Below are 576,716 nucleotides of genomic sequence, written 5' to 3' on the forward strand. Positions count from 1 at the left end.
CCCTGTATTGATGGATTTTATCAACCTCTGCCTATTCTGTGACATCATCCAGCTAATCTTCTAATCTTTTGCTATCAGTTGTTTTCAGTTAGATAATGTGCCCACATTAAGAATAATTCCATGATCTTGTGTTCCCAATGGACCGTTCTCTATTGCAGAGTTACCTACAATAGAGTGCCATACTTATCCTCTGTCTTCTCTTAGTAATTCAAGAGTCCTTTCTTAAATTACACCAACTGATTCATCTGTAGCACAATAACTCAAAAACTTCCACTCTTCAGAGCCAGACTTAACCACAGAACACTACAGTATTACACATTATTATCAACCTAATTTTACAGTTATACAGAAATGTCTTCAGGCTGTGAAACAACTTTTTCAATTGTTTTGTTTTATTTGTCCATCTGTTAGCCTGCGAAACAAAACAAATTGATCAACTTTGTTGATTTCAATTATTAATTGGTTAAAGCTTTCCTTGTGTTGTGATTACCATTGATTTTTGTCTTAATTTAACTTAAAATAAATTCTAAACATCTGATTTACTTTCTGCCTTCTTGCAGTACTTTGGTTCAACTAATCTGCAACCCAATCAATCACTACTTTGCTGTATTCCGATGTCAGGTTTTGATATCCCTTTTTATGACCCTCTGTGTGTCTTTCACTTTTGGGAAATGCAGAGTTATGCGGCAGGAGTTGGGCCTGACTGGGATGCTCATTGGAGTAGTGGTGTGGACTCCATAGGCCAAATGGCCTGCTTTCACCCTATAGAGATTCTATAAAATTCAACTTTAGGCATCACATGGAATTCAGATACCTGTCCAACTAAGAATAATGTTTTAAATGACTTGAATTGCTTATTAGGTTATACCGAACTCTAAATTGAGTTCCTACTCTGAGTTCTGAGGGTCACTGAACCGGAAACGTCAACTCTGTTTTCTCCTTCACAGATGCTGCCAGACCTGCTGAGCTTTTCCAGAGACTTTGGTTTTGTTCCTGATTTACAGTATCTGCTGTTCTTATAAAGCAAAAATGTGGCAGTTTTGTTTTTTTTAAAAGTGCCAATGACATGATGATTTGAAAGCAAGTGTTTTTGGGGTAGTTTAGATTAGATTCCCTACAGTGTGGAAACAGACCCTTCAGCCCAACAAGTCCGCAGCGCCCCTTGAAGTATCCCACCCCCCCTATAACCCACATACCCCAGAACACTACGGGCAATTTGTCATGGCTGATCCACTGAGCCTGCACATCCTTGGACTGTGGGAGGATACCGGAGCACCCGGAGGAAACCCACACAGACAGGGGGAGAATGTGCAAATTCCACACAGACAGTCGCCCGAGGCTGGAATCGAACCCGGGTCCCTGGTGCTGTGAGGCTGCAGTGCTAACCACCGAGCCACCGCGCCGTTCCAATATTTTCAATATGGTCAAAACATCACTATTCCCATTAGTAGTGTGCAATTGAAAATAGAGATCTTCTTATTTCAATTGCACTTTTGTTATTAGTTTATTTTTCTTGACCACTTAAGTCATACACAGCTCAAATGATGTTGCTCAAGCTTCAATGTGTCAAAATTCAATTCAGAATGCAATTGTATCTCCTTGGACCAGGGCTACAAATCCAGCTCAGGCTGGCATAGAGTACCCTTTCTAGCAGATAGTGTGTTCATTAAAATAAGCATGTGGTGTTTACAACACATCAGCTGTACAGGCAATTACTGGCACGGAAGAACATAAATTAGGTATTCAGCTACACAGGTGTTTGTGACAGATGAATTTGTCAGAGAAGACACAGAATATTCCAGAAGACAATAACCTGGCTGTAATTTTGACAGACTAAATTCCAATTTTTAAAATATTGTTTTATATAAGTGGTACTTATACTTATTGGAACAGCATACCATTATAATCTTGTTTTGTTCATGAATAGTGAGTAGTTAGAAGGTTTGTTCAGTTTGTTATTAGTTCATTTGTTCACTGTTGAGTTAGATAAATAAATTGTGATTTGTTGATTATAAAGTGAGTGTCAGGCATTTATTTTATTTAACCACTCCTTTATAACAGATTATAGGGCGAGGCACACCTCTCTGGATGTTACAGTTTTAGTTATAGGGGGTGGGGGATGTGGAAACCTCTACTTTATAATATTGATGCTGGAAATTTAAAATACAACCAGAATGTACTGGTTAAACATCACAGTTTAGGCAGCATCCACACTGACAGAACCCACTTCCAGTAAGATCCTTCTTCAGGACTGAATAGGACTGAAAGAGTGTTAATTTCCAGCTTTTGAATAATTGGGATGAGGCACAAATATATAGTAAAAGTGCCTACAGCAAAAGTGAGTATTAAAGTAATCAATGAATAGCGAGTTTTGAGAAGATTTGTAGCTCAGGTTGAGGTCCTGGATGTGAGTTTGCTCGCTGAGCTGGAAGGTTAGTTTTCAGACATTTCGTCACCATTCTAGGTAACATCATCAGTGAGCCTCTGACGAAGCGCTGGTGTTAGGTCCCGCTTTCTATTTATCTGGTTAGGTTTCCTTGGGTTGGTGATGTCATTTCTTGCATTGATGATGTCATTTCCTGTTCTTTTTCTCAGGGATGGTAGATTGGCTCCAAATCAATGTGTTTGTTGATGGAGTTCCGGTTGGAATGCCATGCTTCTAGGAATTCTCGTGCATGACTCTGTTTGGCTTGTCCTAGGATGGATGTGTTATCCCAATCAAAGTTGTGTCCTTCCTCATCTGGTGGCTATCTTTCTGCCAAACACTACATTGGACAAACTGGCAGAAAGCTAGCCACCAGGATACATGAACATCAACTAGCCACAAAACGACATGACCCACTATCACTCGTATCCTTACATACAGATGAGGAAGGACACCACTTTGATTGGGACAACACATCCATCCTAGGATAAGCCAAATTGAGACACGCACAAGAATTCCTAGAAGCATGGCATTCCAACCGGAACTCCATCAACAAACACATTGATTTGGAGCCCACCTACCATCCTCTGAGAAAAAGAACAGGAAATGACATCACCAACGCAGGAAATGATATCACCAACCCAAGGAAACCTAAACAGATAAATAGAAAGCGGGACCTAACACCAGCGCTTCACCGGAGGCTCACTGATGGTGTTACCTAGAATGGTGATGAAACGTCTGAAAACTAACCTTCCAGCTCAGCGAGCAAACTCACATCCAGGGATAGTTAGAGGCTAACAATAAGTAATGTGTAATGGCAGGCTATGCGATAACCAGGCTTAATATGGGTAGAGGGTTAGCACATGGGAGAGTTTAGGCCCTACAGTTATTGAACTTGATATTGAGTCCAGACCCCTGCAGGGTCTCCAATTCCAAGCAGAAAATAAGACGTTGTTCTTCCAGCTTGCATTGAGCTTCGCTAGTGCACTGCAGCAAGCCGGAGACAGAGATGTTGGCCAAAGAACAGGGTGGTGTGTTAAAGTGTCAGGCAACAGGTAACTCAGGGTCTTTTTTGTGAACAGAACATAGATGTTCTGCAAGACAGTCACCCAGTCTATGTTTCCCTAAGGTAGAGGAGACCACATTGTGAGCGGCAAAAGCAGTCAACTGGATTCTGGGAAATGTAGGTGAAGTGCTGCTTCACCTGGAAGGTATGCTTGGGCCCTTGGATACTGGGGAGGGAGGAGATAAATGGATAGGTGTTACCCATTTGCCGGTTGCAGGAGAAGGTGCCATGGGGCTCCTGGGGAGTTTTGGGGGCGAAGGAAGTGTGGACCGGGGTGTCCCAGAGGGAATGGTCCCTGCAAAGGTGGACAAGGGAGGGAAGGCTAATATGTGTTTGGTACTGGCATCTCACTGGAGGTGGCAGAAATGCAGTCTGATGTGCATGCTGGTGGGATGGTAGACATACATAAGGGGAGCCTTATCGCTGTTGTGGGAGGGAAGAGAAGGGTTGAGGGCGGAAGCGCAGGAGATGGGGCGGACCTGGTTGAGGGCCCTGTCGTCAATGGAGCTGGGAAATCCTCAGTTGAGGAAGAAGGTGAACATTTCAGCGGTTCTCATGTTGAAGTTGGCCTCATCTGAATATACACAACGGAGACAGAGGAACTGAGAGAATGGGATGGAGTCTTTACGGGGTGCAGTGGGAGTCAGTGGATTTACAATGGATAATAGTGGCCAATCTGTCCTCAGAAATGGAAACAGAAATGTCAAGGAAGGAAAGGGAGGAGTCAGAGATAGACCAAGTGAAAGTAAGGGCAGGGTGAACATTGGAAGCATGTTACACCAGGGCTTGAGATTTCAGGGTGGGAAAAGGATATGGAATGAGGTGTTGAGGTAATTTTGGAACTCCAAGCTCTGCCATGACAAGGATCGCTAGAATTAAAATGTTAACCCTGCTTTACCTCCACAGGGCTGCCAGACCAGTAATCTCTATCCTTAGTACAGGTCCATTTTATATATCCTATACTGAGTTTCACTTGGTTTCTATATCCATTGTTTTAACTAATTGCGATGTCCGGTTAATGAAAAGCAAGTTGAGATGTGATGAAGTTTGATAGGACTCAGGTAAATTCCAACCGAAATGTATTATATCCTCTCAATTAAATAATCCTGGGTGTTTGGTGGTGAATGTGGGAATGTGAAGTGCAGCAAATGGTGAATTAACAACCAAAGCAATGAGAAATAATTTCATCGAACATAGAACATAGAAAAGTACAGCACAGTACAGGCCCTTCAGCCCACGATGTTGTGCTGTGGAATAATCCTAATCCAAAAATAAAATAACCTAACCTACATTCCCCTCAATTCACTGCTGTCCATGTGCATGTCCAGTAGTTGCTTAAATGTCACTAATGACTCCATTTCCATGACTACCACTGGCAAACTAGTCCATGCGCTCACAACTCTCTGGGTGAAGAACCTCCCTCTGACGTCTCCTCTATACCTTCCTCCTAACACCTTAAAACTATGACCCCTCGTGGCAGTCAATCCTGCCCTGGGGAAAAGTCTCTGGCTATCGACTCTATCCATGTCTCTCATTACCTTGTACGCCTCGATCAGGTCATCTCTCTTCTTCCTTCTCTCCAGAGAGAAAAGTCTGAGCTCAGTCAACCTCTCCTCGTAAGACAAGCCCTCCAGCCCAGGCAGCATCCTGGTAAACCTCCTTTGCACCCTCTCCAAAGCCTCCACATCTTTCCTATAATAGGGCGACCAGAACTAGACACAATATTCCAAGTGTGGTCTCACCAGGGTTTTGTAGAGCTGCAGCATAACCTCGCGGCTCTTAAACTCGATCCCCCTGTTAATGAAAGCCAAAACACCATATGCTTTCTTAACAAGATTATCCACTCGGGTGGCAACTTTGAGGGAGCTATGCACTTGAACACCAAGATCCCGCTGTTCCTTCACACTGCCGAGAATCCTGCCTTTAATCCTATATTCAGCATTTAAGTTAGACTTTCCAAAATGCATCACTTTGCATTTATCCAGGTTGAACTTCATCTGCCATTTCTCAGCCCAGCTCTGCATTCTGTCAATGTCTCGCTGAAGCCTGCAATAGCCCTCGATACTATCAATGGCACCTCCAACCTTTGTGTCATCAGCAAATATACTAACCCAACCCTCAACCTCCTCATCCAAGTCATTTATAAAAACTATAAAGAGCAGAGGCCCAAGAACAGAGCCCTGCGGGACACCACTCAGCACTGACCTCCAGGCAGAATACTTACCATCTACAACCACTCTCTGCCTCCTGTCAGCCAACCAATTCTGAATCCAGACAGCCAAATTACCCTGTATCCCACACCTCCTGACTTTATGAATGAGCCTGCCATGGGGAACCTTATCAAATGCCTTGCTGAAGTCCATTAACACCACATCCACTGCTCGACCCTCGTCAACCTGTCTCGTGACTTCCTCAAAGAACTCAATAAGATTTGTAAGGCATGACCTGCCCCTCACAAAGCCATGCGGACTCCCTTTAATCACGCTATGCCTTTCCAAATAGTCATAAATCCTATCCCTCAGAATTCTTTCCAAAACATTGCAGACCATAGAGGTAAGACTGACTGGTCTGTAATTTCCAGGGATTTCCCTATTCCCATTCTTGAAAAGAGGAACAACATTTGCCTCCCTCCAATCTTCCGGTACGACTCCCGTGGAGAGTGAGGAAGCAAAGATCTTCGCCAGCGGCTTAGCAACCTCCTTTCTTGCTTCCTGGAGCAACCTAGGATAAATCTGGTCTGGCCCTGGGGACTTATCAATCTTAATGTTTGCCAAAATTTCCAGCGCATCAAATTCCTCAATCTTGATCTGTTCAAGCCTGTTTTCCTGCTCCTCAAAGTGCTCATTCACAAGGTCCCTTTCCTTAGTGAAAACCGAAGCAAAAAATTCATGTAGGGCTTCTCCTATCTGCTCAGACTCCACACACAAGTTCCCTACGCTATCCCTGATCGGCCCTACCTTCTCCCTGATCATTCTCTTACTCCTCACGTATGTGTAAAATGCCTTCGGGTTCTCCCTAATTCTTCCTGCCAAGCCTTTTTCATGCCCCCTCCTGGCCCTCCTCAGTCCACTTTTGAGCTCCTTCCGAGCAAGCCTGTAATCCTCTAAGGCTGTGCTAGACTCTTGCTTCCTCCACCATATGTACGCTACCTTTTTCTTTTTGATAAGAAGCACCTCTGTACCTGTCATCCAAGGCTCCTTAATCTTACCCCTTCTTACCTGTCTCAGAGGAACAAATTTATACATCACTCGCAACAACTGCTCCTTAAAGAGTCTCCACATGTCTGTTGTGCCCTTTCTGTGGAACAATTGCTCCCAATCTGTACTTCCCAACTCCTGCCTGCTTGTGTCATAGTTTCCTTTTCCCCAGTTAAATATCTTCCCCTGGTAACTGCTCCTTTCCCTTTCCATGGCTATGGTAAATGTGAGGCTGTTGTGGTCACTGTCGCCAAAGTGTTCTCCCACCACGAGATCTGACACCTGTCCTGGCTCATTGCCAAGCACCAAATCCAAAATGGCCTCCCCCCTCGTTAGCCTGTCCGCATACTGAGTAAGGAAACCCTCCTGAGCACACCTGACAAAAACAGCTCCATCCAAACCATCTGCACTAAGGAGGTTCCAATTAATATTGGGAAAGTTGAAGTCACCCATAACAAAAACCCTGCTTCGTTTGCACTTTTCAACAATCCTCCGGCCTATGAGTTCTTCGATCTCCTTACTGCTATTTGGGGGTCTGTAGAAAACCTCCAATGAGGTGACTGCTCCCTTGCTGTTCCTAACTTCCACTCATACTGACTCAGTCAACAAACCTTCCTCGGCAACCTCAGACCATACCTCCTCAATAGACGAGTCGTCATCAAAGGTTCTTTCAGCCACCGTTATACTGTCCTTGACCAACAAAGCCACACCTCCCCCTCTTTTACCACCTTCCCTGACCTTAATGAAAGATCTAAACCCTGGAACCTGCAACATCCATTCCTGACCCTGCTCTATCCATGTCTCCGCAATGGCAACAACATCGAAGTCCCAGGTACCTATCCAAGCTGCAAACACACCTACCTTATTCCGGATACTCCTGGCGTTAAAGTAGACACATTTCAACCCAGCTTGCTGTCTGCCAGCACACTCCTGTGACAGTGAGGTCTTGTCCATGTCCTCCCTACGCTAATCCTCCTGTGTGCTAGGACTACACCTCAGTTTCCCATCCCCCTTCAGAGCTAGTTTAACTCCACCGAAATACCGTTAGCAAATTTACCACCAAGGATATTAGTGCCCCTCTGGTTCAAGTGGAGACCATCCTGTTTGTAGAGGTCCCACCTTCCCCAGAATGAGCCCCAATTGTCCATGTACCTGAAGCCCTCCCTCCTGCACCATCCCTGCAGTCACGTGTTCAGCTGATATCTCTCCCAGTTCTTTGCCTCGCTATCACGTGGCACGGGTAACAAACCAGAGATAACCACTCTATTTGTTCTCGCTCTCAGCTTCCACCCTAGCTCCCTGAAATCCTGCCTGACATCCCTATCCCTCAAAATCAAATTGCAATGAAGAAAAGCATCTTTATTTTTATTCATTCTGGGATGTGCATGTTGCTCTTAGGCCAGCATTTATTGCCTATATGTAATTGATCTTGAGATAATGGTGAACTGCCTCTTGAACTGCTGCAGCCATTGAGGTGTAAGGACACCTACAGTTCTGCTCGGGTTCTGCTCGGAAGTGGAGGCCGGATTTTTATTCAGCAACTGTGTAGGAATGACTGCATAGTTCCAAGTCAGGAAGATGAATCAGTTGTGAGCTATTTTCCAAAAGCAATGTGGTAGAATTGACAGTAATATTGTCATTGCTCATTGATGTAACTCCTCTAAAGTTGGCAGTATCTTCTGGAGTCTGCTTATGAGCAGACAGATGTAGAAATCCAATAGTTGCTTTCAGTGAATCTGTGCTCCCTGAAAGGAGGGCGGTCAAAATCTCCTGAAACTGCAATCAGGTAGATATCAAGTGATGAAAGCTTGCACTTTTAGGGTAACTATAAAAGAACTTTGAAATGTTATATTGAGTGGAATGAAACATGGCGTATGATCTTGTAAGTTGCTTTAAACAGCTCCAATGCCTTGGAAAAATTAATTTTTTCCAAGATTTTAGAGTAGGTTTGCAACTCAGATTGTGGATGTTGTGGTTGGTTGGCTTGCCTAGCTTGTTTGTTGTTTCTCCGTAGACGTTTTATTACTCAGCTGGGTAACATCATCAGTGAAGCCATCAACAAACATGTAGACCTCAACCCCACGTACACTTCACGGCGAAGGGAAATTGGAAATGAGGTAATCCAAATCAACGGACTCCAGAGTTCAAATAACAGGCGGGAAAACACAATGGCGCTTCTTCAGAGGCTGCACTGATGATGTTACCCAGCAGGGTCATAAGACATCTGTGGAAATACAACAAACCAGCTCAGCAAGCCAACCAAACACAAAATTAATTTTATATTTATAAAATGTCGTATTTGCCCATTATGCCATAAACCTTCACACATTCTTAAAACAGCAAACTATTTTAAGAAGTGAAAACAGTTTACAGTAAATGATTGCTTTTCAGAATGGAGGAAGGGATTTCCCCATGGTTCAGTGCTACAACCATTACTTTTGTTCATATATGGGGCATGGACTTAAAGTTTAGGGAAAGAGTTGCAGAGGGAACATGATGTCAAACTTTTCATGCAGTGAGTGTTAGTCACCTGGGATTCTCTTGCAAAAGAGTGGCAGAAGTGAAGTTGATGGATGATTTCGGAAGGGAAATTACATGGGTTTTTGAAGGATGCAAACTTATCGCGATAGAACATGACCCCACCATGACCCACCAAACTATCATCTCCCAAGCCATCCACAACCTCATCACTTCAGGTGACCTCCCACCCACAGCCTCCAACCTCATCGTTCCCCAACCCCGCACTGCCCGCTTCTATCTCCTTCCCAAAATCCACAAACCTGACTGTCCTGGTCGACCGATTGTCTCCACCTGCTTCTGCCCCACCGAACTTATCTCAACTCCCTTCTCTCCCCTTTGGTCCAGCAACTCCCCACCGATGTCCCTGACACCACCCATGCTTTCTACCACCTCCAAAACTTCTGACTCCCCAGTCCCCAACACCTCATTTTCACCAGGAACGTCCAGTCCCTGGACAATTGCATTCCCCATGCAGATGGCCTAAAGGCCCTCTGCTTCTTCCTGTCCCACAGGCCAGACCAGTCCACCTCCACTGACACCCTCATCCGCTTAGCTGAACTTGCCCTCACCCTTAATAACTTTTCTCCTTCAATTCCTCCCACTTGTTACAGAAAAAGGGGGTAGCCATGGGTACCTGCATGGGCCCAAGCTATGCCTGTCTCTTTGTAGGTTACATGGAACAATCCCTCTTCTGTATCTACACTGGCCCGAAACCTCACCTCTTCCTCCGTTACATTGACAATTGTATCGGCGCCGCCTCGCGCTCCCACGAGGAGCTCGACCAGTTCATCCACTTCACCAGCACCTTCCACCCCAACCATAAGTTCACCTGGGCTATCTCTAATATCTCTCTCTCCTTCCTGGACCTCTCTGTTTCCATCTCTGGCAACCACCTGGGAAGCGATATCCATTTCAAGCCCATCAACTCCCACAGCAACCTAGAATACACCTTCTCACATCCACCTTCCTGCAAAAATTCCATCCCCTACTCCCAATTCCTTCATCTCTGTCGCATCTGCTGCCAGAATGAGGCATTCCACTCCCATACATTTCAGATGTCCTTTTCAAGGACTGCAACTCCACCGCCCCCCCAACCCCCCGTTGTCAAGAATGCCTTTGACCGTGTGTCCCGCATTTCCTGCAACTCATCCCTCTCAACCCCTCCCCGCAATAACCACCAAAACAGAATGCCCCTCGTCCTCACGTACCACCCCACCAACCTCTGGATCCAAATCAGCATCCTCCAACACTTCCACCATCTGCAATCTGACCCCAACACCAAAGACGTTTCTCCCTCCCCACCCTTATCTGCTTTCCAGATGGAACCACTCTCCCCGTGACTCCCTTGTCTTCTCCACACGCCTCTCCAGCCCCACCACACCCGGCACTTTCCCCTGCAACCCCGTGCTACAGTGCCACTACACCTCCCCCCACACCCTCATCCCAGGCCCCAAGATGACTTTCCACATCAAGCAGGTGTTCCCCTGCACATCTGCCAATGTGGTATACTGTATCTGCTGTTCCCGTTGTGGCCTCCTCTGCATTGGGGAAACCAAGCGGAGGCTTTGGGACTGCTTTGCAGAACACCTCCGCTCGGTTTGCAACAAGCAACTGCACCTCCCAGTCACAAACCATTTCAACTCCCCCTCCCATTCCTTCGATCACACGACTATCCTGCCAGTTTGTCCAATGTAGTGTTTGGCGGAAAACTTGCCACCAGAATACATGAACATTAACTAGCACTCATATCCTTACACACAGATGAGGAAGGACACCACTTTGATTGGGACAACACATCCGTCCTAGGACAAGCCAAACAGAGTCACGCATGAGAATTCCTAGAAGCATGGCATTCCAACCGGAACTCCATCAACAAACACATTGATTTGGAGCCAATCTACCATCCCCTGAGAAAAAGAACAGGAAATGACATCACCAACACAAGAAATGACATCACCAACCCAAGGAAACCTAACCAGATAAATAGAAAGCGGGACATAACACCAGCGCTTTGTCGGAGGCTCACTGATGATGTTACCTAGAATGGTGACAAAACATCCGGGAACAAACCTTCAAGCTCAGTAAACCAGCTTACATCTGGAACAAAATAAAGACCCACTCTCTTGCGGGCCGAGAAGGGGAGAGTGCTGTGTTGGAGGTGAAAGGAAGACGTCGGGTTGGCTGTGCACCCTTGCAACCGGTGGATCTTAATGCTGGTTTCGGCCTAACGCTGGTTCAGGGGAGCAGCCAACCTGCAACGATGGCTGTGGCAAGTGCTCGTGCCCCAGGTCAGGGGGTCCGGAACACCATCTGTGTTTCCAGAAAGAAGGTGGATGAAGGTGCACCTGTGGACTGCACCTTCTTCGTGAAGAGGGTCCTGTTGGACTGTTGCGGGTTCGCTGCTACAGACATTTACTGCCTGCAGGATTTCCCCGGAGGAGGTTTTTATGATGTGACCTTCAGGAGTGCCAAGCTTTGCGAGCGCTTCCTGGAGGTTTTCAAGGAGAAAGGAGGTGAGGGTCCCCTCTCTGTATTGACCGCTGTCCCGCTATTTGTGATGCCAGCGCAGAGGAGCCGTATGGTGACTGTACACATGTACAACCCGCATGTGCCAGCAGTTGATGTCCTGACCTTCCTTGGAAAGTACGTGAAGGTGGAAAGGGGACCTAACTGACATCATGGACCCCTTTGGCATCTGGACCAGTAAGAGGCAGGTCAAGGTGACACTGAGGATGGGCACGGAGGGGAACGTCGTACACCCACCGTCCAGCTTCGCGATCGGCGGGAGCAAGGGCTACCTGACCTACGCAGGGCAACCTAAAGTCTGCCATGCCTGTGGTAGGTCAGGTCACGTGGCGGCCGACTGCAAAGCCACCATCTGCAGGAACTGCAGGTAGGAGGGACACCTTGCAAAGGATTGCCCACAAGAAAAAAGCTGCAACGTTTGCGGGGAAGCGGGCCACCTCTATAGGGTATGCCTGCAGCGAGGCACCACTTACGCCCAGGTCGCCAGCAGGGGCAATGCGGGGCCAGCCCCCCCGGAGGAGAGGAAGGCACCAGGGCCCTGCAAGGACCCCACTAATGTGCAGGAGGGCCCAGCCCCGCAGGACAGACCCGAGGCCGGCAAAGTGCCCCTGCAGGCTCCGCTCCCCCCCACAACAACCCGGAGTCGATGGAGGCGGCAACAGGTGACCCAGGGGAGTGGACGACGGTCCGGAAAGCGAGGAGGAAGGTGCGTCGGCGGGCCCAGGAACCGCAACCATCAGGCGGGAAGAGGCAGCTACAGGGGGGCTATAAGAGCTCCTCTGACGAGGGGGATTCGGAGGAGGCCCGCCCAAAGCAGAAGCTAAAAATCTTAAGGGAGAAGGAAAGCAGCACCACGCTTCCAGGTGACGGGAGGCGTCCTGAGGCTCCCTCCGACACCCAGTCACGTGCCGCTGGGGCTCTGGAGGGCCCCCTGGAACTTCCAGGCGGGAAGGAGGAAACGGCGCGTCCCCAGCCTGACCCAGAGCCGGACTCTCCTGCCTCTGTACCCCCGACGGGAGGATGCCACCCGGAAGGCAGCACGGACGGTTTCCACAGCCCGGAGAGCGTCCAGCAGTTAGCCCGAGCAATGGGCATGAAGGGACAGATAGAGGGGCTGGACCTTGGACTTGGGGAGGGTACTGCGGTCACTGCCCACAATGGGGGTACGAGTTGCGAGCACTAATGTGCGCAGTATCAAGTCCACCGCAAGATGTGTATCCACGTTGGCCTACCTGACCAACATCAAGGCGGACCTCCTGTTTCTGCAGGAGTGCGGGATACCGCACCTCAGCAGGTACGGGAAATGGTCCGGCGCCTGGACCTGTGGGCCTTCGATCTGGTCGGGGGGTAACGACTGTCGCTCCTCGGGCCTGGCTATTCTGCTGCAGGGGCGCGACTTCACCATCTCTCAAGTTCAGGAGGTGGTGGGAGGGGCGCCTCCTAGTGGCTGACGTCACATACAGGAACGCTCCCCTGAGGCTGATCAACGTGTACGCCCCAGCGGTACGGAGTGAGCGGTTGGCCGTCCTGCAGCGGCTTCCACCCCTGCTGGCTACGTCCAGGCCGGTCATCCTGGGCGGAGACTTCAACTGCATCATCGATTCAGATGGAAGATCCGGCGTGGGGACAGCGGGTGGGTGGAGTCAACTGGACGTCACGTCCAGATTCCTGATGGGCACGGTGAAGGACGCCAAGCTGCTCGACGTCTTCAGCACCCCTGCAGACGGAGCGCAGCAGAGGTACACCTGGTCGCGCCAGACGCGTCTATTCGCTCAAGGATAGACTTCCTGTTTGTGTCACGGGCGTTCTCGGTCAGGTCCACCGGCGTCAAGCCGGTGTTCTTCTCTGACCACTGCCTCCTGCTGGCCGACTGTCACTTACAGGACGACCAGCAGGCCGGCAAGGGGATGTGGAAGCTCAACACGACTTTGTTGACCCCAGAGAACGTCGAGGAGCTTAAGAGGGAGTACGCCGGTTGGAGAACCGTGAAACCCCTCTTTGAGTCTCCGGGCAACTGGTGGGAGACGGTGAAGGAGAACATCAAGAGGTTCTAAGTCCTCAAGGGTGTTCGGAAGGCGAGGGAGAGGGGGGGAAAGCTGTCGCGACTCCAGAAAAGGGTGCAGAACCTGCTCCTTCTGCAGTTGATGGGGGTCGATGTCACGGAGGACCTCCATGAGGTGAGGGGCCAGCAAGCCTCGCTCTTTGCCACGTAGGCCTCCAGGACAATCTTCCGGTCCAGGGTCCGCTCCGTGGAGCAGGATGAGAATGAGACGTGCTCGCGTTTCTTCTTTCAGAAGGTGCACAAAGAGAACTCTATGTTTAGCCGGCTGAAAGAGGACGACGGCTCGGTGACGTCGTCTCGGCCCAACATTTTGAGCATCAGCAGATCCTTCTACGCCGGACTGTACGACACGAAGCCCACGGACAGCACGGCCTCCAAGTCGTTCCTGTTGTCTATCACGGAGGTCTGAGACGACGGCACGAGGGAGTGGCTGGACCGGCCGATATCCCTGGACGAGCTGACCAGAGCCCTCAAGTCCTTGGAGAGGAATAGGACTCCTGGGAGCGACGGCTTACCGGTCGAACTGTATTCCGCTCTGTGGGACCTGGTCGGCCAGGACCTGCTGGAGGTGTACGATAGTGCGCTTCGGGCAGAGGAAATTTGCAAGTCCATGAGGAAGGGCATCATCACCCTCATTTACAAGAGGAAGGGGGAGAGGGAAGAAATTAAGAATTGGCGTCCCATTTCACTGTCGAACGTGGACTACAAAATCCTGGCCAAGGTCATAGCAAACCAGGTCAGGTCTGTCCTGGAGTCGGTGATTCACCCTGACCAGACCTGTGCTGTGCCGGGCAGGAAGATCGCTGAGAGACTTGTGCTCATCAGGGATACGATCGCTTACGTACAGGACAGGCGGGTGGACACCTGCCTCGTCAGCCTGGACCAGGAGAAGGCCTTCGACAGGTCTCTCATGCTTACACGAGGGACGTCCTCTCCAAATTGGGGTTGGGGAGGGCCTCCGCTATTGGATCCGGCTACTCTACACCAACATTGATAATGCAGTCTCGATCAACAGGTGGGAATCGGACAGTTTTCCTGTCAGATCTGGAGTCAGGCAGGGCTGCCTGCTCTCTCCTGCCTTGTTCGTGTGCTGTGTGGAGCCCTTCGCCGCATCCATCAGGAAGGACGTGAGCCTGAAGGGTGTGACTATCCCAGGCAGCAGAGGTCTTCAGGTCAAGACCTCCCTGTATATGGATGATGTCGCCGTCTTCTGCATCGATCGTCGGTCGGTAAGTAGACTATTGGACATCTGCGGCCAGTTTGAACTGGCCTCGGGTGCCAAAGTCAATAGGGGTAAGAGCGAGGTCATGTTCTTCGGGAACTGGGATGACCGCTCCTTCATCCCCTACACCGTCAGGACAGACTACCTGAAGGTGCTGGATGTTTGGTTTGATGGAGCTGGGGCATGCACTAAGACTTGGGAGGAGCGTATCACCAAATTGAAGCAGAAGCTGGGCAGGTGGACGCTCCGGTCCCTGTCCATCGCGTGTAAGAACCTGGTTGTCAGGTGCAAGGGGCTTTCGGTACTGTTGTATGTGGCACAGGCCTGGCCTATTCCCTGGACCTGCACCGCTGCGGTCACCCGGGCCATCTTCCACTTCATTTGGGGGTCGAGGATGGACCGGATCCGCAGGGACACCATCTGCAAAGACCTGGAAAATGGGGGAAAAGATATACCGAACGCCACCTTCGCCCTGATGGCTACCTAAATGTGCGGCTGCATCAAGCTGTGCGTAGATCCTCAGTACGCAAACACCAAGTGTCACTACTTACTGAGGTTCTACCTGTCCCCGGCGTTGCGAAGGATGAGCCTGGCCTCGTTGCCACGGAACGCTCCGAGTAGTTGGACCAGTCCGTACCACCTGTCCTTCGTGGAGAAATTTTTGAAACACCTTTGACCACAAAGCCGTCAGGCAGTGGTCAGCACGTAGTATCCTCGAGACCCTTCGGGAAAAGGAGAGGGTGGATCCCGTCGTGTGGTTCCCCACGCAGACTGCCAAAGTCGTTTGGCAGAATGCCTCATCGCCAGAACTTTCAAACAAGCACAAGGACATTGCTTGGCTGGCGGTGAAAGGGGCTCTGCCAGTGAGATCCTTTATGCATGCCCGGAATCTCTGCGCCACTGCACGCTGCCCTCGAGGTGGCTGCAGGGGGGACGAGACTGTCGATCACCTCCTTCTGGAGTGTGCCTATGCGCAGGAGGTCTGGAGGGGGATGCAGTGGTATTTGTCGAGGTTCGTCCCGAGCAGCTCCGTGACGCGGGACTCCGTGCTCTACAGGCTGTTTCCCGTGACGCACACCGAGGCCAACATCAACTGCGCCTGGAGGACCATCAATGCGGTGAAAGACACTCTTTGGTCTGCCCGCAACTTGCTGGTCTGCCAGCTGAAAGAACTGACCACGACCGAGTGTTGCAGACTGGCGCACTCGAAGGTCCAGGACTACATGCTGAGGGACGCGCTAAATCTTGGGGCAGCCGCCGCCAAGGCGCAGTGGGGAAAGACCACGGTATGAAACCCCTCGTCCAGAATAGAAAAAAAGGGCCCTATCCTGTAACTGGGCCCAGCTGGCACATTCCCCAACTGGTCAGGGGGCCAACGGGGACTGTGCGGGGTGACAACTGCCGGGGTGTTTTTTTTGCTTGTTTTTCTTCTTTGTTTGTTTTTTTCCTTTAGTTGGTGTACGTACCCTCTAGGTAACCCCGAGCGGCTTGCATGATTGGGTAGGTGTGTAAATATGTTTTATTTTTTGTACATCTTACGAATAAAGTATATTTTTTCAAATATAAAAACAAGTGACGAAACGTCTGAAAACTAAACTTCCAACTCAGCGAGCAAACTCACATCCGTAATCAATGAATATACGATTTGTCACATATATTTAGGGAAATACAGCAAAAGGTGCAGTCACTACAATACGGTGCTATTTAGAACTACAGAAGAATAAAAAGGAAGAATACAATTCAGCCTCATCGGCCAGGGTCCCAAATCCACCTCAAGGACTTCTGTAAGGTCCGTGCTCAGTCTACAGCAGCCAGGAGTCCCCACTCTGCCCTCAATGCAGCCAATATTCTGCTGTCACCATCAAGAGTCCATGCAGCAGACCTATGAACCAGGAGTTACTGCTCCAGTTTTCTACAAGAATTATGAGCCTGAATACTTAGCTGAAATATTCTTGATTTCCCTTCCAAAGGCCAAAGCCCACAGTTTTACCACATTGAAGGGAATCTGTTGCTGTGATCCTTTCACTTGTACCAATGTAACACTGAAAGATGTCCAAGTAATAGTTATAGTTAAGGCGTAGGTATTAAAAGTTGCATTAATAGCAGAACTTTCCCATGCAAACAAGAAACAGCAATGGGGTGAGGAAGCATAATCAAAACGAAAGCTAGATTTGAATACAACGTCAAGTCCTGAAATCAACAAAATTTCTAAGCAGAAGAACGTAGAACAGCACAGCACAGCAGAGGCCCTTCGGCCCACGATGTTGTGCTGAACTTTTATCTTAATCCCAAGGTCTATCTAACCTCTACCCTACTTTAGACTATCACCCATATGCCTATCTAATAGCCACTTAAATGCCCCCAATGAGGCCAACTCCACTACCCTCTCCAGCAATGCATTCCACGCCCTGACCACTCTCTGAGTAAAGAACCTACCTCTGACATCTCCCCCATATCTACCTCCACTCACTTTAAAACTATGTCCCTCGTAATATCTACCTCCATCCTAGGAAAAAGTCTCTGGCTGTCTATCTACACCTCTGATCATTTTGTACACCTCTATCAAGTCACCTCATCTCCCATCCTTCATCGTTCTCAACAGAAAAGCCCTGGCTCTCTCAAATTTTCATTGTAAGACATTCCCTCCATTCCAGACAACATCCTGGTAAATATCCTCTGCACCTTTCCAAAGAGGTGCTTTCTTCCCCAACTTGCACTGGGCTTTGCTGGAAAACCGTAGCAAGCCCTACCAGAGAGCAAGATGATGCTCTGAAATCACCAAGAACAGGAATGTCAGGGGTAATGGGAACTGCAGATGCTGGAGAATCCAAGATAATAAAGTGTGAAGCTGGATGAACACAGCAGCATCTCAGGAGCACAAAAGCTGACGTTTCAGGCCTAGACCCTTCATCAGAGAGGGGGATGGGGTGAGGGTTCTGGAATAAATAGGGAGAGAGGGGGAGGCAGACCGAAGATGGAGAAAAAAGAAGATAGGTGGAGAGTATAGGTAGGAAGGGGATAGGTCAGTCCAGGGAAGACGGACAGGTCAAGGAGGTGGGATGAGGTTAGTAGGTAGGAAATGGAGGTGCGGCTTGGGGTAGGAGGAAGGGATGGGTGAAAGGAAGAACAGGTTAGGGAGGCAGAGACAGGCTGGGCTGGTTTTGGGATGCAGTGGGGAGAGGGGAAGAGCTGGGCTGGTTGTGTGGTGCAGTGGGGGGAAGGGACAAACTGGGCTGGTTTTGGGATGCAGTGGGGGAAGGGGAGATTTTGAAGCTGGTGAAGTCCACATTGATTCCATTGGGCTGCAGGGTTCCCAAGCGGAATATGAGTTGCTGTTCCTGCAACCTTCGGGTGGCATCGTTGTGGCACTGCAGGAGGCCCATGATGGACATGTCATCTAAAGAATGGGAGGGGGACTGGAAATGGTTTGCGACTGGGAGGTGCAGTTGTTTGTTGCGAACTGAGCGGAGGTGTTCTGCAAAGCGGTCCCCAAGCCTCCGCTTGGTTTCCCCAATGTAGAGAGAGCCACACCGGGTACAGTGGATGCAGTATACCACATTGGCAGATGCGCAGGTGAACCTCTTCTTAATGTGGAATGTCATCTTGGGGCCTGGGATAGGGGTGAGGGAGGAGGTGTGGGGGCAAGTGTAGCACTTCCTGCGGTTGCAGGAGAAGGTGCCGGGTGTAGTGGGGTTGGAGGGCAGTGTGGAGCGAACAAGGGAGTCACGGAGAGAGTGGTCTCTCCGGAAAGCAGACAGGGGAGGGGATGGAAAAATGTCTTGGGTGGTGGGGTCGGATTGTAACTGGCGGAAGTGTCGGAGGATGATGCGTTGTATCCGGAGGTTGGTGGGGTGGTGTGTGAGAACGTGGGGGATCCTCTTAGGGCGGTTGTGGCGGGGGCGGGGTGTGAGGGATATGTTGCGGGAAATGCGGGAGACGCGGTCAAGGGCATTCTCGAGCACTGCGGGATGAAAAATGTGGGGGGAATGTCAGGGTGATTTTTGTGGTTGGACCAGAGATTTTCTTCAAAGTGGCCTGGAGTGGTCAATGGGGAGCAGCTTACGTTGTGAGCAGCAAATACAAAAGGCTGGAGTTAAAGCACCGGCACAAACTATAGTTTCACCTACAAAGTGCGCTACGGGCCTCAGACAGTGAGCAGGGAATAAAGTCGTGTAACACCGCCTGCCATTGTATGGGAAGGTGCTGGGAGCGAAGAGATGGAGGAATTGGCCACTGTCTCATGGAGGGGCCTCAATCCATTCCAATCCGAAAACAGACTGCAAAAGAAAACCCAACAGCGTTGATATTTATCAGCTCAGTCCCCTCATCGCGCACAGCACGGCAGCGCCGTCCATCACATGGGGAGCGCACAGCGCATGCGCAGAGCCGGCGGTCTCCCCCACCAGCGTACCAACCATCCTCCATTGCCACCCACGCCAACATTGGGGCCGGAGCATGCGCGGTGACGGTGGCCCGGCCCCTCCATGGCGGATGTGTTGGAGTGAAGACGAGGTTGAGTAGACTCGTTCCGGTGTTTTCGCCGCTGTCTGTCTGTCCGGCTGTGGCCTCTGTCCCGCGCATTCGCTGCCTCTCAGCTTGTAGGAGCTGCCGCTCTCGGGAGGAGGAGTTGGGGGGGGGAGGTAACGGGAGGGGTTTGGGCTGGAGGTGGTAGGTAGGTGTTGGAGTGCGGGAGGAGAGTCAGAGAGAGACGATGGGGAGGCGAGCTGAGCCCCCACCAGGCGCTTATTAAGTGAAAGTTGTAGCACAACAAAATGGCGAGAAACTATCGAAGGGGAGGAGTTGGCTCCTACCTGGTTGTGTGGCTGGGCCTCTACCAACATCACATACCACCAACCACCCCTCCCAATATGCGCAATATCATTGCTGCATGTTTAAAAGAAAAGGGCATTTAAAAAATATTAACTACAATAAATCAATATTTAAATCAGTGACCGTGCAAAAAGATGTTGCCACCTCCCTTTCTCCAGCAGGTGGTGTGGATTTTCACTGTCATCTCGTGGGATGCTGCAGTTTGGTTGATCCTTCCGAAAAGCTCAGGCCACGTTTTATCTTTTAACAAATGTCACCAGTCGAATGCCATAGAGTAGGGTCTTGAATCGTAATCCAAACATTTGCCAGATGACATATTTCAGTCCGTCTGTCCCTCTGAAGCAAAACTTTCGACACAAAAATATGCTTTGACACAAAATATGCATTGTTTGTAGAATGTAAATCTTGAAATGCTGGTTAAGATTTTAAATCCATAACTAAAAACAGTAAGTTTGAAATATTTCCACCCCAAACCAGTTGCATTGCCATTTCTGAAAAACCTTTGGAAGAGTTCCAGTAATGAGCTTTCATTAAAATGCATCAATCATTTAGCTAAATAATTTAGATTGAAGAATTTAATCTGATGGGAATTAACAGAGGAAAAGAAGTCCCTGAAATGGTTACTGATGTGAGGAGGAGGGATTTATAACAAAGCACCAAAATATTTCACAGGCAGGTTTTGTTTCAACAAATGTCTTATTTGCCAAAGACAGTTAATGCTTTGCTTAATTGAATGTCTGGTATGATTGTGTGATTACACATTTGTGCACCTGTTTGTTCTTTGTTTATAAATACTTGTGAAAATATCTTTACTTTTTCCATAAAATTAAAATTTTGAAAATAAGCAACATTATACAAGTGCTTTCAAACAGAAACATTTGGTTGTTTGGCAGGGTCCTTTTAGCTTTTCATATTTCTGAAAAGTTTTGTGGTAAAGCTGCAATAAGTGCAAGTTGTTGTATGTTGATATAAACTGCATCCAATTCTCATGTGCTATTACCATTTTTAATCAGTTTCCAAATTATATTTCTTCAAGTTGGCGCGCTCAAGTTATCACCTGGGAGCTAGATGAAACTACTACAGGGAGGCTTGTCTTGATTTAATCCTTGGAGAGATGAAACTAAAACAGGGAAACTTTCTTGATTGACTATCAGGCATTGCTCCAAAGGGCAATGTCCACAACATTGTCGTTAAAACTGGAGACTCAGCATGTAAAGAATCATATATCTGTGTCAGGTCATGTATTTGTGCATGTGTCCTAACCACAACATGACACAGTCTGCTGAGTCTTTGACTTCTGAATTTCTCTAGGATTTTTGGTGTAGGGCTGTTAAAGTGCCAATTAAAAATAAATAAACTCAAGGGAGATCAAGTTGTTAATGATAATAAAATGTGAGGCTGGATGAACACAGCAGGCCCTGGAGCACAAAAGCTGACGCTAGACCCTTCATCAGAGAGGGGAATGGGGTGAGGGTTCTGGAATAAATAGGGAGAGAGGGGGAGGAGGACCGAAGATGGAGAGAAAAGAAGATAGGTGGAGAGGAGAGTATAGGTGGGGAGGGGATAGGTCAGTCCAGGAAGACAGACAGGCCAGGGAGGTGGGATGAGGTTAGTAGGTAGGAGATGGAGGTGCAGCTTGGGGTGAGAGGAAGAACAGGTTAGGGAGGCAGAGACAGGTTGGACTGGTTTTGGGATGCAGTGGGTGGAGGGGAAGAGCTGGGCTGGTTGTGTGGTGTAGTGGGGGGAGGGGACGAACTGGGCTGGTTTTGGGATGCAGTGGGGGAAGGGGAGATTTTGAAGCTGGTGAAGTCCACATTGATACCATTGGGCTGCAGGGTTCCCAAGCAGAATATGAGTTGCTGTTCCTGCAACCTTCGGGTGGCATCGTTGTGGCACTGCAGGAGGCCCATGATGGACATGTCATCTAAAGAATGGGAGGGGGAGTGGAAATGGTTTGCGACTGGGAGGTGCAGTTGTTTGTTGCGAACTGAGCGGAGGTGTTCTGCGAAGCGGTCCCCAAGCCTCCGCTTGGTTTCCCCAATGTAGAGGATGCCACACCGGCTACAGTGGATGCAGTATACCACATTGGCAGATGTGCAGGTGAACCTCTGCTTAATATGGAAAGTCATGTTGGGGCCTGGGATAAGGGTGAGGGAGGAGGTGTGGGGGCAAGTGTAGCATTTCCTGTAGTTGCCGGGTGTGGTGGGGTTGGAGGGCAGTGTGGAGTGAACAAGGGAGTCACAGAGAGAGTGGTCTCTCCGGAAAGCAGACACGGTTGGGGATGGAAAAATGTCCTGGGTGGTGGGGTCGGATTGTAGATGGCGGAAGTGTCGGAGGATGATGTGTTGTATCCGGAGGTTGGTGGGGTGGTGTGTGAGAACGAGGGGGATCCTCTTAGGGCGGTTGTGGCGGGGGCGGGGTGTGAGGGATGTGTTGCAGGAGATGCGGTCAAGGGTGTTCTCGACCACTGTGGGGCGAAAGTTGCAGTCCTTGAAGAACTTGGACATCTGGGATGTGCGGGAGTGGAATGCCTCATTGTGGGAGCAGATGCGGCGGAGGCGGAGGAATTGGGAATAGGGTATGGAATTTTTGCAGGAGGGTGGGTGGGAGGAGGTGTTTTCTAGGTAGCTGTGGGAGTTGGTGGGCTTGAAATGGATGTCAGTTGCAAGCTGGTTGCCTGAGATGGAGACTGAGAGGTCCAGGAAGGTGAGGGATGTGCTGGAGATGGCCCAAGTGAACTGAAGGTTGGGGTGGAAGGTGTTGGTAAAGTGGATGAACTATTCAAGCTCCTCTGGGGAGCAAGAGGCGGTGCCGATACAGTCATCAATGTAACGGAGGAGTGGGGTTAGGGGCCCGTGTAGGTGCGGAAGAGGGACTGTTCCGCGTAACCTACAAAGAGGCAGGCATAGCTGGGGCCCATGCGGGTGCCCATGGCCACTTCCTTAGTCTGTAGGAAGTGGGAGGAATCGAAAGAGAAGTTGTTGAGGGTGAGGACGAGTTTGGCTAGGCGGATGAGGGTGTCGGTGGAGGGGGACTGGTCGGGCCTGCGGGACAGGAAGAAGTGGATGGCCAAGTTGTTCATGCTCACTTGGGATCAAATGGCTTTGTAAAATGCTGATGTGCTTGAAATACCAATTCTAGTATGTAAAGAAACACTGAACTCAAGATAAATTTTAGGAAATTTGTGAGATAATGAGCACAAATTACTGTGTCAAACTTTTTTCTAGGTGTTATGCCCTCCCGTACTTCACTCTAAATCTTATTCCAGCTGAGACGTCAGCAGCCTTCTAATTTTGAATGTATATGGCTTGATAACCTTGTTTCAATTCTTCTCATATTCAGTTCCCATGTGAGTAGGGTGGATGTTCCAAAAGGACGTGGCTAATTTTAAGACCCCTCAGTGAAATTGTGATCCAATCTTGAGTACACTTGTTAGTTGTTGTAGCTATTCTATTTAGTATTTGTTCCACCGAGTAACCCGGTTTTCTATTCCAACATATTTTAAATGCCACTGTAAGTGTCGCTCAGCCATTTTGCAATGGAAATGTATGAAATAAAATGTGCTTGTTTATGATCTACTAAACTGTAATAAAGGTTCTTTTTATTTAAAAATAACTAATGAAGAATGAGCTATCATGAGCATGGTTTTTGGTTTTTTTTGAAATTGGGAGTATTATTAATGTTGAGCATTGGTTGATGCAAGTTACTTTGGCGCTACCAGGGAAATGAACTAATTTGAGCAGAGATGCAGTATATCAGCCAGAAGAAGTTGTAAAGCCTCAAGTGTGGGAGCTAATGTGGTATTTAGAAATAGCTGTTAACCTTGGACATTCACTGCCAACTGTGTTAATTTATCTTAGAACATGAAGCTTTGTATCAGCAAACTAATTACCATAATACTGACTGCTTTAGCAAATCCTTGGTGCTCATTCTGAAAAAAAAATCTCTTGTGTGGGATGTTATAATATTTATGTGGCAATCATTTTAGAAACTTCAAATTGCAAGTAAATTTTTGCTTGAAGAAATTATGTATACCATTGTATTTGTTAAACTGCCATAAATTCCAATTGATGCAAATGTGTCCTTACCGCTGCAAATCCAAATTAATGTCTTTTGTGTGACTGGAGCATATTTGAATATAAAATATTTGTGCCTCCTGTCATTGTTCGTGATAAGCATTTGCTTAAGAAATGTGATAGTGGAAATTATCATCTCTGCCTTTGTTTCCCTAGTTTCCTGGGAAGTGAGATCAGAGGCACCATGCTAATCTAATGCATTTCAGTGCAGATCATGAGAAGTTATACAGGGGTGGGAAGAAACTCAATGAAAGAGACTCTGATTGTTCTTGCCCACTTTTCAGAGACCAGATTCAATGCATTATTTTGTGTTATCTAGGATTTTGTTGGCTACCATCTCTGTCAAAATGAGACCAAAAAATGCTGAAGATGAATACCTTTAACTCCTTATGTAATTTTTGCTTCTGGTTGCAAACCAATTTTCTCACTTTAACCACAGCAAGCTTTTTATAGCTTTGCTAACATCCAACGTGAAGGACTTTTATTAAAGAGTACATACTGGAGTAGCTAATGATGCTACATTTCGATTGTATTTCTTTCAGAGGAGCTGAAATAAAACACATGCATGATAAGTCGATCATTTGGATTGAGGAATGAATTTGTTTTAAAGAATGATTTCCGTCAGATTTAATGAAAGTTTGGATGTTTCTGTTCTAATGTTCTTCGGCCCTCTTTTGGCAATGTTATGTAATGGAGAACAGTTTGACAGTTCAACAGTATATGACTTTTTTTAACCACAGCCTTGTTTGCTTCTGTTTGTTGTTTCTGTGCTTTTGAACACCCTCATTCATTCTAATGATCATTTCATTAGGAATAAAACAGAAAACAATCAGGTTTGAGAGCATCTGTCGATAGAAATAAAGTTAATGTTTCGGGTTACTAGCTTTCACCAGAGATGCTAGCTGTTTTCTGATAACCTTTCCGTATAGCAATTTTTCAGAAATAAATCTGGACAGTGAATATAGGCAAGCAAAATATCACAGCTAAGGTTGACCCTGTTTTCATCCAGAAAGCACACATGAACTTTGAGATAATCATTCTTCCCCATTGCAACAATGACTACACTAACAATACTTTGGAAAACTGCTTTGAGACATCTGGTTATGAAAAGCACTATATGTTTTCAGAGGTGTTGTTGTGAAAATCAACTGATGAAAGATAACAGAATAACTTCTTTTAAACAACAAAAATGATACATTTCAGCCAGTGAAATATCTTGTGGCTATTGTAAGCGAATCGTACAGTGTATAATGTTTCATTTAGTCATTTTACTTGAGAGGGGCACATCATAAGTTTTTTAAAAAAAGCTGTTTAGTGACATTTTACCATGTATTTATTCCAATTTGTGTACATAATTTTTATTTAGTAAGTAACTGGATTTGTCATTTGATATTAAAACTCGCGCTGCTTTGTGGGAGTGATACCTTGGTCATATCTTTGTTAGTTGGCATTTGGATGCTGAGTATGAAGTGGCATCATCTATTCATGAGCAGGCTATTAGGGAAGGAATGCTGTGTACTAGTTATAGGAAAAGAATGTAGTACAGTTGTACTGGTGCTTTCTGCTTATTAGTACACTGGTGGAGAGGCTTTTTTTTGTTGTTTAGGCTATATCTATGAGTTTGGAGTGAATGTCTAAATATTCTTATAATCTACTTATTGTGCTGTTGATATTCCAAAGTGCAATTGCAGTATAAGTCAGAGAATGAGTGAGTTTAAAATTGTAAGTGGACTTATCAGAAATACTGTATCAGAGATAATGGGAACTGCAGATGCTGGAGAATCCGAGATAATAAAATGTGGAGTTGGATGAACACAGCAGGCCAAGCAGCATCTTTGGAGCACAAAAGCTAACATTTATGGCCTAGACCCTTCATCAGAAAAGGGTCTAGGCCCGAAGCGTCAGCTTTTGTGCTCCTAAGATGCTGCTTGGCCTGCTGTGTTCATCCAGCTCCACGCTTTCTCAGAAATACTTCTTGGTTAGTTATCTTTAAAAGACAAAATTACATCCAGTATATAGGAAGTAAGTTTGTGTCGTGCTCTAGTTTTGAGTCACATTTGTCAGTTATACATTTGGAAGAGAACATATTGATGCAGGATAGTATAAACAATCGGTCTGGCTTGTTGTAGTGTACTTGCGTTGCGGATCACAGATGCTTCTAAGAAGAAACCTTCGTCTTATGTCTGTGTATCTATACTGCGGACTTATCAGACATTTAATTTTGCATCATCCAAAGTTCAAACTAATATTCCAATAAAATTTCTAAGACCTTTTTAGAACTAGTACAGCAATTGTAGTTCTGCCTCAAGTAAAGCTAAACTCAAAAATTGTTTCCCCTAGAACTTCATTTACTTACCTCGCCGAATGCACTGGGGACAGGACTTCACGTTTCACTATAGAAGCAAGTGGAAGTAGTGTTCTGTTAATAAATCTGGAATATGAGCCTAGTTTGAGTAATGGTGACTATAAATCTGCCATCAATATTTGTATAACTCTATATGGTTCACTACTGTCTTTTATAGGAAGAAATTTGATCCTTAGCAGGTCTGGCCAACAGGCAGTTCTTATCAGTCCTTCTGAAATGGCCTTGCGTGCCACTTGAAGGGCAGCAAGTCATAGCCTTGCCAATGATGCCCACATATCAGGAAAAAATTTTTAAACTATGTTTAGTAACGACACAAAGAAATTTGGTCTAAATGTGCCACAGTTTGATGTAACTGAACAGCAAATTTTCACAGGGAACATACTTGGAAGTTTGCAAGATAGAATCCTTCAATGAGTGAATGAGTAACTGAATTGGATATAAGATAAACAAAGAGCAAAACTTGGTAAATGCTTATTAAACAATTATTTTAAATTCTGCACTTGAATCATGAAGTATTGAGAGACGATATTTCTTTTTACAGTGTAAATTTTTTTGTAATGTCAGATAACCGGTACAGAGAAGATTCAAGACATTGTCAGGGAATTGGACAATTAAGTGGATTGGCTAACGAACAGTGAATGGATTTTAATGTAAGTAAGTGGTAAGAAAATACAAAAGTACAGGACACATGAAAATGCCTTCAGGTATTTCTTGATAACACAAACATCAACAAATGATTTTCAGCCAACCTCATTCAGTCCTTTCAAGCACCATGTAGCTTCAGCTCAATCTGGTGAGGTCTGCATTTATCACGTTTTCATTTATGTCTGTGTTACATTTCTTCAACATTAACAACTCCTTGTGTCATTCGCAGTAGGCTTCCTCCTCTGTCAAAAGCCTGTAATAAAGAAATATTGTCCTTAGAATCCATACACTGTGGACACAGGCCATCCAGCCCAGCAAGTCCACACCAACCCTCTAAAGAGCATCCCACACAGACCAATCCCCCTACTCTGTCTCAGTAACCTTGCATTTCCTAAACCTACCCTACACTTCCTGGAACACCATGGGCAATTTAGCATGGCCAAGCCACCTCATCTGCACATTTTTGGACTGTGGGTGGAAACTAGCGTGCCTAGTGGAAACCCATGCAGACACTGGGAGAATGTGCAGACTCTACGCAGACAGTTGCCTGAGGATAGAATTGAATCCAGGTATCTAGTGTGGTGAAGCAGCAGTGCTAACTGCAAATGCTGCCACACTTGCTGGGTTTCTGCAGCTTTGTGTTCAATATGTTTGATGTCAAATGATCCAATTTGGATTCTTTTTTTAAATTTTACATTCTTATTTTAATTGCTGTACCCTGTGTCAACTCTTTAAGCTATTGAACATTTGGGCTAAACCATTTTGAATGCTGATGACAGAAGAGTTTTGACACAACTGATGACATATGGATTGAATAGAAGGGACCCAAGAATAAAGCTCTAAATAAGAATTTTTCCAGTTTGATTTTAATCATATAATTTTAAAGGATACAGTGGCCTCCATACCATGTACACATAACCATTGATACAGGAACCTTGATGGTGGATGTCAGAAAACTATTCCATTGAGTGGACATTGCAGCTAATTGCATCCAAACTTCTTCCAACTTTTTGTCTTGCATCTTTAACTCCCTTGCTTTCAAGAGGGAACTCTGTTCAGTCAAGGGCAGGCTTATCAACTGTTGTGTATAATAAGATTTTGCTAGCTACTTATATTCCAGAAAGTCAAGCTAGGCAATTCCTAGTCTGTGCTCAGTTTTGGACTGAATTGTAAGATGAAGTTAATTTCTCTAATATTTCAAGTTATTTGTCTTATCTGTATCTAAAAATGCTTTCAATTTTTATCACCTTTCACAGTTTTTCAAAAAAAAATCTCGTATGTGTTTTGGGATTATCTTTCTCTGACTTCTGAGTTCCAGTGTACATTTACATATTTAATTAGCAATGATCCTTCAGATTTCTTTATTCAGTCATTTTATATTGTTTTCACTTTTTCTTTCAGTGGTTATTTCTGAGATGGCAGAAGATGTCAGTGAGGGTGAGATTGGTATTGAGAGGAGTACTACATTATTGGGACCAAATGCTGATATAAATGAGGATTCTGAAGCAGAACATCAAGTTTTCCAGGTATGATTGTGAACTAGACAAGAAACATATTTAGTCAAAGTAGGTACGGATGGAAACATGCAGTAGGTGAATCAACCTGTGCAGAGGGAACAAACTTAAATGTTTTGGGGACAGACTTTTCTTTGTAAAATTTGAGCAAGTGTTGAAGTATTCTGTTGTTGAAATACTCTGTTGCAGGAATACAAACATGATTGGATATCTTAATACTGCTGTACAAGTGATCACTTTGATATTTGTGTGCATTGCTAGTCCTTTAAATTTTCTGTCCGTCTCCCTGGTAAATTCCTCAGATTGCCACTTGATAGCTACCACTCCATGATGCAGCTGAGTTTGAGGTCTGTTCCTGCAGGTACTGTGTCCGCAGTTAAAGTTAAATACCCAGCTAGATTACAAGTTTTCACTCTGACTTTGACACTGTCATTCTGATATTATTGAACTATCTCTGCTTGCTGTTGCTGAAATACCAAGACACTTAAACTCCACTTTTATACTTTCTTAACCTTCGAAGCAATTAGCCTGGATAGACGATGGAGAATCTGCGTTTGGAAGGAATGATCCAATCACTGTTATTCCTATCACAGTTCACATTACCGATGACTCTGCTACTTCTCAGAATCCGACAGTACAGGTGTCCCAACAAGCACCAACTCTGTCTACTGCACCGTTCCAGCTGATGGATCAGAATGGACAGCCAATCCAGTATGAACTTCAGTCACTGGGGGATACAAATGCACGCATGGTTAGTAACAGCACCACATGAAAATTATAGAAATCGTGTATGTTTTTCATTACCTTGCGCAATAATCCTGTTCATTGCTGAACTCAAACTGCCACATGGTGATGTATAGTAACCATAAAATGTGACATATTTATTCTTAGTTTAAAATTCTTGAAGAAAATTCAACAGATAACAAATGGAAGAACTTACACTTCAGTATGATAAACTCTTAGATTGCATCTAGCTTACAGTAGGGTCTGGTAATCCTTAGGCATACGTCACAGAACTTTCTGCCCAAAGATTTGAATAAGAGCGTTGTAGTGAATTTGACTGGTTAGACTTGTATGTACCAATGCTCTGGGAATTGAATGGCTTAATAGGTAAATTATAATTTGACTTACGTACTTGGTACGGTCAGATAGAAAGGAGAAGGATGCCACCTAATGGTAGTCATGCATTAGCACCTGTAAGTTTTTTTTAAGAGTTCCTATTTTGCAGTTGTCTTTTACAGTATCTGGACTGGTCTTAATACTTCTAAAATAGTACTGATCCTTTTTCTAGCAAAAATGTGTTGCAGCCTAGTTGTAAATTTATACCAGATCATATTGCCGTCATTTGACTTCCAAGTGGTCCTGGACTGGAAGTCACCCCATTACTTTCCCTTGAACTTTCTCATTTTTTAAGGATCAGTTCTTAATTTCTGATTAATCTTGCGTTTCTGTCAATTTAGGTCATTTTTACCTATCTGTGGGCTATTGACCACTTAAACTGGATGAAAAATAATATCCTTCATTGCTTGCAGCCTTTGGATAAATAATTAAAGTGGTAGCAAAGATCATCTAATAAATCAGGTGCGAGGGCATTGGTTTAGAGTCAGGGAAATACACAGCAGGGAAACAGACCTTTCGGTCCAACTCATCCATATCAGCCAAATATCCTATATCCATTTGCCACCAATTAGCCCATGTCCCTCTAAACCCTACCTATTTATATACCCATCCAGATGCCTTTTAAATATCATAACTGTACCAGCTTCCGCCATTTTCTCTGGCAGCTCATTTCCATATGTGTACCACCCTCTATGTGGAAAAAGGTTGCTCGTTAGGCCCCTTTTATAACTTGCCCCTTTCACCTTAAACTTATGTGCTCTAGTTTGGACTCCCCACTCTGGTGAAAATAGCTTGTCTATTTGCCTTATGCCTGCCTTTCATGATTTTATAAATCTCTACAAGGCCGCCCCTCAGCCTCTGATGCTCCAGGGAAAATAGCCCCAACCTATTCGGCCTCTTCCTGTAGCTCAAACCCTTCAATCCTGGCAGTATCCTCAAATCTTTTCTGAACCCGTTTTGGTTTCCAACATCCTCCGTCAGAGGGAGACCAGAATTGTTCACAATACTCCATAAGTGGCCAAATTAACGTCTTGTACAGCCTCAACATAATCTCCCAATTCCTATACTTAATGCAATGCCCAATAAAGGCAAGCATACCAAATGCCGCCTTCACTTACATAGGCCTCACCAATGGATTGCCGTCTGCTGAACTGAATGTGATTCATCATTTTAAAACTTAAGACTTGTTTGTAATTATGTTAAATGGTCACCTTTAAATTCTTCTCTGCTGTTCCTAATGAACAGTAGATTATCAACTTTGTGGTTTCTGCTATTTCTCCCATATGAATTATGAGCAAAAATAGGCCACTTGGCCCTTTAATCTGCTACGCCATTCAGTAAGATCATGGCTGATCTGTTTCTTTTGAATTCTGCATTCCCCTCTACATTGATAATCTTTGATTTCCCTGTTGAACAAAATCTGTCTACCTCAGCCTTGAAAATATTCAATGCCCCTGTCCTAACTCATTTCTGAGGCAGAGTTCCAAATTCGCACAACCTTTTAGATGAGAAAATTATTTGTCATATCTCTCCTAAAAGGATAACCTTTAATTTTAAAACAGTGCGCCTTAGTGTAAAGCATCCACATTGTTAAGACCATTCAGGATCTTATTCCTTTCAAACAGGACACCCTTCATTCTTCTAAACTCCAGTGGAAACAAACCCACCTTATCAGCTTATTTCCAGATATTGGTCTAGTGACTACTTCTGAGTACATTTACATCCTTAAGTAGGCAGACCAAAACTGTGTTTGAGATGTTGTCTCACCGATGTCCTGGATAACAGAAGCATAATGTTCTTATTTTTGTATTCAATTTCTGTCATGATAAAGACTGACGTGCTTTTTTTTTTAAACTTACCTGCTGTATTTGGTTCTTGTCTTGTTGTGACTCTTGCATGACAGCACCCAGATCTCTCTGCATCTCAGAATTCTTCAGTCATTCTCCACTTAAATAATACTTTGATAGGAAAAACAAATCAACCTCATTACATTTTCCTACATTAGACATCATCTGCTAGATTTTTGCCCTCTCGCTCAACTCCTCTAAATTACTTTCCTTCCTTATCTTTGCAAGTACTTGCCTATTTACATTGTGTCACCTGTAAATTTAGACACCATGCCTTTAATCCTCTTTATGTAAGCCATTGATATAAGTTATAAGAAGTTGAGGGCCATGCATAGACTGTTGCGGGATCCCACTCGTCACTGCAATCTGAAGACCTATTTATGCGCACTGTTTTCTGCCAGCTAGCCAGTCAGTGAGGAGAGGCGACGAGAGCTCCTCCACAATAATCCTCAGCACTGGTGCACTGCAAGGCTGCATACACAGCCCCTTTACTATACTCTTTATACACTTACAAACAAATTCAGCTCTAACTCCATTTACAAATTTGCTGATGACACTGCTGTGTTGGGTTGGATTTTAAGCAACAACAAGACGGAGTACAGGAAGAAGAGAGACACCATAGTGGCATGATGTAAAGACAACAATCTCTCCTTTGATGTCAGCAAAACGAAGGAGCTGGTTGTCGACTTTAGGAAGCAGAGTGGAGGACATGTCCCTTTCTGTATCAATGGTATTGAGGTGGAGGTGGTAGAGAACTTCAGGTTTCTAAGATTAAATGTCACAAACGATCTATCCTCGTCCAGCTATGTTGACATTGCAGTCAAGAAATCACACCAATGCCTCTGTTTCTTCAGAAGGCTAAGGAAATTCAGTATGTTCACAATGACTCTTACCAGTTTTTATAGATGCACCAGAGAAAGCACCCTATCTGGATGTATCACAGCTTGGTTTCACAACTGCTCTGCCCAAGACTGTAAGAAACAGTGGAAATGTGAACGCAGCCCAGTCCATTATGAAAACCAGCTTTCATTCCATTGACACCATCTACGCTTCCTGCTGCCTTGGAAAGGCTGCTAACATTATTAAAGAACCCTCCACACTGAATATTCACTCTTCTGTTCTCCTCTGGGCAGAAGATACAAAAGCTTGAAAACGTGCCGACAAATTTTAAGAACATCCTTGTTCCCTACTGTTATCAGAGTTATGAACGGACCTCATTAGAGTTGAACTTTCTCTGCTCCTTCTCTGTAGCTGTAGCACTGTGTTCTGTTAACCTGATGTACTTACGTAAGGTACTATTTATCTGGTTAGCACATAATACAATACTTGTCCCTGAATCTGAATACTTGTGACAATAATAAATCAAATCAGTACATCAAGTCCTATACCTTTGGTTCCTATTTTGCATGATAACTTTTTGTGTAACTGCTTGTCAAATGCCTTCTGGAAACTGTGTGATTGATTTGCTCACCAAGCTGGTTCGTTAGTTTGCAGACATTTTATTACCCTGCTGGGTAACATCATCAGTGCAGCCTCCGATGAAGCGCTGTTGTGTTTTCCCACCTGCTATTTAATCGCTGGGGTCTGTTGGATTTGATTACCTCATTTCCGTTTTTCCTTCACAGTGGTGTATGTGTAGGCCTTAGTTCTATGTGTTTGTTTTTGGCCTTCTTGGTGGAGAACTAGATCTCTAGGAATTCCCATGCTTGCCTTGGTTTGGCCTGCCCTCCGATCCTGGTGTTGTCCCGACGAACTGGTGGCTCTCCTTAGCTGTGTGAATGGAGATGAGTGAGTATTGTTCGTGTCTTTTTGTTGCTGGTTGGTGTTCATGTACTCTAGTGGCCAATTTTCTTCCTGTCTATCCAATGTAATGTTTGTTGCAGTCCTTGCATAGCATTTTGTACAATATGTTGGTTCTGTCCATAGTGAGTATAAGGGGTCTTTGGTTTGAGTTGGCATAGTGTTGATTTGGGTTTGTGTGCTACTCTTGATGCTCAGTGGTCATATGAGTTTTGTGGTCAGTTCAAATATGTTGTTGATGTATGGTAGCGTGACAAGTGTGTTAGGGCATGCAGCATCTTCCTGTTGTTATTTGTGTGATAGGCATCATTGGATCCAGTTGTTCAGCTATCTGTTGTCCTTAAATACTTGGTGGAGGTACTCTTTTTGGTGTAGTTCCAGGTTGGTACAGTTTGTCGCTCCTTTAAATTGTGTTTTCACGCACCTTCATTTGTGGGTGTTAGGGTGGTTATTGTTGAAATTCAGTACTTGGCCAGTGTATGTGGCTTTTCTGTGTCTTCGTCAGGAATTCCTGTTTGACCCTGCATTCTACCATGACGCCCAGGAATGGGAGCTGTTCATTTTTTTTTCCGTCTTCCCTGGTGAATTTGATGCCTGTGAGAGTGTTGTTTATTAGATGGTGTGTCTCCTGTAGTTTGGTCTGTTTAATGATGACAGATGTGTCATCCACTTATCAGATCCAGAGTTTAGGTTGGATTTGTGGAAGGGCCATGCATTCAAGTCTCTGCATCACCACTTCTGCTATTTGTCCGGAGATAGGTGACCGCACCTACTCAAGAACCTGCTGGAAACCTAAGTGCAGTACTTGAACAGGCTCCCCTTATCCACAGTATACCTTACGCTTACTCCTTTTGAAGAATTCGAATAAATTACTTAGACCCAATTTCACTTCCGCTAAAAGCATGCTGATTCCTCCCATTTACCTTGAGCTTATCTAAGTACTCAATTGCAATGTCGATGGTTCTAATCCCTGCCCCGCCCCACTGCCATGCTAGTGTCGGATGTCATTGCTAATGCTGACATATTTTCATGATTAACCTTTTAGTCATTTCTGCCATTCTTAATATTCTAGATTGTCACTAGATTTGATACTGAACTTGACACAATTATTTCTTTACTTGATGCTTTCCTTAACTTCTGTGGCTAATTGTGCATGATGGGTCCTCCCCTTTAGAATTTTCCATTTATTGTAAGAAAGCATTTATCCGTTTACATTTTTGCTACTGATTCCTGCTGATATATCACATCTAATATCCCATTTCACATCAGTTAGCTCAGCTTTCATAATTGCCCCTTTTAAGTTTAAATACTAGTCCTAAACCCAGTCGTCTTGTCAAATTGGATGTAAAGTTCAAACATGTTACAATTGCTGCTCATGAAGGTTCCATTATTCTGAGTTCAGTAATCTGATCACTCAACACAATACCAAGTCTGCTATAGCCAGACTCAAAATGTGCCACTTTTAGAAACTATTTCAAAGAATTCCATGAATTCCTCATCAAGGCTACTATTGCCAAACTGATTTTTCCCAATTTATATGTAGATTGACATCACCTGTGGTTATTGCTTTTCTTTTATCTCGCGCCCCCAATATTACTTCCTATATACACACGTACATTCTGGTTACTGTTTGGAGGCCTGTAGATCACTCCCATTGGTGACTTTTTCCCCCCTACTAATTAGAAGTTTCATCAAAATGAATTCCACATCCTTATCTCGTGATGCAAGATCATTTGTGACTTTTCATCAGTCCACTCTTTGATTAGGGGTATTACTCTTCTGGTATTACTGAGCTTTCTATTATTCTTGAATGTCATGTACCTCTCAATATTCAGAGCCTGCTTATTGACATCCTGCAGCCATGTTTTCTTAATAGCTATCAGATGATATTTATTTACCTCACTATCTGGTATCCGTTCATTTACTTTATTTTTAGTGCTGAACATATTCAGATACAGAGCTTTTACTTTTGTGTTTTTATCTTAACAGCATCTAGTGCAGGCTACTATTGTGCTATTTGGTTTCTTTCTTTCTTTTGTACCATTCTCTGACCTTCATTTTTAATACCAGTGTTTTGCTTTTCTGCCTAAACTCTATCCCCTGCTTTGTTACATTTGCCTAAGCTTGATCCCTCAATTGCTTGCTTGGTTTATTGGATGTCTTCTTCCCTAGTTATCTGGGTTGTGAGAACATCAGTGCCAGCATGGTTCAGGCTATCCCAGCAGTATCTGTCCAACTTTCCCAATACTAGTAACTGTATCCTACAAACTGGAACCCACTTCTACCGGAGATAGTAAGAACTGCCGATGCTGGAATCAGAGATAACACTGTATGGAGCTGGAGGAACACAGCAGGCCAGGCAGCATCAGAGGAGCAGGAAAGCTGACGGATCCTTCTTCAGAAATCCGAAGGGCATTTCCGAAGAAGGGTCCCAACCTGAAACGTCAGCTTCCCTGCTCCTCTAATGCTGCCTGTCCTGCTGTGTTCCTCCAGCTCCACGTTGTGTTGCCCCACTTCTCCCAGACTAGTCTTTGAGCCACACATTCACCTGTGCCAATATACATGAAATTCAAGTAGTAATTTAGATCTTCTCTCGCTATGTTTCTAAAGATGATCAAGAAATGGTATAAATTGACTCGTTATCTGCCTTTGCATTGTCATGGCATGTAGGTGGCATGCTAATTTCACATGATCCATCCCATATTAATGGTTACTTCCAGATGATTGTTACCAGTCAGTCAGAGAATGGCCAGGTGCTGCATGTGATTCCTTCCAACCCACCCAGCGTTACTCAGGTGCTGATACCACAGGGACAGATTCTCGATGTCACAGATTCACATGGTAAGATAACTTGCTATATGTACTCTCCATCATCTGGCATTTCACATTAACACTGAGTGTCCCAGTTGCATATGTAGAAAAAAGACCACTGGAGCCCAGGCATTCATTTCTCCATCCTTCGGCTGGGTAATTGTCCACCAAATTGTATCATATGGTGCAAAGAATTGAGGAAAGGGAAAAAGTGAAAAGAAAGCAATTACGATACAACCCAATTCATTTCCTAAGCAATTGCAATTCCACACAAAGAAATTGTTTTTAATTTTAATATAATTGCTATTTTATATAAATTATATAGTTATTATTGTCTGCAAAAAAATAGGGGGATAAAACACAACATGAATTTAAATTGCTTCAGCTAGTGCTTGATCTAAACTTTATTATGCCGGTGAATAGGTATCAAGCAAGTGTTATTTGTTGACAAGTTCATCTTTGAGGTACAGAAGGAGAGCACTCTTATCCTAGTTGAGAAAAAGTATATCATAGCTTTTGAAATAAAGCTCACTGGAGGCTAATGGCCAAATTTGAAAGGACCAGAAGGGTTATTATTAGTACATTCATTTGCCTCAGCACTACTGGATCGCAATTCTTTCAGTAAAAATAGAAACCGCTATAATGCCTCAGAGCCGTACAGCTTGGAAATGAACCCTTTGACCCAGTCTGTCCATGCTGAATATAATCCCAAACTGAACTAGTCCTACCTGCCTGCTCCTGGCCCGTATTCCTCCAGATCTTTCCAGATATCTCAAATCAATCTAGTCCCATGTATTTACACAAATATCTTTTAAACATTGTAATTGTGCCCACATCCACTACTTTCTCAGAAGTTCATTCCGCATGCAAATCACCCTCTTGAGTAAAAAAAAATTGCCCCTCATTTCTTTGTTTAAAAATCTCTCTCCTCTTTTGCCTTAAAAGTGTGCCCCCAGTACTGAAATTCCCCATTGTAGGGAAAAGATACTACCATCAACCCTATCTGTACCCCTCATGAATTTATGAAACTCTGTAAGGTCACCTTTCAACATCCTACACTTAGGTGAAAAATCTACTATTTTGGTTTATTTGAATGTAGGAACAGGTGTGGGCCATTCAGTCCTCGAGCCTGATCTGCCAATTAATGAAATCATGGGTGGTCTGTAGCTTAACTCCTTATACCTACCCTTGGCCCATATCTCGTTATACCTGTGCTTAACAAAAATTTGAGATTTAAAAGTAACAATAGGTCTAGCATCATCTGTTGTAGAAAAGAGTTCCCAACTTCTACCACCCATTGTGTAGAAGTGCTTCCTAACATCACTCCAGAATAGTTTGGCCCTAAATTTTAGACTCTGCACCACCTCCACCTCCTCCTCCCCTCTCTCCCCCCCCCCCCCCCCCAAACCCCCGTTCTGGAATCTCTAAGCGGTGGAAATAGTTTCTTTCCCTACCCTGTATTTTCCTGTTAATATCTTGAAGAGTCACAGAGATGTAGAGTACAGAAACAGATGCTTCGTCCAACTCCTCCATACCAACCAGATATCTCAAATCAATCTGGTCCCCTTTGCCAGAATTGGGCCATATCCCTCTAAACCCTTTCTATTTATAGACCCATCGAAATGCCTTTTTAAATGTTGTAATTATACTAGCCTCTACCACGTCCACTGGCAGCTCATTCCAAATGCGTACCACTCTCTGCATGAAAAAGTTGTCCCTTTATATCTCTTCTCTCTGACTTTCAACCTATGCCCACTAATTTTGGACTCTCCCACCCTAGGGAAAAGACTGAATATTCACCATATCCTCATGATTTTATAAATCTCTATCAGGTCACCCCTCAGCCTTTGATGCTTCAGGGAGTATAGCCCCAACCTAATCAGCTCTCCATAGAGCTCAAACCCTCTAAATCTGGCAACATCCTTGTAAATCTTTTCTGACCCCTTTCAAGTTTCACAACATCTTCCCTGTAGCAGACTTCAATCAAATCATCCTTTAACCTTCTAAATTTGAAACAAAACAGGCCATATTTGTATAATTTCTCTTTATTACTTTAACCCCTGAAATCTAAGTGTCGTTCTTGTAAACATTATTGTGCTCCCTTCTAGTCCAAAATATCCATCCTATAGTGTGGTGCCCAAATCTACTCAGTACTCCAAGTCTAGCCAGGATTTTGTATAGCTGCAGCAGACATTCTGTGTCCTTGTGACTTCAGTCCTTGAGATATAAAGAATTCCACTAGTCATCTTGATTACTTTCTGTACCTGTTCATGACATTTCAAAGGTCAATGCACCAGAACCCCCAAGTTTCTTGAGACATCCACTGTATTCATTGTATCTGCTGTGTATTACATCAAAGATATGCCATTTGATTGAATTTCATAAGAGTTCATTTTTTTTTGCCAGATGCAACAGATGACAAACAAATAAGTGATGAACTTCAGACAGTGACCGTAGCAGCGATAGCAGACAACAGTGGCTATGTCTTGCACCCACCCTCTTCATTAACTTTGCCCAAAAAGACCTCACTCAGGTGTGTATGAACCAAAATTGGACTGGAAAAGTTAACAAAAATTGGGTGACCTTTAGAACACGATGTTTTGGTTACAAGTTAGATGTAGTTCAATAAGAGGGAAATGCAGAAAAACAAAAGTCGCGAATAATGAATGAGATGGAGAGCGTGATGACGCAGGCAAAGAGCTTCTTTGATGTGTGTTAGATGAATTTTTCCAATAAGAATCAAGTCAAATACAATAAGTTGAAAAAAGGTGAGGAAAATAAGACAATCAAATGGTATACCAGGACAGAATATCATAAAAGGAAATCTTGTAAATAGTCTGTGGCTAGTAAAAGTTTGGGATGGAATGAAAATGATGTACAAAGATGCACTGGAAAAGGTGGCTACGTTAAGACTGCAAAAAGTTGCCTGCTTCAAATTGTTTTCATCCCAGGTCACTAGAAAGTCTTGTCATAATTCTCTAATTGTTCCTAGATGGGAACGGTGGCAGAGAATTGGAGAGTGACATTCTTTTTTTATCTGGCCAGTTGACTTGACATCAGAGGTGGCTAAGTTTTAAAACTTAATCAGAAAAAAGCTATGTATGAACTTTTGCAAGCAGGTGCCCTGTTAATTGTCTCAGTAGCAGTAAATCAAAGAAATTTTTTAAAAAGAAAGCTAGAGCCAAATCCTAATTTTCTTTTGACCCTGATGAAGTAGCTTAAAAACTACAAGTTTATCAAAGTCTTAAACTATTAACCACTGTAATTGAAGTCAGGCTCTATCTTGATTGCAATTTTACCAATTTAAAAGAAAACCTTAGCAATTTTACTCTGAATTTCTGAGATAATGATTCAAAGTATAATTCTGGATGTGCTAACAAGCTCAATGGCTTCCTTTCTGGTAGCATCATTACTTTTTACAACAGCTCTACATCCAGGTATAAAAATTAAATGAGGGCGTACCTGTCTTGATACTTATATACAAACAAAAGGTATAAGAGCAGGAATAGGCATCTGATTTGTTTAGCTTCCTCTGCCATTTAACATAATCATGGCTGATCTGTTTGTAAACTCAGTTCCACCTGCCTGCTTACCTCTGGTCATTCACTCCTTTCTTACCAAGAAATGAGCTGATGTTGCCTCAACAATATTCAAAGGTTCTGCTTCCAAAGAGGAACATTTAAGGAAGTGTTCTAAAGACTGCAGTGCTACTCACAGCAATCATGTAACTAAGTGCGTTAAATATCGTCCTTTTTTTTGTGTTTCAGAATGGTTGAAGAAAATTTTCCCGTCCCACTACAGCCACTGCCAAACAACACCCCTGCCTGGGCCCGACGACTCCGAAGCTGTGAGGTTGATTAGCACTTGCATATCTGTTTTATTCATCCATATTGCTACACGCTGCTTTTAATTTCAGTAATAGTTACTTTCAAATACTTTTTGTTATGATCAATATATACTCTTGAGGGTATCAAATTAGCTGCATTTCATTGGAAGATCAAATCTAAAATTGCTTTTAAAAGTATAAGTACTGCTCAGAAGAGCACAGACTTTCGTTAACGGCTCAGTACCACAAGTAAAGCAGACAACAGAAGTGATATAAGAGCATGTAATTTATTCATAAAAATAAATTAGAAAAGTGGAAAAAGACTTATTCTCTTTCAGATACTTTATGTTCATCTCTGGCATTTTCTGTTTTTAATACAGATTGACAAAATTCATTTCATATTTCTGCATATCCTATACCAAGGGAGAAGAGCACTCTGCTCTTCACTAAAAATTGGTACTGAAATTTTGTTGCTGGATTTGGATACTGCTGTGGCCCTCGTTGACCATGCACCATCTGAAATTAGCCTGAAGTGTGGTTCTGAACCCCTGTTGTGGGATGAGCAACAGTGAGGCAATACTATCATTTTCCCTTTTCCCTCATTTAAAAAGCAATCTGCCAGTTTGTGCTGTTATATAAAGGTGCTTCACAGCCAAAGTGGATAGTTAAATATGTGTCGTACATTGGTTTCACCCCGCAATTAGAAATTTCAATGCAAACCGGAAACATAGTATTTTATAAAATTGATGTTAGCTGGGTTGTCAATGATTACAGTTATCCGTAGTTTTTGTCTTTGTGGTTTATCTTCCCAAACAGTCCCTGTGTGATCGTAGGACTTAAACTACTGTCACTCAAGCTAGGCAAACTGAAAGAGAGCATTTCATGGCAGTCACAAGAATACAGTTGAGGGTGAAGATTTTTGGGCTTCTGTTTTATTTGTTCAAAATATCTGACCTCCTTTGTAATGGCATTTAACCATTTCAAGATTGGGTGCCTCCCCATGATTGTTTATTATGTTGTTTGAGAAGAGCTTTTTGATACCAGTCCTTAACTTGCCTTTGACCAGTTTGGACTTGTTGTTCTGTCCTATGGGCATGACTTAAATCAAAATAATGCTAAAGATTAATCTCATCTACTGTATTTAGCATTTTATATCACTGTAAGGAGCCCTCCCATCATTTAATTGCAGAGCACTATTTAGATTATTCTACTGGGCACAATTTCAAAATTTGCAGATCACAAAACACTTGAAAGCTCCTTGCAAAAGAATTGAAGATGAGATAAGGAAACAATTTTTACTGAGCAAACAATTAGGATCAGTTTGCACAGTTTGATATTTAGTGGAGGCAGATTCAGTTATAGTTTTCAAAAGAGATTTTGCTAAGCATTTGAAGACCCAAAAATAAATTGGACTATGGGCGAAGTGAGGACAGGGCAGTGGGATCAGCCAAGTTGCTGTTGTGAGATGAAAAATTGCTTCCTTTTCTGCTTTCTATGATTATTGTAGCTCAGTGATTAGAACTGAATATAAAATGCAGAAGTATAAACTGAGTAGAACAACTGACTGCCTGATATCATCAAACTGCAATTTTGAAGTTAGTGATGATGGAAGAAGTGGAGGCCAACAAGAAGAAAGCATGGACCATAGAAAAACTCAAAACATTTAACTCTGTATCTCTCTTTTTCTGTTAGATGCTGCCAGACCTGCTGAGTTTCTCTACATTTGTCGTATGTAATTGTCTTAATTGCTCACTAATGTGTTCATTATTCCAGAAAATTGGAGACTCCTATCGTGGGTATTGTGAGAGTGAAACTGAATTGGAGAATGTATTAACCGTTCACAAGCAGCAAACACAAAGTGTTTGGGGAACGCGACAGTCTCCAAGCCCTGCTAAACCTGCCACTCGGCTGATGTGGAAATCTCAATATGTACCATATGATGGAATCCCATTCGTCAATGCAGGTCAGGATAGGCTACTTGTTGCTTTCCGCCAGAGAGATTTTGTTGACAGTTATTGGGTAACTAAATATGTGTAGAAATTGTTTTAATCCTCCTGGCCCACTTAATGTATTTTCACTCACTTTCCTGGAATTCTTCCTGTTCCATCTATGTTCGTATACCTAAACAGTAGAGACCTTGGCTTTTGCCCATGTTAGCTTTGACTTAGAGTTCAACCAGAGGGCAGTTTGTATAATGCTGTAGGAAATTGTTTAGCTCATTGTGGCTGTGCCGGTTCTTTGCACAAGTTGTCATCTGTAAATGTTTACTTTTCAAATAGTTACCTACTTCCCCATAAAAATTATGTATGCTACTTCCATAACTGTTTTTGGTATGTTCATAGAATTTACATGGAAAGGAAGTTACCTACACCTTTCCATATTCAGTTGGGGCTGATTTTAACCAACTCACCTATTCAGTGAAATTCAGTTTTTATCTTAACCTTATCAAAAGTACTTATTTCAAATGATCCTATCAGATTTCATTTAAATCATCTTATTTTGCTTTAGGGCAGTAAACGGTCCAAATTTCATAACTGAAGCTTCTCTTCAGGATTATCCTAGTGAATCTCTTCCATACTTTTGCCATTCTTACAAAAATGGATGCCTAGACTTAATTGATGTAATTTTTGTTTATCACAATCTAAATTTCTTTTAGTAGGTTTAACATTACTGTTTGCATTTACACATTAGCACCTATATTTCAAATGAGTATTTATTTAAATAGCTTTACTACTGTCCATTAAAAATGTCTGTCTGGACTCCTGGGTGTCTTTGCGATTTAATCCCTTAAAATTTGCCATTTTGTGTGAATTTTTTCTCATTTTTTCTAAATTCCAAAACACATCATCTTATTTTTCTCAAAAGTAAGCATCATCTGAAGTGTGATTGCATAGTTTACTGTCCTCACTATGGCCTGTCTTGAGTTGCTCAAAGGTAACCTCATTCCCTAGTTAAGCCACTTATATGGGGGCTTGTGAAAAGTTTTAAAAATCAACCATGCATGGTTTGTTGCAGTTTGGCCACACATCTTGACTTTGGCAACCAGCTGTCCTTACTTGACATTACATCCTTCCAAGTAAGTATTTGATTAACACTATTGCTAATATTAGGCTGCCTAATCTATAGTTACCATTTATCCCTTCTTGAGTGCAAATATTAAGTACTAGTCTTATAGCAGAATTGTTACATTGATAAATGTTTAAAAAGAAATTGATGCCAGAGCCACTCTTGCTTTCTTTCTGATTTCGTCATTCTAAGATATGAGCCTTTTTGTTTTGAAATGTAATGTTCCAAATTGAAATCTGGATATGGTGTTGAATTTTGTTTGCTGATATTATTTCTGATGAAGGGTCTAGGCCCAAAATGTCAACCTTCCTGCTCCTAAGATGCTGGTTGGCCTGCTGCGTTCATCCAGCTCCACACCTTGTTATCTCTATTATGCTGATATTACTCTTCCTTGGCCTACAGATGACATTGACGCTGCAATAATTTGCAAAATGTAAAGTGTGTTCCTTTGGCACAGTATTTGAAAGCTGTTTTCATTCAATCACTCTAAAATATAGTATTAAAATATTAGCGCTCAATTTCTTGTGACAGCGTTTTGCAGTTTGCTAGATGTCCGGTGGTGTTGTAGTTTTATTTAACTAATAACCAAATGGTTCAAATCTCAGCAGGACAAGTTGTGAAATTGAAATTAACAAAGTGGAAAAAATGATCATAGAATTTACTAGCATTTGGTTAAAAACCAACATGCTTCATAGGCTATCTCATTTTTAAGAAGTTAGATAAGTACCTGTGGGAGAAGGGAATGAAAACAGAAAATGTTGGAAGTATTCAGCAGGTCTGGCAGGTTCTGTGTAGAGGGAAACAGTTAATGTTACAGGTCTGTGATCTTTCACATGAGCACCTAGACCTAAAATATTAATTGTTGCTTTCTGTATAGATGTTGCCAAACCTGAGTGTTTCTGGAACTTTCTGCTTTTATTTCAGGTTTCCAGCCTTTGTAATCCTTTGGATTGGAACAACATTTTGATGCAATCGGATATAGTGTGAAGGGGTTGGGTGTCTCCTCTGGAGTGTCAGCATTGGCATAGATAAGTTGATCGAAAATGTCCTGTTTCCATGCTTAAACCTTATTCTTCCCTAAGGCTTTTAACATGCTGTCAATCCTTTCTGTAACCCCTGGGGGCGATATTTTTATCATAAAGCTTGGGCAAGTGTTATACCTTCATGGTTGTGCTTTCTGGCAACACGAATTTTAAGCCAGCTGTTGTTTTCAGTTTACAGATTTCAGGAGAGTGTAATTTGGCTCACCATGTACATATGCTCCTTACAGGAAGCAGGGCTATTGTCATGGAGTGCCAATTTGGGCCAAGGCGCAAAGGAGTTCAACCTAAGAAAATAGAACAAGAGAGCATCTCAAATCAGTATTATAAGGCAACTTGTGCTGCACGGTAAGAATCCCTTTTGAATAATACAAATAAATATATATATTTTAACAAAAACAAAAGTTGCTGGAAAAGCTCAGTGGATCAGGCAGCATTTGTAATGAGAAATCAAAGTTTTGGGTCCAGTGACCCTTAGAAGGCTGCCCTGCTGTTCTGAGGAAGGGTCACTGGACCTGAAATGTTAACTCTGATTTCTTTTCACAGATGCTGCCAGATCTGAGCGTTCCTAGCAATTTCTGTTTTTGTTTTTGTTTTTGATTTACAGCATCTATAGTTCTTTTGGTTTTTTTTAATATTGTCTGAAACGACAACTTTTGTGGACTTTTGGAATCTACTTAAATGCAGTGTAGCTCAAAAGACTGGAAATAGGTTGCTACATTCACTGGTTTTGTTGAGTATGTCAAATTGAATATTATCCCAATGTTGCTAACTTAGCAGACTGCTCAGCCAATATCCAGTGCTGACGGAGCAGAAATTTCCTCCAGTTAAATTTTGGGAGACAGAAGATATTGTTTGCAGTCCTGGCTCCCAACTCTATTGCTGGGTGAACAGCTTCATCCCTCTTCCTCTCCTTGTCTCTCTCGTGTGATCTCTCTCTTTCTCTCTCTCTCTCTCTCTCTCTCTCTCTCTCTGCCACCCATCTGAGCTTGAACCAGTCTGTTCATGATTTTATAGTTGCTTATGACCTTGAATTGAACATCTGACTGCATGTTTGCAAATCACTAAGATCATGATTTTCACCTCCAGAACATCGGCACCTGAGCTGCTGCCACAGCTCATACGCTGCTAGATCATGTATTTTCTGCCTTTAGACTTGACAATTGCAGCGCATCTTTGACTGTGATCTTGCTTTCTATCCTCTGTAAGTGTGAGGTTTCCCAAAACCATGTTTCAGCTGTCTTAATTCATACCAGCCTCCTTCACGTGACTGGCTTCCATTGGCTCCTGGTCAAGAAATATGCTGATATTTAAAATTCTCAAGTCAGGTGTGGCTTATTTGGTAATGGTCACTTCTGAGTCACCAGATTCTGAGTTTGAGCCCTATTCCACAGCTTCAGCTGCAAGTAGCTCTCCTTGTCCTTAGAATGGAGACAACTGTGCTAGGCTGTGTTTACTAATAATGTTCCTCGTTGCTTTGAGAATCTGTTTGTGGAAAGCTGCCTGAATCTCACCAGCCCTTGTGGGTCTTGTAAAATGGGCAATTCTGGGATATTAATCCAGCCATAATGATAGTGTTGTACATTCAAGTTAAGATTGTGAGCGACATGGACGGGACCTTGGAAGAATTATATTTCCATGACATTTATTGAGTAACCAAAGTGTATGGTTATTTTACTGAAGTTGCAACTCAAAGATCACAAATTCAAATCCCACCTGGGAGATTGTAAATTTTGACTTCATAGAAGGGAACTTTTAATGACTCATATAATGGGAACTGCAGATCCTGAAGAATCCGAGATAACAAAGTGTGGGGCTGGATGAACACAGCAGGCCAATCAGCATCTTAGGGGCACAGAAGCTGACGTTTCGGGCCTATACCCTTCATTAGAAAAGGGGGAGGGGGAGAGGGTTCTGAAATAAATAGGGAGGGGGGGAGGTGGATCGAAGATGGACAGAGGAGAAGATAGATGGAAAGGAGACAGACAAGTTAAAGTGGCAGGGATGGAGCCAGTAGAGGTGAGTGTAGGTAATGACTATCCTGTTTTGTAATTCCAGTCATAAATTATGTGGTAGATTCTTATTTCCCATTAAATTGACGTAACCAGCAATTCACTTGTAAATAATTTAGTGCAAAGTTACAATAATAAATTTGTTAATTGCTTGCAAGAGAGTCACGTTGAGGTTTTTCAACTTGTCTTCAATGAATCGATCTAACTGTCATGGAACCAAGTTTATAGAGTGTTGAAAAGTTGCCTGTCTCTCATGTTTTTTGGATATTTATGTTTATCACGAATGTTGCTACATTAATGAATCAAAGCTGTGGCATACTTTGCAATGTTCTCATGACAATTCTTTCACCAATTTTTTTTCTGATTGTCTAGTCGAGTGAACTTCATCTGTAGTTGAATTGATCATACGGTGAAACTTGCTACAGCATCATCCTGTGTTTTATTTATACGTTGCCCAAGTATTTAAATTTCTTGCATCACCTAGTTTCAGATTTCTGAATTTTAAGAACTTAAATTTAATAAGTTAAGTAATTTGATATCCAGTTACCCTTAGACAAACATATTTAGATGTACAGTTGATTGAGGGGGGTGGTGGGGGGGGTGGGGGGGGGGGAAGAGAAATAATCAGTGTTTCAAAGTTGATTTAAGGTTCACGCCACATTTGAAGGTCTGGGCAGAACAGCCCTTAAAGTTTACTTAGTTGGATTAAAATTGTTTACAAACATCAACCTCATATGCTGAGCTAATAATCTAAACCTAACCAAGCACATAATAAGGCCAAACTTCTACTGAAGCCACAATTTAAGGTGCAAGATGAAAACTGATATGTCATTTGAAGACCCTATGCACAACACCAGAAGGGTGTATACGTGCTTTCTCGATTTTGAAAATATTTAAAAGATTTTGTCCCCTGTTAATTCTGTTCACAACCCCTGATAACTTCATTGTGCAGTAGTAGTGTTCTATCCCAGATCAGGAGGCCTGGAATCAAGTTCTCCCTGCCCCAGAGGTATAAAATCATAGAATCCCTACAGTTTGGAAACAAGCCCTTTAGCCCAAAAAATCCAAACCAAACACCATCCCACCTAGACTCATTCCCCTGTAACCGACCTAATCTGCACATCCCTGAACACAAAGGGCAATTTAGCATGGACAGTGTACCTAACCTGCATGTCTTTGGACTGTGGGAGGAAACCGGAGCACCCGGAGGAAACCCACGCAGACACAGGGAGAATGTGCAAACTCCACACAGACAGTTGCCCTCGGGTGAAATCGACCCCAGGTTGCTGGCGCTGTGAGGCAGCATTGCTAACCATTGAGTCAATGTGCCGCCTCAAATGTACTAACATCTCTGATCAGGTTGATTACAAAAGTAGGTAAATTGTTTTAAAGAAAAATTAAAACTAAGACAGCTTTTAAGAACTGTTGTTAGTATTTCAGAATGCAACTTATCTATTTTTTTATTATACTCCAGGATCTACATTAAAAAAGTGCGGAAATTTCCAGAATACAGGGTTCCCACAGATCCTAAGATTGATAAAAAGATTATTCGACAAGAACAGGAAAAGGCCTTCAATATGTTGAAGAAAAATGGATTTGATGTCGGAGGAGTTGTCAGGTAGAAATTTTGCTTGTTTGTGTGGAAGAGAATTGGTCTATGATTAGTTTATTGGAATTGTCATTCATGGCAATCTGTTACTTCATTTGATTCATCATTTATTTTGTTAAACCCTTGATTGTTATTTGAAGTCTTCTGATATCATTATGTAATTCATATGTATATGAAGGCTTTAAGTACTAAAAAAAGGTTGTGTTTGCGGGAAGATTTTATTTTTCAATTACAATTTTCTAAAATGAGGGGCAGGGGTTTACTGTGGACTTCTGAACCCTGCAGCCAGGCTCAAATGAGGGCAAAAGCCCCTACACATTGTGGAAAACAGACATTTGTTGCGCTTTTCTCTGATCTAACCATAAGTGACCAAAAAGCAGGTTTACCATCTAATTAAGGATGGCTGGTGGGCCCCTTAGCTGGAGAATCTAATAGGCCTTCCAACTTGAAAGTAGCAACAAGTTACCATGGTGAATAAGTGAGGGAGAAGACTCCCCCAGATGGAGCTAACCTTTCTCCAACTTTTTCCACACTTAAAATAAATACCCTTTGCAACTAGGCCAGCACTACGGTGATCAGTCTCTCCTCATTGTGACCATTGCTGGTGCTGCACCTAAGCTGGCAGGAGACAGATAGGCCTGCCTGACGCACCAACTTGAAAATCCTAGCCAGTCTCAATTTACAGGTCTCTTTCGACCTTCAGTGGCTTAATACACTAGAAGCTGCTTGCCGGCAGGTTGCTGTATCACCTGCAGGAGAATGGCCTGGAGTGCTGTGGGACCAAAGACTGGTGATGCAAAATTCTGTGTATCTCCCTTCTCCACTATTGCCAGCACCACCACTAATAATTCAGACTAAAAAGCCAAACTTGGGATTCTAGGCAAAAGGTAAGGTTTTCATCCCATGTGTATTTTTCATTGGGTACTGTAATTAGGGGCTGGACGATTAATCCATAGGCCCAGGCTAATATTCTGGAGACATGGGTTCAAATTGCACCATTGACACGAGCTTAAATTTAGTTAATGAACTTGAGATGAAAGCTAGTCTCAGTTTTGTGATCATCATTGTCCAAACCTGCCTTTCTGATTCGTTAATGTCCTTTACGAAAAGTAATCTGTCTCTCTGGCTTTCAAATGATTCCAGGCCCACAGAAATATGTTTGATTTAACTGGCCTCTGAAATGGCCTAGTAAATTACTCCATTCAAGAGCAGTTGGGAATGGATAACAAATGTTGGCTTTGAACAAAGAGAGATGTTGCTGGAAAACCTCAGAAGGTCTGGCAGCATCTGTCAAGAAAAAAAATCAGAGTTAACGTTTTAGGTCTGGTGACACTTCCTCAGAACTGTTGACCTTGCTTGTGCTGCCCATGTCCCATAATTTTTCTCTAGAGAAAAGGCCTTGATTAATGACCCACACGGTTGAGCTCAAATTTCACTATAGTGACTTGGAAATTTAAATTCAACAATTTATATAGAAACTAGAATGGAATGGTGAGTTATGTCTAGAATACTGGAAACTGACAAAATGTTGTGAAAATGATTCTCGTTGCTAATGTCCTTTTAAGGAAGGAAAGCTGGCATCTGTACACATTCTGACCTATATCTGATTCCAAAGCCACAGCAATATGATTTGACTCCAACATTAATGAACCAAGAAATAAACTATTATCATCCCAGGGGTGTAGCAAAGCTGAATGGCGGGTGTCTTTTCCTTGGGATGGAGAATTTCGAGACTAGGAGGAATATTTTGAAGTTGAGAGGAGAAAGATCTAAACAGTGGGGCAATTTTTTTTAAACACAGCAGTTCCTGTGTGGAATGAACTTCAAGAGGAAGTGGTACATTTGGATAAGTACATGAATTAGAAATGTTTAAATGGATATCGGCCAAGCCCAAGCAAGTGGAACTAGTTTAGTTTGGCATTATGGTTGGCATGGACTGAAGGTTGTTTGAGTTTATGACTCAGTGACTCAATAACTATACCATTCAATAATTGTTGGTTAAAGTTATGTGTTAACACTTCTCTTTAGGTCATGCATTTCTCAGTAATGTTTTTGCAAATATGTTCCTTCAACTCATTTGCCACTATTTGACAGTCTCTTAAATACACCAAATAGTGTTATAGTTCCCATATTGTTTCTTAACTTCAAATCCTTGATTTGACCCCTTGAGGGTTATTTCTAGCAGTGTAATAAAACTTAACTGACTTTCCTAACCCCTCCTTTCCTAAATTCCTTATGCCAATGACTACTAAACATCAAATTCTCTCGAGTCAGGTCTCGTTTATCATCAGTCCATCTTGTTTGTACTTGTAGCTCATCAAATCATATTTTTGCATTTACATGCTTGCACACTGTAATCTTGAAGTTCTTTGTAGTTTTCATGATATCTCCTCAATTTTTTTTTAAACTGTTTTCCCCCTGGTCCTCCGCACAGTTGGGTGTCTACTTGTTATACTATATCATAGTGCCCAGCTCCTGATTGAACAAATTTAAATCACCCCAGTAGCACTAATTTATTTGCCCACCAAGGTATTGGCACTACTTCTGCGTTTGTGCAACCAGTCATGCCTGAACACAAAACTTGTTCCAATATTCCAGGAATCCAAATCTCACTTGCCTGTGCCATGACTGTAACAATGCATTGACCTGTCATGTCCTCTGACTTTTATTCTGCATGGCCTGTTTCATTTGGGGTAATCCAACAACTGCTATTTTTAAAAATATTTTCAAAATTGCTTCATGGAACTTAAGAAACCTTTGCTTAGGTTAGAAAGGGGAACTATTGCATTTAATCATAGTTGAGTCACAAGGTTCATATTCTCTTAAGAATTTGAAAAGATCACACTCCGCTTTGCCGAATGATTGCAATTGTCAATCTCTTTCAGCCTGTGGGTGAGCTGATAAAATTATTTAAGATTTATAGGGATTCTAACATGGGGCTGATCACAACCCCAACATAGGGTTGCTCCCAGAATTCTGTACTGACCATTGATGGGTTTTACCCACAGTGTTATTGACAATGTTCATCTTGCCACAGGTGGTACGTACAGTTACCCACACCACAAGCTCACCAGTACCATGACCAAGATGGTTCTTATTTACCAATGCCTCCACCACCACCTCTACCATCATTTGTTTCTGTTGAAGAGGACGATGTTGGAATGATGGATGAAAATGGGATATTGCCATCACGTCTACACCCACGTGTTACTGAGAAGATTAGGGAACTGGTCGCTCAGGGAATTGACCAGGTGTACATGGTCCGGAAGCAGTTAAGGTTTGTTTTTGATACACAAAACGTTTTGCTTCATATTAGAAAATGTGTTTATAAATCAGTGCAATAATGCAAAGTTTCATGTCACCACATAATATAAAGAATTCCATATTAATAACTATTCTGAGTTATACAGAAGACTTGTATTATTAAATAGAAGTGGCAGCTTATTTTCCATAGTCACGATACAAAAGGCAGCTGAACCAGCTTTAAAATTTTCAGATAAATGACTTGTGAATTGTCATTTTTTGCTGTTATATTTTTAATCATTCTTTTAATATATTACCTTGAGTAGAAGTCTAGGGTTCCTAGGCAAGCTTAGGAATTGAATTTATAGTTTATGTTGAAGTGGATTTTATTGTGAACAAGATGTATTTTTAAAGGCACATGCATGGAAATGTGATTCAAAATGTTTACATTTTGTTTCCTGATGATTTTCATTTATATAAAGTTCTGATGCCATTTGAGTGGGGGAGGAAGCGATTGGAAGAAAATGCCAACCCTTGCATTGTGAGAAATGTGGATTAAAAGCCACGCAACTGATTTTTTTTAAACTCATTCATGGGACATCAGCATCCCTGCAAGATCATCGTTTTTTGCCTGTTCTTGATTGTCCTTGAGAAAATGATGCTGAGCCATCATCATCCAATCGCTGTTGCTTATGTCTTCTATATAATTGAGGAAGGAATCCTAGGATTAGGACTCTGACAAGTAAGAATCCTAATCCTAGAACTCCTTCCTCAATTATATAGAAGACATAAGCAACAGGGATTGGATGATAGTATCAGAGATAATGGGAACTGCAGATGCAGGAGAATTCCAAGATAATAAAATGTGAGGCTGGATGAACACAACAGGCCAAGCAGCATCTCAGGAGCACAAAAGCTGACGTTTCGGGCCTAGACCCTTCATCAGAGAGGGGGATGGGGTGAGGGTTCTGGAATAAATAGGGAGAGGGGGGAGGCGGACCGAAGATGGAGAGTAAAGAAGATAGGTGGGGAGAGTATAGGTGGGGAGGTAGGGAGGGGATAGGTCAGTCCAGGGAAGACGGACAGGTCAAGGAGGTGGGATGAGGTTAGTAGGTAGATGGGGGTGCGGCTTGGGGTGGGAGGAAGGGATGGGTGAGAGGAAGAACCGGTTAGGGAGGCAGAGGCAGGTTGGACTGGTTTTGGGATGCAGTGGGTGGGGGGGAAGAGCTGGGCTGGTTGTGTGGTGCAGTGGGGGGAGGGGACGAACTGGGCTGGTTTAGGGATGCAGTAGGGGAAGGTGAGATTTTGAAACTGGTGAAGTCCACATTGATACCATATGGCTGCAGGGTTCCCAGGCGGAATATGAGTTGCTGTTCCTGCAACCTTCGGGTGGCATCATTGTGGCAGTGCAGGAGGCCCATGATGGACATGTCATCTAGAGAATGGGAGGGGGAGTGGAAATGGTTTGCGACCGGGAGGTGCAGTTGTTTGTTGCGAACTGAGCGGAGGTGTTCTGCAAAGCGGTCCCCAAGCCTCCGACCCCACCACACCCGGCACCTTCCCCTGCAACCGCAGGAAATGCTACACTTGCCCCCACACCTCCTCCCTCACCCCTATCCCAGGCCCCAAGATGACATTCCACATTAAGCAGAGGTTCACCTGCACATCTGCCAATGTGGTATACTGCATCCACTGTACCTGGTGCGGCTTCCTCTACATTGGGGAAACCAAGCGGAGGCTTGGGGACCGCTTTGCAGAACACCTCCGCTCAGTTCGCAACAAACAACTGCACCTCCCAGTCGCAAACCATTTCCACTCCCCCTCCCATTCTCTTGATGACATGTCCATCATGGGCCTCCTGCACTGCCACAATGATGGCACCCGAAGGTTGCAGGAACAGCAACTCATATTCCGCCTGGGAACCCTGCAGCCCAATGGTATCAATGTGGATTTCACCAGTTTCAAAATCTCCCCTTCCCCTACTGCATCCCTAAACCAGCCCAGTTCGTCCCCTCCCCCCACTGCACCACACAACCAGCCCAGCTCTTCCCCCCCACCCACTGCATCCCAAAACCAGTCCAACCTGCCTCTGCCTCCCTAACCGGTTCTTCCTCTCACCCATCCCTTCCTCCCACCCCAAGCCGCACCCCCATCTACCTACTAACCTCATCCCACCTCCTTGACCTGTCCGTCTTCCCTGGACTGACCTATCCCCTCCCTATCTCTCCACCTATCTTCTTTACTGTCCATCTTCGGTCCGCCTCCCCCTCTCTCCCTATTTATTCCAGTTCCCTCTCCCCATTCCCCCTCTCTGATGAAGGGTCTAGGCCCGAAACGTCAGCTTTTGTGCTCCTGAGATGCTGCTTGGCCTGCTGTGTTCATCCAGCCTCACATTTTATTATCTAGGGATTGGATGATGATGGCTCAGCATCATTTTCTCAAGGACAATCGGGAACGGGCAAAAAACGATGATCTTGCAGGGATGCTGGCGTCCCATGAACGAGATTTTTAAAAAAAATTGCGTGGCTTTTAATCCACATTTCTCACAATGCAAGAGTTGGCATTTTCTTTCAATCGCTTCCTCCCCCACTCAAATGGCATCAGAACTTTATGTAAATGAAAATCATCAGGAAACAAAATGTAAACATTTTGAATCACATTTCCATGCATGTGCCTTTAAAAATACATCGCACATTCAGGAGAAAAAAAAATCAGTTAACAACTGTTTTGTACTCTGAAATGAACTGTTTCCTCACAATTGATTATGTTTTCCACCAACGGTACTGAAATCAAAACAGGAGAATTCATAATCGGTCAAATAAATGCACAACAGGCCAGTTGTTAACCAATATGTTAGTTAATAATTTTGAAATATTGTTCACTTTTATTTTGCTATAGGCAGCCTATTGAACCTAAGATGGTGTTCTATTTGATCATGATTACACTTGTCAGGATGAACTGTGTTTTTCACTTCAGGTTTTGTTGACTTGGTATTTGTCACCAGCGTGCACAGACTGTAATGTTGTTTCATTATCTGATGTTGAAGTACTGAACTGTGTCTTATTTGATGCAGTAATCTGGACTGTGTTTGATCATCTGTTTTTCTTACAGAAAGTTTGTGGAAAGGGAATTATTTAAGCCTGATGATGTTCCTGAAAGACACAATCTGTCCTTCTTTCCAACTGTCAATGACATCAAAAACCACATCCATGAAGCACAATTAGCACTGCAGAGAGGCGAGTTGGAGTATATATCCGGATCAATGACTGCAGCGGTAAGATATATGTTTGTTTCAGTGTGCTGTTAACTATTTGACCTGGAGCAGGGGAATGGGTGGGTGTGACCATCTTCTATGCTCCATTGGTGTTAACGGCAGCAGACTTGTACTTTTGCATTAGACCTGAGAATTTTAATCACTGGTTATGAGTCATTTTGGCTAATTAATGGACTCATTTAATTTGTTGAGGTGTTTTGTTTAGTTCTTCTGTTTTTTCACTTAATCAAAATATTGTTTGAAACTATTTATGGTTGTTGTACAGGTGTACAGCAGCATCTGTAATTTGCATTTAGGTATTTAAAATGTATAATTGCTTCAATGTCCAAACTCTACTGCTGTGATGTCACCTCTATGTCTATGAATTGGGGACTGAGTTGTTGACTGTTCCATGGTTAGTTCTGGATGTCCGCAGGAGAGTTTTGAATTTTCCATTCGAGGACCATGTTTTCAAGCCTGCTATTGTTTGGTTTAGGGTTGTCTATGACATACACAAGTCAGCAAAACCAGCGACCTTTTGGTATTGATTCTTACAGAAAGTATTTGTTTGAGATACTTTTTCTCCAATAAGCCTGGCTTAATGGAGGATGATAGCATCATGCCAAATAGATGAGGGAAGCAACAGCGCAGGCATTTAAGGCGTTGGATTTGACTTGTGCATTCCAGTGACATACCAAATTAGTGTTTGCTTAGATTGTGATTTCAAATAAACCTGTTGGACTACAACCTGGTGTTATGTGATTTTTGACTTGCCCACCCCAGTCCAACACTGGCACTTGCACGTCTTCACTTGGATGATATCAACCAAGAATAAAAACAAACTTGTATTTATACAGTATCTTCAATGTAAGTACCAATGAAGTACCTTTAGAAATGTCTTGAAGGAAGGACTGCCTTCAGGGAGGAAGAGAGGTGCAAAGGGATTTCCAGAGCTTAGGGAGCAATGACATGGTGGAGTAATAAAAATTGAGAATACTCAAAGGCTAACATGAGATGAGTGCAGATACTTCAGAGGATTGAGAGGTTGGAAGAGGTAATAGAGATAGGGAGTGGCAAGACATGGAGAGACCTAAAAATAAGAAAATTTAAAATCGAGGCTTGTCAAGCTACCAGTCAATTATAAGTGATGTGGCAATGCAGGAGCAGAGTTTGCATATTGTCAGGTTTTTTACAGTAGGCAGAATATGGGAATTCAGTTCAGAGTGTATTGAAGCAAGTCAAGAAAAAATAAAGATAGGGCATTTGTGGTGCAATAGTGGTGTCCCTATCTCTGAACTAGGAGAACTGGATTCAAGTACCACCTGCTCTAGAGGTGTATAATAACATCTCAGAACAGGTTGATTAGAAAATATCTAGAAAAAACAGAGGCATGAATGAGTGTTGTAACAGGCTATGAGTTGAGGCAAAGGTGAATCGGACAATGTTATCTGGAAAATCCTAGTTATGGTATAGATATGTGGTCAGATACTTTATCTTGGGGTGAAATTATCATCGAGGTTTCAAGCAGTCCGTTCAGCCTCAGTTACCAGGGAGAGGAACAGAATTTGTATAAAGGGTATAGTATTTGTAATAGGGACTGAAGTAAATGACTTCAGTCTTTTCAATATTTAATTGGATGAAATGCCTCATTGTTCAGGACTAAATGTCTCATACATTTTCAACAGCAGAGAATCAAGAAAGGGGGTGTTGAGAGAGAGCTGGGTATGGTCAGTGTACTTGCAAAAGCTAACTCTGTTTTTAGGAGATGCCATTGAGTTGGCATCCTTAGAAGGAAGGGCAGGGAATGATCTTGGGTTATACCAGATGTAATAGAATTTGTGATAATAGAATAAGAAAATATACTGACTGTAATTTGATGGACTAAGATTGAAGCAATTGATTGCAGTCCCACTCAGTTTGGCACAGGTGGCCTTTGGAGGAGGATGGCATGGTCAACAGTTAAAGGCTGCAGAGAAGTTGTAAATGTTGAGGATGGTTAGTTTGGTTGAGAATTGTGCTATGGCAGGTCTAGGAAAGATAGTGGACTATCCGGTATTCAGTGACTTTGGGAAAGAGAGTTAGTTTGGAAATTAGGTAGTAATTGCAATGATCATGGGTTTTTTTCTTTTAATTTGCGAGGAGTAGTAACAGATTTAAAGAATAGGGTGACAGCACTTGACAACTATTAACAATATTGGCCAGGCGGGAAAGTTGGGTGGTTGCATTACTGGGGATTGTGTTGATGTGGAAGGAGGTGCAACCAATTGACAAAATGATGACAGAAGGCATGAAGAGAAATTGTAAATAAAGATAGAAGTTCAGGGCTAATTGGGGGAGCTTTAGGCGATGTTTGGACCAGCAGACTGGTGGAAGGAGAGAAAATAGCAGTACCAAGTTATTGTATTGTCTTTATTTTCATGGCAGTTAAATGTAACTTGTTCACGTGGGTTGTTGGAGGTAGCGGAGAAGGTAGGAAGGATTTAAAGAAGATCATTTTTGACGAGGGTATACTAGAAGTAAGAAATTATCTTTGCTTTCCAGGATGATCCTGAAATAAATGAAAGCAATGTCAGCCAATGAAACCAATGTTTCCTAATGTTTCATCTCATCCAGCCAGACCTAACAGTGAATGGTGAACCAAACTGTCCGTCATCAAATCAAGCATGCTACTTTGGGCCCATTCCAGTCTAATGGAGTACATAGGGATGTTGCTGATATCTAAAGCACAGATCATACTCCCCAGCTTGTGCTGGGCAGTTTCTGGAACTGGCTGGTCTTCATTATCTTCATTGGAGTGTCGTACTTTTTCAGATGGTCCTGGAATGTTCATGCTATTATTCAAACTTCACTCTGAAATATTTCTGAATGTGGGTACTGTACAATATTGCAATGGAAGGTCAGTTTCAGGATGCATTTAGTGTTCTTCCTGTCAAGGTGGAATAATTGTGTTTTTGAGGGCATTGAAGTGTCTGCCTGTGTTGCTAATATAGAGTCATCTACCTGTGCGAATTTCTGCAAAGTTGTTCTATGATGTCTTTCAAAGGCATTGAAGATCATCTGTGTAGTTACTGAACCTTGTGGCAGTTTGGTCTTCCAGAACCATAGAACAGTACAGCACAGTACAGTACAGGCCCTTTGGCCCGCAATGTTGTACTGAACTTTTACCAGAAACCTAGGGTCTATCTAACCTCCACCGCTACCTTATACTATCATCCATAGACCTATCTAATAGCCACTTAAATGCCCCTAATGAGGCTGACTCCACTACCCTCTGTGGCAATGCATTCCACGCCCCTGCCACTCTGAGTAAAGAACCCTCTGATGTCTCCCTGATATCTACCTCCTTTCACTTTAAAACTATGTCCCCTCATAAAATCTACCTCCACCCTAGGAAAAAGTCTCTGGCTGTCTACTCTATCTATACCTCTGATCATTTTGTACATTTTGGTCATTTTGGTGACCTGATTTTCAAGTGAATACACAACCATCTACACAGTGTTGTCCATAGCTGGCATAGTGTCTTGAGGGACGATCTCTATGAGCTTGAGTTCTTAAAGCTCAATACGTTGTAGCCTGATAGTCGGTTTATAGATTCTGCTGTCTTTTTCTGGAATCTGGCTTCAGTACCAAAACTTTGTAGAAGAAACTCGTGAAGTCAGCTTAGATCATGGCCCATCCAAATTCCCTAAATCAGTTGGACCCTGAATAATTCCAATGATGTTTCAAGTAGTTGACTTGAAAGCCTGCACTAATTGCCAAAGTAATTCTGAATTTAGGAAAACCATATTTGTTTGCGCTAATTATTTTCCCAACATTACATTCTGAATGATCTCAATGGTAAAAACGAAATGATGTCCACTAGAGAATTGTCAAGGTGTTGGGTACAAGAAAAATCTGCAATAATAATGTGAGAAATATGGGTTACCCCTCTTAACAGGATGAACATTTGTGACCCCCTTTCTTGTGGAGGATGACCTAATGGAAATATTCAAAATTTTGAAAAGTTCATTCACTTCAACAGTTTCTGTTTGTGACAAGGAACAAAATTAGGAGCTGCCAATATAAAATAATCATGAAGAAGTCAAACAGGAAATTAGGGAGAAAGCTTTCTGTCCAGAGTATGACAGAAATTCTTACTACTGGGAATGGTTGAATAGAAGATGGCAGATAAGATTGAGGGAGAGAGTGAATGGAGGAGCATGCTGACAAAATCAGTTCGGATTAAGTGGGCAAAGGCTCAACTGGATCATAATTGCAAACCAGAACTGGTTGGGCTATATGTGCTGTACAATACCATGAATACATTTTGCACAAAAACCTCAGGACATGGTTTAACAAAGCACTTCCATACTTCAGGCAAGACAGAGAATCAGGCACAAATGGGAAACATTTTCAAGGTTTTATCCTCTCACAAATGAATCCCGCAGTTGCTGGTATGATGCCAGTTGAGAGATCACTGTTTTTCTGTTCCTGTTTGTCTCATTCCCTAAAAATAAAAATCAGATTGCATCATAAATCTACAGCCTAATGTGGCTGAAACCCTGATGCTGACCAGAAAACAGTGTTTAATTTTTAAAAGTAGAAAATATCCAGTGTGCACTCTAAGATGCCAATATGATTTTTCATCCTTACTGTGTTAGTTGAACTTTGGTGGAATAGGGCAATGCAATTGATTTCAGTGATGTTGACTTTGAGACGATGAGATTAAGTCAAGAGCTCCTGTCCCTGCCCTTGGTTTATTAATCTGTGCTGAGTATATATGTGAAGAGTTGGGTGCACACATAATCAACTGCATTTCTGTCAAAAAGCATTAGCTTGCAGTAGTAGTTTGACTCTGGTTCACACATGCAGAATGTCCATTTGAACAACATTGTTGGTCTCTTGCCACCATGGAAACACATACTAGCAAAGAATTTAATGCTTTCAGAAGAAGGGAGAAATTTTTAAAAAATAAACAAATGAGGAATGCATTTTAAAGGGACTCATTCGTATCCTCAACTCTCGAGGCTTAATTTTTGTATGTGGTTAGAATTGGTAAACTGCATATCGGTTTGAAATCTTTGTCAGTATTAGTAGCAGTCAGCATCAATCATTGGAAGTCACTTAGGCCAGCTGCCTTGTTACCCAAATAAGTAAGATGACATTCTCTTCTGTTATAGGCAAGAGGCAGAGAAGTAGGATATGAAAATGGGGAGCAGTGGCCATTCCAGTAAATTCCTCAGGCCTCGATGTAAGGGTTGAGATCGACTGCTGACTTGATTGTATACATTTTGGTGAACAGAGTACAAGGGTGACAGCTAGGGATCCAGCCTGTAACGCGGATGAGCAAGGATCCCATATTGGACCTAGTGGATATGTCTTCCAAAACTTTGCCCATCCCACATAGGATGCAACAATGATAACGTAGGAGAGCATGACTCAGGTAATGGTTTGTAGCATTACACGTAGACATATCTTGTTTACCAGATTTTCAAAAATGTCTTGTTACGCTTGATAGGCAGCCAAACCTGGCAGTCACCTGGCGGGTGAAATAGCAACATAAATGTACAAAATACCTTTTAACGCATTCAAACACCCAGTGAAATTCACAGGCATATCAGGCAAAACTTGACATGAAGTGATATTTTTGAAAACAAAAGCCAAAGTGTGATTGAAGAAGTAGATTTTAAGGTGTACCTTAAAAAAAAAAGTTGAGAAAGAGGAAAAAAAGAGGAAAGTTGAGAAGTGAGAAAAGTTAGTGGGGGGCTAATTCTAAAATTTAGGTGGAAGCAGCAGGTAGTAACCTTCCTTCCTGAATGCTATTAGTTTAGTGAGAGGACACTTAAGAGTCATCTACAATGCTATGCATTTGAAGTCTCATATTGCCAAAGCAGATAAAACTTTTTTTTTCTTCGAAAGGACTCTGACAATCTGGTAGAATTATGGTCACGATTTATAATGTATCACATTCCAGATTCTGTTTGTTTAATTAATTATGAATTCTTCAGGAAGTATAGTGAAATTTGAACTCCAGCGCCGTCATCATTAGTCTAGGCCTCATGATTTGAACAGAGATGAGATTTTAAAATTGATGCATTGTTCGACATGAGTGAACACTTTGTGAATTTGAATATGGATCTGAAATGAGCTTAAGTTTGCAGTGGATGTATGTTGGGAAGTTGTCTAGGAGCGCATTTGAGGTGCAGGCAGAAAAACCTACAGTTCCTTTGTTTAGCTGTGTTTGGAGCATTAGTTGCAGATCTACAGAATTTTTAAAAAAATATATTCATGGGTTGTGAGCACCTCTGGTATGGCCAGCATTATTTTTTGCCTGTTCCTAACTTCCATTCAGAAGGTGTGCTTCGAGTGGCTGAGCTACTCCCACAGTCCTGTTAGAAGGGAGTTCTAGTAATTTGACCAAATGATAATGGCTGGGATAACATTGGCCCAATTGTAATATCACCATAAATCCTAGACTTGAACAAAATGACTGCAGTCTGAATCCTTGACCTTTTGCACTTGGCCAAGCTAACATTTTTCTACGTTCTGGCTGATTTCAGAAGTGGTTCCCTTTCTTAGACGTGAACTTTCAAGCATCTGAAAATGACATTGATCAACGTCCATAGAAACTATCCCAAATAGTTGTGTTGCAGTTGAACACAATAATCACTTGTGTTTCTCATTAACTAATAGCCAAGTAGTCTCCTAAAATGGGCACAATGCAGAAAGTTACCAATTGTGGGAGATGCTTCTCCAATCCCCAAAGACAATTGTAACAAGTTCCTTGAGGCGCAAAATCCAATACTCTTCACTGGATTGAGAATATACTGACAGTTTTCTAAACATGTCCGCAGAATCTGTAAGTATTCCTAGAAACAACCTCTATGAGAATGGCACCCAATCAGGCCACCTTATTGTAAAGAGTATATTTGTGAATATAACATTATACTCTATTAGTACAATACCAAGTTATTCACCAAGCTATTGCATAGTTGACTGATGGGGGGGAAAAATATCAAGGAAACAAAATTGTGACAACTGATCTGCGGAAATTCTTTTTTAAAATCTTACCACGAGGAAGTGCATGAGATTTACATAAACTTCATTCACTCTTGGATCTTGTGTGCACTTTATCCTCCTTCGTTTTGTTGGCTTTGTGACCACTGAAATGATGCTTGACGTAATGCTATTGGATTACTGTTTGGATTAACAAAATAACAGGATTAACAGAGTAGTATGGATAACAATAATTGGCATTCCAGGTTTTGAAAGATTAATATTTTACAGTGGAAGATTTTCTTGAACAAATTTTGGTGAATTATACAGCTATGATCTGATGTCTGTTGTTTTTGGTGATTCAGGTGGATTGTAAATATCCCCTCTTATTTGAACATTCCGTGCACACAAACAGTCTTCCTATTTATCTCATTGATGTTTGTAGAATCTTTCTATGTGTGACTATGATATTTGACTATGTAAATGTTTGAGCATTCTAATTAATTGTAAAGTATTTGTATGTCATGGACAAACCACTTATCCCTAGATGCAAGATTAAGATATAAGACAGTTAGCAAACTCATTGTGATCTGTACATGAGCATCAATGGCTCAGTCATTGACTTCTGTTCTGCCTCCTATCTATTTCTGTTTAACTTGCAAAGATTATTTTTCCAGCTACAATGGACGGCTTCCAATGGGAGTCTTCAGACAGAGACAGTCACAGTCACACTTGCATCCACACAAGGAGATGGTAAGTGGTGGGACAAATTTTCTATGGCATTATAGTCTCAAACTTATTGTTGAATAAAACTTGACCGTACCTACCATGGCCTCTATTAAAATGCAAGACTACAGCAAGAATAAAAGAGCTATTATCTTTGAGATTGTGTTTCTTTCATAATATCTCCATTGAGAGTAGTAGCATATTTCCTCTTAAGTTTTAAAAGAAAAGTTAAAGATTAAATTCAAAAAAACCCACTCTAAGTTTGAACGCCTAATCCATACTCCTAATTTAATGCAATATTGAAGGAGTACTATTCTGTAAACTGAGATTCCCTTCTGCCCTCTTGAGTAAAAGTACTCTTCAAAGATCAGCAAGGAAGTCTTCCACGATATCCTGTCCAACAGTCATTCTCTTCACTAGTAACAGTAAAACAGTATATGTTCATTCTCATTTTATGCTTTGACCCTTATTACATATAAATCGCCTCTCTCTTCTGCAAAAACAAGGGAACTTAACAAACTGAACTGAAACTTAAATTCACAATGTTGTCTGCAGAGATCAGATGAAAAACAAATATATTTGCTCTTAGTTGATTAGCTCTGCTTCTGTCACATCTGCATTCAGTGTTGCTGGAGTAGAAATTGCCATATAAAATTGTATACATAAAATGCACTTCCTTAATATGTTACCTTTATTAGAGCTTATCGAGATTTTACCCAGCAACATTACTGTAGAAAGCCAACCAGAAAATGCAAGCCATTTCAACTAGGTATCCTAAAGTGTTCCATGGATTTGAATAGCTATGTCAGATTGTTTATTTGTATCTTATGCATGATGTGAGGCAGTTGCTGTCATTGGCTTTCAATATGCATTGGGTGAGACCCTTGTGATTGTAGCCTAGGAACATGCTAGTTTGGAAGAAATGTGCAGCTTAAAACATGTTTTTTTTAAACAGTTAGAAGTGGTGAAAGGAGTATGCATTTTCTCTTGTGTTGTCATTCCACAGAAAGTACTACAGCTGATTCAATCATCCCAAAGGTGGAGTCAGCCCAGATGGTGAATACACTATCTCCAGAGACAACCCAACTTTCACCTTCACTTACCTCACTGCAACCAAAGCTTTTTGCACAGTTACAGGTTAGACCAATTAGTTGTTCTTCTAAAATAAACACAGATTTTCACCTTTCCTGGTCTGATTTTCATTTCTTCAACAACGTTCCTTTTTCGCAGGTTCTAGCTTCAAAGCTGACTTTCAGAACTCATTACTAGCATTCTAATTCTTGAGACTATTTACTGCTGAAACCTGCCATCTATGCTTTGATTACATTCAAATTGTACTATTCCAGTGCTGTTCTCATTTGCAGTCCCAAGTGCTTTAAGCATAACATTGTGCAGAACTCTACTCTACGTATCATAGCTCTCACCAAGTCTTGATCACCTGTCACACTGCACTTGGCGACCTACGTTGGTCCCAAGTCCACTAAAGCCTCAAACTTCAAATACTAAATATTATGTTCAGAAGACTCTGAGGCATTGCTTGTCCCTGTTTCGGTAATTTCTTCCTTTCTTAGAACCTTCTGACCACATTGTTTTCCATCTGCAAATTCTTTTGCAAACTTCTCTTGCTTTAACCCACCATAGAAAATCTTTTCAACTTTCTGGACCCTAAAAGTTATGGAATTCCCACCCTAAATTGCTGATTTGCTTCTCTTTTATCTTCAAGACACTACTGAAAATAAGAATTTGGTTATTTATAACTTTTCATCTATTGACTCAGCATTTGCTTTTGTCAGAACCACTGAGAGTGTTTTGCTTTGTTTAATACACTACGTAAGTGCAAATTGTTGTTTTTGTATGTGTGCTTTAAAATGTCAGCTTTTTTGTATACATTATTGTATATAGTTTTGACATCTGTACAGTTACAATTTTTTCTCCATTACTGAACCTTCACCTTGGGGTTGCCAACATCCCAGGAAAGAAAATTTGGCAAATATATGCATTATAAATCAGCAAACAATATATCATATAAATGTTAAAATGTGTTTCTAAAGTACTTTATTTAAAATGTACTTGTAGCTTTTAATCAAGATATCCATTTCCCTTGGTGTTCGAAGATACTTTGAAGCCTTTCTCTATCCTTCATTCAACCCTCAAAACAAGACTGCTCCCCAATACTCTCAATAACTAGTCCCTCTCCACTCCCCTGTTTTCTCCTTTACATAATAGTCAGTCTTTCTTCTGCCATAAGCATCCAACATTCACACTAATCAGCCTGTTTTCTACGATAACGAAGTGTGGAGTTGGATGAACACAGCAGGCCAAGCAGCATCTTCCCTGGACTGACTTATCCCCTCCCTACCTCCTCACCTATGCTCTCCTCTCTACCTATCTTGTTTTCTCTCCATCTTCGGTCCGCCTCCCCCTCTCTCCCCATTTATTCCAGTTCCCTCTCCCCATCCCCCTTCTGATGAAGGGTCTAGGCCCAAAACGTCAGCTTTTGTGCTCCTGAGATGCTGCTTGGCCTGCTGTGTTCATCCAGCTCCACACTTTGTTATCAACTGGTACAATTTTAGCCTGTTTTCTACCACTGCTGCCCCCTGCTACCACTCACATTATGATCAGCCTCTCCTTCATCTCTACCTTACTCCCCCATGCACAGTAATCCCTTCCAAAAAAAAAGCCACAAATATTAATTAGTGCCTTGCTCATCACCAAATACCCATGATTTTGCCACTGCTACAAACTCCAATTTTGGATTTACACGCCAGTGACTGTGAAGCAAGCAGAGTCACCAGCCAAATGTAAAGTGCCTGTACAACAAACAGAAAAGGTTGAAGCTGCCACTCACTTTCATGGCTCAGCTGCATAAACTCCCAGATTTTTCTGCACTCAGTCATTGAATTTCCCTTGCCTACCTTTGTCTGTGCCGTGCTGGTGCTCAAACATCCTGGGCCTATTCAGCACTTGCTTTGAGAAATTCTTCGTAAGGTATTGGGTACTTTGGACTTGCCATCTTTCCTTTGTTATTTGGTGATCAATGCAATAGGTTTGGAGTTGTCTCTCTAGTGCCTGCCATTCTAATATGTGGCAGGTAGGGGACCCTGCAACCTCAAATACTGTTTCTGCAGATTGATTCCAAAGTTTGGAATCAACTGTCTGAAGCTATTTAGGCAACTTGCACCCACATAATAGCATTTATAGTTTTTTTTGTTCACGTAATTTTCTACTCTTCTGCTGAAGACTATCTTTGATATTCTTTTCTGCTATTGTGAAGAACAGAATTCTAACCAATTTACCTCTGTATAGAAATGTTCTGTTTATTTTCTTTGAAAGTTAACAGGTTTTGGCTTGCCCTTTCAGCTTATATATAAAGCATAACTTAAGTAGGAGTTGACTATTCAGTTCATCAAGCCTGTCCACCATTCTATACAATCATGGCTGAGCTGCCTCAACTCCACCTTCCTGCTCACCCGCGTGTCCCATGTTTCGTTGAGCAATCAGAAGTCTAAACATCTTAACTATATACAATAATGGAGCATCCGTAATGGAATTCAGAAAGTTCACAACCCTTTGAATGATAAAAGTGGCTCTCCACATCTCAGTCTGAAATAATTGATCTGTTATCCTGGTACTCTGTCCATGTTAACAAGGTGTAGAGCTGGATGAACACAGCAGGCCAAGCAGCATCATAGGACCAGAAAACCTGCTGCAGTTTCTAGTAATTCTGTCCATGTGTCCTTGTTTTCCTGGCAGGGAAGTCAGCTTTTGACTCCTGTGTCATATCCCTTCAGAATCTTATGTTTCAGTGAGATTGTTTTTCATTTATCTAAATTTCAGAGATTATAGGCCCAATTTGCACAGCCTGTCATCATAGAATGACATTCATATCCCACGTATCTGGTGAATATTGATTGTGCTTCAGTCAACACCAGCCAAAGCAAAGAACTTTTCTAAATGTGAATGTGATTATGTCCTGGTAACCACCTTTCTCCTTAAGAATGCCTCGATTATATGATTGAATTTCTTTCAAAACATTGGTTATTTTCTGTAACTCATTTCCTGTTGTTTGGCAAATCATTTTCTTTCTTTGTCTCAAGGGCTTACAGTTACAGCCAGCCTTTGCTTCTTCGGACGCAGCCCAAGCAGTTGTTACATTGAACTCCCATCACCCAGGCATCAGCAGTCCTTCTGCAGTGCCAGAAACCAGCAGCCCTACTACTACGCAGCAGCAGGTTTTTAGTCAAGCACACTTTCTGCAACTCAGCAGCTCATTGTCAGGATGTGACTCTGCAACTTCCACCTTGGTTGGTGTGTCAGTATCTGAGCAAAATATGGTCAGTATGGGACAGCTAGTGACAGTAGGAGCATCTGTTGGTGGTGACACAGGTGTTGATAGAGGAGTTCATCAGATATTGCTTGGTTCCGGGCACACCATCCCTGTGCAGATCATGGAAACCTCATCACCTCCTGCAGTTGGTAAGTTCATTTGTTTTACTTGTTACTGAAATTTGGTGTTCAGATTTTAATACAAAAACAAAACTGGATCTTATCTGAAAACAGAAAATAATGGAAATATGCAGCAGGTCAAATACATCTGTGGACAGAACAACAAAGTTATGTACTAACTTGATAACCTTTCGTGGTAACTGGGAAAAATTAAGAATACAAGTGAAAGCATCATCCATCATCTCAAGCCACCATATTGCCATTCCCTCTCTACACCCTCACCCCACATACCCAGTGCAATTGTCTTTACTGAATTCCGACTTGTGGATTTGATGTGTCAATGTAGTTTAGTTTATTCAGTACTTTTGGATTGATACCACGCCACAAACAGGAAGTTCAAAAAATTTTCTAAATTTATTTTGTGGAAATTAATGAGCATCTTCTTTCACTTCAATCCATAGTAATGCTCTTTGCTTTACTTTTCTTTTACTTCCAATGTTGCTGAAGCTCAGGAAAGCCGTATCAGCCACATCAAAGAGGAATCTGAAGATGGGAGTCTAGCTGTAGCTAGGACCTGCATGCCTGACATAGCTGGACCAGGAGACTGAAGATCTTCATCCACTTCATGTATACAACTAAAGAAACCGGTGGTTCCCAATGGTTAAGCGTCCTGGTGCGGGGAGATTCCTGAGCTATCATGGAACATACAAGAGGTCCTGGTGGCAGACAAAGAAGTTGAAGTTTGCAGTACAGTAATGGAAATAGGTTTGTATGTTTTGAAAGGAGAGAACTTTTTTCATTTTTGCCACATGCATGAACCTTCTGCTCAGCCTGCTTTGTAAGAATGAACATTAAGGGCATTTGAACGTATTAACAATAATTAACTGCTCAGAGATGCTTAATGAAATATTCTCAGTTTTACCGTCTACCTTGTATGTATCCATGAAAAACACATTGCCAGCTGGTGTTGGAGCTATGCCAGCAGCATCAGGATCATCATAAGTATACATTTTACTGCAAGGCTGCTGCCACTTGGTATTATCTATTGATTTTTCTGGTGCTGGTACCAGTTCTGATGAAAATACATGAATTAAAAGCATGCTGGATCCGATCAGACTAAATATTTATTCACAAATGTACAGAAACAGTGGAAAATGTGGAGTGATTTGTACTGGCTTTGGTGCCAGAAACGGAGCCATGTTTGAAGTCTCATGTTATCTTCAGAACTGCAGAGAGGAAGTCACTCAGGATTTTCCAGATATACAGCATGCAGAGCTTGAACATGCAATTAGGTTTGAATTCTGAGCCTCTAAGCCTTTGGGAGTTCAGCACCAGAAAGTATTCCTCTGTAACCTGACATGAGTGGACGTTTGTTACCAATTTATTTACTGGGTTCCGAGCATCAGCAGTCACTACTATGTATTGGAATGTTTGCTCATTACTTAAAGTAGCAAGAACCCAGAGATGCAAAATTCCAATTAAAAAAGATTTTTATTTCTTTAACTCTTATTCAAAAAGATGTACATTGTATTTGAAGATTAACTCTCCCTCTTGGACTGTTGGGAGGGGAAAGACAATTCTGGGAGAATTGTATTGCTCTTACCGAGTAAGCCGGTGAAATTGTGATTTGAGATTTTTTTTAATGGGCACTGGGATATGGAGGCTATCTGTAACCAGGCCATGATTGTGAGGGCATTATTCCATGTCTTATACACACGCCTTTAATTAGCAATGAACAATGCAAGTGCAACCATGGCAGAGCTATCATGAGACATTTTCCATATTTATGGGGGTGTGGGTCTCTTTAATAGTGAAGGGGAGAGAATTACTATTATTCACCTTTTGATTTTGAAACTTTTACCATTATCTGATTAGCTACAAAATTAAATAGATATCGGAATGTAAAGATACATTGTGTATTTTATCTTGCCTGTGGCATCTTAAAATTGGTTTAAAAAAAACTTCCTGATTTGGGAAGCTTTAAAGACCACCAGAATGCTGTAGTTTAAAAATAACTGAAAGGAAATGCACCTCATGAGGAGATGTGCTTCAGTTGTTAACCAGCAGAGCATCTCCAGTACTGAAATTATTTACTTCAGTAATGTGAGACAAATGAGTGAAATTATTTCAACAATGTAAGTTTAGACTCCTTGGTTATTCTGTCTATTCTAGAAGCAAACTAATTGTGAACTGCCAATACATTCAACCCTGATTCTATATCCAGTGCATATGTTGTGTTTTTCTAATTACACAAATCTACCTGACATGAGCCTTTAAACAGAGAAAACTTGCTTCAGTGAAGTTTGATTACAAGACGATGTCTAATACATCAGTGTTTGCAAAAGATTGCGATGTTTTATGCAAGTTACCAACAAAAGTGAAATCATTCAAATAAAGCCACTTTTAATTGTATGTTGCCTCTGGTTCAATGTTTTCATTTCGACACATTGAAAACAGTTGCTGTGCTTTGTGAGTGGAATTGATATGATTGTTTTATAACTTTGGTACTTAATATTGTGATCATATTTTCAATAAATGAGAATTTTGTTAGCTTGGTCTTTCTCAGATGAAAATAACAGGCCATGTCCAAATCCACCTTCAGTGATACACTTGTAAACAACTAGCAGTTGCTTTGTTTCAACTGGGAATTTAAGACAAGGCAATTGATTATTATCAGCAATTATGGTTTCATTGGTATATGCAGGAGTACTGAGAGAAAGAAGAAATAAATTGTCTAAGCATGCCTCAGTCACCAATCTCCTTATAGATATTCTGGTAATGCAATTACATTTGATGTGAATTGTTGTTGATGTGCCTTAATGAAAGTATGTATTCAGAACAGCAGTTCATTGGCATAAGCAACTAACTTCTCATTGAGATCGTATACTCTTTCAAAAATTCCTAGACTGTCAAAGATGACACCATAATATTTAAACTAAAATAAAAATGTGAAAACTGGAATAAAAATACAGTTCTGGAATGGCATAGTGCTTGGTGACCCCATCCAGATCCTAACTCAAGTGCATCTTGTAGTTTGAATTTGATTTTCAAGATTGTCCCATTTCTAGAATGATGTTATTGAAAATAAACCAAATTGCTTCAAAGCTACATTTTCAATTTTTTTTGCTCTAAAAGTACAGTTTTAGTGATCTCCAATGAGAGATTTTCTCGTGTAACATGCCATTTTTCAGATTAGTCATCAGTTGAGGCCCGATATGTCTGTTCAAAGGATACAAAAGACCTTATGCTTTTTTTAAAAAGATAAACGAGGGTGTTTTTCCTCAATCTAACTGAGTTTTAATTTGGTTAGTACCAACAAAATCACATAGAGTCAAGAGCAATTGTATTTTGGTGTTCATGGAAACATAGGAATTAGGAGAGGGAGTAGGCAATTCAGCCTTTGTGGCCACTCTGCTGTTTAACGTGAGCATGGCTGATCTTATCCTGGTCTCAACATCACTTTTCTGCCTGCTCCCCATAGCCCTTTATCCTGTTTTTCATCAGAAATGTACCTATTCCTTTCTTGAATCTTTTGGCTGCTTCTGCCTTCAACTGCACTCCGGGGCAGAGTTCCACAGATCACAATCCTCTGAGAGAAGTAATTTCTCCACCTCTCAGTTTTGAACTGACCTCCTGTCACTCTATATCTATGACAAAGTAAGGAAGATATTGCATGGTAATTTTATTATTGTGATTTCCACAGGGAGATTCTGTCAAGCATGCCTAGCCAAATTCATTTTTGCTTTCATCGATATTTCAGTGTGCGCTGAAAAAAAAACTTTAGTGACTGATATAACATCTTGCTCTTAGTTTCCCTGTTGATTTTAGAGATGGTGACTTCAAGTTGGAAGATGATGAACACAGCACGCGAAACAGCATCTTAGGAGCACAAAAGCTGACGTTTCGGGCCTAGACCCTTCTTCAGAAATAGGGGAGGGGGAGAGGGTTCTGAAATAAATAGGGAGAGAGGAGAAGATAGGTGGAAAGGAGACAGGCAAGTTAAAGAGGCAGGGATGGAGCCAGTAGAGGTGAGCGTAGGTAGGGAGGGGATAGTCCGGGGAGGACAGACAGGTCAAGAGGGCGGAATGAGGTTTGTCAGTAGGAAATGGGGATGCGGCTTGAGGTGGGAGGAGGGGATAGGTGAGAGGAAGAACAGGTTAGGGACGTGGGGACGAGCTGAGCTGGTTTTGGGATGCAGTAGGAGGAGGGGAGATTTTGAAGCTTGTGAAATCCACATTGATACCATTGGCTGCAGGGTTCCCAAGCAGAATGAGTTGCTGTTCCTGCAACCTTTGGGTAGCATCGTCGTAGCACTGCAGGAGGCCCAGGATTTACATATTGTCTAAGGAATGGGAGGGGTAGTTGAAATGGCTTGCGACTGGGTGGTGCAGTTGTTTATTGCAAACCGAGTATAGGTGTTCTGCAAAGCAGTTGCCAAGGTTCCGCTTGGTAGCCACAATGTAAGGGAAGCCACACCGGGTACAGCAGATGCAATATACCACATTGACAGATGTGCAGGTGAACATCTTGATGTGGAAGGTCTTCATGGGGCCTGGGATGGGGGTGAGGGAGGAGGTGTGGGGTTGCAGGTGTAGAACTTCCTGCAGTTGCAGGGGAAGTACCTGGTATGGTGGTGTTGGAGAGGAGTGTGGAGCAGACAAGGGAGTCTCAGAGAGAGTGGTCCCTCCGGAAAGCAGACAAGGGAGAGGAGGGAAAAATGTCTTTGGTGTTGGGGTTGGATTGTAGATGGCAGAGGTGTCGGAGGATGACGCGTTGGATCTGGAGTTGGTAGGGTGGTAGGTGAGGACAAGGGGGATTCTGTTTTGGTGGTTATTGCGGGGATGGGGTGTGAGGGATGAGTTGCAGGAAATAGACAATAGGTGCTGGAGTAGCCATTTGACCCTTTGAGCCAGCACCACAAATGCGGGAGACACAGTCAAGGGCATTCTCGACCACTAACGGGGTGGGGGGGGGGGGGGGGGGGAGTGGTGTGGAGGGATGTGGCAGAGGTGAAGGAGTTGGGAATAGGGGATGGAATTTTTGCAGGAAGGTGGGTGGGAGGAGGTGTATTCTAGGTAGCTGTGGGAGTTGGTGGGCTTGAAACGGATATTGGTTTCTCGGTGGTTGCCTGAGATGGAGATAGAGAGGTCCAGGAATGTGAAGAAGGTGTTGGAGATGGTCCAGGTGAACTTGAGGTTGGGGTGGAAGGTGTTGAACTGGATGAACTGTTCAAGTTCCTCGTGGGAGCACGAGGTGGCGTTGATACAGTCATCAATGTAACAGAGGAAGAGGTGGGGTTTAGGGCCAGTGTAGATACGGAAGAAGGATTGTTCCACGTAACCTACAAAGAGGCAGGCATAGCTTGAGCCCATGTGGGTACACCACCTCCCATCCACTTTGCTGCAAAAATTCCATCCCCGTTCCCAATTCCTTCGCCTCTGCCACATCTGCTCCCAGGATGAGGCATTCCACTCCCATACATCTCAGATGTCCTCATTTTTCAAGGACCACAAAACCGCTCCCCCCCCCCCCCCCAGTGGTAGAGAATGCCCTCAACCATGTCTCCCACATTTCCCACAACTCATCCCTCACAACCCATCCCCGCAACAACCACCAAAAGAGAATCCCCCTCATCCTCACGTACCACCCCACCAATCTCTGGATCCAACGCATCATCCTCTGACACTTCTGCCATCTGAAATCCGTCCCCACCGCCAAAGACGTTGTTCCCTCCCCACTCTTGTCTGCTTTCCAGAGGGACCACTCTCTCCGTGACTCCCTTGTCAGCTCCACACTCCCCTCCAACCCCACCATACCCGACACTTGCTCCTGCAACTGCAGGAAGTGTAACACCTGCCCCCATACTTCCTCCCTCACTCCCATCCCAGACCTCAAGAGGACTTTCCACTTCAATCAGATGTTCACCTGCACTTCTGCCAGTGTGGTATACTGCATCCGCTGTACCCATTGTGGCCTCCTCTACATTGGGGAAGCCAAGCGGAGGCTTGGTGACTGCTTTGCAGAACACTACACTCAGCTCGCAATAAACAACTGCACCTCCCAGTCGCGAACGATTTCAATCCCTCCTTCCATTCCTTAGATGACATGTCCATCCAGGGCCTCCTGCAGTGCCACAACGATGCCACCCAAAGGTTGTAGGAACAGCAACTCGTAATCCGCTTCAGAATCCTGCCGCACAATGCTATCAATGTGGACTTCACAAGCTTCAAAATCTACCCCTCCCCCCACCCCCGCATCCCAAAACCAGCCCAGCTCGTCCTCGCCTCCCTAACCTGTTCTTCCTCTCACCTATTCCCTCCTCCCACCTCAAGGTGCACCCCCATTTCCTACCTACTCACCTCATCCCGCCCCCTTGACCTGTAAGTCCTCCACGGACTGACCTATCCCCTCCCTACCTACACTCACCTTTACTGGCTCCATCCCCGTCTCTTTAACTTGTCTCTCTCCTCTCCACCTATCTTCTCCTCTATCCATCTTCAGTCTGCCTTCCCCTTTCTCCCTATTTATTTCAGAACCCTCTTCCCCTTCCCTTTATCTGATGAAGGGTCTAGGCCCGAAACCTCAGCTTTTGTGTTCCTAAGATGCTGCTCGGCCTGCTGTGTTCATCCAGCTCCACGCTTCGTTATCTCGGATTCTCCAGCATCTGCAATTCCCATTATCTCAAAGTGGAAGAAATCTGGTTTATGCACTCAGAGACAGCAAGAACTGCAGATGCTTGAGTCAGAGACAACACAGCATGGAGCTAGAGGAACACAGCAGGCCAAGGCAGCAGTAGAGGAACGGGAAAGTTGACATTTTGGATTGTGACCCTTCTTCAGATGCTTCCTGGCCTGTTGTTCCTCCAGCTCCACACTACTGTCTCTGGTTTATGCAATTCCTATTTTCTTCAAGAATGTTGTACGTGTGAACGATGATACAAGATGTAAGTAGAAACCAAAAATGAGTTTGACAATTTAAAAATAACAGAAACAAAACTTTAAATCTACAGACATAACGCTGGCTAAATTCCAAAGCTATTGTTACATTTCTCGTGTATGTTCTAATATTTCTGTCTTTTGAGCAGCAATCTAATTCCCAAATTAACGTACTTCTTGACTTTGGTTTCACAAGTTCCCTTTTTTTTCTAAACTATCCATTAATTATTTTAGTTTATCTTTTTTGTTCATTAATAAGTAATGATTGTCTCTCGATCAATTTTAACTTCTCAGAATTGAAGTATCCAAGAGGCTTTTTCAACCTGTTGGCACTATTGGAAAAGCTCAAACCTTTCAATATGTCTTCAGAACATTCAAACAAATCTGCACTGAGATGACAAAACTACACAATGCTCTGACTTCACCCTAATTGAGATCTTGTGAAATTATCTACTTCATTTTAAATTTTATGCCTTCAGGTTTAATGCCAAGCGCTCTGTTATTTCTTTCATTACATTCACATTTAAAGTGTGCCAGTGAGCTGTCTACCTGCTCCATTAAACGTTAAAATTTAAACTGTACATTTTCCTAATTCATACTTCCAAAATTTATTCAGAGATAGTAGGAACTGCAGAACCTGGAGAAGCTGAGATAACAAGGTGCAGAGATGGATGAACACAGCAGGCCAAGCAGCATCAGGGGAGCAGGAAGGTTGAAGTGGTATTTCTGAAGAAAGCTCTAGGTCCGAAACATCAGCCTTCCTGCTGCTCTGAAGCTGCTTGGCCTGCTGTGTTCATCCAGCTCTACACCTTGTTATTACAAAATATATTCCTGATTTTTGTTTTGAGCTGCCATCTGTATACTTACTAAGCTCATGTGACTTCTTTCAATTTTCGTAGGCTTTCAGTTGTAGTTTGGCTGATAGTGCATTCACCTCTGAACCGCCTGTTTCAGGTTCAAGTCCCAATTCTCAGAGACTTGAGTACGGAAATCAAAGCCAACACCCGACTGCAGTACAATTCCAAAGCACCATTGGCTGTGCTGGCTTTTGGATAAGATGTTAAATTGAGGTGCACTCTGGCTGTTTGGATGATCTCAGTACAGTATTTTAAAGAATAGCAAGAGAGTTATTCCTGGCATTCTGCCTAATGTTTATACCTCAGTTACTCTGGTTACACAGGAAAACAAACCTTCCTCAACTGCCTTCGCCAAGTTTTGACAGTGTGATAAAGGGGTCTGAAAGGGTTACAACTGTAGGTGTGGTGACATTTTGTTCTGTATGCATTTACATGCCACCAATAACGAAAGCAGATCTTTATTTTGCTGTTTGTGACAGCTTGCTTGCGGCTTGAAAATTGGATGTGGTGTTTACCTGCATCACAACTGTGACTGAACATTTAATTCCTTTTGTATGGGACATCCTGACGCCAGGAAAGGCGTCGCAGAGTGTTCTCCTTTCATCTGTGGGTGTTGAATCTGCCTGTTTAAGAAGTTTTCAGATAAAGTAGACGATCTTTGTGAGGAACCCTCGCTTATGTAAACCCTGGTGAGCGACATTTTTCCATTTTTTAAAAAAAGTTGCTGTATTAGACAGGACAGAATTAAGCAATGATCAAGTTATACTTAAGAGCCGCATTAGTTTTCTTGATTCGGAGATAATGGGAACTGCAGATGCTGGAGAATCCAGTATAACAAAGTGTGGAGCCCAGACCCTTTGATGGGACATCCTCTCTGATGAAGGGTCTAGGCCCGAAACGTCAGCTTTTGTGCTCCTGAGATGCTGCTTGGCCTGCTGTGTTCATCCAGCTCCACACTTTGTTATCTTAGTTTTCTTGATTTGCCGTCTTGTGTTTTTTTGAGGTAGCGGAGACCATCCTGTAGCACAGCTTCTTCTCCCCCAAAAGTCACATCTGGTGACCTTCAAAGTGAGAGCAGCCGCCGTACATTAGGATGGAGCGCGCCTTTCAGAGCCACGTCCAATAGATAGCAGAAGGCGTGATCGAGGTTTGTTATTTTCCCCGCCGCGGCGGTCGACAGGTCGTGCCTGGGGAGGTCACGTGGCGCGGGTGCTCTGTGACAGCGCGATGGTTGGGGGTGGCCTGGTGCTGGCGGCAGACAGTGCGCAAGCGCGACTCCGACTCCATCCTCCCAACATGGCGCAGGTGCAGGCTCGCTTTTACACCGAGGATCGGAGGTGAGTCCGGAGCCCGGCATTAACCGGGGCCTCCCGAGTGCCGTCTAACGGCCCGGCGGGACCGAGCCCTATCCACGGTGCTGCTCCATTCCCTCCACCCACGCCCCAGTTCAGTAAAACCGGTCTTTACAGGCTCTTTCTCTTCTCCCACGTTTTGGTTTTGCGAGGTTCAACCGAACGGGGCATTACAGCGCGGGCAGCAACATCAGATGTTGCTGGAGAGAAAAAAAAACCGCAGCATGTCCGGCAGCATCTGTGGAGAGGATTCACTGTGAAGAGGAACACTGTGGAGTGTTTCAGGAGAGGCTACCGGCCCCGACCCCTCTCTGAAGAGTCTAGGCCCGAAACGTCAGCTTTTGTGCTCTTGAGATGCTCCTTGGCCTTCTGTGTTCATCCAGCTCCACACTTTGTTATCATGGATTCTCCAGCATCTGCAGTTCCCACTGTCTCCGACCCAACTCTCAACCCGGTCTCACTGCCAGGTGTGAAAGATGAGGCACAGATGGGCAGAGGGGTTGGTCTGAATAGCGCACCCCCTCCCCTCCGGGCCCCGCACCTTGAACGAGTTGTTTTGAAATAATTGTATCAGAGATAATGGGAACTGCAGATGCTGGAGAATCCGAGATAACAAAGTGTGGAGCTGGATGAACACAGCAGGCCAAGCAGCATCTCAGGACCACAAAAGCTGACGTTTCAGGCCTAGACCCTTCATCAGAAAAGGGGGAGGGAAAGGGGATTCTGAAACAAATAGGGAGAGAGGGAGCCGACACACTACACTTTGAGCCGTCATCCGAGGATCTCTGATCCGTTGCTAGATCTCCCGCGACCTTGTTTAAAAACCCGAGCGCACGGTAAACTATTACCTTGAATGATGCCTGTAATGCATGTAGTCTTTTACTACTTAATCACAGTTATCACCCACATTCCCTTCTTGATGAACTCTTTGACTCAAAATTCTGGGAAGGTGCCAGTTGGAAGTTGAATACTATGACATGACATGGGATGGGATGGGGTGGCAATTGTAAAGTGTCAGAGAGGAAAGAGCAGAACCAATAACTTGCTTATTAGCATTAACTTAACTGTTCTCCTATTACTAACTTCTTCATGTTAACTTTGTCATTTTAATCTCCACGGACAGATTTTCTCCTTGCAGCCTCTTCTCCCTTATTTACTCTTTACTCTCCACAGCTTCACCTTTACATTTCTGTAAGGTTGTTTAATGTTGCTGCTATTCAGTTTAAGGATATTTTCTGATGTGCATTAGTGTAAGTAAAGACTGTTGAGAGCTAAGGCAATTCATCCCTCACCAGCATAGGTTTAAATTGAATAAGTTCAGTGCTGCCTTGAGAAAATTCCATAATGGAAAGCATTAAGAACAAGTCATAGAATTCCTATAGTGTGGAAGCAGGCCATTTGGCCCATCAAGTTCACACTGATTGTCCAAAGAGCAACCCAACCTCCCTACGCTTTCCCATTAACCCTGTATTTCCCATAGCTAATTCATCTACACACCCCAGGACACTAATGTGGAAATTTAGCATGGATAGTCCACCTCACCTGCATATCTTCAGATGATGGGAGGAAACCAGAGCTCCCAGAGGAAAATCAAACAGACATAACATGCAGACTTCACACACAGTTGCCAGAGGGTGGAATTGAATCCACGTCCCTGGTGCTGTGAGGCTGCAGTGCTAGCCACTGTGCAGGACCTATGTTTGACTTATAATCTAAATTACTTCACAGCACATGCTGCTACCGGACTGTGTGATCAGCGTCATGAATTCTGCCCAATTTTCATATCAGTCTGCAGTCCTTCTGAAATGAGGTCATTTATCAATTAAAACATTTGAAAAGAAATCGTAAAATTAAGACTGTTAATAGTGGGATTCCGTCATTGTATGTGACCTTATTAAATTTTTCCGCTATAATAATCTTGGAAGTGTGATCATTAAAACTTTTGAGAACGTAAAAAGTAGGAGCATGAGTAGACCACGTGCATCACTCAGCCTGCTCGACCATTCAGTACAATTATAGCTGACCTTCAGTTTCAATACCATCCACCCACTGCAGTGCATATTTATTCCGTGATTCCCTGACACCAGGAATCTGTCATCATCTCAAGCTAAACTGTACATAACAATGGAGTATTTCCTACTTTTTGAATGAAGAATTCCAAGAATTTATTACCCTTTGAGTGAAGGACCTTCTCACCTAAGATCTAGATGATTGACCTGTGATTCCCAACCCCCTGCCACACTAATTTAACCCATTCCGAGTGACAGTAGCAAATCTCCCTGCTAGGACATTGATGTTCAGTCGATGTCCAGTTAGAATGCAACCTGTCCACCTTGTACAGGTACCTCCTACCTTGGGAGAAATCCCAATGATCCAGATATCTGATGAATACTCCAACACCATCTCTTTTGCCATGCATTCAACTGGCCTCACTAACACGTGAAACAGGGAGTAATCTTGAGATTACAAACCTAGAGACCCTGTTTTGCAATTTTCTACCTAACTCCCTAAATTCCCTTTCAGGACCTCGTACCTGTTTCTGTCTATGAGGTTAGGTTGAATAGGAGCCATGATCTCTGACTGCTTACCCTCCCCTTTCACAGTATCACATGTCTGCTTGGAGACATCCTTGATCTTGGCATCAGGAGGACAACACACCATCCTGGAACCTTGCTTATGATGACAGAAATATCTACCTGTGTTCCAATATAAAGTTAAATGATGCCACATTTACTTATTTCCCTTTGTCTACCTGACTATTTAGGACTTCCACATGGTGCTGGTGATTCTTAACATGTCGAACCTCTTCTCAGTTGAGATCATTTCAAATTAATACAGTAGTAAAATACAGCAGATGTAGAATATCAAGTGTACTTCTGTTAAATCCCTCTTCTGTGTGATAGTAAAAATGTGTTAGATATTACACTTGACCTCTTTGCACATGTGATGTTTTTTTCAATTGTATAAAGTGAGATTACAGTTTCCTTTGAGTAAACTTTTAGTTCAACAATAAATTTGTGGTTTTCAATAAATTAACATTGTGAAATTTAAATTTAATATGCAGCAGACTGATTCGTGGATTTGTGTATGGCAGTCTGCAATCTGACTCCATAATCTGCGTGATTTTAAAGCTGAATATATTCAGCCAACACAAACTACTAAGTATTTGCTAATTGAAGGAAGGTAGAAATAAAAATATGTCAAAAATCTTCAGCTTTCTACTAACGTATGTAAAGGCTAAAACTGAAATGAAAATACCTTGTTCAAATGTCTCTAATGACTCTAACCAAAAATATCATGTTGCTGTGATCCTAGTATGTCTTTGCAGTTGAAATATCTACAAAATTAGAATCTGAAAACAGTTTGCAATATTTAACTCCTTATATAACTATATTTAACAATTATTCTCTTATTAGTGACCTTACAGTAAAGTGGTTACAGTTGTGCAACTATCTGGTAATGATTCGTTAATTGGCCATATTTAGTTAATCTAAATGTTACGATGTTTACAGTTCAATGCTGATTTGAGTGAAGTTCAGACAACAGTATTGGAAGGAAAGTTTTCAATTTGCAGGGAACAAGGGCGCTATTTCATTTGGACAACAACCTGGGAAACTGTACAATTTGGTTCGTGCTTTGGGCTAAAAGGAAGATTGGGGGCGTAGTTGGGTGAAGTAATTGAGAATTTTTTTTAAAACGTCAAGGTTAATGATTGGTGTAGCAATTTGGGTAGAGATGAGCAGGGCGGGAAGGAATAGAGTTTAATAGTAATAAGGCATTATTGAATTATACACATACAATAACAATCAAAGAAAAGCCTCATGAATGCACAAAGCATTCATAAGATTGGTGAGTTTTGAGCACAAAGATAAATGGTTTAGGTATGTTTCAAAAGGATTGGAAAAATGGAAAAGGAGGTGGTATAGCTCTAGTAGCAAACGATGATATACACTGGTGACAAAATGAGATTACAGAAGATCAGGAAATAGAATTAGTTATAGGTGGAGATTAGGAGTAACAAGTCAGAAAACATTGGTGGGAGTAGTGTTTTATTATCTATTAGTATTCATATCAATTAAGCAAGAAATAATTAGAACTTGTTGACTGGACGCATCAAAGTGGCAAAGATTGTCTGCAAGATAAGTTTATAGAATGCTTTCAACATTTCCTGGAACAAAATGTGGTGGACCAAATCGATAAAACTACTTGATTTTACAATGATACATGGTTAATTAGCCATTTCATAGTAAAAGCTCCTCTGAAAGTGATTATACTAAGTTTGCAAATGGCCCGGGCCTGTCCCAAACAAAAATATTTAACTGAAGGAAAACCAGTTGCATTAATGTGAGGTGTGATCTGGCTATGGCTGAATGTATGGTTGCTGAATATCTAGAATTGTTTTTTTTAAATGTTTCCCACTGCTTTTGATTTTATGTGGATGTACTGGAGAAGCTGGGGCTTTTCTCCTGAGAGCATAGAAGATTCGGGGGATTTGTTATAACTGTTCAAAATTTAGAAGCATTTAGACTGAAAAAATAAATAAGCCAGCTTCCAGTGGTCAAAAATGTAGATTTAAGGTCATTGGCAATAAAACCATAGTTTATATAATGAAAAAACTTTGAATGCACCGAGTGATTAGAATTTCAAATGTACTGCCATATGAAGTGTTCAAAACAGACTGAGAAGGGAAAAGGGAATTTGGAGAGTTAGTTGGAGAAGAAAATGTTCCAAGTTCTGGTTAAAGAGCCAGGGGAGTGTATCAAAGTGGACTGCTGTTTGCAATGGTCAGTGCAGACTGACTAGCCTCCTGTACTGTGCTGTTTATAATTCTATAAGACGGCTTCAAGTGAGGAAAAGAGGAAGGTTAAGTAGACAATGGCATATTCCTTTTGCTTCTAGTTTCTGATTTATAAAAAATATTTGTATAAACGTTCAGGAATTTTGTCTTGGCTGCGATTTATACATGATACTGGGGCACAAAGTAACAAAACTTTTGATAATATCAAAACAAACTGTCTTTCTCACATCAAGAAATGTGTTTCTGTATATAGGTATGAAGTAGATGACACACCATTCTCTGTTCCTGCTGCAGCTGAAGTTAATGACCTCAGTAAAGTCATCAATAAGCTACTAGAAGCAAAACATGGTAAGTTAATGCCATTTTAAGTTTGAGAATACCAGACAATTGATCCTGTTGATATTTCCCAGGTGAGACTTATTACGATCTGTCAGGTTATGATTTCTGTTTTATGAAATAAATCTTTTGGAGCTAGCTTCTTTACAGATTCAAATCTAATCCAAGTCTATTATTTATGGGTCCTTGTGATGAAGTTCCTGGACCTGGGCCCACAGCACTATCATTAGAAATGCCCTAATCTGAAAGATTAATACAGCAGATGGTGCTCTTCTAAAGTTAGCATTGTGTGAAGGAAGCTTTATGCTGTATTTTGCCTCACAAGAACTAACTGATTCACTGATTTTCAAAGGCAGTATGCAGAAACTGTTCATATTTCCATCGCTTATCACCCTACCTGGTCTTCAGTCCTCAAACATTGATGCAATGCGCTTCATCCCAGGTTTAGAGCTACAGCGCAATTGTAATTTATGATCAGTAATCTGAATGTTCCATGCCTCGTTTAGGTTAGGGGAGGAGGGTGCACAGTATGCATTTTATTGTGCTATGCAGTAAAGTAAGTGAGTGAGAGATTGTCAAGTCTTTTCCTTGTTCTTGCAGCTAACCACAAACATGCAGACTTTGATTTCCTCATTAAGGGCCAGTTTTTACGACTGGCACTGGGTAAACATATGGAACTGGAAAGCATTTCAACGGTAAGTCACCATAAACCAGTTTTAGTGAAAATTTAAGCATCATTCTCAATCTCTCAGACTAAGAGAATACAACATTGTTTTAAGTTCATGAGTGAGTTTTTATTTCTGAAAATGGCAGAAAAACTAGTTGGTCAGTGTCCAAATTGAAGAAAAATTGTTAATTTTTTTTGTGTTTTATCCCACATTAGGAAGAAGTGGTTGAGATTGAATTTGTAGAACGGTACAGTGCCCCTCAGCCAGAAGAGTGCTTGTTTCATGATGATTGGGTCAGTGCAGTAGAGGCACAGGGAGAATGGTAAGAACAGTATTGATCAAAACCATTTTACACTGGGACTCATGAAAATGGAAATTTGGGCTGGAAAAATCTGTTGCTGAAAATTTAAAAAGCATTGTTGTAAAGGTTGAGACCCCAAGATTGCTCATTTGCCACTGGGGCTTAAAACTTTATGGAACAGCTTGGTTACTCGTCGTTTCATTTTTCAAACCCCTTAATGTTACTACTCCAGTTCAGTGTGGTTCCAACAACAAATGGCCTTTGATACAATTCCTTCATAAATCCTAAGACTTGTTTAACAGCAACAATGGGGAAACTCACCTTTTTTAATAGCTTTAATTGATAGATTGTACCAGTTGGCCTAAATCCTATTGATTGAAAGTTATCCAGTGTTGAAGTAATGTTCTTTAGTGATGAATCCCCACCTTTTGCCTGCCCCCTTTTACATTGCTGCATTCTAGAAAATCCGAGAGCCCTGTTTGTTAAAAGGATACCATATTTGTAAGTGTTTGAATTGAGATTATATTTAGCATGCCGATACCATTCAGTATTCCACCATGTGTTTACAGGCAAGTGTGTTTATCAAGTGAAATTAAAAACAGAAAATGCTGTATAAATACTGGTAGGTTTGGCAGCATATGTGGAGAAACAGAGCCCCATGTCACTTCTGAGATGTTAACTGTTTTTCTCTTTTCATAGAAAGGCTGGGTGTTTTCAACATATTCTGTTTTTCTTTCAGATCCCAGATTCTACAGTGCACAGCTCTTTTACATAATAGTCAAGCAGGAGTGCTTGACAAGTGCCCTTTGGCATTCTTTAATATAAAAGCCTGTGGAGGCTAAGTCACTGAATATATTCAAGAAAGAAATTGTTTGATGCTTTAAAATCTAAGCATTTATCAATGTGGGGAGAAAATGCAAATGTGGCATTCAGATAGTGTATCATACTGAACGGCAGAGCAGACTCGGGCTAAACAGCTTACCGTTCTTGAGTTTCTTTCATCAGTTCATTGCTCAGCTTTGAGTTATACAATAACATTCAAAAAATATGTTTATTTTATACTTTTTAGGATTCTCACAGGATCATATGATAAAGTTGCTCACATTTGGACCTTAGATGGTCAACCACTCATGGCCCTTCCTGGACACACTGAAGTAGTCAAAGATGTAGCATGGATCAAGAAAGGTAAATGTTCAAATAGTCTTAAGTCAAAATAGTCACAACCACATATTGGCCCCATGAGGTGTACTTTCAAGGGTTCCAGATCTGCCGATTGTATTATCCTTAAGGCACCTTGAGTAAATTTCACAACATTTTTTGAAATTTTGGGTTATTATGTTTGTGCGCTGAGAGTCTTATGTGGCAAGAATGGATATTGAAGCACAGATGAGAAGATATAAACTGGTTTATTGTTTGAACGCACTGCTGGTTGTTGGCTAATGATGATAGTTTTGTCAATTCTGCCTGATTTGCCAATATGCTTTGTAGTGAAACAGACTGTGTAATCTTGCAGTTAACCATTTGATTGTATCTGAACTGTCATTCATGCATAATCTTGGGTGATATTTGATATAATTTATCAAATGTGTTATCACCTTTGTATTGGAGTTAGTTTTGTGGTTTAATTATAATAAAGTTGGTAGTGTTCACTTTCACTGCTTTGTCAAACTGACAACAACCTCTGCAACCATGTGAGAGTAAATATGTGAAATCAGAAGTTGTCAGTGATTCCGTCCTGTACCATATGGTGTGTTGTGAAATCATTCTGAATGGAAATTTTAGAAATTATTGAATTGGCTGTGATCTTCCATTTTAATTCTGATATTTTTGGAAAAAAAATCAAAAAGCTACGTCTTGTTGGATCGTGTAACTGTATTTAATAGCATGCTAAGTAATTACAGCTGTATAATGACTGGCACTGTTAAACTAATTTTGTATTTGTGCAAAATAACACTTCTGTATTCCATACCTTTACCAATTTGTTTTAAAATTGATGTTTCAGATTTCAACTTAATCCCCTCAATCCCCTCTTATGTATCACTCTTTATTTTTAAATTCGTGTAAAGTTATAAAGCAGAAATGATAACATTTACTTCATGCTTTCTGGTTTGTTATCTGTGAACACTCTTCATATTAATCAGCTACTTTAGCCTGTTTAATGACAGTTCATGCTTAAAGTTTTAGTTAACTCTCTTTGAGGTCAGTAGCAAGCATAGCTAGCTTTGTGAGGACCACAGGCAGTTATGAAGCACGTAGACCAGGAAATGGCCTCAGTTGATTGTTTGTGTAAAAAGATCAACTGGAATCTTGGCTTCAGTTGTTTGAATTTGAATGTAATTTAAAATGAAATTAAAGCAAAACGTTTAGAGATTGGGGGAAAAAAATGTATAAATGATCTGTTTTCTCTCTGATTTAGAGTTTGGGTGATAATTAAAGTTAAAATGCACTATTTTAAGGCATGGTAGTATTCCTTTCTTCTCTGCTTACTTAATTTTACCTTTACGCTCACTTAAGCTTTGATTAAAATGTGTTTGTACTTTCATGATCAGTGTATTCAGTCTATAACTGTGATGTCTGGTTTTTATTTTTTAACTAAATTCTGTTTCTGTTAGTTGGTCACTGCAACTTGTTGCTCAGTGCCTCTCAAGATCAGACTATTATCTTGTGGGAATGGAACTCAGAAAAGAACAAAGTGAGAGCATTGCACTCCTGTCGAGGACATGCTGCAAGTGTGGAGTCAATAGCTGTAGATAACACGAAAACCAAAGTGAGTTCCTTGAGTTCCTTAATTGCGAGTTTTTATCTGTTTGCACAAGTGATTTTGGTGCGTATCTACCTCATTTTGTGAGCAGTGTTTTTATCTGATAGTAGATTAGAAAATACGATTCAAGTTACAATAAAAGTCCAGCAGATAGGCAACAGCGAATAAGTCAGAAGTAGATATATACATTTCTTTTCTTGTGCGCTGCAAAAATCCAAAAAAACTCCAATATATCTATTGTAGTGTTTTGTGTTGTCTAAAATTTATTTTCTGCCTATTAGTAGTTACCAATGATAATTCAGGTGTCTGCTCTTACACTTCTAGGAGTATTGTTCTGGTTAGCCTGTTAGGAGATAAGCAAGACTCCTTAAATTAAACTTTTATAATTGAGGTAATTGTTTTGTCGCTTTACAAGCCTTGATCATTAAGAGTATGTAAATTGTGAAGCTGCAACTATGATGTGTTATAGAATAAAAGATATATAGCTGTTCCTGCTGCTGTGACTGGATACTAAGCACATCTGTACTAAAATTCTTCCCATGATGAATACAGTTTCACCAAAGAAAAAGTACCAAAAGCATTATTGAAAAAATGAATTGTATTCTGATGAACAAGTAAAGCATCTGTTATCTATATTTAGGTTAAAACGAAGGAATCTCCTGTGAATATTCAATGATTAATCAAATAATTGGATCTGTAATATTAAATACGTCCTGACTACTGAAGGACATTCGCCCACCTTTATTGTGCAATAATTTGATCATGCTAACTGGAATAACTATCACTATATCACTGCACATTGTCAAACATGCTCTGACATGTACTACCAGAGAACGTGTTGTCAGTTCCCAAACTCTCATTTGTCTTTTATACCTGACTTAGATTGTTCCAAGTAGTTTTATGTTTCTGATATAGCTCTTTAAAACAAAATCAAAAATGGTGCCTTCTGTGACGATGACAGTGTGTATTTACTCCTCCTGTTTCACCAGTTTGTAACCCTTGACAGTCATAGGATAGTTCAACACTGAGGGAACCTCCATGGCCTTTTCATGCTTGCACTTCCAAAAAGCAATTGATCTTCCTCCCTCACTACTCTTGTTCTTATCTCCCTGAAATTATGTTTCCTTATGTGTTTATCCAACTTCCTCTTGAATCTGTACACATCACTTCATCAAGACAGTGCATTTCAAATGCTCTCCATTTATTGTTTGAGCCATTCTTTTTTTTTAATGCCATGTTTCCTTTGTCAGTCACCTTAAATCTGTACCCACTTGTTAGTAGACTTTAAGCTACTGAAAATCATTTATCATTTATAGAATCCCTACAGTGTAGAAACAGGCCCTTCAGCCCAACAAGTCCACACCGACCCTTAGACCATCCCACCCAGACCAAAGCTACACATCCCCAAACACTACGGGCAATTTAGCATGGCCAATCCACCTAACCTGCACATCTTTGGACTGTGGGAGGAAACCCATGCAGACAAGAGGAGAATGTGCAAACTCCACACAGACAGTCGCCCAAGGGTGGAATTGAACCTGGGTCCCTGGTGCTATGAGGCAACAGTGCTAACTACCGAGTCACCTTGCCCCCCTAATTATTTACTCTCCTTAAATCCTTACGACTGAAATTCCATCATTGGATAATACCTAGAACACTGTGGATAGTCCATCTTTGATGATTTTCAAGATTTGAGTTTGATAGCTTTGTCGGTAAGAGGTCTTGTGGTGCTGTAAGTTCCCTGCCTCTGAGCTAGAAGCTTTGACTTCAAGTCCCACTCTAGTACGTGATAGCCAAACCAATTTGAGTATAAAATTCCAGATCCTTACAACATAGACCAGTGGTAGTGATTAGAATGGGAACGAGGCCTCATCAGCCATCTGCAGAAGGCAATGGTAAACCACTGCAGTATCTTGCAGAAGAAGATTGGATGAACACAGAAGTCCATGGTTGCCGACTCTTTTCCAGTGTGGTACTTGAAGAGGGAGAATTGTGGATCTTAAGGAAATTGAGAATAGGGTAGAAATGTGAACATAAGACAGAGATCAGACATGATTTTTATTTAATGAGGGATCAGTCTCGGGTTGTCTGATGACCTGTTCTGTTTTCTTTTATTTATGTTAAATATCTGGTACAGGACGATCAGTAACATTTGTCGTTCAGTTTAGCAAGGGATGATTATTTGCCAGTGTCAACATGGATTTGATCTTGAAGAGATGGACATTCTAACAGTAGCTACAATTTGCACAATTAAAGAATACAAGAAAACTCAGACCAAACGCACTTTTGTAATTAGATATACCATGGCATTGGTATAGCCAATTACATAGATGGTTGATGATTACATAACAGCCTGAGTTGGAGGAAGAAAAGAGGAAGAGACTTGTACACAGATACGGTTTGTTTATTGAGCATGTTGGTTTCGATTTGTAAAGCTTCATACTAACACTTAATGGTTTTCAACAAAAGCAATCTATTATCAGATCTTTAACTAGTTTGAAACAAGTTACAAGGGAATACTTAAATTTTTATATAGAAATGAAATTTACTGCTATATTAAATATATATTACCACTTAAACACCTGAAGTACTTCTCTCCATAAAGCAGCCTTAACGTATGTAAATTGACAATTTAGCCCCATTCAAATGTGCAAGGAGCACGTTTTGGAAGATTCACAATTTTTATATCATGCTTCAGACAATTAGACAAAGTGGTGAAAAGGTTTATATTACATATACAGTTATACTTTTTGTTGAGCTCGTCAAACTTTGCCTTGGTCGTAACCAGCTTGATATTGCCTTTTACCCAGTTTGTCATCCAGTAGCTCTTTGAGGATCTGCCATCTTGTAGATGGACAATTCATGGGTCGTCAGTCCTTTCTGTATAATTGATCTTGAGTTGCCGTCCTCAATATTCATATTCCAGACAGCGTACCTTGTCAAAGTAGACAGTCGGGTGGTCATTGATGTTCCTTTGCTTATCCTTGAATCCATGTGATCTGGGTATGGCTCAGAGGTGTTTAACTGAAACAGTTCACATGCTGACAAATACTTTGGATCCTTGATTTTTTTCACATGTCTGGTCATGAACTAGATGTGAGTGTGTAGAACACAATTACATAAAACATTGTAAGTTACTTAAGTATTCTAAATTGTTAAGATAGTGATTGACCTCATGAGAAGTGTGGAATGATACATTTTGCGAGGAAGGAGGAAGGCAATATCAACCAAAGGATAAATCCTAAACGGAGTGCAGGATCAGGGAATCTGGTCTTAGTATAATATATTTGCACAGAGATATCTGAAAGTGGTTGAACAAATATGTGCAATCCTAGGCATTTTGAATAGGAACGAAGTGGGTAAAAAAACAAGTGATTTCTGATTAATATTTATAATATTCTAGTTCAGACTAATTCTTGGCACCACACTTTAAAACAGGGTGTAAAGGCATAAGAGGGGTGATGGATTTCAGTTAAATGGATAGTTCGGAGAAGCTGGAATTCTGTCCTCAACTAAAAGAAGGTTAAATGAAAATTTGATAGTGGTGTTCAAAATCATTAGATGGTTTGTGAGAGTAGATGGAAAATATCTCTTTCCATTGGTGGAAGGATTGACAACCTGAGTGAACAGGTTTAAGGCGATTGACCCAAAAGAGCAAGAGCAATACAAGGTAAAGTGTAATATGTGACCGGTTTTAGGAACTGAAATGTATTGTCTGACAGTATGGTAGAATAAAATTCAGTTACGCTTTTCGAAAGGGATTCGGATAAAAAGGAACCGTGGAGAAGTGAGACTGGCTAGCTGAACTAGAGAAAGAGCCATTGTGGAAACTATGGCTGCCATCTGCAACCATTCTAGGTTTTCCCCTACAACTGGCTGGTAATTACCTTGTTAATTGATCCATCTCAAACTAATCCACTAATTTGTATTGTCAAATCCCTTCTTCCAATGTTGAGCACATCACCCTCTTCCACTGCCCGTGCTTTTCAGATTGATCTGATGGTCTTAGTATCTCCATTGCTTTATGCCCTGTATTGTCGCCTCCGGATATGACTCCCCTTCCTCATCTACGTACTGTTGCTTGACAAGATTATCTCCAAGTATGAGATAATGACACCCAACTTTATGTCTGACACCTTTCTTGACTCCTCTGTTGCCTATTTGCAAATCTTTGAAAGTTAATTTGAATGAACTCTCAAGCACCTTTCCAAGTTTATCACAATCCAGTCAATCAAATTGAATTTGAGTACAGCTAGTATGGTATTTTATTTGGAGCTTAATGTTATATCATGTCCTAATTGTTTAGTCAAAAATCCAAAGCTGATAACTAGTAAATACCAGTCCATGTCGGGCAGGGTGCTGACTTAGACAAAAAGCACTAATTTCTTATACGTCTCAGTGCCCAGGTCTCCTCAATCACCTTAATTCCCAAACAAGTATTTGATTGGAACTTTCCCTTAGAGTCCTTGTTCACCACCACCCGTTCTGAGCTTCCAGCACTTTCTTGCCATTTGCTAGTGCTTCCCAAACTCTTTACCCAGCATGACTTCCTGTGACCCCAGAGTGAGAGTTATGAGGGTTTAGTGCCGAACATAAAATAAATTACCAGAATTCATTTCTTATAGTTTTGTGACATGCCTTTTTTGCTTTTGACTGCTACATTTCAAGCAATATTTTACAACCTCCTTTAAGTTTTCTTCAAAAACTGTTGCCCTGTTTAACTGAATAATGACATCTGTTTATGTTCAATTTCTCTCATGATAAAGGCTAGCATTCTGTTAGTTGCTGTACCTGCAGGTTAATATTTTGAAACTCATACGCTAGATCACGCAGATCACACTGCATTGCATTTGTTAATTTGAACAAAACGTTTGGCTCAATAAATCACAAGGTGCTGTGGATTGTGCTTCGGAGATTTAGATGTCCGAGAAACTTGGTTACAATCCTGCATTTGTTTCAGAATAATATGACTGCAACTCTCCCAAGCAGGAGATCTGAAATAGAGACCTTAGAAATCTAGATTGTTGTCGAGCAAAGCTGTGAGTTAACATTTATACTATTTACAATCTACTTGACAATTGCTGTTCGCCTCACCAAGGATGTTGCCTTCTGGTGTCAGCATTAAACACAGTCTAGATGGAAAACACTCTAACCTTAATGTCAATACCAAAATTACCACTGGTGGTATGCATGATCAACTGTTTTACACCTTATAAGAAATCAGCCCATTCTCAAAAGTTAGCAAAACAAAATTCATACCTCCCAGTTCACACGTGGGATTTTCCTGGATGCATGCTCATTATCCATTGGATAAGCTCTCTTCAGGGATTATTATGATTTATTTAATGCAAGTTAGTTTGCTAACTGGGTAGCTGAGATTTTGGCTTCCAAAATATTTTGTTTTTAAATTCACTCGATACTAATGTATTAATATGTAAAATGTTGGATCTCCATTAAACAGGAACTTCTAATTTTTCTTTTTAGGACAACTTGTCAGTAACTAATTTTTTTTCAGTATTATGTGTTTTTACATAAAATTGGGCCTCATAAATGGGATTGAGGATTTTTTTAATGGAAAGAAAGTGATAAACAGTTAATTTTCAAGTTGGCAGGTTGTAACTAGCAGAGTGCCAAAACGATCAGTACTTGGACCTTGACTGTTTACAATCTAACATTAGTGGCTTGGAGGAGGCCAGGTATTATATGTTCAAGCTTGTAGATGATACATGACTAAAGGGGAAAGCTGCAAAGGGATTGATTTGGAATTTGGAGAAATGGGCAGTTATCCTCTTGGGTAGGAAGAATAAAAATGCAGAATGAAAAGTAATTTGTATTTATAAAAGATGTGACAATTAAGATGATCAGTCACATTGAATGTCTAAGCAGATTTGAGGGCCTTATGGTCTACTCATTTAATTTACACATTTTTCCCACAGAATAGGGTTAGTGTTGGTCAGTGGCACATTAGTTACTGATTTTTCATCAGTTTTGTGAATCTGAAACAAAACAGAAATTCCTGGAGAAAGGCAGCATGTCTAGCAGCATTTGTGGACGGAAAGCAGAGTCAATTTTTCGGTCAACATTTGAGTTTCTTCAGCAATTTCTGTTTTTGTTTCAGATTTCGAGCTATTGATTTTATTTGTTTAGAAATCACTGGCTACACTTCAGCTGTAGTATTGTCTGCCATTCTATACAGCACATTTAGAAAGGCTATCAGAACCCTGGAGAGAATGGACTGAGGGCTTATTGTAATGACAGCCAAGGATGAGGGAATTCAGTTATCTGGAGAGTTGAAGAAGCTGGGAATATTTCTTTTCCGTCGAGAAAGTTGAGAGGAGGTTTGAAAGGAAAATTTCCTCTGGCAAATGGGATCGTCACCAAAGATTGTAGATTTAAAATAATTGGCAAAAGCGGTAAAGAAGATACGGGAAATTTCTTCACACAGTTCTTGAGATATCAAAGTGGTGGAATTGGATTCCGTAAAACTCGTAAAAAATCAATTAAAAGGTATATGAAAAAGAATCGTGCACAATTCTTTGAAAAAACACACTCATTGTGGGCTGAATAGCCTTCTTATAAAGTTATGATTAGATGAACATGTTTGAATCTCATGTTTATTTTGAAATCGTAGATATTCTGAAAATCCACATACATAACTGACACATTTTCTGCTTAGTTTTGCAGTGGTTCATGGGATAAGATGATAAAGATATGGTCTGCAGGTAATGGAAAGTATGTCACAAAGTCTCATGTGTGTGTTCCAACTTCTGAACTGCCACTTATTTTATTTTTTCATTAACCCTTGATTAATTGCAAGGTCCAAATTGTCATCAACAGTTTATCTTAAAATGTACAACTTCCATTATTAGAACGGGTCAAATGCTAGGTTTGCTTCAATGTTTTTGCTTTTTCCCCATGGAATTCATATTTTACAGTCTTGTTATTTGTCGCCATAATTCAGCATCGTTATTTCTGTGGTGATCTTTCCTACCTTCCACCTTGAAGGACATGCGTCCCTGTAGTAATTGATGGGTGACATGTTTATGTATATTGCCTGTGTCACTTAGACTTGCGATCATAAAGCCCATGATGACTTTTTCATTTGGTTTCTGCTGTTTTAATTTGCTGTCACACCCAAGGTTAAGAATTTACCGTGAGAGAGAGTTGCATGTATAAGTTACTATTCTGCCAGTGCGCTGTGCTATCCTTTACTTCCTCAACACCCTAAGGTTTAAATTTTTTTATATATTATTAGTTCCCAGTGAGGATGAAGAAATGGTGGATGAATCTGAATCCAGACCAAGAAAGAAACAGAAGACTGAACAACTAGGATTAACCAGAGTAAGCTGCCACGCTAATAATGTAACTTCTCAAGTCGGGAAGGAAAGGAAAGGGAAATAGGCCTTCATCATTCCTTATCTGAGATTTAAAAGGATTAGTTAGACTGATATGGAAGCTGAAACTTTCTACTGAGGGTTTCTGCCTAGAGTTCCTTGTTTTAGTCATGTTGCTAGGAGGAATTGACAGGTTTTGGGCAAGGTTTCCATATAGGAAACACTTGAGTTTCCAAGGCACTGGAAAGCTTACGTTGGCACAACCGGTAATAGATTTCCTTGTATTTTTCACATAATAAATCCTACACATTCAAACTCTACAGTGTAATGAATAGTTTATGTTCATCATGAAAGTGTTAACATTTGGAAATCTCAAGCAATTTGGTTGCATTTTCTGTCCCACTTGCAAAGAGAATGACTTCTACGGTCCATATTTCCTAATCAGCTTCCGTAATCGTTGATCAAAAAGCAGTAGTGAGGGAAAAATTGTATTTTCCTAAATAAGTAGAATCTATAATGATTTTTAAGAGACGGCTGAGTTTTAATTTTCTTGGCCCTTATGATGCAATGACTGTTCACCTGAAAGTTGTACCAATAGGAAGGAAATTAACCAATGAAAGCAGACACAACTGCTGAGGGAAATGTTGAGGAAAAACTCATTTGCAGGGAGCCACGTGTGAAAGTAAAAGAAAGCAGAAAGCTGAAGACTGAGTTAGAACAGGGATTATGAATTACACAGGTTTACGTCTGCCTCAGTTTTGACAGAGCTGACCAGACAATTTTTTTTTTAAGCGATAGCATAAAGGAGTTTATGAATGTAACTGTGGAGGTTGTGCAAGAGTGGACTGTTTGAGTGATAACTGTCTTCAGTGACCTAATTTGGCCCGTCATGCCTGCTGGTAAACGCATATTGAGGGAAGGACAGTGGCTCATGGCCACTGTCTGTGTGGCTTTCCTCCCGTAGTCCAACGATGTGCAGATTAGTTGGATTGGCCATGCTAGATTGCCCAATGTGGGCCAGGTGGATTAACCATGGGAAATATGGGATTACAGGGATAGGGTAGGGGTTGGGAGGGTTAGTGTGGACTCAATGGGCAAAATGGCCTGTTCCACACTGCATAGGGATTCTGTGATTTCCCCTGTAGCAGAGACCAAATTGGAGAACTTTGAAACTGCAAATGATGTTGTCATATCTGCAAAATCATGTAGGTGCTTATAGTTGTACTGATTAAAATAAGTGAAATTTATCTTTTTACTTGAATGGCCATTTGAGGGTGTTTGATAAACGTGGTTATTTTAGTTAATGGTTCCCACACTTCCACCCAAAAAATATATAGTTCCCATGTAATTTTAGGTGACTAAAAGCTGGTATTGAAGTGTATTTAGTTGGCATATTTTAATCTTATAACTTTAACTTTTGTACTAATTTCAGACATGGGGCAAAATTGCTCACTATATATTAAAGTGACAAACGCTAAGTCTAAACACAAGTCTTTCAGATTTTAAGTTTAATTTTATACTTCCTTGTCATTTCATCTTGATGTATTGAGAAACAGAACTTTCCACAGGTTTTTTTTTATTTATTGGCACTTTTAGTTTTAATCTTAATCACATCTGTGAAGTAGAAATTTTCTGCTCATTTTACACTGAAGATCGTCATCAACTATGGTTGATTATCTGCAAACTTTCTCGCATCTATGCTTGCTGCTAATCAGTTTTATTTAAAGTAGGAGACCTGAATTGAACTCGAGATGAGCAAAACCCGTGTTGACTTAAGGTAGTTCCTTGATGTATCAGGTGGTAACTTTCTTTATCTTGAGGAAAATGAAAGAAAGGCAGAATTGGCACTTTAAGCTCACATCTGATTAAAGTGGACTGTTAAGAATTTGACTCAAGGTGGGACAAGTTTTTGGAGATTTTCAAAGCCTTCAGTAACTGAATTTTTGGATTTCCTGAGAACGTGGGGTAGTACCCTTTTTGAAGTTATATGTTTTCGTTTGCTTTTTGTAAAAATCCAACACTTGATTATTTAGATGAAATTTGTTACCCAATGATCTATTATTCAGAGTCACCACCATTAACTTTGATATTCTTTCCCCCAGACTCCTATGATGACACTATCTGGTCACAATGAAGCAGTTTCCTCTGTCTTGTGGTCTGATACAGAGGAACTCTGTAGTGCATCCTGGGATCACACGCTCAAAATTTGGGATGCTGAAACTGGAGCCCAAAAATGTACCTTGGTGAGTTGGTAGAGTTACATGGCAGCTTCTATTCAGGATCAAATGTTTACTATAGATCACAATGGAATAAACACTCACATTATTCCCACATCTTACCTGTATGAGGGACCTAGATAATTGGGTAGGATCAGTTTTGGCTGCAGCTGCTAATCTTGTACTTTGTCTGTTGGAGCTGTGTGTGTTATTTATTTCTGCCCTATCCAGATAGGAAGGAATCTGCTTTGTTTGTGCTTGTTACTTAAGGTTGGCCTTTACTGTTATCCTAATAGCTGTTTTTTCTTTATGAATTGTGACAATTTTGACTGCTATGAAGTTTGTTTGTGTGCAAAAGAAAAATTTTTTGTTCTAAATAACACCACTTAGTTTTTTTTCAGTTTAAGTCAGTACCTAGAATGGGTGTTATAGCTTAACTTCTAACATTTTGAGTAGGTATTGCACATGTACTCTTTTTTTTTGTTCTGTGTTTTTTTTTCTCTCATTTCCATTTAATCTTTCATACATTCTTTCTTAATGTAGTGCTCCTATTTCTGGTCCAGGAGACCCACCTGCTCTAGATAACTTCTCTGACCAGATTGCTGTATTTTCTAGTCAGTCTCATCACATCTTATATTTGAAGCTAATTTTTTCCTTGAGGTGACTTTAATTGTTTCTGTGCTTTCTGAAACATGATTTCCATTGCCTTTACTTGTCTTTTTTCACCCCCTTCCAGAATGGGAATAAGGTGTTTAATTGCATCTCTTATTCCCCATTGTGCAAAAGGCTGGCTTCGGGCAGCACTGACAGGCACATCAGGCTGTGGGATCCACGTTCAAAAGGTAATTTCAGAATATTTTGTGCTTTCTCCTACAAGACTTGTTTGGCCATTCTGTTAACTCATTATGCATTCCTTATGTGAAGTGAAAATTATAATCGAGTTTTCAGTCAAGTGTGATTGTATTGTTAAACCACAGCATTGAATGTAGAAAATTCAGTGTGTAGATATAGTGTAATTTTAGGATTGATTTCTGTGTACACCCTCCAATGCCAGTGAATCATTTCTTAGAAATTGGAGACTGCAACGGCATAAAGTATTCCAGACATAGTCCTTTGTTCCTTGTACTCCAATCACGTTGCAGTAAAGGCCAAATTGCTAAATTTTGTTGCTATCTTTCATGGTCCTTTTACAAACATACTGAAGTCTCCTTGAATACAAGTTGCAGACACTTATGCTTTTCTATTCTTTTGGCCAACATGGACAAATTAATTTTCCCACACTCTGTACTTACTCCCACCTTCCTCTATCATCAGTATTCATCTGACTCATTAATATAGGTTGTACATAGCTGAAGCCCCAAAGCTGACCCTTTTGGCTCTCCATCAGTCACAGTCTGTCAACTTGAAAATTAATTGTTTATGCAGAATGTTTGCATTTTGTCCATTAACCAATTGTTTATTCATGCTAATATATTATCCCCCAGATCCATGAACTCTTTTCTTGCCTGCTAACTTAATGTGTGCACCTTTTTGAATGTTTTAAAAACCTAGATACTGGGATCTATTGGGTCCCCTTTAATAATAAGATCTGACATTTTCCCAATATTTAGTGTCAGGCTGACTGGCTTTTAATATTTTGTTTTCTGTTGCGTTGACAACTTTTATTCTACTGGGGCTGTTCCTAAATCAGAGAGATTGTGCAAAAACATAGTTGCAGAGATAATGGATATAGGCCATCAAGCCCCTGCAATTTGTCAGATTTTGGTTCCTGAAGTTTCTCCAAGCTCTTAGCTCCCAGACGATCCCTCATTTCTGCAATGTTATTGTCTGTTAAAACAAGAACAAAGTATGTGTTCAGTTCCTTATTATTTTCTCAGTCCCATGATTTCTCCTAGATGTGAAAGCCGTTGAATATCAATAGAATATATGAAAATTTGATGACTTTTGTCGATAGTTGAAGCTGAATGGCCCCTTTATGCTCTTAAAACTCAGTCTCTAGTGGAATATATTTTTATAATTCTGGCAAAATTTTCATTTGTTTCCCTTATCAATTTATTGCTGGCTATTTGATTCCAAATCCTCTGCCTTGATATTGTGTTTTATAATTTATAGGCCTGTTCTGTTAATCTAATGGTGTTCACGGTACAGAAGGATAATAGAACTCATGGGTGGGTGGGACGGCGTGCAATGACATAGTTAGGTGCATTAACTTCGACAGAGGAGATGTTAGTCATTTTAGCTGGCTTGAAAGTGGATAAATCCCAGACCAGGATGAGATGTTTCCCTAGCTGCTGTAGGAGGTGATTGCAAGGACTCTGACATGTTAATTTTCAAATCTTCTCTGGCCACAAGAAGGGGTGTCAGAGGGCAGCTAATTTAGTACCATTATTGTAGGGGTCAGCTGGGAACTACAGGCCAGTGAGTTTAACGTCTGTAGTTGGGAGACTTGGAAAAAATTTTGAGCAACAGAATCCCCACTTGGGGAGGTAAAGATTAATCCAGTATAGTCAGCATGGCTTTGCAAGGGGTGAGATCATTTCTAATAAATTTGATTGAATTTTTCAGTGACTGGGTGTATAAATAAGGATAATCTACATGGACTTCAGTAAGGCTTTTGTAAAGGTCTTGCATGGCAGACTAGTTAGAAACTAAGGACCCTGGGATCAAGGACAGTTGGATAACTTAGTGGCAGGAAGCCCTGTGAACAGTAATGTACCACGTGGTTTGTTGTGTACATTAATGATCAATAAGTTTAAAATGACATGAAAATTGGTGGTTTAGTAAATAGCAAGAAGGAAAGGCTTAGACTACAAGATGATCTAAATGGACTCAAATCCTGAAAAGTGAGAGGTGACACATTTTGGGACCAGTATCAAAAGAACCTTGCTGTGCATGTCCAGAGATCCTTGAAGACAGCAGGATGTATAGTTGAGATGATTATGACATCATCTAGGTTACATACCTTTGCTAGTCAAGGCATTGAATACAAGAGCAAGGAGGTTCTGTTCGAGCTGTACAACTGCAATGTATGTTAGTCCACAGCTGGAATAGTGTGTGCAGTTGTGGTTGCCATACTATAGGAAGAATGTGACTGCACCAGGATATTGGCTGGGTGGGAGTGATTCATTTGGGGGAAAAACTAGATAGTCTGGGGTGGCTGAGAGCAGAGAAGACTAAGGTATACAGAGTTAGATTGGGTAGATGGGTCAAATAACCAGATGGCACAGTTTTAAGATAAGCAGCAGGAGATTTAGCGGGGCTTTGAGGAAAACCCATTTCACCTATAGACAGGGTGGTTAAGAAGGTGCTTAGTATGCTTGCCTTCATTGCTCAGACTTTCGAGTATAGGAGTTGGGGCATTGTGTTGAGATTGTACAGGACATCGGTGAGGCTGGGGTTTTTTACGTTGGAATGTAAGAGATTAAGAGGCGACCTTTATAGAGGTGTATAGATAGGAGGAATAGCAGGTGTTGGATTTCAAGACTAGAGGACATGTTTTCATGGTAAGCAGAAAGATTTTGAAAAGACACGAGCATTTAAGTGTGGCTTTTGTTTGGAATGAACTTCCAGAAGTGATGGGTGCAGGTACAATAACAACATTAAAAAGACATTTAGGTGAGTACAGAAGAAGTGCTTATAGGGATGTGGGACTAATTGGACCGAAGGGTCTGTTTCTCTGTTTTGTTTGACTGTATACCCAGAGGGTTTTGGATGTCTAGAATTCACTGCCTAGAAGAGTAGCCTAATCAGATGAGTGCTCGAAATGTTGTTGCCTACAAGGCTGCAGGCCAATTGCTGGAAAATTTATGACTGAAGAGTCTCTTTTTGTGCTGTAAAACTCAGACTCTAATAGATCATCAAGTGCTTTTGGAATATGTTTTGTTGAAAACTTTATTTCTTTAAATATTGCCCACTCAATTTGTTGCCAGACTTTTTTTAGCCAATTTTGGTTTTAAGTAAGTTTAAGATTCTTGATTGGGAAAATTTGCAACTGACATATTCCAGTGAATTCTTATTAGTATGTTGCCTCATTACACAATACTGCATTTAAAATAGCTTTCATCCTAAGCTATTCCGCAGTGTATTTGTTTTTGTGATTCTCATGAAAAGCTTCTACAACCTCACCAATGTTATCCACAACTGCAACATTGTCTTTGTTACAGGTTCCACTAATTTCTTATTAATGCTTTGTCCAACTATGTAATTACAGTATGAACCTGTAAACTAACCCCAACAGTGTTTTCTGACTCTTACTAATCACCTGGATCCCCTTTGTCTTCCTAAAATATGGTGTATCCTGGAATATTTGTTTCCCAACTTTGCTCAAATAGAACTATGTTTCTGTAATGGTGATTAAATTGAAGCCATTTCATACTCCTCGTGGCACTAGGTCATCTTACTGTAGCTGCTTTACCCACATAGATCAAGACTATTTAATTTTGATTTTTTTTTTCTAGGCAGTTATTCCCTGAATGGAACTTGCTTGCTGATGTCAAATAAACTCTGCCTGTATTTACTCAGAGTGCTATACTGTTCCTGTTAGTTTAATGTCTTGCTGACACCCATAGTTATACAGAGCAGTTGTTGCAGCCTGATTTAAAGTTAATCTCATATCTCATCCTGATGGAATAGGTCCCTCTTTAGTGAGTGCTGCTGCCAGTGCCCCATCATTCAAAAATCTCTCTTTCACTAATCTGCTTGACCTTGTGCCAATTGACACATTGCTCAGATAATAGTCCAGACATGATTACCTTCAGTGATCTGCATTTCAATTTCAACATTAAATCCTCAAAGTCTCTCTGTAAAGCATCATTCCTGATTCAAACTTTGTCATTGATATCCAAATGGACCAGAACAACTGAATGCACCCCTTGACTCCAAGTTCCTCTCCAAGTCTGAGGAGATGTCTTTCAGAAGACCTGATTGTACTGTCCCCTATCAGTATTACATTCCTTCTCATACTTTCAGGGATGAAAGTACGCAATATACTTTGTACTTTGCTTACTTCAGCATTGGCAATCCAAGTGAATTTACTGATGGAGACCAGTAGATAGCAGTTTGTAACAGGGACTCTGGTAAATTGAACACATACCTTGGTCAGAGTTTGCTCAGATAAGTTATAGGGGCCAACTACAATCCTGCCAGAAAATTGTAGTGAGAAGTGCTTTGTTTCATTTGCCAGCTAATGCAGATCTGTTGCCAACCACTGTGACTGGTGTGCACTTCAAACATCCTCAGAGTGGATCAAATTTCGCAATGTCTCAGAGTTTTGTGATATCATGAAAACAAAATTGGTCAAGGTAAACTCTGTTGCCTTTTGGGATGTTTTTTGTTTGTTGCAGAAGACCCAATTCTGATAGTCTCTTATAGAAATGACAACTAAATCAAAAGCCTAATTATAGATTTTGTGATCTGGATTGAGATCGCACAATGTAAATTCAGGTATTAGTGTCAGCAGACTATCAAAAATTATTCTTTCCTAGCTACAGCTATTAACTAATTATCTACAGTGTATAGCATTTTTGGCAAAATAAACCAGAAGGATTTAATGGCACCTAATTACTTTCTCCTCTCTGTCATTGCAGATGGATCTCTGGTGCTGTTCTCCCTAACTTCACACAATGGCTGGGTAACAGCAGTCAAATGGTCACCTACACATGAGAATCAGTTGATTTCAGGCTCTTTTGACAAATTGGTCAAGTTCTGGGATGTACGGAGGTATTTTGAGAATTAACTATGTGGTAAGACAGATCCACAGGAAGGAGATTCAAATCTCAAAAGTTATTTATGCCCAACCAAAATGCTGTCATCTCTTTAACCACTTCCACTAGTAGAACAACATTAGAGCTATACATGCCTTGTTATATTGAGGATTATTTTACAGTAGCAGGAAGAATATTAATCTCCAGATTGTTAGCCTAGCTATCATGCATTTTTGTTCTCTTGTGGTGATTACAACAATCTCCTCAAGTGAATGGCCTCAACTAAAATTATTTATGTCTGTTTTGGGGAGAAGAAAGTGTTTCATGCCAAGTTAGCTAAGAGTCTGTTCTTCATGTGTGGGGCGTGGACAGCATGTGTTCAAATATTGAACTGTAGAGGAATTGCTGAACTGACTTTGCCCTTGGTGCCCAGATGTGTATTCCTGACAGAGATCACTGCATATCAATTCACTGTGCACACAATCTTCTGTTTTCTACCCTGGTTGCAGCACTCCAGACCTTTGATATAAAACCACTAAATGATTTTAAAATGCATGTTCTCAAGATACCATTGTGATACGACAGTTTGGAGCTGGAGGAACACAGCAGGCCAGCTGATATTTCGGGTCAGGACCCTTGTTCCATTTCTGAAGAAGGGTCCAGACCCGAAACATAAGCTTTCCTGCTCCTCTGATGCTGCCTGGCCTGCTGTATTCCTCCACCTCCACTCATTGTTATCTCAGACTCCAGCATCGGCAGTTCCTCCTTTCTCTGAGTGAGTTAATACCCACTGCAAAGCCTCTTCTAAGGATGCCTAACTTGAAGAAGTTACCCTCCTCCATCCAGAAAGACCTCAGTGGATCTCTCTCCCACTGCGTCCCTCTAGTAATCTCTTCAGCCCTGAAACTGCTCGACCATGTACTGAGCAAACCAGGTACTATACTCACATTGCCTTTGGAACTGGATCATCCCAAATGGACTGCAGTCTACATTCAGGCCATCCCAATTTAGCCCTGACCGTGACAACCGCTATGTACAGAACATTCAGATTCTCCAAAAATGTTTTTCTCTGCGGCTCCTCAAGCACACACTTGCAGCAATGCACTGGCATCTCCTACCCTAGCTCACAACCTCTCTCTCCCAAACCTGCAAAGGACCTCTCCTACTTTTCATTGTTCGCAGGATCCACAACCTCAACTTGCGATTCTACTTGGCCCTATCAGACATTAAAAGATGGTCTGAAAATCTGCCGTGAATATAAAAGAGTCTGATTCGGTAAACATTAAGAGTAGGTATGTGGATGCTGATCTGTAATCTTTCTTAAAACAGTCACCTAATTTAAATGAAGGAAGATGGTTATTCAGAGTCGAATTGGTAATGTTCTGAATCCCCACTTTGGTCTACTGTTTGCTTAGTTATTGAGGAATATGAATTACTTCATTTAACTTTTCTGTTTTAGTTGCAAGGCTCCACTTTATGATTTGAATGCCCATGAAGACAGAGTACTCTGTGTAGACTGGACAGAGAATGGGGTAAGCATTTGTATGGGTTAGTGTATTGTTTCTTCATTCATTGTGCAGTGTAGTTCATTGGAGGGATTGAGGGGTCAATGTAAAACCTCAGTACCTAACTTAGTAAATACCTTGCTTGAATGTGCTTGTAAATTGTCACAGAAATCTACATTTTCTGTTCTTCTCTTACTGGTTCTATATGCCTGTTCATTTGAAAGTCATAACAATAAGAGGTCAGTTATAGGGACATCATTGCATTCTGTCAAGCTGACAGGATGACAGTTTCCAGGGAATAAAAGTGAACATTTGTTTTTGATGGGTTCAATCTCTTGTTCATTGAGCCTGATTAGAATACTGTAGAAAAAAAAGGCATGAATTTAAAAGAGGTTGGTAAATAACTGTGTAAGAGAGTTTAGAAATTGCCAGGGATATAGAACATAAAACAGTACAGGCCCTTCAGCCCACGATGTTGTGCTGAACTTTTACCCTAATCCTAAAGACAATCTAACCTCCACATGCCTATCTAATAACCACTTTAATGCCCCCTAATGAGGCTGACTCCAACCACTTTGAGTAAAGAACCTACCTCTGACGTCTCCCTGATGAAGAATGGTTCATTAGAGCTGATGTCATAGTCATACAGCATGGAAATGGACCCCCTCAGTCTAACTCGTCTATGCCAACCAAGTTTCCCACACTAAACTAGTCTCACTTACCTGTGTTTGGCCTATATCCCTCTAAATCTTGCCACTATACCTGCATCTATCACTTCCTGTGGTAGTTGATTCTATATATGAAACGCCTTGGATGTGGGAAAAGTTGCCCTCGTGTCCCTTTTAAATCTTTCTCTCCTCACCTTAAAAATACGCTCCCTTGATTTGAATTCCCTCACCCGAGGGAAAACACCTTTGCTATTCACCTTATCTATACTCCTCATGCTCCCATGAAAAAGGCCCCATCTTTTCTGAACCTTCTCCTGTTTAATAACATCCTTCCTACAGTAGGGTGACCAGAACTGTACACAGTACTCCAGAAGTGGCCACTCCAGTGTCCTGTACAGCCTCAACTCCTTAATGGTCCTGTCTACCTGCAAGACAACTTCCATTGCACCTGAACACCCTAGGTCTCTGTTTGATAACACTACTCAGAGCTCTACCATTAACTGTATAAGTCCTGCCCTTGTTCACTTTACCAAAATACAATATCACGCATTTATCCAAATTAAAGTCCATCTGCCACTCCGCAGCCCATTGACCAAGATCCGTTTGTAATCTTAGATAATCTTCTTCACCATCTGTTTTGGTGTCATCTGCACACTTAATAACTTCAAATAAGGTTCCAGATTAACTGACTATAGGAAGCTTGAGGGAAACTCTTGTGGTACTGTGATAGTGTTCCTGACTCTGAGCGAGAAGACCCACCTGCTCTAAAAGTTTGCAGTCTCTGGCCAGGTTGATTAGAAGCAGGAGACCGTTCATGACATAAGGGAAACTTTTCTTTACCTAGAGGATGGTGTGTATTTGGACATGAAATCCTCAGATCATTTAAAAGGAACCTAAAACTGCACATGAAGTTCTGTAACTGGCAAAGGCTTTCAGTTCGACTGAATGTCCCTCCGATGACTTAGGTGATGAAAATTTAAGTGACTCAAGAGGATAGAAATTGACGGTGAGGGTTACACAACTCATTGGAGTAGATCGTGAAATTTGACATTGAAAGGGTGTAGGTTCCCTCCTAAAATTGCTTGCATTAATTGAAAAAAAAGTCTTATCAGGACAAAATCTGGATGGTTATACAGGAAAGACTGAGTGACCTGTGAAAATCTTGCAAAGTTGAAATGTAACTTTTCTTTGTTTTTTTCAGTTGCTGTTAAGTGGTGGAGCAGACAACAAATTATTCTCGTTTAGATATTTGGCTCCTACGTCTGGGGATGGCGCTTGAACGAGCATACCAAATGATGAAGGACCGCACCCCATCAGAGGACACCATTGGATTCATTTAAATACTTCCTCACACTCTCTCATCTTGTGTTGTTCTTATAACACCTTGAATAAGATCTGTTTGCCTGCCATGATGATTGAGTTTTGATCTCATTCTATCAATGTAATAATGCCTGATGGTTCTTACGTTAAGATAATTGGCACTGGGATTTAAACTTGGAAAGGTGGTCTACTGATGTCCCTTGGCGTGAGCAAGGACAGCTGCTGTTACTATTTTCAGGCATTTGTAATAATGTTGCACCTAACTTAGTTTTTTTTTTAAAAAAAGGGTCTTGGAGTTTTGTACTTTATGTGCAGGAAGTTCAACATTTTGTCAGATCCTATCTACAATGTGGTGATATCTCCCGTAAAATTCTCGAATTGTGATCAGTGTAATCCAGGAGCTGAGTGCAGACTTACAATACCAAACTGAAAACCTGTGTGGACACTGAGTTGGAAGTGGATTGGATTTTCTAACCTTAGATGAGTGTCATCTCATAGTAACATGTATAGTTTCCTATAATTTCTTATTGTTGTTCATTAATCAAGATCATTTTGCAAGAAATATGAAAAGAAAACTGATTGGATTAATTTGCATAAATTCTGCTAAGCAAATTTGAAAGGCTTAATTTCTAAACTGGCCCATGTCAGGTGACTGCATTCAAATTTTAAACTGTTTGCCTAGTCTGTGAAAAAACTTTACATAGGATATACAGAATTTGTGCATCATTTCAAGCTTTCTCTTCCTCATCTTTATTTATTTCCATGATTCCATTTGAAAACAACTTCAACGTTCTTACTATTTCGAGGACAATTAAGATGCGATTAATGCTGATGGTACTAGTGATGTACATTACTGAACAAATAAAGTACATTTCTCAAGTTCCCGATGGTGACTATCTCTCAATTCCTTGCAGAAGTAGGAACACCCCTTTCACAAAGATCTCTTAGGTCCTTCCTTAGAGTTTATCTCAAGAGGAGACCTCGGCCTGTTCAAAGTATGATCAAGATATTCTTTGTAGGCAGAACTTGTGCATTGTCATTTTTGTAAAAACTTTTATCTACTGTGATCTAAAGAAACAAATGTGGAAATTTTGCTGAACACTTTGGTTTCTGTGAGGTTCTGCACTCTTTCTAGTTTAATAATATCCTTCCTATAGCAGTGCAACCAGAACTCCAAATGTGGCCTCACAAACACCTTGTACAGCTACAACAAAACATCTAGCATGCCAAAAGCCTTCTGTGCCCTGTGTGAGGGATTATGAACCTGCACTCCTAGATTGCTTTATTCTATAACGTTCCCCAGGGCCCGACCATGGACTGTATAACTCCTGCCCTAGTTTGCCTTACCAAAATGCAACACCTTGCATTTACCTAATTTGATTGAGTTTTTATTGAAGGGTTGATCAAGAAAATTGCTGGGGGTAGTGCAACAGATGTTGTCTACATGGACTTTAGCTAGGCTTTTGACAAGGTACCACATGGCGGTATCTGCCATTCCTCAGTCCACAGGTATAGTTGATTAAGATTTCGCTGCATTTCCAGGTAACCTTCTGCACTGTCACTGTCAATCAAATTTGTGAGACATGATTTCCCATTCACAATGCCATGCTAACTATCTCAAAGGAGTGCTTGCCTCTTAGAATCTCCTCAAACAACTTACCCACCATGGGCATTAGGCTCAGCGGTCTGTAATTCCCAGGCATTTCCCTGCAGCCTGCCTTAAATAATGGGACAATGTTAGCCGCTGTCCAATTTTCGGGCACTTCATTCATGGCTGTCGACGATACAGATATCTCCTCTAGGGCCTCCACAATTTCGACCCTAACCTGCCACAAAGTCCTGGGATATACTTCATCAGGTCCCAGGAATTTATCTACCTTTCTGCATTTAAGACTTCCAGCACCACCTCTTCTGTAATGTGGACACTGCTCAAGATATCACTATTTATTCCCCAAGTTCTCCAGCATCCATACCTTTCTCAATGGTAAATACTGATAAGAAATATTCATTTAAGATCTCATCATCTCTTGTGGCTCCACATGTTGATCTTTAAGAGGCCCTATTCTATCCCTAGTTACTCTTTTGTCCTTCATATACTTGTAGAATCTCTGGATTCTCCATTACCTTACCTGCCAATGCCTCCTCATATCCCCTTCCAGCCCTCCTGATTTCTCTCTTAAATGAACTCTGACACTCTCTATACTCTTCAAGGATTTCACATTGACTTCACTATAAAGCAGCAACAAGAAAATCGAAGCCAAAATTTCTAAACAGTCACAAAATGTCACAATAAAATTAACTAGCTCTCCTGGTTATATGTCAGTGTTAGTGGTAACAATATAAAATGTGACATTACCAATAATTCTGTATTGCAGAAATACCTGTTCAGAAATTTCTTTCGGCAGACTCCACAACATTCTCATTTCACTGAGGGAGCTGCAACTGAATCATAAATAAGATAAATATGGAGGGAAAAAGAGTCAGCAAATCAGTATCAAGAACATTAAAACAAAACAAAAAACCGTGGCTACTGGAAATTGAAACTTGGACAAACTCATGGGGTGTGGCAGTATCTGGGAAGAGAAAACAAGAGGTAACATTTTGAGTTCAATGATGCTTCAAAATTCAACAGTTCCATTTTTGACAGCCTAAAATGGTTGATAATTCTCATTCTGTGTTTTCAGTAGTTTTCTGAAGAACGGTCACTGCACCCAGTACATTGACTATGCTTTCTCTCTCTGTCACAAGCCAAGGTACCCGGTTGCTGCTTCTGTGTTATGGAGTTCTACCAGCTTTGAAACTGCCCACTATCCTTGATTGAACAAATCTGTTAATTCAGGGAAACTCCCTGCCAGGCAACTGTTCCCAACACATTACAGCGTTGTGACATCTTGTTTCACCTTGAAATCAATGTTTTGACCCAAAATCGGACTTCAGTACTTAGTCATATGTAAAAACATCCTTCACTGATAAGTAAATTATTTACATTTAGAGTAATACTGAATTTGAAAAGTGTTTTTCATTATTAACGGAAGGAAGTTGCAATCTGCAAACACTCACTAAACACTGCTTTATAGTAAACAATTACATCTTACCCATAACTATTAACATCAGGAAATAGTAATTGGTTATATTTAGAACAATGGAGTTGGTTCATTTTTGCCTTTGCCTCTCTATTCATAGAGTTAAGTCATGCAAGGGTATAACTTGGACTAAAAAGATAAATATGGAGATTTGAAGGCAAAAATGCCACCTTCAGGAACTGTTGGATTGATTTACGTGTTTCAGTAAAGTTACATTATCCTCATTCCATTACTTGCACACTCAAAGCTTTTACGTCAACTTCATCCTAAAATCATGTGATGATCGCTGTATTATATATCATTTAAAAATAAAACTACGGAAAGGCCGATGAAGTCACTACAGCACCTAATAATTGAAATAGTCCGATTTCTATTTCTGAAATTTGTTTCGATTTATCTTCCAGTCCAGCATTAGAACTAATTTTAGATGAAATTACAGACACATCGATCACATAAAATTCAGATGCCAAACATGAAGCATTTAGAGTGCATCATTCTGCGCACCATTCCAAGATGGCAATGGAGTAGTGCTCCTCAATCAGAGCTGTCCGCTCCGTCCATTTCTTTTTCTTTATCCTCCTTCTTACCTCCCATCCTGGAGTCTCAAGTGAAGTTAGTGTAAACATTCTGTCTCAACAGCATTCAGGTGAAGTCACCACAGACTCCCAGCTTTGAGGTGAAATGGTGTGGACTGAAGGTGAGTGGCAGTGTGGAGACTGGGTGCTGACGTGGCCTGGTTTGGAAGGACTGTTGTTGTGAACTTTTTATTTCTTTATTTTTCTAATTTGTACTTAAAACACCACCTTAGGTACCGGTTCTTAAGTGGCAACTTGTAAACTTTTCCATGTACTCGTGAGTACGTGTGGTAATAAAGCTAATTCTAATTCTCATGTGTGCACCACTACTCTTTTGTCCCACCATCTCTGTATAATGATTTACAATGAATGATCCTGAAGTCAGACATTAAATAAAACATGTAATAATTTTCAAGCAAAACAACAATGTTTGTAGTATTCGTTACTAGGTGAAAAGACATCAACAATATCCTTGAAAAACTTAGAGTGATGTTTTTTGGTCAGTTTATTTCTGCAGTGTGGATTTTTCTGCCATCAGTAATGTTTGTCTTCTTAACCAGGAAAACATGATTCTTCCAAAGTCATTGACTAGTAAGTTAATACTGTCAGCTTGAGCAATATGAGCAGCTACCATAGAGAAAACACAAAGGTAATTTTACAGTTTAGTTCCAACAGCTTCCCACCATGGAAGTGCATGTTGAAATTCTGAGGAGGATGGAACTCACCAATACAAAAGCCACATGGTTTCTCATCCATTTATTTTGGTCAAAAAGTTACAATTGAACTTTACACCAGTATTTCTGATGCATGCCTGTGTCACGCAAAGCTGCATATTGGGATAGATCGTGGCAGCAAGTATATAGGAAGAATAGCAATTAAGGGTAGAAATAAATTATCTAAAAATGTAACATGTCCAGTGAAAATCCCCAGTATGCTGTCTTAATGTATACTAATAAAGCACAAATTCTGTCATTAAAATATTACTGAGCAATCCAGTTGGGTCTTTAAACTTGGCATTTTTAATCCAACTTCTGACTACATTACACTAAAACCATGTATCAGTTGGTTTGTTATACCAATAACATCCAATCCAGAGAAGAACTGTAAGGCTAAAATTGATCAGTGCTGGACTATGGGTGCAAGTTGGTCTGCGTAATTAGAAAGTCATCTTAAATTAACTTTGGGTCAAATCTTAGCAAATGCAGTGAGAAACTGCAACTTTGCATTCCTCCACAGGCAGCTTGCTGTATACATCTGGAATCAATTTTCTTTAGCTTCTTGGTAAATCTTAAGCAAAATTGTGGATAAGGTAGCTCAATTGAGAAAAAAATCCTTTGCAGCAAGTATCTACACTCTGGAATGTACTGCCTCAGATTCAGTTGAGGCATTCAAAAAGGAATTAAATTATCTTAAAAGGAGCCTGCAAAGTATGATTTTCTCATTTGGAGAGTTGGTGCAGACATGGCACAGTGGCTTCATTCTGTGTTCAAACAAACTGGACAGAAGGGCTTCAGTAAATCTATGTATGGAGAATTTTACTGAAATGAATAACCTTTATAAAATGATAACAGCTTTGTAATTGCAAGCTACTTTTCATATAAATGAGATTTTTTTATAATCGGAGAAAACCAATGTCATGAAATCTTATTAAGTCACAATACTCGTCTCAACCACCAGTGCCTCTCGCCCTCCCCCACTCTCCAGAAAGTGTCCCTTATTAATACGATTTGTTCGACTTACTGCAAAATCATACACAGCTTCACACAGTTTTCTTTTTAATGATCATTACAGAGGATTTCCAGAACAACCAACAAAGCCTTTACATTTTTTAGGAAAGGAGTTAACATTGCCATGAATTGGCCACCAATAACGAGGAACAATCCGTCAGATTAGGCCCTGGTTCTGCTGTATGTTATTTCTGTTTTACACTCAAAAATTAAAAACAACACTAAGTTATTTTGTCCCCTTTCACAGATTATTGTGCAGATTTGTCACCACAATTAAAACCTTTACAGCCATTCTGAATTATCGATTTCGCATGGCACTTTCTAGTGAAACAGAGTAATTTTGTCAGTACATATTTAAAAACAACTCACCAGCCACAAAACAGTGGGGCCCAAATTAGATAAGGTGCAATAACGGGTGTGAAATGGTCATCCTGCTGAAAACTCTCTTTTGATGCATGTAGGACTGCCCTAAATTTACGGGCCAACTGTTGGCATCAATCAGGTCAGGTCTGGTTAAGAGAGTAAGGGGCATTAGGCTGTGTGGACCAACAACAGTACACAACATTAATGTGGAGGTACTCCAGTCATATCAGTATCGAGGCAAACTTTTATAAAAAGAGCCATTGTTTTGTCAGCCACCTCTAATTTTATTTCTTTAAGGGCTACTGCATATGAAGAACTAGGCAAAACTTGCACGGCCTAAGAATACCCATATTCCATTGTGTCCAAGACTGCATCCTTCTTCTACTCAAATCTTTATTCAGGCAACTAGCTTTCCTTGTGGATTTAGGTAGAAGACTGATGTGTCTATTCAGGGAAGTCCAAAAAGTTTAAGAGTTGTGGCCCTCATGAGAAAGAGGGCCTGAGGGTTTGTACTCTTACCTCAGCCTCTGCCTCTGCCTTTATAACCCCCACTGGAAGTGAAAACTTAGCCCCTACTCATTTTTTTTGGGCTCACCTACAAAGGATGGCTGAATCAATTGGTGGATTAACATAAAGGCATCACTTATTGTGACTGGCTTGGACTTTGGTAACTGCCCATCTTCCCAGCCAAAGGGAATGAGAGACCTGTCAAGATATCACTGGAAAGAAAAGAGAATCAGAGGAAAATAGAAAAATGTATTGGTTTTCAAAAGCAAATTACAATGGAAGATGAGCTATTCACCCCCACACCACCCCCACTCCCAAAAAAATAAAATAAACTGCTCGGAGGCAGGTTCTTAAAGGATCGAAAGTTATTTTTTTAACCAACCTTCTCAAGCTATGTCTACTTCAGTTGTGTGACCTGAAGATGGCCACATCACATTAAAATACAGTACAGCCAATTGTGTTATCTGCCACAATAGAGCACAACCTTTGCCTTGCCAATAATTTAAAATATCCCAAATTTTGATCTTGAAATCTATAAGATGGAAAGAAAGCAAGTACTATAAAAGAAATCTGAAGAACAAGGTTTAAGCACTGACATTACACTGACACAATACCTCATGCAAGGCTTTGCCCTGTAATAGTTCTGACAAGGGAGGCAGATAATTTAGGCTCAACTGTACATAAGTACATTCAACAGTTAGTTACTACAAGCTGACTTTTGACATCGAACTGGTTCATTTGCATTTACATCAAACTGTCATACAATACATTTAACGGCATATGTTTTTATGAAAGTTTCAATTTTAAAATGGAATAATGCTGAAACAAACACAGGACACGTGAAATCACTGCAGCATTACATTCATTGTTGATAATTGCTTTTCCAGCTTTGGTGTATTAATGACTAGATTACGCAACACGATGGCACATTATTATTTAGTTGCTAATGAATCAACAAATTCTTTTAATATAAAGATTTTTCCAACATACTTACCACTTTTAACAGACCATGAAAAAGAAACTTAATGGCAACCAATATTTAGAAAATTACTGGGTACCTTGAAACATCAAGAATAAATTAATATCTTTGGATCCTGTAACAGACCTGGGAAATAAACACACAAATCAAGTAAACACAAATGACAAGCAAACAAGCTATGTTATTATTTACTAAAGAAAACAGGACTCAAAGCATTTGAACCACAGTAATAATCAAGGACATGGGGCCAGTTCATGAAAAGAGCTGCTTCAGGTGAAGGATTCATCCAGATTTATGTCAGCCTTACCAGCTTCCACATTCAACAAACTGAATGGATCAGAAAGTAGAGGATTTTCTGGAGCATTCTCTTCACTGATATGCAGGACCGTGTCTGTACGTTGAAGTAAGTTGCTTGCTTCAAGCCCTGTAAAGTCATCGCTGACAGAGACAGGGGGCTGGTATGCAGATTTGGTTTGTGCTGACAGCATTTTATCTGTCTTTGAGTCTTTGCTTTCAGATTCTGAAAATGTTGGCTTCATCTGAGAAGAGTAAAAGAACTGCTATAAGATCAGAACAAAAAAGGAATGAAATGTTTTAATTGCCTTCCGATCCTACTGCCTCTACGGTAACTTCCTGCTCTGAGACATATCGTGCTCCAGGTGTGGAAGTCCCTAAAAGATCGGCTCACTGTAAGAATGATCCTCATTGTGTGAATGAAGGCCCTTCCTCAATATCACCATGTCAGAAAGGCTGGCTCTGTGATCACAGCTCATCCTCATTCCACAAATTTCCACTCTTTCATTTTGATGCACAGAAAGTCAGTGATAGGTAGTGCACAACTTTGTAAAATGCACCCAGGATGTGTTCTACAAACAGTTCAGCAGCTTAAGTGTGTTACTGAGCATTATCTAGTTTAACATGTAACTGTGAGAGGTGTTATCAAGCGATATTAATGCTTTACTCCTGGGCTGTCAAGAAAGAGATGGATAGAGCTCTTAAAGATAGTGGAATCAAGGGTTATGGGGATAAGGCAGGAACTGGATACTGATTGTGGATGATCAGCCATGATCATAATGAATGGTGGTGCTGGCTCGAAGGGCCGAATGGCCTACTCCTGTACCTATTGTCTATTGTCTCAACATCCTATGTTTTCTCAACATTTCGTTGGAGTTTGCTGTACTTTTAACTTCAGTTTTCTCTTCATTTTCATTCGTAACACACCAGTCTTCAACTGAATGAGGTCAAAAAACTACTCCCCAGGTTTTTAAAGAGTAAACTGGAGCGTGTTGCACTTTGACCTGTTTTGGCCACGTCCTGTGAATGAACTTAAACAAAAACCACATTGGAGCAGCATTACAACAAATGCAATGCTGAGTACAACTTCACACTACTGTCTGGAATGATAACCAGCCTTGAGTAAACTCAAGACTACACAGATAAATTGAACATTCAAAAGAGCGACTCCTTATAATGACAAGCAAACTGTATAGCTTTACAGCATTTTGGTGAAAATTCTTAGGGTTCACACCCGACAATGGTGGGGAAGTGTCTTTTCACACCATTGTTGCTAATGTAGTATTAAATGGCCTACGGCTGCCAGGATGCACCTGAGTTAGATACAAGTTAGTCCTGTCTAATTTGGAGATTAGGATCCAAAGTCATACTTTGAACTATTATTACCATTTTGCCAGACAGAAAACATGCTATGCACACACGAAGGGAAAAATCTCCAGAATCCTTTCTATTTGGAGAATTGTTTTGAAATTTTAGAATAATTAACGTTTTATATGTTTCCTCAGACACTTTGAAAGAGAATCCAGAAATGACATAAAACAACAGCGGAAACTTCTTCTAAATGGCTCTTCACTGTGCATCTTCCTGGTCCTTATGGGTTTCTTTAAATTAAGATTCTATCAGCTTACTCTGATGGATCCAATGCACTATCTGATGGACAGCAGAGCATTCCTGGTTTCTGGTACCTAGGAACTCACTAAACATCAAGAACAAATTAACTGCTCGATTCTAACAGATTTATTTCAATCACTCGTTCACCAGGTGAGGGTGTCACTGACTAGCCCAGTATTTATTATTCATCCCACAGGGCAGTTATGAGTCAACCATATTGCTGAGAGTCTGAAGTCTCATGCGAGTCTAGAACAGGTAAGGATGGCAAGTTTCCTTTCCTCAAGGACATTAGTGAATCAAGATTTTATTTTTCTCTGACAATCGACAATGGACTCATGATCATCATTCAACTGTTAATTCATGGATGATAGTACAAGTCAGGGGTGGAGGTTAGATAGACCTTAGACACTTCCCCACCATTGTCGGGTGTGAACCCTAAGATAAAAGGTATTTCTTTTATATACACAAGTTCAGCACAAAACATCGTGAACTGAAGGGCCTGTGCTGTGCTACACTATTCTATGTTCTAAACTTCTATTGAATTTAAATTCCACCATCTGCTGTGGTGGGTTTCAAACTCGGGTCCCCAGAATGTTACCAAAGTTCCTAGATTAATAGCCCAGTGATAATACCACTAGGTCAGTACCTCCACCATTCTTATTCACAGTTACCTCCATTTGTGAATGTGGCCAGTACGTTTCTCTCCACAATAATGAATACCTTCAAAAGGAATTCATTGAGGAATACTTTGGAACATCTTGAGGACATGAAATATTCCATTTAAAAGCAAGTTTGCTTTTTCAATATATGAGAAAATGCAGTGACATTTTTGACTCTTGGCAATGTGGCAACTGCTTTGTGGTGAGAAAACCGATTGTGTCTTCTAGCAGTCACCTCTTGCAGGCGCTGGCCTCTACTGGCTGTGAAGGACACGTACCTGGTAGTGGTCTTGGTTGCTCGGATCCTTAATTAAGGGGGATCTAGGTGCTGCTGCTGAAACTGGTGAAATGGCAGGCATTGACATCCCGGCTGCTTCTGGTTTGCTGCTCTCTGCCTGCTCCGTAGCACTTTCCTTCCCCTCGGCGATTGTTGCTTGTTGCTGAGGAGCGAGGGCATCCTGCTGCATTTCAGTGAAGGTCACTGACCGCTTTTGCTCTGCCAGTATCAAAAGATCAAGTGAAAACATATGGCCTCAGCTTAAGATATTTATTTTATATACACATGTTAAAAGAGCGTGGTTAAGTTGATGAGCATCGGTTACAGCGCATATTTGAAGAATACAAGAAACGACCCTGTGACATAACTGAAAAATCAGTGTGATTAGTTTCTCATTCTACAATATGCTTTACTACCCCTTACACTATTCCGAATTTCTTCATTCTAGGCTTATTGTTTTTTTTTTTCCTGTACTTCATTCCAGTCTCTAATTGAGCCATAGAAACTTATGTCACACTGTGACTGTGCCTACTCCATGTAGGGACAAATGTCTTAACTGCCACATGTTTGTCCATTTAAATTCTTCATCATTAAGAACTTGTTCGATTCCCTTTAAAAATGAGTTAAAAGGGTGCATCTGGTCCCAAACTCTCTGATTCCATCGTTCCAATAAGCCTGTGTGGGATTTTGTTGACTGCCTCCAAACTGACCAGACAAACATTTTTTGACACTACCTTGCTCAGCCTTCCTTATTACTTCTTCCCTCTTAGAAGAGCTGATTTAGTTATTTAGATACAAATTTCTTTCACAAATCCATTCAAAGGACATTACACATTGGCAACCTGTTTCCCGGTCATAATATTAACGGATAAGAGAAGACAAGTGTCATGAATTTGAATTTAATTCATTGTCACATGCACTCACCTGAGTACAGTGAAGTTTTTATATGTCACCGCTTACAGCATTATCTTAGATACAAAGGTACCTAGGCACAGATTCTTAAGCACAAATTGTTGGGAAAGACATTTAAAACAAAATAAAGAAATAAATAGCCCAGCATTACTGACCTTCAAAGTACAAACTCGTAATAATAAATTACATAAATGAAGAAATATTGGCACTGGAGAATACAAAGAAAACTGACTGGGAAAGATCTGAGCAGTAGTGAAATGTTAACAAATGGCTATTGGTTGCTGTGAAGGGATGATAATAAATTCATTAAGCAAAAAAAACTGCAGATGGTGGAAAACAGAAACAAAAAAGAAATTGCTGGGCAAAAAACACTCAGCAGGTCTGACAGCATCTGTACAGAGAAAGCAGAATTAATGTTCAGAGTCCACTGACCCTTCTCAAGAATAATAAATTCATTGCTGGAATTCACAAAAAAAAACACAATCTTCAGTGAATTCAGTTACAATTTTTAATATTGGCTGCTTAAGTATCCAACTTGTATGCAAATTTGAAGAAAATTAAATGGGACAAGGAGGACATTGGGAAAGACTGAAAACTTTACAGCTCAACTCCTTTGACTGGTGGTCATAATTATCATTAAGTGATTGTGAAGCTCGATGCCCACAAAAAGACCAAAATTATCCTGGAAATATTACAATATTTTCACTGTTAATTTTCACTGCAAACCTTCCAAAGGGGTAGCTAAAACGCTATCTAATCTTTGCTCCTTCAGTTTGAATGTCACATTCAAAGTGGAAGACTTGGCAAAGGAGGTACACAGTGACTCAGTGGTTAGCCTCACGGCGCCAGGGACCCGGGTTTGATTCCACCCTTGGGTGACTGCGTGGAGTTTGCACGTTCTCCCTGTGTCTGCGTGGGTTTCCTCCCACAGTGCAAAGATGTGCAGGCTGGGTGGTTTGGCCATGCTAAATTGCCCATAGTGTTCATGGATGTGTAGATTAGGTGGGTTATCGGGATGCTCTGAGGGTCAGTGTGGAATTGTTGGGCCGAACGGCCTGATTCCACACTCGGGGGATTCTATGATTCTAGGTAGATAACATAACTGGCATTGTCAAATCATCCTTCCATTGTACAGCACATATCATGCTGTGAAAATTCCATGTCTTGAGGGTTTTACAAAAATGAAAATTGTTGGAAAAGCTCAACAGGTAGAGCAGCATCTTGGGAGAAAAATCAGAATTAAAACATTTCTGAGGAAAGTTCACTGGACACGAAACGTTAACTTTAATTTCTCTCCGTAGATGCTGCCAGACCCGTTGGTCTTCTCCAGCAATTTACAGTTTTTGCTTTCCAGCATCCGGAGTTATTTCAGTCTTTAGGATTTAGCTCAATTATTTGTCTTTTTTTTAAAAAAAACCTTTTGCTTTTATACCCTGAAATGTTGCTTTCATCAAATGGTTTATTAGGCTTCAAAATATTTCCATTTTCATATAACGACTTTTATAAGTCTAGTTTTCAACTGCATTTGCTTCTCAGGTAACTGCTGAATAAAAACTAAATTGTGGATCTTACCTAGAGATTTGGCTTTTGGCTGAATGCTGCGTCTGGTTGTAGACAGTCGGGCGCCCTGCCGTCCCCTTATTTCAGCTTGTAACTTTGGACGCGAGAGGAGAGGGCGGCGTGGCTAACAGGGATGGAAATCTTTTTAATAAAGTGTTGTAATAAATAGCAATGCTTTCCAAATTCATCTCATTCCCTTCATTCCTTTCATTGACAATTAGACTTTTGCTTTGCAAAATGTAAGAAGTCAATATTGAGATAGAGGATATTTCCTATTTTTTTAAAATCTCAAATCACCATGAGATATGTCCAAATGTAGTATAAAGCTCTCTCTAATCTGTTCCAATAATGGACCGTAATTTAATTTTACATAAAATCAATTTTGTCTAGATCCTCATCACCTCTCTTGAAGGCAGCATTTTAATGTGATGTTCAGAGTACAATGTGTGGATGGCATGGTGGCTCAGTGGTTAGCACTGCTGTCTCAGCGAGCCAGGAACCCGGGTTTGATTCCACCCTCAGGCAACTGTCTGTGTGGAGTTTGCACCTTCTCCTCGTGGGTTTCCTCCGGGTGCTCCCGTTTCCTCCTGCAGTCCAAAAATGTGCAGGCTCGGTGGATTGGCCATGCTAAATTGCTCCTAGTGCCCAGAGATGTTTAGATTATACATAGGAAATCAGGCATAGGAGAATAGGTCTGGGTGGGATGCTCTTTGGAGGAGCGGTGTGGACTTGTTGGGCTGAATGGCCTGTTTCCACACTAGGGCTTCTATGATTCAAGACATGTCTCAAGCATGAATCCCTGGGAATATTTTCAGAGTCACGTGATTTAATTTGAGCAAAGTTAGGTGCACTTGCATCAAGCACAGAAGAGTTTACTCATAGGCTGCTTAGCAAAACTGGTCACCTATGCTTTGCTTTACACGGTGAGTGCTCTGAGTTGCAAGACATTAAGAAGCCAAATGGATTTTAGCTGCATTGGGAATAGGGTACCAGAATAAAGAAATCTTGCCACAATCAAACTGGGCTTATTGAATAAAACAGTGTGCGCGATTTTGGTCTCAACATTCAAGCACGCATTTGTTTGCACTGGAGGCAGTTTAGTGAAGACTCGCTAGTTTGGTCCCCGGGATGAGAGTGTGAGAAGCTGCGTAGCATGTGTCAATGTTCTCTGGAGTTTAGAAGAGATGATTGAATTTAAATATACAAAATACTAAAGGGGCTTGAGGGGGTAGATACTGAGGGTCTGTTTCCCCTATCTGAGAAATCTAGGATAAGGGAACATAGTCGCAAGATACAGTACCAATCAGTTAGGACTGGGTTGAGAAGAAATTTGTTCACGCAAAAGGAGAGTAAATCTGTGAAATTCTCTGTCCCAAAGGGCTGCAGATCCTGCATTGTTCAATATATTTTGGGTGGGAGAAGCCGATTTTGGTCTTAGGAAATAATGAGATGTAAGGAGGGGATAGGAAAGTGGCATTGAAGTTCAAAATTAGCCATGATTATATTCAAAAATGGTAAGGACTCAGTGCTTTATGATATTCTATTTCTTAACTTCTTGTGTTTTGCTCACTGATGTAGGAATTATGTTTTGTCTGCTTTACTATGTCTTAATGTTCTTAGTTATACTGCATCGCACAGAAATATATTGCATTTACCACGAGCAATTATCATTTTAGAATTCTATATTTCTTTTTGCTCATCGCACTGTTAAGCATTTTTGTTTTTATTTGTCTCAGGGTGTTAATAGCAACTTTTTGTGATGACTAGTATCTCCCCCTCACTCCTAAAAAACAAAGCATACGTTATGTTTAGTTTCTGCTTTTTCAGCATTGCTGTAAAGATCAGAATTCAGTTTCTCACCTGCCGGAGACCTCTCTTTCTTCCCAATGGTTGTTGCATAAGCAGATTCTGCTGCCCAGGTTCACTTTGAACACTTGCTACCCTGTTAAGTATACTTAGTGTTAATCAGATTACAAATAATTAACTAATTCTGAATTTCTTTTATTAATTGTTATTTTTGTAGTGCTTGTTTCATGTTTCAGAAAACTATTACTAACTTAATTTCAGCAAATAGATTGTCTTGTTCTCAATTTATTGTGTATTATTTTAAAACACCCACCTCAGACTCCATTAACTCTAATTTCCTAGCATTGTAAAGCAATTTGTACTCTTCAAAATTAGAATGTTTAAAAAAGATGCTGGATTTTTTTTCAGCTACTTTTATATTCGTAGCATCATTAACTTGGTTGAAATTAATGATTTGTCAGTCTGGCATTTACTGAAACTGAAATTTGAATAAATATTCATACAAGAGCTTTCCCTTTTGCTGGTAGAACATTTATATCACATTTCAGCCCAAATACCTCTCCTCTAATCTGTGAGAACTCATGGTACACTGTTAAAAGGAAGATAAAGTTGCAATAGTGCACGGGTCTAAAACAAAAACAAACACTACAATTGAATTTTTTTTTAGAAATGGCAATGGTGGAGGTGTAAACAACTTGTTTCTTATATTTTGTAATGTTCAACAACAAAGGGCTGTCAAAATGTCAATAATTCATCACATAACACAATTTTTAATAAACAGTTCTGCTAAAAATGAAGCAATATAATGCATCTAAATTCAAGTTCTCTTACATGTAATTGATTCTCCAGATTTAATCGTACTAGGGGACAGAAGCTCATGGATAGAGCTCTTGCACTCACCAGGATGTTCAAAGCAGATATTCAAGACTCCCAGCTCCCATATGCACTGAAAATTATCGCATGCAGTCCTGATTTTCACTGAGCATGTGTTTTTTTTTTCCTTTGAAGGATGTGCTGAGATAGAAATTTGTTCATGTGGCATTGTGCCACCACTTACTGGGGGGTGTGCTATGGCACTAGCATCCCTTCTGTGTACTACTGCTGGTTATTGATGCTGGATGGTCCATTCACTGGGTGTCACACAGGCGCACTAACTGCTATCATGCCAGTATTGGAAACCTGCACCCATGAGGATTTCTTGCATATCCATCAATGTAGCTCATAGCAACAAGCTGGGATCTCAGTCTGTTCACATTACCAGTCAAAGGAGAGCTATTTTTCAGTTAACTGTAGCTGGGTCCTTGGAGGTGTTATTTTCAGTTCCTGAATACAGCCAAGGAGAGGACAACCTGGCCAAGCATGGAGGCACTTGTCGCAGTGTCCCCTTTTCTTTCACAGTGTGTGGTCTTCACCGGCATTTGTTTGCCATCCCTACTGCCCTTGAGCAGATTGGTTTTCTAGGCCATTGCTAAGGGCAGGTAAGAATCAAGATTTCATTGCTGTGGTTCAGGGGTGACATGTAGGTCAGACCAGGTGAGGATGGCAGACATCCTTCCTCAGGAGCACGAGTGAAGTAAGTGGGTTTTTACATCAATCGGCGATAACTGTCGCGGTTGCATTAACCATCACCGTTGCGCCCTGCCTTTGGGAAGCCCTGGTCTTAATGTCCTCCAAAGGAGGCAATGCCACCCTGTGGGGGAGCAAAACTGGGCCTGACTGTGGCTCACTTGTGCTCCCTGACCAGCTTTTGCTGGCTTCCAGGCAGAATTCTCAAGGACCTGAAAGCAAACAGAGGCGAAAGGTTAAAAATGGGGTGGCATGGAGCTTTTTAGCCACACCATCTGAAGCTTTCTGTTGAAGACAAATGCCAGGAGGGGGCGGTGGGAGGTAAATATAGGTTTGAGAGGCAGAAGACAGATTGCCGCCTCCTCCTCCCAAAACCACCTCTTGGAACTAGATTCCATGGGCTACGTCACCTGCTGCCCCAATATCTCAATGATCTCCTTCTGGGGTTCAGCAGACTGCATCTTGGAAATTGCCCACCCTTTTCTTCCTGAGTTATGTTTGTATTTTCACCTGAAGACAGAGAGAGAGGCTGACTGACAGTGATTGCATAGCATTGTCCCTTGCTCATGTGTACAACAGAGAAAGGTGCATGAAGCAAGAGATAGGTGTGATTCTGCCCAATTTGGAAAGCTGTCTGTTGATGAGGTGCATGTTAGGTGAAAGTTTGAAGTGAGGAGTTGGTGTGTGCCACACGTGGGATGTAATGCAAATCTACTTTCACTCACCTTGAGCAACAAGTCATTGCACTTTATCAGGAACACTGTCGCACCCTATGGGTGAGAGTCTGAGCATTAACCTCCCTCCCTCATCAATCTGGTACATGAGAATATTCTACCAACCCACAGAATCTTGGTCTCCATCCTGGAATCCACCTTGCTCACCTGGCCCTCTAAGGCAACACCAGAGAAGCATGATTTGAATGAGTGACAGCAGGGTCACACGTCACAACTCATCTGTAACAAATCGAATTTCTAGTCCACCATGTGTACCCAGCACTTGCAGGTCCATGTCCATGTTACTTTCTTCACATCAGAAATATCCTTCGGCTACAAGTATGGACAGCACAGTGGCTGAGTGGTTAGCACTGCTGCCTCACCTGGCCTCGATTCCAGCCTCAGGTGACTGTCAGTGTGGTGTCTGCACATTCTCCCTATATCGGCGTGGATTTCTGCCAGGAGGAGAACATGCCCCCATCTACATCAATGGAACCAAGGTTGAGAAGGTGAAGGGCGTCAAGTTCCTTGGAATGACGATAACTGACTACCTGTCCTGGACTTCCCACGTAGAGGCAACAGTCAAGAATGCATAGCAACGCCTGTTCTTCCACAGGCAGCTCAGGAAGTTTGGCATGTCCATAAGGTCCCTCATCAACTTCTACAGACGCACCATTGAAAGCATACTGCCAGGGTGCATCATAGTCTGGTACGGCAACTGCTCTCCCCAGGACCATAAGAAACTACAGAAGGTGGTGTGCACAGCCCAGACCATCGCTGAAGCCAACCTTCCATCCATGGACACTATTTAAACGGCACACTGCCATGGAAAGGCAGCCAACAACATCAAAGACCCATCACACCCTGGTAATGATCTCCTGCAACTTTTATTAGCAGGTAGAAGATACAGAAGCCTGAACAGACACACCAGCAGGTTCGGAAACAGTTCCTTCCTGGCTGTTATCAGACTGTTGAATGGATTCTCTAGAATCAAATAACTCTAATCTTGCTCATGTTGATCTTGCCTAGAGCACACCCTGTGCAATCTAACCTGTATGCCTTTGTCTGAGTCTTTCGGATCTGTACATCCTTTCCTTACTATGATCTGCCTGTACGGCTCATAAAAAAGCTTTTCACTGCATTTCAGTACACGAGGCAACAAATAAACCAATCAACCAGGTGCTCCAGTTTCAGCCCATAGTCCAAAGAAATCAAGAAATGCACATCAACAAATGTAATCTCTTGCCGAAAGAAGAAGTGTTTTGAACAGTAGCTTCTCACCTGACCATGCCAGGAACTCTTCATTTGCATTGATCAAGGTTTCTCAGCTTGTCAATTTCACTGAAGAAACTCTTTGCATTGTGTATTCACCTTGCAAGCTGCTGGCAGCTAAGGAAACAGATGAAAACTGAAAGAACTGCAGGTGCTGTATATCAGAAACAAAAACAGAAGTTGCTTGATAAGCTCAGCAGGACTGGCAGCATCTGTGAAGAGAAATCAGAGTTAACGTTTCGGGTCCAGCGATGCTTCCTCAGTTCTGCCAGACCTGCTGAGCTTTACCAACAACTTCTAGCTGGTCTTGAACAAAACTGTGTACCAATTAAAAAGGAAATAATTCCCTGTCAATGGGGCAATGATTTACGTTCAGTGAGACATTAGTCAAGGAAAACATTTACAAAGTTTTACTGCAACCGGAAAGACTTTGATTGAGCGTGTTGCATTTGTATGGTGGCTCAAGGTGTGCACTTAAATGCACATGATGAAGCTGAAGATTTTTTTTGCCTTTGTAATTAAATTTACAGTCAAATTAAAACTGGATCCTTGAGGCACTCATCCACTCAGCAGCATTTCTATTAAGTTACTTCAAAAGGAAAGAAGAGATAAAATCAAAGGTTATTTAATGAAGTCAACAAGAGCTTTGGAGTGATCGAGAGCTTCTACAATGAATATGCTACGAAGCACAAAAGATCAATACTGGTTGAGATGAATTTGGAGACTGCATTTATTTGGATAATTCCTGTCCTGTATGATGCTAGAGAGCACATCATTAACAAAGAAATATGGTGCAGCAGAATATCAGACATGTTCATTAATTACATAATATCATCTGTGAAGAGGCATAACCGACTCTGCTCTGAATTTCTGACAGTAAGAGAGTCAATGGATGTGAAAGTTCAGTCAGGGCCCACTACCCTGGATTGCTGTTCATTTTTATAACCTTCCTATTTTCCATAGACACAATCAACTACATATTTAGAAGCAGGTACGCAAACAGGGCACATAGATTTAAGCGAAATGATAATGTAACACCATTCACCCCATTTTCCATTACAGCTTTATCATTTATTTGTGACAGTGTATAAATAAGAGCAATGATTTTTATAACTCTTAGGCCTGAGGGGTTCTTGAAAGTTCTAAATGTGAATTTTAACATTATTTTGACTTCAAATATCTGATTCAGTCATATACTTAAATATAATATATGAGATAAAGTTACAGCAATGGAAAAGGAAAAAGCCTGAAACATCAAAAGATTTCACTTACTTAAAGAACATGACCGTTTGATAGCAAGTAATACATTAGAATGCTGAAATTTCACTCAATTGCCTTGATATTCCAGGAGCATCTCAGTTTTCTCTTTATCAAAATGATGCCATGGGTAATTTAGATAAGACATGGAAAATGTATTCAGAAGGGACAGAGATGGGTCATTCAAAGGAGTGATATTTTATTGTCCCCTTCCTTTTGATACTTGTTACATTTTATATTACACCTCCACCTTTACCAAAAGTTTCCATCAAAGATTCAGTCATTTAAAATGCTAGGGGATGTGAGCACGAATGGATAATATGGGAACATGGGTGGATAACATTCGTGTGATGGAACATTTTCATGGCATTTCTGATTTCCAATTAAACCACAGGTTTCACAGAGAGAAAAAGAAATGTGAGATTTAAAAGACATATGAATGGCAATGTGGTTTTTGTTTGGAAAAAAAACCGGATGAAAACTAAATAGCAAGACTTATTAAATGACAGACAAAAGTGTTATCAGGATTCCTAGCATGTACATTGACATAAATGCAACATTACACTGTACCTAGAAAGGTTAATCTCAGCAGCCAGCCCCTGGGATTCATCGAGGACATTAGGTTCACTGCAGGGCAGGGAGATGAGTATTTAGGGAAATGAAGCATGCCTTGTCTACAAACAGGGCAATTCACAAGGTAGCATGCTGTTAAACAGCATACACTTACTGTACATTGTAAAACAAATCAATAGGCTTAAACAAATCTAGGGACTGGAATTTCAAATCAAGTATAATGCTTAAAACACATGAAAACCAAAACAAATTCTACATTGCTCTAGACCAGGAGGAAAATCTCACCTACTATACAAAGAATTAATAGAAAATATGATCAATTTTAAGGATGAAGCCTGTTTTGCTAAATAACAGAATTTCATTTTCTGCCCCATTGGAGGTTCAGAGAGATTTACTTATGGATGTCTAAATTAAACACAAAAAATTGAACATTCTTTAGCAGACAATGCTGGAAAATTAAGTCAAATACTTGAATGCTATTCATGCAAATGTTATGTAATAAAATTGTACGGTGTAGGTTTGCACCCATGAACAACTGAGTGCAGGTAAACATATGAAAACTCAGAAGGTAAGACAACTCAGGCCAGTCTTCACTTTAAGCACTTAAACAGAGATAAAGATTGGTAAAGATTGACAGTGCACCTGGCCACAGAATATATGTTACAAAGGTACACTGCATAGAAATTAACACTTTAAAAAGAAGGCAAAATGCCACAAACATTGTTCTCAGGACCACAATGTTGCTTTAGTCTCAAAGTAGAGTGCTCTCAACATTTGAAATCTTTATGAGAAACAATACAGCAGTTTAAGCAATGGCAGTCTTAAAACACTGAACCTGCTGACAGTATATATTTTTCTTTAGGCTTGGGATATAGACGTCATTGACTGAGCCAGCATTTATTACCCATCCCTTTTAAATTGTGTTGCAAGAAATTAAATGTATTCAATTCTAATATTAACATTACCATTAACCATTGTCACAGGAACAAATGATTTTATTCATCTCTAAATATTTGGGTGTCATTACTTACCATTATTTTGATTGTGAATTTGTTAACCGCAATGCTTGATAAACAATTAGAAAATGGGCACAAAAAGTAAATTTACCTTATGTTTAAAATGAGGATCACCCATTACAGATCGGTTACAGATCAGAGGGTTATTAGCGTCAAATTCTTTCCCACATAGACCAGTGGAGGATCACTGTTATTACTGCTGTGTTTAATTAATCATTTAAAAATAGATCAAAAGGATGAAATACATTTTCACCCAAACTCTATATAAAAACCCAAGTGTCAACGATCAAATGAATGTTGATACATGAGTATATTCAAACTAACCTATGTTGGATTTTGTTTTCAAAGTTACCAAATGTGTTCTTTGTTATGCTATCCTTTGCTCTTATGCAGTATACAACTTGTCCCAAGTCATCGTCAACATCATTTCCATTCTGGACAGTTGCCTTCGTTTGATGGAATTTGTGAATTATTGATAGGACTTCACATTAATAGATGTACACACGGCTGACTAAACAGAACATAACAGTGGAACATGCATGTGGATCCAGGTGGGCTTGGCAAGATTGATATTAAAGGATGTTTCCCCTACTGGGACGGACTAGAACTAAGGGACACAGAATAAGATGGGGAGACTCCCATTTCAGATGGGGATGAAGAAAATTTCTCCTCTGGGGGTCATTAGCCTGTGAAATTCTTTTCCCCCACACAGCAGTGCAGAATCACTGATTCCTATTACAGCAGAGTTAAGTAGATCTTGCTTGACAAGTAGGTCAAAGGACAAAGGTATTAGACGTGAAAGAGAAAACTGCAATCAGGTCAGCTATGATCATTAATATAAACAGATAATGATAACTACTCACTACGAGTCATGGACAGAACTAAATTAATTAAAATAGAAATATTCATAATTTCAAAGCTACTTTAGTTTTCTTCCAAGTAAAAGCACATGATGCTCCAATAAAATTCATATAAAAGCTAATTCAATGATTACAGCTACAGATGAACATAAAAGATCCCATACCCACAACCAATAAAACTAATGTAACATACAAAATGCCATGTAAGGACTGTGAGAAACATCATATAGGCCAAACTGGAAGAAAACTGACAATAAGAATACACAAACACCAACTAGCTACCAAGAAACACAACCAATTCTCAAGGGTCTTAATACACTCGGACAAAGGAGGACATGAATTTGACTGGGACAACACATCCATAATAGCACAAGCCAAACACAGAATTCCTGGAGGCCTGGCATTTCAACTGTAACTCCAACAACAAACACATTGAACCGGACCTGGTATGCAAACCACTGAAAAACAGAACTCGAAGTGATACCAACCACCCCAGCAAACTGAGGCACATAAATAACAAACGGGACAGGATGCCAGCACTTCACAGGAGGCACACTGATGATGTTACTTAGCAGGGTGTCAAAGCATCCACAACCAAACACATTGGCTCAGCAAGCAAATTTACAACCTCATCCACAACCCGAGCTACAAGTCTTCTCAAAAACTTTAATTCAATGGGTTTTTTAAAAAAGAATGACTAGATGTTCTTACAATCTAAGGGAACTAGCTGAGAGAATTCCATAATGCAAATATTTGAGTGCTTCATTGTATGGATTAGGAATTTCTAAGTCAGCCTAACCGGGATATTGCCGGGAATGGAAGATTTGAGTTATAGGGAGAGGCTGGATAGGCTGAGACTTTTCTCACTGGAGCATAGGAGGTTGAGAGGTGACTTTACAGAGTATTTTAAATTCGTGGGGGGTATCGATAAGGTGAATGGTAGATATCTTTTCCCTACAGTGGGGCATTTCAAGACTAGGGTGCTTTTTTTTTTAAGGTGAGATGGGAAAGATTTAAAAAGGACATGAGGGACAATGTTTTACACAAGGAGCAGTTCGTGTGTGGAATGAATTTCATAGGAAGTGGCGGATGCAAGTACAATTACGATCCTTAAGACATTTGGATAAGTGCATGAATGAGATAGGGTTGGAGGGAAATGGGCCAAGTGCAGACAGGTGAGATTATAGTTTGGTTTGGGATTTTGGTCAGCATGGACTGGTTGGACTGAAAGGTCTGTTTCTGTGTTGTATGACTCAATGACACAGGAGAATTCCAGGAACATTTGCAATCCAGTCATCCGTGAGAAACTTGCACCACCATTCTTTTCATCTTTAAGACAGTTCAAACTCTTCATGAAAGTCTCCTTTAGGAATTTATTTTGCAGCAAACAAATGTTGCTCTGCTTTTGTCTTCACTCACTCTCAAAGTTTAGAATGATGCATCATTGCTGCTTTACAGAGGTCTCCTGTTCCAGTCACTCCATGAAGATCTCATTGAAAAATTTACCTGCAATGCCCTAGAGGATTGCCACTGGCTTTTAAATGCATTGGAATCAATTTAGCGTGACTTTATTAATGATCCTGGTGGAGAAGTGGGCTTCATTTTCCCTCATTAACATGCAGGTAACTCTGGCTCCCTCAAATCTAATCTAAATTCTGATAGTATCAAAATGAGGACAGTGTGAAAATTGTAGCCTCATGATCATGGCCACAAAACTAGGCATTCATCTGACTAACCTCATGTCAACTTAATAAATTAACACAATGTTTACGTTACTGGTCTAAACATTTAGAGGTATGAGCTGAGACATGTAAATTCAGTAAACAAATTAATCAGGGAACAACAAAAAACTAGTATCTGTAATAACCACCATGTAACTAGCATTGGCTCTAAAAATTCAAATGCCTACTAATGTCCTCTTCCATCCATACCAAATTAAATCCACATTAGAAGTATTGTGGACACTTAACTGTGCTCTAAAATGGCCCTAATAAAATCATGTAAAAGTAAGTCAGGAATGGACAATAAACATTGGCTTTGCCAGGGACATCATGGTTGAATATGTTAAGAATTTGAATCAAAATCCAAATGCAAAAGAATCAATTATCAATAAAAGAAACCATGAAACAATTACAAACAAAAGCAGTGTGTCCTGGATAAACACAACACGTCTGCCAACATCTGTAGAGAGAAAACAGAGTTAAGTTTTCAAGTCCAGTGACCCTTTTTCTGACCGACAAAGATCACTCTCTAACAAGGAACACAGGAACAGTGTACCAGTTAGCCTTGACCCTGTTCCAGTATCCAATAAGATCATAGCTGATTTATAACCTAATTCTATGTTTCTCCCTTTGCCCCACTTCTTCCAATGCCTTTGCATATTAAATGTCTCCTTCAAAAATTACCTTTGGATGAGCATCAACTGTAATTTATAGAACAGAATTTAAAACATCTCCCAGCTTTTGAATATACAGGTGTTTTCTAAATTCATTCATGAAAGTCTGGCTCTTTTCTTTTATAAGAAGCCCATTGGTTCAGAAGAATTAAAGGCAATCTTGTTGAAACATGTAAGATTCTGAGGGGACCGAGCAGGGCAGATACAGAAAGGATGCTTCCCCTTGTGGAAGGCACAACATCTAAGGAGCATACTTTAGAAATACGGAGTCTTCCATTCAAACTGGGGATAAAGCAAAATTATTTCTCTTGGAGGATTGTCTGTGGAATCCTTTGCTCCAAAGACTGTAGCAGGGTAAGAGAATATGCTTAGAAGTCAGAGGTGTACAAGGTGATCAAAAGGTATTGGGATAATGTGAAAGTGAGCCATGAGCTTCCTGAATGGTGCAGCAGGCTTAAGGGACCTCTTGGTCCTCTGAAATTGTAAGCTCATATTTCCACGTTGCAAAAAATCCTTAATTTTATATTTCACCCTCTTTGCAATAAACAACATGCAATTCACTTTCTAATTACTTGCTGTATGTCCACACTAAGTTGTGATCCATGAACCAGGACACCTAAAGCGTCCACCTCGAGTTTATAATCTCTCTGCTGTTTTTCTACTCTTTCTGCCAAAGTCAACAAGTTCACATTTTACTCCATCTTCCAAATTTCTGTCTAGTCACCTATCTATAGGACTTCTTGCCTCCACTTCAAAACTTACTTTCCTATCTGTCATTGTGTTGTTGGAAAAGTTAGCAACCATATATTCTGTCCATTTATCCAAGTTTGAAAAACAGCCCCAGCACTGATCCTTGTGAACCACCTGGAAATCCAAGCACCTCACATGTCTACAAGTTCCCCTTGATCCATGTTCCTTGTTACCTAGTCAAAGAACTCTAAATTATGAGTTAAATATGACTTGCCTTTAAATAAATAACATATTGACTCTATCTGATTGTACTGAGATTCTGAAAGTGTCTTCCAAAATCTCTAAGATAGATTCCAGTATTTTCCCTATGACGGCTATTAGGCTAACTGGCCTGTAGTTTCCTGCTTTCTGTTTCCCTACTTTCTTGAAGAGTTACATTTGCTATTTTCCAATCTGGTGGGACTTTTCCACATCCCTATTGTAGTGAGAGCTCAGTAATTATACCAGGTTGACAGCTCCTTCTGGAATTTTTCATTGTTGGAGTAATTTTGCAACTCTGTTGGTGAAACAATCAGCTTCACTCGCATCTAAAAGAATCCAGCTTTGAGCAACCTGGAGCAAAGCTGATGAATCAAGTGAATTGAGATGTTCCCACCTTTATGAATCAGTCTGATCATTGGTGCAACTGGAATCTTTCAGCCAACAAAGTGGACCATACACTCTCAGATTCTACTGTTGTTCTCCACATTTAACATACTTTAATATTAAACTTAAAAAGTAATTTATATGACATTTAAATGAAAGTTATAGAAATTGTTGGCCTCATTACCTGTTGCTGGGCAAAATTCTGAGGCCGGAGTCTGACTGAGGAGCAGACATGCTAGAGACATGGCTTGAAAATCGACGACGCCCCCTACTGCTGCTGGCCAAATATGCTTCCTGTTCGCTAACAACACTAGGCATGCTAACGGTGTCATCTGCAGGGCAGAAAGGAAAACCCATTTAGACAGCTTTCTCTTCCTATTGAAACAGCAACATTATGATCCACGCATGAATGACAACATTAAAAATAATAAAGGTAACATGAAACATGCTGGAACCCCCATTAATAGCGGTTTAAACAGTACTTCTGTGCTGAAGATATCGAAGTTGTGAAACTGTTTTTTTTTCCAATTCTTGCGTTTTAAAAGTACAAAAGTTAAATTGCCTTTCTGTGCGCTGGGTTTGTGTCCATCTGGTGACCAAATAATTTGCCAACAGTCATAAGTGGGTTTTCCTGTGTAAAATGTACATTTTTCAGTTATGGTCAGTGAAGATTGTAAAAGTGAAAGAGTTTTTAATCCTCCAACCAAAAAAGGGAGGTAATTCATCTGGGATGGGCATCAGTGAAACAAAATGGTCCCTCAAAGTGATTTTAGCCCCTGACCCTATATGAACTTTTCAGTTGTACCCCATCAAGGAGTTCCCACTTGAAGCATTTTACGTTCTTAAATTCTGTCCCTCCTTCCCATGCAGCTTACCCAGGACACACCATTTCCTGTTTAACACAAACTTTAGCTAATGCAGCTCTGTTTTCAGCTACAACACATTATGCAAACATAACACCCAAAGTTGTTGACAGCCTTCTTATGGGAACGCAGAATGCTGCTATTTCAATATTTGATTTGTGTGCGCTCCCAAGTAATGAAAGCTAGAATGCAAATTTGGTACTTGTAGCACTGCTTTACTAAATAATAAATAAGTTCTGAGGAAGTGTTACTGGACCTGTAATGATAACTTTAATTTCTCTTCACAGATGCTGACAGACCTGTGAGCTTTTCCAGCAACACCTGTTTTTGATGCTTTTTTAAATAAATACAGTATTGTTGCTATGTGCACAATCGCCACATATTATTGGAAAAATAGAGAAAAATACATGTAGTTCACAGAGACACTTCTAGCAGAAGTTACTGACCAATAATCAACAGTAGATACTTAACTTCTTCGTCAAACTCTAACTCCAAGTTGCTAAAACTAATTCTCACCATGGCCCCAAAGTCACTCATTTACTCTTTTAGTCATTGGGTAAACTCTACAAAAAGCTATATCTTTAGTTATCTGTTTGGCAGGATGGGATTAAAGTAGAAAATGAGTAGAGAGAAAACTGGTAAAGCAAAATACTGTCCACCGCACTGTCCCAAATAACTACATCTATATGGTCCACCAGAAAGCTTACCTGCCACAAAATTCCATGTCTTTTTGCCATGCTGTCTTGTGAGTCAGTGTGTAGATTTGGAACGTAGTATTGGCATAAAGGCCATTATCTATCACTGAAACCAAACATACTAGAACATCCTAACCATGTGGTTATCTTGTTATAGAACATCTTTCTATATGTAATGTGGCCGCTATTTTCTACATTACAACAGTGACTACAGTTCAAATGTAATTTGTTGACTGTAAAGTGTGTTGGCATGTCCTGAGGTCACGAAGCACATGACCTCAAGTCTTCCTTTATAGAGAGTATCAGCTATGACTCAGATCTATGTATTAAGCCAAATTACACTCCATGGTCCACGACTGGATAAATATAAAAGAACTGGCCTACAAATGCATGGACGCCGAACCCGTATTAACAAATGGGAATTTGATTATGTTATTTGGTAAGCAGTGTCCCCCTTTTTTATTTAGTGTCAGAGGTACTTAAAACATTGAAATGGATGTCTAATGCTTGTTGTACAAGTGTTGTTAAACTGGGTAGGTCCAAAGTTGTCTTGTCCTGTGATAATCTTTTAACTTAACAATGATGACTGATAGAATGGACGAGTGTAAATTGAAGAATTCATCTGTATATGTTGGATTCATTTTTGGCTGGCAGCTTACCCTACTGAATGACTGGAGTTTGGCCTAGTTTATCACTTCTGAAACTCACCTCTGACCTTTCAAAACAATTCGTTGATGAATTTATCCTCTTAAATGGCGTCATTGCCTTGTTTATTCACTTTCTAGCTACTGGGAGAGAAAGTCATCTTGTGTATCAGTGTGAAATATGACACATTCCATCTGCCATTTATTATACTGGTCAGCATACATTCAGTTCCACCATAGTCAAGGTTATTGGTTAGCTTGGTTGGCTGGACGGCAGACTGACAGCAACAGCTGGGGATCAATTCCCATGCTGGCTGAAGTTGCTATGAAGGTCCCACCTTATTAATCTCTCACCTCAGCTGAGCGATGGTGACCCTCAGGTTAAACCACCACCAGCTGTCTCCCTCTAATGAGAGAGCAGCCCTATACCTCGGTAGGACCAAGGTGATTTTACCCTTTAGTCAATATTGAGCATGATGGGAACAGCTGACCAACTGAAGCTACCCATTTTACATGTCTACTCAAAAAGAATTTCAATGTCATATATACTAAGGACCGTATGCATTAAAGACAAACATGTCAGGGTGATTTTCTGATTTGGCAGCTCCCCCCCCATCTCAGTTTAAAGCCCTTGGTGACACTCTGCAAAGGGAGGGACGCTAAGGGAAATGGCGTGCAGCTGTGGGATAGAGTCAGGCCAGCTGACCCTGAGAGAAGGTCAGAACTAAAGAAAAGCTGTTTGTTTCACTGGGACTTTTTCGCCAATTGCAATAATATCAAATATTCTTCCTCACCCCTCACGCCCTTATCCATTCTTCATGTCTTTGCCTTGCCAACTGATTTCCCCACGTGGTTCCTCATACCCTCCAGTAGCACAGAATGCTATCTTGTCCAGTGACTACCGTGGACCGATCTCAAAGAGCCATGGGGAGATGAAAAAAAACAAACTAATAATTAAAGAAAATGTTCACACTGTAACTTGATGGTGACAAAGCTCCCATTCAAACTTTTTAAATCTCAGGTGATTAATTTCTCACCATATAAAATTCTGTTTATTTTCACAATTAAAATTGTGAACGCAACCTCCCGCTGAGATAATTATAGTTTTTGAAACTTAGACAAGCTGTGTAATGGCATAATGATACAAGAATTTGTGGGAATGGTAAACAGTGAGTAGGACAGCCTTAGGTTACAGGAAGATACAGATGGTCTGGTTAGATGGGCTGATCATTGGCAAATGGGATTCAGTTTGGATAAATGAGAAGAGATGCATCTGGGCAGGATAGACAAAGCAAGGGAGTACATGAAAATAATAAGATCATGGCAACCACTGAAGATCAGAGGGACCTTGGTGTGCATGTACCAGACAGATAAATAAAATGGTTGAGATGGCATTAGGAAATCATACCTTTATTAGCTGGGGCTTAGAGTTTAAGAGCAGGAAGGCAATGCTGGAACTGTATAAAACTTTGGCTAGTTCACAGAGAGAGAGTGTGTGCAGTTCTGGAATCCATTTTATAGGAGGGATGTGGTAACACTGGAGAGGGTGCAGAGGAGATTTACCAGGGCATTGCCTGGGCTGGAGAGTTTTAGTTATGAAGAGAGATTTGACAGACTGGAGCTATTTTCTTTGGAGCAGAGGAGATTGAAAGGGGACATGATTTAGGTATATAAAATTGTAAGAGGGGTTGACTAGTAGGGACTTTTCTCCTTGATGAAAGGATCAATGATCGGGGGACAGATGTTTAAGTTAAAGGATGCGGGATTTAGAGGGAATGTGAGGAAAAGCCCTTTCACCCAGAAGGTGGTGAGAATCTGGAACTCATTGGCTGTAAGGGTTGTAAATGCAGAAATTCTCGTAACAAAGAAGAAGTATTTCGATGTCCGCTTGCAATGCCAAGGCATACAAAGCTATGAGCCGAATGCTGGAAAATAGGATTAGAATAATTAGGGAGTTGGTTTTGCCTGGCACAAACTTGATTGCCCAAAGAACCGTTTTCTGTGTTGCAGACTTCTTGTGACTTTGTTACACCATTCTAGCATTTCGGGAAATCAAACACTGCATCAACAGATGCTATAGCAGCTGACCCTCAATGTAAGCAATCCAGTAGAGGATTTTTTTTTAAGAAAACAACCACGGACAATATCAGCCAGAGTCTTTCTACAATCTAGAAAAAGGACAAAAAGAACTTGGGGTCATGGCATTTATGCAGACTTTATCTCCCTTTCAAGAGCGTTTGAGTCTGCTCCACAAATCTGTGACTTCCACACTGCATCTTAGCACATACCACTGAGTTGAAATGATCAAATAGACTTGTCAAGATCGGGTTTCCCTTCTGTGTTATTCATGCACCATTCCATTTCATCGACTGGCAAAAATAGGGGCTGGGTTTCCACAACCTGAGACATCTGTCAATTTTGAAAACCTGCAGATTCTTCCCAACTCTCTGAAAATCCAGTCCTAATTCTTACACAATCAAACAGCAACATCTTAGATCAATTACCACAACATACCAGAAATCGCACCTCAGGCTAACCTGCATTATGTCTCAGACTTTGTACACACACACTCTTTTATATTCCCACTGAGTTGGATTACTGATTTATATGCAAGCGGGTATTTCTTTTTGAGCAGCAGAAAATGCTGATTGAATTTTGTGTCAAGAATTTTTAAGTTAAGAAAAACTTGTTCCAAGTTAAAAATGCAGCTTTTAGTGTTCGTCATCATGCTTCTTAGGTGCAAGACTGGGCTGAAATTTGAATAATGTTTGGTTGAAAATTCTGTAGCTTGCTGAAGAATTGCACAAGCAAAGAATTTATTGATCGGAAATTTTGCAAATTACAGAGGTGCATTTAATGTTCTAACAGGCACCATTCGAAGACAATTCAACTTAGACCTCATGTTGCATTAAGTACAGAAACAGCAGCTCATGCTATTTTTCATAGCCAGAATGAATCACGATTGTTGAAATGAAAGAAGTGCAAATGATGATCAGACTGTCATGTTCAATCTAATAAAAGAAAATATCATGCAAGTTGAATTGAAGCAGTTAATGACAAGTGCTCACTTTCACCATCCTCCTCATCAGTCCTGCTTAGTGTGTCCTGAGAGGCCTGATGAGAAGGTTGGCTGTCCTGCTCCCACACAGTGCCTGTCCCCGTGTTTGAACGAGACATGGTGGCCAGACTCAAGCGGTAAGCTGATGTGGAGGTTCCCACAGTGCTGATGGAAGGTTTGCCTTGGTATGCTGCAAAGATATAATGAACAAGTTATGTGAGACAAATATGGCACGGCAAGATTCTGATTAGAGTCTTAGTATTTTCATCAACTGCAAGGCAGTAACAGGAGTCTTGTACAAAAAAAAATCAAAAAATATTAGTAAAATGCATGGGAGAACTGTCGGCTGCTTCTGTTCTCACTACATAGATGAGTGGGTTGGACAATGGGAAATGATGGCAGTTTGTATCTAGGGATGATGAGGGACTTCCACCTGGAAAGAAATTCTAGTAGCCCAAAGCTTCTGTCGATGCTTATTTCAGGTTTACTTGGTCCCGTGAAAAGCAATCGGATACAAGCTTCGGCAGGTCATCTAGCTCATTTCCGAATCAGAAAGCATTCTGATAGCAAAAGTGCAGAAATCAATGGCCTGAACTGTCCTACTCAATGGAGACAGGAGTCAGTTCATAAGGTGACAAAATTTAACGACATGTTGAGGGAAAGGGATGTGTACTCAAAAGTAAAACATTATATATTGGTGATGCTCTTGGGTGCCTTCACATTAACACTTGGAAGTTGTAAATATTCTTCTAGTCTAAGCATAAATGGATTCCCTGAAATTATTTATCATTTAACAGTTTTGTCATTTAGATATTATATTATATCCTTGATATTTTCTATTTATGTACAGAATGTTAAACATTCATGAGTTGATATTCCTATTATTTGTGAACTTTTAAGTGTACTAATCTGGTTTTTAGACTTTCTTTGGAAAATTCATTTACAGTAACACAGATCAATGCGAACAAGACACATGGGGTCAATTCTGCAGTCTTGTCACAGTGCTGAGAACACTGCTCTTTTTCCATGATGTCTATTACATGTCCAAATTTGTAAATCAAGCTAAACAAATTACTGCGATACCCTGTGCACATTTCTATCCTATGACCAATGGTGGAAGTTGGATTTTTAAAATAATTGAAAGGTTGATGAGAAAAGTTAATGGGATGTAGCCACTTAAAGGCAAGTGATTGCGTGGGGCGGGGGAACAGAGCAAAAAGACATGCCAGCCAAGCTCAACGCTACACATGGTATCTGCAATGATCTAGAAACAGAAGTGAGAGACAATAGCTTATCTTATGGAATTAGCAAAGTATGATTCCCCAACTGAACCAGTATCATGTACATGCCCCATATTCCATGCCACAAATGTTACCCACCAACTGGTTCCACATTTATTACCTATGTTAAGTCTTCACTCAATCTAGCAGGTCTTTCATTGCATTCAGACACACTCACACTTCAGCTCAGTCCATTCTCCCAAGTTGAAACTTACAATGGAAAGACTTTGCAACATAGCCATCTTCCAACTGATTCACACATTAAGCATTGTAACACAAACATGATAATTCAGGACAGGAATTTAGGTTGTTAATATTGAATTTAGTAGCGGTCTTTGGAACTTTGAGAAATATGGTAGTATTGTGATATTAGGTATAACTGACATAACTACCTTATGTTATTCATTGGGTAAGTAGATCAGAGTGCAGGCCATGGTGACAAGCTCTGGTGACTGATACATGAATCATTTGCTTGATTCAGACATTAGCAGCACATTCATTAATACTATGACGATGGATGGACACAGACTTTACAATTGAGAACCAACCACTGATCTAGCTGACCCAGCGTTACAAGCTGGTTACAACGCCCTTAAGTGTAGATGGTGAAGCCCTGTAAATTGGCTTGTTGTTTGTTCTCTGCAAGCTGAGGCAATCATCAACCGTCACTGGCAGATATGTTTGCTAAGGTCCACAGATACATTGGTGTTTGCTAACCTTCCTGCCATGCTTTCTATTTCTCAACCATGTCGGTGAAGCACTCTAAAATGAAGCTTTACCTTATGCAGCAAATAATAATCATCAAATTGATGAGCCTTTGATGAAGCTAAGGCAAATGAAATTTCAAGACTCAAAGTTTAGCAGATTATTACAATATAGTAGAAAACAAATATTGGGCTAATTCTCCCAATTCCAAGACTGTCCCGTGCCCACGTTGCAACTGCTCTGTCAGTGCATTACCGCAGAATTGGCCCCAGTGAACATACATGGAAAAATATCCTTCAAAAAGGCATTCTTTGATTAGTTCAACCTAGGGAGATCAACATGGTTACATGACCACACTGCTGCTAGGTGCCCTCAGTTTTAGGCTCTCCAACCAGCAACTGATTTAAGTGACAAATTAAGGATGCTTGTGCGCTGTGGTTGCAGTAATCTACAGTAAAAGAAGCTTACTTGCTTAGACTACCATTACCTGATCCACTGTGCACTGCTTCCTTCAGGATTTTTAATTCACTGTGAAACTCAGCAACTAGAGAACTCTTGCAGAGTGGCCTTGGAATGAACCGACGCTCGAGCTGGTCCACAATGTGATGCCTTGCAGTCATTTCTTCATGATTTTCTGCTGGTTGACTTAACAGCTGGAACGATTCCAGAGAGGGGAAAAAAAAGTATAAATGTCTTTGGTGAAATACTTGTTGGTATCTTTTCTAGTTAAGTGTTATATCTCTAACCCTTTTTCAGGTTCTTGTTGAAGAATAATTATTTTCAATTCAGGTGCTAGCAGATGATATTGAACTCTGACAAAGTTCTTGCAAAAGGCTACAGGGTTGTGCAAGCTCATTAAGCTTTTACTTATTTCTTCCTACTTTCAAAGAATGCTAGAGTTTGAATTTAAAAAAGCCGGGATGTAAAACCCTAGAAGGAACAGTGCACTGCATTTTCCTCAGCTGCTGGTTTCATAAGAAGGTCCACAAACAAACTTTTTTGACTCACCAAATGAAGAAATTTAGCTCTTGGCAAAGGCAACATTTGCACTAGGAGTTTACGAATTTGTGGGTAAAAGGTACTAACAGATATAAATTTCGGAACCAGTGTTTAACAGAACACATATGTTCAATCATATGTAAAGATGTGATAACGGAAGCAGTGACAAACGATTTCAGATGCCAGTTAATAGATGCTTTTTGAGCAGATTCAGTTTTGAATGGCTGCAATATTGGGAAACGTAGGCATCACAGACCTTCAGGACAAAATGCCAGTCAACAGGTAGCAAGAGAAACAATCACCATATTGTAATCTGGTTAATAGTCACCTTGGTTTGACCAGAGTTTCCATTTGGTTTAGTTTTCTTAGCACATTTTGGTTGAAATCAATGCAACTGCTGCTAAGGTCATAACATTTTAAATATATTTCACATTCAGCAAAACTGAAGCTTCTGGAACTACTGCAGCATTTTGAGAATATTGGGTTGGAAGATAGGTCCATGCACAAAATCAAATCACGTTTACCGCCATGGTTACCAGTGTTGTTAACTGTACTTATTTGCAGACCGACAGGCTATAAAAATTATACTGGTCTCTAGAGGTCAATTAACTAAGAAATTTAAACTGTGATTTTTGCTTGTATTTATCAAAAAACAGACTAATGTATCTGAATGCAATTGATTCATTTTACACATTTTCACTTTTCATGCAAATTTCAGTGATTTAAAATCAGATTATTCAGAGGTGGAGAATCTACACATTTAAAAAATGCATTTTTGTGATAAACTTATTTTCAACAGTTTTCAACAAATTCTAGCAACTTTTGAAGAGAGATGGAAACATTTTAAAGTAAATCTTCTAAATAAAGGATTATGATTTTAAATACTGCTCAATTGCACTGGATTGTGGCAATGTTTGTGTTCATCAAATAAGTTTTTGATACTCAGAGGGAAAAAGGACATTTCAAAATGAATACAAATTTTGCCGCATTGTCCAGCAGAACCAAATCTAAATTTGAAATTCATTTACCCTATGTATGCATATAATAAATAATAACTGAAAACTTTGCAGAACATCCACAAAATACACGGATTATTTCTGTAGTTGACAAGCTGAGGCAAATTTAAGACATTATTTTTGAAAAATCTGTTTTTAGAAAAATACTCCATAATTTTCTTTACCTTACATTGGATGAAAGGTCGCAGAAGAATGAAGATAGGGATTCTGGTTCTCACTATAAAGTCGATGAAATCCCACATCGCTAGACCACCAACCTTCCGCAATGCCATTTCTTTAACTTGCAAACTAAGTTTGTACCATTGACTACCCAAATGACGCTCAAAGCAGACAAGGATCACCTTTAAAGCTAAAGGGCAAAGGAAAATTGCAAGTATAAAGAAAAATAGGAAGTAAATAATAAGGTTATTACTGATATTTTAATTTTGTATAACATGTTTAGATACTAGACTAAAATAAAGAAATAAACAGAAACAACTATGTCACTTGTGAAAAGCGCACTGAAAATTGATAAAATTCAGATATATAGATTATTTTTCTGTCACCTCAGAACTACTGTGATCAGACATAGACTAATGTGGTTTTGCATCCAACAACATTCAAGTGAGTATTTTTATGCTGGCCTCTCTAAATTCTAACCAGATCAAATCTCTTGAATACGTAAAGAGCTATACAAAAGCCTGGTTTGGTCACATCTGAAGTATTGAGCCCAGTTTTGGTCACCTCATTACAGGAAAGATGTGGAAGCATTAGAAAAGGTGCAGAGGAGATTTACCTAAATGTCGCCTGGATGGAGGGAAGGTCTTATGAGGAAAGGATGAGAGAGCCAGGGCTTTTCTCTTCAGAACGACAAAGGATGAGAGGTGACTTGATAGAAGTGTACAAAATGATCAGAGGTACAGATAGAGTAGACAGCCAGAGACTTTTTCCTAGGGTAGAGGTAGCTTTTATGACAGGAGATAGTTTTAAAGCAAAAGGTGGTAGATATTGGGGAGACGTCAGAGGTAGGTTCTTTACTTAGAGAGTGGTAGGGGTGTGGAATGCACTGCCGAAGAGGGTAGTGGAGTCAGCCTCATTAGGGGCATTTAAGCGGCTATTAGATAGGCATATGGGTGATAGTATAAGCTAGGGATAGAGGTTAGTTAGCTCTGAGGATTAGGATAAAAATTCAGCACAACATCGTGGGCCGAAGGGCCTGTACTGTGCTGTGCTGTACTGTACTGTTCTATGTTCTATGTTCCACCACTCAGTATTATTTACACTGCAGAAATGGGGGACTAAATTATATCACTCCAAAATCTGGAGTAATGAAAACTCAATGAATGGCAAGACACCTGGAAGATCAGAGGAACAGAGGGATCGTGGGTTTTTGTTCATAGATCCCAGAAAGTGGCAGGACAGGTTAACAGGGTGGTTAATAAGGTGAACAGAAAACTTGCCTTTATCAGTTGTGGCATGGATTATACAAGTTAGGGAGGTTAGGTTAGGCCACAGCTAGAGTAGCATACGCAGTTCTGGTCATCACATTATAGGAAGGAGGTGGTGCTGAGGAGATTCACCAAGATGTTGCCTGGTTTGGAAAATTTCAACTATGAAGAGATGTTGGATAAGTTTGGGTTGTTTGCTTTGGAGCAGAAAAGGTTGAAGGGGTTGAGGACAGGGGAATGGGGAGGAGGGGTGTGACCTGATAAATGTGTTTAAGATTATGAGGTGCGTAGAACAATGCAGCACAGGAACAGGCCCTTCAGCCCACTTTACCTGTGCCCAGCATGATGCCATTCAAAACTAATCCCATCTGCTTGCACATGGTCTGTGTCCCTTTGTTCCCCACCTGTTCATAAGTCTTTCTAATTGCCTCTTAAACGTTGTTATTGTATCTGCTTCTGCCACCTTCCCTGCTAGTATGTTCTGGGCATCTACCACCCACTGTGTAAAAAGACTTGCCTTGCACATCTCTTTACACTTGCCCCTACTCTCTCAAACTTATTTCTTCAAGTATTTAACGTTTCCATCCTGGAAGAAAGACACTGACTATTTACCTTATCCATGCCTCTCAATTTTATATGCTTTGATCAGGTAACCCGTCAGCTTCTGACACTAACAAAAATAATCCAAGTTTGTGTGACCTCATAGCTTATACATTCTAAACCAGGCAAAATCCTAGGAAACTGAGATAACAAGGTGCAGAGCTGGATGAATACAGCAGGCCAAGCAGCATTAGAGGAGCAGGAAGGCTGACATTTCTTCTCTCCGCGTTCTGGGCCGAGAATGGTCTTCATTTTCAGGAAAAGGGTCTAGGCTCGAAACGTCAGCTTTCCTGTTCCTCTGATGCTGCTTGGCCTGCTGTGTTCATCCAGCTCTACACCTGGTTATCTCAGACTGTCCAGCATCTGCAGTTCCTGCTATGCCTAAAATCCTTGGAAACTTCTTTTGCAGGCTCTCCAAAGCCTCTATATTCTTCCTATAGTATGGTGACCAGAACTGCACACAATATTCCAAATGTGGCCAAACTAAACTCTTGTACAGCTGCAATATGACTTGCTAACTTTTACACTCAATGCACTGTCCAATGAAGACAAGCTTGCCTGTACGCCTCCTTTAGCACTTTATTCACCTCTGTGACTACTTTCAGGGGGCTGTGGATTTCTCGAAATCAATGATCCTAAGGATCCTGTCATCTACTGTGTATCTTCTTCCTTAATTTTACCTCCCAAAATGCATCTCCTTACTTGAAAAAACTCCATCTGCCATTATAGCGCCCAAATTTGACTGATCTGTATCCTGTTGTGTGGCTTGACAACCTCCCTCATTATCCACAACTCCACCAATTTTTGTGTCATCCGCATACTCAATAATTAGATAACCTATATGTTCACCCAAATCATTTATATATATTAGAAATAACAGAGCTCCCAGTGCTGATTATTGCAGAACACCATTGGTCACAGGCCTCCAGTCCAAAAAGCACACCTTCACCACAAATGTCCATCTTCCAAGACAAAGCCAATTTTGTATCAAACTTACCAACTCACCATGGATTGCATGCGGCTTCATCTCTTAGACCAGCCCATCATGAGGAACCTTGTCAAATGCTTTAGTAGAACACATATAGATAATATCCACTGCCCTACTCTTAGCCTTCATAAACAAAATAATAACATTGGCTATTCTCAAGTCTTCTGTGACATTGCCTAGGGTTAATGTGGTATAGAAAGGTCTTCGTCAAGACCCCAGCAATCTCTGTCCTTGTTCCCCTCAATAACACAGGGTGGATCCCATCAGGCTCTCAAGACTTATCTTCATTAATGCTTTCCAAGACACCCAACAGCACCACCTTCTTAATATCAACATGCCCTAGAAAATGAGAATTCCCCTCCCTCTTCTTCACATCATCCACGTTCTTCCCTTTGGTGAATATCAATGCAAAGTATGCACTAATGACCTCACAACATTTATAAAGTATTTGAATGAGCACCAGGAAGCTCAAAGGAACAGAGGGATCATGGGGTACTTGTCCACAGATCCCCGAATGTGGCAAGACAGGTTAACAGGGTAGTTATAAAGGCAACTTGAATGTGTCACAACATTCAAGGTTGTGAGTCTAATGTAAATGGTAGCATATTTTCTGGTGATACAGACCCAAGGGGCTAAAGGGCCTCTTCTGTACTATGATTCTGTGAATGTATAATTAATCCAAGTCCATTCAAAATAATGCAGGCATCAGGTAAACTTCTAATTATAATGATAATGATGTGCAGCATATTGCTGATTGTACTCCTGAATAGCTGCATGCTTCGTGCAAGGCTACCACCATTTAAAGATAACTTGCATTATTTAGCATTGTACTTCCTGCTGATACAGCATGCCTGAGATGTTAATGTCACTGGTGTGTGCCTGGAACCTGAGCAGTCACAGTCTTGACTGAGGCCCCTCCAGGGGCAGTGGCAAGTGCAAGCATTACTGAAAGCCCAGTGTGCACACTTCAAGGCATGGTGTGTTCTGGCTGTAGTAGAGCTGGGATCGATTACAGGAGAGTTGAAGGCCAGGACGAGTCCTCAGAATTAATGCAACAAGCATTCAGATACCATACTGGAGACCTCAGTACAAAGGATGCACAGAAGAGGAGATATGGTCTTTCTTTAGTGGGAGTGCCTACTCTGAATGGACTGTTATGGTACAAGGAGGCACCTCACTAGCAATTTCAAGGGCACTTAGGGATGAATAATAAATGCTGGTCTTGCCAGTGAAGCCCACATACCACGAATGCTTAGAAACAAAATATACTACACATCCTTCACTTACCGATCAACTTTTCATTAATCATGAATTATACCTCGTTCAGAGCCTCACCCGAACATACTTAGCACCACTGTAATCCTTACGATCACATCCACAATTTGCAAATCATGACCACACCTATTGGCACACAGAATTATGACGGAGCAGAAGGACAATATTCACCTGTCATACCTGCACTGATTCTATTGCTTAGTGCCAATCTCCTGCCTTTTCCCCATATTCCTGCATACTACTTCTAACAAAATAACCACCCCAATGCCCCTCTTGAGTGCTTCAGTTGAACCAGGCTCCACCAAAGTTCCAGGCAGTGCACTCCAGGCCTAACTCATTCCCTGTGTAAAAAGAAATTTTGTTCACATGACATTTTGCTGCTTTTGCAATTCACTTTCAATCTGTGCCTTTTCCTTTTCAAAGGATAGTTTCAATGCTTTCACTTGATACGAACTTTGGAAGCATTAAATTGTGAGAAGGGTAGTATTTAACACCAAAAGGATGTAGACAAATTGGTGGAGTGGGCAAATGAAATTCAATGCAGAGAAATGTGAGGTGATGCATTTTGGTAGGAAGAACATCAACTGACAAAACGAAGTAGGGATACAATTAATAAGGAATGCATGAACAGATGGACCTAGGTGTACATGTGCAGAGATTATTGTCAGACAGGTGAAGAAAGCAATTAATAAGGTTTACAGTATCTTTGGATTTATTATTAATAGCATTGAGAACAAGAGCAAGGAGGTTATGCTGAACTCGTACAAAGCACTTGTTAAAGTTGAGACTATAGTTCTGGATGCCATGCTACAGAAGGGATAGGAATGGAGAATGTATAGAGTTGGTTTAGAAGAATGGATCTAGAGATGAGAAATTTCTGTTATGAGGAAAGACTGGAGAAGTTTAACAGTTCTTCTTCGAGAGACAGAGGATACTACGAGTTCTGACAGAAAATTTCAAAATCTGGATAAAGTAAATCAGGGGAAACTGTGTTCCCACTCACAGAAGGATTGAGAAGGAGAAGCTGTTACATCAATTCTAATAAAATAATCTTCCTGAAAGATACCCTTTCACCATTACTCTGTTTCATTTTACTGAATCAATTTATGGCCATGTTGCTACTGTCCCTTTCATTCTCTGAAGTTTAGCCTTTCTTACATGTCTATTGCGCGGCACGTTATCTAAACATCTTCTGGAGGTTCATGTCCATTGTATCAAATACATTACCATCATTGACCCTTTCTATGGCCTCTTTAATAAAACTTAAGTAAGTTTGGTAAATATGATTTAATCTTTTGAAACCCATGCAAGCCATTTCTAATCAACCAGCCTTTTCCTGTACGATTCCTAATTTAATCCTTAAAAATGATTCCTAGAAGCTACCCCACCACTGATTTTAAGTGAACTGGTAGTGCCAAGCTTATCCTTAGAACGTAGGGAATAGTGAAAGATTGTGGCTAGTGGCCCTGCAAATTTCATTCACTTTCTTCCATATCATTGGATGCATCCCATCTGGTTCTGGTGTCCTGTCAATTTTAAGTGTCAACAATCTACCAAACATTTGCTACATATCAATTTGAAACCCTTCCAGTAACAGAGTTACTCGCTCTGTCAGCATATCATCCATCTTATCGGTCAAGACAAATACAAAATATTAATTTGATTCCTCAGCCATTCCCTCTGCCTCTATGTCTAATTTTATTTTGGTTCTTAATCAGCTCTACATCTCCTTTTAGCAGCTTTTTGCTACTAATATGACAATGACTTTGAGATTCCCCATTATGTTAGCCATCAGCCTTTTCTCACAATCTTTCTTTATTCTCTAATGTGCTTTCTCTTCTACCTGCTGAACCTTCAAAAGTCATCTTGCTTCTTATTTATACTTGTGACCTGGCATGTGTTAAAACATACATTTTCTTCTTTAATTCTTACCTTCTTGTTCAGCCAGGGAGTTCTATATTTGTTGTCCTTGCTTTCCCCTTTGAAGCAATACAGTTTGATGGGCCTGAACTATTAAAATTCTAAAGGTTACCCATTGTTCAGCCACAGATTTTTCTGCCAAGCTTCGGTCCCAGCCTTTCCGCCCAGCTCTATCTTGTCCCACTAAAGACGTCTCTTCCCCAGTTAATCATTCTTATTGTGGATTGTCTATTGTTCTTTTCCATCAGCATCCTAAATCTCATGATACAATAATCACTGTCTCCTAAATGTTCCCCTATTGATAGTTGATCAATTCGGTTCATTCAATTTTCCAAACCAGATCCAATAATGCATTGTTTTCTGTGAGATTGGACACATCTTGCTGCTAGAAATTTTCCTGAACATTGTCTAGGAACACTTGCATTCTTTCTGCCACTATTGCAATCCACATTCAAATAAAGTCCCCATTCTATAATGTTTGCATTTTTTTGCAATTTCCCTGCAGATTTCTTCTTCTACATCCTTCCCACTAATGGGCCATCTATAGACTAGACCAAGCGTTTTTGTCCTTAGCTCGAGCCAAATTCATTCTGTCCTTGCACTATGATGTCTTCTTTCTCCAGCACTCCAACAGTTTCATCAATACTGCTACCCACTCCTCCTTTTCTATTTTTATGAAATCTTGGACTCAGAAATATTTAACACCAGTGTGTCCTTTCTTAAATTATGTCTCATCATTGTAACAAACTTCCACAAGGCAATTTGGGCACATAACTCCCCATTCAGACACTGTATAGGGAGAAGTTTCAGATCTGAATTCTTCATTCGCAGCCTCTGTACTTGTGTATGCTGTTAAATCTTCCATGAGCATTCATCTACTAAATCTCTCTCCAGCTCCTCATATGCAATCAAACATGCTTTTCCTCTACCATGGATGCTCTGTGAGAAAATGGCAATTAATCCCACATTCTTCTTTCAGAATATCCTAATTTAGTCATAAGTTTCATCCCCTTTCATTTGTTTCAAGGTCATTTGTATCAGGTCAAAATTAATATTCTGTGGCCTATTGCTGATGATAAAAGGCTCTTCAACATTACCTAAGTAAGCTGCCTGACTTGTGGATTCTGCCAAGCCTTCCCTGCGAAGATCCTTCCCAGCATCCCCAGGGGTGGAGCAGTGGGCTGGAGAATTTTCCAACATGAAGTTCTTGCTACGGGAAGTGCTGATGATTCGTGGCGGAAGGAGAATATTGATTACTGTTTGTAACAGCAGGAAAACCTCAGGCTGCTCCAAATTTGGACTATCTGGATCACAAAGGAAGAATATCATTGGGAAAAAAAACTCACACCAATCTGACAGACTTTTGGACAGAGAGAAGATTCACATTACCAGTGTTATTTCAACTCAGAAAGCCACACAATACATTTACTTTGTTTTCAAACTGCAAATAGATAGATTTCAGAAGAGAATGGCTCCCCACCTCCTCAATATCATTTTACGTTGCATTCAAACCTTCAAGCTGATCTCATACACTTTGGAGGGTGGTTGACTTGAACCCCCAGATCTTTGTACAACCTCAATATTAACATTAACAAACAGGAACACCGACTTGGGTTTTCATGGAGTTGGAGAGACTTTGCAGAGGGGTGAAAACGGAGATCAGGGATTCTGGTATTCCAACACCCTCTTGCCAGTGTTTCAGATTTTCACCTGGACATTTTCAGGCTGCGGATTGGTTTGGGTTATCAGCGCAGCCTTCCACTCCTGATCTGGTTGGCTCCATTTCAGGTGTTGGCATTTCCAAGTCGTCCAGGATTTTCATGGAGCAGGACCAACATTTTAGTTATGGCAGCTCAAGGGATGTCATGAACAACAATCTGCAGAAGAGAATCTTTTGAAAGCCAAGTTCAGAAACCTTTCCATGCCCAAGTGTGACTCCCTTACCCTCCACAGCTTCTCATTCTGACATGGCTCTCATCTTTGCATGTCCTCCATGTCCCATATCCCAAGATGTGTCCTTTACTTGACCCCTATGTGGCCCCTCATTCTTGTGCTCAATTACCTATTGTACACTGCATATAAGCAATGAACACCGTCGGGACAATATGGCTTGTTAAAAAATGACTTTAAGGACAGTATTTCATTGAAAACATTCTATTGTCGTCAAAACAACCTCATTTTCACTATAGGCAAATATATTTATCAATCATCCATAACTTGTAAGATACCAAGAGCAGAAACTGGGATCACTTGGAACTCATATCTTGTATAAATTAGCATTATGCGATTGACAGAAGAGGTCAGGAATCCAGAGATATCAATCAAGCAATGTTTACCGCAGGGTACAGCTGTTTCAAAAGGCTAATGAACTCTCTGCTAATCTTCATTATACATTCTTGGCTAGAAACTCAGACATCCATTTAAATCGAAGTTGCCGATCAACCAAAAGTGTGACAAGGTTTAATGTATAGGCCCTTAACTTGAATTGCAATGCTCTCTGACTGTTGTGACTGGGCTGTTATTGAACAACACTTTCTACAATTACAAACCACCTTTTTTAGGTGTTACTTTGGATTAAAATTTAGTTTACGTTCTTATTATTAAAAATAACGTTTATATATCCAACATATTTACTGTGTTTATTGTAGAAACAGAAAGTATGCTTGAAGAAAACAAAAGCAGTCAAAAATCACAATTTTTTAAAATTATAAATATGTTATCTAGCAATTCCTTGGAGTTTTGTCGATAGAAAATTATTGTGTAACTTGCAGCAAAGTTTCTTTCGCTGATATGTGTGATTTCTTTTCTATTTCCAAACTGAAAGGAGCAAGATGTGCAAAAGTAACAATGCTTCTTTTACATAAAGTAGCAGACCTTTGCTTCCTGTTCCAACTGTTAGCACAAACGGTATCAGAAGATTCAGGAGCATGCCTTCCCTTCTTTCTTGATTTGTAAATGGGGAAATCACATGACTCAATGGGAAGTCTTCTTTCAAAGCCTTTCATGAGGAAAAAGAGAGTTGAATTAGAATGTTTCAAAAGCTCCTAAATTCGAACAGCTCTATAACACACCTGACAGATCTAAAGAAGTAACATTGGACTCGAAATGTTAACTCTGTTTCACTCTCCACAGATGCTGCCAGAACTGTCAGGTAGTATAGCGCACTGACCTCTACATCACGTCAACTCTCCAACACCACCTCCTACTGCCCCCTTGATCATGACCCCACCCTCGACTACCAACCCATCCACAACCTCATCACTTCAGGTGACCTCCCACCCACAGCCTCCAACTTCATCGTTCCCCAACCTCGCACCGCCGGCTTCTATCTTATTCCCAAAATCCACAAATGTGACTGCCCTGGTCGACCCATTGTCTCTGCCTGCTTCAGCCCCATTGAGCTTATCTCCACCTATCTGGTCTCCATTTTCTCCCTCTTGGTCCAGGAACTCCATACCTACATCCGTGACACCACTCTCACCCTCTACCTCCTCCAGAACTTCCAATTCCTCGGTCCCCAACACCTCATCTGTACCATGGATGTCCAGTCCCTATACATCTGCATTCCGCATGCAGGTGGCCTAAAGTCCCTTCCCTTCTTTCTGTCCTGCAGGCCTGACCAGTCCCCCTCCACTGACACCCTCATCTGCTTAGCCGAACTCATCCTCACCCTCAACAAATTCTCTTTCAATTCCTCCCACTTCCTACAGACAAAGGGGGTGGCCATGGGTACCCGCATGGGCCCAAGCTATGCCTGCCTCTTTGTAGGTTACGTGGAACAATCCGTCTTCCCGCACCCACACTGGCCCTAAACCCTGCCTCTTCCTTCGTTACATTGATGATTGTATCAGCGCCGCTCGTGCTCCCTCGAGGAGTTTGGACAGTTCATCCACTTCACCAACACCTTCCACCCCAACCTTAAGTTCACCTGGACCATCTATAATATCTCTCACTCCTTCCTGGACCTCTCTGTCTCCATCTCAGGCAACCACCTAGAAAGTGACATCCATTTCAAGGCCACCGACTCCCACAGCTACCTAGAATACACCTCCTCCCACCCACCCTCCTGCAAAAATTCCATCCCCTATTCCCAATTCCTTTACCTCCGCTGCATTTGCTCCCAGGATGAGGCATTTCACTCCCGTACATCTCAGATGTCCTCGTTTTTCAAGGACCGCAACTTCCCCCCATCAGTGGTCAAGAATGCCCTTGGCCATGTCTTGTGCATTTCCTGCGACTCATCCTCACACCCCCTCCCCACACAATAACCACCAACCTCTGGATCCAACGCATCATCCTCCAATACTTCAGTCGTCTGCAATCTGACCCACCACCAAACATATTTTTCCCTCCCCACCTTTAACTGCTGTCCAGAGGGACCACTCTCAGCGACTCCCTTGACCACTCCACACTCCCCTCCAGCCCCACCTCACCCAGCACTTTTCCCTGCAACCACAGGAAGTGCTGTACCTGCCTCCACACCTCCCCACCTCACCCTGGGCCCCAAGATGACTTTCCACATCAAGCAGGTGTTCATCTGCACATCTGCCAATGTGGTATACTGTATCCGCTGTACCCGGTGTGGCCTCCTCTACATTGGGGAAACCAAGCGGAGGCTTGGGAACCGCTTTGCAGAACACCTACGCTCGGTTCACAATAAACAACTGCATCTCCCAGTCGCGAACCATTTCAACCCACCCTCCCATTCTGCAGACGACATGTCCATCATGAGCCTCCTGCAGTGCCACAATGATGCCACCCGAAGGTTGCAGAAACAGCAACTCGTATTCCCCTTGGGAACCCTGCAACCCAATGGTATCAATGTGGACTTCACAAGCTTCAAAATCTCCCCTCCCCTGACTGCTTCCCAGAACTAGCTCAGCTCATCCCCGCCCCCCCAACCTGTCCTTCCTCCTGCCTATCCCCTCCTCCCACTTCAAGCCGCACCCACATTTCCTACCTACTAACCTCATCCCGCCCCCTTGACCTGTCCTTCGTTGCTGGACTGACCTATCCCCCCCAACTCCACACCACGACTCCATCCCTGCCTTTTTGACCTATCTGTCTCCTCTCCACCTATCTTCTCCTCTATCCATCTTCTATCCGCCTCTCGCTCTCTCCCTATTTATTTCAAAATCCCCTTCCCCTCCCCCATTTCTGAAGAAGGGTCTAGGCCCGAAACATCAGCCTTGCTGCTCGGTCTGCTGTGTACATCCAGTCTACACCTTATTATCTCAGATTCTCCAGCATCTGCAGTTCCTACTATCTCTGAAACAACCGTTAGGACATGTATGTGTTTATATGTTTTGATTTGATTGTCTAATAATTTTGTTCCCGCCTATAGAAAATACTTCTCAGGGAGGTGAAATTTACTTTAGATTCTTCTAATTTTCCAATTGTAACCTTGGTGAAAGCTTGGGGAAACTGACTAAATCTATATTTGTGCCATATCTCCAGAGTTTCTGTTGTTCATGGGAAAGTGAGAGATTGAGAGACTTTTCTCCCCTGCCTTGTGAAACCCCTTCTTCCCAGCCAGCAACCAGGAAGTTTCACCTTCACGACTTGAAGCAGTAAAACACGAATACCTGAATCTGTAATGCGACGAGCCGAACGACAGCTGTGCTGAAAGGTAGAGGCGGAGAAAGATATGGGCTTAAGTGCAGAAGAGGCAGACCATCGGCAACACTGGAAGGTCCAACCACACCCATTACCTGTAAGTAAGAAATGAAAGAACTCATTTGTCCTCATAATGATTCAGATAGGCAACCTTTCTTAAAATGTCTTGATAGTTTTGTTTAATCCTTTTCACTAACAAACCAAAAATCCGAGCGTGTATTCTTTACCTATTTATTTTTGATAGTATAATTGGAAAGTAAGCAGTTGGCCACCCTATTTCTTGATCAGGCTTACACGTATGAAATTATTTAACTCACTTCTAAACGCACTGAAGTTTCCTTTTTGCAGTCCACTGTCAAGATTTAGACATAACCGAGGCTGCCACGTGCCTCAGCTACAGGATTAGCTGGACCAGACCAATCAGCTAGAATCGATTGTTGGTGCTGAGGACACTGTAATTTGTCTTAGCAACCTGATATTAAGGAGGAAGATTTCCTGCTTTTGTTCATTATCCAGTGACCCTGGTTGTAAACGATTAGAGGTTAGATATGTCAATGCATTGAACAAACAGGAGCCACAAGTTTGGGAATTATGGAGGAAGAAATTAAAAAAAAAGATTGAATGTACCTGAGAGGAAATGGGTTACAGCCACGGTAGCACCATTATAAATTTTCTCCCCCTTCCCTCTCAGGTGGATGACGACTCTGACTGGATTTGGATTCTATGACAGTCCATTAAGTTATTTTTAAAGGCTATACAGATGCTCAGCTACTGCTGCCTGAAAAGCCAGCGGTGACAATGCCAAGGCCCTGTCTGTGAGGCTGACCAGTCTGTCTGCTGCATGCCTTTGTAGTTCCGTAGCGCAGGGTGTTTCCCATTTTTGATGGCAAATCAGAACTGATCAGCTCTCCCGAACCAGCAGTGCCAACAGGGGCAACAGGCAGTGCTGGCACTTCAGTAGACACTAAGAGGAGGATCACTGAGGAGCCCCAGAATGGAACTAAGTGAGTTGGGCCCAATCATTGATGCCCTGGCAGAGGTGAGTCGGTGTAAAAATAAGGAAGGTGTCTTCGTGGAGGGTCAGCCTTGATGTCAGTGGGTCCGTCAGTTTGGCAGAGGGTGCCCAGGAAAGGGGGTACACTCTTAATGCTGCAGTTACATCTGCCGTGATGCTCCATGTGCTTGTTTGCACCCACATGCCACTGGAGTTAAGGCAGGAGACTGAAGTCCATAAGTAGCCCATACGTGGCCATTTAAAGCTCTTAACTGGCCTTCAGCGGGGAAACTTATTCTCAATTCTGATTACCCAGTACTTAATGGGGAGAAGTCAAGAAATGAATGTGCTCTCAAACCCAAGTCTTACACAGGACCCCTGACCTCCCACACTAACCCTGAAACAAGATGTTAAATTCCACTTCACTTAAATACACTTGGATTTCCAGCAAGGGTTATGCAATGACAAGCAGGATCACTGAGCATGCATGGATTCTTCCTCCTCTTTCTGGTTTGAGACCACTCATAGTGCTATAGTATTCACTGGGACAAGGATCTCAGACTTTGGTCTGAATTTTCATAATGATTGAGAGGGCCTCCGGCCTAGACAACATGGTGCCAGTGACCTGATTTAGAAGGCCACCACGGAACAGGATGCCTATGATTTCAGCCAAGGACTGGGTGGGGTTCGAAGCACAACTGTGTGGTTCGGGAAAGCAACTGTGTAGGTTCAAGTACATGCTCACTCAAAACTTTTCCAAGTTTTGCTAATGGGATATCCAAGCATGCCTGATTAGCTTTTTCAGGAAATAGTCCAAAGGTTCTGGAGTTCTTTGAAGAGGCTGGGCATACTTGTGAAAAAGTATGGTGGAACAACTGGCTGAGGTACGATGCCCTCTGGGAGAGATCAAACACACTTGAGATTGTCAAAAGTAGTTGCTAAACAACTGCGAGTAAAAGGAAAATTAATTAACTCATTGGAACTATCACGCTCATCTGTGCTGTACAACTGGTTCACAAACTGTCAGGAAAGTGGGGTTTCTATCTATTTATAGCATCAATGTCTAATTGCTTATAAAGTCCTTGAAGTGGGCATTATGCATAGAAATTCTTGCATTAAATAGGAATTAAATAGTTGAAGGTAATTAAATGTAGTGAGACAGTTGTAATCAGTGGGGAGGTGTTTTCTCCCTCAAGTGATTCATCAATAGACATGTAAGAATATCATGTATTCTACTTCATCTCAGCATTAGTTCTGAGGCTCTCTCAGTAGATACTGGGTTGTACTAACATGGAAGATATATGGGCAGAGAGGGGTTGATGGAGTCAACAGTCAGCATAAGTTGGGGATAAGTTGGTTCAATTGCTATGGAGGTGGGTAGAGGGGCATAATTTGACATGGGGGGAATGAGCAGTAGGTGGCATGTGACGACAAGGGTTGTCACGAATGGGAGAAGAAGTGTGTTGGAATGGGTGGAGTGGCACTGGGATATGTTGGTAATGATTTTATTGGACAGAGAGGCCCTGGTGAATATTCTCGTGATGTAGGTACAAAATCCAGTGCACAGCTAGTCAAAATTACATTTAACTAATAACAGATGGAATTATAAAATTAGTCTCATTCTGGAGGCCATGACAACTATTATCAATTGTTGTAATGATACTGTAGCTTTAAGAGCGGTTTTTTGACCTGGTTTGTTTTTCATGAAAGTTTCAACAGAGGTGCTGAATAGTCTGCTCCAAAGCAAAGGAAGTAAACAGCTTGTGAGGCCTTGGGTTGTTTTTAAGTTAGAACAATAGAATGGGTGGGAGCAAGCTCCCACAGAACCAGGGTTTTTTCAGTTTTAGTCTTTAGTAGCAGTCACTGGGCACATGAAGCTACAAGTGGAAGCTCTTATTCCATTATCTGTCACAGCTAAAAGCTGGGGTTCTCTTCCTGCTGCTAGCATTACATGTGAGACAATCCGTTTTATTGACTGTGCCTTTGCCAAAGGTGTATTTATGGCACATTGTTGCATTGGAATAGTTAATGAGTAGTAACTAATGTATATTATCTTGCTATGCATTTCAATAGAGTTACTACTAAGCCAATTATTTCATTTTAATTATGCCTGTGCTTTAATCATAGTGTATGAATAAGGTGTTTTGGGGCGGCACGGTGGCTCAGTGGTTAGCACTGCTGCCTCACAGCACCAGGGACCCAGGTTCGATTCTAGCCTCAGGTCTGTGTGGAGTTTGCACATTATCCCCGTGTCTGTGCGGGTTTCCTCCGGGTGCTCCAGCTTCCTCCCACAGTCCAAAAAAATGTGCAGGTTAGGTGGATTGGCCATACTAAATTGCCCGTAGTGTTCATGGAGGTGTAGATGAGATGGGTTACAAGGGGACAGGTGTGGGTGGGATGCTCTGAGGGTCGTTGTGGACTTGTTAGGCCAAAGGGCCTGTTTCAACACTGTAGGGGATTCTATGATTCTAGTGTGTTTTGTTTCAAGCCTGGTGGTTTGACCAATCAAATCACATCCAGAATACAACACCTTACACTTAGCTTTAAAATAAGAAAACATTTGCGTATAGGCTGTCTTCTTAACTTATTTTCAGAGGGCTTGGTCTGGTCCATAACGTGTTGTTAAAAAAAACAATTTAGTTCAAATGCTGACCTCTCCAATGTTTGTTTGTTTCCTTGTTATGCTACTGTATGGAACTGAACTGTGTTTTTGACCAGGTTTTTTTTTATGAATAAAGTATATTTTTGAAAAAAAAAATTAATGCTGGCCTTTCTGATGATTCCCATATCCCATGAAGGAGTAACAACAATTGAAGAGCTCTTTGACTTTGAAAGACAATATTGAAGTTTGACAGGGATTGGTTAAATTTCACTGCTTCCCAGCTACTCACCAAATTGACACAAACATTAATCAATGACCTGAGATGTGGCAGGAATGAAATGATTGGCTGCCTTTGGAGGGTGACACAAATGCCTTCAATTAAACTGCTCGCAGCTTCCCACTCCACCTGGCGCCTGCAGAAACATTAAAAATCAACCAGAATCTGACAAAATATTCCAATGTTTATGTACAATAATGCCATGTACGACTTTAACCATAAATTTTACTAGTCTTGCATCTAACAAATCTGTCACTTTTCACAGCTACAAAATGTATGTAAATTGTTGCCTCCAACTGGCTACAATATAATTTCCTAACAAAACCAAATCAAAGTGCTTTAATCAATTGAAAAAAATATAAGAAATAGAAAGTTATTTCCTGCTCAATTTTCCTGCCTTTTGACATCCCAGCCTTTCAAATTGAAACCGGATCTGCAGACACATCTTTATTGAACAACAGCAGTTAATAGAACTTCAGAATATGTGGGCTTAAAACTCTTCTCACAGAAAACCCATTCTGTACTCTTGCAGACTCCTTGAAAAGTTGATCAAGATGTAAACTAACTTGTCACTGTTTAATATATCAGAGTACATCTTAATATAAAACCTACTTCTTCTCAGCAGAACTTTGTTGGCGAAGACATACTGTGGAGTAGGCAGGTGTTAGTAAGGGAGACTGACAATGTGTGTTCACAGTAACATCCTGGCTTGCAGAGTAAAGGGCTACAATCTAAGCATGTACATAGGGAGCTATGTTACCGCCGATGCAAAAACTACACGATGGTAGGCATAATAATGATGAGACTCTGGTGAAGTAGCTCTAGCTTAGAACTTGTGTAGCTGTTTTTAGCTAGCTTGGTGTTAATAAATAGTTGTTCAAAAATATCCAACAGTCTAGCTATATCTTTAATTTAGAGCAAGGCCACACAAACATCGCCTAGAACCCAACCTAATGATATTAGCCAATGGCACCAGTGAGCAGGGTTGAAACAGCTTAATGACCAAATCAGCACTCAAACTAGTGGAATTGGTGAAATCTCGTAATCTCCCACACAGTGCAGGGAAAAGGTCCAAAATGGCATATTTGGAGAAAGAGATTCACACACTATAAGAATGTCCCAGCATTAGTGACAACAAAGATTAAGTCAGGACATTCTTGCATGCTGCATTGTGGGTAACATGCATACAAGGCAAGCAGGAAGCAAAAAGGACATAACTGGCAGGTACGATTCTGATTTTAGTGTTTCACACAACATTATAATTAAACAAAATTTAACAGGAGAAATCAATCTTGGAATGCCTCAATTAGGTCATTTAGAATCTCTGACATTTATTGGATAATTGTAGGAATGATTATTTATTGATTTTTATGACTTGTGTATAATATTGGTCTCCTGATTCAAGGTAGGATATTGGAAGCAGCTCAGAGGTTGTCTACTGGACTAATACCTTGTCTTGTGAGAAAAGGTTGGTAAGGATGGCTTCCATCTGCTAGAATTTAAAGATGCAAGCAGCAACTTGATTGAAATTTTAGATCCTGAGGTGGATTCGCAGATTGGATGTGGAAAGGATTTCTCTTGTAATCTGGAATGAGGGCGTCACCCAAATAATAGGAAAGTGAGGATTTCTTTTTTTCACACAGGGGGCCAGCAGTCTTTGGATCTCTTCTTGAAAAGGCAGTGGAAGCAGGGTCTTTGAATATTTTTAAGACAGTGGAAGATGAAGGGTTTGGTAAGCATGGGTCGAAAGGTTCAAAAACAAAATTGCTGGAAAAGCTCAGCAGGTCTGGCAGCATCTGTGATGGAGAAAACAGAGTTATAATTTGAAAGGTTATCTGGGACACACAGGGAACGCAGATTTGAGGTTCCAATCAGATCAGCCATGATCTTATTGAATGATAGAACAAGGTTCATAAGGTCAAAGGCCTATTAATGCTCCTAACTAGTATGTTCACAGGTATGCTAACATTTATATATACAAAATGCTAAAAGATGATTTGATCAGAGGGGGAGTAGTGGTTTTGCTTTAGATTCAACTCTTAAATTTGACACAACCCAGGGAAGAATTTAACATTGATTAAAGCACTGTATTCGGCTAAACACTTCTTGGATTACAGTTCAAGTTTGAAACTGATTGAGAGCCATTTTTAACTTTGTTAAAGACAAAGGCAATCACAAAGGTTCTGCTTCAGAGCCGATTATTCAGATAGAGGTTCATGTGATGATACCATCCCAGCATATATTCAGTGGAAATATCCAGCTACTGCCAATACATTATTGACAATACCCACTGACTATCCATGCCAGGATGAAATTCATCAAGGAAATTGAAGATTTTCGTTACCTAACCTCTGAATACCTGCACGTGACTGCAATAAAGAGGCAGGAAATTAGGCAGGGACAAGATACAGGATGAGAAATGCGCACAGAATTAGATGTGTTGTCACAACAGAGGGTCAGCACATTGTGAGACAACATTTTGAGCAGTGTAGATAGCTTAGCAGTCACTGCTGACCTCTTGGTTTATGACAAGAGTCTGTTTAACTCATGCAACTTTTATCTTGAAATCCTCCAACTAGTAGGAGCACCAAGACATCATCAAATATGTTTGTATGGTGGAGAGAAATTAATGGTCACTGGTAGACAGTGGGTGTGATTTTTTATTTGTTCTCAGAGGAGGTGATAAGACTGGCTAACATGTTAATTTAATCAGAAACTCACCATTGAGATAAACGTTAGACATTAAGCCCTCCTTTCGTAGAAGATGTGTAAATCTTCTCACCACCAGGTGGCAATGCATGTATTTGCAGTGAATCACTTTTATAACTTGCTAGAATTAACTTTGCCTTCTCAATTAATTTCTGCTCAAACTGTGATACTCGACAATTCAAATACTTGACTGTAGATGGCAAGTACATACTTAGCAACTTGGTCTTCAGTCTCCAGTCTGGGCAGGTTATCTTTTCTTTTTGCCTCTGGTGAAATGCTGGAAACATTCATTATTTTTAATGTCAATGTTAGCTCTGCAACTGTTTCAGGGATCACGGCAGAATGTATCACTGTACCCTCACAGAACTCAACTGCATTGTTAATTCAAAACAATTTATGTCCGTTTCATTTAACAAAAACTGGGCTCACAGCACAACGGGTTCCTCGCATCCTTGCATGGAGTTTCCTACTTGAACACAATTGACAAACTGGGCACAAGCTGCTTGCAAACATTTCATTCTTGATGCCAGTAAACAAAAACAAAAGCTGTGCTTTATAACATGATTGTTTCTCACTATATTAAAATATGCTTCAAAGCATTTAAGAGCAGCAATCTGGTCCAGTTTTATCAATAAAGCTGAAGTATACTTTAACACACAGAATAAACCTTTTCCTCTGTGTTTCAGCCACTGCCTCTAAGTAACTAATTTTAAATGACTTTAAATAAAACCATACAGCACCATTAACTACTTAAATTAGTGTGCACAAGTCAGTTTCTTGGTAAGTTAAACATTTAATAACTTATAATATTCGCTATTGCCTCAGCACTTTAAACTTAAAGTTATGTTGAGGGAACCTCATCTTTGGAACTCACCCTCAGGCATGACCACAGACAGAAACCATGGGCTCTGGTGCTGCTCCAGGCCTGAACCCCTGGACCTATCTGGTCACAGTGACTCCACCCCCAAAACCAGAGCACTGCAGGCTCCTGAAGCCTTGGGCTCAGTTATTGGCCCTAATAAATCTCCTGCTCAAGTTTTGGGTCCAAAATGACCCTCCTTTGGAACTGATTGCCTTACTCTTCCTCCCCCCTCTTTTTTTCATAAGCATAAAACCCATCAGTTTTTCAGCCTCTTCCTGAGTCATATTAGACTTAAAACATTAATTCTTTTCACAGTTACAGCCACAGCTGCTGAGTTTCCCCTGCATTTTGTTTTCACTTCAGATTTCCATCATCTGCTTTTTTTACATAAGATTAATAAGGATCTCTGCATTATTGAAAATTTAACAGATGAAAGAGAAGTACTTTGGAAACTGCTTCAGAAATCTTTCTTGCCCTCTCTTTATCTCACTCATCTAATACAGAATGCAACTTCGTCCCTTGTAATTGTGCTGCTAATTTCACAATCCTATCTTCTCATTGGTTAAGGACACTGTTTGTTGCCCGATATACGAAGATCCCAAATGCACCATTTCCCTCATTTGTCTGGCTGTCAGCTCCCACATTTAACAAGTTGTCACGCAAACAATATTAGAATCCAAATGCTCTAATTAACAGACGTTATTCGATCACTTGTAACACCAGAATTTTCCAATGTTTAATAAGTTACCTTAAGGTTGGCATTTTGTGAATCTTATTGAACATCCGATCTAATCTCTTTAAGATTAGGATGAGAGCTGGTCGCACAGCTTCTGCAGTCCAGTCAGTGATTGGAAGCATTTCCATGATGTATCTCCGAAGTCCATGACTCTCCATTGTTTGAGTGTCGTATGGTGCAAGCTTTAGAAGGGAATGTGCAATTTCAGCCAACCTAAGGTACGATAAACATCAAATTTATTCCAGAAGGGCAAAATATAATAACTGCAAATTCTAAAAGGGACTGACTATTGCCATAACAGGCAAATGAAGTCATTTTTAGTTCTCAAACTTCAGGGTAATTGCACAGATCATCAAAGAAATCTGCAGACGCTATCAGAACTGTGATCTATACTGCCATCTCCTACATATTTACTGATCAAGGAGTAATCTGTCTCAGAGTGTGTACTGTACTGAAGATTGTGAAATAGTAGGGATCGTGATGTTGACCAATATACCAAAGCTGATGTTGTCAATTTCCTCTGTCATTGAGTTTCATACCAGGGAGACATTAGCCAATATTTAGGGCCTTCAAGTCACATTTGCAAGCAATATTGAAGTGGAGCTTTGGACATCATACTAGCCTTTTGGCTCTAGATACTTTATTACACATGATGTCCTTCTGTAGATTTCTGTCTTCCATCATTACACTGAATATCAGTGAAACTACCTTTGCGTGTATTGAGAGCGTCACCAGAGTTACGATTTTGTCCTTCCGTAAAATGGTCAGAATGAATAATATGAAGAAACCCTAAGGTGGCAAGTTTAGAATAAATGGTGCAGAACTAGAAATATACCTCATATGTGACTTCACATCAAGTAATTCAAGAGAGGTAACCCTTGGTTCTCCGGCCATATTCTGAAGAATTTTCAACCTGGGGCCACAATGCTTGAAGAATTCAGTGCAAATGTTTAGGACTGACTCCCGAGGCCTGCGGAATTCCTCTCTCGCTATACGCTCATCCAGTTCCTCAGTTGGCAGACTCTGGCCCTCTTCTAACAAATGAAGGTTTTCTCTGCAGAAAAGTAACAATGTCCTTTTATACCAAAAGAAAAGCAAGAAATTTTGACATCATTTGTAGTTACCAACAATTTTCACCCAATCAGCTAGCAACTTTGGAAGTCAAACTCCTGCAATTTTCCATCCAATTTATGGGAAAACCACAGCAGCTAGGGCGCGATATGTCAAGGTGGTTTACCAACTTCTTGGAACAAGTCAGGTGGGCTATGACCTGAAAGGATTTGAAACCATGCTCCCAGAGCTTGAGCATCTGGGTTGCTAGTTCAGTGCCATGACCATCCTGTCACCACTTACTTCGAATAAGTCTACGATTTGTGCTAGCCAAGTGTCAAGATGGGTAGGTAAGAGATTGGGCATGGATCAGCCATGATCCATTTGAACGCGGAGCAGGGCTGAATGGCCTGCTCCAGTTCAAATGCTCCTACAATCCAAACATGCTCAGAACCTTTGTTCTAATGATAGATTAAGAAGTCCAAATATTCTGCTTTCTGGTGCCAGGCAGGTCAGATCAGGTGATTTGTATTTCAGACAATAACAGACATCGGCTTTTCACTGTAATGTAAATGGATCTGCAAAATTAAAATTCACGTTTTACATCTCTAGGACTATGTTCTTCTGATTAATCTTCTGAAACAAGAAATTGTTAATTGTGAATGATCGAAAATGAAAGAGAGAGACAAACTGATAGAATGATTGGAATTAAAATTTAGTCCATTGTGCCTGTAAAAATGAACATGCAAGAATTATCATGATTCTTCCTGACCTTGTATTGGGTCCTCCAGACATGGCATGATTGGCTGTTGGAGCTCCTCTATGACCTTGGTCGGACCTGCTCATTTGAGGAGCTGTCATTGGTCTGCACCACAATCCGAGAGAAAAAAAATGCAAAAATTTTTTCAGAGATGTTCTGAACAAATATCGCTCGATCAAATCAAAGCAACTACAAAGATTAAAACAGAAGCTCATTTAGACAAATTGTATTACTGATGATCTTCAATCAATTCTAGATAGGTTTCATGCATTACATTGTACTGAATAAAGCACACAGCAGTCAACTAAAAGCATAGAAACAAAATGTGCTGTTGAAATTTTAATTAAAAAATCCAACATTGTAACCAATAAATGCTAACACATTAAAAGTTAACTTGGAAGGACTGTGACATCTAATGGTATTGAGTGCAAAGGCAGCCCAAGAGCAGGATTAATAAATTACCTGGTGAGAGATTCAACACTATATAATAGGGCTTGCAAGGATGTGGCGAGTGAAGCAATTGCAGTGATTTCATCCCTTGCTGCGGAGGATGATTCCAATTGAATGGTTTGCTTCTTCAGTTTCTGCAAGTAGCAGGGAACCAGTGCCTCTAACACCATCAGCATTTGAAGACTATGGCATAAATAAGAAGCATGAATGTGTGGCAACAGTAAAGAAAATTCAATTCTACTGTGGCTAATCATTTAAGTAAAACCAAAAGAGTTGCACAAATGTAAAGGGGCTAAACATTTGATCATAATTATTGTGCAAAGTCAGGATTGCCGTTCTGGGCCACCTTAGGTGGTGAAGCCACAACTGGAGTATTGTGTTCCTTCTGGTCAATACATTGCAGGAGGGACACAATTGTTCTGGAGAGAGCAGAGAAGATTTACTTGCAAGTTGCCAGGGCTGGAGAACTATAACTACATGGAGAGACTGGAGAGGTCGGGGTTGTTTTCCTGTGAACAGAGAATCTGAGCGGTGAGATGATTGAGTTTTACAAACTTGTGAGGTGTAGAGATAGAGCAGGAACTTGTTTCCCTGAGTGGAGACTTTGAAAACCAGGGTTCATAGATCCAAGCTGAATGCCAGAAGGATTAGAAGGTACATGAGGGAAAAGCTTCTTTATGCAGAGGGTGGTGGGTGCCTGGAATTTACCGGTGGTGGACACAGAAACCCTAAACTCTTTAAAAACACCTGAACCTGCACCTTAACTAAGGTGTTGGCTCTAAGCTGCAGGGTTATGGACCATGTGCAGGAAGGTAGGATTAGAAAGGGCACCTGTGTATCTTTGGACAAGATAGGCAAAATGACCCCCTTCTGTGCTGTATCATTTTTAATAGTTTCTAGGTCCATGTCCACAATTGAGTTAAACTTGCCTTATTAAGCAAAATTAGATTAAGTTAAATTTTCATTCAAAACTTATTGATAAAATGGGGAATAGGAAAACTGTGGCAAAATTCTACATCTATGAACATGAAATAGTGCCTTTTAGTAATTGAAACAGAAATAATGGCTATACTTTAAAGGCTGTGTGATGTGAATGATTGACTTCAGATCCACAAGACAGGGAAAAAAAACCTTATATACGTAAGATATTTAAACAGATTAACAGATTTAAGATTTAAATGGATTTTGGAGCAGCTTCTTTCCTGCTGTTATCAGACCTCTCATATAATAGAGTTGGTTTTTCTCTGCACAATCTCTATAGCACTGTATTTTCCATTCTGTTCTATTACCCTGATGTACATAGGTAAGGAATGATTTGTCTGATTAACATGCGAAACAATACTTTCACTATATCTCTGTACATTTGACAATAATAAATCAGATATTAGAAAGAGTAGCAAGAGTTAATTATTACATGGAGTAACAAGAACTACAGAATACAAAATTCATAATGCAACAGTGAATCCATTCTACTAATCCTTAATAAGTTGTGAGACAATAAAGAATATAAAGCATAGATTAACACCAATAATTCTTGCTGAGAGAAAGACTAAAAATTTAGCTCATTTCTTTAAAAGGACATCATGGTGACTGACACAGCAAGGACAGGATAGGATATATAGAAGCTGACTGCTCCCAATCATTAAGGGTTTATAACAAGAGGGACTTGAGCATGAGACGATGCATGAGTTTTAGGTTGAGAATAGGTGAAACTTTTACACAAAGGCTTTTGGGATTCGATAAATGGTTGAAGAAAAGAAATATGGGAACAGGGTTAGTACATGGATTTAGTGAGATTCACCTGTTGTATACGCTTTTATGCATTTTATGCAGAAAGTAAATGTATGGAAGAGAGAAAATAAAATAAGTGAAGCCCATCAGTCAGGCTTTGTTGTCTAGGCTACAGAGATGGGTAGTTTTTACAACATGGCTGATCTGCTATGCTAGTTAAATACAAAATCAAAAATCCTATAGAACCCTTTCATAACCTGATTGAAAGGGAAAGGGGGAACAGTAGATTCCTTAAGAGACCTAAAATTAGAGAACAAAATTGGCAACTGTGATAAGAAAAGGAAAAGGAGACAAATACAGACTGATACCAAGCCATCCAGGAGTGACTACTGCCTGACTCATACAGAATGTTAAGGACAAAAATATACACATTGAGCATGTTATTTCCATTTAATTTCCATGCCCCCTACTGACAAGCAGCTGCTGTTCGCTGGAATTAGCAATAGTAAATTGTGCAGGCACAAAAGTGAATGAGGATCCAATGCTAGCAATGTTACTTCTGCAATCTCCCACATTAGCACCCCAAAACCAGGCATCATTTGGCAAACGTTTTCAGCAATATAACTGGCCGCTTTTTGGTTGCCTCCCTAGTTTCGCACTTGTTACTTATCACTTCAAGTTCTGATCAATCAACTCTTGAAATACTTGGAAAGCCCTTTGTAATCCATTTGAACAACACATGCTGCCCAAAAGATCAATGTTTTTAACAGCATTTCCTCAATTCTCTTTGATTTAACATAATTTAACACCTTGTATTTAATAACTCAACACTTGTGAGAAGTATGAAATGGTAAAATTAACATGAACCTTATCAGTTCCTTTGTCAGCATGACAATGGTATGGTCTTTCAGATGAAATTTCTGTCATTGTTTTCAAAATGACATGTTTGCCAGGATGAAGTTCATTATAGCATTCCATTTAATACTGTTGAACGTCAGGGATTATTTAAGACAAGGGTCAAAACATTACTGCTGTGGACATAGCCATCTTATATCTTATTCCAATTATTAAGATGCACTTACATATATATATATATTTAGATTTTAAGATGTTTGGCAAGTAAAGTGCTGAAAGTGGAAGCTGAAAGTAACACAGCAATTATGGCAGGGTATCTGGGTCTTTGGTGAGCAATGAGACAAACAGTGAATCTCAGTGAAATAAATAGAGCTAAGTTGGAAAACCTAGAACATTTCCGTCAGAGTGAAATTGGTGAAAATCACAAACTTGGAAGTCCCACCCCAGAATTAATCTTTTCCTATTTTTGTGGGGTTGAGTTTGGGGAAAGACCAGCTTTTATCCTTGTGGAGATAGCTGACTATTTCAATAATCAGCTGCCTTCATTTAAATTATGTTTTGGTATTCACACTGTCCAGAACCCAGAGTATAAGGAGCGGGAGACCAAGTCTGAACATCTATTAAAGAGCGAATTGGTTTCGGATAGCATGGGCACCCCTTTGGAAAGCGATGGCCCTTTCGGGGAAAATGGTCTTGGAACACTTTGGTGAGAGAATGGTAAAGGGCCCAATAGGTTTTGGCATTGTTAAAAGTATACATCAATTTGTCTAAAAAATACATAAACTTATTGAAACTATTAAAGTTGGCAAGAGCATAGAATACAAAATTTTGTTTTCAGTGGAGAGTAATTAAAGTGATTTCAATGCGTTGAATTATTTTACATCAATGAAAGGATTATTTAAATAATGACATCATCAGTAAACAAATACATTTATTTGATATTTGCATGGCTCCTGACACTTGCGCCTGGTGGATTTTAGGTGAGTTGGGATGGAAGCTTGAGGGAAGAGAGTGATTGGGGGAGATTATGGGTTGTCATTAGTTGGTAAGATGGAAGATTGTTAGAGGGGCATAGGGTTTCTAAGGGACAAATTAGTTTCTGGATAGAGGTAACAGTGTGGACAAGATGGTAGGAAGGACCATGTGTTGAGGGGTATGGGAGTATGGGGGGACATAGAGAGAAGTAAACGGGCATTGGGTGGCTTAGGGGTTACGAGGTGGCTTTGATCACCATGGATAGGCATGTGAGAGAGGTGAGGAGACATCAGGCATCTGGGCTGGAGTGATGCCTTTGGTTCTATTCAGTTTACAGCAACATGTACTGGTACACGGGTCAGGCCTTACACCCAGCTCCTTTCTGGAGCCAGCAGCCTCTACTGCTGTTCCAGGAACATCCAGCCTACCTCCTGTGGAATCCCATCACCCTGGAATGAAAATGGGACCTTTTCAAGCCAGCTTTTCCCATGCCGAGTTCACCTGGCTAGGGAATGTCCCATGTCTAAGCTCTCAACCTGGCAATGAAAATTGTGGCAGAAGGAGGAGGTTGGATTAGGGTGGGTGAATTGAACATTAAACATCAATCGTTCAGAAGGCGAAATTACCCAACCTTGCTTTCTGTTTAAGTGAGAAAGAAAAATGGGACAGGAGGGAGAATGGCATTTTTAAAAATCTCCCAGAAAAAGTTTACAATCTTAAGGAATGAAAGTCTTGTAGTTGCTCACTTCCTGGGTAAGAGCATTTAATTGGCAATGCAAAGGAAGTTAATTACCAGATTTCTGCCGTATATGCCAAAAGTCATTAATGTGCGGATACAGCAACTTTAGAACAGTCGCGGGGACCTATTGTATTTGGTGCATGATGGAGCAATGCAAATTGGCCAATTCATAATTCATGGGGTGTCAGGTCCTCACCATAATTGCAAGCTGCTCTGCATATGAAAAATGGTATGCATTGCACTGATATCATGATGTTTCCTGCATAATCCAGGCCACTGGTTACTGAACACGATCTATTTTTGCTTTACTTCACTAAATAGTAAGCTCACAATTTATCATCGACTGTTACACATCTGTGTGATTTCTCTTTTTTCTCAGCAATAAATGTATTTCACTGTTATATGCTTCATTTTCAATTTCACATGCCATCACCTTTTAGGACGAGCTGTGCATTTTGGTCGATATAATTCAGCACCAAACCCAAGCACATAATAAGGATATTTACAGATGAAATTTTATTATTTTCCACATTGTCTTAAATAATTTTCTGGTACCTTCTAAGTGATTCCGGTGCATATGCAACTACAGTAACACAGAGTTTAATAGCTTCACTAATAGAGAAGGCAAGATCTTCATTTCCATAGCAGAAATCTGGAAAAACATGAAAAAATATATGGGTTACTGCAGAGTTTGTGACACTGGTGTTCATTTTACACGACTCAATGCATCATTAAAATAAGGGCGAAAATTATAATTTAACCTGTTCTTTTAGGCCAAATTTCAATTGACTAGAGATTTGAACATGATAAAAATGACAGGACTCCTGCTTTATTCCAGAACAATCTCAGCTAACCAGAAAGTAAAATGACTCTTCCATATAAATGTCAGAGTATGTCAGAGGCTGGGAATTTTGTAGTGACGAACTCACCTCCTGTCTACTATCTACATGGTGCATGTCAGAGGTCTGACGGAATACTCCCCACTTGCCTGGATGTGTGCAGCTCCAATGACATTCAAAAATCTCAACACCATCCAGGACAAAGCAACACACTTGACTAGCACTTCATCTACCACTTCTCACCAGCAATACGCAGTGGCAGCAGTGTGTGCTCTTTACATGATGCACCCTATCTGCTTTCCAAGAATCCTTTGACTGCATTTTTGAATCACCTTACCTGTGTTTACAAGAACAAGGTAACAGACATATAGGATGACCACAGTGTGCAAAGGGTAATTTGTGATTTTGTGTTTTCTTGTGACTTAAAAGCTATTAACAGTTTCCTAATTCCTCCACCACTGCCCCGTCTGCAGCCAAGTTGGGGCGTTCCACTCCCGGACACCCCAGACGTCCTCTTATTTCAAGGACCGCAACCTCCCTCCCTTCAGTGGTCAAAAACGCTCTCAACTGTGTCTGTTGCGTTTCCCGTGCCTGTCTTCACATCCCTTCCCTCCAACAAAAACAAAGACAGAATCCCCCTTGTCCTCACATATCACCCCGCTAACCTCCGCATCCAACATACCATTCACCCCACTTCTGTCACCTACAATCCGGCCTCACAACCTCCCTGCCCTTACCTGCCTTTCGTAGGGTCCGCTCTTTCTGTGACTTCCTCGTCTGCTCCACCCTCCCCACCAGCCCCACCGCCCCCGGACCTTTCCCTACAACCTCAGGAAGTGCTACGCCTGTCCCAACACCTCCCTCCTCAACTTCATCCAAGGAACCAAACAAACTTTCCACATCAGACAGAGGTTCACTTGCACCCTGTCAATGTGGTCTACTGCATCCGCTACTCCCGTTGTGACCTCCCGTACATCGGTGAGACCAAGCGGAGGCTCAGAGGCCACATTGTAGAGCACCTACACTCTGTTCATGACAAAAAACACATTCTGGTCATGAACCATTTCAACTCCCTCTCCCTGGGTGACATGTCCATCCTGGGCCTCCTCCAGTATCACAATGACACCACCCACAAACTGGAGGAACAACATCTCATTTTCCGCCTTGGGAGCCTACAACCCAATGGTTTCAATGTGGACTTTACAAGCTTCAAAATCTTCCCACCCTCGGCCTCATCCCGTGACTAACCCTCCCTCTCATCCCCGCCTCCTTGACCTGACATAACCTGTCCATCTTCTCTCCCACCTATCCACTCCTCCCAAACCACTGACCAATCCCCATCATTGCCTACCTGCACTCACCTATCACCATTCCACCTACCTTCCACAGCCCCACCCCTCCTCTCTATTTATTTCAGAGCTCCCTTCCCCCTCACTATTTCTGAAGAAGGGCGCCAAAACAAAATGTCAATTTTCCTGCTCCTCTGATGCTGCCTGGCCTGCTGTGTTCCTCCAGCTCCACACTGTTACCTCTGACTCCAACATTGGCACTTCTTACTATCTCTTGGTACTTTGTCCCATGCTTTTAGTAATTTACATTAAGGCTTTAGACTCTAATGTAGGGCACTTGATAAAGAAATTTGCAGATGATATGAAAATTGGCTGTGTGGTTGACAGTCAGAAAGAAATCTTTAGATATAGACAATCAGTGCAGGGAATGCATTTCTGAGGGTGCAATAGGCAAAGGATAAAAAAGACAATAAATAGGAGGACGCTGAGTACTGTAGAACAATATAGGGACCTTGGAATATATGTCCATACGAAAGTAGAGGACAGGTCAATAAGGTGGGTGAGAAAGTATATGTAGTGTATTATTTTATAAATCTGAAACATTGTCTCGATAGCTCTTTCATAAAAGGTCACCAATATACTCTACAAACTCACAGACTTCAACAGTTAGCTCAATTACACATGCTCACATCCTGTTTCCCGTAAGGGCTCCACCCCATTCTCCCAGTTTCTCCATCTCCATCTCCATCTCATCTGTTCTCTCCATGGCGCATTCTGCAGGAGTCCTCAGAAATGTCCACCTTTCTCCTCAAAAGAGGATTCCCTGCTGCCACAGTCGCTGGGGGGTTCAACCTATCTCTCATACTTTGACCTTCACTCCTTTCCTTTCCCCCCACAACCTCTGGGAGGTTGGGTTCCTCTGGTTCCTCACTTATCTTCCCACTAGCTTCCTCAATCAAAGGATTATAAGGTGCCATTTCCATTACCTTCAATGGGATGCCATGACGTGACATATATATTCCCCTCTCTTCTCTTGTCAGCATTCCTCAGGGACCAATCTATCCAGGCCCATCTAGTCCACTATTCCTCCACTCCTAACATCTCCTCACACCCTCACAGCACCTTCCCACGCAACTGCAGAAGGTGTAACACCTGTCTGTTTCCCTCTTCCCTCCACACTATCCAAGGCTACAATCATACATAAACCAAATGAAGCATCATTTTGCCATTCATGAATGCATTAAGAATTATATATGACATTAGTTACACCACAATCTGAGTACAATTCTGGTCACTAATTACAGGAGAGATATGATTGTAATGAAAAGGGTGTGGAGGAGATTTGTGGGTGAGTTGCCAGAGCTGTAAAACTTTACCTAAGATAACAGATTGGATACACTGTTGCTGTTTTCTTTGGAATAGATGATGCTGTGGGGAAACTTCATTGAGGTGAATACAGTTAGGAGTCGTCAGGATACAGTAAAGAAGGATGGCCTTTTTGGCTTAACTAAGAGAGTGAAAAGCAGAGGTACAGATTTATGTTATTTAGCACAAGGATAAGAATCATAGATACCTTGCAGTGCGGAAGCAGGCCATTTGGCCCATTGAAACCACACCATATCTTCTGAAGAGCATACAACCCATCCCTGCCCTATCCTGCTAACGTTTTTTTATAGAATTCCTCCAGTGTGGAAACAAGCCATTCACCCCAACAAGTCTACATTGCCTCTCCAAAGAGCATCGCACCCAAACTCATTCCCCCATCCTATCTTTGTAACCGTACATTTCCCATGCTCACCAATCCAACCTACACATCCTTGGACACTGCAGGCAATTTAGCATGGCCAATCCGCCTAACTGCACATCTCTGGACTTTGGGAGGAAACTGGGTCACCTGGAGGAAACTCACGTAGACATGGGGGAGAATTTGCAAATTGCCTGAGGGTGGAATTGAACCTGGGTCCCTGGCGCTTTGAGGCAGCAGTGCTAACCACCGAGCCACCATGCCACACCAGGAGAGGGAGATGTGGAAATTTTCTTTTTCAACCCAGGGAGTGATCGGGACTTGAAACTCTCTGTCTGAAAGAGGCAAAAACTCTTACTGTATTTACAAAGTAATTCTATGTTGAATTGAAGACCTGGGGCCACTGTGGATCTTGCACAGGAAAATAACATTAAGCATGGTTAATGTTCATCACCCAGCATGTGCACAATGGGACCTATGAACTTCTTCAGTGTGAAAAATCTTCTATGATTTCAAACACCATAACCTGCATGTGCCCTTCCAAGTCACATATCATCCAGACTCTGAGCTCCATGCTCACTCTGTCAAATTCCCCTAAAATGTTATCCCTAACATCTTTGTGGGTCTACCTACACCAGGTAGACTGCAGCCGTTCAAGAAGGCAACTCACCACTATCATGACAAGTATAATCAATGGCAAAGGCATAAACAACAGAGTTACAGCAATGCACAGATCCACAAACGAATTGTAAACACATCGTAACAATTTACCTTCCCCAGAGATCATATATTTCTGAGCTGTATTTGCACCCCTCTCATGAAAACTTTAGTAACTCACCTATAGGATGACATTGGATATTAGCTAATAAAATGTGAGGCTGGATGAACACAGCAGGCCAAGCAGCATCTCAGGAGATTCTCCAGCATCTGCAGTTCCCATTATCTTGGATATTAGCTGACAGGTTCAATCATATGTCAAGCATTCTTTTGCAAAAGGTAGCTGAAACTTGTACCTCTGATAGGGTCCCAATACTACTCAAAATGTGCACAATGTGTATCCATCCTGCAGCAGTTGGGAGGTTTATGGTAATATGTTGAAATCATTTTATAGACTATTTTGCTGTCAGATGATTGTGGGATACATTAGGAGTGGCAGATTAGTTACTTCTGGAATACTGACCTTGCTGATTCTCTATGTCAATTTACAGAGTCTCAACTGCTCTAGAACTCAGTATACCAGCTGATTTTTAGCTAATAAATATTGTTCACTATCCTGTTCAAAGGTATTGTGACACACCTCTGGGACTTGAACCAGGCCTTCCTGGCCCAGAGGTAAGGACACTAGAAGATCCAATTCACACCATAAGTAGCAATATGTCACTGGTCTGAATTAAAGCACAGGCAATTTTACTCAAAGAGAGAGTTTCTGACTGTATCATGTTCATGAGAATTTATATTTGTACTGGTAAGTCATCACCATTTTTGGAGGTGGGTAAGTCAATCCATCCGACATTGTTGAGATTGCAATGACTCCAAAAGGTTTAGTTGACAATAGATGGCTGGAACCATCTGAATTAGTCTGCTAAGGGTGAATTTTAACTCAATGGTCATGGTGGAGGATTTAATGAATTCAACCTGACAATCTCCTGATCTTTGGATGTCAAAACAATGCAGGCCACAGTACAGCTTTCATGATGCTTTTTGTTTGGTCATCAGTGCAGACTCTATAGGCCAAAGGGCCTCTTCTGTACAGTATGACTATGTATAAAATTCAGAGATAGACCGGTTTGGAACATTTCACATCATTATTAACCACTTGCAAGTTTCCTTCCATCATCCCGACTTGGAACTACATCACCGTTCCTTCACTGTCATTGGATTAAAAACCTGAAATTCCTTCTCTAATAGCACTATGGATGCCCCGACATGCCAAACACCACAGCAGTTCAAGGGGGCAGCTCTTCAGCACCTTTTCGAGGAGAGTTAGGGATGGGCAACAATTATTGGTTCAACCAGCAATGCACACATCCCACAAATGACTAACAAAATAAAACAGCCTGGCCAACTTATTGGACCTTGCTGTGGGGAAGGAGTGGGAAAAATTTCCTGGGATTTTTTTTCCAACTCCATATACTTCTTCAACCCAATAGATTAACAGGCTTGCACAGGGAGAGGGAGTGGATAAACAGAAACCTCACCAGGACTGATTCCTCAGTTAATAACAGCGACGAAAATGAGAGTCTCCATAATCCCAGAGGACCATGTGCTTGTCTCTCAGTGAGAGAGAGAAATAAACTGGTGTGGAGCTTAACCTGAGAGTCTCCATGCCTGAGGCATGACTCTCATTTCATTGATGCCTCAGCCAATTTTGGAATTGAATCTGTGCGTTGGCATCACACTGTTTCGCAAATCAGCCAGATAGCCAACTGAGATAACTAACCGCATCAGGTTTATGGCAGACAAGAAAAATATTTAAGGGGCATCTAAAGTTCTGCCAAGAAATAATTACATTTTAATGAACAACTACAGTTATTTTTGCTTTTTTTTCAAACAAAGCTTTAGAATGTACTTGTCTACTTGGTTTAAAAGATTAAAATGACAAAAAATCTTATCCTCCTTTCTACACAGTAAATGACAGATTGAGTAATCTGCTCCATGTATCAGTCATGGAAAACCTCATCATTACTTAATTGTTTCGAACAATTATTTCTACATTTTTTTAAAAAAAGGGTTTTAAATAAATCAATTAAGTTACTGATTGAATAATGGAAAAAAATAGATATCTTGCTACAAATTACATTAGTAATTCTTTCAGATTTGTGTATGAAAAAAACATTTGGTAAATAAAGTGCCAGATTTGAGGCATCAACAGTCAAACACTGTAACAATCTGATGTAATATACCTGTACAGAAATCACTTTTCAGGATGTCAAGCAGGAAGACCTTGACTGCAATTAAATCTTGATTTTTGGAGTTAAAATGCAGTATGCACAGTTTTAGCAGCTAACGAGAAGTTAAGGAACAGTGAAGAGAGAATGTTATGATACACAATGAAAGGAAAATCTGAGAATAAATGCTGCCAATAAGTAAAAATCAATCAAACAAATTTAATCCAAGAGTTTATTATACTCTAATAATATTAATGTATTATTACTTTTCATAATATCACAATTACATTTTAATGGCAAAGGCAAAAAAAAGTACTTTGATCACATGATTTTTGGTTTTGGCGTATGCTTCCCCTTTAGGAAAAATGAATTGCAATGTATTAACTTCTTTTTAACACCACAGTTTATTAAATGTGATTTTTTAAAAAAATTCTCAGAACTAATCACATAATGTCACTGTGCACTGCCACGTATTTCCACTGCATACATTATTATTGCAATCTTTGACAAATACTAAATTTCAGTAAGATTACCGAGAGATTTGAGTGGTTTCTCAGCTTTCACTAATTCCAGCACATCCAACGTATCTTGTGTATCACCCTCCAAAGACACCAAAAGGTCAAACAGACATTGAGAAGACACACCTTTAGCTGATCCACTTGTTGTAACATCCTAAATACAAAAACAAAATACAAGTTTTCTTTGACACAATTTTTGCTTTCACGGCAGACTTGACTCCTTCTATGGTAAGTATTGTTCGCCTAGTTAAGATGGTGATAAGTTGAGCCGATAGAGCTGAAAGGTGATAGGTCGAATAGTATGTATCTGATCTCAGCCAGAGTAACTCAGACATATCTCTGCATCCTTGTGTAAGGGGGAGGAGAAAATCGGCCAAGTCTCTCTCTGATCACTATTTTTTTTCCAATCAATCTGTTCAGAGATGTTCTTACACATTTCTAGTGCAAGAGGGGCTTGAACTCAGGCCTCCTGGTTCAGGGGTATGGCAGGATAACAAAGTGTGGGGCTGGATGAACACAGCAGGCCAAGCAGCATCTCAGGAGCACAAAAGCTGATGTTTCGGGCCTAGACCCTTCATCAGAAAAAGCTGGGACTTGAACCCAGACCTCTTGACTCAAAGTTAGGGATACTTCCTCTGCACCACAGCAAGTTTGAAGGGCCTGGCGACCTACTTTTATTCCTTGCTCCGATCCAAAAACTTTGCCAAGCCAGAACTGTATATTATTTAAAAACAGGTTCGAATAAATATCTGGGGCCAACATGAGAGGGATGGAACAATTTTATTTACTTACTGAGAACTCCAGTAGTGGTGCTGCACTTGCAAATAATTGAAGAATAAAAGGCTTTCGATGCAAAACATAAAACTGTCGACAAGAAAATTCAATTGCTTGGCGTAGCAATGGATTGCTTTCATAATCAGCATAGACCTGCAAGAGGGAATATTTTGAAACAATGTGAATACTAGCAATAAACACACTTTATATAGCCTTTGATAAATACACATAGGTGTTGTAAATTTGAGCAGCGTGATAAGATTCTATTTGCATGCATGATTTTTGCATGTGAGGTTGTATTCTTTATATTGTTACAGAAAGGAGAGGCATGCATTTACAGAGTGCCTTTTATGACCTGAAAGTGCACCAAAGAATGTTAAGCTATGACAATCTTTAAATTTGTAGTCAGTTTTGCAGGAAGGGAAAACAGCAGTCAATTTGCAAACTGCAACCTTCTACAACAGCAATGAAACAATGACACCCCTATACAGTCAGTGGGGTAAAGCACAGAAACAGATCCATATCTCTCTAAACACTTCCTATTCATATACCCATCCAGATGGCTTTTAAATGTTATAATTGCATCAGCCTCCATCACTTCCTCTGGCAGCTCAATCTGGACAAACGCCACCCTCTGCATGAAAAAGTTGCCCCTCACCTTAAACTTATGTCTTGGAGCTTTAGATTCCCCTACCCTGGTGAAAAGGCATTAGTTTTCTTTTAACATCTTTTTAAATTGGTATTGAGTGAGGGATAAATATTGACAACAGTACTGGAATGCTGCGCTCGGGGAAGCAATGTGGTCTTTTATCTCCATTCACCTGAATTGAATGCCGACAATTTTTTTTGCCTAATACTGCTACTTGCCACACACAGTTACTGTTGTGGTTTGTCTTGTGAGCTTGCAAAGAGAATTAACGAGTGTACAGCTGCATCACACTCAACAGTATTGAAACAGAGGATGGTTTGAAAACAAATCGAAGGATGCTCTGGTAATTTATGTATTAACTTCACATGAAAATACAATGTCTTGGTTTATATGTATCTCATGCATGGTACAAAATTTGAAACCAAAGAACAGGAAGAAAACTTTCTATTATATAGTCTTAAGAACAAGCTCATATGTTTTTGTTTCTGAATGCACTGAGTTTATTGTGTCAATCAAAGTGAAGTGAATACAGCTGAAAGGCATTGCAGGACTAATGCCACTTCAGCCCAAGCCTGCATACTGGCCCCATCTTGCTGCACGCAGGTATAGGACAGCTTCATTATCTCAGGAATTGCAAATGGCACTAAACATTGTCATCATCAGCAATCTTATGAAGAAGGTAAGGATGTTGTTGTTTAAACAGCTGAAGCAGACTGGACCTAGGTCTACAGGTAACAATGAAGAACATGAAGACAGAAGGAATAGTTTGGGACAATGCTTTATTTGCTTACTATAGTTTAGTATTAATACTGCAGTCGCATGCTATCCCCAATGTTCGCATTGTCTTCTCTCAAACTGTATTCTGTGCAGAATGAAGACTTTTTTGACAGTAATAAAGATTGGAAAATATGATACTACTATGATCTAAAGAATAAGAATCTGCTTGACATTTTTTGTTCGGTTGCAGCATACTGCCAAACACAGAAACCCGTCACAATAATCAATAATCTCCTAACAAGTTACTAAGAAATCTATGCGAAGGCATTTACATGTTTTCTTTAGGTGTAGGCCAATTTTACATCCCTATATGTCCTGTCCCACCGGCAGGACAGACTTGGCAGAGGTGGCGGCACAGTGGTACAGTCAGGAGGGAGTGTCCCCTAGGAATCCTTAACATTGACTCTGGGCTCTAAGAAGTGTCATGACTACAGGCTAACCATGGCAAGGGACCCTCCTTTCAAATATCACACAACATCCTCCATCAGTTGGTGAATCAGAGCTCCTCCATGTTGAGCAATGCTTTGAAGCACGGAACGTGGAAAGGACACAAAACGTATTCTGATGGGAGATTTCAACATGTGCTCCTAGGAGTGGCTCAGCATCAGCACTACTGATCGAGTTGGTTGGGTGCTAAAGGACATAGTTACTAGATTGGGTCTGCGGCAGGTAATGAGGGGAATCAACAAGAGGAAAAGCATACATGGCCTCATTCTTACCAATTTTCCAGCTGCAGATGCATGTCTCCATGACATGAGTGGTAAAAAAGTGACCACTGCATGGTCCTTGCAGAGACAAAGTCCCCTGCGTCACATTGTGACACCATCACTGTGCTAATGGGACAGACTCCAACAGATCTTGCAACTCAAGGCTGGCTTAACAAGAGAACTTAAAAGAAGAATTGTATATGGTATTTTGAATCTCATCTGAAGTATCCAGTAGCCATATCCAAAGTATTTGAGGCTCATTCTTCTGCTATTGTTTCATAATGTCAATTGTCTGTTGTTATTATTTATCTCTGTCCTTAATGTTTCAGGATTTCAAAGTAAGACTTGTGTTTAAAACAGATTATGGTCTATTAAGCTCCATTATATATTCTTCTACAGAAGCATTGTTAGATTTCTAAATTTATCAAAGTCTGAGTGTGCCTCATGTGCATTGAACAGATTTTCTTAGCAACTTTGACCACAAATATTAGAAGATTATCCAAGCATTCCTCAGTGTCAAATTCCTGAGCCTCCATCTCTGAAAATATTTTACACCCGATCCTGTTTCAGGCAGGAAGGAATTGTACAAACATCAGTGGGAAATGACATCCTGACACTTTGTTTGCTTCAGCCATTCTTCTTAAAAGCAAATCAAATTCCCATATCCTGTTGGAATAAAAAAAATCCCCTATTTCCAATCTTTACCTTCTGGCAACCATCCTGTTCTAGCAATGTCCACACAGACCCAAGCCTGATGGTGAAATAGAACTTAAGGCACATTTCCTTGTGGTTAGCATTTATCAACCTTTCAGTAACCTAGCTCCTATCATCCTAAACACCACCTGTTCACCTTTTATATTTACTCGTCTTTAATTAATCAATTAAACACAGTCAGCAGCAGCAACTCTTTTGCGCTAACACTAATTTCTACCAAAGATGTATAACACTGCTTGCATTCAGATGTGTACTTTGCTTATTTATTAACACAAGTTCTTCTTAAGTTTGGTTTGTTCTTAAGCACATAAACCTAGTCCATGCTTTCTATTAATTTGGGTGTGGAAGGCAGTTAAATTGGGAAAAAAAAATCTTAAGTGTTAATAATGGGCTTGATAATGGGCTGTATAACGCAGTGAGGCATAACACTAGTAAATCCAATATCTGTTGCCCATCCCTAACTACACTTGGCTGGGCAGCTGACATTGCCATTTCAAACAGCAGTTCAGAGTCATCCATGTTCCTGTAGGCCAGACCAGGAGATGACCTAAAGGACATTAATAAACTCGATGGGTTTTTACAATTGATAGTTCCAGGTCACCTTTCCTGAGACTAGCTTTTAATTCCAGGTTCATTAACTGAATTTGAATTCTGAAAGTTTTCATGGTGGGATTGTCATACATATTACAAGACTAACAGTTTGGATCTCTGGACTACTAGTCCAGTGACACTACCAGTTCCCAGTTTCCCTTTGGTTTTTCTCTTGGCCCTTCTGGGTTTAAATCCCACCATGACTTTTAGAAGAATCTAAATTCAATTACCAAAAATCTTCAATTAAAAGTAAGATGCAGAGATAAAAATTCCCACATTGATAGGCCCAAATGTGCCTGCATTAAGCAACATGGGTTGACTCTGAAATGGCTGTGCAAGCCACTACTATAAGCTGGTGCAAGATGACAAAGGAGTGAAACCGTACAGACCGCCACTATCAGCTGAGGAACTGGAAATGACAAAGGCACTCCTGTCTGGTGAACTTACACCCTACTAACATCTTGCACCCAATGCTAAAATTACGAGAGCTATCACACAGATTAATAAAACTGCAAAAAGCAGAAGTTGCTGGAAAAGCTCAGCAGGTCCAGCAGCATCTGCAAAGAGAAATCAGAGTTAATGTTTCTGTTCTGGTGGTACACAAAACGTTAACTCTGATTTTTTCCTCACAGGTGCCGCCAGACCTGCTGTGCTTTTCTAGCAACTTCTGCTTTTGTTTCTGATTCACAGCATCTGCATTTCTTTTGGTTTTTATGTAATAAAGCCACAGGCTTGTACAGTCATGCTCACTGAATTATACCACATGGACAATGTCCCAGGCCCAGACTAGGAGCAATACCCACATCCAGTGAGAGTATAAAAAACAAACCTCTTCCCAGCCATTGTCTCTGTATGAATCGGACATCCATATTGACCTCGGGGTGTACTTAATATCCACTGTCCTGTCCATGACAGAAAAAGCACTTCCTTCAATCTTCACAATGTTATTACATCGTTACGTCACCACCTCCCCAACAACATTCCCTGAAACACATATTCAATACTTTGTGAAACTACGTCCAGACAGAACTATTCCAACGTATACTTGGTTAGTCACCCCTAATCTATCATTAAACATCTGATCATACAAAACACTACTGCACAGATCCTTACCCACATCAACTCCTTCTCATGCACTAATCTTTCCTTGCTAAGCAACATCAGCTCCTGTCCCGCAAAGATTTCACATTTAGCTTACTTACTTTTGTGTTAAAATACTTCCATGCCCTTGGTATAGTTTGAGATTTGTAATCTTCTTTAGTGGGGAAATGGTAGGGTGGTAGTAGTATGCCACCAGATTAATAATCCAGAGATCCAAACTAGTGGTCTAATGATATGTATGACATTTCCACATTGTGACTGGTAGAATTTACATTCACTTAATAAACCTGGAATTAAGAATCCTGGCCACGAAACTATCAGTTATTGTAAAACTCCATATGGTTTATTAATGTCCTTTAGGTCATTGGTTGGTCTGACCTACATGTTACTCAGATCCATAGCAACGTGGTTGAGTCTGAACTGCTATTTGAAACGGCAATGTGAGCCACCCAGCACTTAGGGATGGGCAACAAATGTTGGATTTACTACTGTTATCCCTCAATGCTTTACACACTGGTGATCAAGCCTCATTATCAAAGTTTAAGTTTTCTTCCCAATTCACCTGCCTTTCATACTTAAATTAATACAAAGCCTGGATCAAGTTTCTGTACTTAAGAACAAACCAAATTTAAGAAGAACATGTTATAAATAAATAGATTCTAACCATAAGTAAAGAATGATGAACTGCTAGCATACAACTCCACTACTAAAACTCTTAACTCCTTCTAAAACTCCCTACACATATTAAAAGAGAAACAAAAGCATTGGTGTTATGGCAGAGCAGAAAAATAACTGGGAAAGCAGTTCAATGGCCCCACTTCATAGGGTTATTTTGATTTCTGCACAAGAGGCACAGAGTGACTGGTACATTGACTGCAAATTTTCTTGGTTACTGGGTAGGAGTCCCAGATAACAGCAAGTTATGACAGTAAATAAATGAGCTTTCTTCAGGCTTTAGGTAATTTGTTGGACAGAAAGGCTTGTTGTTACCAAAGACTCTGCCAGTATCATTCACAAACCCAAGTTATTCAGCTACCTTGGAACCAGTTAGTTGTTGTCGGGCTGATGTCATCCACAAATTGTCACAACCCCACAAACCAATTGCCAGCTGAATCTCATTTTGTAAATAACCCCTGGTGCTGGCCCATCTACAAACAGATTCCCCCTCATTGCTTGACCAAATCAACAGTGCAAGCACAACATACAAGGAGTTTTAGTAACTTGGTTTTGAAAATTTCTTCTGAAATCTTTGGTTTTAAAACAATCCTTCTTCCATTTCGGTCCACAAAGATAAATAAAATTTTTTTAAAAATTACACAAGCAATGACCATTTCAGATCAAAAGGATTTTTAGTATCTTAACCAGTAAAAATTTCTTCTGATCCCAGTTTTTTATGTAATTCACTTCCTTCTCCCTCCCACTGGCACAAAGGACAAAGAAAATTACAGCACAAGAACAGGCTCTTCAACCCTCCAAGCCTGCGCTGATCCAGATCCTTTATCTAAACTTGTCATCTATTTTCCAAGGATCTGTATCCCTCTGCTCCCTGCCCATTCACGTATCTGTCCAGATACATCTTAAATGACAATATCATGCCCGACTGTACCACCTCCGCTGGCAACGCGTACCAAGCACCCATCACCCTCTGCGTGAAGAACTTTCCATGCATATCTCCCTTAAACTTCTCCCCTCTCACCTTGAAATCATAAGCCCTAGTAACTGAGTTCCCTGCTCTGGGAAAAAGCTTCTTGCTTTCCACCCTGTCTATATCTCTCATGATTTTGTAGTCCTCAATCAGGCCCCCCCCTCAACCTCCATCTTTCTAATATAAATAATCCTAATCTACTCAACCTCTCTTCATAGCTAGCGCCCTCCATACCAGGCAACATCCTGGTGAACCTCCTCTGCACCCTCTCCAAAGCATCCGCATCCTTTTGGTAATATGGCGACCAGAACTGTACACAGTATTCTAAATTGGTTGAACCAAAGTCCTATACAACTGGAACATGACCTGCCAACTCTTGTACTCAATACCCTGTCCGATGAAGGAAAGCATGCCGTATGCCTTCTTGACCACTCTATTGACCTGCGTTGCCACCTTCAGGGTACAATGGACCTGAACACCCAGATCTCTCTATGCATCAATTTTCCCCCAGGGCTTTTCAATTTACCGCATTGTTCACTCTTGAATTGGGTCTTCCAAAATGAATCACCTCGCATTTGCCCGGATTGAACTCCATCTGCCATTTCTCCACCCAACTCTCCAATCTATCGCTATTCCGCTACATTCTCTGGCAGTCCTCTTCACTATCTGCTCCTCCCCCATCTTAGTGTCATGTGCAAACTTGATAATCAGACCATCTATACCATCCTCCAGATCATTTCTGTATATCACAAACAACAGTGATCTGAACACAGATCCCTGTGGAACACCACTGGTCACAGTTCTACATTTTGAGAAACTTCCTTCCACTACAACTCTCTGTCTCCTGTTGCCCAGCCAGTTCTCTATCCACCTCGTTTGTACAGCCTGGACCCCATGCGATTTCACATTCTCCATCAGCCTACCATGGGGAAACTTATCAAACGCCGAATTAAAGTCCTTGTTTATGACATCTACAGCCCTTCCCTCATCTACAGCCCTCCCCTCATCTATCAACTTTGTCACTTCCTGAAAGAATTCTATCAAATTGGTAAGACATGACCTTCCCTGCACAAAACCATGCTGCCTATCGCTAATAAGCCCATTTTCTTCTAAATGAGCACACTTTATATCGTCTGGGCTCTACACTCTGAAAACACTCCTTAATCTGCTCTGCACATCGTGCTTAAACCTCACTTCTTTGACCAACCTTTTGTTTCTTCTCCCTCCATCCCAATCCTAATGTCTTCTACTTTGGCTAGATGCCCTCATTTTTTATTTCACTTCATGATGTTTTGTGTACTAAATATACTATATAAAAGCAAGTAATTCTTGATGTCTCCAGCCTCTGGTTAAGTTCACTGAAGGAATGGTGGGAAGGATGAAATAAAATGGAGTAAGAATTCAGTCTGCAGCCCAAGTGTAAAACTAGCATTGTGAACCCACTGTCTGTTTATAAAAAAACATTCAGAATATTCACTGGAAATGAGTTACTCGGCTCCCTCAACAGGCAGGTATTCAACAACATGAGTTTTAAGCCCTGGTAGCAACTTGATAATTTTGCTTTAAGAAATATGATTCCAATTCCATATCGCTGCAACAAATGTTAAGAGCAAAATTGATCAATTACACAGAACAGTCATAGTTATTCAACCACATTTAAACTGTTGGAGGACCAGAGAAAAAATACTGGTGACCTGAACCCACACCAATACCAGTCGTACATATCTAAACTCAGACTTCTTTAGTCTCATCAGGTTGCATTGGACTTCCAAATGAAATCTGGATCTTAAACCATGGGTGAACGATTGGAAGTATTTTTAGGAAAAGAATTTGAAATGGCTGTGAAGATGTTTGACTTCCATGGTAAGTTTTTAATCACGAGTTAATTAATGGCAAATAATTATTGATTCCAGTAAGCTTAGTGGTCACTTAGTGCTTGTTGAAATAAACCTACCTGAAGCATGGAAGGAAGGATCCACTGATAGCCACTCAGTGAAAAGAGATGATTGAAGTGCACTGCAGTATTGATAGCTGTAGCAGCATATTGACGGAGCAATGCACTGTCTTCAGGATGAAGGATTAAAGCCCCATTAAACACATTCAGGAAGAGCATTATCTCATCTCCCCAGGGAAATTCACTGGGCATACCCAAAAACATCTCTTCCAAGAGTTTGATCCACATACTCTTGTGAAGGGTATCAAGACCAAATAATTCTTTGCCTGAAAAAACAATAAAAGATTTCACCTTGATGTCTGACACCTCATCCTAAAGACTACTTTACTGTAACCTTCTGAAATAATTCCTAATTAAAAAATTCTGGAAAATTTCATCTATCCATGAAACATAAAACTGGAAACTACCACTTCAGCCATTTAATTACAATAATTACCTCCCAAACTATTGGCATTTTAATACAATACATGCAAATAATTACTATTATTCTGATTTACAGAAAGTAATTCTGTGGTTTACAATTAAAGAAAAACATGTTCGATAATACAAACAAGCGGTTCATAAACCTCCACTATTACAAACCATCTCGTAATTCCTGGAACTTAAATGAAATTGAAGAAAGATAAAGATGTGGTAGGTTATGTCACTGTATTGTCGAACAAAAGCATTGACTACACAAAACACAAGTTGTACAACATAGCTGTGGGTTCTTGTGGCACAGTGGTGGTGTTTCTGCCCCTCGCAGGTCCAAGCTCAAGTCCCAATTGCTCCAGAGGTGTACAATAACACATCTGAACAGGGTGATTACATGAGAAAGCATTAAGCCCTGCAAAGAGGGCAGAATCACCCCCAGACGATTCAGAGTGACTGTTCTGACCCCTGCATTTTGTGGGCCCCATACTGGGATCAGAGACAACTGACAGGAACTGAAAGCTAGGGCTGGAATTGCAGAGTGTGATTTGCCCTGGGTTTCGCACACTCTCATTCTCTGAATGAGATGTAACGACTGTGAATCTTAAATATTTAAATAATATGGAGACCAACAATAACTCCTACTGACTGCTCACATGGGGAGAGTTCTCTTCTGTTTCTGGAAATTTTTGCTTTGGGACCGTGAACATTTGGTCGTCCTGACCCCAATTTGGCATCTGGCATCTAATGCAATATAGGATAGTCTTGGATTCAGCTCATTATCCAAGCAAGCTGCTGAGGAATGACAGCCAATAGGAGGCTGTCCAGCAATGGCATATCAACAGCCCCAAAATCCAGAAGGGTAGGGAGTTGGGGGGGTGAGGATCTTTGGGATGCGAGAAAGGAAGGTGCTTGAACGTGGAACACGCTTTGATTACAAGGTATAAATATCTAAAATTCACAAAGGTGACAGATTGGATCATAGGAGACAAACCTTCTATTGATGTCTATCAGCCTCAGCATAAGACCGCTGTTAACTGCAAAGTGGAATCCCCTAGCAGAATGGAGTACTGATCTCTCACCCACTGTCTACTGCCTCCAGCCCCTGCATGTGCTTTGCTCCCAGATTTGGGGGTCACCTAAATGTGTGGTCAGTTCTCTGAGTGGCATTAATAGGTTACTTAATTGGCTAAGTGGGCCACCTACCATTCACTACCCCTACCCTTCCGCACAGACCAAAAATCATTTAGTGACGTAGATGTGTCGGCTTTGCAACTGTTGCTCTCCCAATTTCCAGGCCTTCCCATCTCTGGACCCCGCTCTGACTGCAATCCAACATTCTGCCCTAACTGTTCAAAGGACTGCATTGATTTCTTTCTATTGTCATTTTTGGGTGCTGCAAATATAAAACATCATTTCCTCTGGTTTGTAAAAGCCAAAGCTATGAGGAGACATCAATTCCTGCCTGGGAATAAAACAGGAAGGCTGGGAGAAAATCAAGATATACTCCACATTAATACAACATAATCCATCTGGTACAATCATATTTTGAAGTATGCGGCATTAATGTGGGAGTCTGAAATTTGAAAATATAGCACTGTGGGCTTGTATCTCCCTCTGGCATAGTTGTGTCAGCTTTCACTTCCATCACCAGAGTTAATCCCTTCAAAGTGGGGGTTTTTGCCTTCCTGCTTTCTTAACACTGATCGAGAAGGCAGTGATATCTTGCAAGCAGCTTGACGCCTGAAGGAGTAGGCTTTTTTTTTAAGATACAGATTGTGTTTGAGGGCTCTGATTCCCATGTTAATGATGTTGTATATGCTTACGGAAATAATCTGGGCCACTGTTATCCTTGGACTTCCACAGACTGTGATCGTGACCCTCACTGGTCTCTGCTACTGGCAGATACTGGATGAGCTCACAGTGGTTTGATGGGACAGGTGGCCCAAAGTCATACCATAGGCATGGATGTTTGAGCAGCATTTCCCCAGGCAGGTAGTTCTTTGTTATAACCAAAAATTGTTGAATTTTTTGGGTCCATGTGTCAGAAAAATTTCAGAAGCCATTTTGGATAAGGTGTGGTGCCCTTCTGATCCCACAAAAATTCACACTGTTATGAGGTCACTTGAAAGGATTCAGTTTAAAAATTTCGACATCTGCTGAAAAGGTCATGTACCTTGACGGTCAGCGAACAGCGAAAATTCTGCATCAACTGCATTTCGAGGAAATGATGGAAGTCTCAGAAGATCCTCTTGTAGCAAAGATACATGTGATTGTTTGTGTACAGAAGGCATGTGCTGAGTAAGAGACATCAGAAACATCACCCGGCCGAGCTCCTCCAGCTTCCGAGTAAACACCTATTTTAGAAAATAAGTTTACGACCTTGCGAGATTAACATGTGCTTTCAAAATCCAGTTTGGTGAAACTTTATTCTTTGACCATGGCTTGAAGCACTGAATCACAGAAAAACGGGCAAAAAGGAAACTTTACGACCTTGCAGGCTCCACATTCCCTTCTAAATGTGAGACTGGTTTGGCTTCAGTAGCCATGTATGTGATACATAGTATGTTTTAATCTATTACAAGAACCAACAACTGAAAAGGCCATTCATGTGGAATACAGTTCTCAAAACATTGAAAGACATTGTTCGGGAGAAGCTCATGATGCTGTTTCTCTGTCAGCTAGTTTGGTAAGACGCAGAAAAGGCTTTTCTGACAAAGGGTCTAGGCCCGAAACGTCAGCTTTTGTGCTCCCAAGATGCTGCTTGGCCTGCTGCGTTCATCCAGCTCCACACTTTGTTATCTCTGAGCTGCTAGAAACCTTCAGTTTCATGTGCACAGAATTGCGCAATAAATGGCAATTAAAAGGCTTTTAAATAATCGACTGCACTGTGATGGAGCAACAGTAACAATGCAGCATAAGATGATGCTCAGGCAGCAAGTTCTTTTTGATTTGCCTTCATTTTCTCCCGATGTTACAGAAAGACGATGTGCACAGAGAGGAATGCTATTATCTCAGGCTAACGGACGTGCCAAGTGAAGATCACGTTCCTCACAGAAGGCTCTACAGCATGCCATTCGTGGCATTACCTTAAAAGTGAACTGCTGACTAACTGTTTCACCTGTAAATTCTTCAGAATTAGTCAACTGTGATCTATATTGTACTATAAGAAAGAAAGTATATCAGAGTAACCATGAAACATATTGCCCATTTAGTCACACTGATCAAGATGACATTCAACCAATTCTTCCATCCAAACTCCCCCTGCTTCAATCTGGGATTAGCATTTTGTCAGCCAAGAGGAAGATGCAATTGGGATCATTTGCAGCAAGGAAACCTTGCTGACATATCCAAATTATTTGTATTAGGAACAGCTCTTCTCACATGGAGCTTCTGAAAGACTTCACCTTCAAATTTATGTGCATAAATAAAGTACATTTGTGAAAAATATGTGCTATTTAACATAATTTGTGTGCTAAGGACCAGAGGTTAAATCTCAAATACCTCTCTCCTCACCTGTTTCTGGATCAGCTCTTGCCCTTTTGCAGGAAGCATATGGACAAGGTTCAACTGTGGTGAGACAGATCGCCGAAATGGATAAATATCTCGTACATAAGTCTGTAACAAGAGACGAGCCACAATATTCAGAACATGCTCATTGACTGTAACCACATATGGTATGTGTTGAAGATTTGAGACATACACTCAGAGAATATCCCATATCTATGCTAGTTATCTTAGCACAGCATTCTCCATGGCAATGCCTGTACTAACCAATGTCCACTTTCTAATACTCAGTCAGGGGATATGGGCTTCATTGGTTGGGCCAGCAATTGTCACCCATCTCTAATTGCCTTTGAGAAGGACATGGTGTTCAAACACCTTGAACTGCTGCAGTCCATTTCCTGTTGGTAAAACCACAATGTTGTCAGGGAGGGAATTCCAGGATTCTGATCCATCAACCACTGAAGGAATGGTGACAGATTTCAAAGCCAGCATGGTGAGTGACTTGGAGCAGAACTTGCAAGTGGTGGTATTCCCAAATATCTGCTGCCCTTGTCCTTCTAGATGTAATATTCATGGGTTTGGACAGTGCTGTTTAAGAGATCTTTGTGAATTTCTGCAATGCATCTTGTAGATGGTATACACTGCTGTTACTGAGCACTGGTGGTGGAGGGAGTGAAGAATACGGATGTGGTGCCAATCATGTGGGCTGCTGAGTCCTGGAAGCCATCAGGCTTTGGAGTGCTTTTAGAGATTACATTAGATTCCCTACAATGTGGAAACAGGCCCTTCGGCCCAACAAGTCCACACCGCCCCTTGGAGCATCCCACCCAGACCCAACCCCATCCCCCTATACCCACACACCCCTGAACACTACGGGCAATTTAGCATGGCCGATCCACCTAGCCTGCATATCTTTGGGCTGTGGAAGGAAACCGGAGCACCCGGAGGAAACCCACGCAGGAACGGGGAGAATGTGCAAACTCCACACAGACAGTTACCCGAAGCTGGAATCGAACCCAGGTCCCTGGCGCTGTGAGGCTGCAGTGCTAACCACTGAGCCACCATGCAGCCCTAAGATGCACTTATTCAGACAAGTGGGGAGTCTTTCATCACTCTCCTTACCTGTGCCTCTGAGACAGGCTAAGAGGAGTCAGGAGTAGAATCACTTGTTACAGGACTCCTGACCTCTGAACTGCTCCTGTGGTTACAGTATTTGTTTTCTAAATGGGGAGAAGATTCAGAAGTCTGAAGTACAAGGAGACTTGGGAGTTCCAGTCCAGGATTCTCTCAAGGTAAACTTGCAGGTTGAGTCAGTAGTCAGGAAGGCAAATACAGTGTTGGCGTTTATTTTAAGAGGACTTGAAATAAAAGCAGGGATGTACTAGCGAGGCTTTATAATGCTCTAGGCAGGCCACATTTGGAGTATTGTGTGCAGTTTTGGGCCCCACATCTCAGGAAGGATGTATTGGTTCTGGAGCAGGTTCAGAGGAGGGTTACAAGAATGGTCCCAGGAATGAAAAGCTTAACATATGTGGAACATCTAAGGACTCTGGACGAGACTCATTGGAGTTTAGAAGGATGAGGGCGGATCTAATTGACACTTTCAGAATACTGAATGGCCTGACAAAATGGATGTTGGGAAGGTGCTTCCATTGGTAGGAGAGTCTAGGACCCGAGGCTACAGCTTTAGAGTAAAGGAGAGACCTTTTAGAACGGAGATAAGGAGAAACTTCTTCAGGCAGAGAGTGATGAATCTATGGAATTTGCTACCACAGAAGGCTGTGGAGGCCAGGCCGTTGAACATATTTAAGACTGAGATAAATAGGTTCTTGATTATCAAGGGGATCAAGGGTTACGGGGAGAAAGCAGGAGAATGGGGTTGAGGAACTTATCAGACACGATTGAATGGCGGAGCAGACTCGATGGGCCGAATGATCTAATTTCTGCTCCGATGTCATTTGATCTTATTGCTGGTCCAGTACAGCTTCTGATCAATTGTAACTCCTTCAATATTGATAGTCAACCAGTCTTCTTCTCCTATGGCAGCATAAATGTTGGCATTTCTTAGAAATTGTCCTGATGAGTACAGAACAAAAAGCTGTGGCAAAATTTAATTACTCATATTTGTCTTTGCTATCTCAAAATGGACTTGATGTCAAATTTAGTTCCTGCTTTTCAGATAAACCTTATGACATGTAGGACACAAATTATAACAATGTTGAAAGTTTGGCTGATTCAATTTGTAAAATTTGAGACGCATTTTTTCTTTTCCATGTCTTTCTTCAAACTGAATCAGGACATTGCATCTAACATTTGTGATACACAACAGGTCAGTGACTTACTTTTGCATAATGTATCAGATTCCAACGCTTATCCATCAAAAAGTAATGGTTTGACTGAGCTTCAGGGATATTAAAAAATTCCAAGCATTCCTAGAAAGAAATAATGCAACAAATTCAGTAATGGGAACCCATACAAACTAGAGGCAAAGACAAAATGGTGAATGCTTTCTAAGTTTGTAACGTGCGATCTTGTTAATTTGTCTGATTTACATGACAAACATTCAACAGCACAGGAGCATATCAAATATACTGCAATACAAAGGCAGTCATCAAAGAATAGATTTTATCACTAACAATAAACTACTCTTTCCATTTGTGCAAAATAGGTAATGATACACTTTATATGATCGAGCAATTAAGGTGCACAAAAATGTTAACAGATTCTGTTGTGCCAGGCATTGGTAATCAATGATGATAATAATGAATGATTGCTCTGAGAAATAATAGAAAGTTTAAAAAAAACTTCTAAAAATTCAATTTTTTTTATGCCAGATTTTTTTTCATTGAATGACATGTTGACTGATATGTTGAGCTACTGTAGAATTGGGTAATTTCATGTCAAGGTAGGAGCCCTGCCTATCATAATGATGTATTCTGAGCCTCAGTCGGATTTCTGGCTCAGAGTCACTTAAATAATTTTAGCAGATGCCCTGGTCTATTCTGGTGAAAGGATTGTGGGGTGGGAGTGGACAGAGTATGGGGACAAGGAAGCATCTGACACAATTTGCATCATAGTGTGACGACTCTCAACTAAAAGAAGCATTTCAACTGCTTCAAGATTGGCATCTCTGTTCACGTGATTAAATGCAGAAAGATTCATTCAGGGAACCTGTTCGTCCTTCATAATTGACTTGTTGGAACAGATTTCCATGATTCACGAAGATTCCAGGGACTTTTAAAAATAGCAAGTGGAACTGTGATCTTGAGATCTTCACCCCATTTCTGACAGATCCTAAATTTGCTGGGCATGGGGTAGAGTTTAACAGGCAAAAGAAAAAGAGGCCAGAAGAGACACTGACAAATGGGAAATTCAATCTCAACTAGACTGCCTGAACTCAATGTAACAAGGTGTAGAGCTGGATGAACACAGCAGGCCAAGCAGCATCAGAGGAGCAGGAAAGCTGACGTTTCGGGGTCTAAACCCTTTCTGGAGAAGGGTCCAGACCCAAAATGTCAGCTTTCCTGCTCCTCTGATGCTGCTTGGCCTGCTGTGTTCATCCAGCTCTACATCTTGTTAACTCAGATTCTCCAGCATTGGCAGTTCCTACTATCTCTCTCTACCTGAACTCAGTGCTGAGTCTACCCATACTCACTTTTCATTGCACCAAGGGACGTTCCGTAGTGGAAGTTATAAATCATTAGAAGGGTCCTACATGTTCTTGGAGGTATTTATGATCAGTAAAACTGTCAAATAATTTTAATGTCTTCTCCTTTTATAAATTCAAAATAAAAACTGGTGGCCTATGTCTGTGGATGAATAAAATCTGATCTCAATATTGCAATAGCTGATGTCAGATATAATCTGAACTGTCATTAATACTTGTCTGCTCTCCACAACCAAATATTATCATTATTTGGTTGAACAGTGTTGTCAGTTCACAGTTTGGCTGACAGCTCAAAGAGGTGATTAAAGGATCACTTGTCTTTGATGTGAGGTCATGTATACAATTGTTTGTTTTGATAAGGTATCATGTAGGTGGAATTTTAATGTATTGCAGGGGTTTTTGTGAATGAGTGTTTTTGCGAATGAGTGTTTTTGCATAGTGAAATCTGTATTAGATGCTAATAGATTTTATTTTGTTTCATCTCAGCCTATAATGAATACTGGGTGAACTAGCATGGAAAATGTTGGTGCAGGACATGGTGATTTCAGACATGTGTTGGCACTAACTTGCCACTAAGTACTGGTTGGAGTGTGGGATGGCGGAGGTCATAAATTGAAATGTGTTGATGTGTATGGGCAGAAGTGGGAGGTGGGGGCAAATGTGTGACAAAACAATTGGATGAAGTCCCAGTAAATACACAGAGTCCAAATTGGCCCATCGCCCTTTTAAACAGCCCCGGGTGGCACACAGCAGCTATTGCCTTGGAGTGATAACCATGAAAACATGGTAATTTTTCAACTTAAGCTACTTGCCTCAGTAACAAAATAAAAATCAGTCTGTTCTTTGATTGGCAAAAGAACCAGTGTCAACATTAGAGATAATAAAATGTGAGGCTGGATGAACACAGCAGGCCAAGCAGCATCTCAGGAGCACAAAAGCTGACGTTTCGGGCCTAGACCCTTCATCAGAGGGTGATGATGAAGGGTCTCTGATGAAGGGTCTAGGCCCGAAACGTCAGCTTTTGTGCTCCTGAGATGCTGCTTGGCCTGCTGTGTTCATCCAGCCTCACATTTTATTATCTTGGATTCTCCAGCATCTGCAGTTCCCATTCTCTCAACATTAGAGAAAATGTTTTGTGCAATGAATGTTCATGATTAGGATACATTGCCTGACGAGTGTTGGATACAAATTAGACACTAATACATACAGTAACGTTCTGAAAGGAATTAGATAACATAATTCAGGCAGCAACAAATGCATGATATATAAAGGAGACATATGGGGGGGGGGGGGGGGGGAGTGGCGCAAGGCGTTCAGCTGAACCTCTTTGCTAAGGGCAACATTTTCACACAGAGGGTGGTTCATGTTTGGAATAATTTTCCAGAAGAAGTGTTAGATGTCGGTACAGTTACAACATTTAAAAAGACATTTGGATAGGTTCATGAATAGTAAAGATTTAGAGAGAAATGGACCAAATGTAGGCAAGTGATATTAGTTTCGTTCGGGAAACATGGTTAGCATGGAGTGGTTGGACAGGAGGGTCTGCTTCCGTTCTGTCTTCACTGTATGAATCTAAAATGAGCCAGCACAGGATAAATAGCCTTTGTTGTTATTCAGTAATTCCGCAAGATGCCAGTGACAATGAGTATTCCTGGGATCCAAAAGAATTGTGATAAATATAACAGAAAACACACTGGAGAGGTATTATTTTCATCCAGGTATTTTAGGGTATCCATCTATGTGTTGCCAAATTTTAAAATTTGTGGCTAACTCAAAAGTTGGAAGCATTGCAAGCTGCAAGGAGGATGGGTATAAACTTCAAAAATACAAAAATAGGTTGGTGAAGTAGTTGAGGAAGTAGCAGATTAAATTTAATTTGTTTAATTTAGTTATCATAAAATCCCTACAGTATGGAAGTAGGCCATTCAGATATTGAGTCTACACTAACCCTCCAAAGAACCAACCCCACACTATCCCTGCAACCTTGCATTTCACATGGCTGACCAACAAAGCCTGAACTTCCTTGGATACTATGTGCAATTCAGCATGGTTACTTCACCCAATCCACAGAGGAAGCACACACAGAAATGGGAAGAATGTGTAAACTCCATAAAGACAGTTGCTAGAGGTTGGAATTAAACTCAGGTCCTTGGTGCTGAGGCAATTGCTAACCACTGAGCCACCACAATTAGTCATTCAGCTTAGTAGGAAGACCATGGGGATTCAATGTAACAAAAAGGATCCCACTCTAAAGAAGGTACAGGAGTAGAGGGACCTGGGTGTATACGTGCACAACCAGTGAAAGTAGCAATATATGTTGAGAATGCAGTTATTCAAAAATACAAATGTCCTAGACTTTGTTAGCAGAGGCATAGCAAGGATGTTATGCAGAAAACAGTGATTTGGCTTAAATAAAATATTGTATCCAATTCTGGGCACTACACTTCAGGATGAATACAAACGTATTAGAAAGCATACAGCAAAGATTTTGGAATTGAATTATTGTCTGAAAAGGCAAACTTGCAGGGCTATGGGTAAAAGGAGGAGTGATTCGAGGAGTTACTATGGTGGTACAGTTAATGGACTAATAATCTAGCTTTTGGAAACAGGCTCCAATCTCATCATGGCACCTGGACAAATTTATATTTAATTAATAAAATCTGGAATTATATAGCTAGCATGTTGACCCTGACAAAATTACCAAAAATTCCATTAAAAATTCATAAGAGTCACAATGATCCGTTTGTGAAACTGTCTTTCCTTACCGTTATCCCTTGAGAACCTACCTTTCAAAGCCACACATTATCTTTGGCCTCACAATGGCTTTCAGAAGTTCTTTTAACATTCACAGAGGTGGAAACTGTGATTTTTTAAATGTGATTATGTTCAGATGTAAAGCATAGAAACATCAAATGAAAACAGAAGCTGCTCTTAAACATTTGACAGAGTAGAATTGAATGACCAATAAATGTTGACATAAATACACGTCAGGAAGAAATAAATGATTAATATACAGAGTTAGAAACAATGCATGGATACATTTTATTTTGATAAAGTAAACATATTAACAGGCATCCTTTCAACAATGTACCTTAGTAACAGACACGGCCTTACAAAGGACAAACCCACAGTAGGTGTTCATTATATGATATACTAACAATTGTATACTGATGCAAAATAAAGTCAACAATATTAAAATGTTAAGTTGCCAGAGAAAAATAAACTAACCAAACAAACAATGCTGTCATTTTACCTTAAGAACAGCTTCAAACTGTGTATCCTCATGGACAGGAAGTTGCGTTGGAATATCACATTCATTTTGTCCATGGACAACTAAAGTCTTTGTACCTGCAGTGACAATGAGGTCCTACTTTTAAACTGCTCTCTAAACTAATTATGTCAACAGTATGTCAATCAACTAAAAAATCAAAAAGACAAATCAAACTCATCAGCTTTTTTGCGTAGTACATTTAACACTCACGTGACCTGATACACACAACCCCACAGACAGCGATTTGTACCCTTTATAAAATTTTATGTAGTAATGTTTGTTGACACAATGTAACTCTTTCACATCCCAGTTCTAACAGAGATGCCGCCTGTCCCGGTCATAACAATTAGCTTTCCAGAAAACATACAAACACATAAGTTAGGAGGAGGAGGCTATTTGGTCCATCAAAACAGATTCAATTTAGGTCTTCACTCTGTATTCCTGCCTATCTTCATTATATTTTGTGTCGCTTTTTTTAAGCAAAGAATCTTACTCTGCCACCACTGCTCTTTGGAGAAGACTGTTCCACAGATTTGCAACACCCTGAGAGAAAGAATTTATCTGCATCTCCCTTCCCTTATTTTTAAACTGTTTCTCCTAGTTCCAGTGACTCCTTCAAACAGGAATACCCTTTCAGCATACATTTTGACAAATCCCCTCAGGATCTTAAATGTTTCAATAAAATCAGTACACATTTTACTGAACTCCAGTGGTTACAGGTTCTACCTGTTCAATCTTTCCTTAAAAGATAGCACCTCATCCCAGTCAGAGTATTGTGGGGAACAAGCATTTATGGGGTGACACTACAATTTTTACAGATCTGTCAAGAATCATCAATGATACAGGGGAGGTCTATGCAAGACACTGTCTCTGACTCTGAGATTTGACTGACAGAATGATTGTTGCATAAGCATCAGCAAATTCTATCTGAGCAGGGGAGGAGCACTTCAACATTGTGACTTCAGCATGGAGTTAAATCAAGATGAAGGAGCCAGTTCATTGTAGTGGGCAGGGGTGTTGTTGCCATGTCAGGAATTTCAAATTACTGCAGAATTTAACTGCAGCGTTCCGTTATATTTCTCTGTGGTGTCCTCATCCACAGTCTGGAGACTTTTAGAATGAAAGAAATGAGGAATGACAGTAGGTTGTTTGGCCTTTCAAGCATCTCCTGCCACTCATGGCTGAAGCTCGATCTCAATGCCATATTCCTGCTTTCTCCCAACAAACACTTGATGCTTTTAGAATCTAAAAATGCATCTATTCCACAATTTCATCTGTTTCACATTACCATAGGCTACTACAGCAGGTTGGAGGTTGGGGGTGGGGGTGAGGGAGAAGGATTGTGATAATGAAATCCATATCGCAGCAGTGCATAATAGGGGTCCACTGGTGGTGGGGGTAGTGTGCGGAAGATTCATCAGGAAGGCAAATAGTGGTTTGATGTTGGGGGGCAGTTATAATGGAGGCGGGCAGCGGAGTGGGGAGGTTTACTGGTCAGCTTATTGGACCTGGAGAAAACACTCCTGCTAAATATGTAATGCTGTGAAGACATTTATCACAAGGAGTCAGCTATACTCTTTTTTTTCTTCCAGCTTTTGAATACTTCAACATCTTTGATTTGATTTGATTTCTTGTTGTTGCCTAAGTATAGTAAAATATTTTGTTTTGTGTGCAGTACAGGCAGACTGTGCCAGACAAGGACGTACAGATCATAGGGTGATTTTATAGAGCAAGGCACAGGAGGTCTGCAAAAACAAGATCAACATTAGACTTGAAATTTGAGAGGTCTATTTTGGAAACTGGCTAGCTCTGGAAAGAAAATAGAGTGACTACCAAAATAAAAACAGGCAGTTTAAGTCTGTGGAATTGTCTTCCCTAGAGAGCAGTGGAGGTTGGGTCATTGAAATTGTGACGATTACCGTAAACATGATCTTTTGACATTTAGCTCCCTTCATCTTCATTTAAAAACCATGAAGTTATTTTTAAGAATACACTGTGTTGAAATTGCCATTTCATGTACAGCTATTGAAACCAGACAACGAAATCAGTGTCAACAAATTTGCACTTCTTGTTTCCTTCGCACTTGATTGATAAGTTCACATATTGGGAGGTCGAAGGTTATCTGCAGAATTTCAGCATGGAAAGACAATAGAGCTAGACTCGGGAATATTCAAACAAACCACATTCCAGTAACTTGGTTGGCAGAGCAAAGAATGAAGAACAAGGTTTCATAACATCAGAAATTGTAAAGCTTGCTTTCTCTCTTTCTCTATCTCTCTCTTTTTCTCCCTGTTTCTGTTGTTTTCTGAAATCAGCACCCAGTGAAAAAGCAACTTGAGAAAACTACAAACAGAGAATCACATGATTTTTTACAAATTTCATTAATGCTGATGAAGCAAGATAATTGCTAAACAGGTTTCATTCTCATAACCTCTAAACTCTATGAAATTTAAACTAAATCTCTGTTTATCTTCGTATCCATATTAGATACAGTCACCCTTTCTTTTTAGACTTGTTTCCTGTGTTTGACTATGTTTGATGCCATGCCATAGTATTTCTTTTTTTTCAATTAGCAGGTAATAAGCTTCTTTCTTTCATGCAAAAAAACCTCAGAACTGACTCCTTCATTTCGATTTAACTAAATTTCATTTGAACTGCGACAGTTGTGTGCTAAAAAAAATTTAAAATTTTGCTGTTAAAAACAAGGGAACTGATTCAGATCAGATTAACAAGTCTACAAATTTCTGCCCTAATTTCAACTTGAATAAAAACAAAATAAACAAACCTCAAGTGCTTCAAGTGTAATAAATCTGGAGTGAGATAACACCTTATTCCCAATCAATCTTAAGCTTTTCATCTGCTGGTTCGACACAAAGCTTGATCCAATACTTTTTTTTGATGTAAATATTTGTTTCGCATTTCAGAAGTGATAGTCTTGCAGAAAAAAAACTAGCACATGGCGCAATATATTATCAACCAAATCACAACTTAGGGTTAAATTGCAGTTTGCACTAAACAGGTACTTTCTTTCGTAAACTTTTATGGATTCACATAAATGATGAAAATAATTTATCATAGTTGGAAACAAGTAGGAATGTGGATCCAAAACTTCATCAATGTTTAGTGCAGCCCTTGGTAGCCATCAGAAATAGGAATGATAAAAGATTATCCAGCCTCTCAAGCCTGCTCCAGCATTCCGTCACACCGTGGTTGATCTGACATTCCTCATGTTCACTTTCCTGCATTTTCCCCATTCAACCCGAGCCCCCTACTGATCAAGAATCTATCGCAGCCTTAAACACACCCAGAGATTTTGTCTCCACAGCTCTCTTGAGAAGGACTCTCAACTCTCTAAGAGATGAAATTCCTCCTCATCTCAGCCTTAAATTGGCACCTCTTTATTCTAAGACTAGACTTGCCCATGAGGGAAAACATACCCTTAGCATTTACTCTGACAAGCCACTTAATAATCCTTTATGTTTCAACCAAATCACCTCTTATTCTTCTAAACTCCAAACAGTACAGTCCCAACCTGGTTAGCCTTTGCTCAGAAGGTAATCCCTTCATGCTGGGGATCATCCTAGTGAATGTTTTCCGAGCCAGTTGTATTCTTACCTGGCATAGAGGCTGTAACCAGCAGTTTTACTTCACACTGTTCCTTTTTCATTGTCTGTTTTAGGTCTTTGAAGAATAGCCCTTCAACATAACCAACAACCTCCCATAGAAAGGTGACAGTGGCTGAGATTGCATCCATGCCCCATTCACAAGGAGTGCGGACAAAGTACATGATCAGACCAACCTGAAACACAACATGAAAATGCTGCAGACCAACAGTATATTTCAGTTTTTTTTTCTTTAACACCAATCTGCATAATCAAAATTAGGGAGTGCCCAACATATGTTCAGGCTCCTACCTGCTCCCCGATCTCACACACAAAATTGTGTTGGTGCTTTTACAAGCAATGGTAAAAAAAAACACTTTAAAGCAAGTTAAAAACCAAGAGTCGTGATGATTGGTGTTTCATGCTTTGCCTCTAGGCGATTCAGAGAAAGGAAGAGTATTTAATTAGGTGGGGTGTTGGTAAGTGGGGACCATGCTAACTTCCTGTCTCCACCCCAATTAATTCAGTCTGTGAATGGCCTTCCTACCCAATCGCCAATTGATTCCCTAAGGTGGCAACTGATGCCCAAATAAGTGCCCAAACTACATTCACTGATATTAAGTCTGCAACATATAGGCCTGTTATGGAGATAACAGGAGTCTTGACCACTACTTGGAGAGCCAGTGAGAGCAGTGTCGCTTTTCCTAGGAAAGCTTACTATGTTACATGCCAATCAAGAGGTTAGAGGTGAGCAATGGGATCAAGAATCTGGCAGTCCAGATGGTGGAAAAGACTCCAGCTATTTCCTGGTAAGTATGGAAAAACCTGTGCAGTTTGTTGGTGGGGTAATGACGAGGAAGAATCTCCTTGGTCAAGACACATGCAGCATTAGGAAGCAGGAGGAGGGTGAGATTGGAAGGGTTGTGACAGAAATACTGTGAGGTTCTCTCTTGCCTTCAGAGTCACTCTGAACACAATCTACACCACCCCCACTGTCCCTCCCCACTCTACCTCTACAGAAACATCCCCAACATCTGTCCCACACCCAGGAAACACCTCCTGCTATCCAATTCCAGGGTTTCAGTGAAGACCTGGGCCTCAGCTGGATATCTTTTCTGCAGCAATTATCCTATCCTCAATGGTGTTGCCGAGCTAAAGAGTTACAAGCCTCTAGCCACTGGCTTTCAGGGTGCAATATTTCTGCCAGTCCAGGATTCTAGATCCCACTGCTGACATCTAACCTCTTGTTTAGCATGCAATACAGTAAAGCCTTCCCAGGAAAAGCAACACTGGATTTTCACTGGCTCTCCAGATGGTGATCAAGAGTCCTGTTATAGAACAAAGAAAATTACTGCATAGGAACAGGCCCCTTGGCCTTCCAAGCCTGTGCCGATCCAGATCCTCTATCTAAACCTGTCGCCTATTTTCCAAGGACCTGTATCCCTCTGCTCGCTGCCCATTCATGTAGCTGTCCAGATACATCTTAAATGATGCTATCGTGCCCGACTCTACCATCTCCGCTGGCAACGTGTTCCAGGCACCCACTACTCTCTGCGTAAAGAACTTTCCACGCATATCTCCCTTAAACATTTCCCCTCTCATCTTTAAATCGTGAGCCCGAGTAATTGAGTCCCCCGCTCTAAAAGCTACTTGCTATCCAACCTGTCTATACCTCTCATGATTTTGTGGACCTCAGACAGGACCCCCTCAACTTCTGTCTTTATCATGTAAATAATCATAATCTACTTAACCTCTCTTCATAGCTAGCGCCCTCCATACCAGGCAACATCCTGGTGAACCTCCTCTGCATCCTCTCCAAAGCATCCACATCCTTTTGGTAACAAAGTGTGTAGCTGGATGAACACAGCAGGCTGAGCAGCATCTCAGGAGCACAAAAGCTCTGCAGTTCCCATTATCACTGATCACATCCTTTTGGTAGTGTGGCAACCAGAACTATACACAGTATTCCAAATGTGGTTGAACCAAAGTCCTATACAACAGCAACATGATCTGCCAACTCTTGTACTCAATACCCCATCCGATGAATGAAAGTATGTCACGTGCCTTCTTGACCCCTCTGTTGATCTGCGTTGCCACCTTCAGGATACAATGGACCTGAACTCCAAGATCCCTCTGTGCATCAATTTTCCATTTACCAAATGCCAAGTTTTATCTCCATAAAACCCCTCCCTCCATTTAATGTGACATAAGGTAGCAGCAATGCCTACCAGGTAGTTGAAGAGAATGTGGGAGGTCTGAGCTGGCATGTCTCCAATATTTAACAGAAGTTTTCGCAGCATGTAAATCAGTTCATCCTGATAAAACAAATCATCATTTCACAAAAAAAACAAGTATATGATTTCCTAACCTGATGATTATTTCAAACGACTTATTAAAATAGAGAAAGGTATTACAAATTTATGTCTCAACACTGTGTTTGAATACTTGATTTATTGGCACTGTTGCAAAAGAGTTAGAGTGGCATGGCAGTTCAGTGGTTAGCACTGCTGCCTCACAGCGCTAAGGACCAGGGTTCAAATCCACCTTCAGGCAATGGTCCGTGTAGAGTTTGTACATTCTCCTGCATCTGCGTAGGTTTCCTCCAGGTGCTTCCATTTCCTCCCACGGTCCAAAAATATGCAGTTTAGGTAGATTGGCTGTAATAAATTGCCTAGGGTCCAGGGAAATGCAAGCTAGATAGATTAGCGATGGGAAGTGGCAGGGGGTTCTGGGCAGGTCTCTTTGCAAGGCCAGTGTGTACTCGACAGGCCAAACAGCCTGTTGCCACACAGTTATGATTCTATGAAATCTATCCATTAGAATTAGAAAGTTATACTGATGTTTTTTATGAAATTATTATTCACCAAATTCCATATTATTAAAACGTAAAAGGATGTCTAACAAAATTGAAGCTCATAAAATAAGAGGGTCAGCATCGTTTGGATAAAAATATTGGCTTAAGAACAGAAAACTGCCAGCTGTAATAAATTGCTATTTTTCATATTGGAATGGGAGACAATGGTTATGCACAAGAGTGCTTGAATAGTGATTTAAAAAAAATATTTTGTGGATATTGGATTACAGAGTCAAGCTTCAAAATTTGCTAATAATATTAACTTAGAGATGTTGTAGTCACTGTGGTTAACATCATTGGACTGCATCAGGACGTAATGGGTAGGCAAATGGCCGTTGAATTTAGTACATATTTTGAGCTTGTATATTTTGATAGAAGGAATAGTGATAGACAATAAGATATGATGGCACACTTCTTTAGAACATGCATGGACACAGGTGCATGTGCATAGCCTTTTGAAAAGGGAAGGGCATTAGCAGTTAGTAAAGCATATGTTATCATTAGCTTCATAGTTTGAGGTATTGAGCAGAGAAGTTATGCTGAACCTTAAAAAAAGGCTCAGTAGTTCTACCACATCTAAAGTATTACATCCAGATTTGATGATCTGAAGATCTTTGAGAAGGCGCAGAGAAAAGTTCTGGAACTTTTCAAGGGGTGAGTACTTTTAATTGCAACATCAATTTGGGTATTATGGGATGGTTCTTCTTGAAATAAATGGGACTGAGGCGAAATCTCTCATCGGTGAATGAGGTTATGATGAGTTTAAATGTGGTAGACCAAGAAAAGCTATTTCTATTAGGTAATGGTAAAAAGACTAAAGGAACACAAATTTAACGTTCTGGCAAGAGTTACAAGGGGATTAACTTTTTAATGTATTTTTGTGCCAATTTCCTGGAACTTGCTGCCTCTGAGCAGTGGAAGAAGAGATGATCGATAATTTTAAAAGGTGTTTGGTTAGACACTTGACAGAAATACACTTTCAGGGCTTGAGGACACAATGGAGGAATTGAGCTGACTGGAACCAATAAACTATAATTATTTGAAAATGAGATCCTTAAGCTGTACACAATTAAAAAGTTGCAAAATTAATATTTTCACATGGGCAAAATATCAATTCATTGCATTATTCAAGTACGCAACAAGGGAAATGTAGTATTCTAAGTATATGCTGGACACAAACAACTTTGACCAGGAACTCAATTCCGAAAAGCATGGACAGGTTGTTCTATAAATATAAATGGATTAAAAAAACAATCAAGAGACACAAGCTCACCATTTTCTGACGTCTAGGTGATGTTGCTTACTGTCAACGTGGACTCAAACTTTAGCCTATAGTTTAAATTCTACACCATAGTTTTGTACATTGGAAATTTTAATTGCATTTAAACATCAACTAATTTTAATTAATTTATGTATTATTTAATATTAACATACCTTAATGTTGGGTTAGCATTTACTATCTAGTGTAGTCTCAGAGAAGTAAGAATCTACTCCTTCCAAGCCCATGGTTTTCAAACAAACAAACCAGCATAGAATGAATTTTAAGTCTTTGGCTTGCCTGGGATTTGAAAAACTTGGTTGTTTGATCCTCCAATTGGAACTGGAAGTGTATGGGAAGAACTCCACACAGTGAATATGGAATGTAAAATAAGTGACAATATTTGCTTTATTACTTCTGAAGTGAATTCTATTACCTGACGATTGCTAATGGTGAGTTTCTCCAGAAAATGGCGCAGGACGAGTGCAGGGTCTTCAATCAAACAATTCCACAGCACCTGTTGTGCTACAGCACTCACTAAAAATGAAAGGAAGACATGTGCTCATTAATGTTAAGCACAAAGCAGTCATGTCATCCAATAATACATTATAGAAAGGAAGACTTTGTTTCAGCCAAATTATGCAGGCTAGTAACCTCTATGGCACATCATGCTGGAGCATGGTGTACTGTCAGAATGAAGTCAACCGACTTGCTTACAGTCAGATATCATAGGAAGCTCCTGTGTCTCCTCTCCTAACAGCTCCACTAAGTTGGACTCTTAAGAAACAGATGAAGATTTGTGTCTTAAAAGATCCATAAGAATTTCTAAAACCAGCCAGGCCAGTCTTCTAGTTCTTTTATTCTGCTGGTGTGATAGTAGATGTGCAATCTGAAGTATTACAGTCTTGCTCATGTGCATTTCAAAATAATTTTGTCTTATCACTGGTGGCTATGGCATCCACAATGTTGGTTCTTAGCTCCACATTCATTCGCTCTACTTATTAGCTTTTCTTTCCCTCTTAAAGAGGCTCCTTAAAGCAAGCCTCTCAACCAAGCCTTTAGTTGTCCTCCTAATATCTCCTTCATTGACTTGTTTTGATTTTTGCTGATTATGTTTCTCTGATGTGCTTACGGACATTTTTAGGTGTTAAAGTTACATAGAACTGCATGCTGTTGTTGATTATCAGCTAGCCTTGGCATTAGCTGAGGCTACAAACATAAAGTCAATATAAAAGTTGTATAATGTGACTGTTCTGAAAGGGTTAATATTGGAGATAGCATTAAACTGCACACAATGTGATGAGGAGGTAAGGAGTGGGGTTGGGAAAAGGTAGAGCATCTTAGGATTTCAAAGAGAACAGGCATGTTATCTGAGGTCCCCTCATAATCTTTGTAACAAGGGGCTAAATTTTATTGAAGTAACCATAAAATGGCGCAGGACGAGTGCAGGGTCTTCAATCAATAAAAGTGAATAAAAGTGATGAACTTAGAGCATGGATCAGTACCTGGTGCTATGATGTTGTGGCCATAACAGAGACATGGGTTTCTCATGGGCAGGAATGGTTGCTGGATGTTCCAGGGTTTAGAACATTTAAAAAGAATAGGGAGGGGGGAAAAAGAGGAGGGGGTGTAGCACTACTAATCAGAGAGGGTATCACAGCTACAGAAGCTTCCATTGTCGAGCAAGATCTGCCTACTGAGTCAGTATGGGTGGAAATTAGGAACAGCAAGGGAGTAGTCACCTCGTTAGGGGTTTACTACCGGCCCCCCAATAGCAGCAGGGAGATTGAAGAAAGCATAGGTCGACAGATTTTGGAAAAGTGTGCACGCAGTAGGGTTGTTGTAATGGGTGACTTTAACTTTCCTAATATTGATTGGAACCTCCTTCGAGCAGAAGATTTGAATGGAGCTGTTTTTGTAAGGTGTGTTCAGGAGGGTTTCCTAACGCAGTACGTTGACAGGCCGACGAGGGGAGAGGCCATTCTAGACTTGGTGCTCGGAAACGAGCCGGGGCAGGTATCAGATCTTGTGGTGGGAGAGCATTTTGGTGATAGTGACCATAACTGCCTCACATTCTACATAGCTATGGAGAAGGAGAGGATTAGGCAGAATGGGAGGATATTTAATTGGGGAAGAGGAAACTATGATGCGATTAGACATGAGTTAGGAAGCATGGACTGGGAGCAGTTGTTCCATGGTAAGGGAACTATAGACATGTGGAGACGGTTTAAGGAACAGTTGTTGGGAGTGATGAGTAAATATGTCCCTCTGAGACAGGCAAGAAGGGGTAAGATTAAGGAACCTTGGATGACGAGAGCGGTGGAGCTTCTAGTGAAAAGGAAGAAGGTAGCTTACAGAAGGTGGAGGAAGCTAGGGTCAAGTTCAGCTAGAGAGGATTACATGCAGGCAAGGAAGGAGCTCAAAAATGGTCTGAGGAGAGCCAGGAGGGGGCACGAGAAAGGCTTGGCAGAAGGAATCCGGGAAAACACAAAGGCATTTTACACTTACGTGAAGAATAAGAGAATGGTCAAAGAAAGAGTAGGGCCGATCAGGGATAGCATAGGGAACTTGTGTGTGGAGCCTGAGGAGGTAGGGGAAGCCCTAAATGAGTTTTTTGCTTCTGTCTTTACGAAAGAAACCAACTTTGTAGTGAATGAAACCTTTGAAGAGCAGGTGTGCATGCTGGAATGGATAGAGATAGACGAAGCTGATGTGCTGAAAATTTTGTCAAACATTAAGATTGACAAGTCGCCAGGCCCGGATCAGATTTGTCCTCGGCTGCTTTGGGAAGCGAGAAATGCAATTGCTTCGCCACTTGCGAAGATCTTTGCATCCTCGCTCTCCACTGGAGTCGTACCTGAGGACTGGAGAGAGGCAAATGTAATTCCTCTCTTCAAGAAAGGAAATAGGGAAATCCCCGGCAATTATAGACCGGTAAGTCTCACGTCTGTCGTCTGCAAGGTGTTAGAAAGGATTCTGAGGGATAAGATTTATGACCATCTGGAAGAGCATGGCTTGATCAAATACAGTCAACACGGCTTTGTGAGGGGTAGGTCATGCCTTACAAACCTTATCGAGTTTTTTGAGGATGTGACTAGAAAAGTTGATGAGGGTCGAGCTGTGGATGTGGTGTATATGGACTTCAGTAAGGCATTTGATAAGATTCCCCATGGTAGGCTCATTCAGAAGGTCAGGAGGAATGGGATACAGGGGAACTTAGCTGCTTGGATACAGAATTGGCTGGCCAACAGAAGACAGCGAGTGGTAGCAGAAGGAAAATATTCTGCCTGGAAGTCAGTGGTGAGTGGAGTTCCACAGGGCTCTGTCCTTGGGCCTCTACTGTTTGTAATTTTTATTAATGACTTGGACGAGGGAATTGAAGGATGGGTCAGCAAGTTTGCAGACGACACAAAGGTCGGAGGTGTCGTTGACAGTGTAGAGGGCTGTTGTAGGCTGCAGCGGGACATTGACAGGATGCAGAGATGGGCTGAGAGGTGGCAGATGGAGTTCAACCTGGATAAATGCGAGGTGATGCATTTTGGAAGGTCGAATTTGAAAGCTGAGTACAGGATTAAGGATAGGATTCTTGGCAGCGTGGAGGAACAGAGGGATCTTGGTGTGCAGATACATAGATCCCTTAAAATGGCCACCCAAGTGGACAGGGTTGTTAAGAAAGCATATGGTGTTTTGGCTTTCATTAACAGGGGGATTGAGTTTAAGAGTCGTGAGATCTTGTTGCAGCTCTATAAAACTTTGGTTAGACCGCACTTGGAATACTGCGTCCAGTTCTGGGCGCCCTATTATAGGAAAGATGTGGATGCTTTGGAGAGGGTTCAGAGGAGGTTTACCAGGATGCTGCCTGGACTGGAGGGCTTATCTTATGAAGAGAGGTTGACTGAGCTCGGTCTCTTTTCATTGGAGAAAAGGAGGAGGAGAGGGGACCTAATTGAGGTATACAAGATAATGAGAGGCATAGATAGAGTCGATAGCCAGAGACTATTTCCCAGGGCAGAAATGGCTAGCACGAGGGGTCATAGTTTTAAGCTGGTTGGTGGAAAGTATAGAGGGGATGTCAGAGGCAGGTTCTTTACGCAGAGAGTTGTGAGAGCATGGAATGCGTTGCCAGCAGCAGTTGTGGAAGCAAGGTCATTGGGGTCATTTAAGAGACTGCTGGACATGTATATGGTCACAGAAATTTGAGGGTGCATACATGAGGATCAATGGTCGGCACAACATTGTGGGCTGAAGGGCCTGTTCTGTGCTGTACTGTTCTATGTTCTATGTTCTATGTTCTAATATTAGTTTTGGTGACTTCCAGTGCAGGTTTTTCTCTGTGAGGCCTAGCAGAATTTCTCATTCTATCTTCCTAATCTTATCTCATTACCCATATGCCACACACCCAAGATACTGAGCTCATTGTATTTCTCCTCTTGGCATAGGTAGGAGTACTCGCCTCTGCTGGAGTTGAGAATTATCAGATCAGCTATGACCCCAATGGAATGGCAGAGGAGACTAAATATGCTGAATGGTCTAATTCTGCCCTACATCTTAAGGCCTAGTTTTGTCTCATCATTCAACATTTGGTTGAAACATGTTTGTTCCTCATATTGAGAATCTATTTAGGGCTGATCTCCTATATCTGTCCCAAATTTCTCATCAATGTCCACATTGTTCAGAGCTTGGCAAGATTCTGCCCAATGTCTACCGCACTGATGTAACTTGTCGGTGAGCATTCTCATGCAATAAACCACTTTTTTTGAAAGAAAAAACAAAACCTATTCTCATTAAGACACACTTGGAAAGAAGTGTTAAGAAAAATGTTTTTATATCCCCCCAAGAGGGTGTTAGGAACCTGGAATTCACTGCCTGTAAGGGTGGTAGATACAGAAACTATCACAACATTTAAAAAGTATTTAGATGTTAATTGTTATGCCATGGCATAGAATGGGCCAAATGTTGGAACATTGGACCAGAATAGGTAGGTGGTTGCTTTTGAGCAAAGCTGACTTGATGGGTCAAAGGGTTTTTTCTATCCTGTTGACCTCAATGACTCATGGTTTTCTTCTACCACCATATACCAATTAGGCCCTTAGACCCAGTCAAGGAGAAGGGGAGCTGGCAGCAAACAACTCCAGCCACAAACTGGTGGTGATTGACAGGGTTGGTTAGCTGGATGTTTGGCTTGTGACGATGCTAAGTAATGCCACCAGCACGGGTTCCATTTCTGTAATGGCTGAGATTACCAGGACGACTCTGCCTTCTTAACCTCCTACTTCACTTGAGGCATGGTTACCCTCAATTTAAACTCACCACCAGTCACGTCTGTAATGAGGGAACAGCCTATGGCCATCTTGGACTATGGCAACTTTCACTTCCAACTTCTCACATGTTGCAATAAACTGGCATTTACTCTTCAATGTTACATAATGAGTACTTTCTGAATCTATGTAGTCAACTCTTTCCCTATCAACGTAAATTCAAAAAACGTCCTTATTAAATGTAAGGTAGTTGACATTGTTAAAAATCACAGTGCATTGACTCTATATTTTTAAATCAAAACTTTAACCTCTTAAAACTAAAACTGGAAGCTTTTAATACAACTACGCTGGAAATTCTTTCAGAATTGAGCTTTACAAATGACCAAAATAAAATCCCTAATGCAAAGCAGAGATCGATGTATACCAAATGATTACAATATTCTTGCTTTCCACTATCGTGTGATGTGGAAACTGATGATCGTTTGGAATACTTACCACATGATAACTATTAAATTATACTGATTGCGCAACTTAGCATGTAATTGTTATTTATAACCTTGTTTTCTTAAAAACACAGTACACAGCTAATTAAGATACAGTTAATTAAAAACAGATACCTGCCACTCCATCTTCTCGTACCTCTCCATCCTCCATGAGATGAACAATTGGCAGCACAGCAGCACAGATGCATGCAGGAAACACAGCCTGGGGAGGCTGTATTACATGATGTGTTGGAGTATTTTCTGTGGCATCTTCCTCATCTGCTCAGAAAATTTAGATACCAGTTTCACAGATTATATAACTGAGATCTTCACACGTGAAGGAACAGAGCAATCTAGCTGCTTCCTAGTACTTTGTGAAACATGATCTTGGCTTACCTTCAGCACTGACTGCTGACCGCACTGACCATACTGAGCCTCGACGGAATGAATAATTTCTATGGGATGTACTGGATGTGCAGGAAGGACTGACAGACAGTCGGCGGGACGCTAAGTTGGCGGCATCTTCAACTGGCAAATGTGAGGAAAATCAGACTTTTTGGTCAGTGAATTAAATAAATACAAATTCACATTTTTAAGATACAATTAAAATAGGTCCTTCTTCGTTATACTTCTTTAGTATTTATTGCCATTGTAACAAATTATGCACATGTTGTTCATCATGATACTTGAGGGCAGTTATCCCTACAAAATTCATTCAACAGTTTACCTCAACTTCGGTTTTCTCTGATTTTGCTTAAAACTAACTTTTGAATTGAATCCATTGCCTTGCCAAAAAAATCATGCAAAAAGCTGTGTATGTCATATTTTCAGATACCATCCGTATTCCAATTTCTGTAGTTTCCATCCACCAATACTGCTTTCTTTGTGTTGAGTTTAGGGCTAATCTAATTATCACTGGCAGAGAATAGATCACTGATGAATCTAAATAGAAGAGCCACTTATCTCTTATAACAGGACAGCTTATTACACAACGGCAATTGGTAGCACTTACGTTATTAGTCTCTCACAATTATGAAGAAATCTCAGGAGCTATGCATGATAATATAGCTGCTTCTTTCAGATATTTGCAGAGATCAGAATGGCCTCCACTCAGAGATTATGTGACATCACCAGATTGGCTGGAGCTCTATGCAACATGAATATTAACTCCTTCAGAGCCATTAGTTTATGGAACAGTGTCATTAAGGTTTTCTAAGCTATGCAGCAATCTCATAAACATTTCCCAGGCCGTGGCTTAATTCATCAAGCAAAGGGGCTACATTTGGTTTTATTGGGAACAAAACAAACATTTATGGATGATGAGAATATGAAAAATCAAGACTTCGACAATTTCTGGTTTGTAGAGAGCTTAGCATCAGATTATTTTAGAATTAAAAAAATCAAAAGCATGTTAATAAAGCAAAGAAGATTATGACAAAAGACTTGCAGTCAACATAGAGGGAAATCACAACATCGTCTGTAGGCATCTAAAGTCTAAAGGCATGGTAAAATGAGGAATAAGACCAATAGGGACCAAAGACAGGATTCGAACACACTGGTCCAGTTTGGGTTCTGCCAGAGCCATTCAGCTCCTGACCTCATTACAGTCCATTCAAACATGGACGAAAGAGCTGAATTCCAGAGGTGAGGTGAGAGAGTGACAGCCCTTAATGTCAAGGCTGCATTCAACCAAGTGTGGCATCAAGGAGCCCAAACAAAACTGGAATCAGTGGGTATCAGCGAGCAAACTCTCTGGTGTAGGAATCATACCCGGCACATAGGAAAACGGTTATGGTTGTTGGAAGTTAGTCATCTCACCTTCCAGGACATCTCTGCAGGAGTTCCTCAGGGTAGTGCCCTAGGGCCAACCATCTTCGACTGTTTCATTAACGACATTCCCTCCTTCATAAGGTCAGAAGTGGGGATGTTTGCCAATGATTGTACAATGTTCAACACCATTTGTGACTGTTCAGATACCAAAGCAGTTCAAATTCAAATTTAACACGATTTGGACAACATCCAGGCTTGAGAACTGACAAGTGGCAAGTAACATTCATGCCATGCAAATTCCAGGCGTTGACCATCATCAATAAGAGACAATCTAACCACCTCCCCTTGATAGTCAATGGTGTTACCGTCACTGAATCCCCCACTATCACGATCCTGGGGTTTATCTTTGACCAGAAACTCACTGGACTTACTACATAAACACAATGGCTACAACAGCAGGTCAGAAGCTTGGAATCCTGCAGCGAGTAACTCACCTCCTGACTCCTCAAAGCCTGTCCACCATCTACAAGGCACAAGTCAGGAGTGTGCTGGAATACTCCCCACTTGCCTGGATGAGTGCAGCCCCAACAACACTCAAGATGCTTGACGCCATCCAAGATGAAGCAGCCCGTTTGATTGGCATTACATCCACAAGCATCCACTCCCTCCACCACGGTTAGTTGCAGCAGTGTGTACTATCTACAAGACGCACCGCAGAAACTCACAAACGATCCTCATACATCAACCTTCAAACCCATGAACACTTCCATCTAGAAGGACAAGGGCAGCAGATCTATAGAAACACCACCACCTTCAAGTTCCCCTTCAAGACACACACCATTCTAGCTCGGAAATATATTGTCGTTCCTTCAGGGTCAATATCCTGGAATTGCCTCCCAAATGGCATAATGGGCCAACCCACAGCAGGTGGACCACAGAAGTACAAGAAGGCAGCTCACCACCATCTTCTCAAGGGCAACTAAGGACAGGCAATAAATGCTGGCCAGTCTGCAATGCCCATATCCCACAAATGAATAAATAAGATAGTGGGGCACTGCTAAGGTATTAAATGAACGTTTTGCATCTGTAATTATCAAGATGTAAGGCTGCTGAAGCCATAGCAATGTCATTAGTAAGGTTCAGGAATTATAAGAAAGAAATGTTGGACAGACTGTTGGTACCTTACGTTGACTGGGGAAAGCTGCATCTAGGGGTAGTGAAGGTGGTGAGAGTGTACAATTACAGGCGCACTGGTCATAATCATTCAATCTTCCCTAAACTCAGGTGAGATGTCAGAAGCCTAGATAGCAAACAGTAAGTATCATTGTATTGATAAATTACCGGAGGGCAAGTAGGTGGTTAATGAAGATCAATGCAGAGAAGTGTGAAGTGAAACTCTTTGGTGGGAAGAACATGGACATAAAAATAGAAGATATGGGATATAATTTTAACGGCTGTGCAAAAGCAGAGGTACTTGGATTTATACAAATGGATGTAGACTGTATTTATACATGCATACAAACCACTGAAGGTTGCAGGACAGGACAGAGCAGTTAAGAAAATATACAGTATCCTAGGCTTTAATAATAGTGCATGGAATTCAAAAGCATGTACCATGTACGGTTCTGAGTGCCACACAATAGAGAAGGGGTGTGAATACTTTAAAGAGAGTACATTTATAAAAGTGGCAGAGTTGGGGTGTGTAGTGTGGGTGTATTGGGACGTGGGGCTGTGGTGTGTGTGTGTGTGTGTGTGTGTGTGTGTGTGTGTGTGGTGCATGGGGGAGTGTGGGGGGGTTGTGGGTGTGTGTGGGCAAGTGTGTGGGTGTGTGTGGGCAAGTGTGTGGATGTGGGGTGTCGGTATGGGCGATGTGTGTGTGCGTGCGCGTGTGTGTGGGGATGTGGGTGGGGAAGTGCGAATACTTTAATCCTGCAGAGTTACTCAGTTGATAGTCAGTTTACTCACGTGTTTAAAGCACATTTTTCATAAAGGAGTTATTTTTGAATTTACGGTTGAAACCTAGTGAAAGTTTCTTTTGTTTCAAATAACAATAATAAAGAGAAACAAACTGACTATTTCCGTGACTGAGTAAGTCATTTTCACTCTAGGTACAACTTGTGGCATAGTGGGTCTTGATTTCCAGCACTGTCCCCTCACCAACAAACTCAGAATTGGAAGATGTAGGCTAATCAATATCCCATGAGGGAAGAATGTGAACACGTTATTTTGAGAACATGGTTGAGGGACTGCGCAATGAATCGCATGAAGGGCTACCTTCTTCCTCGAGTTCAGGTGGAGGAGTGTTGGTTGGCTCATAGCAGGCCTCTTGTGTCACAGGAATGGCTGTGATCAGGCTGGCCTCGCGACCGAGTCGCTTCTTCTCCTCTTCCTGCTGCAAGTTCTTCAAAATATGCTCAGCTCGTTGGTGGGACCGGGAAACTGCGCGAGCAGAAAACGATTTCTGTAAACAGGTTGTATGTTGAGATCATTAAGACGGAATCTTTTAGCACTTTTGGAGCAGATCAATTACATTAAGTATTTCAAAAGCGAAAGAGCCCGTTGCTATTTTGTTTCCAAGTCATTTCAAACACAATGTGAGAGTATGACATGATATGTGAATAGTAGAATAGAAACACACCTCAGGCTAGAATTTTCCTCATAGGCCTGGCAACCCTATTGCCAAATTCAGACAGGGGTCAGAAGTCAGCAGAACGTGGGAAACAGTCATCTTTCATAAAATTCACGGCCCTGGGGCAGGCTCACTGCCCAAATAAAAATTACCAGGGGGCTTTGAAAGTTAGTGGGCCGACCAGGATGGAGGAGCAGGCTGCAAAGGCAGAGAACTAAGGAAGAGAGTGTGACAAAACAGGACGTGCTCTCTCCAACATTTTCAGTTGCTGTGTAGATAAAGACCTTTGCAACCAGGAAGCACATGTAAGGATACAGCCTGTAGCTACCCAACTCAGGAAAGGCCTTCAGGCCTGTGTTGTTCCCTACCCTGTACTTGCCTTCCACCTTATATGGCCTGCAAGAACCTCAAGACCAACTTCAAAGTCCCATTCAACCTCAGAATGGGCCATTAATTACTTTACTCGGATGTGACATCCCAGCCACATTGGGAGTAATGTGTACAGTTCTGCTCACCCTGGTATAGGAAGGATGTTATTAAACTGGAAAGGATGCAGAAAAGATTTCCAAGGATGTTACCGAGTTAGGAAGGCTAGAGTTAAAAGGAGAGGTTGGATAGGCTGGGCTTTTTTTACCCCTGGAGTATAGGCGGCCTTATTAAATCATAAGGAGTACAGACAAGGTAAGTAGCGATCGCCAGGGTGGGGGTGGGTGGGTTCAAAACTAGAGAGGTTTAAGGTGAGAGGGGCAAGATTTAAAAGGGACCTGAGGGACGACTTTTTCTGCACAGAGGGTGATGCATATGTGGAATGAGCTACAAGAGGAAGTGGTAGAGACAGGTACGGTTGCAACATTTAAAAGGCATTTCGTTTCTGTGCCATATGGCTCGGTGATTGCCATGTGAGAATGGGGTGGAGGGGGGGGAGGGGAGGGCTGCACAGGCCTCAAGGAGCATGAGTTGATGGGCAAGACCAGGGCTGGAGAAGCAAACCAGAGAAATGAGGCCTGGACTAGGGCTGGAGAAGGTGGTGCTGTTGGGCCAGGCCTGGAGAGACACACAGGCTGAAGGGAAAGTTTGGGGGGGTGGGAAAGAGAGGAGGTCAGGATGCAGGAGTTGGGATGATATGAAACGAGAGAAAAAGAAATAGAGACTGAATGGATGGCTGCTGGCATGGGTTGGGTTCAAATTGTGGAATTCAGATGACCAACAGGGAGGCTGCAGGCCTGGGATCAGAGAGAGATAGATGGAGGTTCCAAGAGCAGGCAGAGAGAGGAGCTATGAGGTCTGTGGAAGGAGGAGGTGGAGGTGGGGTCGTGGGTGTGGAGGAAAAGAGAAGCAGCAAAGGGGAAGAGAGAAGGTAGCTATAAGAGTGTAAGAGAGTACTAGGCGGTGAGAGAGAAAGTGAGGCTGCAAGGTGGAGGGAAATACAGATGGAGGTTGCAAGAAGAAAAGAGGAGGATGATGCTGTGAGAAGGTAGAGGTTCGAGAGGATGCAAAGAAAGGCAGAGAAACAGGGAGCTGTAGGATGGCCCAAAGAAGGAGAGGAAAGACTAAAATTGAGGAAGGGACAGAGATGCTACAGTAGAGAAATAGAGATCTTGAGTCCCATGCATTCTGTACATTTCTTGTAATGAATGCTTTATCCTTAAAATATGGTACTTTAGACATCACAGCTGCAATCCAAATTTGAAAATTATAGGTGTAGCATACGAAGGCCCTGGTACGCACTCTCAAAAAACAAGATTCCACATGAAGAGAACAAACTAATACAGTTATCCTTCCTCCCACAAGGCACTTAGAAACAAACAGTTGATTGCCACCATACTTATTAAATGACATTTTCAGACATATAAGGTCTTTATTGCTTCATAGAATGGGCTGATTTTGCAGCTTCTTAACATTGACGGGAAAAGTGAAATAATGTATGAAGTTGAGACTTCATTTTAAAAATGATGTTAGCCCAATAACACTTACAGACTGATCTTCACTGATTGGATCCTGTACACGGCCAGTGCTTTGGGGAACCCAAGGTGGGTCAAACATTGGTACCGATGGCATACCCAAAATTGGAGAAGGTAGGGTGAAGTTTATACTTGGTGGTGGAATCTTAAAAAAGATAAACCAAGAAACAATTGGTAAAACAGAAGATAGAAAGTTCACATTTATTCATGTGTACATTTGCCAAAAAATCCCAATAATTTCAACCTGATTTAAAAGATTTCATCTTTAACAATGCACAGTATTGAAAAAGGCACATCTAGAAATGTGAACAGTCAAAGAAGTATTTCAGAGACAGTAGGAACTGCAGATGCTGAAGAAGCTGAGATAACACGGTGTAGAGCTGGATGAACACAGCAGGCCAAGCAGCATCAGAGGAGCAGGAGGTTTTGAGCCTAGACCATTCTTCAGAAATGGGGAAGACTGGGGGGGGGGTTCTGAAATAAATAGGAAGAGAGGGGAAGGGGGATAGAAGATGGATAAAAGAAAAGATAGGTGGAAGGAGACAGACAGGTCAAAGAGGCAGGGATGGAGCCAGTAGAGGTGAGTGTAGGTGGGGAGGTAGGGAGGAGATAGGTCAGTCCTGGGCGGATGGACAGGTCAAGGGGGTGGGATGAGGTTAGTAGGTAGGAGATGAGGTGGGGCTTGAGGTTGGAGGAGGGGATAGGTGGGACAGGTTAGGGAAGAGGGGACGAGCTGGGCTGGTTTTGGGATGCAAAGGGGGAAGGGGAGATTTTGAAGCTTGTGAAGACCACATTGATACCATTGGGCTGCATGCAGGGTTCCCAAGCGGAATATGAGTTGCTGTTCCTGCAACCTTCGGGTGGCATCGTTGTGGCACTGCAGGAGGCCCAGGATGGACATGTCATCTGAGGAATGAGAAAAGGAGTTGAAATGGTTCATGACTGGGTGGTGCAGTTGTTTAATGCGAGCCAAGCGTGGGCATTCTGCAAAGTGGTCCTCAAGCCTCTGAGAAGGAGTGGCTAAAGTAAAAATTAGACCTTCACAGGATGAGAAGGGGGATTTAATAATAGTACATAAAGAAATGGACAAGGCATTGAACAGGTATTTTATGTCAGTCTTCACAGTGGAAAGCACAATTAACATGGCAATAATTGATGAGGAAGAGGTTATGGCAGGAGAGGACCTAGAAACAGGTCGACAAGTTTTCTGGCCCTGATGCAATACACCTCAGTACTAAAAGAGATGGCTGGGGAAATAGCAAATATGCTCATTGTAATTGGCCAAAATTCACTGGACTCAGGGTGGTTCCAGCAGATTGGAAAACAGCAAATGGAACACCATTGTTTGAGAAAGGAGGTAGAAAAAAGCAGTAACCATCAGCCCATTAGCTTAACTTCTGTCGTGGGGAAAGTACTTGAACCTATAATCATGGAAGAAATAGCAAGACATCTGGATAGAAATTGTCACATCGGCAAATGCAGCATTTGTTCATGAATGGCAGGTCATGTTTAACTAATTTACTGGAATTCTTTGAGGACACTACGAACACAGTGGATGATTCAGAACTGCTGGATGTGATGTATTGGGATTTCCAGAAGGCATTTGACAAGGTGCTGCATAAAAGGCTGCTGCATAAGATAAAGGTGCATTGTGTTATGGGTAATGTATTAGAATGGACACAAGATTAGTTAACTAACAGAAAGCAAAGAGTGGGGATAAATGGGTGTTTTTCTGGTTGGCAGTCAGTAGCTAGTGGTTGGCCTCAGGAATCAGTGTTGGGAAATTGTTTACAATTTACACAGATAATTTAGAGTTGGGGACCAAGTGTGGTATGTCAAAGTTTGCAGATGACACTAAAATGAGTAGTAGAACAAAGTGTGCAGAGGAGACTGAAAGTCTACAGAGAGATATAGATAGATTAAATGAGTAGGCCAAGATCTGACAGATGGAATACAATATTGGTAAATGGAAGGTCATCCATTTTGGTAGAAACAACAGCAAAATGGACTATTATTTAAATGGTGAAAAATTGCAGCATGCTGCTGTGCAGAGGGACCTGGATGTCTTTGTGCATGAACCTCAGAAGGTTGGTTCACAGGTATAGCAGGTAATTAAGAAGACAAATGGAATATTATTCTTCACTGCTAGAGAGATGGAGTTTAAAAACAGGGAGGTTATATTGCAGCTGTATAGGGTGCTGGTGAGGCCGCACCTGGAGTACAGTATACTGTTTTGGTCTCCTTACTTGAGAAAGGATATACTGGCACTGGAGGGGGTGCAGAGGAGTTTCATTAGGTTGATTCCAGAGTTGAGAGGGTAGGCTTATGAGGAAAGATTGAGTAGACTGGGACTATACTGACTGGAATTTAGAAGAATGGGGGAACGGGTGACTCTTATAGAAACATATAAAGTTGTGAAACAAACAGATAAGCTCGAAGCAGCAAGGTTGTTTCCACTGACGGGTGAGTCTAGAACTAGGCTCAAAATAAGGGGGAGTAGATTTAGAACTGAGTTGAGGAAGAACATTTTCACCCAAAGGGTTGTGAATCTGTGGAATTTCCTGAAGCAGTTGAAGCTACTTCATTGAATGTTTTCAAGGCATAGATAGATAGAGTTTTGAATAGTAAAGGAATTAAAAGTTATGGTGAGCAGATGAGTACGTGGAGCTGAGTAAACAAAAGATCAGCCATGATCTTAGAGAATGGCACAGCAAGCTTGCCAGGCCAAATGGCCTACTCTTGCACCGATTTCTTATGTTCTTGTTACGTTCTTATGTTCAAAGATATTCAATGTGAGAAGGGAGGCAAGCAACGGGAAGTCATGCTGTGACAAGTAAAGATACAAAAGATGGATCTAGAAGAAGCTTCAATGAAAAGTGTAAAATCATACTAACAGTTCCCAACTGAAAAGGTAGGAACAATAGTTATGATCCGAATTAACAAATTCAGTCTTGATTCTGGAAAGTTGCAAAGAGCTTAATCAAAAGATGATGTGACATTTCTTCAGCTGAGCTTTCTTACAACTGCATTGGAGACTGAGGGCAGAGAATTCAGAGTAGGAGCTGGTTAGGAGCTCAGGGTCACACAGGTAGATTGAAAGCAGGCAATCTCCCAATGAAGAAGAGATATTAAGACAAGCAGTTAGTATAGAACTTCATTTGCAAGAAATACAATTGCTGTTTCACCTGAAAGAAATATTTGAGACTATTATAGAGTAAACGAGAGAGGTTAAAAAGAAATGTACTTCTTTGCCTAAGCTTCTGGAGGAAAATATCATTGGCACTATAGATGGTGATTGAGGAATGGACAAAGGTACCAGTGAGAAAGCAGTCCCTTTGGAATGCTGAAAGGAAAGAGAGAGAAAATATATTTGGTGGTGGCATCAAATCAAAGTTGGTGCAGAGTGGAGGATGATCTTTTGAAACAAGAGGTTGGTGGGTTGGAAGCTTATCACAAGGGAAACCTCATCATTGTTTTAGGGGAAGGCAAAAGGATGAGAACAAAACTATAGCAAATGGAACCGACATACTCAGGGCCTTGTCTACCACAACATAAGGGAATCATCCATTCAGGAAAAATGAAGGCACACTACTAAATTAGGGCGATTTGCAGTGGCTTAGATTTTGTTTGATTGCAGGCAACAACTTTAATTTAATCTCCAGTGCCAATTTAGAACAGGTTTTCATCTATCTTTGCAGACATAAAACCACTGAACCCTGGTAATGACCTCCTACAACCTCTTCTGTCAGGCATAAGATACAGAAGCCTGAACGTACACCCAAGCAGGTTCAGGAACAGCTTCCTTCTGGCTGTTATCAGACTGCTGAATGGACTCTAGCCTGAAATAATGCAATCTACAATGTAACCCTTAAGTCTTAAGGGTGTATGCCTTAAGTCTTTTTGAACTGCACATCCTTTGCTTGCTGTACAGCTCTTAAACAAAGCTTTTCACCTTATTTCGCTACATGTGACAATAAATCAGTCAATCAATTCCTGGGAGTCCACATCTTCCAGAAAATGCTACTTCAGTAATGTCGCCACATTTGCTTAAGTTCTTCTTCGTACACTTGTAGGCATAGAAGTGTGCACATTGGGACAGATGCATTGCAGATAGAGAAAACTGGAGAAAGGAAGAGAATCCTCATAATAAGTTGGGGTAAGAGGAAGCATGTTAAATGGAATTGTGCGGAATCAGTGGGTCTATAATAAGTAATAGTCAACAGCCAAATCCCAGAACAGATGACGAAGAAAGTGAGGTAGGGAAGTGAAGAGTTGGTGATGGATCAGAAAGGTAAAGGAAGGTTGGAAATTTAAAGCCAAGTTGGTGACAATTTGGATAAAATTAGGAGATGGCATCCATCGATGTTCCGGGAAAACTGAACATGTGGGTTGCAGATCCCAAGTAGGACTGGAACACAAAATGCTCCACATATCCTAAAATGAGTCAGGCATAGCTAGGAACCGCATGGGCTCCCATTCCAATAGTTTCTGTTGGCAGAAAGTGAATGAAGTTAAAGGAGAAGGTACTCAAACCTGTGAAGCCTACCTTAAAGATCTGCTGAGCACCTTCTTCCATGCGTGGCCAAACCTGGTATCTGAATCTCCAGAGTGTATTAAATTTCACTATGGCATTAATGCGTTGTACTGCTTCTGGATGGTGAAATTCAGACATCACCATATCTGACACAGCATCAGGTATTTTAACAGCGCACAGTAGAAACATGGCAGCTGTAGGTAGCAAGAAGAAACATTTTACATTTATTTAACATTTTTCATAATATTAGCACAGCCTGAAGTCTTTTCCAAATAATGAAATACTTTTTGAAGTGTAATCATTGCAAACAGGGCAGCCAATTTATGTTCAACAGGATCCCACAGCAATTCATGAGATAAATGAGACCATTTGTGGGTTAAATGTTGGTCAGGACACCAGCGAGAATCCCTCTTTTCTTCAAGATAGTGCCTCCTAGTAGAATATTTTACATGCAACAGGTAAAATACACCGTGACTCAGTTTAACATTTCATGTGAAAGACGGGACTTCTGACAATGCTATACACACTTACTAAATGCCATTCTGTGCCCATCTTTCTGAAGTGGGACTTGAACAGACAATCTTCTGACACTGAGAGGTGAAAATAAGTGGATGCTGACCCATTATATTGCTTACAAATAATTAAACAAAAAATAAACAAATCCTTCAGAGCTTATTCCCATGAAAAAAACTTTATGCCATGACAACAAAGTGTGCAACTGGATGAACACAGCAGGCCAAGCAGCATCTCAGAAGCACAAAGGAGCACAGATGCTGCTTGGCCTGCTATGTTCATCCAGCTCCACACTTTGTTGTCTCGGATTCTCCAGCATCTGCAGTTCCCGTTGTCTCTGATCACAACTTTATGCCATGCAGACCATAGGTAAGTCAAGAACTAAACAATTTCATTGTTGCTCAAACAGGACTCTCAAGTAAAATCGTTTACATATAAGTCCAATTTTAAATTCAAGTTAAGAGAAAATGTGTTTATGGCTCAATAAGACTCGTTTAGCGATGAAATTACAACATGGCTGTCTTTTCCTTAACCCACTAAACAAGTCACTAGATGGCGCACTAAACAAGGCTTTTTCTCCTTCCATTTTCGGAGCATCTTAAAGAATTGAAAAACCTATTCATTCTTCAAACAAATCACTTCATCATCTTCCACTCTCCTGTTTCCTTAACAGATTAGTTAACATGCTTCTTTTCCATGCATCCAATTAATTATTTTTATAAAGAATTTTGGGATGTTGCTCCAATTCCAAATACTAACTAACCTCTGTATAAAAAGTCATTCTCTAATCTCGCACTTATACTTTTCTTAATCGTTCTAAAGTTATGATTGGTTATGGTGTCATCTAACAATTACAAGATTCCCTTCTTGCTAATCATTTATGAGTTTCAAGATTCTATCAGATCACTCTTTAATGTTTTTCAGTTCTGATGGAAAAACCCATTTTTCAGAAATATCTTTGTACTGGTAAGCCTTCATTCGGTGGCCCCTCTCCCATTCATGTCTCTTCAATCAGGAAGCCTGAATTGATTACATGACTTCCAAAGTTGATCTGTAGAAGGGGTCAGACCTGCTTAATGTCTCCAGCAATTTCTGTTCTTCATGCATTTCCGATCATATGACCGTTGGGCTGTCAATTGGCACAGGCAGCATTTAAGACTGTGACTATAAGCAAGTTCTTCCTCTGAGCACTTCTGATCAGATTGTTGCCTTTATTGATAAACAATTTTTATTAATCTCTGTTCTTCCCTGTCAACAAAACAAGTTACTTAAAACAATTGCTGAAAAAAGGCAAATGGCATGCTTGAAATTATCACCAAATTATTTTCTACATGGTAATTTCTTTCAAACTGATGTCATAATGGTGGATCAGAATCCAAAATTACTCAGGATTTTTTTAAACTTTTAATTCCAAAATGGCTTATTTCTGAATAGAGAACTGCTCTAGACAAAATACAAAAGACTGCATGTGTAAATTCAGTGCTCTTTGGAAAAATCCTGCACGGGACCAAAGGAATGTAGAGTCCAAGGGAAACTTCAAACAGAGAGACAGACATAACAAGGAGGCTGACCATCAGCCACTCCTCTCAACAGAAAGCCACCTCTTGCAGATATTTTTTGTGTTTTCCCTTCTAGGAGTATAAATGTACAACAAAAAGGTTCAAAAACTAACTGCAGCTATGGTCTGTTTGTGCTTGTGAATTAAAGTTCCTATATATTAACCAGATTATGAAGAGAACTGGGTGTGGCGATAGTGGAAGGACTTGCATAATCTTCTAATGATTCCTAAATGAGGAGAGATGCTAAGTTTTGATGAGTGGCAAATGTGACCCCCTTGTTTAAGAAACTAACCCACCTGTTGCTAGTAGAAATATCCTTGTTTAAGAAAATGATCTAAGGACATTCTCGCTAACAACAGGTGAGTCAGTTTAATATGAGGCGGGAAAGATTTTAGAAACAATTATGAGAGAGAAAAGTAACTGTCACTTGAAGAGATTTAAATTCACTGAGGAGAACCAGCATGGACCTGTAAAATATAGATTGTGCCTGACTACACTAATTGATCTTTTGATGAATTAATAGTCAAGTTGATAAAGGGAATGCAGTGGATGCCGTCTGTATGAATTTTAATGAAATGCTTGACAAATTGCCACAGAAGTGTCTGGATAACAAAACTGAGTTTATGAATAGGAGAATTAGTGTCAACTTGGATAAGCATATAATACACTTTCTTAAAATAATGTAGGCAACATCATCAGCATGCTTGTCAATAAAATTGATTCAACGATCAAGCGTGATCTGCCTTTAACAAATCATATTGATATAGCTAACTTCAATGTCTCCTTTGATTTTTATTTATTGATTATTGATCCTATAACCTGGTCTACCATTGATGTTAAACTAGTGAGGCCATTGTTGCTATAAATGTCCTTAACATTTCTTTTTAGTTAAAAGAAAGTATCACATTTGCCATTCTCCAATCCTCCAGATCAGATCCTCCAATTTTATCTAGGGACTATTTGTAGATGATGGCAATTCCTTCAACCAGCTCCACCACACGTTCATTTGGCAATGGAATATAGATAGTCTTTTGATTAAACATTCCTATTCAATTTTCATCCCTCATGTTACCTCAACTACCTCCCCTGTGAGGTGATTGGTTTTGGCAGAAGCAATGAAGAGTATCGATATCGACTGAGTGCACAGATCAAAAGAGCATACAGAAACCTTGGATCCTGATAGTTTCTGTGAAAACAATCTTTGAAAGCAGAAGGACAATATGGCGAGAGTTGTTACCAAAGCACGTGTGTAATCTTAAGCTTCATCAGTGGCAGTATTTTATACATAGAGAAATTATATTGAACCTTAATAATCATTGATTAGACCTCAATTGTTGCCTCTAGCTCTGATCAGCACACATTACAAAGGATGTGTGTCCTTGAGAGGATGCAGATAGCATTTATCAAAATGGACAAGTGATTTCAGCTACAACTTTAGTTTGGATAAGTTGAACCAGTTCTCTTTGGAGCAAACATGGCAAGATGGTTTGACTGAGATGTAGAAGATTACGACGGATTTAGATAACTCAGACATAATGCTGACACCATTAGCTGATGATACAAGAATAGATTTAAGGTTCTATATAGAAGAAGCAAAGTGGTTGCTGGGAAGAATGTTTTTACACAGTGAGGATGATGGTTTGGGCAAATGGAGATAACTGATGATTTCAGAAGTAAAGTGGATGTGCTTTGTTGTGAAATCTACGAGTAGGGTTATAGTGTTGGAGAATACGATTGACCAGAATACTCGACAAAAACAATCATGGGCTCAATGGGTCAAATTGCCTACTTCTGTGCCAAATGACTCTATGCTACAGCAGAAGCTCCAATCGAAGATCTTGTTCTTGAAACTAATGGAAGGCATCTCCTTGAAGCCTTTAATTAGGTGCAGAAGTAGTACAGTAAATTTCATGTTTGAATTTACATTACCAGCTGCTGCAGCCATGTGTTCATCCACACTGAGGAGAAGTTCCCAAGCTGCAGGTTGTATGTCACCATACATGTCTTCAGTCAGTATAGGAGCTGCTTTGATCAACAAAGACAGTGGGGCAGGAGACAGGCTCATCACCTATATTAAGCAAAAAAAAGAACTATTTTATGCAGCAGTTATACTGGGGCAATTTTGACCACACCAGACAAAGGGTGATGTTAAAATATTATAAACTTCAAACCAAATTTTAATGGAGACAGCATGTTGGTGAGAGAACCTTCGTTATTTTCTATGTTGAGGACATTCCAAGTTGCAACTAGAAACATCAATACTTTTAAAACAAATTCATATGGTTTGGTCACTAGTATTTTGCAATCTGACTAATGGCAACAGCACGGTTTCAATTCCTGCACTGGCTGAGGCTACCACGAAGGCCTCTCCTTTTCAATGCTGAGTCTGTTTACTTTTGCTCAGTGTCAGAAACTGGTCTCATGTGGCTGCATCTTTGTCCATGAAGATGTAGATGCGTTCTTATCTGATAGTTGAAGCATATTGCATAGCCTAGGATTATGCACAGAGCTACAATCTGAAGGTTAACTATAGAGTTATCACTGTGAAGGCAGTAAATTTCAAATGGTACAGTATGTGCAGCTGTGTTCAGTCACTCTACTCTCCTAGGTCATTAAAACTGGATATGTAAAGGAAAGTTCATGACAGAAACTTTAGCCTGGAGTTGTGTGCCTTATATTAGATAGTTCTTTTAATATTGGCACTAACTTGTCAGTTGCATAGCTGTGCCTAAAAACAGCCAATTTACTTCAAATTATAATACAGTCCTACATATCAATTAGTTTTATAGCTAAGTAATTTTTTTTCACTTTTGCTACTTATAAGCATGTGAACTGAGAATACTCTGTTATATTTTGTATAATAACGCTGTACTATCCGGCTGCAGCACTGCAAGCTAAATTGTGAACAGCAAGACAAAAAAATTTCCAAATCCAAGTTGACAAAGAGAGGAGACCCACCCAAGATTTAATCTGGAGGCACGACTCACACTGAGTCAATAAGAGTCAGTAAAACTTCCCAACTTTTGATATGTATTATTTTTATTACTTAATCCATTATTCATGACCTTTGTCTTGGATGTACCAAGTGATTAGTGGTTTAGGACACACCACTGTAGATTATCTACAGAATAGGCATTGTTATTAAATAATTTGAAAGCAATAATTCCAATTATATTTGGTCAGACATAAATACTAGGACTTTAGGGGGCTGGTGCAGATACATCTGCTCCTTTGAAAAGCTCGAGAACTCTTGGTTTCCAGCCAGAGTGTGTTTGACATCAGTAGAGTAAGTGTAACCAATGTAACATTAACACCAACTGAGCCATTCCTTTGTACAACAGTTACAAAACCCAGAATATTGCTTTAGAAAGGAGCCAATACAGGTAACAGGGCACCTGGGATATTGTTGAATGGGACTTGCAGAGTTTTGAATGGCTTCAAATTGATGGAAGAGAGGAATCATTGAAATACAATTTCAATGGCAGATGAGCTCGTGCATAGGTCAGGTTGGACGATGTTACAAAGGTTGAAATAGATAGCCTTAGAGGTCATATGGAAATATGTTTGAAAGTCATCTTGGGATCAAACATGACATCAAAAATGCAAATAGTCTGGTTCAGCCTTGGTCAGTCACAAAGAAGGGAGATATTGTCAATGGTTAGGGAGCAGAGTTTATGGTGTATATGGAAGCCATCTTGGGTATAATTATTTTTGCAAGTATTTCTGAGGTCAGAGCTAGCATTTGTTGAATGCTAACATTGAGATGAAAGAAAATTCCAAGCATTTGAGTACCACAGCTGATTGCTACATATGACTGTTCCACAGGCAGCGTTTGCTGACACTGACAATTGTAGGCAACTACGCATACATGCTCATTCACAATGCATGGTTCCAAACAGCAACATCATCGCATAGACTTCCGTGGGGCAAAAATGCACAAATGCATTACTGCGCATGTGCAGGAAAGTGTGCACAATATTGAACCGGGCTTTCATGATAGGGAGAGGGTGCTGGGAAAGAGCGGAGCCTTGGAGTTAGATGGGAAGACGGCCGAGAGACCAGGGGTGAGGGAACGGACAACAATGGGTGCCAGGAGCCAAGGGGACCTCTTCCTAGCTGTTCCCCTTCCACACCACACTCCCACTCACACCCCACCACCGGCTCGCTCCCCTACCCTTCCTTCCCAGATCCTGATCTCTGCCCCATTTTCCCAGGTCCTAAGGATCTCTGCCTCTCTACCTGGTCCTCTGGTCCCAATCTCTCTCACCTCTCCCCTCCTGATCTCTTAACTGCTTTCCCACCACCACCAGCATGCCAGCCATTCCAAAGCATTAGTTGCATTCGTATTGCCCTAGATGGAAGGGCGGAGCTATCATGATTGTCAGTCATCTACCCAAACCAGTTTGGAGTCACTCAAAGAGTAGTTCTGGGCATTAGCTAGATGAAGAAAATAGACAGAGTCATGAGCAATGTACATACAGGAAAGTATGATGTAGCTGGAAAGCTACATTGAAATCAATTGACCTGCACTGGATCTATGAAGTTGGTGGGCCCATGAAAAATCAAAATGGTTGTGCTTTTTGAACTTGGGGAGAAGTTCTAGGAGTTAGTAGGCAGCTAGGTAGTTAAGTGTTAGTGTCAGGGTTTCAGAACAGTCCAAGGAGGTGTGGAGAGTTCGGGAGAAACCATGCGCCTCTAATAGTTCTGTGCGACTGCGAGAGAACGTGAAGGAAGCCACACATCTGCTTGCTTTGTGCAACACAGCGAGATTAGAACTAAGGAAATAAAACCCTACGGGGTTGGTGAGGCTCTTCGTTTGTGAAAAAAAAACTGGAATTCATCCTGTGAATAAGTGATGGGAGTGCAATTTGAAAGAGTCTGCAGTTTGCAGCCCTGGGAAAGGAAGCTGAGACACCAGAACGTGAGCAGTCATTGAGACCCTCCAGAACAAAGCAGCTTTGGAGAGACTTTCTGGGTGGGTCATCAAAAGTGAAGAGTGATAATTCCCTAGATATAGATTTTATTCGCACAGGTACTTGATTAAAAGAATACAGAAGTAAGTATACAAATTTGCCATTCTTAGAAGGTTTTAATTAGATTTGATAGTGTCACTAGCATCTAGGGGTGATTGTTGAGAAATCTATGGGACCCATTTTAATTGTATTTGTTATTTGATGTCTCCTATGGGGTGTTCAACAACAATTTGTTTGTTGTCCATGATTGCCTCATTGTTAAGTTTAGGTTGCAAATCAAATCTATTTTTGCACAATTTAAATTTTTTTTGTTAATTATCTTTGCATGTTGTTTGGCTTCTATTTGGTTTAAAATTTTATTTGTTTTAAACTTGTGATACTTTAACTGAAGAAACACTGCTAAATTATTTCTAATACTAAACAAGATACAATCTAAAATGTGTACAATTGTTCACATTGGCACTTTGTTTAAGTTTAAAATGTATAATGGGCAGAGAGGGGTGGGTTTGGAAAGGAATCAGTGCACAACTCCAATCTCAGTTACAACAGAGGCAATTCTCTGGCTGGTGGTTTAAGGGAAATAAACAGCGTAGCCGAAAAGAACTCTACCCATGTACTAGAAAGTCTAGAGCAACGTTGATTCACATCAGAATTCGAGCCAGGCTTTTCACAAGTGAAATGATAAAATAGTCTCACATGTGAGATTGATAGATTTGTGTTAACCAAAAGAATTACTGGCGCTTAAGGACAAAGATGTACAACTCTGTGACTCCATGAATTGGCCAAAGATCAGCTATGATCTGATTGAATGGCATAATAGACTTAAGGGCTATGTTAGGATTAACACCCCTGGTGAAAGACAGTGAGTAATGGTTTTAATGGGGTCAAGGGCATCAAAGATTGAGGTGAGGGTGTGGCTGTGCAGATCATCAGCAGCAGAAAGATGGGAGGCCCTCAGGATCGAGCAAGGATCTTGAATGCCTAGTTGCAAGGAGATTGGGGCAGGATATTTTCCAGAGGGAGACACAAAAAGGGAATGATGTGAGGGGGTAGGGGGTATAGGTGGAGAGCAATACAGGGAAGTGTTCAGCAGTGTTCCTATACGTGACTGATACCTAAGAAGTAATGAAGTTGTGCTTGGTCAAGTGCCCTGAATGTAGTTTGGGACTATTCTAAGAGGGAGTGGGAGGGGGAAGTTGTCGACTTGGAGGTAATAACAGAAATATGGGTGTGGTGAAGCTAGATCCTTAATGAAAGCATTAAAATATGAGGAAGAAAAATATAAATTTCCTGCACCAGAAGATCATAGCTCATGGTTACTGCTGGATCTTGTTTTGGGAGTGGTGCAAGGGTACAAATTGTTGCACCTTGAGTAAAATTACATGCATGCATCAGATTTTGGTCCCAGTACAACAAAACAAAAGAGCGGCAAGTACTTTTATAACCATACCTGAGTCCTAATATATTTCAACATTCCAGAATCCTTTTTTCCTTCCAAACTTGTAACAGGTATCCTTTTTTTTAAAGAAGGTGTACGCAAGCATGACTTCTCAGAGCACTGGAGAGGAAAAGATAATCTATTAATATTTAATTACACTTTAAAATCAATTGTTGAATGTGTTGACCTTTGGGGGAAAAATGACAAGAACGGAGGGTGCTGGAAATCTGAAACAAAAACAGAAACAGCAGCACCTGTGGGAAAAAAGCGGAGTCAATGTTTTGGTTCCAGTGACCCTTCTTCAGAACTGATTGTAGTTGGGAAAGGCTTGGTATATGTGCTGAAGATTTTGGTGAGGTATTTTGTAAGGAAGATCAATAAACAATGGATGGAGTCGGAGCCCAGAGAGACAGATCAGCAGCTGGGCAGACAAAGGAATGGATGACAGGGAACTTGGAAAAAGAATAAGGAACCATTTGGGGGTGAAAATGTTTTGGCTGTGATAAAAGCATCCCATGGGCCTGGGGTGTCAGGGTGAGGCGTGGACATGGAAGATGGTGTTCAGGACCCAAGTGGAAAATGAGATATTGTTCTTGCAGCTAGCAGTGCAACAAGCCTGACGGAGAGATGTTGGGCCAGGGAGGAGAGTGCTGGAGAGAATGCTCCACCAAGCAGTTGTTCAGTCTGTACTACATCTCCCCAATGCAGAGGAGACCACATTATGTACAGCGAATAGAGTATACCAGATTGAGTGAATGCAAGTAATGGCTGCTTCACTTGGAAGGTGTGCCTCAAGCCTTGAATAGTGAGGACAGAGGAAGTAAACCATTCTGGTAAATGCTTCTTCTTTTCCCTCTTATTGAAAGGGAGAATTTCACATTCCCCACACTTACTCCATTTGTCACATCTTTGTCTATTAAATTTAGCTATCTATATCTCTGTGTAGCCTCCTCTTCACAACTTAATTTCCCACCTATCTTTAGCAAATTTGGCATGACCTTAAGACCATAAGAAACAGGAACAGGAATAGGTCTTCCAGCCCCTTGAGCTGGCCGTCACTCAATAGGATGGTGGCTGATCCAATATTCCTTACATCTACGTTCCCATGTTTTCGCCATAACCCTTGACTCATTGACTGATTGAGAATTTATCTATCTCAGCAAACATACTTTCTGCCCCTTCATCTAAGTCATTTATATAAATTGTAAACATGTGAGGTCCCATCACCAATCCCCCTTGGCATCCACTTGCCATATCTTGCCAATCTGAAAAGGACCCAATTATGCATACTCTTTGTCTCCCATTAGCCAGCTAATCTTCCATCCATGCCAATATGACAGAGTTCCAGAGTTTATTTTTGAGGAAGTAGATGATGACAGCTTCCTCCTTCATGTAGTTTGTTCACCAATATCCATGGTTGAATGTGAGCTTTAATCTGATCTATTGGTTGTGGGGTGTTGCTTTTCTTTGTTTATATTATGTCACTTTTGTCGTTTAGTATTTACCTGGTCCTCTGTTTGATATCAGGTATTGGACGGACTTTCATTTAAATAGAGGTTAACGGGATTGGGTTTACACTTATTGGAATATGAAAAAAATGAGAAGGAACCTTATTGAAATGTTCAAAATTCTTAGGGGGGCACTTAACAGGGTAGATGAAGAAAGGCTGTTTTGGCTTATGGGAGAGCCTTGGACCAAAGGACAAAATCTCAGAACAAGGGATGAAACATTTGAGATGGAAATGAGGAGGAATGTCTTCTCTGAGAGAGTAGTGAATCAGTGGAATTCTTTACTGCAGGATGCTGTTGAGGCTGTTTCAACAAATATATTCAACACTGAGAGTCAGATTTTTAATCAGTCAGGAAATCAAGGGTAATGGGAGAAAGGTAAGAGAATGGAGTTGAGGATGATCAGAGCAATGAGCACATTGAAATGCAGAGCAGACTCAGTTGGTTGAGTGGCCAAACTATGTCCCTATGTTTTACGTCACAACTTCAGCAGGTTTACAACTCATTTTTAAGTATGACTGGTACTAACTGCTAGCATTGTACGAAGATTGGTTTCCTGCCTTGAGGGTAATGGCAGAACGAAGGTGAATAAAGGTGAACGAAGGGCTATGAGGTTGTGGATTGCAGTGTGATGTTATCCTTCTGTTGCTGATGGACCATAGCACCTCATGGATGCTCATCCTTGGGCAATTAGTCCATTGCTAAAGTCAGAGATTTAGACAGTGTTAATGACACACAACACAATAGTGGGTTTCTTCAATGTGAAGACATACTGTGCAGCTTTGTCTCCATAAGTATTATGCAGTCTCATTCATAACTGTACTGTCTGGGTCAAATAATTCTGCTAAGTTACTTTAGTGAGGATAAGGTCAAGGAGGCTTCCTTTCCCATAGCTGACTTGTGATCAGATTTGAAGTCAAAACTCAACAGTGGCTCGGTGGCTAGCACTGCTGCCTCACAACACCAGGGACCTGGGTTCAATACCACCCTTGGACAAATGTCAGTGTGGAGTTTGCACGTTCTCCCTGTGTCTGCGTGGGTTTCCTCCGGGTGCTCTGGTTTCCTCCCACAGTCCAAAGATGTGCAGGTTAGGTGGATTGGCCATGCTAAATTGCCCGTAGTGTTCAGGGACGTGTAGATTAGGTGGGTTATAGGGCGATGTGTCTGGGTGGGATTCTCTGAGGGTCGGTGTGGATTTGTTGGGCCGAAGGGCCTGTTTCTTCACTGTAGGGATTCGATGATGATGAACTCCAGTGCATTAGTCCAGGCCTCGGGGACACTAGTTGAGTAACTGTATCAAGATACGTGGCCTGTTAATTTGTCTTTGGTTGGATTTCTTAAGGATAAATCTCAGCCAACAACCAAGGCAGCCCCTCAACTTTCTTCACTAACTGCTATGAAATCAGAAGAAGAAAAGAAATGACATTTCCAAAAACAATCCACTCCTTCAAATAACATGTAGGATCAAAACTGAAACAGTAATCCAAACACGATGTTGGCTTTTATGTTAAGTTCAAATGTCAAAAAGGCACTACTAAAAAATTAAGGAAGTTAGCAGCAAGAACACAGGTAAGTAGAACCTCTACATCCAAAAATGAATAGAGCTGAAGAGTTATTCATACCTCTTTTGATTTCTTGGCCCTCAAGCCCACTTTGCTGGTAGTGTCATCATCTCGGACTGAATCCACAGTGTCTCCATATAGGAGCTTGATTGCCCGCACAAGCCGAGCGCAAGATCGGCTGTGATGCTGATAACAGCGAGGGTGGCAGTAATCAATATGGCAGCAGATGAAGCTTTGTTGGCTGCACAGCAAGATCATAACCTGAAGAGCAGGAAGCTAGCATTAGTAGAAAATACTGAAAAATGGCTTCATCTGCTTAAGAGCCAACTTGGAAAAGATCTGACAACACAAAGTTAAATATCTTCATCACAAAATCATACAATCTACCATTGCAGGGCCCTCTTGTGGTACAGTGGCACTGTCCCTGCCCTTAAACTGGGAAATCTGGGTTCAAATCCCACCTGCTCCAGAGGTATACAATTACAACTCTGAACAGGTTGATTAGGAGAAAATAGGTTGAAAGCTCCCATTGAATCAGTTTCAGATAATGGTGGAAATCCTTAGCTGGTCTACCAGCAGCTGTGTGAAGAGAAACAGAATTAATCTTTCAAGTTGATCACTTTTCATGCAAAAGTGACTGGGTTTTTACATTTATTTTATGTCAGTTTTCCAGCATTCACAATCTATAATTCTTTTATGAAATCTGCTTCTAACATATCACATGCTATGATGCATTTCTCTATTTATTATCTCTGGCTCATAGATTCATAGAACCCCTACAGTGAAGTTAGAGGCCATTTAGCCCATGGCCAGCCACCTAACCTGCACAAGTTTCTACTGTGAGAGAAAACCCACACAGACACGAGAAGAACACACAAACTCTACACAGACAGTGATACAAGGTTGGAATCGAACCCTGGACCCTGGCATTGTGAGACAGCAGCGCTAACCATCTGTGCCAATTGATTGCCACCATGCCAGCCTGATAAAGGAGGCCCAATGCTGCCTTTTGCCAAATCTCTTAAATATGTGCCAAATAGTGACTGGCTTTCCAGCCACAGAATGCCATTCAGAGATAGCAAGAACTGCAGATGCTGGAGTCAGAGATAACACAGTATGGAGCCTGAGAAGCACATCATCAGAGGAACAGGAAAGTTGACATTTTAGGTCGCGACTCTTCTTCAGAAATACGTCAACTTTCCTGCTCCTCTGATGCTGCCTGGCCTGCTGTGCTTCTCTAGTTCCATACTGTATTCTCACAGAAAACCATTTACTTTTCTCTTAAAATCCATAGAAATCTTTCATGACTTTGAGCATATCATTGATGGCAACCAGCTCGAAGTTACTATGATATTCTCTCTTGTTGGACTAAGCACTTCATAAATTTCTTAAACCTACAGTCCACAGAATGCAATGATACTGCTTTGTCACTTCTACAGCACTGCATTCTTGAAGAACCAGCTCTTGATCCTGCTCAAGCAGAAGTCACAAAAGCCAATAAAATAGCTTATTTGGGTAAACTGATGGGAAATAATGGTATCCCACTTGAAATGTTCATGTTTGAGGGACAGTCATGGCTAAGAACTTCAGTAACCCCCTCTGCTTTATTTAGAACCAGGGAGCTGAGTCCTAAGACCTCAAGAATGCCTTCATTTCACAAAGACAAATGAAACAAATCCAAACCTGACCATCACTGTAAAATATCACATCTTTCGATACTAGGATAAAGCTCTTGGAAGGATCATTCTTTATGAGGCTGTCACTCACCTCATTGACTCTGTACATCCAGAATCTCAATGCTGCTTCTGATTATTTCGGGAAAGAGTATACGTGGTCTTTGCAGCAACTCAAATTCAAGCAAAGTCTCGTGAACAGAACAACGTCTTCCATGTATTGTTTCTTGACTTAATCAAGACTTTGGATAGAGTAAACTGGAAAGGCTTGTGAAAGGCTCTCTCTATATATAGTTGCTCTGAATAGATAATCAATGTCATTCACTCATTTCATTATGGCATGGTAACAAGTAGCAATGCAAACAGGTTTGTTACTCATTGCCTTTCCTGTAATAACCAGCACCAAGCTTGGATATGTATTGGCTCCAACTCTGATTGCTGTATACTTCTCAGCCACACTCCAGTACATACTTTAAGATCTTGACATAGGAGTGTACATTCAGTTCAGGACAGATGGTAGCCCAACTTGCAAAGGCTCAAGGCTTGCATAAAAGTTATTGAGAAGCTGCTGAATAAACTCTTATTCATAGATGATTTACTCTGGAAGCCATTCAACTGTTTTTGATCACTTTAACATAGCCTTCGAATACTTTGCCCTGACAGTACTTTTGAAGGAGACAGTGATCTGGCATCACCCTACCTCCTGCTCCATAGCACAACAGTCGCTACCAACAACACACATTTTTGTTCAGGACAGAGGTCTTGCTTTCTTAGGAGTATCTTCTCCAATTGCGCTATGACAAAGTCAACCACTGCCTGGTAAAAGCAAGCTCAGCATTTCAGCGTCACCGTCAAACTTTGGAAAGAGCATGAACATTGTCTCGTAGATTCGACCAGGCAGTGATAAATCATTTTTTATGCGTGTGCCAATTGTTCAACAAACTGGCAATACATGAGCAGAAGCATTCCAACTTAACTATCTGAGATCTATTTATAAGATCTGATGACATGACAAAACTGTCACGCTTGCTAAGTGCTGCTTACACTGCATTGACAGCGTGCTTGTCAGAGAAGGGCTTCACTGTGTAGGTTGTCTAGTTCACATGCAAGATTCCCACATAGCAAAAAGACACTGCTGTACAGCCAGCAGTGTAAGCACTTCATAGAAACCCCCGAATTTAGATAAGAAGGCAATCTGAAAATCTTGGAGTTTGCAAAGCTGACCTAGTGAAGAAACAACCTTGGTCAAATCCAAATAGAGACTTCTCTTCCTTCAAACAGAGAACAGTCAAATGGCAACAGGGCAGTAAGTGCAGCCTGAAGTTAATGCCTCCAAATGTAACATCAATTGCAGTATTTGCAACTGGCACTGCAAATTGAGATTAGGTCTAACAAAATGCATGTGATAACATCAACCTAGGCGGTAAGCTGATCTTGTCAATATTCATCTATTGAATTGGTGGAAGGATTCATCAATCTCAATTAAAAAAATGAAAAAGACATGTACTTCATTAAGATTGTAAAATTGCTCAGTCATCGCTCCAAATCCTAATTCGAGATTCTGGTTGTTTTTTTTCCCTTCAACTTATGAATAAATTGCAAATGTTATTCCATCCTACATTTCTCGCTCTTGCTCAATTGCATTCCAATGACATTGCTAAATTCTGACTATACCAGGAACATTCATGGTATCAAAAGGAAGTACAACTGGTTATTTAACTCATTGCTGAATGTGAAACCTTGGCCAAAATCTTTCCCGCAATTGAATGTTTGTATACTAACATCAGGTTTCTGCTGCCGCCACGGTATTGAGATAAGTCTCAACAAGATTATTGATGACATCTACACAAAGATAAATGAACCTTACTGTAGTGATTGACTACAAGATCCTTGATTGGGGTTGTTAATCTGGGCCAATTATGAATCCCTGGCTGACCAATACAAACAGAGGATTTAGAATTTCCTCAGGGAACTGATGTAGAGTTGGTTGACCATAGCCAGTTTATGTGCACAAGTAAATAAACAGTGACTTGTTGACAGGATACCAGCCTCTGTGTGGTTATTTCAATGGTAAAGAGATAAAACAGTATGTGCCTGAAGAACATGAACTTGTAATTTCATCTTGTAGTTGGGGTAAGCATTTTTAGCATCATACCTTTATTTGGGAAGTGTAACTCATTTGATCTTGTTGTCAAAGACTGGGCCCAGTAAGTGGAAAGAATGCAATATTTTTTCCAGGCTAATGACATTAGGAAAAGCAATGATGAACCCTTCTTACTGCTTGCTGACCTGCAGCATTTTCGGTTATCCGGGGTTTAACTTTCCCAGAGGCATCAGACACTAAATCCTTCCTAGAGTTGACCAAATTAGTTAAGGAATGTTACGACCTCAAACCTCCTCTAATCTCGAGAAGCTATTGGTTTTATTTGGAGATAGCAAGAACTGCAGATTTTGAAGTTGGAGTCGATACAGTGTGGAGCTGGAGGAACACAGAAGGTCAGGCAGCATCAGAGGAGCACAAAAATTGATGTTTTTCATGTTTACACCCTTCAACAGGACTTGGAGAACCAGGGGAATCCGTATCCAGATTTTTGACAGGGCTAAAACGATTGCTAGAGACATATGATTTTGGATTAACCCTGATTGAGATGCTGAGAGATCATTTAATTCGAGGGGAACAAAGCTTGGTGCTGGAACCATAGAAATGGCCCTGAATGGGTACAAGATGAGACGGATGTGAGGTCAGGACACATGAGTTACAAAATTTGGGTAGGTGAGGCCGGCCAGAACAAACATGAAGGATTCTCACATAGCAAAACGACAGTGCTCTACACTACCAGTAGTGTTAGGGAGCTCACTGCACATAACCTCCCAAACTTAGGTAATAAGGCAATGTGAAAATCTCGGACTGAACAAACAACCTCAGACAAACCCAAATGGAGACTTCTCTTTCTTCAGAACAGTCAAATGGCAACAGGACAAGTAAGTGCAGCATAAAGTTAATGCCTCCAAACATAACGTCAAATGCAGTATTTGCAATCTGACATGCAAATTGAAGATCACCTGAAAGCTGTTACCTCACAAACAAGTCAGGAATAAAACATACCTGGCCCCTCAGAATAGCCAGAAGGCCTATCAGAAACCATAGGTTCTCCCCCTACCCCTACTGTCAAGGAAACTTTGGAGTCCAAGATGGATGCAGCCTCAACATTGAGGAGGAAACCTGAGATGCTCCAGGCAGGAGAGACAGGATACGGTCCAGAATAAGCCACCCGTGGCAGACCCTGAATCAGAAGACGAACTGGACCTGGAGGGAAAACATCACAGAAGCAGCTACAAGAGAAAGACCAGGCCTATATCCCTGGACTTTTGAGGTTTTGGCACGCTGGGTGCAGGGTGTGGGGAGGTGGAGGGATGTAGTGACTGGAACCAGGTAGACCTCATTGACATCAAGGTCCTGGATTGGGGTTGTTAACTTGGGCCAATCAGGAAACCTCTAGCTGACCATTATAAAAGGGAAATTTAGAATCTCCTCAGTTCAGAGGACTAACTCCGAGCTGGTTGGCCATAGCCAGTTTACTATGTGGAAGTAAATAACGGGTGACTTGTCTGATGGGCTATCGGTCTCTGTGCTGTTATTTCATGTTTATCCTTTTCAATCTTTGACATACTTGACAACACGATTATCCTCCAGTACCACTCCCGTCGTCCACTCGTGTGGTGCTGCATTCTCCTGGATTCATTCATATTAAACTGCAGCCAGAGAAAAATCTGCAATGGCTTCCCTTCTGCCTCCTGCACAATTTTCTCTGGTGTCCCCCAAATGATCTATCCAATGTCACCCCTTTTCTCATCTACATGCTGCCCCTAGGAGGCATTAGCCCAAAACAGAGAAGTTTCCACAGACATGAACACTACTTTCACACTTAGCACAACTTTGACACCGCCATGGTCTCTCAACTTTTCTATTATCTTCAAATTGTTAGACTATTTGTCAGCCATTCAGCATGAAATGAGCAGAAATTTCTTCTAATTGAACAATGGGAACACTAGAGCCATTCTTTTCTGTTGCTTCCAAAAATCCTGTACTTTAATCACTGATTACAACCCTTTCCCTGAAACAAAGCTGAAATAGGCTCCTGGTCTTCTGCGTGAATTTTTCCTTATGCAGTGTCATATTTTGTTTTATAATGTCTCTGCAAAACCAAATGGAATATTTTAATGCATTCAAAGCACTGTACATACACAATTGTGATTTCTTTATTGCAGAAAGCAAGAGCTGTAATGTGTACTCAGTGGAGTGTCTATGCAAGTAAAATAAATAATGATTCAAACATATGTGTTATCTATTAATAATCATCTCTTTTTGCACATTTCTGTGATCCGTGGCTCACATACAAGCAATGACTTTCAAGTTTGACACTCCTGAAATAGGTGCAAATACGAATAAAAATCCTTTGAACATACTGGCAACCATGTCATGTTTCTATGGTAATTTTCTTCTGTTCCTACTGTGCTCAAACCTTCCGGCTCAATACTAGGTTCACTTGTACTCCAAGGGCTGCCTGTTAAAACAGGGAGAAAAATCAAAGTGCAATATTTTCACACTCAATATAACATGCGTTTAACAGCTTGAAAATAGATATATCTTGAGAAAATACCAATGTCAGTAACTGTGTCATGGCTTTGAGATAATAGAACTTCTTCATTTTCTGACTCAGAGTCCTGTCGTGAAAGCTTCGTGCTCTTCAAGCTTCCAGCTCGGCGTATGCTTGACAACGAACCACCCTTCTTTATTCGAAAGCTTCGTGCCCCCTTTATCTGAAGTAGGCGCGAGCCTCCTGGTCTTCCTTTTCTGCTTGGCCCTAAGATAATGATACAACATATTGCGAATTGCGGTACTACTGACACCAATGTCTTCCACAAAGTGAAGGCAAACCATCAATTATTTACCAGTTTTGATAAGCAAATCAGAATTTTTTTCTGATGAACGGTCTAGGCCCGAAACATCAGCTTTTCTGCTCCTAAGATGCTGCTTGGCCTGCTGTGTTCATCCAGCTCTACACCTTGTTATATCGAAAATTATTATTTTATGAATTAAGTGGGTCTACACAACTGATTGGGGTGGGAAATTATTCTGTTGGAATTTTTCTAAGCTCCAGGTTAAAAACAAAAGGAATTTCAAATTCCCAAACTGTATCTCATCTGAAGAAGAAATGTTATTTAATACTATTTAAAATAAAATTGACCATTCAAATAATATGATATTATATTTATTTAAACAATGGTTTATATAATTAAAGGTGTCTTTAAATTCATTTCTCAGTATGCGATTGACCACAATGAAGAACAATGTTCTATATTTGTAAGGGAACAAAATTAATGTGAAAAGATAATGGCTAAACATGGCTAAAAATTTGTGATAATATAGAATGCACAATCAGCATATTTACAGAAAATTCTTTTATTCAACTAGCATTTTGGCAATACAATTAATGTAGACAATTATCCCAAGGCAATGAACAAAAGCTTAAAAAGACAAAAGACCAAGTTAAAGGCAGAAGAATAAGTTTGACTGAAAATTTTGGACCACACAGGTGCTTTTTAATGGAGCAGGTGAGAACACTGTTCAATGGCGGATTAATTGAATGTAACAAATGGCTTTACAAAAGGGAATGAATTGCACAGGCACCAATTTCCTGGATGCTGCCGATAGCTTGCTTCAGATATGCAAATCACTCTGCAAAGCATTGGGATGGTGACATAGTTGTCACAAAGCCAACCTTTGCCTTGTGTGGAAAACGTGCCAGTGTTTAATTAGAGATAATGGGAACTGCAGATGCTGGAGAATCCAAGATGATACAATGTGAGGCTGGATGAACACAGCAGGCCAAGCAGCATCTCAGGAGCACAAAAGCTGATGTTTCGGGCCTAGACCCTTCATCAGAGAGGGGGATGGGGTGAGGGTTCTGGAATAAATAGGGAGAGAGGGGGAGGCGGACTGAAGATGGGAGAGGAAAGAGGACAGGTGGAGAGAGTATAGGTGGGGAGGTAGGGAGCGGATAGGTCAGTCCAGGGAAGACGGACAGGTCAAGGAGGTGGGATGAGGTTAGTAGGTGGATGGGGGTGCGGGTTGGGGTGGGAGGAAGGGATGGGTGAGAGGAAGAACAGGTTAGGGAGGCAGACACAGGTTGGACTGGTTTTGGGATGCAGTGGGTGGAGGGGAAGAGCTGGGCTGGTTGTGTGGTGCAGTGGGGGGAGGGGGCGAACTGGGCTGGTTTAGGGATGCGGTGGGGGAAGGGGAGATTTTGAAGCTGGTGAAGTCCACATTGATACCATTGGGCTGCAGGGTTCCCAAGCGGAATATGAGTTGCTGTTCCTGCAACCTTCGGGTGGCATCATTGTGGCACTGCAGGAGGCCCATGATGGACATGTCATCTAAAGAATGGGAGGGGGAGTGGAAATGGTTTGCGACTGGGAGGTGCAGTTGTTTGTTGCGAACTGAGCGGAGGTGTTCTGCAGTCGCAAACCATTTCCACTCCCCCTCCCATTCTTTAGATGACATGTCCATCATGGGCCTCCTGCAGTGCCACAATGATGCCACCCGAAGGTTGCAGGAACAGCAACTCATATTCCGCCTGGGAACCCTGCAGCCCAATGGTATCAATGTGGACTTCACCAGTTTCAAAATCTCCCCTTCCCCCACCGCATCCCTAAACCAGCCCAGTTCGTCCCCTCCCCCCACTGCACCACACAACCAGCCCAGCTCTTCCCCTCTACCCACTGCATCCCAAAACCAGTCCAACCTGTGTCTGCCTCCCTAACCTGTTCTTCCTCTCACCCATCCCTTCCTCCCACCCCAAGCCGCATCCCCATCCACCTACTAACCTCATCCCACCTCCTTGACCTGTCCGTCTTCCCTGGACTGACCTATCCCCTCCCTACCTCCCCACCTATACTCTCTCCACCTATCCTCTTCCTCTCCATCTTCGGTCTGCCTCCCCCTCTCTCCCTATTTATTCCAGAACCCTCACCCCATCCCCCTCTCTGATGAAGGGTCTAGGCCCGAAACGTCAGCTTTTGTGCTCCTGAGATGCTGCTTGGCCTGCTGTGTTCATCCAGCCTCACATTGTATCATCCAGTGTTTAATTACACAGATGTGCCAAGCTGGTCTATCTCTGGGATAATGGGAACTGCAGATGCTGGAGATTCCAAGGTCTATCTCTGGGTTGATCTAATGGAGGACCCGCTGTCAGGCAATGGGTTTTCATATTGTTCCAAAGTTCAAAGTGGAACGTTCTCTCTTGGCTCCAAGTTTTCAAAATGTTTTCAATGGTTTTCACTTGCAAATTCAATATTGTTTTGTGCATTATCAGTACTCTACTAGGAGTTTAAAGCATTTGGATGGATGCAGTTTAACTTAATGGACTCGTCTGTTGAGATAAGCAACTTAATCCCTCTGATTGCATGAAAATGTACGAACACTAAAAATTGAAAAATAAAATTCTTGCCAAAGCTGCCTTTGGCTGAGAGAAATTTGTAAGACTTTACACACCATTGTATGCTGTCTAAACTAAGTATTATGAACTGTGTTTTCTAAATATTTTGAAAAAACATACACAGACTTAATTTATCACTGTCTTAGACAATGTTACTTTCTGACAAGAACAAAATTATCATTGGTTCCTGCTATATAGGAGTCCTATCCAGCTGCATTGAAGTTCCTCTGAATTTTGGAGATCCCCTTCTTGCTTTTTGAAATCTGTGCATTGTTTGCGATTGATGACTTACATCAAATTCATGGAGTCATTTTCATATTTAAAAAGTACCTCTCTGATGTAGAAATTTAAATCACTGTAGCCCAGAAGCAGTTTTTTTGGTACTACTTCAATATTTTAAGCAATTTACACTCTATGCAATACAGTAGCCTTGGTCTCCTTTTCAATTCTATTCCTGCTTATGCATGTAGCACACTCAACCTCAAATATTAAGAGGACACCGCGTAATGTTTGATTGAGTGTTTTATCTTGCCACTGGCAGTAAATTGACCTACTCTATTTTAAAAACTACAGTAATTCCTGATGAACAGTAACTGAGGAATTAAGACTGGGCAAGTGTATTATTCATCTTGTTCATTTGTAGACAGTTTCATTGGTTTGAGCGCTAAGTTAAAGTAACTGTAATGGTCAGTGCCTCGTATACAGCAAGAACTTGCTTACAGTTAGGTCTTAATAAGATATTATAATTAGGTTGTAGTTATTCTAGATTAAAAATACTATTTCTTAACAATAATTTTAAAAAATTCCTTTCTGACCTTTTCTCTCTTCACAGGCTGTATCTGACTTGAGGGTATGGCTGCTGCTGTGCGGTGAATCCTTTGAATCTTGTTCATCATCAATAATTCCAGCAAAACTGATTTTCCGTTCATATCTATGCCGATCTAATTCAGGATCCAGATGGAGTCGGCAGCTTTCCAAATCCTGTTGTAAGGAATTAGACATGATTCAGATAAACATGGAGAGCACTATTTTTAATCAGCAGAACCGAGTGGAAAGTTCTCATGTTTTTGGCTTGTGTTTAATTCATTGTGATTTAAGTAGAAACTACATGAAATTGGTGTTTGTTTTTCTGTCTTCTGGACGTTAATGTAACGCGGTTTGGTCACATTTTCTTTGGCATGGTGCTTTTCTCACAGTACTAAACAGTTGTTAAAAGTACTCACAACAAGAGGCTCTGTACGTGGTCGAGGCAAACAGGGAAAGGTTTCCCGAAGGAATGTTGTTATCTCTAGAAGAAGTTGGCATGCTGCCATCTTTAATGCAAATGGACAACCACATTTGGTGGGATTAACAGTATCTGTCAAAACATTGGAATGATGAGAGTTCAGGAAATATTGGTTTGGAACAGAGAAATTTAAGAGGGTTTTAATTACCACAGAATTAATGAATGTGTTTTCACTTCATTATCAGATGTAGCATTTCAAATCCAAATACTCATCATCATAAAATTGTTCCTTATGTCATCTATTCTTTGGCGAATCACTAAAATTCAGTGCTCTCAGTTTATCAACTCTTCAGCCATTAGGAATAGTTTCTCTTCTGTTACTCTACCTAAACACTGCCATTAAATTACCTCTGTTCCGAGGAGCTTCCCCAGTCGATCTACGTAACTATAATCCCACAACCCAGGAACATCTTTCCCCAAGGGCCAACTCATACGCATTCATTAGTACATCATCACCCCAGCACCAACAAAAGTACACCCATTGCAGCATTTTCTCACCAATGCTTAGATACTCCTTGCTACATTCACCATTACCACAAAAACCAATCTGTGGCAACGTCTTGCTTCAGTTGAAGTTTTTAGTTAAAGGCACATATTTGTCCTGAAAGCTCGAGCTGAAATAGTTTATCTGCTGAATAGACATTCCAACTTTTTTTATTATAAATTAATTACAAAAGCTATTTGGCCTCTTTTTCTTATATATGCAGATCTGATTTTGTTTCTTTTAGAAGTGCAAATGTACATTGCCTGTTCAGAATCCTGTACATTTCTGTGGTTCTTAACATGTGTAAACAAACAAACTAAAAGAATGCAGGATAAATGTACACTGATGTGACACCTGAGCCAAATCAAAAGTCAAATATCAAATGTTTAGCCACACTGATTAAGCTATGTTGTATTTATTTTGCTGGTGGTAGTTATTTAAAATGGTCTTCATGGACATATATAACACTGTCACATCCCTACTGAGCTAAAATCAAAAGCTGTGTTCATAAGGATCTTAGAATTTAAAGAAGAAGTAAAGGGCTACAATCTATATGATTCATTTGACTGCAGTCAGCTCCTGTTTAGTTTTCAATCCAATCTTCTATTATTTGAAATATGATCCCACCACGTACCATCTAGAATCAGTGCTAAATTTAATTTCTCCAAGCCTTCTCAAAGTAGCAGCTCTCTGGATCCTCATTTGGAAAAGTTTATAAGTTCAGCTCCCACTACACCAGTGCTCTGGCAAGTCAAAGCAACATGGGAATATTTCCATAGTTCAGAGGTTTATTTAAAATGCAATTTCTTGGCTAAGATACAAGTTCTGAATTTTCAATGTTGGTTTTGTCCTGATTTCCTGAATTAATTCAGCCATTTCAGATTTGACATTACCTGCATAGCTTATACAACTCCTGAATATAAAATCCCCATAGTTTCCAGGAATATACAAAATTCAGAAGGGGTAGCTTTTTCTCAAATCACTTTGTTGTTGAGAATAAAGTACTAGCCTTATGAGACACATGAATGATATAGTTTCTAGAAGTAACTTCACATTATAATGGAAAATGCCTCAAGTCAGATTTCCCTTGTGCCAGGTCTCTCAGATGAGAGTAGTATTTCATAGCGCAACTCAGTAGTAATTGTAAGCAATGTGATTCCAGATGGGTTTCAGAGTCTAATTGACAGCCTGAACCCAAAAGCGAACCCAACAGGGTAAAAAGTTCACCCTTGCACAGAATCCTCTGGGCTACAATTGAATAAAACTCAACAATGGGTATGAGAAAAACAACACTCAATTAGTCTGCATCATTTGAAAGTATTGCTTTCTCATTTACATGATAGTTGGCTGTACTCTCAGGAGGGATCAAATTCATGTGAGGTGAACACCAACTGAAGCTTATCTCCACTTCTAAAGCCAGCATGTTCAAGCATAGGAACACCTTGGCCACCGAAGATCATTAAACTGATAGGAAAACAGTTATAGTGTACGAAGAACTGGAGTAATATTGCAACGCGTCCTCAGTTCTCTGATGGATTGATGGATGTCTCAAGGCAAACGGTTGAAAGGATATATTCTGTTTTCAAGGGTTGAGACTCATGCAGACAACACAACGGTTATGGGAGCAGATAGCAATGGAGATCATTGCCATAACTACGGGATCTTAGGAGCTGGAGGCAGTGTTTGGAGAAATTCAATTACCTCAACCAAGTGGCTAAGATCAATAAATTGCTCGTCAATTTCTACAGCCCACCAACACCAACATCATGTATAGCTCAATGTATCATGCCGCCACCATTGATAATTTTGTTTTAAGCAAGGCAGGCTCATATATATTTAAATGCACTCCAGTTGAACTTCACACACTTACCACTGCTACAATCCTTACCCCCGTATCTCTCAGCTTTCACTTACACCTAAATATTCAGCAATGAAAGCCATACCTAAACATGCTCACTCATATACCTAATGCTTTTTGCAGGTTGAAGTGGTCCATTTTAGAAGGTAATGATACTGAAACAACAGTAGAAACTCTGATCTTCACCCACTGAAGCACACAGTGTTGTACAGTATTGAAATGGCCATTGGAGAGGCTCTACCACCAAATATGAGTTATATTCCTGCCTTCTGCACCTTCTACAACCCATTTCACTTTCACTTCAGAACTTAGTTTAAGTGTTGCCAGTCCGTGTTGCTGATGCCTGTGTCAAGACAGGTACAGCCTGAAGCTAGGCCCTGAGGTCCCAGAGCTGCAGGGGGATGGTGGACAATACCATCTGCAGTCTCCTCAAGTAAATGTAAGAAGCCTTCCTGGCTTGCTGCCATGGATTAGTATTATACAGAAACCCTAGGTGAGGCAAAGGGATCCACAAAACAGGCTCAAGGAAAGCACGAGGAGGAACAGGTGAATATTTCATGTAATACAGTAGTGTTTTTGGATAAATTTAATACCGAGCAATAGCGCTGTGATGTCTGTTACTTCAAGACTTTGGCAATTCCAAACAAATGGCAAGGTGTTGGTGTGGAGCAACAGTTTTCATGGCAACTGCTCGATGTTAATGACCAGCCTATCTAGAAAGATCATGGACTGGATGCCTCCTCCCATCATTGTCATCATCTTCCTCCTCCTCCTCCTCCCGAGGTGATTGCCAAAACTCTGGTGACACGGGCTGCACTCTCATGAAGGCCAAGTTGTGGAGGATGCAGAAGGTGGCCAAAAATTCAGAGATAAATTTCAGCTAGTATTTGAGGTATCTACGGATGCCAAAAGGGGTCTGGGTGCAGCATTTTTGCTCTCCAAAAGTTTATTCTATTGACACAATGTAAGAGGCTGAGGACATGAAGATCAGAGTGGGATATGAGTAGAGGATTCAGATGAGAGGTAACTGGGGTGAAGGAGCAACAGTAGACTTGCAACTCGGCATTTTACAGCCTTCTGGGCTCAAGAACACTGAATTAAACCACTGCAGATCATAACGCCTGAGTCTATTATGTTTATTTTGGATAGCAGCTGTTGAAGATGTTCTGCTTTTCTCATTTATACTTATTCTGATCCCAACTTCTGTTTCTTTACTAACCGATTTCCAACTCTCTTGCCTTCTATGATCATCCCTCTTGGGTGCCACATAGAATAGTCCTTCCCTTTTGATCTTCCACCACTATTTCACATCCCATCACCCTGCCCTGCTTTTGTACTTGCCCAAAAAACTGTCCTATCTCTAACTTTTCCAGTTCTAATGATAGGTTATCAATCTGAAACAACTCATTCTGTTCCACTCTGCAGAGCTGTTGCTCGACATGCCAAGTACTTCGAGCATTTTGCTTTTATTTCAGTTTTCCAGAAATTTTGCCATTGTTAAAATAAAAGAACACAGACATACTGTCATCAAGGTAGTCTTCTTCTTCATCTTCTTTCCTCAGCCTTCGTTTAGTCTCATCATCATAGATGAAACTCAATATGTTTGCTGGGCTTTCACTCTCTGTATGACACAGTTCATTCAACCTGTTCCCAATAGCCTGTAATGAATCCAGAATCAAAGCTTCAGAACAGCAATTGAAGTATTTACATAAGAACAGCAAGCAGTAAACCTTTTACAGGAACCAGTTTCCATTTCAGCAGTAACTGTGGTACACATTCAAATTATAAGCATTGATGGCCATTCATTTCACTGTTTTTCCTTTCCCTCTCTGTGCAGCTGCATGTTGAATAATACCCACACATGTAAAAGGTATTAAGTGTGAGGCTGGATGAACACAGCAGGCCCAGCAGCATCTCAGGAGCACAAAGCTGACGTTTCGGGCCTAGACCCTTCATCAGAGAGGGGGATGGGGTGAGGGTTCTGGAATAAATGGGGAGAGAGGGGGAGGCAGACCGAAGATGGAGAGAAAAGAAGATAGGTGGAGAGGAGAGTATAGGTGGGGAGGTAGGGAGGGGATAGGTCAGTCCAGGGAAGACGGACAGGTCAAGGAGGTGGGATGAGGTTAGTAGGTAGGAGATGGAGGTGCGGCTTGGGGTGGGAGGAAGGGATGGGTGAGAGGAAGAACAGGTTAGGGAGGCAGAGACAGGTTGGACTGGTTTTAGGATGCAGTGGGTGGAGGGGAAGAGCTGGGCTGGTTGTGTGGTGCAGTGGGGGGAGGGGACGAACTGGGCTGGTTTTGGGATGTGGTGGGGGAAGGGGAGATTTTGAAGCCGGTGAAGTCCACATTGATGCCATTGGGCTGCAGGGTTCCCAGGCGGAATATGAGTTGCTGTTCCTGCAACCTTCGGGTGGCATCATTGTGGCACTGCAGGAGGCCCATGATGGACATGTCATCTAAAGAATGGGAGGGGGAGTGGAAATGGTTTGCAACTGGGAGGTGCAGTTGTTTATTGCGAACCGAGCGGAGGTGTTCTGCAAAGCGGTTCCCAAGCCTCCGCTTGGTTTCCCCAATGTAGAGGGAGCCACACCAGGTACAATGGATGCAGTACACCACATTGGCAGATGTGCAGGTGAACCTCTGCTTAATATGGAAAGTCATCTTGGGGCCTGGGATGGGGTGAGGGAGGAGGTGTGGGGGCAAGTGTAGCATTTCCTGCGGTTGCAGGGGAAGGTGCCGGGTGTGGTGGGGTTGGAGGGCAGTTTGGAGCGAACTAGGGAGTCACGGAGGGCGCGGTCTCTCCGGAAAGCAGACAAGGGTGGGGATGGAAAAATGTCTTGGGTGGTGGGGTCGGATTGTAGATGGCGGAAGTGTCGGAGGATGATGCGTTGTATCCGGAGGTTGGTGGGGTGGTGTGTGAGAACGAGGGGGATCATCTTTGGGTGGTTGTGGCGGGGGTGGGGTGTGAGGGATGTGTTGTGGGAAATGCCGGAGACAAGGTCAAGGGCGTTCTCGACCACTGTGGGTGGAAAGTTGCGGTCCTTGGAGAATTTGGACATCTGGGATGTGCGGGAGTGGAATGCCTCATCGTGGGAGCAGACGCGGCGGAGGCAGAGGAATTGGGAATAGGGGATGGAATTTTTGCAGGAGGGTGGGTGGGAGGAGGTAGCTGTGGGAACCACTCTCTCCGTGACTCCCTTGTTCGCTCCACACTGCCCTCCAACCCCACCACACCCAGCACCTTCCCCTGCAACCGCAGGAAATGCCCCCACACCTCCTCCCTCACCCGCATCCCAGGCCCCAAGATGACTTTCCATATTAAGCAGAGGTTCACCTGCACATCCGCCAATGTGGTATACTGCATCCATTGTACCCGGTGTGGCTTCCTCTACATTGGGGAAACCAAGCGGAGGCTTGAGGACCGCTTTGCAGAACACCTCCGCTCGGTTCGCAATAAACAACTGCACCTCCCGTCGTAAACCATTTCCACTCCCCCTCCCATTCTTTAGATGACATGTCCATCATGGGCCTCCTGCACTGCCACAATGATGCCACCCGAAGGTTGCAGGAACAGCAACTCATATTCCACTTGGGAACCCTGCAGCCCAATGGCATCAATGTGGACTTCACCAGCTTCAAAATCTCCCCTTCCCCCACCACATCCCAAAACCAGCCCAGTTCATCCCCTCCCCCCACTGCACCACACAACCAGCCCAGCTCTTCCCCCCCACCCACTGCATCCCAAAACCAGGCCAATTTGTCTCTGCCTCCCTAACCTGTTCTTCCTCTCACTCATCCCTTCCTCCCACCCCAAGCTGCACCTCCATCTCCTACCTACTAACCTCATCCCACCTCCTTGACTTGTCTGTCTTCCCTGGACTGACCTATCCCCTCCCTACCTCTCCACCTATACTCTCCTCTCCACTTATCATCTTTTCTCTCCATCTTCGGTCCGCCTCCCCCTCTCTCCCTATTTATTCCAGAACCCTCACCCCATCCCCCTCTCTGATGAAGGGTCTAGGCCCGAAATGTCAGCTTTTGTGCTCCTGAGATGCTGCTTGGCCTGCTGTGTTCATCCAGCCTCACATTTTATTATCTTGGATTCTCCAGCATCTGCAGTTCCCATTATCTCTGATGTAAAAGGTATATTTGCTGTCGTTTCAGAGGACCATAGGGCTGCTCTCTTTGAGAGAGACACAGCGTCCAGAGGTTCAATCAGAGGGTTTCCGTATGTTGGTCTAGTTAGAGAAGGCAGGACCTTCACAGTGGATCCACATGGCAGGTTCCCATTCTCCAATAAGATAGCAGGGAGACACTGAGTGGTAGGAGGGAAAATTGAATGACACAATTCAACGTGAAGTGGAAAAAAATAAAATCTGGACAACCAGGAACTATGGGCATCAACCTCTAACTTTCCAATCATTCATTTTCATTCATGAAGTGTTAACTAATGAGTTGATGTTAACCACGTATTGCTACTTTGGACAGGATTGCAGTTTTAGTCAGGTATTTTATTGTCATGCCATCTTCGTCCTTGAGGTCTGAATAGCACAATTATTACGCTTATGCTATTATGCTTATAAGGAACATGGAAAATTAGGTGCAGCAAGCTTTTTTTTAACTAACTGGCACCTATGGGATCATGGGCATGCCAGTTGGTTATATATTCTGTATAATCAAGAGGACTGTGTAACTGCTGTAAATCCTGACCAAGCAAAGCTTCAAGACATCAATATCCCTCAAAAAATCTCCGTAAAACACCAACACACCTGCTAAAATCAATGTAAAAACATACAGTAAATAATGGGAACATAATGCAGGGGATATACGCATCTGTGTTATTCTTTACTTATAGCATAAATACTTGGACATCGTGGTAGATCGCAGTATTTGAGGTATACAAAGGTATGCTGATTTATCAAGAATGTCAATTGATAAGTGCTGGTTAAAACAAAGTTTGCTTTGTAGTATCATAAAGCTCCAACAGGAATGGTCATTCAGACAAAGCAACATGTAGGATAACATAGACTCATCCTAAAACATTAATTGTGCACTCTTCCATTCTGGAAAGTTTCTCTATTTAGTATGGCTTAGCTGGTAAAGGCAATTCTAGTGAGTTCATGGAGACAAAATGTTTTAAGATGTATTTACACTGGCATTTTAAAAAATGGGATGACATTTCTGTATACAGTTTGTGAGGTTTCATTTTCATCCAAAGCTGGTGTAAGGGCATCTCTCTGGAAATTACTGACGACAATATTATTCCATGAAAAAGAAATTTCTCCTTAAATTTGGTTTAAAAGAGATAGATTGCAAGTGTATATCTTCAGTTACAGCAAATGGTATAACATCCCTTTTATTTGACTGGGATTGAGAATATAGATGTCTGCTTTTCCACTGCTTTTTGTGGTGGTCTTGCAATAAAAATTATGTGTCACCCATCGCCCCTGTGCTAGCTGACCTTTACTGGGTGCCAATTAAGTAGCACTTTAATTTTAAAATTCTTATCCTTAGTTTGAAATCCTTTCTTGGCCTTACCTCTGTAATCTCCTGCTCTGAACTCTCTGTGTTGTTTCAATTTCGCATTTCTAAAGCTCCCAGTTTTAACTGTTGAGTCTTCAGTTACCGAGACCCTAACGTTTGGAATTCATATTTTGACATCTCCGTTTTGTTTTAAGATGTCTTGGATAAACCTCCATCTTTTTGACCAAGTTTTTGCTCAGCTGTCTTAATAACTCCTTACATAACATTGTGCCAAATTTTGCTTTACAACATTCTTGTGATTTGCCATCTTTTGTTTTACTGCATCAGGACAATATATAAATGCAATGTGCTGTTGAAATGGCAAACTATTTCATTCAAGGCACAGGTTGATGAACTAAAGATATGCATGCATGTTATTATTACTACAGAAAGTTCTGGAATATCCTCCCAACTTGCCCATTTTAAAATGAGCCACTAACCTTGGAGCAGTGTCTCTGTGGAATTTTCCAGACCTGGACACTTCCCAGCTGTCCACGAGTTCAAGAAGATGGGAGCAAGAAATACTAACGTGGAAACTATGTCCCTTTTTCGCTAGTTTATGCTGTGTTCTGAGATTTAACAGCCTTCGAAACTTGGACAGCTGCTAGGGAAGTACATCTATAAAGTAAGTTAAGGGTGTAGGATGCCAGGATCTTCCTTATAACTCCCTGTATTTCTTACCCAAAATGGTAAATCTCTGATCCCTTGTTTTGTATCAACAGTAGGATGAGGAGATGGGTTAGAGGAGATAGGATGGCAAATGAGTGTAAAGTAGCATCTAGGTGAGTGGGAGGGATAGTGGTGGTGCCAAGTCAAGTTGGGTAATGTTGGATCCATTGGAGTTTGAGTTGGAGAAGGAGAAGACAGCTTGGCATTGTGGATTGGGGACTTTTGGGGGGTGGGGAAGAGCGAGAGGATGCAATGTCAGGTCCAGGTGAGCAGGGAGGTGTCAGGTTGAGGGTCAGAGGCCAGTCAGTTCCAGGAATGTCAAGGGTTGGAGAGGGTGTCATGGCGGAGGGAGTGTGAGGTGGCCTCAGATTCCAATGTTAGGGGATATTTTAGGGTTTCCACAGCTAGGCAATTAATGTTGGATAGTTTAACTTTGTAGGCAATTCCTGCAGCATCAGTTCTATTTAGATTTCTGCATTGCTCCAATGTGCATCTCCAGACTACACTGCTACAATGACTATCTGCCTATTGGGTGATCTGGGCCTTAGAATATTGCTTCAGGAAGGGTGGAATAGTCCTTGAGAAACACCACTTACCAGAATAACTCTTGGTATGAGTGAGATCAACTGCAAGGTTATGTTGGAGAAACTGCTGTTCTCCTTGATGCAAAAGAGAATGAGGGCAGATTGAATAGAAGAGTACAACATTATGGCAGGTTTAGTTAAAGTAGGCCGGGAAAAGTTGCTCCAGTTAGCTGTTGATACAAAACAAGGGATCAGAGGCTTACAATTTTGGATAAAAATTACAGGGAGATACTAGGAAGAATTTATTTTATGCAGTGAGTGATAATAGCCTGGAACCTACTGTCTATGCAAGGAGTGAAAATGGAGATATTTGATGGTTTTGGAAGGAAATTGGACTGAGCTTAGGAGAAATGAACTTGCTGGGTGTGGAGATAGATTAGGCAATAACATTAATAGGATCATTAAATCGAGCGATGGTATTAGCTCCAAATGGTCTCCTATACCACCATAATAACTTCTCATCCCTTTTGCCATGTATTGCATGTTTACTTTCTGATAAATTAATTGTAACTCCAATCCATTTGCCAGTGCAAATCATCTGAGCTTACTCTGTTTCCCTCACATTGGTTTGGCCCCCTCCCTTTATTCTAATATTAAGCTTTGCAGAAGATTCAAGAATATTTGCTGGTAACTCAAATTCTCTCCTTCTGTGGTGTTTTCCTGTTGGATTTACATGGATTGTTCTCTAGATATCATGTATGATTATGATAAACAAGAACTTAAAACTGTACACGTTATTTGAGACATTTTTAAAGCCATTATTAAAATAGTACAGACATACACCCATTCATTTCTTGGGTATTATTTATTATGCCAAATGTTCCTTTCTTACCTCACCCCACTGACAGAAGAGTTTTGCTGCTTTCCACTGTAATTTCTGATTACGCTTATTTCCAACCACGGGCGATCTTCCTCGGGATAAGCCTTTTTTAGCGATATTTACATGGTGTCCTTTCATCCATTCTGGCCAGTTTCCTCGATTGCAACGATGTACAAACCGGGCACACTCCAGGAATAGTGCTGCCCTTGCCACCACTGGCGCTTCCTAGGTGGGAAGAAAATGTTTGAGCTTGATTTATTGTTGTCACATGTACTGAGATATAGCAAAAAGTGTTGTCTTGCATGCTAGCTGGTTGTGTAAAAATCTTTAAAAAAGTATTCAGTGAGAGCTGTGTAAATCAAAGTCATCATCCATTACATTCAACCCTTCAATTGAAATGCTAAGCAGATGTTTTAAAAAAGTTTGCCACTGCTTGCCATGTCCTGTGGGTAAAAACAGCGATATTTTGAAAATATTGTTCACTTATTACATTTTCACTGGTACTTAGAAAGAAATTTAGTAGTCCATATGACATTACAGTCACGATATCTAACTTTTGGTCTGGCATATAGAACATTGAACATAACAGCACAGTACAGGCCCTTTGGACCTCGATGTTGTGCCGACCTGTCATACCGATCTCAAGCCCATCTAACCTACACTATTCCATGTACGTCCATATGCTTATCCAATGACGACTTAAATGTACCTAAAGTTGGCGAATCTACTACCGTTGCAGGCAAAGCGTTCCATTCCCTTACTACTCTCTGAGTAAAGAAACTATCTCTGACATCTGTCCTATATCTTTCACCCCTCAATTTAAAGCTACGCCCCCTCGTGCTCGCCATTACCATTCTAGGAAAAAGGCTCTCCCTATCCACGCGATCTAACCCTCTGATTATTTTATGTTTCAATTAGGTCACCTCTCAACCACCTTCTCTCCAATGAAAACAGCCTCAAGTCCCTCAGCCTTTCCTCGTAAGACCTTCCCTCCATACCACACAACATCCTGGGAAATCTCCTCTGCACCCTTTCCAAAGCTTCCATGTTCATATTTTTAATGCATCAAATTGATCACAGTTATAAAAGTTTCTGTGCAATCAAATTTCTTTCCCAAGGTAGTATGCAATAATAATTTTCACAATAAAATTTGGAACTGCAATACACCAAGTCATTTGGCAGCCAAAAGATGAGTCTGGCACTATGATCTAAATCTGTTTAAACTTCCAGAATAATTACCAAATAAAGAGTAACAGGATTATTTCCATTTTAAGGGATCTATAATAAAAAATTGCATTTTAAAAGGCCATTCAAATTATAACCAATATTCAAATATTTTCTCATCTAGCATGAATTTCTTTTCCAATTTATAGTTAAGGACATTCAACAGGCCATGTGAAGTACTTCTAAACCCTCTTCCTCAATGACCTAAATATCAAAATGTTGGTCATTTTGTCATCTACTTGTCAGTTTCAGACTGAAGTGTAAATGATTATGAGCAGCAAGTTGCAAAGAAACATTGAGAGATTAAGTCAGTGCCTAAAACTGGAGGGGTGCCATGGTGTTCAACTTGTATAACCGGGACGTCATCCAATTTGGATCTGAAAAACAAAGACTGGAATATCTTTTTAATGAGAAACTAGGAATTGTGGAGGAGCAGAGGGTATTTTAGTGTTTGTGAAACTTAACACCAAGTACCTGCCAGAATGAGGTGTTACAGGTTCAGATGGTAGCTACCTCTAAGGACTTATAGAAACAGGCTCACTTTCCTAGACATGAGAAAAAGAGATAATGCAGAAAGAGGCTACATTGGTTCAAAGAGTTTATGTCCTAAGCTGTGTGTCCATCTGCATGAAGACCTGTAGCCAAAGTCAATCCAAACACATTCACTGCCAGGAGTGCTGAACTCAGCATGGCCTTTCCCATTTGCATGATCAGTTTGAAGGGTCCCCTGTCACTGTGTGGCTGAGTGGGTGGTCAGAGCAGATCCACGATATCTCTAATGTCATTGACATAACATCTCAGCCAGGGAGGGCAACAGGATTTATCTCTGTAGTATGCTTTCCACAATTGCTAGATACGCACGTTGCAATAAGGACTGTCATACAGAGTGGAGACCAGGCATAATCTTAAAGGGCATCAAAAAACGGCTGCCTAGCAACCATCATAAAAGACTGCTTCATGTCTGTGCCTGTTACCCTGGTAAATGTCACGACTCATTTATTTGTCATGACTCAAGGCTGCGAATGAATGTTCACACAATCTCTCACACAGCTGCACAGATGAATACTCAGGCACAAAGGGTATTCTTTAAAGAAGTGGCTGCTCACAGCTCTGCGGCAGCTGAAAACAAATGCCCAGAGAACATACAACGAAAGGCAGCCATTGGCCTGCTCAACTTGTAATTCAGGTGCCTTGACCTTTCAGTGGGGATCTGCAGTGTGGACTGTGTAGGGTACACTGCATGCTACATAGCTTTATGCTCAAAGGACTCTGACACTGAGCCAGAAGAGTGTGAGGAAGAGGTGGTTTGGACTATAGGAACAAGATGACACAAGAACACAGGCAGGGCCTCAGAGACAAAGCACACGATATAGATGCCAAGGGGCTATTGATTCCCTGCAGGATGCCATCACACTCTGTGTATCTAACATCACTTGACAAGATGCCTGTCTTGGAAGAGTGTGAGCATTGACCTGGAAGGGGGTGGAAGGGGTTTGAGATATCAAAGCCACTACATTATATCCACTTGATTGCCTGTGACACATAACCAAAGTTTACTAGACATTGTGCTCAGTTTCTGGTAAGAAAATGACAACTTCTTACCAACTAATCTCTTCAATCATCTTTTATCTATTATGTAATCAATTATTTTTTAGATTTGTCTTCATCTTATTCATGTGTAATCCATGTGTATATTACCTAATGTATTGCAACACCACTGTGGCACATTTATTGTTCCAGTCAGCATGGTGTCTTCCAGTGTTGAACATTACCATGCAGTTGACTTGCTGCCTGGCTGAAGGTGGAGGCAGGCTGTTCACTGATCTGACCACACTGTCTGTGAGGATTGTGTTAATTCTGAACAATTGCAGCACCTTCACCTCTGTGATGACACCTGCTCTTGCTTGGTCCCAGGCATTGAATTGTGTTCCTAAGCAAAAGGCTGAGGACTCAAAGTAATATGAAATTCTCTCAAAGGAATATGAAATAATTCCTGGTCAATGTCTCTGTCTCAGGCTTACTGCAGCACTCCAGAGAAGCAAAGCTCAAGCTGGAACAACAGAACCTCATTTTCCACTAGGAAACTCTGTAGCCTTCTGCACTTAACATTGAATTCAACAATTTTAGGCCTTGAGCACTTTCTCCATGCTCTGTTCCGCAGCGTCCCCACCCCCCAAACACCAGCCCTTATCATCACATGGGCTGCAACTACAAATAACCCATTGTCAACCACTAATAGCCCCATTAGCAGCTAATGATTTCCCCCAGACTGACCTTTAACCAATCCTTTGTCTGTCCAACTGTTCTTCTCTCTTTCTTTGGGCTTGATCTCCAACCATCGTTCACTACTGCACCCTTCCCCCACCCTGACTTCTGCATAAAAACCATCCTTTTCCTAGCTACCATCAGTTCTGAAGACTGGTCACTGGACCTGAAATGTTAACTCTGCTTTCTCTCCCCAGATGCTGCTGACCTTTTCCAGCAATTTCGGTTTTGGCTTCAGATTTCAAGCATCCCCAGTTCTTTGGGTTTTTTGTTGTGTCTGAAACCCCTTCAAAATGCCTGGATCCTTCACTCTCCTGTACAAATTGCTCAGCCCTTCCGATGGTGTCTTGATGGCAGGGTCAGGTGTCTTGCAGAGACACAGCTAAGACCCCAAGAGCCACCAAGCTGCCAGAAGTTGTACCCAAAGCAAACAAGGGGCAACACCTTTAAAGTTGTAGTTGCGTTTCTGAAAAGTAAAACATTAAGGGGGAAATGTCCTGAAGCAAATCAGGTCATCCCCTGACAACCAATGTAAAAATCTGTAGTTAGCTTCTTTCACATATTTCCCAGGGTCTAGGCCCGAAACGTCAGCTTTTGTGCTCCTGAGATGCTGCTTGGCCTGCTGTGTTCATCCAGCCTCACATTTTATTATCTTGGAAAAATAAACATTATACAAGTTAAATGCAGTTACTTTTAAAATGTAATCAATTTAACATGTAAACAAAATTAGCAAACTCTTTTTACATACCTCCTGCTCGCTGTCTCTAGCACAGGCCATGTTAACCCTCTCTTTCTTGCCAACCCTCTTTCATCTGTTACTTCATTGCCTGACTCTCCCATTTGCCATTTTCTTGCCGAACTGTCCAGCTCACCAATTCATTACTTGACTACCTTACTCACCACTTCCCTGCTTGAATATCTCACTTGCCGTTTCCTCTCATTGCAATGAATGAGGGTTCAGGAGCAGAGCAGCAAGTTGGGAGAAGTAAGCGACAGCAGCTGCAAATGATAGAGTGACGTTGGGGCAAGACAAGTGGAAATGTCAGGGAGGGAAGCAGAGAATGGAAGACAAACAGGAGAATAGGAGGGTCAGAGTCTGTAAGGAAGGCTAAAGGAGCAGGAAACAGGCTGAGTCAATGTGAGAGGCTGATCCAATATAGCACGTTATATCACATATACTTTCTCAGTCCTGTCACAAAACATTAAAGTGTAAGTTTGTTGCTATTAAACTTGTGATACTAAAGCTGAATAAGCTGATCTAAAATGGGAACTTACTTGATTACATAAATATTGCACAAGAAATAAATCACACCATCTTATTTTTATACAAAACTCCAATGAGACTCAAGTTCAATTCCGAAATGTAAGTGATTCAGAAGCTTTGGAAAAATTGCCAAGCAGGACTTCAGGGGGGAACTGTCTATGGGAAGTTCCATTCAAAACTGACCACCATAGAGTCATAGAGTGCAGAAAAGGCCCTTCAGCCCATCGAGTCTACACCAACATAACTGCCACCATCCTGAGTTGGAACTATATCATTCTTTCACTGTCACTAAGTCAAAAATACGATATTCCCTTCCGAACAGTAATGTTGGTCTTTAGGTGCCAAGTATTGCAACGTTCAAGAGTGCAGTTCGATCACCACAATAGATTCTGGCCTAGCTAGAGGCACCCAAATCCCATGAATGAATATTTAAAAAATGGTTGTTCAGAAAGGGTTAAATGGCTAGTTCTTTTCTTATTGTAATTGTATAGCCTTCTGAGTGATTTGATAGAGGGTAGAGGATTCTTAAAGTCTCATTGTGTTTCTTGTATTCCCTGAAGAAGTCATATCAAATTGAGAACTGGGGAAAAATTAGATCAGCGCTCAGATAACCAGTGGAATGGTTACATCAGATGAAGATCGAATATCTAAATTTGTGACCTCAATGACCCACATTGAATTTCATCTACCACCGTTTTAGTCATTCACTTAATTCAACAATGTTCCTTTGCGATGTTCAAACCATAGAGTTTATTGTGTTATCTAAACCAGTAGGATCACAGGCTTAGATGTCGATCTCTCTGGTCTTTCTTCCAAATTACTTATAAATATTTTGAAAATTTAGTGGCTTTCATTTAGGTGCTTGGAGAATATAACCAGTCACATCCTGAAATATTAAACATATGTCCATTGGTTCTGTCTCCTGTGCTCAAATGTATTCCCTATCGAAATCAATAGGTTACCTCCAGTAACATGCAAGCATTTTTGTTAAGATTCCATAAAATTTTTGTGAACGCTTTTTTTGTATGTCCATATAAATAAGTTGCATAAACACCCCCTTCTCTCCTATGTTAGTTACCACCTAAAATCCAATTAAATTAGATTTTGGTAAATTTTATGAATCCATGCTGCGTTGAGAAGATCACATTTTTCAAACATACATGTCAATGTGGTCAAAATAATCTCCTGGACTAATTTTCATTGTTTAAATGGATTGGAGCAGACTTTCCCATTACTTTGTTTCCCTGATTGGCCATATTCTTTCTCCCCCCCACCCCCATTTCTTTGCCTCTCCAGGGGAATGATGGGACTGGTGTTGGGCAGGTGGACATGTATGCTGGTCGGAATGGATGTTTAATCATGAAGCTCCAGGCACTGTTGTTCTGCGGGGCAGGCTTGTTCATCCAATGATTTTTTATTGTTTGTAAGAACTCTACCACTTACAAGTTATAATGAGGTTATAAGGTGAAATTATGAAAACAAAATAGACCCACAGTTATGATTTTGTAAGCAGTTAACAATGTTGCACAGAAACTACAGGGCTTAAAAAAGATCATTTGACCTAATAGATCCTCATTGATGTTTATGCTCTATCCAAGCCTTGTCCTGTTTACCAGTGTATTTTTTAACTCCTTTCTTTCTCACGTATTTAAGCTCCTCCTAAATGCAGTGTTGTTAAACCTTCAGCTACACTTTATGCTGGCTAGTTCCTCACTCCCATTTAACATTTAAAAGTGAAAGCTTAAAAACTTCTAGAAATAATTTGCATTACCGCATTCCCAAATACAGAAACTGATGGACAAATTACAAAGCTTTTCTTTTACCAGGTCAAGAGCTGCAGCTAGGATCGAAGCATCAGGAATTGTACCAGGTTCACAGCAGTTTAAAAGGAACTGGAACCGTTTCATGCCCTGTCTGATCGCTCCAAGATTCACAATATTTTTGTTTTTACTTCCTTCTTGACTGGCTGCAAGGTGTTCTTCAAAGCTACGACAGCCTGCAAAAGTATTTTAAAAAGTATCAAATTTCATAATTAAAATACAACAGTGTCTTTATTTAAAGACAGTAAGAACATCTGATGCTGGAGAATCTGAGATAACAAGGTGTAGTGCTGGATGAACACAGCAGGCCAAGCAAAATCAGAGGAGCAGGAAGGCTCTCATTTCTTCTATCTGCCTCCCCCTCTCTCCCTATTTATTTCAGAATCCCCTTCCCCTCCCCCATTTTTCAAGAAGGGTCTAGGCCCGAAACTTCAGCTTTCACACTCCTCTGTTGCTGCTTGGCCTGCTGTGTTCATCCAGCTCTACACCTTGCTATCTCTGCGTCTTTATTTGCAATGGTAAAGCCAAATTCTGTACACATGAAGATGGCCTCGAACATTGATGTTGGGTTCATGTCACGCTACATGTGACCCCACTATATTGTTCTGTGTTTTTAAAATCATCCTTACTGTTCTGTTTTGACACCATCGCCTCAACAAGTTGTTATGATCTCTCGACCCTAAATAGTTTGTACAGTTTTGGATTACTTGTTAATTTGGTTAGATCCTCGTCATTGGATTCTTCAATCTATCATGTTATTTCAGCCATTTGGTTTGTCTCCAGCACCATCTTATTTTTCATTTTTTGTAATTGTCTCTCTGCTTCAATTAATAGGATTATAGATCATCCCTTCACTTGCTATTCAGCTGTTGACCTTTACACATACACCATTTCACACTTTTGATCACTTGCAAAGACTTTATTCAGCCCGTCGATACTCTACTGGCACCATTTGTACTATCTTTTGACACTTTTGATGACCTAGAATTATCTTGCAATGATCTCTCCGCTAATAAATTCTGCACCCTTACGCTACCCTCCACTTTACCTAATGAACGAGCAGTGCTTCAAAAGCTTACGATTTCAAATAAATCTATGGAACTATAACATGGTGTCATGTGACTTCTGACTTTGGCAATTCTTAGACCAATAACAGGCATGGGACTATATTGCACTGCTATCAGAGTAGTAATTTGACAACATTTTTGCTGACTCATCATAACATACAATTTCCATCAATTAATCTACAATGGAACCAATAACATCAGGGGATGTGATGATAGCATGTGGCAATACTGTGGCTTTAAGAGGTGGTGCATTTTGCCATGATTGTTTTTGTGAAAGAAGGTTGAGATAGAGGTCTGAATGGGCTGTTCTGGGTCAACAAAGTAAACAGTTTATGAGGTCTTGGGGTTTTTTAAAATGTTGTAACAATAGAAGCAGCATGAAGGGATGGGGTCAAGATCCCACAGAACCAGGATCTTAGTTTAACTTGCAGTAGCTGTTGGGATTTAGAAGCTTCCATACAACTCTCCCTGCTGCATTAAATGAAGTTAAGTTTTCTCTCTCTGTCTCACTCACACACCCACACGCACACACACTTACACACACAGGGTTTTTTCTTGATGTTCTTTCCTCCTGGACCAGAGAATTGCATGTGAACCAATCTATTTTACTGAATTTGCCTTTGCCAATGGTGTGTTTATTGGATGTTACTATATTGGAACAATGGCTGTTTAGTCGTCAGGTAATCTATTATTCTGTTAAGTTTTCCAAAAGACTTAAAGTTAGATCAATTCTTCCTTCTGTTGTTTGTATTCAAATAATAAAGTGTGTTTTGCTTTAAGCCTGGTAGTTTGACCAATCAAATTCCATTAGAACACAATGCCTTACAGCTGCCTTTAAAAATAGGAAAATTTTGGCATCTACACTATGTTCTTAATATATTTTGAGGTGATTTGGTCTGGTCCACAACAAGCATGACAATATGGCTTTGAAGTAGATGATCTGTCATAATCTAACAGCAGGATAGCCTTAAGCGGTTGAATGGCAGACTCCCTACTCCTATGTTCTTATGCCTGCATCAGTAGCAATGAGTGCTGGGTAATCTCAGATCATAATCCCTCTGCCCATTTTTGGACCCTGTCCAGTTGTGTGGTCTTTAATTCCTCCGCGAAATTGTACATTCCCTGTGGATTCTTAGAGGAATGTTGTTCAGTGGTTTTTGATTACCAATGTGTACAAACATCTACTTGACCTTCTTCATCTCTTATAGAAATGTGTTGGAAAACACAAAGTTCTATGTACATTGTTAAACTTTTTAAGGCATCATGTGGGGGTGTAGCTGTATGCCACAAGGCCATTAACACTACTCTTAATGATAGAATTATTACATATATCTTCTCCAATGGAATTAGAATCATGCCATTGAAATAACTGCACAGAGGCCAGTATCCCGTTACCAAGTCACCCTTTATTTACATGTGCACAGTGTACTACCTGCGGCCACCCAACTCAGAGTCAGTCCCCTGAATGGAGGAGGTTCTAAATCCCCTGTTTATATCTGTCAGCCAGGGCTCCTGATTGGCAAAGATTACAACCCCAATCAATAAACTTGTAGTGAACAAAATCCCCTGATTCCAATCACAAACGTGATCCGACAATGTATAACAAGTAAAATCTAATCAGGAATAGTTTTACTCTAGCCATTTTAATTTAATTGATTATAGAGTACTTAATATTATTTAATTTGTAATTTCAAAGTTTTGGAGACTTGCTGGAATTACTTTTACTCACAGAACCAAGTCATTACTACTATCCGTATAAAAATACCCTTAATCGCTTCCCCAAAGCCTCAAGTCTGAGGCCCTGGTCCGTGTGACATCAGCTAATGCGAAAAATAAATAATTAAAGTAATTACAGGCTTGCACTGAACCTCACTGGAGAGATTTTTGGAAAATATTCTGAGGGATAGCATTAATCTACACTTAGAAAGACACAGTTTAATCAAAGACAATTAGCTTGGATTTGTTCAGAGATAGTTGTGGCTGACTAAGATGATTAAATCTTTTCAGGAGGTAATATTAGGGCAATACGTTGAATATAGTCTAAATGGATTCTGGCAGGGATTTTGATAAAGCCCAACAAGGCAAAGTAGGCAGTAAATAAAATACCATGGACCCATGACAGAGTGACAAGTTGACTTCAAAATTAGCTGACGAGGAGAAAACAAATTTTAATGGTCGAGGGATACTTTTCTGATTGGAATTAGGGTTCAACTAGGCTCAGAATGATGTACGAGAGATAACAGGAACTGCAGATGCTGGAGAATCCGAAATAACAAAGTGTGGAGCTGGACGAACGCAGCAGGTCAAGCAGCATCTTAGGAGCACAAAAGCTGACGTTTCGGGCCTAGACCCATCATCAGAAAAGGGGGAGGGGGAGAGGGTTCTGAAATAAATAGGGAGAGAGAGGCAGGCAGATCAATGTGGATTTCACAAGCTTCAAAATCTTCCCTCCCCCACTGCATCCCAAAACCAGCCCAGCTCATCCCTGCCTCCCTAACTTGTTCTTCCTCTCACCTATCCCCACCTCCCACCTCAAGCCGCACCTCCAGTTCCTACCTACTAACCTCATTCCAACCCCTTGACCTGTCGGTCCTCCCCGGACTGACCTATCCCCTCCCTATCTCCCTACCTACACTCACCTCTACTGGCTCCATCCCCGCCCCTTTAGCTTGTCTGTCTCCTCTCCACCTATCTTCTCCTCTACCCATCTTTGATCTGCCTCCCCCTGTCTCCCTATTTATTTCAGGACCCTCTACTGATCTCCCTTTTCTGATGAAGGGCCTAGGCCCAAAACGTCAGCTTTTGTGCTCCTAAGATGCTGCTTGGCCTGCTGTGTTCATCCAGCTCCACACTTTGTTATCTCAGAATTGTGTACATTGCTTTTTGTGGTACATATCAATGATTTGGACTTGAATATAAATGGTAAAGCTAAAAGGTTAGTAGAGAATTGGGGCAGTACAGTGGCTCAGTGGTTAGCACTGCTGTTTCACAGTGCTAGGGACTCTGTTTTGATTCCAACTTTGGCAACTCTGTGGAGTTTACACATTCTCTCCAAATGTTCCAGTTTCCTCCCATAGTCCAAAGATGTGCTTGTTGGGTGTACTGACCTTTCTAAATTGCCCAAGGTATGCAGGGATGTACAAACTGTGTAGATTGAGTCATGTGAAATGTACAGTTATGGGGATAGGGAGGGATAATCTTTGGAGAGTTGGGTTGAAATTGATGGGCTGAATGTCCTGCTTCCACACTGTAGGGATACTATGAGAATTATGTGCATGATAATGAAGGAGGAAGCTAAGAATGGACTAGTCAGTTATCAATGGACTAGCAAATGGATTTCTATCTGGGCAAGTTTGAGGAAATGCATCTGGCGAATGCTAACAAAAGAAAATAACATATAATAAATGATGGAATACTGAGAATTGTAGAGGAACAAAGAAGCATTGGCTAAAATCCACTAATTCCTGAAGGAGGATGGATAGCTAAGTAAGGTTAGCACTTGTCCTTATTAGCTGAGGTGCAAAGCCTAAGAGTGGGAGGATATTCTGGAACTCCATAAAACAAGCGTTAGGTCATATCTGGAGCAACACATATAGTGAACGCATTTTAGGAAAGATAATATTGCAGTCAAGAGGATAGAGTGGAGATTTGTGGAGATGTTATCTAGTTTGAAGAGTTTTTGTTAATAGGAAAGATTTGATAGTTAGAGTTTCTTCCTAACTAGTGTAAAAAGTGTTATGAAAGTTCTAGATAGAATTAATTGGAAGATCCTAGTCCACGATTGAAGGGGCTCCTTCTGAGCCTTACATTTTAATGATTAATATGGAGAATTGATAACTGGCAATAAATGCTGGTATCACCATCAATGAATGAAAGCAAAAGCTTCAATGTAAAGGAGCAGGTGGCTATTTAAACCCGGTTTGAAAAACAGCCATTCACTACCACTGTCTAAAGTCTGCTCCTTAGCTCATCTTTAATCCATGGTGTCATTGTAGTCCTGCAGCTTCCATGTTACTCATGCATCTATGTTATAGTAGTTTGTCAAAAGCCTGTTGACAGTCTATGTACACATAAACTGCATTATACACATCAACTCTCTTTAGGTTTTGATCAGACTACTCCAATCGCAATTTGCCATTTTAAATTCATGCTCTTTTTTCATTCATTCACCCATATATTCAGAAACGTCAAATGATTTTGTCTCAAGGTTTTCCTACCATGAACATTTCCAAACTTCCGGTGGTCTACCATCACCTGTATATCCAAGGATCACAAATACATTGGCTACAGACACTGCAATTTCCAACCTCAGTAACCTAGGATGCATCCGAACTGCACTGAGAGTTCCCACTTTGTGGATTACCAATCTCTTTGACACAAATAATGTACATAAATCGCATTGGGTGTGACATCGTTGTGGTGAAAGGAATGCAAAGCAAAGTGAACTTTTAGTTTGTCTGTTTAATACTGCTGGAATTCCATGTTGGTATGAAAATGCTGATATGAAGACACTAATGTCCCATGTAAATTGGCACTCGAACTTGTCACTGGAATAATGAAATATGCTATATTTTTGTGCATGTCACAGGCTGGGAAGAATTGTTAGTTATTGCAGTAGAATGGTCAATATAAAATCATTACACATCGTATGTGATAATTTACAGAAGTGAATCATGGTTATACTTGATGTACCATTCACAATTAATAACAAAGACCTACAGTAGCAAAATGGTTAAAGATTGGTCTATATGATCTGAGTTTTCTGTTTGAAAAATCAATTTTTTACCCAGTTATAAAAGACACTCTTTAACTCCTACATACCAGTTGCAATTTGTGAGAATGCCAAAAGAAACACCAACTGACTCATATCCTTATGCACCATGCTGTTTATGCGGGTTATTTGCTCCTACTCTGTTCATATACATTTCCAGAGAGCTTACTTTCCAAGCAAATATAATAACCCTCCCTATGAAGGTAACTGTGTGGTTGGCATGCAAGTCATTACTAATGATGGGTCAGTGCTAAGAGGAAAACGGAAAGCAAGAAAGCCTGAAGCAAAACATATCTTAATTATGATATTAACGTTAATGACACTGGATGGAACATTAGTTATCTGGTATTTTTTCTTTATTCATTCACGGAATGAAGACATCGCTGGCTAAACCAGCATTTATCGTCCATCCCTAATTGCCCAGTGGGCAGTTAACAGTCAGCTACGTTGCTGTGGGTCACATGTAGGCCAGACCAGGTAGTTCCCTTTAGTGAACTAAATGGGTTTTTCCCGATAATTGTCAGTGGGTTCATGTTCATCATTAGACTCTTAATTCCAGATATTTATTGAATTTAAAGTCCACTATCTGCCGTGGCAGGATTCAAACCCAGGTCCTCTGAAAATTATCTGGCTCTCTGGGTTAACAGTCCAGTGATAGTACTACTAAGCCATCGCCTCTGCAATGATTACAAGTTGTAACCAAGGAGGAAGAGATAAAGGTCCCTAAATTATTTTTAAAAAAAGCCAATATAAACCAAAAACTGAATTACACAAACAAAGCCAAACACAACTTAGGGATCAGGTGCTATGGTAAATACCATCTTTTTCTTCAGCGTGATGAAGCTTAGATGGATTCCTTCGACCAGAGCGCCATTTACCAAGACGCTTGAAGAAGTTCTCCTCTTCATCTCGCCCATCCTCCAGGCCCTCAGCTTCAGAGAGCTTAACTGCACTGTTAAACTTAACCTGGAACAATTACATTACAAAGCAATTAATACGCATTTGTTTTCTTAGAGAACTTTATAAACCAACAGGAGTTAATTTTTTTCCTGTGCTCATATGACTTTGCTCTCCATCAGATGAATACGTGCAAGTCCCATTCTCGTGACACCTACAGAAACAAATTATACTTTGGAATGGCATATTAAATATTTAAAGCAGGATACATTGAAAGAGCTTGTATATATACAGCATCTCAAAAGCGTAGGACACTCTTAAGCATTTCAGATCCAATTAAGCTTTTTTGGAGTACCGCCAATTGTTGTAGCATAGAAAAGTGTTTACATGTAGCAAGTTAGTAAAATTAGCAATGCTACAATGATTGGATATTTTATTGTTTGAGACAGAAATATTGGAACAACTCTCCTGGACTTTTCCAAATAGGATTTTTACTTCCACCCAAGAGAGAAAACAGAGTGTCAGTTTAACAACTCTTCTACACAGACACTCCTCTGAAAATGCAGAACTCCCTCTGTACTACCTAGTTTATATGTTCAAATCTCTGGAATGGAAAATGAATCAAATATTCTGAAATAGAGACCAAAATGATGCCAGAGTCAAAGCCAACACTTCATATTGAAATAAAAGTGTCAATAATTATAAAGATGGTATTAATGGAACAGAAATGTGAGTGGCAAGACTTCTGCTCAACATTTATGCACATGCAGTTGAAATTCAACTTCCAATTCTGCCAATTTATGTAGTTAGATTTTTCCATTCATAATCTGGGTGCTGTCCAGGATCTAGATTTGCAGTTATTTAAAGGTCTGCCTGTTCTCTGATTCAGCATCTTTCAGCGTAACTCTGCTCCAGAGCATTGTGTCCATCCAGAGCTTTTGTAACGTGGAAGCCTCAAAGTCATAAGCCAATCATTTAGAGTTATTTCATTCATCCATATCTAGGGTCCAGAGTGCATTTCTTGTGGATGTTGGCAGATATCCAGCACAAGAACCTATGATAATCTGTTCCTCTCCAAAGCTCAAACATTTGACGTCAAATATAGAATACATATTACTGAGTTGTTGGACTGACTTAGCTCAGGCCAAGAATCGGATAGGGACCTTGTCTCAGCATACAAGGTATTGCCTAGGAGTCAAGGAGCTAGTTAAACTCAAATCATTTTGATTTGCATTCAACATGAACAAAGGGAATAAAAGTTTAAAACAATTGCTTTAGTTTTTTTGAAAAATAGCTTTCTGTGATAACATGGCAAATTCAAGAAAGATGCCATAAATAACTAATGTAATTACACTCCATGTATAGTATATAGGCAATGCATGGCGAATGTAGCATTTGGTTGCATTTTGCATCAGAGATTCTTGTCAAATCTCTCACAATGCCCAGCTTAGTCAACCATAATTGTTGTATTGAACCATATCTGCCAAGGGTTCAGTTACAAAATTCTAGAATGACCACATCTCTCAAGAGCTCAGAAAACAAGTTAAAAGGACCCTGATCATCTGGATATCTTCTTCTTTGTTGGGCTACTAAATCCTGGTTACACCATTAGTTTTGCTATTAATATGCACAATTTTACAAGCTCATAAATCATAACAAGTGAAAAAGCTTCCTAACTGGAAAAGATCATGACAACTCCATTATGACAAGGCTATCCCTCTGATGACATGATACCATCACAAAACACTGTGAATGTGTTTCAATGAATTTCAATTTATCTTAAACTGACACCCCATGTTTAAAAGCAATACCATTGAATTTAAATTTACTCATTACTTTTGTAATGCTGCAACAATAAATTGAAAAACATCTTTTTTATATACGTTTTCCAAAGCCATTGGTCAATTTGGATATTTCAATGAAAGCAAACAAGAACATCCTGTTGTTGTTTTATGATCATACTAAATTAACTTTTAAGAATCCATGGCAAATACTTAAGACGTCAGTTGATCTGAATTACAAATGTAGCATTGCTAGATGAACAATAATTGATTATAGTGAACTTTAGGATGCTCAATGTATATGGTAAAGTACTAGAGAACGGCGAAATCTTTGTCTCCCTGGCGTGCACTGGACATAAAAACTAACTAAAGCAACACTGGTTTCATTAGAGGTAAATTTTAAAAAAGTCCGCACCTTTGAACTCTGCCGTATGAATGAAAGTCTGTCAACAGAGCTTATGTCCAAGAGGTCTTCAACACCATCAGTTAACCCTGACAGCGAAGAACGTTTCAGCCAGTTTCCTATAATGACAAGTAGCACTCACAATAAAAGCAAAATACTGTGCACGCTGGAAATCTGAAATAATAAAGAAAACAGCAAGTGCTAGTGGAACGTAACAGCTCTGGTAGCATCTGTGGAGACTAGAAACAGAATTAACACTTCTCCAGCTGGTGTTATATCAGATTCAAATGTTAATTCTTTACTTTTCCACTGATGCTGCCAGAACTGAGGAGTTTGTCTCGCATTTTCACTTTATTTCATTATTCACAATGATAATTTCTAAACTTTGTGCCATTGAGACTTTTCCTTTAACCTCAAGACCGAGACAGTATCATAAATTAGAATCCTCGACAGGTGAACTCTCAAGAATTATTCATTAAATCTCCCCTATTTAAATTTCCAGCTTTGTTAGCTGCTGCCAATCTTTCAGATCGGGCAGCAGATGGTCACAGAAATTTCCCAACAGAAGCCATCTTTAGTGTTCTGTGCATGCTGGAATCTGAAAGAAAACAAAATGCTAGAGAAACTCAGTCGCCAGCAACCAGTGGCCTGGTGCGGGAATGGGGACTGTAGACCAGCGTGGAGTGTGGTGGCAGCCAGCAATCAGACCTCATGGAGACCCCCAGTGCTGTCTCCTGCGGAGATGCTACCAGAGACTGTGATGTTTGTCTTTTTAACTGTGCTTCTGGCTTTTCTGACCTATGCTATGTGTATAGCTGCAATGTAACCTTCTTTTCTCTACTGTGTAACTAAGTATTGCGCCTACTCTGTACCCAAGACAGCACTGTGTGATTCTAACATTGTTACACTGTAGCTAATCTTGTAACTGAAGAAGTTGCACCCAGGTACCTTAGTACCTCAGATGGCACTGAGAGTGACAACCTATAAACTTTTCACTGTGCTTATCTGACTACGTGACAATAAAGCTAATGCTATATTACGCTATTCTGTTCTATAGTTACCCTAAGCAAGATGGAGTATTAATACCATCATTGGACTAGTAAATCAGAAGATTAGGCAAATACTCCGGGGATAGGAGCTCAAATCCCACCATGACACCCTGGGGGAACTTAAATTGAATTAATAAATATGGAGTTATAAAGCTTGTGTCAGAAATGGCGAACATGACAACGTTATCAATTTTTGTAAAGATGCTTTCCACAGGGGGCTATCCATCAGGTGTTTGACCTACATTTGTCTTGACAGAAAACAAAAGTAACATCAACACAGAGTAAATAGTACATTGACAGATAGTGAGAAAGTTGTTCTGTTCACTTTAAGCAAAGGTAAGAATTCCAGCTACTTTTTTAAGGAGGACACTAAAAATTTAATTAATTTTCTACTTGGCATAAATTTAGGGTAAGACAGTTTTGGCTAAAGGTACAACAAGGGACCTCAGTCCTGTGCATCACATGGCCTGCAGCATTTTTTAGATGTTTCTGGTAGTCTGGAAGACAACTTCACCAAGAAATGCCATTGGTTTGACCAGCTTCAGTGCCAGGTTTTGAAGGCTGAATGTTGGCTTTTGGTATAGCAGTGCATCCGCAAGGCTGAGAATTATGTGGATAGCATAATTTTAGGTGCATGTGGTTTACAGTGCACAGCCTAAGGAAGTGCAGTCAGAGAAGGAATGGGTGATGACCACAAAGAAAAGGGTGACAGACAAGTAGGAAGAATTGAAGAGCAGAATATTTTCTAAATGAGGAAGAATTTCAGAAATCTGAGGCACAACGGAATTAGATTCAGCATTCTCTGAAGGTTAAGATGCTGGTTCAGTTGGTAGTCAGGAAGGCAAATGCTATGTTAGCATTCAATTCAAGGGGGCTGGAATGCAAGAGCAGAAGAGATGTATTGCTTGGCTGTAAAAAGGCCCTGGTCAGACTGCATTTGGCATATTGTGAGCAGTATTGAGCCCTTCATAAAAAGAAGGATATGGTGGTCTTTGAGGGGGCCAGAGGCAGTTTACAAGGGTGGTCCTGGGAATGAAGGTCTGTCATATGAGGAGTGGTTGAGGACTCTCAGTCTGTACTCGATAGAATTTAGAAGGATGAGGAGGAATTACACTGAAACTTACAGAATACTGAGAGGCCTGGATAGAGTGGATGTGGGGAAGATGTTTCCAACAGTAGGAAGAGACTCGGACCTGAGGATTTTTTTTCTTTATTCATTCACAGGATGAGTGCGTTGCCAGATAGGCGGCATTTATTGCCCATCCCCAACTGCCCCGAGGGCAGTTAAGAGTCAACCACATTGCTGTGGGTCTGGAGTCACATGTAGGTCAGACCAGGTAAGGATGGCAGTTTCCTTCCCCAAAGGGCATTAATGAACAAGATGGGTTTTTCCTACAATCGACAATGGATTCATGGTCATCATTAGACTCTTAATTCCAGATATTTATTGAATTCCACTATCTGCCATTTGGGATTCGAACCAGGGTCCCGAGAACATTATCTGGATCTCTGGATTAACAGTCCAGCAATAATACCACTAGGCCATCGCCTCCCGTATTACAGCCTCAAAGTGAAGAGACGACCCTTTAGAACTAAGATGAGGACAAATTTCTTCAGCCAGAAGGTGGTTAATCTGTGGAAAAATTATAGCCGCAGAAGGCTGTTGAGGCCAAGTCATTGAGTGTGTTTAAGATAGAGATAGGTAGATTCTAGATGTGGAAGCACTGGCGTTGGACTGAGGTGGACAAGGTCAAAAATCACACAACACCCAGTTATAGCTTTCGGAGTCTCACTCCTTCTTCAGGTGCCAGTGAGAGAGGTGGCATCACACCGAGAATTTATAAGCAAAAGATCAAAGGGACATAGAACTGATGTGGTGTCAAGCAAACCTAAGATGGCTGTTAAATCTTTAAACAGTTAGAAAGGATTAATCTGGCAACTTCCAAATTTCTTTCAAGTCACTGTCATGAGATAACTAAAAGTTTTATCAGTTTCCTCAGTATATCAGAGGTGGCATCCCAAGTCAGACAATCCATTTAGGTGTGAGGCCTTGTTTAGAATCTGTTTACATTTAAATTAGGAGTCAGACTGGTTTTATTTCCAAAGTAGGAATTTCTAAAAGACTGCATTAACTGTCTATGAATTGTGTGCTTTTTGAACAAAACAGGATGTATCTGCAAAGCCAAATATGCAAATGAAAATTCACCCAGTAGATTGTATATGTGTGTGTGTGTGTGTGTGTGTGTGCGCGCGCACGCGCGTGCGTGTGCACATGTGCATGTGAGAGTAAGTGTGTGAGACTGTGTGTGATTGTGAGATTATGGGGGAGAGAGTGTAAGAGAGTGTGAGTGAGTGTGTGAGATGGGTGGAGAGAGTGTGAGAGTGCATGTGTCTGGGAGAGTGTGTATGTATGTGTGAGAGAGGGAGAGAGAGTGAGACTGTGTGTGTGAGGTAGTGAGTGAGAAAGAGAGAGTAAGCGTGTGTGCGTGTGCGTGTGTGTGTGTGAGAGTGTTTGTGTGTGTGACGGAGGGAGGCAGAGAGTACATGAGTGTGTGTATGTCCAATGCCACCTCTCTATCACCGACACCTGAAAGAACAGTGAGACTCCGAAAGCTTGTGTCTTCAAATAAACCTGTTAGGCTATAATCTGGTTTGACCTGATTTTCCAATAGTAAGAGGATCAAAGATTACAGGGAGAAGGCATAGAATGGGATTGAGAAACATGTCAGATATGATTGAGTGGCAGAACAGACATGGCCTAATTCTGCTTGTATATCTTGTGCTCTCAACATGCGCCCTTGCAGAACTCCACTTATCACTAGGTGCCTTCCTGAAAAAGATCCCCTTATCACTACTCTCTGCCTTCTGCTTGCCAGCCAATCCTCTGTTCATTCCAGTACCTTGCCCCTAACACCATGAGCTCTTAGCTTATTTAGTAACCTCCTGGGCAGCACCTTGTCAAAAGGCCTTCTGAAATTCAAACCATTCATGTCCACTGGTCTCTTTTGTCTAACATTCTCATTACTTTCTCAAATAATTAGAACAAATTTGTCAGGCATGACCTCCGCTTGCTAATTCTGCTCTATTTTATCATGCACTCCCAAGTATTCTGCAACCTCATCCTTGCCATTCTGTGATAAATTTTGTGCACAAGGTTAATTTATTTGAAGTTGGTCTTTTATTACAAATTTTCTTACAGCCAAATTTTATTTTTCTTCTCCCAGCCAATATTTATTGTATATGCTTTATGTACTTACAGCAATACACCCCTATGTCACATTGTATACCTGTCACCATGCTGGACATTGTGTCTGAGAGTCACTGAGAACCAACCTATTGGAAGTTTCAGTTTTTTCCTGAGAGAAATTCTTCTAGACCGTGACCGTGAGCGTCTGTCTGTGGTGGTTCCAGAATGAGCAGTTGTGCATTCAGAGGTATCCTGCTCAGATTGGCTGCTTGTGTCGCTTGCAGCACTTTGAGATTTAAACATTTTGCGCCAAAAGTCTTTTCGACCCAAAAGAGCTCCTGGAATTTGTTCTTCGCTGCATTCATTTTTTAAAAAAAAGGCATAGACAATATTCTATTAACAAACACTCCATCAACGTCACCACATTCAATGTCATACAAGAAATCAGTACATTGAAATGTTAGAACGCTTTATTTCACCAACGTGCATTGCATGCAAAAAATTGTCACAAAAAGAATCTTGATTTATGACAGCTTGAGGGCTTCATTTGAGGGACCTCAGAACTGATCGCAGAAATGGAAGCTAAATGTGCTGTTAAGTAATTGCTCACTTCAGGAGCTGCACCATTTAATGTGAAATCATCACCATTTGAGCTAGCTGGCACTGCTCAAAAGAAGCCTTAACCTGAAAAGTGCTTTCTGTCTGCAGCAGCTGTTGGAACTATTTAAAGAGAAGTTTAAAAGCCGGAAAAACCAAAGAAAATCTGGAGTCACTACTCAAACACCTTGCTTAATATTTGTTCTCATGACTCTACCACTTTTCCAGGCACCTCAGGATTTATCTTTAAAATATTAGTGACATTTATTCTTAATGCTATTCTTGGAAATCTTTTATGCTCATGCTAGAAATTACAATGAACAAGATGCTGAAATATGAAATTATGATTCTATGGAGAAATTAAATAATTTAAGAAGCTTTGCAAGTTAATTGTATCATGATAGTGGAAATAAATTTCAGCTGAGTGAGGCACAATGAATTCTGATAAAATAAACGATTGCAAAAGAAAGGAAGGAAAAAAACAAGATGAGCTTTATTTTGTGAAAGAGAACATAACTGTAGCAGAAAGTGAAGATATTACTCAATAAGACTGACAAACAATTTTTGTGCAGCTTTGATCCAAAGCTGGCCCTGAACCTTTGCTAGAGGCGTTCAGAGCAGCAAGTGTAAAAGGATAAATCAAATTGGAAGAGAAGTTGAACAGATCAAACATTTCGAGCATTTTTTGATGGGTATTGCAGGGAGGCGGAGATGTGGAATTAAGGCCACAGGCAGATCAGCATGGTCTAAATGGCCTTGTCCTGCTCCTAATTCATATTATTTGGCTTAATTTTACAGAGTGACATTGTTTTGAGGTAAGATTTATCCACATGTATTTGTCAGGTACTTCACAATGATGTTCAGTGGGGGCCAAAAAGTGAATTGTTTGTCATTGACAAATGAGTTGTTCTGTTTGTTTCATTTTTAAATCAATCTCTTGGGAGAGCATTAATGATTAGTAATTTGATTTCGTACAATATATGAATTTAATCTGACATTTGTTCTTCATGTGGACATGAACATTTTGGAAACTGTGATCATGCATTGTTAGATTTAAGCTGGTGTGGTAAATAATGCTACCAATAATTTAAGTTAGTATCTTGTTTATATGTATGAAAGAAAATTTGGGAGTATATGTTGATGTGCATGATAATGTGATTGTAACAATACAAAAGAAAATTAAAGTTTAGTTTAAGCCAACGATCAAAGAAGTCTTTTATATCCCTAAGATATAATGGAGGATTCAAACTAATAGACTAAACAAGGAGATTTGTAGAGGAATTCACTTAAAGATAAATATTTTGCTGATTATAATAGATACAAGTATAAAGAGCATAACTTAGAGTGATATAAAAACTGTAATAGTAACAGCAATGCTATATTTTAGTGATAATAAAATTAACAAATAAACCTGCATTGACTCATTTACCATTTAAAAAAAATACGAGTTACATTCCATCATTTTTCCTTCCTAAGGTACCTTATTTGATCCCTCAAATTGCATTCCAGCTGCATTTAGAGTCATATAGCATGGAAACAGACCCTTCGGTCCAACCAGTCCATGCCAAATATAATTGCAAACTAAACTAGTCCCACCTGCCTGCTCCTTGCCCATATCCCTCCAAACCTTTCCTATTCATGGGCTTATCCATATGTCTTTTAAACTTTGTAACTGTATCCATACCAGCTGATCAACTTTAGACTGTAGCCCTTGACCGTCTTCCTCACTATCAACAATACTCCCAATTTTCCATATTGTTACAATAAAATCAAAAATGATTACATTAGTGATTGTTCAGCTCAAACACCACTGTTGATTAAGCCAAATGCAAATAGGTTCTTGTGAAGATTTGTAGCTCGTGTTGTGAACGAGGTTGTTGGCTTGCTCACCGAGCTGGCGAGCTATTTACCAAATACCAAGTGGAGTAGAACAACATCGCTTCATTAGAGGCCGCACTGACGATGTCACCTAGCCTGGTGATGAAATGTCTGTACGATAACCAGCCAGCTCAGTGAGCAAGCCAACATCCTCAAATGCAAACATAAAAATAAAGCAAAATTTTCATTCAGATACAGTGCAGTACACATCTTGTACAAACCTCACTCTTACAGTTATGATCGATATTTATATTATTAAACTAGAAAGACTGGAGAAAAGATTGACTAGGATGCCACCTAGACTGGAAGGTTTGAGTTACAAGGAGAGGCTGGATAGGCTGGGGCTTTTTTTTTTCTCCTCTGGAGTGTAGGAGACTGAGGGGTAACCTTATAGAGGTCTATAAAATCATGAGAAGCATGGATAAGTTAGATAGCCAACAGTTTTTTCCCATGGTGGGAGGGTCAAAAAATAGATTGCACAGGTTTAAGGTGAGAGGGGAGAGACAAAAGAGTGTCCTGAAGAGCATTTCTTTTGTCACACAGTGGATAGTGAGTGTCTGGAATGGACTGGCAGAGGTAGTGGTAGAGGTGAGTACAATTTTAGCATTTAAGAGACATTTGAACAGGTACATGGATGGGATAGGTATGGAAAGATTTGGACCAAACTTGGGCAAATTAGACGAGTTTAATTGTGAAAGCTGGCATCATGGACAAGTTGGGCCAAAGGGCCTGTTTCTATGCTGTTAGATCTCTATGGCCCTAGATCAAATGAGTAGAAAAATTGAATTTTCTTTCACATGAAAAGAACAAAATAAATTGGAGAGGTACAAGTAATAAAGCCTTTAGAAATGCTTCAAAGGAACATTCTACCTTTGGGATACTGCTCTGGTGTGTGAGGGATAGGGAAAGAAAGGTAAGCAAGTCAATATCACTCACTGCTCCGGAGTCTGAGGAGGACGACTCGAGACCAGACTTCGGCATTCATCTGGTGCTGCTGAGGCTTGAGCTTTATCAGTGCTTAATCCTCCTTCAACTCTGCAACCAACCAAACTCTAATTACCATACACAAGTACAAACTGAAGACATGATGCATTTGGATATTCAAAATGTATTCAATACGATGTCACACAAAAAGGTGCAACACAAAGTAAGAGCTCATGAGGTTGGAAATAATTAAATTAGATTCCCTACAGCGTGGAAACAGGCCCTTCAGCCCAACAAGTCCACATCGCCCCTTGGGGCATCCCACCCAGGACCATCCCCCTATAACCCCCACACCCCTGAACACTACGGGCAATTTAGCATGGCCAATCCAACTAGCATGCACATCTTTGGACTGTGGGAGGAAACTGGAGCAGCTGGAGGAACTCCAAGCACAGGGAGATTGTGCACACTCCGCACAGGCAGTCACCAGAGGCTGGAATCGAACCAAGGTTCCTGGCACTGTGAGGCTGCAGTGCTAACCACTGAGCCACCATGCCACCCAGAATGGATCAGTATGGATCTAGGCATGGCTGCATTAACAAGCACATGTGCCATGATCAGATTAGTAGGTTGAAATCTGTGTGGTACCACAAGGATGTCTACTCGACAAATTTATTCAGTTTTTCTTGAGGTTGCAACTAACAGTTTAGAAAAGGAAGAACCAATGGATGTCATCGATTTGGATTCTAGACAAACAACTGATAAGGTGGTGATCAAGAGGTTATATAAATGTAGGAGTCATGGAATTATGGGTAATATGTTAGTACTAATTGAGGTTTGGTTGAGTCAGAACAAACAGATAATCTTTGGATGGCAATTAGTAGCTAGGATCCAGAAGGATTAGCGCTCGAGTCTCAAGCCATTGACAATCTTTACCAACGAGTCAAATAAGAAAACTGAACCAGAGTTTTCGCTGAGTTGCCTAACACAACTGAATGGATTCAAATGCACATCTCCGTGAGCAACCCAGGGACACCAATAGGAGAATAGGTAAAAATGGCCTCTGATCTTGTATAACTATCACATACCTTTTGCTGACTGACACTTTCTTTTCTTCAGTTTCTTCAGGTTTTTTGCCAGGTGTTACCTTGTCTGCACTATCAAGGAGAGCGCTTAGTGCCACCCTTCTAAAAACATTGCCATGAGCCTCTTTGATGAATTGAACAAGTTGACGAATGTCACAATAAAGTCCCTGAAAAAAAACATTATTCATGTAAGTGCTGTTTGTTTCAATGCACTAAGGATTAACTAATGCAAAAATGAGTCGATTGCAATTGCTCCTTTTGTCTTTTAAGTGCACTTTTGAAATTGCAAAAAAAAATCACTAAACCCCAGCAATGATCTGCCAAAACTGGTCTGTTTTAATCATAGATTATAAGGTGTAGAGCTGGATGAACACAGCAGGCCAAGCAGCATCAGAACAACAGGAAGGCTGACATTTCGGACCTAGACCCTTCTTCCGAAAATTGTCTGCAGTGTCTAGGCCCGAAACGTCAGCCTTCCTACCCCTGTGATGCTGCTTGGCCTGCTGTGTTCATCTAGCTCTACACCTTGTTATCTCAGATTCTCCAGCATCTGCAGTTCCTACTATCTCTGTTTTAATCATATTTGTCTTTTGCCTAATGTTCTATTCATCATAATTAGCAATTCCTTTCTGCTGGAAATAATTCTTCTTATAACCTACAAAATTATTGTGTTCTATGAACATAATACATAAATACAACCAAAAAGAAAACAGTAGACACTAAAAGTGAGGCATAAGTTTGCAACTGAAGTATTAAATGGCAGTGACTGAACCCTAAATGTCAATAGTACATGCTACTGTTCTGATGGTTGATACAACTGCTACTGAGTAGTGGAGGAAGTGCATGTTTGTGGATGCAATGAAAATCACATTTTGCTTTGAATGGTGTTAAGCTCCTTGAGATTTGTTGCAGCTGAACTAATTCTGGTAAGTGAAAATTTTTCCATCACATTCTGACTTTCACCTTGTCCAGTATCCATAAGGTTTAGGGAGTCAGGAAGTGCATTAAACACTGCAGGATTCCAAACCTCTGAGTTATACTTGCAGCCACAGTATTTACGTGGCTAGTCTAGTCCGGTTTCTGATCAATGGTAATCCCAAAAAGTCGATAGTGGTGTAGTCAAAGGGGAGATTGCTGGAAATGGTCATCATCCAGTACTTGAATGGTACAAATGTTGCTTGTCACTTGTCAGCTCAAATCTGGATATTATCCAGATCTTATAGCATTTAAATATCGAATGCTTCACAATCTGAGGAGATGCAAATAGTATTGAACATTGCAAAAACTTCATTGAACATCCTCGTTTCTGAATTTGAGGGAAAATCAGTGCTAAAGCAGTTTAAAATGGTAGAATCTAAGACACTACCCTGAAGAACTCATCCAGAGACGACCTGGAGTTGAAATGATTGATCTCCAACAACTACAAGCACCTTCCTATGTGCCAGGTATGATTCCAGCCAGTGGAGGACTTTCCATCAATTCCAATTGACTCTAGTTTTTCTAGGTCTCTGTGAGTCCTTACCTTGGCAGTTGTGAAACTTATGTCAAGGACAGTCACTTTCACCTCTTCTCTGGAATTTAAGTCCTTTGTTCATTTCTGAACCAACACTGCAATGAAGTCAGGAGGTGAATGGCAGTAACTTGCCAGATGAATTTGTCCTGCTTTTCACACATAGCACATACCTGGGCAATTCTTCACAATATCAAGGGGATGCCAATGTTGCATCAGGACAGAAACAATTTGGCTGAAGGCAGAGTCAGCGGTACAGAGCATTGGTGGCCAGCAGTGGCATAGTAGTAATGCCCCTGGACTAGTATTCCAGAATCCCAGACAAATATTTTAGGGACATGGTTTAGAATCCCACCTTGCCAGATGGCAAAATTTACGTTCAGTGAAAATCTGGCATTAAAAGTTTAATGGTGATCATGAAACTACTGTTGTACATTGTAAAAACCCAATTTGATCTGTCATTCTCATCTGATCTAACCTATGTGTGACTCCAGACCCACAGCAAAATGGCTGACTCCCAACTGCCAATTATGGATGGACAATAAATACTGACCTAACCAGCAATGCCCACATTTCATGAATGAATTTTCCAAAAATTCTGACCTGGTTGTGGAATGGCTTTCTCTTGCCTATTGGTTTTTGGATATGCTGCCAGGGACATAGGAACTTTGTGTTGTTGCTTCGCCAAGTGGATACTTTATTTTTAGGTACTTGTGCTGTTGTTCCGTGCATGCGATCTGGCACTCTTCAATGAACTGGGGTTAATCCGTGATTTGATGGTAATGGTAGATCGGGGCATGCCCTGGGACATGAATTTGCAGTATGATACTACATACTTGTTGATGGCTCATAGCATCTCATGGATGTCTAGTTTTGAGTTGCTAAATTTGCTCAAAGTCAACCCCATTTAGTGCATTGATTGTGCCCTGCAACACAATGGAGGGCATCCTCAATGTGAAGACAGGACTTCTGACTCCACAAGGATTGTAAAATGCTTACTCATACCTGTACTGTCACGCACAGATGCATGCAGCTTGGTGAGACTGAGGTTAACTACGCTCTCACTCTTGTTGGCACACTCACCACCTGCAGGCCTTTGTCCTTCGGAAATCAACCTACTCAGGACTTGGTCAATCATGCAGGCACACTTATGGTGATGGGCTTTGAAGTCCCTCACGCGAAGTATGCTCTGTACTATTGTCTCCCTTGCCATTTCCTCCCAGTGGTGTTCAATATGGAAGAGCACTGATTCATCATTCAAAGAAGAGGCTGTATGTGGTCATCAGCCTTGATCATGATCAATATTTTAAGGTGTTTAAAAAGGATAACAGATTTCCTTCTCTAAAGTTCTCTAATGATCCACATGAGTTTTTACAGATATCAACATTGAATTCAGTGGACTTTTAATTCCAAATTTTTATTGAATTTAAGTTTAATTTGAACCCAAGTACCCAAAACATTTCTTAAGTCTCTGGATTACTCATCCAGTGATAATATCACTTCTTCATTGCCTCCCCCAAACTATTTTTGACAACTCAGAGTCTGACCACATAAAAACTTACATGAAAAATGAACAGTTCCAATATATATTAACAGTAATTTCCCAATCACAGACATTTTCAACACAAAATCAGAACTGGTATTTTCATTGTTTGAGTGCTACAAGGGCCTTTGTGAGTTCAGATGGCATTTGTGGTGGATCTGCCCAGATGGCAGTTTGGTGGGCCCATTAGTTTGCGTGCAGTAAAGGTCTGCCAGAAGTGTAGAGATGGAGAGCAGGCAGATTATAAAGTCGATAAGCATTTGCCAACAGTTTCATTTGGACCATTCAGAAACGTCTTCTTCATTTTGCACAGCTGAACATATGTTGAGCAGCAGGATAGTCGAAACCCTGCAGTGCATTCAAAACACCAATGCTATTTAAAAAGATGATTAACTGCTTCTTGTTTAGTTGTTGGAGGCTTTCTTCTGGATCTTGCCTTGCTTCTATAAGTTGCCAGGACTTTTTGTAGTTGCTTACAGTTACTTGGGTCAACTAGGGTCTGTGCAAAAAGTGTTGAAGATTCTTTTGTGTTTACTTAATGTCGTCTACGTGAACTAGGCACTTCAGGACATGGATTCACCACCAGCAATTTTGTTTGGAATAATTAGCATGTGAACAGTGACAGATCTGGAGCAAGCAGCAAAATCCATTTCAAATGCAAAAGAGATAGAATCTATGAAGGAAAAGTAGAATATTATCACCTTCAATGGTTACAGTTCCATCACTGGCCATGGTGAAAACACACAGACTCCATAAATCCTCCTTCAATTATTCCTGTGCCTCAGGTTGTGTAGGCTAAAGGATTAAGTGTACTTTTACTCAAATAATCACTCCTGGGTACGTGTGCAATAGCATAATGACATCAATCACAGAGAGCATGGAACCCTAATATATGTATTCCAGGTGGTTCTCTTTCTTCCTCCTATGCATAGTGTATATACAGTAATTCCCTATTTATAGTTAACTTATCCGTTATTTCTCTTTACTGTCATATATACAAAGTGACAATATATTCAGTTATCAATGTGAGTTACAGTTTAATACTGTTTGCTACACAATACCTGTACATTCTACCTGATCTCAAGAATATTTCTCCATGCTTTCCTCCCACACTCATTGCCTCAGTTTTTCTCAGGTTTGTCCCTGGCCTCAGCCCACTTTCTGTCTCCCGTAACCAGTCTCCATATTCCTGTCCTCGGATCTACTCTTTACAGTGTCTGGTATCCATTTCGGTTCTGAACTTGTATTACAGAACTGGCAGATAGTTCAGTGCAGGTAGTTCTGCCCTCACTGGCCAACTTCTACCACTATGTGGAGCCCGGTCAATCAAAAATTACTTCAGGTGAATTTGATTTGGACTTTATCGCACTTGTATTTATTTGATATTTTTAAATTTGCTTTAAAAGTTATTCTGGTTATAAATGTAGGCATTTAGGAATGTACACCTTAATATTTTCAAGTTGCTTTCTGCTGAGAAAAGTCCTTCAGCATCTAATTATTAAGTAATTTATCTTTTACTTTTTCCAAGCAAGAAGTGTCCATGGGAACCCAACTCTGTCTTTAACACTGATCATCGTGGGAAGCCACGTTTCACTTAAAGACATGATTTTCAAAAACACAACCACAAGTGAGGAAGCAAAGTCAATGTTTTATGTACAGTCACCCTTCATCGGAACTAATCTGATGAAGTGGACCTTAAGTGTTGACTCTGCTTTCTCTCCACAGATGCTGGCAGACCTGTTGAGTTTCTCCAGCAATTTCTGTTCTTGTCTCAGATTTCCAGCATCTGAAGTTCTTGGTTTTATTTTAGTGAGGACTTGCTGTACTTAACAAAGGTGAATGATGTTCACTGGCACATGTGTGGACCACCTGCCATCAACAACTCAGGAAAAATTTTACAAGAGGTTGTACACCACTTGTCACGGGAACATAGGAAGAGCAGTTGGCCAGTCAGCCCCTTGAGCCTGCTCCACCATTCAAGAGATCATGGCTGATTTGCGGCCTACCTTCCAAATCCCTGCCTTTGGCCCATATCCCTTAATACCTTTGCTGACCAAAAAATGACTCAGTTTTAAAACTGACAACTGATCTAGCTCCACTACTGCTTGTGGAAGAGAGTTCCAAACATCCACCAACCCTTGTGTGTAGAAGTTCTTACAAACATCTCTCCTGAATTGCTTGGACCTAATTTTCAAACTATGTCCCCTAGTTCCAGAATTTGCAACCAGTGAAAATTGTTTATCTTTAACTAACCTGTGTCTTCCTGTTAATATCCTAATGAACACCTAATAACTGTCTAAATTCTAGTGAAAACAGGTTGAATTTGTATGAAGTTCCCTGAAAACTTAACCTCTGAAGTCCGGGTATCATTCTTATAAACCCATGTTGCACTCCCTCCAAGGCCAATACATCTTTCCTAAGATGTGGTGCCCAGATCTGCTCAAAGTACTTCTGAGCAGGGTCTAACCAGGGTTTTGTATAGCTGCAGCATAACATCTGCATTCTTGTATTCCAATCCTCTAGACACAAAGGAGAGCATTACATTAGCTTTCTTCATTCTTTTCTGTACATTTTTAAGAAGCCAATGCCCCGTTAAAGAACGCCGTGCCATCGGTTTGTGTGATGTGGTGGTCACGATTAATTAATTCAGTTTGTACAATCTTAGAGATGTAGGTGTGGGGTTTGCTGCAATAGTAACTGCGCTGGGGTAAATTGAAGCATCTGAATGTCAGGCATGAGTCCTGATTAATGGAAATTGTTGGTTGTGGAATGATAGGAATATGTAATTTGAACTGTAGCTGATGCCAGTGATGCAGCTGGTAAAATAAGACAATGGAAGATGCAGGCAAAAATTTCTTGGCTCCTGAGACCACTGAGCGTCTTACTGCTACTGCATTCGGATCCTCGGGGTTTGAGTCCTGGCCTTGATCTTCACAGACACCTATTCCCATTGCGTCTCTGATGAATGTACAAAAAAATCTCCTACACTTTCCACCTCCCTCACCTAGTTGAAAGACCGCGGAGCTCACACTCTCCCTTGTTGTGCCATTACGCAGTCTGTCCCAGGTCAGACTGCCAGCATCTGCTCCTCCCACGGAGTACATACCTGACCTCTGCAGGGTATTAGCTAACTGGGAAGAGGGCACACCAGTTTTAAGTGGCGCTTGCCACTCTCAATATTGGCCTTCTTCTTAGGCAGTCATAAATAGTTGGGTGCTAAAATCATTTGAAACAATAGCCAGAATAAAATTTCTACACATCCTGCTCAGCAGTCAACAGGCATGGGCTAATTGTGCCCTGTGATCCCCAAGTCTATTTTCTGGGCAGTGGCTAAATGAAACCCTTCGAATCCAGATAAACAACAGAGAAGGTGGAAGACAGTTATTTATTTACTTTCTAACAAAATGTTTCCCATGGAAACAGATTAGCACTAGTCAACAGTGCAGCCTCACAGCACCGGGGTTCTGGGTTCGATTCCATTCTTGTCTGACTGTCTGCATGGAGTTTGCACATTCTCCCTGTGTTTGTGTTGGTTTCGACCCCAGATCCAAATATGTGCAGGTTAAGTGGGTAAGCCATGGTTAGAAACCCCATTTGGTTTATAGGGATGGGGTGGGGGCGTTGGTGGGATATTCTTCAGAGGGTCTGCGCAGACGCAATGGGCCAAATGACATCTTTCTGTACTTACAGGAGTTCTATGATTCTTTGAATATATAAGGACACACCATGAAGACAATATCAAAACCAACTAAACGGCATCCAAAAGTGATTCTTACCAGATTTTCAGCACTGTGTAATTCATGTGTAGTGGATGCACATCGTGTGATCAGAGGTTTGAACATGCAGCTCGCAATTATTGCCTCCATACTTCGTGCAGCTGATTTACTATCCCCAGTGGTAAAATTATTTCCAAATCCAGCCTTGTCTAAATGTATGGAAAATATAAATCAATGTTCTGTTCACTAAGGTACACGTTCACATGTTTGTGCTCTTCTTAACCAATTTTCCTGCAGCCTCCCTTAATCTTCATAGATTGTTCTCATTCATTTTCACTGCTCTGCAAGCCGCTTCTTTGTTACATGCTTACACATTAATTAGCAAGATATTTTGCAAGTAATAGTTTAACTTGCGTGAGGTTCCAACTGTGTGAGTCTATAGTCAATCTCTAAATGTAATTTTTACATAATCATTGTTGAATTGCATTTGCTACTAAGTGAAACTATATCTCAACCATTAAAGATTAACTTCCATCTTTTTAACACATACTTAATTTTTAATAAAAATAAATTAGGTTGAGGACGGTAGTAGTAATTTGGGTAAAATCAAGTACAGCATTAGGAAGGAACAGCAGGAAAAAAGAACAGGAAAAAGTAGTTAAGTTAAAAGGCATGATATCCGAATGCATTCACAACAAAACAGATTAATTCGTTGTACAGGTAAAGATTTTATTCCCATAACATGGAGCATTATTTAAAGTCAGGAACCTAGAATCAGGGTCAAATAAGTCATGACTTTGCACTCTGAGGTAATCAATGAGAGAAACCTGGCAATGATTGTCTCCACATGGGCCAAAGGGAGAGTCTTACAACCTGCCACAGCATGTGAGAGAGATGGTGAGTGAGACAGAGAGGGAGAGAGACAGAGAGGGAGAGAGAGAGAGGGAGAGAGAGAAGTGGGGGGAGGGCACTTCCAACTTGAGATGCACTGTCAGCAACTATGGAAACGTCACACAAGAATGTTTTTCTAGAACGATATTTCAAGGCAAGAAGTAGGCAAGAAGCTATTTTAGAACTAGTATTATATAATGATACAGAGACAATGAGAAATCTTGTAGAAAAGAAACTTCAACGCAAAAGTGATCATAATATTACGAATGTCACCCTAAGTTGCATATTGTTTAAGTGCGAAATTACAGTCTTAAAATTTTAAAAAATCAATTATGCAGAAAGGAACAAGCTGCCTAGGGGAGGTTAGATCAGGTGCTTAGATTAGAAGAGCTAAGCAGATAAGAAATGCAAACAATTTAATGAAAATATTCCTAATTCTCAATAGACATGTGAGACATGCATTATTTCTGAGGGAATAAACCTCCACAAGAAATGTGATCTAACTGGAGATAACTACAGATTTGGATTAAAAGAAGAGGCTTCCAGCATTGCCAAAAAGATTATTAAACCTAACGATGTGAAGGACTTTTGAAAATGGTCAAAACATTGGCAGAAAGGGAGAAAAACAGAATGACAGTAGACTAACAAATATATAAAAACAATATAACAGATCTTAAGAACTTCTGCAAGTCTGTAAAAAGAATTTCCTGCTCCGTCATTTAATATGACCATGGCTGAGTTTTGATTTCAATGCCACTTTCCTGTCCTATCTCTTAATTCCCTTAGTCTTTTGGTTTTAAATATACCCAATGGCTGAATATCTACCAAATCTTTGTTGTCAATTAAAATTAACAACAATACCTGCAGTCTCTGACAGGTAAAACCCCTTTTCAGGATCTTTTTAGAAGGAAGTAGACATTTCTCAGTTTGTTGCAAAAATACAAACAAAGAAAATCATTTTCTGAAAACACAATACTTTAATTTCAATGTTCCCAATGCAAACAGCTTAGTAAACTGCTTTTTCTTATTCTGGCATTTATTGGAACTAACTTCAGAAAGTTCTTAAAGTCAAAACACTTCTGAACAACTTCAACACAGCATTTCTGAATAAGGCTTTGCAATCATCAGCCCACCCATGCAACATTTAAGTTCACCTCCTCTATTTACGAAGAAACGAATAAGTAAGATGTACCTACCTGTGGTAGGCCTCCCGATTGGAGCCACCAATTTTCCTGTTTCAAAGAGGCTGGGGCGCCTAAAGTGGACGTTGCAACCCCCAGCTGATCGGATCTGAATACCTAGTGCTATTAAAGATAAATTTTTGGAAAATAAATGGCTGTTAAAGAAACTAAAAAATGAACATGAGGAGAGGATATCCACATCTTGGGGATTTCTCAAAAAAAAATTCCAGTGAGATTTTTTAACAACAGACAGGAAGCTTTGGATCCTTCATGCAAAATGTTGAGTTTTATGGAAGGTTAGGACCACTTAGTTTGGCATTACATGTGAACTCACTCTCTCTTTAACAGGAAAAATGGTAGCTGCAATTTTTAGGAAGAAAATGTTATTAATTTAGTCTTTTGGATGTAGAGATTGATTTAAAATTTAGTGGGAGGACTTGCAAAAAAATTATGATTTCAAGTGTCAATCTCCAGGTTTACTGAATCTTAACCTTCAATTTCTCTTTTAGTTTCCTAAATTCTGGAGGTTAGTGCACCAAAGTGACAAACTCTGTGTTTTTGCTTTGTGAATCCTCACAAAATGACTTTCCCATGTTAATGATGCTAACAGGCAAAAATACATGGAGAGTTGGGGTACTTTTCAATCTTAGAGGGGTGAATTAATGAACAACTCACACTTTACTATTCATATGGATATGCTACTAATCAAGTAAAGAGCATGGAGAACTTGGAGAGGAAAACAAAAATGAAATGGGAAAAAGAAATACTGAGTTTTACTGTATTGTAATATAATCCAATAGAAAGTCAGATAGATACAAGTAGCTATCTTGTAACTATTTGCATATAATCAAGATCTATTGATTATATACTTGATGACTGCCAGGTAATAAACATTTGATAGAAAGAGTTGCCGTACTTACTGTCAGTAACTGGTTCCATGCAAAACCCTAGCAAAGCATGTAAGAAATCCACTACATTGTTCAGGGAATCCTTGTTCACATACTCCCGCAGAGTTTGGCGAAAATGCACTTTGCTAAGTTTGTACAATCTAGTAAGACAGTTCTGTGCCTAAAATGATTAATACATTTTAAAACAAACAATGCTTAGTATTAGCTATAGTATTGCTGAACAATTTGTATAAAACTGTTGCTAGAATAAGCAATGTTTCAATGAAAGATCAAGAAAGCAATGTAATTTCATTCAGGAGAGTGCAAAGAGAAGAACAGAGACAATGTTTTTGGTCAATGGCCTTTCATCAATTCTGATGAAGGGCGATCCACCAGGAACATTGGGCAGAACCTTGTTTGGGTAGTTGGGATCTCTGTGGTGGTCGTGAATTGCAGAGAGACTTGTTTTGTTTCACACAGGGAATGTTAGCCTTGCCAAATGCCAATTAGCCACTTGCGAGCCACAAGACGATCTCTGTCTGGAATTAGGACCCTGGGGTGGAAACTCATCTAGTGAAATGTCTGCTCCTCTGATGCTGCTTGGCCTGCTGTGTTCATCCAGCTCTACACCTTGTTATTTCATATAGTGAGAGCTGCTGGCCAATCAGAGGCCAGACATTATTGCACACAGTAGAACCAAGAAGAGTATTTCTTTGAGATAATGGGAGCTGCAGATGCTGGAGAATTCCAAGATAATAAAATGTGAGGCTGGATGAACACAGCAGGCCAAGCAGCATCTCAGGAGCACAAAAGCTGACGTTTCGGGCCTAGACCCTTCATCAGAGAGGGGGATGGGGGGAGGGAACTGGAATAAATAGGGAGAGGGGGGGAGGCGGACCGAAGATGGAGTGTAAAGAAGATAGGTGGAGAGAGTATAGGTGGGGAGGTAGGGAGGGGATAGGTCAGTCCAGGGAAGACGGACAGGTCAAGGAGGTGGGATGAGGTTAGTAGGTAGATGGGGGTGCGGCTTGGGGTGGGAGGAAGGGATGGGTGAGAGGAAGAACCGGTTAGGGAGGCAGAGACAGGTTGGACTGGTTTTGGGATGCAGTGGGTGGGTGGGGGGGAAGAGCTGGGCTGGTTGTGTGGTGCAGTGGGGGGAGGGGACGAACTGGGCTGGTTTAGGGATGCAGTAGGGGAAGGGGAGATTTTGAAACTGGTGAAGTCCACATTGATACCATTAGGCTGCAGGGTTCCCAGGCGGAATATGAGTTGCTGTTCCTGCAACCTTCGGGTGGCATCATTGTGGCAGTGCAGGAGGCCCATGATGGACATGTCATCTAGAGAATGGGAGGGGGAGTGGAAATGGTTTGCGACTGGGAGGTGCAGTTGTTTGTTGCGAACTGAGCGGAGGTGTTCTGCAAAGCGGTCTCCAAGCCTCCGCTTGGTTTCCCCAATGTAGAGGAAGCCACACTGGGTACAGTGGATGCAGTATACCACATTGGCAGATGTGCAGGTGAACCTCTGCTTAATGTGGAATGTCATCTTGGGGCCTGGGATAGGGGTGAGGGAGGAGGTGTGGGGGCAAGTGTAGCATTTCCTGTGGTTGCAGGGGAAGGTGCCGGGTGTGGTGGGGTTGGAGGGCAGTGTGGAGCGAACAAGGGAGTCACGGAGCGAGTGGTCTCTCCGGAAAGCAGACAGGGGTGGGGATGGAAAAATGTCTTGGGTGGTGGGGTCGGATTGTAAATGGCGAAAGTGTCGGAGGATGATGGTCCCCTTTGGTCCAGGAACTCCCCACCTACGTCCGTGACACCACCCACGCCCTCCACCTCCTCCAGGACTTCCAATTCCCTGGCCCCCAACACCTCATATTCACCATGGACGTCCAGTCCCTATACACCCGCATTCCGCATGCAGATGGCCTCAAGGCCCCCCGCTTCTTCCTGTCCCGCAGGCCCGACCAGTCCCCCTCCACCGACACTCTCATCCGCCTAGCTGAATTCGTCCACACCCTCAACAACTTCTCTTTTGACTCCTCCCACTTCCTACAGACTAAGGGGGTGGCCATGGGCACCCGCATGGGCCCCAGCTATGCCTGCCTCTTTGTAGGTTACGTGGAACAGTCCCACTTCCGCACGTACACAGGCCCCAAACCCCACCTCTTCCTCCGGTACATTGATGACTGTATCGGCGCCGCCTCTTGCTCCCCAGAGGAGCTCGAACAGTTCATCCACTTCACCAACACCTTCCACCCCAACCTTCAGTTCACCTGGGCCATCTCCAGCACATCCCTCACCTTCCTGGACCTCTCAGTCTCCATCTCAGGCAACCAGCTTGTAACTGATGTCCATTTCAAGCCCACCGACTCCCACAGCTATCTAGAATACAACTCCTCCCACCCACCGTCCTGCAAAAATTCCATTCCCTATTCTCAATTCCTCCGCCTCCGCCGCATCTGCTCCCACGATAAGACATTCCACTCCCGCACATCCCAGATGTCCAAGTTCTTCAAGGACCGCAACTTTCCCCCCACAGTGATCGAGAACGCCCTTGACCGCGTCTCCCGTATTTCCCGCAACACATCCCTCACACCCCGCCCCCGCCACAACCGCCCTCAGAGGATCCCCCTCGTTCTCACATACCACCCTACCAACCTCCGGATACAACGCATCATCCTCCGACACTTTCGCCATTTGCAATCCGACCCCACCACCCAAGACATTTTTCCATCCCCACCCCTGTCTGCTTTCCGGAGAGACCACTCTCTCCGTGACTCCCTTGTTCGCTCCACACTGCCCTCCAACCCCACCACACCCGGCACCTTCCCCTGCAACCGCAGGAAATGCTACTCTTGCCCCCACACGTCCTCCCTCACCCCTATCCCAGGCCCCAAGATGACATTCCACATTAAGCAGAGGTTCACCTGCACATCTGCCAATGTGGTATACTGCATCCACTGTACCCGGTGTGGCTTCCTCTACATTGGGGAAACCAAACGGAGGCTTGGAGACCGCTTTGCAGAACAAGTCTGCTCAGTTCGCAACAAACAACTGCACCTCCCAGTCGCAAACCATTTCCACTCCCCCTCCCATTCTCTAGATGACATGTCCATCATGGGCCTCCTGCACTGCCACAATGATGCCACCCGAAGGTTGCAGGAACAGCAACTCATATTCCGCCTGGGAACCCTGCAGCCTAATGGTATCAATGTGGACTTCACCAGTTTCAAAATCTCCCCTTCCCCTACTGCATCCCTAAACCAACCCAGTTCGTCCCCTCCCCCCACTGCACCACACAACCAGCCCAGCTCTTCCCCCCCGCCCACTGCATCCCAAAACCAGTCCAACCTGTCTCTGCCTCCCTAACCGGTTCTTCCTCTCACCCATCCCTTTCTCCCACCCCAAGCCGCACCCCCATCTACCTACTAACCTCATCCCACCTCCTTGACCTGTCCGTCTTCCCTGGACTGACCTATCCCCTCCCTACCTCCCCACCTATACTCTCTCCACCTATCTTCTTTACTCTCCATCTTCGGTCCGCCTCCCCCTCTCTCCCTATTTATTCCAGTTCCCTCTCCCCATCCCCCTCTCTGATGAAGGGTCTAGGCCCGAAACGTCAGCTTTTGTGCTCCTGAGATGCTGCTTGGCCTGCTGTGTTCATCCAGCCTCACATTTTATTATCTAAGTGTATTTCTTTCTTTACTCATTCACAGGATGAGTGTGTTGCTGGCCAGGCAGCATTTATTGCCCAGAGGGCAGTTAAGAATCAACCACATTGCTGTGAGTCTGGGGTCACATGTAGGCCAGACCAGGTATGGATGGCAGTTTCCTTCCCTAAAGGACATCAGTGACCCAGATGAGTGTTTCCTCCTGACAATCGACAATGGAATCACGGCCATCGTTAGATGCTTAATTCCAGATATTTATTGAACTCAAATCCCACCATCTGCCGTGGCGAGATTCGAACCTGGGTCCCCAGAACATTATCTAGGTCTTGGGATTAACAGTCCAGCAATAACACTATGAGGCCATTGCCTCCCCCGGCGACAGCCATGTATAAGCACCCCTGTAGTCCCAGGAGAGTTGTGGACCCAGCAGAATAGTAAGTCATATATGGTGACAGCTTCTCAGGTTGGGCATTGTGTGTGAGCAGATAAAGGGGCAGGGGTGCAACCACTAGTAGGCAATGCCTGCCTGACATCCAGTTTCTCCTTTGATTGAGGATCATGCCCCCACCTCTAGGTGATAGGCTATCCATAGGGCAGCGGGCATGCACTCCACATGACCCACTTGTAGTTGGGGAAATCTTTGTGGCAGTGTGCTGAGACCCTGAAGTAGATCTCAACTGGCAGCAGGGCAGGAAGGTTGACCAAGGCATTTAATTTTGGTAAGGGGGAGGAAGGTGGTGGGATTCAGGCATGGCACATAGCAGCCTCCATAATCCCCATCTCCAGGGAGTAGAAGATTCTGGCCATTAACTTTGTCTCTCTCCAGAGATGCCACCTGACCTGTTGAGCTTTTCCCGTAAATTTTGCCCTGATTTCAAATTTTCGGCATCTGCGGCACTTTGCGCTCATATGACACACTAAGGTTTAGGTAGAGTCAAATGATTGAAGGGCAAAGTGTGTAGTACTAGGACCAGATCATAATTTTGTACCACTAAAGATGTACCGTCATATTTGGTTTGGTTCCAAGACGACAGTGGATCAGCTTTCACTAAGATCACTGATGGTAACCCCCTTGAGATGTTAATTATTTGAACTGAAAAATCTCCAATCGACTTTGAGGGAGGCCACAACGTGATTGAGTTCTAACTTTGTGAGAATTGGGAACAGTAGTCTGCACTTTTGTAGGTTTATCGCGGGGCATATTGAACAGCTAGTAATAACAAAAAAAAACTTAAAACCTCTTTGCTCACTGAAGGTGTCTTAGCCTCTAAACACACTATGTGTCATTTTGTTTTCACCTCTACAACATTTCTAATGATCATGTCCCTCTTTATAAACGGAAGCCACTTACTTGCAGGCGGAGACGATCTCCTGACAGGCCACGGTGGCCCTCACCACAACCGTAGGCACATCCCAGTGACTTCACTATTTTGATCAGCATTGTTAAAGTAAGTTTATGAATGTTGCCTGTGGTATCTTCATCCTGATGAATCATAAATACATTTTAAGTACCAGGTAAGAGACCAGTTGCAAACATTTGCAGAAAACAAAACCCTGGACTGAGGAATGGCATTCTCCTCCTGGATAGCTTTACATCCGTGAAGGGAGACCACAGGGCCCGCACAGTAACGGGAATTTTGTAATCTAGGACACAAATTTTCTCATCCTTGGCGGAGGTAGCTCTGGAAAGAAAATCCACCACATGAGCAATTAAGTGCCACGTGAGAAGGTCCATGGGTGTCATTGTCAACTGGCCAGCAAATCAAGCTCTTTTTCGCTGGGCATTTAATTGGCTCTTCATGACCTCAACCCTCCACCGCTCCAGTCATCTGGTTCCTCAGAAGACAGGAAAAGTAGCTTGTTTCCTGACCGGAAAACAATATGATTTGCCTGCTGTTTAAGGAGAGGGGACCAATCCTCAGGAGCACCAGCCTGCAACAGGCAAAAAGAAATCTTATCTTTTTCATTGCTGGATCATCTCAAGTAGGCCACGACAGGTAAATTTTAGGATGCAGAAGCTGACCAGTGTCAAGGTCTATGAGTCATCTCACTGATACGAGCGGTGTATTAGCAATCACCTCACACATTTCCCCTCACACTTGGAACAATTCTGCCACAATTAAAAATGCTGGCTTTGCTGAATAATTTAGTATAATTTCATTATAATCGGAGAAAAACAATTCAAACTATTCAAATAATTTTAATAGCTTACAGGCTTGAAATTTTTCCCTATTTTCACTCCCTCCTTGAGGTAATGGCTTACTCAAGTACATGGCTCCTCAGCTGCCTCATGTCAGTGGGGAACTTTTAAATTATTTATTTAATTTGAGGAATTTAACCACAGGTGTTCTGAGTTGAATATTCAATGTGTTTGCAAAATCTGTCTCGCAAAGTCATGGAGTGGAAATGAAACAAAAAAACTGAAGTAAGTGATTTGCCTCTTTACCCCTCTTAATTTAACAGCACACAGCAACTCCATCAGCTGATCATTATCTTGCGTGAATGACTTGTGTGTATTAACAATCCCTTGAGCAATGCCGTTGTGAGCTCTTTGCTTCTGAAAGGGACACCGATAATGCAAGGATAGCCAAAGGACTACAGGACAAAATATAGTCAATGGCAGAATGGGTGAAGACAGACTGTGTGTCTTCCCAACTGCAGAGAGTCAAAAGAAAGCTTCATTGGAAAAGTGAGAGTGGTCTTTATAGGGTTCGTACTGCATGGCTGCTTCACAACCAATTATTATCACAGCATGGGACAGCCTGTAAATTCACAAATTAATTGACGGCTCCGAGTGGATATGAAGAGATTAGCTGTCTTGATTGTGGATCTATAAGCTACAAATGTTTGTTTTCATATGGAATTTATTACTTAAAATAAACATTTGCTTACATAAGGAATGGAGACTTGAAAGCATTTAAATGTTATCAATAAGACTTTCTTCCTAAATAATGAAGTCTCCAATAGACACGTGAAACATTATTTTATTTCATTTTACCATGGTCCTGAGGACTCCCCACGTTGGATAGTGGGTCGTTTGGTGTGAAGGGTATCAGGACATAATGTGAATATGTAAATTGCTAGGGGAGGGGGGGGGATGTGGGCATGGAGAGTCATGTGCTGACACAAGATTATTAGAAAGCATGGGGTGGGTAGAGTTGGTATGAATTTCACATAGAGGTTACAAAGGGTCTTCACGTAGGCAAGATGCATACATTGGCATGAAGTGTAAGTGTCATAATGAAGGTGTGTATATAAGGGCATGGATCGGTATGAAGCACACATAAGGCCAAGGGGTTAGGTAGAGGGGCATTAGTTGGTACAAAGGGGGGATAGGGAGTTGAATGGGGTGTGGGGCGAGGACAAAACAATAACTTTTTATTTTATTAATTTTATTGTAACTTGGACAAAGCCTCCAGGTATCACGCCAGACTTTGTAAAGAACTGGCTTTAGCACTGGCAGCTATTGTGGATGACTTATAAAGCTTTGAGTGTTGACGAGTCTAATTCCTGTTGGTTCCTGCTTCGTCCCAATATGAAAATCCGAAGATTCAGCCAATGTTCTCCAAAATTGAGAACACAACTACAACTCATATGTAGGTTGTAAGAATAAGTATTACCTGAGAAAATCAAATGTTTCTGTGAACCATGGGTCCTGTACTGCTAGAAGAGTGGGTGCATCATTTCTATCAAGAAGGCAACAAGTGTAAAATGTTGAACGTTTTGCACAAGGGGAAGCATGACAGTTTTAAGTATTTTTTTCTTGAGAAGTACAATATGGAGAAGGTTGTATAAGTATTTTGAAAGGAATTGAATTTATGAGTCAAGAGGTAAATGTTACTTGACGCCCTTGTGTTTTTGAAGTTGCTTAGAGACAGACTTGTAAAATGTCTTTCAAGATGCTTCACCTTACATTGCTCACTCAATTGATACCAGTTGTCATAAATATTCTGAATTACAAGCAGAGCATTTTTAGAGAATGGAAAAGAAGACATGACAAAATGACATATTTTTGGTTTTTTTTTGCTTGATTCTGGTATTAATAAATAGTTGATAATTTGCTCCTCAATTTAGAAAGAAATTTATGCTAGAATTCTTGCACATAATACTTCACGGAAATTTTACCACCGTGTCCTAGAAATTAAGTTTGCCTTAACTTGATGATGCTAATCCCTGACTGATTTGCTGAGAAAGTGCATTATATTTCAGACATTTTGCAACTTTTGTGAGCTAATAGTGTAAAATAACATCAAACCACCTCCTGATTTTTGCTCTTTTTATCTCCGTCATCTCCACCACCACCTCCACCTCCTCCGCCACCATCTCCACCTCCACTTGCATTTCCATTTCCATCCTCTGGTGGCGCTCCAAATGTACCAGATGATCCTGTTGGTGCTGCTCGCTGACTGGTTGCTTCTTTCTGCCGTTTCTCATCTGTATTATTCTCCTTATTTTCTTCAATTTTGTACTTTTTATCCGCTGAAGGAACTACTTCCAGCTGCAGTAGGCAGTCAATGACGTTTAGCCCCACATCACATATACGAGAACTGATATCATGGTTAAGTACCACATACAATGCTTTTAGAATGACCTAAATTGTAAAAACAAAAGTTAATTTACAAATGCAATAGCAAGAACTGTCACAATACACAGGTTTAAGATGATGCGAATTTTCTTTTCTAAAATTAAAATATTCAACACAGCTGTTGATGATGATCCTTTGACTAAGCTATTTGGTCCTATCAAGATATCTTTGCAATAAAAACACAACAAAACAAAACAACAATGAAGAATAGAGATCTTGGCCTGTGGATGCAGCTATTTATTGTATATCTCGAAACCCAAACAATCAGCCCACTCTGGTGCAAAAAAAAGCAAGGAATTCAAAACATTAATCTTCCAGTTAAAAATCACTTGTATTTAGGCTTTTGCTGAGTTATATTTCATTTTGCCTGGATAAGACAAAGCTCACAAAACCTGCCACATCTGCAATTTGGGAATTAGCAAACTGCATTCAGCTTTAAAAGTTCTTCAAATTACCTCATTATCTCAGACACAAAGGCACAAATGAACATATTTCAAAAAGTCACACTCTTGCTGGTTGACTACAGCTCCAGCCTTCAACACCATTATCCAATCCAGACTGATCTCAAAACTGCGTGACCCTGGTCTTGGCTCCACCCTCTGCAACTGAATCCTCAGCTTTTTGACCCATAGGCCACAATCAGTGTGGATGGGTAACTGCACCTCTTCCACACTAGCACTCAAAACTGGAGCCCCCCAGGGATGTGTCCTTAGCCCCTTACTGTGCTCCCCGTACACCTATGACTGTGTTGCCAAATTCTGAATGAACGCCATCTACAAGTTTGCTGACAACAGCACCGTGTGGTTCAGATATCAACAGTGACAAGTCAAAATACAGGAGGGAGATAGCGGGTTTTTTGACATGATGCAATGAAAACAATCTGTCTCACAACATTAGCAAAACTGAAGAACTGGTCATTGACTTCAGAAAGAAAGGAGGAGAACACATCCCCATCTTCATCAATGGAACTAAGGTTCAGAAAGTGGAGAACATCAAGTTCCTAGGAGTGACAATAACAGATGACCTGTCCTGGACTTCCCACATAAATGCGACAGTCAAGAAGGCACAATAATGCCTCTTCTTCTGCAGGAAATTTGGCATGTCCATAAAGGTCCCTCATCAATTTCTACAGATGCACCATCAAAAGCATACTGTCCAGGTGCACAACCACCTTTTGTGGCAACTGCTTTTCTCAGGATCATACGAACTACAGAAGGTGCTGTGCATAGCCCAGACCATCATGCAGGCCAACCTTTCATCATGGACTCCATTTACATGGCTCACTGCGACAGAAAGACAGCCAACATCAGAGACCCATTGCACTCTGATAATGACATCTTACAGCCTCTTCCATCAGGCAGAAAGACACTTGCATGGGCAGGTTCAAGAATAGCTCTTTCAGGCCATTATCAGTGTGTTGAATGGAATCTAGCCTCAAGTAATGTAACCTACAATGTAACCTGTATGCCTCTAAGTCTTTTTGCTTTGTACATCCTTTGTTTACTGTGGTCTACCTGTACTGCTCTTAAACAGAGCTTTTCACTGTATGATGAAAAGCAACGAGTAATTCTGCTGACAGCTTGTGGATGCACAGTTTTTTCATTTACAGGTGTTTCCGCTATGATGTGCGTTTCAATAACACAAATCGGCTGTAATGCTTCTTTTTAATGCAATTTTCTATAGCACGAGGTCACATAAGGATGCAATTATTGTATATCTCCTTTAACACATGTACGAGGAGCTTAACTTTTCTGAGGCACCAGACACTAAAACCTTTCAAGAGTTGACAGATTTAGTTAAGGAATATTATGACCCAAAGTTTCCTCTAATTCTGAAACACCATTGGTTTTACTCAGCAATTCGATAACCGGGGAATCCTTATTGGGATTTTTGAGCCGTTTCAGCTGACTGGCAGAGGGGCATCCCTTTGGTTTAATCCTTAATGAGATATTGACAGACTGTTTGGTATGTGGGATTAATGATGTAACCAAGCAAAAGTGCCTTGTAGCTGAAGTCCAGCTGGACTTCAAACAGGCTCTACAGTTTATCATTGGAAATTTCAGCAAGTGGAACGTATGAGTTGTAAGAAACTCCAATAGAAGCGTACACCCTCGGCAGGCCAACTGAACTGAGGGAACAACACTTGGGCAAAGGCAATTGCATAGCCTCACTCAGGAAATTTCCTGAATGGAAGGACCCTAGGTAAGCCCACAGCAAAACCTCAAGACAAAGCCAAGCCTCGGCCAAACAGTTAAAAGTCTCTTTAGGATCCGGACCAACAAGCCATTGTAGTTGCTGCTGGTATGCAAACTTGAGACAGCAAATTTGTATAAGAAAACTCATCGGCCGGTACCCAGGGCCAACCTGGTCCAAATGTTCATCAGAGACCAGGGACTGGATTTTCATGTCAGAGATGGGGGTTAGGAGCTGGGAGTATTTCCAGCATTGCAATTCTTTATGTCTCCAGACTCCTGGGAGACAGATCTTCCAGGGTGTGAAGTTGCTTGTAGCCAAGCTAACCAAAAGGGCATTTTAATAGTCTTTGTTCCCAAAAGTCTCGGATTGGTGCTTCTAATTCAGTATCGACTCAGCTACATACTTTTTAAACTCCAGACCACTTTAAGCATACTTCTCACGTATCACCCTCATCCTCATGCTCATGCTCTTCATTCTTCATCTCTTCAAACTTCCATGTAACCTCTCACCTTAGCCCTCAGCCCTCTCACCTTAACCTTTATCCCTTTATGAACAGAACTCACCAGCTCTATTGTAACACTTGGAAGTCATAGAATAGATTGTAAGACTCAAGTAAACAACAGGCTCATCACAGCAGCAATAAAAAGGTAACAGTAAAGTCACCACTGTCCTACTGAATAATAGGACTGCTCTCTTATTAGAAGATGACGATTGGTGCTGGTTTAACCTGAAGGTTACCACACCTCATGTAAGGGGAGAGGTTAAAAAGGACAATCCTTCATGGTAACCTCAGCCATTGCAGGCATTGAACCCACACTATCGCCATCACTCTGCATTGAAGACCAGCCATCCATCCAACTGAGCTACCTATAATCAATGTGAAGCAATTGTATGAGGATTTGGCCGTTGCAGAAATGATCTTATATGGCCTTCTAAGTAACAAGCAGGCCTCAAACCTGCTATCTAAACCAAATACATAAGAGCAATGTGGGGCAGGGAGTAACATTTGACTCTGTTCCAATAGTATGAATGGTGCTGCGCGATGAATCTGTTAGATGAACCTTTTGGCTCGCCTTTGACTTTTGCACATTGGCTGATTGGGAAATATAATGAGCTAGCAACTAGATTGCAGAAGGGGTGGTTACATGTTCCAATTACAGCACATTCAGACTTGCCTCATGAAATAGATACAACCCATCTTACAGCACCTTATCACAAAACATGAAGGAAACCATAAACCCTATACATTCTCTCTGCTTCCAATTCAAGGTTCATGTTTTTGTGAAGCTGGTGTAAAAACTCGCAGGCATTTAATTCAAGCTGGCCACATGAAAATTAAAATAATCTCACCGTGGGCTAGACTTTCAATGAGCCCACAACACTGTCAGCTTCAATCTTCTTCAGAGCAAACTATTTCTAGGGCCCATTTTTCCTACCTGTCTTTACAAAAGTTTTCAAGGATTCAGAGAGAAATGGAAGCTAGACCTCTTTGCATTCCACTTGACGGTCATTTTTCTTGATGCCATTTAAATTTGGTCTCAACTGTGACCATGAAAATCTAGCCTTGGGCATTCTATGCCTAATGGTTCATCTCTCAACTCCCAAGAGCCTTTCTACAGTCTATAAGGCACAAGTCAGAGGTAGGAGGTTCCACTTGCTTGCATAGCTACAGCAACACTCAAGAATCTTGACATATCCATGACAAAACTTGATCAGCACTCTATATTATTCATTAATTCCCTGTGCCATAGGCATCATATGGTTGCAGTGCTTATGATTTAAGAGGGATATCAACATGTTCTTTCAACATCTGCCAAGTCTTCGACTTAAACTACCGAGAGGAGGAAAAGTGAAGTAGGTATTTGGGATCACCACCAGTACTGGACTCTCCAGAAAATCATGTGCCATTCCTACATAGTTGCTAGAAACTCCTACCTAATCACAATACAGGAGCACCTTCACTGCATCCACATCAACAATTCAGAAGGCACTTCAGCAGCAACTACCGGAGATAACAAAGTGTGAACTGGAGGAAAACAGCGGGCCAGGCAGCACCAGAGGAGCAGGAAAGTTGATGCTTCAGGTCAGGACCCTTCTTCAGCAACTACTAGAGGTACATTTAGAGATGGACAAAAAACACTAACCATTTCATTCTTATCCATATTTTGTGCATTAATAATTCAATCAAAAAAACTGTAGCATAATTTAAATCCCACCTAGAGTGACAATTGACAACATGTGGATGGATAGTGATAAAAGGAAATCTTTTGATGTGGGTTAGTTTTAGCAGTCGGTTTGTGCGTATATTATCTAGGTCTCATTGCAATTTCACTGATTGCAATCATGATTCCACTGTAGCTCAATTGATCACTGTTTTACTACAGAACGATTATTTTTCTGCAAAGTTGCTGACTGGAATACTCTGCTGAGCAAATATTATAACATATTTGATAATCTGCAATCTGTATTCAAACTTAAGTCCATACTTGCAGCAACTTACTACAATATTTAGAGAAGATAATTGTATAAACATTTTTTAAAAATTTCTTAAGTACATGCACAGAAGAAACAAACATTTGCCTACATAATAGAAGCGTTTTTCACCACTCATATTTTCTATTATGTTCTTTGGGTCTGGTTCTTAATTTACCTTGTGTACAAAGATCACAACTGCTCCATTTTCTGTGACAAAACACAATTTAGAATATAGTTGCAGTTTGCTTCTGTTAATTAAAAAAAGTTATGCAGCAGTTCACAGTTTTAATAAAAGACCACAGAAGGCATTTTGCACTTTAAAAATTCTGATCGACTGAAAATATGAAGTCAGCAACTTTGAATTAGGAGTAACCTGCAGATAGTTAGAAAACAGATATCCTTTTCTGAAACATCAGTGTGCTCTTCCTGAATAATCTTACTGCATTAATCAAAAGTCATCTTTCACTATTTAAAAAAAAATTACCCCAAGATCAAGCATTCCATTTTTCTTGACAAAATTGTTAGTTCCTTCCATGTTTTCCGTTTCCTCAAGGCTGCTGTAGTTTATACAGGAATCAGTCAGACTTCGAGGCAGGTTGGCACATGCTAGTGGCTCATGGGGCAGTTCAGGTATAGCCACTTGGTTACACAATTTTCGCATGTGTTCACTGAAGAAATCAGAATATCCCACATTGAAGGAAGCGACTGTGGTGTTGAAAGTGGCTACAGTGATTGTGGAAATCTGTGATCTCACTGTGAAATATAAAATCAGTTGAAAGTTTTGCTTCGTTATCTTTAACTCAATTGCTAATAATTCAGTCTTAAAAACAGAATACAAGAATCCAGATCTTCCCAGAACAAGTAAGCCACACCTTATGCCATCTGATGTCCGAATCTTTTCATTGAAACTTGATCCAAAGTTTCAGACTACTTTTCTAGGTTTTCAACAAGGACAATAGCAAATCAGAAGCCACACAAATGGCACAACTTACACTTGCTTCTTCTGCATGACCAGACCAATATTGGCATGACTTGTGTCATAGCCTAACTCATCCTTACTTCATTCATTATGTTAAGCTCAATCTCTTCCAGGAAATTGTTTTGAAATGGAAACACTCTATTCAGTTTTGGAGGAAATTTCCAAAATACAGATTTTTAAAAAAAATTATTTGGTACAATAGCATTTAAGTTAGTGTTTAGTGATTTAAATAAACTAAAATACTCGATATATAGAAACGAGGGACAATATTGGACTTCATTTTTATGGATCTCAGGTGCAAAAGCAAGGTGTAAAGGTTCACTTTAACCAGACTGTGTCCTGAAGCTAGCTCAGAGGTATCTCATTGCAGCAGCACTGCAGGTATACACACACCCAGTGGATACATCTGTTCAAGGCTGCAGCTCCTTACTACATTTTCAAGGCATGTACAGTGCTGTGGGCTTAAGAGGTATATTTTGTTCTGGTTTCTTTTAAGACAGAGATTGAACAAGAGGTGTCAAGCAGTCTGTGGTAACAAATACAGCTGATGAGGCCTTGGGTTTTTTTTTAATGTTTGAATAATAGAAGCAGCCTGGGTGGATGTTGCCAGCTCTCACAGACCATGGGTTTCACAGTGACTCAGTAGTGAGCACTGCTGCCTCACAGAGCGAGGGACAACGATTCGATTCCACCCTTGGGTGACCATCTGTGTGGAGTTTGCACATTCTCCCCGTGTCTGTGAGAGTTTCCTTCGGGTGCTCCGGTTTCCTCCCACAGTCTAAAAGATGTGCAGGGTAGGTGGACTGGCCATGCAAAATTGCCCATAGTGTTCAGGGATGTGTAGATTAGGTGAATTACAGGGAGGCATTAGGGGGATGGGTCTGGGTGGGATGCTCTGAGAGTCTGTGTAGATTTGTTGGACCAAAGGGCCTTTTCCCATAATTGTAGGGATTCTATGAGAATTTCTAGATTTTTAAAAGTATTTTTAGCAGATGCCGCTGGATTTTTGAAGTTGAAGAAGCTTTTTTTTCCCTCTCCTGGTTACAGCTCTTCCTACTGTGCGCATTGCATCTGAGGAAATTTGATTTCTAAAATTGCCTTATTTGCCCAGGAGTGTGTTTATGAGATCTTATTATATTGCAACAGTTAATTAGTAATAATTATTGTATTTATTGTTCCATTAAGTTTTTCAACACAGTCAAGTTATTCTAAGGTCTTTCTTTTGTTGTATTTTAACTATTGTGTTTGAATAATCGTGCTTTGCTTAACATCGATTAGTTTGACCAGTCGAATTGCATCTGGAACACAGCACTTTACATTTACCTTTAAAATTAGAAAAGATTTAGGGTCCAGGATACCTTCTTAAAATATTTTGAAGGGGTCTGGTCTGGTCCATAACCAGTAAAAGGGAGCCCTTTAACAATATTAGGCGAAAAATGTGTTGGAGAACGGAGGTCGGTTTCCTAAGCAGTCCACCTCTGCACCCATATTCATCATGCAGTCTGTCATAGCTAGCAAAATGCACTGAACCCATCCCTGTGTAAAAGGCAAGAATCTCAGACAAAATTACACGAATCGGACATGCATTTTGCAAACCCCAAACGTATACAGGTCAGATTTTTGAAAGCCTAAAAGAAAATAGGGCATGTGAATCTAAGTTCATTTTCCGGCTTCATTATTTTTGAACCTAAGTTGGAGCAGTGTGATAACTAATTAACTCCTTTCAGACCATGTACTTTTAACAAAGAGGTAGCTTGTGACATAGCTTCATGAAATTTGACATTTTGAAGTTTGATTCATTGAAATAGATTTATTTTTAATCCAATTCTTATTTAAAAGGAACATTGTTCGAAACGGTATTTATGAAAAATGGACTGAAGTTTCCACTTGGATACATGTAACAGATTGTAGAATGTCAAGCGCAATGATCTTTAGTGTAAATAATGTTCAATTGTGCTTTTCACTGGTTTAAAACATCACTTTAGGAGTCATCGAACCATTTTGCAAAACTGCTCACTTCTTCTGGATCAATTTGTGATGATGAGAGAATCTGCAAATAACATTGTTACAGGAGTTCCAGAGTTCAACTGAAAAAAAAACAGGTTCTTTGGGCATAAAGATGCTAATTGGCAGATAAAAGATTTTGAATACATTCTAAGAAAGCAGCTACAATGCCCTAATATAACTAGCAAATGGTTCTGTGCATTTTCGAATGTTATTTTTGAACTTGCAAAGAAAAACAGAAAATGCTGTAAATATTCAACTAGTCTGAAAGCTTCTGTGAAGAGAGAAATGGTGTTACTGCTTCAGGGTAATGAGTTTTTATTCAGCCATTTATAATTGGATCACACACAACTGACGCTGCGATGAGACATGCTTACATTTTCTGAAGTAAGTTTCAGCTGTGTTAACCACCAAGGTACCGCCTATTACCTGCACCAAAAATGAAAACTCCTACCAAGGCTAATGGCAGCTTTACTGAATATACAATCTTACCTTCTTTAACTGTGTTATCTCCATGACTGTTAGAGTGATCAGGTATATCACTCAGCAAGGTATGATGGGAATGGGAATGCTTAGCACTCATGCCTTCCATTTCTGTTGCTGTATCTGAACTGCCCCGTCGTGTGAATTTTCCTGTAAGTGCATAACATTTGTTTTCAAAAATGCCAGCAAAAACAAAGCATAGAAAACAATAAGCAAGACTGTTACAGTTAGGATGAATGTTAAGGTCCTGTGCCAGAGTATTTGCTTTCTATATGTTTGCATGTGTAACAGGGCTACTTTTGAGGCAGACATCTTGAAACTTATTTACAACACTATAATATTACAGACTTCTATTCATTGTCTAAGAGTTGTGCTTATCAATGTCATTACACATTGTCTAAGAGGTGTGCTTACCGATGTTATTACACTTTGTCTAAGAGTTGTGCTTACTGATGTTATTATACATTGCACATGCATAACTGACTGTTTGCACTGACTCCACTTTGCAGAAAGAGTGGCTGAAGGTGAGGCAGATAACCTTATATCAGATCATGACAGGTTATGATGTCAAGCAACTCTCTCAAAAATACAGGCCTGTCTGCTGTGGAATTTGTGCCTCAATACAACATGAAGCAGAACCACAAATTGAAGCCTATGATCCGCCCACTACCTGGTAAGGCAGTGGTGTAGTGATGGTGCCACTGGACTAGCAATTTTGAGACCTAGTTTGATGATGTGTGGTCAAGGCTTTAAATCCCACCATGGCAGATGGTGAAAACTGAATCCAATAACAATCTAGAATTAGCACAACCATTGTCAATTGTCAATAAAAAAAGTCTGGTTCACAAATGCCCTTTAAGGAAGGAAATCTGTATTCTTTTACTTGCTCTGTCCTACGGATGACTCCAGACCCACAGTAATATGGCTGATTCTTAACAGCTCTCTGTTATGGCCTGGGAAAGCCATTCCATTTAAGAGGCAATCAATGATGAGGCAATATACATTGGTCCAGCTGGTCATGTCTACATCCCATGAACAAATAATAAAAAAAACTCCCACCCGCTCCTGACCTGTTTCCCATTTAATGAAAAGTAGGAAGGGCCTCAGGCAAGAACCCTCCCCTGGGCTTCTTAAGGCCCTTATGTAGACACCCTGCCACTGTGTGGTTAGGAAGGGCAGTGTTGAACTGCTGCCAAGCAGGAAGGTTACCTCATTTGGGGAGAATCTCCTGTGTCCAGTAGCAGTATCCCCAATAAAGACTGTGTCACCAGCTCTCCTCCTACAAGTGACTCAATGAAAGTTGGCCCCAACATGTTATCATTGCAGGGCAGCTGGATTCCTGGTCAATGTGGTGCCAATAGTCTTTTCGGTCAAAAAAACAGGTAATCCTTTCCTCCCACTATCCTCCATCCCTGTAAAATCTACCCGACTTGCGTTCAATATTTTAATCTGATAACTCTGTCAGGGATTTCAGTAGCTAAGACTTGTAAGTGTACTGTGCAAAGATTATTTCTTGGACACTAAATGACTTTGCAATAATTAATTATTTTGTTATTAATCTTTTTTTAAAGTGGGATACTGTGTAATTTAACAACCTCTTCAAGCATTTACACAAATAAAGGTAATTTATTTATTAAGTGGTATAATTTTGATGGCTTTTGAACACTAGGGGAAGACAGCAAGCACATCACCTGAACTTCCTTGTGGAAGGATTTGCTGAGAACTAGGAAGATGAAATATTTGCTACTGTTCCTATGCAGCTTCTGATGTTGCTTCAAGATTGCCAAAGAAGAAATATTTAAATATTGATCAGTGGCTAATGGCTAGTGAGTTAATAAATATCCTTGAATTACAATAAGCTGATGGGGGGAATGAACTGGAAATGAGAATGGCCCACAGAAAATAAGCATAGTTAACAGCTGATAAAAAGGAAGCCCAAAATTTTCTATCAGCATGTAACTGGTATTAAGCAGGCTGCAAAAGACGGAGTGGGGCATTTTAGAGACAAGCAAGGTGGCACATGCTTGGAAGAGCAAGGTAAGGTTAAAATGAGTACTTTTTAAAAATCAACACTTACTGAGGAAGAAGGTGCTCACAAAATATCAGCAGAGGCAGAAATATAGGATTGCATGAAAATTGATTTTCAGGATGTACAGGAAAGCCTGCTTATGCTTACGATGGATAAGCAACCTGGTCCCGATGTCTAATGTCCCAGGTTGCTAAGGGAAATGGAGATGCAGAAAACTGGATGGTGAGCTGTAATTGTCAATGGAGGTGCCAGAGGTCTAGAGTGTGGCAAATGTAACACCCTTGTTGAAGAAAGAGTATAAATGACAATCTGAGTAACTACAGGCAGGTCTGTTTGATACAATGGCTGGGTGAAGTTTCAGAAGCAATAATTCGAGAAAACATTACAGGCATTTGAAAAGGTTTGACTTAAAAACCAGCATAATGTTTTACAAGAAAGAACATATTTGAGTAAAATAATTGAATTTTTACAAAGTAATGGGGAACATTGAAGGAATGCACTAGGCATCATCCATGATGGATTTTTAGAAATCATTTGATGAACTTTGACACAAAAGGCTCATTAACAAAAATGGAGCTTATGAAATTGGCAGGTCAGAATAGCAAGGTATTTTTTAAAGAAAATGTTATGTTAATGGTTATTTTCAGACTGGAGGATGGTAGTCAGTGGCGTTCCCCAAGAATCAGCATTGCTTTTCAATCGTTTCATCATTGGAATACAGAAACAAAAATCTACAAATTTTCTGGTGATACCAAATTGGAGCTGGCAAAAACATCAGGCCAATATCAACTCTTACAGATAATCACAATGGAGAAAGAAATGGTAGATAGAACTTGATTTGCATTTTGGCAGAAAACGTAAGGAGAGGCAATGTGGACAAACTAGCACAGTTTTAAAGGGAATAGCAAGACAAGAGACCTGAGTGGCCATGCACAAAGATGATTGAAGGTGGTGAGACATAATGAAATAGTAGCATGAAACACCTTGGGCTTCATAAATGGATGCATGAGAACAAACTCAGGAAGGTTGTTGATGAAGTTGAACTTTGTCAAGGTTTGGCAAAATAAGTAAGTGTTAATGACTTGCATTTGATTATCTATGAGGGTAGTGGAAGTGAAGATAATCAATGATTACAAAAGGAAATTAGATAATATTAGAGTTTAGAAGAATGAAAGGAGACCTTATTGTAATGTATAAGACCCATAGGTGGCTTGACAGGGTAGATGAGGAGAACATGTTTCCCCTTTTGGGAATGTCCAGCTCCAGTGGGCATAGTCTAAGAGTAAAGCTCTGAAGAAGATCACACTGGGCTTGAAACATTAACTCTCATTCTCTCTCCACAGACGCCTTACAGAGCTCAGCAGCTTCAAGGTGTCCGGCGTGTTTAAAACAAGGTTTTTTACCAGCCAGCACAGGGAGAGCAAACCCAACACAGAGGAGATCGAGCCCAGTGTAGCAGTGAGGGACGTACCCTGGCACCTGTGGTGGCAGTGACAGCGGGCAGCCTGAGGTCTCCTGGAATTTGTGACGGTGGCAAGCGCTGGGGCAATTGAGCCAGTGCTGGGAGAGAATGTGAGTCCAGCATGGCTAAGCACTCACAAAGGACTGTAATGTTGAACTTTTAACTTTATTTTTCTACTTTGTACCTAAGTTCCTTCGTACCTAAGAATACACTGAAAACGGTGACTTTATACACTTTTCACTGTACTCCTGTATCCCTGTACTTGAGTACTCGTGACAATAAAATTTAATTCTAATTCTATGAAGTTGCCCATTGAAGACGGAGATGAAAACAAGAACAAAGAACAATACAGGACACAAACAGGCCCTTCAGCCCTCCATGCCTGTGCCAACAAGTTTTGCCCTTCCGTACTAAAACTGTCTTTACTTACAGGATCCATAGCTCTATATTCCCTTCCTATTCATGTATATGCCCGGGTGCTTCTTCAAAGCTGCTATGGTGTCTGCTTCCACCACCTCCTCTGGCTGCAATGTTCCAGGCACTTCCCCCTCACACCTTGACCCCATGTCTCCTAGTAATTGACACCTCCACCCTGGGAAAAAGCCGCATACTTTCCACACTATTCATGCCATTCACAATCTTATAAACCTCAATCAAGTTGGCCCTCAACCTCCTGTGTTCCAGTGAAAACACACCCAGTCTATCCAGCCTTTCTTCATAGCTAAAATCCCTCAGACCAGGCAGCATCCTGGCAAACCTTTTCTGCACCCTCTTCAAAGCATCCACATACTTCTGGTAGTGTGGTGACCAGAACTGTACGCAATATTCCAAGTGTGGCCTAAATAAAGTTCTATAAAACTGCAGCATAACGTGTCTACCTTTATATTCAATGTGCCTTCCAATGAAGGCAAGCATGCCATAAACCTTTCTTACTACCTTATATACCTGTTCAGCCACCTTCAGTGATCTGTGGACCTTCACACCCAGATCTCTCTGCATATCAACACTCCTAAGTATTCTGCCATTCACTGTATAATTTCCACCTGTTCTTGACCTTCCAAAATACATTGCCTCACATTTGTCTGCATTAAACTCCATCTGCCATTTTTCTGCCCGCGCCTCCAACTGATCTCTCTCCTCTCACAATCTTCCTCACTCCACCAATTTTTGTATCATCCACAAACTTACAAATTAGATCAACTATATTTTCCTCCAAACCATTTATGTAGATCACAAAAGGTAGAGCTCCCAGCACTGATCCCTGTGGAACACCACTAGTCATAGCTTTCCATTCCAAAAAGCATCCTTCCACTGCTACTCTCTGGCTCCTATGACTTAGCCAGTTCTGTATCCATCTTGCCAGCTCACCCCTCACACCATGTGACTTCACTCTTTGTACCATTCTGCCATGGGGGGACCTTGTCAAGGGCTTCACTTGTCAATCATCTTAGTTATCTCCTCAAAAAAAAACTGAGGTGGAATTTCTTCTCTCAGAGGGTAGTGAATACATGAAATACTTTACAGCATTGTGCTGTTGAGGTTGAGTGGTTAAATATAGTCAAAGTTGAGATTGACAGGTTTTTAATTAGTGAGGGAATCAAGGGCGAAGGGGAAATTGGTGTTGAGAATTAACAGATCAGGCATGATCTCAATGAATGACGGAGCAGACTTGATGGGCTGAATGGCATATTTCTGCTCCTACAGCTTATGGTCTTATAAACAACTGCAGGAAATAAACTTGCAGGGCGGCAGAAACATGGCTCTGTGTGTACTTTTCCAGAGGATTCCAGCATAAGCTCAATTGGCTAGAAGGGTTCTTTTTCTTCCTAAATGACTCGATTGGTTGGATTTTATGGCTGGAAATTGGGTGAGCCAACCTTTACACTGATGTCAAGTATGACGTCAGGTTGGCAAACTGACATTATCTTGCCTCTCTCTGGCAATACAGAATTGAAGCAGATGCCTAACTTGAATAATTGTTGTCCTTTTGGAAAAAATGCAACCAGCTATTCAGCTCATCAAAAAGCCAATTGGTTGGAATTTGTCATTGTGTGCTCCATTTTTTGATAGCGTCATTGGAAAAGTATTGAAGCATTTCAGGTATGAGTACGCAGCAAGAAAAGAGTGGATGGAAAGGCTACCAAATGGGACCACGGCTGCGGAAAGCCAGCTGCCGCTCTACGTGGCATCATCTTGCTGTTAAGTAGATTTTGTTTGTACACTTTTTACAGGATGGCAGAGCAACTAAGTTGAGAGGGAAGGGAGGCCTTAAAGGCAGTGAAAGAATCCAACTTTTGGAGTGATTCAACACTTCACACCTTTCCACTAAATGTCTCAAGCTGGTGCCTCAATAGGGCCTGGAGGCCCCCCTTTATAAGGCTAACTGGTCAGCAAATTCCAACAGCCTGCCAGCAATTTGCTGCCTAAAGGTTGAGTTGACAGGCTGACAAGATGAGGGCAGGGCATAGAGGATCACACTCCTGTTCTACTGCCCTCATCCTGGCAGGAGTCATGAAATCCAGGGCGGCACGGTGGCTCAGTGGTTAGCACTGCAGCCTCACAGCGCCAGGGACCCAGGTTCGATTCCAGCCTTGGGGGACTGTTTGTGTGGAGTTTGCACATTCTCCCTGTGTCTGCGTGGGTTTCCTCCGGGTGCTCCAGTTTCCTTCCACAGTCCAAAGATGTGCAGGCTAGGTGGATCGGCCATGTTAAATTGCCCATAGTGTTCAGGTGTGTGTGGGTTATAGGGGGATGGGTCTGGGTGGGATACTCCAAGGGGTGGTATGGACTTGTTGGGCTGAAGGGCCTGTTTCCACACTGTAGGGAATCTAATCACGTGACCTTATGTCACAAAATGGTTGTTTAAAGAGTACGTTTTTGAAGAAACTGAAGTGCACAGCAACTAGACACATAATAACAATGTTAAGTAACAATAAGCAACTAATTCTAACATTTTTGGCTCACCCAGTATTGTAGCTTGCCACCCGCCTCTCTCCAAACCGCGCCTTTCTTCTCCAGTTCCAGAAAAGCTTCCGAATGAAAATGTGCTTCGAGTCGGTGACACATCTAAATGATCCTCATGAAGGAGGAATGGCATTCCCATTCGTCGCTGTCTCTTTTTACCTGGGTGATGGAATGGGATCGAGCCTTTGCGTTCACGCTCCTCTTTCCGAGTCTTGAACTTATACAACACAAGATAATGGATTTTACTGTTCGCTAACACTTTTGAAGTGGGTTAAAAACTGATGCTGCACATTCACACTTTAACTTCCAGGATTATGATCAATATTTTCTCAGTTATGTAATTTTGATACATGCAGACCCCAATTTATTTAGATTAGTTAAAATAGCTTTTAAAAAAATCTAGGGCCACTTTGTCAAGATATTAAACCAATAAAAATATCAAATACACTAATACTTTAAATTAATGCTGACTTGATTTGTTATTGGCATTTAGCAGTATTGAAAATTGTCTCATGTATATCAATTGTCCTGTTTTGAAGTATGTGGGGAACATTAAAAACAAATACCAATCAAAAAATAGAATATTGAATCTGTAGCATTGATTTTCCAATCCATTTTTATCTGTTCGAATAAATACCTGTGCAAGATTTCCTTACCTTTTTGAAGATATTCATTCCTAGGTCGGTAGAAAGGTCTGGAACAGCTTGTCGTCTCAGATTTGTCACAGACACCTTAGAAAATGTTTCAGAACTGAGGGACTTTTCCTCTTCATTGCACTTCATAGTAAGATCCTTGAAAAAACAGTATAAATGATAAATGAGTCAAGAACATTTCTGTAAAAACCTTCTTCTTTTTATTTAGTCACACGCATGGTAGGTATAGCATAAAGTTAGCAACTGTGAATGAAGAGTCCATTTTAAACTCAACTTACCTGATTTTACCCAACATTCAACAAGCTAAACTGCAAAAAGATAATATTACAAAGCATACCAACACCCACTATTGATGGTGTGATATCAACTCTAAATGTCACCAGTGATCTAGTAAATAACCATAATATGAAAATATTAATCAGATTATGCAAGATACACAAAGAAGGTTCTCCAAACTTTGCAAATGACATTAAATCTTCAGCTATGTATTGCATAATAGCTGAATGCATAAGGTGGTATTTCAGGTTTCAGAGGAAACTAACTATTTTTCAAGATGCATCGCCTAACACTGCCTGAGGAGTTTGAATTCAAGGACATAGATCACTCAGTGGCCAGCAAAGTTCTGAAAAGGCACTAATCACAAGGATTTTTTAAATTGCAAATCCAGAAAATAGCCTATATATAAATTATCTTAAAATGTCATATTTTACACCCTCTACTGTTTTCTCAGTTTACGCAGTTCCTCCTATAAAAAGCACATAAACTGGAGATGCAGGAGCTTGGAAGGAAACAAATTGATTTCTGGTTGAATACTACAGTCACATTTTACCTAGAGATTTGCCAAGTCAACTAGTGTCTTCTTGGATAGAAACAGTCATCGATTATACCTTCAGGTCAGACACATGGTGAAAAAAGGAAAAATCAGCCAATGCTTCCGTTCCAGATTCCTCCTCAAGAGCCTCTGTTGATAATACCATTTATGGAATCTACATGAATCCATTCGGCTGTGGTGAATCCCATTCATGTGGCCTTTCGCTCCAACAGATGGTAGAACACTTCACTGAAGGTATGTATGGTTGGCAGTGCAACTCAAAACAAAACTGGACAGGGAGTCGTTCCAGCTCAACTGGGCATATACTTCTGTCAGTAAAGGGGATGCAGCAACATTGGAGATGCTTTCTCAATGTGAACCTTGTCATTGGACATAACAGATCCCATGGCAGTATTCAAAGAAGAAAGGAGTAGCCCTCCCAAGTTTCACAGATCATACTTAGCTACTTTTTTCTTTATTTGTACACTAGAAATATCAAGCATTAGTAGTATTTGCACAAGAGGCTGACAGGTTATTATGGCACACAGAGAAGGGAGTTAAATTTGAGTTGGCTGATTGGGGCTGAATTTCACGCAGTATACAACTCCTCAGCCTTGTGTTTTTTCTTAATTTTAAGCAAAATTTAACACCTCTTCTTCACAATAGCAGTTTGCCTCCACGTGCAATGGAAAGAGCCTGGGGATGGGGCTCTGATCAACACTCTTTGTAATCTATATGGTAATTACTGTCATCTCTAAAATGGTTACAGTCAAGCTTGGGTCACTGCGGTGAATGGAGCTGTCTGCCTGCTCCGGAAATACTGGGACCTGAATTTTCATGAAAGTGAAGAAGTTCTATGTTTTTGTGAAAATGGTGATGAATGCTCAAATCTAGGAATCCTGCCCCTGGCCATGATGTTAACTATTATCACAGGGAGGTGATGGAATAGGGTCTGGGTTATCACACCCACATCTGTGGTTTAAGAAGGAACACTCACATGTTAAAGGCCAGCCCTCTCAGATTGATCTGATTTTTAATACTGGCTTGTCCAAAGCACAACTTTGGCTCTTAGAACTTTTGACGAAGGAGTAAAGTTGTTGCAGTTTTTTTGGAGAAGTAAGGTTCTCTTCTGGATATGGATCAGGGACACATTATGGCAGGTCAGGTGATCTTTGGCAGATGTAAGAAGCCTCATGATTGTTAGAAGTAGACACGAAAGCACATAAGCAGTGCATGAGATAACATGGTGTGAAGCTGGATGAAGACAGCAAGCCAAGCAGATCGGAGGAGCAGGAAAGTTTGACGTTTTGGATCTCGACCTGAAACGTCAAACTTTCCTGCTCCTCTGATGCTGCTTGGTCTGCTGTCTTCATCCAGCTTCACACCGTGTTAGCTCAGATTCTCCAGCATTGGCAGTTCCTACTATCTCTGTAACAATTTTAACCCCACTGCGAATCAAGTGTCTTGACCCGAAGCGTCAACCTTTCCTGCTCCTCTGATGCTGCTTGTTCATCCAGCTTCACCCCATGTTATCTCAGATTCTCCAGCATTGGCAGTTCCTACTATCTCTCAAGCAGTGCGTGAGCTCATTAGAACTGCCATGTGTAATGTGCAGATACTGATAAGGGGAAACTGTTCAGATAGAGGTTAGGGGGAACTGTAGCAATTGTGGTTAAAGTGAGTCATCAAGACATTAAAGATTTTTGATCCTTAAATATTTGTGAAAACTGCACAGTTAAAATTAATCAGTGCCTGCTATTTCAATCTGACAGAAGCCTGATGGTCATCATTACAAGATTACCACTGCATGATTGATTCCACAACACTTTATGACCACAGACAGACAGTAAAAACTGCTGATGCTGGAGTCAGAGATAACACAGTGAAGAGCTGGAGGAATACAGCAGGCCAAGCAACATCTGAGGAACAGGAAAGCTGACATTTCGGGTCAGGACCTTCTTCAGAGATGAAGACCCCTCATCTCCGAAGAAGGGTCCCGACCCAAAATGGCAGCTTTCCCGTTCCTCTGATGCTGCCTGGCCTTTTGTGTTCCTCCAGCTCTTCACTGTGTAACATCATGACCACAGTAGGGTGCCTACTGGTTCAGAGATTGAATGACAGCTCCAAGCGCTTTTTAATTCTTTGAGATTGGGCTCAGAAGTTCTGCTTTTATTTTCCTATCAGATTAAATGTAGTGAATACATTGTTTTACTCAATAGGAGGGTCTTTTTAAACAGTGATTTCATTAATAAACTCTTGAATACTTTCGATAATTCCAGCATAAATCTTGAGGTCTGTCCACTGAGTACCGAATGATTTGGCATGTTTGGTGCAAGAGCAAAAAGTAGTTGGCATGAGATGACACTAAGTTGGTATAAGAGCTACAAAAAGGCTATAGTATGGGCAGAGAGTGATAGACTGCCACAGAGAAAATAAAGAGAGAAGGGTAGTGAGTGAGGAGCACCAGGTGTTGGCACAGATGGAGCAGAGATGGTGAGCAATGAGATTCTTTTCAAATTTGCCGAAAAGTGGTAGATCACTCAAGCTATTCATGTGCCCTGGTGGGTCCACACCTGGCAACCTCCAAACTCCCTCAAGGGTGGGATCACCGTCTGCAGTAACTCCCATTGTTATATCTCTGCTCAACCTCTTGTCAAGGATGAAAATTGGAACACCGATAACATTTTTTTTCTTGCAGTCCAGCTTGCAGATCCAGGATTTTTCCCAACTCTACACTCCTGATATGGGAGGGAAAGTTCAGGTCCAGGATTCCACCAAAACAGAAAGTTCTGAATATAACATATAGATATAAATGTGAAACGAGTTTAAGAGATTGATGGGTTCCTCGCACTGCACAACTACAGTTCTGAGTCGGAACCTTCAAAGCAACCTTGGTGTGGAGGTGAATCATTAGAAAGTGAAGATCTGAATTTAATCTTTCCATACCTGTGTCTTATGGGTGTTAACCAGCGAAGGAGCTGCCGCTACCATGGAACTACTGCGTGGTCTAGGTAAGTGAGTTATTTCAGGCTCAGAAGGTCTATCTGGCTTCTCCTCTAGAATCTGTCGAAGTCTTTGTAAGTAATACATCAGTGACCAGTGGATACCTTCTTCTGACCAATGGGGCTGCAGCAGACAGCGCAATACAGCAACATCGAAATAGGTGGCATATCGAGATTTCTGACTCGGTGGTATGGTTATCGAAGTTCTGTAATAGAGATCATTCACTTTTTCAAATGAAAACAGTAAGCTGGTCAGAATGATATGCAAAATAATTGCCACATTAAAGCATGAATCTGTTGAATTTTTACCCAAGTACGTGGACTTGAACAATTAATTTATAATTCCAGCCGGCCTTTCACCCTTAATTTTCCATATTGGGCATGAGAAAGGGTCAGACACTTGTGATTTTCAAGCCACCCTCCAGGACTCGAGTACAATATCTAGGCTGACACTCCAGTGTAGTATTGAGAAAGTGTTGCACTTTGGGAGATGCCATCTTTTAGATAAGGCAGTAAGCCAAGGCCCTTGACTGCACACTTCAGTCACTGGAAGTGATCCCACAGCATAATATACTTTGAAAAAGAGCAGGCAAATTATTCCTGGTGATCTAACTGATAACTTTCCCACAGTCTACATCACAAGGAGAGACCACCTTGTCATAAAGACACTGCAGCTTATGGGAGGATGCTTGGTGCATTTTGGCTGGTGAGGTTACTACTTTACAACAATGGCAACATTTCACAAAAAACACTTCATTATCCAAAGCATTGAAATGAAATACACAGTACGGTGGCCAACTAATGTAAACTTAAATGATTCGTACCATCCACACTGATATTTACCGACATCAAATGGAGGCTCATGCCAAGAATACACTAGTAGCAGTAGCTACATGGTTAGTATTGCGCATGGTGGGGTACTTTCTATGGGTCCCCATTGCCATTTGCCCCTGCCCATTGTCATATTTCCCTATGGCTCTTCTGATCCTGATCTCTCAAATCAAATCCCTTAACCCTCCGACAGCTTCTCACCTACCTTCAGACAGACTGAGTGGCAGACCTCAAAGGTGGAATTTCCACCTCCAAATAGGGGCAGAGCCTGCGTTTAGCCAATTAACACCCCATCAAAAGCCAAACGGCTGTGAGACAACCAGATTGGTAGGTTCATGTTCCCTGCCAACACTTCATGTTAACCATTCAAGGGACGTGGGCTTCAGGGGATGTGCTAGCATTTACTGCTCATCCTTAATTCTCCTTGAAAAAGAGATGGTGAGTTGCCTTCTTAAACCATTGTAGTCCATTTTAGCGTAAGTACACTCACAATGCTGTTAAGGTGGGGACAGGGGGGAGGGGAGGGGAACCCAGAATGACATAATTCCAAGTCAGGATGTTGACAGGTTGGACAGGAGATTGCAGGTTACAGTGCTCCTATAGACCTTCTGCAGTCATCCTTCTAGGTGACAGTGATCACACGTTTGGAAGGTGCTGTCTGTGGAAATATGGTGAATTTTTGCAAGAGCATCTTGTAGATGGCACACACTGCTGCTACTGTGCCTGAGTGGAGATAGGAGTTGATGCTGCCAATCAAATGGGCTGCTTTGTCCTGGATAGGCTCAAGGTTCTTGAGTGTTCTGTGGGGTACGCTCATTCAAGCAAGTGGGAAGTAGTGTATCAAGTAGCAGCAGTCAAATTTTCTCTTGTTGGAAATGGTCATTGCCTGCCACTTACCTGGTGCAAATGTTACTTGCCACATGCCTGCCCAAGCCTGGATATTGTCCAGATCTTGCTGCATTTGGACACATATTACCTTAGAAACTACGCATAGTGCTGAACCCTGCAATCATCAGCGATCACCCCCACGTCTGACCTAATCCTGGAGGAAAGATTATTGATAGAGCAGTGGAACATGCTTGGTCCCGGGATATAACCTGTGGAAGTGCTGCAGCTCTGGAATTTAGCTCTTTTGTCCCTGTATAAACCAAGGCTATAGAGATCAAGAGCAAAGATGCCCTGGCAGGAACTAAACTGACCATCTGTAAGCAGATTACAGCAAAACAAATGCTGCTTGACTGGGCTGTTAATGATCCCTTTCAATATTTCACTTATGTTTGAATGTAGATCTGTGGGGCAATATTTGGTTGAATTTGTCCTGTTTTGTGTGTAGAGAACATACCTGAGCAATTTTGCTAGGTAGATGCTCATGTTGAACCTGTCCTGGAAGTGCTTGGCTAGGGGGAGCAGCAGGTTCTTGAGCGCAATTCTTTCATACTATTGCCATAATTTTGTCAGAGCCTATAACCTTTCCAGTATTTAATGCATTAAGCTGTTTCTTAGTATAACAAGAGAGAACTGAATGGGCTGAAGACTGCCATCAGTGATGCTGGTGAATTCTGGAGCGGGCCAAGATGGATCAACCACTCAGCACTTCTGACTGTAGGTTGTGTGAATGGTTCAGCCTGATTTTTTTTGCACTGATGTGCTGAGCTGCCCCATCATTGAGGATGAGCATATCTATGGAGCATCCTTCTTCAGCTGTTTGGAATTCATTAGTCATGCGTTGTAGCTTCACCAGGTCGACACCAGGTTTAATTATGCCTGGTGTCGCTCCTGACATGACCTATTGCACTCTGCATTGAACCAGGGTTGATGGTAATGGTTGAAGGGTGAAGATGCTGGGTCATGAGTTTGCAGATTGTGCTGGAATACAATTCTACTGCTGTTGAGGGCGACAACACCTCATGGATAACCAGTCTTGAGTTGCTAGATCTGCTCAGTCATTTAATTATGAGCTAATTAACCATTAGCATGGTGATAATGCCACACAACATGATGGAGGGTATTCTCAGTGTGAAGTTGGGACTTTGTCTCTACAAGGGCCGTGTGGTGGTCGCTCTTACAGATATTGTCATGGGCAGACTTATGTGTAGCAGATAGATTGAGTAGGATGAGGTCAAGTATGTTTTTCTCTCCTGTTGATACTTCTACCACATGCTACAGACCTAGACTAGCATCTATGTCTCAACCAACTCAGTCAGTAGTCGAGCTACTCTTGGCGATGGACATTGATGTCTGCCACCCAGAGTATGTGTGTATCCTTGCCATCATCAGTGCTTCCTCCAAGTGGTGTTCCACATCAAAGTGTACTGACGCATCGGCTGAGGCAGGGTGGCTTGTATTATTTAGCAGTAGGTTTCTTTGCTCCAGTTTGACCTAAGCTATGAGTCAATATTGAAGACTCCCAGTGCAACTTTCTCTCAATTATAATGTACTGTGCCACCACCTCTGTTGAGTCTGTCCTACCAGTGGGACAGGACATGCCCAGGTCTGGTGAGAGTGGGGTCTGAGACATTGTAATTGGTACTTCCATGAGTATGACTATGTCAGGCTGCTGCTTGGCCAATCCATGAGACTATAGTCCCCACGGGTTTGCTAAGTTTAACACATTAGAACATTGAAAACATTTCAAAAAACATTCCATGACCAAAAGGCATGGAATGAAACTTTACATAATGTTAACCCATAAGTTTGCTCTTCATTCCAATATTGAAGTCTTTTATACATATATGAGAAAAAGGTTCTGATCCCAGCACAGATCTTTTGGGAACGCACAGTCTATGACAAGTTTGGAAGGTGCTGTCTTTGGAGCCATGGTGAATATTTGCAGTGCATCTTGTAGACGGCACACACTGCTGTGACAATGCCCGAGTGGAGTAGAAAGTGAATGTTGCTCATCAAGTGGGTTGCTTTGTTCTAGATAGGGTCAAGCTTCTTGAGTGCTTGAGATCCAAGGAAGTGGAACATAGCGTATCAAGTGGTAGTGGTTAGATTCTCTCTTGTTAGAAATGGTCAATGCCCAGCATTTATCCAGCGCAAATATTACTTGCCATTTGTCTGCCCAAGCCTGGAAAAATACCACATCTCACTGTTTTCTACCCTTGTGCTGTTTTGTTTTCACTCTGTGCTACTACAGACCTTGCTATTCATTGAGAATCAATTTTGTTCACCAACATTTTATGTGGTACTTTGTCACTGGTATTTTTAAAATACATATAGGCAATATTCAGCGCACATAATTGATAGATCTTCCTGGTACTCTAAAAAAATGAAATAGCTCCATCACAGGAACTGTCCTTCCACAAATCCATGATGCCGTTCCTTTATTAACTTAAATCTCTCCAATGGCCTGATTATTTGTCCCCCGACTGTCATTTCTAAAACCTACTTGCCAGTGATGTTAAACTGACTAACAACTGACCATGCAGAATTGTAAATACTGTGTCTTTCCCTGTTTTGTATTTTTAACTAAGTGAAATGGGAAAAGAACTGTTTAAAAACCAAGGGTACTAGAGGTGTGCCATATATTTTGACCAAATAAATGGATACTCTGTGTAAACACTGTTTACATAGCTGCTGGTTCCAGCAGTAGTTGAAGTGTAGTTTGCAGATGAGTTGGAGTCAAAAGGTTGTGTACTAATGATCTATGCACTAATGACTAGCTATCAAAGGCCTTCTGCCAGTCAGCTACTATTCAATAGGGTCTCAGGTAGCCAAATAGATTGGGACCTTAAATAACACAGTAAGAAGCCTCAGATCTACATTAGTACTTGAATTCTCTCTGTTCTTTGTAGTAAATGTCAATTTAAGGCAGAATAAAACCAGTTTATATTTTCAATTTATATTTCTTACTGTAAGCTGTGATTTTTAAGCCAGTAAGTCCAAGGCCTTTCTACAGGCATCCCCCTGTGCCCCCTACAAACCAGAGAAAGGCTTTGGGTATGGCATAGTGGCTCAGTGGTTAGCACTGCTGCCTCACGGCATCAGGGACCCAGGTTTGATTCTAACCTTGGGGAACTGTCTGTGTGCAGTTTGCACATTCTGTACATTCCTGTTTTCTCCGGTTGTTCCAGTTTCCCCTCTCAGTCTAAAGATGTGCAAGTGAGGCTGATTGGCCATGTTAAATTGCCCATAGTGTGCAGGTTAGGTGGATAAACAATGGGGAAAGCAGTGATAGGTTGAGGGGGTGGGTCTAGGTGGGATGCTCTTCGGACAGCCGGTGTGGATTTGATGGGCTGAATGGCCTGTTTCCTTACGATAGTATTTCTCTTACTCTATTCAATAGAATACCAAACAGTTTTCTGACGAGCATAAGAATCATCTCAGAAATGCTGTGACCAGAAATCACAGAACTGTGGTTTCCAGTCTCTCCCTCCATCTATAACACCGATGTTTGACTGTACGCATGGGTCTATATGTGTAACAGAGGAGGTTATAACGTGGTTACAGCTTTAATTAGCAGCAATGGCTCATGATTGTTTACCTGTAGCTAAAGTCCAATTATTTGTAATAAATATTTGTTAAGCTTTTGTCAACCACAGAAATCTGCCTATAGTTTCTGCCAATTGAAGTCTAAGAGATGGGCAAATGGAGGAATATGCGTCTTTTCAAGATGACTTCAGGAATAGCGGACCTTGATTTTTAGCTTATTATTCCAGCAAAGCACAATGGAGCATGTTGCCTGATACTAAGGTACAATTGGATTCAGTAGTAGCATTTAGGAATTGGTTAAGTACATGAAGTAAGATGGGGAAAGACCGGGGAGTTGAACATAACTTGTTTGTTCTTTGAAAAAGCTACTAAATACACCATGGCAAAAAATACTTTCCATCATTGCTGAAATATTCAACAGTCGGTCTCTTTTCTTTATATTCCACAAAGTACAACACTTTAGAAGAATGCTTTCAAAAAGCAACCTTACTTTAGAACTTAAAAAAAAACTTTTATTTAAAAAAAAGTTCTTGTGATTGTTTGTAAAAGTTGAGGTAATAAAAACAAGAAATGGGCAGAACTAAGCAGATCTGTGTTTTAAGGGTTTTATGATTAATTATTTTTGATCCATTCAATGCAAATTTTTTGAGCAGTGATAAAAATGTAACAAATATGGCATGAAACAGCTTCACCTTTCAGAGTTTTTTTTTAAAGTGTCACAGAGAAGGGAAGAAAATCTAGGTTTCTTGCTAATTCCAAGTGAAATTATTTTGGTCATCTTAAAGCAAATTCTCAGTAGTTAGAAACTCTCAGCACAATTCACCATAAATTATTGCTGAATGGAAATATGGATGTTATGTGGGAAATTCAAACTTACTTTGCAGTGTTGCAGTAGTGCATGTTCTTCAAGCATTTTGCTCATGCTTGAGATAGCTTTGCTCTATGAAATGGTAAATAAAATTTTTGATCATATTTATCATTGTTGATGACATTTTCATCATGACCATAAGTAAGTGCATCAACGAAAATAGGTCATTGCTATTCTGAGGTTGCTCATTCAATCACATCAACAGTCTGATACATGGTTGTAAATTACCAAGCATACCTTCTCTACTAAGATGAACAATAGGTAAATTTAAGGTAAAATGCTGATGCTTCTACTGGATTATCTGAAGATAAAGCCAAAGCAATTTCAAACTATTCTTATGGACCAGATCAAATCCCCTGCAAATATATCAAGGAGATTGTTTAGAACTTAACTTTTATTTTAAGATAAATGTAAGATGCTGTGCTCCAGGCGTAATCTGATTGGTCACACTACTTGGCTTTAAGCAAGAAAGCACTTTATTCTTACCCTCAGTGAAAGTACAAACTAAAGAAAGAAGAATTGGTCTAATTTTAACTCAATTGTAAAACTTAACAGAATAATGAATTCTTTAACTGTTAAACATCAAATGTTCCAAAATAATAATATCCCATAAATATATCCTTGGCAAAGGAGAATTCAGTAAAATATATTGATCTTCATGTGAGTCTTGTAGAGAGAGACAGAATCCAAGTTTTTCAGCTGTAGCAGAGATACAGAGACAGCCAACTTCTAAACCCCAGGAACTACTGAAAGCTAAGCTAAAACCCTGGTTCTGTGGCAGCTTGACTTCACCCACTCATGCTGCTTTTATTGTTCTAACTTATAAAAAGGCCTCCGATGCTGTTTATTTTATTGCTTTGGGACAGACCACTTGATACATCTGTCTCAACCTCTCCCCATAACAAAAAATGACATAATACACCTCTTAAAGTAATTTTATTGTCACACTATTAAGAACACATTACAACCTACTTTGCTCAATCTTGAATATTTGACTCTAGAAAAAAATTCCACTGATTCAGCAAAGATAATTGGTCATTATCTCTATATTTAAACCCATAGCCTTCAATAATGTAAAGGTCATTCAAAAGCTATACCATCAAATATCTAAACCTTAATAGCATTTCATTCTCTTGCGCTCAGTATCAAATGTTAGATGTTCAAGCTTAGATGTCACTGTTACTGATTATATAACTTTACTTCCATACTTGTTTATCAATATAATATTTTTAATTGTGGTTGATATTGTAGCAGGTGTTGCTGGATTTTTTCAATTCGAGAGAAAAATCTATTTTTGTATTATATTTATATGGTAATTCTGATGAAGTATGAGGTCTATTTTTAGCTTACTTTATGAGTTAGAAACATGACTGAGTTACAAGTTCACCATCTGCCTTAAAATTTATTTTTTTTTACCCTGTTATGGCTGTCAGAGAAATTAAGAATTTATTTGTCATGAAATCCCAGTGCTTTGCGACTCGTTATAAGATTTGTAAAGCAAACAACCAAGGAGCAGACTGTCTAAAAACAACACAGAAACCATAGCAACTAAAGATATGGCAACAATCATGGCAAGATATGCATGTCAATAATCACTGATCTGGATTACTGTTTCTGCACTTGGTTTTATATCGAACTCACATAATTATCTTGGTTACCGTTATTATCACCACCTTGTTGGAAACAATTTTCTTCCTTACATATAATATAGTTTTAAATTAATCTTATGCAATCACTAGTTTTAGGTTTTTGTTTTGTTCACAGGATGCAACTGTTACTAGCTATACTAGCAATAATTGCTCATTTCTAACTGCTATCAGGAAAGCGGTAGTGAACTGCCTTCTTAATCCGTCATCATCTGTGTGGACTAGGTACATCTGCAATGGTGTTAGGGAGCAAATATTTGGTCCAGCTAAATTATTGTACGTATTTGCCTCATTCAGATCCACAGTTAAATCAGTATTGCCTTACAATGCCATTGAAATCAAACTTAATGCGAAATTTCATAGATAGTTAAATTACAGCTGAGGCTGTCCCCAGCCAAATTGAGTGAAAGAGGACAGAGTTAAATCCACATTAGGACAGGACGGGATCTGAGAGGAGGCTAGCTTAGTAAGCAAAAATGCAACCGAATGGATAATATAATCACAACGAAAAAGAAAAGGGCTTTTTTTTGCACTGTTGGTGTGAAGATGAGAATAAGTATTTGGGGAGCTGATTCATGGTGGACAAAAAAAAAGTCAATGTTCCCTTTGCCCTCCAGGATGATTGAGAACCTTAGGAGCACAAAAGCTGACGTTTCGGGCCTAGACCCTTCATCAGAGAGGGTGATGGGGAGAGGGTTCTGAAATAAATAGGGAGAGAGGGGGAGGTGGACCGAAGATGGATAGAGGAGAAGATAGGTAGAGAGGAGAGTATAGGTGGGGAGGTAGGGAGGGGATAGGTCAGTCCGGGGAAGACGGACACGTCAAGGAGGCGGGATGAGGTTAGTAGGTAGGAAATGGAGGTGTGGCTTGAGGTGGGAGGAGGGGATAGGCGAGAGGAAGAACAGGGTAGGGAGGCGGGGATGAGGGGGAGTGGGGGGAGGGAATGAGCTGGGCTGGTTTTGGGATGCAGTGAGGGAAGGGGAGATTTTGAAGCTTATGAAGTCCACATTGATACCATTGGGCTGCAGGGTTTCCATGCGGAATATGAGTTGCCGTTCCTGCAACCTTCGGGTGGCATCATTGTGGCACTGCAGGACGCCCATGATGGACATGTCGTCCAAGGAATGGGAGGGGGAGTTAAAATGGTTTGCGACTGGGCGGTGCAGTTGTTTTACTGCGAACCGAGCGGAGGTGTTCTGCAAAGCGGTCCCCAAGCCTCCACTCGGTTTCCCCAATGTAGAGGGAGCCACAACGGGTACAGTGGATGCAGTATACCACATTGGCAGATGTGCAGGTGAACATCTGCTTGATATGGAAAGTCATCTTGGGGCCTGGGATGGGGGTGAGGGAGGACCTATCTTCTCCTCTATCCATCTTCGGTCTGCCTCCCCCTCCCTCCCTATTTATTTCGGAACCGTCTCCCCATCTCCCTTTTCTGATGAAGGGTCTAGGCCTGAAACGTCAGCTTTTGAGCTCCTAAGATGCTGCTTGGCCTGCTGTGTTCATCCAGCTCCACACTTTGTTATCTCGGATTCTCCAGCATCTGCAGTTCCCATTATCTCTGATTCAGAACTATTGAGTAGAATCAATAGGTCCCTGCAATTCTTGAGGTGTCCTCACCAGATTTGGTGATCAACAGCTAAATCGATAGGACATCAGATGCAGTCAAGTCTTTATGCTTTGGAGGAAGCAAATCAATGCAGAGAGTTAGTTTGTACCAGATTTGTGGTAAACAAATGCTCATGGCCTGTGGCTGAGCTTGACAAGAAGAATGTGATGTACATGATATATAATGCGCACTGGTGAAAACTAACAAAGGTAATCACACTGAGCTGGATGTCAGAAATGTCTGGGAAGATTATAATCTTCCATTATTGTAGTTATTGTGGAACTCCATTAGAAATACTTATTTCTAATGTTTGAGGGAGAAATTTTAATTTGATTAGAAAGCCGTGTCGGATGTTGACAGAATTGCCAGCTTTACTCCAGGTTCAGAAATGTAAATAGAAAATTAAAACTGCGAGACAAAGAAAGAAAGGGGAAGTTGAAAGTGAAGTTCGAGAAAAAGTAATTTGGCTTCACTATGTTGTCAGAAGTTGGCATGCTCTGAAGCCAGAGGTTGAAATTCCTTGATATGACTTGGGACAAATTTACAATGAGCAGGTATTAAAAATGGTAAGTGGGATCCAATTCCATGACTCCTCCAACAATCGGCAATCTTCAACGACATGAAATAATAGTGTAAACTGCAAGACCACATCCGATGCTTTTGATATCACCAGTTCCATTGCAGGGACACATTTCAGATCCACTACTAAGAGTCAGCCCTGCTTCTTAAAGTGGTGCAATTTATATCAATTCAGGTGTGCTGTCAGACAGAAGGGAATGCCAGTCTGGAATCAAGGACTTATGCACAGTTAAGTTCAAATGTATAGCAAACCCGACATCTCAATGAAATGCTGTACGAGAAGTTATACACTTGTTTAATAGTGATTGTTACTGATTGTTTTCTTAAAAGTATTATATCCATTGAACGGAGTAGTTCTGTAAAAGTGGAAACATCTGCAGTTGCATTTGACTGCATTGTCCATGGAATAAAATATTCTTTTGCACTGAACAATGGTGAAATTCAGATTTGGCAGCATCAGTGGTCCTTTGTGCTTTAATCTCTCCTTTGATTGACAGCTCAGATACTAGTGCCTTGTTATAAAAGTCAGCATATTTGATTGAACTCTTTGATTGACAGCTCACTTATCTATTTCAATGCTTTAAAGCTTAAACACATGGCTGAGCTCTTCAAATGAGTTCAGAAAGATCTAATATATTCAACCACGAAGGTTTTGTTGATAATTTGAGCAAAGCAAACTCATTATAAATATTTGGCTGATCCAGAGATCCTCAAATAGCTTGAGGTCAGCAAATTCATTGACTTAGCAGTCGAGGAAACAGTGTAATTTTTTCCAAGTCTTTTTTATAGATGGTTGATTGTTTATTTTGACAGGGTTTTAGGTATTTCAAAATCTTACAGGGATCATGAGTTCTGTGAGGGGTGGATACTGGATGATTGGGCACGGCAGGTGATGGGGATACTGGAGATACAGAGAAGTAAGGACAATGAAGTAGTGTGAAGGCATTTATCAGGGAGTATGTGGAGGTTAAATGGGGTCCACTGGAAGCATATGGGTTAGGAGTGGGTGAAGTGTGTGTTTTATGCAATCTTACACTCATTTACCAAATCAGGGCAATATCCCAATGAACGGACACAGGCTTTTAAAACCTGCCTGCCCTGGAATCTACTCTATTCCTTTTACATCTCAGCCCACCGTCAAGATGGCGGACAGGTCTAGGAGGTGGGATCATGATGTCAACCAGTGACCCAACTTATAATTTCAATCATAAAAGGAGAAAGTAGAAGAGAAATGACAAACTCAAAACCAAGGAAGAAAAAAAATATCAGTCCAGAGTTCAGCTTGCAACAGTATTCCAGCTTCAAGACTTCCTAGAGGATTCTGCAGCCACCATTGATGCAAGCCAGCTAAGTGATCAGAGGAGTAAGTAAGAATACCTATGAAGTACTAAGAGTTTATCCAGCACTGGAGCCCAGGCAGGATTTTTGGATGTTTTGGCAGTGACAGATCTAGAGCTACAACGATACAACATATTTCAAAACAAAGTATTGTCCTAAACATTATAATCCAATTTTCCAAATAGCATCAAATAGATACCAAAACACTAGACCTTGTCATTTGATAGCGTGGTTTTGAGACATTTTTCTCCCATTGAAGATATTCTTCTATGGGAGCCAAAAACACATCCCTTGACCAATGGTCTGTGAAAACGTGATCATCCCAGAAGTGAATAATTAAGAGTCCCATACAACTAAAAATGACAGGCAAGTTCATGGGGCTGTAGGAGCTAATTTGAGACTATACAGCTTTGGAAAGCTGGGAGCCCCACCTGAAGAGGTGGGTAACGAAGACCGGCATGTTGTCTTAAAAATGGAGACATGCTTCAAAATTACAGTTGGTGATTGCCAAAGCCAATGGGTCTCTGGAGGTAAGCATGTAGCTGCTTCTGCACATCACCCACTTTCAAGATAGGAATACATCAGCCCACTGACTCGCTGTTTTCACATTCAAAATTGCTCCCTGCCCTGACATTAAACACATTTCAGCAGGACTGGGATGATTCCCCCAATGTGAACCAATCAAGGACAAGAATGACCATAAAATAAATGAAGTAAAAGCTACTTAAAACCTCCATACTAAGCTTCTACTGTTTGTTCTGTCTAGCAAGCCACAAAATATCAATTAACTTTCAAAGGGAATGACAATATAGTTAACTAACATTAAATAGGAAAGCAGTCGTACCTGGAGTTTGAGGTTTCTTTGTCCTGGGAGGCTCCAGGTGCTTCAAATGAATTTCTTTGATGACAGCTCTGTTTTCTGGTCTCTGGAGATACAGAGTCGAGCTGAACAGTCTCACAAACCACTTGAAAACCCTTGGAATCATTTGAGTAAATGAATTAATTTTTGAATGATTACATTACCGTGTTCACATCAAATACAAATTACATGGTATTCTTACTTTCAAGACACAACGCAATAACACAAAGGAAGTCTTGTAACTCAGTGGGTAGTGTTCCTGTCTCTAAGCTAGAAGTCCTAGGTTCAAATTCCACACCAGGACTTGTTGGCCACAAAAGACACATCCATTATGTGGTTTAAGCAGTCGATGATCAGCCTATGAACACATCCTCATTAGGGATAAAATGGTGCGTGAAGATAAGAAATGAACAACAATCAGAAGAAACAATGAATCATTTGCAGTTATATCACTAGCCAGTTTACAGTTTTGCTAAAAGTAAAATGTTGCATCTATTTACTTTCATACAAATCATGGAACAAAAGAAAACACACAATGGTGCACCGCATCAAAGCTGAATAAGGCACAGTGTATATCAATTTCTTGAACTGAGTTCTGGTATCAAGCATATGCTGAGTCGAAGTTAAGTATTTGATTGCATGTGATTTTACCTTCCAGAAAGATTTTATTTGAAGAACTAAATCCATCAACAAACATATCCTCTCCTGCCACTGATTCAGCTTGATTTTTCTTCTCCTAAAGGAATCCTGGTTTATGTAACAATTCAGTTTAATCTCTATTTTAAGTAAGTTGTCAGAAATGTTAATATGGGTCAAAATTACCAGTCAATTCTACAAAGGAAAACTGGCCCAGATTTGAGTTTTTTGCTGATTTGGTGTACATGAATCTCTAAAAAGGCTTTTAATAAAGTAGCATATAAAAGGATTGTTACCAATGTTAGAGCTCATGGAATAAAACAATACCTACAGCATGGAGACAATAAATGACTGAATGGTGAAAAAATGATGTATAAAAATGATAAAAAGGAATAGTTATGAACAGTTGTCATTCTTTGAACTGAAGGAAGGCACACATTGGAGTTTACCAGGTTTTGCTGTTGTCTGGCATGATTTTTTTCATTCATACTAATTATGCATATCTGTATATAGAACACCATCTCAAAGTGGTGGATAAGCCAAAATTTGAAAATGATTTGAGTTGTGAGGAGGATTGTGGCATAGAATTTATTAATTTTTGGTTAATAAGGCAAGCTTAATCGATAAATAGAGCAACAATCTGAGAGGAAGTAGTGATCATAACATGATAGAACTTAACATTCAGTCCAAGGGTGAGAAACTTGGATCAGAAGCAACTGTGGTTAACTTAAATAAAGGGAATTACAATGAAATGAGGATAGAGTTACCTGATTTGAATTGGGCAGATAGATTAGCAAGAATGACAATAAACAAACAGTGGCAGATAATTAAGGATATAATTCATGACTCATAGCAAAAATACATCCTAGTAAGGAAGAAAGATTCAGGAAGGGATAAACTAACAATTGTTAACCAAAGAAGTTAAGGAAACTACTAAATTGAAAGAATAATCATATAAAGGAGGCAAAAGTCAGTGATAGCCCTGAAGGCTGGGATAAATTCAGAATCCAGGAAAGAAAGACCAAGAAGATAATATAGATATGAATTATGAGGGTAAACTGATGAGAAATTTAAAAAGTGACATTTAAATATCTAAATAGGAAGAGAAGAGTCTAATTAAAAATGGTCACTTAAAAATGAATCTGAGGAAACTGTTATGAGGAACAAAGAAATGGCAGAGGTGTTAAACAGATATTTTGCACGAGGCTTTACCATGGAAGATACCTTGAATATCCCATTAACACTAAAGAATAAGGGGGAGGAATTAAGCACCACCTTCATTAGAGAAGTAGCATTAGACAAACCAATGGGGATAAAGCCAGGTACGTCTCCTAGTCCTGGTGGCTTATATCCTAGGATCCTAAAAGAGACAGCGACAGAGATAGTGAATGCATCAGTCATTATTTTCCAAAAATCCTTGGATCTGGAGAAATACCAAAGGATTGGAAAACTGCCAAAGTAATACCCTATTCAAAAAAGGAGGGAGGCAAAATGTGGGTAACTATCGGTCAAATGGTCAAACATTTATTGTTGGAAAAGTAATGGCATAATGTATTATGGAAGTAACAGCAGAACATTTGGAAAATCATAACAAGAGTGAATAGAGGGGAACCAGTAGATGTAACACAGTGTGGAATTAGAGGAACACAGCAAGTAGCGTCAGTGTTCCTGTGTTCCTCCAGCTCCACGCTGTGTTATCTCTGACTCCAACACCTGCAGTTCTTACTATCTCTGAACCAGTAGATGTGTTGCATTTGGATCTCCAAAAGTCATTCAACAAGGTACCTCACAAAAGGTTAGATCATAACTAAGAGCCCACAGTGTTGGTATCATATATTAGCATGGATACAAAATTGGCAAATGTGCAGGGAACAGTGAGTGAGGATAAATGACTCTTTTTCAAGTTGGTGACTGTGACCAGTGGGGTATCACAGGGTTCAGTGCTGGTACAGCACCTGTTTACAATCTATGCTAATGATCTGAAGAAAGGAAGTGAGTGTAAAGTAGTCAAATTTGCAGGCAACACAAAAATAGGTGGAAAAGCATGTTGAAAGAGGGATTGAAACAATTTACAGAGAGACATTGGTTGGTTAAGTAAGTCGGCAAAAAGTCGGCCAATGGAGTATGATGTGGGAAAATGTGAAGTTGTTCATTTTGGATGGGAGCACAAAAAAACAGAAATTTATTAACATGGGGGCAAAAACTGTAGAAAGCTGCAACACAAATTGACTTGAGGGCATTTACGCAAAAACACAGAATGCTTACACACAGCTGCAGCAGGTAATTAGGAAGGCTAATGGAACATTGGCCCTTATTTCAAGGGGGTTTGCGCGTAAGAATAGGGAAGTCGTACTGCAACTGTACGTTGTGTTGGTGAGGCCATGTCTGGTGTACTGTGAGCAGTTTTGGTCCCCTTATTGAAGGAAAGGTTCTCTTTAATTGGAAGCTGTTCAGAAAAGGTTCAACAGGTTGATCCCTGATTAGAAGAGATTGTCTTATGAGCAAAGTCTAAATACATTGGGATTCTACTCACTGGAAGTTAGAAGAATGCAGGGGGATCTCATTGAAACATATAGGACAGGGTAAATGACAAGAGGATGCAACCCCTCATTGGAAAGTCATGAACCAGAAGGCATAGTCTCACAATAATTGGGAGCCAATTTAAAACTGAGGTCAGCTGGAATTTCTTCTCTCAGAGAGAGACAGAGTCTTCAGAACTTCTTTCCACAGAGAGCAGTGGGGGGCACAGTCCTTGTGTACAGTTAAGGCTAAGATACATAGATTGTTTATCAGTAGGAAAATCAAGGTTAATGGGGAAAGGGCAGGAAAGTGGGTGTTAACAGTGTCCGATCAGCCACAATCATATTGAATAGCAAAGTGCTCGTGGGGCCGATGGCCTATGCTGGTTCCTATTTCTTACAGTCTTATGGCTTAACACACTCAAACCTGTACATGTTTTGAACCTGTGACTTTAGTGTTGCTACCATCACACTTTAACCATCGGAGTTAACCAGCTGCCTCTCACGGCATCTTGGGCAACAAGTGACAATGTGTGCTCAAATCACTTCAGGTGGCAGGACAGATTGAGAAAGTGCTAATTACGGTAAATATAATTCTGGAATTTGTACTTCGAGTACAAAAATAAAGAAGGTATGGCAAACTTAAAATAAAGCACAAATTGAGCCTCAACTGGAATACCGCATCCAGTCCTGACCACACTTTATTCTGGATGTGAAGACATTGGAAAGAGTGTGAAAAATATTCACAAGAACGGTTTCAAGGATGAGGTATTTCAGTTGCAGGGCTAGATTAGAAAGCTAGAAATGTTCTCATTGAAGAGAAAAAGACTAGCAAGAAATTTGACAGAAAAATTCAATATAATAAGGGCATCCAAATGGAGATGATGGAGGAAAAAAAGTTACTGTAGGTGGGTTGGGAACCAGGAGGCATAGATGTAATGTGTTTGCAAAAGAAGTCATGGTGTCAAGGGGAAACACTTTGTAGCACAGAAAGTGGTTAGGATCCAAAACACAGTGCCTGGGAGTATGGTAGAGGCAGATTCAATAAAAACGTGCAGAATAGTATTGGATATTGCTTGGATAGAGAAATATCAAGGGCAATGGGGAATGGCAGATAGTTGCAACTAGATGAGTTATTCTTATGGAATGCAAGCATGGACATGGGCTAAATCTGTTATAATAATTCTATAACTTCCTTTATTCAAGCTGACAAGTCATCTATCAAGTATTTATAATCTTTAAGCATACCGAGTCAACTGTAAATACAATTGTAACACTAGGACAAATGAAAATGACCCAGAAGGTCTTGACAAGTTCTTCCTTTCCAACACTCTGACTTGGTTACTATGTCAAAGTTACACCAGTGCCAAGAAAAGAAAATGCTGCTGAAAATTCATCCTTAATTTTTATTTTGCACTACTTATATTGTGACCATTCTTTACACCTGACTATATGTCCTTGCACAATATTAACAAGGCTCAGAAAACCTATTCAAAGGAATTCACCTCGCAAAATTGAGAGTGGTCAGACTTCCCAGGATGGATGCATCCACCTAGCTGGGAAGTGCCTTAACTAATATCCTGGAGCACTCAAAGTTCAGACCATACCATCAGATTTGTCCAATTTAGCCAAGTTGTGCATTACACAAAAACTACGAAGCGCCAACTATAACCCATTTCTGCACTGTTTTGCTTCACAGCATGTCTCTTTTCTCGATGTGATGTGTATGAGTAAGGGAAATATGCCAACATAGTACATGTTGCAACAATATAAACTATTATGTAGTAATACCTAGTGAAGAATGTTAATTAATTATCCAGAATGTGAAAGAATCTGCACAATTAAACACATGGATAGAAGTTAAGATACAAGGTATCATTAAATTGCAGATTACACTCGGGAGGCTAAATGGTTGATTCTTACTGCTATGTGACATAAACGCACTAAACAGCAAATAATATTAAAGTGAAAAATACTCACTGCTGTTTCAGCTTTATCAGAGTCACAAGGTGTTTCTCTGTTATTTAAGGGTGAAGTTCTTTTAGCTGGAAAAGAAAAGTCACAAATCTCCAATAGACAAGAGTTTAGACGTTCCACTGTCCATTTGGTCAGTGTAAATTCAGTAGATGGCAGGAGAAATTGGATGGAAATTCTGTCCTGTTTGAATTCTGGCTATTTTATTCACTTGCATGTGGAGATGAGCACTATAGCAACCGCCACTTTAACTAGTTAAGTGTTATATTTAAGCAGCAATTTCAGTTGGAAGTCCTTCCCGTGCATGAATTCCAGATATAGAGATAGTCCCTTTATATGAACACCTAGCATTGCTGAGCAATAGCTGCAATGGTAATTAATGTATAGGCCACTGGCAAACACATGGCACCTGCAATATTTCAGACACTTCTGACCATTTTTGTGGATTAAAAAGGTTTTGTGCTTTACTTCTGCTGCCATTTAAGTTTGTATTTATGCCAGTTGCTCAGTTTCTAAAAACTCCAAATGATCATTTCTAGAAATAACTGAAGGTTTGGATCTGCCTTCATCCAATGCTGATAGCATCGTGGCTCATCACGAAATGTGGGTACACACAGTCCCCAGGCAATGAATGCGTTCGATGCGGGGACCTGTTTGCAAATCGAATTATACACAGGTCAGAGCACATTGCAGGACAATGGAAAGCAGGTATTTTTAAGGACAGGAAATGTTCATTTGGTGGATCTCTAAAACTAAAACTGTGTGTGGGATCATATTTATAAAGACCAGCTCTCGTAAGCAGTAAACTGGGGACCCCCTGTAGAATAGTTCCCTGTTCATCCACGTTCGATTCTGACAACGGCTGATTTACTTTAGCAACAGCAGCTTCAATGGCTCCATTATGAACTGCTCCATTTTGTGCAGCTGAACGTGTGTTTTTCTGAGCATGTTTAAGATGGGGAGTTACTGAAGCTGTCCAAAGTATTGATCAAGTATCAAATCACATCACATGCTGCTTGATGCCCATTCTATCCACGCTCCATACTCCCATGCTGCACAAGCCATACATGTTATAAACACTCCAACACATGGCAGTCAGTGCAGACCATGCTGCAAGTGGCTGTGAGTGGGCCCACACCCACCATCTTTTTAAATTAATTTCAACCAGCTCCCATAGCACCGAAAACACCAGCACTACAGAGTCAGGTTTTGTGGTCTAAAGCCTATTATTAAACATTCAGTGCTGATATGTGTCTAAAGCTCAAATTGAACCGCAGGAGGTGAGAGGAACATCAAATTCTTTGATTATATCTAAAGAAAGCAGGTACAGTAAATATTAAATCTTTTTAAAACACCTTAAAACCACACCATTCATATTATCAGACAAATGTTCTGTTCAATTTTATAAATCCCCTTTTTTACTATAATACAGGGAATAGTTTCCTTTTATTTCATGTGGGATCGCTCTAAAGGCTGTGGGAAAGGAATTTGACACGCGCATGTTAAACCACACAGTTATATTTGAGCTATATGTTTTCTCAACATGAGTAGGTACTTTTAAACTATAACATGTACACAGTGGTTAACATTTTCTCACCTGTAACAATATTTCTGATCGGTTTTACAAGAGCTGTAAATGCTGGTGCTTCAGGATGCCTGTGCTCCCACATTGGCTGCCAAATCACAAGACCACTTGCCAGGCGAAAGGTAAGATCTGATTCCTAAGGAAGAAACAATTTTAAATAATGCACTATTCATTTTGAAATGCCGATTTATTTAATCAGGATTTTATCCAAAAACTGTCAAATCACATTGGTTCAAATTAATATATTCTAGTCAATTTTCTGCAATAATTAATGTAAACTTTTGTCTGTTAATACAAATACAATAATTCTCAATGATTACTTTCAGCTAAATTTTCACTGATGAAAATAGTGAATATTTTCTTGAGCGTGCATGACAAGATGATACATACTTGCATGCATCAAGCAACAACATTCACCAAATTAGTCATGCACAGCCGATTAAAAGAACCTGAGTATTGTGCCATTTACAAGATAACAATGAATGATGGCAAATTTCTCCGTGAGGATTATATTAGTTTCAATTTTCATGTTTTGCATGGCGCGGTGGTTAGCACTGCTGTCTCACAGCATTCAGAACTTGGGTTCAACTGCAACTTTGAATGGATGAGTGTTTAGAGTTTGTGTGTTCTGCCCACTTCTGGGTGGGTTTCCTCTGGGTGCTCCGATTTCCTCCCACCATCCAAGGACTTGCTGGAGTGGTCATGCTAAATTGCCCACAGTGTCCAGGGGTGTGTGGTTCAGCCATGGGAAATGGAAGGTTACAGGGGTAGGGTAGGTAGATGGGTATGGGTAGGATGCCGTTCAGACTGTTGGTGTAGATTCAATGGGCCAAATGGTCTCCTCCCACACTGTAGGGATTCTATGTGCTCAGTTAATTCTTCCTTTACTTTATAAGTAGGATTGGAGTGTGCATTTGGAGTTCAGTAGGAGACAATGGGCCCAGCCTAAAGTATATAATTCCTGTTCTTTTCAAAAAAAAATTGTTCATGCAACATGAGCGTCACTGATTAGGGAGAATTTATTGCCCATATTTATTGGCCGGGGGCAATGAAGAGTTAACTACATTGCTGTCGGTCTGGAGTCACATGACAGCCAGACCAGTTAAGAATGGCAAATTTCCTTCCCTAAAGGATATTAGTAAACCAGATGAGTTTTTATGACAATCAACCAAGGTTACATGGGTGCCTTTAGGCAAGCTTTTCATTTCAGATTTTTACTGAAAGCAAACTTTGCCATCTTTCAACCTGAATCTCTAAGGCAGCACACATTTCAACCAGGCTGGAATTTGGACCCATTTTCACAGAAGATCAGCCTGGGGCACTGGATTATTAACCCATTGCTATTACCATTATGTAACCACCATTCGAGCAACATCACACTATTCAACCTGAACTGCTCAGGCACCACCAATTTGTTGGAAAAACATTTGGAGTCTTTTTATGAATTGGCTTCATGCTGCTTCAGATTTCTCAAACTTAGAACATGCCTATTCTCAAGCATAAAATCATACAAGTATGTGCCTGCCCGTTTACATTGGAGCTCCAAGTTTTTAAACCAAATTAAACTGCTCACAAAACTGGGTTTGCTACTTAATTGGCAAGAATCAATTAATCCAGTTTGTCATGTTTTACACTTTCTGGATAAGCTGCATTTGTACTAATTTGTACTAAGTAGAGGAAAAATATAGTGCATCCGCTACAATGATTTTGGGCATTATTCAGTCAACTGTAGCTAGGCAACACAATTCATGCCAAATTTCTGCAAGTGCCACTGCAAATTTGTTACAAAAATCTTTACAAAGGATTTCTAGTTCCAAATGAAGAAGTCTAATATATGGGCAAATGTGAGTTCAATATAATATCTCCAGAATGACAACATGCTGAAATTCAAATGCTGCATTATAAAATACTTGCACTCTACTGTTTTAAATTTGCACCCTATTACATTATAGAATCATAAAACATTAGAGAAGGGCACTTTGCCCATCATGTCCATGCCAGTTCTTTGAAAAAGCTTTGCAACTCATTCTATTTCCTTGGCCTTTCCCATAGCTTGTAATCTATATCCAAATTGTCTTGAAGGTCCTTATCAAATCTACTGCGAAACCTTTTGTAACAACATTTTTCAGCTCATAACCAGCATCGTAAAGACTCCTCACGTCCCCTCGGTTTCTTTCACTAGTTACCTTGAATTTGTTTCCTTTCTAGTGAAATTTATTTCTCCTTTTCTAATTAATCAAATCTTCCCAACATATTGAAGTGCTGATGCATTTCCCCTTAACTTGTTCTACTTTCAGGAGAGCAATACTGGTTTCTCTAATCGCTCCATGTCATTCAAATGCCTCATCCTTGGTTCATTCTATTGAATTTCTTCTACAACATCTTCAAGGCTTTGCCAATCTTGTTAGAGTGCGGTGCCCAGAATTAGGTGCAGTATTCCAGCTGAAGCCTAACTAGTTATTTATAAAGGTTTCCCACAACTATAATGGAAGATTAACACACGGATTGAACTCAGTTTGCAATGACACCATTATATGAGTTGCTATCTCAACTCAGCAATGGAGCGACACTAGGAGTAATTAGCTTACTGATTTTCAAATCACTTTCCTAGATGTATAAGGTTCCAATAACACTCAAGCATTCACTCTCTCCACCACCGATACTCAGTAGCAGCAATGTGTACTATCCACAAGATGCACTGCAGAAATTCTCAAAAGATCCTCAGACAGCACCTTCCAAGCCCATGACCACTCCCATCTAGAAGGTTAAGGGCAGCAGATGCATAGGAACACCAGCACATCCAAGTTCCCCTCCAAGCCACTGACCATCCTGACTCGGAAATGTATCACTGTTCCTTCACTGTCACTGGCATTCCCTCCCAAATGGCACTGTGGGTCAATCCACAGCAGGTGGACTTCAGTGGCTCAAGAAGGCAGCCCAACACCACCTTCTAAAGGGCAAGTGGGACAGGAAATGAATGCTGGCCAAGCCAGCAATGCCCACATTCCGCAAATGGATGCAAAAAAATGATTTTCAATAGCAAAAGTGGCACTAGGTTTCACTAATTTTATGAAAAATATTTTTACTTAAACATACCTTAATTCTATTGACAAGAGGTGCAAACAAGAAGACAAACAACTCTACAGTGGCCATTGAATTTGTGAATAGCTTAGGTCTTATATGGTCCTCTTCCTCAGTGGCACTGCCTTGCCCAAGCTGGCCTGGAGATCCACGATTCTCAACTTGGTGAACAAAAGCACTGCTGGACCCCCCTCCTCTTGAAGTACCAAAGGCAGTTGCAGACTCATTACTGCATTCGAAAGGAGCATCCAGGAGCATCCAATGCAGTGTATGAAGAAGCTTTGTCTCTGCAACACCAAGTTTATCTTGATGGCCTGTAGTACGACACAAAACAATTTCTGTTAACAGTTTGGAAAGACTATTTAAAAACAAAGATCCCCTGATGATCTGGGACCACATTGAGGATCAATAAATGGAACAGCATTGTACTACAGCTATTAAAGGGCTCACTCTCTTAAAGCAAATTTACATAATGCACATTTCCCGCACTTAAGCGGAACACAGGAGGGAGGGAGTCATTATTACGAGCGATTATTACTTCCTAATGGTTTGCGATTGACAAACTTACCCTTGTTTGACAACATGGAATGCACCCATCTGTCTCTCTGATTACGTGATGTGCATCTTTAATTACAAAATATCTGGATAGGGAAAATGCAAGTCAAAAAGAGAACCACAACTCCAGGTTACTGGAACATGCCAGTAACCATACCTTCCCCAGCATGGTTTTCTGTAAGTAGGCTGAATATACAATCCATTAGGTCATGTCTTCTTAGAATCATAGAATCCCTACAGTGTGGAAATAGGCCATTCACCCCATCGGATCCACACTGGCTCTCCAAAGAGCATCCATCCATCCAGTCCCACCCTCTACCCTATTCCTGAAACCCAGCATTTCCCATTGTTAATCCAGCTAATCTGCACATCCCTGTGACATTACAGGCAATTTAGCAGGCCAATCTAACTAACCTGCACATTTTTGGACTACGGGTAAAAACTAGAACACCTGGAAGAAACCCACATAGACACAGGGAGAATGTGCAAACTCCACATGGACAGTTACCCGAGGCTGGACTCGAGCCTGGATTCCTAGTGCTGTGAGGCTGCAGTGCTAACCACTGAGCCATCAGGCTGCTCCCACTGAGCCACCATGCTGCCCCTTGAGCTATAAATCTATTAATATTCTACTGAACAAAATAGTCAATTGCAAAATCTCAAAAATAGAAAGATGCTTTTGCCTCAGTTCTTTTTAATGTTCACAGGATGACTTATTGTCCATCCCTAATCGCCCAGAGGGTAATTAAGAGTCAACCAGATTGCTCTGTGTCTGGAGTCACTTGCAGGTCAAACGAAGTCAGGATGGCAACTTCCATCCCGAAAGGGCAATACTGAACCCACGTCTCTCAACATTGCTGAGATAGTACTATAGCCATTGAGGGTGTGTGATCAAACAGAACTATTACTAAAGCACAAACCAAGGCTAGGCTGATTCACTGAATTTTGTAAGGTTGTTTTAACCTCTAAAATCATGTCTAAACAAAACAAAATAGAAATAATATAAAAATCAAAGCCATGATAACATTCAGTAAATCAGAATGCATTGTGGAAAGTTAATATTTTCAGTATGAACCCATGTTTAGAACTGAAAGATATTACAGGTGAACTAAAATTAAGAAGGAAGATAATATGTAAACATGGAAGGAATAAATAAACCACAATTCACTCTTCATATGATTTCATATTCTCTATTTGTTGCAGATTAAATATGTACACTACACCACTTTCTATTCATGACAGGAAGGAAATTATTTTAGTAAAATAGATTGGATGCTTTTTTCTGACACTTGTACAGGATGCTTCAATATTGATGAGAGCAATTAAACCATCTCTCTTATTCTGACAAACTCTAGGAACTCACCTTCAACCTGCACTATACAGAAACAAAATTTATCCTAAGACAAACATTAAAGAAAGCAATTGGTAACTAAATCAAAAGGGCTTTCTCACAATGGAGCACCAAGAGATGAGGCTTCATGAAGTCCTTCAAAGAGGTTTTTGAAACACTGTGGCAGCTCCACTAACTTGAAATTTGCATAAAGCATGGCTACAAGCTTTTGAGCTGCAGATGTAAGTCTGCAAATGCTGACACCACAGTTCCTAGGCAGTCCATCTGCTGTTCTTAGTCACAACATGAGCTTCATTTGTGTCTGCTTCTGAAGTAAGGTCCAATTATGCCAGTGTTTGCATTAACGTTGTGATACATTACCGGAAACACTCTTCTCAGGGCCTTAAATAAGTTGAACTCACACTGTCCCTGCTTTTGGTTTGCTCTGATCTGGTATTAGCATTTCAGGCCTTATGTGGCCAACAGACAAATGATCTATATAAAAGCAAATACAAATCCTTAGTGCCTAATTGATGCCACAATGTTAGAAAATGCTCAGCTGTTTAAGTTGATTGAAGATGTCCGAACATGCGTCAAGTTTTATTCTGCCTTAATTAAGGCATTTTCCTGAATTCAGTAGTACAGCATCATTTTCAGCCTTCAAGTACCATTCCAAACAGTTAAATACATAACAACTTGACATTTTAGTACCGTCTTCTGAAGTTACTTTATTGATATTTACTAACAGAATGTTGACAATAAAAATCACAAGTACTAGAGATGGTAGTGGCTGTGTATAATGGAAGGGGCTGATTATAATTGGTGGTCAGAATTTGTTGGAAAGGTTGGCTGCACTTGAAATGAATCTATTCTCTTGTCTGGACGGCTCACATACTGGGTTTTGAAAGGTGAGGTGAAGATAGCAGAAGACCTTGTCATAGACTTTCAATCTTCCCTAGATGCAGTGGAATTGCATGAGATATGTTTGAGAGCCCATAAACATAAACAGAATTGAAAGCATTGCTTGACTAAAAGCTTTACAAGGTTTCTTTTCTGTGGTCTGTTTTGTAACTGGCTCAATGCTTAATCACACAAGCTAATGAGATGTCAAATACTCATAGTTTCAGTTATTGATACTTAAAAAGCCTGGTTAATTGGCGTTTTCATATGGTGTTGATGCAACAGATTTTTCTTAACAAGAATATTATGAATAGTATTTTTAAACATTTTCTCACATACTATTGTTATTAAAGGAATCATTTCGGTGGAGAGAGCTCACTGGGTGAATGAAGATGGAAGTGGAATGTGTTAAGATTGACAGTATGAAGGGCAATTAGGATGGGGGTAGCACAAATCGGCATGCAGGATAAGAGGACACATTGTGAATGGGATGGTAGAGTGGTTGATAATGAAGATACAAGTGGTCATTGTGGGTTGGATGGGTTGGCATCAATGGGCCTTAGGGAGCGGGTGGAGGGAAGGTGCATCAGAGGGTTTAGGTCTAGACAATATATATTTAACAAAACAACTAGGAAAGAGTCCTGGAAACTGTGGCAAACCTCACAAAGAGTCTGCCATACCATTTGGCCAATGACCAACTCTGATTGCTGTCCAGGAAAGTCAGGCTTGACATCATCCTGCACCCAATCCTTCAGAGTGAAAAAGTATACTGCTTGGGACACTTTTATCTGAGTGGGATGTGCCAGTACAGGAAATACCCCAACTTGAGTAACCTGATTCAGGAGCAAAAAACTAACGTTATGTGTAGGACATTTCTTGTGGGGGTGGGAAATATGAATTGGAACCACAAGGGGAAATAGTCATGGTGTGGAGGCGACGGCCGAGTGATATTCTTGCTGGACTGTTAATCCAGAGACCCAGATAATGTTCCGGAGGCCCAGGTTTGAATCCTGCCATGGCAGATAGTCAAATTTGAATTCAACAAATATCTGGAATTAAGAATCTAATGATGACCGTGAATCCATTGTCAACTGTCGGAAAAAAACATCTGGTTCACTCATATCCTTCAGCGAAGGAAACTGCCATCCTTAAGCGAAGGAAACTGCCATCCTTACCTGGTCTGGCCCACATGTGACTCCAGACCCACAGCAACGTGGCTGACTCTTAACTGCCCTCTGGGCAATTAGGGATGGGCAGTAAGTGCTGCCTCGGCAGCGATGTCCTCATCCCATGAATGAATAAGAAAAAAAAATTGATGAGGTCCATCTAACCACACTTTCAAAGGTCTGGAGATGTGGTGAAGCCCAGATAGCAGTCGCAGAGTAGGAATAGTGGCAGGACTTTTTAAGATTTAAACTGATCATTGTGCCATTTTTCTGACTGCCATTTCAGTACATTGCTCTCAGTTTGTAAGGCTGAAGAGCATGTTTGTGGAGGCAAGGATTTAGAATGCTGGGCAGGCAGTCCTCAGTTTGTCAGTGTGGACTTCAAAATCCTCTTCCAATGCCAAAAAGGAGAGGAGGGAGTTCCTCATCTCAAATGTTGAAAGGATGAAGACAAACTGTCTGTCTAAGCAGGTCTGGATGGACACAGCTATCATAGTCAGCAGAAAGTGTGTGTTGTGCAGTAAATGGATCAGAAAAGTTTCAATGGCATGATTCAGTGTGGCAAGGTGAATGTAGCCCCTTAACACTCCAGACAGGTCTCTGGGGGTTTGATTTTGAATGGAGCCAGAGGATGCATGCTGTTCCTGAACAAAGGATGAGTGAGTGCCCATGGAATGTATTGGCTTTTTACTAAGGCTCAGAGCTACAATACTACTGAAGTTCTGTCCGCACTGAAACACACAGCTTCTAATGAATCGAAGCAGCTTGCATGGGCCAAATAGAACAGCATTGCCTGTCTCACTCTCTTTTGTGCGTGTGTTGGCCCATTAATTAGAGCCTAAAAAAATTAGTTAGATAAAATATTAGTTCAAAGGCTTCTGTGTTCAGTTTCAAGGAGCTCTGACTAAAGGTCAAAAACGTATAGTCGCTCCTAAAATGTGGTGTTGAGGGGTTAAAGGGCTTTTATTTTACTGTGTGTTTTAGGCAGCAGAGCTGAACACTGAGCCTCATAGCGGTAGGGACTCCAGTTTAATATCGGCCTTGGGTGACTGGCTGTGTGGAGTTTGCACATTCTCCCCCACGTCCGCGTGGCTTTCCTCCAGGTGCTCCGGTTTCCTCCCACAGTCCAAAGATGTGCAGCTTAGGTGGATTGGCCATGCTAAATTGCCCCATAGTGTCCAAGGTTGCATAGTGAGGTGGATTAGCCACGGGAAATGCAGGGTCTCACGAATAGGGCAGCGGGGTGAGTCTGGGTGGGATGCTCTTTGGAGAGTCAGTGTGGACTTGTTGGGCCGAATGACCTGTTTCCACACTGGATGCAATCTATGGAATGTTTTGAAGCTGGTTTGTTTATATGTAAATAGCTTTATTTGATTTGTTTTATTTTTACTTATTTCATGTCATAAGCGTCTGTGTTATTGTGAAAAACAAAGCTGCAGCCTTGTGTGCTTACAAGACCATGACGTTAATAAATAAAAAACAAAGTATCAAAGCAGATTCAGTCCTGGAATCTGGCTTGTCTAGTAGTTACATCAGCTATGGTCATATCAACAGCCACTGACCATAACAGCTTTGGATCCACTGACCTGTCAGCAAGTGTCAATGTTGTATGGTCTATGGCCCAGATCGCTGTGACTGCCTGCCTACAGATTAACAGTATCCTAGAGCAGTAGTAGTTCCATCTTCAATAGCAGAGCTCATGCACAGTCTTTATGGTTTTCCTACCCCACCCTTCTCCTTTATTTTCTAAACATCCTAGCCACTGTCCTTCCTGTCAAGAATATTGTTCCCATCACCTCCGTAACTAAAATCTGACAATCGCACTCCCATTGCCCGCTATTACCTTCCTTGTGCTCAACTGAACTTCTTCACTTGTGTGGGGGAACCTCAACTCCTGCTGCTATGAATTCCTGATAATAAGAGGATTGTGGCAACCAAGTGCTGCCTGAGAACTTTTTGCCCACTCTGTTTAAAATCTCTTCTGGCCCAGTGGCACCACCACCCCCTCCGCTATCTTTTTGGCCTCAATACCGGCCAGGTAGGTTTTAAGCTGTGACACCACACACACCTCTTCGTGGGAAAAGTGAACTTCCTCGCCCTAACACCATTTTCATGCAGGTTCTGGAAGGATGATAAAAACTGCCTTGTTGGACAGTTGATGATCAGAGGGACAGCCTTCTGAGGACTCAGGCTGCATTCTGACAGAAAGTGTTAAACATTTTTGCTCAAATCCAAATTGAACTTGCATCAAGTTAGATGTACTGCAACATAGGGTTATTTTAGTTACAACAATTTTTCCGAAAGAACATTTTGTAAAAAAAAAGCAAGTTGATCGTTATACTGACCAGCATTATATAAGTGTTGAGATGCACTAGAGTACCTTTCCCAATTAAATTACATACGTTTATACATATCTCAATGATTGTATGCATTCAAAACTGAAGAAAATGGTGTGTGATCTGTCGTCTAATCTTAGAGTGATTAAAAACACCCAGAGTCTTTTTAAATAGAAAGATATTCCTCAACGTATTTCACAAAGGAAAAGGAAGCAGTTACTTGCTCCTGCAATGCTGAGTGAAAGGGTAAAAAGGTATTCTGGTTTCAACGGTTCCATTCTTTATGGCACAGTGGCTCACTGGTTAGCACTGCGGCCTCACAGCGCCAGGGACCCGGGGTCGATTCCAGCCTCAGGTAACTGTCTGTGTGGAGTTTGCACATTCTCCCTGTGTCTGCGTGGTTTCCTCCGGGTGCTCCAGTTTTCTCCCACAGTCCAAAGATGTGCAGGCTAGGTGGATTGGCCATGCTAAATTACCCGTAGTGTTTAGGAGTGTGTGGGTTGTAGGGGGATGGGTCTGGGTGGAATGCTCTGGGCAGGGGGGGGGGGTGCGGTGTGGACTTGTTGGGCTGGAAGGCCTGTTTCCACACTGTAGGGAATCTGAAAAAAAAATTCTTACAGCTAGTTCGTTAAACTTTATTTCAAACACTTAAGAACAGCCTATCTTAGCCGGGGCACATGTTCACCTCAAGATTGGCAGTTTTATGAGTTTATTAAATGATTGTTGTGTTTGCTTTTTCTTTGCAAGTATGTCATTTTTTTAAGAGCAGATTGATCATTTGAGGCAATGTAAGTTTTTTTTAATGGTATTTATAAATGTGTTTTTTTCAATATGTATTATGTTTGAATAACTGATCTTGGAGATTATCATGAGCTTATTAGTTTAATGTCAATTTTAAAAGACATTCTGAGGTCTGTTCACAGTGGATATTGGGTGAGTGTCTATAGCGAGAACATGAGGGGCATTGAGGCATGGGGTGCATGGTGAGGTGTTAAGCCTTAGGGGGCATTAGAATAACGTTGGGAGCTGAGCTCCTGTCACTGAGAACTAACAAAGATCTCCTAAACAGCCTGACTCCACGCTCACTCCACTCCTGCACTCATTCCATGCTTTTCTCATGGCTCACAAACCCAATCACTTCATGTCCATGTCGACGAACCAAAATGATGATGGGAATGAGATTAAGAGACATATTTTCATTTCAGAAACCAAAAAAGGCCACAACTCTAATTTTCCTGTTCCCACATGAAAATCTGGCCATGCATATCCCCATTTCAAAATGTACATTCAATGGTTTCAAAACTAAAATGCCTATTAATTAGCAGAAATTGGATGTGGCCAAATTACATATTTGGTAGTTTAGACAAGGGAACATGACCTCTGTGCGTCATTCCAATAAATTTCAACTTAGAAAATTCCAACTGCTGAAGAAGGAATTATGAAAATATGCTTTTGTGGTGATAAATGTTCCATGTGTTAGCATTGGGCACTCCACATCTATTGAGCTGAAAGCAGTACCATTTACTCTACTGGCTGTATCATTTTTCACAGAAATTATTTTAAATTTTACCGTAACTCCTCAAAAATGGTTAACAACAAGTGAAAATAATTTGTCAGCAATTAAAATGTATATGTTATGAATGTGGATAGTATATTTAGAACCATATTTTATTTGTTCCATCATCCCTACTATGTGTCACCAATCCCCAACAAAACTAGTCCATGTTTTTGGACAGAGACACCACTGACCGTACCTTGGAGATAGTAGGAACTGCAGATGCTGGAGAATCTGAGATAACAAAGCGTGAAGCTGGATGAACACAGCAGGCCAAGCAGCATCTCAGGAGCAGGAAGGCTGACGTTTCAGAATTTTTGAAGAAGGGTCTAGGCCTGAAACGTCAGCCTTCCTGCTCCTGTGATGCTGCTTGGCCTGCTGTGTTCATCCAGCTCTACACCTTGTTACCTCTATTATCACCGACCATACCTTTCTGCTTGGCTACAGAACAACTAAGTTTCATAACTGTGAGACTGTCTTATGATCTGTTAGAAATTAATATTTTTGCACTTATTGTCATAGAATCCCTACAGCATGGAAGCATGGCCTTCCGCCCATTGAGTCCATACCAATCTTCCAAAGAACATCCCACCCAGACCCACCCCTTCCCTATCCCTGTAACCTTGCATTTCCCACAGCTAATCCACCTAGCCTGCACCTTCCTGGATACTATGGGGCAATTTACCATGGCCAACCCACGTATTCCACACATCTTTGGGTTGTGGGAAGAACCAGAGCACCCAGAGGGAACCCATGCAGACACGGGCAGAATGTGCAAACTCCACACAGACAGTTGCCCACAGCTGGAATCAAACCCGTGTCCCTGGCACTGTGAGGCAGCAGTGCTAACCATTGAGTCACTGTGCCACCACTGTCTGCATGAATCTATTAACAGAAAAATTCAATGTTAACCAACATCTTTTATTTCAGTCCAGAACATTACCATATTAATTACGGTTCTAGCTACCTTGCAATGCACTCATAAAAATAAACTGATTTTCTATACATAAATATGCAACATGTACTCATTTGTGGAAAATACAAGTGCAGTCCATCTTCCAAATAAAAAAGCAGGCAGAGGGTAATGCATAAGAACTCACCAAGTTTATTCCGATTTGACAGTAGTGTAGCTGTACAGTGGAGTACATGAGGCAAGGCAGCCTGTATTAGTTCCCAACGAGTTATGCTTTGGATGGCCTCAGAGAGAGCAGGCGAGAGGCCATGCAACTTGCTCTCCACCAAAACACGTTCAAAGGACTAGAAACCAATAAAAAATAATTACAAATTAATACTTGCTTGTGGGAGATAGAATGGAAAACTTGTGAGTGTTCTGTAGGCGAAGCCTTGTGCTGAGTTTACAATTGCATTTCATTAAATCTTGCATTTCCACTCACTTTAATATGTAGAAACCTATCAATCTCTGTCTTGAACATACTCAATGATTGACATCCATAGATCTCTGTGGTAGAGATTTTAAAAGATTCATCATCCTCAGAGTGAAAAGAAATTCTCCTCATCCTCGCACTTCATTAAATTGGTGACTCCTGCTGCTACACACTCCAGTCAGAGAAAACATCCTCCTCCATCAAACACTTGCCCAATCTCTCACCAAAGTGGATGATAACCCAATTTTCCACATTACATTCATCTGCCATATTCTGGCCAAATCAATCCCCTGAAACCTCTGCATCTTCCTCACTGCTCATCTTCCAACTAGTTTTAGCATTCGTGAAAATATTAAATTTGGTCCCCTCATCCAAATCTTTGATGTAATTTGTCAATAGTTGGGGCTGAAGTGCTGCTCCTTGGGGTACGACACTGGTCACAGCCCACCAACTTGAGAATGACACATGTAGTGCCACGCGTAGCATGAAAATATTTTCTAAAAAAAATCACATCATAATTTATATGGTCTTCCAATACACAAATACTGCCAGCCCAGAGGAAGGGCAGTAGCCACACACTTCGGGGTCAATTTAAAATGAAAAAACAAAAAATCTGACAAATCTATCCTGGGATAAATTTAAATTAAGAATTAATTAAGAATTGAATTGAAGTATCTTGGAGCAATCATCATCAATTTTTGTTACTATCGAAACGACAAAAGCACATGGTATATTTCAGTCATTCAATAAATGTTGAATAATTCTCTTTCTAGTTTTAGGGAGAATGCTTATCATTAATAGCAAGGGAAAAGAGACCATAAAGATTTTTTAAAATATATGAATGCAAAATACTGTGGATACTAGAAATCTGACTCAAACATGAAGGAACTGTTGAAGAAACTCAACAGCATCTATGGAGAGGAAAGCAGAGTTAACATTTTGAGTCCAGTATTACTTCTTCATGAGGATTTCTTTTCATTTCGTATCAGGATGAGTCTGATTCTGCAAACCACATCTATTGACTATCCCTAACTACGGTGGTGATGGGGCCATCCTTGAAATGTTGCACGATGAGCATTCATGAGTACAGGCTAAGGCAATTCCATAACGATTGACGATTCCATAATTTTGGCTGAGACACTATGAAGAAACATTGCTGCTTGCCTATGTTAAGATAGCATGTCTCTTCAGTAGAACTTTAGATGAAAAGCACTGTTGCTTTTTGAAATTTTTTTTTAGGTTACGGTGCCTTGGAATTCTACAAAAGTAAGTTTGCAAATTTTACTGCAACACAACTTCTAAGCAGTAATGATTGAAGCTACTGTGAACTGGTCGTGAAAACTGAAATTTATGAGTTCAGTGATAAGAATGCATTACAGATATGAGAATTATAAGACTATTGTCCTTTGGGACAGAAATGAAAGGCAGTCATGTGATCTATTCAAAATTAACCTAACCACAGACCTTGGCTGTGAAAGATTAAACAAATCCACAGGTTGTTTTGCTGGAAAGAAAATGTTGATATTTGGAAACGGTGGTAGCAGCATTTGAACTTAGTGTGCTTTGACTGGTAGTCTCTAGTGTCCCTGGAAGGTGTTGAATATATGAGGTGTAACTACCCATTTACTTCCAATCAGCATTTTCTACCATGTTGCAAGGTTCATATAATTCACATTACAATGGTGATTGGCGTTGGGACGATGGGTTTTGAAAGGAGATATCCTTGAAGCTCATGGGCAAAAGCAGTCTCCCAGCTTCTGACAGCAGGAGAGAGCAGCTAATGGCTGAGAGTCCCTTCGGTTCACAATGTAGGAAATGCCACTGGGAGCTCATGCTTGAACTGCAAAGATCAAGTTCATGAGAATTGGAAATGGAGCTGGAAACGTATGGGGGAGAATCATTAGTAATACCCATTACTTCTGGGCAAGAAAATGTTCAGAAATAGACCCTCAGGAGCCAAGAATCACTTTGGACTCATTCTGAAAAAAGCAAAAGTTTGGTGTCAAAATACAGATGTGAACTGCAAGTTCTCGCCTACAAAAACAATGTTTAGTCAATTGTGCTTTTAATCTGTTTGTTTCAACAACGTTTTAAAACATGAAGTCTTGCTGTGGTCATCCTTACAGCTATTAACTGGGCATTTGTGGGATTTTTTTTAAGTTACCATCTTGACAGGAATTGCAAAAGGAATTGCAAACTTGTGAGCTAATGATAGTAATAGCACGTACTGAAAGCAGGTTCTCACCTAAAATGTGGGCCAGGTCTTAGAAATGGATAGAAATGCTTTATTGTTATGTCAGCAATTAAAGTAAACATTCAATATTAAAATAAGATAACGCACCACACAGGAAGCTTCATATTGTTTTCCCAGCTTTGGTCTCAGAAAGGCACTGTAAGATAACAAAATAAAAGGTACTGTTTAAACAGCAGTGCAACTTGCTTTAAACAATTTCAGGATTAAGCACATTCACAGCTTAATATGCAGTTCTATTTTCACATCATCTATTTAGTGCCTCCAAAATTACAGAAAACATAAATAACTTAATAGGAAAGAGTGCCTTTATCAGTATGACATTAAAAATATAAATTACAAACTTTAACATGCCTTTGTTTTCGTTATTTCTAACATTCTGATATATGTTGGTTTATAATGAAACTATTTTTTAATGAAAAGACCAAAGGCCAGTTTGAATGAGCGACCGTGAACGACAAAATTGATTTGATTAAAGTACACAACTGAACTGTGCCAAAAAAATCTCAAGCAAATGACAGCACTTCTGCAGATGGCAATTTAGTTCTCTTACAGCAGCAAGATAAAGGACACTTACTGGGTAGTTTTCGAATGCTTCAACAGAAAAATTCAACAGATCAGAAAAAAGGACTGGAAAACAAAGAAGAACATTACTCTTTACTTTTAGAACTATTTGAAGGCAGTGGTGCTCTTGCAGAGTCACAAAAAACCCAGGTCTGGTAGCAGCTGTTCCTTTTTTAAGCTAATTCCTTTATGATCTGCCTTCTCTGTTGAAGCACAGATGGTGAGTCAAACGAGCAAACAGATCAGCTGACAATGTCGTATGCTTATTTATCTGATCACAGCCATGTTGTTTCAACAAAGGACAAAAAGTTAAGAGGGACAGAAAATAATGAAACAGAAAAAAGAAGTTGGCAAAAGGAGGGATTTGGGTGGGAGGAGGCAGCGATAGAGGGGGAAAACTGATCGTTCTAAACGGGAATAAAAAATGTTGAAAAATGTTGAAAAAGCAAAGGTCACATCCAATTTCTGATCTGCAGCCAGAGTGCCATAAAATCTTGCACATGTATGGGAAATGAAACAGTGACTGTACAAAGACAAGGTTTGTGGAATGCACTCTGTTCCTTGATACTAAGAGGACGGCCAACGCATGTAGCATCTTACTATGCATGTCATCAAACTTCTCCTGTATGCTGCCCCATCACAAAGTCTTCAACACAGACCTCCGCAACAGAACTCATCTGAAACTACTGGTGAAATAGAAAACAAACCATCCTTGTCTCCTGACTTGGCTGCCATCCACAGTGGTGTTCAGGCCAGTCAGATCAGCCATCATACCAAGGAATGGCAGAACAGGCTTAATGTACTGAAAGCATGCTTCTACTCCTGTGAACTTTCATGCCTGCACGACATGCCATGTGCTGAGCCCAACTCTATACTTGCCTCAAAGATCCATGCCCATCTCGGTCTAGAATTTACCTACTTTGCCTGAAAGCAGTTTAGGGTGTGCTGAGAGCTGAGAAGGAGCATGAGGCAGGAAGAGCTATCTTTAATCTTCTCAATGAAATGGATACAATGCTACACAGTGCAACAGGCCCACAATACAGAAAGCCAATTATCCCACCTCCGCTGCAAGGCTTAGGAATGTAGGCATCCTTGTAGTCTATCAGTTGTAGTTTGCTCCCTGCACTGTGTGCTTCCTTGTCCAGGAGAGGGCAGGATATTAGTGATGGCGTCACACTGTGTTTGGGTGATGTACATGGGATAACCCAAAAGTTAGAGGTACATGGAGGCAGCATGAGTGTCAGGATTTTAGGACTGGTCGGTCTATGAGCATGGGTTGGAGTATCTGGAAATTACGTACAAGGCCAGGGTGCTAAGTGGGCAATAAGAGTGCAATGCATTCAGAGGTGTTTGAGTTGCAGTGAGCAGGAAATGCATTCGGTGCTTCTGAACAACATTGAGGGCATCGGACTTCTTATGGGGCTATTTCCAAGTCTTTGGGCAGAAACACCAGGAATTCATCTCCCCGGCCAACACTCTCACTCCCTTCTGAGGGTAGCCTCCTGACCCGATGTAAAAGCCTATTTTCTCTCCCTTTGCCCACCCCACAGAGTGGGGTCTCCAATGCTGCACTCATCAGGGTGAAAACCTCTCTCTCTGTGCCCAGTGTTTGATTTAGCAAGTTATTAACTTCCATTAACTCTACTTGATGCAGCTTCCCTTAAAGGAAGACAAGCAAAGTTGGTCTAACCAGCAAAGAAACATAGGCTGCTATTACTACTGCTATCAGCAAAATGCTGATCAACAAACTGTAACCTTGCCTGGTAAGTGTACAGACTAGTAATGTCAGAAGGCAGTCAGAGGCAGTGAGGGTGTTCAGCCCCACGAGAGTAGAAGACAGTGATCTCTGTCTGTGAGGGACAACAATGGATGAATGAATGAACAACTCAACTGGGCTCACTAAACAAACACAGTGCTTACAACAGCAGGTCAGAAGCGAGGAATACTGCAGCAAGTAACTCACCTCCTGATTCCTCAAATCCTGATCAGCATCTACATGGCACAAGTCAGGAGTGTGATGGAATACTCCTCACTTGCCCGGATGTGTGCAGCCCCAACAACATTCAAGAAGCTTGATACCATCCAGGACAAAGCAGCTCACTTGATTGGCACTATATCCACAAACATGCACTCCCTACACCATCACTGCTAAGTAGCAGCACTATGTACTATATACAAGATGCACTGCAGAAATTCACCTAGGATTCTCGGACAGCACCTTCCAAACCCACGACCACTTCCATCTAGAAGGGCAAGGGCAGCAGACGCAAAGGAAAACCACTACTTCCAAGTTCTCCTCCAAGCCACTCACCATTCCACCTTGGAAATATATCACTGTTCTTTCATTGTTGCTGGGTCAAAATCCTGAAATTCCCTCCCCAATGGCATTGTGAGTCAACCCACAGCAGGTGGACCGCAGCAGTTCAAGAAGGCCACTCATCACCATTTCTTCAACAGCAACTAGGGATGGACAATAAGTGCTGGCCTGCTAACAATCCCCACATCCCACAAAATGAACAATTTAGAAAAACCCTATGTTATAATCATAGTAATAATCTGGGAGTACCAAATGTGTTTGCTTCTCACTTATGGCCACAGTAAAAAGAACTATTCATATTCCATTTGATCATGTGATTTTATTATAAGACCTTCATATACTAAAGTGACTTCTAAAAAAGGATAAATTCCGATTTAAATTGGCTGTTGTGATCACTAGGCCAACAATTGAGACGAGCTTTGTTAACCCCACTGTGAGATTTTCAAAACCCATCTGCCCTGAAATTATCATCTCATCCAAAGTCAGTGAAACCAGACAACTAAGTCAGTATTGATGAATTTGCATCCTGTCTAATTTGCAAGTGTATAGTAATTTCACAGATTGGGAGTCAAAAGGCCTGCCCGCCAGTTAACCAGATTAGAAAAACAATGAGCAGACTCTGCAATTTCTAAATCTACGTCAACAGCTGTTTCTGGGCAACAGAAGCAGAGATGAGGAAGATTGATTTTTAAACTAGAACTGGAAGACACTCTCTCTGCTGAACCTATCTCACTCACTCGCTGTTTCGTAACACACACACACACACACACACACACACACACACACAAATGCAACTGAAAATGCAACCTGGAACAACCAGCCATTCACTGAGAATTCAAGTTTAGAAACCTTGCCATTGCTGAAGAGGCAAGTAACAGCTAAACAGTCTGAAACTGGGCTTAAAATTAACACAATGACTTTACTAATTGGGGCATGGAGTATACGCTTCCACACTGTAGGTCCTCTATGATTCTAAGGTGATGCTGAACTTGGCAGAAGACACTTTCCATCTACAGCTCGTGTACAGTTGTGGATGCCACATTATAGTAAGGATGTGAACAAATTGGAGACAGTGCAGAAACAGTTTACAAAAATGGTTCCAGTAATGAGGAACTTCAGGTTTGAGGATTGATTGAAGATCTTGGGACTGTTTCCTTGGAGAAAAGGAGGATAGGAGCAAATCTGACAGAGGTTTTGAAATCATGAGTAGGCTGGATACAGTGTTTAAGGAGAAACTGGTCCCGCTTGTAAAAGGATCATGAAGAAGACAGTGTAGATTAAAAGTGACCTGCAAAAGAAGCAAGGGTGAAGTGAGGATCAAATTTTTTAAAACTCAACAAGTAGTTAGGAAATTGAGTGCACCGTCTGGAGGCAGGTTCAACTGAGGCACTCAAGAGGGCATTGAATATTAAGGTAAAAAATAATGTGCAAGGGTATTGAATAAAGCAGGATATCGTCACTGATTAATGCTGCTCCTTGAACAAGTCAGTTTAAGAAGCACAAGCCAAATGGCCTTCTTCCCCACTGTAATACTTCTGCGATTCTGTGACCTCAAAGACTTGATCTTCATGATACAACCCTTTCTCTGACCAACGCTCTACTTTAACCTGTTTTAAATCCCATTAACTTTATTCAATGCAGATTCCCTTCAGGATATAGTTTCTACCTTTGTGCTTGCACTTCTTTTTAAGCTGACTACCTGGTCAGGGCATATATGTGATTTCACATTTTGATCACTTTTCTCTCAGGGTCAGTAAGCAATAAAGTTCCTCTTTTTTTCACCCAAGGATGCCTTTAAATGGCTCCTTCACTTTGAACAAAAAAACTGAAAGAGCCGCTTTTTTTGAAGAAAGGACACTTGCCCCAAAACGATAACAGTGCTTTCTCTCCACACATGCTGCCAGAGCGATTGAGTTTTTCAAGCAATTTCTGCTTTTGTTCCATAATTTTGACATTATTAACTAGGTTTTACATGAATTGTGACAGGTGTTTGCTGAAGAGCAAAGAAAAAAAATATTTGTTACAACTGAATGAGAGAGGTTTAAAGTTAGTCAATTCTTCCTGTTCACCTGGTTGCAATGCCATCTCCGACAGAAATGGCAGAGGCAAGGCACAGATTGAAAACACATGCCCAAAAAAATAGGGCAGATGAATTCTGTGCACACTGATTCCTGATTTGTACTTATAATACACAACAATGTTGTCATAGAGCTAGAGGACCATAGGGCTGTTACCTCATTACAGAGAGATGACTAGTGGTGATTTAACCTGAGCATCAGCATGCCTCAGGTGAGGAGAAAGGATGAGAAGGTGGGACTTTCATTGTGGCCTCAGCTGGTGCAGGAATTGACCCTGCACTATTGGCAGCACTCAGGCAATTAGTGGCTGGCTTATGCACGCTTCCTGGATTCATGCAAATATATAATAGTCAAATTTTAAAAAAAGAACTAAATCAAAGGCAATGTCTTCTCAATTTACTTTTTAATCCACTGAAGGTTATCTTATTGCAATTAGAGACTAAATTGTTACGGTTAGGAGGCTAAGCTACTCTTAAAAAAGTGGGTTTCCAAAGTCTGAGAATTTACCACAATGGTTTAATAGAGTTTTACAGCAACTCATCCACGCCAACCAGATATCCCGAATTAATCTAGTCCCATTTGCCAGCATTTGGTCCATGTCCCTCTAAATCCTTTCTATTCATGCACCCATCCAGATGCCTTTCAATTGTTGCAATTTTAATCATTTTAGCTTGTGCGAACACTGGTAAATCTTTAATTCGAACTGGTGTGTTCCTCTGATAATGGATTGCTATCAGGAAATGTAGATAGATAGATATGGAAATAGAAAAATAAGTTATTGAACTGATCATTCTTGCTTCCCAGAATGTGCTTGAGAATAGCATCAAAAAACGTACGACAGTCGATCACCCACCCATTGTTCTCAATTCTTTCCGAAAACTGGAAGAAAACAAATACCCAAGTCTTTTAAAAAAAAACTCCCCTTTCCCCCCACAACCTAACAAAACAAACAAGTATGGGGCTAGAACTTATGTTGATTGGGAGAATATTTTAACTTGAATTTAATTAACAGCTAAATATATCCATTATTACAAGCAGTTCAAAATAGACAGTAACAGATTCAGCATCAGTAGAAATATCTTATGCTCAGTAAACATGGTGGGTTTGTATCCAACATATTTTGAAAAAACACTGGCACTATAAATGCTGTTCCTTCATAAATTTCAACAGAAATCATTCTCACTCAATCAGCAAGACTTTCCACTATGAAGAAGAACTAGAAGGTACTAATGGGTTCTGCTTTTACCTGCATGATTATCCAACAATTCTCTTACTGTTTACAAACAATGCACCTCAATTTATACCTTGGTAGTTCAGAAACTGTGGTTTCATGTACATTAGACCATAAGGCATAGGTGCAGAGGTAGGCTATTCATCCCATCAAGTCTACTATTCAATGATCTGATAATTCTCAACTCCATTTCCCCCAGAACCCTTGATTCCATCACTGGATTAAATATTTGCATATCTCAGCCTTCAATAATCTTAATGACCAAGCCTTGACAGCCCTCTGTGGTTATAAATTTCATACAATCACAGCCATCTGAGAGAAGAAATTCCTCATCTTTCTTAAATGGGTGACTCCTCACATTCAGACTGGCTCTCCCAGTCCTTGACTGTCTGACAAGGGGAAGCAATCTCTCCACATCTATCCTGTCAAGCCCTCTAAGAATTTTACATGTTTTAATAAGGTTGTCTCTCATTCTTCTAAACTCCACTGCATAAACCTATTCAACTCCTCCTCCTCCTAAGAAAATCCTTCCATTCCCAGGGTCAACTTAATGAACCTGCTCTCAACTGCCTCCAGCACTAGTTTATCTTCCCTTAGATAAGAAAACCAAAGCTATTCACAATATTCTAGGATGTCACAAAACAAAACCGTGGATGCAAGCAATCAAAACAACACCAGAAATTGTTGGAGAAATACAGCTGATCTAGCAGTAGCTGTGGAGAGAAAGCAGAGTTAATGCTTCACGTCCAGTGACCTTTCTTCAGAGGCTGAAAATCGCCACTTTATCTCAATTGTCTGTATTGTATCAGTTAGCCAATTTCCACTGCTAAAATACTACCCCAACATGATGGGTGTTAGCTTACTAAGTTGCTTTATTTGTCTTTTGGAAACTCAAATATATCTGCTGTTCAAGTTTGTCTATCCTGTTTGTCAGCTCCTCAAAAAAGTCTAATGATTTGTCATGCATGATTTCTGCTTCATGAAACGAAGTTCGCTCTGATTATAGATAATGGGAACTGCAGATGCTGGAGAATCCAAGATAACAAAGTGTGGAGCTGGATGAACACAGCAGGCCAAACAGCATCTCAGGAGCACAAAAGCTGACGTTTCGGGCCTAGACCCTTCATGAGAAGGGTCTAGGCCCGAAACGTCAGCTTTTGTGCTCCTGAGATGCTGCTTGGCCTGCTGTGTTCATCCAGCTTCACACTTTGTTATCTTTGCTCTGGTTATGTTCTGTATTTCTAAATGCTTTGCTGTTAGATTCTTTGCAATACTCCGAACGTTTTCCCAATGACAGGCCTGCAGTTATCTTTTGGTTGGTTTCTCTCCCTTTTTGAACAAATGTATTACATTAGCACTTTTCAAAATCTCTGGGATATTTCTAGGATTTGAGGATTCCTGAAAGATTACTGCCAGTGCATCCAGTATCCTTGTAGCCACTTCCTCTAATATGCTATGATGCTACTCATCTGACTTACGAGTCTTCAGCACCATCAGTTTCTCTAGCATGTTTTCTCTTGTGATGTCTACTGTATTTATTTCAGCCCCACCACATTTTGGCCCTGCTTATTTAATATTGTTAGAATGCTGTTATTACTTTCTACCACAAAAAGTGATGCAAAATACTTATTCAACTCCTCTGCCATTTCCTGATTTCCCATTATTCTTTCCACAGCCTTATTTTCTGAAGGCCCTAATTCACTTGGCTTCTCTCTTTGTTTAATGTATCTAAAGAAGTTCTCACTGTCTGTTTTCATATTACTTCCTGGTGTGCCCTCACAGTTTCTTTTCTACCCCATGTTATTCGGTTATCTTTTGTTGACTTTTAAATTTATATTTTTCCCACGCCTCTGATAATCAATGTCACATTGTACATTTTTTCCTTTTCAATTTGATGCTATCTTTAACTACCTTGGTTAACCATGATCAATTTGTCCCTTTCCTTGAATCTCTCGTTCTTGCTGTCATGTAACTCTGTTGTGCATCATCAACTACCATTGTTCAAAAGCCATCTTTTCTGCTAAATCCCTTTCACATTCAACCCCCATTCCTTTGTATTTATGCTTAGTTAAGTTTGGCACAGTTGCTTCCGACCCAAGTTTGCCACACTCAAACTGAACGCTAAATTCTTTCAACTTAGGGTTACCATTCCCTGGGAAATATTTTACTCCAAGGTTGTTACAGAAACATTATGTAAAATAACCTGTGAACACTATGATTCAAACAACTGGCAGGCCTGTTGGATTCACAAAGCATTAGATGTAAATTAAAAAGTTGACCACAAACATCTTTCAAGACCTATAAACTGATTGCAAAACATGAATATTTTCCATCATATTTCATAATATCACTAACATAATTTGCACGAGTTGTCCAACTGTAATGGTTGTACTAGTGTATCCATTTCCAGAAATATTTCCTTAACAGTTTGGAATTATTGCACATCAAGGTCATCAGTAAATTGAAATGGTGAGGAGAGTAGAACATTGCAATGGGAGATTGCTGGAAACATAACATGTAACTGAGCAAATAGTATCCTTTTTATTTATGTTTTTGTGATGGAAGCATTCGATATCAGAAACACAGCAAAATAATTTCAAAGAAACAAATTCTTCAAAATAATTTGCCATTGTTTTTTCAATACTTCCTATACAGTGATAATTTGCAGCCCAGTTGATCATGTGACAATGTGATCACATAAAACTTGCTTACCATTTGCAAATTGTAATGCATTTACCTTAACTGAATATGTCAATATCATCTGCTCCAACTCCTGCCAGCTCTGTTGTCATTGCATGTCATGCTCCCCTATCTTGTGCCAAACTCACCCAGCCACTATAATTAGGCTATAACCACAGTGTGACATGTGTCACACAACCATGTCTAGATTGATCCCATTTTCTGCTGCCTCTGGAAGAGATTTCCCTTATATGTAAGATCTAATCATACAGTTGACATACTGATATTTTATTTTCTTGATGTTGCTTTTAAAAGTTCCTATTGTTCTTGGAATTTCAAGCTGCTTGTCTCCTGTCTTCAGTTATCACATTTCAGAAGCCTCTATTTTCTTCCACAGATCTTTACTTGTTTCCCAAATTTATGTGGAAAAGAAGAAAGTGGAGAGAATACAGAATCCTCAGATTGTTTTCTTCCTTCCTAGAGGCTTGTATTTATTTTCTCTTAGCACATTGTTCATCTTGCCATAACTACTTCCATCTATCTTATCCTTTTAACTTCTGCAAAGATTTGCCATCTTCTTCTGATTCTGCAATGAGCGTTATGCAGTCAGCACACCACCATTTGGCTACTTTCTCGCCTCCAGTTTTTAAGCCTAGATATAGATTGAATTTTCTGAATGTGATCAGCATACAATAATACTAAACCATTGACCATATTAGAAATTTGTTTTATATTAAAATAAAAAATTCTCAAGTCAAAGAAAAAATAGATTTACAAATAATCTTTAAATTAGAATTATTTGTGAGCTTTTTACAGCACTAACCACGATGAAAAGTAATGGGAATCTTTGATTTAACCAAAACATTTTTGTTATAAATAATTTGTAAAGTTTATGTGCAATTTTATAACACCGAAGAAATTATTAAAAAAAAGTTAAACCAAAACCAAATCTAATTAATCTCTTCCAGTTCTCACAATGGAACACTTTTCTGTATAAAAGATAATAGCCCAGATTCTGTTGTGATAATAACCACAAGGTTGGCAGTGTTCCCTACTGTTGCTGGTTATAACTACGATCAACTTCTGTGATATATAAATGCACATTTAAATGTAAAAATCTGCAAGTTGCTATCAGAGGTACTCTGGTCCCGTAAAGGTTGAACTGTTGCAGTCATCACAGATGCAATCCACATTGAAATATCGTTAAGGCTTGAAGCTGTGGTAATATCCCTGTACTTCTATATTGTCCCACACAGAAGATCAGTGACAAACACTTCAGTCAGTTGGAGCTGAATCTTTAAACAGTGTGGTAATTGCTAACTACAGTTGGATGTGCTATTTTATATATGAGGCAGTAAGACTTGTAAATAAATAAAACACTACAGTTTTAAAAAGAATTTATATCCAAATATAAAGCTGTCTTCTGTCATTTAAATTTCACCCTTAATCCCATGCTTATAACCCAGCCTTAGCTTTATATACAATCATTTAAATATAACTTGTATTTCACGCATTTTGGCCTGGTGCCTCTTGTTTAATGAAGAATCTTCAATCTGATTGATTGATCTGTCTTCCTATGTGTTACCTTTTCTCAGACTTAAACACATCTATTCAAGAAAAAGCTGGAATCAAACTGACGCAAGTAAAGAGGAAGTGTTCAATCTAGAATCTAGTGAAGCATTATGGGCAGATTTTCTTAAGAATAGCAATTCACATCCTTTTTGCTGATCACAATATTTAGACTATCTATAGTGTGCATCACAAGCCAACATTAACTCTCCCTTACTTTAGTTTGTGTTGCCTGCTCCATCTGCCTCAATTGTTTCAGCCTCGCTCCCATTTTCCCATTCAACTTGTTTCTCTCCCTCCCTCATTCTCTGTGTTGCTCTCTTACCTCTCACTCCCACTCCCATTTCAAATTTCTCCCTCTGTCTCCCCAGACTTTGTTTATTATTCATTTACCCCTCTTCTTCTAATATGTTCCCTCTCTCAGGTCACTTTGTTTGTTTTTCTCCCCCCTCCCAGCTTGTGTTTCTCTCCCCAATCTGTTTTTCCTTCTTGTTCCTTATCTGAGTGTATTTTGTATCTTCTTCCTCCCTCCCTCAGATTTGCATTCCCTGTTTGTTTCTCCAATCCCAGTATACCTTCCTCTGTTTCTGTCAATTCGTATTTCTCCACCCCTCTCCCTCCATTTTTGTATCTTTCACTCACTGTCCCTCCCCAGTTTGTGCTTCACATTCTTCACATCCACATTGGGGAGGTGGTAGCCTAGTAGTACTATGGCTGACTGATAATCCAGAGACCCAGATAACATTCTGAGGATCTAGGTTCAAATGCTGCCATGGCAGATGGTGGAATGTGAATTCAATAAAATATCTGGAATTAAGAATTGAATGACGGCCATGAATCCATCAACAATTGTCAGAAAAACCCATCTGGTCCATTAATATTGTTTAGGGAAGGAAACAGCCCTCCTTACCTTGGCTGGTCTATATGTGAATCCAGACCCACAGCAAAGTGGTTGACTTTTAACTGCCCTTTGGGCAATTAGGGATGGGCAATAAATGCTCCCTAGCCAGTGGCACCCTCATTCCATGAATGAATAAAGAACAAAAAAGGGTGGGGAATTGTTTCAGTCAGCTTGTCATACTCTCCTTACCAACTCTCTCTCACTGCTTCAATGACTTGGTGTCTTTCCCTTTCTCCTCTCCAGTTTATATTTCTCTCTCCCATCCCCTCTGTACCTCTCCCTTTCCTAATTTGTGTTGCTGCATGTTTTTTCTCTCCCTCACTTAGTTTATCTGCCTGGTCTCGGACATTTTAGAGATTTACATCAATACATGTAGCAATCAACAGAATCAACAACAAAACAACAAAACTCTTAATGTGGAGGGACTAACAAGGTTCAGACAACAGCGTTCAGCGTTACAGATATTCTGGTTAAGATGCTTATCTCTGAGATGTTCATGATTGTTTCCAATATACACTGTGTTTGAACCCACACACCATAGCAAATCAGCAAGGGAATTGAAAAGGTTAGTTAATCTCTATTTAATGATTCATCAATGGGCAAGATTTTAGCTCATTTAAAAATTATTGTCTTAGAGTTAAAATCAAGCCCCTTGATGTATTTTTAATTTGATGCAAGGATCTGTTAGGACCTGAAATGCATTTCCTGATGAAGGAGTTGACAGATTTGATAATAACATTCAAAGACCATAGGTCTTTCCTAGTTCTAACCTACACCCAATGGGCTGAATGGTCTCCTTCCAGGTTGTATTCACAGATGACAGGTATCAAATTGATAAAGATGCACTGTGAAAGGTCTCGAGTAACCATCAGCTCTTAATCCGTTGAACCCGGGGGTCGCGTCGGCCTTCGCTGCTGGTTCAATCCCGGGAGGTGCTGATGAAGAATAGGGAGGCCCCAGCGGGCTTCCCCGGGCTTTATTTATTCGCTGCCCGCGGCTGTCCTCACCTGGTCTGCCTCCACAGGAAGGTCTGGATGGGGAGAGGGATGCCCCGGCCGCACTCCCGCTCTGCATCCTCGGAGCTCTTGCGCTTCACCATGCCGCTGTGCAGCACGCCTCCCTTCGCTTGAAGCTGGGCGGCTGGAGCAGGCTCGGTGCCCTTCGGGCTTCAGCACCAGGGCAGGAGCGGACAGCGCCCGCCCGTCCTCCTGTCAATCAACCACCCCGGGGGCAGGACTGCTAAAGGTCACTCCACATCCGGCAATCTACTGTGACCTGGAGAGAAAGCAACCTGCGGTTTGCACAAATGCATTGAATGGTGTTCAGAACAACAAAAACAAACAACAAAAAAAAAAATCGGGAGTGAGCTGTGGCACTATGCAATTAAAAAAAAGCAAGACTCTCCACAGAATGACCATTCATGGATGTGCTTTTCCAATGCGTCACACAGTGAGATACGCAGCGCGCACAGATAATGAATACCATATAATGAGGTCGCCAGTTTGTAGCTGCTGACTTGATGGCATATTATTTCTACTGATGTGCAATAACATCTTTTTATTGTGATGCTGTTTTCCTTTTGTGTTTTCTTATTGAAGCCGGGCAAACTTAGAGTTCTGGAGGTATGCGAGCCCAAACGGAGGGTGGTGGGATGGGGGAAGGGGTTGGAAAGCAATATTCTATAAACATGCAGTTAACTATTAAGTAGACACCTGTGGTAATTAAATAACACAGCGAGTCAGATCATATAATTTGGTTTGTTTTACACCCATATCTAAAATTGTTGGGCAGCTCCTAAACTTTTTACAGTATTTGGAATGAAAGAGGGGACAGAATGATCACTGAAGTATTTTAGAGGGTAGATATCTCTCATTGCTTCAGATGACGATGCTAAGAAAATACTATAATATTATAGAGCGTGGTTCAATTTAGACCAAGGATGAAATACATCATGTTAGGTTTCATGTCATGGGGGTAGTGGCCAGTCTTTTTGGATTCAACTCTAATTTGCCCTGCAGTTGTATCATGATGTGTTCTACAGGTTGCTTAAAATAACTAAAATATATCAATTGGATCATGATGGAAAATACTGTACAAGGCCTAATTTACAATCCAGACTATCGCAGGGATGTAGCATGGAGAACAGGTAACATGCAGCGATTATAAAACTGTTACGTTCTGAAATCTGTCACAGTGATCCAGGTCAGCATCTATTAGGTAGGAATTGCAATTCAGGCATGTCCTGGTGTTGTGATCCTGCCTGCTGCCTGGCAGTGACCTGACTGCACAGTCTATTTCCATTGTGGCTGGGGTTAGGATGCCTTACACCTGAACCAGGGCAGAAATGGGAACAAAGAAGGATGGAAACTGAGAAGTACGGATTGGAAGGTCTGCCTCAGTGCTGGGATATCAACCCAGCTCTGTGCATGAGCGTAATGTACCTTAAAACATTAACCTCAACTCCCTCACCTACTCACATCTGTTTCCACCTTCCCACATACATTTTGCTCCAAATGCATCCTCTCCCCTCCCTCTCCCTCAGGTTATCTCAGCCTTATATCCACACATACCTCCAAAATACCTCATTCCACATTTACCACCATTTCTCCCATGTCCCCTTTACCCACCCAACCCATGCTTAAATTCACTATGGAGACAACTCAGCTGTCCGGTAATAAAATTGGGAAGTTCCAAAATGTCTGTGAAACTGTAAACATTGACATTCAGTGTGCATTTACATAGGGACTCATAAAGGATATTCAAACTTAAGTTCAGAGAAAAATTCATTAGATGGTTATAAAACAGTCACAGTACACAAATAGACAGAAACCTCTTTTCCACCAGAACAAAACTTTCAGTCTGCAGGACAATTATATCAACAACTGTTGAGTTGACCAGATTACTGGGGGTAGGAGCTCAGTTAAACTTTCATGATCAGATTCCATTGCATAATTATGACAGTAAAGTCTCCAGCGCTAAATACATTTATGTCTTTTAAGCAGTGGAACATGTAGCCATCTGTAGCATTATTTCGAAGTCCAAAGAAAAATAACTGATCTGCCAATCAATTTTAAGATCAAAGAACTGACACAGCAAAAGCTAACATACTCTAACACATCTAAAGACACGTCCACATTCAAAATGTTGGCACATATAGTGGACATTATCTTTTCTAAACAAAGCCCTATCAAAAATCATTGTATTAAGAACATATTAAACTCTTCTTCACCATTATATTAATATGAATTAGGCATCAGCATTTGAATTTACCCATCCCTAGGTTCCCATTTAGAGAAATTTCCCTTTTAGTTATTATGACGATTATGGTAATCAGATAGCATAAACAGCAACTCTTATCAAATTGGGTTTGACTCAATGAAAATTGTTGGGGGATGAGGTAAGGGCATTCTAAAATGAAACCTACTGCACTGGAGATATGTCTTCACCCACATATTTAAATATTTCCATCCCATGACGGAAGTGGGACAGAAATCCAGTGTTCAGTTCCAATTACCACCTCCTCTAACATGAATGAATGCATGAAAATTCACCCCAATCTTGTGCTCCAAACACGTGATTGCAAATTAATCACATTTCAAAGTGTGCTTGCATTTAAGTTCAACAAAAATACACTACAGCTGCCAAGGCAAAGGGGAGAATTAATAATGACTCTTCATTGAAGAGTTATCTGAAATCCCTGGAGAGAAAAAAAAGTATTTTTACAAATACTGCTCATTCTCAAATACTAAAATTAAAAAAAAAGACTGAAAGCTAAAAGTATTCAGTGGTTTAAACAGCACCTCTTCAGAAACAGAAACTATTTAGGTTTCTAAATAGAAAGTGGGACATAACACCAGCGCTTCATTGGAGGGTCACTGATGATGTTACCTAGAATGGTGACAAAACGTCTGAAAACTAACCTTCCAGCTCAGTGAGCAAACTCACATCCACAGAAACCATTATCATCTCTATGGATTGGGGCAAATCATAGATGAATAGCATTTTAAAAGGAACAGAACATGGAAATTGAGGATGTAACAAGCTATACTATTTTTGACTAATTTAATATTTTTACAAAATTCTTTGAGATTTGCAAAGGATATTCAATACAGATGAGTCGTGAAGCATTAATAGTTCAGATAAACGGCAAAGTGGTCTTAGCTTTAGCCAGTTGAACGAAAGCAGGCTTTCTTTCAATATACGAACAAATAAGATCATTGGACTGCAATAAATAACAATCCCTTTAGGTCATGGAATATTTGACTCAGGTAACAATAAGTGCCTAAATAGGATTAAAATTTATTGTGAGCCATACTCCAAAGCTGTGTTTTTTTTAAAATTGAAATTACGTACTTAGATAAATGTTATGTTTTGATAATCTGATAAGAAATGGAAATTCTAGTGGATCATTAAACTCTACCAGAGAGATTTGTCTTATTCAATACTTGTAAATTTTACCTGGTGGCCACATCATAACTCAATATTGTTGAGGCGTCAGGACTTGTAGTTTTCTGATACACAATCTTGATTGGCTAGTAAGTGGGCTGATTGGTAGATGTGCTAGTATGAAGTGCCGTTGCTGGTGTTTGAGATAACACATTGTGGAGCTGGAGGAACACAGCAGACCAGACAGCATCAGAGGAGCAGGAAAGCTGACATTTCGGGTTGGGACCCTTCGTCAGAAATGGGGGAAGGGGAAGGGGGCCCTGAAATTGAGAGATAGAGAGAGAGAGGAGGGGTGGGGCTGGGGTAGATGGGTGGGATGGTGATAGGTGAGTGCAGGTATGGTGTGGTGGGGATTGGTGAGTGAGGTGGGAGAAGATAAGTGGGAGAGAAAATGGTCAGGTCAGAGTAAAATTGTAAGTTGAGGTTGTGGATTCTGTGAACCTATCTAGGAAGGATTAATGCTATAGATGAAACAACATTTGGAAATATTTTTGTAACTGAAGGTGGATTCTGATCGGACGATATGATCTTGTCAACAAACCATATCCACCTACCTTGGAAAGGATGGTATAAAATTTGGTGTAAACAGTGATAGTGGTCTGTTTGGTCATCTTCTGAAGTGTACAATTAAAGAAACATGACTATCCACCTGGTGATCTTAAGTAAAACTGCTAGCAGCATGTTCGTCATTAACACGTGCAATAAATTTTGAATGAGTGTACTTAGTATTAACTGGTATCTAACCTTAGTGTTAATACTAGATTTAAAACCTTGAATGTTGTCTCATTAATTCTTATAAATCTTATATTCACAACTGTCAAGGTTAGAAGGGTGTGTCTTACAAAGGGAGTACTCACATGTACACTGGGGAAGAAGTAGAAAGCACTATGAAGTGTTTGGGAGATGGCTAAATACCAAATGCTAAATTTAAAAAAAATACATGCATGAAATGTGGTGAGTGAGCTTAAGGACAATAGGTAGAAAAGGAAGCACATTAAACTAGCAAGATAGAGCAGACACCAATGGCTGTAGAGTCTGATTAAAGAGAAAGAAATCATCACGAAACTAATCATCACATCAAAACTGTTCCACCCATTACCTTCTATTCATTCACAGAAATAAGAGCAAACCGACCCACATTGCCAGTTTGACTTAGAGTAAGCATATCTAGCATGTAGCCCCAGAGGTTGGTTCTGAAGAACATAGAAAGATCAAACATGCAAAAATAAAGGGCTACGATCCCAAACAAGACTAATAGTTTTCATTTAAATATCATTTTTGATGTAGTAAGACTCCTCAAAGTGTTTCACAAGAACATTACAAAATAATATTTATCAAGAAGACACATAGGAGTTTTCGTGACCACGAAGCACACTGAATACAGGTTGATATAATTTGGTTAACCCCTTTTTAAGTTGTATGATTCAAGTAGATCGAACAGGTTTTGGTTACAGGTCAGCTTATTACAGGTTATTATTGAAATTTCCTTGGAGTTACTAAAAATAAATTAAGATCACAAGATTAGAACAGATACATACAAGATAAAAAATGAAAATTATAAAATGGAAATCCCAATAAGTTTCTGTGGCATACCATCAGAGCCCATTACTTGAATTCCTTATTCCTGCAGCTGAAAAGTCATCATGAAGTCAGATGCTTCAACTGTAATAGCTTCTGTAGATGAACAAATGGTATTTTTGCATATCAGTAGTCTCTTCAGTACAGGTAGATTTTAGGAGAGAGAGAAAATTCTTGGTCTTTTGTTCTTTTTACAAGTCACTTTTAGGAGCCCAGTATTTTACAACAGACCACCAGCTGTTTCAAGATTTCTCTCTCTTTTCCTCAGTATTTCATTGCCAAGTGAATTGTTTCTTTTGGCAGTTTGACTTTTTGAACAATTTTTAGGTTGCAATCCAAGATGCCTCTGTTATTGAGTGGCCTATGCAAAAACTAAGACACATTCCATTTGAGTCACTGACATTCCAGAAACAGCTCTTCTCCCATTGTGGCTCTGAAATAATGTCAAGAACAAAAGCTAATTTACATTGTCACAACGAGTCAGGAATAAAGCTCGTGTCACCTGGTCAAGAGTTGTTACATGTCAGGGAACGTCTCTTTGTAAACAAAGTAGACTTTGCAGTTGTGTATATGACTTGTCGCAATCAAATTTTAAGCTCTTTTCTTCAAAAAATTAGAAGCCTTTAAATACTTTTTTCCCCTAAAAAATGGCATACCATAACTACACAATCATAACATGACCAAAGGTTTGCTAAGAGGAAGACGTTCAAAATGATTCTGCCATTTGTTTGATCTTGCTAATCTGTAACAGACATTTCTTATGTTCTTTCCTCCATTACATCCCCTTTCCCCTCACTTGCAGTTGCTTTAAACCTGTTACATCACTAATATTTTCTAGTTCTGATGAAATATCATAGAACTGAAATAATAACTCTATTCATCTTTCCACAATTGCAACATAACTTGCTGAATACTTAACCAAGTTTTTTTATATTCAGGATTCCAGGAACAGTAGTGTTTGCCACTAGTATAGGTTGGGAAATCTGGTTGGCATGGGCGAGTTGGACTAAAGGATCTATTTCTGTGATATATGACACTATAACTATGTTGCAGAGAAGCATCCCATTTGGATTAAGGGAAAAGCATGGAAGGCAAGGCATAATAATGCTAGGTGTAAATTAAGTGCAGGGCCATTCACTGAATAAGAGAGATGCAATGGGCACCAAAGCTTAGCGGTTCTGCAGAGCTTGTTACATTTCTTCCTGAAACAGGATGCCCAACGCAAATCTATTGTACCAGCCTTCTACATTGCCCCTGTTTAAATTTGATATGGCACCTCTTTATTGTTCCTTGCTTGCTTGATGAAAATCTACATGGCTACATCAGGGAATGAAGGGACTCCAGGTCAGTTTTCTGTGGCATCTTATTGCTTTTCATGAATCACCATTGAGCAGCGCTTCACTTCTTGTAGAAGGTTTATTTCTGTCTTTTGGTAGTGGGCACCCTGCTGAATTATTGACTTTTTTGATCAGTGAATAACCTAATGCAATGTTATTATAATGTTATAATATGTGAAAACAAAGCGGAAAGAAAGAAGAAAAGGTAGACAGGCAAAGGGATTATCGAGGTAAGCAGTGAGGAAGCTTGACAGGTGATAACGGGAGCTGGGTACAACTGAAAATAGGTTGGCTGTGCCGAAAGCAAACCATTTCGTAACATGACCTGGTGATGTGGAGGTGGATAACAAACATGGAGGAAGGTGTTCATAATCTGAAACTGTCAAACTCATAGTTGAGTCCTGAAGGCTGTAATGTGTTTAGGCAGAAGGTAAAGCATTGTCTGTTCAGTTTACATTACGCTTCACTGGAGCACTAACATAGACTTGAGACAGAAGTGTGGGCCAGGGAACATGGTTGAAATTGTAGGCAACAGGAAACTTAGTGTCATTTTTGTGGATGGAATGTGGGTGTTCTACAAAACATTCCCCCGGTCTGCGCTTCACATCCCCAATGCAGGGACCACATTGTGAGCAGTGAATACAGTGGGCTAGATTGAGTGAAGGGTGGGTAAAGTGCTGTTTCACCTGGAAGGTGTGTTTGGGGCCTTGGACAATAAGGACGGATGAAGTAAAGGGCAACTGTTACACCTTCTGAAATTGCATGGGAACATGCCAAATGGCTGTGGGAAGTGTTGGGAGTGGACTAAGGTATCCAGAAGGCAAGGTCTGTGTGGAATGTTGACAAGGAAAGGGAGGAGAATGTGTGCCTGGTGGTGACATCCCACTGGAGGTGGCAGAAATTGCAGCTTATGATCATTTTGATGTGGAAACTGGTGGGGTGGAAAGTGAGGATAGTGTGTGTGTATGTTGGGGCAGGGGAGGAGGGCAAGGAACCCTAGTGTTTTGTGGGGTAGAATGGAAGCGATGAGGGCAGACATGGGGGAAATGGGGGACATGTCTAAGGACCCTGCCAATAACAGTAGTGGGGAATCCTTTGTTGAGGGAAAAGGTGGACATGTCTGAGGTCTCACTGCAGAAGGTGGCTGGATTAGGACAGATGCGACAGAGATGGAGAAATTGGGAGAATAGAATTGATTCCTTTTAGGAAGCAGGGTTTGAGAATGTATGGTCAAAGTAACTGTGGGAATCAGTGGGTTTGGATTGGCTATTGGCAACCAGCCAAACCCCAAAAATGGAAACAGATGAAAGAGATTACCTCTCTCTGACTCCTCCCTGTATGGGTACATTGCAAATGCAGAAGTAGATCAGGCAGCAGAAAATAGTTACATCAATACTATTTTTATTCTTTTACTAGCAAATCACCTGCACATTCACAGTGACTTACACAGCTAAGGTGGACATGTGGCCCTTTCAGGCTTCTGTTGAGTTCTGCATTTCAACATTGCAAGTATACAGAGAAGAAGATAGTTATTTCTTGTACATCATCCAGGAATATTTTCATCTCTCCAGACATAACAGTATTCAAATCTTGAATAGAGTCAACTGAATTAAGATTTATTGAGGAAGGCAAATTTTGTACAAAAGAGAAATGTGGTACTTTCAGCAAAATTTGAGTGCTCCATTTGGTCTGTAAAGATAGTTAGACCAAGACCACTTGTAAATAAAGTAATCAAATGTTTGAGACAGGATCTGTTTGTAGGATTTGAGAGACATAAGAAAAGGGGCTTTGAAATTATGCTCTGGAATATTAGCATACTGATGCTTAAATGTATTTGTCTGAAATTCCTCTCTTTTAGATTAGCAAAGAATTTATTTTTAATAGATTATCAAATTAACCCCAGTGGAAGCAAAACTGGTTGGAAGAGAGCTGCTAAGGAATGTTCATATAAATTATAACTGATAGCTCTGCAGGAAGACAGTAACGTTTCCTTTCTTTTTGATTAAAGTCACATTCAGTACTTGTAATAGCAGTTTGGCAGAGGTGATGATGGAAGACCATCTCTGTTGTTGACTCAACAACATAGGACAGAATTTAACAGAGCTAAATTAAGGGAGGAATTATCTGATGCTTTTGAATGGCAAGGGCAACAGTGAGAAAGTTGAGGAAATGTGGTGAGAATGAAAAGAAAAATCAGATTTGTGATGTCAACAATTATTTTCTTCTTAAGGTTTAAATGTCAAGTTCTGAAGCTTATTAATGAGCAGCAATTACATTATTTCCATGCGTTCGCATCTTATTAAAAGCTAATCTTTCCTCATTACTGTGCAGCTCCAAATTCTTCTCTCCTTCCCTGAGAAGCTATATGGTGCCAATTCCTAAAATGAAAGTCAAAGTGGTTACCTGGCAACAGACTGCTCATTGCTTGCTTCTCCAGCCTTTCATCCAGCTCCATCTTCTCCTCTGTTTCCCTGCAGGTTCCATGGACACCGTCCTCTTTCACCTTTCCTCCACACAAGTCAACTTCACCAAACCCCAGGCTTTCTGACCAACTCACACACCACTTTAGCCCTTCAGGATGACACTTGGGAGCTCTGGGAATCATATGCATGCTTCTGCCAGGTCACGTTGCACAGATGAACCCATGTATCTGTGCATGATGCATGCTTTGCCTCTAGTTATAACTTCAGCAGTCACTTCATTGAATCATAGTATCCCTACAGTGTGGAAACAGGCCCTTCGGCCCAACAAGTCCACTCCAAACCTCACAGCATCCCACCCGGACCTATCTCCCTATAACCCATCTAATCTATACATCCCTGAACACTGTGGGCAATTTGGCATGGCCAATCCACCTAACCTGCACATCTTTGGACTGTGGGAGGAAACTGGAGCACCCGGAGGAAACCCATGCAGATGCAGTGAGAATGTGCAAACTCCGCACAGACAGTCGCCCGAGGGGAAAATCGAACCTGGGTCCCTGGCGTTGTGAGGCAGCAGTGCAAACCACTGTGCCACACCACTTACTTTGCACTTCTTTGTTAACGACCAGCCTTTTGTGGCCTGCATTGCTTTTCAGCCCTTCAGTCCCATATTACACGCTGCTTGTATTTTAGAGCATATGGTCTTCAGCAAGAACGTACAGGGTGCCAACTTCTCCAGCTTTCATTGCCGTTAGGTACAAAGCGGGCAGGCGACTTGCCATGGGGGCAGCACAGCGGCTCAGTGGTTAGCACTGCTGCTTCATACTGCCGGGGACCTGGGTTCGATTCCAACTGTCTGGGTGGGGTTTGCGTGTTTACCCCGAAGATGGGATGAGTCATTGTTGGTCTCAGGTGAAGCCTACAAATCACTCATGAGAACACAACATTGAAACCTTCTCATCTTCTCACCAAACTGAACTGTGCAACAAGGAGACAAAGTGGCACCAGTTAGAGAGGGTAGAGTAAATTACCGATTTGACCTTCAACAGTATAACTACTCACATAATGAGACCCAGGTACAAGAAATTGTCCTAATTATGTATTCAGTGATTCTGTAATGCCACCCGCCTGCCATCAAATTGCCTTTTTTTTTTGCAGCCATTTTACATTAGAAGTCATGGCCTCAATCACTTTTCATACCTGACACTGGAAGACATTTCAGTGCTGCCATATTCTCAGACCTAACTGGAAGGAAGCAATGACATATTCCATGATGTTCAAGGGCATTGAGTTTTGGGAGGGCATGCTATTATGGAGGGGAAATGGTTACACCATAGCGTGATGTTGCATTGGTTTTGCAGCATATATCTACCTAAGGCTACATAGCTCAGAGCTCCATTTCATGGCATGATACTGATCTCCTTGTGAAGTTGAAGCCTCCATGTTATGCGAGGCAATAACATGTTGCTTCACTGAGCTTGATGTGAAAGATCAGGAGTACTGTTGCTATAATTCTGTACTATTTCTGACACTCTCCACAGATAATCTGCTTGCTCGTCTGAGATGGAACTGGCACTTGGGAGGTTCTTTGCGGTCTTGGTGAACATGAGATGATAAAAATTACAATGTCATCACCAGGCCCAGCAAGGACAGAAAACTTCAGCAGCTGACACCCAGGGTCCAGAGGAAGAATTAATAGTTGAAGATCCTCCCAGGAGGTGGGGGAGGAAACGACCAGACCTCGGATTTCATTGCCTTGTTATCATTGTCTAAACTGTCAGAGAACCAGTTCAGCTGCAGACCAAGGATGTCCCAAGGCCGTTATCAATATGTCATCTGCTGAAGCAAGACTTATGCGAGGAAGGAATAGTGACAAGCTCATTCTGGTGCTTATGAAGATCACATCTACCCTGAATATTTGTATCAGCGGTTCTTTCCAAGAAGCAACTGCAACATCTCCCAACTCTCAGGCCACAAAAGCATCTTGGAAATCACAGGTGCTACTTTCTGTAAGATTACACTAGTTCCCCTGTGCCCAGGCAAGTCAAGCAGCTTGGACAGTGATTCTCCACCATCACTAGCTTCCTCCAGACACTGGACTCCACCCATGTCGCTTTGAGAGCATCGGATCACCAACCTGCAGAGTTCATTGACTGAAAAGGCTTCCACACCAATGTCCAGCTCAACTGTGGCCATCTATTCCAGATTCTGGATGACTGCGCAGTTATTCTGGAAGTTGCAATACGCACATATATTGGAGAACCCTCATGATCCTGCAACTTTCTAAGTTTCTTGGAACAAATAAGGACAGCTTCTGGGATGTAAAGTCAAACTCCTCCAAACATAGTTGATGCCACCTTTGCAAAATCCTCAGGCTGATGCAGAATAGAGATGCAATGCCACCTGTACTTCTACTAGGATCATAGTACAGCAAATCATGTGACTCCTTAAGATGAGATTTGACTGTCTAGACTGCTCTGGTAGAGCATTGCAGTCTAGCCTAGAAAGATGTGTACATCATTGTGGTATATTGTACCTTTCACAGCTAGAGGTGACAATGTCAGCTGTTGTGTTTGGGGTGGGTGATAACGTTCTGGGCACAGATGAAATTACGGAAAGCAATTCTCCAGGGACATCCAAGAGATCAAATTAGACCAATGCATTATTGAATGTGAGGAGCTAAATAGAGCCACGAAACCTACTGCCAAATGGAATGAGCTGGGTTTGGACATCCATTCATTGTGATGTGTAACTAATCTGTTCGGCACACTGTACATGTAAATCTGATTATTTAGAGGTTCTCTTTACCATTTGACAGGTAGTAGCAGTGAGACAGCAGCATGCAACGGGGCTGAGGTTAGGCGGCTTTTCAAGCTTCAACCAGTGTCATTGATCATGACGGGCAACAGGTTGGGAGTGAGGAACAGGCACCTCCTTTACAACCTTCCATTAGTGGTTTGCTTTCCTTCGGCATTTCATAATCCCCACATAATACCCACTTATTAATGTGGATGACACTGAGGCTGCAAGCAAAATACAATGCCTTGTCTGCAATCATAAATGTGACTATTCAAGGAGCCCTGATATCTGGATGCTATCTGCAGTCATGCAATCAGTTGCTTAAGATGACCAATACTGATTCAGCCACGGCAACTTTGTTTCGCCCAGGGATGTCTGAAAAGTCTGCACATATATCAAATGTGTACAACTTCACCAGGACTGACAGTCCTGAAAAGACCAGAAGACATTTTTAAGCATATAAGTGAAAAGTGACGGATTGTTTACAATGGAGTGTCATTTGTGCCACTTATGTTCCCTCAAAGTTTATTCCTTCCTTTCCCTCCCACTATGTTGGTGTACAGTCCTGATATTGACAGTTGGCGTGGATGGAGTCAGCTCTGTAGTTTGCACTATTGGGTGGAAGACTTGGCTAAACATCCCCAGGGCTGTTTAAATTTAAATTTCCCAGGCCAATTGAGAATCATTTGTTCAAACACAGGCTCACTTTTCTCATCTTGGACTTTTGCAGGTTTTCAGTATCATACACAGGGATTAGGTCCTGGCAATTCTAAAGTGCCCTGACAGGAGATGTCTGTGGGGCTCCCCCTGTCCAGGCACTTGTTAACATACCTTGTTTCCCAGAGAGGAAGGGACACCTGGAGTGAGATCAAGATTCCTCCAACCTCTCCAGCCTAGCCTTTGATACAGAGTATCAATGGCTACAGCGATGGGAGTACAGGTCTGTGCATGTATCTGGCAGTCAGAGAGTGAGCTGGACCTCTGTTTCCATGGCAGTCATATGCATGTCACAGTCAGCATGGAGTCATAATGTTAATGGACTCCTCCATTCTTTGATCCAGTTTACTATCTGCCTCTGACCACCTGCCTCCTGTCCTGGAGTTTCTCTGCATTCTGAGAAGGTTGGGGCGCGGTATGCTGGGGAAAGCCTTGCCAGTGTATCCTGTGAGGGTTCAGTGGTTCCCACCTGAGGAGGTGGAGCTTGAACTGAGCGTATGTGGTGCTGGCCTCTTCTTCATTGTGGTTCACTGGGTCACTTTAGACCCTGCATGAGAGAGGAAATTAGTTGCGAGAAAGAGGTAAAAGCATGTTCGGGATAAGAATGAGGTAGCACTGACATTAATGGCTGAACAGCATTGCATAGCACAGCACATCAAAGCTGATGGAGGGCTCTGTTTTCTTTTTGTCTGGCCAACTGTAGCAATTTGTCCCCATGTATAATGGGAAACGTAATGTCTGCCACCTCACTGCTGTCTTGACTGTCTCAGCCCAGTTTTTCTTCCTGCAATGGTACAGGAGGCCATTTAGCTCAACATGCCAAAGACAGAGGGGGGTTCAAAGTGATGGATCGAGATGGAAGAAATGACACAGAGTCAGGAGAGGTGGTGAGGTGTCCACAGTTACTGAATAGAAAGTTCAGAGGGCAGAAAGAGTTAGCAGTTCGGGAAGATGAGGTGGGTGAATACTGTTGAGTGTACACACTGCATGCAATAGTGAATATCACAGTCTGTGAGCCATGGTGAGAAGTGTTTGCACTGGCAGTGTTAGAGTACATAATGGTGACCCGGTCAGCGAGAGTTGGGGTGAAAATGGTGGTACTTACCTTCGCAGTGTAAAGAAGGTGATTAACCTTCTTCCTGGCCTGCACTATCCAGTATCGCATTGAATCCACACAAATCCAGGCAGCAATCTCTATCCAGACTGGCTGGGTCTGGTGGTGTTGATTCTTTTGGCAGTCTGGAAGAAACAGCATTTCCCTTCTCTAGACTACCTCGTACTCAAGCACCTCCAGGTCTCTATCTGAAAATTAAGCACCAGTTTATCTTTCTGGGCTATGTCTTCAGTAATGAGCCAAACAGCAGCCTGTGAAAGGCAGCACCTACCGGTGTCCGAAATGCTCTGAAACTGGGGTTTAAATAGGGTGCCAGCAGCTGGAATGTTGCAAAGCTCCAGCAGTAGTGAGCAGTTCTGCAGCACGATTACTACTAGGCCAGAGCTAACAAGGTGCAGAGCTGGATGAACACAGCAGGCCAAGCAGCAGAGGAGCAGGAAGGCTGACATTTTGGGCCTAGACCCTTCAATTATGTAATGAATAAAGCACAGAAACCTTACAGTGCAGACAGAGGCTCATCAAATGCGCACTGACCCTCCGAACAGCATACTAGGGATACTCTATTTCTGTACTTACCATGGTCACACCACCTAATGTGTACGTCCCTGAACACTACTGGGCAGCTTGGCATTGCCAACCCACCTAACCCACACATCTTTGGGCTCAGAGGAAACTAGTGCGTTCGTTGGAAACCCTTGCAGACATGGGAAGAATGCAAAAAATTCACACAGACCACCAAGGCTGGAATCCAGCTTGGGTCCCTAAGACTGAGACAGCAGTGCTAACCACGATGTCACCATGGTATGTTTTGGTACTGGGTAATGAGCCTGGCCAGGTGTTAGATTTGGAAGTAGGTGAGCACTTTGGTGATAGCGATCACAATTCTGTTATGTTTACTTTAGTGATGGAAAGGGAGAGATGTATACTACTGGGCAAGAGTTATAGCTGGGGGAAAGGCAATTACGATGAGATTAGGCAAGATTTAGGAAACATAGAATGGGGAAGGAAACTGCAGGGGATGGGCACATTAGAAATGTGGAGCTTATTCAAGGAAAAGCTCCTGTGTGTCCTAGATAAGTATGTACCTGTCAGGCAGGGAGGAAGCTGTAGAGTGCGGGAGCCGTGGTTCACAAAGGAGGTGGAATCTCTGGTCAAGAGGAAGAAGGCGGCTTATGTTAGGATGAGATGTGGAGGCTCAGTTAGGGCACTCAATCGTGCCTCACAAAGGTCGTGCCTCACAAACCTTATTGAGTTCTATGGAGGGCTACGAGGTAGCCAGGAAAGACCTAAAGAGAGAGCTCAGAAGAGCCAGGAGGAGACATGAGAAGTTGTTGGCGGATAGGATCAGGGTAAACCCTAAGGCTTTCTATAGGTATTTAAGGAATAGAAGAATGACGAAAGGAAGATTAGGCCCAATCAAGGATAGTAGTGGTAAGTTGTGTGTAGAGTCAAATGAGATAGGGGAAGCGCTAAATGAATATTTTTCAACAGTATTCACTCTAGAAAACGACAATGTTGTCGAGGAGAATACTGAGATACAGGCTACTAGACTAGGTGGGATTGAGGTTCACAAGGAAGAGGTATTAGAAATCCTTCAGAAGGTGAAGATAGATAAGTCCCCTGGGCCAGATGGGATTTATCCTCGGATCCTCTGGGAAGCCAGGGAGGAGATTGCTGAGCCTTTGGCATTGATCTTTAACTCGTCATTGTCTACAGGAATAGTGCCAGATGACTGGAGGATAGCAAATGTGGTTCCCCTGTTCAAGAAGGGGAGTAGAGACAACCCTGGTAGTTATGGACCAGTAAGCCTTATCCTCAGTTGTTGGTAAAGTGTTGGAAAAGGTTATAAGGGATAGGATTTATAATCATCTAGAAAAGATTAAATTGATTAGGGATAGTCAGCACGGTTTTGTGAAGGGAAGGTCGTGCCTCACAAACCTTATTGAGTTCTTTGAGAAGGTGACCGAACAGGTAGATGAGAGTAAACCGGTTGATGTGGTGTATATGGATTTCATCAAGGCGTTCGATAAGGTTCCCCACAATAGGCTATTGTACAAAATGCAGAAGATTGGAATTGTGGGAGATATAGCAGTTTGGGTCGGAAATTGGCTTGCTGAAAGAAGACAGAGGGTGGTAGTTGATGGGAAATGTTCATCCTGGAGACCAGTTACTAGTGGTGTACCGCAAGGGTCGGTGTTGGGTCCACTGCTGTTTGTGATTTTTATAAACGACCTGGATGAGGGCATAGAAGGATGGGTTAGTAAATTTGCAGACGACACTAAGGTCGGTGGAGTTGTGGATAGTGACGAAGGACGCTGTAGGTTGCACAGAGACATAGATAAGCTGCAGAGCTGGGCTGAGAGGTGGCAAATGGAGTTTAATGCAGACAAGTGTGAGGTGATGCACTTTGGTAGGAGTAACCAGAAGGCAAAGTACAGGGCTAATGGTAAGATTCTTAGCAGTGTAGATGAGCAGAGAGATCTCGGTGTCCATGTACACAGATCCTTGAAAGTTGCCACCCAGGTTGACAGAGCTGTTAAGAAGGCATACAGTGTTTTAGCTTTTATTAATAGAGGGATCGAGTTCCGGAACCAAGAGGTTATGGTGAAGCTGTACAAAACTCTGGTGCGGCCGCACTTGGAGTATTGTGTACAGTTCTGGTCACCGCATAATAAGAAGGATGTGGAAGCTTTGGAAAGGGTGCAGAGGAGATTTACTAGGATGTTGCCTGGTATGGAGGGAAGGTCTTACGAGGAAAGGCTGAGGGACTTGAGGTTGTTTTCGTTAGAGAGAAAGTTGAGAGGTGACTTAATTGAAACATATAAAATAATCAGAGGGTTAGATAGGGTGGATAGGGAGAGCCTTTTTCCTCGGGTGGTGACAGCGAGCATGAGGGGGCATAGCTTTAAATTGAGGGGTGAAAGATATTGGACAGATGTCAGAGGTAGTTTCTTTAGTCAGAATATTAAGGGAATGGAACGCTTTGCCTGTAATGGTAGTAGATTCGCCAACTTTAGGTACATTTAAGTCGTCATTGGACAAGCATATGGACATACATGGAATAGTGTAGGTTAGATGGGCTTCATATCGGTATGACAGGTCAGCACAAAATTGAGGGCCGAAGGGCCTGTACTGTGCTGTAATGTTCTATGTTCTATGAATGAGCTGAAAGAGCTTATGACTGCATGAGAAAAATCTATATGGGCCAAGTTGGATTGCACATCACAGATATCTCTGAAAAACAAACACTTGGCCAAAAGTTGAGAAAATTCAGTCAAAAGTCCTTTGCCAATTTAATATAAACATACTAACTTTCTTGTAAAAATGAAGCGTATCAAAAAAATGCAAGCTAATTCAATACATTAACTGGAATGAGAAGGTAGAATCCAAGTAGGAAGTGAATGATGAAATACCACTATAACATCAAAATTCAAGTGTACGTGAATTGAGTAACTTTGGATTTTTTCCTTCCATTATCACACATAAAAAGTATATTCTGTGAAACATGTTGTGAAAGCAAACTAGTTTTAGTCTTGTAACTTTTGTCTGCAAGAGTTTTGAGTCAGTGTGAACTGCTGGATGGTAGATTTGAGATCAACCTGCAACCAGCCATCTGATTTCACACAATGTCTACAGATTCCTCAGTTTCAAAATAAACACCACAGAATTTTATTAGTGTCAGATGAGAAGCAGTTTATTCTGGAATTACTCTACAGCAACAAACACAAGTGCAAATTTGACTGAAAACATGTACAAGCTAACACTAGCCAATCCCAAAATTTCATTCTGTTATGACAGACTCCAGAATGACAGGACTTGAAACACCTTCTCTAAAGCACATTAAAATTCCACAGCATATACCGGGACACAGTATCTTATTTTGCCCCATTTTTTCCCCTCATCACTTGTAAAAAGTTGAAGTAAAATTTTTTTTTTCAAAACTTTGTTGGAGTATTGTGGCAGGAAATTAAAATCATAAACCTCAGACCTTCATTTAATACCTGACTTTCACAAAGTTCCCACTAATTCCTGTTACACAGTATCCTGTATTGTTCAATAGAAGCTGTATTTTCAAAATGAAAAAATATGCAGCATTTTTTCAACATATTCAGATAATCTTAAAATACATCATTTTCTACAGCAAAAGATTAATTTACTTTCCAATGCATTTTACAGGCTCGTGAAAAAAAGGTCTAATTTGTTTAATATTTGTTAAAGACATTGTCCAGTTTGAGTACAATAATAAATATCTGCATGGACCCTTGGCAGCAGACTGCAGCATTTACAAAACATACTTTCAATTACAATTTTTGTTAGCTCTGACATACTGTCTATCCAGCTCTGTGAAACAAGGTACTGCCTCTCAACACCATCTGAGATTGCATTCTAATCTTTCATCATTCCTTCTTCAGTTAAAACGGACTTTAAGATGTTAATTTGAACTAAAACTTGAGAATAAAATCTATTGAGATGACTTATAAATTCAGAGAAGATACTGTAAGATTACAGTAATTCTGAATTGAAGTCAATAAATCCGAACAAAAAAATACTCCAACTATATATATATATATATTATATACTCCATATAATATACATATTTTAAAAGCACCTTCTTTCATATGCCCCTACTACTTAAATAGGCTTGCCAAATGAAGTAAACAGAAAACAGCATACACCAAATGCTATTGTGACCCCCTCAGTACATCAAAACTCTACAAAGCGATTTGTTTGAAATCTTTTTAACCTAGCAATACATCAACAAACTTGCATCTGGCACTAAAACAAGGTCATAGCTTTGGGTTGTTATAGTAAGCTCTTCATGCTAATTTTTTTCAGAGATAAATCTAACAAGTATAACTGCTAACAGCTACCTTATTCTAAACAGTAACACCAAAAGGTGCAGAAACACAGATACTGTGAATAAAAGCATAACTTCAAGTATATAAGAGATAACACAACTTGCCACATAGGATATTATACTGTATCAAACAGCTGATCAAACAGAATATGAAAAGTAGGCATATACAGAAATCTAGCAAGGAACTGACACATTCTAATCAGATACATATCCTCAGCAGAGGAAATGCATCCTATTTAAAGTAGCTGCATGATCGTTTTGAGCAACTTCATTCCCATTTTCGTTACAACTTGTTTTGTAAAAATGCCAAACACCATGACCTTGGGAACAGGCGTAATAACTTGGTGTTCATGTCATGCTTTGACATTAATATTCCTGCTGCTTACCATATGAGACTGCTTTTCTTTCCTGAACTCAAAGTCCAGGGATTCTTTACATATATTACTAGTTTCTGGACTTCAACTTTTATTCCCAGGTAACACAGGTATGCAATAATTTATTTGTCTTGCAATAAATATTATCAATAGACATCTTCCCTCACCTATTCGGGAAAACTTGTTTAATATTGAATGAGTAACTAGGAATAAAGCATGTCAACTGCTTTCAGAGTTCTGATCCATTTCAACTCTGCCTGTAGCCATTAAACATTGTAAATGCATTTGTCATCAGTCCATGCAAGTAGAGCTGAGAAATAACATTGCTATGTGTGATGTACAGCAGTTGTACCCATTTAAAGCCAGAAACCTGGCATAATGGAAACAAGATTTTGTTTTTATTCACTACAGTCTTAGGACATGATCAATATTTATTTGAAAGGAATAAACACAATCCCACTTTGAGGCCGTGAAGGGTCAAAGTACATGCTACAAACAATTTAAATTGTGGACAGCAAAATCACAATCCTTGCTTGGCTAATGCAGCAGTAACATCATCAGCAAGTGTGGCCAGTTGTGGTGATTCCATTAGATTGATGCTGCCAGAAGACGAGACATTGCTCAGCCTATGAGGAGTCGTGGCGCCAGATCGTCCTGGTGACTGAGTGATGATATCAGCTCCATGGTCCACACGAGCCTTGGCATTCTCACGAAAGCTAAGCTTATGACTTTCAATCTGTTGAGAAAACAAAGAGCAAATGCAGATCACTGGTGGAAATGGTAAGCGTCAGAAGGAAGGAAATTACAATGTGACATTCCGTGATACTATAGAGATTTTAATTTTGGTACAAAACACATTACTATAGGATGATTTTTTTTTTTCTCAGGGTTTCCAGATGCCATGAATGTAGCCAAATTATCAAATTACACTTCTAGCATGCAAAACTGGGGGCATTAATGATTAGGATGTACATTCAAGTTCAAATATTGAAATAGATCAAAATACATCTGTTGCCGAATTACAAGAAATTCTACACAGTTAAAGGCTTTAAGGAAGGAATAGCTTAGTGGTTTTGATGATGGACTAGTAATCATGAATCCCAAGTAATGTTTTGGTGTATCTGTGCTCAAATCACACCACAACAGATGATGGAACTACAATTAGAAGTGTTAACAATTACTTTGAAAACAGTGTCAATTGTCATAAAAACCTATTTGATTTACTAATGTCCTTCGCAGAAGTATATTTGCCACCCTCTTCTGGTCTGGCCCACATGTGACTCCTGATCCACAGCAAAGTGGTTGACACCACTGCCCTCTGAAATGGCCTTCCAAGCTATTCCAGCAGTTGTATCAGCCACTAGAACATCTTCATAGAAAAGGACCAACCAGATGCACTGCCCGAATTTGACTGAGGCACTGGAAATTACAATGGCAAGCTTTGTCCTGTCAACCCTGGACCTCTTGACCAGCATTTGGGGGCTAGTGGCAAAATTGGGATTGCTGTTTCACAGACTAGTCGATCAACAACCTGGCAGTCCTATTCACGAATTCATACCTTATACAATGCCCCAGTCACCAGCACCACCATTTCTGGATATGTTTTGTCTCACTGGCAGGACAGGTCCTGCAAAAATCACTACACAATGGAATACAATCAGGTGGGTGGTGCCCTGGGAGTCCTCAACACTGCTCCAGACCCCAAGGCGACTCGTGGCATCAAGTCAAAATTGAGTGAGGAGAACTCCGGCTGAATACCAGGTATATTCTCCTCTTCGGCTGATGAATCAGTCCTCCTCCATGGTGAGCAACACTTTGAAGAAACACTGAGGCCGGCAAGGTCACAGAATGTACTCCGAGTACAGGACTTCAGGGTCCACCACCACCAGTGGCTTGGCAGTGCTATAACTGACCGAGCCAGCTGAGTCCTCTGGACATAGTTGCTAGACTGGGTCTGAAGCAGGTGGTGAGGGAACTAAATGAGGGAAAAATGTACTTACTCCATCCTCATCCATCTGCTCGCCACAGATGCAGCGTCCATGATGGCATTGGTAAAAGCGATCACCACGCAGTTTGCGTGGAGGTGAAGTCTCATCTTCACGTCAAAAATATCCTATATCATGTTGTGTGGCACTTTTACTGTGCTAAATGAGACACTTCAAAAACATCCAGCAACTCAAGACTGGGAATCCCTGGGGTGCTGAGGGCCTTCTTCATCAGCAGAATCGTACTGTAACACAACCAGCAACCTCATGGTCTGGCATATACCTCACTGTTATTCTGTATTATTATGACATATTATTGATTATATTAATGCTGATTTGATGTTTTAACTTATTTTACTAAAGGTATATAGCCAGCCATCAAACTGAGCATATCCTGATGAATATAAAGTCATTGTAGAAATAGATACCTCACGTTCAGATGAGTGAACAGAAAGAAAACATGAAGTTGAACCTGACCCAATGACGCTGAAGAAACACAAGACTGCAGAAATGTTACAAAGTATTCATTCCATCAAGTAATAACCAAATTATGCCATTAACCATAACTTTTATTGCCCATTTCCATTCCTACCTTTACGTTTCCACCGCCTGGAGTGTGACGTGTATTATCAAGTGAGCCAACCTTAGATTGAGCTTTTTCCTTAAAATCCAGTTTCTGACTTTCAATTCTAACATGGCCTCCACCTACACAAAGGTAATGAATTGTACTTTGAAATACATTGTAAATAAAAATGAATAATAATGCTTGTGTCCAAGCTCAGACAAGAAGTAATGAGCAATAGTCCATACCTGGCCGATAGTGAATGTTGCTGAAAGAGCCACACTTTGACGTTATGTGACTCACATCTATTTTCTTAGTAACAATTTGCACCTGAAGAATATGAGAATAACGTTTAAGTTTCAACAGAAAGCCATCAATTAACCTTTGATGACTACAATCAAATGTTCAAGTAGCAGATTTACCATCCTTTTGATTTATTGGAGAAGTAATTTTTGAAAATTCTGCAGTTACTTGTATTTGAATTGTACTTACGGACCAGTTAGTTTAATTTTGGAGTTAGGAAAATATCAAGTAACAATCTTTTGGCAAAACATTCATGATTATGTGAAAAAGAAGTTGTTTTACTTTGGAAGACTCGGCATGGATTTATAGGAGATTCTTGTTTAATGTTTTTTTTTTCCTCCCCCTGCAAGAGGTACAGAGAGCATCCATGAAAAACAAGGCTGTGTGTGTGTGTTGGACTTTCAATACAGTGCCACTCAACAGACCAGTATAGCAAGTTATAAATTATTAGGTAAAAAGGATAACTGATGTGGATATGAAATTAGCTGAGTGATAGGATATAGTGTTTTTGCAAACAATTACTTTTCAGGTTACAGGAAAGCTTGTAGTGTGGTTCTCCAAGGGTCAGTATCGGCACCCTTGCTTTTCATGATGTGTTAGTGATCTAGATGTTGGTAAAGGTGACAGGTGAGGTTCAATGCAGAGAAATGAGATGTGATACATTTTGGTACAGAAGTCAAAGGAAGACGTCACAAAATAAAGAGTGCAAATCTGAACAGTATGCAGGAGCCGAGAGATCTGGATAACTATATGAATATATCATTAATAGTAGTAGGACAGGTAGAGAGAGTTGTTTAAAAAAATACAAAGTAATCTAGGCTTTAGTAATAGCAGTATAGAGTACAAGAGTAGTGAAGTTGCACAGAACTTATAAAAGATACTGGTTAGACCTCAGCTGAAACATTCTACACAGTTTTGCATGCCACTGTATAAAGACACACCACAGATGCATTGAAGCAAGTGCAAAACAGGTTTACAAGACTGGTCCTAGTGATGAGAAACTTCAGTTACAGATGCTCTCAAAATCATGAGGGATGTGGACCGATTAGATAATGATAAATTGTTCCTGCTGGTAGAAGGACTGGCAACCAGATGGCACAATTTTAAGATAACCAAGTGTGAAGCTGGATGAACACAGCAGGCCAAGCAGCATCTCAGGAGCACAAAAGCTGACGTTTTGGGCTTAGACCCTTCAGAAATGTCAGCTTTTGTGGTCCTGAGATGCTGCTTGGCCTGCTGTGTTCATCCAGCTTCACACTTTGTTATCTTGGATTCTCCAGCATCTGCAGTTCCCATTATTTCTGACACAATTTTAAAGTCTTTTGTAAAGAAGTAAATGTGAAGCAGGACAAAAACATTTCTCACAATGAGTGGTTTAGGTTTGGAATGAACTGCTACGAAGTGTGATCGAAGTATTCAACAGGGAATTATATGATTATTTAAATACAAACAACATACCCGGCTATCCAAAAAGGCAGGGAATTGGCACTGAGTCAAAATGTTCGGAGTGCCAATGGTGATAAAATGGGCCGTATGGCCTTCTTCGACACCTGGACAATTCTGACATTCTACTTAGCAATTTGTGGGGTTCCAAAATTTGCATCATATATTTTTAAAGACACAGGGTTTTCAAGCACTTAAAGGATTCATGCATGATTAAAACATCTCTCCTGGGTTCAGGCAGCAAGCATTAAGAGAATGTCTATGCCAGATTATTATTTTCCAGAAGTAAAAATAGTTCTAATTTGAAATTTTGTGGGAAAGCACAGTTAAGGAATGCGGCACACTCCCCAGAGAGTTTCAATGCCAAACATTGAGGATGGGCAATGCTCCAGTTAATGGCAATGCGAAACTCTTTCTACACTGATTGACCCAGAATATTTCTGTCATTGAGCCAAATTATACATTACCTGCAGCCATTTGCAACTTCCCAATTTAGTTGAATTTAAAGAAATCATGTACTAAAGTATCTAACTGTAATTGTAAATATCATCTTTTCAGCAACCACTGATCAATGGTAGGGAATGGAGATTGTCATCTTCACTAAATTTCAGCTCAGCTAACCAGATGATAAAAACAGCAATCTGAGGAATTTATGCTATTTAACCTCTATTAATACTTAAATTAAAAATAACAACTTGTTATTATGCTACATGCAACTAAAAGACAAGTTAAATAGAGGTTAGAATTATATGCTACTTGTGAAAATAACACAAGACAAAGCAAGAGAGTGGGCTTATTATTTATCATTGTGTATGCCTGAGCAATGGTATGGTGAGAGGAGAGGACAAAAAGGGACATCTCGCTGTTCAAGACATTTAAGACAGCTGTAATTTAACAATCCAAAATAATGTCATTTTTGAGACCATCTCGGAAATGTGATTCCAGAATATACAGACTTTTCGAAAATTCTGAGTGAGGGTAAAAGTATTCTCCCACCTACCCCACACCCCCAACCAAGACATCATCTTCCTTAGCTCCTGAAACTCTACCAGATTTCAAGGGGAAAAAAAGATTCCAACTATGAAGTTTTTATTTTCAGATCAATATTTTTGTTAGTGGATTTAACTAAAACTCAGCAGTCTTGACTCATTTCAGAAAGCTGTTATTTTATTGACATGTATTGTGTTGGCTGATCCTGAGTTCTGGGAATTATGCAATCTTTTTCAAGACAGATGAACTATCATCGCTGTCACAAACAAAATCTAACTATTAATTTAAAGCCTTGTCTTATTGATAAATCAACTATTCTTTTGTTGTTCTGACAGATATAACATTTGTTACAAGGCTTTTAAAGTGTTCAACAACACCCCCCCCACCCCGCTTATTTGAGCAAAACTCATTAAAATGATTATGACATGTTTCAGTCATTAATTCAGTCAAGTAGCAGTTAAATACAAAGTCATTTGACAAACCATGCTAGATAGAAAACATAGTTGTGCAGTAATTTCATTAGCATAAACAGGATTGGAAAATTACTTCCTTAGACAAATGACTACCAGCATCTTAAACAAAAAGGAGGCCTAGTGGTATTATTGCTCACAATTAAAGCCAGAGCCCCAGGCAATATTTTGGGGACCAGGTTCAAATCCCAGTATGGAATTCAATAAAATAATCTGGATTTAAGCATCCAAAACATATCTAATTGTCAGAAGAAAAAAAAAAAAAATCGCTGATTCATTAATGTCCTTTTGGGAAAGAAATCTGCCATCCCTGCTTTGTCTGAAATGTATGCAACTCCAGATTCACAGCAACGTGGTTGACACTTTGCTACCCTCAATAATTAGAAATGGACAATAAATGCTTGCTACTGAAGCCCACATCCCATTAATGAATTTTAAAAAAATTGTTATTGCTGTGAAGTATGTTTTCATTAGTCACGATGGTAAATGCAGTTACACGTGATAAGACAGTTTAAGATTAAATGGTGGAAACACAAATACACAACAGTATAACTATAATTTAGCTCTTTAACACTGATGTATGCACTCAAAGTGGTGAAAATTAGAGACAACATTTCACTTTTAAGTGGCTATTACTTCAATATGGCAATTTATGTGATTTTTATTCAACAATGTATTTTAAAAGAAAAAAAAAACTTTTATTTTGGCAGTATTGAAGAAGGGTGGATGGTGCCCTCAATGCTCCTGGAAACCAAAACATCTCTTGCACCTTGAGGGTGGGATTTGCCTGAGATTAGGAATGAAGCACATGGAAAACAGACTGCAAACTCTTGTCTTACCACTAGATATTAAAGAAAATAGCAGGAGGACTCATACTTTACTATAGAGAAAGGAGCTAGCTGTTTGTTGAGTAGTTCGGCCTTTTTTCTAAATCTTAAATTTTAACATACTACATATATTGATGATAAAGCGAATATATATAGAAGTCATCAAGTAAGGGAATAATACATAGAAATGATTAAAATTGATTAAGGATGACAGTTCAGGTGATCTTTTAAGGTTTCAGCACACGAGAGTTGGGCATCGTTGTGCTCCTAAGCAAACACATCTGCAGTGTCTGAAGTTCAAGATGATTTCAGGTTCTGTGCTGGCAGGTGAATGACAGACACTGCAATGCTTCAGGGAGGGAGAATGTTACTTAAAGTCCTTTTACTGGGAAGTAGTCAAACTACTTCGGACAGGGTCTGATTTAGATAGTGGTCAGGGACAGAAGGATGTCCTGAAAGGAGACCAAAGTGTCAGCCTTTGTAATTGTCCAATAGGTCTGATGTTCTCACACCATGTTTGGCTGACAGCAGGGTGGATGAACAAACCGATCATGGCACATGATACAGGAAGGTGGTGGGGGTGGGGGGATGTGGGATGGTGAGCAATAAGAACTGAATTAACACGTGGTGATAGTATAGTGAGGGTGTAAATCCATTCTCTGCAGCAAATTACATAAGTGCAGACAGCTCATTGCCAGAGTTTAGGATATTTGGTCAGGGTTGGATAGCAACTTTCAGGGCAAGGATTCGTTGTCCATATAGGGACCAATGACATAGATGGAAGCAGGAATGTGGCGATGCACAGAGCTTGAGAAGATCAGCATGGAATTCAAAAGCAGTACCTCACAAGATTATGATTTCTGGTTTGTTGCCTGAGTCGCATGCAAACCAACATGGGATACATAAAATTAGAGAGATAAATAAGCAGTTCAAAGACTGGTGTGGGAGAAGTGCATTCTGGTATCACTTGTAGAGAATATGGAGCTTGTACCATCAGTACAGTCTATAGCTGAAACGTGCCACAGCCAGTTTTATTGGGAAGTAGTGAGGGACCAAATGTGAAAAGGTGTGATTCAACAAAGAACTGAAATAAAGTCAGAAGGGAAAACAGAAATATGGGAAATTAAGGTTAGTAAAGAGCAGGAGGCGGTAGAAAGGAAAAAAAAGACACTAGGAAGTTATGAGCAATAAATGTTGCAAAGATAACAAACGGACAAAACCAAATGCTCTGTACCTGAATGTGCATGGCATCCATAAAGCAACTGAATTGATAGCACATTTAGCAATTAATAAATAGTATCTGATAGCTGTCACAGAGCCACAGCTTCAACATGACAGGGATTGGATCTTGAATATTTAGGGGTAAACGACATTCAAGGAAAATAGGGAAGGTGGAGGAGTAACAATGTAATTCAAGAATGAACTATGCAGTAATTAGAGGTGACTTGGTTCAAGAAATCACAATGTAGAATCAATTTGACTGGATACGACGAATAGTAGGCAAAGGAAGTCACTAGTTGGAGTGGTCTACAGATTCTCTAAATGGTAACCACAAGATGGGACAAAATATACAAGAGGAAAGACTAAAATGAAACCAAGAACTAGAGATGATGGAAATATGAAACTAAAATTGAAATTGATGGAGAAACTCAACAGATCTGGCAGCATTTGTGGCAAGCAAGCACAGGCAATATTTTGGGTACATTGCCCCATGTTCAGACCTCTAGGGGTTTCTTTTACAGTTCATTCCAATCCATTTTCTCTTTTTTTTGAATATTTTCTTTCTCAGTGTTTTTCACAGGATCTTAAACTTCTGATAGTTGCAGCTTCTGATATTACTTACATCCTTAACTCACGTGTACTTATTGTTCTTTAAAGCCAATCAATCCATTTACTCCCTGTCGCAGTTTCCCCTTCGATCATTGGGCTGTTCTATTTTCTGCTAAAGTCCATGACTTGGATGCCAAGTAGGATCAAACAGAAAATCCTCATGGTCACCAAAGGTCCAATTGTCACTTTTATTTTTCTGTGTTATCATTCAGACACAGTGCAAAGAAGTTCCAATTTTCATTTTTACATTGGCTTTAACAGGTGTGTGTGCACACATGCCATAGACAAATGACAGAGCAATCAAAGCAGATTAGAAACCCCTTACTCTACCTTCGAGGCAACTGATATTTAGGTGGCACAATGCTACCAAACAGTAGATGATAGAAGTAGGATGTCAATTATGTGCATGAAGTATGATGGTAGTTAAATAAGAAGATGGTGCTGGTGTAAGTATGCAGTTACCCTTTTAATCCAAGAAAATCAACTGCAAGATCAGGGACAGTTTATTTTTTTTTAAAATGATGGTGAAACAGTTATTGATAGCCGGGTGAAAGTCTTTAACACAGTCAAAGTTGTGGTCATTTCACCTATCTCTGAATATGCATAACGGCAAAAGTAGAACAGGTAACAACCTATTTTGAAGATGGTCCTCATCACCAAGTGTAAAATTCCATAGCAGAAAGAGAAGCAACTTTTAGTAGTTAATATTAATCTCTAGGCTACACAAATTGGTCCCTTAAAAAATCTATGATGCTCTATGAATCTAGAGCATATTGCACCTAAATGCCAACTCTGGAATCAGTAATGGCAGATTTTTCTATGAAAATTTTATCCCTATTAAAACTGCTGTTGTGAAAGGAGGTTTGAGCGTAGAGTTCTCAAATTCATTCCTATTAAGTAAACATTGCTGAACATGATTCAGTTGCAGGTATTGAAAAATCCACATAGCACTACTTACAAGTGTATTCTGTGACAGCAAATTTGGAACAAAACAATTGCCCATCTTAAACTTCTGGATCATATCATTTTTGGGAACTATTTTGAAATGAAACCGAGCTGGGAACAATATTCCTAAACATTTATGCATGTGCTTGATAAATGTCTGGTGTGCAAAGAAAATGTCTCCCTTTTTGCTTATTTATCAGATGCCTTCCTGTGGATCATGCAGTCTACATCCTCTGTTTCAGTTCTGAAACTTGAGCCTTTCTTGTTCTTCCTTCAAATTTCCTTACACCGCTGATCCTGCTGATCGCCTAATTCAAACTTCACCTTCATTTCTCTCCTTTTCATAGAGCATCATAGAATAGCTACAAAAAGAGAGGAGGCCATGTGGTTCATTAAGTCTGCAGTTTGCCTTTTCTGAAGATATTTAACTGTTCCCACTGCCTGACCCTTTACCCCAGAACTGGAAGTATCTTAGTGCTTAAAAGTGCTTGCACAATTCCTGTGAAATCTCTGACTGAATTGACTTCTACCAATAAAGTCTGAATTATTTTAGTTATCCTTTTTCTCTTCACAGTGAATGAAATGCTGAAGTGAATTCCAATGATGAGTGCATTTAATAATGTTGAATGCATAATGGGTTATAATACTGTGATTTCCATTTTTAACACCAAAGTGGATTCAGGATGTGTACAATTTAGTTAGAGCTGGGACTTGCAACAGATTGCTGACCAATCCAAATCGTACAACTATGTGAATTCACAATGAATGGGACAGGGACAGGAGGCATTATTCATGAATTTTCAGTGATTACTTATGAATTTTCAGTGGAATTATCTAGAACTTAACATTGCTGCAACATGATTAAGTTAAAAATTGAAGTTTCAAAAGAAAAATGTGCACACTATCTGATGAAAACAAATTGAATTATTCTGAAATGAGAAGGAAAGCTTAGTATGACAAACAATGAATGACACAAAAAGTTAACAGACAGATGCAGTTGGCATTTATTTAATTCCTCTTAGTGACTAGTCCGTCATCCACATTACTGCTCAATAGTAAATCAAAGCATATGCAGCCTAGAACAATAAAGGACATGATCGACAAAATGTGATGGTAGCTGCCTGATTAAGCATGTCTATTAATAAATTCAGAACTCTCTGTTAGTGCTGCCCATGCGGAGTTGGTGGGTATATTTTCAAACAACATTCGGTGTCGAAGGACATCACAGATTAAGAAAACTCCTTTTCTACTGGTGCTTTGCAAATTAAAAGCTTTTTATAAAAATCAGAAGTGATTCATTTCTTTCAGCAAGTGTTCTTCCATCTGTACCTTGAATTTTAGCCCTTTACTATTTTGGAAGCTGACAGGAATGATTTAGAATGAAGGTGCAATTAATAAAAATTATCCCAAGGAAATTGCACACATGAAGGAGGTTTGAAATCCATGGAGGGACAGAGGTGGTGTTAGGAGTTTAGCACTAAGTGGTGCTCAGGGAAACTCTAATTTACAGGAAAGAAGTTTCTGGAAAAGGTCTTTAAAAACACTCTCTGATGAAGGGTCTAGGCCCAAAACGTCAGCTTTTTTGCTCCTGCGATGCTGCTTGGCCTGCTGTGTTCATCCAGCTCCACACTTTGTTATCAAATGTTTTAAACAGGTTCAAGAGAAACACTTGGATTTTTATAATAAAGAGGAACCAAGTGATGCAATGTGCAAATCTGTAAGAAAAAAAAAATTGCTTCCTAAAAGTTTTATATATTTAATATGTTTACGTTACCATTTCTGGAAGAATTAATGAAGAAACTGGAAAGAACAATATAGACAATAAAAACTATATAATTCGACAATGCGTAAAACATTCATTTTGCATTCGTCATACTTAACCCGATCTTTAAATAGATTGCATAATTTTAAAAACCAAATGCATTTAAGACATCTGATCTACCAAAAGTGAAATAATTCACAATTATTTGTTAGTTGGCGGGTATGAGTAGACAGGATAATTTAAAAAAAACACAGCTGTTATTGTTGCTGGAAACAAATACTCATTCCCAAATATTGATTGCACAGTATATCTTTGTTACTATCTCTAAACTGTAACAATCAGAATGTGATTAGGCATAGCTGCACTTAATGTGGACAACATAAAACACATCAGCGCCTATCTATTGTTTTCAAAAGTCAAATAAACAGCCCATAATAACATCTCAATGTATGAAATGATGCAAAGAAAAAGCATTATTTTGACCAAAATGACAAGCAAGCAATATTGCATGTTTTCTTGTTAAGCATTTTATACAGTTATTACAGAATTTGTCAAATAAATTTTCAGTTTTAAAAGTAAGGAAGTGACTCACGTTTCCAACCAGGGGAGAATAACGTACGTTGTCCAGCGAGCCACATTTTGGCTGAATATGGCTAAAATCAGGTTTTACATTTGCTATATGTACCTGGAAATGATAGGCACTTTACCAATCAATATCTACACACTAGTCAATCAGTGACAAGATGCCCACTGTATATAATATTAGATACATACTGTTAAACATTATAAAAATGAATTTGATTTCCAATTTTTTGTTAAATGCTTTAATCTCAATTGGGCTAAGAAAATATTTGACTATATTAAAAGCCACTAGTAGTTGGCAAGTGGCTTCGAGTGATTATTTCTGCAGTTCAAACACAAACTTTTGTTCGAGAAAATCATTTCAAGAATGTGAAATTACCATTGCTCAAAGCATTGAGATAAAGTTTCATTTTAAAGATCATTACATATCAAAATTAATATGTGCTCACATTTATAATGCAATGAACTGTCTAACAATGATATTCTAAACCAATAGCACAGGTTTTAAAAAATATCACACCTTGCTTTTAAACATATATTTACGCAAGTAATTGATTTTAGCCATGAAACCTACACAAACAGCTTGTTCAATGATGTTGTAAAAATCAAATTAAATAAAAAGAAAATGCAGCATAAAAAGCTTCATGTGCGAATATAAGACAGCAATTAAGCTACCAAATTGATACACATAAACATGCGTGCGCGCGCACACACATACTCAATTGTGTCCTTAAGCAAGCAATACTTAACAGACATTGGGGCATAATGTTTTAGTTTGCTGCGACAAATTAGAATCTAAAAGCTGACTGGTCTACAAATAATTCCTTTGTGCTTTGGAATTCTAATACAACAGTTGATTTGATTAGGGCACAGATACTAATTTTACAATGCAACATAACTTCCCAACTTCTTGTTCAATGTTGTCCAGTAAGTGATCCAATAGAAGATTTAGGTGAGAAATCATAGCTCACCATTTTTCTCATCCTACTCATAGCAGCAAACCTAAAATAACTGACAGATATACTTGCCAAGGGAAGCTGAAGTTACACAGTACCAAATTTTAAAATACAACGATTTCGTTAGTTTGATTTTTCTTTGTTTCTTTACAAATTCACAAGCTGGCATAATTGAGTGGAGCTGGAATGTTATTTCTCACTGCAGGAACTATTCGGTAAACTAAATGAAAATCGTCATAATCCACCAATAAAAGGTTCATCCTATTGTACATTATGCCATATTGACAAGTATAAATATAAGCAATCAATGCTACACAATGTCCATTTGATATTCTATTACAGGATTCACTTTTCTTAGGGGCCAATTACTTTGAAGATTATCAATTGTAACAAGCTAATGTGTGATTTAAGATTTAAATACATAATATATTGAGGATGTTGAGAATCTGCAATAAAGCAGAAAATGCTGGAAATACTCAGCATCACCGAAGCATCTGCAGAGAGAGAAGCAGGATTAACATATTAGCTTTGTAACCTTTCATCAAGCCCTGAGAAATTCAGAATTATATTAGGTTTTGAGCAAATGTAAGGTGGGGTTGAGAGAGGGGGCTTGCAAGGAATCCAAAAGGAATGAGTTGACTAAAAGTCCAGGGTCACACTTGCCATTTGAATTCTCCACCTTACTTCCCACCTAACATTTCAGCCCTCAGCCTCCTGCAGTGCTCTCACGAAGCTGGGCACTTGACAATATTTTTGACTTGTAAGAAAATGTGGAGTGCAGTTGTGCTCCTAAGCTGCTGCTTGGCCTGCTGTGTTCATCCAGCTCCACACTTTGTTATCGTGGAGTGCAGTAATTTTAGATTGTAACCTCCATCTCTATCTGATTTTGCTTTTCCTTGCTCTTTTCGGGTATCTTTCTCTCACTTCTCATTTCTTTTCCTTGGCTTTGCTTCCAGATATTAGGGAATCATGGTCTTGCCATCCACACCTTCTCTAAACATTTTGTTTCTTTACTTTGTCCTATTACTACTCTCTTTGGCTTTTCACTGTAAAACCAGCTGATATTTAATCTCTTCAGCTTTCTACCCCATCAAAGCCCTTCCATTTTGCCCACCCTCCCTTTTCACTTGAAACCCATTACATTGCCTATGTCACAAAATGGCTAAAGGACCTGCAAAGATAACTCCATTTCTCTCAACAGATGCTGAAAAATCCATTGAATATTTAAAGCACTCAGCGTTCATTTTAAATCCCTTGCTCATACTCGAATATTTTAAGTTTTAAACATCTGCAAAAAATTTCAAAACTGTAATATCCAGTAGAGTCTTTTCTAATTTGACTCAAAGTTTCTGAGTACCTTTTCTTTCCTCACAGTTAAAAGTTTGCACTTAAGTACTTCCAGGATCATTCCCAAACAGTTATACAGTTAGTGTTTGTTTATTATTGTCAGCTCATGGCATGAATACAACTTCCTCTAAAAATGACCAACTTGTGATAATTATTATAAAGCTTACAATAATCTTCATCGAGTTACACAGAAATTAAAAGACTTGGTTTCCAACAGATTTTTAAAGGGGCTCATTCATAGATCACAGTCTCCTCTGGGATATCGGAGAAAGTAGATGTCATACAGTCAATATACTCAATAGACAAATTTTAATTACATCGAAGATAAAATTAACAATTGCTCAATTTTCCTTCTTTAGCAGTAGATTTTAAGACTAGTGAAGAACAAATACATACAGGGTCTACTGATTACAGTGTAGATGCCAACTTGAAGACAGTCATAACAGGTGTAATCAGACTATTGTGAAGAAAATGAATTGCTCTTCATATTGCCTCAGGCAGCAGGACATGGGATTTAGGAACAGGATTCGGCCATTCATCCTTTTGAGCCTGCTTCACTATTCCACACGATCGTGACTGATCTTAGCTGTAGCCTTGACCCCACTTTTCCATCTGCTCCATCACTACCCATATAGCCATTCACTTTCTATCTATCAAAAATCTATTGCATTTTGCTTTAAACAAACAGCCTCCATTATCTTCTGGGAAGGGATTTCTACAAAGCCACAACCCATGGAAAGAAACCAAGAAACTCCTCACTTTCACCGTAAGAGGGAATCCTCTTATAGGCAGCCCCAAGGTAATGAAGAGATTCCATTCTGGAATCAGTTTACAAGACAATTTGTATGCAAGTTGGAACGCAATGCAGGACAATAAAAGCCACTCATTAAATGATCATATATAGAATTACACCTGAGATTGCATTTGTAAATGTACGTATTTGTAAGTTGGATGTTTATAAATCAGGGAACCCTGCACCCTTAAACAGTGTCCCATTGATCATGTTAGTTTCACAAACAGGAAATATCCTTCCTGTATCCACCCTATCAAGCGCCCTCAGAAACTTGTTTGTTTTAATTAGATCACCTCCAGCCAAACAAAATCTCTTAATTCCAAATTCTAGTCATTCCCTCACTCACTCTTAGCAAGTGTTAACAGATCACTGATATATGGGTGCAGAGACTGGGGAACAGAAGACAGTTTCAGGCTAGGTGGTCTGTTTTCATGCCAATTTGAATGCCAAGTAATTTTCTATGAGGTGAAATAACAAGGAAATAAATTTTACTGTGTCTGCAGGAGAAATAGCACTTGACTGAAGTTGTAAAATGAAAATTGTTTTAGATAAGCCAGTTTGGACTTTTTTGAGTTTGTAAGCAGGAGGGCAGCTACATGGCAACCAGTTACTGTAGCGTGTGTAGGTTTCCAAAAAGCAGTTAATTAGAATGCATGAGTTCATGACAAAAAAAATTAGAACTCAGTGGATGGGTTAAGGATTGATTCAAGGTCTCAAAAGAGAATGGGGGAGATAAAAGAAGGATCATTTTCAAGTTAGTTGGATACCTTCAGAGTCAATGGTGGAGCCTTGTCTGTGATTGTAATCAATGATTTAAAATGAGGTGACCAAGTGTCATGTATCCAAGTCTGTTGATGACACAAAGATAGTTGGAAACGCAAGCGGTGAGCAGAACACAAGGAAACTACAAAGGGAGACATTGTGGAGATGAGAGTTTGGCAATTAGAATATACTGTGGGGAAATGTGAAGTTATTCACTTTGATAGGAAAAATAGGAAAGCAAATTATTTTTAAGTAGGGAGATTTTGGGAAATATTGTTACTCAGAGTAGCTTGAGTGTCCTTTTACAGAAAAAGCACAACAGTAACATGCAGGTACAGCAGGGATTTAGGAATGCTAATGGTATGTTAGGCAATGCAAAGTGATTGGGGTATAAGAATAGTCTTACTGCGACTGTACTGAGCATGTGTGAAACATGGAATACTGTGTAAAATATGTCAAAGAAAATAAACTTGTTATAGAGGGACATGCAGCAGAGGTTCACTTGACTGATTCCAGGGATGACTAGATTCTAGAAAGTGATTTCATAGCCTAAGGTTATATTCCCTGTAGTTCAGAAGAATGAGAAGAATCCAAAAGGAATAAGGTGACTACAAGTCCAGTTGATCGGTTTATATTAAATTCTTGAGGGCTTGACAAGGTAGATGCTGGAAGTAAGTTTTCCTGTTTTAAGCTTCAAGTATTATGATTTTTTTTAAAAAAAGGAACAAATGCTTCCACATGAGTACATTCAAGTCATAGATTCATAGCTGATGAGATAATATGGGAATGAAATGACAGGGGAAGAATGGGGAAATGGAGAGCTGAGACTGATTAGGCATAATCTTGATTATACTGAATGGCACAGCAGGCTCAACTAGCTGGATGGTTTACTCCTGTTCCAAATGTATGTCCTCAGGAAATCCAGCTGCCACAGTTTAGCTCACTCGTTTAATCTATCAATGTCTTTGCAATTTAATGTTCACATCTAAAACTATGAATGTTATCAACTTCAGTGCCATCAATAAATTTAGATACATATGCTTTAATGAGTTATCTAGGTCATTAATAAATGTAGTGAATAGTTGAGACTCCAACAGAGATTCTGTGGAAAGCCAATAGCCACTTCTTCCATTTTGACCAACATATCCATTATATCTGCTCTCTATTTTATTCGGTCTAGCCAAATTCCTCACCAGATCAATAATTTATCTTCAGTTCCATGAACTTTAATTCTTGCCAACATTTGCTAATGCCAAAGTTTTATGTAAGAAGTCTATATAAACTACATTCATTGACATTGTAATTTCATACAACTTTAGTTACTTCCTCAATAAATCACAAAACATGTCGGTTCTAATACTGATCACTAATACTCAATAAACCCACTCCTTAGTACAAGTATTCTCCCTCTCTAAAAATTCAAACTTGATAGCAAGGCTTGTAAGCTACAGTTTGAATAAATGATTTGAGCTACCTCAATGTAGCTGTAAGGTTTGCAAGGGCTTACAGTGACCTAGTGCTAAAAACGCAAAGTGGTTGCGTGCAGCAATTAGTGTTATATAACCTTGATACACGGTAATGTTGGTTCTTTCTCGACTGTCAGTCTTTGGAACATGGCAAAACATTTCCCTTTATAATTCCAGTTCTTGCAAGTCAAGGTATGGCTGGGATTTTTTTCCAGAAATGATTATTTTCTGGAGATAGTACTCTGGAGTGACAACCACCTCTTGTTCCTATCTCAACAGCAGATATTCTACTCCAACATTAAAACAAAACATTAGGAACTTTGTAGTTCTGCTACTTACCCCCTGTTGTGCCTCAATATAGCTTGAATTTAAAAGTTATCCACTATTTCTTTATTCCTTTTATCCATACAGATTTTAAGAAAGGAAATAAATACTTAGAAGCTATTTTGATTCCTTGTAAGGCTCCAGAATATTCATTCTCTCTATGCAGTTAGTTGTCTTTCATCTCATGCTGGTTACATGCCATAAAATATGTTGGTTCTAACACTGGTTGACTGCACAGCCTCCATGTGTCGCTCACTTAAGAGATGGGTGACAATTGTAAACCAATGCCTAACAACACTGGACTGAGCTAGACCAAGTTTTGAGGCCTCATTGTAATACCTATTGTGATGTTTTAAAGGTACAAATTTACTTCCAGAACTCATAATTCAGTTAAAGCTACTTGTCCTTGAACAAATGCTGATTGCAACCTCAACACAATTTCTTCAGCAAAAAACCTGTGACAACTGGTTATGTTGTCCCTTTAAATTAGACACTGCATGTTTTATTTCCAGACTCTGCTATTACCAGACATATAACTTTGCATCCAGCACTACTATTAGAATGGACAATCATCTAAAATTAGGATATAATTTTCAAGAAAAAAAAGTCATGCTGTCAATTTAAAGTTGTATTTGTTTTCCAAACAAATCTTTGGAATTTGAGGATTTCTATCGAATCTCTCATTTTTATGGAAGTGGTATTCGCATCACATACCTGGCCTCCTCTTGGTTGATGCTTTAGGTTGTCAATTGATCCAATCTTGGATTTGATATTTTTTAGGTCTGGCATGGGTTGGTTGATCACTCGGAGTTGCTTTGGCGTAAGGGGAGATTTTGGAGGCGTGCGGATAATTGCCACTTTCCTTTCTGTGGGCACAAGGATGGGAGATTTGTGTGCACCAGGAGTGCCAGGAGTGCGGGGGGTCCTGCTGCCTGGTGTACGGGAATAGCTGGGTGGTGTGCCAGGTGTGACTGCAGTTGATCCAGGAGTGGAGGGCGTCGCAGTACCACTTCTTGCTGACCTGGTGCGAGTTGGTTCAGAACCTTTAAATACATATACATTATGGATATAAAACACATATTTTTACACAAATAATAGCTTAGCCTTTATACATACCTCAATATGTAAATATTAATTCAGCATATATGAAATATAGAGAGGATAACATTTTAATGCATATAGTCCAACTCAATTTATTTTTGAACAGTGACCAACTAATCAAAAAAAAATCTACCACCTCTAATACATAGCCTGACATCATAAAAATACTGGAAAAACCATACTCTCAAGACTGTCTTTGAACATTCATCATCAGTCTAAAAGATATTTACTTATTAAAATTATGAAAAGGTCTGTTCACCCTTGTTCAGATTTGAACGTTTATTATACATCTAGTCACAGTTCTGAATGTTTCACTTAAGTTATATCAAGTGTGTCATGCATGACATAGTTGATAAATTTTACAATGAGTTCAGCAGGCACAAAGCCACCATCGACTGGGCTACCTGCACTAGTATGTACTCGCGATCTGGTCACTCCTTGGCCCTTTTGATCGTTTCTAGGTTCAGTCCGTATAGCTATAATGGGGCAGAAGTGAAACAAAGAGTGGATAAGGACATCTGAGACAAGTTAATAGGAACAAAAAAAACTGATTTTCAAAATATTTTAAAAATGATTTTTATGCTTGCAATATAAGTAGCACGTGCTATTTGCCATTAATTTTACCACTTAATAAATAATCAAAAACTGCTAAAAGATAACTATACATGCTTTGTTGGTTAATTCAACTCAACAATCAATTGAGCTTTTGGAATTAGTGCCATAGTTTAAATAATTAATTGGAGAGATAAGTTAAAGTTTAATACACAGCAATAGAAGCATATTGAATCAGCTCTGTAAAATGTATTAACTGCCATTTTGACCCTAATAAAATAGACACCTTCAATATCAATTAACTGTAAATTAGAGAAAATCAAGTTCATGTGCTTTGGTCCTGTGGTACTATTTTGTCCTCCTTGAGCTATGAAAACCCAAATATTTAAGTAACCTTCAATAAATATGAATATTCTCTCTACACATGTAGTTGATGCCATTTCTCGATTTGAATTAAACACACTTAAAGACGCTCTGGAGAGAATGAAACATTACATTTGCAATGTTTCTTAGATCATGTTTCCTGTTTTCCTTTGCGCTAATTATCTACATTGAGTCGTGTCAAAAATAGAGTATTTTTCTTGTCGATCTAGGTCCAAAGTGTGCACGCAGAAAAAGCAGTAAACTTACGGTTTTCCTCCAGAACACTTGGCATTTTGTGCGTTGAAAACACTACTACAGGGCACACTGTAAATTTATGGATAATTAAGAAAAAAGACAAAAAAACGAACTTGTTGGCCGTTTCGGTGCCGGATAAACCGGGCTTGTAACAGGGACAAAATGTGCATCTTTTTCTTCAGGTGGAGCCCGGCGGGTGGATAGAATTGAAGAAGGTCGGGGTAGGGCAGAACGCTTCTCTGGACTCCTCATTGCAGCATCCTGCAGAGAGCAAATTGTGTTATTACCATCTAAATCCTGTGTATATGCTTCTTTCCAGAGCAGTGACCTGAAAAAGGCAAAAAAATTCCATGCATTCGCAAATCAACTCTGAAATTATTCAACTGAAGAAAAATTGCCTATTCAAGTTATTCTCCGAGAATAAATAATCCTTCAAATTGCAGTTTCTCCTTCAAACCTTGCACGCAATATATTGAGATTTTAAGACGTTATTAGTTTTGTCAGTTCCAGCTAGTTCAAACCACACTACTAAGGAGGAACTAGTGAATTCCACAGTACAGTAAATTTCTGAAAGTTTGCACATTCACAAGGATCTGAATCAAAGAAAGTAAGAGGAATGGATTTCTGTTTAGTGCCATGCAGTTCTACTGGAATTTTTAACTAATTTTGCAGATAGTTTCCTGTTAGTTCAGTAGAGATTACTGATACTCGTATCATATACATATGGCAACATATTTTACTGTAGTTCTTGATACACATTGAATCTTCCACTTTAAATAAAACGCCTTCAGCAAAATTTCAAGAAAATTAAAACCATTAAAATATTTAAAATATTAAAACATTAAAAATGTGTATATTTTAAAAAGGGGAAAAAAAGAACCTTTTTTTAACCAAGAATCGTTATTAATCACTTTCATGATGTAATCAAAACAAATTCAGATCTCTCTGCCGTCTTCCTTGTTCAGAGATATGCAAATAACATATTTTCAAGCAACTGCTATGACAGGCTAGTAATTGTTTTACCAGAATATCTTTTGAAAAATCTGCAGTAAAGTATCCCTAGTTTCAGAATAACAGAGAACCTCATGGTGCAGAAGGGGCTATTTGGCCTGGCACGCGTAAGACAACTGAAAGAGAGTTATTTGGCATAATCTTATCTTCTAGCTTGATCTTGAGCCACATAGGTTATACCAACTTCATTACAGAGTCAAGTTAAAAAATATGATGTTCTCTGCCTTTGCCACCCTTTCAGGCAGTGGGTTTCAGATTCGCGCCACTGTTTGGAGTGTAATAAAGAATCATAACACATTTAACTCTTCCACCAATTATTTTGATACCCCTCATTGTTGGTTTCTCTGCTAATTAAATTTGCTACTCAATTTATCTTGGCCTCTAAGTTTTAGTCATCTCAGGTAAATATCTTCTCAGCTTCCTGTGCTCAAGAATATTCAACTCAAGTGTGCTTAAACTTCCTTTATAGCTAAAGTTCACCAAACCTGACAACATCCTTGTAAATTTCCTTTATACTTTCTTTCTAATGCAATGATCAGTCTGTACACACATTACTTTAATTGTAGATTAACTGCTGCTCCATACTGGTTTAGCATGAATCCATTATGCTAGACACTCTCTGCACTTACACTCTACATCTTATCTAATAAAAGAAGCTTTCTATTTTATTTGTTTCAGGCATTTAAGATCCAACATAGCTATCCCTTCATTTTCGCTCCACATCCACAAAATATATGTTCTTGCTACTACTAACTGATGACCAAATGCAAATGAAATAAAGACGTTTAAATATATACACATGCACAAACACATACATAATACGTATAAATAAAACAATGTACATATATGTTAATCGATTATTCCATGATTTGTCCATCAGGTGATGACCATTTTATTGGTACATGTCAAAGTTAAAACTTCTTAGAGAAGAGATAATGGGAAGTGCAGATGCTGGAGAATCCGAGACACCAAAGTATGGAGCTGGATGAACACAGCAAGCCAATGCCTGGCCTGCTGTGTTCATCCAGCTCCATACAAAGTTAAATTTCTTTTCAGGTTCTGAAGAAAAAAATAATGTGGCCACTAAATGACTTCCAAAATCTATCTTGTTCCGATAGCACATGGAGAATTAAGAGTAATGGACTCCAGGTAAATCTGCAATTCAGCAGCATTTGAAATATCTCTGCACTGTACTGAAAAATGTATTGATAAAGGAATATTTATCTAAGGCAGTTATCAATTTTCTTCAATGTGTTTGCTAGAAAAGTGATGTTACTGGTATTACTGTAATTATAAACCATTGAGAGGGCGGTTCAATGAGATTCTCTCAAAAACCTAGATTACAAAACCATAAAATGGATTAGTTGCTTATTTTGTTGTATAGCATAGCCAGTTAGTTTTCACAAAAATAAAAATAAACAAATTATCACCGCAGATATTCATGGAATAATACTTAATAAATTCAGATTACAGAATGGTTAAAACTCAGGAGGCCATTTAACTCATGATATCTGAGCCAGTTCTCCACAGGTGCAATTTACTTTAGTCCACTCCCCCTTCTTTGTCTCATACATTGTTATTTAGAAAGAATGAATGTACAATGTAATTGCTTCCTAAATGCCTTGAATAAACCAGACTCCACCACAGTCTGAGGAAATGCATTCAATATCCTGGACACTTTTTGAAAAGACTTTTTCCTCATGTTCATGTTGCCGTTGCTTCATTTGGCAATTACCTTAAAACTGTGCCCACTTGATCTCAATCCTATCACCAATGGAAACTTTTTTGATTATGTACCCACATAATTGGCCCTGAGGTGATTGTCCTTGATGTTTTGTGTGGGTTCTCTAATGCCTCCACATGATATTGAGAGGGTGGTGCCAGAACTAGATGCAACAGTATACACTGAGTCGGTTTCTACATAAGTTTAGCATAACTTTATTGGTTTTATGCTCAATGATCCTATGACCTAGAATGGTTTGTGCTTTAACATCTGCTCTGTTGATGTCTCCTACTACCTTCAATGATTTATGCACATATATGTGCTAGTCCCTCGCTCCTCTGCCTCCTTCAAAATAGCACCTTTGAGCTATATTGGCTCATCCATGTTCTCCCTATCCAAATAATTCACTTCACACTTCTCTGCATTGAGTACATTTGCCATTTGTACACCTATTCCATCAGCCTATGCTCTTTGAAGTTCTACACTGTTTGCTCAGAGTTCACAATGCTTCCAAGCTTCAAATAATCTTCAAAGATTCAAAATTTTAGCATGGGTGTTAATGATTTTTACATAACCTCAGTGGTATCTGCATTTAGTCAGAAACTGTATTGTACTTGCTATCACCAAAAGCAAAATTTTAGATCAATAAGTTACCTATTAAATATGACACCCTCTTATGACTGAATTAGAATGCAGTACACCTTTCTGAAGGCAACAAATAACTTCTACACTAAACATTTCCCGCCCATATGGCACCACCTATTTTCTTAAATTTATGCAACACCTGTGTACCTATCCATTTCTGTTAAGTTAGCGTAAAGACCTTCCTTCATTAATTTACATAATCTACATCAGCTGGGGAATCTGTCGCATTAAATGAGAGCTTCAGTACAAATGTCACAAAAATGCAAAATATGTTATTTTAATTGAGTGGAAAATAGCAACTTTTTTTATTAATTGTTAAACCCATGTACTTAGATAAAACAGCTGGCTGAATACTGAAAATGTAAGAATCTTAATATTTCAACTTATTTTAACAGTGACAGATAACAATAATAAAAGTGAATTAAATTAGCATTGCTGTATTTCCATTCTAAGTTGTAATATTCAAATGTAAGAAATAAGACCACTGATATGGACCATTTCTTCATCTTACCTTTCTTATGGGTTGCTCAGTCAATGAATCCCTAGGGCCAGCAGACGAGGGTCGTGTGGGATAATAATCTAGGTCAATAAAGGCTTTTCTAGCAGCAGAACAAGTAGAATTGGGTCTTTCAGGGAGGAGGGAAGATAATTTTGAGGTAGGAATCTTTGTTAGTGCAGATGAATTCTTTTCATGAGAAAATATAAAGTAAATTAGGAAAAAATAGATAAGACAATGAACATAAAATGGATCAAAATACTGAAGTACATTAAATTAAATGACTAACATGAAAATGCATGCCCTAATATTCTAATGAATTCATCTAGACACACCACAAATAATAATCACTTTAAAAGGTTCTGAGATTATTCTGTAACCTCAACTAATCATTTCTGATAATTGAAGAGCACAAATTGTTTTGTAGAAATTGATAAACTATAGAGGTGGTGATACAATTTTAACACTATTGTCTATTTCTATATTTACCAATGTTTGAGAGATCCATTTTTACAAACTGCGATAGTAAGGATGGCTATTTTATAAGTTATCTTCAGAAGCACTTTTGTTATACAATCTGCTTAAAAAAAATCAACACAACAACAAATGTTATGGCAGAGCACATACTGAAATTGTTTTCTACTTTTTCAAGTTTAGAAACTTTCCTAATTTTGGGTGAATTAATAAATGTAATATATTATAAGGAAACATTTTCTTTTCTCACGCTGTGTGCATGTTTTATGATCTAATGCTGTTATGAATGGAGATTTTGATTTTACAGTTTATTACTATGAGCTGCCAAATGCTCTGATCTCTTTTAAACAATACACCATAATGGTGAGTTACTAATAACTATTATATGGTAATACTTTTGTATCAGGTTACTAACATTTTATCACGCTGAGTAAACTGTGAACACAACAATTGTTATTATAGTGAGTTAACATATGTTAGGAAAGCATTCCATTCCCTTGCACTAAAAGAAACGATGTGTGGATTCTCCAAACCAAAATGGAAAAAAAACACAAACATTAAATGTGTGATGTAATCTTCTTCAGTTTCCTCGCTGACATAGAACAGCACTCAAGTCTTGTGCTTGAAAAAATATTTAAAACCTTACATTAAAATGCCTTAAAGTCATTTTATTTTGCTTGTTTTGTCATTTATTACGCTGATTTCGTGAGAAATAATTTTAATGCATGATTATCAATTCTACTTTAAAAAGCATTTGATAAGAACTGAAAACTAAATCAATTTAACCACCTGGTTTATCATGGGAATCATTATGGTCAAACAAGATACCCCTAACTCGTCCTAACCTCCTCATATGCAGACTCACGATGTTTTGAGTTCTCACTGTTGGAGAACAGGTACAAAGAAACTCTGAATGAGCAGCATGGTTAACACTGCAATTCATCATATAACACACCAGTGCATTGCCATAATTTTCAGGATCACTGCATTCACATTCCATCAGATGGTGATTCCACTAGTTTGGGGTTTAGAAATTCAGCAGCTGATAATATCATGTGTTTAACTCAAACATGGTAGGCCTTAAGCCCTATACAGAGTTGAATTCTTACACCAAACTGCTAACAGTTTCACCAGCTGTCATCCCAAACTTCTGCCATCAACAGTGCAACACAATTCAGATTGGCAGATTAACAGTTATGCACAAAGCATAGTAACCCTAGATCTTCTCGACCCTAACCCAGTATTCAAGTACCAACATAAAAACAAAGTTGCTGGAAAAGCTCAGCAGGTCTGGCAGCATCTGTGGAAGAGAAAACAGAGTTAACGCTTCGGGTCTGGTGATCCTTTTTCAGAACGCTTTCAAGTACCAAATTCTTTCATCAATTGCGTCAGCAGTTGGGTCTTCAGTAGCTATGCAAGTCTGCAACAGGACTAATTCTAGGTCCAGGTCTCTAGGACACACAATTAGCATTTCTTAAAATGTTAGAAAATTACCATTATAAAAAATGATGCAAGTTCTTAAAGCCTTTTCCCATTGGCATTCAAACAAGCAAAAATACTGCTTGTGAACTCCAACATAATAACCTGCAATGATTTAAATTCCCAGATTTATTTTACATTGTAGGAAAACTTTACCAGCTTTCACTCAGCATACACCTGCTCCTGGAACAGTTTGATTGACAGGACATCTGGTTTTCAATAGTCACTATTGTTTGCATGTTCCAGGATTTGTTATTACAGCTGAGTTCCTTGAGAGTGCTTGGCTGAGTTTCAAAAGCTCCCGAATCACTTACTTGGGAAGCAGGTCACGTGTTCATTTTCAGTTTTGATTTTAAGAAATTAGTAAAGGGTTAGTTGTCTTTGATATGGTTAGTGAAATCGAACTTTATTCAAGCAACAAACTGATCATGAGGGAGCTTAATTATTTTAAGATTTAGTTTAATGCATGTAAGATTTTCTCAGCACGAGATATTTCTGAGTCAGACCTCTAGTAGACGTTAAAACTTCATTTCCATCATTTCAAAGATAAGGTTTCAGATATCTGCCCACTAGGGAGAATATACTGAGATGGGGGAAGCATGAGAAGAGGAGGCAACGTGGAGGTACCATGTGGAATATGAGAATAGTAGAGACAGAGTTTCAGAGCTAGACTACTAATGCTAAAATTGTGCTGATGTCCCAATAATTGGAGACATGTCTTTTAGCGTTCTGACTTGACTATCCATCTGTTTCCATTGTCACCTCAACCTTGCCTTAGGGCCTAATCTTGGGCTTCTTGCTCTGTCATCATTAAGAATGCAGCTAATCATGGACTCTTAAGTAACTAATTGTCCGCCAAAGACCAGGACTAGATGACTGATCATCATTTGGCATCATCATTTTGCTCTGATCTATTGGCTGTAGGATTGTTCAGTTCTTTATGCAGAATGCAGCTTCTCATTGCACTTAGTCTTACTTTGCAGGTTCACCAGGTTAAAATGTACAAACTTATGAAATGGAAGTGATAGACAATACAGTCCCTCAAACCAGCTCAACTGTTCAATACAATCATGACTGATTGCTGCTCAATTCCATTTTCACATCTACTCCCAATAATCCTTTGTTCCTGGAAAATTCCATTTGTTTCAACTTTAAACATATTCCATGGTGGAGCTCTTACAACTCTTGTCGAAAATTCAAAAGACAACTTTTTGAGTGAAGAAAACCTCCTCAGATTAGCCCTATGGGTTCATGCTCCCATCCTGAGCCTATGTCCCAGATTCCCCACCTGGGGAATGGTACACAACTTTCTACTTAAGTCAAGCTTCTTTACAATCTTCTGTGCTTCACTGAGATCACTTCCCATTCTTTGAAATTCCAGACAGCACAGACCCTATTCACTCAGCCTGTCGTCATAAAACAATCCTTGTATCCCAGTAATCAAGTGAAGCTTCATTGTACCACCTTCAATACAAATAAGGCCTTTCTTAAACACAGAGACCAAACTGCATATTGTTTTCCAGATGTGACTGATCTCACCAAAGCTCTGCCAAATTATATTTGCCACTTTGTTGTATGGTGTGCCTGTGTGCTAATTTTCGGTATTCCTTGACAGCACACCCAAGACTGGCTGTACATCAGCATTTAGTAGTGTTAGAATTGTTTAAAAATGTTAAATCTTTTTAAATGTTCTGATTTTCTGATCATACTACTGAAACAAATAACTTAATTTCCCATATTATATCCAACTGTCAACTTGTTGTCCATTCATTACACGACTTCATATTTCATTGAAACTTCGTGTACTCACAGCTTCCATACCTACTGAGTTTCACAAGGTCAGCAAACATTGACATAATGGATCTATCTCTTCTTTTAAATCATTAATTTAGATTGTAAATAGCTGAGGAACAAGCACATGCCATACTTCACGTGTTATAGCCTGTCAACCTAGAAATGCTGTTGTTCCCTATGCTCTACTTCCTGTCCTTTAAACAATCCTTATTCAATGTTAAGCTGAGCAAGTGGTGCAATGCAGGCACGTCGGGCTTGTAATACCCAGGTCAATGTATTTGAGAATATATGAACTGACTCATTTTGACAGAAGGAATACAGAATATGAACCGAATGGCATTTTTCCAAAGAGCATGCAAGGACAGATAGACACACAGATAGACTCAGCTGCAGATGGTAAGATCTTATGAGAAAGTAGTGAATAAATTAGATGGGTTCTTGGGCTCCATAAATACAGGTACTGAGTACAAGAAAAGGCAGTTTTCCCTAAACCTGTAGCAAGCTCTGGTTAGGCTATAACTCCAGTATCATATCCGGTTCTGCTCAACACATTTTTTTGGAAGAGTGTGAGTGCCCTTGGAGGGAACAGAGGACATTTACTATAATGCTTCCAGTACTGAAAAAACCTAGCTACAAGGTTAGGTTGGAATAGTTGTGTTTGTTCTCCTTGGAGCAATAAAGATGGATAGGAGATTTGATTGAGGTGCACAAGACCTCACTAAGTTTAGGCCAGGAGGGGCACCCATTTGGACAATGAGGAGATGAGTTGGAATGGATTAGAGCTTTGTAAGTATTTGCAGGTTGGTGGTGGTGGTTGCTGGGGCGGGGGGGGGGGGGGGGCGTGGAGAGAGAGGGAGGGGTGGAGTTAGCTGCACTGTTACACCTTGAGATTTTCTCTAATGGACCTAGATGGCCAGTTAAGTCAGGATGCTCACTGCACACCTCAGCAAATTATACAAGGGCACCTGATGGTCTAGGCATTTAGCCGAGGCCTCTCGTGCTGCCAGGTAAATGGCAGCAGCAGGATGGCATCTTTAAATGGGCAATACATTGTGGGTACCCAAAGCTACCACCCACCACTGGTATAACTGGTGGTGGGAAGGTGCTGACAGGTAACCTACGAGATTAAACATGCCTACTCAGCTTCAAATTGTTAACAGGGTGCGTCAAACTCAGCTAAATGTTTCTGATAGACTATGCTTAAAGCTACGTGTTCTTGTCTTGTATATTAACATTTAGTATAGCACTTTTTTTGAATGCCTTTGGAAAATCCAGGTGAATTCCCTTTTAGCTACTTCTTAAATATGTGAAACTCCATTTCCCTTGTGAAATCATGCTGACTTTGTCTAATCAAAGTATGACTTTTGATTTGTTAACACTGTCTGACTAACTGGTCTGTAATTATCTACTTTGTCTCTCCTCCATTCTTGAATAGTGGTGATACATTCGCAAACTTTCAACTCACTGCTACCGTTCTAGAATGGAGAGAATTTAGGGAAATCACGACTTGTACAACCCTTATCATTGCAGCTAACTCTTTAAACCATAGAATGACGGCTGTCAAGTCCTGGTCATTTTGTAGCTGTTAGCTCGTTACATTTCTCCAATGCATCTTCTCTGTTGGTGTTACTTAACTGAAGCTGCTATCTCTTACTAGCTCCATTATACCCCAAGAAAGCAGCAAGAAAGACCAAAGTAAAGGGAAAACATCAACAGTAAACAGGCGTGTGCAAATTTGGTTAGCAAGTAGATGCTGATCATATCAAGGTGGTGAGGAATGCAACCACTGGCTTGTCTATGGTAGGGTCTCCCTGTGAGCCAGCTTGTGTAGTTGCCACTGCAACTTTATTTTATGTGGCTTATTCCCTGCACTGTTTGGTCGAGCATCATGCGGCTTCCCCTGGTAACGACAGCGGATGAGAGTACCTTCATCTTATCTGGCTGGTGGACCTACCCACTGGCTACCTGAACGGGACTAGTATGGTGGATCCCTCGGTCAGAGGTACAGGCCTTACTTGATCCTCTGCCAGCGATTACAACCAGAGGAAAGTTGTCGAACCCACGTGGGTTAATGTACTGTGCTTTAGTGGTGCCATTAGTTGACATTAGTCTTCCTATATCTGGTTGGGCTAGGGACCGTATTAAAAAACCGCCCTGCACGTTTGCTAGTGGTGGTAACTTGCGCAAAGTATACCAGCCACAAGATTAGGATATCAGTCTCAACAGACAGACAGTTTGAGGCGTTGTTCCTCAGCCTGTTTTCATCCCCAGTTTCAAGCTAAAGGGTCAGAAGGTAGGGGAGATGATGAGAAGGATCTAGCTGTAGAGACAGCCAATGCTTTAGCTCAATCTTTTGGTGAGATTACAACACAGGTTTTCTACAACAGTAATTTTAGACATATGGGCAGCAAAGTATCAGAGCGTGGAGATACATGTGGTAATTTTAAGGTTGTCGAACCACCCAGGATGGAATGCAGAATGGAGGTAATACTTCAGTGTCCTGTTGACACGTTCTTTTATGATAAATGGCAGCTTACACATCCCACAATGGGGGCGTTTCGTTTGCATGTTAAGAAAGTACATGGTGTTAAAGTAATTCGGACTAGTTGTGTGAAGTGTTGAAGATTTGTTGAATATCATTCTTTCGCCTGCCATTATCTGAAATGTAAAAGTGAGAGTAAAAGAGATGTTAACGTGGTTTTTGAATGTTCAAGGTGAGAGTTAAAATTGAATATGAGGATTGATTGTGGACAACATGAAAGACATAAATATGCAGGGTTAAGGAATCAGAAATGGATAGAAAATAGTAGGATGAAGAAAGAGGAGACAAATATGGGTAGAAGGAAGGGGATTTGGTCAGGAGAAGAGATTAAACTGTTGATACAGTTGGAAGAAGTATACGAAGGAGATAAATAAATTAATAAAAAGATAGAGAGCACAATAAATTAAAAGACACAAACAGATTTCTGATAAGCAGAGCTCTTCTTAAGAATAGGGATAAAGGAAAAGGAGTAATTGTGTCTAGGAATTCTCAGGAAGATATGCTGGATGCAGGGATTGATGGTAAAGATATGTTAGATCAGAGATATGTAGAAGGGATACAGGGTAGAGTTGACTGTCAGGAGTTAACAAAGTACACTATTGAGGAATTGTTGGATAAAGCAGAGGAATATCTTAGTGCTAAAGAGGATCAGGAAGTTTTTAAACTTGGCTGATTCCATTTCAGGGAGTTTATTGAGGGGGAAGGGGAAGAGGAAGATGCGGGCTGGTAATAATAGTGATGAAGGTAATAGATCTAGAAGAGGACGGTGACCAACAAGAAAATAACAGAGTGAAATGAAAAGGAAATGGGGCCAAAGATGGTTTACAAAAAGGAAATCAAATTTCCGTGCAAGCCAGGTGTTATACATGACAAATAGGCAACTGCCTCATGGGAATTGATGGGAGGGCCTCCCAGTTGTTTATGCCTCCTTAAGTAAAGGACAACTGTTTATAGTATTTGAGGAGAAACTTTGTGTCTAATGATAAAGCAAATATTACTGGGTTTGTACCCTACAGGGGCGATAGACAATTTAACTGTCTGATGGACTCTATTGTTGGAGGAGAGGTAGAGGTGGCTACTAGGGAACAGACTGGAAAACGGCTACAGGTCCTGATGGGTAGGGATTAAGAGACATTCAAGAGATCCATCACAAGGACATCACTTGTCTCCCAGGTTTGTTTACCGGCTATCAGGACAGCTATGATCCCAGATGTTTTGAAGATTAGCAGGACGGTATTATTACTAAAGTCGGACAACACAAAGTTTGAAAGACATCGACATCTGGTGACCTATTATCATCAGTCCTATTTCTGCCACGCATCTGCATTCAAATTTTGACGAGTAGGCTTAGTAGAGTAGTGAAATTAAATTAAATAAATTAAAGCAAAAAGGCTTCCTGACAGGATCATCTGGATGTAATGAGATCCTTCAGAATATCAGAAAGGGAGCAAAGAAGCTGGAGTGCATTTGGCCGTTGTCTTTGCCGACGTGGTGAAAGTGTTCGACATAGCAGGGCATAAATTGCTTTCTAGGGTGTTAGAAAGAGCATGCTTATCGAAGGACTTCATTAGAATGATTATCAATTTATACACGAATGACTCGACCGTGGTGGAAGGAAATAGATATAAAATGGACCACACAGAAGTAAGACGTGGTGCTAAACAAGGGAATCCTTTGTCTGCTAAATTGTTTAACATTGCCGTGGATCCTTTGATAGGCATGTTGGAGGAAACTGGATCAGGAATAATGATGGATCTAAAGGGACAGCCTGTCCATTGTATGGTGTTGGCATTCACAGACGACATAGCACTCTTAAGTGGATCTCACCTCGGGATGATTAAGAATTTGAAGACCGTTTTTGTGATAACACTGGTCACATGATTAATGTTAAGACTACCGAAGGTTCCTACTTTGAATGCAAAGGTAAAATATTTTTGTACAATTGTTTAAAGGAATTGAAGCTTAGGGTGGGGGTTGGGCGGCAGGGTGCGTTGTTCAATATATTACCCTGGGTGAGCTAGAAAAGCATATAGGTGTACCAGTCAATCTGCGGACAGGAATACAATTGGCCGAATAGGAGAAAACGCTTAAGGAATGGGCATAAAATCTGAGAAGATCAGCTCTTTGACCGATGCAAAAGTCGAAATTTTTCGAACATATTTTACCCCCAGATTACACTATCATTTGGTTTCTGGCCGAGGCATCACAAAATATTTTATGCAGTTTGGACTCTTTTACCTGAGGTTTTATTAAAGAGATTTTACACCTACCTTGTTATATATCAAATGGGGTATTATATGCTCATAGTAGGGACAGTGGTTTAGGGATTCCACATTTGGAGGTCAGGTCCTGATTGTCATTTTGAAAAAAAAAGCATAGCACTGGAAACACTGGATAGAGGAGGCCATTCATGCATCTTTCCGGTTTTGTGGGGAAAGGAATGTGAACGCGATCGTGGAACTAAAAAAACTGGAAGTCATGCGAGAAATTTGGTCACCAGGACAGGTAGGCATGGAGCTCGAGAAAGATATGGGAGCGGAGGGAAAAAAGAGAATTGGTAACTAGGCTGAACTCGAATTATAATGATTGGTGGGGGATGGAATGGCTTAGGTAGATGGCCTCACACTGCCAAAGATTAGGCATGCACTACTTTAGAAATGAAATGCATGGATCAAAATGGCAAAGATCATGAAAACATCAAAGGTAATTAATATCTTGCTAGTGCGATGTAACATATATCCAACTAGTACAACGATAACTCACGGAAGACCTCTCTGTATTTAAACATGCCGGAGATGTAATGCAACATGAGACACACACTCACAAATTTCTGGATAGTGTCCAGTTGTGAAAAATGCATAAATTAAAAGGAATTGTAAGATTATGGAGAGGTTATATCAATTCATGGGGAAATTCGGTGAGAAGACTTTGGTGGAATTTTGACTAAAGGATGAAGCAGGAAGATTGTGGAAACTGGATCTGATTTTCCAGAAAGATTCGGTGGTTGATGTAACAGAGAGATTTGGAAAAGGCTTGAGTTGAGAAGATGGCCAAGTACAGGCACCTGTCGGATGGAATTAGAGAATTAACAAAGGGCGATATACCAAAGTTTTATGGTTGGTAATGGGTGCAAAAGGCAAATGGACGACAATAAATAATAAATTAATCGGAAAGTCCCAGGTTTCGGAGGTTTCGGCCTTTCGCCTAAAACCTATCTAGGTTAAATCCCTCATTAACTTTGAAACAGTTGCAAATCTCTAATGACTGCTGAGAGAGTTGATAGACTCCAATAGCTCTGATATAGTTTTAATGCTTGCATATTTTATAGTTTTAATGGTTTTAGAATTCTATTATACACATATTTTAGACCTTAGTATATTTTGTTTTTTTTAAATCTTTTAGAATTTTATACTGCTTTTTAATTAATGAGGTTGTTTAGTTTTAGTCACTTGTAAGGGTGGTGGGGAAGGGTGTTTTCATAATAAATTTTCATACAGGCGCATCAGATGATGTTATCAGGGTTTATATGCTAATCAACAGGTTGTGCAACCCCGCTCACAGTTCCCACACATAGTGTTCTGCTGTGTAACAGGAAGACCCATTCCCATGGTTTAGCTATATAGAGGGTTTTAATGGCACGTCGACAAGCGACGCTAGAAATCGGAAAGGGCACTGTCTTTTTACAGTGTTTTTAATAATATATTCCTATTGGCTGCTCCGAGCAAGCAAGGCACTGACTACATCCAACCAGCCAGCCTTGCCTGCAAAATTCAAACCTGTCCAATATTAGGTGTGGTTTCACAATTGGACCTCATTTGGCACATAATTCGCATATACAAATAATTATGCTGGCCATGAATTTAAGATTGTCAGTCAAGGTCACAGTATCAACTTGAAATTACTTTTAATACTACAGTGGGTACTGTTCTTTGCAGACAGAAAGAGCACGTGTACTCACTGCACCTATTTCAACTCAACAAGACATGTGACAGCCATTCTCTGGTCAAGGTATTGCCTTCAGAAATGAACCAACATCAGTCCAACATCAACCAAACATAAACCACCTGCACGGTTTAAATTTAGACAATGCATAGCAGTTATTTGCAGTCATCATCTAGCATTCTCCATGGCAACTCCATTAAAACTCTCAGATAGCAAGAATTGCCGATGCTGGAGTCAGAGATTGTGTCAGGTTATGTCGGATCAAGGAGGCGGGGATGACAGGGAGGTTGTGTCATGGGATGAGGCTGGGGGTTGGAGACAATTTAAAATTGGTAAATTCCACATTTAGGCCATTGGGCTGTAGGCTCCAGAGGCATATTCGGCCACCGGGATGTAAGGTGCTATGGTCTAAACATGGAATTTACCAGTTTTTAAATCTCCTCACCCCCAGCCTCTTCCCACGTCCAACCCTCCCTTTCATCCCAGCTCCCTTGACCTGTCCATCTTCTCTCCCACGTAGCCACCCCACCCACCTCACTGACCAATCCAAACCACTCCCTACCTGCATTCACCTATCACCATCCCACTTCCCTTCTCCAGCCCCACACCTCCTCTCTATTTATTTCCCAGGTCCCTTCCCCCTCCCCATTTCTAAAAAAGGGTCCCGACACGAAACATCAGCTTTCCTGCTCCTCTACTGCCGCCTGGCCTTCTGCGTTCTTGCAGCTCCACACTGTTGCCTTTAAAACTCATAGTCCATTTGCTAAACAAACAATCAGTAGTCTCCTCTTGGACAGTACAAAATGTAGTTTTCCCTTTTTGTTGGTATTTTGTCTCAACTGTGCTAATGCATGCTGGATAAAAGCCTCCACAAAATATGTTTTCTTCAGCAATAAAGTTTTATACTATCAAAGAAGTATTGAAGTAGTTATTGCAAAAAAGATCTTATGATGAGACAACCAACTTAACCTACTCATCGCACAATACCAAACCTAAGATAGCTTTAATCCTAATTTGTTTCACAACATGTTGTTCTCAGAAATGATCACAAATCCATTCAAAGTGTTCATCTTTTAGAAACTTTTGCCAAATTAGTTTAAACCTATACAGAATTTCCTCAGAAGTATCTCATTGCCTTTGCTCCAAGTTCCAAATAATTCTTGCTTAATTCCCTCTGTAACAATATTTATTCTGGTTGGGCCCAAAAGCAAATTACACAAACTTTCTCATCCTTTTTATTACTAGATTAGATTCCCTACGGTGTAGAAACAGGCCCTTCAGCCCAACAAGTCCACACCACCTCTTGAAGCATCCTCCCCAGACCCATCCCCCTGTAAGCCCCACACCCCTGAACACTACGGGCAATTTAGCATGGCCAATCACCTAGCCTGCACATCTTTGGACTATGGGAGGAAACTGGAGCACCCGGAGGAAACCCACGCAGACACGGGGAGAATGTGCAAACTCCACACAGACAGTTACCCGAAGCTGGAATCGACCCCGGGTCCCTGGCGTCGTGAAGCCGCAGTGCTAACCACTGAGCCACCGTGCTGCCCCTAATCTCCACCCATTACGCTTCTACTTCCCTACTTCCTGAGGCTGTGATGGTCCTTGCATAATCCTCTACTGTGAGGGCCATTCCTCCTCCTATTCCATTCTTTTTGTCTTTCCGCAATGTTATGTATGCTGAAATACTCATTACCAATTTTGGTACTGTTCCCCAAAGGGTAGAGAGCTGAAATCATACTCAAAGACAAAAGAGATGGAGTAAAATGGAGGCTGAAACAAAGACGGGAGTAATAAAATCTGTTTGGCAATAAAGAGATAATAACAATATTTGAGGTTTGTATGGAAAGAAAATAATCACAAAATAAGACACAAATAGTGGAAAATAAACAAAAAACAATGATAAACATTAAATGAAGTCAAGACATGGACAAGAAGAGAGGAGTTTCTTTTGATTGTGAGGTGATTACCCAACAATATTTTCAGAATTTCAATGCTGAAATTCTAACAGCTCATACCATACTGTCACAAGTATAAATCTGTAATGAAAAGATTAATTTATTATGTTGTGATAGGCAGAGTGTGAATAGTTTTGTACGATTGTATGCATAATATTTTGGTAAATCCAGATTTCTCAAAATCCGTACTTTTTTTGAAGCATATTACTCTATATCTATTCTGTAAAAGTTTAGAGAAATGATAAACATCGCCTAGATCAGAGAATTAAATGCAAAATTCACAAATTAAACATTTTATAGCTTTTTTCCTCTTTTATCCAATCCGCATTTCATAAGCAAAAACAGAAAACTGCCAGAAAAAAACTCAGCCAGTCTGGCAGCATCTGTGGAGAGAAAGCAGAGTTAATGTTTTGGGTCCAGTGACCTTCCTTCATAATATTTGTTCTTCAGTGTTCATGTTCGGTGAAATGCACTAAAATTCAGAGAAGAGTTGTCACTGAGCCGAAACGTTCACTCTGCTTTTCCACACCCTCCCTCCCCCCTACAGATATTGTCAGACCTACTGAGATTTCCAGCAATTTCTATTTTTGTTTCTGACTTCTAGCATCAACAGTTTTGTTTTGTTTCCTGTATTTCATAAGATCTGATTGTTGATTTAATTGATATATATTGTGACGTAACCTTCAGCTAATCAATAGAGGCCAAGTCCTTCCAGTTGAGTTTATGAGCTTGAGCAGAACATTTTGTCTAAGCAGTTGTACATCACATCACACCTTAAAACTATGAACCAGAAAACTCTCAAAGCCAAATTAAATGGCACAATGCATGCAACAATTAAAGTTATTTTCTGAAGATCTATCATGTGTGAAGATAATATTGAACAGTTTAGGAATTGTTTCAGAGATATTAGGAACTGCAGACGCTGGAGAATCTGAGATAACAAGGTGTAGAGCTGGATGAACACAGCAGGCCAAGCAGCATCAGAGGAGCAGGAAAGCTGACGTTTTGCGCCCAGACCCTTCTTTAGAAAAATAACATTTCCGAAGAAAGGTCTAGGCCTGAAGCTTCAGCTTTCCTGATGCTTGGCCTGCTGTGTTCATCCAGCTCTACACCTTGTTATCTCAGTTTGAGAACTCGTTTGGCTTTGACATTACAAATGTTTCCAGAAAAGTAATTTCTTTAAAATTAAAAAAAAACAGTGAAATCTCCAAATGCTGTAGAAGTTGTTGCACCATCCATACCACAGGATGTAGTTATTGGGTAATTTACTTACTGTCATTCTCTCCTTGGGTTGCTTAGCAACAGAGAATTTCTGGTCTATAACATAGGCACCTTCAACACTTCCAGAAGCTGGGTAAGAAGAATATTAATATTAGTATATAACATTGTACTTTTTTGTGACAATCAGATAGAAATCAAGATGCAAATGAAAGCAGAAGACTTAAAATTAGTGTTGTCATAAGGGATGGGAAGCAACTAATGAAATATAAATTACCTAAACTGACAAATAAAGTTCAGCGAGGAAAGAATCTTTGTGGGATTTTTTTTTTAAATAAATTATTTCTTAAAAATATACAAATGAAAAACATAAACTACAAGTCAAGCAAGTTACACCTGAATACCTCCAAACACAAGAGAAATTAATATGAATGGATATCATGATGCAGGCTGCAACACTTTCCCACCAGCACACAGCAATTTACGCAAACTTTCACAATAAGAATTATGCCACCACTTCAAGGTTAAGACCATGGTACTTGCAAGCTTGTGCGTGACAAGCATGTGTGATCATGACTGCTGTAGAAAAGAAAAAAAATGAAAGCACTGAATACAGATAAACTTGCAACAGCTCAGTGGCTGAAAAAAAGAGGAGCACAGGACACAAGCCAGTCTAGCAATGAAGTCCATGTTTGCCAGCCACATTGCAGGGTTCACACAGTCACCTGTCTGCTTCCGCTTAGTACAAGGTACGTGAGTTGGTCTATGATATCTTACAGCTGGTTTTAAAATGATTTTCCTGGAAGGAGAGCGGGTCTGAATTTCTGATTTTTTAGTAAGTTCAGACTTCTTATAGGCTGTTAGAGGAAAAACAAAAGCAAATATTATGAGGACAGGAACAATGTGGTAGGTCAGGTGGAATGATCAATATCCACTTTTAATTTAAGAAATTAATCAGGAAGAATTTAAGAAATTAGATATTACGACTTCTTGTTACTGTTTATTGTTATCTAAAATTTCTACAGTCAAATTTTTCAGCAAATGTATCATTATTACATGGGCACAATACAACCACCTCACGTCACAAAAATGCAACAAGAAAACATAAAATGCTTGATTCGTATGAACCTTTTCTCCTTTTCTTGTCTTCTTTGGAGACCGTACTGATATCTTTTTTAATTATTTTTCTCTCAGGCGTGGAAACTCTGTTTTTCCCAGTTTTTAACACCTTGCCTTTCCTATGTTTGTCTGAAGACAGGCTGATGAATTCCTTCTCTGCCTTTTCCTGTTTAGTAACAGCAGCTGGTTGTGTTAGAATGATACTTTCTTCATCTGCAGAATTAAAGTGCAAGAAATCACTAATAGCAACAGGGCTCAAACACAGGAAAAAGAAAATTCAAGCTCCTTTTTAAAAAAAATAAGTAACATTAAATAATATAATATAATGTAGTGTAACACTTATTTATTTTACTTTTAAGAGATTTTATAATTTAGTCATAGGTGATAGCTATTAAGGCTTTATAGGCACCTTGAGTATCCATCCAGAGGCTGTCTGTATCCATTACAGATTCATCAATGCTCTCGTCCTCTCTCAGGTCTGTAGGGATTTCAATTTTTTCTGGGATCAGTGCAATTTGGACAGCTTTTGCAGGTGACTCATAAATCTGTCCTTCTGTTGACCGGGTTTGTTCACTAGGGGTAAAAACATCCTCAACATCACCATCATCGGGCATGGCAAACCTCACATTATGACCTACATCCTTTCCTCCTTCTAGAGTGGTCTGAACAACTGTAATAATGTCATCTTCTACTGTAATGACAGATTCCACAATTCCCCTATCCTCTTCAGTTTCTTCTACGGGGATGTTTTCGGATGCTTCATAGTCACCGGGGTCTTCGTGTAGAACAATTTCTGGCACAGGAACGTCAAATAACAAATTGGACTTAACTTCCTCTTTCATGGCTTTCTGGGCTTCAGCTGGTTCTTGCACTGGAACTGCTTCATGGACTTGTTGACCACTGGATTCTGCTTTAGAAACTTCACTTGGTGCAGGTCTAGTTTTGCTTTCTATGGTTTCCTCAGTTGGGGCTATTACACACTCAGTAACAATGTTGGATAAACCAGGCAACACAACATCTTTCACTCCCTTCTCAGTTTGGATAATTCCTTGCACAGGAGGGGATTTTTCAATTACTTTGCCATCATAATGCATAATTTCTATATCACCACTTGGTTCAATATTGTTACTGGGAAGACCGGGCTTGGTTTCGATCTCCCTAATATTATTAGGTTGAATTGTTTCTGGAGCAGGGCCAACCTTCTCAGTTACCTGATCAATTTGCTCCATTTCAAAACCTACTTTAGGTACTGTATCCTCACTAGACAAAGTAGGCTCAGTGGAAACTATCGCAGTTTCTGAAAGTGGAGTGATTTCTTGTATAGGAGCAGTTTTCTCAGATATATTTTGACCAGCAGCCTCCAGTTTTACACCAGCTTCCAAAATGTCAGTCTTAGTGAGTGGACTAGATTTGGATTCCACAGTCTCTTGAAGTTGAGGAGGTTCTTGAGTAGATGCAGTTTTCTCAGGCCCTTTCTGAGAAACAGATTCTGCCACAATCTCCTCAGAGGGCAATTTGGGCCTGGATTCATCTTCTGGGATCTTCTTAGGATGAACTGAGTCTTGAATAGGAGTAGTTTGCTGGAAAATTGTGTGATCTATGCTGTCTACTTCTATATCCACATCGAGCACATTATCCTGCCTGGGCAAAGTAGGCCTTGGCTTATCTTCCAAGGCTTTCTTGGGTCGAGCTTGTTCTTGAACCGAGACACTTTTCTCAGACCGTTGGTGATCGGTAGTTTTAAGTTTAAAACTCCCTTGTGGCACAGTAAAGTCACTGGGCAAAATATGCCTTGGTTCATCTTCCATGGTTAATTGAAGATGTTCCTGAGGAGAAGCTTTCTCAGACGGTTTGTTTTCAATAAATCTGGTTTTCAAAGAGGTCTCCAATACTGCAACATTGCTAGGTAGATCAGACAAATCGCTAGATTTACTGGCATTTTCGGTTTTATCTGGAAGCTCAATGGGAGAAATGTCTTTTGGAACTTGCTGAGCGTCAATGGTAATGGATATATTTTGAGTGCAAGATTCTCTCTGGGCAGGGTCATCAGGTAAATGATCTAGTTCAGATACTAACTTGGTAACTTGGTTTGAGACACTTAACGAAATCGTTTCATCCATCTTGAGTTCGGACTGTGCTTCCAAAATGGTAGCAATTTTTAATTCCCTGTCTTCTGATAAGGTACTGATTCTAAAATGGGAATCTTCTTTCTGCTTATTTGCATCTATTTGCCTTCTAATACTTTCCTCATCTATAGTCTGAGAAGCTGCACGGATTTGATGAAGGAAAATGCTGCCGTCCTCCAGTGGACTTTTAACTTCCTCAGGAGTTGGTAAGGGAGCAGAATATTCAAAAACACAGTAGCCCATTTCCTCTGCTTGATTAACATTTTTAATAATTGATTTGATGCTTTCAGTTAAAGCCTCTGAGCCAGAAGCTACATTTTCGGTGGTAGATTCACAGGGCATGGATGCTCTTCGAACTATTTCGATTTCTGTACCTTCTGAGCTCAGTCTCGTCCTAGTAACTCCTAAATCCAACATTTCAGGCAGGTCAGGAACCACAACAGTGTCATTTTTGTAATCATCTTTCAAAGTACAGGGGTATGCATATTGAGAGTCTAATTGCAGGCTTTCTGTGGCTGATTTCTCTTTTGCAACAGAGACAGTTTTATCCTTTTCCACTTCGACAGGAAAATAAATTTGCTTCTCCTCAGCGGGTGTTGTTACTGGAAAGAATTCTGCTGACTCCTCTAAACTCATCCCTCTGGTACAGGCTAGAATATCAGAAGCCAAAGGAGACAGAGATTCTGGGGGACCTTGGCTCTCTGTTTCCACCTCCAGTGCTACTGAATCCAAAGATGCTTCAGGTAAATTCAACACCAGCTTTTGTAGCTCTTTATCAATATTTGCATCAGCACTAGAATAGGTTTGTTGAGATATTGCTGCGGGGCGCTCCTCTTTGGCCAAATGGCTCAGTTGAATAGGTAAATGAGTTTCATTTTCCACAGCGGATTTAACTTCAACGGGCAACACTTTAGCCTGTACATCAACAGGTGGCGCATTAGCGTGTACATCAACAGGCACGGATGTCTGCGCAAGTGTGCTATAATGAATTCCTTCAGCTGATACATCATTTTCAACTTTGTGGGCATCCACTTCCGATTTCTCATGTGGGCCCTTCGAGAATTGTGGCACCGTATGAAGAAGTCTTGAACTGTTTTCATCTGAAATGGTCATTTCATAATAACCATCTTCAGGTGGTTTGGTACTATTTTCCCCATCATCTTTCAGAACAAATGTTTCAAAATATCTTGACATTTCTGGTTGATCCTCCTCCATCTTGACTTTTGAGCCCACATTAAAGGAGTCATATTTTTTATTTTGCACCGTTAGACTAGTGAAGCTTTGGGCGTTTTTATCAGGATAAACATTTGAATCCGATAATAGGTTCACGTTTTGTGGTTCCGCTTCTTTCTCTTGTTGAATGCTTTTTTCTTCCGTTTTCATAGGTGTATCACCAACTTTTTTGATATTTGAATCCATACTACAAGGCTCTTGTTTTATCCTCTCAAGCATAGAGTCTTGACTTAAAAGGGAATCGCTTGTAATGGGATGCATGCCACATTGTACATTTAGGTTAGATTCCTCCACATACAACTGGGCAGTCACAGCATCAGGCAACTGATGAACCTCTGCTACCTCAAGGTTGGTTTCAATTTCTTTAAATAGAAGATTACTTGGTTGTTGTTCAGACACATGTTTAGAGTATTCAGTTTGTAATAACTTTGTCATACCGTACATTGTCTCTACTGCTGGTTTTCCATTCACATGTTCTAAATGATGTTCTGCAGTATCTGTAGAGGTGTATTCAACACATTCTGATCTGTCCTCTGGCATTGAAAATACATCTGCTATATTTTCAACCAGCTTTATTGTATCTGGCGTATCTTTTCTTTTATCACTAGAACCTTCGAAAGCTATAGGTTTGTCTTCAATTGCACTGTGTGCAATTACAGGTAACTTGTCTATATGCAATTCCTCAAGTACTTGTTGCTTTTCCTGGAGCACGTTTTGCACTTTGCTTTCAGGGGCTGAAGTGCTGGTTGCAGCCAAGTCTATTTTTGCCTCTAGAGGAGGTAACACATAATTATCGTCTGCCACTGTTACTCCAGTAATCGATTGCTCTTTTTGTGAAGCACCTTCACTGTCCTTCAGTGAATCTTTTGCAGAAGGTATTTCAATATTTGGGGAAATAGCCTTTTGTTTACAGATATCTGTATCTGAAATCCCTGTACTGAGCTGTTTTGATGCATCTGGAGTTTCAGAACTATCAAGAGATTTTTTACTTTGAACTGAAACAGATTTGCCAGGCAGTGCTTCTGCCACAGTGTTTTGTGGTTTCATGATTTCGTCTGTTTTCTTGGCAGAACCTGACTGCATATGGATGGCTTTATTCTCTGCTGCCACAATGGAGATGCATTCATCTTCACAAAGACTGGACTGCAGTGAATTTGCATGGTGGCTAGTTGCGGTTTCAACACTAGAAGCCGCTAATTCTTCTCGACGTGGCTCAGTCTTGAATGAAACAGGAACAGGCTCTGTCTGCAAAACAGCTGAAATTAAAGCCTGCTTCTCGGAATCAGCTTCCTCTGTTGTTTGGATGATGTCATCATTATATTTTTCCAGCGTCGAAAAAGGTGGCAGGTCAGGTTTCTGCTGTTCAGGAATATTCTTTTCTTTGAACTCTGCCACTGACACTTCTTGCAACGACAATCTTTCTCCACAAGTAACAGAGGATTCTCCACTTGTTGACAGCTTGTCCATCTTCGTGGCTGTAAGCAAATCTAAAGTAGTTTGTGGCATGCATATAGTTAACTGTTACTAATAGGGAAAACCATTCTATTTCATATATTCCTGCCCCCAGTCAGACGGGTGTGTGTTGAATAAAAATGCATATAGTTAACTGTTACTAATAGGGAAAACCATTCTATTTCATATATTCCTGCCCCCAGTCAGACGGGTGTGTGTTGAATAAAAATGAAAAGTGCAAATTTGTTCAACTCTGCAGCAAAACATTCAGCATTGGTGAAAACAGACTGAATGTAGTATTGGGCCTAAACTGTTTCTAAGCTGCAACTGATACTCAGGCTTGCTTAGTTATACTTAAAAGAAAACTACATTTTTAAAATGTTAGCAATACATTAATTCGGAAGAAAAGATACGCAAACCAACCTCTAAAACTTCTAAAATTTAAAATTCTGTGTTATTTTATTCTGTAGGATGAAAACAAAACCAAACTGTATTAGTTGATCAGTGATTTATCTCAGGAATAAAAAGCATGTTTGTTTCTGTATTTTTCTTTCCAGATGCATCTCTTTGCTTTCTTAGAAAATGGATAAGTATATGTAATGAAGCTTTTTTGACTTTCCCTCATTGTCTTTCTTTTTAAAATGTGTGCATATGTGGCTGTTTTATACTCTACATTGTTGGTCATAATTCTATTACTGACTGATTTTTTGGTGTGTGGATGTCTCTTTACCTCCATTTCCTTTTTTAAAACCTCCACTCTACACCACTTATAATTTTGTTTTAATTTTATTATCAGTTTTTCATCTCTTTGGGAGACGCAGATGCATTATAATTCTAGTCAGAAAATTCTTTGGTGTCTTCCTTGACACAGAAAGGGTGTGGGTTATGGAGGTCAAGGGCAGAGGGGAAGGTATGCAGGATTGTACTTCTACACCAGGATATTTACTCTTTCATCATCGTGCTTGCCACCTAAGTCTTTATATAGCTAAACAAATTACCCTCACAATCCTATCCCAGTCTCCAACTGTACACTTAATTAGAAAAAAAGCTTCTCACTAACACCATTTTCATTCTTAACCAGCTGATCATCCTAAAAACAGAATTGATTAATTAATGGTAAGCACTTGTCATAGCCCGAATAAAATAATAAATGCAAGATGCCAGCACCAAAACACAAAGCAAAACAATCTCTTTTCAAAATAATCCCAGAGATAAGCTTAAAAATACAGAAATGCAACTTAAAAAAGCTTCGAATCATGAATAAGTCTACGAATTAGAAAGCAAGTGAATCAACTCTAAAATAATTAATACACATTAGCAATGTAGCTGGCAAACATTTAGGCAATGGAAATCCTGTGCTTTTTTTAAAAATAAAATCAACTTGGCTGCAAAGCGTGTGACATCATGGAAACAAAATAACTCAAAATGTTAGGAGTGGTGGGAAATCATTGTTGCTTCTGTCGCCAGCATCAGTCAGCTAAAAGCAATTTATGCACAACGATTAAATTATCCTGAAAGCAACATATCTACCAGTAAACACTTGGAAGTGATACAATACTCAAAAGGCATTTCTTATTCTGTGGAAGTCAACAGGAAGACACACCTTCTACAGAAGGTGGCATTTCTTCCAAGGACTCAACTTCCCTAAGAGTCATTCCCTTTCCATTGGGAATTTCAGCTGGCACACTGTCTTCAGTTGATGATGTGGCCTCCATATATTTGGAATCCTGAGCCTGGGTTCCAGCTTCTGCTTGCACTAAGTGCGCAGCAGACCACTGCTCTTGGACATGCTCTTGCTTAAGAGCTAGTGTTGGCTCCTCTTCATCAGACGCTGGACTCTCAACAACTTTTTCTACTCAAAGGAAGAAGTGGACATGTCAGGACAAGAGACAACACAGATGCTATAACAAAACAATTTTAATGGGACACTTTCAGCTCTGTTTTGAGGAAGTAACCATGTCATTTAAACACAAATGTCAAACAGAATTTGGTTAAGTAACACTGCCTGAAAGATGGTAAAAAGAGAGTAGCTTACAAAGGAGTTAAGCATTTATTTGAAAAAAAAGATTTCTCAGGACCATGGATGAAATTGGCAGAGTTACTACTGGACAAACGCTTTCAAAGCGCTAGCATGGTGTAAAATGGCATCACTTTCTTTGATTGCAAGCATATATTTTCATTACTATAACAGAAATAGTATATTTCTTTTGACCAAATGCAATCCATCTCGGAAACTGTTTTCATGGCAATTTACTTGGGAATTTAAAGCCTACTAAAATGGCAGAAATTCATGATGACAAAGTAACGGCTCACTGCTGCTACACTTAATTTCCTTTTCATGTTTCATTAGAAATTACTAATAAATGAGTAGACTCTTCCAGATTTGGATTTATTGACGTAGAGTTTTGGCATGTTTTGATGATTTATGGATATATTTACTTCTAGCACGGTAAAACACCTGCAGGTCACACTAACATTTTATGCATTTGTGATTAGTTTTGTGTGTCACAAAATCACTTTCAGCTTTTTTTTAAAGATTAGATTATATTCCCTACAATGTGGAACAGGCCCTTCGGCCCAACAAGTCCACACCTCCCCTTGAAGCATCCCACCCAGACCCATCCCCCTATAACCCACACACCCCTGAACACTACAGGAAATTTAGCATGGCTGATCCACCTAGCCTGAGCATCTTTGGACTGTGGGAGGAAACCGGAGCACCCGGAGGAAGCCCACGCAGACACGGGGAGAATATGCAAACTCCACACAGACGGTCGCCCGAGGTTAGAATCGAGCCCGGGTCCCTGGTGCTGCGAGGCTGCAGTGCTAACCAGAGCCACCGTGCCGTCTAAGCAATGAAGAAAAACACAATATATGCTGCTACGAAGCAGAGGTTGACATCTCTCTAATAACTAAAACTGAAAGCCCCCATAGAAACTCGCCTCACCTTATGATCTATTAAAGTAAATGTGAAAAGTGGTATAACCTGCCTGTTACCTCACAATCTGTTATAAAGGAGAAGTGAAATAAAATGAACTCCTGACAGTCATGTTACAAACAACAAATAACAACTTATTTCTTAAACAAATAACAATTTATATACCTAACTCTAACAGTTAACAAATGAACAGAACTACCAACAGACTGAATAACTTCCCCCCTAACTACTAATTATTCCCAAATGAAACAAAATTCTAATGGCATTGTCGTTCCAATAAATACAAGTCCTACTTATATAAACCAATGTAATAAGGAAAATAATTTAAAACTTCGTCTCTTAAAATTACAGCCAGCTTAAGTCTCCTGGAATTTTCTTTACCTTCTTCGCTGTTCACCAGTCAGGAATGCCTTTCTCTGTTGAATTCCTCTGTCAGGAATGCGGTTCTTTGTCAAATTCTTGTGTCAGGAATATTAGCTAAGAGTGCTGCTGTATCTTTAGTTTAGAAGGTGGTTTTTGGAGAGCTTAGAGAATTCTGATAGAGTCAGTGATTTTTTTTATAGCTGAGAGCTGTTCTCTTGGCAGATGACAGCTGACTCTCACACTGATTTTCAAATGCTCGCTTCTTTTATTCTCTTGATGACCTATTAATTTCTTATAATAGGATTGGCCCTAGGTTGTCAAAACCATCGGTTGGGTTTTCGTATCTAAGGCCTGGTTTAAATTAATTGGTTAAGTTCAAAAACCTGTTGTCTTGGTAAAAATGCTGCATTGCCTGCTAACAGTATAACCTTTTGATACAATGTTTCAATTTCAAGAACTCTACATACCTATTGCTGCCTGCAAACAATTTTTTAACCTCCAAGCTTTAAAAATTATATTTTTAAGGGACTGTGCACTCTTCTCCCTATCATTTTACAAACATCAAATTCTAACATCTTGCCTTCCAATCCACAAATACTCTACCCAACTTCACAATAGTACACTAGCGATAACTTTCACAAAATAGTTTTCCAGATTTGCAAGAGAGGGTCAACTTCCATAGATGCAAAGCATGATGTTTTCTCAAGTGAGATATACACACGTCCTCAACATGACAGACTTTACATGGCTTTTACTGGATACACTAACATGTGTACATTTTACTGAGCAGAACAATGATGCCTGAAACCGACTTTATTTGCATTGTAAAGAGGGCACTCCTGTTAATTATTCATTTTTGCACAGTTTAACGGTGCTTTGAATCCAATTTTATACATTTTGCAACAGACTTTAGCTTAAAATTATTAAATTGGGGGAGGCATTGGGATTCTTTACTAAAGAAGAATTTTAAGAACCCACTGAGTCTTCACATTTACTGACCTGTAAAGCAGATTCTGCACTCTTACTAATTGTATGTCAAATTTAAAGCAACTTCCAGCACTTTATTTTCGAAATACATATGGCTTATTGAATAATTATACCCTTTTTAAAAGAACTGTTATCAGAATTGCAACAAACAGCACAATATTTTAATAGCTATGCTTCATGTCATCAAAACGTTGTATGTGAATGAAAAATATGTTTGACTTGTAGTTTGATTTCATGGTGAATTATTACATGAGCTGACACTTTCTCATGTAATATGGTACGGTACTTTGCCAGTTCAACACTGCAAATAAATTAGTGTCACAGGTCAAGAGCTGAAAGTGTTTCAGTGATTTACATCAATACTGGAATGAATATAATTTAGCATGCCGGAAATGAAAGCTATGTGGAGCACTCACATATTTACTGCAGCATTAGGTGAAAAACGTTGTGAATAAAGTAACAGTTAAGTGCACTGAATTCATGATTCATGCACTGTTTTATCCAATGTGGGAAGTCCCCAGCTTAGTTCTAGTCACATGCTGAATACTGTTAAAGCCAGAAATGTTTGTGTGGTAATTTTTTTTAAACTATATTACTTTTGACATATCAAATAAAAGCTATGAAGTTATATTCATTTCTCAATTAGGCAGTCAATTATTGTGGGCATTTTGATTTTATTTTCTTGAATCATTTGGGGTAATTTATGTTCAAATTGAGAGATGTCACTAAAAGACAATGGAACAGGTTTTGACTTGATTGTGCCGAGTTTTATCATCAAGTCAGTTTGGATGCAGAGTGAAACTACCTACTACCTTACTCTGGTATCTGTCTATGTGATGCTATTTTCCACATCAAAATTAATTTCGAGGCAGCTTTGTATCGTCAGTTACCTCTCACTAATTGGAGTCAGCCTGTCTAACTGATCATAAAGCCTAAGGTGTTAGCAATTTTGGTGCAAAAATACAATGGTAACGCAAGATCAGGAACTCGCCGTTTTTGAAAATTAACATTACAGTAATCCTTCCCCAAGAAGCAACTAGGTAGCACATTCCACGTGGATTCTTTATGGCACTAACTGTAAACTGTTGGGTACTCTATCTACTTTGGGTACTATTCTGTAAAAATAATAAACTTATACGCAGACTTTGGAAAACCCACACTTCTCAATGTCTCAATTCTATTAAATATATTATTTTGTAGAAGATATGAAAATATTTATCAAAATATTACATATTTTGTAAAGTGCAATGTTTTTGTCTAACGAATTGAGATATGCAGGCTTTTGAAAGTGAACTTTTTTTAAAGAAAGGAACAAGTAATTTTCTATCTTGCTTTATTTAATATGTTATCTAAGTTTTTTGTTTTTGCACTTATCAACCTTAGATGTTGCATTAACATTAGTGGGATGGGGAAGAGAATCTGACAAAAACTCAAACTCTTAATATTGAGTACGTACGATCTAATTTTCACAAATTCTTAAAGCGTATTTGCACATTAAAAATTCAAATATAATACGCAGAATTACGTATTAGGCATTCTCCACATGTAATACAAAGGGGAATCAAAATTTAATCTAGCTTCGTGGCTATCTACAAAATAGCTCGTGTCTGCAATGGACTTTTTTTATGTATTAATTCAGAACTTTGCCAAACGTGTTTGGAAAATTATCCCTTTTTGAAGTGGTTTTTAAGTGTGCAAGGGACTTCACTCCCATGTGGAACAAAACAATTGGACTGGTGAATTCATGCAAGACAAAACCAAAGGGAGGGAGAACAATAAAAAAGGAACCATGCTTGGTTCACCTTTGTCCTGACTATATAACTCATCTGCCTGTTGAACTGTGGCACTGGGGAGTGCACTAGTGGCAGCCCATTGTGAACTGAATAAAGGATGCTCATAGTACTCCTCATCAGAATTGTAAGGCTCTTCGTCGTGAACAGAAACAGAAATGGAGGGGGCTAGGAGTTTGCGCTTCTCCTGAGTGGTGGCAGGCTGATAGCTTGAGCACCTTTGGAGAGGTTTTGCCTTAACCTCAATCCCTACATCTACAAATAGACACAGGGGTAATTCGACAAACAGACACATGTTCACAACAAATACATCAGCGAAGTAAGTGTGATGAAACTAGCCATGAAACAAATACTCAAATCCTCATAAAATAAGTAGATCAGTGCTTACCTAGGAAGACAGCACTGTCAAATTATACATTTAAAAATTCAAGGCCATAAAAAGACAAACAAATACTGACCTCAGCAAAGCTCTAATAGTCATCTAATGTGTAAGCCTATGCTACACACATCTGTATGTGAAGAACAGTGGTGAACTACTGACGCCAAATTTGGAAATACTGTGAACTTTGAGGGTAATAATAGACAGAAGCAGGTTGGTGGTATGAACATTTGCATGTAGAGTGAAGTTCAGTGCAAAGAATCATTAAATGAACCACTTTGGTAGAAAGAATGAGAAGTAATACAGTATAAAGAGTACATTTCTAAAAATCATTCAACACATGAGAGAGACCTGGAGTTTTAACTGCACTAACATTTGAAGGTGGCAGGGTAGCAAGACAGTGTTAATAACACACTTGGGACCCTTGGTTATATAAATAAAGGCACGGGGAAGGGTGCAATTCAGGCTTTAAGGTCCCAATAACATCCCAAATTCACACCTGCCAACAAGGAGACTGACTTGGCAACTTTTTTAAAAAACTTTTCTGGAAACATCCAGCAGGATCACTGTCCAATTAAGGTAGTGAGCTTCTGAGAAGTAGGTTCTGCTTAGGCAGCTCAGGGATCACGAGGACACCCCCAACATGGAAGCATCCATGGAGACTAAATAAAAGGTTAACAGTGGGCCAAGCAGGCAGCCTACTCTGGATGATAATAAAATGTGAGGCTGGATGAACACAGCAGGCCAAGCAGCATCTCAGGAGCACAAAAGCTGACGTTTCGGGCCTAGACCCTTCATCAGAGAGGGGGATGGGGAGAGGGAACTGGAATAAATAGGGAGAGAGGGGGAGGCGGACCGAAGATGGAGAGTAAAGAAGATAGGTGGAGAGAGTATAGGTGGGGAGGTAGGGAGGGGATAGGTCAGTCCAGGGAAGACGGACAGGTCAAGGAGGTGAGATGAGGTTAGTAGGTAGATGGGGGTGCGGCTTGGGGTGGGAGGAAGGGATGGGTGAGAGGAAGAACCGGTTAGGGAGGCAGAGACAGGTTGGACTGGTTTTGGGATGCAGTGGGTGGGGGCGAAGAGCTGGGCTGGTTGTGTGGTGCAGTGGGGGGAGGGGACGAACTGGACTGGTTTAGGGATGCAGTAGGGGAAGGGGAGATTTTGAAACTGGTGAAGTCCACATTGATACCATATGGCTGCAGGATTCCCAGGCGGAATATGAGTTGCTGTTCCTGCAACCTTCGGGTGGCATCATTGTGGCACTGCAGGAGGCCCATGACGGACATGTCATCTAGAGAATGGGAGGGAGAGTGGAAATGGTTTGTGACTGGGAGGTGCAGTTGTTTGTTGCGAACTGAGCGGAGGTGTTCTGCAAAGCGGTCTCCAAGCCTCCGCTTGGTTTCCCCAATGTAGAGGAGGCCGCACCGGGTACAGTGGATGCAGTATACCACATTGGCAGATGTGCAGGTGAACCTCTGCTTAATGTGGAATGTCATCTTGGGGCCTGGGATAGGGGTGAGGGAGGAGGTGTGGGGACAAGTGTAGCATTTCCTGCGGTTGCAGGGGAAGGTGCCGGGTGTGGTGGGGTTGGAGGGCAGTGTGGAGCGAACAAGGGAGTCATGGAGAGAGTGGTCACTCCGGAAAGCAGACAGGGGAGGGGATGGAAAAATGTCTTGGGTGGTGGGGTCGGATTGTAAATGGCGGAAGTGTCGGAGGATGATGCGTTGTATCCGGAGGTTGGTAGGGTGGTGTGTGAGAACGAGGGGGATCCTCTTAGGGCGGTTGTGGCGGGGGCGGGGTGTGAGGGATGTGTTGCGGGAAATACGGGAGACGCGGTCAAGGGCGTTCTCGATCACTGTGGGGGGAAAGTTGCGGTCCTTAAAGAACTTGGACATCTGGGATGTGCGGGAGTGGAATGTCTTATCGTGGGAGCAGATGCGGCGGAGGCGGAGGAATTGGGAATAGGGGATGGAATTTTTGCAGGAGGGTGAGTGGGAGGAGGTGTATTCTAGGTAGCTGTGGGAGTCGGTGGGCTTGAAATGGACATCAGTTACAAGCTGGTTGCCTGAGATGGAGACTGAGAGGTCCAGGAAGGTGAGGGATGTGCCGGAGATGGCCCAGGTGAACTGAAGGTTGGGGTGGAAGGTGTTGGTGAAGTGGATGAACTGTTCGAGCTCCCCCAGCCTACTCTGGATGGCTCCTTTGGGCTGTGATGGACTGCATTCCTTGCCAGCAGTGTTCTTTCTCTTAACATGACTCCACCAGCTCAAACTGCCTCCTGCACAGCCACAGGGATATGTCTAATACTGCGTCTAAGAAATGTCTAATCTAAATGACTGCCCAATTCTGTCTGGCCATTTGCCACTCTGAATACGATTTGATGGGTAATACACTCAAGATTTTGACAGTAGTTCCAGGGTGAGAGATTTCAGTTACATGGATAGGTTGGTGGGGCCTATTGTATCACAAGAAAATGAAGCTTGCGAAAAGATTTCACAGTCATGCTCAAAATCATGAGGGCTCGACTCAGGGTGTGTAAAGAGAATTCAGTCCCATTGGCTGAAAGGTCAAGAGGTGGACAACATTGAGGTGAGGCACATGGCGAAAAAATAATGGTGACACAAGGACAATTCTTACAGAGCAAAAGTTTCAGATCGGAAATGTACAGCCTGAAAGTGCAGCAGAATCATATTCATCTGTGATTTACAGAGGGAGCTGGAAATTCTCTGGAGAAAATTTTAGGACGATGGGGGAAGGGCAGGGGTGTGTGAAGAGCTGAGCTGCTCTTTTGGAAAGCCAAAGAATCTGAAAAGCCAACTGGCCAGTAAATAAGCTGTAACTTCTAGACTGTAATGGATACCTTTCCAGCGCATCATTTACTTGTTAACCTCAAATATTTTACTTTCTACTATAATTTTATGTTTCTTCTACAATGTGAAACTTGAACTTGCCTCTATGAATACTAATTGTTTTCAAGTGTTTTGTGTGTTTTGTTACAGAATTCAAAATCCTACTTAGCAGCACACGAGAAGTACAAATTGTCACAGAGGAATCTTCTAATAGTTGAGTTTCTATTTTGAACGGTGAACAAATTTAACAGCATGGGAGTCAAATTCAGAAATCAGAAACAGGTAGTCTGAAACATTGCCCTATAGTTTAACTCTATTTAATTAAAACCCATTCGGTCGAATTGACTTTTTCTAGCAGGAAAACACATCATAAAAGATAACTGCCTAAAATGCAATTTTGGCAAGATTGCAACAGAGCAGGGCGTGCCTCCCATTCTTTCCGTTTCATTTCTTCTCTCTCATTTTAACAGCAGTATGCAGGGGAACCCGAGTCCTGGAGCAGTGCCAGGGGAACAAGTCCTGGAGCTGTGCGAAGTGGAGCAAATAAGACCATAAGAGAAAGGAGTGGAAGTAAGGCCATTCGGCCCATCGAGTCCACTCCGCCATTTAATCATGGCTGATGGGCATTTCAACTCCACTTCCCCGCACTCTCCCCGTAGCCCTTAATTCCTTGTGAGATCAAGAATTTATCAATCACTACCTTGAAGACATTTAATGTCTCAGCCTCCACTGCGCTCCGTGGCAATGAATTCCACAGGCCCACCACTCTCTGGCTGAAGAAATGTCTCCTTATTTCCGTTTTAAATTTACCCCCTCTAATTCTAAGGCTGTGCACACTGGTCCTAGTCTCCCCGCCTACCGGAAACAACTTTCCAGCGTCCACCCTTAGTTGTCAGATTGGAACACATAACTGTGGATCCAACTTTATCTGTCAGAACACACAAGGATCATTCCGCTGCCGGCCAAAAATGCAACATGGAGCTGGACTTCTGCAGCATGCTCTGGGCAACGGTATTGGTAAGAGACAAATAGAGATCCCTTTGGTATTGTACAATTTTGCAGTGGTTTATCAACAAATAGTTTCTCCCTCAACTGAACTTTGACTATTGTGAAATGTCTTTCCCATAAAGATGAGTACTTTGCTAATTTACACTTACGTGAGGAATAAGAGAATGGTCAAAGAAAGGGTAGGGCCGATCAGGGACAGCATAGGGAACTTGTGCGTGGAGTCGGAGGTGGTAGGGGAAGCCCTAAATGAGTTTTTTGCTTCAGTCTTTACGAAAGAAACGAACTTTGTAGTGAATGAAACCTTTGAAGAGCAGGTGTGCATGCTGGAATGGATAGAGATAGAGGAAGCTGATGTGCTGAAAATTTTGTCAAACATTAAGATTGACAAGTCGCCAGGCCCGGATCAGATTTGTCCTCAGCTGCTTTGGGAAGCAAGAAATGCAATTGCTTCGCCACTCGCGAAGATCTTTGCATCCTCGCTCTCCACTGGAGTCATACCCGAGGACTGAGAGAGGGAAATGTAATTCCTCTCTTCAAGAAAGGAAATAGGGAAATCCCAGGCAATTACAGACCAGTAAGTCTCACGTCTGTCGTCTGCAAGGTGTTAGAAAGGATTTTGAGGGATAGGATTTATGACCACCTGGAAGACCTTGGCTTGATTAAATGCAGTCAACACGGCTTTGAGGGGAGCAGGTCATGCCTCACAAACCTTATCGAGTTCTTTGAGGATGTGACTAGAAAAGTTGATGAGGGTCGAGCTGTGGATGTGGTGTATATGGACTTCAGCAAGGCATTTGATAAGGTTTCCCATGGTAGGCTCATTCAGAAGGTCAGGAGGAATGGGATACAGGCAAACTTAGCTGTCTGGATACAGAATTGGCTGGCCAACAGAAGACAGTGAGTGGTAGTAGAAGGAAAATATTCTGCCTGGAAGTCAGTGGTGAGTGGTGTTCCACAGGGCTCTGTCCTTGGGCCTCTACTGTTTGTAATTTTTATTAATGACTTGGATGAGGGGATTGAAGGATGGGTCAGCAAGTTTGCAGATGACATGAAGGTGGGAGGTGTCATTGACAGTATAGAGGGCTGTTGTAGGCTGCAGCAGGACATTGACAGGATGCAGAGATGGGCTGAGAGGTGGCAGATGGAGTTCAACCTGGATAAATGCGAGGTGATGCATTTTGGAAGGTCGAATTTGAAAGCTGAGTACAGGATTAAGGATAGGATTCTTGGCAGTGTGGAGGAACAGAGGGATCTTGGTGTGCAGATACATAGATCCCTTAAAATGGCCACCCAAGTGGACAGGGTTGTTAAGAAAGCATATGGTGTTTTGGCTTTCATTAACAGGGGGATTGAGTTTAAGAGTCGTGAGGTCTTGTTGCAGCTCTAAGTCCAGTTCTGGTTGCCCCATTATAGGAAAGATGTGGATGCTTTGGAGAGGGTTCAGAGGAGGTTTACCAGGATGCTGCCTGGACAGGAGGGCTTATCTTATGAAGAGAGGTTGACTAAGATCGGACATTTTTCATTGGAGAAAAGGAGGAGGAGAGGGGACCTAATTGAGGTATACAAGATAATGAGAGGCATAGATAGAGTTGACAGCCAGAGACTATTTCGCAGGGCCGAAAAGGCTGACACGAGAGGTCATAGTTTTAAGCTGGTTGGAGGAAAGTATAGAGGGGATGTCAGAGGCGGGTTCTTTACACAGAGAGTTGTGAGAGCATGGAATGTGTTGCCAGCAGTTGTGGAAGCAAGGTCATTGGGGACATTTAAGAGACTGCTGGACATGCATACGGTCACAGAAATTTGAGGGTGCATACATGAGGATCAATGGTCGGCACAACATCGTGGGCTGAAGGGCCTGTTCTGTGCTGTACTGTTCTATGTTCTATCGCCCCTCAACCTTCTAAACTCTAATGAATACAATCCCAGGATCCTCAGCCGTTCAACGTATGTTAAACCTAACATTCCAGGGATCATCCGTGTGAATCTCCGCTGGACACGCTCCAGCACCAGTATGTCCTTCCTGAGGTGAGGGGCCCAAAATTGGACACAGTATTCTAAATCGGGCCTAACTAGAGCTTTATAAAGTCTCAGAAGCACATCGCTGCTTTTATATTCCAACCCTCTCGAGATAAATGACAACATTACATTCGCTTTCTTAATCAGGAGCTCTACCTGAAAGTTAACTTTTAGAGAATCCTGGGCCAACACTTCCAGATCCCTTTCTACTTCTGCTTTATGAATTTTCTCACTGTTTAGAAAATAGTCCATGCCTGTATTCTTTTTTTCCAAAGTGTAAGACCTCGTGTTTGCTCACGTTGAATTTCATCAGGCATTTCCTGGACCACTCTCCTAAACTGTCTAAATCTTTCTGCAGTTTCCCCACCTCCTCAGTACTACCTGCCTGTCCACCCATCTTCGTATCATCAGCAAACTTTGCCAGAATGCCCCCAGTCCCTTCAACCAGATCATTAATATATAAAGTGCACAGCTGCGGCCCCAACACTGAACCCTGCGGGACACCACTCATCACCGGCTGCCATTCCGAAAAAGAGCCTTTTATCCCATCTCTCTGCCTTCTGCCAGACAGCCAATCCTCAATCCAAGCCAGTAGCTCACCTCGAACACCATGGGCCCTCACCTTACTCAGCAGCCTCCTGTGAGGCACCTTATCAAAGGCCTTTTGGAAGTCTAGATATCCTGGAACAATGCAACTTACTTTGGTGCAGCTGAGTACCAGTGCAGAACGGACTGGGCTCTTGGAACAGAATGGGACAGTTGTTGGACTCAGGCATGGCACAGTTGGTCAGATCATGTACTGAGCTGCTGCTCTTTGAAATTCTTTACCAGACTATCCCGTCAATCCGTTAGCTATGTTACGCTTATCTTAATTTTAATTTATTTTTTAGACACTAAGTAATGTTGCTCCTTTTCTTCTTATTGTTCTTTTGTTTCTAAGATTTGTACCTAGGTAATGGTACCTAAAATGGTGCCATTAAAGGCAACCACTGTAAAAATGTTTCACTGTACTCTTGTACAGTGACAATAAAGGATATTCTATTCTAAGATGCAAAGGAAACAAAACAAAACAACAAAAGGATTTAAAAGAGCTTGCATAGTCTTTCATTCCCTGACAAAAGAACAAAACCTGCAGCTAGCCCTTTTCACACTTGAACTTAACAAAATTAAATGAATCCCCAAATTTATCTTAGAAGGTGATAACTGCATGTTATGTTGATACATTACTCTCAATACAAAAGGAAGTATTCCAAATCACACCCGATTTTAAAAAAAACACAGTATTTTCTCAAGGAAGCTTTGAACTGAAGTGGTTGCACTGTTCTGTTATTGTTTTGCCTTGCACATCCCAGATATTATTGTAATTCAATTACCGCATGGCTAGTTTCATCCACTAATGTAGGTCAAATGCCAACATGTTAATCCTCGCAAACCATCCAAATGTTTCAATGAAAACATGGAAACATTGAAAAATTCAGTGGTTAGAACAAAAAACACATTTTATTTTAAAATTGGATTAGAACTGCTTCTAATCAACAATTTATTCACACTTATGCATAAAAACAAAAATATTTTTCGACAGTCAAAAAGAATTTTTTTTTTGATTTCAGTGCTCAGAGGCATGACCACACTATTCTCTTACCTTTCTCTGCTGGTCCAAAGTGCTCGGATGCTGGAGAAGGTGGTGGGGATGGTGGTAAGTTGGCAGAGTCTTCTACTGCTTAATTAAAAAGAACAAAATGAGAAACAGATGCTTTAGTAGGGAACCAATAATAATTTGAACATCGCTATATAACTTTTCAATCCATGTGATAAAAACTCTTTATAAAGTAAACAGATTTTTATCAGAGCCAGCATAAAACAAGATAGAAAAGTGAAGTTGAAAGGCTGTATCACAAAGTTGAATCTTGTTTTTTGTTGTCATTTGTGGGACACGAACACCGCTAGCTGGCCCGCTTTTACTGCCCGTCCCTAGTTACCCTTGAGAAAGTGGTAGAGAGCTGCCTTCTTGAACCGCTTCTGTCCACCTTGTTGCTGATAGTAAAGTCCCACCAGTGGCAAGGAAAGCAGGGTGAGATCCCACTTTAGCTCTTTGCTGGATGCTTCAATAAACTTTTACCAGAACTGGGGCTCAGTTAAAGATAACAGCCACCCTAGATGGTCAGCAGCACTCTAGCTAGTTGCAACTGGGCTGGAGCATCTCAGTGGCAGGGCATCCTGAGTGACAGGTCAGTGTGGTTGGGTGAAGGTCAGTACCTTGAGGAACCCATTGGATCTTTCCTGGGTCTCCTCATGAGGTGGTGGATAGTGGCCCTCAATTGAACAGTGAATTGAGCATTCAAGTAGCTCAGGTGACTGCGCAGTGGTCAGGTGAATCACTAGATTCCCCATCATTGGGAATACAACTTAGCAGTGGCAAGACATTGGGCTTCCCTACTGAAGCCTCCTTCTACCTTTCAATCAGCGAACAGGGAAAGTTCTGCTCTAATGTGCTGACAAATGGTCATCAATCCAAGATACGAAATTTGTTTTGGTCTCCACACATGCATTTCCAGCATTTCCTGATTTTATGAAGAGAGGTGGTAAGGAACGACATTGACCAATATGTTTGCCAGCAGGCAAGGGAATAACATTGGCGACCTGGATGTTATGCTCCTGCTTAATACTGTAATATTTGTTTGTTTCCTTCTGATGTCTCAAGTTGGGAATACCTCAACAGGAAACCAATGGACATGATTCCAGGCATATCTGGCTAGAAGCGTGGGGTTTTGGGGGGGGGGGTGGGGGGGCGGGGGAGAGAAGGGGGTGGTGGGGTAGCAGGGCTGGGTGCAAAATTATTTTATCTGGAACAGTCCTATCCTGTAAACAAACTGAGTAGTATAATGGCTGTACTGATAACTGAAAATGGTTACATGATCATGGTTCTATCTCCCACATAATTATGCTGGTGTTTAATCAGGAACTTAAATGATGGCACGTTTATCTAATTGTCCTGATTATAAAATATACTCAAAAGTCATGTAATTGTTTAAAATCACCTCGGGGTGGTTAGCAAAGAAAGCAGTTACACAAATACACATTAAATAATTCAAATGTATAGTTTAATTAATGCATATGTTTTATGTTTAAATCTCCCTAGGGAGGATTTTTCTTTCCCCTCCGAGCACAGTGAGTCCATGGAATTCTTTACCACAGAAACCTGTAGAAGCTGAATAGTTAAGTATATTCAAAGCTGAGATGGATAGATTTTTTAATCAGTTAAGGGAAAGAAGGGTTATGGGGAAAAAGGCTGTAAAGTAGAATTTGGATTATCAGACTAATCATGATCTCATTGAATGTTAGAACTGACTTGACAGTTTGAATGGCCTACTTCTAATCCAACATCTTACGGTCTTCATAAATACATAATACATTACAAAATAATCCTTATATTTCAGTTATGATAGACATGAATTTTTGGGAAGAGACAAAATGACAGTGACAACACATTACTTTCCCCAGTACACCAGTAGAAGACAAATTATCTACTAGAAAAGAAGAGCTAATGAGAGTGAGGAGCCCAAGATAATTAACACCAGAAAAAAAGCATAGATATTGAAGAGACTAAAACTTAACAAATCTCAAGACTTAGAGTTGTTTAAGGTGCAGAAGGTGGCCATTCAGCCCATGCTATTCCCAGCAGATCAAAACAGCCAAGTCCACTGCCCTACTCAATTCCTGTAGCCCTGCAAATTTATTCAAATCAAGTGCTTATCTGTGCACTTTTGTCTTTCAGTTCCTTTTCTCAGGTTTTCTGTATCTATCTCTTCGAATTTGTCTTAACTTTGACATCAGTGGAAGTCCCTCAATTCATGGGTGATATCAACTCAGGACAGAGAACTCTTGTCATGGGTATACATTTGGCTAAACAGGCCAATTCCTGACCTCCTGATCTTTGGGCACATGTGCTGTGCAGCCCACGAGGTGTGGGAGCCAAAATGCAGGATTCGTTTTCTTTGCTTTTCTTCTCTGTCACTGCTCTGCCTCATCATTAGGATATTGTCAATCAAACCATGGTTAACTAGACAGATTAAAAATAGCATCAAAACTAAAAGAAAAAACACAATTACTCAGGCACAGGTTCCAGCTCTGAGATCTGAGCAGAATATAAAAAGAAAACAAAGAACGACTAATAATTAATGTGGGGATAAAGTTAGAGAACAAGATAAAGGGAGCCGGCAATATGAAAACAGTTTCCATAAATAAAGAAAAAAGAAGTGATTCTGGAGAACTAATAGTGGGAAATCAGGAGATGACAAATGAATTAAATAATATGTTGTACAAGTCTTCTCTTTCGACAAAACAACTAACATCCCATAAGTAGTGATAAATCAAGTAATGGAGGAGGAGGCTAAGCTCATATAAATTACAGCCACCAGAGAAATGGTGCTGAATGAATATCTGGAGCCACAGACTAGTATGTGCCAAGTTCTTATGGACTTCATCCTAGAGCCTAGAGGAAGTGTCCATAGTTCATTGATGTAATGATTTCCATTTTCCAAAACTGTTGATTTAGAGATGGTCTCTTTCCATTGGAAGGGAATGTAACTGCTTTCATCCAAAATGACGAGATGACAGACAGTGGGAAATTTCAAGCAAGGTAGCTTAACATCTGCCAAAAAGAAAATGTTAAAAACTATTGTAGTGATAGCAAGTCACTTGAATCTGTTCAATGGGGAGATTTGGATGGATAAATCCAAAGGCCAAAGATGTGCAAGTTAGGTGGACTGGCCATGCTAAATTACCCATAATGATCAGGAATGTGTAGGTTAAGTCCGTGAGCCATAGGAAACGCAGGGTTCAAAAGGGGTAGGGGAATGGATCTGGGTGGGATGTTCTGCGGAGGGTTGGTGGGGACTTTTTGGGCCAAATAGCCTGTTTTCATGCTGTGGGGATTCTAATCTATTCTCATATTTCACGACTCTATTGGAGGCCTTTGAGGAAGTAATGTGCTGTGGATAAAGGGGAACGGATGAAGATACTGTAATTGGATTTCCGGAAGGCATCTGACAAAATTGCAACTTCAAATGTTATTACAGAAAGTAAAAATGAATGGTGTAGAGGTAGTGTCTTGGGGTAGATGGAAGATTATCTAACAGGAAGCATAGAGTAGACATATATGGCTCTTTTTCAGGTGAGCAAGTTGTAACAAGTGGTATGCCACAGAGACCAGTGTTGGTACTTCACTATCTATAATTTATCCAAATGGATTCAGATGAAGCTGCAGTTGCCAGGTTTGCTAATTACTTAAATATATTTAGGAAAGTAAGTCTGAAGTTAGCCTGAGGAGATGTCCAGGGATACACAGCAGTTCAATGACTGAACAAAAACATGGAAAATGCAGAATGGGGAAAAAGAATGAAATTGTCCATTTTGGCAAGGATAAGAAAGCATCGTCTAAGTGGAGAGAGATTGCAGAACTGTGGTTCAGTGGGTTCTGGGTATCCTCATGCATTAACTGCAGGCACAGTAAATAATTGGGAAAGCTAATAAAACTAACATTTATCATAATAGGAACTGAACAGAAAAGTAGGCAGGCTATGCTTAAGTTAAACAGGGCACTGGCGAGATGGTCTATTTTTGCTCTTTGTTCATATGTAATGAATGACATAACGGTTACCAGTCTTCATAATTCACAGAAAGCTTTTCCTAGTCATTAATTTCAATGTTATAGTGTTTCAAGGAGAACTTCAGCATGTCTTTGGAACCTTTCCTCTGCCTGTTCCTGAAATAATGGCCATTTTAAGAAATACAGAACAGGACATCCAGGTAACAGCATCAAGTTCATTGAATTTGATTTTTTAAGCAAGTTGTCTGATTGATTGTGACACTGGCTTCATGAAGGATGCACACATTTGTTCAATAGCACTCCCACATTGAATCCGAAGCATGTAGAAAAGTATTGCTGAAAAAATTAGTCTAGCTCTTTTACGAGTTGCTAATACACCATCCTGGTGTTGCTGCGATACAGGAGTGTAGTGACAGCAACTGCAACTGACTCCAGGTCTTTCTATGACAAATACTGATTCTGTAGTTTGAAGTGGTGTTGGCATAGCTGATCAACACCATCGGCAGCTACCAAGAAAAGTGTTCGACATATACTAGAGTTTGCCTTTCAACATTAAAGGACGTCAAATGTTTTTTCCTGACCAGGAGTAGGTGGACATGAGTACTGATTTGACACCATTCAAGGACAAGCCAAATTTGTCGTATGCAAAATTGAAGAGATTGAGAGTGGTCCTCATGTTGGGTTCAGTAACTAATGGCATTGCAGTACATTGCAGATTGTTAACTTGGACAAATTAGCTTTGGCATGAAAACAAGCAAGGTCAAAATGATTTCCATCTAGACAGTTTTTGAACTGACAGCACAGTCATAGAGATACACAGAACAGAAAAGGAACCTTCGGTTCATGTCGGCCAGCTATCCTATACAAATCTAGCCCCATTTGGCCCGTATCACTCTAAACCCCTCCTACTTATGTACTCATCCAGATGGCTTTTAAATGCTGTTATTGGACTAGCCTCCACCACCTCTTCTGGCAGCTCATTCCATACACACACCACCCTCTGCATGATAAAAACTGTCCCTTATATCCCTTTTAAATCTTTTCCCCCTCTCACCTTAAATCTTTGCCCTCCAATTTTGGATTCCCCCACCCTGGTGAAAAGATCTTGGCTGTTTACCCTAACTATGCTATTCATTATTTTATAAACCTCAATCAGGTCACCCCTCAGCCTCCAACGCTCCAGGGAAAATAGCCCCAGTCTATTCAGCCTCTCCCTTTAGCTCAAAACCTGGCTATGCCCTTTTTGAACCCTTCCCAGTTTCAAAACATCCTTCCTATAGCAGGGAGGCCAGAATTGCACACAATATTCCAATAGCAGCTTAGCCAAAGTCTTGTACAGCCACAATATGACCTCCCAAATTGGATACTCAATGCACGGGTCAATAAAAGAAAGCACACCAAACACCTTCTTCACTACCTATCCACCTGTGACTCCACTTTCAAGGGACTATGAACCTGCACTCCAAGGTCTCTTTGTTCAGTAACACTTCCCAGGGCCTTACCATTAACGTCATGCCCTGATGTGCCTTTCTAAAATGCAGCCCCTCACATTTATCTAAATTAAACTCCATCTGCCACTCCTCAGCCCATTGGTGCACCTGATCAAGGTCCTGTTATACACCGAGATAATCTCAAACAAACTTGTATACCTTTAACAAACCTCCCCACAATCTATTCTGTGCTAAGGCAGACAATCCCAGCCTTTTCTAATGTAATCACCATATTCCAGAACAGAACTATTGTGGAAAATATCCTCTATACCGTCTCAATGATATTCACATCCTTCTTGTAGTGATCAAAACTGGACACAAAACTTCACCTGAGGTCTAATCAGTGCATTATAAAGTTAAGCATAACTTCTCTGCTTCTGTATTCAATGTTTTTAGGCATGAAGCTTGAAAACAGACAAGTTTTGTGAAGCTCTCGCACAGTAGATCCTATCACCTTCCAAAGTCAATATGTCCATCCAGGTTCCTCTCCTTGTGCACACTTTAGAAGTATATTGTTTACTCAGTATTATCTCTGCTTATCCCTTCTGTCAAAAAGCATTTCTTCGCGCTTCTCCTAGTTGAATTTCCTGTTACTTGTCTACCCATTCTGATATTCTGTACCCTGTTGCAGGCAATTCACGCCATGCTCATTGTTGTCTACTTCATTAAATTTAGTATTATTTGCAAAGATTAAAATTTTCCTCATTATTCAAAGATCCAAGTCATTCAATACTGCAAAAAGGAAGCAGTGGCCTTAGCACTAACCTTTGGGGAGCTCAATTAGCAATCTTCAGTTTGAAAAATGAACACCTACCACAACTCTGAAATTTTTTGAAGAAGGGTCCCGAACTGAAATGTTGGCTTTCCTGCTCCTCAGATGCTGCTTGGCCTGCTGTGTTCATCCAGCTTCACACCGTTTTATCTACCACAACTTGCTGTATTGTCATGAAGATTTTTTTTAATCCAATAGCCAGTTGGCCCTCTTATTTCATGAGACTCAATTTGGTTATGCAGCCTTTTCTTCCTGCTTTACTGTTTTATACTTATGTTAGGCCTTCCTCAAATCCATACAGACAACAAATCGCCACAATCTCTTCTTCAACTTGCTGTTACTGCAACACTAAAATCATTCAGATTGGACAGGCATGACCAGCTTTTCCCAAATCCATGCTGCTTCTCCTGTATCAACTCAAAACCTCGCCAAGAACCTGTTCATAATTTTCCTCTCCAAAATCATTCCCACCACACATTTCATTACACAGCCTGAAACAGAAGTAAACTGAAGAGAGTGCAACACTATACTGATTCATTGTTATGCACTGCTCATCGTGTCATTCTACTTTACCTCATTTCTTTAAAAAAAAACGATTTTAATGTTTCTTCTAACAGATCAGGATATCAATGCTTTCATGAAGATTTCCTTGAAACTTGTGGCTGTTATTTTGGTTTGTGGGTTGACTCTTCTTACCAATTTACCACCTGTAAACTCTTAGGACTACGTCAACTTGCTTAAACCTGGAGGAACCATAGCCCTGCATTCCACACCTATAACATTGCTCAGAGTCAACAAACGGCCGCCAAACCAATACTGAAGTGGCTGCAACTCAGAGCTAAATGAAGCATTGTGAAATAGAGAGATGTAAAAGGACGGCAATATTTGCCACTTCCAGCCACTATTCTCCAGTAATACAAGGTTAGTGAGAAATGAGATTGACGATATGCATATTTGTGGAAGATTTTTGTTAAGAATTCAAGGATATGAATATGCTCTGTTTCAGTGAAACCTGGCCAAGTTCAGACATTGCAGACAGACTTATTTGTGTTGATAGATTTGATCTATTATGCCAAGCTAAGTCTACTATTGCAAAAAAACAAATACTGGGGGGCGTTGGTCTCTCTGCACATATGCAAACAAATGATGGTACTGAAATTTCCACATTAAGGACCATTTTTGCTCAATTTCTCAAACCTATATTCCCAATTTTTCTATGTATAAAACTAAGACTGATATGTGCAATACTTGTAGGCTGGAACTGAAATTCAATATGACAACTGCGATACCGAAATAATTAGCATACTAATGGATTTAATTGGATTGCAGTGTCCTAATATTTCATAATTTTAAAATACATTTACAACAATATTCATTCCCCACTTTCTGCATTTTCCATTTTCTTTCCACCTTTCTGTTTCTTCATCTCTCATAACTGCTTTCTCCCTGTTCACTTTTTCACTATTGCCTCATCCTCACAGACATATTTATGATGTTACATTGTCTAGGCAGTTGATTTTGAAAGGACTGCAGGCTTTCAATAGTTTAACTGAGAAAATCCTTTTATGGAATAACGAAATTGCTGAACAAAGGGTATATACAATAACATGCTGTGCACAATTGTAAGTATATCAGCTTTCTCAAATCTTCCTTTAAAACCCTATCTATCTCCAGCACTCTTTACTACTTCCTTGTTTCTCATATAGTTGTCGATTTTATGCAACGTGATTGTTTTTCTTGGGAGTGACATTACTTTCTGAATTTTGGTAAGGATATTATGGTAAGTGGTGTAGTAACATATGGAAAATGGGCTTCAATGCTAGGGGTCTTGTGGATTTTTATCCTGTACCTGTTCATTTTATTTTTTAAAAAATTTTTTTCTTGCCTCTGATTGCAGAGGATGATATCATGGATGGTAGGAGAATCGATTCGTTTAATGGGTCCTGTATTTACTACAGTTCAGAAGGATGAGTGGCGGGTCTGGTTTAAATGCAAGATTCTAAGTGAGCTGGAGAGACCAGATGCATGGAGGATGTTTTCTGCGGTTGAGGAGCCTGGAACCAGGGTGACAGTTTCAGGACACGGGATGGGCCGTTTAAGACGGAGACGAGGAAGCTTCAGTCAGAGGGTGGTCAATGGCGGAATTATCTAATAGAGAAGTTGGTGCAGGCCACGTCATTGAATAGATTGAAGAAAGTGATGTTGTTTAAGATTGTATAGACTTGAGGTGGTATGGCATTGAGACAGCCATGATCATATTGAATGGTGGTGCAGGCTTGAACTACCAAATGGCCTATACCTGGTCATAGCTTCTATACTTTACATTAAACACAGTGAAATAGTTTTAAACATATTTGATCAGAGGCAGATTTTTGTGTTGTGATTTTGCTCCTTCATTATTAACTGTTCATTTTTGTGGATTTTACATGAATAATCAAAGTACTTAGAATCCCTACAGCGTGGAAGGAGGCCATTTGGCCCATCAAGTCTAAACTGACCCTCAGAGCAGCATCCCACCCAGACATCCCCATCCCTGTAAATCCACATTTACCATGTATAATCCATCTAGCCTACACACTTCTGGTGTCTGAATTAGTACACCCAATCCATCTAACTTGTACATCTTTAGACTGTGAGGGTGGGGTGGGGGGGGGGGGGGGTGGGGAAACAAGAGCACTCAGAGGAAACCCACGCAGACACAGGGAGAACACGCAATCTCCACACAGACAATCGCCCAAGGCTGGAATTGAACGTGGGCCTTGGTGCTGTGAGGTAGCAGTGCTAGCCACTGAGCCACTCCAACTGCAATTAATTTTTCATTGTCTATTCAGAAATTAAAACAGTTGCCAGGATTTCCTTACACTCTTGAGTAACAGTCCAACATTTTGTGTTTGAAAGTGCCTGATTTTGTGTTTGAAAGATGTACTAGATATAGTAGCTACCATTTTCATAATCTCTCAGATTTGACAATGGTCACAGGGGATCGCAGTTTAGCACATGTAACACTTTTATTCAAGAAAGGAGGCAGAGAGGGGTCTGAGAAATACAGTTCAGTTAGCCAGAATTCTGTCATTAGGAAAATGCCAACAATTTGATCAGGAAAACTGATTTATGGTTTTACAAAAGGGAAATAGCATTTGGCAAATATATTGAAAATCTTACAAATGTAACTAGTAAAACAAAATTGAAGGAGAGACATTAGATAGCATATATTTGGATTTCCCAAAGCAATTTAATAAGGTGCCATAGAAAGGGCTAATTTACAAGATAAGGGGTGCACGGAATTGGAATTAAGCATGGTTAGGGGATTAGCTAACAGACAAGAAGTAGATGTTATGGATGAATGCAGCATTTTTGAGTCGAAAAGCTTTAAGTGATAGTGCTGCAAGAATCAGTGTGTGGCCTCACATATTTACAAGTTACATTATTCTTAGATGGAGACCAAGAATAATCTAGGATGCTGACAATACAAAGTCAAGTAGGGGCGAAAACTGTGAGGACAACACAAAGACTTCAAAGAAAAATGGACAGGTTAAGTGAATGGGAAACAGTTGGCAGTATAATATGCATAAGTCTGAGGGTTATTTATTTTAGTTCTAAGAATTAAAAAAGCAGACTAATTTTTAAAAAGTATTAATTTTTAATCATTGATGTTCAAAGTGACTTGGGTGTACTTATGGACCCATGGATAATGTTAATATACAGATACAACAAATAATTAGGAAAGCAAGTGTCACGTTGGCCTTTGTTGCAAGAATAAAAAACAAGCATGTCTTGCTACCATTTTACAGATCTTCTCTAAGACCATTCTTGTGAAAATTTGGTCTCCATTCATAAAGAAGACAAACTTACATTAGAGGCAATGCAATAATGTTTCATTAAATTGGTTGCTAGGATGAGCAAGTTATCCTATTGAGAGACTGAGTAACCTGTTCCTATAATCTCAAAATTGCAGAGCGTATGACAGATGATATCATTTAAATATTCAAGATTCTGAAGGCACTCGACAAGGTGGACTCGGCGATTGTTTGCACTGGCTTAGGAAACTAGAACATAGGCACAGTCTCAGGGTAAGAGGCCAATCATTTTGGACTGAGATAAGGAACTTTTTTTAATCTCAATTATGAACGTTTGGCAATATCTATCTCAGGGGGTTGTGGATGGTCCAATCATTGAGTCTATTTAAGAATGGGATTGATTTTTAGAATTAAACAAAAACAGTAGTGTGCTGGAAAGCGGAGCTGAAGTAGAAGATTAATTGCAACGTTATTGTGTAATGGAGCAGGCTAGAGAGTCCACATGGTTACTCCTGCTCCTAGTTCCTAAATTCTTGTATTCCTATACAGCCTAGGGATTCCAACTCATTTCCAAGTACCAACCAATTGTTCAGCGTGGCTACTGACCATCTTGTGCTTCCTCCCAAACCTCTTCCCAGATTCTGCCGGCAACTAAGTTAACCTACTTTAAACTTATTTTGTGCTGTGTTGTAACAGCTTTCAAAACAAGATTCAGCATCATCACCAGGTCAAATCAAAAGTAAAAAGATGATTCAATCTTCTCTCTTGATGAAATTATTTACAGTTTTAAGGCACGGGAAGAGGTTTCCAAGTTCCTATTTTCAACAAAGCATCGTCACTGTCTCATTATAAATGACATTATCATGAATATAGCTTCTGTACCTGAAGTCTGCTCTCTTGGTACATTGTCTTTCACTTGTTCTCCTTTCAGTACTGCCACTGCCTCAGCTGTGACCTCCTGTACAATCCTGGCAGAGATCACTTCTGCTGAACAGATATGAGGAAAGTTAGTTTGTGAATGTGATCAAGTTTGTTTCGACACTTACAAAGTAGCGTTGATAAGTCAAAGTAAATTTAATTCAATTGACCAAATAAGATCAGAAGAATTAGATGCACAAGTTGGGCACTGAATCAATTAAGCCCACTCTGCCAATAACATAATCTGATATTGGCCTTAACTTCTCTTCCCTTTCAAGCTCTTCCTGCTACTGGAGTTGAATGCAGAACAATCTGCTCTCTGAATTTGCCTTTTGACAAGAATGTGTTTATGGGATGCTAATACATTGGAACAATTGATTTGTAATAGTAACTATCACTAGTTTTATTCTATTAAGTTATATAACCTTATACTATTAAGTTTTCCAATCGATTTAAGTTATTCCAATTCCTTCCTTCCCTCAGTTGCATTTAAGTATTGTGGATGAATGAAGTGTGCTTTTCTAAAAACACAGTAGTTTGACAAACCAAATTGTATCTGGAACATAACACCTTACATGTACCTTTAAATTAAAAGTTACAGTCGAGACTATCTTCTGAATATGTTGAGGGGGTTTGGTCTGATCCATAATACCTGTCTATTCATGTTCAAACATTTGACAAGAACAATTTGTACAGATTTCAGATGGTGATGATAACTTGATAAAGCAATAAGGACAGACTAGATAGGTTTGTAAATTTTTCTTTACAGCAGGGAAAATTGAGGGTGTGAACTGTGTGAGTGAGGTGTATAAGATTATGAGGGGTATGGACAGTGTAAAAAGACAGAAGTTCTCCTTTGCTGAGGGGGCAATTACCTGAGGGCATAGTTTTGGGGTAAGGGGCAGGAGATTCACGGGTGATTGGGAGGGGAGAAAAAAAGTATTCACTCAGCGGCTGGTGGGAATCTGGAAATGCACTGCCTGGGAAGGCAGAGGATGCTTTTGATGTTATCATGAAATGCAAATATGCTCGATTTAGGGCTGTGGCAAGGATTTTTTGATGGGTATAAGGAGTCCAGGTACACGCTCAGAGTGGCAGCATGAAAGACTGTGTGTGCCGTATGCTGCGATTATTATCCGGGTCAGTAGGAGAGAAACTGCACAATTATGAAATTTGCAAATGGAGTCCATGGAACCAGGACTGGTGTGAAAACCAGACGCATTTGATCCAGGACAGCTGTGGAAGGCAAGGCAACTGCCAGGATTAAGAGTTACGTGGTCAGCTGGAGGTAGAAGTTCATCATGAAAAAGGTGCTGCTGTTGCAGACTCTCAGCAGTTAGGATTCAGCAACAGCCACCAACACTTAAGACTTGGCTAACGTGTTGCAGTTAGAACTTCAGAAATGCCCTGGAAACTCAGAAAAAAGCCTCTAAACCATTAATTGTTTACAGCAGTTGCGGATGAGGAAGATACTCACTGCTTGGTGTAGCCGCAAGAGAAACTCAGGCTAAATGAGTAAAGTTAGCTGTCTGCAGGAAAGTTAGAAATGTTCCTACGACTTGGTGCTGAAAGGCAGTTTGCAGAATTTACAGCAGCATAATCCCAGGAAAGAAGAGTGAACAACCAGGAAGTGAATAGTCATTGAGGTAGTCCATGGTGGAGCAGCTTATGAGGAATTTCAAAGGAGTTACCTCAACTGCTTGAATAGATGTGTGGGATGCAGAGTGAATCCAACAGTGTAGGGTCAATTCCCATAACAGCTGAGCTCAACATAAAGTCCTTGCCTTCTCAACATCGCCTATTGCCTGAAGCATGGTAACCCTCATGTTAAATTCATGAACCTCTGTGATTATGACAATTTTCACTTCATTACACCCATATTTATTCATGTTAATTCTGTATTTCTAGAGCAGCTGTTATATATGTATATAGTACTCTTCTAAATTTATACAGTAAAGCTTATCACTGTTCATTCCAAACTACAAATAGAAAACAAAGCCACAAGAGTACAAATATCTGGAATCTCAAACTCGACAACTTCTAAAACAGTAATAATATCTAACAAACCATAACACAAATTTGACAGCCTGGTCTGGGGATCCAAACAATGTTCGACAAGTTATAAATAATTTGTTCCCTTTTAAACTCTTAATAAAAAGGAACCTAAACATAATCGACAAACTTCTCACGGAATTTAAATCTACCTAATTGAAGAAATACCTTCTCTACAAGATATGTTGTCTTATGGAGGGCTGTGAAAATAAATGTTCGCTGATTGTAAAGAAGACATTTCTCATTTAACGCTATTTCCTATTTTTGCCACTTTGAGGTTTTCCTAAACTGTCACCAATGAACTCTGTCTGAATGTGGGACACACAAAGGTACATTTAGACAATTTTCTGACCAACATTTCCTCTCTCGCTCCTCTTGGCAATTATCTAGTTTTTGTCCAGTATGTTTGTATTAGAATAGGCAAGAACACAAAAACGGTGCAGTGAAGCAAAAGCATCTCTTCACTGATATGAAAACGAACATCAAACCATTAGCAAACAAGCTCTATGTTGTAACTACGGTCAAACAGTTAATGTCAATTTGTTTTACAGAATGATGAATTACACTCTACCTTCTCTGGTGATACCAATTCAAACTTGCTGCTGTATGTTATTTTGAAGCAGAAAGCATTCGATTGGGCCAAGCAGTGAATTAAGAGCATTATTCACCCCCTTTTCTGCCCCCCACCATGGGGTTCAATCAAAGTTCAAGAGTGGAAAGGAATGAAGTCATGAGAACTAACAGCAGTCCAGAATGAAAAGAGAAAGATCATTGTGGGCATTAGAGGCAAATCTGACATTTATTACCTATCCTCATAATGGAGTTATTTGTTAGGTTATTTAAGAGGACAGTTAGTGGGGATTAGTCACATATTGATCAGACCAGCTAAGCGAAGCAGGTTCTGTCCTTTATGAACAAGTTGCTTTTTAATGACATTTTGACAACTTGATAGTCATTTTTATGTGCTAGTAAAGTACTTCTGTGCATTAAGCTGATGCCAGCTTTTTAGTCACAGATTTTTAACAATATACCGAACTACAAGTAGGATTTGAACTGCCTGCTACGAATGACCAGTCCAGACATAGGACAGACTTCAATGCCTATTCTGAAGCTACTGTAGAGGTGGAAGATACGGCATTTAATCGCATGGCCATGGTGCTGGGTTGGGACTCCTTCACCTTCTTGCCTCTGCCCGAGGTCTACCTGTCCACGTGCTAGTTGAGGACTTTATGTGGGCAACTGATGGTCGGAAGCCCTGAGAGTAGTTACTGAAGTGTCTCATGGCACTTCCCCTTTGAAAGCAATGTGGGGCTCCTGCTGATTCGTCAGGCAGTGGGTGGCAACGCCATTGCATTCTGTCCAAAAATGTTACACTACCACACATCTATGTGAACTAAGAGGTTCAGTCAGTTTCAGACCAACTGTATTTGCCTGTATGCTAATTTTAAGAACATAAATTAAAATGCAAAATTAACATTAGTACATAAAAGAATTGGACTTTTCATTCATTAACAGAGCGACTAATATTTAGTTTCCACACTAAAATCAGAGGCTAACTGTTAAAGTCTGACATTGTTAGATAAAGATGATGAGATATAAACCGGGAGAAAATTCTGAATGTCCAATCAGAATTCATTTCAGCTACAATCAGGGCTATTTTTAAAAATACAACATAATGGAAAATACAATAGGAAAAGTTAAAAAAAGCTGTACTGGACAATTGAATTTGCCTGTCTTCGATAGCATTAATCCTTCAGGTTACATACAATAAATCAGCCTGATCTTTCAGTCTATTTTCCATAAACAGGTCATAGAGAACAGACGCAAGATTACATTCAGCATTTCAGCTGCATCATGAAACCATATTGCCTACTTGCAGATGTGTAGTTTTGACTACCAGTAAATCAAATACACACCAGTTTATGAGATGTATGACATTCCTAAGTTATAACTACAAAACACACATTATAAAGATACATTACTACAATGCAGTGTTTCAACAAAAAAAGGCCAAAAATTTGCAAGGATCTGGGTCACCAAAATGTACTTGAGGGGCTGGATATATAACTTAAATTTATGCTCCCATTTTGCTCACACTAACAGCCCTTGATGTTTACTTTGTTAGTGAATATGTTTAATGTTCCATTCTGAATCATCAGAAAATTCAAACAGGACCAATGAACAAATAATTGCCTGGACTTTGATGTGAACAGTTAATGTCTCATTCATGGTACCATCAGGTCCACATCTGCATTCTTCTCATTTAACTTGTTGTGCCAAAGAGACATTCTTCATAGACATGATTTACAAAATAGTTTCCATGGCCCGTTATTTTGTAATATAGCCTCTCCAACACCTTCAACTCTATCACCATCTCAGTCTTGAGATTGCATGTGAAACATCAATTCATTATTAAGCTAGATCATCCTTCAAATGAACACAGAAAATGTTGATTATATCCAACTTTTTTCAGCTAAGTTACATACATTGTTGACATAGATGCTATCCTGGCTTCAATCCAAGGCTGAACAAACTTACGTAAATTGTCAGCATCCTAACTGATGCCAAGTTGAACATTATATCTCATGATCTTATCCACAGAAAAGAGTTTGTACTTCTGTCTTTGCAAAATTGGCCTTCATTTTTATGTCATCCTAACAGCTCTGAAGACTAAAAACTTCGAGTAATGCCCCCAGTCACCATGTTTCCGAACTTTTCCATGATAACGGCCTGAAATTTATCCTTCAGAAATTTCTGTCATGCAGCACTTACATTATCTTCAAAGTATATTATGAACATCAATTCTATACATCTCTGAACATGCAAAGGAAAGACGCTCTGCCTGTTCTAAAGCCAGTAATATATCAGTAACAATTTGTGGATGTAACATGAAAAAAGTAAGATCCTGAATTAATTTTAAAATTTGAGCAACGTATCAACTCTTTTCACCATGAACATAATGGAAGCAAGATAATCTTACCTTCTGGTGCAGGAATTGGTTTAGTGTCAAAACTTCTTCCAGATGCTACAAGAAGAAAATTAGAACAGAGTCAACGGATAAAGGTTGAGTTCAAGGCACATGAATACCACCTTGATAAGATTAAATGTTACAAATCCAATGCTATTTTGAAGAATTTCTATTTTGGTACAGTGAAATACAAGAGATCCATCCCGTAAAAATACAAAGTTATTCTGGAGCATATTTTCCAAGAACTTCTCTTCCTCTGAGAGTTATTATATTTCTCACTATTCCAGTCGCCATTTTATTCACAACACATTGAAATCTAAAAGGTCACAACACATACATACATGTATTACCAGTCAAGTCAAAAATGAACTAGCTAACTTTTTACAGTTTAGCATATTTTTTGACCCATTGCAAGCATTGCATGGAAGATTTTGTGGCATAAGCAAAGATAAGCAAGCAGTGACCCAGATTTGCACATTGTAACGAAATAAGTAAACTACAATGAAATGCATGTTTGCACCTCACCCAGTACATTTATCAGGTAACCTGTAGTAGCTTCTAAATGCTAAGTTAGGTACTACATGATTTTAATGCTAACTCATCTTTTTATTGCCTGGTCTTTTCTTTCAACAGTTGCAGATATACAACAGAAATGTACAGCAGATGCTTGATCGTTGATAACTCATAGGCGCACATTTACTAGTTGTTGAAACCGTGTCACAAATAGAGAGAAAGATAATCTAATCATAAGATAAATACAGGTGATGATCCTGAATGCAAGAATGATGATGGACACTGACCCATTATTTCTTAAATAATATCAAGATTTTCACCTATGTATACAGAAGGACAGCTCATCAAGGATGAGAAAGACAAATTTGACAAAGTATAACAGGAAAAGTTAAAACTGACAATTGCAGCCTTAAAAAGTTTCAAACTCAGGAGCATCTCAGGAGCACAAAACCTGACGTTTCGGGCCTAGACCCTTCATCAGAGAGGGAGATGGGGTGAGGGTTCTGGAATAAATAGGGAGAGAGGGGGAGGCGGACCAAAGATGGAGAGAAAAGAAGATAGGTGGAGAGGAGAGTATAGGTGAGGAGGTAGGGAGGGGATAGGTCAGTCCAGGGAAGACGAACAGGTCAAAGCGGCGGGATGAGGTGGTAGGTAGGAAATGGAGGTGTGGCTTGAGTTGGGAGGAAGGGATGGGTGAGATGAAGAACAGGTTAGGGAAGCGGAGACAGGCTGGTCTGGTTTTGGGATGCTGTGGGGGGTGGGGAAGAACTGGGCTGGTTTTGGGATGCAGTGGGGGGAGGGGAGATTTTGAAGCTTGTGAAGTCTACATTGATACCATTGGGCTGCAGGGTTCCCAAGCAGAAAAGGAGTTGCTGTTCCTGCAACCTTCGGGTGGCATCATTGTGGCACTGCAGGAGGCCCGTCTGAGGAATGGGAGGGGGAGTTAAAATGGTTCGCGACTGGGAGGTGCTCCCAGGATGAGACATTCCAATCCCACACATCCCAGATGCCCACTTTCTTCGAGGACCGCAACTTTCCCCCCACAATGGTCGAGAACGCCCTTGACCGCATCTCCCGCAAAACATCTCTCACACCCCACCCCAACCACAACTGCCCTCAGAGGATCCTCCTCGTTCTCACATACGTTGTATCCAGAGGTTGGTGGGGTGGTATGTGAGAACGAGGGGGATCCTCTGGGGGTGGTTGTGGCAGGGGTGCGGTCAAGGGTGTTCTCGACCATTGCAGGGGGAAATTTGCGGTCCTCAAAGAAAGTGGGCATCTGGGATGTGTGGGAGTGGAATGCCTCATCCTGGGAGCACCTCCCAGTCGCGAAACATTTTAACTCCCGCTCCCATTCCTCAGACGACATGTCCATCACGGGCCTCCTGCAGTGCCACAATGATGTCACCCGAAGGTTGCAAGAACAGCAACTCATTTTCCGCTTGGGAACCGTGCAGCCCAATGGTATCAATGTGGACTTCACAAGCTTCAAAATCTCCCCTTCCCCCACTGCTTCCCAAAACCAGCCCAGTTCTTCCCCTCCCCCCACAGTATCCCAAAACCAGACCAGCCTGTCTCCGCTTCCCTAACCTGTTCTTCCTCTCACCCATCCCTTCCTCCCACCTCAAGCCGCACCTCCATTTCCTACCTACCACCTCATCCCACCTCCTTGACCTGTCCGTCTTCCCTGGACTGATCTATACCCTCCCTACCTCCTCACCTATACTCTCCTCTCTACCTATCTTCTTTACTCTCCATCTTTGGTCCACCTCCCCCTCTCTCCCTATTTATTCCAGTTCCCTCTCCCCATTCCCCTCTCTGATGAAAGTTCTAGGCCCAAAACGTCAGCTTTTGTGCTCCTGAGATGCTGCTCGGCCTGCTGTGTTCATCCAGCTCCACACTTTGTTATCCTATCCACGCCTTTCCTATTTACATACTTACCTCAGTGGCTTTTACAAGTTGTAACTATGTCCACATTCATCACTTCCTCAGGAAGTTCACACTACACACAAACTACCCTCTGTACAAAAATTTGTTCCTTATATCTTCAAATTTCTCTGCTTTCAACCTAAAAATATGCCCTCTATTCTCGAAATCACCCATCTTGGGAAAAGACACCCACATTAACCTTATCTATAACTTATCTATAGCCTTATCAAACTCAGCCCTCCAGTGAAAGATGTCCCAGCCTATCCAGCCTTTCTCTTTAACTTAAACATTCCATAGCTGGCAACATCCTGGTGAATCTCTTCTGAATCCTCTCCAGCTTAATAATATCATTACTATAACAGAACAGCCAGAACTGGACATAGTACTCCAGAAGAGACCTCACTAATGTCTAGTATAACCAAAACGTGACTTCCTAATCCCTCTCCTGAAAGGTCTCAGCAATGAAGGCAAATGTGATAAATGCATTTTTAACCACCCTGTCTATATATGTGATGCAAACTTCAAAGAATCATGTGCCTGAACCCTTAGGTTCCTCTGTTCTCAACCACTACCCAAGGCTGCACCATCAACTGTATAAAGTCTTGCCACTGCTTGGTGTACTAAAATGCAATAGCTCGCATTTATCCAAATTGAACTTCATCTGCCATTTTCAGCCCACTGGCCCATTTGATCAAGGGCCCTTGGTAACTTTAGAAAACCTTCTTGTCTACAATGCCACCAATTTTGATGTCATCTACAAACTTACTAACCATGCCTTCTATATTCTCATCCAGATCATTTTTATATAAATGACAAAAAAAATCTTGAGGATACATCCGAAAACAAGATTCAAAACTTTTTTTTGAAACTAGAGATTGGCAAAAGAAAGATTTTAATAAGATAAAAACAAATCACATTCAACGTGTGCATCTGAAAAACAGAATCTACATCAAGCTGGCTACATTAAATTTGACCTGTTGTAACTTTGCATAAAGAATGTTGATCATTCTTTTGCAGACATCCCCAATTATGCTGAAAATAATTTATACATTACACCTTAAGAATAATAACTCAATTTATGAACTATAAGCAGAAGTATACAAGATATTGATCTATTTGTCTATTCATCATCAAATTAAGTGTGTGTATTAATAAACAGCAAACTCAGCAGTTTATTAAGCTGTATCCATTTAACTACTGTTGTAAAAGTAACAGAGGTTAGTAGCTGTATAAGGACACATCTTGTGTTGTATCCTTCACAGCAAAGAACAGGTTTGCTTCTGCACACTGTGACACAAGCTGTGCGATATATGTATTTTTTAATATAATTTATTTTAGAGTTTGCATTTTTAATTAGTGGCATGGGGTTTTGGTCTGTGGGTATGAAGGGGTATAATGATTAATGTGTCAGCACTTCTAGAGCCTTTTTAATTAAAAATAAACAACAGTATGAGCAAGGGACTTCCTGGAGTGCTAAATGTATTTGCTTGTATTGGGAAAGTTTTTAACTAAAGAACAGAGGAAACATTGAAGAACATTTGCTTGTTTTTGGTTAGATGAATCAGCAATTGACTTTTTTTTGCTCAGCAGAAACAACATCTTGGAAAGCTTTTTATTTAAGTTGCAGATTTTCTGGTTCAGGTCTGATAGATGAAACACTTTCTCCTGGAGGAGGGAGTTATTGCAGAACAGTTGGGCAATAGGTTGCTTCATTGTAGGCGTTTTAGTTTGAAAGTGCCAGACTAGAGTGTTTGGTTAGAACCTGAAATGTGATGTTCATAAGATGAGAAAGTTTAAGCTCAGTTGTGCGAATATTCAAGAAAGAGTCTGTCAAGCTCCCAAGGTAGGGAAATGAAAGTAACAATTAAGTCAAACCTATTGACGTGATAAGAGAAGAAAACCTTCTCTGATGTTTGAGTTCTGTAAAATGATGCTGTTGAGATCGACAGAATGTTATATTTTTACTGCATTTTGAAACTTTTCAAATTGTGCTATGCTTAGTAGTTTGGTTTATCCTAATTTTGCTTTTGTGCAATAAACTTCTGTTTCATTGTTACATCAAAATCTGCAGCATTGTGCAGTTTAGCTTCATTAAAAAGCCATTTTGATAAATGGAAATCAAGAAAAAAATGATTTATCAAGTCGGATTTCAGTCTATGAGATAACAAGGCATAGAGCTAGATGAACAGAACAGGCCAGGCTGCATCAGAGGAGCAGGAAAACTGACTTTTCGGGTCTGGACCCTTCTTCTGAAAGTAGCTCTCTATCTTATTGTGCAAGCAAAACAGTTGTGCAATGTTGTGAAAGATTACTGTAAAGAATGACCTTACAAACCCACTCTCTAGTTTTACTCTGGTGTAGTTTAGTCTTAGTTTCGGATGTGTCATTGGTTATGGATCGTATTGGAAACCAAGCCCCACTACTCCCAAAGTTGTCACAATAGTTAAAGATTTTATGCAAAGATGCAAAATACCCCAATTTACCAGATTCTCAGATCAGGTTGGGTACTTACTTGATGAACAATAATTCTTGTTAATATTCAATCTCCAGAAACAGGTGGCACACAGATTTACTTATTCAGGTCACTTGCTTGAAAAAACATGCACTAATCCTTTAGCAATCTGTTTTTTTTTTAAACAATTTTTCTAAAAAGTTATTTCAGTCCACAATCAAAACAACAGAAAAATAAAGAGACGCAGTCCTCACATATTCACAGAAATTATTCATAAATAAGTTACATGTAACTCATGTGTTTATGTTAAAATTAGTTGGCATAGGTTTGAAATTCTTACAGCCACACAACACTGCCACTAAGACAAAGAAACATTTATATGCTGATGAGCCAGACATTGAAAATGTGCTCCCGCAAAATCCAAGTCCATTATTAATGAAATTATCTTATTCATAACAGACTGTTTTCAACTGGAGGAAAAGGAGTGCCAATCCAAGGGTAGCACCAAGGACTTTTCCCTTTATTCATTTACGGCTTGGCCAGCATTTATTACCTATTCCTAAACACTTAAGAATGAACCACATTGTTGTGGGGCTGGAGTCAAATGTGGGTCAGACCAGGTAAGAATGGCAATTTTCTTCCCAAAAGAACATTAGTGAACCAGGCTTTTTTTTGGCAGTTGACAATGGATTAATAATGATAATCGATGATCATAATCTACACAGTATCCCAGAGTTGATGTATAAACTTCACATAGATATACTGATTTTTTTCTTTAAAAGTTTATCACAATATAATAAAGCCATTGTCTTGAATGGCATATTGTCCAAGATTTATAAAGCAATAAAATGAAAAACAGCTCTCACCCCTCACACACTCCCCATGCCACAACATATGCCAGAAAATGTGGCACAATATGCTCTCTATACATATCCCATGGCTCCTCATATCAACCAATACCTATTCACCTATCCCCTTAACCCTTTACAGTCCTAATACCAACTTAAGCCCAACTCATGCCAATGTGTACTCCATCGACAACGTCTGGCTTGCACCTACAGTGGCACCTTTGTAGAAAGCAAGGAGGCATGGGATAGGGGGAAATGTGGCAGACTGGATTCAGAATTGGCTGACGCCTAGAAGACAAAAGGGTGGTAGTGGACGGAAAATATTCAACACGGTGCTCAGTTACGAGTGGTGTACCACAAGGATCAATTCTGGGTCCTCTTCTATTTGTGACTTTTTAAATTATTTGGATGTAGGAGTGGAAGGGTGGATTAGTAAGTTTGCAGACAATACAAAGGTGGGTCGAGTTGTGGATAGTGCGGAGGACTGTTCATAGGATGCAGAGCTGGTCTGAGAATTGGCAGATGGAGTTTAAGCCTGAAAAGAGTGCAGTGATTCATGTTGGAAGGACAAACCTGAAAAGCAGAATACAGGGTTAATGGAAAGATTACTGGCAGTGTAGAGGTGCAGAGGGATCTCGGGGCTCATGTCCACCGTTCCCTGAAAGCTGCCACCCAGGTGGATAGAGTTGTTAAAAAGGCACATGGTGCATTAGCTTTCTTTAATAGAGGCACAGAGTTCAAAAGCCGTGAAGTCTGCTCCAGCTATACAAATTCCTGGTTCAGCCACAACTGGAGTATTGTCTCCAGTTCTGGTTGCCTCATTAGAAGAAAGATGTGGAAGCATGGGAATTCGCACGGGGGGATTTACCAGGATGTTGACAGGAATGGAGGGAAGGTCTTACGAGGCAAGATCGAGAGTGTTAGGGCTTTTCTCTTGAGAACAACGAAGGATGAGAGGTGATGGGAACTGCAGATGATGGAGAATCTGAGATATCGCAGTGTGGAGCTGGATGAACACAGCAGGCCAAGCAGCATCTTAGGATCTTGTGCTCCTAAGATGCCTCTTGGCCTGCTGTGTTCATCCAGCTCGACACTGTGGTATCTATGAAGGATGAGAGGTGACTTGATCGAGGTGTACAAAATGATCACAGGTACAGATAGACTGGACAGCCAGAGATTTTTCCCCCTTAGGGTGGAGGTAGCTATAACAAGGGGGCATAGATTTAAAGTGAGTGGAGGTAGATTTAGGGGAGAAGTCAGAGGTAGGTTCTTTACTCAGAGTGGTAGGGGCATGGAATGCATTGCTGCAGCAGGTAGTGGAGTCGGCCTCATTCGGGGCATTTAAACAGCTATTAGATAAGCATATGGATAATAGTATAAGGTAGGGGTGGAGGTTAGATAGACCTTAGGTTTAGGGTAAAAGTTCAGCACAACATCATGGGCTGAAGGGCCTGTACTGCTCTATGTTCTATGTGACAATAGCCCAACATCTACCAGAGGCAAGCTTCAGGACCCATGCTATTATGCAACAAAATAAACTTAATTGCCTTTGAAGAATTGACTATCATGAAAATTCACACCAATAAAAACCCATTCACTACATGCTCCCTCAAACCCTTATAAAGTGGGACTATATTGCATGTCCGACAAAGAAGCTATAAACACTTAGAACTGTTAAATAAGGTGAGAGCAAATTACTGCAGATCTTGGAATCTCCATTTCAAGTCTAGGTGCGTAATAATGGCATGTCATCAATTCATTCATGTGGTACTAGTCCAGTCGTCACAGACTTCGGGCTGAGGTGAATAGTGAAGTAGAAGTCATTGTGTCAAACACTTCAGACAGTTCCTTCACATATTTAAAGAGCAGGAGTTTCAAATGTCTCAAAAGCTCTGTTTGACAGCTCTGTCAATACTTCCAATAAACTTGACTATTCTCAAGAGTTTCTTCACTTTTTACACAGATTTAACTCTATGTTTAGCAATCCCAAAGGGCAGCTGAGCTACACTGAAAATGTCCAAAAGCCATATCCAAAAGGGTATCCTGGCTGTCTAAGCAATTCCACAAAGCCTAGATCTGTGCCTATCAAAACAAAATCTGCCACGCATGCTTTCCGCTCCTGGCTAATGAATATCAGACATGGCTAGAGGCAGTTTTTGTTTTATATGGGCTGGTGCCTCTATGAACCAGAGACGCGGGATGTCGAAGTCATTTCCACTCTTCCTAATGTGAAAATAATGACGGCTGCACTTGGGGGCAGAACTTATCGATTTTGACCTCTGCATTACTTTTACAATGGACTCTCCATCATCACAAAACTTTAGGTGGTCACATGTACAGAAGCAGACATTGCGCCCTCCACGTGAACACCGCATAACATCACATACTTCTGAGCTGGATCTCAAAACAGGCAGGGTCACTACTCATCGCAAAGTTTTCCATCAACAATTATACTCTGAACATTTGAGCTTTTGTGAACAAAAGCGAACATAGATTCATGTTCCCAGCAGAATAATATTGTTCAAGGCACAAGTATAACACTCTTGATCTGATAATGCAAGCCATTCCAGGATTTGGAAGAAGACATTTTTTGCTTCTTGTGGTCCACAGAAAACTGACTTCTGGAATCAGCAACCCCACCTTCTATTTCATGGCCAGGGTTCCCAAATGGTTTAACATAAAATCTGCCCTAATAAGCTACTTAACTTCATTTTGTTTGATTTATTGTTGTCACATATACTGACGTACAGTGAAAGGCATTATTTTGAGTGCTCTAAAGGCAGATTGTACCATACACAGTGCATCAGGGCAGCAGAACAGAATGTAGAACACAAATGCAGAGAAGGTGCAGAAAGAGATCAGAACTAACATTTGAGAGGTTCATTCAAAAGTTTGATAACAGTAGCGAAGAAGCTGATCTTGGATCTGTTTGTATATGCATTCAAACTTTTATATCTCCTGTGCAATGAAAGAGGGTTGAAGAGAATATAACTGGTGTGGGAGGGGTCTTTGAGTATGTTGGCTGTTTTCCCAAGGCAGTAAGTAGTGTAGCTGGAGTCAATGAATGGAAAGCTGGTTTGCGTGATGGACTGGGCTGCATTCACGACTCTCTGTATTTCCTGGGGTCTTGCAAAGAACAGTTACCATACCATGCTAGCATCCTACCTGGATGCATGATTTCTATGGTGCATCTATAAAAATTGGTGTCCTTTTGGACTTGCTGTATTTCATTAGCCTCCTGAGGAAATACAGCATTGGGCGGTCAAGAAGGCACAACAATGTGGGTAGACCAGGACAGATAGTTGGCCATTGCTCCTAGGAACTTGACACCCTTCACTATCTCCACCTTAGCACCATTGATGCAAACAGCGCCATGCCCTCCACTCTGCTCCTTCATTTTGCTGGCATTTATAGTGAGACTGTCGTCTTTACACCATGCTACTAAGCACTAATCCGAATTAAATAGCCACCTCTCCATAAAAGCACAACTCGCACATAACACTACTTGCCACTATGAGAACAGCAGCAGACAAATATTGGGTGGATTGCATTGTGGGCTTTTAGGGTTAACCAACCCATCAACTGATTTCACCTTACTCATCAAAGCTGCTTGGCAATATTGACTGACCCAGACTTGGTTCTTCCAGTCCTTGTGTGAGGGAGTGGGAACCCGAGACATCACCAATGGTCCTGGTCTACTGCAATCTCTTTTGCTTAAGCCCAGGCAGTAACCCCGTTCCTCGTAGGCTTCATTAAATGTACTATACTAGGGGAGCTGAGTTGGTGAATAGACGCCATTACTTATTTTCAGTGTCTACAGGAATGTGTGTTTATTTGCTTTTCCAAACAATTTGATGAGAAAATTAGAGAACACGTCACAAGTCTTATTCAAGAAATTTAAGAATTTAATTTTCAAAAGAAAAAACACCAATTCAAGTGGGAGAATGAAACTGAGGGATTCAAATAATACCAAAGGGTATATTTATTTTCTGATTTTGGTACAAAAGCATACATAGGTCCAGAGTTGTATGGAATTGCACCAAATTGGGAGTATTAAAAATGGCACGTGGGGCTGAATTTCTAGATTAACAACCCCAGTTAAATTTCAAGTAATCTTTGCCAATGTAGAATAAATTATTGTTAAAGAGCCTGCATAAAGCAGTCCTGGTTATTCCACCTGTGTTATGGGCACCATTTCAAATTCATCAATGCAGTTCTCACAAAAAAATTGGGCTCTATTTATTAGTAAAAATGTGGCTCCCAAAACTAAGAGTCATGAGGCATAGCATAGCAGAGGTGTGTGTGTCTCTGTGTGCCTGTGTCTGAGTGTGTGTGTGGAAGCTAGTCTCAAGGCCAAAACAACAGCCTTCACAAATCCTTCCAAAAAGCACTGCTCCTTTTACCTTCTTACAAAGTGAGAAATCACACACCTTACTGAAAGTATTATAACAAAATGCTCTAAACCTTTGGTCTTTTTTTGCACCTCAGTCTTGTGTAAATAAACAAACAAGCACTGAAAAAAATCTTCAAAAATCAATGTATCACAAGGTAATAAAGGTCAATAAGACAAAGGACGCATTTCCCAGCAAACTGTGTCAACATTACCTACAGGGCTGAGTCTAGTAGCAATGCTCGGAGCTCAAACACGCATTCACAATGAAACCATCAGAAAAAAAAAGGCTTAGTCAACCATTCAAACTGCAATTGTTGATATGGATGCAAGATGACCTCAGATAGGTTTGCAGGCTCCTCTAGGATAGTGGGGTTGAAAAAATTCCCAATTCCTGATACCCATCTCCTTGACAAATTTTCCACACACAGATTAGATTAATCACCTTTATTTAGCCTGAGAAAAACAAAAATGTTCTTGTATTTCACGAAACAATTAAAAAATGATTCCATAAGTCCAGCAATCTCTGTGGAACTGATGTCATACCTGGACCCTGTCCCCAGTGCTGACAGCCCCTGGGAATCCATCAATGAGTTAACTCCTTCACTCTACCACCTCCCCCAACAACAAATAATCCCGCAAAACCTCTAGGTGGAGTTCTCCATGATTTTGGCTTGGTTTATTTCATTGTCATATGTACTTAGGCATAGGGAAAATGTTTGTTTTGCATGCAGTAAGGGCAGATCATACCATACAAAGTATGTAAGGATAGTAGAACAGAGCGAGGAACAGGTCCCTTCATTAGTCCCTGTGGGGAAGAGAATTTCCTTGAATCTGTTGGTATACGTGTTCATGCTTTTGTACCTTCTGCCCTATGGAACAGGTTAGAAGAGATTATAACCAGGGTGGGAGGGGTCTTCGATTATGTTGGCCGCCTTTCCAAGGCAGTGGGAACTATCAAACCAAAATAGGTCCCATGTTGCTAAACTGAAGAGCACTTTCACAATGCTACTAATGCCCTGCACATCCACCCTTATACCAAGCAGCGCCAATCCCACTCCCTGAACTAGCAGAACAGCATCTGTTTAAATTCTGAGTTTCTCACTCACGTGACACACAGAGGTTAGTTATTTCGGCGAATGTAGCTCTTTTTAAAGATCAGACCAAATACAAAATTGATAAAAATCGCGTCAGAGCAGAAGTGCACTGCAGCTCTCTAAATTGCCATGATCAACGGCTTATGGTATAACAAATTCACAACATAACTTATGCATACAAAGTTCTGCCTTAGAATTTGCTGTGCATCATTTCAATCAGTTACATGGAACAATTCTTTTGACAAAGGTCATTAGGGGCAGCATTAACAGCTGCAAGAATTTCTTAATGTCCAGCTAACAGATCAATAAATGCCATAACTTTACAGATGTCTGTGGAAATCTTCATGTGTCCTGACAGAAAACAGTGTTCAGCAAAATTATAAAAACCTAAGGAACTGCAGATGCTGTAAATCAAGAACAAAAACAAAAGTTGCTGTAAAACCTCAAGAGATCTGAAGCATCTGAGAAAAAAAATAAAAAGTTAACATTTCGGGTGTAGTGATTGTTTCTCAGAACTGCTCAGAGGTAGGATCACTGGATCTGAAACGTTCACTGTTTTATTCTTTACAGATGCTGCCAGGCCTGCTGACCATTTCCAGCAGCTTATGTTTTTGTAGCAGCAAAATGATATTTGTTTGTAAAATTAATGCTACATTTTTATAACATTTGAAACAGTTTACTATTTTAGGTCATCTTTGGAGGGAAATAAAGTTTTAAGCACAATTGCAGGACTGACTAAACGTTAATATAAAGTACGAATCAATAGACAATTGTTTTTGGTGCAAACAGATAATTGGTTTGAACAATTTAACCAGCCTTTGTAAAATTGCAATTATGTTAACGTAAAATCTTCTTCCTTTGAAATGTTATTTTTAAGAAAAAACATGGCCACACAATTTAGTGCCCAGAACATGCTAATGTTCTATCAGTAAATATTGTTTCACAATGAGCACATAACAAATATTGTTAATTTGTCTCTCCATGGAATGTGATAATCACACTGACATGCATCACTGAATCGCTTTCTACATCATTTAAACCTAATACTAATGGAAGTTAGTTAGTTCAATTCTTCAAATTGAGCCAAAAGCTTGGACAATACGAATGGCTGTTGAAGAACTAACAATGTGGTTAGAGCTCCAAGAAAGGATCCATAAAAGGGATGAGAATTCAGCAAGTGAAGTAGCAAACATTCAGTAGCAAACTTCCTTTGCCCTGGAACCCTGGTTACTTGGTTTGAAACGCTGCAAATGTTGAATCCTTGTTTAGATATAAAGTAGAGAAAAGACCAACCAGTCTTAACTATCGGGGGGTTGGGGGTTTGGGGGTGGGGGGGGGGTGGTTTGTGCTGGGGGGAAGTGGGATAAAGAAGTGGGGTTTTGAAGCTTCTAGAAACAATAACCCAGGACAAATTTAACAGCCACAAGTGATGGGTTAATTAAAGAAAATCACCTTGAAACTTTCAGGGAACGTCATGTTACCCTGACTCACCGGAACTTTTTAAAAGATGCAGCAGCAAGGTTGAACAGGAGCAACATGCTGATATGGTGTACGTTGATTCCCAAACATCTGACACACTGTCAAACAGAAACGTTATAGCTACAGAAAAAAATGGGATGGTGACTACGTAGATATGGAGCAGACAGTAGTCGCTAATAGATGTTGTTGTAATAGAGAGTTTGCCAGGGGTCAGTTTTGGGAGCCTTATTGATCTTGATTTGTATTGATGACCTAGACTTTGGTGTGGAGAGCACAATTTCAAGGTTTGTAAATGGTACAACACTTGGGAATAGGATAATGATGATCAGTAGGATAATGTAGAATTTGAAAGGGCCAGGGGCAAGTTGGAATGGGTGATCACGTGACACATAATGCTCATTGTGGGGAAATGTGATTCATTTTGGTAGAAAGAACATAGACATACAGCATAAACTAAACAGCATAATCCTAAAGGCCCATGGCAGCAGGCAGAATTGGTGAAGACAGTAGGACAAGTTGAGAGTGGCTCATAGTGTATGGTATCCAAGGCCTTATCAATAGGGATAAGGACCAAGGACGTTATGTTGAACTTTTACAGGACATTAACCCAGCTTCAGCTGGAGTACTGTGTCCAGCTGTGCATGACGCACTTTAGTGAGTATGAGAGGGTGCAGAGAATATTCACAAGGTTCCAGGGTTGAGGATCTATAGGTGACAAGGTAGATTGGAGAAGTTAGGATTGCTTCGTTTGGAGAAGATTGAGAGGAGATATTATTGTGGCATTCAAACTCTTTGGGAAGTGGGGGAGAGGGGTTCAAGACACAGTAGACAGCCTTTTCCATTAATGAATAGATGAAGGATTAGTCAAAGTAATTGCTTTTGCTCTTTTTAGCAATAGGAGAAGAAACATTTTCATGCAGCCAGTGGTTATGGTCTAGAATACATGGTGTTGTGGGTCAATTGAAGCATTCAGACAGGCGTTAGACTATTATAGAATCATAACATCAACAGCATGGAAGTGGGCTTTTCAGCCCATTGAGTCCATACCGATCTTCTGAACAGCATCCTTCCCAGACCCACAGCCTACCCTTTCCTTGTAACCCTGCATTTTTCCCCATGGCCAATCCATCTAGCCTCCACATCCCTGGACACCATGGGGCAATTTTGCACCATCAAAACACCTAACCTGCACATCTCTGGACTGCGGGTGGAAACTGGAGCACCCGGAGGAAACCAATGCAGACACGGGGAGAATGTGCAAACTCCACAGAGACCTGGGGGGTAGATTTGAGCCCAATTCCCTGGTGCTGTGAGGCAACAGTGCTAACCACCGAGTTGCCGTGCAGGCTTGTTATCCAAAAAGAATAAATATGTAGGGTTACAGGGAGAAGGCAACAAATGGCACTCAGTCAGATAGCCAGTGCAGACCAAATGGCCTAAATGACCTTCTTCTGTGTTGCAGCATTTCTGCAAATCCAGGGAAACTCGAAGATCATTTCTGTGCCAGCAATCGTTTGTGTGCACAATTATTTTACCACAGGAGAGCGCCACAATGAACTATTTTGGCTTGCTTTTCTTCCTGTTTTGAAATACTTAAAAATAGGTGATATTGAACTGCAACCATTTGAAACATTTTTGCTTTGTGCTACAGACTCATGGGAAATTTCTAAAATTTTGACCATCAGATTTCTTCAAAACAAATTGTTACCTGGGATAATATTAAGCCTCATCTTTAAATGTCATATGCCCCTAGGCTTGTAGATTTCCAAATAAAGACTGATTTATACTTTAAAATGCTACCTTATATGAGAAAACTGTATTAGGGCAAAATCAAAAGATTTTGAATGTGCCATCAAATTTTATGACAGACAACAACATTTTTACCTAGATCTAATGGGAGATTGGTTTCTAACTTATAATTTCCTTCTTAGAATGCAAATGAATTTTGACCTATGCTATCAAATATTATTAAATACAATTTGAAATATCTCTGTACCAAAATTGACAAAACTGTAATTTCAGTCTATTAGAAACAATGACAATGAACCTGCTGGTTTCCCTATATTTATCTAAATCTAGACAAATTGATAAAACTGTGTCTTTTGTACTGACACTGCATGTATGTGACAAAACTAACTCTGGAAATGGTATGGACACTAACATGTATTTGGAACATAAGGCAATTAACTTCATTTTTCTATTGGCTATGTTTAGACCTCTATTATTTCAGAGAGAATTTGCTAAATGTTTGCACAAGAAAAACATTGAATGGTTACAAGGATAAAGTAAGGAGATAGCATTAGATGAGGTAGCTCAATTATCCCTGGTACCATACAGCCATATTGAATCATATGGCCAGATCCATGCTGCAATGTCTGATTCATTTTCTTTGTCTGTTCTAATCCTTCACTTCACCCCTGGTAAATTTTATTCACTGTAAATTCACCAGCATCATTCCACTTAAAACAAAAACGCCCCATCATCAAAATATATAGTTTATTTTAAAGAATGACTGTGCTGATCAGGGCAAATAGACCATTCAAATTTGAAATGATTAAAGCCTTTTTCTTTCCCAAAGAAACAGTATGCAACAGACTAAGTAACCTTGTATCACTTATATCAAAATCAGAATATTAACTAGCATATCAATCATGAATATTCCTTTTTAAAAAAGCATATCACACTAAAAAGAACCTTGCAGCAATAATGGCACTATAAAGCAACTCAGTATACAATTCTCGTACAAGATAGAAAATGATATTTTACTTACTTTGCAGAAAAAGGCTAAAATACATTGAGGGAAAAGAAATCAACAGCTGCACAGGCTGATACAGCAGCTAATGAAACTCACGAAGACGCCATTGTAATGGACGATCTTAAAAAGGCAGAATCAGGGCTGCTTTGTACATACAAAAACCTGAATATTAATGATTCAATCCGAGAACGCTTTCTTTCTCTTCGCCCTACTGTAGCTGTGCCAAGAATCTGCAATACATGCTGTAGTCATGGAAACATTGAGGTAGGACTGGAAATAATATTGCAGTATGAAGTAAGCTATGACTATGTCAAGTAGTTTATTTATTCCCAATTATCAAATTTTCATTGCAGCGTATTATAATAAGCAATGATAACAGAACATTTGGAAAGCATTAATGATATTGGACAAAATCAGCATAGGTTTATGAAAGGCAAATCATGCTTAACGAATTTACTAGAGTTGTTTTGAGTGTGTAACTAGAAGAATCAATAAGGGAAAACCACTGGACGCGGTGTAGTTGGATTTTTAAAAGGCTTTTGGTAAGGTCCCTCATAAGGGGCTTGTGGGCAAAGTTAAAGCACATGGGTTAGGCATAATACAGGTACATGCATGCCTTCTTTTCAAAATAGTTTGCATAGATAGGGAGAACTAGGTGTATCAGATGGCCTTCGTCATCTTCAGTATGCATTGTATCCTTGATTGTTTGGTGTGCGTTATATTTTGCCTTTAAGTCAGCTTAAAAGCCAACTGCCATTTTACCTCATGAAGTTGGCCTATCATCTGATGAACAAAAGGATTACATGGATTTCAGACAAGGAAATCTGTACCATACTAAACTTCTGGGTTGGATTCTACTACTACACTAGAAAATACATGCAGCAGGGGTAACCAGTTTACTCATACGAATGAGTGACACCACACACATCACTGAAACGGAATATACAAGAGTAGCAGATTCAATTTGTAATAAGGAGCAGAGATACAAGATGCAAGTGTGCATGAGAGAGCAGGAAATGGGGTTGGGATGGTGGTGGTGGCTGGGGGGGTGGGAGGGGTACAGGAGGGGGTTGCTTGCTTGCTCAGTTTCTATCACTTCCTCTTCATGGTGTTCTCAACCTAGCCTGCAATTAGGAAATATTGAAGCAGCCCTATGCTTACATGCTCAGATATCACATAATTGTAACTTAAAACATGAATTGATTTCCATTTCTGGCGTGCTGCACTTCTCCAAACAAAATGTTGAAAGCATTTAGCATCTCAGTAGGTTTAAAGCAGAACGGCCACTTAACATGCAACTCATGAGAAAAGTGCATTTCTTAGTGATAATGGGAACTGCAGATGCTGGAGAATCCAAGATAATGAAATGCGAGGCTGGATGAACACAGCAGGCCCAGCAGCATCTCAGGAGCACAAAAGCTGACGTTTCGGGCCTAGACCCTTCATCAGAGAACAGGTTTCTAAGCCAGTAATTCCAAGGTTGCCCATGAGCCAGTGTATACACCTTTCTAACTGACCCTGGACATGAGCTATGGCCAGATTAACTATAAACCCAGTAAAACTGTTCTTTTGATTCATGTAAGTTGACAATGTCATTGTGGTTGGTGTACAAATTGGTGGACTATTCCAATAGAAGTGAAGTCCACAACATCTTAGATTTTAAATACAAGAAATAACAAGACAACTAAAAAAAATCCTTTTGTTTAACTTGTTCATTGATAGTGAATGGCACTGGCTGGGTCATCATTTACAGCCCATCCCTAATTGCCCCTTGAGATTAATGCCTTGTTAGTGCCATATCAGACAGCAGTTAAGAGTCAACCATATTCTCTTCTGTGCAATAAACTTATGTTCTTTTTAAGAACATCCGCAGCATCACGTGAATGCATTCCAGAGACTAATTACCAAATTAGCCAATTACAAAAAGTAAACATTTACTCTAGGAAGTCAGGCTTCATTCTTGGATTTGACTTGTCCAGTGTCATCTGTTACCACATTACACAGATGTAAGTGGAATTAAAAACTATCCTTAAAACAATGGCCTGAAAGTTCCAGTATAGTTGAATGTACACAAGGGGACCCTGCGGAATATGTACCTCCAAAGGGGTTGCCTGGGAAATTGAATGTTCTCCTGGGCAATTCCTCTCTGCCCGAAACCCTCAAGTCTTCTACTGAAATGGGCACTTTCAGAGCATTCTGAAGCAATAAAAGCAACTTACTACTTAGGATAAATGGGAGAATACAATATATAATCTAATCCTGAGTAACTACTTACACACTCTATTCTCACATATCCCATTCCCTGCTTCCCCGAACGAACGAACGAACACACACACACACTGCCTTTACCAGAGGTAGACCTGACGTGGCATCCCTGACTGCGGACATCTGATCAGCCCTCCCAATGCTGATCATCTAAACTACCCCATCCACACAGAACCTTACACTCACACATCCCCCACCCTCCCTCCCAAACACTACATTGCTTAGCTGGTACCCTTGTTATCTCTCGCCCTGTCTAACTGACACCCGCACCCCTTTTCATGGCATCATACCTGCTTATCACTTGGCATCCTATCCCTGCGTCCCACTTACTGGCATCCTGGCACCCTATTCCCTCCCCAGCTATCACACTACCTTTCCAGTTGGTGGCTTGGACAACCTAATGACATTATTGTAGTTGTACACAGGGAATCTCCAGTAAAGAATTCCACAATTGGTTACAGGACAATTGCAGGAAAATAGAAATCAAATTGTTGCCACAGAAATGGTGAGATTGCTCAGCAAGGTACACTTTGAAATCAGTGATGAACATCTCTTGCTTCACCACTGAATGAACATCCATGTCAATACTGTGCTATATAGGCATGCCCCAGTTGTAATGTAATACCCCTTTCAACAGATTCCATACTCGTCATCGATGTGTAAACATAACGATGGCTAGTTATTGTGTGTACTTCCCAATTAAGAACATTGTACTTCAATAAAAGGAGATGCCTCATTGTTTCTGTATTACTGAGAACAGGACACCGTATTATTTATTATACATTATAGAAAATGAAAGGAACAGAGTTTGTTTTACCTGCTGTTGCTCCATCTTTAGCGGTCAATTTCCCATTGACTCCATTAGCTTGTGACAATGTGTAGGCTGCCTGACCTCCATCCTGTGCCTCGGCGAGGTTGTCTCTGAACGAGTAGCCATTCTCTGTTCTGGATATACATTCACCTGAAGCACTCTGCTCTTTAAAATCTGTAGTAAACTGATGTGAAGCAGCCTCGAGGACAGTGCTTGAAGTCCACTGTGGTGCACTTCCTTCAGATTTCCCGTCATCTGCCATTCTTCTTTGTTAAACTCTCAGCTGTAATTAAAATAAATGGTATTGATTATTATAGCTGACTGATCACCATATAAAACCACATAAATGGCATGCTGGGATTTATGGAAAGAGGATTTGAGTACGAGAATTAAGATATCTTGCTGCAACTGCATGGTACTTTAAATGAGACTGCACTACTGTGTGCAATTCTACAATTCAAGGGAGGATTTCCAGGGCAGAGAAGGAGTGCAACAAAGATTCACCCCACTGCTTTCTGCAATAGCAGGCTCATCCGAGGAGTGATTGTGGACACCAGCCTATACTCACTAAACTTAGGAAGAATGAGAAGTTATCCAATTGAAACATTCTATTTCACAGAACTTGACAGAGTTGATGCAGACGTACTTTATTGACTAGCAGTTTTGTGCCAGGGACACAATCATCGAATGGGCTGTGGACCCATTTTGGACTAAAATCAGGAGGAATTTCTCCATTCAGGAGGTGGAGTGTCTTTGGAATTCTCTTCCCCACAGTACTTTGGAAACTCATCGAACACAAAGACAGAGATCAACACATTTCTAGGTATTAAAGATATCAAATGATCTGGGGAGGCTGCATAAAAATGGTGATCAGACAACAGATTAGCCAAGATCTAGCTGAATGGAGGAGTAGGCTTGAGGAGCCAAATGGCTGACTCCTTCCATTTCCCATGTTCCACAACACTCCTCATTCAATTTCACTTTCAGACAAATTTCAATGACTGAATTAAATGATCAAAAAAAAAGCAAAACCTTTTGTGACAATTTAGAATCACAGAATCCCAAGGGCGTGGAAGCAAATCAAACAAATTCAGCAAATCAAGACCACACCACCCATCTGAAGAGCATCCAAACCCACTCCCACCCTATCCCTGTAACCCTACACTTCCCACGGCTAATCCATCTAAACTTTACACCTATGAGAGGAAACAAAAGCACCTGGAGGGAAACCACACAGACTCTGGGAGAACGTGCAAACTCCATACATATCGTTGCCCGATGATGAGATCAAACCCAGGTCCCTAGCACTGTGAGGTAGTGGTGCTAACCACAGAGCCACTGTGCCATCCCAGTCACCAACTTCATAGGCTATTTCTTCCCACATTGTAGAAATCATGTGTTTCCAATGTCATTGTCAGGTATACACCATTCTTCATAGCTCATACATTGCTTAAGTTATTTTTGCAAATTTTAAGCAGGCGAGTTAACTAACTAAACACTAGCTCATGCAGTTTTATTTTTAAAAAGGCAATAATTTATCCAATTTTTCCCTTTAGCAATATTGGCAATCTCAGAGTCAGAGTAATTTTCATATGAATCAAATGAAATTAAAAAAATTACTGGAAATAATCTGATGAGGGTGCATCTGTTTTATTTCAGACCTCCAGCATCTGCAATATTTTGCATTTGCTTTTTTAAAAAAAAAACATTCAGTCATTATACCTCTGGTCTGTCTGTATTAAATTGCAATATCTAATAAAAGATTATATGGTTGAATACTGTAGCTACAGAAGTAGAATTGTAGCATTCTCACAACAAGAAACAATCCTTTGAAATGTGTTTTACACTGACATCTTTTGTTTTAAAACAAATGGCTTCAGAGGTTCCTCCATGTCTGCCAAAGTTTACTTATTCCATCTAAATTTATAATGAAATGTAATTATAACGAAATTTATAACGGTGTTTCTTCTTAATTTCAGATCGCCTGAAGCTCAATTCCTTCAGGGTATTTTAGGCAAACTAGGAACTTGCTTCTTGGTCTGGATTTTTTTTTTCCCCTGCAGTTGGAGGGAGGGGAAAGTCATAACCAGATTTGCTGGAAAGGATGTGCATAAATTGCAAAAGCCCAGTATCACACTCTCACTTCACCACAAAACAGTACAGAGAAGCCAGGGAGGATGGTGCTATATGAATAGCTTTTGCTGGAACAGGGTGTGCACAATTGGTTGGAAATGCACAAGCAAGGTTTCATTTTACTATCTTTTACCACTAGGTTGATGGCTGTGCACGATAACGGTACAACAATGACCGTAACTGGGCATCTGGATCCTTGGTGAATGGCAATTTGAATTTTACAGAATCTTTCAACATAATGGGTTGTTTCAAGATGCTCCACAGGGTAAAAGTTAAAATATGCCATCAGTTCTGTAAAGGGAAACATTTGGACATAAAAGTTCAATTGTAAACTGAGCTATAAAAAAAATTAAAGTGAGGTCGAGAAGTGGGAAGGTTTAATGGAGGATATACCAGCGCCTGGTGCCTAGGCAGCTGAAGGCATGTCCACCAAAGGCAGTATGATTAAAATCTTAGATGCTCAACTAGAACTAGCGTTAAAAGTAGAGGAAAAAAATATCAGAGGATTGTGGGCCGGATGACATAAGAAACGAAGAGGGACAAGACCATACATATAATGATGATGTAAGGCATTGATTACTCAGAATGGGTTTTGTTTCCAGAAAATCTGAGCGTAATCTTTAAAGTGATGTATAACATATCACCACCTGCTGGTGAGAAATACTACTGCTGTAATACCCCAAAGCAATAATGGAAAAAAGCAAATGAAAAGTCAAGGAAAAAAATGCCAGATTTCAGCATCGAACAAACTAGCCCAAATTTAGTGGGTAGCAAAACTGAACAGATTTGCAGTAGGAAATTCTCAAAATATATTAACAGATTGAATGCAAAGTAGATATATTCTAATAAAGCAAAGTAGTGCTTCAAAGGATAGGACTGCTCTCATGAGACAGACACTACATGTGGTGGGTTTAACCTGAGGTTTGCCTTTGCCTCAGGCAAGGGGGTGAGGCCGAGAAGGAGAATCCTTCATGGTAACCTCGGTTAGTGCAGGAATTGAACCCAAACTCTGGGTTGGCATCACAGTGCATCACAAACCAGCTAGCTAGCCAACTGAGAATAGAACTCCATGGATAAATGGATAGATTAAAACTACAAAAAGGAGGCATATGGTGAAGTGCAGGCTAACAACAATAAAGGACATGTTGCAGACCACGAAAATTTTAATAAGACCAAAAGGAGCTAAAATTGAATAGGAAGGTTGATTAATAAGTTTTTAGATACAAGTATGAAGCAAAATAATAGTTAAATATAAGGCTCAGATGAAAAAGGGAGCTAACTTGTGCAGGCTTAAATACATGGCAGAAACATTAAATTTATTTTTTGTTAACTGGTACAACTTGTGGTGGAATTGAAAGTGCAAATCTACTAATGGAAGATACAGAGCAATTGATAGATTACAGCAAAAAAAAAACTGGTTCTTTAAATGAAAAGCACAACTCAAGATCGGTGAGTCACCTGGCACCAACAGCAGGGATACTAGACTTGAAAGTTGTCAAGAGAGGAGATAAAGGTCACCATTTTTCAATTCTTCTTAAATATATCAAATGTGTCAGTCGCCATGTGAACAGCTGATGTTACAGATTTTAAAAGAAGTGACAGAAGGACAAACTGGGTACTGGCAGGCCAGTTAATGAAAGTGGGCAATTGGTAGTTGTGGCCAACTATTAGAATCATCAACTGATCAAAACTTGAAAAGGTACAAATTCCACGTGTGTTTTCGGCAAGTAGCAGGGGATTCTTTCCTTCCCTTCTTCCATTCCTTTTTAAATCCAACTCATCTATAGTTATTTCAATTCTGATGGATGGTCTATAGCTCAAATGTTAAGTGTTTCAGGCATATAACTGTTCCTTGAATGATGGAGGTTTGAAAGTGCAGTACTGCAAGATTTAGTGCTGGGTCACTTAGCACACTTTTAACATTAGCATTTGGTGAACCAGGAATCAAGTACAGGACCATTATATGAGTTTTAATAGCAAGTTGTTTTATGTTGTATTTTCTGCTGAAGCTTCTGTTACTGCCACTACTGAACTCCCAATGAAATGCATAAGTCTCCAAGTTGGTGGATATTGGAATAGCCAAATTATTCATTACCCATGAATAAGTCATTCTATGTTAGTATACATTGTGTTGTTACTCATAGCATAACAAATAACTGAACAACTAATGACTCTGCCTTTATACTTTTTAAGCATTTTGACTTCTCTCAACCACTTGATGCGCCAGCATTATGATCCATGCATAATACTTCACAGTTGGCTCAAAATTCTTAAGGCTAATGTAGATACCCATCCTGATATAAAACTGAAAGCTGACATTTGCCCAAATTAAACATGCTATTAACTATTATGAAATCTAATGCACACAACATACTTTGTGAATGGTTGAGACTTTTGAGTCCAATTTGATTGATTGATTTATTGTCACATGTACCGAAGTACTATGAAAAGCTTTATTTACAAGCAGTATAGGCAGATTATAGTAAGCAAGGATGCACAGATTTAAAAAAATACACTTATTCAGAGGCATTAGGTCACATTGCACAGGGCGTGCGCTAGGTGAGATCAACTTTAGCAAGATCAGCATTATTTCACACGAGGGATTTCATTCATCAGTTTAATAACAGCTGGAAAGAAGCTGTTCCTGAACCTGCTCATGCACATGTTCAGGCTTCTGTATTTTCTGCCTGACGGAAGAGGTTGTAGGAGATCATTACCGGGCTGCGATGGGTTTTTGATGCCGTTGACTGCTTTTGCACAGTAGTGCGTAGTGTAAATGGAGTCCATGAATGGAAGGTTGGCTTCCGTGATTTTTTGGGCTGTGCACACCACCTTCTGTAGTTTCTTACAGTACTGGGCAGAGCAGTTGCCAAACAGGCCATTATGCACCCAGACTGTATGATTTCAATGGTGCATCTGTAGAATTTGGTGAGGGACCTCGTGGGCATGCCAATTTTCCTGAGCTGCCTGAGGAAGAGGCAGCGTTGTGGTGCACTGTTACATCTACGTGAGAAGTCTGGGAAGGTTTGCTGGTTATCTTTCTTCCGAGGAACTTGACATTCTCCACCCTCTCAACCTCAGTTCCATTGATGTAGATGGGGTACGTGTTCTCCTTTTTATGAAGTCCACGATCAGTTCTTTAGTTCTGCCAATGTTGAGAGAGAGTTTGTTTTCATTGCACCACATAATCAAACCCTCTATCTCCCTTCTGTACTTAGACTCGCTGCTGTTAGATATCAGTCTACTACAGTGGTGTTAACAGCAAATTTGTAGATGACGTCTGTTTGGAATTTGGCAACACAGTCATGGGTGTAGAAGGAGTACAGTAGGGGCTGAGGACACATCTGGGGTGGTGGGGGGAGGATGGATCTAGTTTTGAGGGTTATTGCAGAGGAGGTGCAGTTACTTTTCCTCACCGATTGCGGTCTGTGGGTCATAAAGTTGAGGATCCAGTTGCAGAGGGGGGAGCTGAATCCAAAGTCACGCAGAAATCAGCCTGGAGGGGATAATGGTGTTGAAGGCAGAGCTGTAGTCAATGAGCAGGAGTCTAACACAGGTATCTTTGATGTCCAGATGTTCCAGGGATGAGTGCAATTTGTGCGAATTTAGAATAAAACCTGACAACAATTGCAATTTAATGTACAACTATTCCCCTTATTTGTCTTGTTACTGAACTGCAGTCAACTTTGCTTGTCCCCAGCATTCTCTTTAATTCATAGATAAATCTGATTTTGATACAAACCATCAATGTCTGTTAACAGTTACATTAGAGTGAGAACCACAAAGAAAGAATATTTGCTTTGAGTCAAAGGCTGCCTACAGTAGCCACAAAAAGTAATGCAAATATTGTGAATATTTTCATTACATACCAACAAATATGTGCTATTGTGCAGGTAGGTCAACCTCTGATGCTTAAATTAGGCATCACACAAAGATACATGATCTGGTCCAAACTGGCAATCTCCTCTCTGCAACTCCATTAATTTTTGAAATGAAAAACAACACTGTTGACAAGGAACCTTAGTGTGTTACTCTGCTGATACACAAGAGGGGATACTGTGAAACTACTGACCTTGCACAAAGGGAGCAGAAAACATTCAATTCAGTTACTGTTCTCTTTCAGAATCAAGAATCATTTTCTAAGGAAGTTTCATAGGGATTAACAGGTGTAAAAATTTTCAAGCATAAGTAAAACATTACAAATTAAGACCACATTAAAAGCACTTCATTCTATTGCAATGATATTGGGCTCAACACATCAACTAAAAAAATCTCTTTAGGGATAATGTGGCTCCGATAAAGTTTTCATTTTAAACAGCTGGTATATCCTGAGTAGAGGGGTATTTAGGGAGTATTGTTATAAAAATTTAAAAAATTTACATGTTGAAGTGAAAAGCCAAGAAATGTTCAATCTACTGAACAATAGGCATTAACATTTAGTGTAATTGACTCTGCACAGCTCCAAGATGCAATCTGCTTTGTCAATTTAATTGGACTGCAATAAAAGTAGAGTGCCTTCAATATCCATTATTCTGCACTCAAACTTAAGTGAGAAATTTATGTTACTGAGGAAGCCATTTTATACACAAGATTAAACATCTGATAAGAAGGGCCAATTGATTTACCTCAACTCTGAAAGACCCTGTATTTTTCCCATTAAATTGATTGCTATTGCAAGAGCTCACATACTGAGTTTTCACTAGATGCTCTACAATTAAGTACATTCTGTGTATTGAAGGTGTGTAACAGAATCGGTTAGATATTAGAAACACAAAGTGCAGCAGAAACTCAACATCATGCAGCACCAGTGGAGAGTAACAGAGGGGTAGCTCTGAGTCAAATATGATTCTTGCTTTTTAAAAAAAATTCATGCATGAGATGTGGGTGTCACTGGCTGGAAAAGCATTTATTAGACAATCGTAATTACCTTTGAACTGAGCGACTTGCTAGGCCGCCACAGGGGTCAGTTAACGATCGACTATATTGTTGTGGGTTAAAGTTACATACAGGTCAGACCAAGCAAAGGAGGTTGATACCCTCCTGCAAAGGACATTAATGAACACATAGATTGCTAGAAGAGTGCTGATGCAGAAATGGCTCCAGCCAGTACACGTTGTTGCCTCAGACCCCAGTTAGGACTTGAAGTCATCCTAGGAAGTGGTGGCACCACATCCTGGCAGAAGTTAGGGTTTTGCAGCAGCACCTCCCGTCTGCCCCACAGCTTTGGTCCATAGGACAATGCTGAAAGTATGGTACAGTTAGCATGAAGCTAGAGACACTAGATACTTGATAAAAAAAGCCAAAAGAGTGACACTTGGAAGTCATCTCAGAAATCCTGGGGAGCTTTTGGTCTACAGAGAAAAGATTGAATTACCAAGATGAGAGTGCTGGCTGAGGTAGTCTGAGTCAAAGAGGCATCCAAGTCTAGACCTTCAAAAGGGGAAGGACTGGAATCCTTGCAGAGGAGACTTTACAATGAGACTTGGCATGCCACAACATCACCAGAATCTGAACAAGAGTTGGTTTGATCATCCCGATCATCTGAAACATAATCTGTATGTGCCTAACCATAGTTCATCTTATGTTTACCTCATGTTAGTCACAACTATTAGAGTCTAAATTGTATACAACAGTGTAAGTGGTCTAATATCATGTATTTCCCTGTTTAGTCATTGCTTTGTGACTTTGTTTTGTTCAATTTTATACTGCAAGGATTCTTTTGGTGTTTCAATTTAATTCTAGAGGTCCTGTTTGTTTGCCTACTTTTGATTTTTCCACATTCTGTTCTTTAAAAATTGCAGTCTATCAAGTCAGATTGTAACAACAATCCAGTTTATTCAGTCTTCTCATAACTAGGGTCATAACATTTTGCCACAATATTTTCACTGCTCTGCCCTAAGCCTCTGCAACAAATGTCTTCTCATCCTTCATAATTCTAACCTCCATTCAAAAACATGTCTCTCCCTGCTCTCTTATCCTGTCTAAGTTTCTCCTGCCACTCCCAATCCATATGACTATTCCCTTGGACTTGCAATCTCACATAGTCTCACTCCTCCGATTGTACCAATCCAAAATTAAATCATCTTTAATCTTTTCCTTATATCATACACCATCTCATATGTTTCTTTCACACCCTTATCCCATTTCTTCCGTGAACCCATGTGAATCAACACACTATGCTCTCAGGCAGTGCATTCCAGATTTTAAACACTAGTTGCATGAAAAAGTTTTCTTTCTGTTCCTTTTTTTTTGCTAAGTACTATTAATTGGTGTACTCGTGTTCTCAATTGTTCCATAAATGCAATCAACTTTTCCCCATTTATTATGCCCAAACTCTTCATAATTTTGGACATCTTTATCAAATCTGCTCTTCAAAGAGAACAGTGCCAGTTTCTCCCATCCTATTGACGTAATCAAACTTCATCATCCCTAGAATCTTGCTCGTCATCTTTTCTGCACTCTCTCTAATGCCCAATATTAGGCACAACCTGTGTCTTATACAGGCGTTACACAACTTCCTTGCCCTTCCACTCTTTGCCTCTGCTTAGAAAATGCAGTTCCTTAACTTGATCTGCCACTTTCAATGATTTGTGTGGGGACATATGCAGGCCCTCTGATCCTATACCCAATTTAGAACTTTCCTCTTCATTTTGTCTCTCTGCATTCTTCCTAACAAAATCAGTCAATGCATGCTTCTTGCATCCGTCATTTCGCACTTGACCACCCATCCCATTTGTCTATGTCCATTTGAAATTCACAGTTTGTACTGCCTCAAAACTAAGGTCTAAGATCATCAACATTTGCCACTCAATCTCTCCTGCATTTCCAAATTATAGACCTCCACGAGCCCATCAGATTGAGAATGATGACAGGAAGTAATGTTGTTGAAAATATCATTCATGTCTTGGTAGGGTGCACTAGTGTATTGCGGACTGTTGTCAGAGAAAATGTATTGAGAAAAATCAATTTTACTATTGGGTAGTTAACATGTTATCAATCATTGTACTCGTGGCATCCTTGATTGTTTCAGCAAAGGCAACGTGGCGAAATAGTCAGTCACCAAAATGTATTCATATTCTTGGGCAAGGAAAATACTCGCTGCAGTCTTGCAACAGCTCAGAAGGAAACTTATATGGCATGAGAAGTTTTTGATTGTTGATGTTGAAGTTGACATGTTTCACATGGCTTAATCAGTTGATCCATGTCCTTACTAATGATATGTCAATAGATAGATTCACACATTAATTGCTTGTTTTCTTTCTGTACTGATGTGACTTATGTGCCTGTAGTTACGCATAGTTTGATGTAGAGCTTATGGAATAATCACCTGTTTGCCTTTATACGTGACACTCCTAGAGAGTCCTAGTTTGTCTCTGAATGACCACAAAGAACATTCTTCCAGAGACACACTGAATGTAATTAGGCTGCTTACCAATGATCATCTTGAGTTGTTGCAGTTGGGTATCATTCGTCATAACTTGCTGAATCTGCTCTGCTCTTTTATGACCAAAACAAACAAGATGGATAGAGACTATCGCTTAACTGGAACTTGACAATCTCTATCAGTAGGTCCTGAGGCATATTTTTACACTTAAGATTGAGAAGCTGAATATTAAGAATTGTCATTTGGTGGTCTGGTTTGTACTTTACTTCAAAATTGTATTGTTGGATCTTCACAAGTTGAAGCTAGGGTTATGGAGGTGCACTTGAGGGGTTTTTGACTGATGGTTTCTTACAATTTGTGGTGGGTACAAACAATGAAATCTTTGCTAAGGGGAAGTGTGTGTGGAACATTTGTATTCCAAAACCTAAGTGAGAGTTTCTCTTTCTAAGTTGGAGTAGTTGCCAAGCTGCTGTGAAGACTTAAAATAGGCTTGTCATCCTGTAATAGACATGATCCGTTATCTTTCTGGGACATACCTATTTCTAGTCTAAGATAATAAAGTGTGAAGCTGGATGAACACAGCAGGCCAAGCAGAAGGGTCTAGGCCCAAAACATCAGCTTTTGTGCTCCTGAGATGCTGCTTGGCCTGCTGTGTTCATCCAGCTTCACACTTTATTATCTTAGATTCTCCAGCATCTACAGTTCCCATTATCACTGATACAATTCTATTTCCAGTCTGGTGAGGTTCAAGGGATTATTATATGACTGACAAAGCATTTTTGAGAGACTGAAAAAGATGTTGTTGTTCTTCCTGCCGTTGACTGGCTAACAGGCTGGGGTGTTTGGTTAAGTGTAGACAGGGCAATATGGAGAACTTTTACACTGAAAGGGCATGTCATGATGTCATCAAGGTGTCTTCAAGATAGTGCCTTTTTGACATCCTGCAATAATACACCACTTAGAACATCTGTGGGATTAGTATGACAGTTTCAAAAAATAATTTAAGGCCAATGGAATATTGATCCTTATCTCAAGGATGTTAGAAAACAAGGGAGTAGAAGTTTCAATGCATGTTGTGTAAAATCCTCATGTATCCCATCTTATTACTGTATTAAATTCTCAGCATCGTTGACCTTCAAAAGGGGCACAGTGCAATATCATTGAGTCTGAATCCAGCATGTGCAGTTCTTGCCTTGACCAGAATTGTATTTCCCGAATACAGAAAATACATAATCTAATTTAAGTAATGAAGATAATTAAATGGTTTGATAGTGTAGGAGGAGAGAAGGGATTTCCTCTGGTGGAAATATCCAGAGCAAGGGACAAGACCTTAAAATTAGTGAGAGGCCACTAAGGGGACTGTCGAAAATAGTTCCCAAGTCAGCTGTGCAGGCTAGGTTAATTATAAATTTGAAAAGTGAAATGGATTTTGTTTTTTCCTCAAAAGGGTATGACAGGATGTAGAATCAAAGCAGGTAATTGCAGTTAGGATGCAAAACTGAACGTTGAAATAAATGCCAGGAGTTAAATGGCCCATTCTTGTTCAAATGTTCCTGGCACAGTTATAATTAAACATATGCTTAGAACCAACAAACATGGATTTTCAAAAGAAATACTGGCTCTAAATGGAGGAATTAGAAGATTAGAAGTGAAAAATGAAAATTACCATTTAGAAATTATAAAAGATTCAGTTGATTGGATATGGGAACTTACAGGGATCAGTTAGAAGGATAATCAGAAAGACATGGAAAAACATATGAAAAGTAAAGAAACTACACTAAACTTAAGTTAAACCTTGATTGGAACATACTTGGAGTAAGGTGTAAGAGATAATACAGTGTGGAGCTGGAGGAACACAGGTCAGGCAACAGAGGAGCAGGAAAGTTGATGTTTTGGGTCGGGACCCTTCTTCAGGAAAAGTGTTCTGCCAACTCTACGCTTTGTTGTTATATCTGACTCCAGCATCTGCAGTTCTTGCTAGCTTCATGAAGAGTCAGCTTGTTTTCTTTGGAAAATAAGAGTCCGAGAGGTGACCGAACAAAGGCCTTTTCAATTACAGAAGTTATTTGAGAACATGTCTACTTGTGGAAGAGAATAAACTAGCCACTAATGTCTCACTGAGAGAATTTAGAAGAAATTTCTTTACCAAGAGAATTCTGACACTGTGGAGCTTGCTATCATAGGGAATAGCTGCAGTGACTTATAGATGCATATATAAGGGAAGCTAGATGATGTGTAAGGGAGAAAGAAAACAATTAGCCAGTTAGCATAATAACCGATATTGGAAAAATGCCAGAGTCCATTAGGAAGGAAGAAATAGCAGGACATTTAGATAACCTTAACACTTGACTGAGTTAACACTTAACAGAGTCAACATAGTTTTTTGAAAGGGAGATCATGTCTGACAAATTTTCTGGAGCTCTTTTAGCATGTAACAAGCAGAGTTAATAAAGGGGAACCAGAAGGTATATTGCATTTGGATCCCAGGTGGTGTTCAACAAGGTGCCAGTTAAAAGTTTATTGTACAAGAAAGGTAATGGATGTAATATTTTAGCATGGATTAAGGATTGGTTTACATAAAGAACACAGAGTAGGAATTAATAAGTCTTTTTCAGGTTGGAAAGACAACTACTGGAGTGCTGCAAAGGACTTCAATTGTTTATCATCCATATTGACTGGAGGAGGGGGGCAGAATGTAATGTATATAAATTTGCTGATAATACAAAAACAAGTGGGACGGCACGCTCTGCTGAAGACTTGAGGATCTGCAAGGGGATGTCAATAGGCAGAGAGAGTGGGCAAAACATGGCAGAAGGAGTTTAGTGTAGGGAAGTGTGAAGTCTCTTTGGTATCAACAAATCAAAAGACAGATTAGAAGGAGACTTCATGCAGGGCAGAGAGATCTGTTTGTTCTTATGCATGAAACAGAATTCAGCAACTAATTACGAGAGCAAATGGAACTGCAGACTTTATTGCTAGGGGCTTCAAGTTTAAAAATAGAAAAAAGTCTTCTTACAACCATACAGGGTGGTGAAGAGACCATACCTGGAGTACTGTGTGCAGTTTTGGTCCCTGCACTTAAAGGATATCCAGGCAGTTCAAAATAGATTCATTATGTTCACTCCTGGGTTGAAAGGTTGAAAGATCAGCTGAACAGGCCAGGCCTTTTTTCATTAGGCTTTAGTAGAATGATGGATGATCCTTAAGACTTAGAAGATTTTGAGGGGCCTCGACACATTTGATGTTGATAAGATGTTTTAACCAGCAGGGCAATGCTGAGCTTGGGGTCAAAGGTATGATACAAGGAGACATTCGTTCAAAACCAAGTGGTAATGGAACTTCTTCCTTCAGAGGATAAGCAGTGCCTGGAATTGTCTACTCCAGAGGGCCATGAAGATCACAGAATGTCTTTTAAGCTGTAGACAAACTGGTAAAATAGCTAAGAGCTAGGAGAAGCTGGTACAACAGGAGTTCAGGCCTGGGGCAGATTGGCCATATTCCTAAAAAATGATGGGATGAACTTCCTACTCCAGCTCTTGTTTCTTATACAACACATGGTTAGGCAAATAAGAGTTAGATGAAGTAGGATGGAAGAATGCTGAAGTGGAACAGAAATACCAGCATAAACCTTTTAAACTTAAAAAAAAATCTCTTCATGAAACATGGGCAGCCCTGCTAAGAACAGCATCAATTTCCCATCCCTAATTGCCAATGGTGGGACGGCACCTTGAACTGAACTCAATGAGGACGCATGGACACACACACACCAACACATGTACGCACAAAACAGTGATGCACTTCCAGATCGGGTTAGTGTGGGACTTAGAAGGGACTGAGCAGGTGTTCCCATTCCCAAGTGTTTAGGATTCTTGGTCTAAGTGTTGGAGTTCAGAGGGTCAGAATATTATCAGAGGTGTCTTAGAAAGCTGATACAGTGCATCACTGTTCAGTGGGTTGGAGGGCTGGTCTGTGATGCAGAGTAATACCTATGGGCTCAATTATCAAATCAGTCATCTCTCTCTCTAACGAGACAGAGAGGAAGAGAGATCGGTGGGACTACAGTAAATTTTTAATCACTGCACAATTGCTGCAGAGCTATACTATGGTATGTTGCACATGTGGTGGGATAAAGGGGAGTAAATGGTTAAGGTAGTAGATGGAGTACAAGCAAATGAGTTATCTTGTTGAGGATAGCCTTAAGCTTGTTGAATATTGGGGCGGCACTTATCCAGACAATCAGGAAATATTCTACTTCACTGTTGTCTTGTGTTTTATAGATGGTAGGAACACTCTAGGGGAGTCCAGGAGTGAGATACTTTTTCTGAACAAGGGTCACTGGACCCAAAACGCTAACTATGCCTTCTCTTCACAGATGCTGCCAGGCCTGCTGAATTTTTCCAGCAATTTCTGATTTTTTTCTGATCTCAATATTCGCAGTTCATTGTTTTTTTTTAATACACGTCTGATCCACTTATGTTTGCAGTCAGTGGTTACTCCAAAGGTGTTGAAATTGGGGTTCAGCGATAGGAATAGGCCTGAATGACACGGCTCAATGGTGAGATTCTCTTTTGTTGAACATAGCCATGGTAAAAGCATTAGCAGACTGTTAATGCTATTCAATACTTATTCAAACTTAAACCCGAATGTTGTCTATTTCTGACGACATGCAGACAAGGCTGTAATCAAGCCATTCCAAATAGCACTGAACATTGTGTAAACAGCCCCACTTCTGACCTTATAACAGAGGAGCCAGCATTGATGAAGCAGAAGATGACAACTGGGCCTAGGATACTAGCCTGAGGAATGCCAGGCGCTAGGGGTGAGAGGAATGCTTTCCAACAGCCACAACTATCTTCTTTTGTATTAACTTTGACACCAAACACTGGAGAATTCTCCCCCTTCCGATTTCCCTTGATTTCAAATTTGACTACTTGATTTCCGTGTTCCAACAGTCAATTGCTGCCTTGATGTCAAGGACAGTCACTTTCATCTCAGCTCTGTACAACTTGTGTCACATGCAAAGGTGTAAAATTTATCCCTTTATTTAGCCTAAACAGGTGACTGCCTCATGTGAAAAAGTGTAAATCAAATTGTTAAATTATACTGGATTCTCATTATTGTGTTCTGTTAATGTTTAATGAACTGAGTAAGCAGGTGATGGTATTAATACCACGTAGTTCAGCGTAAAATGTAAACAAGTGTTAACTGTGTGTAGAGCTGGATGAACACAGCAGGCGAAGCAGCATCAGAGGAGCAGGAAGGCTGACACTGTGGGCTGAGACCCTTCATGCTTGGCCTGCTGTGTTCATCCAGTTCTACACCTTGTTGTCTCAGATTCTCCAGCATGTGCAGTTCCTACTATCTCTGTTAACTGCATATGTTGTAATAAAAATGGAACAACTCGGAATCGGGAGTTGGAGGAGAATGCTTTTGAATTCAATAAAGTTTGTCAAGGTGAAGCACGGTACCACCATTCCTTATTCACCTACAAGTATGGATCCATTTAATATGCTACATCTCTCAACTATTCACATTACACTGTGCAAGCCACAGGTCATTTGTTCTAGGATTAGAACTGATAATTTTAAAAAGCACTGGTCTAAAATACAAGTCACTATGCCATGGAAACACAGACATTGACAGCATTTTAAGAAAATGAAATGACTTTTCACCTCACCATGCCTGTGCAAAACAGAAATTTTATTCTGAAGTTTCACTTGGCATTTTCATGTATAAATTTATTACTTCTTTGCTTCCATTTTCCACAGCTTCAATTTATGAAGTTTCATCTTATGTCATTTTCAAGGTATTAATCACTTCCAGTCATACTTTAATCTCCAAGTTTTCTGTACATGTACACCTGTCAGCGTTTGTCATTGATTCACATGACCATTGATTTCCTCCCACAAAATGCATCAATTCTAACTATTCTGTACTAAATTGTTTGTGTCAGCTTTTTGTCCTTTCATTGTCTATGTCCTCCTACGGTCCTCCTCCTATAATCAGCTCAGTATTGATCAAAGTCTTTGCTTTTTATGCAGTTAGAAATTCTTAGCTTTGTGCTCCATATTTTCAAGTCCACATTATATACATAAAAGAATGTCTCATGTCCAGTATTCTTTAATTAAGATAATGAATTATATTTTATATTTATTCATTATAAATTAATTATAAATCTTTATCGAAATATTACAATTTTTGTTCATTCAATGTAGTAAGTATAAGCTTCAGTACATAGTTTTCCATTATACAAAGAAATCATTGGTTGCAGAAATTTTGTGTCATCAGTGAAAAAGGCAATGGCGCCTCAAATTGTACATGAACAATAAAATATTGTCAATAGCAGTGATCTGGGCTGACCAAACCTAAAAGCCTGCACCAATCATCTTTAAAAACATATTCAATCATAAGATACTGCCTAAAATATGAAGGGATGTTAAGAAAAAAAACTGAACACAGCAGTAATACCAAATGTTTAATTAGCTACCAGAATTCACTGTCAGTGAATAATCGACTTTGGGTAACATATTGGAGGACTCATGCTTTCCATTAATTCTTACAGCAGCAAGCAGCATCAGTTTTCCCAGAGGAAGGCTAAAATATTCTCATTCAATAATTTTGCAAAAGTTTAATCACATTCAAGTGTTATAAGTTTATATTAATTTAGCTTTGAAAATATTTGTCTCTTTGCAGTGTTCAAACCTTAATCTTCAAACTTTGATCTTCAAGTTATTGAGCCCCAGCACCCCGTTCCACCTTCAGAGACAACTTGAACTGTAATTTAAATTGACAGACAAGTTATCAATTCATTATTATAACCATTCTTCATGTAGTAAGATGTGACTAGGAATTAGCTAGCATTATTCAAAAACCCCTGAAAATGTAATTTAGTGGTTTGGGTGCAATGGTTAATTATAGAGAGCTATTTCCGCTTAGAAAGTAGAAATGAGTGTAATTTATTTTTAATAATAGACTTTTGTACAACTGTTGGTAGAAATGCAACAGTGCTCTTTTGTAATGATTGAAGCTATCTGAATGCATTAAATCTGACATGCATTCTAGAAAGCTTTTACCTTCCACCTAAGTTACTGTTTTCAGTTTTGAAAGAATATTCATCAGATGTCATTGTACCTCCTTCACACAAGAGCAATGATTTGCTGGGACACAGCTCACTGGGATGAAAAAGAATTCAAAGCATATTTGATCAAACAAAATTAATGTAACACCTCCAAGAAGATTAAGTCAGCTATTGATTTAAATGATATCTTTTTTCATAAAAAAAGATGTCTCCCTCAAAACCTCCAGAATATTTTTATACGTATAATTATACCTAAAGGTCATCTTCAGTTCTGTTCTAAATATAAGGAAAGACGGACACGAACGATTTCCATGGGGCACATCAGGATCACTTACAGCAAATTAAACGGGACATATATGTCATTTCGCCAAGGTTTCTGACATTACGGCGGGATCCACTTGGGAGTGATTCTAAACAACTCAAGAAACTTATTAATGTGGTCTTGCTATATTACAGCATGCCACTGATTGCAAAAGCTCCACAGGCTGTTTGTTCTGATAAGGATTATAAATAAACTGTTAACTTCATAAAAGCTTTGGGGCTTCTGGAGACCAAAGAATGAAAGTAAACTGGGACCATAACTAGATCTGTTTTTGGAAAAGACTCCCTAAATCTGTTCATGAAAGCACCAGCTGCTTTGAATTTCTGTTCCTGCCAGAGGATAGTTCCAAACTCATTTCACAAATTATGGTGTGTCGAGAGCACAATATCCAGTTCTAATAATACAATAATCAAGGCAGATTATGATCTACACCTATTGCAAGTTATGCACGCATGCATAAAAATAAATAGGCACAGTGTGAAAGCAGTCTGCTAAACATCCACAGTAAAAGGGTTGCATTTCCAAAAGACACATTGGTAAAATTTCATAGATCAATGTTGGAGAAAGCTAACCCTATGCAGAGATGGTTTTGGGGCCTGTAATTACAGACTAAAATGTTATAATGGCTCAACATTAAATTCAGTTACAGACAATGACAAATTTCAAACAGCTTACCCTAGGGTACCATTTTCTGGCAATGCCAACCTATTACATGACGTAAAATGTCTCCACGCCAACCCACTGAATTTTTGAAAAACTATTATTCTTGTGCCATTTATTAAAATTACACTGTTCATAATGATAGATAATAAATGTGCTGTAATAAATATGAAGCATTTTTGTCTTATATTTCTTAGATTTATTCATGCTGAACACAACACACAGAGTCAAGATTAATCACTCATCTGAATACATATTAAAAGTCTGGCTAATTTTATACCTCAGAGACATGAATAGTTCATCAAGGCATTTGTGGGGTTTTGAATTATCTTTAGACTTGGATAGGGGCCCAAGAGTATTGCTATGTTTAATTGAACAAATCAGTTCATTCAAATATACCCAAGTATTTCTCCAGGGGAGGGTCTGACAGAACAATTGCAAGCCCAGTGTATCCTTCATCAAACAACTCCTTATAGAGAGGCATGTACAGTAGGTAGTTGCAGACATTGATTCTACTCTCACATCGAACAGTGAATTCATTTAATAAAAAATGCAATTTATCCATTGGCTTCTGGAGCTGTAGTACTTGAAGTAAACCTACCAAAGCCAAATGAACAAAATATCCAAGCATTCAATCTGTGATGTATAAAGATTGGTTACGTTTGAACTGCAAAGACTTCTAGATTAGGTGGACTGGCCATGTAAATTGTCCGTACTATCTACGTCTGTATAGGCTAGGTGGATTAGCGACTGTAAATGCGGGGTTACCACGATAGGATAGGGGAGCTGGGTTTGGGTGGGATGCTCTTCGGAGAGTCAGCGCAGACTTGATGGACTGAATGACCTCTCAGCCACACTGCAGGGGTTCTATAAAGTGGCCAACCATCTGTAATAGCTCTGTCAATATTCTGTGCAATTTTCTCCATTGACCAATATTCTGCAGTCCGCCAGGCATTCCTTCAGAATGGATGCCATTGGGTCAACACTGCAATCCAAGTTCAGTGCCACTGGTATTATTGCTCCTTAGGCACAAGACCATAACATGCACAGGCCAGACAGATCGCTAGCTATTTTATTCAGTTATTCCCCATTTGTCCTTCAACTTTATTTACCCAACTTTAAAAGTATGTCAGAGATAGTAGGAACTGCAGATACTGGAAAACCTGAGATAACAAAATGTAGAGCTGGATGAACACAGTAGGCCAAGCAGCAAAGGAGCAGGACAGCGGGCGTTTTGGGCTCAGATCCTTCTTCAGTATATTCCCTAGTTTGATGGCAATGGCATATTGGAGTGGGCCATGAGGTTACATAGAACACAGAACATAACAGCACAGTACAGGCCCTTCAGCCCTTGATGTTGTGCCAACCTGTCATACCGATATGAAGCCCATCTAACCTACACTAATCCATGTACGTCCATATGCTTATCTAATGACGACTTAAATGTACCCAAAGTTGGCGAATCTACCACTGTTGCAGGCAAAGCGTTCCATTCCCTTACTACTCTGCGTAAAGAAACTACCTCTGACATCTGTCCTACATCTTTCACCCCTCAATTTAAAGCTATGCCCCCTCGTGCTCGCCGTCACCATCCGTGGAAAAAGGATCTCCCTATCCACCCTATCTAACCCTCTGATTATTTTAGATGTTTCAATTAAGTCACCTCCCAACCTTTTTCTCTCTAATGAAAACAGCCTCAAGTCCCTCAGTCTTTCCTCGTAAGACCTTCCCTCCATACCAGGCAACATCCTAGTAAATCTCCTCTGCACCCTTTCCAAAGCTTCCACATCCTTCTTATAATGTGATGACCAGAACTGTACACAATACTCCAAGTGCAGCCGCACCAGAGTTTTGTACAGCTTCAAAATAACATCTTGGTTCCGGAACTCGATCCCTCTATTAATAAAAGCTAAAACACTGTATGCCTTCTTAACAGCCCTGTCAACCTGGGTGGCAACTTTCAAGGATCTGTGTACATGGACACCGAGATCTCTCTGCTCATCTACACTGCTAAGAATCTTACCATTAGCCCTGTACTTTGCCTTCCGGTTACTCCTACCAAAGTGCACACTTGTCTGCATTAAACTCCATTTGCCACCTCTCAGCCCAGCTGTGCAGCTTATCTATGTCTCTGTGCAACCTACAGCATTCTTCGTCACTATCCACAGCTCCACCGACCTTAGTGTCATCTGCAAATTTACTAACCCATCCTTCTACGCCCTCAACCAGGTCATTTATAAAAATGACAAACAGCAGTGGACCCAACACCGACCCTTGCGGTACACCACTAGTAACTGGTCTCCAGGATGAACATTTCCCATCAACTACCACCCACTGTCTTCTTTCAGCAAGCCAATTTCCGATCCAAACTGCTATATCTCCCACAATTCCATTCTTCTGCATTTTGTACAATAGCCTATTGTGGGGAACCTTATCGACCGCCTTCCTGAAATCCACATATACCACATCAACCGGTTTACTCTCATCTACCTGTTTGGTCACCTTCTCAAAGAACTCAATAAGGTTTGTGAAGCACAACATTCCCTTCACAAAACCATGCTGACTATCCCTAATCAATTTATTCTTTTCTAGATGATTATAAATCCTATCCCTTATAACCTTTTCCAACACTTTACCAACAACTGAGGTAAGGCTCACTGGTCTATAACTACCAGGGTTGTCTCTACTCCCCTTCTTGAACAGGGGAACCGCATTTACTATCCTCCAGTCATTTGGCACTATTCCTGTAGACAGTGACGAGTTAAAGATCAATGCCAAAAGCTCGGCAATCTCCTCCCTGGCTTCCCAGAGGATCCGAGGATATATCCCATCCGCCCCAGGGGACTTATCTATCTTCACCCTCTGAAGGATTTCTAATATCTCTTCCTTGTGAACCTCAATCCCACCTAGTCTAGTAACCTGTATCTCAGTATTCTCCTCGACAACATTGTCGTTTTCTAGAGTGAATACTGTTGAAAAATATTCATTTAGCACTTCCCCTATCTCATCTGACTCCACACACAACTTAACACTACTATCCTTGATTGGGCCTAATCTTCCTTTCGACATTCTTCTATTCCTTAAATACCTATCGAAAGCCTTAGAGTTTACCCTGATCCTATCCGCCAACAACTTCTCATGTCTCCTCCTGGCTCTTCTGAGCTCTCTCTTTGGGTCTTTCCTGGCTACCTCGTAGCCCTCAAGTGCCCTAACTGAGCCTTCACATCTCATCCTAACATAAGCCTTCTTCTTCCTCTCGACCAGAGATTCCACCTCCTTCGTAAACCATGGCTCCCGCACTCTACAGCTTCCTCCCTGCCTGATAGGTACATACTTATCTAGGACACACAGGAGCTTTTCCTTGAATAAGCTCCACATTTATGATGTGCCCATCCCCTGCAGTTTCCTTCCCCATCCTATGCTCCCTAAATCTTGCCTAATATCATCGTAATTGCCTTTCCCCCAGCTATAACTCTTGCCCAGTGGTATACACCTATCCCTTTCCATCACTAAAGTAAACATAACAGAATTGTGATCGCTATCACCAAAGTGCTTACCTACTTCCAAATCTAACACCTGGCCAGGCTCATTACCCAGTACCAAATCTAATGTGGCTTTGCCCCTTGTTGGCCTATCTACATACTGTGTCAGGAAGCCCTCCTGCACACACTGGACAAAAACTGACCCATCTATAGTACTCGAACTAGTGTTCCCAGTCATTATTTGGAAAGTTGAAGTTCCCCATGACAACTACCCTGTCTCTCTCACTCCTATCGAGAATCATCCTTTCCTCTACATATCTGGAACTATTCGGAGGCCTATAGAAAACTCCCAACAGGGTGACCTCTCCTTTCCAGTTTCTAACCTCAGCCCATACTACCTCAGTTGACAAGTCCCCAAACATCCTTTCTGCAACTGTAATACTGTCCTTGACCAACAATGCCACACCTCTGCTCCTTTTACCATCTTCTCTGTTCTTACTGAAACATCTAAATCCTGGAACCTGCAACAACCATTCCAGTCCCTGCTCTATCCATGTCTCCGAAATGGCCACAACATCGAAGTCCCAGGTACTAACCCATGTTGCAAGTTCACCCACTTTATTCCGGACGCTCCTGGCATTGAAGTAGACACACTTCAAACCAACTTCTTGCTTGCCGGTGCCATCTTGCTTCCCTGAAACTTTATTTCGGACCACCCTACTCTCAACCTTTTCTATAGTCGAACTACAATTTTGGTGCCCATTCCCCTGCTGAATTAGTTTAAAGCCACCTGAATAGCCTTAGCAAATTTCCCCCCCAGGATATCGGTACCCCTGTGGTTCAGGTGAAGACCATCCTGCTTGTAGAGGTCCCACCTACCCCAGAAAGAGCCCCAATTATCCAAGAATCCAAAACCTTCCCTCCTGCACCATCCCTGTAGCCACGTGTTCAACTCCTCTCTCTCCCTATTCCTTGCCTCACTCGCACGTGGCACGGGCAACAAACCAGAGACAACAACTCTGTTCGTCCTAACTCTCAGCTTCCATCCTAGCTCCCTGAATTTCTGCCTTAAATCCCCATCTCTCTTCCTACCTATGTCGTTGGTGCCAATGTGGACCACGAGTTGGGGATGCTCCCCCTCCCCCTTAAGGATCCCAAAAACATGATCAGAGACATCACGCACCCTGGCACCTGGGAGGCAACACACCAACCGTGAGTCTCTCTCGTCCCCACAGAACCTCCTATCTGTCCCCCTAACTATGGAGTCCCCAGTGACTAATGCTCTGCTCCTCTTCCCCTTCCCTTCTGAGCAGCAGGGACAGACTCTGTGCCAGAGACCTGTGCCCCACTGCTTTCCCCTGTTAAGTCCCCCAACAGTATCCAAAACGGTATACTTATTGTTGAGGGGAATGGCCACAGGGGATCTCTGCACTGCCTGTCAGTTCCCTTTCCGTTCCCTGACCGTAACCCATCTGCCTTTTTCCTGTACTTGAGTGACTACCTCCCTGTAGCTCCTCTCAATAACCCCCTCTGCCTCCTGACTGTACAGATTGTAGCTAGAAACAATTCTGCTTTATGTGCCTCTTGGATCCTATCTTTGAATTTCTGGATTAGTTCCGAATCTTTCCTATGTAGCATGATGGGGTCTACCCTTGTAAAAATGGGAATTAATTTCCACAAAGACATGTGAAAGTGGAAATTTGTCTCTACTATGATGATAGGGTGGTCACTCCTGTCACTGTCACGGACAAATGCATTTGTGACAGGAAACAAGGATGACATCAAGGAGACATTCTCTCTTGTTGGTTCTCTCATTTCCTGTTACAGCCCCAGTCTGGCAGATATGCTGTTCAGACCTTGTTTGCTTGGTCAGAAGTGTTTCTGAACCACTCTAAGCAAGGACACTGAAATCCCCCACACAGTACATTCTACACCCTTGCCATTTTCACTGTTTCTGAACAAGTAGTATTCAGCATGGAGTACAAGGGAAAGTAGCGGTCAATAAGCAGTCAGGATTTTCCTTGCTTGTAGTTGACTAGATGACAAGTTTGCATGAGATCTGGAGTCAAATGTTATGGTGTCGCAGGACAACTCCAGTCCAACTGTACACGTAGTCTACCACTTCCTTGTGATTCTACTGTGATAGTTGGACAGGAGATACCCAGAGATGGTGATGCAGAAACCTGGATCATTAGCTGAGAGGTATGAATTGATGAGTATATTGTTTGGTTTTTTTGAGAGTTTGTTGTTCAACCGACGTATGAGACAGCTCACTCAATTTTGACAAAAATTGTTAGGATGTGCCAGAAATTGTGACAATAATTGCTAGAACATGCCAAGACATCACATCAACGGGGCCCCAAAACATCCTAAGCTTTATCCTTTCACCTTAAAGGAAAATATAATGCTCAAAGTCTTTTTTTCCCCCCCAGGATGAATCTCAGAGAAATCTGTCTCTTCTTTCTCTTTTCCTAAAGAATGTATTTCTGTGGACCTGTATGCACACATCTGCATATTTTGGGCCAGGGACCCAGGTTTGATTCTAGCCAAGGGTGAATGGCTGTGTGGAGTTTGCACGTTGTCCCGGTGTCAGACGAGTTTCCTCCCTGTTTCACTTTCCTCCCACAATCCAAAAATATGCAGATTAAGTGGACTGACCATGCTAAACTGTGCGATTGTGTCCAAGGATTTTAGGCTGGTGGATTAGCCATGGGAAATGCGAGATGATGGAGACAGGGTAGGAGGCTGGGATTCAACAGGAAGCTCTTCAGAGGGATGGTGCACATTTGATGGGCCAGATGGCCTCTTTCCGCATCTTAGGGATTCTAACAGAAAAACTAGATGTAAATAGCAATCATTTTCAAAATGATATTTTACTATGAATCAGTGATGCCCATAAGCAATCTAAACTCGCCAACAATGGCAAGTTCAACACATTCAAATGGCTACTTTACAAATCCCTCTACTTTGGCATTCAATTTGCCAAAGCCCACGTATTCAAATTACAATAGTAAAATACTGCAAAATATAGTAACACACAGAAACTGCTGCAAGTATTGAGCAAGTCTCGCTGCTTCTGTGGAGAAGAGAACAAACATTCCCGGACTGTGGCTTTTCATCAAAACTTGGAAAACATGACCAACTTTGAGTAGGTGAAAGGAGGACAGGATGTGAAATAGACAAAAAGGGAGGCTATGTAAGAGGGTAGAGGACAAAAGAGATTAAATGGTAAAGGTTTTCACAAAGCAAGGTCAAAAGAAGTGCTAACGGAATGAGAAAATAAATAAAAGATGATGTGATGAGAGGATAAAAGCAAAATATTGCGAGTGCTGGAGATCTGCAATAAATACAAAGTGCTGGAGAAGCTCCAGTTGGATGCAAAAGGTTAACTTGGTTTCTTCCTCCACAGATGCTACCAAACCTGCTGAGTTTTCGGAACATTTTTTGTGATAAGAAGTGATATGTATGTCATGATCTAGCAACAGCAGCCTATTTGAGTGTAAATTAGATTTTAAAAAATGGAGCAGTTACAATTTCAAGTTGTTAATTCAGTGCTGAGTCCTCAACAATACAAGTGCCAGGTGAAAGATGCTGTGTTGTTCCTCTGGCTTCAGACTGCTTCGCCAGAACACTACAGGTGTACAGAGAAGTCAAGGTGGAAAATTACAATGGCGGCTGCCTATATGGTTATGAATAAAAGGAGATATTCCTCAGAGCGGTGCAGAGATAGCGGTCGGTGAATATTGAGGGGAAATTGAAGCTCACCTTGGAGGAGTTTTGGGAGCTGTGGACAGTGTTGCATCTCTTGTGCTCATAAGAAAAGGAGTCTTAGGAAATGGAGAAGGGTATTACTGAGGAGATGGAAGGGACAGTGCGTTCAGAACACTTAAACTGGTGAGGACTGGAGGGAAAGATGTTCTTGGTGACATCATGATGTGGAGGTGCTGGTGTTGAATGGGTTGGACAAAGTCATAAGTCACACAACGCCAGATTATAGTCCAACAGGTTTATTTGAAATCACAAACTTTTGGAGCACTGTTCCTTTGTCAGGCAACATGATTTCAAATAAATCCGTTGTGCTATAACCTGGTGTCATGTGACTTGACCATAATGTAGGTGGAAGAAATGGCCAAAAAAGGGCAGGATGTTGAATAGCTGCAGACTTGAGTCCAATGGCAGTAGAAGAACAAATAACCAACAAACAGGAATTTTAGAAAGTGGAGCACAGGTTGCATTCCCTATTACGGACATACCCAACATACAGACAAATAGGGTGAAAGACAGGTCGGGGGGAGTGTACTGATTCAACCAGCTGGATCTTATTAACAATAAGATCCCAGATTGGTGTTGTTAACTTGGGTCAAACAGGAAGCTCTAGCTGACCAATAAAACCATGAGATTTTGAATCTCCTCAGTTCAAGCAACTGACACCAAGCTGGCTGGCCACAGCCAGTGTAGTGTAATGCGCACAAGTAAATAAAGGGTGGGAGAGGGCAAGAACTGCAGATGCTGGAATTTGGAGTCAAAACAGTCTGGTGCTGGAGGAACACAGCAGTTCAGGCAGCATCACAGGAGCAGGCAAGTAGACCTAGCAAAGGGTCCCAACCCGAAACGCTGACTTTCCTGCTCCTCTGATACTGCCTGACCTGGTATGTTCCTCCAGCTTCACACTAAATGAAGAGTGACTTGGTGACAGGACCCCGCCTCGGAGTTGGTATGTCACAAATGATCTGGGGAGTGGGCAGTAAAAGTGGAGTTAAAGTGCTGCATATGGCATACTGAACAGTATTACATAGAACATGCAACAGTACAGCACAGTACAGGCCCTTCGACCTATTGTCCTCCTAAGATCAACTACCCTGCGTACCCTACATTTTACTACACTCCATGTGCCTATCCAAGAGTCGTTTAAAAGTCTCTAAAGTATCTGACTCCACTCCCACTGCCAGCATCACATTCTACACGCCCACCATTCTGTGTAAAGAAGCTATCTCTAACATCTCCCCCCAATCACCTTAAAGTTACGCCCCCTCGTAATAGTAACGTCCGCCCTGGGAAAAAGTCTTGTTGAGTCTATTCTTGCTCCTATTTCTTATGAACCCACAGCCATTCAAACTCAGGAGTTTAAAGCACTCAGCAGCCAGTCAAATGATAACATGGTTCTGCTGAAATCTCAGGCTCCTTGATCATTTCTGCTTGCTTCAGAAGAAAGGTGCGGGTGGGTGTGAGGGAAAAGTAAAGCCATGAGATTTAGAATCTCCTCAGTTCAGGGGACAGACTCTAAGCTGGCTAGTCACTGTGTACAAATAAATAAAAGGTGATTTGGTGATGGGATACCAGCCTCCATGCAGCTATTTCACCGGTGTTGAAACCAACAGTACATGCCTGAAAAAACATTTGCTCGCAACAGTCATCTTGGAGTTGGGGAAAGCATTTCCAACAGCATGCCCTTATTAGGGAAGCTTGACTTGTTTCACCCTGCTGTCAAAGACTGGTCCAGTATGTGGAAAGAATGTGATTTTTTTTTCCTGGGCAAAACACATTGGGGCAGATGAAAAGCAACAAGTAATCGTTCAGACTGCTTGTGGAACAACAGCATTTTTGGTTACAAGGGATTTAACTTTCCCAGTGGCAACAGACACTAAAACCTTGCAAGAATAGGTTGAGAAGTATTACGACCCCAAAACTTCTCTAATTCTGAGACGCTATGAGTTTTATTTGGCTGTTAGAGAATTGGGTGAATCCGTATCAGGATCTTTGATGAGGATGAGACAACTAGAAGAGGCATGTGATTCTGGCTTAATCCTGAAATGAGATGCTGAGAGACGGTTTGCTATGTGGGATTAATTAAGCAACCATGCAGAATCACCTGCTAACTTAAGGCCAACTGGACTTTAGACAGGCACTACAGGCTCAATGTTCCTGGTCATTATGGACACCAATTAAAACAATTGGACATGCATAAAGTTCATTTGGCAAACTCAGGAATGATGATTCCAAAGCAGCAAACATCATTCATGATACACAATTTCATTCATAGGACAAAGTTTGGTGCTGGAATCATGGGAATGGCCCGGTATGGGTCCCAGGCGAGGGAGATACGAGGTCAGTTCCTGTAAAAGTTCGAGTAGGTGAAACAGTCCTGAACAAGGATGCAAATGGAGCAGGAGCAAAACATACCTGGCCCCTCAGAGCAGTCAGAAGGCCTGTCAGAAACCACAGGTCTTTCACCTATGTCTAGAGTTGACGAAATCTCAAGAGTCCAAAATGGATCAATATCATATCAGAAGAGGAGGAGAAAACTCTCCCAAGATGCTCTGGACATAAGCCATTGGCTACATGCTGCCTGCATCAGAGAACCAGGACCTGGAGTGAAAATGGTCACAAGAAAAGCTACAAGAGAAGGGCCTGGTCTACATCCCTGGACTTGGGAGGTTGGGAGTGTTGGATCTTGTTGACTGAGAGATCCTTAATTGGTCCAGATTAACAACCCCAATCAGGAAAGCCTCCACTGACCAATATAACCAGGAGATTTGGAATCTTCTCGGTTCAGCCTGACTCAGAGCTGGCTGGTCACATTTAAATAAGGGGTGAATTGGTGACACGATATTGGCCTCTGTGCAGTTATTACAGGGGGGATCCCTATTGAATTTCTGAAGAGGGATAAGAACATTAGTGCATGAAATTGAATGGAAGCTTCCTGCCATCCATACTGGAAAAAGGAAGGTGTATTGAAACACCCATATCATATCAGAGCTGTTGAGATGGAGATGTAAAATCAAATGATCAAAGCGATTTTTTGAAGTTACTAAGATCTTTAGGAAAAAGAAAAGATTTGCATTTATTTAGCACCTTTCACAACCTTAGGATAGGGCGGCACGGTGGCTCAGTGGTTAGCACTGCTGCCTCACAGCACCAGGGGACCCAGGTTCGATTCCAGCCTCGGGCGACTGTCTGTGTGGAGTTTGCACATTCTCCCAGTGTCTGCGTGGGTTTCCTCCGGGTGGTCTGGTTTCCTCCCACAGTCCAAAGATGTGCAGGCTAGGTGGTTTGGCCATGCTAAATTGCCCGTAGAGTTCAGGTGTGTGTGGGTTATAGGGGGATGGATCTGGGTGGGAATGCTTCAAGGAGCGGTGTGGACTTGTTGATCGAAGGGCCTGTTTCCATACTGTAGGGAATCTAATCTAATCAAAGCCCTTGCTGTTAGTGTGCATTCAAGCATATTGGCCAGGACATCAGGTTCAGATCTCCAGCACTACTTTAAATAGTCACAAGGGATCTTGAACTTCTACCTGAGAGGGTAATTTCTCATCCAAATGATGAGACTTCCTACAATTGTTTCAACTGTGATGGAAGGAGTATACTGTCTTTCTCCCAATCCACTGTTCCATGAGTCACAACTTAAAATGAATTCAGTTTCTAATATGGCCAATCGTATGATGCCTCTGCATTAGACTTAACATAAAAAGCTTCATCAATCATGTTTCTTTTAAACAAATAAAGTTTTGTTTAATGATAACAAGTATATTCCACAAAGGTACAGAATTGACACAGTTTGCACTGTAAAAATGTACCGGATATGGGAAAAATAATATTTCTCTCTACAGAGATTCACTTTAGGGAAAAAATACACTTGGCCAATAATGGTCAGTTCTTGAAGATTACACTGAAGTCTAAGGTGTGGAACGTTCCAACGATTGTCAACTTGGCATTCCAGCACATACAGATAGGGTACGAGACACGAAAGTTGCTTCTGGAATCTTGACAGCTTGCTCAGAAAACACAGTATAGTGATGGTTTCCTCAGACAATAATCAGTTTTCATACTACCTTCACAATAAGGATTCAACAGAAGCAGGAGAGATGAACTGAGCATCCTCTGCGTCAGAAGGCTTCCTCCAGCTGAATGACAAAAAACTCTAAGTTAACAGTTAAAAAACCCAGTAGGTGACATCCAGCAACCCATGTGGTTTCCAAGAATGCCTTGTTAAAGTTCTGGTGCTATCTTTAAAAATACAGATTAATTCACGAAAACATGAGACGAATTAACCCTTCCACAGTCCTTCAAAACTCAAGTCCTCAAATAGTATGACATCTGTATAACAACACAGAACACCTTTAATTCCACACTAGAGTGTCAGATTAGATTTTGAATTTTTTTTTCATTTATTCACAGGATCCAAGGGTCGCTGGCGAGGACACCATCTGTAGCTCATCCTTAATTGGCCCAGAATAGGTCATTCTAAGTTGCCTTCTTGAAATACTACAGTTTACGAAGTGTAGGCACAGTAACGGTGCTGTTACAAAGGATGTTTCAGGATTTTGACCAAGCTATAATGAAGGAATGGAGAAAGAGTTCCAAGTCAAAATGGCACAAAGTTTGCAGAGTAACATGCCCGCAGTGATGATGTGATTTTATCTGCTGCGCTTGTCATTTTGTGACAGAGACTACAAGTTTGGAAGTTACTGCGATGAGTTGCTGCAGTTTATTTTAAATGTGCTACACAGTAATGCTACTCTAACTGACTTGTGCCTTGTAGATGTTAAGCAGGTTTTGGGAAATCATGAAATGGGCTAGTCACTGCAGAATTCCTTGCCTCTGACCAGTATTGCAGTTCCAATAGTGATGCCTGAGTCCTTGACCTTTTAATTTGGCTACTGTCCCATGCTATTTATGAAGAATAGCTTGACTATTTTTGGTTAAAATTGAAACTGCACTTAAACATTCAAATGATATAAGATTTACCTTCAGTTGAAAATATGTTTCTGCTAAAAGGCTGATCTCTCTTTCCCTTACACAAAACTAGAATGAATATCTATTATTTCTAAGCATTATGAACTTGCAAATTAATAACATTCTTCTGAACTTTACAGTAAATTCTGGGAATTTTGAGCTAACTGTATCAACATGCATGTTGCTGCAATGTCTGTGAAAGTCTTGAAGTATCTGGCGTTCAATTTTTCTGAAGTTATAGACACTTCTTCAGAAGTGTCACTTCACAACCTCAAATATATGTTAATCCAGTTGAGGCTTCATAATATATTTAAGCATTACAATATTGTAAAGTGGCAATGATTTTAATATTCCTTGTCACTTCCCATCACTGCATTTGCTGAGTCAGCTGAGAGGGTTATACCTTGAGTCCATATAAATGTCCAGTTACATTATCACATGGTCTCCTAACACCATCTTTCCTGTGAAAACAGAATATGGGTGATGTGTTTAATTATATATTGAAAATGCTTTAAATATTAATGACTAAATTGCCAGAAATCGGAGAGCAAAGAGGACTGCAAGGTTGCAACAGGACTCATGATCAGCAGTTTGAATGAAAGGGAAGGCAAAAGGGCTGACAGCTTGTGAACAACTAGTGCTGGGTCAAAAAGGAAAGAAGTCACAACTTTCAATGAGGACAACTTTGGGAGAAGGGTCACTGGACCTGAAACATTAACTCTTGCTTTCTCTCCACAAATGCTACCAGACCTACGAAATTTTGCCAGCAATGTCTGTTTGTGATTTTGACTTCATACCATTACTTGTCACTGGATCTACAAATCAAGAATTCCTAACGACATGTGACAACTATACATCTAGAGCTCTGATTGACACAAGGCTCATTAGTTGTATCTCAAAACAAAATAAGCAACACAATTTTCCCATTTTACAACTTCCGTATTTAGCTGATTTGATACAAAGTCAAGGATTTTAGCAGTTTGATGGGCTTTGATACCTTTCTACATGCATTGGTTTTAATTAATGAAAATTATCAAACATTGCATCACAGAATAGATCATTGCAGTTTTCTTCTGTTTTGTTTAAATGATTTGTGAAGATGGCTTAATTGTGTGACTTTAACTATTGTGTTACATCCAGGAGCAACTACTTTCTTCAGGTATGTTCTACTCTTGAAACATATAACAATGGAGCTTGGTAAAAGCAATAGGAGCACTTTCCCTTTGAGCATGCAAATATATTTTCCCTTTGATACTACACAAGTCCACTGACCTCCTGAATTATTTACTTTACCACATCAATGTTTCCCCGATTGAACATTTTCAATGAAGCTGCAGGGTGTGATGTTTTAAAGTAGTCAAATAACAAATTTCTACCACATTTCTACCACATATCTACCAAGAATGCCAATATTTTAAAAAATTGCATTAGTTGGTATAGCATCTGAACGAATGACCACAAGAAACAGCAACAGTATTCCGAATTAAAAGCATTTTAAAAGTAGCATTCAAATGGCATACATTGCGTCATTTTTGTGGTCATGAAATTAGATTCAATTCAATGGCATACTGCAGCTTTACTCAGCAAAAGCTATAAATTCAACATTAAATTTAGAATACATAGTTGATCTTTAAGTGGGTTAAATAAAAATCAATTTCATTATAATAGACAAAAAAAGGGGGAAGCACAACATACTAGTAAGCAGGTTTGGCACAGCATCCACGGTGGTGGCTGAAGATGCTGAAATCCAGAACTCGCAGACATCTCAAACAGGGCACCAACCATTTTCCTTGGTGGGGAAGAGGGAATTAGGGTGGCAGTTCCAAACTACACACCTTCATTGCTTGGAGGCCTTCATGTCTGATTTGCATTAACCAGGAATATAAACAGAAAATATGGAACTAGACGAGGCCTAAACTTTGCAGGATTGCTCGAATAGCTTGGTATCCTTTTGGATAAGACACAGTGGGATGTTTGTCAGTTCCAAGCCTTCGTAAACATTTTGAAGTGGTACTACAATTTCAAAAGTGTTTTGTTTTGAGGGATTCAAGGAAGTTAAATGTCATGAATCAGTTTTTAATCAATGACTATATTTTCTAAAAAACTGTGTGCGCTTTAACAGTCACTGAACAATTATGTTTCAATCCCATCTCAGCCTGGGTCCTAAGGTCTGTCCATAATAAATAGTGAGTAAATTGGACAAGTTGGAAAACTGCAGAGATAATCACACTACACTTTTGTAGTGTGCAAGCAGACAGAAAACAGGTTTGTGAGCAAGATCGTGCACTGCTTTGGATACTTGAGAGGGTAACGGTTCCCTCAAAACAGGGCCGTCAAAGCCAGTGACACTGGGGGCATCTCAACTGTACAGAAGCAGAGGGAATTGAATGAAAGAGCAATGCTGGCAGGGAATCCTTCAGTTAGGGGAACAGACCCAAGTTTTTCTGTAACTTTAAACATGGCTCCAGGATGTTGTGTTTCCTCCCTGTTACCAGGGTTAAGGATGTCACAGTACGGTTGCAGGATACTCTTCTGGAAAAGGGTGAACAGCCAGGATTATGGTTCATATTGGTATCATTGTTGAAAGGGAACTGATGTCCTGTAGGCATATTATAGGAGTTGGGAAAGAGATGGAAAACAACACCTCCAAACTTGTAATGTCAGCATTACTCCCAATTCCTCAAACTAATGAGCAAAGATACAAGGAAGGCGTGGTTGGAAAACTGGTGCAAGAGGAAGGTTGTTAGATTTGGGACTGATTCTGGGGCAGGTAAAAGCTACAAATGATGGACAGCTGGCATCTTGCACGGAGGCTTGTTGTGTTCGTGGGGAGGTTTAAATTAGGTTGGCAGGTGTAAGTGAATCTGAAAGCAATGCAGATTCATTGAAAGCAAAACTAGTAAGAGGAAATAGAAAATGAGTAAGCAAATCTAGAAGACAAAGGATCAATTAAAGGCAGTTTATCAAATGCACATCACATTCATTAAAAGGCTAATGATTTGAATGTACAAACTGGGCAAAATAGATATCTTTTGATTGCCATTACCAAGACAGAGCAACAGGGTTACTCAGGCTGGAAATTGGATAGCCAAGGATAGATACTTTCAGGAGAGACAAACAAAAAGGAAAAGGAAGGTGGAGCGGCATTCGTAATAAGGGATGACATGAGCATATTAGTAAGATAGGATCTCCAACTGAAGAGACAGTACTGAAAAATTACAAGGATTAAGGGCCGTATATCTCCTAGAACAGCTTCATTACAATGTTAAAAGGAAGTCGTCACTAAGATAATGGATGAAGTTGTTGTTATCTTTCCTCCTAAAGGTTCTGAAAAGATTTCTACTGACTCTACGGTGGCAAATGTAAGCCCACTGCTTCAAGCAAGTAGAAGAGGGGAACAGACTTGCTGGCTTGACTGTTGGGAAAATGTTAGAATCTATTTGAGGTGAACATTTAGAAAAGAATGGTAAAATTGGGCATCAGTATGTATTTATGAAAGGAAAGCCAACTTTGACAAACTGGAGTGTTTTTGAGGATATTTGTCCTAGAATAGAAAGACAAAATAGTGGGTCTTGTGTAGAAGGTTTCTGATAAGGGTCCCCACGCGGGTTAGGATATACAATTAGAGCAATTCAATACGACTGAGAATTAGGTAATTGACAGAAATCAAAGGACAGTAATAAGCTATTCTTCTCGGAATGGCAGACCATGATGAGTGGTGACACCAACAGGGCCAGTGCTTCATATACAACTGTTCAAAATGTATATGAACAATTTGGATGTGGGGGCAAATTGCAATGTTATCTAGTTTACTAATGGCACCAAACAGATTGGGAACGCAAGTTGTGTAGAAGGTGCAGAGTCTTCAAGAGGAATTGGCAGGCTAAGTGAATGAGATAGCATGTGGTTGATTGAATGTAAATCGAAAATAGTGTGAAGTTATTCAAAAATTTAAAAAAGTTATTCACTGTGTTTGGGAAACAAAAAGGGGGAATATTTCTTAAATGGAGAGATGTTGGAATGTGCAGGTGCCCTTGTCGCTCAGTCATTAAGTCCTAGCATTCAGGTACAACAAGCGACTAGGAAGGCATATGGACACTGGCTTTCATTTCAAAGGGAATTGAAAATAAAAATGATTATATACAGAGTGTTGGTGAGGCCACACCTGGAGTACTGTCTAGGCTTTGGGCTCCTTGATTAAAGGAGAATAGGGAATACCACAGAGGACGTTCAACTGAAGTTCATCAGATTAATCCCTGAGATAGGAGGATTGTTTTAAAAGGAGAGATTGAGAAAATTGGGTCTTAATTCTTAGAGGTTTCTAAGAATGAGGAGTGATTTTGTTGAAACTTATGGTATTTGTACAGGGCATGGCAGGGTCAATACTGACAGGATGTCTCCTTTGGCTGGTATCTCTAGAACCTGGCAACATGATCTCAGGATACCGGGTAGGCATTTCAAACTGAAAGGAAATAGTATTTCTTCAATCTAAAGTGGGTAAATCATTAGAATTCTCTACCCCAAGGGAATGTGCAAGCTGAATCATTCAGTATGGTCAAAGCAGAATTAGTTTCTGGAAACTAATGGCATTTAGGGATTTGGAGAGTGTGGGAAATTGGCATTGAGTATCTGATCAGCCATGATCTGGTGTGGTACGGCTGGCTTGATGGGCTGAATGGCTTACCCCTGTTCCTTTATTCCTATTCCCATGTTGTGAAAGGAGAAACAGTGAAAAGTAATAAAAGCACAATTAATTTTTGTAGCCCTAGTGATGTTTTCTGACATCAGCCAAATCGGATATGGTACTTATATTAGCTCTGTCGACACAGAGCTGAAGATGTAGCAACGGGAAGTTTTAATATCAAGTAGGAATAGTTGTTTCCCATCACATGATTCCGTTAACAAAAGTTCAAACCATTATTACACAGAATTGTTTCATTGATGGGATCTTAAATTTCTTGCAAGCAGGACTTTAAAACAAGAAATGGGAATGAGAGAAAAGAGATAGTAAAGAGAATAAGTGGAGTAAGAAAGGGTCGTTAGGTGGTGGGGGGGGGAGAGAAAGGGGAAAGAAATGGAAAAGGCAGGTTGTGGGGGGCAGGTGAATAGAAAGGACAGGAAGAACGATGGACAGAGTACCTCTCAGCTGGCAGTTTCTCACTCAGAGCTAGCTAACAATACACCGCAAACTATTTTACTTCATCAATGCCAGGATTCTTTCTGACTAAATAGCAGAATCACAAGTGGACATATATGCAAAGCTACATCAGTTGATGTGGCATACACAAACATTACACCTTGTTTGCTTTTGTTATGTGAAGTGATTCCAATACTATTGCTATTCACCTCTTCCTTCTAATGTTTTGAGCCCTGGGATTTGTAATTAGAAGTTACAGAGTACCACTACAGAAACATTTGAGAATGCCATGAGCAGAATTCATGCTGTCTATGATTTGAATTTTTTAGCTTTGATCAGCTTCAAATTCTTTTCAGAGCAATGTAACTGGGTTGTTTTGGCTAGACCTTTCGACATGATAAACTCTTGTGTTTGCTTTCATGTTGGAATGCTGGGAGTCTGAACTAAATGGGGTCATGTCTGCAAACTTCAAATAAACCTCCACAAATCAATTGCTTTAGTTCGTCTCCTTCGCGCAAGATTGCACATTTGAAGTGAACATAAATCCCAAAACAGGTAAGTTGCACGGGATATTAAGCTACTTTGTGCTTAAAAATGCAATTCACAAAATTCTTCAGAAGCAGCGAATGAAAGCATTTAACATGTGATTGCAATGAGTCAGGGTTGGTTTAAAACTTCTGCAATGTACATTTTAAGGAGTTAGAAAAATTCAACCAAGTGAAATTGGTAATTAAGAATGATCCCCTCATAGCACAGTCGAACAAAAACCTGAGATTTTATATTAGCATCTTCCATATTTAAACATATTGCCTTCCAGGTGACTAATATTTCATGTATTTCTTTATATTTTTCTCATCATGATCATGTACTCCCCTTACAATTAGGAGATCTATAATTATTAAAATGAACACAAAATGAACACAAAAACCATTTCTGAAGGGTCTAGGCCCGAAACGTCAGCTTTCCTGCTCCTCTGATGCTGCTTGGCCTGCTGTGTTCATCCAGCTCTACACCTTGTTATAACAGAAATGATGCACGTTCACGTTTTTTCTACTGGTTGAATTGGTTTCAGCTTTGTGAACCCAGCAATTGATCCTCAAATTCCACAGTTTATTGAGCATGGGAATACCAAATACCGTTTGGATTATAAAAACAATTCCTTTTACAATCTGACGTGTGACATACTGAACACAACCTATCTAATACTCCCCAGTCAGATATTGCCAAGATGCTTACTTTATTGCAAAGTAAACAAGTCAAAAACAGAATATCTAAAACTTAAATTTTCACCTGTGACCAGTTATGTTTGCTTCAATATTTCTGTCAGTTCAGGAATCATCGCACTGCTTGCCTGTTTAGAAACTGCAATTGCAAAACACTTTCACAAAAAGCAGATCTTTCATCTTCAACTATTGCTGAAAGTTAAAGAAAGAGACCTGCTAGAGACATCAGACTTCAGACACCCAAGTCTGATTACACCAGTTCCCAGCTGTAAGTACAATGTTCAGTGGTGCACTGACTTCCAAGAATAATGTGTTTAAAATGAGAACTTTAAAACAAACGCATTGTGTGAAGCGTATCAAAAGGTTTTGATGAAAAATTAATAACCTAAATTCCTAGACAGTGGAAATGGTTTGCGACTGGGAGGTGCAGTTGTTTGTTGCGAACTGAGCGGAGGTGTTCTGCAAAGCAGTCCCCAAGCCTCCGCTTGGTTTCCCCAATGTGGAGGAAGCCGCACCGGGTACAGTGGATGCAGTATACCACATTGGCAGATGTGCAGGTGAACCTCTGCTTAATGTGGAATGTCATCTTGGGGCCTGGGATGGGGGTGAGGGAGGAGGTGTGGGGACAAGTGTAGCATTTCCTGCGGTTGCAGGGGAAGGTGCCGGGTGTGGTGGGGTTGGAGGGCAGTGTGGAGCGAACAAGGGAGTCACGGAGAGGGCAGTGTGGAGCGAACAAGGGAAACCTGCACATCTGCCAATGTGGTATACTGCATCCACTGTACCCGGTGCGGCTTCCTCTACATTGGGGAAACCAAGCGGAGGCTTGGGGACTGCTTTGCAGAACACCTCCGCTCAGTTCGCAACAAACAACTGCACCTCCCAGTCGCAAACCATTTCCACTCCCCCTCCCATTCTCTTGACGACATGTCCATCATGGGCCTCCTGCACTGCCACAATGATGCCACCCGAAGGTTGCAGGAACAGCAACTCATATTCCGCCTGGGAACCCTGCAGCCATATGGTATCAATGTGGACTTCACCAGTTTCAAAATCTCCCCTTCCCCCACTGCATCCCTAAACCAGCCCAGTTCATCCCCTCCCCCCACTGCACCACACAACCAGCCCAGCTCTTCCCCCCCACCCACTGCATCCCAAAACCAGTCCAACCTGTCTCTGCCTCCCTAACCGGTTCTTCCTCTCACCCATCCCTTCCTCCCACCCCAAGCCGCACCCCCAGCTACCTACTAACCTCATCCCACCTCCTTGACCTGTCCGTCTTCCCTGGACTGACCTATCCCCTCCCTATCTCCCCACCTACACCCTCTCCACCTATCTTCTTTACTCTCCATCTTCGGTCCGCCTCCCCCTCTCTCCCTATTTATTCCAGTTCCCTCCCCCCATCCCCCTCTCTGATGAAGGGTCTAGGCCCGAAACGTCAGCTTTTGTGCTCCTGAGATGCTGCTTGGCCTGCTGTGTTCATCCAGCCTCACATTTTATTATCTTGGAATCTCCAGCATCTGCAGTTCCCATTATCTATGACAGAAAAGCTGTTCAAATTTGTCTGATATCCAAGAAAAAGAAGTGTTAAGTGGTCAACAGTTTTGTTACACTGATGCTGGCAAGTTAGCATTTCATACTGAGGAAAACTTATAGGATAGACTCTCACATACATATAATTGATTTGACCGTCAGCTCAGGAACACAAGTGCCATAGGATAAGTTGTTGCTATCTTGTCCTAGTTCTGCAGTATTTGCATTGTCCACAAAACTGCATGAAAACACAACATTCTTCCTCTTTACAAAAATGATTCTGCAAACTTTTAAATAATTAACTTTTTCTTCTTTTACAGAAATAAATTTAATTTTAACAATGAGCTATCAAAATTACAAACCATCATTTGGACAATTCAATTGCATGGGCATTATGCAGTTCACTTTTACATTTTAGGATGGTCCATTGTCTAGTCAACCTGGTGCGTTGTGCCAACATGATGCCCTGTTTAATATAAAACTAATACTTTAAGGCAATGAAATACTTAATATGGAATGCATGACTAGTACCAGATTATCACCACTACATAAAAAAAAAAACCAGGATTTTGGACTCCAATATTCGTAGATTCTGTATCCACTCCTAGCAGGTACTTGAACCTCTCAGATCTGAATCAGCAAACAGTTTTATTCAGAAGTCTCAGCCAGGATCCCATCACAATTAAGACCATGAAATGCACGATCAACTGAAGCATACCATGTCTTGTTTTATGAAGTTAAACCATCAGATGCCAAATGTTGGGAAAGTAATAGCACAAATTGTTTGAGATTTTGCTAATCTTAGCAGGACAATCAACTTGTATTTGCCCAGCAAGCTTAAATAAATGGTTTCAGATTGAGATATCCGTAGTCACAAGGAACAGTCACCTAACACAAAGGCATTCTACTTTAGCCCTGAGCATTTAAGCACAGTACTCTGACTGACAATGGGTTATCACAAAATCCATTACCAACATTGTACTCAGTTCTTCAATAAATTATTGCTCTATTCCTGGCCATCTCCCATTTCTTTTGAGTTCTTACTTGCAATTCCCTATATAGTCATTCTATAAGTTTCACTTTGGCACCGGGGAAACTACTGTGCACAGACAATACTGGCAACATGTATTAAAGCAGAACCATAACAGGCAGGCAGACGTAGGCAGGATGGTATCATAACTAGCAGCAATACAGTACATTGAGTGATAATGGGCTGCTGACTGCAGTTCCACAGAAAACATGAACTGGAAAAAATAGGTTCGCTTAGACATGTCCAGGCTGGCTAACTGAAGGACCAGAACTGTCGTGTCCAAACTTCAAAATGCATGTAGAAGAGATATGCCACCTTGGGTTGTTGTGCAACTTCCTGCAATAGTCACATGTGGAGGCTTGAATGTCAGGACGATATCTGCCTAGCTTGGTGACAAAATTATGCCGCGAGTTGACCAGCTTTACAGGTTGGAAAATAAATTAGAGGAATGTGATTCTTGAGAGGTAGTTTTAAACAGGTCAAGAAGACAAATGAAAGAAATGAAAGGAATATTTTTTATAAACATTTGCTTTTGTTCCTTTTAAATAACAAAGAAACCCAGAGCTTTTGAGGACCTTCTTTACTACTGCAATTTTGTTTGTGATAAAGTTTTCAAAATGACACTGTAAAAGTGTTCAGTGCACCAACTTGTTACTCACTTAAACACAGCTTCACTATAAATGATAAGTAAATATTATACAGCATTGAAGATAACTATTTAAAGAACCGATTGAAAGGCATGATGATGCTGAGGCCTTCATTTCAAGCTCACTGACATTGTAATTGCACAGGGACACAATATATGAACATTTTCAATGAATTTGAAACAAACCTGGTTGTACAAAAATTTCAATTTGTAAATTGTCTGTTGCGAAATAGTAAATGAGCAGATTTAAAACTGGGAAACAGAAAATGGTACACGTTAAGCAAAGCCAAACAATTACAGGAACAAATAATAACCACTTGCTTGCATCAATAAAGTGCCTTTGATGTTGAAATCAATGTGTTTCTTAAAGATGCAAGGAGAAAACGTGAAGGATAACCAAATGCTTTGACAGAGTTGTGTTTTGTGCTGAATTTTAATGAAGATGAGAGTAGCGGTGCACATGATATCCATTTGTAATCAAATGTATATCAGAATTGAGGGTTGAAATTTTAATTATTTGGTGGCCCATTTACACAAAATAAAATCTCACTTATGTTCTCCATCACTCTGGCATTCATTCAAACTTGTGCTGTTTATATCAGCCAACAATTTGGATTGAATCCAAATCCCAATTTACCACAGTTAGGGAGGGGCAAACTTAAATTTTCACATTATACTTGCAAATAGCTCTTAGGATATAAAGGCAATTCTCAAATGTTGAGTAGTCAATGCAAAATTAATTAAAAATATAAAATTCTAATTGGCTTTCATGAATTATTTTACACAATCATGTGCATACATGACCGGGAAGTTTAATTACACTTGGTTTTTGCAATATAATCTTGGCAGAGAAAACACTTAAATTAGTATTGCGTTTGCAATTTCACCTGCGGTTTTAGCTGTTCAATTGGTTAGCAATATTATTGTGCTGACATATAAAACCAAATGAACTTTTACAGTTAGTTATTTTAATTTTAGTAATTCTCCCTGAAGACTAACCAATTTTCCAAACATTTATATCAAAATGCACTATGAATTTATCGGCTGCACTTGACTAAGTTTTAAAAGGAATAAAATAGCAGCTGTGAAGATAGTCATTAATTCAAATGGCTTTTGTAATTTCTGCAGAGATTCAGAATTATATCATTCCTCCAAAATTTGTAAACTGAATAGCCTTAGCTGGGATTCATTCACTACTTTCAATATTCTCTCCCTTTGCTATTGATGCAAAATGGCAGTAAGTACAATCTACAAATTGCTCTGCAACAATTCAGTAAGATGTGATCAAAACTACCTCTGAAACTCAATCTCTACCACTTAGATGGAGAAGGACAGTGGATGCATGGGAACATGTTGAAGTTTCTCTCCAAGCTACACATCATCCTGTCGGGTCTACTGAAAATATTGAGCCTTCTTTCAAAATTGTGTAAATACCCAACTAGTTAGAGCAGCAGCTCCAGTTTCATCTTACAGGGGTTTAAAATGCTCATTCCTGCAACGGAGCTGGCAAGAAAGGGACTGCTGCATACAGAACCTAGTGCCCACACCTGCAAAAATGGCTGGAAATAGGAATAGCGACAAGAATCTCAGAATTGGGTTCCACATGTCTTTGTTATACCCAGCATGACTGGGTGAAAACCTGAGCTTTCATCCTCCATTACGAAAACTGACTGCCTGCCACCCAATACATTCACGTAATAATGCATCTCAGAAAAATATAAAACAAGGATGCTTCTTCAACATCAATATTTTCTATAGAATTTACAACATCGAGCTGTAAAAATACATAGATACTGCAGAATCTCTCAGGTAGATAGTCGGCCAAATGGCCCACTGAGTCTGCACGGACCCATCAAAGAGCATTCCTCCCCACTGAGACACTATACCCAGAACCCCACATTTGGACTGTGGGAGGAGATCAGAGCACCTGGTGGGAACCAGGGGAGAACGTGCAATCTCCCACACACACAGTCACCCGAGGCTGGAATCATACCCGGGTCCCTGGTGCTGAAAAGCAGCACTATTAACCACTGCGTTGCCTGAACAGTTTGTTGCTGTTATTACTGCCAACACAAAAATTCAAAAGAACAAATACTCAACAGACAATGTAATCTGCCTAGTGATAATGGGAACTGCAGATGCTGGAGAATCCAAGATAACAAAGTGTGGAGCTGGATGAACACAGCAGGCCAAGCAGCATCTCAGGAGCACAAAAGCTGACGTTTCGAAGGGACTAGGCCCGAAACATCAGCTTTTGTGCTCCTGAGATGCTGCTCGGCCTGCTGTGTTCATCCAGCTCCACACTTTGTTATCTACGTAATCTGACTAGACCTCTTTCGCAGTCTCGTACAGAATTAAGCTGCTGGAAAAGTTGTACAGTACGTCAAATAGAAATATTAGTCCCAACAGTCTTCTAATGTTAAAAACAATTTTTAAATCAGTTGAGTGTTTCTACTCAGTTTTCAATTAAACTGCAATCATGGCTCTTCTGAGGTATGGCAATTATGTTGGATAGCTTCCCCACTTCAACTTTGCACAGTCCTGAAATGTGCGCCATGTTTCTTGTGGTGTCTTCACAGCCAGCTTCTCCAGAAAAATGGAGCACACACTGTCGGCATTGTAAAGTTAAGGGAAGACATTAGCTGCCATATGCCACATTTAAAAAGCCAGACTGAATGCTGGTGAATGGAAGCACTGATGTAAGCTAGTGAATGGGTGAGTGGGTGGATGAGTGGGTGGATGAGTAAGGTGAGCTGGGTAGGCAGGTGAGCTGGGTGGGGGGGGGGGGGGGGGGGGTACACGTCATATGGGCCAGGAGTACGTAACCAGTTTGAGGGGGACACAGCTCATTATGGTAGATGAGGTTGCTTCCGAAGTGAACTTTAAATGGAAAAGGTGATTTCAATGCCTTTGGTATTCTATCTACAAAACAGCCATTAGCTCATCTTCAAAGTGTATTAGCTGCCTCCATGATGTTTCCAACATGTTTATCTCCTTTGCCAAATAAGGAGCTGGTGTACATGCTGACTCCAACATTCCACATAGTGTTGACACTGAGGTTTTGAAGAACTGATTGCTTTTGAATTATCCAGAAGCAACGTGGATTAAAAGTCAACAATCCCCTTGTACCTGATGGCCCATGTTCCAGTATTCAAAAACAGCACACTGCAAAAATAAGAAATGCAGTGGTTATGACTTTCAAATTTCCCTAGATTCCAGAAAAGTCCCAGCAGATTTTAAGTTAGGCAATGTAACACTATTCAAGCAAAGTGAGGAGTGGAACTACTAGCCAATTTAATTGGTGGGTCAACAGGAAATGTATGATGAAAGAAGTCGTCTTAGCAATGTAGCTAGAATATCACAGCAAAATCTGAAATTAATAGAAGGGAAATCGCATTTGAGAAATTTAGTATAGATAATGAGTGGGTAGAAAGTGAGCCTGAAGTGATGGGGTCAGTTCTATTCTCCATGTCGAAAGAAAATATTATTTGCCTTTCACTTGGACAAACTGGATTAGTTCCTGTGATGAGAGGTTGAGTAAACTGGATCTCTCTGGAGTTGAAAGAAATGAGAGATGACTTCATTGAAACATACAAGATTCTGAAGGAGCTTAACAGAATCGGCACTAAGAGGTTGTTTCCTCGCTTGAGGAATCAAGAACAAGATCACAGGGGCAAGAACAGCAATTATCGGTAAGAAGAAATACTTCCAGAAAAATTAGAACTGTCCACTGAAGAGTGCTGCGTGTTCTTTTCCATTAATAAATTACGGAATCAAAGTCTATGGGGAATTAGCAGAAAAATAGTTTGAGGCAGTCCAATATAAAATGTTGAATGGTACAGCAGTCTCAAATGGATATTTCTTACGCACTTCTCACTTGACTGTAAAATAATTTGTAGGTAAGCACATTTCAATAGTACAACATCACGAAGTGCTATTTGTATCAAACAGCTCCCCACAAATTTACTTCTGTTCCCTAATCTTTAGAAAAGGGTATTTCCTTAATGGCTTACCCACTGAAACAATGATTAGTTCAGTCAAATGGACCAGAAAGATCCAAGATTCTAATTCCATTTTACACGCAGCGAATTTATCCTCATTGAAGGGCATCACTATTGATCTGTGTCGTTGTGTTCAGGAGCACAACACTAATTACAGTTCCTCTCCCCATTCTGATGTACCAACATTTGTTTGAAAGCTCGTGTGTATGTGTGTAGATATTAGTTTGGAAAGGACTAATTCAAGCATGGTTTTGACGTTCTCGTTCGCCAAAAAGCCTCTACAGACAGCCTTCAGCTAATCTCAACGTTGTACCATTGTTGAGATTTCCATTTCCGATAGAGGCAGCTTCTTGCTTTTCAACTGGTCAAAATTTTACTATGAAAAATTCAACATGTAAACAAACACAATCAATTTAATTCTGTTTTATGTTTGTACATTTAAAGAACAAGTTGCAGCTGTCATCTAGAAGTAGCGAGAATTTCAGTTTTCACTACTTATTCCAAGAATATTTGCATGAACTTTATTTGTCCGTTAAGTGCAGCAGCCAGGATAATTGAAAAAATGTATATACTAGAAACATAATTTATGAAAAGTGCCCACGTACATCTTAGAATTGTTCAACTCCAAAACCCTTGTACTAAATTGTTCCCAGACCATGAGAACAGGACAAAAGATTAAATCTAAATAACTTTATATGAAAGGCAAGCTTGAAGTTCCCAGAGATTCTTACTTGTGGAAAAGTTTCCATGGTTTCAGGATCAGTTTCTATTTGCAGTGTTTTGCCTCCTCTAACCTAATGTACAATATAATGAGTTTATAATCCTTGTACACAACTTCAGATGTCAAACCACAGGTATTAAATGTTGAGGCGGGTCACTAAGTATTTGGCAGGCCTTATTGCAGATGAACACTGCCATCCCTCAATGTGATGACTGCCTTGTCATACTTCTGAAATCTCCAACTAAATGCTGCTGAAATATTCAGCTTTGACCTCAAAGCCACTCTTTAGTGGTTGGAGCAGATAACATAATTGGAGGGGGAAAAAAAACCCAAAACCATACCCTGGGATGTTTCAGTCCTGCACTCCAAGATAGTTGACTAGGTTGTGGTTATGATTGGCCGGTCAGAAGTCATCATACCTTTGGAAAGGAAGGTGCTGCCCTTTCCTCTACACTAAGAAAGAAAAGCACTAAGCATGAATAGAGCCAGCATATCCTTTCAGTAGGCACTGTAAGGTGTGACTTTTAGTTAACAAGTCAGAGATTTTACAAGTGTGAACCTGTCGCTTTGTGCCTACTGCAAACAAGTGCAAGTACCTGGAATAGGAAGATCAAGGAACAGCAAGTCCTTATAAGTTGAAAGGATGATCTCTGCAAATATGGCGCACAGGGACCATTGAATTGCTCTCCCAGTCTTCTCCTCTGACCACATCCATTTTTTGAAGACTGTTTTATACAGGCGTTGGCATTCTACCACAAAGAGTTATAAGTCAATACGTGCAGCCAGAATTTCTTTGTAATAAACAGTAATCCTTGGAAAGTGTAGAAATCAGGTCTGCTCTGTCAACATAGGTCTAAAAGTCAACTAAAATGGAGGAATTTTGCCTAGTTTTATAAAATCTGTGACGTGTATAGTGACTTTGAGACCAGCAGGGCTTGCTTTTTAGTGCACCATCCCAGTGAATGACTAATTTTGTCGTCATGTGTATTTTACGGAGAAATAGAATACAATACAGTGAAAAAGCTTTCATTTGTCACAATAAACTATCAAAATTGTGCTGGTTTAAGAATAAGAGAAAATGAAGAGATATGGTTTAGAGAGAAGTTCAAGTTCTGAGCCAGCTCAGAATGTCGGAGTCACCGATCCTTAAATGCTATCTTTCACCATTGGGCTGATTCACCTTCACCGAGTGCACCAACTTTGCAGTCTATTGCTGTGGTCAATACTGCCATGGTGCTCCCCTGCCACCGTGAGTGCCAGACATCATTTTTTGCTGCTGGGCCTACCTTGCTAACCTCGTATAAGGGCTGGGCTCTCCCAGAGGCTCACCGCTTGCCACTGGCGGGAGCAGCCAACTCTGTTGCCGCCGCTGCCACCTGTGTTTCAGGGGCCGGGCTGCCTCTTCCCCAGCTGAAGATGCTGAGAAATGCTTTGAAAGAGGAAATCAAAGACAAAAGAGAGAGAGTAAAAGTAAAACGAAATCAACACAAAGAAAGCAAATCAAAGTGGTTAAGCCTCAGACTAGGAGCTCAAAGGCAACATTACTACACTGCAATTTTGACAGCCGAGCCCACATGATAAGTACAAGCGAGGTATAACCAACACTTTAGAGAAAATTGTGTTTTCTAATTTCCAGACAGTTCTGCATACTAAGCTGGAAACATTGCTGCCGTTTGGCGAATGAGTATGAACCACAGACTGCCACTCCCTGCTGAATCAGATGTAATTTCAGTTTATTACAAGGTGAAAAAAAAAGAGCAGCCAGGGTTAGAATTTGGCATCTGCTAACTTGCAACATCCCCTCATCAAGACCTACAATTCAATAACATGTTCTCCTCCACTTGGTCCACGGGCCTGGAGATTGTCTTGAGATTTGTCTGCTCATTTTAACACGTAATTGTGCAAAAAAAATTTTACCCATTTCATCGGTATGTTTTAGAATCTTCATCATCAGGGCCTCCAAATCTTCTCTGTAGGTTGCATGCAGCCATCTACAGCCTCTCCAATTACTTTTAGGCTTGTCCTCCAACAAGTTAATATGATGCCTTTCTTCATTTAAAATGATAAAAGGAGAAGCATAAATATATGTTTAAAGTTGGCCAGTATTGAGTCATGTTGCTTTATAGAGGAATTCACCATAACTGTATTTTTAATCATGGAATGAAAACTGTGTCCCTCAAATGAAGAGCGGATAAGTAGCTTAGGAGATAAGTTCATGATAGAGCACTGCAAATGTTTAAAACAGCCAATTTAAAAGACCAAAGTCCCTAAGCAGCAATTAGACACATGCCTAGCTTATATTTTTTTTAAAAAGACTGTTGTGGAGAGCCAACTGTTGTCTCGGGCAGCTAGAAAATTCTCTTGCTCTTCAAATGGAACTACAACATCTATTAAATTTATCACAGAAGGGAAATACTGGTCTAAAGTTGCATTCAGAAACTAAAATTTATAACAGTACAGCAGGCTTTTAGTACAGTAGGCTTTCAGTAGTACAGTGCACACCATAACTCAAAGCAGAAGGAGGACACTTGGCCCATTGAATCTGCTGCACCATTCAATAAAATCATAGCTGATCTGATAGTCAATGAACTGGCTTTTTTGTCTTTTCTCTGTAACCCTTCATTCCCTTACAGATTGGAAATCTGTCGGCATTTAATTTATTTATTCATTCATGGGATGAGGGAGTCGCTGGTTAGACAGCATTTATTGTCTTTCCATAATTGCCTAGAGGACAGTTGAGAGTCAACCACATTGCTGTGGGTTTGGAGTCACATGTCAACCAGACCACGTAGGGATGGCAGTTTCCTTCCCTAAAGGACATTCAAGAACCAGATGAGTTTTTCCTGACAAATCGGCAATGGATTCATGGTCATCATTAGATTCTTAATTCCAGATATTTTATTGAATTCAAATTTCCACCATCTGCCATGGCAGGATTCGAACCCAGGTCCCCAGAACATTAGATAATAAAATGTGAGGCTGGATGAACACAGCGGGCCCAGCAGCATCTCAGGAGCACAAAAGCTGACATTTTGGGCCTAGACCCTTCAGCAGAGAGGGGGATGGGGTGAGGGTTCTGGAATAAATAGGGAGAGAGGGGGAGGCGGACCGAAGATGGAGAGAAAAGAAGATAGGTGGGGAGGTAGGGAGGGGATAGGTCAGTCCAGGGAAGACGGACAGGTCAAGGAGGTGGGATGAGGTTAGTAGGTAGGAGATGGAGGTGCGGCTTGGGGTGGGAGGAAGGGATGGGTGAGAGGAAGAACAGGTTAGGGAGGCAGAGACAGGTTGGACTGGTTTTGGGATGCAGTGGGTGGAGGGGAAGAGCTGGGCTGGTTGTGTGGTGCAGTGGGGGGAGGGGACGAACTGGGCTGGTTTTGGGATGCGGTGGGGGAAGGGGAGATTTTGAAGCTGGTGAAGTCCACATTGATACCATTGGGCTGCAGGGTTCCCAAGCGGAATGAGTTGCTGTTCCTGCAACCTTCGGGTGGCATCATTGTGGCACTGCAGGATGCCCATGATGGACATGTCATCTAAAGAATGGGAGGGGGAGTGGAAATGGTTTGCGACTGGGAAGTGCAGTTGTTTATTGTGAACCGAGCGGAGGTGTTCTGCAAAGCGATCCCCAAGCCTCCGCTTCGTTTCCCCAATGTAGAGGTAGCCACACCGGGTACAGTGGATGCAGTATACCACATTGGCAGATGTGCAGGTGAACCTCTGCTTAATATGGAAAGTCCTCTTGGGGCCTGGGATAGGGGTGAGGGAGGTGGTGTGTGGGCAAGTGTAGCACTTCCTGCGGTTGCAGGGGAAGGTGCCAGGTGTGGTGGGGTTGGAAGGCAGTGTGGCGCGAACAGGGGAGTCACGGAGAGAGTGATCTCTCTGGAAAGCAGACAGGGGTGGGGATGGGAAAATGTCTTGGGTGGTGGGGTCGGATTGTAGATGGCGGAAGTGTCGGAGGATGATGCGTTGTATCCGGAGGTTGATGGGGTGGTGTGTGAGAACGAGGGGGATCCCTTTGGGTGGTTGTGGCGGGGGCGGGGTGAGAGGGATGTGTTGCGGGAAATGCGGGAGACGCGGTCAAGGGCGTTCTTCGACCACTGTGGGGGGAAAGTTGCGGTCCTTGAAGAACTTGGACATCTGGGATGTGCGGGAGTGGAATGCCTCATCGTGGGAGCAGATGCGGCGGAGGCGGAGGAATTGGGAATAGGGGATGGAATTTTTGCAGGAGGGTGGGTGGGAGGTGGTGTATTCTTGGTAGCTGTGGGAGTCGGTGGGCTTGAAATGGACATCAGTTGCAAGCTGGTTGGCTACGATGGAGACTGAGAGATCCAGGAAGGTGAGGGATGTGCTGGAGATGGCCCAGGTGAACTGAAGGTTGGGGTCGAAGGTGTTGGTGAAGTGGATGAACTGTTCAACCTCCTCTGGGGAGCAAGAGGCGGCGCCAATACAGTCATCAATGTAACGGAGGAAGAGGTGGGGTTTGGGGCCTGTGTACGTGCGGAAGAGGGACTGTTCCACGTAACCTACAAAGAGGCAGGCATAGCTGGGGCCCATGTGGGTGCCTATGGCCACCCCCTTCGTCTGTCGGAAGTGGGAGGAATCGAAAGAAAAGTTGTTGAGGGTGAGGACGAGTTTGGCTAGGCGGATGAGGGTGTCGGTGGGGGGGGACTGGTCGGGCCTGCGGGACAGGAAGAAGCGGAGGGCCTCGAGGCCATCTGCATGCAGAATGCAGGTGTATAGGGACTGGACGTCCATAGTGAAAATGAGGTGTTGGGGGCCAGGGAATTGGAAGTCCTGGAGGAGGTGGAGGGCATGGGTGGTGTCACAGACGTAGGTGGACAGTTCCTGGACCAAAGGGGAGTAAATGGAGTCCAGATAGGTGGAGATGAGTTCGGAGGGGCAGGAGCAGGCTGAGACAATGGGTCGACCAGGGCAGGCAGGTTTGTGGATTTTGGGAAGGAGATAGAAACGGGCCGTGCGGGGTTGGGGAACAACTCCAGAACATTATCTGGGTCCCTGCATTAACAGTCCGGTGATAAAAACATGAGGCCATCGCCTCCCCAGTAGTGATACTGACCCCACTTCTACAGCCTTCTGAGGTAAAGAATTCTGTAAATTCACTGCCCTGCTAAGAAATTCCTCCTCTATTCTCCGACAAGGGAAAACAATCTTTCCACATCTATCCTGTCGAGACCCCTAAGAATTGTGTACATCACAATAAGCTTGTAGCTCATTCTTTTAATTTTCAATGAGTACAGCCCTAAACTACTTAATATTTCCTTATAAGAAAATTCCTCCGTGGCCAGGAACAACCTCGTTAGCCTTCTATAGAGTCCAATGGCAGGATATCTTTCTTAGGTGAGGGGACCAAAGTTGCTCAGTGTTCCAGGCCTGATATATCTAGTGCCATGTATTGTTTGAGTAAGGCTTCCCTATTTTCACAATCCATTCCCTTTGAAAGCTGGCGTTTATTTCAATTTGCTTTCCCTATTACCTACTTATCTTGTACACAGGCTTTTCTCGATTCAGTTACAGTTACAAAGACTCCAAAATCCCTCTGTGCTGCAGTTTTCCACAGTCTTTGACCATTTAAATTAGATTTACCTCTTCAAGAATATTCCATATTTTTCCAAATTATATTCCATCTGCCAAGTTTTTACAACTCACGAACCTATCCTTACCCCTTTGCAGACTCTGTCGTCCTCACCACTCATCTTCTGCTCTATTTTTGAGTCATATACAAACTTCTCTAAATTCATCAGGCATGGTTTCCACCTTGGAGCCATCTGCATGATTGCATTATGCAGTTCTAAAGGCTCTACTGTTCCAGCCTCTATAACATACCCTAATATTTGTCATTGAGAAAATGCTGAGCCAACTGACCAGTAGGTACCTTTTTTTGCATCTACTTCCGCTTTTGAAGTATAATGTAACATCCTCAAGGGCTTTTCTAGAATCCAAGAATTTTTGGAAGATAACTACTACTGCAACCATTTCCCTTAATAGACTACAATGCAACCAATTAGGTACAAGAGACTTTGGATTGTTAGCCCCATTAATTTCACGAGAGCTTTCTCGCAAGCAATTGTTGTTCCATTTATTTCGTCCCCACATTTTGTCCCATGATTTGGTATTTTTGTAATGTCACTAGAAACCTCTACCACGATGGCTAATACATAGTATTTATTCAGCTTCTCCATTTCCCAGTTTCCTATTTTTAATTTGATAGTCTATGTTCACTTCCACGTCTTGCTTCCTTTTCATGTTTAAAGAAGTACTTATTGACATTTTTATATTACTTGCGAGTTTACACTCAGTTTATTTTCTGTCTTGTTTCATTTGATCTTTTTTTTTGGATTTTAAAAGTTTCCCAATCATCTAAGTTTACCACTAATCTTTGCCACACTATCATTTTCTTATTCATCTGATGCTGTCTTTAATTTCTTCAGTTTGCCATGGTTGCCTTATCCCCTCCTTAGTATCCTTCTTCCTCACTGGGATATATATTTGCTCTAAGTCAGAAACTATTTTCTTAAACGTCTGCCATTGCTCAATCACCATTTTTTCCATTAAACATATTTCCTAATCTACCCCCGCTAACTCTCTCCTTATTCCTTGGTAATTACATTTATGTAAGTTTAACAGAGTTATCTCCAAACACATTTTCTCTCAAATTAAATGCTAAATTCCACCATGTCATCTACTCTGACTTTATTTATCAAACCTGCCATATGACCAGATCCAAAGTAACCTGATCTCTGTTTGGATCCACAACATCCCAAATGCACTCTGTCTTCTTCCCTGTAACTACTTTTCAATCTGATTTTCCCAATCAACAAGATAATTAAATCACCCATGATTAAAATACATTTTTTCCAATACCATCATTGTGTCCTGAAGTGTTCTCTAAACAGTATTGCTGTTGTTAGGGAACCTGGAAATGTACGCCACCAGTGTCTTCTCAACTTTTGTTTTACATCTGTGGACACAGATCTTTCCTATTTAATCCAAGATCATTTTGTGTATCATATTTATCCCATCTTGGATTAACAAAGCTACCCCACTACCCTTCTGAAGTCATAACACTGAATAATTATTCCTGGTTTTGTCCTCCTTGTAAGCACGTCTCTATAATGGCTACACTATACCAGTAATCTCCATAAAGCCATGAATTCACTTATTGTATTTTGAGTACTATATGCTTTAAAAGAGACAGAATTGTTGCTTCTTCACCACTTTTTCTTCCGTTTTCATTTGTTTTCTTTTAATGTCTATACACTGTCACTTCCTGCCCCATACTCAGTTTCGTTACCCTAATAACTGTCCTGCAGTGCAGTCATATCCTTTTCCTTTTTGACAGTAAGTAATCCCTGTCCAGTATGTTTCCCCCTTTATTTTTAGCTTAAATTCCTCTCTATGGCGCAACTCATGAGATGCCAGAACACTAGAACCTGCATGTTCCAGCCTAGATTAGACATTACAGTCTTTGCATTTTGGCTTGTCTTCACATCCTTCTGACTCCAATGCAAGACACTGAGGAAGGGCTAGTAAACTAAACTAAATTAAATCCTTCCACAGTCAAGGAAAAGTTTGCTCATCTCCTTTGCAGAAATATCCTGGAGGTTGTACTATACAAATTACAGATTTTGTCATCAGTTAAGAATAGAGTCGTAAGATTACTGCAGATAGAAAGTATTGGTTGTAAAAAGGAATCTCGGCAAGTATTTGAAAAAAGAGTGTTGAGGATATTCATGAGATATAAATTTGAATTTAAGATTTACAGCAAGAGTTAGCCAGTCTCACAAATGATGGTTTACAGAAGTTTATTCTGAGTACTATTTGCTTTAAAAGAGACAGAATTGTTGCTTCTTCACCACTTTTTCTTCCGTGGCACAGCCTTAAAATTAGAGGGGGTAAATTTAAAACTGAAATGAGACGACATTTCTTCAGCCAGAGTGTGGTGGGCTTGTGGAATTCATTGACGCAGAGTGCAGTGGAGGCCGGGACGTTGGGTGCCTTCAAGGCAGAGATCGACAAATTCTTGATCTCAAAAGGAATCAAGTGCTATGGGGAGAGTGCAGGGAAGTGGTGTTGAAATGCCCATCAGCCATCATTTAAATGGCTGGGTGGACTTGATGGGCCGAATGGTCTTACTTCCACTCCTATGTTTTATGGTCTTATGACCTCACAAATGGTTTACACTTGAATTAACAGCAATAAAAACTTTGATTACATTTCTTTCTCAGCTCAGTTCTACTACTCAAACTGCAACTAAGGCTGGAATTTTCCAATCTGGATCACGATCTTTATTTTCGACAGATCAGACTAAAGGTCATTGAAAACGGCCTTTTGCGGAATTTATTTTTTGGCAAGGTTTTTAGCTGGGAAAGCTCCTGGCTGAAGTGGCATCTTCAAACCCAAGGGTCCACGAAGGAAGCAATGGAAATGACTGATGCTAAAACCACGCTCTCTTTTTCAGAGGTATACACTGTATTTTGTGTTTCAAAGGTCTGTAAGCCACTTTAGCAGCTAAACGTGCAGATCGAGTCAGGGCCTGTATGTACTACCTGGATGAGGTATCACAGGGAGCTGGGTGGTGTTGGATCTAGAAGAGGAGATCAGGGTTGGGGGAGGTTGAAGATCGGGAAAGAGTTAGTTTTGGTTAAAGTACCAGTAGATGAGAAGACTTGGACTCATTCACGAAGCTAGGGGTGAGGGTTTCGGTTTTATTGTTAACTAGGAGTTAGAGAAGATTTTAATTTCTCTAACTTTCAACCAGATGAGCCAGAAATCTCTGAAGTGTTTTGACTCTAGCTCGGATTTGACTGTTCTTAGATGGTTATAGATGCTGGGTAATTGTCCGTTGGATGTTTCAATTTCCCAGGCATTTCCCACAGAGTCAGTTACATTGGAATTTCCACATGATCACAACGTGTAACTCCAGTCTATGCCGCTGTAACAACTGTATTCTCATCGGAAGATCTGGGCCTGAAATTTAATATGGTAGTTATTTTTCTTTTGTTAACAAACAGGACTGCAGCAAAACTCATTTCAAACTACTTGGTTTTGTATCTGCAGGGGGCAGTTGAGGCAAAAAGGATATTCTACCTCACGTCACGTAGCCCAGAATTATCTGTTGATAACCTTATCAGTAGGAAATCAAAGGCAATTTCTTTAATTATTTTGCCCACGGCAGATGTCAACAGCTGGTGCATCAGAACCACATTTAGGTCACCACCCACTGACATAAGGTCAGAAAATCAATTTGCAGACTCTTGCTGGAGGTTGGGGCAGGTATTTGTAGTCCTCCGAGAACAGTTTAGGTATTCCCCCCCCAGCCGCTACTACAAATAGGATGCTTTGAAAATTAATATGTACAGCTAACTATTCAGGGAATTGAGATCAGGACCCTAACTTAGGCCCTCATTTTAGCGCACACGTTCAATGCTTGAAGATTGTTGCCAGTGATGACCAGGTGCTTCTCTGCTGGCTGGACAGAAATTCCTAAGGAAACTTAGGGAACAGAAACATTCAGAATGTTCCATCTCAGCCTTTCTACCTCACCGTTATGTTAGGCTGTTTTTCTTTATCCTTGATTCCACCCCAAAGCTGTATTCTTAGAGCCAAGGCCAGGATCCAGCATATCGGTTCCCAGGAACTCAAATGCATTTTCTCAGCAAACAAAACAAAACCTCTGTTTGAACCAAGTCAAGCACTCAACATTTGTCAAGTGGTAAAGCCTTACAAAACCAACGGGGTTGAGTCAGCAAAATCTGAAAAGCATATTTAACCTCACACTAGAAAAGGCATCTTGCATTTTAACAATCACTTCTTTTCAGTTATTTCATCAGTTCGAGTGTAACAATGCAACTGATTCATTTTGATTTAGGCACAAAATGTACTTTAATGGGGCACATCGTAATCCCTTTTCTCAGTATTGCTTTTGAAACTTTATGAATGAATGATCACCTTGAAAGCTATTTAATTTGAAAAGCTTGTGCTAAATTTAGCCAGCCAATTTTGCCCCTGAAATGAATAATAATATAATTAAGCTAATTTGAAATGACACTTTTAAATCAGCTGTCAAAAGATGGGCAGTTTCATTGCAAGGACCTGGAGATCCATCATATTAAGTTTCTCATGCAGCTCTGCAGCAGTGTATCATATACACCGTGGCACAACATGCAGTTTAAACTAAAAGATGACAGGAAACAATGTCTTTAAAGAATAATGCTTAATGCAACACAGCGCTTCCACAGCATCCAAAAATTGCATTGCAGAAATGTAACAACATGCCTGATTAAACATAGATCACAGAAGATATTATAAAATATGAGCTGCACAATGATTTAGTCAGTAAAGATACCACTTAGTATAGCACCAACTCCGACAAATCCAGTTCACTTCTTAGTTTTTGCAAGTTAGTTCTTTTCAGCTAAAACAGCAGGGAAGTTACTGTGAATAACTTGCCTGGTAGACTAGGGAGGCTTTACAATCAAGGTCAACCAAATTTCCCATGAACTCTTCCCGAAATACTCGGAAGTGTAGATTTTACATTAAAGTTCTCCCATCCCATAATGGAACAGTTTGCAAATACACAAAGCCAACTTTTGGCTGTGGTAACAGAGGGCATTTCACATACACAGGATTGTATCCGAACTCAATTCGAAATAGTATCAAGGTTAAAACGAAGTCTAACTCATTTCTAACGGGCTCATAATCTAGAGGAAGAAAAAGGGACACGGCAGAAACATTTACGATTTTTCCATAATTCACTGCTACAGTAGTGTTGAAGAAAGAAGTGCCTTGGCTGCTGAGCACCAATTTGAAGTGCTAAATTTTACCAGCTCCACTTCATGTGCCCTTCATGTCAGGCACATCAAAATTAAAAGTTGCCACTGTCCTTGAATTGCAGAGGGGAATATTTATCCAATATCAGATCATATATATTGAAAATTAGATAGTATTCGTATATACAGGGACACTCAGCAATGAATATGTTAATATGATGATACACAGATATTAAAGGTTAGCCTTTTGGTGAATTCAGGCCATGAAATTCCACTTGTGAATAATTTTTAAATTTTTACAACTAAATGGTGGACTGGCATTTGACTATTTTTATTCTCTTAAGTACAAATTTAGTGAAAGTGGCAGTGCTTACCGTTGCCTAGAGTTTACATGCAGCCAGATATCAACAAAACACTATCAAATGTCAGAATTCAAAGAAAGAAACAAGCATTATTAGACAGGAAGCCACTACATTCAGTAATGTTGTTGTATGTTTCCTGTATGACCTCCAGGGAGTTTAGACATCTAGATAAAATTACGAGCATCAACTTCCTACAGGCCATCAAAACAAGGGAAAGAATGCCACTTATTGTAATATTACCAACATATGAGATAGCCACATTTATAATTAAAACCAATTCAACAAACTTCAGCACTCATCCATGAAAAAATCATCCCAGATCAATGTCATAGAACTTTGATGGGACTAGATAAATAATTTTGTTCAGCACTGTGCTCTGTTTTATAAGCTAATGAGAAATCTTTAAAAAACTTATTGATTAGTTGCAAGAGAGATGCACAGAGGCTCACATTTCAGTTTTAGTCTTCTGTTCTTAAATTATTTTCTTGAGTAAAAATAAAGTCACCATCACAGAACTAAAGGGTTGATATCTGGAATTTTTCACAGAGGTTAACAAACAGTCCCTTCCCTTTCTCGATTAAAAAAATATCAGAACACGTACATTCTTGCAGGTATTATTTTGCCAAATTAACCTACAAGGATCAAGGACTGGATGTGCTGAGTAAGGATGACTTGTAAATGATCTAAAAATGGCGGGAGAGTCCAATTTCCAGAGTTCCTGACCCCATTCCTAGATTTTCCAATTTTCACCACCAATAGCACTACTACGAAGTCACAAGCTCTCACACCCTTAATGCTGGACAAGGCCAGTTCCATTGCAGCACTGGACATGGTCCCCCACTTCCTCAATTTTTGTGGAATCCAGCCAGATTTAAAGAGTCATAGGTCTCAGCACCTCAGAAGTTCAGTAACCTCTGGTCTACATGAGGGAACCTCCAGAAAAAGGTAATTTCAAAAAGGTCTTCCTCATGCTTTCTCCCGCTCCCCATGCCAAATGGTGACTCTTCAACCACCAAATGCCAACTATGTTTCACCACCCACCTACTTACTCATGGCTTCATGCTCCACTACGGTACTTCCATGACCATTCATCTTCACACAGTATCAAAGAAAAATCTATATTGTGGTAGTTGGTTGTGTACAATAAAACACACAGTCAGTCATTTATTGATAACTTGCCATTATGTTCAAAAGAAACGTTTAACTATAACCCAGGAGTGTCAATTATTCAAAGACATTGAGGTTTCAATAGCTGAACTTCCAAGAACATTAAACTTCGTGTAAAAAACATTTTGAAATTGATAGTAGATATCAGAGATCAGAGCTGTCAATCAAGCAGGGGCTGTATGTTTCCAAGAGGCCAATGAATTTTTGGGCTCTCAGCCAGGCTCATACGTATTGTTGGCCCTGTCCACCACCCTGAATGGAAATTGTCAGTAAAAGAAAAAAAAAAGCATCAATGCACTAGTCTAGAAGCATGCATCATCAGAACTGATCTAGGAAAGATGAACACGATGGGAATGGGGTCCTTATGGGATGCTAATTACGAGGGATTGTTGTTTAGATAACAGTAGAAATGTATGGGTTTGCAGTGAACTCTATTAGATAGCTCTCTCCAAAAATGATGACAGAAAAATTGAGGAAGGGAAGGGAACATATTTGGAAGTAAAGTCACCAAAATGTTTTGTTCACAGTTTGATTGAAGGCAGTACTAACAAAGTTATCAATATGCCAGAAAGGGAGGTGCAGGAGGGTACCAGAATAAGGCTGAAATAACGGATGTTCTGCATATGCCATAAAACAGCTGCTACCGGCACCTGTACCGGTATTGTATTTGGAGGAAGCGAATGGAATTGACGGAGTTGTTACTCAGAGCAGGGACAAACGGAGGCAAGTAAAAGGAAGATGGTAGTGGGACGAGGTCTGATTGGGCCTATGCTCAAAGAAGCAGCACAGATTGTCCTGGTGGGGTTGCAGGCATTGACAGATTAGGTATCAATACTGAAGGGGTTGTGGTTAGTACCAAGAGATTAGAAAACAGTTGAAATGACATAAGGCATCAGAAGAGTTGTGGAGGAACAGTCTGTACAAGTGAAGAAATAAATGGAGTCAAGACAGGAAGAAATAGCAGGGCAGAAATAGACTAAAACAATAGGTTGACTAAGACAGTCTTGATTATAGATCTTGGGAACAGGGTAGACATGAGCCATATAGGAATTAGGAGCTATGATATTGGAGATAGTGAAAGAAAGTTCACCAGAAGATACGTACTCCATGTCTCTATTGAAAGCAATGACTTGATATTCAGTCGTGGGGTCACGGCTCAGCAAAAGGTAAGCAGAAGCGTAGAGTTGGTATTTTGCCTCTGTAAAACGTAGAGGTCAAGTACCAGCTATCAATGCTGCTGTCTTTGTCAGTGAGTTGGATGGCAATCGCTGACTTTGCGTACCACATTTCAAAATCCTCTCATATTCACCCTGTCACAAACCTTTTCATTTGTTCTTCAACCCTTTCTTCAGGGTTTAGGGCAGAATAGTGACTCAGTGGTTAGTGCCCCACAGCACCCGGGACCCAGGTTTGATTTCATTCTCAAACAACTGTCTCTGTGTGGAGTGTGCACTTTCACCCCATGTCTTGAGGTTTCCTCCCACAGTCCAAAGATGTGCAGGTTAAGTAGTTTGGCCATGCTAAATTGCCCATTGTGTCCAGGGAAACACAGACTTGGTGGATTAGCCATGGGAAATGTAGGGTTATACGGACATGGTACGAGGGTGGGTCTAGTGGGATGCTCTTTGGAGAGTAGGTGTGTACTTGATGGGCTAAATGGCCTGCTTTCACACTGTAAGGGATTCTATGATCCTATGAGCTGCTCTGGAGAAGGGTCACTAAACCTCAAAATGTTAACACTGATTTCTCTCTAGAGATGCTGCCAGGTCTGCTGAGGTTGTCCTTCAATTTCCAGTGTCCACAGTTCTTTCAGTGTTTTGTTCAGAGTATGACAAAAGTTTAAGTCTACACTTTATGACATGCAGTGGAATCTATTCGTACAAAATTTTATTTCCAATCTCTACTTTTCTGGCCCCTTCTAAATACGCTGATTGATCAAATGGTAGAGTTTCAAGTTATCCTTCTCCTCATAAACATTGTAATCTTCTAAAATCTAGCTAGTGAATGCTGCCAGTGTCAAATATCAAGATCACAACTTAATTTTGCTCTCACTTAAACGAGTAATGCTGCAAATCAGCGTAACAATTGTTTTGGAAAAGTAAGAGGATACTTTGAGTGGGTGGAGCTAAATAGATCAAAAGCCATAACAAAAACATTCAGGGATGAAACTGGAAAAATATACAACCATTAGAATTCAGCACAAACAAGTAAAAAATCAGGAGTTATTTATAGAAATTACAGAAAAGAACTTGCAAGAGGCTTCAACTGATGCATGGAAATTAGTGGGAAGTAAAATGTTGTGCATTCAGGCAAAACAAGACCTTTCTGACGCAAGTAATCTAATACAATTGATGGTTTCAGACTTCAGACACAAAATTGCATTAAGCAAATTGAAAAAAGTAATTTCACAATCTAATTTCTCCACTGAATGATGGAGGTAACATTACAGTTTTGAAAGATGTTTAAAATATTTACATAGGGGAAAAATATCACGTCGCAGTCTGCTCACAGTATTTAGTTCACCATACAATATCCCGTTTGGTTTTGCAGTGACAGCAAATGCGTGAAATTGCCAAATAATGTCAATTAGTTTTGCTTTATCTTAAAAAATATAGGCTGCCAGATTTGAAAATGCAATCAGATATGTTCACAGTTAAATACAAAATGAATAAATAACACTTCAGTTTTAAGTGGTAGTGAATGATGTAGAAATTATTTTTCATTATCATTAAGCAGAATTGAAGTGCATACCTCTAAAGGAGATCAGTCACGTTTTCTAATTTGAGAAAAATCAATCGTACCCTGAAAAATAAATAATTTCAGTCAATCACAAGTCAAAATTATAATTCAACATCATACATGGAGCTGTTTTTCCAAATAACGTTCTAACTGATCTTTCTAAATCAAAAAATAGTCACTTCAACACAGTCGTACAGGCTGATGCACTGAATTGCGTAATTTCTATTCTTAAATGACTATATGATGATTCTACCGTGGTCAGATTCAGGCCCTTCATACACAAAAAAGAAAATCCAATTGACTCTGTTGGATCAGAAGTTACTGCCAGTGAAAACTGCTCTTGCAGTAGAGTTGATAGTTCTGCAGCCTCAGAAAAATCCAAGTTCAATGGCAAGTGAAAGGAATCAGCAGTTAGACAGCTAGGATAATTTGAAAGGATGCTGCTGCATTCTCATCTGTTTAAGGGCATGTTGGGAGTTAGCAACATATTCTCCCCAACAAGGATTTTAATTGCAACCAGTGAAGCACAGCCCTTGGATCAAAGCCCCAATCCTTTGCAATGCCATGCCAGGAAACCAAGAAATAACGAGCTCAGCAAATTCAGGCTGACAAAGGCCCAACTGTCCTACAGATCTCAATAGATGATCTTTCAAATAAAAGAAAACTTTGTACACTTTTATTATAAGTATTATAATGTGAAGACTCAGACGAAAATAATCATATCTTCGACTGGCATTTAGGAAGTCGTAAATTACTTGATGACTTGCTATGCAGAAATTGCAAACAGCTGAGCAGCTACTTAGCTACATATCTGGCATATTACTAAGAAATGACACAAATGGATGGTTTTGATTAAAGATTAAATATGGCTGTAGTCGATGAAGCTTTTCTACCCAGCAAAGTAGGTCATGAATTTTCAGACTTAGAACATTTTTATTTAAAATAAATAGATTGATCTATAGAATTGAAATAAACATTTCTACTATTTATGCATCTATGCCCTAAATGCCCAGCAATTGGAACTTTTCAGGTCCAGCAGACAGGTGGAAAGGGGGTGTGTTGGGAATGTCTGTTGAGGTGGTGGTGTGGTCAGTCCCAGCAGGGGCAGTAAAGGAAGGGTCAAGTCCTGAGGGCAGAGGTGTAATCGCAGACATACGCTAAATTAAGCCAGTTTAATATTCATTCACGAGTTAGTCAAGGTTTTTAAATTATCTAACTTTTCCTGAATAACTGCTTAATTAACTGTAGTAGAGCCTCTGATGTTAGTGGATACTTTGAGGTTTCTAGGCATAGGGAAATTGCCCATCGGACTCTTCAATTCCTTCAATCAATTACGTCAGAGATTCCCAGGTTCTCACGCGCAATCTTTACATTGGAACAATATGTTCATCAGAAATTCCCAAGGCTATACTTCTCCCCATTGAATTCATTTTACTGATTAGAAAGATCAATTTGAAATGGGAAGAACAGTTAGATCTATCCTGCAGCACTTGGAAACTGAGTGTAAGGAACATATGAAATTTGAAATTACATGATACTGTATTATTACAGTACAAAAATCTGTATCAGAATATTTGAGCACAGCATTCAGATTCTTTTGTCACTGATTAGCTATTTTGATACTGTGCGAAAGAACAAATGGTGTTCTGAATGGGCATTATTTCCACACATTCAGAAATATTACATCACTTCCAAGAACAATTTTCTGACTTCTCCCATAATCTTGTTAGGGTAGCACCTTAAAATAATGTATTCAAATTTGGTAAAAGAAATAAGCTGAGTTCTGCCAAATGCCCGTTTTGGCACACAAAAACATACAAGCAGACGTAATTTTTGCTCTTGAAGTCTGCTCCATCGATTGATAAATTCTGATTGTGGTAGTAATTGCACTTTCCAGTCTGTCTCTCATAACTCTCAACTCTTTGTCAATCAAAAATTCATCCAACTTAGGCTTTGAACATATTCAAAGACCTCTCTTGGGTGAAGAGAATTTCACAGATCAATGATCCTCAGAATAAAATTCTTCTCACCTCAGTCTGAAATGGGAAATGCCTAATTTTCAAACAGTGAACCCCTGGCACTACTGCCACCCATAAGGTGTACTGCTACGCTGTCAAGTCCCCTCCGGATCTTGTACGCTTCAAAAAGGTTACTTCTTCCTTTTCTAGATATCAATGGATTTAATTCAAATGTGCTGAACCTTTCCCAGTAAAATAATCTGCCATCCTTGAAAATGTTCCAGGCAACATTCTCTGAACTGGTCTTAACAGATGAATGACCTTAAGTAAAGTAGCCAACACTGCACACACCTCTGATTCAGTCTCAAGGCCCAACAGCAATTAACACTCTTTTGTTTTTAAAATATTCCCTAAGCAAAAGCATTTCATTTCTTTTCCTAATCACTCACTGTATTTGTACACTAATAGCTGCAATTCATGTACCAGAACATCCAGATCCCTCTGTATAGTACAGTTTTGCTCTTCTTCAATTAACACTGTTCTATTCCTCGTGCCAAACTGGACAATTTCACATTTCACACATTACAATCTGACAAATTCTCAAATATTCACAACATATTTTCCTTCATGGATTCTTCATGCCTATTCACAACTTATTTTACTATCTCTATGTTAGCAACAAATTTAGCTACCACATTATTTGCCCTTTCATCCAATGTACTGTTACAATTGTAACTAGTTGAGGCCCCAAACATAGGCCCTGTAATGCATCTACACATCGTGACCTATGCGGAACTCCATAGGATATCTTCTGGAAATTTCAGGTTCCCTTATCCAATGTGTTTATTATTTCAAGATAACTAATAAATTAGTCAAGGTTGATCTCCCATTCATAAAACTATGTTGATGCTGCCTGATCCCATTATCCTGTTATTTCCATAATAATTTTCCAGCAGTTTCTCTCACAGATGGAGGGCTAACTGGCCTATAGGTTCCAGCTTCCCGTATCCCACCTTTCCCAAAAAGAAGTGCTGCATTAGTGATTTCCCAATCCACAGAGACCAGAAGACCATGACCAATGCACCTACGTTCTTCACCACCACTCTGTTTTAAGGCCCTCGGATATATCTCACTATGTCCGCGTCTTGTAAAACTCTTTCCAATGCGTTTTTCTAAGTGAGTGTTTTAAGTACCCTTTCCCTTTTAACTTGTGTACACACTCAGTCTGTTCCTGCCACATTCGGGTTATCATTAGCTCTCGTGCTAGCTTGTTCTACTGCTTTATCCCTCTCTTTAATTTACCTCATCTCTCCTCACATGATACCTCACCCTAGTATTGTAGTTTATTGACCTCTCTACCAATTCAGGTGGAGGCTGTCCTAGTAGTCCAGCTGACACTTTGTCCAGTGCTAATGCAAATGCTCCATGAAAAGAATCTATTTCTTCCCCATGATTCTTTCAGACATACATAAACAATTTTTTTTGCCCTACGCCAATTTGCTCATGGACATGTAACAATCAAAAAATTATTACTTCTAATATTTTATTTTCTTAAATTAACCATTAGTTCCACATAATCTGCAACGAGTCTCTTTCCTAGTCCTCTCTGTATCGTTGGTATCCACATGGGATACCAAATGACAAAAGGATCCTTTCCAACACACTACAAGCTCTTTGCCAGTCCCAAGTAAGTGTCTCCAACATTAGCTCCAGGACAGCAACAGCCTCCGAACTCTGCATGCGCATTTACTGCCCTCACTTGAATGGCTCCCACGGTCTGCTCATCCATTCTGCTGCACGTGGGATTATCACAAAACAAAAACTACTGACATTATGTTAACTAAGATCTGTGAATTTCAATCTATATCGGATGAATCTATATCTGGTTAATCTTTATGACAGGGGGATAGCTGTCCAAACACTGCTTGAAAAGTCTTACTAATTCACAATATGACAGGAGAAAGTCATCTAAATTGACTTATTGCCCTTCCATAGCAGGATGGATCAGAAGCTGAACATCTGAGTAGGTCAGCATGTGTTTAGTTCATACATTTGTGTGTAAACAGTAAAGCCAGAAGCAGCCTCAAACAAGAGGCTGTGGTGCCCAGACAAAGATTCTTCCTGACAAAGTGTTCCAACAAAGATTGGCTAAAATCTTGTAGGAGGCCACACTGGCCCTCTGCTTCTGCTGTCTAACTAACTGTTCACTCCCTGTCAATGAGATAAAAATGTTTTGCACGCTCTTTACCAGCGAGACACAATTGCGCAAAATCTGGCACCAAGGGTCTATCCCCTTTCCCTGCTTTCTTGAATTGGTGGCCGATTTGACGTACAGCTCAGCTTTAAATTACGTGTTTAAGTGTTTTGCCAAAAATATTTACACCCATCTTTTTTCAGCCGCATCACAAAACCCTCAAACATCTGATGTCAAGGATTAACTTCTTTCAAGTCTCCATTATTTGATAACTCCAGAATTCCACTACCCAAAGTTTAGGCATTTACTGTGTCCACTGCATCTATCACCCTCAAGATTACTATCGCCCAGTCTTCTTTCATTAAGTCTTGTGTTTTCTCATCTCACTCTGCTCCTGAAAACTTGTATCGGCAATGGAGCACCATCCACCAGAACGCCAGTATTCTTTCCTTCCTTTCTATTTCAGCCAGCAGACCATTCCTTCAGCACTCGCTTAAATTCTGAAATAGATTTCTCAAAGCATTCTGCATTGCCATACCCATCCCCAATTTTCAGAAACTTCTTCAGTTGTATCTCTGCAACCACACATTTTTGATCACCTCCCTGGTCATCTTTTCAAACTCCCATCAAGTGTTTTGATCTACCATATTTTTGGTATGAATGATAAACTCAAATCATAAAATTTGCCTGCTGTTGACAGTTCTATACTTAATGCAGTCATTTTTCCCCTTCCTAAAATGTCTTTGACCACAATGATTATGAAAAAAGACCAAAAGCTGAATGACTCACGAACTGACGACAAATTGTCAAACATTCGTTCCAAATTAGTAAAATATACATCATATGGCCCAAGCCAAATCATGTTTCAAGTCAGCATTTAAGTGGCATAAAATTAGGGCTTAAATCTACCATCGAAACATTCACCTTCCATTTATCTATCCTTTTTACCACCATCCCATCTGCATTAATGGCAATTTCAACCTACATATTTGTTTAAAAAAGTTAACTAAATGGAATTTAAGTGTGCTAATATAATGCTCAAAGGGTATAATTACATATTGTAAATACATTTATTGCGGCTCTTTGGGGAGTGTTCCAGTGTTGTTGGTTGGATAAGCGATTAGCAGTGAAACAAACTCCCGGATCCAGATGGGACGCCTTTGTATATGAATTGTGAAGTTATAATTAGCACCTATACCCCATATACACTGGTTATGAAGGATTGGATATAATTATCTCCGTTACTTGTTTTAGGGAACTATTTACATAACCATTTTACAAATCTTTTCCCCTTCCAGTAGCAACTGCTTTACACATGTATCTTCAGTGAAACGCAAGGGAAAGTTACCATTGTCTGGTAAGACCTATAGGGGGAGCTCTCTCACTTAACAGACACAAATGGTTGCTGTTTAAGCAGGAGTCATCACACATCCAGGGGAGGGGACAGGTTCAGAAGGAGCATCTTTCATGGTGACTTCAGCCAGTGCAGGAATTGAACCTAAGCTCTGCATTGCAAACCAACCATCCAGCCAACTGAGCTAAACCAATGCCCCTTCAGCACAAAATGCTACAGAACTGCCCCAAACACAAACTAAGACTGAAAGATTTCTATCTACGTTATAAATATTTCCCTCTCAACTTAAAAACAAAAATCTTGAACCTTCAAACAGAAAACTTTATACTATGTATATTGTTCATTCATGAATGCTTTCAACGTTGACAAAAATTCATCAGCTGTGAAGTTCTCTATCGAACTGTTTTTAAAGAAATCACCATGGCTACAGAAATACTTACAAGTTAACCATGAAATGCCAAAATCAAAAATCCAACTCAAAAATAAACTATATTAAAGTACCTATAAATTAAACACCCTATATCGTACTTTATTAAAAAAGGTAATACCAGAATGTTAATATTTTCATTTTCCAACTTATGTTAGATGCAAAGGTTGAATGCATAAATTTATAAATGCAACTGCTTATATTAAGTCAACATTTCTGGTACACAACAACGGATCAGCATACGGCAAGACACTCCACTGATTACTTTAATTCCAAGAATTCAGCAGCATTTTGAAACATCTTATGTTGGGCCAAGATCAGCCTTCCCTGGTTAGTCAAAGCTGCCTCAATGGCATAGTTCTTGGTATGTCAACTTCACTCCCCTTAGGGAGCTCCAGTTCGATAAATCACCAAGCATCTACAAATAAAAACACAGCCATATTCATGCTCCTCATAGCACAGGATGGCAACAAAAGATAAAACCTGGTTTCTAAAAAAGATAGAAAATACATGAGAGCCATCTAGCAAGAAATGTATATACATAAACAGGCAGTAAGGAGTTTCTAAAAGTATGAAAGAAAGGGGTTAGCTGAAGTAAATTTTGGTTCCTTAGGTGATGAGACTGGGATTTAATAACAGGAAGTAAGGAAAGCAGAGAGCGTTGTCAAATATTTTATGTTTACAATGTTTAAGACAAAATATTCCAATAATAGGGGAGAGAACTTTAAACAATCACATAAAAGCATCAAGCAAATGACAAGTCCTGCTTGTCTGTACTTAAGGGTCTTACAGGTAGACACAAAGGTGACCAAACAGGTAGATGAGAGTAAACCGGTTGATGTGGTATATATGGATTTCAGCAAGGCGTTCGATAAGGTTCCCTACAATAGGCTATTGTACAAAATGCAGAGGAATGGCATTGTGGGAGATATAGCAGTTTGGATCGGAAATTGGCTTGCTGAAAGAAGACAGAGGGTGGTAGTTGATGGGAAATGTTCATCCTGGAGAGCAGTTACTAGTGGTGTACCGCAAGGGTCGGTGTTGGGCCCACTGCTGTTTGTCATTTTTATAAATGACCTGGTTGAGGGCGCAGAAGGATGGGTTAGTAAATTTGCAGATGACACTAAGGTCGGTGGAGCTGTGGATAGTGACGAAGGACGCTGTAGGTTGCAGAGAGACATAGATAAGCTGCAGAGCTGGGCTGAGAGGTGGCAAATGGAGTTTAATGCAGACAAGTGTGAGGTGATGCACTTTGGTAGGAGTAACCGGAAGACAAAGTACAGGGCTAATGGTAAGATTCTTAGCAGTGTAGATGAGCAGAGAGATCTCGGTGTCCATGTACACAGATCCTTGAAAGTTGCCAACCAGGTTGACAGGGCTGTTAAGGCGGCATACAGTGTTTTAGCTTTTATTAATAGAGGGAGTGTGTTCCGGAACCAAGAGGTTATGGTGAAGCTGTACAAAACTCTGGTGCGGCCGCACTTGGAGTACTGTGTACTGTTCTGGTCACCGCATTATAAGAAGGATGTGGAAGCTTTGGAAAGGGTGCAGAGGAGATTTACTAGGATGTTGCCTGGTATGGGGGGGGGGAGGGGGGGGGGGTCTTACGAGGAAAGGCTGAGGGACTTGAGGCTGTTTTCATTAGAGAGGAGGTGGTTGAGAGGTGACTTAATTGAAACATATAAAATAATCAGAGGGTTAGATAGGGTGGATAGGGAGAACCTTTTTCCAAGGATGGTGACGGCGAGCACGAGGGGGCATAGCTTTAAATTGAGGGGTGAAAGATATAGGACAGACGTCAGAGGTAGTTTCTTTACTCAGAGAGTAGTAAGGGAATGGAACGCTTTGCCTGCAACGGTAGTAGATTCGCCAACTTTAGATACATTTAAGTCTTCATTGGATAAGCATATGGACGTACATGGAATAGTCTAGGTTAGATGGGCTTGAGATCGGTATGACAGGTCGGCACAACATCAAGGGCCGAAGGGCCTGTACTGTGCTGTAATGTTCTATGTTCTATGTTCTATCTATGACATTGGAAGTCTGAAAATGTACACAATGTTCGAGTGAGAAAGAAGAAAGGCATAAAGACCAGTTAGCCTAACATCTGCCATTGACAAATTGCTGCAGTTCACTCATGAGGAGATGATAGCATATTTAGAAATAAAAACATGAAGTACAACCATTTCATGAAAGAAAAATTATACTTGACAAAGTTATTTGAAGATAGAATGAGCAGAGAAATAAAGAGGAACCCGAAGATTATTTGTTTTCCAAAAGACATTTGATAAGCTGCTATAAAGTTTGCTATGAAAGATAAGAGTGCATGTTGCTGACAGTAATATATTAGCACTGAGAGACGACTGTTTGCTCTACATTTGCCAACCTTAAAATGATCCAGTGGTGCAGATTGGCTAATTGCAACTAGTTGACTGCCAAAAGGAAGAGTGCTAGTGCTTCAGTTATGTACAAATCAGTTGTGATGGGCCAGCAGTTGGAAACATTAACTACTTATCTCCATGGATGCTGCCTGACATGTCGAGTATTTTCTGTTTGTATTTCAGATTTGTGGTACCAGCAGCATTTTGCTTTTGTATGAGGCCAGTTATGAGACTGGAGTCTTGCTACTGAACCTTTGCTAGTCACTAAGGAAGGGTGATGTAAGGTGTGAGATTAAACAAGCCCAAGGAATGACTCAGCAATATGGCAACAGCATAGCAGTTTGATCAAGTGAAGTGCAACCCTGCATAACTTCGTTTATAATACAGTATGGCATTGGAGCAGCTCTGCAGGCCAGGAAACATCAGAGGAGCGGGAAAGTTGACATTTCAGGTCAGGACCATTCTTCAGAAATGGGGACGGGGACGGGGGAAGGGAACTAGGAAATAAATAGAGAGAGGAGGGCTGGGGTTTGAGAAGGTAAGTGGCATAGGTAAATTCAGGTGTGAAGTGGTGGGGATTGGTCAGTGGGATGGGCGGGATGGACAGGCGGAAGAGATGATGGACAAGTTGTGTCAGGTCAAGGAGGTTGGGGAGACAGGCAGGGTTGGACATAGGATGAGGCGGGGGTTTGGCGAAATTTTAACACTGATGAATTCTATGTTTAGGCCATCGGGCTGTAGGCTCCTGAGGCAGATCACGGGGTGTTGTTTCTCCAGTTTGCACGTGGTGCTGTTGTGGCACTGGAGAAACCCACGATGGACATGACATCCAGGAAGTGAGAGGGGGGAGTTAAAATAGTTGGCAATCAGAAGGAGTTGTCATTTGTCATGTACAGAGCACAGATGCTCTACAAAATGGTCTCACTGATGTAGAGGCGGCTACATCAGGAGCAACAGGTACTGTAGTTGGCAGATGTACAGGTGAACCCCTGTCTGATATGAAAGGCTTGCTTTGGGTATCAAATGGAGGTGAGGGGGAAGGTGGGGGGGGGGGGGGGAAGGTATAGGGGCAGTTGTAGCACTCCCAGTGATTGCAGCAAAAAGGTGTCAGGTGTAGTGGGGTTAGTGGGAGGTGTGGAGCAGATGGTCCCAACTAGAGGCAAATAGGGGTGGGGAGGAAAATATCTCTCTGGTCACGGGGTTGGATTGTAGGTGGCGGAGAACAATACACTGGATGCGGTGTTGGTGGGATGATATGAGGGGACCAGGGGATTCAGTCTTTATTTTTGTTGGGTGAGGGAGTTTGAGAGAAGCAGTGTGGAAAATGCAAGAGATGTGGTTCAGGGCATTTTTGATCACTTGGAGGGGGTAAATTGTCGTCCAGTTTTAAAATCTTCCCACCCCCAGCCTCATCCCATGACCAACCCTCCCTCTCATCCCCACCTCCTTGACCCGAAACAACTTGTCCATCTTCTCTCCTGCCTATCCATCCCACCAATCCAACTGACCAATCCAACTGACCAATCTACAATACTCTGAGGTAACAAGGTGTAGAGCTAGATGAATACAGTAGGTCAAGCAGCATCAGAGGAGCAGGAAAGCAATGGTTTCAGGTCCAGACCCCCCTTCAGAAGAGAGGAAAGGTCTAGACCCTAAACATCAGCCTTCCTGCTCCCCTGATGCTGCTTGGCCTGTGTTCATCCAGTTCTACACCTTTTTATTTCAGATTCTCCAGCATTGGCAGTTCCTACTATCTCTGCACTACTCTCTACCTGATTTCACCTATCACCATCCCACCTACCTTCCCCCTCTACTTCCCAACTCCCTTCTCCCCATTTTCTGAAGAAGGGTCCCAACCCAAAACGTCAACTTTCCTGCTCCTCTGATGCTGCCTGACCTGCTGTGCTCATCCAGCTCAATACTGTTCTATGCTTTGTTATTTCTGACTCCAGCATCTGCAGTTCTTCCTATCTCTGAGCACATAATTTCTTTCCAAGATCTGAGCACCAAGCCACAGAAAGTGCTGGTTGTTCCACAAATAGAACACTTTTTGATTACATTTGTCTTGATCAAATTATTTCAATGGTTGTTCATGGATAAACGCAAATAAGGGTTCATATATTTTTAAATACACAATAGCGACTTGCTTTTTTAGTTCAATGATTTTCTCTATGTAAACTACTCTGCTCTGTCTGGTCTCCAATTAACCCAGTGAACTGTTCAGTGACAGATTCACATAATAACCTCCAGGCAAATAAGAAAGTGCAATAAACTGTCCATGCAGAATCTCAGTTCCTGGAAAATGCTCTGCTTTTTTGACTTTCACTACAAACAGTATGTAGTTGCACAAAAGCCAACTTACAGTAAAATGTGAAACTGAGACAATGCTGAACTCAGAACATCAGGTACATGAGGAATGTTGTCAGACCAAAGTTAGGTGAAGACAGATGTCAGGTTCAGTGAATGAAATCAGGTCAGGGGCTGTTTTTCAGGGGTCTGGGAAAGTAAGAGGTTCAGCAAGACGTGGTTAGGGGTTTCAGTGCCAAGTCAGTTCAACAGTTACTGAAGGGTATCAGAGCTTTTAATAAATCCTCTTATTTTTCCCTGCACAACTCGATCAGAAACCTCCAAACTCAACTTAAACAGCTGCTAAGCATTGCAAATGCAAGGAATTATCTATGAGAAAATTCAACCTCCTAGACAATTCTTATGGAGGTTTGGCAAAGTTCCAGCATGCTACATTGCATGCATGGGTCTCTGGCCAGAATATCTGGGCCAATGACCCATAAAAGACTCAACGTAATTACCAATGAGTCATATTTCCCTAAAATTGACAACAGCGACGACAAACTTCAACACCCAATACATCTGAATGGCAATGATTCAGATTCTCAAGGAATGTCTCAATCAAACTCTTATAATCATACAATAAGGATGATAGAAGCTACACCAGGAGTGATGTATTTTGCCACCCTCAAATTAAGCTGTCTGAAGCCATTGTATTCATTAGCCACCTTCGAAATGAGACTCCAGTGAGTACTTATATATCTTAAGCTTAAACTGAAAAAGTACAGTTTCTTCAAGGTTTTTTTTTCTTATTCTATAAGCTCATTTTGCATTTTTGTTTCAATACTGAAGGCCAGGTTTTCACTGGAAAGACTTTGCAAGCCTTGAAAAAAGTTGCATGCAGGATCCAGGGCGCTAGACCTCCCTATCCCATTATCTAATTTTCGTTAACAAGGGAAAACAACAAGGATGTGAATCACAGAGCCATTTGAATTTAGTGCTGATTTTAAACAAATTACAATGTAGCAGTTGCAACAGTTTTAGACCACAGAGTACGGTCGATATTAACAAGCTTATACACCTGATGGCCTCTGTATAACTGTCAGGATCTGAAATTGCTTTTCATTGTCAGTTCTTTCAGTGTTTAAAAAAAACAAGTTGCAGCTGTCAATAAAGGTGTAAACTAAAACCTCTTCTGGAATGGTTTGATTTACAGTCATAGGTCAGAAACCAAAAGCAGCACCTGTTCAACAGTTTCAAAAGAGCTTTATGTCGACATACTATGAGGACTATCATGAAGACATTATGAACACTTGGCTGAGTATCAATTAAAAAAAACTACTTTTAATCATTCAGATATTAAAATAATCTCAGCAACCAGTTTTGATTTTAGTCTGATTGACAGCTTAAAGAGGCTATTAGAAACCACTGATGTAATTTCTGAATGAAAGTTCATTTTCATAAGAGATTACTCACTTTAGGAGTGTCAGAATTTTTGAATGGGTTTTATAAATGAGACTTTTTTTGAGAGGTGTACTCAAGTAACATTGAATAATGGAAAGTCTTTTTTTTCCCCAACTCCACATGATTCCTAAGGTCTGCGTTTGAATAAGGGGTGGATTGAGGGGTCTGAGAAGCCAGGGTGGGAAAAGGGTGCATGATTTGCATCTAAGTTCACACAGAGTACTAGAGTACCATTTTTATGATATAGAGGTGCTGAGGGACACTAAAGGCATCAGATAGCAACTATGACCATTTCTAAACAACTAGAACAATGTCCCAGAGAACTAGGACAGGATTCTAACCAGTGCACACCCCTTCCTGGGGTTACCTACTTCTGCTTCCAGGGTTGGCATGCCTGACTCTATCTTGCACCCTCCCAATCTCATCCATCTCAAGTGAAAATCACGTATGCCAGGGTGCTTTTTAAAATGCAGGCAGGTCTAGCAAGTCTAGAAATTTCCAACATGCGCTACTGACTCAGTAGCCAAATTCTGGCACGAAGTAATAATTGTCATTACTTAATTGATTCATGGAAGCAGAAGAGTGGATGAATTGTGTGGTGGCTGGTGGACTCCATCAGGAATCGAATTAACTTAGCTCCAGGAAACAGCACTCCTAATTGAATCAATGCTTCTACACAAACACAGCAAATCTGATACAAATGATAAGGTAGTCATGAGGTGTTGCATAAATTGACTTTTGGGCTACAGTTCACATTGCTTGAACGGACTAGGTCTTGTTTGGGTTATATTTTAGAAGGAGAAAAACCTCCTCACTTAAGTGACTTCAGTTCACAGTCACCTCTTGCTGCACAGAATTTTGTCTCCAACTCAACCAGAACTAATGTCTTAGGATATTCAGTTACATATTCATTGCAACACTTCGATTGCCTTTAAGTAAGCCAATTTGCTAATCTTTTCTTGCATTATTTACAAATGCAAAAAATTAATGGTACATTTAAAAAGTAAAAGTACTGAAGCAGAAATTAGTTATTAGCTGTTAAGTCTTTAAGAGACCATTTATTGCAATAAGGTGAGACAAGTAAAGAAACCAACCATTTATCAATGCCAAAGGAGAGCAGCAGTCTTTGGGTCTACAAACTAAAATGTAACAATACTCTATGCATTGCTGTTATAGAAACAATTCTTCAACAAGAAACCATTCTTCTATTCGTGTAACTCAAGATGAATTATCTTACAACATACTAGCACAGAGATTGGCTAAAATATACACAAATATTTCTGAGCTGCATCTCTGACTGCATTCAATTATTCAAATTTAAAACAACTTGTTCTCTACACAGGCCATTCAGCAAGTGCAATCAGCAATGCTTTTACTTCTAATTCCAGTGTTACAAAAGACTAAAACTCTTGTCCTTGGAGGATGTAAAAGAAATGGCTAAGCATTTAAGAGCTTTTGTTCCACCTGAAAACGAGTAAAATGGATACTGAAGCGTCAGGAACCTGTGGTTGGTGAGGCACATCAATTAAAATTTCAACAGCGAAAGTTTGGATTATCTGGAATTCCAGCAATGGGAAAAATGGATAGAGGAAAGAATGAGAACAGAGAGGGGGAAGAGAAAATACATTCCCAAAAAGGGAAAACAAAGAGAGATGGGAGTTTAACTTGTGGAGGCTTGTAGTGGAAATAGAAAATAGCTCAAACTCAGGCTTAAGGGTTGAAGTATTCAATTTGCCCTTTATTGACTGGAGATTTTCTTTGCCTGAATTCGGCAGTTACAGTTGTCAGTCAAGTAGATTTTTCTTGTGGAAGATTCAGTGAGTGTATTACAAAATGAAACAGCGAAGTATATCAGCCTGTGATCCCCGGGAGGTGGACAGAGCAAAGAACTGGCAGACGTCAGAGAAAAATAGTAGTCAGGTTCTTCCAAGTAGCAACTGTTTCTGTAGCCACTCAGTCCCACAGTAATATAATTTGCCTGCAGTAGGAGCTTCTAAAAAGTCAGGATAGCTTATAGGTTAAGATATATCAAGGTTCTGGTTCATAATGTAATCAGAATACTTTGTGGAACCTGATTATTACATTATAAAACAGTTAAGTTGGAAGGGTTTTACATTACATATGTTTTGATCATTCAGTTTGCTGATTTTATTTTGCGTACGTCACCAATGAAAAGGAAGCGTGGCTTTAAATTATTAGCTTTCAATAAACCATACATTTAGACAGGATGGATAAAACAGGAACTTACAAAGCTACTCAAGACGTAAAGCTACCATTTGGTGGGATCTAACTTTCATGGCAAGGATACACAGCAACAATCCAAATAAACTCAAAAACTTGAAAATATACTCTGAATTGTGCTACCTAAAAATCGACAGATGAATGTCTGTTACTTGTGTAATGTCTCTGAAGGAGTGCAATACCTATTTGACAGCCAGGAGTCAAGTGCTTCAGGAAAAGAGAAAGGAAAGATAAGAAAAAGTATGGCCCAAGAAAAGTGGATGCAGATTCAAATTTCATCTGATTCATTGGACTTGGCTCCAATATTGCAGACTGATAGCTCTGTCAGTTCAACCAGCAAGACCTGGGGACAGCCTCTAGCCATGTGGAGTGTGGAAAAACTGCACACAGCCAATCAACAAGGCAAGGCAAAATTGACAGACGGAATACACATTTGGAAATGAACCATAAAAGGCTCAGCCTCCACATGGAAATATAAGTCTGTACAATGGAAAAAACAGCATGCTGTTGTACACAAAATAGCTTTAAAAAACCTGCAGATTATTTAAAGTATGCAAATTTAAACGGTCTTTCACTGATCAAAGCTCATTTATATAATTCAGGAAGCAACTAATTTTGATTCCAATCATCTTTCAGTTTACACACAGGGCTACAGCAGGAATTATATTTGACTACCGTCATGCAATTGCCTTATATAGGGATATCAAAGTTTTCCCATTCAAGCATCAATGCAAACACAATAGTTGCAACATTAAAAATAGATTGTCACCACTTACAAGCACCAATGTCACTGCGGATTAACGGGGGCTCCACATTATCTCAGTCTGCCTGGTAAACACCAGTCTAGGATCAAGAGGACAGGATTTGGCAGAATGAATTGCAGCCAAAAGATGCCTGCTCATAGCTGGAAGGAATCCCTTTAAATGTGCAGCTCACACAAATATTGCATTGCTCAACCTGTGACTTTAAACTGGAGGACTGCGCAGCAAATAGTGTCTGCACAAGGTCAGACCTGTCAAGAACAAAAATAATGCCAAAAAGTCTCATTTGGGTAATTTAAAAACAAAATCCTTACTGGCAAATTGGGTCTTCACATCCAGAGTTTCTCATCCCTTGGCCTAGATTCTCCAAACGACCTTTCATCAGTCCAGACACCACCCTCTATTCATTTCTGACCACTTGCCATCATGCCAGCAATGACTTGCAATGGCAGCATAGTTTTAACAACTGGGAAAAAGATTCTTCTCACAGCTTCCTGATCATTTTTGCCATGAGCTCGAATATTTGCAGATAGGTGGGAAAGATGGGGAAGGAGGAACTGAGGCCTATGAACCCAGAAACTCACTAAATGTTTTAATGGAGGAATTCAACAACCGTTTTAACCAGACGTTCCAGCTGACAAGAGAAGGGATAATGGGGTTGAAGGGATGCTATAGGGAATGCTGTAGGACTAATCATCAAAGCTTTAATGGAAATTTCAATTCAGTCAAATCTAGAAGTAAAAGCTAGCCTTTTGATGACCATGTAACCACCACTGATCCATCTAGTTTAATAATGCCCTTTCAGAAAACAACGCTGCCATCCTCCCCCAAATTCATCTACACGTATTTCCAAACGCCCAGCGAGTTGGCTGACTCTTAACTCCTCTCCGAAGTAGCCTAATAAGCCAATCAGTTCAAGGGCCACAGTAACAAATGCCTTGTCAGCAATGCTCACATCCTATACAAAGGTAAAGCAAAAAGGTAATAATGGTAGAAGGTTTCAACCGGTGACCCTTGGGAATCCCAACAATCAAGTGGGATATATTTAGTTAAAGGCATCCTTGAGAGGCAGGAGTGCCAAAGAGACACACTCAGTATCGAGAGGCAGCTCTCATCTCTTCACTTCTCCTATCCTACGTAGCAGTCATGAATTTTAAATCAGGCTTCCACTTGTATATGAGCTTAATTTAAATATGTTAATAAAGTGTCTTATCTATAGATATTTATAAAATCATGAGGGCACAGATAAGCTCAAGAGCAGTTGGCCTTTCCCCCCCGCCAGGTTAGAAAAGTTCAAAAGTCAAGGTGGAGAGAGAAAAACCTAACAAAGGCCTAAGGATCTACTTTATCACACTACGTGGAATGAACTGCAAGATAAAGTGGTAGAGGCAGGTACAGTTACAGCATTTAAAAGATACTTGGATGGGTACATGAATAGGAAAGATTTAGAGGGGTACAGTCCAAACTCTAGCAAATGGGATTAGTTTAGATGGGGAAACTTGATATGCATGGATGAGATGGACCGAAGTGTATGATTCCGTGCTGTAACACTATAATCCTATTCACTGTGGGAGATTAGGACATCCTGATATCCATCGCCAAACACAGATGATGCTTGTGTAGCAAGTTGACATTGCATGATCTGCATTTCAATCGTTAACTATCCTCTCCCTGGAGACCTTGATGCTTTTCATGCAAATGAAACATACCCTTTCTTACAAGTTATTTATCAGTTGCAGAGGTTTCCAATATTTCCACTGTCTCTGATGGCTCCTCTTTGAGTATTAAGGCAAAAAATCAGGTCAGCAAGGTTTATTGAACATAATTGGAATTGGAAACATTCTCACACACAGACCAACAGGGCAGAAATGTCGAACCTCCAACTCAGTGCCTCAGTCCAACACACAAAACAATTACAGAGCACCATATTTGTGTGCGTGCGCGCACATGTATGTGAGGTGACCTACCACTAGTTATATTAAACAGTTATGTCAATGGGCCAGCAGGCCTCACAGGGGCCCAGGTTGACTATGGGAATTTCTCCACTGAAGCCCATCAAAGCAATGTGCCTCACAACAGTTCAGCTGAATTGGACTTCTTGAATGGCATCATTTTGTCACACTAAGTCTGTCGTCTTTTCCAGCAGCACCCTACTCTAGTCGTAACACTGCTGACCAGACACTGCATCCCTGCTCCATCTGCCATTGTTAATTAGAAGGAACAGCTGAAGGCAACTTTAATTGGTCAAACTGCAACAAACATTCCCCTCACAGCCACTCCAGGCTCCTGATTGAGAACTGAAGCACACGTCATGACCAACCGACAGAAAATCAGCCCAAAATGTTGAATTTAACTCCCTTTTATAGACTGTTCGTTTCAGCCTGAGCAAGAGTTTCTGTGTCAAGGTGTGAAGAACTTGGAAAATGAATCGTTTTTAATACCTGGGGTTAGGGGTAGCCAGAAAATAGAAGTGAAAATTAAGTAACAGCTTAGCTCTGATTGCGCTAATTGGACAACGTGCAGAGGTGCTACATAATAGAAAGTGTTGCTGAAATTGAAACAAAGAATCCTCAACATAGTTGAGGCCAGCCTCATTATATAGTGTAGAAATTAGGCAAAAACAAGAAGAGGAACAAGTTTATTTCAATTAGAAACATAGTGCAACAACAACAAAATCAACCACCACCAAAATCAGGGGGTCAATGAAGATTGTAGGAGCATTGAATAAAGTTACCGATAAGAGATTAAAATGGTATAGTCATCTGTTACAGGGAGAGAAAGCAGTAACAATGCAATGATGGTAATGGTACTGCAGGAAGGAGGAGGAGGAAGGCCTAGGGCCAGGTGAGGAGATTTGGTGGTGAGAGACTTAAACACAAACAAACAGTGTTCAGGGGTGTGTGGGTTATAGGGGAATACGTCTGGGTGGGATGTTTCAAGGGGCAGTGTGGACTTGCTGGGTCGAAGGGCCTGTTTCCACACTGTAGGGAATCTCAAAAAAAAGTGATTGACAAGAGGAGTGAAGGAAGGTGATTTGAGAGCATTATGGTAACTTCCAAGTAAAAAGCAAAAGCAAAGTACTGAATGTAACAATCTGTGGAAATACAAAGGTTACAACCGCAAAAGCACCTACTTAACATCACTCATTTCAGTAAAGATGCAATGCAGTGAAGAATGTAATGAATACATTCTTCAAAAACAGGCTTAATTGGAACCTAGTCCAAAAGGATGCTATTTCCATCTGTGTTAATTTTTTAAAGTCAAGACACTTAAACACACAACCTTACAGTATCATTTAGTGACAATTCATTTTGAAGCTTTATTGATTTTCTTTTGTTTACGAGTAACAATGACAGACTCCCTCAGAATCATGAGGAAGAAACTGCATTTCATGTACGACATAACAAAATCAATAAAAATTCTCATTTGTCATATAAACCAAGTCTTTTGTATGCTAGTGAATGATAAAAACTTGCAGGTAGAGTCCATAATTAAGAAAACAAATGTAATGTCGTTTATCTCAAGAGGGTTGGAATATAAAAGCAGCGATGCGCTTCTGAGGCTTTATAAAGCTTTAGTTAGGCCCCCATTTAGAATACTGTGTCCAATTTTGGGCCCCACACCTCAGGAAGGACATACTGGCCCCGGAGTGTGTCCCGCAGAGATTCACACGGATGATCCCTGGAATGGTAGGTTTAACGTATGATGAACGGCTAAGGATCCTGGGATTGTACTCATTAGAGTTTAGAAGGTTGAGGGGAGATCTAATAGAAACTTACAAGATAATGTATGGTTTAGAAGGGGTGGACGCTAGGAAGTTGTTTCCGTTAGGCGGGGAGACTAGGACCCGTGGGCACAGCCTTAGAATTAGAGGGGGTAAATTTAAGACTGAAATGAGACAACATTTCTTCAACCAGAGTGTGGTGGGCTTGTGGAATTCATTGCCACGGAGTGCAGTGGAGGCCGGGATGTTGGATGCCTTCAAGGCAGAGATCGACAAATTCTTGATCTCAGACAGAATCGGGGGCTCCGGGGAGAGTGCAGGGAAGTGGTGTTGAAATGCCCATCAGCCATGATTTAAATGGGGGAGTGAACCTGATGGACCGAATGGCCTTACTGCCACTCCTATGTCTTATGGTCTAAAAAAAGATGTTCTAATTTATGAAATGAGTATTTTCTGACTCATGAAAGCAAAGGCATAAAATCTTTGGTAAATATTATTTTGTGGTTCTAGCTCAAATCTTAATTAAAGGCATAACTGAATTGTCATAATTTAAGATTTAAATTTGAAAAAGGTAGAAGTAAAATAATGTTTGGTCATATATCAAATCAGGTTCCAAATACTAACATGTGAGCTCATTGTGATTTATTTGAAAGCATCTCCATTAAAAACACAGCTAGCCTCCTTTCAGAAACTGAGAAATCTGTTTTACATCAGTTATGAAGAAATCCAAGTTCATTTTGGTAAGATCTTTAATCGAGAATAGGATGAAGATGCTGCTTTTGGGGACAGCAGTACAGCCCAGCCCTTTCCGCAGACAGCGCTTTGTAAGTGCCTCACGGAAACCAACCGAAGAGCAAGCTGGCATGTCACCTTTCTAGGATAATGATACCAAAAGAGGACAGGTACCTTGTTGCCAGGATCAATTTCAACACAAGAACAGGCAGTGACCTCTTAAACTGACAGAGTCAGGCGGCATCTGGAGAAACAAAGATACATTCTGACAAAGTGGTCTTCAGGGAGACAGTACAATGGCTCACTTTTAATATGGTTGAGAAAGATGCACTTATTTTGCATGCATACATTCGGTGTTAGTCATATTAGAAAAGGGTGCACTTATTTCACGTTATCTTATTTAATCAGATTAATGTAAATTGCAGGATCGTGCATGGCTAAGAAAGGAATGTTTCAAGACTGGTATTTTTTTAAAATTATTTGAGGAAGAAGAATGCAATGAAGCCTGACAAATGTGAGTGCATTTAATAAAGGGGAACTCATGATTGTTAAGTTTGAATTCTGAGTCACTGTGGAATTCTCTAACTGCAATGTTTGTCATGTTCAATTCTACATCTAGTGTCCAAGGCAACGTGAGCTATATTTCACACTTTGGGCATTGTTCTTACAACTCTTAGTGGGTTCATAACTCGTCCATCCAAGGAAGGTTTATTGAAAGTAATTGATTATTCTCAAACAGATTCTTTCTCATATGCAATAAAATCAGGATTACATATATTGAATTTCCCATGAATCTATAATAACAGCACATTGCAACAATGACAAATCTCTAGAAGTGTTTCACAGGCAATAAAGGTCTTTGGGACATCCTGTGTTTATAAAGAATGCTTCATAAATGCTCAACTTTTTTTCTTGAAGAACAGAATTAGGCAGACTCACCAAGGATGAATGTGTCAAGGCAACTTTCAAAAAAAAAAATCATTATACCCAGGATTTCTTTTTGTGACTACACACAGATAATCTTTACATTCAGCAGGTAGCACCCTTTCTACAAAAGAACATTGGTACAATTCCATTATTGGATGGGTGCGGGAGCCCAAACTGGGTTAAAATTTAGGAAACTACAATGGATGAAGTAGCATGCACTTTAATATGTCCTGCACAATTTTGGAGCCCAGTAATGTCAAACTGGATGGCCCCAACAAGGTGACGCTTCTAAGAAGCTAAAGTTTATGTACTTTCTGGCCTACCTCAAAAAACATGTGACAAATATGTACCCAAATGTGACACAGAGTGGTATTATGCAGATCCTTTACAGCTGTCAGAATTGACCTTAAAGTACAAGAGCAGTGTGCAGACATCATTTTCACAGCTGCAAGCAGAAATGGCTGGTTCATAATCACACAATTCTGTGTAATAGCCATCACAATTGATCCACAGGCATCCTTCCCAGTCAGAGCAACTCACCAGGATCACCATATTTGTGTTTTGGGGCTTATAAATCTCTAGGGGTGTGTCACATCTCATACACAAATGACACCTTAAGAGTTCTCTCATTCCCTTTCATTTATCCCATTACTGTTTCCTTCAAAACAAACAAATGCCCTGTTTAAGATGACACACTTGATTCTCAGATATTCTTGTTGGGGTCTAGGGTCCAAAATGTCACCAGTACTTCTACAGAGGTTCAGCAATCTGGCAGGGCTCAGATCAGTTCACGTGCACGACAAAAAAATGTTAAAATTCCTGTAGATCCACCTTGAAAGTGCAATTTTAAAAAAAAAATAGATATGGGTGCACTGGCAAGATGGGCATTTATTGCCCTCAAACTGAATAGCTTGTTCGGCCATTTCAAAACGTGGTTATGAGTCATCTACATTGCTGTGGTCTGGAGAGATGTATACAACCTTCCCCCCTCACTTGCTTAACCAACTTTTCCTTCAGTTGCGAATTCCATTCTTCCATCAAATTTCTTCTGAACTTCTTATTTCACCTCAGATCGACAATTTCAGCTCAATGGCATTCAATATGATTGTTCCCCACAAATGGAAAAATGTCTGTCTACTCTGTAATTGTAAATGCACCTATTTTAGGTCTTACCTCAGCCTTGGGTTGCTGAGGAAAAAACGAGATCAATGTGACGTATAGACCAGACCAAGTAACAGTGGCTAACTTCCTTCCATAAAAGAAATCAGTGAACACATCTGTATTTACAACACAATAATAGACAACAATATTGCCAGTGAAAGAAGTTTTCAATTCCAGGTTTTTTTTATTGAAATTTAAATTATTCATTCAATCAGCTACGGTGGAATCTGAACCAATGTCAATGTCAACGTTGATGGACCAGAGCCACCACCATCTCCTTCCAAAGTGAAGGACCACTTCCAGTCTTTTTTTTTTAAAACTTGTGCATGAGGAAAGGTAGTTCACAGATTTAAGGGACCTTGGTGCCTGACATTCACATTTACTTGGGTATATTTAACTTTTAATTGAGAGTTGTTTTCTTCTTTTATGGAGAGAAAATATAGGTAGAAGATAGCTGTGGGTTTAAATTCATTGAGTATCAGGAGGGGATTCCTACAATATCACAGTTCAAGATATTAAGAAGGTTCAAAGAGAACAAAACACTATAAACTAAACTGTAATCTCCTGTAAGCATGTCAGATGTTTAACACAATGGTAGAAAAGACAGCAGTACAGGCAAGAGAAATGCTCACATTTTCCACGTTCAAAAATAAACAAGGAGAGTGTCAACCCTGGTGTGGGGTCTGCGAGCTGAGGTACCTGAATGCTGGCTGGCAGTCAAGCATGAACATACCATGAAAGCCACAGTCAAGAAACAATTCACTGCAGGGAAAGGATTCTCTTCCTCAGAGTGCTGGAAGCCAATTCAAAAGAAAAACAGGACCGAGAATTTCAGCTAACCTGAAAAGCCAGGAATCTTGAAGGTGGCTGCTCAACTACTAATGTTCCAACTATCTATCCTCATGAACACCCCAGAAACTGATGTGAACCTTTTATCTTCAGTTTTCATCCCTAATCTGTGTTGTACTATTATTTCTTCTTTCATTGGGTAGCTGTTAATTTCTTACCCTTGTTAGCTCAAGACAACCCGGTTAAGTTAGCTCCCTCTAAAACATGAATTAATCTGATTTGAGAGAAAGGTATCCTCGAGACAGCAGCTCCTTTTGCAGTCAGTATTATAGGCATATACAGCACAGAAACAGACCCTTTGGTCCAACTTGCTAACGCCAATCAGTTATCCTGAATTAATCTTATCCCATTTGCCAGTATTCAGCCCATATCCTATTCATGTACCAAACCAGATGCCTTTTAAATGTTGTAATTGTACCCGTCTCCACACCACCTCTTGTAGCTCATTTCATAAACGCACCACCCTCGACATTGAAAACATTGTCCTTTAGGCCTTTGTGTGTCTTTCCCCCTCACCTTAAACCTATGCTGTCTAGTTTTGGGCACCCCTACCCCAGGCCTATTCAGCCTCTCCCTATAGCTGAAACCCTCTAACCCAGGCAACATCCTTGTGAATCTTCTCTGAATCCTTTCAAGTTTAAAGACATCCTTCCTATAGCAGGGAGACCAGAACTGTACACAGTATTCCAATAGTGGCCTAACCAATGACCTGTACAGCTGAACTCCCAACTCCTAGACTGACCATTTAACCTTGTGACCAATTGAGGGGACAGTATAAGGAGGAGAGCCAGTTCATCTGCACTTATAATTTGGTGTGCACCATCTGGAATTGTAATAAATTGAGGAACCTCACCTTGGGACTAGTCATAACACACCTATGTGACTTTTTTTTTTAAAATCCCAGGAGTATCAAAGACCTATAAACCAGAAAGTGAAATCAAAGAATTTAAATGTGGCACAAATCAATGTTACGGCGACAGTAGTCAGATTATCAATTGCTTCAAAGGAAGTTTTCATTTGTCTGACTCAGTTTTGAAATGAGTCTAAATCAAAATTAGAGTTCAATTCATTTAATGACAGAATAATCATTTGAGAATACACAAATTCTAAGTATCTGCCATAAAACTTTTAAAATATACTTGAGGGATATTTTATTTAACATAAAACCACAATATTCAGCTGAAAGTATGATTCAAATTCATTCCCAAAGTCATCTCAAGATAAATTAATCTAATGAGATTCCCATCAACAATTGCATACATTGCTCAACAGAACAGAGATGTAAACACAAATGTAAACTGACAGCTTTTAGCATTCAACATTCATACAATTTTATGAATGACCTTGAAGGTTAAACTAACCAAACTTGCACTTGAACCTTTCAATAACAGGCTGACGTGCTCAACTTACTTTACGAAACAGGGTATGAATACACCAGACATGCACTGGTGGTCTTTTACAAACTGTTTCTAATGCCAACTCACATCAAATTAAGATGGAAATGATATTCTGGCTGCCTTCATGTGAAAATTCCCTTAAAGGCGTTAAAAATGTCATATCACTAAAACACTGCAAAGCCAAGCACTGCCTTCAAAACAACACTTATTTAATGTCAAGACACATCAGGGTTCATTATCACAATGTACTGCTGGGATAAATAAAAACATTACAAACCAACAATTGTAAAGACCATCTGATCCTATCTTGATAGTTAATGGGCAGTGTTTACACTATTCACCATGGTATGTTTCCATCATAAAGTACACTGTAGATTTATAAACTATTGATGTTCTCGACGGAATACCAGCTAAGAGCTTGCTGCAAAAGAAGGGGAGAGATGTTAGAAGAACCTCCTCTTTAATTCAGTTCCACAGCTGGTCTCCTTCACACCTAGTTCAATTTTGAGCCATTTTCCTGGGAGAAGAATGGGGACTGGTGGCTTTGATTGTTTTTTTGATGGTGGAAAGCTAGGCAGTGAAACGCTGCTCAGAGATAATGGGAACTGCAGATGCTGGAGAATCCGAGATAATAAAGTGTGAAGCTGGATGAGCACAGCAGGCCAAGCAGCATCTTAGGAGCACAAAAGGCCTAGACCCGAAACGTCAGCTTTTGTGCTCCTAAGGTGCTGCTTGGCCTGCTGTGTTCATCCAGCTTCACACTTTGTTATCAGTGAAATGCTGCTGTTTGCAGCAAGAATGTCTCAGCTGCAGGATACTTGGCAAGGAATTGTAAAAGTGGCAGAAGTCCCAAGCAACCAGTCTACAGAGCTACACTGAAGTCTTCCTGAATTAAAGGCTGTAATTTCGCCAGACAACCAATGGGATTAACTGGATACCACACAAAGGCAGCTCTTACCAACTTTGCTGCTTTCTGGGACCCACCATTGCTTTTCTCCATGGCCAGTCCAGAAAGTGGTGCTAAACGTTAGCATCCAGGAGGAATATACATTAAGATTCTGAACTCTTGCCCCTCCACATTGTTGTTATAATGCATCAATGGGCAAGTCGTCGAACTAATGGGTTAGCAGCACCAGTGGGAGGAAATCTTCTGCTTGTCCTCTTCACTATTTCTGCCCCGATCCCATTCAATTTCAGTTATATCTATTAGAAGGATTAAAGTCACCCTATAAATTAAGCCTTATTTGCTGAATATACAATTACATTCTTACTTTTTTTAAAAAGAAGTTAAAAGCACTTCGCAAACATAACTTGCAGCCATTTTCATTAAAATTGAACTATTCACCGGTGGTTAGATGAAACAAACTTTATTCTTCAAATATTCTAATTTTCAGAATCTTAAAATAATTGCATAAAATTGTAGAGGAAGTTACTTCTCACTGCAATTTTAGTTTAAATTATTAAGTGTCCATTTAGTGATCTACACATCTGCTTTATTCATGACTTTTTTTGCATATTTCCTAACTCATGCTGTGTTTAGCTACCCACATCTTTGCAACAGTTAAGAAAGAAGGAAAATACAAATCCATTAATCTGTCCAGACACATTCGATTACACTCCATGATCATTCACTAATACAGTCGAACTGTGTGGGAAAGGGTCACCACTAGACAGTTTTAGCTTCGCTCACCACATTTTGTCTGCCAATTATGCCATGATGCTTGAACTTCAATGTATTGAAGAAGCAAAGTATAAATGTCGAACACCGAGGCCCGGTCTGTGGGCCAGCTAAGAAAGAACTTTGTAGCATAGCACAGGCAACATTGTCATTTGCTAGGAAACCAGGTCCAATCTCTCTCAGGTTATAACTGCAGCCTTTCTGACGAAGGGAGGGAGCTCCACATTTCTGAGATGTATTCCACTCAGGCCTCACTCAGAAACGTGGTGCCACACTTCCATTCTGACAGTTATCTCATAGCATACAACTGTCAGAGGAATGCTAACCACATCCCCATTATACAGCAGTCAACCCATATTCCGAAATGTAAAGATCATGACCGCCACTTTGTCAGTTCCTATCAAACCCTATGTATACAAGGTAAGTGTGATGTTAGGGTGCGGAGAGAGTAGGATGCCAGCTAAGTACGGTGCCATACAGCTAAGGTACAAGGGTTACAAGGTTAGGTAAGGTACAAGGTTAGTAAGCTATCAACTTGGTAGGGTGCCAGTGTGAAAGTAACATGGGGCAAGTTAAGTGTTTAGGTTAGATTGGGGTTGACTGAGTTCACTTTAGCAGAGGGGCAGGGGGATTAGGTGCACGTGTGGATGCGTGTGGGGGTCAAGTCCCCAGTGTTGGATCAGGACTCTTCTTTTGGCAGGGGGAGGGATTGTAAGGGGCGAGGGAGTTGCAAGAGTTATTTGCTTTGTTACTCCGTAATTAGACTACATTTAATAGTCTAATTTTTCCGGAGTAATTATTTTGCTTAGTGTCAGAGCAAACTGAAGTCTCTGATTTTTATACAGACGTTCACAGGTTTCCAGTCAAAGTGGAATTATCCAGAGAACTCAACTCCCCAGGCAATTCCTTCAGCATGTGCTACAATGGGAATTCCACAGCATCCTTGTCAAATTTCTACAGTGTGGAAACCGGCCATTCACCCCATCTAATCCCAAGTGACCTGCTAAAGAGCCTCACCCCCAGATCAGCACCCTATGCTATCCCTGTAACCCTGCATTTCCCACAGCTAATCCTCTTAGCCTGCACATCCCTGGACACTATGGGCAATTTAGCATGGCCAAACCACCTAATGTGCACATCTTTGGACTGTGGGAGAAACTGGAGCACAAGGAGGAAACCCACGCAGACGGTAGGGAATCAAACCTGGGTCCCTGGTGCTGTGAGGCAGCAGTGCCAGCCACCAAGCTACTGTGCTGCCCCATGCTTAACCTCCATCTATGCTGGAGTAACAGCAGCGTGGGCTGGAACAAAACAAAAGCCCCATTATTCCCCTCCAGATTAGTTGTGTTAAACTCATTTTAATACAATTATGCAGCTCTCGAGTTTGTGACCAGGTTTCCAGCAAAGATCTGGTACTGTGGAACCCAAACTGAAGAATGAAAACAGCAAAGAGTGATCTCAAATTTCAGACAATCAACCATGCATGAATTATTCAGTTATTAGTCTACTGCATTAAACATCGTACAACATATTTGAATCCAATATTTGCCTCTTATCAAATCTTGATCTTTTTTGGGAGGCTGATGATCATGGGCTATAATACAGTAGTATAATTAACACATTTTATTGATATTAAATTTAAAAGAAAATCGTAAAAGTTTTGCGCTTCTGCAAAAGATGTTAATTAATGTCAATTCATTAACTAAAAAAATAAATCAGCAATTCCAAGGCATTTTTTTGAAGGAGAAGAAAGCAAGTTCAAGTTGTAGCTTGTGATCTGCTAAAACTTGCAATGATAAATTTATGATGATCCTTCTAAAAATATATGCGGAGTTTTCCCATCCTTGGAGATAGCGAGAAGACAAATAATTGGGTGAGTTGATCTTCAGCAAGAGATATTTACACCCTTGTCACCACTTCACAATTGAGTGATGCACAAGAAGTGGCAGTGGGAAGCCAACTCAACTATCAACTAAGGCCCTTAATTGTCAAATTAAGGCCATCTTTCTGCACCACCACCTCAGTTACCTGCTTGCCAGGCAAAGAAAAAGGGATTTGTTTCCTGGAGAAACCACGGTAACTTGCCAACTGAATCCAGGATTGCATAGTCTTCTCAAATTTGCAGTACACTAGTGTTCATTTTGCTTCCAATTCAGACATTTTGCCCATGACCAGCACTGGCATCACAATGAAGCTCAATGTAAGCTTATGGAACATCACCTCGTCTTTCATCTTAGCTGTGGCCTTCTGGACTCTGAGTTCAACAACTTCAGATCATAACCTCTGCATTCATCTTGTTCTAAATCTTCTGATGGTTCTGTTTTGATTCAGTTCTTTCCGAATCCCTTCGCATAGATGCTAAATGACCATTCCCATCTCACTGGACACACCTAGAGTCCCCTTATAATGCACATCACTACCCTCGCTTTTGCTGCATGAACCGGTCAGCCATTTAGTCTCAGCTGTTCTCCACATAATCATGGGCTTCCCATTGTATTCTTCCTACTCCCCATCTCTTGTCATGTTCAAAACCTATTACATTTCCACTAGTCTTTATTTTTGAATAACACTCATCTAAACCGGAAATGTTAAATCTGTTTCTCTCCACCAATGTTACTCGAGATGCTGAGTATTTTCAGCAGTTTTCTGTTTTTATTTCAGCTTAGAGAAGCTCAAATGCAAGTTCCTGGCAGGTGTTTTGTGTAGCATGCAGCAAGAGCAATGACTAGAAGACAAGATGAGCAGATTCACAGTATACAGCATAGGAACAGGCAACTCCACCTAACTAGTCCTACCACGTTTGTGTTTCACTTGAAACATCTGAAGGTCAGCATAAACCCAAGAACTTCTTTCCAAAACAGAAACTGCTGGAGAAACTCAGGTCATCTGGTAGGATTTCTCCAGAAATTTCTGTTTTTGTTTCAGATCTTCAGCATCCGCAGTTCCTTGTTTCATTGAGGAACCTTTCCCCCTCACTTGCTTAACCAATTTTCCCTTCGGTTGCAAGTTCCATTCTTCCATCAGATTTCTTCTGAACTTATTTCACCTCAGGTCGACAATTTCAGCTTAATGGCATTCAATATGATTGTTCCCCACAAATGGGAAATATCTGTCTCCTCTGTAATTGTAAATGCACCTATTTAGATTTTACCTCAGCCTTGGGTTGTTGAGGAAAAAACAAGATCAATGTGTTCATTCTTTCTTGAAAGTTATGAGCTAGCATGGTTAGTGTCATCCCTCTAGTTCTTGTCTGCACACTCTCCAGTCCTTCTACGTACATATAATGCCGTGGCCAGAATTGTAAGAGGTTTTAAAAGTTTGTAGTGGACCAAACAAGTTTTGATGTTTTTTTAAAAAAGAGCATACGATTCCTATATTTTAATGCTATCCGTCCGGAAACTAATCCAGGATTTGGATTTCTTTAACAATCTCACCAGCCTGTGACAAATCTTGTAGAGATCCATGATTTTCCACTTCCAGATTTCTTTGTTTATCTGTGATTCAGATTCTTAGAAGAATTATGTTACATCTTAATTTTTTCTTAAGGAAATGCCTCTCTCTATTGCTGAAATCAACCAATCAACAAAATACTCACACTAGATTATTAATATCTAATAACTAGATTAGATTCCCTACAGTGTGGAAACAGGCCCTTCGGTCCAACAAGTCCACACCGCCTCCATACAGCATCCCACCGAGACCCATCCCCCTATAACTCACAAACCACTGAACACTTTGGGCAATTTAGCATGGCTGATCCACCTAGCCTGTACATCTTTGGGCTGTGGGAGGAAACTGGAGCACCCAGAGGAAACCCACACAGACACGGGGAGAATGTGCAAACTCCACACAGACAAGTACCCAAAGCTGGAATCAAACCTGGATCGCTGGTGCGGTGAGGCTGCAGTCCTAACCATTGAGCCACCGTGCTGCCCAAAATTTGCAGTCCTCTTTAGCATTTACTATCTCTCCACCATCCCAAACCAAAAAACTGGTGTAATCTACAAATTTAGCATATTACCTCTGATTCCAAAGTTTATGTTCTTAATATAAATGGCCAACACTGAATCCTGTGGGGTACCCCTTAACTTCAGAACACCCTTAATCTTGCTTTTTGTCCTGCAGCCAGCTTATTATCCACTTATCTCCTTATATCTGGACATGCAGTGTTCTTAGTCTGTTGTGTCATCCCTTATCAAATATCTTTTGGATATCTAGCTACATTTCTTTTACTGCAATACCCTTGCCCAAACTCCAGTAACAAACTTTTAAAACTATGGAACTGGTCAAATAAGGCTTTCTCTTTAGAAATAGTAATGACAAATCTGTAGAAATACCTTTGATTTCTAGGTCTTTTTCTACTATTACCTTCAGAGGTTTCATTATAATTTTACTGACGTTAAGCGAACTGGTCAATTGTTAAGTGTGCACATACTCTCTCTTTCACACATAACATTAAGTAAAAGGTAATCTAGAATTCCTTCGACATTTGTTCATTCCCTAAAAATATTACATAGTATAAGTTTTCTGGATTTTTAAAAAATGCATGGATGCACTGCATCTGGTTACACGGGTTATACCTCTGTTTCTTTATTTACTGCTTCTCCTTTCTATATTATGCACAGCTAGGTAATTTTAAATCTTGTTTTCTATTGCTATTTCCTTCAGATGTGTCTCACTGGGTTCAGGATTTGTTTATCCCCGAGAAATAGAAAAATCAAACTTTTCAAAACCCAGTTTCAATATCTTAGTGCTTCATATTCCTCAGCTTTAGCCTTACTTCCAGATACATTTCTAAGTAGTTTATCCCTGTTTTACTACATTAACTTGCAGTAAAAGCTAAAACACCGAACAAACTCTTAAATACACATAGGCCTCAAGTTTACAGACATGACAGAAACTAATGGAGGCAAAAAGAAGCATTTCTTCCCTCACTGCACTGAATTGTTACTCTAAGTTCTGAACTTCCCAAAACATGAAAGCAGTACACTGCAGATGTTGGAAATCTGAGATGAAAAGACAAAATGCTACAAATATCCTGGTCTGGCACCTTCATAAACATGATAAGAGATTACAAATTGAAAACATTAACCTTGTTTCTCTCTCTACAGATATTGCCTGATCTACTGAGTTTATCAAGCATTTTTCTGTTTTAATTTTAAGCTTCTCACTCTAATAATTGTTCACTTCATCAAGCATTGCAACCTGTAGTCATTTTTTTTTGCTGCAAAGAGTCAGAGTCATACTCGTACTCGTACAGAAACTGACCCTTCGGTCCAGCTGGTCCACGCTGACTAGATATCTTAAATTAATCTAGTCCTATTTGCCAACATTTGGCCCATATCCCTCTAAACCCCTCCTAGTCATAGACCTATCCAAATGCCTTTTAAATGTTGTAATTTTACCAGCCTCCACCACTCGCCCTGGTAGCTCATTCCATTCACACATCAAGCTCTGCATGAAAAAGCTGCCAATTAGGTCCCTTTTAAATCTTTCCCCTCTCACCTTGAACCTACACCCTTTAGTTTTGGACTCACCCACCCCAGGGAAAAGACCTTGGCTATTCACCCTATCCACGCACCTCACAATTTCATAAACCCTTATATAGCCACTCCTCAACTTTTGCTGGCCTAAGGAAAATACCACCCACCCCCTCCCCCATTCAGCCTCTCCCTACAGCACGAACCCTGAAATCCTGGCAACATCCTTGGAAATCTTTTTTGAACCCTCTGAAGCTTCACAATAGGGAGGCCAAAACTGTGTACAGTATTCCAAAAGTGGCCTAACCGATGTCCTGTACTGCCACAACATGGCCTTCCAGCTCCATTACTAAATGCACTGACCAATAAAAGCAAGCATACCAACACCTCCTCCACTATCCTATCTACCTTTTTTATTTCTTTATTCATTAACAGGTTGTGGGCATCGCTGGCTAAGCAGAAGTAATGAATGTTAATGGTTTTGAATTATTACACTAACATTACTCTTGATGGCAATTGTATTTCAAGACTTTCCTCTGAAATTGTTAATTGGTTACAACTTATAGTAGAACATGAGTGTGGAGGAAAGGCTTGGCTTAAGTGTGGTGAGAAAGTGAGAGCCTAAAAATGATCAACTAAAAAGGAATGAAACACAAATCTGAATACATAACCATTAAGGGGTAAAGGCAGAAAATGCACAAAAGGCAGAACATTTTCTAAGCAGAGAAAGGTGGTGTGTTATAAATTGGGAGAAGAATCACAAAACATGGCAGAATGAAGATTTGCCAAGTTCAGTTCCATCAACGAAAGCTCAAGGAATACCCATTTAGAGAAGAGATGGTGGAAGTTGCCAATCTAACATAAGCACCTTCGGAACTTTCACGTAGGTCGTGCTGAAATTTTCACGTCAACTGGATAATCCTGCCAGATATATCCCATGAGTTTATGCAGATTCCAAATTGGCCCAAAGAGGGTTCCACAACAGAAAACAACAATCAATCTTGAAAGTCACACGTGAATGCATTCAGGATTTGCAGATGAGAACATTAAGCCATTACGATTGCTGCAGGGAGAATGCCACTGAAAAGTACAAGTGTATGTCGCTTCTTATTTACATTACCCTTATCCCTGGAACATTTACTAGTTCTACCCTGCAATGATTCAAGCAGGAAATTATTCAGTGCAACTCTTAACTCTTTCTTTCCTCCCCAAATATTTGGAGCAAAACTGTACTAAATATTCATTCCTTACCTTTCCATTGGCTTATTCCACATATTATTCTGAAGTACCTGCCAATATCCAAACTACTCGGTAGGTACATTGAAGGGTGACTCAATGTACCTTAAATGTGATATTGTGTAGTTGACTACATTTGCAATCAAGCCAAATGTCTGAAGGAAAGGCAGTGAACTACACAAGCATTTCATACATAATGGCCAGTCACAGGAAAGAAGGGTGGTTGAGTCAGCGGGGGAAAAAAAAAGCTCTTCACTTATTCATGGCTTCATTTCACACAATGAAGAAAAATAGAAATGTATAGCAATCTTATCGATACAACTTCTGCATTAATTCTAGGTTAATCAGCAATTTGAGCAACTAATTAATTGAATATTCTCAATATCTAGAATCACAGGACCCCTCTCCGGTAGAAACAGGCCATTCAGAACAACAAGTCCACAATGACCCATCTTCTACCCTTTCCCTGTAACCCTGCATTTCCCATAGTTAAATGCAACTAACCTATAGATCCCTGAACACTATCGGATATTTAGCATGGCCAGTCCACCTAGCCTGCACATCTTTGAAGTGAAGGAGGAAACTGGAGCACCTAGCAGAAATCCGCGCAGACATGGGGAGAAGGTACAAACCGCATACAGACCGTAGCTTGAGGGTGGAATTGCACACAGACTCCTGACGCTGAGGCAGCAGTACTAACCACTGAGCCACCATGCCCTCCATTCTGTTCCTTCATTGACCAGTAGTGTTGTACAAATCCCATTAAATGGAAACAGAAACTCAGACACAAACACAAATACAGAATACAAATTGTAAATTGTACATTTAACAACTTCCTGAAGCTTGAAAACAGTTCCCTTGCTTAAATAAGCATACCCAATTGCCATATCTAAACATTTAAAAAAAACAGACCACAGGAAAATTCTAAATATTTCCTCAATTTGTGTCAGACAAATTATACAGGCTCTGTTACATTTGTTGCTTTTTCTAAAAAGAAAGGTACATTGCTCTTTTACTTAAAAGGGAACAATGTATTTCCACTCCTTGTGTTTAATCATCACAAGAACAAATCTGAAAACAGTCAAACAGGATTTTAATTGTGTTATTAAAGACGCTCTTAAGCCTAGATCTTTGGTCCTGAGGTGAGTGTGCAGAGCCAGGAAATCTCCCAGCTCACCGCATTTCAGGGATGAGTGGAGGAGGGGAATAAGTGGGAATTTCAGGATGAAGTCAGGTCTGCTGCATTTGGACACATATCAGAAGCAGCCACAGCGGTCGCTGAAAGCTTTGCCTCGGTTCTGAGGGATCCTGCCCCAATTATTTCTTAAGTATTAAACCCTCTCGCCCTCGTGCCCTTCAAAGCTCCACCCACTTCCCTTGTCCGTAGATGTAAACCAATATCTCTCATACGTTCACACCAACACGCATGACACCACACCCACTCCCAACGGCACATCCTATGTGGGAACCTAGTACCAACTCATGACCCCAACACTCTTTGCCTTTAGACCTTCCATTCCAACTCTCTCCCTATCCAACCAGGATAAGGGATCAGCCAACATGCTGAGGCGAAATAAAAACTCTGAAAATCTACTACAGTTTTCATGGTATCAAAAACACTCCCACTCATGAAAACCATATAATGTGTCAATCAAATATTGAAGTTGTACCAATTTTAGATTAATGCTAGGGCACAGAAAATTTCAGACATGCTAAATAGTGACAATTAAACCTTTTCCCCAGAAGTGGTTAGCTTAGAATTGGCTCGGTGATAAGCACTGCTGCCTCACAATTCCAGGGATCCAGGGTCAATACCAGCCTTGGGTGACTATCTGTGTGGACTCTGCATATTCTCTCCGTGTCTGCATGGGTTTCCTCTGCCTGCTCTGATTTCCTCTCAGTCCAAAGCTGTGCACATTAGGTGGACTGATCATGCTAAATTGCTCCATGTGGGATGCAGGCTAGATGGATTAGCCGTGGTAAATATAGGATTATGGGGATTGATTGGGGGGGGGCTAGGTCTGGGTGCAATGCTCTTCAGAAGGCTGGCGCAGGCTCAATGGGCTGAATGGCCTCTTTTTGCACTAAGGATTCTCTGAATAGCTATGCAGTTTTTTTTTAATCTTTATTCAAAACTCACTGTCTAATTAAAGGAAGTTCCACTTTAATTCCTGTCATCAACTTTTTTCCTAAATTTACTTCCCAGCAAAAGTGTGCTACTTTGGACTTCTTCACACACAACTTAAATTACACTGATTGCATTTGAAATGCAGGTATGTCATGACAATTTTCCGCAGCACTTTGCGATGTTTGTACAAGAAATCGAGGTCATTTACTTCTAGTGTTTAGCTCCCAAAGTACAGCCTTGTGATTTTCAAACATACAGGAAATACCTCACTATTAAAATATGCATGTCCAACGCCAATCCAATTCAACACTAGTCTTAGTGTCAACCTAAATTCTGACAATGTATGGCATATTTTGAACAATCCATTATATTGCCTCATTCAAAAAAAATGTAAAAAGTATACTCAGATTTGGTGAGCTGTAAAATGGCAGTGCTATTATGAGGATATGCAGTGCTTTGGAGCTGGCGTTTGAGATTCTTTAATGCATTTCAGAATATTAAAACAAATGTAGGGGATAAATTTGGTAACTGTTGAAAAATGAGTGCAGTGATTGCAATATAAGATTCATTTGTGTCCATTGATTTCAACTGTTAGCACACAATTCTGAGTTGCCTGCTTATTTCAATGATTTCAGTGACTAACCCTCATTAATTGTTGATTGCCAGTATTATAACTTGTTAACACCACTTAAATGAACCTTGCCCTTCAAGAAATGGGGAAATGCATTTTGCCAGACGTTGCTGCTGGCAGTTGTGCAAAAAAGCGATCTGAACTCAGGAAACACTGATGATGTCAGAGCACTGGGAGAGGCTGCACTTTCACAAGCTGCACTGAGGTTTTGATGGAGGCAGAATGGACAAGAAATGGCCTGGAGTTAGAGAATGCCAGGAGGTCAGCTACTACATGGTTAAAATGCAGTGTGGGAGGTAAACATAGCCATTGAGGTCAATGCATGGTACTAGCATAGAGGCCTTGGATATCGAGCTGTCACAACTTTAATGGCCTTACACAAGAGTTTAAACTCAGCAACATGGGAGCAGTAACTTTTGAGCTTGTTCCACCATTCTAGGTGATGGCTAATTGTTTACTTCAATGCAATTGCCCCCAAACACATGTCCCATACTCTTTGAGGTCATTAGTATCTAGGAATCTATCAAAGTCTGACTTGAATATCCCCAAAGTCTGAATGACATGACCAATTCCAAAAGTTCCTCATCTCAGTCCTAAATGGCTTGCCTCTTATTCCAAGACAGTGTCCCCTGTTTCTCGACCTCTCTCCTCCAGCCAGCTGGGGAAAACATTCTTTCTGCATATACTCTGACTGCACTTTTAATACTTTAAGTTTTGGAGAATGCTGGCCCAGTCTCCTCAGCTCCCATTAAAGGATAGTCCTGCCATCCCAGGAAATTGCTGGTGAAACTCCACTACATTCTCTAGATGGGAAATATATCCTTCCTTTGCTAAAGGAATAAATACCATACAAGGCACAACCGACACAGGTTCACCAAGTTTCTACACATTGAACTAAGCCACCTTTAGTTCTGTAAAGTTGGCGAATATACCTTAAATACTTGTCCTATTAAGCTGTATCAGTAGAGTCTCTCACACTATTTAGTAAACTGCTCTGAACGTTCATCCACTAATAAGGTGGAAAGTGGTTAGATGGTGGTGCAGTAGTAATTTCTTTGGATTAAACCTGGAAAGCCAGGCTACTGCTCCAGAGGCATGGATTCAAATCCCACCAATTCAACTAACAAATTCAATTCATCAATAAGTTTTGGGATGAAAGTAGTCTCAATCATTTTTACCATGAAACAGTCATTGATTCTTGTAATAAATCCATCAGGCTCATTAATTATCCTTTAGGGCAGAAAATGGGCTTTGTAATTCGAGGCCCACTGCAACGTGATTGACTGAACTGCCCTCCAAAGTCATTTAGGGTCGGACAAATGCTGACCTTGCTCGTGACACGCACATTCTATGAAAAATTAAAATTTGTCAGTCAGGACTTGGCCTGATATTCATAACTTCATCACACCCTCACAGAATTAATGCTACTGCAAGCCTCACACCTAGGAGGTCTCAACTTGGATACACTATTACATGATGAAATACACATTAGCCAAACAGATTGTCTCAGACTCACTGGCACACTTCCCCTCTCCTACAGGACAATGTTGGCAGCAGGTGTTAACCAATGGAGTACAGGCAATCATAAAGGAATGAAGCAGAATGCACCGTAGTACCCATTGCTAAGAGCATGATCAGAGACAGACCATGCTAAACTAAAGATAACAGCATTCTCATTCCTACCCGTCCTTTTCAAATGCTACTTCCACTTCATCCCGCACACGTTGATTCACAAATTCTGTACAGTGTTGCAAGTACCTCTTATTTCATCTCAACTCTACCTTATGTTTTTCTTTTCAGATATGCAGGCAATGCAATCTGAAGATAAAAAATGCAATCAGACAATGGAGGAACCATGATACAGTGAGGATTACGACAAGCCAGCGTTCACAATTGCCTCACCAGCCCAAACACTGAGGTTGCAAGTAATTTAGAGATTATCATGGCTCTACAGGTACAATTAGTAGGATGCTGGGTAAGAATGGTATACATGTAGAAATAAGGACTGGCTCAAGATCAGAGAGTGAGAACTCCCTCAGAACCATTGGGCTGCAGGGTTCCCAAGCAGAATGAGTTGCTGTTCCTACACTCTATGGGTGGCATCATTATGGCACTGCAGGAGGCCCAGGATGGACATGTCGTCCAAGGAATGGGAGGGGGAGTTGAAATGGTTCACGACTGGGGGGTGCAGTTGTTTATTGCGAACCGAGCGCAAGTGGTCTGCAAAGCGGTCCACAAGCCTCCGCTTGGTTTCCCCCATGTAGAGGAAGCCACACCGGGTGCAGCGGATGCAGTATACCACATTGGCTGATGTGCAGGTGAACATCTGCTTAAATGTGGAATGTCATCTTGGGGCCTGGGATAGGGGTGAGGGAGGTGGTGTGCGGGCAGGTGTAGCACTTCCTGCGGTTGCAGGGGAAAGTGCCGGGTGTGGTGGGGTTGGAGGGGAGTATGGAGCGGGCAAGGGAGTCGCAGAGAGTGTGGTCTCTCGGATGGCAGACAAGGTTGGGGTTGGAAAAATGTCTTTAGTGGTGGGGTCAGATTGTATCAATGTGGACTTCACCAGTTTCAAAATCTCCCCTCCCCCCACTGCATCCCCAAACCAGTCCAACTCATTCCCGCCTCCCGAACCTGTTCTTCCTCTCACCTATCCCCTCCCCCACCTCAAGCTGCACCTCCATTTCCTACCTACTAACCTCATCCCGCCCCCTTGACCTGTCTGTCCTCCCCGGGCTGACCTATCCCCCCGGGCTGACCTATCCCCTCCCTACCTCCCCACCCACACTCTCCTCTATCCATCTTTGGTCCGCCTCCCCCTCTCTCCCTATTTATTTCAGAATCCTCTCCCGATCCCCCTTTTCTGATGAAGGGTCTAGGCTGGAAACGTCAGCTTTTGTGCTCCTAAGATGCTGCTTGGCCTGCTGTGTTCATCCAGCTCCACACTTTGTCCTTATGTCAATGAACTCTCGTTATCTCACTTGTGAATGCCTTGCAATTTCCAGACATCCCTTTACCTGCAAACAGCCTCCCGCAAACAATTTTTGAAAGTTCATGTCCAATACCATCAAAACTGGCCTGCTTCAATTTAGAACTTTAACTTGTAACAATCCTTTTCCATAAATACTTTAAAACTAATAGAATTATACTCACTGGTCCTAAAGTACACCCCCAAAAATACCTCAGTCACTTGTCCTGCCTCATTTCCCAAGAGGAGTTCAAGTTCTGCCCTTCTCTAGTAGTGCCATCAAAATAATGGTTAAGAAAGGTTTCTTGAACACACAAATTCCTGCCCATCCAACCACTTAACATTGTGGCAGTACCAATCTACCTTTGGAAAATTAAAATCCCCTACTACAACTCTACTATGCTCACTATTTTTTAAAAAAAAATCTGTGATCTCCCTACATATTTGCTCCTCAATTTCCTGCTTACCACTGGGGAGCCTATTAGTACAACCCCAAAGTGATCATCCTCATTTCTCAGTTCCTGGGGGATCACCCAAAATACTGCTGCAGCCTAACCTAACCAAAAATGCCACTCTTTTTCCTCTCTTGCCTCCCTTCTATCTTATAGCATCAGTACCTCAGAACATTGAATTGCCAGTCTTGTCCCTCCCTCAGCCATAATTCTGTAATAGCTTTGATATCTCAGTCTCATGATACCACCCATGCCCAGAGTTAAGCTGCCTTACTAGTCAGACCTCTTGCATCGAAATAAGTGCATTTTAATTCAGCAGTTTTCCCTTACTCTCTGCTGGGCTCTTGTCTGCCTTGTCTATTTTACTTGCTCTTGTTAATTTCTGTACCAGCCAGAACCTTCTCTCATCTCACTGCTGCTTAGGATCCCAACCTTTAGATTAGTTTAAACTGTCTAAAAACCAGCAGCCCTGAGACAGAGACCAGACAAGATTTTGAATATGCAACCTATACATGACCAGTTGCCACTTCAAAAATATTATTAAATTCATTAATTTGGTTTTCTTAATGAACAACATGGCTAAAGTTTGCCTCAGGGTAACCTAACGTATGACAATATTCCAACACCACTTATCAGCATGGCTGCGTCTAGTCAAGACTTGGCAAGCATTTTTTGAGCAGACAAGGAAAAAAAGTGTGTAATGGCTCAGACAATAAAGTTCTTTATCACAATGTGCCTAGTTTTCAGGCAGTTGGATCTTGGCTTTTGTACCTGTACACAGGAGAGGAGGAGAAATGGCAAACATTGCCAAATGAAATTGCAAGTCACAATTCAGTCTTTGTAAACTGCCAGACATGAGCAGCTGGTTAACAGCAATCAATTAAAGTGGTGATTTGGTAGTAATGTCATTGGACTAGTAATTCAAAGATCTAGGCTGAAGTCCAAATCCCACTATAGGAACTGGTGGAACTTTAATAAATAAATCCGTAATATAAAGCGTGTCTGAGTACTGGTGACCATTAAACTATCATTGATTGAAGACCCATCTCATTCACTAAATATCCTTTTGCGGAAGGAAATCACATCTTTAGTTTGTCTACCTTCCACAAATTTCCAGGCCCGTAGCAATGTCATTGATTCTTAATCGTCCTCTGAAATGGCCTGAAATCGCCTCAGTTCGAGGGGACTTAGGAATGTGCAACAAATGCTGATCTTGCCAGCAATTTTCACATCTCAAGAAAGAATACAGTACTTAAGTACTGCTGAGGACAAAGCCTTTTGTCCTACACTCATCAGCACAATTCACTATAAAATACCAAAACAAAGGGAAAGCAACTGTTATACTGTATGAGAGGATAGTGTTGAATAGTTGCCAAATGGACTGATTAAACGAACCCAACTGTACTTGAAATATTTACTCCTTTTTTCTACACTGATGTTGCTAGGTCTGCTGAGATTCTCTAGCACTTTGCTTTTAATTTAGATCTCCAGCATTCCTAGTATTTTACTTTGATTTGATTGGTATGGCCTGGCAATGGAGAATACATCAGATAACGATGACTGATAGTTAAATGCCAAATCTTGTTTAAATTTTAAACCAGAAAGATTGCATCTGATTGGTCAAGGCATTGTCTTGAGAAACGAAGCAGAAAATGACAGGTACCTATTATATTGAGTTGGAACAGTCACAGTATTTATTGCATTAATACATGTAACTTCTGCACAGTACTGCTAGACCAACTGAAGATCCTACACTGATATCAGACTAATTATTTGCAAACTCCGGACTATTTAGCTAATGCTATCCGAAATGCCACTAACAGGATGCTGGCATCAAGCCAAAAATATATTCTGCCTATCAAACAAATAAATGAATGACATATGAACGTTAGTGCTAGTGTAATGTTAGGCATATAGGGCATATATCTCAAAAACTGGCAGATTGCATTATATAGCATGTACATTACACATTAAATAAGTGATTGACAACAAAGACCTAGCTTACAAGACTCACAGCAGTGACCAAAGCTAGTTGAGATTGCATTATTTGGCATTCATTTAATCAGAAATAAAACAACAGAAAAACTAAAAAAAAATTTAATAGGCAAGAACCTGATTTGACCAAATAAACTGACCTAAAGTTATAAGGGAAAAAAACATTGAAGCATGCAAAACTGCAAATTAAACACTGGACACCATTGTACGTGTAAGATATAAAAGCTCAGAAAAAAAAGGTAACAAAATAGGTAGAGCCACAAAAATAGAGCATGAAAAGTACATTTCAAGGGACATGAAAATTAATACATGACATTTTGACAATTATATTGAAGAAGCTTGGGTGTATAGGAGCAATATGAATGCCTTGGAAACTGATAATGGTGATGCCGTAATGAAAGCAATGAAATGGCAGAGATGTCAAATAACTACACTGTAGTGAGAAAAAGGTCACCATGCAATAATTCAGAGAGAGTATCATACTGAATCAGGGAGAAGGTCTCAACAAAATTATTGAACTGAAGCAACAGTGATGTAAAATAAAACATCACTAAGATTAAATGCTTTCTGCCCCAGTGTTTAGACAACATGGGCAAGAACAGTGCACATGCCGAAATTACAATCACCTAGAACTCTCATTTTAGGAACTGTTTCCGTAGGCTGGAAATTACATGTCATTTCATTACTGAAGAGGGAAACCAGGGAATTAGACTAGTTAGCCTAACATCTGTTGTCAGGAAATTAGTGAAGACTATAATTAAGAACAGTGTGATTGAACATCATTAACATTTACAGTTGATCAGAGACCCAGCATGAGTCGTCGCAACTGATAAACCTGATTGAATCAGCGCAGAGGCAAGTCTATCAATGTTATTTATATCATTATTCAGAAGGAATATGATCAAACTTCTAAAGTTGAAGCTAAGGGAACTACTGGCGCATTATTGATTTGGTTAAGACATTAGCTGACCAGTACAATAGAGGGCAGGGATAAAGAGCATGTCCTCTAATGGCAGGATGCCATTAGCAGAGTTTACAGTTCGTTTTTGTTAGTGAACAATTCATTGTATTTATTGGCAACCTTATTGATAGAATAAAAAGCCACTCCTACACATTTCACTTCTGACACAATGATAAAATGCATTATATAATAGTATTCTGTCATGCTTGGACTAATTTCTTTTAATGTGCATGCATACATTCTACCTGGTGCGGTGTTTCATTCTCGCTTTACTGAGTTTACCAACGATCACCATTTCTGTGTCAAATGTCTTTGCTTCTTCTAAAGTCACATTCACCATGTTAGCATTCCTGGAAAACACTGGGACAGAGTAATTCAATAGTTCTTTGCCGATCTGTGTTACCTAATGCATGTTTATAGCCTGACCCCATGTTGATTTTTCTTTTGACTTTTTTAATATCTCTGGAAAACATTACAATTTATTGTGATATATCTCTCTTGATAATTGTGCAGTTTCCTTTTGCTTTCTCAATTTTTAGCTTTCCTTCCACAAGATTTTCATATTTGCTTTTGTCATCTGTTACCGCCATTGTACTTAGAGGAAGGCTTTACTGTTTGATTGCACCCAGACATCTCATTCATCCCGCCATTGCATTATTTCTTGCTCACAAAGAAGCTTCTTTTAAACTTTGTCAATTACAGATTTAAAGATTTCCCAACATTGCCTGCCTCAGTCGTCTTGCATTCGTAACTTCTTCTACAGATTACTTTCTCCAATTTGGTCTTTTGGAAAAGCACAAGAAAGAACATTATTTTAAGTCTTATTATGTTACGATGGCCTAGTTGGTCCCTAGTGCTTACTTCCCCTTGTTTTGGTGTGTTTATCATTACTCAATCCAGAATAAAATTTCTCATTTGGCTCCTCAAATCTAGAGCAGAAAGGAACCTTGTATAAGCAAAAGAATTACACTTCATTTTCCATTGCCTCAAATGTACAAGATGGAGATTCTTTGGCCTTTTACAGTATTTAAAAATTAAAACATTAACAACAGGCTTCCTTCTACTTACATAATTAATAGTAAACATATTTTAAAAGAGCAGTCACATTTCTCTTTTGACAAAAGCTGTTAGCTAGTCAAACATCAAACCCTAAAATACTGAGATTCCATACACACTCCTAGTAATATTTCAGAGCAACATATCTAAAACAAAATTAACAAAGTCTTTGCGAGATACAAGCAAAACCATTTCAAGGGATGATCTAGGCCAGGAGTGGCGCTACACTGTGTGCCTCTTCACTGGTAATTATATGGGATGATGTGATTGAATGACTTTTTGGCATTAGGTACCCAGAAGTGCCCAAAATTAAGTGTAATGATGGGTGGCCAAAAAGAGAAAAAAACAACACAAAACACAATGCTCTTTATAGTATCTTAATACAGTGACAAGGCTTGAAAGAGAGAGTGTTACAACAGCTGCAGAAATCAGTCTATTCTAGCAATCTGCTCCAGTAGTGAAATACCTGCTCATCTGTCACAGATTAAATGTTAACTGTCTTTTTGGATTACATGTTGCATTTAAACTGTAGGTTTTCAATACACCACTACCCCAACCACCCTTCTAATGCCACTGCTTTTTCAAGTAATCTGTGCGCTCAGACCAAAACTTACATGGACTCATTTTTCTCCTGAGTGTAAAAAATACCTACTTAAAGTCAGCCATGAATGTTATTCAATTTGTCTTATTCTATTTCAGATTTGCCAACATATTTCTTCCTCCACTTCATTCCACTGTTGGACAGTCTGAAGGATATGCCAATGACCAATACCTTTCCATCTTTTGCATCAGCACACATGAATTCAGTTCTTACCTTACTGCCACTTATATCGCTTTTATTTCCTCTCACTATGCAATCTCTAATTAGTACAGGTACCCCACCTCGAACTTGTTCTCTATCTTTTCCATTAAAGGTTATGATATCTAACTGCCAACTCTGATCTCTATGCACTGTTCTTTTTAAATCCCCAAATGTCAAATTCAAATTGCTATCAATCATTGACAATGATTGACATCACACACATGGTAATATCATCTTCCTGGAAAATGGCTTTTGTATGTGTATATGGTGGCGGCGGGGGAAATGATTAATTAAATGTTAAACATTTGTTTAACAGGAAAATTGCCTGATTTTATGGTGTAATTAATAATGCAGCCTGATCTAAGTAATACTACAAATTAGAATCATAGAATCCCTACAGTGTGGAAACAGGTCCTTCGGCCCAACAAGTCCACATCGACCCTTGGAGCATCCCATCCACACCCATGTTCCTATAACCCACCTAAAACACACACACCTGAACACTACGGGCAATGTAGCATGGCCAATCCACCTAACCTGCCCATCTTTGGGCTGTGGGAGGAAACTGGAGCTCCTGGATGAAACTCACGCAGACATGGGGGGGAATGTGGAAACTCCACACAGACAGCTACCCAAGGGTGGAATTGAACCTAGGTCCCTGGCGCTGTGAGGCAGCAGTGCTAACCACTGAGCCACCATGTCACCCTTAAATTAAACAAGAATAAATGTATTATTGAATAGTGCATAATAGATTGCAAAACCATTTGTGTTCATACTGCATCTGCATAGTTTAAAGGTTACTACATTTAACAAACTATGACTGCAACTTCCAGTTCTTCAGCTGAGTGCTCTTCAAATACTTAACTGTTCACGCATGAAGCTACAGTACAGACAGGCAATTTATTTGGCAGGACACCAGTTAAGTAGAACGTTATAACAGGCTACATGCACAGTACCGGAAGGACAATCATCCTATTCATTCAAAAACTGACATCATTGTAACCCAGTTTTATACTTTGGATCAGAAATCTGGTCAGAAGAGGAAATATGGCTGGTTAAAATGTCTTATTAACATGCCATCAACATTGTTTTCCCAACTCATTAAGAAAAATGTGGCTCTGTGAAAATTCAAAGTATTTAAAATAAAGCACTTAATTGGCAGAAGGACTTCAGAAATATTTAAATGGAAAACTTCTATAGACTTTGTTTTTAAAACCAGAATCTATCAAATTTCCAAAGAGGAAGAAGTACTACAGCAGCTATAAATTGGATTTATTACCCATAATGTCCTCACATTGCACAATACAACTATTAACTGAACTAAAATACAAAGTATCCCTTTGGCAATTTAAGCTTTTTACAAGGAATAGATATTTTCCCTTATCAGGGCACTATCCTATTCATGCATTATAAAAGAAGGGCTCAAAATTACAAAACTCAGATTTAGGAAGGTCAAATACCTTGTCTCAGATTATGGCTTCATTCAATCATAAGCACTTCTCACCTATTGCTAACTATAATAAAAAGAGAGAAGCAGTGGCAGTGTTATCCTATCAGGAATTCTAACCCAATGTAAGCAGAGAGCTAAATTGAATGGTTTCTTCCTGCATCCCATCCTCACCTCCAAGCGAAGTAGTTTCACAAGCCCTCAACTGAGTAAGTCAAGTTCAAGGGCGCTGTGTTTTAGAATTTTGTTTGGCAATGTCTGGTTATTAAAAAATATCAGACTTGAACATTCAACTACTGACAGGAAGTAGCAGATTGGGGAAGAGTATCCAAGGACAGGATAATTGTGAGTAAAATATATTACATTAATTTAGCGTACAGCAAGATTCATGTGGGGCAACTTAGTGCAAGCAGATAGTACCAAATAAGGATTATACAATTTCCTTTTTGCTAACGTCAGCTGAACAAAAATAACTTAAATAGTGCTTATAACATGCAGGCAATGTACAATGGCTAGTTTTATGCTTGTGTCCAAACTGGAAACACCTCACACTGTTCTTTTCTGCTCCTGAAAAGAATAGAGGCACATGTGGGCCAAAATTATTTTCAATTTAACTTTTATCAACACTGAGCTAAGTGACAGGGAGGAAAACTGGCATCAGCCAGCTGGATTGTAATGATCCGTTTTTTTCTTCCTTCCTTATCTTTACAAGGAAGGAATCAAATATTGCTGCAACATGGATATTAGTCCATGATGTTGATACAATTCAACTGAGCATTGTAATGGAGTTTTTGTTTTAATATTAGATTCAAACAAATGGATAACTTTGAGAGCCCCATATTCCTCAAACACTTGTGTTCAAAATTGCTAAACAACATTATAGGAGTTTAATGTTGCAATGCTGTAAAAAGGTTGAGTGATTAATTTTACACAGACACCAGCTGACAACACTGTACTTAAAAGAAAACACTGCAGTTCAATGTAATAATCTTTCTCTTGTGACTTTTTTATTTTCAACTCAACAATTATTTTCAACTTAGTATTTGATGGTGTCTTAGATGCAAACTATAATTGAATAAATATCTGTTTTAAGCAGTTAGAACATCTGCCTTTACACTCATCAATACATTGGTACTTAGAGATTATTCAGGTATTTGCACTTTACTTTGTGTAAGACACTTATTATCTTGTGCAGAAGTTGGCTAATTTGGTTGGTAAGATTTTACGACAGTGGAATCATATGGCACAAGTGATCTACATATATTAGCTGAACATGTTTAGCATTTGATACCACAGCTGTAATGTATACTCACCCCTACAAAATGTAATTTTCAAAATAGCAGCAAAAGACTTGAACATCAATCTATTGCTGGGCTGAAAATAAATATAGTGCTAGAGACTGTAGGAATAAATTCAGCAGTTATATTTTAAACAGACAAAAGGCAGTGTAAATTTAATCAGCAAAACAATTATTGGGAGAAGGGAGTAGATAGTAAGAATATTTGAACAGAACTAGCACACAGCCATAAGTCACATGAAACACAGACAGGACTATATTCTAAGAAATCATGATGCCCCGAAGGATTTGTAGAAACACATTATCTGATAGTAGAATCTTTCTAATATACTATCCACATTGCTTCTTTCCACCCCTTCTCTGCATTAAGACTGGGGTAATTGTGAAGTAAGACCAGCACCACAAAAGTGCCCAGAAATTATCACCAAAAAAGGGAAATAACCCACCACCTCCCTTTTACATGCCACAGCATTACCATTGCTGAATTCACCAAAAAGCAACATCTTGGAGTTTACTGTTGACTGGAAACTTAACTGGTTCACTAGACTTGATTGCAGGACGGGATGATTATTCGATGAACTGAGATTGGGTAAACTGGGCCTATATGTATGTCGAGTTTCAAAGAATGTGTGGTGATCCCACTGAAACTTGCACAATCTATTAAGGGATCGACAAGATAAATGTCAGTAAAATGCTGCCTCTGTTGGGGAGGCTAGAACCAGAAGGCACAAATTTAAGAATAAGGTGGGGTGTTGCCACTCAGGGCTGAGGCTGGGAGACTGTTTCTGTAAGTTAGAGTTGCGAACCTTTAGAATTCTCTACCACAGCTGACCATGGAATTTGGTCTTCGAGTATGTTTGTGGCCAAGGTTGACAAATTTCTGATTGCCAATAACATACAGGTTTATGGAGATGGGTCAAAAGAAGTGGTATTGCTGTACTTAATCAACCATGATCATTTGAATTGTGGGCCAGACCTGAGTGGCTAAATGGTCTACTCCTGATCTTACATACAGTTGACAAAGAGGAGCCAGTTGATGTGGTTTATTTGGACTTTCAGAAAGCAGTTGACAAAGTCCCACATAAGAGATTATTGTGCAAGATTAAAACACATGGGAATGGGAAGTATTTGAGATGGCTAGAAAGCTGGTTGGCAGAGAGGAAACAAAGACTAGGAATTAATGGGTCATTTTCAAATTGGCAGGCAATGGGGTGCCACATGGATCGGTGCTAGGACCCCAGCTATTCACAACATATATGAATGATCTGGATGAGGGAAGAAAATGTAACATCTCAAAATTTGTAGATGATACCCAAGTTGGGTGGGAAGGTGAACTGTGACAAGAATGCAGAAATTATTCAGCATGATCTGGACAGTTTGGGTGAGTGGGAAAATCAATGGCAGATGCAGTTTCATTTGGATAAATGTGAGGTTATTCACTTTGGAAGCAAAAACAAGGCAGATTACTACCTGAATGGCTGTAAATTGGGAGAGGGATGTGCAGTTTTGGTCTCTATTTCTGAGGGAGGGTCCACTTGCTGTCAAGAGAGTGCAGTGAAGGCTCATCCAGCTGATTCCAGAGATGATGGTTCTGATATATGACTAAGTTAGGATTCTTTTTGCTGGAGCTCAGACAAATGAGGAATTCTCATGGACTTATAAAATTCTGACAAGATTAGACAGGGTAGATGCAGAGAGGATGTTTCCAATGGTGGGTGTGTCCTGAACCAGGGGTCACAGTCTGAAGATTTAGGCGAGACCATTTAGGACAGAGATAAGGACACCCAGAGTGGTGGGTCTGTGGAATTCACTACCATAGGAAGTAGTTGATGCCAAAACAGTGAATATATTCAAAAGCTGTTAGACACAGCACTGGGGGTGAATGGGATCATTCTTCTGATTGCCAATACTTTCTACATTTCCATGGTCATAACTAGAGCAGCCACATACATACAGGCCACAGAACTGGATAGAGGCTAGGAATTCTGCAGCAAAGCACAGATTAAGAGCATGACGGAATGCTGTTTGCTTGTATGGATAGATACAACTCCTATAACATTCAAGAAGCTTGATGCCACGTCCAACAAAGCAGCCTGGTTGAGTAGTACTCCACCTACCACCTTAAACATCCCTCTCAACCGTTGCTACATACTGGCATTTCAGCTGTGCCTCAAGGTTCTTTCACTAGCACTTTCCAACTCAATGTACTCTATCATAAGTAGGTCAGTGGCAGCTGAAACAAAACCACCAAGTTCTTCTTCAAGTCACAGATCACCTTGACATGGAACTATATCACGAGACTTTCACAATCACATGCCAACATCTTGGAACTCCTTTTCAAACAACAGTTATGTTGTGATGAAAGATCTCCTAGTATGTGTGTGTGTGTATCTGTATTAATATCATTTCTTAAGAGACTGCACTTCAAAGTAATGGCATATGGGAGCTGGTCACTCCTGTAAAGGATTTCAAACAAAGATCAAAGATCAGAGTGTCCCTCCATAACTAAATAGTCCAGTACATGTTAGAGAACAGGTGATTACAGAACCCTCGGGGTGTGAAAGAAAGATTGTTGATTGCTGATTGGAGTTTAAAACAAGGAAAGTACACAGTATAGTGCTTTTGGTTTAGAAAAACAAGGATTGACTTTCACTTTGAAACCCCTGAGACAAAGCTTTTAGGGCAGTTTCTGGAGGAGACCTGACAGAAGTCAGAAGCAAACATATGCTGAACTCTCTCTCTAGGAGAGAAACTAAGTTCAAATGTCACTGATGTCCTTTAGGGAAGGAAACTGCCATCCTTACCTGGTCTGGCCTTCATGTGACTCCACACCCACAGCAATGTGGGTGACTCTTAGCTGCCCTCTGGGAATTTAGGGATGGGCAATAAATGCTGCCTAGCCAGCAACACCCTCATCGTGCGAATGAATACAGAAAAAAAAGTTTGCTAACGACACCACCAGAGTGGGACAGATATCTCACAATGACGAGTCAAAACACAGAAGGGAGACAGAGGGCTTGGTAGCGTGCTGCAACGAAAACAATCTCTCAACGTCGGCAAAACTAAAGAACTGAACATCGACTTCAGAAAGAAAGGAAAACACGCTCCCATCTACATCAATGGAACTGAGGTTGAGAGCGTGAGGAGCATCAAGTCCCTCGGAGTAATGACCTGCCATGGACTTCCCATGTAAATACAACAGTCAAGAAGGTAAAACAACACCTCTTCTTCCTCAGGCAGCTCAGGAAATTTGGCCTGTCCATAAGGTCGCTTGCCAACCTTTAAAGGCGCACCATGGTAAGCATACTGTCCAAGTACATAACAGCCTGGGAGGGCAACTGCTCTGCCCAGGGCCATAGGGAGGTGGTGAGCACAGCCCAGACCATCATGGAAGCCAACCTTCCATCATGGACTCGATTTACATGCTCAATGCTGTGAAAAGGTGACCAACATCAGCAAGAACCCATCACATCCTCCTGCTGGCCTCCTACAATCTCTCCCATCAGGCAGAAGAACATACATAAGAACACAGAACTAGGAGCAGGAATAGGCCATCGGGCCCCTTGAGCCTGCCCCGCCATTCAATAAGATCATGGCTGATCCTTTTGAGACTCAGCTCCACTTAGCCGCCTGCACAATACAACCCTTAAATCCTTTACTGTTCAAACATTTATCTAGCCTTGCCTTAAACTGATTCAGCGAGGTGGCTTCAACCACTTCACTGGGCAGGGATTTCCACAGATTCACAACCCTTTGGGTGAAGAAGTTCCTCCTGACCTCAGTTCTACATCTGCTTCCCTTTAGTTTGAGGCTATGCCCCCAGTCCTAGTTTCAATTACTAATAGAAACAACCTCCCTGCCTCTACCGTACAAGACTATGAAGGGAATAGATGTTTCCATAAGATCTCCCCTCATTCTTCTGAACTCCAATGAGTATAATCCCAGTCTATTCAGTCTCTCCTCATAATCCAACCCTCTCAACTCTGGAATCAACCGAGTGACTCTCCTCTGCACCCCCTCCAGCGCTAGTAGATTCCTTCTCAAGTAAGGAGACCAAAACCGCACACAGTACTCCAGGTGTGGCCTCACCAGGACCCTATACAGCTGCAGCACAGCCTCCCTGTTTTTAAACTCCATTCCCGTAGCAATGGCAGACAAAATTCCATTTGCCTTTTTAATCACCTGCTGGACCTGCAATCCTACTGTTAGCAATTCATGCACAAGGACACCCAATTCCCTCTGCACAGCAGCATGCTGCAATTTTTTCACCCTTTAAAACATAGTCCATTTTGCTGTTATTCCTACCAAAATGGATGACCTTGCACTTAGCAACATTTTACTCCATCTGCCAGACCTTTGCCCAGTCACTTAGACTATCTATATCCCTCTGTAGACTTTCAGTGTCTTCTGCACACTTTGCTCTACCACTCACCTTAGTGTCATCTGCAAATTTTGACACGCCACACTTAGTTCCCAACTCCAAGTCATCTGTGTAAATTGTAAACAGTTGCAGTCCCAACACTGATCCCTGAGGCACACCACTAGCCACTGACCGCCAACCAGAAAAACATTTACCCCTGCTCTTCGCTTTCTATTGGTCAACCAATCCATACCAATACATTAACTGAAATACAGCACAACTTAATCTTATGTAGCAGCCTTTGGTGCGGCACCTTGTCAAATGCCTTCTGGAAATCCAGATACACCACATCCCCAGGTTCCCCATTGTCCGCCATGCAAGCAATGTCCTCAAAGAATGCACCAAATTAGTTAAACATGACCTACCCTTCATGAAACCATGCTGAGTGTTCCTAATGGGAGAATTTGTAACAAGATGTCTTGCTATTTCTTCCTTAATGATAGCTTAGCTTCAGTAGAGGGGAAAATGCTTGAATCTAACTGGCCTATAGTTACCTTTTTGTCTACTTCCTTTTTTAAACAGTGGCGTCACATTGGCTGTTTTCCAATCTGCAGGAACCACCCCAGAGTTTGCGAATTTTGGTAAATAATTACTAAAGCATTTGCTATTTCCCCCATCATCCGAGTACCCTGGGATGCATTTCATCAGGGCCAGGAGTCTTGTTTACCTTTGGCCCCATTAGTTTGCCCAGCACTGCCTCCTTAGTGATAATGATTGTTTCTAGGTCTTCACCTGCTATAACCTTCTTGCTATCAGTTTTCGGCCAATTATTTGTGTCTTCGACTGTGAAGACCGACACACAGTACCTGTTTAATTCCTCGGCTATTTCCTCATTCCCAGATATTAAATTATTTAAATTATTAAAAGATGATACTGAAGCCTGAACACATGCACGAGCATGTTCAGGAACAGCTTCTTTTTGGCCAATATCAGACTGTTGAGTGGACTCTAGTCTCAAATAATTTAACCTGCAATGTAACCTGTATGCCTCCAAATCTTTTTGATCTGTACATCCTTTGCTTGCTGTGATCTGCCTGTACCACTCGTAAACAAAGCTTTTCACTGTATTTCAGTACACATGACAATAAGTCAAAGTATTGGTACCTGGGTGTAAATGTTTAGCTTGTGAAGACCAGGAAGTTTTCAGTTAGAAATCTGCAGATTATTAAAACATTGAGAAAGTCTAAGCCATCGCTTTCTTAAACATTCATGCAAGACTTGACAACTCACAAGCCAGAGTGCAGTGGAGTTAGGAAATTAAGTCTATGCTAAATATGGATGTACATAGATTAGTGTAGGCTAGATGGGCTTCAGATTGGTATGACAGGTCGGCACAACATCGAGGGCCAAAGGGCCTGTACTGTGCTGTAATGTTCTATGTTCTAAGTTCTAAGTATTTAATATATAGGGGTAATTTTTTTACATTTGGATTGCTGTGATGTAATGACATTAGGGAATAGAAGAGATTTGTCTTGCCTTCAGATCAAAATAAACAATTGAATGGCACAACTTAATGATGAGCGGCATGTTCTCATATTCTGACCAATGTTCTGAACAAACCCCCCTCCCAAAAAAAACTGCCCAATTATCTTGCTTGCCACTTATAAAGGTCTCACAGTGCTCAAATTGGCTTCTGAATTACAATAATTGTAACTTGTATGTCAGAAATAACTAATTAGATCTGAAATGCTTTAAGATGACATGAGAGATATCTTATGGCAGTGAAAACAGGTTAATTCTTTCTTCCCTCCAATTTAAAAGGAATGAGAGATGAAAGCAAGTTCTAAAAAGCAATGGCCGAAGTAATATTGATAAATTGCAATGACAAGAAAAATCAGAGGGAGGTAGCAGACAGATGTTGGAAATAAGGGCAAACAGATTAGAAAAAGATCACATCAGACCACAAAGCTTTTTACTACAGTCTGTCCGGAGGTGCAAATACCAGTACAGAATGTGCAAATAAAAACGTAACATCCATGTACTGGACAGATGTAAGCCTTGTGGAAAGCTCAGAATTGGCTCCAAAAGAAGAGAGACACTTGGCTCATATGAGGAAAAATAGGCTGCGAGGATTCAGTTTAACTTTAGAAAATGATGGAACAACGATCAACTAATGAAAAAGGGGTAGAGACAAGATAAGTAGAAGCTACTGGTTGAACTTGATTGAATTACATAAATGAGATTGTTATAAAACTAAATTTAGATCAAGGAACATTTTCAGGAAAACATCTCCGCTTCATGGCTCTGAGTATCACGCAATGGGAACAGATTGACTTACAACTCCATAAAGGTTTGGAATCATTACATTACAACACAAATACTTATTTACTGTTAGGTCGTGGGAATGATTCAAGATCTGCCTGATGCAACATGGGCCTGTAAGTCAAGTGCAAGCCAAACTGTCCTTCAATACAGTGGGCAATGAATGCAGGAAAGTCTGCCCTTTTTTGGTCAACAATGGTACATTTTGATTGATGCTGCCAGAGCCAAAACTCATGAGCTGCAATCACAGTCCCACAGTTTAATTGCTGATTTCTGCTCACCATTCAGCATACCAGATGTAACAGACATTTACACTCCAAATTCTGAAGCTTTGGCCATGTGACCAAATCTCACGCCTCAGCTACAAATAGCAGATGGCTGTGTATTAACATTTAAAACAGGGATTTCCTTCGCTTAATACCACTAGGCTTTAAGCAGCTGACAAGACATGCAAA

General features: G+C 40.6%; 4 protein-coding genes and 1 long non-coding RNA gene across 43 annotated transcripts in view; 2 read left to right on the forward strand and 3 right to left on the reverse strand.

Moving 5' to 3' along the window:
• The first annotated feature begins 19,413 nt into the window (after positions 1-19,413).
• Positions 19,414-68,633, forward strand: LOC125453886 (calcium-responsive transcription factor-like). Of its 3 annotated transcripts, none has more exons than XM_048533988.1 (16): positions 19,414-19,530; positions 26,854-26,939; positions 28,336-28,460; positions 28,969-29,199; positions 35,935-36,055; positions 38,432-38,558; positions 39,793-39,877; positions 41,625-41,814; positions 44,188-44,305; positions 47,444-47,587; positions 50,616-50,855; positions 53,933-54,095; positions 61,727-61,802; positions 62,782-62,912; positions 65,873-66,251; positions 66,729-68,633. In XM_048533988.1, the coding sequence occupies exons 3-16, from the start codon at positions 28,350-28,352 to the stop codon at positions 66,827-66,829; spliced, it is 2,217 nt and encodes a 738-aa protein (XP_048389945.1). In that variant the 5' UTR covers positions 19,414-19,530; positions 26,854-26,939; positions 28,336-28,349; the 3' UTR covers positions 66,830-68,633. The 3 variants fall into 3 exon arrangements, with proteins under 3 accessions (XP_048389945.1, XP_048389946.1, XP_048389947.1); XM_048533989.2 differs by having other exon boundaries at positions 19,428-19,530; positions 26,831-26,939; XM_048533990.2 differs by lacking the exon at positions 19,414-19,530 and adding an exon at positions 26,347-26,752.
• LOC125453887 (uncharacterized) lies at positions 26,855-31,506 on the reverse strand. The gene is made up of 3 exons (XR_007247886.2): positions 31,235-31,506; positions 29,052-29,175; positions 26,855-27,187 (listed from the first exon to the last, which is right to left on the reverse strand). It is a non-coding gene; the product is annotated as an uncharacterized LOC125453887 (long non-coding RNA).
• A 6,601-nt stretch (positions 68,634-75,234) lies between the features above and the next one.
• Positions 75,235-103,856, forward strand: wdr12 (WD repeat domain 12). The gene is made up of 13 exons (XM_048534069.2): positions 75,235-75,350; positions 80,417-80,511; positions 81,100-81,194; positions 81,383-81,489; positions 82,538-82,653; positions 84,081-84,235; positions 90,906-90,951; positions 91,485-91,570; positions 93,666-93,806; positions 94,516-94,621; positions 99,365-99,497; positions 100,941-101,013; positions 102,856-103,856. The coding sequence occupies exons 1-13, from the start codon at positions 75,241-75,243 to the stop codon at positions 102,931-102,933; spliced, it is 1,341 nt and encodes a 446-aa protein (XP_048390026.1). The 5' UTR covers positions 75,235-75,240; the 3' UTR covers positions 102,934-103,856.
• A 4,442-nt stretch (positions 103,857-108,298) lies between these two features.
• On the reverse strand, positions 108,299-354,893 carry LOC125454231 (protein unc-80 homolog). 8 transcript variants are annotated; one of them, XM_048534782.2, is made up of 67 exons: positions 354,512-354,893; positions 342,256-342,304; positions 339,630-339,786; positions 330,703-331,001; positions 327,619-327,742; positions 326,028-326,092; positions 320,878-321,008; positions 308,673-308,934; positions 304,919-305,053; positions 304,263-304,479; positions 297,817-297,957; positions 294,826-295,094; positions 289,344-289,676; positions 286,437-286,568; positions 281,455-281,602; positions 280,550-280,657; positions 278,523-278,671; positions 271,697-271,860; positions 270,621-270,719; positions 267,356-267,564; positions 262,986-263,092; positions 260,711-260,858; positions 254,058-254,230; positions 247,494-247,706; positions 241,409-241,544; positions 237,483-237,616; positions 237,075-237,240; positions 233,422-233,625; positions 233,228-233,325; positions 227,148-227,348; positions 224,030-224,137; positions 219,536-219,674; positions 215,547-215,728; positions 211,014-211,145; positions 208,685-208,871; positions 205,037-205,168; positions 204,776-204,919; positions 199,337-199,437; positions 197,017-197,103; positions 194,802-194,985; positions 191,169-191,263; positions 186,591-186,680; positions 184,258-184,359; positions 182,918-183,098; positions 180,331-180,596; positions 172,211-172,345; positions 171,434-171,572; positions 164,696-164,792; positions 159,853-160,023; positions 159,403-159,495; positions 158,416-158,634; positions 157,593-157,793; positions 156,194-156,259; positions 153,286-153,409; positions 149,370-149,495; positions 146,659-146,782; positions 144,882-145,088; positions 137,739-137,923; positions 136,047-136,212; positions 133,585-133,764; positions 128,499-128,646; positions 122,706-122,762; positions 117,382-117,463; positions 115,534-115,645; positions 113,051-113,268; positions 110,516-110,747; positions 108,299-110,334 (listed from the first exon to the last, which is right to left on the reverse strand). In XM_048534782.2, the coding sequence occupies exons 1-67, from the start codon at positions 354,601-354,603 to the stop codon at positions 110,297-110,299; spliced, it is 10,113 nt and encodes a 3,370-aa protein (XP_048390739.2). In that variant the 5' UTR covers positions 354,604-354,893; the 3' UTR covers positions 108,299-110,296. The 8 variants fall into 8 exon arrangements, with proteins under 8 accessions (XP_048390739.2, XP_048390745.2, XP_048390743.2 ...); XM_048534788.2 differs by lacking the exons at positions 108,299-110,334; positions 133,585-133,764 and having other exon boundaries at positions 110,347-110,747; XM_048534786.2 differs by lacking the exons at positions 108,299-110,334; positions 280,550-280,657 and having other exon boundaries at positions 110,347-110,747; positions 354,512-354,892.
• Positions 354,894-371,593: 16,700 nt separating this feature from the next.
• Positions 371,594-576,716, reverse strand: part of LOC125454137 (microtubule-associated protein 2-like) — a 245,952-nt gene continuing 40,829 nt past the window's right edge. For 3 of the 30 annotated variants that reach the window (XM_048534559.2, XM_048534563.2, XM_059647125.1), the window contains exons 2-20: positions 523,608-523,658; positions 464,467-464,743; positions 445,934-445,978; positions 440,866-440,970; positions 429,959-430,036; positions 422,077-422,319; positions 417,590-417,838; positions 411,585-416,009; positions 411,185-411,388; positions 410,782-410,913; positions 410,112-410,188; positions 396,659-396,832; positions 392,882-393,029; positions 392,003-392,074; positions 391,212-391,540; positions 384,860-384,952; positions 375,946-376,027; positions 375,728-375,840; positions 371,594-373,886 (exon numbers count right to left, since the gene is read on the reverse strand). In XM_048534559.2, coding sequence (XP_048390516.2) covers positions 373,671-373,886; positions 375,728-375,840; positions 375,946-376,027; positions 384,860-384,952; positions 391,212-391,540; positions 392,003-392,074; positions 392,882-393,029; positions 396,659-396,832; positions 410,112-410,188; positions 410,782-410,913; positions 411,185-411,388; positions 411,585-416,009; positions 417,590-417,838; positions 422,077-422,319; positions 429,959-430,036; positions 440,866-440,970; positions 445,934-445,978; positions 464,467-464,722 — 7,041 coding nt within the window. In that variant the 5' untranslated portion in view covers positions 464,723-464,743; positions 523,608-523,658 and the 3' untranslated portion in view covers positions 371,594-373,670. Of the gene's footprint in view, positions 373,887-375,727; positions 375,841-375,945; positions 376,028-384,859; positions 384,953-391,211; positions 391,541-392,002; positions 392,075-392,881; positions 393,030-396,658; positions 396,833-410,111; positions 410,189-410,781; positions 410,914-411,184; positions 411,389-411,584; positions 416,022-417,589; positions 417,839-422,076; positions 422,320-429,958; positions 430,037-440,865; positions 440,971-445,933; positions 445,979-461,399; positions 461,549-464,466; positions 464,744-480,679; positions 480,752-523,607; positions 523,659-543,291; positions 543,362-576,716 lie in introns of those variants that run through there. The other 27 variants (XM_048534558.2, XM_059647123.1, XM_059647122.1 and 24 more) reach the window with 26 other exon arrangements.

Source organism: Stegostoma tigrinum, chromosome 7 (genome assembly GCF_030684315.1).
Source record: "Stegostoma tigrinum isolate sSteTig4 chromosome 7, sSteTig4.hap1, whole genome shotgun sequence".
Classification (NCBI taxonomy): domain Eukaryota; kingdom Metazoa; phylum Chordata; class Chondrichthyes; order Orectolobiformes; family Stegostomatidae; genus Stegostoma; species Stegostoma tigrinum.

Coding starts and splice junctions, on each gene's coding strand:
- LOC125454231 (XM_048534782.2), bottom strand. CDS start 354,603: ATGGTGAAGCGCAAGAGCTCCGAGGATGCAGAGCGGGAGTGCGGCCGG. Junction 199,438..204,775: donor ACGAGAAGATGGAGTGGCAG/GTATCTGTTTTT, acceptor TTTCATTTTTAG/TGAGTGCTGTAGCACAACAG. Junction 158,635..159,402: donor TCTGGAGGACCCAATACAAG/GTCAGGAAGAAT, acceptor ACTTTTCTGCAG/AGAAAACCTTCATTTGTTAG.
- LOC125453886 (XM_048533988.1), top strand. CDS start 28,350: ATGGCAGAAGATGTCAGTGAGGGTGAGATTGGTATTGAGAGGAGTACT. Junction 29,200..35,934: donor GGGATACAAATGCACGCATG/GTTAGTAACAGC, acceptor GGTTACTTCCAG/ATGATTGTTACCAGTCAGTC. Junction 39,878..41,624: donor GACGACTCCGAAGCTGTGAG/GTTGATTAGCAC, acceptor TCATTATTCCAG/AAAATTGGAGACTCCTATCG.
- wdr12 (XM_048534069.2), top strand. CDS start 75,241: ATGGTTGGGGGTGGCCTGGTGCTGGCGGCAGACAGTGCGCAAGCGCGA. Junction 75,351..80,416: donor TTTTACACCGAGGATCGGAG/GTGAGTCCGGAG, acceptor TTCTGTATATAG/GTATGAAGTAGATGACACAC. Junction 90,952..91,484: donor GATAAAGATATGGTCTGCAG/GTAATGGAAAGT, acceptor ATATATTATTAG/TTCCCAGTGAGGATGAAGAA.